Below are 576,716 nucleotides of genomic sequence, written 5' to 3' on the forward strand. Positions count from 1 at the left end.
GAGTAAGATAAGATCATATTGCTTCCCTTTATCATTTTAATAATAATAGGCCACAGCCAAAGGAACCTCCAAAGGTAAGTCATATGTTTGTTTATATATTTAGTGTGTTTTAGTCCACTGCAGTTATTATTTTTATGTCTACATTGTCTCATATTTAGCTAGTAGGAGTCCCTTCCAAGTTGGCTTTTGTGTCCTTTTGGCCCTTCCTTGTTTCCAGCATAAGGTGTTCATTCTCATCCTGTACATTCCTTTTCAAGACCCAGAATCAAGAGCTACCTTTCTTTGTGGAAAATTAAAGCCTTGATAGCCATTGAAATTATCAGATGATATAAAAACCAGAGGACATTTATAGAGCTCTTCTTAACTGTGAAAACTATATGGATATTGAAACATTCCAACTTGTACTTTTACTGGAAAATTTTTAAGGAGGTGACAGAAGTCTACTTGTTCCTTTGCCATTTTTCATTTAAATATTTTCTCATTCATTTTCTGTGCAAATAGAAGGTAGATCTTAAACATATCTTGATTTTTTTGAAATTTATTCATGCTTGTTGAGAATCTCAGATTAATTATTAAAAGTCAAGATTTTATTTGAGTAGGTAAATCACTTGAAAGTGTTCAAGTTAGAATGCAGCCACATAACTGTGTAAAAATGTATAGATATTCTGTAAGTTGGGTGTGAAAAGAGAGCTTATATAATAAGCTAAAATTCATAAAAAAGTGACCAAATTGCAGTTTCTTCACCCCACCACATTAAAATTTGACTCAAACTCATACTATGGATTTTAATAGAGACTAGACATTTCCATCTCTAGTCACCTCTAAATGAGACTCTATGCAGTGGTGCCAGCCATTGATAAGTCTTCACAGCTGGTTGTGAGGCAGTCCTGGTGAAGAGGAGGACTAAGAATGTTGGATGATGGAATGCAAACTGGTGCAGCAACTGTGGAAAACAGGACGGAGGGTCCTAAAAAATTAAACATAGAACTACCATATGATCCAGTAATTCCACCTCAGATTATTTACCTAAAGAATATGAAAACACTAATTTGAAAAGATATATGTGCCCCTGTGTTTATTGCAGCATTATTTACAATAGCCAAAATATGGAAGCAGCCCAAGTGTCCACTGATGGATGAATGGATGAAGAAAATGTGTGTGTGGAGTGGGGGGTATATGTAATATACAATGGAATATTTCTCAGCCATAAGAAAGAATGAAATCTTGCCATTTGCGGTGAATGGGTGGAGATAGAGAGTATAAGTGAAATAAGTCAGAGAAAGACATAATTTCACTCGTGGAATTTAAGAAACAAATGAACAAAGGGAAAAAAAAAAAAGACAAACCAAGAAACAGACTCTTAACTATGGAGAACAAACTGATAGTTACCAGAAAAAGGATGGGTGATATAGGTGAGGGAGTTACAAGAGTACTTTTATCTTGATGAGCACTGAGTAACAAAATTGTTGAATCACTATATTGTACACCTAAAACTAATACCACACTGTATGTTAACTACACTAGATTTTTTTTTTTTTTTTTGGTGCAAAATGGTGGTTTATTAAAGCATGGGTTCTGTCCCCATGTTGGGGCAAGTAAGGAAAAGGGAGATTTCAAAAGAACTTTTCATATGCTAAAGAGGACTGATTTACAAGATACCAGAGACTTTGCCATTGTCAAGGTTGTTTCTCCCCCAGCAAGGTATTAACCTTAAAACAGCTGGGAGATTCCTGGAAGAATGTCACTCATGTCCCACCCAGAGTGGGGGTGGGGGTGGAAGAGGTTGCAGGGTGTATGCTTCTGCTTTGTCTTCAGCTAGCCCCTTCTGCTCCCTCCTCATTTCCTCCCTGAGCAATTTTGACCCTTAAATCTAAGGTTGTTGAAGGCGGAAGGTCTCATTTTCTGTAAAACGTCCTCCTGCTGAAAAGGGGCAGAGATGTCCCTACCCAGGGGAGTTACGAAAGGGGAGGCAGCTGAATCTAAGGCTGACAGGAAGTCAGTAAGGAAGTATCTCTGTGGGTGGTAAGAATCATCTGTTGATGTGAAATCATAGTAGGGACGGAGTCTCAGCACTAAGTGGAGAGATACTATAGATGTGGGCGGATTCCTCTCCTCGAGGTCCCCAATATATCCTGAGGTTCCCGCACCTGGTGGGGAAATCTGAAGTGGGTGGTGTTAAGTCCAAGGGTTGCTCTTCTTGATGGGGTTTTGGACTATAGGTGAAATTCGGTGGGTTGAGTTCAGGAGCCGACGACTAAGAAAGAATTCTTGAGATGTCTTTGGTGCAAAATGGTGGTTTATTAAAGAAGGGGGACGGGACCGGTTGGCTGAAAGAACAGCCTACACTAGATTTTTTTTAGAAGGCATCAAGTTGAGTGTTAGGGTACATGTTGCTTAATATAAACTACTTTACCTTTTTTTTTTTTTTTTTACTTTTTTAAATGAAAAAAAAAGTTGGATGATGGCTAAGGCAGGTTGTGAAGTTACCATGTGACTGATTGGGCCATCAAGAGTCCTTAAACTGTGCTCTGAATAAAACCCAGTTGCTGGCAGCCATCCTAGGGGAGCACCTAATAATTAATATTGGCAAAATCCTTTACTCCTGCCAATACCTTCATCCAGAAGGAAGGATCCACTCTTTTATTCCTGAATATGGAAACCAGCTGTAGCCTAAATTCTTGCATCTTGTATTGGTTCACAAATACTTACTATACACTACTTTGTGCTAAGCTTTGTTCTAGGTACAAGGGACAGCAGTGAAAAAATCCTAATCTACATCATTTTATTCTTTATTTTCCAGTAAAAAAGTGGACATAGGGTTGAGGAGTGGTTGCTTCTTAGAATGTTCTTTGGACCTTTCCAAAAGATGAGAATTGAAATTCATTTATCTTTTGACAGCAATGGTAGCCTTGATACATGTCATGGGCTATATAGTTTGTGTTCTCAAAATCATGCTTATAAATCTAATGTTTGGAAAGGATTTATTCCCCTGATCTTGAGAAATTGAGAGTGATTGTTGATTTAGAGCATGAATTCATATTGTCATTAATTTGTTATATGAATTTTAGTTTTGCCCCAAAATCATGTCTTCAGTGGCTGATGCTAGTAAGTCCTCAGTGGGAGTCAAGGCCCCAATTTTCTAGTACCTTCTGATCTTCGGAAGTATTTGTAATTATTCAGTTTCTATGTTTAATTTTATAATGGATCTCAAATATCTGTGTTCCTATAGCTCATAAATTCCCAAAGTCACCCACAGCTAAATAAAACTATTTCTTCCTGAATTTTTCTTTTCTTCTGAGCTCTGCAGTTGAGGTGGAACTAAGTACAGTGTACTTTACAGGCTTTTGTTGTCTAGTTACTTGAGAAACACTTCCCTGTGATGAAATCATCAATTGCCTTTTTTTTTTTGTAACTGAGTGGTTAGGACATTTTATCCTTTTGCTGTGGTTCTTGCCTAAAAAATTTATTTCATTTCATATGTGGGAGAATTAGATCCAGTTTTGAGGATTTACCCTTGGTTCACTTATAGACTAGCATTAGTCTTTTTATACTTAGATTTTTAAAAACTCTTAAAAATAGAAATTTGGTATGAGCTGTTTCTCTTTCCCAGGCTACTTGAGGAGGTTCTCTTATTTGGTCTCAAATGGGTTTATAATATCTTCCTAACATTTAAAAAGCTGATGATCTCTGTGCAGATGAGGAGGTAAGACTGAGAAGAGCATGTCATTTACCCTGATGTTACATGGTGGTATAAGTGGAATCATATCTTGCTAGGACCTGAAAACTGAGGTGTCTGACTACTGACAAGATTAGTCTGTAACATGGGTCTGTTTAGAGGGAAGGTTAGAGATTACAAAACACTATAAGATACAGAAAGTTATAAAACTTACTTTTTGATGGAGAAGAGAAATTAACTCTTTATCTCTTTAGAACATGATTTCAATTTAGTGTCACAGATAGTCGGAGGCAGTGTTTTAAGTGTGATAGTTCCTCTCTTTCTACACCTGAGTCCCCTGGCATCCACAGGAATATTCAAAGGAGTAAGACTGTCTCTGTTCCCAAAAAGCTTACATATGGTTAAAGAATAGAATCTACACAAGTAAAAGAGGAGTGAGAGATTGAATTCCTAAAGGACTGGGATAGACTTCTTTAGGACCTAGCATTTGAAGCAAACTTTGAAGGAGTTGGGGAGGGAGGGTTGGTATCAACCATAGCCAGGAATATTTAGGAAATGTATTCATCATCTAATGAATCATGGTATTACAGCTGAGGGCCGCATCTAATGCTCTTTGTATACACACTACCTATTGAAGTGACAGCTTCCAACCCACTTGAGCATGAGTTTCCAAGTTAGACCTACTTGAATTCAGATCCTGGCTGTACCACTGTTAGCTGTGTGACCTTGAGCAAGTTGCTTTATAATTTCACCATCTGCAACAAGACAAAGTAGTACTAACTTGTCAATTGTGAAGAATGAATGAGATAAATCATGTAAGATATGTGATACAATGCCTGTTCATAGCTATGATGGGAAAAGAATTAAAATGAAGTAACTCTTATTGTGTGATTTGTGCCAGGGAAGTTGAGAACATTATAATGGTTCTCTTTCCTGAAATTAAAAAAAAAAAAATCAGGAAGCTCTGGATAAGTAATAAAACTACCATCTGGTTTTATATATCTGTTTTTCTAGGGAGGTTATCTGTCCTTAGAAGCAAGTCAAAACTCTGTCCTAAAAAAGAATGCAGTATGTATTGATTCAAGTGTAATATAATCTCTATATCCCCTGCTAAATGTAGCTATTGAAGGAACATTGAGCAAAGCCTTGGGTAAAGGAAAATATCTTTTAGAAATAAAGAGCTTCTTGAGTTAGTTTACTTGAGAAGCTCTGAGTATTTCCCAGGTAGGTCTCCCTTCTTTCAAATCCCCAGCCTCATCCTGGGCCTGCTTTCCTACTAAGAAATGCCTCTGCCTGGACTCTTGAACAAATATGTTCCAGGGCAGTGTCATTAGCCAAGCTGATATGGGAATTAAACAAACAGGGTGAATCAGCATGAATTCATGAAGGTTGGCAACAAGTCAATTTCTTTCTCTACTTCTCCACTTGTTTTTTCAGTGTACCTGATTACTAGTGACCAGTATGTCCTGATAACAGAGAATAGCAAGCATATCAAAGCAAGAGGTTGTTTGTCTAGTGACCTGCTCCTTGATAACAAGAAGGAGTTTTTGTTGATTTGGATATGCATACTGTAAGGCAGCAAAACAGAGGATGGGAATTATAGGTGTAGGTACTGGGGATGATTTTTTTTGTGGCACAATGCCACAGGGGTATTTAAAAAAGGATTAGAACAAAACATTTTTCCCTCTGAATTGCACAAATTTGAAAGGAATGTTTGTCTTCTGACCTAAAAAAAGAGTTAACTGGCATGTGGACATTTTATTGTCCAATTATATATATTAATTTGAAATTGTACACATAGTCTCATTCCTTTTGTTGTATTCTCTCCTCAAATACTGGATTTTATACTTGCCCATTCTTAGATCTTACATATCTGATTAATATCACTCTAGTAGGATATTACCTTGCTCAGCTTAAACAGCTGATTTCCTTGTCATTATATGAAATTTGTAAAGTATAAGAAAGTTTCATCTATTTTATTTACTTAAGATTTATTTATTTTTAGAGAGAGAGAGCGTATTTGCACATGAAGAGGGGCAGAGGGAGAGGGAGAGGGAGAATCTCCAGCAGACTCCCTGCTGAGCACAGAGCCCGACATGGGGCTTGAGCTCACAACCCTGAGATCATGACCTGAGCTGAACTCAAGAGTAGGGTGCTCAACCAACTGAGCCACCCAGGTGCCCCAATCTCTATTTTAATTAAGTTCAGAAATAGGAACTTTTTTTTCCCTATGAGTGAGATTAGTAAGAAAAATTAAGGCAGGCAATAGAGTTTAGTTTTTCAACTAAAAATATTTGGGACTTCAATTTAAATTGGTAGGGGTACCAAAGGTAATGGATTGAAGAAGATAGTTGGATTTTCTTAATGTCTTAAAAATAGCCAACTAAGCCGCTACACAGGAAAAGAGATTGAAAGGGTATTTTAAAAAATATATTCCCAATTGAAAAAATTTAGTATACAAAGTAAAAAGCTATTCCTAAAATAGTGAATTGCTGCTGTATCTAGAAATAAAACTCTAGGACATCCCTTTCCTCCTCTAGATGTGCACCCTTTCTGATGGCTACTCCGGGCTACATTGGTAGGGGAAAGCTTTTCCAGGACTGTCAGCTAATGGTACAGAAATAATTGACATTTAGTGTCTGCCTACATTTTCCTTTTGAAAGCCCATAGGAGGTTTTCAAATACTTGTTGAGTAAGTAAATGTAAGAAAGAATGAATGAGTGAATGAGAACCTTGATTGATTGCTATGTTAGCCTAACTCTGAGTCTTATTTATTACAAGTTTTATGACTGTTAGGAAGTTACTTTACCCATGTCTTTCTTTGTCTATAAAGTGGAGTTAATAACACGTACCACATAGAGTACTTATTAAATGTTTATTGAATATCTGAATTAATCACTAGATTCAGTTCAGCTGTACTGACTGAGTCCAGTTTTCTGGAGCCTGGGGATTTGCCCTTTTAACAAATCTGTTGATAATTCTTATGCATCCAAAGTTTGAAAACAACTCATTTAAACTGTACTGTTTATTGGGCAGGGCACTATGATAGATGCCCAAGGCAGTACTAAAAGCAATCAGACTGCCTCTGTTTTCAATAAATTTACATATAGTTAAAGGATAGACATAATATAAACAAGCACAGAGGAAGGAGAGATTAATTCTCTGAAAGGATTGGTGAAACTTTACGATCTAGCATTTGTAAGAATTAAGTAAGATGTAAAGAATGCCTGGATCAATATGTGTCATATGGTAAATGCAGAACGATTGGTATTGTTATTTCCACATATGCTTTGTCTCTATCCTCCAGTTCTTCCTAATCTGTAAGGACTGGGTCTGTATTACCCATAGATCTTCTCCAGCCAATTTGTAAATGACCTTGGATGACTATACTAACTTTTCTGGAAGATTTTGATGATTTTTTACTGTTTTATTCTGGTAACAGAGTTGTGACAGGTGTTTTCTTTCTCTTTTAGCTTACTCATTTCCATGTTATGACTATGTAAAAGTTTTCATGAAATTTAATTGCACTCACATTGTACCTTGCTGTATATCCTGAGACTCAACATATGATTTCAGGAAATTCACTTTCTAAACTGTAGAAAAGAAATCCATTTAGTCAATTCTCATTTAGTCAGGTTTTTCTGGCTTGTGGATTATTCACATTCTTTGCCTCTGCACTTACAGGTTTCCTTTTATCTGTGTCTTTGCTCGTTAGGCATGAATAGAGAAAGAGAAGGCAGCAGATCTGGTAAAAAGATTTAGTATGTGAACTGAAAGAACTGATGGCTAAAATAAGGCTCAGAGAATTCTGTTGATATTAGAGAGGGTGTCACAGTTCTCACTTGATAGCAGAGGTGTTACCTAATGATCCTGGCATGCTTAGGATATCGATCAGAGATTTTGACCTTTGATCCTGCTACTAACTTACTGTGTAACTTGAGCAAACCAGTCAGTCTATTCTTGTAATAGGGAAAATACCTCCATGATTCTGGATTCATGGTCCAAATGAATGTCAGTAAAAGGAATTTAAAGAATTCATTGAATGTGAACACAATATTCTAGATATTAAACAAGAAACCTCAAAAAAATGTACCTTGTCTCTTAAGATATTACATGAGATGAAACTGGAAATGGGTTTTTTTTTCTGGACCTTTTCAGAATTCATATACCAGTAGCACTAGAAACTATGTAAAATATTTTACAATTAATGATTTTGTACTGCTTGTAAAACTTAAAGGACAATTTTCATACCGATTTAATTGAGAGACTTGCCCAAAGTTAATCAGCTAAATAATGCTGAAATGGGAACTAAAATAGTTTTTCTGATTTCCTGTCCACCAAAATGACATGCGCTAACCAAGAAGTGAACATTTTTGTTCTATTTATGAAAGTCTGATCTATTTATACTCTGTTGTTATCATGTGTTTAATTTTTGTTTTTAAACCAAATGGGGCAGATGATATGTTGTTAAAGCAAAACCAAAGATTAAGGACTAAGCAGGAATCTTCTGAATCATAGGGAGGAATTCTCGATCCAAAATATTGTGGAAGTTTGTAACATGAGCTATAACAGTATTAGTGACTTATCACTAGTTTAAAACCATATAAAGCTGTTATGTTATTAGCTCTTATATTGTTATCAAATGAAATTGGCTCTATCTTTTAGAGGTCAATCTTGACTTCAAAGAAGGTTAAAAAAAAAGTCTAAAATCCTTTGGATTAAAGAATCCAAAAGTTATGGGTTGCCAGAATCAAAAGGGAGGTTTTTAATTCAGCTTCTAAAATACCAAAAGATAAAGCAGATAAAAAATAAAGCTTATGCCCACAGATTTCACAACATACAGTTGTTCAGTGCAAAATTGGGCACCAGAAAAGCAGATGTTCTCTTCAAGTCTCTTATACTATTGTAAGGTCCGTGAGTATGGAAGGGCCGATTGTATGATAGGTACTCAATAAATATTTGCTGAATGAATGAATGAATGATATGTAAATGCAAATGCATCTGCTTCTCTGTTAGCTGTTTTTTCTGTCAGAAGACTTGATCTTTTATCATTTGAATTCCACAAAAAACATCTTAACCAAGTCATGTCTTTGGGCCAATCTGTTTCCAGGCTTGTTTGTGTTTTTCACATTCTTTTTTTGGCCTGCAATAATATTCTGTGACCTTGTTCATGAATTCCAGTAGGTCATTCAGTTGGGACCCAAGGAAGTCAGTAAATTAAGCTTGATTTGGAATGGAATACATAGAGTGTGTGGTTTGGATTGGAATCAAATTCGCTCTGGCTAATCTTATTTTGGTTTAATCTATGTGGGAAAGAATAGAAATAGAGGAAAAACAAATAAACAAAAAAAAAGGGGAAGCTATTCTTGTATGATGGTAAGCAGTTTCTGTAAGGAATAGTTCTGAGGGCAAAAACCTAAATTATTTTTATTGGAAGTTTGGGGACAAGACTGAGCAAAGGAAAAATCAGCGTCTCCAGTCATCGTAGTTGGTGTTTACTTTTTCAGCTTTCCCAAACCACAGTCTCTAGGCTTTTAACATGTGGATGCTCCATAGACAAGGCTCTTGCTTCTTCATCTTCTCCAGGACTCTGGAAATAGATAAGCCCAATCTTTGGGGAACCTCAGCAATCAGGGAGGCAGAAAAAGTTTCTGAAACTGAGTTTACAGTCAGATTATCTAGACTCTTGAGCTTCTTTTTTTTTTTTTTTTAAAGATTTTATTTATTTATTTGAGAGAGAATGAGAGACAGAGAGCATGAGAGGGCAGAGGGGGAAGCAGACCCCCCGCTGAGCAGGGAGCCGGATGCGGGACTGCGGGACTCGATCCTGGGACTCCAGGATCATGACCTGAGCCGAAGGCAGTCGCTTAACCGACTGAGCCACCCAGGCGCCGACTCTTGAGCTTCTTATATAGGCCTAAGGAGAAGAAATGTGGAGAAAGTGCAGTAAGTTCCTGCACTAATAATGAATTTCTTTAAGCTGATTTTTTACCCCTTCCACTATTTCCAACTTGCAATGTATTGAACCCTGAAGACTTAACATTGGTGCTCAGAGGAGAAGAAATCCCCTCTGTGAACTGACTGAGAGCATTTGAATAAAAGAGAAACTTTTTCAAAGCTGCCTGGGAAGGAGGAGGCTGGGAAGGAGCTAGTGAAGCCATCAGAGTGAGAGCCCTTTAGTTTGGAGTTCTGACTGGGGTGGGGGGAGTCATGAGTGGAGTTGTTCTTTGAAGAGAATTTCATGTGGTACCTACTAAGTTCTGACAAAGGAGAGAGTCAGGACTTAGCATTCAGGAGTTTCTTGAATGTAATATTTGTTCCTGACAATTGAATTTTCCCTCCTACAGAAGTCAGTATTTTGCTCATTTAACAAATTAAGTTTTCATTTAAAAAAGGGGAGGAGTCATCACATTATTTCTAATTTCTCAGTTTGACCTGTGTGTTAAAGGTATGAATTAAGGACCTGAAACATACGAAATTTTTCCAGGTGCTACAGAGTTCTAAGTACCACGCCTCCTACTTAGTTGCCTGATAACTGGTGCAGGCTTCACTTGCCTGAATAGAGGGAAATAATAATGGGTGACTCGACCAAAGGTACTTGTATACAGTTCTTTTCAGCATTCAGATTCATGATTCCAAAGCAGTAATAAATTTTGGCTTTGGTTAATTTTCCAGGAGCAAATCTAATTAGTGGCAGTCTTTTAAAAGTATAAATGACCTTTGGCTGCTTTGGGAAGAACTGAAATATTTAAAAAAATTTATTAGGCAGTATTTCCTACATATAAAATTATACATAAATATACAATTATACACGCATATAATTCATATTATACACTATAGATAGAGGTTTGAAAAATAAGATCCAATTACACACAGGTCAGCTCAAGAGATCATATGTTCTGTACTTGCTTACTGGAGTTACAAAGGTCTTTGAGTAGATGCTGTTTGGACAGAGAAGGATACCATCATTTCATTCTCTGTTTTAGAAAAAAATGGTTACCATTATATTTGTTCAGTTCTGATTCTCTCTGATAATTGGGTTTTTTCTTTTTGGAAATGGCATCTTAAAAATGTAAATTTACTGGGTGAGACATTATTGAGTATGTTTCACTTAAAATAGTTGTTGGTAATAGGAAAATGGCTAGATTAAATAAGCCACAGTCTAATAAATGAACTTTTTAAAGGGTTTACAAAAATATGGACATATGAAGATGCCTTAAATCTTTTTTGAAACGAGATATATGAATAAATAAGGTTCGAAAGTGCTTACCTTATTAAAGTTTAAAAAGGAGGATATAAAGTTGCATATTCTAGTATAATCACAACTACTGAGATAGTTGGAAGAAGAATTAAACATTTGTATCTCTGGGTGATAGAATTCTTTCTTCTTTTTACAGTTATATTTCCCAAACTTTATTGAGCATATTTGTTCTTACAACGGAGAAGTCTCTTTTATTTTTCTAAAAAATAACTTGATTGTTGCTGCAGTTTCCAGGATGCCCAAGCTGATTCCAGTTGCATTTCTAGTGCGCTTCTGCCACCTTGTGCTTTCGGAAACCCATTACAGTGATCCGCGAAGAAAGAAAATTACTTGGGAAGATTGTTGTTTCTTTGGAGGTAAATTTTCTTAGGATAGGAAGAGGGTCAGAGGGAAACATTTCAAATACATGGAAGATAATTGGGTGTGGGTGTGAGAGAGAGAGAGAGAAAGGGAGAGAGAGAAATCTTTCCGGAAGTTTAGGGGCTTGTTTAGGTTACATCAGTGTTAAAATTACATTTTATCACTAGAAATTGCAACCTGGGAAAGGAGAAGAGTAAAGACCTTGGTTTTAGTGCTGATAACAATAAGCTCCTTAAGTAAGGCTTTAAGACATTTTGTGATACTTTCTATTCTTGCCTGTTCTTTAAATGTGTTCCTTTCTGCATAAAAACCTAATCAGACACTTGTGCCTAGAAAGCTCTAGGTGGCTTGTTAAATGTGTTTCTTTATATTAAATTGCCTGCTGTGTTTACATGACCTGTTTTTCTCTCTCCACATTATCATTCCAGACAGCATTCCATTTGTTCAGTGCCTCAAACTATTTATATGGTCTGCTGCCTGGGAGTTATGCTGAACTGCTAGAAAGGAGAGCCTTTACCTGGAACTTTGGCCTTTCCGTTTGGGTGTAAACAAGCCCTGTTTCATGACTTGTCTGAGGAGCTCTCAGACTTTCTTTTTAAGAATTAATTTAAATATATTTGATTTTGAAGTCGTACTTAAGGAGCCATGGATGCATGACTTATGTTTGTCATCTGGGCAAATACCTATTTCTAGGTTGTTAGTGGAATAGTCTTTCCTAGCTTGCTAAAATATTGACAGCACCGTGCCTAAGACTGACTTACTACTCTTCAACTTCATGCTCGCATTGAAGAATTATGATGGAAACTTTAACCACAGAGTTACCATCTCAGAGGGCTTGAATGGTACAGAACCACATTTATTGGGCACCCACTACAGGACAGACCTGGTAGAAAGCTTCTTTTTACATTTGTAGTCACAACCCTCAGTAAAAACTATGAGATAGGTAGTATCTTCCAAATTTCACATTTGAAGAAAACAGATCAGAAATGGAATGGCTTACTCAAGGTCACATAGTTTGAAAATGGCAGAGTAGGAATTTGAAATCCAAGTGTTTCTGACTCTCAATTTCATACTCTATGAAGAGTAGACTAGTTTTCCATTGGAAATGGTGAGGATCTTTATGGTCATGGTGGTCTGAAAAGAGAAGCCAAGTCTAGAGGGGGTTGAATATAAAGTTTAGACTAAAAGCGGGGATAGGGCCGGCTGTCAGCCTCAGCACTACCTCCTTACGAAACTATTATCTTCTTGCTCTGGGGGAGTCCAGTGCTGTTAGGGTTGGCAGGGCATTACAGAGAGTTTGGATAAACTTCCCCAGTACCTTCCAGTTTTCCCTATTTGGTCAGTTCTGACTTGTATTAGTGCTGTAACCTAATTAATCCCCCAGCCACTAGCCTTGCTTCACTTCCAGTCTGTTTTTCACACTGCACTTGGAAGCACCCTTCCGAAGAGCAGAGCAGATCTGTTGCTCCTGAGCTTTAACTCTTGCAAGGGTTTTCCCTTATAATCAGGACAAAGTCCAAAGTCTTTAGCATAGCCTGTCAGCCCCTTCTAGCCCTAGGCTCCGTTCTCTCCTCGGCCCACTGCCAGCACTGCTTCGGCTTAGCAGAACTTTCTGCACCCTCCCCCCCTCCCCCCCAGTACCATGTGCTCTCTTCCCTCAGCACGGGGCATGCTTTGCTCTCTCTTCAGCATTGATCATTCCTCCTCCTTTGTCTCTCTTACTCCTACTTGTCTTTCGTGGTCTCTGAGAACCGCCTCTTTCAGAAAGCCTTTGTGGACTCCTCCAGCTCCACTCCAAATATGTCAAACAGCACTCTGTTCTAATGAGGTACTTGTCACATGGCATTATAATTACATCATTTTACTGAGATACAATTTACATACCATAAAATTCACCCTTTTAAAGCATACAATTCAGTGGTTTTTATATTTATAGGGTTATGCACCCATCACCACTGTATAATTTCAGAACATTTTTATCATCCCCCAAAGAAATCACACACCTATTCATAGTCACTCCCCAATCCCCCCTTCTCCCATCCACTGACAACTGCTAATCTAATTTCTACCTCTATGTATTTGCCTGTTCTAGGCATTTCATATAATTGGAATCATACAATATTTGTCTTTTTGTGTCTGGCTTCTTTAAGCATAATGTAAGGTTCATTTTGTAGTACGTGTCAGTACTCCATTCCTTTTTATGGCTGAATCATATTCCATGGTATGAATATACTACCTTTTGCTCATCCAGCCATTAATTTATTAGTTTATGGATGTTTGGGTCATTTTCTCTTTTTGGCTATTATGAATAATGCTTCTTAGGAACATTTGTGTACAAGTTTTTGTGTGATCATATGTTTCTAATTCTCTTGGATATGTACCTAAAGATGGAATTGATGGGTCATGTGGTAACTGTTTTCTACACCATTTCTATACCATTTTATATTCCCACAACAGTCTGTGAGGGTTCTAATTTTTCCACCTCCTTGCCAACACTTGTTATGTACTGTTTTTTGTGTCATTTTAAAATGATAGTTACCCTAGTGGATGTGAAGTTATAATTGCCTTTAACTGGCTTGTTTCCCTCATGACTCTAGACTCTGAAGGCAAAGACTGCTAGATCTTGTTCATTATTGTACTCCAGTGGCTAATACATTGGACAGGTGCTCAGTTAATATCTTCAAAATGGGTGAGAAGGCCCAAATATTTCCTATTTGCTTTGCTTCTATAGATCCAGGAAATATAGAGGCCTGAACGGGAAGAGAAGTTCTGGCTGCCAATTTACACACTATTTACCTGAGTGCCATAGGATTTTAATAAGCACACTAGATTTTAATAACCACACTAAGTAGATGGCTCCATGGCTTTAATAGTCTTACCTGAGAAGTTCCCTGCATGGAAAACGGCATGAGTTCTCATTTAACCAGCTCAGAATAGGGAAGAACATACTCAATTCTGCTGGCATTTTAATCTGTGATTCCAGGGAGTCTCTATTCCAAACACATTTTCTGAGGGCATGTGAATCAGGAAGCCATTCATTCTGAGTGAAAGTGTAGAAGGAAAAAAGCAAAGCAAAAGTTTTTTCCTGGAAAAAGACGGGCCACATTGATTATACATTCAGAATAATACAGACTAAAGCCAAGTTATTTTCTAAAGCAACTCTATTTAGCCAGTTACGGCTGGAATCTCCTCTGTTTATCCTTTCCTACCTGTTTTTGTTTGTCCCAGTGTGCCAAAATCTTGGAGTTGTAAAGAAGGTGGAAGCAAAGAGGTGCTTGTTCCCTGATTTCCTGGGGCACAGTCCTGTAAAGCGGGTGCCTGTAAAAGAAAAGGCCGTGATGCCTTCTTGGTAATGTTCCCGGGGTTGTGCGTAGGTGGATGAAGGCCACGGGTGCCATCCCCAAAACTCCTGAGTCCATCTCCAGCCTTTGTCAACATTCCACCTAGTCAGGTTTTACTCAGGAGTTATCTTCCATAGCATTTTCTTGTATTTTGTTTTTCTGTACTTTTTCCTCTCCTCACCTGCTGTGAAACACAGTGTTGGCCCAACTCTGGAAGCCTTCTATTGAAACATAATCTTTAAACCTTGGGACTAATTTTCAGCTCCATCTTCCCCTCAGTAAATGTGGATTTGCTGAGTTACAATCCCCACCTGACTAATTTCTATACACTTTTCCTCTCTTTTATTATTCCCCTCAAAAAAGTATAGCACGTACTCATGATCCTTTGAGAAGAGATGGTAGGAAAGAAGGGAAACCTGTGGGAAAGTCTTAGGTAAATAGTACTGACCTGTGTAAAGAGTGTTAATGTTATTATATAGCAGGGAAAATACAAAAGATAGAAAAAATAACATGGCAATCTTTGTCTAAATATGGCCCACTTGAATTCTGGATGGTATTTCAGCACTGTAGGAAAATTCCAGAAATCTCTCTGGCTGCAGATGTTTCCCTTACCTTATCTGCCTCTGCTGATAAACTGGGGATGAGCTTGATGCCCGCAGACGCCAGTTGTTTGAAGGAGTGCGCACCAGTGTTGGGGCAGCAATATCCATGCCACGTTTTGTCCTTTACCTGATGATTTATAATTGCACCCAGATTTTCGGTCAGTAGGTTAGTTTGCATGGCTTCTTAAAATACTAATTTCAGAAAAATCAGGTGCTAGTCTGCCCCCATGCAAGGGTGCAAAGTCTGCCTAGGAACACTAGTTGAACTCACAAGAAGGGGAATAATGCCAAAAAAAGCCCAAAACTTCTAGCAACTTTGCTTTCTTTGGCATACTTAACTAGGACCAAATTTACTGGGCCCACTTTACACTCTCAGTGCCTCTGGTGGAGAGAAACATGTAGCTCTTGGTCCCTGTGTTTGCACACATGACTAATCTCCTAATAGCTTTTGACCAGTTGGGCAACCCTGCTTTTGAGCAAGCCAAACACTTGCAACTTGAATATGGAAACAAAACAGAATCTTGTACAAACAGGTTGTGCTGGATTATTTAACTCTTCATTTCTTTGAAAAGTTCCTTTTGCTCTTGAGGATAGCATATGGGAGAAATTCCAAAACTCAGGAAGAAATTTAGAAGGACAAAAATTCAAGTTGAAGCCCTGGATTCTGAACTGTGCTATGAATTTGGGCAAGATTGTTATAGGTATACCAGAAACTTTGGCCTGGGCAGTTCATACTAGCTGGGATGTGCATCTGGGTGTATCCACCCTGAGGTTTTTTATTTACAATGGGAATTGAAGGAAAAGTTCTGAAACATCCTGTCACAGGATGTGCAGATGGGCCTGCCTCAAATACTGAAGCCAGAGGAACGCAGGAGAGTTTCCATGATTAATGATGACACTGCCCTCTAGTGGCCTGTCTGTGGCTTAAATGAATAAACTGCAGATGTACCCCAGTTCTTCAGAAAAATTTACCCAAATAAATTCCCAGATTGTGTGTGGGAAAGAAAAAGGGAGGGAAGGAGGGCGAGAAAAAGAAAGAACGGGGAGAGGATCCTTGCCGGTGTAGCTCATCTCAGTGTATAAAGACTGGGCTTTCTGAACAGGGCTTCTGAGATCCAGTTAGGACCTCAGTGAGAACGTTTTTTTTTCCGGGGTTCCAGCAAGTGATAACTAGTTAAACTCTTTATTAAGGATTTGCACTAGGGCCCTGGGTTGCTTTTCAGCCTGCAAAGCTTTGTACCAGCTTTCCCTGGCCCACATTCCATTTCAAGTTAGCTCACTAACCATGTTGAGTGGTGGAACCATCTGCTGCAGCCGCTCACGTAGACCAAGCTCCTTATCTCGCACACTCCACTCTTTTTTGTGTTTCCTTTAGGCCTAGATGTCATTTTCCCAAATATTGCCCAAATACTCTGCACTATGCGCTTAACTTCCTGCTGTCTTCCCACACAAGACTCGGGGGCCCATTCCTCAGGTGCCTGTGGGCAAGAATGTTTAGAGAGCTGCCTGAGCCCTTAGGGAATGACAGGAATGCTGAGAATTTCAGGCACTACTTTGCAGACCCACAGGAAAGAAAGTTTTGGCCCAGAGGGAAGGGAAAGGGCCTTCAAAAATACCTCAAATCACAATTACCTCCAGCTATGGAACTGGCTCTGAAGCCCGAGTCTCATCTTGGAGTCCCTGTCTGTCTGCTGACCTGGGAACAGAGGGCTCTGAGATAGGTGGTTATGGTGTAGCAAACTGCAGATACGCAAAATTAATCTGGCTCTAAGTCTTGAGAAAGGAGTTATTTGTTGTAGTATTTTAGTTGTATTCAACACAATTGGTAAGCAAAAGGAGGCAACTTTGTAGCGATGAGTTTTTTCAAGGCTGAGCCGTAAGGTACTGATCCTGGGGTTGCTACTCCCTGGAACTTAGACGAGTCTTATTTCATTACAGGAAAGAAGGGGAAAAAATGGGGGAGAGTTTGACTCAAAACTATCATCAGAGTCTCTGGCTCTCTATCCACATTAATTTTTTATTTGGTTATTTTTTTAATGTTTTTCACTTAACTCACACAATTAGGATGATCATCAAACCCACGCACACACCCAACAACTTTGTGATAATTAGAAGTATCTCACATGGGGAACATGATTTGGTTGGTAGGTAACATGAGGCTCCTCTTTTGAATTATTTATTTACCTATTATCTTGAGGCATGTCTGGCTCTTGACGAGGAGTTAATATTACCCTCAAACACTGCAGCCACCTCATACCAGCACCCTTCTCCACCTTCGTCTCCATAAAAACCTCCTTGGAAACATAAATGTGTAACTTGGGATAGGCAACACTTTATCTCACATTTAAGGTGGGCAAACATTGCCATATGTTGCCAGTTTTGTGAGAATCTTGTATAACCATGAAAGGGATTTATTTTTCCCATAATTGCTACTAATTGTGTTCTGTCAAAATTATTTGCCTGCAGGGTAGTAAGTTCCCTTAATGGTGTCCCAGCCCGATTCCATAACTTGTGTCACTGCCAGTTTATTAAAATAGTGTCCCTGAAATCTCAAGACCCAGTAGTGTTCGTTTGAGTTTAAAAATGATTTTCTATTCAAAGGTCTACTCCTTCCTTCTCTTGCCCACCCCCAGAAATATTGGTAATTTTAAATGCTGGAGGGTAGGATGGGGGTCTTGGTCTGTTCTTTCTCATCTCGGCCCCCTTTTTGTGCTTACACTCTGCTGTAGAAATTAAAGCCGACATCGAGTCCTCTTACCTGCGGGCTTCTAGTCAGGGTATCTTGTACTGCCTCTTCTCTCTGTAGGCTGTGGCTACTTATTTGGCCAACGCTACTTGTCCTTTGCTTGATTCTGTGTGAAGGAGTCTGAATGCTGTTGCTCTCTTGGAGCACAGAGCCGGTTGTTCAGTGGGCTCTACAGTCTACCCCTGGCCAGGCTCCAGGTGGGGATCTCTCTCAGGTACAATATTCTCCTTTATTCCGTGGGGCATATAGCTCTGTATAAAAGCAGCCACCTGCCTTAGAGTCTGTTAGAGCCACGTGAAAGCCTTGCATTCTTGCTACTCCAAAAAGTGGCAATGTAGCTTGCCTTCCAGTGCTTCCTGTCAGCTTTAGCATCTCTTTCCTGCTCCTCGTTCCACTCTCCCGAGGATCAAGTGCTGTGCCTGACCAGTGACTTGCTGACACTCAGACCAGAGCCGATCTCCAGTCCACAACTTAGCTGCAGTGGTGGGAAGCAACATTTCAGTGTCCATCTTGTTGTGTGGAGGGATCAGGTAGATTTCTAACCTGAACACAAAGGGCATGGGGAGGGATAGTTGCCACTCTGTAGGATGCATTCCCCCCTGCCAGAGGTAACCCCTCTCTTTCTACCATCCTTCTTCCGTCAAAGAAGTGGGTCTGCTGATATGTTGACTGTCTCCAATTCCTGGGTGAAGGTGTCTGTCCCCTACATCTGTAAGTTCTCCAAATTTGGAATGTGGGATAGAGTTTTGTTCTTACCTCCAAGTGTTCCTCAATAATTTTTTTAAAGATTTTATTTAGGTGCCCCAATAATTCTTGATATTTCTCCCTCTCCCTCTGCTGTTCCCCCTACTTGTGCTCCTTGCTGTCTCTGTCAAATAAATAAATAAAAAATCTTAAAAAAAAAAAAAAAAAAGGAAGTAGGCTTCTGTATGAGTGGTTTAAAGGAGGAAGAATTTGGGGAAGGGATCCAAATTTCTTTCTAGTGGTTTTTCTCACCATAAAATACCCAAGCTCACTCCTTGCAAAACATTTGTTGGAGTTTTTGCTCTTGAACTTTTTCTTTCTGCTGATTGGGCTGCTCAAGGCACTGTGCCTGAGGCCTTGTTTTAGACATGGTCCTTGCCCTATAACATAGTAGAGAATAGGGATAAGATGAGATTTCTGTAAATAGTTATCATACAAATCAGCTGGTTTCTTAAGAGGCTTACCTCCTGGCTATGAGAAGAGTAATTGCTACTTCTTCTTACAGCACTTAAAGTCTCTCCTCGGATACCCTGCTTTTTCATCTTTCTTGGTCTTCTTTTTTCACCTGCTGATACACTGCCTAGTGCCTTATAGTAAGCCCACTGGGCAGGTGGTTGACCCCAAAGTCCAGAGGAAGAGAGGAAGCATCTCTTTTTGTGTGTGTCTCTTATTTAGGAGTGAGAAAATTTTCCACTTATTTTCATGTCTTGGTGACCAAGATTAGGTCCTAGGCCCATTTTTAAACCAATGACCAGGGACGGGAATGGGATTCTCATGAGTGGATTAGACAATTCATATGGAGTAGAATCGATATTCAAGAGTCAACCACCAAGAGCACTACCCTCCACTCATCTCTCTCTCCTAGCACTTTCACACCATTCTGTAGTTAGTCTCTTCACTTGCCTGTTTTCCTAGTAGGTCAAGGATCTTGTCTTTATCTTTTTCTCTCCATGTCCTCTGGGAGTTTATAATCTGGTTAGAGATAAAATATCACCCACAAATGAAACATACATACACATACACATTTTAAGTAGATGCATATCATATATACAATATACATTTTAAGTAGATGCAGTTGTAGTTTTGAATTTTGGTACTCCAACTGAATTGGCATTATAAAAGACCCTTTCAGCAAAGTCCGCTGGAAATGCATTTCCTCTGAGTAGATTGGCAATAGCTTTTTTCAGTCTCTTCACATCCCCTGAGGTTCTGCGTCCAACTGTATCTTTCTCTAGCTACTTATGCGATTGTTGGTCAGTCTGCCCTGGATGCAGTAATGTTTATGAGGTTTTTCATAAAGTTAAAGGGCTTCTGTGAGTCTCTTACTGCCTAAGGAACTTTAGTTTCTGTTTCCTTGCAGGGACCTAGAGCTACAATAAAACAGTCATTTGAAATTTCCTGTGATACTCTTTCTTGTTCCTTTTGGCAGGTACAGCACTATCATTTGAACAGCTTTTGTCAGGCATTATTGATCAGAACTGTTTGCCAGAACATAAAACAAATGGAGAGAGGCCACACTGGAATAAACAAGACACTTAACTCAGGGTAGCACTGTAGAGTTCTCAGGGGCTGGGAGAGTGTAGTATAGTCCACTGCACTCAGGGCGTAGGGGAAAATATATCCGTTATAGGGAAAATACATATAAACTGATTTATAAAATATTCTTGGAAAATAATTCAGACAAATGGGCTTAAAGGGAATAGACATTACATGGAATAACATTAAATAATCTATATAATGTATTAGATGGTAGTGTAGTCAACTACACTATACTATATGTAATATATATAATATTACTATACTATACTGTACTGTAGTCAACTATAGTACAGTTTGGATGCCTGCTCCATTCAAATCTTTTTTTTTTTTTTTTTCCCAGATGTCAACCCATAGCCCCTGCTAAAAGGATGGGTTTAGTTGGCCAGGTTTGTACCATGGAACCCACACTCCTGTGTTCCCCTTAGTTTGTGCCAAGGATTTGGAAACTTGACTTAAGTTGAAGCAGTTAGATTTTTCTTTCCTAATGACCCCAAACTATGATCAGATTATGTTGAGTTAGGCTCAGTGCCTCAGTTGGATCTCAGGCTTTGAGGGGTGGAAAGCAAGAACTGGAAAGGTGGAAATGCCTGAACAAGATAGAAACTCATTTTTCTCTCACATAAACATAGGCAGCCCAGGGCTTGTATGGCAAGCCATTTCACTGCCATCAGGGACTCAGGCTTCTCCCGTTTTACTGCTTTGTCATCTTCAGTGTGTACTTCTATCCAGTGCTGTGCTGGTTAGCTGGCTCTGGGGGAGGGGGGTGGCTTGATTTGTAGCGTTGCCTGATTCCTATGGTGGAAATACTCCCACCATGGCCAATTTCAAGCTATCGATGTTTTAATAACCAGGTTGCAAAATTCCAGAATGTTCAACAATCTGCTGTCCTGAACCTATATGAACTAGGTCAAGCATACACTGCTTCTCCCTCATACTCCAAAATAGCTGCTCTGGTTCCAGACATTAGAACTGCATATCAGGGGTGCCTGGGTGGCTCAGTCAGTTAAGCATCTGCCTTTGGCTCAGGTCGTGATCCCAGAGTCCTGGGATCAAGCCCCACATTGGGCTTCCCTGCTGGTGGGGAGCCTGCTTCTCCTTCTCCCTCTGCCTGCCGCTCCCCCTGCTTGTGCTCTCTCCCTTTCTCTGTCAAATAAATAAATAAAATCTTAAAAAACAAAACAAAACTGCATTTCAACTAGTAGAAAGGAAGAAATCAAAAGAGAAGAGCAAATTCCCTCCTTCTTAAAAAATATCTTCCACAAGTTGTATACAGCTCTTTTACTTAAATCCCACTGGACAGAACTTAATCATACAACTGTATCTACTTGGGAAATGTATTCTTTATTCTGGGCTTCCATGTGCCCAGCTAAAATTTGGGTGTTCTGTTACTAAACAAGAAGAGAGGATTACATTTGGGGGGGGAACTTAGCAGTCTCTGTCACTAATGGTAACACTCAGTTCCACACAAATGCCGAAGTTAACGAGGAGCCAGAAGCCCAAGTTAAAAAGAAGTTAATTTTCAGAATGAAAAGAATTGGAGTGGATTTATAGCAGGGATGATAAATATGCAGCTCCAGATAGAGAAAGAGAGAATAGCTGCCTATTGTTTAAATTTTAGGGTGACCAGTAATAATACCCTTTTCTTTTTCTCCAGAGTTGAAACTAATTAAGGGACAAATAAGTCAGATGGAGATAAGTGACACTTTTATTACTGATTAAACTGTTTGGAGAACAACTTTTACCCTGTAGTCACAAAGGACTCACTATCTTCACCTTTAAAATAAACTTACCCACCTAGTCAGAGGCAGCGTTAAAAAACCACAGTGCTGCCCGCTGCCCTGCCTGCATTTCTCCCTGCCCTTGAATGCCCCCCACAGAAGTCCCCCGAAAAGAAAAGAGGAAGGGACTACACTGAGCATGTGTAGTTTCTTCTCACAAATTCACCAATCAGATAATTAATCAAAATTGATTGAGGGGTAGGGAGAGAGGCCATACATATTAAAACTTGAGGAATAAATATTCTTATCTAATATTTGTGACCTTTCAAAACTATGGAGGTTTAGCTAATTACTCTGTGATTGGATTACATGAAATCCCTCTGAACTATATTTATTTAAATGGGCACGAATGTTTCCTCTTAACAAAATGGTCCCTGCCTTAAACATGTAATTAAGGGTCGTATTATATGTGTCAGACACTGAAAAATTGTAGGAGTTCACAAAAAGTCTTAAGACAGGTTTGGAGCCGACAAAGGATTTTTCATGGAAGTGGTAGAACTTGAGCTTGCTCTTGAAGTCGGGGCAGGATTTTTGATTGGCTGAGGGAAGGCAGTGTTTCATTCAAGGGGAACTTCATGGATAAAATGACAATGGGAGAATGGATATGCTACGGTGAAGGCAGGGGGAAGAGACTGCAGACTATGGCCGAGATGGCTGTTGGAGAGCAGCAGGAAGTCAAGTTTGATGGGTAGCTTGGCGCTGGGGCATGGACAATCCTAACGGGGCAGTATGTAGCTGATGGAGAAGGAAATTTGCAGCCATTGAAGAAAAGCAAAACGTGGTGTTTTTCACAGATTATTCTGAACTCTTTAGTTGGCATGGACTAACAGATTCCCTTTTCTGTTTAATCCAATTAAAATAAATAGCCCTGACTAATACATTCCACTTATAAGATATAGGGAGATGATTTTCAGACTTTTGTGTGCACTAGAATAACCTGGCAGACTTGTTCCTTTTTTTTTTTTTTAAGATTTTATTTATTTATTTATTTGAGAGAAAGAGAGAGAGAGAAACAGCACGAGAGGGGAGAGGGTCAGAGGGAGAAGCAGGCTCCCCGCTGAGCCGGGAGCCCGATGTGGGACTCGATCCCAGGACTCCGGGATCATGACCCGAGCCGAAGGCAGTTGCTTAACCAACTGAGCCACCCAGGTGCCCCCCTGGCAGACTTATTAAGAGACCAGCTGCTGGGCCCTACCCCACCATGTCTGATGCATGATCTGGAATGGGGCTCAAGAATTTTCATTTTTAAAAGGTCCCAGGTGGTGATGCTGTTGCTGGTCCTGAAATCACACTTTGAGAATCACTGGGATGAATGCCGGCCTGGGATGAATCTTGCTTGGTTTAAATGAATGAATGAATGAATGAGAATGAATTCCCTAAATCATAAAATGAGAGATTAGAGGAGAATGGTCTCTGAAGTCTTTTTGAATCTTTTTTTTTTTTTTTTTTTAGTTTTTATTTAAATTCTAGTTAGGTAACATACAGTATTGATATTGGTTTCAGGAATAGAATTTAGTGACTCATCACTTATATATAATACCCAGAGGTCTTTTTGAATCTGTGCATCTGTGATTTGAAACTATAGGATACCCCACTCATATTTTCATGTAATAGGAAACTCAGTGTTTACTGAGATTGCTTTTATCACCTGTTTGTACATTCATTGCACGTGAGAGCTCATGTTATTACATTGGTGGGAATCTGAAGGCATGTGATTGGATTCTCAAGAGAGAAGGCCATCTTAACATGGTCCTTCCACACTTCCGCACTCAAGAAAGCAAACAAGAAAAAAAAAAAGCTCTTTCAACTATTGTCCATAATGCTATAAAAGTTAAAAAGAGAAAGGATGAGCCTTTTTTCTTTAAAGGAAAAGTACATTTGACCCAGTACCTGAAGCTTTGAAGAGCATTCTCTCAAACTGTTAAAAATGTTCAGCCTTAAAAAAATATTGACACAATTCATATCGTCCAAAACAATCAGCTGGTTGTTTGACCAGAGAGGTCAGAGGCTTCCTAGAAAGCTCAAACTCAACACAGAGGACCATGATCTAGCCACAGTGGAGGGCTATTTGTCAACATTTCCAGTGGCAGCAAAGCTCTCCCTGCCCTAATTGGCCTTCATACTGTTGGCTGAGTGAAGGCTGGCCTCAGCTGAGAACTCTACCCAGACTGAGAGATTTCCTGAATTTCATTTTGAGTGATCTGTAGCTCCACATCAAGGAGATGAGGCTGAGAGGTGATGTGTCCAAGGGAACCAGATGACCGGGGCATGCAGCCCTCTGAAACAGAGGCAAGATTTTGAGGGATCAGCAGGATATCGAGGTTTAATCTCTTTTTCAAGGAAGATGGGTTTTGTGGTCAGAGCAAACAAGGAAGTGGTCACCCTTTCGCTGCGAATGCTCCCAACATGATTTAAGCTATGGGTGAATTCTCCTGTGATTAGGAATTCTTCTGTGAGAAGTTAGTAAATGTGGAAAATGTAAAACCCTTGAGTATTTGTCCCACTCTGGAATAAGCTGATCTTTGTGAGTTGAATTTATTCAACAAATTGGAAACTTTAGTGGGGGGACAAAAGGCAAACCACTTCTACCCACACCAGTCTCCTCTAACTCAGGTAAGACTTCAGAACATTGACCTTATCACTCGGTAGGATTTTAAAATCATCTATGCACCATTACTTCCAATTTGGAAGCTAGTGGCTGACTAACTTTATGGCGAGCTGGCTTTTTATCCAGTTCATGCAGCATTCTCTCTCCCTCCTAGTCAGTCTTCATTCTCTTATATGATATGCATACATTTCTATCTAAACCCATTATATTGTGAATTGCTTTGGGGTTGGGCTGTGTCTGACTCATCATTGTATTCCACATAGTGAATATCCATCAATAATATTCTCAGTACATAATCTATGTTCTAAAACTGAGCACCAATTGTTTTAAGCAGATTTCATAATCCTGATGGTCAAGATCTTCTGGGGCAGGGGGAGAGAGGTAAATTAGAAGCCATGTTACTAATACAATGCTTTCACTCCACCTTAGCTTGCTCACTTTGATCTCATTGCTTAAAATGTCTTTTAACCTTGACTGCTGAACAAATTCTTATTCATCCTTAAGAACCAAGTTCAGTCACTGGCTCCTCTATGAAATTTTCCCTTTTTGTACTAATCTGTCCTTTATGCTTGTTCTCTTACTCTTGAAAACATAGTGTAATTCAAAGCTTTGATTCCTATTTGTTCCCTTAGCTCCTTGAGAAAAGTCATCCTTGAAGCTTCTAGCAGAGATTTATTTTAGTCCTGAGGAATTCAGATCTCTTCATTAGAGGCTGTTTTGATAAGGAAAGAACTTGAGAGGTAAAAAGGGGCAGGAAAATGGGGGAGGGTGGAGATGAAGGGTTATCTTGGGTCACCAAAGATAAATGTTGCCTAGTTTCTAATTTCACTAAGGGTTGAAGCTTTCTAATGAGTTAGTCAGTGAAAATCCCAGTATAAAGTGGAGCTCAAATTCAACTCACTGAAGCTAGAGAAGGGACGATGAATACTGTGTCCATCGATCATATGTTGAAACTGGGTCCAAATGGTTTTAAATTCTTAGATAGTAAAGTGGTGGAAGCAGTGTAGCTCTTGTATCGGGTGTCGCTGTGTTACTAGAAACCAGGCTGTGCTTTGATACCTTGGAGACCCCAAACTGCAATGTATTAAATCCTAAGAAATGTTAAAAATATTTCTGAGCTTTTCTGGGAGAGATCATTTGAAACTCATATCTGCACCCGCTCTCTTAGAAACTGAACCAGTTGGACATTGATTAGGTCTTCAGTGTTGCTCATCACGATTGGCAGCTTCATGAAGGATCTTATTTCTAGGCGAGGGTCAAGGGATATCAGTGAAAAATGTTCTTTTCCTTTTAAGAGAAGGCAGTGCTGCCTCTGCTAGTTTCCATGGCTGTATCTCAGTGCATCTAGATATAGGAAATCATTTGCTTTTAATTGTCTAATTCCTGGGTGTGACCAAAATGAACTTTGTGATTTTTATACATGTCACCGTGTCGACTGACAGATGTATTACTAAAAGGAGAAACTTACTGAACAGTTTCAAGCCTGTATGGAAATAGAGATGGGAGGTGGGACTATGGGAAAGAGAGCAAGTAAATCATCAAACATTTATAGGTCTGTGATTCATATTTAATTTCTAAAGATTAACCATATCCAATCCAAATAAGAATAAAAGACACATCATCATTTTGATATTTTGTGCATCTTTTTACAGACTGTAATCTCTACATAGTTTCCCCATGTCATGGTCACATAGGTAACATACCTGCACTGCATTGCCTCTTTTCCCTGTTTTTCCACAGAGTGGAGCTGTAACTGCATTAAGATAAAGCAAACAATCCCAAAGACTGAAGATTGAGTAAATGAGAGTAAGAATTGACCGGCAGCTTCTGTTTATCAGTTGACAGGAAAGGGGAAATAACTCATCAGGTTTAGTTTGAAGATCTCAGGATGCTGAAATCAGACTTTTAGATCTTAATTCAAGGAGAATGAAAAATGAACTACTCTTGTATCTGCTTACGACAAGTCATTTCTTTACTCTGGGATACAAGTCTGATTCATAGTTGTCTGAAATACTCCTTTCAAAGAGATAAGTTGTTTTTTTTTTCAAACTATGGTGCCTTCTAGGTGTGCTAATTCTGGCAGAACACTAGCATCTGGTATGTGGGAAAGTAGATCCTTTTTTTGTGGTACTTAGTTGGCAAATATTTATTCATTTGTAGTTTGTGCCAAGAACTCTTGTAGTCCATGAGGATAGAGCGGAGAACATACCAGATGGGTTCCTGCCCTTAAGGAGCTCCCACTTCAGTGAGAGGAGGCAGATAATAAAAGTTGAGCTGTGGAAGAAGTAAAATAGGGTAATGTGCTAGAGAGTGACCTCTATTGGTCAGGAAAGATTTCTCTGAAGAGTGACATCTGAGTAGAGGTCTGAATGTTGGGAAGAAAGCAGTCCATTTGACTATTTTGAGGGTGTAGGGGCTGAGCACAGCCTGTTTAACAGAAACAAGGCCAGTGGATTGGACTCTGGTGAGCAAGGGGGAAGGGAGGATGAGGTGGGAGAGGGAGGCGGAGGCTGGGTCACTGAAGGCTGTATAGGCCATGGTGAGGAGTCTGGAGTTTATTTGTGTTGCAGTGAAAGTCACTGAGTGTTTTATGTAGGAAAGGGATGCAGGCTGATGTAATTAGAACAGTTAATTTGGCTGCTGTGGAGAGGATGGACAAATGGAACCGATCGGTGGCCTTGGATTAGGTGGTAAGAGTGAGGGTGGGAAATGGTCAGTTTAGATACTTATTGTAGTCAAAGCTGTCAGGCCTTTAGATAGACTGGGGGTAGAAAATGAGTGAGAAGAATCAGGGATGGCTACTGCGTTTTTGACCTGAGTAATGAGTAAATGATGATGCTATTGGTCAAGGCTTCTGGTGGTGTTGGAAGGGGTTTTGATAGAGAAATGATTCTTTACAGAGTTCTGTTCGGACTTGTGGAAGACATCAGTCATTCTGTGCCAAACTACCCTGTTGATGTAATTAGAAGTCTGCACTAAAACTTTTAGCTAGTGATGTCAATGGGGATGCTTTTAGGTGACAGTTTGTTTCCCAGGACTCAGTGGCCTGCAATTTGTGGCCTGGGTGAACCATTGGTACTGGTAACGTGTGATTTCTTCAGTTAGTTTTTCCCCCTAAACTAAAGAAGTGAATTGGGATTCGAATTAATTCTCTAGGCAATAGAGAACCAGGTTATAATTTTATTTTCAATCACATAGTTTACTTATTGGCTGCAGAGGCTTCTGGACTATGGAGTGATACAAATTAGTCTTGAGAGTGAGAAAGCAAACACAAGTAAATCCCTCAGTGTCTTCAGTTTAACAAGTCCTACTGAAGAAAGCAACCAAGTCTAAAATGCCTGATTTTGTTGGGCTCTCAGATAGAACTAGATAGATCGATCGATCATGTCTTTTTTCCCCTGTGAATATATATTCTCAGATGGAGATTCCAGATTGAGAATGTTGTGCCAGGTCCTGAATGGGGGTAGACATCATACTGAGGAAGTTATCTTGGCGGCAAGGGGGAGTCATTGAAGAGTTTCACGTGTAGAGGTGACTTACTCTAGCCTTCCATACTAGAAAAACCACTACAGCAACAGTATGGAGATAAAACGTAAATGAAGAGGAACACCCCTCACCTGTCCCCCAACTGTGACATCCCTCCCATATACATAGGCTTGTGACTTAGCCATTGGTGTATTCAGTACCTTTAGGAAAGACAGAGTCATGATATGTGCCTTCTTGAAATTCCATAGGCACATGCTTCCAGATCTAAGTAAGAAGATTGCCAAACCAGTTAATACCAGTAGCTTTAAAAAGAAAAAGAAAATATTATTATAAAGTAATTGCTTATTATGTGCTATCACCTGAGTCATTTTCCAATTCAAGGACACTTAAAGGTGAGATTTCCTCTGATGGTTTGAAGAGTCCTTTCCAGTTAGCCATAGCTGTACTTTGGCGATGCCTTTTTTTTTTTTTTAATTTTGTTTTGTCTCCTTTCCTTTTATTGATTCTGAAGATTTGTTTTCTGGAAATATCTTAGAAGCAGCCTGCTGAATTTTCTCTCTGGTGGGTATGTATCTTTTTATTTGTAGGATATATAGACACTATGACTCAGGTAACAGTGAGCCCAAGCAGAGAAATTAAAGGTAGGTAAAAAAAAAAGGGGGGGGGGAGCAGGCATAAATTTCCAGTTTCTAATCCACAACACTTACCATGTCATCAGGAAAAATAATGAGAATAAACTTGTTGTGGCAAGCTTGTCATTCATTTCCTCAGCAAATACTGAATGCCTCAGTATGCCAGGCAATACCAGATGCTCTCATCCTCATGGTTATTTTGACACAGGCTTGGGAAAGGTTTCGTATACTCATTAAGAAAAAGAATTAATTCCTTAAAACTTTAAAGTCCTTAGTCTCTTACTCTGCTAGCTTGTTTAAACACTCATTTATTAATTCATTCAGCAAATGTATCTATTTTGATTAATTATTATGGAAAATACTGTGCTAGGTTTTGAGATTCATGAAAGAAAATCAAATAAAATGTAGCTTTCCAAGAGTTATGGAGACTGCCACTGCATTTCAGTGGTTCCTGTGGTGTCAGTAAATGCATCAGTAGAGTTAAATCCAGTATAATAACCAGCAGTGGTTTGAAACACTCATTTGAAATGTCCTGGGGCTGGAATAAATAATGAATCATTATTATGAAGTGCTAGGTCCCTGGGGAATATGATCTTTGCACCAGCCAGAGATGGGATGAAAGGCATTTCTGGTCACTGAAGCTGTGTGAGAATACAGCATCAGTAATAAATCCAGTCAAGTCTCAGGGTACATGATAGGAGATGGAGCTACCGCCTCTCCAATGTCTATTGTATTTTCCCCATTCTTATTTACTATGCTTTGCATTATATAAACCCTACTGAGTTTTCCTCTTTGGCTCTAATGAACATGTCCCTCTCAAAATTGTTGACCAATATCCCTCCCGTAGAGTTACTAACAGATATTACAAATTCAGGGCCAGGAATGACAAACTGTTTACAAGAAGAGCTAAAAGGTGTTAGTCAAATGACCAAGAATCCGCACTATTTTTGTTTTTGTTAACATACAAAACCGGACACAGTGCCTGCGGGCTATTGGGGACCCACGAATAAGATCTTAGCTTTTAGAAGCTGTGAAGTAATCTTCAACATTGAAAATATCTCTTCAGATTTCACATCTAGAGTAACCTAGAGAATTTGGAGAGACCTCCCTGGGAGAGTTTTTGAAATTGGATAAAGGTAGAAGATAGGGCTAGAGGAGCATGGCATGGAGTAGTAGAGGACATGGCGGCTTGGGGATGAGTTTTCTTTAGGAGACTAGCATGATGAGTGGAAGGGGAGGGAACTGAGACAGACCGCCTTTGATTCTTTTCTAACAACTCTGTGAGGTAGGTTTTAGACTCCCTCAGTATGTGCTATTTCCATTTACAAAAGTAATTGAATTTGTAATGAAGTGAGTGATTTAACCTAGATGCATGTGTTTAATAGATACGGTGTAGTCCTGCGAAGAACACAAGCCTTCCAATTAGATCTGCTTTGGTATCCTGACTAGGCTGCTTGTTTGATTTATGTGATCCTGTTTGAATAATTTCATCCTCTCACCTGTAGAATGGACCTAATAAAGCCTGTGCTGTTACTGAAAGATTAAGGTAAGTAACTGTATGAGAAGCACCTAAACCATATCAGGTACATGTTAGCCTTTCAATAAATGGAAACTATTATTAGGACAAAGTTACAAAAGAAGGTTGTAAAATATTTTCTGAAGATTTTAAGAAATTGGACAGATTCTCATTAAATTGTGATATTAAGTATGATCCTGGGAAAGGAGATTTGATCACCTTTCCCACATTTCCAACAAATTTTATTTTGTGTTGCATAACTGACATAACAATTCAAAATATTCACTAGTATATAAAGTAAAACTCTACTCCCTTCTAATTCCATGCCCTGAGGTGATCACCATGAACAGTTTGATGTATACCTTTTCATAATCTTTCTCCAGTTACATGAAAACACACACATACTTTTTGTAAAAATGGAATTACATTGTACATGTATTTCTGCAACTTGCTTTTTTCATGTAACATGGACATTTTTCTATGAAAATTCACGAAGTGCTATCTAGTTTTTATTTTTTAATAACTCTATAATCTGCAGTATGGATGTCATTATTTGTTCAATCTCCTGCTGTTTGACTCTTAGGGGCTTTTTAAATCTTATTTTATTTTATTTTGCCATAACAAATGATGCTGCAGTATACAATCTCGTATGTTTTTTCTTTCTTTCTTTCTTTCTTTCTTTCTTTCTTTCTTTCTTTCTTTCTTTCTTTCTTTCTTTCTTTCTTTCTTTTTTTCTTTCTTCTTTCTTTCTTTCTTTCTTTCTTTCTTTCTTTCTTTCTTTCTTTCTTTCTTTCTTTCTTTCTTTCTTTCTTTCTCTCTTCTTTCTTTCCTTTCTTTCTTTCTTTCCTTTCTTTTCTATTTCTCCACACCCAGCATGGGGCTTGAACTCACAACCCTGATATCAAGAGGGATCAAGATTGAGCCAGCCAGGCACCTCCGTGTATGTTTTATTTCTATAGGATATGTTCCTAGAAATATGCATGTCTAGGTCAATGCATATTGATATTGTAATAGGTTCATTTTTAGAAAACTTTACTAGATTCAAGTCAGGATTTATTTTAGCTGACTTTAAACCTATATGTATGGCTTGCATTACTGAAAAACAGCTTAAAAGAAACAGCCTAATTGACCAGGAGTTCAATGGGACATGAAGTGAATAAGGTTGGAGAAGTAAACAGTGTTTTCTGGACTCTGGAAGTTATAGGATTATCTTCTTCCTAGAACTTGTATCAGTAACTCTGATCCCCTGGGAACAAAATTGCAGCTTTAGAAGCTTTGGGATTTGTTGAAGAGGAATGTCTTTAGCTGATTTAAAACTATGCTGGTGGCTCAAGTTAGGTCATTAGTACCTTTTAGTCAACAGTGTCAAAAGGGTGTAGGAGATGAAGTGTGATCTTTGTTCACATCCCTGAGGAGACTGTCAAGATAACCAAGGCAATTTTCTCTTGTACTTTTGAGAGTGAAATCAGCTTGAAGAAAATTGGTGCCTTCCTTCAGTGGGAGAAATTCAGCATGCTTAGTTATCCAACTCCTATAACTGCTACCTATTTTAACACACTGGAATCTGAGAGTCTGTGTCATTTACATCATTTGGAGGGAGAGGAAAACTGGTCGCACTACAGCTGGGGGATTTTTCTCTTTCTTGGCCCTCCAAGCTCCCTTATCTCCTCCTATTTCAAACACTTTCCCTGCCAAAAGCCTAATCCACATCTGCACAAAGGGAACACTCCGGCACAGATCCAGGAGGAAAAGCATTGGGGCCCAGGAATTCTTCCTGGGTGAAAAGTGCTTCTGTTAACTTGCTGATTTGTCTCTGAAAAAGAATTTTATTTTTCTCTCTAGTGGCTCCAGAAGAGGAAATTAATTTCTAGTTTTGAATTCATTTTCTTCTTTATGTAAATTTTAAAGCTTTTATCAAAAATAACACATGCACATAGTTTCAAAATAAAATAGTGCAAAAGCACTTAGAATGAAAAGGAACATTTCCTTATCCCTCCCCTCCTCAGCTCCAGTCCCATTTTTAACTTGTTTCTTCTGATGACTCCCTTCATCTCTCTAAATAGAAAGCTTACACTGCTTACTTTTCTTTTCTTTAAAAAAATTTATATATAATCCTACATAAAATATGTTGACCTTGATTCTGCTATTATACATGGGAATTTACTTCACTTATATTTCCTCCTTCCTTCTTTTCCCCCTTCTACCCAGTTCAGTTAAACCATCATTTTATTTATTTATTTATTTATTTAAAGATTTTATTTATTTATTTGAGAGAGAGAGAATGAGAGACAGAGAGCATGAGAGGGAGGAGGGTCAGAGGGAGAAGCAGACTCCCTGCTGAGCAGGGAGCCCGATGCGGGACTCGATCCAGGGACTCCAGGATCATGACCCGAGCCGAAGGCAGTCGCTTAACCAACTGAGCCACCCAGGCGCCCTAAACCATCATTTTAAATTCCTCAATGAGTTATTGTATGTTAGGCTGATTTCACTTCTAGTAAGAAAAAAAATCAATTCCAAATATTTAAGCAGTAAGAAAAATGTATTTTCCCACAATAAGATGTTCCAAGATAGCAGAACAGCTCTAAGGTTAATTAATTCAGATGATGTCTCAAAGAACACAAGAGGCTATTTCTTCCTTTCTATCTCTCCCAGAAGGCCAGTGCAGATTTCTCCTCATGTCTCTGGCTAGAGCCAGCCACATTCCCACTAATAAGGAGTGACAAGGAGTGCAGAGTTACCACCATTTAGATGAATCGTGAGTTACCCCAGTCGTTCCTCAGCACATGATTCCAAAGGATAGTGTGGACAGATGAATACAATCTGGGCTCTGCAAACAAGCAAAAGGCAGAGGGAAGCAGGAGATGAGTGGGGAGGTGACAATCACCTCGGTAGACTTAATGTTTATACTTTTATTTATTCTTCCGTAGACCTTAGAAAGTATCTCTTGATTCCCCAACCCTGCCCCTCAGCAGTATTCCCTCCTTTCCACTTCCCAGCATTTGTCATTTGTGTTGTTACTTCGTCACTTTTGCCACCATCACATCCTGCTCTGTACCTTGTTTAAGGATTACAAATTTTATGCATAGATTCACTCTAAATGTTGGAAATCAACAACCAAGGTTTGTATCACTGTGCTGTAGAATTCTCTTTCAAAATCAAAATTCTGTCTTCCTCTAGGGATTTCAATATGCCCACCACTGTGCCTGGTGCATACCATGCACTTGTGTCTGCTGAACGAGTGACCCTGAGGTATTTATAAATGGATTCTGCATATAAAGGCAAGTCCAGGGGGGTGGAGGAAGGATAAGAAGATGGAAGCAGAAACACAGCTAAATTTATTCAGGTAGTTAAAGCTCCTATAGAAGCCAAAGCCATTAGCAGGGTGGAAATCTCAGATTGCATATGTAAATGGCAGAACTGTATGATTATTCTTTTTTTTTTTTTTTTAAGATTTTATTTATTTATTTGAGAGAGAGAATGAGCTAGAGACAGAGAGAGCATGAGATGGGGGAGCTTGAGAGGGAGAAGCAGACTCCCTGCTGAGCAGGGAGCCCGATGTGGGACTCGATCCCGGGACTCCAGGATCATGACCTGAGCTGAAGGCAGTCGCTTAACCAGCTGAGACACTCAGGCGCCCCTGTATGATTATTCTTCTCCAAGAATTAGAAGAGTCTTTCTCCAGAGACAGTGATAGGGCATGTGCTGTAGCCGGCTGGTGGGACTTTATCTGGCTCTGTGCCAGCGCACCTGTATGCAGGGTGCAAAATAAGTCCCTTTGCTCAGCGCTGACATCCAGGTTGCCCATTGGGCTTTCAGTTAGGATTTACCTCAACAGGCCACCTCCCTGTGATAAATGACCCATGGGGAAGGACAAATGAAGCCCGGCACGGGGCAAGCTGCTCTCTGAGAATAACTCTTTTCTGCAGGTATTGTAACTGAGAATTCCTGGTGAGGTCAAATGGATTTTGTCCCAGGAAGAAAAACCACACACACAGGAGTGATTATCGCTGTGAGGACTGCGGGTGAGGTTGGCTCCAAGGAGGAGTCAGTAACGGATGCAGAGTTAGAAATGCGGAACTTTGTATAGGAAATCTTTGTCGCTCTAATTAGAAATAGAATGTGGATTCAGCTCAGAAGGCAGATCTGAAAGGCTCGCCACTCTTATTTCACTCTTCATGCAGTTCATGTGATTTAGCATATCAGTGGGCAGAAACCCTGGTTACAGTGTTGCTAATTAGAGTATCTGTACTCACACCTAGTGGACCGTTTCCCTGGCTTTGCATCTCAAGTAGTGAATGGAAGAGGGAATGTTAACGATGCCCTATTAAAGCAGCTAAACAGTGCAACAAATAGTTCGCAGTTCCTCAGCTGGCATTGTTAAGAAAATGATTTGTTCTGGTAGAATTCTAGTTCCTAAACAATTGGAAGTTATTGTTGGCTCTCAAAGGACTGCTGAGTCAGATACATTTTTGGATGGATATAGGGGAAAAGGTGGGAAATATTTCTTTGGTTTGCATGGAGGAAAGGAATTATTCATCTCATTGAAATAATTTTTTGGGCACCTGGGTGGCTCAGTTGGTTAAGCGACTGCCTTCAGCTCGGGTCATGATCCTGGAGTCCCGGGATCGAGTCCCGCATCGGGCTCCCTGCTCGGCGGGGAGCCTGCTTCTCCCTCTGACCCTCCCCCCTCTCATGCTCTCTCTCTCTCTCATTCTCTCTGTCTCAAATAAATAAATAAAATCTTAAAAAAAAAAAAAAGAAATAATTTTTTTTCTTATGGTAATTATTTTGGAATAATTTTCTCCCACCATGGGCCAATTTAAGGAAATTGAGTTATAGAGAAATGGTGAGCCAAAATTCCTGCATCATTAAATTTAATGTCGGATAATAACATGGGTTCTGTTAGTGAGTCGCCATTTAAGCAGCCTGTTGCCATTTCAAACCAAAAATGTTGGCCCAGGTGTGGACTGACCCTTGAGATTCAGGGCCTGTTGAATCTGGGTCTTGGAACTTCTGGGAAATGGACACAGCTCCCTTCCACCCCTTAACCTTTACCTCAGGCTGAGCCCATATGAACCCGTAGATTGCTAACTCCAGCCTGGGCCAGGCATCTTATCTTTCCTGAACTAGAGACCTGAGCCTGCGTGTAGGCTGTTAGCTGGAATCTGATGGGACTGAGTGGTGGAGCAGGCCTGTGGCTGAATGATACGATTCACCCTGATATCAGATTCTTTTCAGGATCAGATTTTTCACTCTGAGTAGCTGTCTCCTTGCAATCTGTATGTTTCTTCACTCCTTTTTTCCTCCTTTTTGTTGGTAGCCTATGCCCTTCTGTGTCAGGCCTTGCCTCAGAAGCTCCACACAGGCCATAGTGGTGATGGGTGCTGTCTTTCTGAAATAGGTGGGGCCCAGGCTGGCATTTTCCCCATCTGACATGGGTTTGAAAGCAGTTTCTTTTGCTGCTCTCTTACTGGTGCCTGAATCATCTCTCTTCTTAGGACCCATGCCTGCTATCTGGGATTTTAATCTACTGTCTCTTCTCTTCTACTTTTCAATCTTTCTCCCTCCACCAGCTTTTTCCTTTAGACATTACAAGTGTGTTTAGATTTCCCTTATAGCCAAACCATGTTTAGTTCTGTGTATATCTGTGTATTTATCTTTTTCTTCATTTTCTCAACCTGATCCTCCACGGAACTATGGCCAAAATTCTTGAGTCAGGTTGTACTCATTGTCTTCATGTCTCATCACCCATGTACTCTCTGACCCTTTGCCATCTGTCTTCTCCCCACAACATTTATCTGAAATGGCTTCCTTCGAGGTCACTGGTGACTTTTTTTTATTTGAAATTTTTATCATAGAAAATGCCAAATATATATAAAAGTAGAGATAAGATTATTCTCATTGAATTCTGGTGATTTATTTCTTACACTTTCTTTTATAATCATCATCCCCATTCCCATCCCATTCCCATTGCGGGCCATTTGTGTAAGTTAACTTTGGAGAATGAACTCTACATCTCTAACAGAAAGACATTAAAAAAGTATAACCACCATATCACTTCTAATAAAATGAACAATACTTTGGTATTGTGTAATTCCTGGTACATACTCAAGTTTTTCTGAAACTACTTATCTTTTAATTGTTAAAACCAGGGACCCTTTGTCTTTATTCCTTTGATATGGTAGTCACTGTAGATCATTTAATTTAATTTTTTTCTTTTTTAAAGATTTATTCATTTATGGGAGAGACAGAGCGAGCACATGTGAGCCGGGTATGGGGGGGCAGTGGGAGAGAATTTCCAGCGACTCCCTGCTGAGCACAGAGCCTGACACGGGGCTCAATCCCATGACTCATGAGATCATGACCTGAGCTGGAATTATGAGTCAGACACTCAACTGACTGAGCCACGCAGGTGCCCCACTGTAGACCATTTTAGTATGTAATATTAAATTCTGGAACAGTAATATCCTTACCTCAGCTCCAGTATCGTTTTTCCTTTCTCTGATGAGGGTTGAGGGCATAGCTTGGACATAGACTCCTTTCCAATTCAACTGTACATCTCAGAGTGTGTAACATTTCCCCAGGGAAGCTTTCCCCAACTGCCTTCCCCTGGCCAGGCCCAATCCAAGTGCTGCTCCCCTGTTCCCCTAGCATCACATGTATACCTATACCTCCATCATTTCCATAGGTTCCTGAATTTGTTTAATTGTCTGTTTCTGCTGGACAGTGAACTCATATGCATTCTTCTTTGCCTAATGCCTAGTTAAGTAGTACTGAACTCAACTATCTAATTAATCCTTAATATTAACATTACTATTACTGATGTGTAATAGTTATCAAGTACTTCAATGTGCTAGGTTGTATGTAAGTGCTTTACATACTTGATTTAATCCTGACAACTCTTGTAATAAAGCCCCATCAGCATCATTATTACTTTAAAGATGAGGATGCTGAGGCTTTGTGAGGTTGTTACCTGATCAAGGCGAGAGAAATGAGTAGCATAGAGAGGTTGTATGGCAATGGAGGTTTGAGTCCCAGATCCACTGTTCCTTGATGGTGAGATTACGGGCAAGTTTGTTAAACTATGTAAGTTCTGCTTCTCCCTTTGTAATATGAGGACTGTGAAAATCTTTGCCTTGCAGAATGGTGAGGATTAAATGGGATAATGCATTTGAAATCATTTGAAAGCTGCTGGGTTTTTGAGAAAATCACACATGATCTTTCAACCATAATTTACTGCTCTCATTGGGTATAACTGCCTTCCATTCTTTCCCCCCTTGTCATATAATGCACACAATTATAATCATAGCATGCATTCAATTTTATGGCCTACTTTTCCAGTTATGAACATTATTATGTTGCAGCATGTTTTCTTTTTATTGTGAAGTGTATCACACACATAGAAGAGTGTATAAAATGCATATGTGTATTTTAAAGAATAATTATAAAATGAAAAGTTGTAAATACACTAACTAGATCAAAGCATTACCAACATTTTAGAAACAGCTCTAGGTGCCTCCTTTTCACCCTTCTAGAGGAACTGTTTTGCTCGTTTTATATTCATTATGGCATTTCTCTTTATAGCTTTATCACCCATGCATGTATCCTTCAAACAATACCTGGAAAAACTGAGTAGCAAGCACAAGCCTACCTGTGTAAGGAAAAGGCAATATGTCCACTCTTAAATGAAACAGAAAACATAACTTGCAGCGTCACTGGGTCATAGCCTGGCTTCAGCTTTCCTGAAAAATCTTAAGAGCCCCTTTTGGGGAAGTCAGGATGCACAGTTAGGAGGTGACTCTTGGGAAGCAGGACTTAGCACAGTTGGGGCATCTGGTGAAAGTATAGACGGGCCTGGTAATGGATGTCCAGTAGGAATAGGATGAAAGGAAGAGACTGCATTGTATTTTCCATTTTAAGCTTACTATGGCCTACCTCAAACTTTCAGGAATAGATCAAAGCAAAACATTTCTCTAGAAAGAAATGAATATTCTCAACTGATTCAAGAGCCAGAATGTGGAGTGGAGAAGAAAGGCATTAGCACATGGTTCACATAAGCCAAGTGCATATGAGAAACTGGGCCAGGCTTTATTTGGGCATTCAGTCCTCAGATTATAAGGTTGGCAAAAAGGCAAGAGGATCTTGCTAATGGTAGTCCTTAGTGTGTCAATCTTCTGATTGCTCTAAATATTTGTTATGTAACTGCCATCTTGGGCTCTTCCTTCACTTTCCCCCTAGAGATTCCATTTGATTTCCTTTTGTATTGTATCTCCTGTCTTCCTAAGTCCCATGTTTTTCTCTTTCTTGACTGACTTCCTCATTTTGATGGAACACATTAATCAGTTTTGCTTACTAATGGGTTAGTGGGAGATTGATTTTTAATTTTTTTGAGATCATGAATGTCTGAAAATGCCTATATTCCACTTTCACACTTGTTTGATAGCTTGGTTGAGGATTGAACTCTAGGTTTGATATCATTTGAAGTCATTTCTCCATTGTCTTCTAGCCCTTAGTATAGCTCCTGAGATATCCAGTTACATGGACTTCTTCCTCTCTTCCTCCTCTTCTTCCCCTGCTCCTCTTCCTCCACCTCCCCTCTCAAAACTTACAGAATCTTTTCTTTGGTTCAGTGTTTTGAAATTTCACAATAATCATCTAGGTTTATTTTCATCCAGTTGTACTGAACACTCAGTGGATCCTTTCAATCCAGCATCTCAGTTTGGGGGAATGTCTCTCTCTCATTTTGTTGATAATTTCCTCCTCTTTGTTTCTGTTTCTGGAGCCTGTATTACTCAAGCACTGGGTTTCCTGGATCCGGTTTCGTATTTTTTTAAATCCTTTTTCTCTTATTTCCCAGATCTTTGTCTTTTTTATGTGTGAGTGTATCACATATGGGAAATTTCCTCAACCCTTCTGTGTTTTTGTTAACTTTTGTGATCACATCTTTAACTTAAGAGAGCATTTTTTTGTTCTCTGAAAATCTCTTAAAAACCAGCATCCTGTTTTTGTTTCATGAATGCAATATCTTCTCCAATTAATAACATATTATTTGATGTTTTCTCCTTTTGCATGGTCTCTATTTTTACTAAATTTCCCCCCCCCCCTAATTTTGTGCTTTGGGTTTCTATATTTACCCAGGATTAAGCATATTTTCATATGTTTAAAGGCATCTGTGTTTCCTGTTCTGATTATTGTCTATCCATATCCAGTGTTTTAAGATTGGCAATCATTAGTATTGGCACCAATGCAGGAAAATAGGCACTCTCCAGAACTCTTGATGGAACATAAATTTTTAACATCTTTTTTGAGAGAGCAAGTAGTATGTCTCATAATTTTGAAATGTACATGTCCTTTGATCAAGAACTTAGCATCAGAGAAATGTAAATTAAAGTTACATTGAGAGGTTTCTGTACCAGAAGGAATGAAGGAGATACCACTTTAAAAAATCTGGACAAGATACATGGAACAGCAGTTTTCAGACATTGGAGAAAAGTAGCAAGAGCTACACTCCCGAGAGAAGGCAAACAAACAAGGTGGGCTCTCTGACTGCACCAGCTCACTGCCTAGAGCCAATTTCCAGGCCACAGCATGAGGAGGGGAAACCCAAACAGAACCAGGTTGTCTCAGTTAGTTGTGGAGACAGAGACTGAGTTTGCGGAGGCCGAGATATCAACAACTTGTAGGTCAGAGTTCCCCAGAGAATGTAGCTGTGGGGAGAAGGGGGAAGGAGTGACAGAGGCAGAAGGGGAGAGGAAGCAAGTAAGCTGCAGAGGGATCCTCCTGGGATTTTGGCTGAGTACTTATCTGTGCTTCTGTGAGAAGAAAACTCTGAGACCAGAAGAGCAACCATCAGAAAGAAGGTAGAAAAATTATTGGAACTTGAATAAGGCTGGGAATAGTTTATGTTTTTACCAGCCATAGTGGAAAGACCTTATTTTATACAACAATGTGTAGAAACCTCCAAGGAATATTGTCTTAGTACTGGAACTAAATTAGCCCTTACCAATGACTGCTCTGGACCTACCCTAACAAAGCATAAAAGTAAGTCTTTGAGGTGCCTGGGTGGCTCAGTCAGTGAAGTTTCCAACTCTTGATCTTAGCTCCAGTCTTGATCTCAGGGTTGTCAGCTCAAACCCCGCATCGGGCTCCATGCTGGGCATGGAGCCTACTGAAAAAATAAATATAAAATTTAAAATAATTCTTTTTTTAAAAAAAAAGATGTATTTATTTATTAGAGAGAGAGAGTGAGTGCATGAGCAGGGGGAGGGGCAGAGGAAAGGGATACAATCAGATAGATCCCCGCTGAATGGGGAGCCCGACAGAGGGCTCGATCCCAGGACCCTGAGATCAGGACCTGAGCTGAAATCAAGAGTGGAACGCTTAACCAACTGAGCCACCCAGCACCCCTAAAAAATAGCAGGTCTTGAAAACATTCAACTGACACCATAACTTCTTTGTATGCCAAAAAAAAAAATTCAACCTTATTTAAAGGAATACAATAAACTTGAGATGATGGAACTAGAAGAAAATAATATTGAAGCACCTATTATAAATATATTCCATATGTTTAAGAAGGTAGAAGAAAATATGAGCATGTTGAAAAGAGAAATGGAAGATATAGATACCAAAAGGAACTTCTAAAGATGATGAAAAAATACCATATCTGAAATGAAGAAGAGACCAGGTGGGATTGAGAGCAGATTAAGCACCAGAGAAGACAAGATCAGTGTACTTCAAGACAGTAATAGAAACCATCCAAAAGTAAGCATAAAGAGCAAGAAGCCTGAAAAAACGCATTATGATCTATGGGACAATATCGAGCAATCAAGCCAAATGTAATTGGGCTCCCAGAGAAAGAGGAGAAAAGGAGAGAAAAGTATTCACGTAGCCCCTGCCATTCCCCAGGCAATGGAGGGAACTTGGAAAAGGGACTTTTGGTGAGCATGACCCACATTGTATAAGGTCCAGACTTGAAGTACCCCTCGTGGATGACTGTCTCCAAGCAGTTCCAGGCACCAAACTGAGAAAATTTCAAGGAAGATGCTCCAAAGCACAGGGATCCTTGAGGGGCATGATTCAGGACAGGCACCCCACTTAACTCCTGTCTAGGGGGGTGACTACATCCATCTTCTTTCTTATCCTGGGGAAGTGCTGAAGCTGTAGTTTGAAGATAGTAGGACTTCCATCAGTCTGAAAGACAGAATGTAGCAGCCCCCTTCCCAGAAACTCCCATGCCCATCCCTGCTGCCCATGGCATGTGATGTGAGTAAAGGAAGTCAACTTCTATTGTGTCAAACCAGCGAGGTTTCAGGATGTATCTGTTACAGCAGCTCCCCAATAATCCCCCCATTGATTATCCCAACTCCTTCATGTTTTAATTACCTGTGAACTTGGATAACCTCCAGAATGGCTAGCATCACGGCAGTGGTCTTCTTTTGTTTTTTTTTTTTCCAGACTCTTTTGGGTTTCCTCCATTAATCCAGTGTGTGTGATTTTTATAGTTCTAGAATTTCACATTTTTCATCTGCTGATGGCACTTTGTTCTGTTTTCTTTGTATCATTCCTGTCATTTTGGGGGTTGGGGTTAAGAGAGTAATTAGATTTGTGTGCTTAATCTACCATCTTGTGTCAATTTCCCTTTCATTGTGTTTTAGTTTGCATTTTTTGATTCCTAATAGGACTATGCTCCTGTGTGTGTTTACTAATTATTTTGTAATTTGTGAATTTGCTGCTCTTGTCCTTTGCTTCTTTATTTAATTTTAAAAGTTAAGAACTATTGCTTAGCTACATTCAAATTCATCGAGTCCACAGCATGCCCTGTGCATGCCTGTTTCCCTGTATTTACTCATGTTGGTCCCTGCTTTGAGTTATTCTCTCTCCTCTGTCCTCTGTTTAAATTGGATCCTTCATAACATTTTTGGAAAGACTTCACCTCAACTATGGACCCAGTCTTCAGTTATCATTCCTCCAATAATTAATTATGATGGGTGATATTTATTGGGTACTTACTCTTGCCAGACTCCATACCAAGGGTTTTACATACATTATATTTAATTCTTAAAACAACTTTGTACATTAGTTAAAATTATTAAACCCATTTTACAGATGAGGAAACTGAGGCATAGGCAGTTTACTTAACATGCCTAGAGTCACATAGGTGGAGGGTGATAGAAAGGGATACAAGCACATTCTGCCTGTTTACAAAGCACTTAACCATGGCACTCTATTTATTTCCCTGAATTCCTGTAGTCCATTTGGCTGTGTCACTTGGGTGTAGCATATTTAATCTATGTATATTATTTATTTTGCTTTTACATATGTCTTATATTTACTATTCAGTTGTAAACTTTTAAAGGTTACAAAGTTTTGCCATGTAAATGCTTTTTGTATCCTTGGTGTGAATCTCAGTGCTAACGATGTTAGGCCCTCAGTGAAGTTTGTTAAATGTAACAGTTGTTCAGGATCTCTTTTGGATTAATTAATTCCTTATCTAACGGAGATTCTTTACGTACGCAAAGCTGAGAGGCATCTTCTTTGTAGTTTATTTCAAGTAACTCTTACCACATACTAAATATCATTCCTTTTTGATATCTTTATTGTTATGGCAAGTAATTTAGAAGGTCCTTAAGTGACAGCTTCAGCACTTGATAGAATTCCATTTGTAGTTATGAAGAACTAATATGCATGGAAATTTCCAGAATTGAGCTTGATTTCCTTGACTCTTTTTTGATCAGGTGAAACTTCTTAAATAAGGCTGGCTTCTGTCCCATCACTCTCCCACAGATAAAAACTTCAGGTCTTTATAGGTACCTTTAAAAATTGCAAGGCAATTTGCAATAACAGCATAGCAGCTCATCTTCAATAGAACTTCAAGAGTGGTTTGGGTTCTTGCCCTTCCATTCTTGCCTAGACTTACAGAGTTCAATTTTATCTTTCTTCCCAGTCACTAAATCTGTGTCTAAAGAGGAGAAAAAGACATCGCCATCAAGATGATGATAATACTCAGCAATTTATATCCCCTTCATTTTCTCACATATTTTAGCACTACCCATTTCCCAGCATCCCCAAGTCCAGAGTTGCTGGGAACTGGGGTGGAATCAGATTTTCTCCATGTGAAGACAACAAAGTAGAAGTTAAAGATACGTATCTGGATCCTGGCACCCCAACACAGGACATTAATATGTAAGGACATTTATAGTTTTCACAAAGGATAAAATAAAATTCTCACCACAGAATTTATTTTCATTTACTTAAATTATTAATATAACTATATTTACAAAAAGAATTGGTAAGAGGTGATTGCTACAAAATTGAACTAATGGTTTTAGATTCTTTGATCAATATTCAGGTTTAGAAAAATCTTTTTTTTTTTTTTTTTTAAGATTTTATTTATTTCTTTGAGAGAGAGAGCACAAGCAGGGGGAGTGGGAAGGAGAAGAAGGCTTCCCGCAGAGCAGGGAGCCCGACGTGGGGCTCGATCCCAGGATCCTGGGATTATGGCCTAAGCCGAAGGCAGACGCTTAAACGACTGAGCCACCCAGGCACCTCCAGGTTTAGAAAAATCTTAACAAACTACTTGTATATATATATTTTTTCTTTCTTCTTCTCCCAAGTAGGCTCTATGCCCAATATAGGGCTTGAACTCAGGACTCCAACATCAGAAATCACATGCTCTACCTACTGAGCCAGCCAGGTGGCCCAGAAACTACTAGGCTATTCATGTCTCAGTGCTGACCTACAGAGGTTTGCATTGTTGTAGAGCTTGCAATAGTTATAAATACATACACTTTTATTGGTTCCTATATACTATACCTAATGTTAAGAAGGGTTTGCGGTGAATTATGATGAAAGTACAAACATTCTAAGTCTGAGACACAATCAACTTTTTGCGAGATAAAAATAATGTGAAATGTGATCATAAGTGTGATTCTCAGTGGAGAATGTTAAAACAAAGGAAATTAAAAGAAAACGTGACAGACAATGGCTTAAACAAGAAAGAAGTTAATTTTTCTGAAACAAACATAGTCCTGGAGCCCAGGGCAGCCGAGTAGTGCCATCAGTGAGTCACCCAGGCCCCTCGACTCTCTGCTTTTCTGAGAGTGCAGCTTTCAGTTCCCTGGCTAGAGATGCTGGCTGCACCTCAGGGGTCAGGCTTGTGTCCCAGCCAGGATAAAGGGACAGAGGCCGAAGGTTTCACGGGCACACCAGCAGCATCCCTCTTCACTGGCTTCCCCAGAAACCGAACCTAATTAGTTTCGCCTCGATCTCATTTGCTAGATCTTGGTCACAAGGCCACAGAGGGATGTAGATTAGGTGAGTGTTTTTCAGTCGAGCACATTGCCACATTAAAAAAAAAAATTATTTATTTATTTATCTGAGAGAGAGAGAGAGAGATCATGAGCAGGGTGGAAGGGTAGAGGGCGAAGCAGACTCCCTGCTTAGCAGGGAGCCTGACGTGGGACTTGATCCCAGGACCCTGGGATTATGACCCGAGCCGAAGGCAGATGCTTAACAACTGAGCCACCCAGGCACCCCCACGTTGCCACATTTAAAAGAAAAGATTTGTTTTTTAAAGGCAGAAGGGAAAAGTGGATATGAGAAATACAACTTGCCATGTTTGCTATAGTAACTGATTTTAAAAATAGGTATATTTTTCTAAAATCTATATGTCTATGTGTTTTTATTTATTTTTTTATTTTAAAAAAGATTTTATTTTTAGATAATCTCTACATCCAATGCAGGGCTCGAACTCACAGCCCCGAGATCGAGAGTGCATGCTCTACCAACTGAGCCAGCCACACGCCCCTGTCCAAGTGTTTTTAGAAAAAAAATTTTAAATTACACAAGAAGATAAGTGTTACTTTAAAAAAAAGATTTTCTTGTTATATGTCAATTATATCTCAATAATAGATTGTCCAATGTGCATTCTAGGAGATATTAATAGGCATTTTTTTTTACGATTTTATTTATTTATTTGAGAGAGAGAGACTGAGAGAGAGCATGAAAGGGGGGAGGGTTGGAGGGAGAAGCAGACTCCCTGCCGAGCAGGGATCCCGATGCGGGACTCGATCCAGGGACTCCAGGATCATGACCTGAGCCGAAGGCAGTCGCTTAACCAACTGAGCCACCCAGGCGCCCAGCATTTTTTGTTTTTTTTAAAGACTTTTAAGGGGTGCCTGGGTGGTGCGGTCAGTTAAGCAGCAGACTCTTGGTTTTGGCTCAGGTCATGATCTCAGGGTCCTGGGATCAAGCCCCGCATGGGGCTTTGCGCTCACCTGGGAATCTGCTTGGGATTCTCTCTCCTTCTCCCTCTGCCCCTCCCACTTGTGCTCTCATTCTCTCTCTCTCAAATAAATAAATAAATTTTAAAAAGATTTTATTTATTCATTTGAGAAAGACAGAGACAGAGAGACAGAGAGAGCACAAACAGGGGGAGAGGCAGAGGGAGAAGAAGCACAGATTCCCTGCTGAGCTGGGAGCCAGACGTGGGGCTTGATCCCAGGACCTGGAGATCATGACCAGAGCTGAAGGCAGACACTTAACCATCTGAGCCATCCAGGTTCCCCAATAAATAAAAGTTTAAAAGAAATAAAAATAAAATAAAAAGACTTCTGAGTCAAGTTAGTTCGGGAATCCATAGTTACTCAGCAAGAGCTGATAATATAATAGAAATACACTTTGTAAATCTCCAAGGGGGAGAATAGGTTGAAATAACTTCTAAACTTTTTTGGCCACAGAATTCTTCTGTTGGTTTATTTTTAAGACTAGTATAAAAGGGATCCCAATTTGAGAAATGTTGAGTAGAATTTTATCTTGTGATTGACCAAAAGAAATTCTTCCTATCTCAGCTATATCCAAAAACCTTTGTTAAACCTCTCCTTAGGATATTTTTATGAATACTGTTACCAAAAGGAATTCCGAAAATATTTTGAGCAATAGCAAAATCATTGGAATTCTCCCCACCTTCACATACCCACACACACACACACCCCACACCCACACCCACACACAGGTCTGTTTTTTTTTTTTCTTAAAGAACCAGCCATTTCTATCTTGTTCTGTATTATTTTTTAATAGGATATACCCCTTCATTAGCTCTCATCAAAGATCTCTATGTATTAAGCTCCTACAGGGGTCATAAACAGCGCGATAACAACTCTTACTGAAGCAAAGACAGATCTATGATCCGTCTACTCTGCCCCCTCCCACCATCCACACTTCTTGTTTGCAAAGGTTTTAGTGTGGTTTTTGTTGTCCTGTCTTGCAAAGCAGGGTATCTGCACACGTATAGGTAATATTAAAACAGTGAATGGACAAAAGGTTGAATAAATAATGCCTTGGGGGTTTGGGGAGGCGGAAATAAAGGCCTTGGTGCCCAAGGCAAGTTAACCATTAGTTAAACCAACATTTATCCAGTGTGCCCCCATTCCTGGCATTTGTGAGACCCCTGGATATGAAGGAAAAAAGCACAATCTCTTCACCTAAAATTCTTTTGGAACAAATTGTATCTCTTTTGCTCAGATTAAAAACTCAGGGCAAAACCTAGTGCCTGGCACTTTGAAACACTTAATCACTGCTTTTGTTGAATAAAAGAATGGATAAAAGGAAAAAGTCCCTGCTTTCAACAGTTTCAGTTTAGAGAATGTGTTCTTTTTTCTGAACATGTATTTAGAATGTAGTCCAGTGGAGATGAGTATTATATCAAGAATAACTTCAGTACAAGATAGAAATATAAAAAGATCATTTAAGTAGTAGTGTGTCAGGATTGCTTCTGAGTGGTTTTCACTTTTGCTTCCCAATAGATACATGGGTGTTTTTTTTACCCCAATTACTTTTAAATTTCAAGATGTAGTAATATAAAAAAAAAAGTAAAGAAAAATAATATACCCATTATTCCCCTATCTCAAGAGCTAAGAGTAGAAATCTGTGTTTTTAAAAATACATAATTAGTAAAAACAATGGAATGTCCTACAGAGAGTGAAGACAAAGAAATAATGGATGAGGAATTTAGAAACCAAGTGAGAGAAATGAAACTCTAGCAGCTTTGGATGTAGACTGGAAGTATGGTTTGGTTTGGTTTGGTTTTTTTATGGGATGAGGCTCCATAGGGAAGACGATAATAGAGAAGTGGACATTCCTCCCACCTCTCACTTCTTGGTGAATGTTAAGCAGAAAACTCAAATCCCTTGGGTCTTGCTTCCATCTGCTTTTGCCTCCTTGAACCCCTTGCTAAATGGTCCTCCTACCTGAGTATTTCTGGGAGGATTCATGAGTGTCTTTCATGTGACACAAATCAATCTAGGAGCCCAGCTACTGACCTCAGCCTTTCTGAAGCAGACCTTTCTATCCAGCATGTTCTTCACCTTCATGGTTCTGCACAGAGCTGGCGGGCTTTTTCAGTGGCTCCCTCCTCACAGTGTGATGTTCAGTTAAGGCCCAAGGAACCCTTAACTGTGACAGGGTTTAGTGAGATGGGTCATTTAGTTTTCACATGCATTTGGTCTCATTAGCTTGTATATGCACTGGCGGTGTGGCTAGTCTGAGTGCTCAAATGTTTTGTCCTATCCATGGCTTGCTATAAACTACCCTGTGGCAAACGTCATCATATACATTTCGTGGGCACTTAACTAGTTATTTTCTTAGGCTATATTCCTAGAAGTAGAATTGCAGGGTTGGACATTAGAAACGGTTTTTCAACTGTTACCAAATGCTGCCAAATTACCCTTCAGAATGGATCCATACCTCCCTCCTTGTTTGTGGTATATGAAAGTTTCCCTTTGCCCTTGTAAACAGCATATTATACTTTTTAATGTGTGCTAATGTATTACATGAAATAAGTTTTTGGTACTTAACATGCATTTATCTTATTATTAATGAAGCTAAATACTTATGTTTATTGACTATCAGTATTTTTAAAATTTAATAAAATTTTTTTCATCATGATGAGTGTACTCTTTAACCCCCAACCATCAGTTCTTTTTATAAGCATTAGGTTTTTAAAAATTTGCATCATTTTTTTTCTTATTAATCTTGGAAAGGCTTTATATATTAATAATTTTAGCCCTTTTTCAAGGAAACTACATTCCCTCCAGTTTGCTGCTTGTTTTTTTTAACTTCAGTTCACAAAATGTTCTGTTGTTGATTCACAGTTGTTTTAAATTTGTAGAAAGTCAAATTTAGCAATCGTTTTATGGGTACTTTTTAACTTTCAGTATAAAGCATGGAGATTTCCTGCATTTTCTTCTAGCACATTCATATTTTCCATTTTGCCTTCAAATATTTTAATCACATACGTTTTGTTTTTACTGATTGATTTTTTTTTTTTAAGATTTCATTTATTTATGAGAGAAAGCAAGGAGCTGGGTGGGGGTGAGGGGAGAGGGAGAGGGAGAAGCAGACTCCCCGCTGAGCAGGGAGCCCAACTCTCAGGGCCCCCGGATCATGGCCTGAGCTGAAGGCAGATTTTTAACCAGCTGAGCCACCCAGGTGCCCCACTGACTGAATTTCTCTTGGTTATGGGTCATGTTTTTTTCTTCATTTATTTTTTAATAATATTTGCTTATATACAAATGCAGTGAATGCTACATAATTGAACATCTGGATTTCTTTTCTTCTTTAATAGTGAGTTTTGCTCAGTAGGCAATTAATGTACTTGTGACTCAGTGTGAGTCTTTCCAGGTTTGTGTTTCAGCTTTGTCAGGGCAGGTCTGGAGTAGTCTTTATCCTAGGGCTACATTAGCCACACCTTGAGCATAGCCTTTCTGGGAGTCTCCACCAAATTCCTAGGGTGTACAATAAGGTCTTTTTACTCCAACAGCTTGAAACTCAAATTTCTCCCAGGCTCATGCAGGCTTTGGTTGTTCAGCTCACAGCGTCCTGGTGGTTGTTCTTATCCCGATAGTTCTTTTTGGCTTAGGCTCATGGAATCTCATTTTGCACACACACAGTTTAATATTTGGTCAAAGATTCTAGGGGACTCCTGTGCAGAGTTTTGGAGCTCCTTGTGTGCACATCTCCCTTTTTTCTGGAATCTCCCACATATTCCAGCTACCTTAATATCTACGAGCTTCAACCTCTATTTCCTCAACTCAGTAAGACCACCATACTTTGTGTGGGCTCCCCATCTGTCTGCTGCTGCAGTCTGAAAGTTTCTCCAGAAAGCTGAGATGATCATATGGTTAATTTTGTTTGTTTCTCTTTCTCAGTGGGCTCAGTCCTGTTTATTCTGTTGTCCAACCTCTGAAAACAGTCATTTTACATAGTTTTTCTACTTTGATACTTGTGTATCAGGGCGGGGGCGGGGGGGAAGCTAGGCCACTGGCATTTACTCTCATGATGGCCAGAAGCATGTATTTGATATGCATTATGGAGAGTCTGATTGGTTACCCAGTAGCCATTTCCAGCCCCCTTTTCCCTTGCCCACCTCCTGACTGCAGACTGAAAAAGTCAGACACTGGCTTAACATCAGGGAAATGCAAATCAAAACCACACTGAGGTATCTGCAGCAAGGAATGATTCCAGACCTAGTCTAACCGATGAGACATAGGAAAAATTCTGGGAGGCTTCTAGAAAGACAATTTAACTCCCTGATAAAAGGAGAGAGACACTAAAGGAGGGCCTGGCCTACTTTTACTTTGGTATGTGAGCACTTAATATCTTGAGTGACGACAGCCATCTTGGATAATGAGGCAACAAACCCAAGGACAAAAAGCCAGCCCACTGAGGATGTTGAAGAGAAAAGATAAAAAGAATCTGAAGACTTAAAAACATCTTTAAGTAATGAACCAATCCTGAGATTGCCTCCCTTTGGACTTCACACTATATGAAATCAGTGCCCTTATATGTGAAGTCTCTATTAGTTTTTGTTATTTTATTATTTGCAGCCAGAGCATTCCTATCTGATGTAGGATTAAAATATTTTGTTTTCCACCAAAGAAGACATCCAGATGGCCAACAGACACATGAAAAGATGCTCAACATCACTCATGATCAGGGAAATGCAAATCAAAACCACAGTGAGGTATCACCTCACACCTGTCGGAATGGCTGAAACAAAAACACAAGAAACAAGTGATGGCGAGGATGTGGAGAAAAAGGAGCTGTTGTGCCGTTGATAGGAGTGTGAATTGGTATAGCTAGTGGAAAACAGTGGGGAGATTCCTCAAAAAATTAAAAATAAAACTACCTGACAATCCAGGAATCACACTACTGGGTATTTACCCAAAGAATACAAAAACACTAATTCAAAGGGATATATGCACCCCTATGTTTAGAGCAGCATTATTTACAAAAGCCAAAATATGGAAGCAGCCCAAGTGTCCATCAATGGATGAATGGATAAAGAAAATGTGGTATGTATATACAATGGAATATTATTCAGCCATTAAAAAAGAATGAAATCTTGCCATTTGTAACAACATGGATGGATCTAGAGAGCATAATGCTAAATGAAATAGGACAGTCAGAGAAAGACAAATACCGTATGATTTCACTCATATGTGGAATTTAAGAAATAAAACAAGTGAACAAAGAAAAAAAAGACCAAAAAACCCCCCAAACCAAACCCTTAACTATAGAGAACAAACTGATGGTTATGAGAGGAGGGGGGGGTGGGGGATGGGTGAAGTAGATGAAGGAGATTAAGATATACTTACCATGATGAGCGCTGAGTAATGTATAGAATTGTTGAATCACGATACTGTATACCTAAAACTAATATAACACTGTATGTTAGCTATACTGGAATTAAAATAAAAAATAAAAAAATTTAAAAAGTATTTAATGATAAAAAATATTTTGTTTTCCAAATGATTGGGCAATCATAAAACATTCTATTAAAAATGTATTGAAATGGCTACTTTCTCATATAGTAAATTCTTATATATGTTTTGGTCTCTATATGGACTTTTTTATTCTATTCCATTGGCTTATCTGTATAGTGTGGTGACTAAATTTTTTTTTTTTAAGATTTTTATTTATTTATTGAGAGAGATAGTGATAGAGAGAGAGCATGAGAGGGGGAGAGTCAGAGGGAGAGGCAGACTCCCCGCTGAGCAGGGAGCCCGATGCGGGACTCGATCCCGGGACTCCAGGATCATGACCTGAGCCGAAGGCAGTCGCTTAAACAACTGAGCCACCCAGGCGCCCCAAGTGTGGTGACTAAATTTTTAATATCTGGTAGGGTAGAAGTTACTACTGCCCTTAACTTACGAATTATGATATTTCTTTTCAACTTTATGATACTCTTAGTCCAATTTTTTGGTAATTTAAAAAGTGATTTAGCAGAACAACATACTTTTTATGTCTTTAAGGGTTATAAGACTGGTAAAGATTTGGGAAAACATGTAGACATTACCTAAGGTTTTCTGGAAAGAAGACAAAGACTGTTGGTAGTTTGCAAGTTTCTTTACAACATGACAATGTTGCATAGAGATAATAACATCAAGGGCAATGTGATTTTAGAAAAACAAACCAAAGGAAACATTTATGTCAAAGTCAAGCAGCTGCTTTCTGTATGGGTTGAAAAAAAATGCAATTTGAAAGTTGAAATCAACAGCTCCAAAAACATTAGCAAATGGGGAAATAGAGTCGTACAGCAATAAGAAAAAATAATGCCCCGTTCCCATTCTGCATGAATGATAAGCAATTAGTTTGCTTTCTGAGACTGATGGTGTGACAGGAACCTGAGAGAAGCAGGCCCTTTGGTTTGCTAATGGAAGCTGTCAGTCAGGAAGGATGTTTTGCTTGGCAGTTGATTGGGGAGGGGTTAAATGAACTGAAAATATCGGTAATTTTTGCTGCTTTTCCATTTATTGTAACAGCAATTGTCTGCATTTTTTTCTTCTGCCAGTTCTCAAGGCTAGATTTAAATAATTATCCATGTAAGAGAAAATGATTTTGAGTGGCAAAAGGGCAACTAGGGTCTGAAACCACTAGCTCTTTGAAGGATAAGATTCTCATCTGAAAATTAACGAACATGGCTGATCAGTCTCGAAAGATGCCTCTAAAAATCTGCTAGAACTAAACGCTGCAGTTCTGAAAAAATAATATTGAATACATGGTTATCTAGCTCTTTCTTAATTATTCAGCCTAACATAGTACTAATTCTTTGAGTCAAATATATATTTCTTGTCCAGTATTTTATTTTTATTGAGTATGTGCCAGGCACTGTTTTAGATGCTAGAGATACAGAAATTAATAAAGCCAATGAAAGGCTTATCCTTATGGCTACATTTCTTTGAGAAGAAACACCCAGTAGACATAAACCAGAAAGTATTTAGTGCCAGATGGTATTTTTTATGGAGAAAAATAAAGCAGTATAAGGGGGATAGAGGGTGATGGCATCGAGAGAGTGAAAGTTGATATTTAGGTAAGGACCTAAGGAAAATGAAAGAATAAGAGATATATATAAATATATATATATTAAATAAATATATATAAGACTCTCACCTGGTCTCCAGAAGAAACACAGCCCTGCCAAAACATCACTGTAGCCTAATGAGACCTGTGTCAGACTTTTGAACTACAGAAAAGTAAGATAATAAATTTGTGTTGTTTTAAGCCAATAAGTTGGAAATAATTTGTATGGCTGTCATAGGAAAGGAATGTACTCAATATACCTCCTAAATGATCATCTCCATATGAAATCAATATAAAAATTATTAATGAGATACTTACATTCTTTTTGTTATACTTAGTCTTTGAAACTTGGTGTGTATTTTACACGTACAGCACATATCAACTTGGACTAGACCCATTTCAAATTGCTCAGTAGCCCCACGTGGCTAGTAACTACTATTTTGGACATTGCACTTCTAACCGGTATGGTGAGGACAGGGCAGAGCAGTTAATACAAGGAAGACATCTGTGATGGTTAATTTTATGTGTCAGTTTTCTGGGTCAGAGAGCTCAGATATTTGGTTAAACAGTACTCTGGATGTTTCTTTGGAGGTGTTTTTTTTGGATGAGATTAACCGTTAAATGGACTTTGAGTAAAGCCGATTACCCTCCATAATATGGATGGGCCTCATCCAATCAGTTGAAGGCCTTAATAGAACAAAGACTGACCTCTCCTGAGCAAGAAGGAATTCTGCCCGAAGACCGTCTTTGGACTTGAACTGCAACTCTTTACTGAGTCTCCACAATCATGTGAGCCATTTCCTTAAAACAGATCTTTCTCTATATATACACACATATCCTATTGGTTCTGTTTCTCTGGAGAACCCTGACTGATAGAGCATGTATTAGAGACAAAGTGTAGACACACACCCTGTGTAGACCTCCTCGTCAAAACTCCAAAACTCTATAAAACTCCATGATCCAGAGTTTTATAGAATAGTGATCAATCTGAGACTGGGTAAATGGGGTGCTATACTGCCCTGGCTGGTGAGGTGGGGGGACTGGAAGGGAAGGGTCTGTGTTGGGACAGGCTTTGGAAAGAGAGAGCATATTCTGTTTCAAGTAAGAGAAAGGGCTGGATGGTCTGATCTATGGCGCTGGGAAGGCTGGTTTCACTTGGGTTGAAACATTTTGAGTTCTGCCAAGGGGATGGGCCCTATATTAGTCAGCCAGGGCTCCCATAACACCACAGTACCACAGATCGGGTGGCTTAAACAACAGAAATTTATTTTCTCACAGTTCTGGGGACTAGAAGTCCATGATCAAGGTGCGAGCAGAGTTGGTCTCCTCTGAGGGCACTCTCTCCTTGGCTTTCAGATGGCCACCCGCTTGCAGTCTGCCCACTGTCTTCCCTCTGTGTGCACACACACCTGATGTGCCCTTGTGCAGCCTAATCTTTATTAAACAAGAACACCAGTCAGATTGGATTGTGGCCCACCCACAGGGGCTCATTTTAACTTAACCATCTCTTTCAAGGCCCTATCTCCAAATATAATCACATTCTCAAGTGCTGGGAGCTATGGCTCTAACATAGGAATTTGGGGGGAGCACATTTGCAGTTCATAATGTGATCCCAGTTCAGTTTCCCCTCACAGACTCCCAACCAAAGAATTAGCATTTAGTTCAGAGTAAGTATTGAATAAATATGTAGAAATGGTATACATGTGCCAAAGGAACTCTTGGTGAAGTAGGAGGATGTTTTCAGGATAAAAAAGCAGGTCTGGGTGCGTCTGAGGTCACGGTGTGTTCCAGGGGTGGGGACGCAAAAGAGACGGACGGCTTCACCCTGGCTGTGGGGACACAGCAGGGAGCCCCCTGGCTGGAGGCACTGCAGAAGTCAGTGAGTCCCTCAGCCCATAAATTACCCTCCCAGGCCTGCCTCATTTGAGTCCCTGGGTCTGGGTCCTGGCTGTGAGAAGCCCAGCAGCGCATGTCTAAGGGCAATGCGAGAAAGTGAGGCAATCATGATACCGACAAGAATTTAGGCACCTATCTTGCAACTCCTTCTGATAATTTATAAATCATCTGACTATCTTGCCTTTGCTGGAGGAGGCATTGCTTTAATCTGAAATGTGTTCATTTTCCCCTGAATTAAAAAAAATAAATTCAGGGCGCCTGGGTGGCTCAGTCGTTAAGCGTCTGCCTTCGGCTCAGGTCATGATCCCAGGGTCCTGGGATCGAGCCCTGCATCGGGCTCCCTGCTCGGCGGGGAGCCTGCTTCTCCCTCTGCCCCTCCCCCTGCTTGTGTTCCCTCTCTCGCTGTGTCTCTCTCTGTCAAATAAATAAATAAAATCTTAAAAAAAAAAATTCTGTGTGTTCAAGGAAAATGGTGAATCTTTCAGAAATTGTTACTTTAAAGAGCATTGTTGTTTGCCTCAGGATCAGAGAGGCATTTGGGGATAGAAGGAACTGTGTGTGGGCTAGAAGGATCCAGCAATAGCGAACTGAGCCTGACAATAGGTTGTGCTTCACAGAGAGAGTGACTGTGCAGTGCATTTGGAAATAAATTTCGCATTTCTCCTTCCCCAAATTGCCTGAATCTCTCCACACCCTTCCTTCCCCTCTCTCCCCAGCTGTAGAACTTTGTCAGGGAATTTCAGGTGGAGGGGACAGCCTAAGTGAAGGCACGGAGATGGGAGAACCCGTGGATGGGGTTAGAGGATTGTGTAGCTAGCATATGGGGCAGGGCTTGGAGGACAGTGGGGGAGGTGGTTCATATCAAGGGGCGGCATTGAATGGGGACACTGAAGAATTTAAACATTGATCTGTAAGGAAGAGGAACACGAGAGGCTTTTAAGAAGAGTGACATAACTTGAATCTAGTCAGCAAATTATATATAGCTGCCTGTTTTTGTATGGCCCATGAGCTACAAAGAGTTTTTACATTTTTGAAGGGTTGGAAAGAAAGGAAGGAAGGATGGATAGACAAAGAGAAGAGATTACCCACAAAATCCCGACTATTTACAATCTCTTTATAGGTAAAGTTTGCCAAATCCAGACTAGATTAAAAAAAATAATAACTACCATTTATTAAATGCTTATTCAATGCCAGATTTTAATATCTGTTATTTTGAATTTGCAAAATTAGGGACTTGTCCTGGGTTATTCAGCTAAGTGGATGAACCAGGACTGGAGCCCAGGCTGCTAACTGTCAAGCTGACAGTAAGAACCAGAGGAGGTGAGGGTGGGCACAGGGAGGGTTCTTGTGAGGCTCCTTGACCCTGAAGGTGAGATACGATGCAAGTCTGCATGAGGCACGTGATGGTGGAAATAGAAAGCAGGGAGCAAGCGAAGAAGCTCCACGATGCAGACTACAGGATTTGACATGCAGGTGAAGGCGAGGAAGGAGTCACCTCTGAACACTTGTCTTCCTGGGCCATTCTCTTCTGTGGGGTTCTCCCCTGACACCCTCTCTCCTCAGGCTCTCCACCAATGGTTTTCTCATGCCACGGATTTTTTAACCAAGCTGCCTGGACTCTCCCAAATGGAGAGACTCCTATTCCCACTCCAGACCTGTCATTACCTAGGCACATGACCCTCCACAGCTGCCAGACATTAAAAGTACAATGCCCACGATTGGAGACACTGTGGGAAAACCGGAACACATAACACCAATGGCAGTGTATTTTGGAAGAAGCTTCCAAGAAACCAAGTTGGAAAATTCTGGAGACTTATCCTAAGAAAATAAACAGATAAAATCTATTTAATAATAGATATTGATTAACAGAAAAATAAATAAAATCTCACTAAAGTATCCACTGCAATGTTATTTATGTAAGAAATTCCTTAGTAACAACTTAAATATCTGATATTAGGGAAATGGTTGATTAAGTTTTTGTTTATCTGCCTGAAGAAAAGTCAGATGGCCATTAAAAATAGAAGTTGTAGGGGCACATGGGTGGCTCAGTCAGTTGAGCATCTGACTCTTGGTTTTGGCTGGGGTGATGATCTTGGGGTCGTGGGATCGAGCCCAGCGTGGGCTCAGTGCTCAGTGGGGTGTTTGCTTGGGACTCTCTCTCCCTCTCCTTCTGCCCTTTTCCTCCCCTCAAATAAATAAATAAATCTTAAAAAAAAAAAAAAAAAGGGCGCCTGGGTGGCTCAGTTGGTTAAGCGACTGCCTTCGGCTCAGGTCATGATCCTGGAGTCCCTGGATCGAGTCCCACATCGGGCTCCCTGCTCAGCAGGGAGTCTGCTTCTCCCTCTGACCCTTCCCCCTCTCATGCTCTCTCTATCTCATTCTCTCTCTCAAATAAATAAAATCTTTAAAAAAAAAAAGGAATTGTAAAGACTGTGACAACATGAAAAAAGGCTTGTTTTTCACATTAAGTGAAAGAAATTGATACTAAATTGTTACACTATGAGTAAAACTATTTAAAAGGTGGATGTATGGGGCACCTGGGTGGCTCAGATGGTTAAGCGTCTGCCTTCAGCTCAGGGCATGATCTCAGGGTCCTGGGATCGAGCCCTATATCAGGCTCCTGGCTCAGCGAGGAGTTTGCTTCTCCCTCTCCCTCTGCCTCTCTCCCCTGCTCATATTCCCTCTCTCTCTATCTCTCTCTCTGTCACATGAATAAAAAAAATAATAATAAAAGGTGGATGTATATGGACCAATCTGTAAAAACAAGAATGTGTAGGGTGATTTTTTCCTCTTTCTTTTTTTTTTTTTTAAAGATTTTATTTATTTGAGAGAGAAAGAGTGCAAGAGCAGGGCGGCATGGCAGAGGGAGAGGGAGAAGCAGACTTCCTGCTGAGCAGGGAGCCTGATGTGGGACTCGATCCCAGGACCCTGGGATCATGACCTGAGCCCACGTCAGATGCTTAACGACTGAGCCACCCAGGTGTCCCAGATTTTTTCTTATTTCCCATTCTTACTGTCCAGTTTCTATAACATTTTTAAATGAACTCAAGAATCTAAAATCATGTTAATGTCTCAATGCTTTCAAAAAAAGACTGCTTAAAAAAATATAGCAGAGGGGCGCCTGGGTGGCTCAGTCATTAAGCGTCTGCCTTCAGCTCAGGTCATGATCCCAGGGTCCTGGGATCGAGTCCCGCATCGGACTCCATGCTCCGCAGGAAGCCTGCTTCTCCCTCTCTCACTCCCCCTGCTTGTGTTCCATCTCTCGCTGTCTCTCTCTCTGTCAAATAAATAAATAAAATCTTAAAAAAATATATATAGCAGATGATTGGTTTTCCTGACAATAAATAGCAAGGTGAATAGATGTTTTCAGATAATTGAAAAATGCTGCATACTTTTAAATTTTTCTTTCCAATAATGATGTGTTGTTGTTGTTGTTGTTTTGTAAGTAGTCTCCACGCCCAGCATGGAGCCCATCTCGGGGTCCAAACTCCTGATGCTGCCAGACGCTTAACTGACTGAGCCACCCAGGCGCCCCTGCGATAGTGTTTTTGGTCCCAGGGAAGAATGACCAGGCTATCGCTGTGGCCTGAGTTTATGCCTTCAGGGTCTCTCCTCTTAGGGTGGAGGTATACTGGGTGCCAAAGAGTAGACGCCTGTTGTTTTTGTCTGCCCAGTGTTCACTTTTCTTTCTTGGTAGTAGCACTTCGATTTTCCTTTGCGGAACTGTCCTTATGCCATGGTGGCTCTAGGGCTGGGGACATACCCTAGGTTTGGCCAAAGTGAGCACGACGTGATCATTTTAAGGAAGGCACGTGACCCAAGCATGTACGTCAGGTCTGGGAACTGTGGTGATATAATTGTGCAAGTAGCCCTCTTGGCAAGCACGCTAGGCTGGAAGAATATAAGCTTGGAGCTGCTCGGGGCCATCTGTGCTGCCATATGGTGACACTGGACTTGATAATGAAGTCAGTGCTGAGGATGGCAGCGTTGGGGGTGGGAGGAGGAGAGCGGGAGAGAGAAAGAGGGAGAGGGAGAATGAATGGGGATGATAACATTGTCTGAGGCCCTTGATCAAGCTGTTCTCGAATGCAATCATTCTTTCCTGGTCTCTGTCTCTGTCTTTCTCTCTTCCTCTCCCCATTTCTTCTTTCCCTCTCTCTTTTCTTTAATCCAATTTAAATTGGGTTCCTTCCACAGACAACTCAAACAATCCTGCCCATAAAGGATGTCAACACTTTGCTGCACTCCAAGTCCGGAGGCAGTAAGAAGGTGACAGAGGTGAAGTGGCAGCCGAAAAGGAAGTGACTTGTTCGCTACGAGGTGCTTTTTAACCTCTGTGTACCGGGGCAGCCGCGAGTACGTTTTGCACAGGGCAAAAAGCCTTGCTGGCAGGATGGCCACTGTCAAAGAAAAGGGATGAGTGTGGGAACTTCAGCGATGTGGATTGGTGGGGGAGGGTAAAAAAATCAGTAAGTCTGAAATGCACATTTTAAAAGCGCAAGGAACTTGGAGTCAGCCTTGGAACTTCGATCACACAAATCATCAGCAGGTTTGCATGGTGTTTTTATTACTGCTCCCTCTTGATGGTTCCTCCTACATAATTATTACTCTGTATGCTTTGGAAAATTTCTTTGTACGTTTAGTATCAGGCTATTTCTCATCTTTATTTTCCTGCTCTTTTACCTTCTTATTCCAAAGTCACTGACTGTTTTACTGTAAAAATTTTTGTGCAGCTTAAATCACTTGCTAAACATCAAAGAGTCCTGTGCATTGGTAATAAAGATGTTTTGCAGGCTGGGGATAACGGCAGTCATGGTTGGAATTTTCAAATCTATAATAGTAAACTCTCCACATAAATAGAATAAGAATGTGATTCCTGTACGTCTGTTTCATCAGGGGTGGGATGACTTGTGTGGCTCAGATAGGAACCCCTGAATCCTCCAAGGAAGAAACGAGAGCATTTAGAAAGTCTATGCAGCTGCTGAAAGGTTAGCTAATGTAATGGACTGAGTGTTTGTGTCTCCCCCTCACCGCACCCCCTGGAACTCTTATGTGGAAATCCTAACCATCATTGCCATTGTAGTAGGAAGTGGGGTCTTTAAGAGGTGATTAGGTCATGAGGGTGGAGGCCTCATGAATGAGATTAGTGCCCTGATAAAAGAGACCCCAGAGAGCAACCTCATGGTGACACACGGCAAGAAGATGGCCTCCCACCAGACACTGGATCTGCTGGTGCTCTGGTCTTGGACTTCCCATCCTCCAGAACAGTGAGAAATAAATATATGTTGCTTAAACCACTGTCTATGGTACTGTTGTTACAGCAGCGTGAAGGGACTAAGACATTTAGCGTACTGGTCTTTTGCCTGCTTGTTCTCCGCCCTCATTCCCACCTTTTGGTCCTCTGCTATGTACTTGGGGGGTGGGCTCTAAGACCCAGGAGACTATTCCCTAAACTTCCTTACCAGCTGACTCTGATTCAGTTTTCCTAATGGGAAGCCCTGGTTGAACGGAAAGGTAGGGGGAGAGGAGAAAAAAATCTTCTTCCTGCTTCTAGCTTCTGTTGGCTTTCCTCTAGCCATAGTGGGGCTGCTACTGGATCAGGATCTTGTGGCATTCGCAGAATGGCCGGTGTGAAGCCTCTTTGTTGGTCCCAGCACCAGCACCTGATACCCTTTGGTGGTTCAGAAAAAAGGGGCCCCATGGTACCTCCCCCAGGTTCTAGCCCCTCCTTCAGAGTTCTGGGGTATGGTAACACTATCTTCTCCATTTTGTTTTGTTTTGTTTTAAGATTTTATTTATTTATTTGAGAGAGAGAGAGCACAAACAAGGGGACAGGCAGGGGCAGAGGGGGCCAAGCAGACTCGATGCTGAGCAGGGAGCCTGACTTGGGGCTTGATCCCAGGACCCTGAGATCATGCCTTGAGCTGAAGTCAGGCACTTAACCGACTGAGCCACCAGGCACCCCTCCATTTTGTTTACCCAGCCTTACCCTGGTGTTTATGGACTGAATTGTGCCCTGCCCCCCCCAAATTCATATGTTGAAGTCCTAACCCCCAGTACCTCAGAATGTGACTTTATTTGGAGATAGGGTTCTTTTTTTTTTTTTTTTTAAGATTTTATTTATTTATTTGACAGAGACAGAGATAGCGAGAGCAGGAACACAAGCAGCGGGAGTGGGAGAGGGAGAAGCAGTCTTCCCCTCAAGGAGGGAGCCTGATGCGGGGCTCAATCCCAGGACCCTGGGATCTTGACCTGAGCCGAAGGCAGACGCTTAACGACTGAGCCACCCAGGCGCCCCAGAGATAGGGTTCTTAAAGAGGTAGTTAAATTAAACTGAGGTCATTAGGGTGGACCCCAATTCAATATGACTCATGTTCTTATAAGAAGGGGAGGTTGGGACCCAGACACAAAAAGAAGGAAGACCACGTGAAGACAATGGGACCAGATGACCATCTACAAGCCCAAGAGAGAGGCTTCAGAAGAAACCAACCCTGCTGACACCTCAGTCTAGGACTTCTGACTTCCAGAACTGTAAGAAAAGAAATTGTTGTTGTTTGGACCACCAGGTCGGTGGTATTTTATTAGGGCAACCCTAGCATACAACTTCCGGTGGCATCTATTAACTTCTAGGTTAACCCACAGTCTGTATGTGGCTTTCTGAGCCCTCTCTATGTGGCCAATTTCTTAAATTCCCTCTTTGAAATACCTGGAATAGTTTTGTTGTTCTAAAACACCTAATACATATCCTAAGTGTATGTATCTCAAACCTAAAAGCCTTTTGCGAAAACAGACATTGACAAAAGGTTGAGGTGGGTTTTTTTTGTTTTTGTTTTTGTTTTTGTAATTAAGAAATATTCTTTAAATAGTTCTGTACCAAATTTTGAGAGCTATTTAAGAAAAACAAAATGCTCACTCTTGGAAACCACATATATTTAATGCCTATTTCTTTTCTTGTTTTGTTTTGTTTTTGCACCTAAACTTAGTGGGCCTTAAATTTCTTTTTCTCAACTTACATTTAGAACTCTGTCAACTGCTTCCTCAGAGTGCACGTAATTAAATGGCCTTTCCCCTGCCTGCCTAAGCAGTTTTGGCTCAGTCCCTATCCTTATTTGACAGTGCCTAATAAAAGCTGGCTGAAGGGAATATGGTGTGGCCAGCCTTGATAATGAGATAAATTTTGCCACAGTCTTGCCCGCTCTCTGACTTGGATAACTCCTACCAGTTCATTTAGACTTAACCTCTAAACTTTTCTTGCTATCTGCTCCCCCAATGTGTTACAGGCTGGGATCCTCAGGATACCGATTCTGAGATGAAGGGGGTTTACGGAGAAATGCTCTTGGGAAAAACCTCTGGAAAGGAGCGAGGAGAACGGACTGGGGAGAGGGAGAAGGTGAACGGCATTGCAGTTTCAGTAGCCTTCTCAACTAACCCTTGGGGCTGGAAACTGAGATAGCGCTTCAGAGAGCTCCTGCGTGGGCCATGGAATGTGGCCGGGGAGGATGCCTGACCTTAGTTAGGCAGCTTCCTCTGTAGAGGGCAGAGGGACACAGCTGTGAGCTGCCATCAGGCAAGGCTTCTAGCAGCTGCAGGCTGAGTGCCTCAGTGTTGAAGGGGGATCAGGTTGGCACACTGTGGCGTCCACTGTGATTGGTCTAGAGAAGGTTCTCAGAGACTCAGGGTGCCATCATTATGTATTGTGATGGTGTGTTCACGTGTCTGTGTGAGCCTGTGGGCTCCTTGGGCCAGGGGTGGCTTATTACATCATCTGTTGTCTCTCCAGCCTCCAGTAAAAACATGGTACTCAATGTCGAATCTAGTGGAGGAAAGATGTTTACTTGTTTTACCTGCTCATTGAGGGAGGCAGGGAATTTAATGCGGCAGAACGGAATTTAAAAAGTCTTATTTTCAGTCCCATTTTGGAGACACTATGTGACTCGGGCCGTAGAATAAAAACCCTGGAGGACACCTTTTGGGCAGAGCAGAAGGCCTGCATGTGTACTGATGAACTGCTGATAGACAGGAAGCAAGAAACTCATGGAGACCAGGGAGCGCTGGGCAGGGTGGCCCGTGCTCTCTGGGCGTTGTTCCCGCATCAGTCAGCCGTTCTGTATTCACAGGCACGACTCAGGGCCCGGCAGGCAGTGCAGGCTTTTGTTCAGTGGCCACTGCTTCCCGCAGCCCCCGAAGCGCACAGGCCTCTGACCCCGCAGTCAAGGAAGAGAAAGAGTTGAAAGGCGGCAGCATCAACAGGAAATAAAACATTTTTATTGAATATCCATGTAATATGTTAAGTCATTTGTAACAACAATCAGAAAACTACTGTGGGGTCACTACACAAAATAAAACAAAATTTAAACCACCTCATCAAAAACGAAGGTAAATACAGCTAAAGTAGTTGGCTCGTGGGCCACGAGCCATATGGCAGAAGAGAACACCCCAACATTTCTACAAGATACAGAGAAAACCCACACATAGAAACACTCAAGCAGGCAGTAAATATACACAAAGGCAACTAGGATCTTTCTAGAGCATCAGCTTCTAATACTGGACACAGCTTTGTCAGAAAGGTACATGTGGCCTATCTAAGGATGCATCTTGGTCTTTAAAGCAGGTTCGGTCACTGACTGGTGAAACATGGCACAGTCCCAACTAATTCTATGGTGACAGTCCCATGTCTGGCAGTGTTGCAAGAGAATGCATTAGTAGTACTTTAATGCGAGAAATAATGTGTATTCGGCAGCTCGAACCTGCTTGCCTGAAAGTGTTGTTTCAGTGTGAACAACTTAAAGCTGAATACGGTGAAATTAAATGTCAGTTTCTGATGCTGAAGGAATTTTTAAAAGTCAGTCGACTCCCTCTCTTTGGTAGGGTTTGGTCTTTTAAATTGGAAAGACTCTCATTTGACTCTGTTCAAACTGATATTCAATCTCACATCATGACTTGTGCATCTTCTGTTATCTATGTTTTTAAAAAGTACGGGCCATCCACAGAAGAGAGTTTATACTCCCTTGTCCTTTGTGTCTGTCCCAGTCCTGATGAGTTTGCCCTGACTGGGCTGAAAGGCCAAGAGCTTGCCTCTTCTTTGATGAGAAAAGAAGAATGACAGGAATTCTAGTTTTATCAGGAAACCGCCAACCTCGTGTGTGAAGCCTCCCATCAGCCCTTTTTAAATTAAAAAACGTGGCATGATATCCTAGAATCTGAACATGAGACTAACGCTTGGTTTTCCTCCATCTTGTTTTGGTATTCGCGAAGATAAACTTTCCCATTTTGGAGACACCATGTGACTCAGGGCATCACTGCTGTCTGTGGCCTAGGAGTTGAAATGGGTCACAGAAGCGCGTGGATGCAGCGCGAGCTAATAGGCTGCCCTTCCACAAAGTGGTCGTCTACCAGAGAGGGGAAAAAATATGGAATATTGCACAGTGCTTGGCAAAATGCTGCGTGTTCCACCCCATTCTATGTATCTTTCTTGTCCTATGCATAGCTTTTCAGTTCTGAATTGGTCCTTAGTAATGAGAACTGTTTGTGCTACACAGACCTCGGGCAGTGCAGTAGAAGGGAATGGCAGTAGTCACAACATCACTACGGAATAAACTGAGTGCTGCCCACCGAGGAAACCACGTGTCTAAGCACACACGGCAGTCACAGTGCACACAGCGCAGTCCTTGAAGACTCTCAGGGAAGGACTAGTAGCTTCGTAATAGTGCCATCTACTACACGATGACATTGAGAACATTTAAAAACTCCTCCTAAATCGAGCATCCAGTATACATAAGAGGTTGCTTCAGTTTGCTAGAACTGGTTCTTTGTATTGTTTCACCTTTTGTTTTTTAAAGGACAAATTAAAACTTGTTTAAGTAAAAAGAGCATATAAAAAGATCACTAGCTGTCTGTTTTGGCTTAATTGAAGTGCATTCAGAACTATGGCTAATTGTTTATTTCTTCATCTTTTGATGGGATTACAATACTGTCTGTTTACCACAAAGTAATTTTGTGTAATAAGCACAGATTGCTGTGTTAAAAATATTCTGCATTCCTTCTAATATGGTTTTGTATAATAAAATATTTTGTTACAAAGTCTAATGTGCAAACCTTCTGGAATTATTATAGGTATGAAATCTGGAGCAGAATTCACAGGATGCACATTTATATAAAGGTGATAACGGAGAGCTACTCTTTTTTTCTTTTTAAATAGTCAGGCAATATTTCAGAAATGCTGACTTCTGCCCTCAGCTTCTTCCCACCCACCCCATCCCCAAACAAATGCACCCATACACACACCCAAACCCACCCACCCACCCACCCACCCACACATGGAACACCATCATGTTGTTACTCTATATGCAGTTATATGAAATCACTGACTCCTGTTCAGTTGCTTCCTCAAATGTAAGAGTGAAGCCCTGGTTTTAGCTTTGTAGATATATACAGACAGACGCTGTTCTGGTTTGTGGCTATGCTTCCTGGAGGTCAGTCTGGATGCTGCTCAGATCATGCTAATTTGCCTGTGAAGAAATTCTACAAAATTGGATTCACGCACCAAATATGTGGTGTCAGTGTATCTTGGTTCTCACATGGTCGATAGAAAGCTCAGGTTTAAGTTGTCCTTTAAGATGTCAGCTTGACTGTGCTAGTGCCTTACGACTTGGTATTTTTGCTGGAATGCAGATAATACTATATTTACCGTATAATATATTATCAGCTCTCCTCTATCTCAGTCAATTTACATGATTTAAAATAGAACATCTTATTAAAAACATCTAGATATACACAGATTAGGAAACGCTTACGACATACAAATACACAAACTAGAAATAAATCTTTAGCATACTGGTATATACAACAGTGTGATACAATAAATAATTGCAGTCATGCTCTATCTACACATCATATTGCTTAAAAGAAGAGTAGATTTGGAGGGCAGTGGCATGATGGAGGACTTAGGGGCTCTCTACATTTAAACCTGTGCAAATTAAAACAGGATTTGGAGTACCACTGAATTGTGTTAGGAATGCATGGCTGGATAGATGAAAGGACCCATATTACTGAGGTATTTACAGATTCTGGCTAAAGAGCACTATGTGGGCAAACGCAGAAAGGCTTCTTTCCTCTACTTCTTGACTGCCAGCATAGCATCAACTTCCTCCTCTACCTGGAGGGTGTGCCACTGGGCGATGGGTCGCCTGGGGTTGGCCAGCATGTCTGACCAGTGTCGCAGCTCCGCCCCAGTGCTGTTGTAGCCCACAAAGACCTTGCCGATGGCATCGTTCTTGCCAATCTTGTCATAGTCCAAAACAGTTACCACCACTTGCACTTTCTGAAAGAGAACACAAAAGAAACACTGATCACCCCACCCTCTTACAAAGCTGCCTTGAGATCTAAGCAACTGGGAATAAGAACCAGTCTCAAGTCTCGGGCCAAGCCTGAAAATGACGTGAATGTGAAATAAGAACCAGTCTCGGGCCAAGACTGCAAATGACTTGAATGTGAAAACCTGAGTCCAATCCCCCTTTCGCCATTACGACATCACCGTCATCACCGTCTTCAGCTTCTTCAAAATACTGAATACACGTTAAATTTTCTTTTACATGAACTACTCAGTTACTTCTCACAATAGATCCTACTAAAAATACTGCCATTTCACAAAGAAGATGCCGTGAAGTCCCCGGCCCGGGGTCATGTAAGGAATGAGTGGGTTGGTTTTCACAGTCCGTGCTATACTCCACCAGCCCTTCTGTCTTTGTCAACTGTGTCCACCTCTAGGTCCATTTGTTTCAACTGTCTCATCAGCAAGATTTCTGGCATTGGTATTCGGTACAATAATCACATGATTACTGTGAGTATTAAATGTGACAATAGGGTGAAAATCTTTAAAGAGTAATAACTAAAGATAATTTCCCCATTTATATATTTTCCCAATAAACATTTGCTGAGTAACTGTTGCATATCCAGCGCTGATCTCAAATGGAAATAACCTTTTAGGCCACACAAGATTTACTTCAGTTATTCCATTACATTGTGAGAGTTTATTTAATAACTTACTTTTTAGAACGGCCTGAATCAACGAAAGCAAACCCATGCTATTATGATATGAAAGACACACTTTTTGAAAGCACATTTTAGTTCCGCTTCCTAAGTAATGGATTTGCTTCATCAAAATACGTGATGGCTCTAATCTAGAAACTGAGTGCAGAGATGAAGGAAGAGTTTTAGAATAAAATATAATGCATAACATTTGGTGGCCAGAGTTAAAAGGAACAGAAAATGTAATGATGGACGCCAGGGCCAAATGAAGCTCCTGCTGAGTTCTGGCTCTTTTATGGACTTTGTACTCTGAGGACTGCATTATTGTACCAGCATGCTAAGAGATGGCACCCATGGACAGCTTCACAGCAGAGAAAATGACCACTCTTGAAAGTGGAATTTAGAATGTAAAATGCAACACACTGGCAATAAAGGAAACAAACCATCTTCCCTTGTGCAGCCTTGGATTGATTCCATTATCAAGGGCATCATCTATCCACTGGATGGTATTTGGAACAGAGAACAGAATCACTTTGGTTCTCAGAAAAATTCTCAGAACTTTTCCTGAGCAAATTCATCAGGATGAAATCATATTGCAGGGAATGGGGGGTAGGAGTTAATTAGGGACATTATGCACAAAGGTAAAATGGGGTTTTGGAGGTTGGAGTGAATGGCTGGAGTGGGTTTTGATTATTTCATCTAGGAAGGGACTGATTCATAGTACTCAAGACAATATCCTTCTAAAGGCCTTGGATTAATTTTTGCAGCTGCATATGTAGTTTATTTATACATTTGGAGGTTATAACATTTACACGTACTTTTGGAAATCAGCATATTTTGCTCGTAATATATTTCACAGGGATAGAGACAGATAGAAAGCAGATAATCTTATAACCTCAGAATAAAGGAAACCCAGACCCCTATTTTAGTATGTAAAATGCTCAATTGTTTCTCTAGGAAAACTAGGAAAGCAGTCTCCTGGGGAAAACTAAAAAAGAAAAGAGAGGAAGAAGAAAGAAAAGGACAAACTGACAAGCAGCTGAGAAAGAGGAGGGATGCAGTCAAAGATGGGCTCATTATTGCCATACCTAACGTAATCTATGATGGGCTCAGGTTCTCTCTGTCCTGACAGAATACTCTAAAACGCTTCCCCAGAAACCCAGCATAGGTCTTGTTTTTAATGTGCTTCATCTATTTTTAAGATTTTATTTATTTGAGAGAGAGAGGGCGTGCATGGCCCACGAGTGGCAGGTGGGGTAGGCAGGGGAGGTAGGCGGAGGCAGAGGGAGAAGCAAGCCGACTCCCTGCTGAGCAGGGAGCCTGATGCGGGACTTGATCCCGGGAGCCCAGAGATCATGACCTGAGCCCAATTCAGAGGCTTAAGCAACTGAGCCACCCAGCCACCCCTCTTCATTTTTAATATATTTACATTTGCTGCAATTTATAGTTGTAAAAGAACATTTCCTTTTTTTTTATAGGTGTAGAATTGTAACTCAAAGAAAATTTACAATAGGATTTTTCACCACAATACCCCGCCTTGTATTGTTTTTGCAGTATTAAAAAACAAAACTCCAGGAGGTGTTAAGTTTCCATAGGAGTAAGTTCTTAGAACTCAAAAAGGAGTTCACTGAACAAATATTGCAAAATAAATTGGAGAAAACTGGATATCTTCGGGGGTTGCCAGTGGGTCCAAAGCAGTGACCCCACTGGTTCAGGCTAGTAAACAGATGACTGGGGACAGGGGATCAGTGTCCTCTGCAATGTCATTTACTTATATAACAACTGTTGAAAGTAAATATGTGCAATTTACTACCATGTGAAAATGTGCACGAGAAAGGTTATATAAATCCCATGAAGTGATGTGAAGATGGTGGATTGCTGGTGATTTTTAAAGAACTGCCCTATACAATACAGTAAGTAGCTCCTGGCCACATGTAGCTATATAAATTGAAGTAAATTAAAATTAATAAAGTTCCTTGATCACACTAGTGACTGAGGTGCTCATTACCTACTTGCGGCTGGTGACTACTGAATTGGACCACACAGATGATAAAACATTTCCATCCTCACAGAGAGTTCTAGTAGACAGCACTGTTTCATATATTGTTTTAATTTTATTGTTAGATCTATTTTCTAATAAAATGTTAATTTGAAAAAGAGACAAAATTAACAGTGTGAGTAATAATGGTGATGGGAACCATTTACTGAGTGTTCACCGTTCCAAGGGCTTTTATATGCATAATCTCTTTGATGTGGATTCTATTATTCCTATTTTATATGTGAGGAGATTCTAAGCCTCGGTTTCCTTATATATAAAATTGGGATAATAAACTCTCTCATAAGGTTATTGTAAAGACTCAGTGAGATTATGTATGTAAAGTGCTTAAATTGGGCCTAAGCTCATAATAAATATACAATAAATGTAGCTATTATATTAGCTTTCTTCATGGGATAAAGGTATGATTTGTTCTTAAGATACTGTACTCTAAATTAGATTCTAGATTAAAGTAAAAATAAAGAATATTTCCTGATGTTTTATATTCTGGACCTTTAGAAATTTCCATGGTGTAGTTTTGATGCCTACCCTTCACTTCTCCTTCATGTTGTGGGTAAACTTTTATAGGACTGAGAAGATAGACCCATATCAATTATTTAATAAAATGTAAAAGTAGTGTTGCTTTAAGGCATCTGACTGTCTAATATCCGATATCCATTAAAGATTAGTAAGAAATAGCCGATAGTTATTGGATGTGAACTTTGAGTTCCAATAGTCTCATTATGGATAGAAGGTAAGAGAACCTAAAATTATTTAAAAATTGCTAAATCCCGGGGCGCCTGGGTGGCTCAGTTGGTTAAGCGACTGCCTTTGGCTCAGGTCATGATCCTGGAGTCCCAGGATCGAGTCCCGCATCAGGCTCCCTGCTCGGCAGGGAGTCTGCTTCTCCCTCTGACCCTCCCCCCTCTCATGTGCTTGCTCTCTCTCATTCTCTCTCTGTCAAATAATAAATAAAATCTTTAAAAAAAAAATTGCTAAATCCTAAGATCATATACCATTATTGTGGCTACATGTAGCATCCTGTTTTGACAATGTTATCCACAGATTCGTGTCATAGAATACTCCCTATCATAACAATTATTATCTAGCAAATTAAGTTTTCATCTTTGCAAAAATATCCATCCATTCCAACTCAGAAACAGGAAGCTAAATTTAAACAATTAAAATACGACTTACTCTGATTTTTCTATTGTTAATCACCTTTTAATAATGAAAGATTAAAGATGCTGCATATTTAGCATCAACCCAAATATTTCTTTTATCTCTCTCTTTTTTTTTTTTTGGCATAAGGCTGGGATAAGGAGAACTCCATATTGTGGGCTGGGAACGAATAGTGAAAATTCATTTTCTCTTGGCCTTTTAATCTTTATGGTACTTTTTGAGTTAGCAGAGTCGTTCTGTTGATTTTCTTCTTCCTACTTTATTTCTGCTCTACAGAATGTCCCCTGTTTTTGACTGATGAGTCAGCACATCTTGTGCTGTAAATTTTATCATCTCCTTCTTGATGTAGCTTGAATATCAAGTGTGCATGGGAGTAAGAATGGCAACTCTAATGAAGGCATGTGCACTGATAATTTACAAGGTCTATGTCTTTCATTTATCTGGTCTGAAGAAATAAAATTGAATGGGAAGACAAACTTATATTTGGTATTACCTGGATTTGCTCAAAGGGTACTTCAAAGCTGAAGGACTCATTATAGTAGGGGTTAAGTGTGTTCTTTTTAATTGTTGTCTTTTTCTTCTTCAGCCTCTTGCCATTCTGCATCAGATGGATCTTCACATAAGGATCTGAAAAACAGAAACAAAAACTTCAGGAGATCAAAGATACATATTTTAGATTATAATTTAGCTTATTAAAAAACTTGAGTATTCCCAACAGAGAAATCATTTTATAGCATATATTTAATATTTTTTAAAAAATATAAGCCTTCTTTACTGAAAGATTTTAAGTAACCTATGGGCCAGGTTTTTTGCCATGATATCTCAATATTTATAGCTGGATTTAGGGGATGAGAGCTATTGTGTGCTAATGAGCCAGCAATTTGGGGGAAAAAAAAGTCTTGACATGTAACATTTGCCAATGTCCATGGTAGAAATACTCTCAGCATGGCTAATTTCAAGCTACTAAGTAGTTTAACAACTAGCTTACCAAATCCCTGAAATACTAACAATTGGCTCTTCTGAGCTGGCAAAGTACTGGTTGCAGCTTACCACTGCATGGGAATAAAACTCCTGACAGAGAAAGGACAAAGAAGCCATTTCATGCATTCATTTATTCATTTACTCAATCAATATTAGTTAGGCCCTAGTGATACAGCAGTGAATAAAACCGATCATTGCTGTTTTCATGAGGGAACTTCGGACTTGTTGCAGGGAGGAGACAGTAGGCTTGTGAAGAAATGAAATACATAGGAAATTACAAGTTGACAAGAGTGCTCTAGAAGAACAGAGCAAGAATAGAGATAGGATTGAGAATAGCAGGGATGGTATGGTGAGCCTAAGGTAGCAATGGAATTCTTATACTTAGATTGCTCGGTAAGGCCTCTCTGTGGAGGTAATATTTAAACTGAGATTTGAAGGTTAAAGGGAGAGAAGAGGCCATGTGCACGCGCATGTGTGTGTGTATGTGGGTGTGTTGCGCATGCAATGATGGGGTGGGTTGTGGTTGGAGAGGGCGAGAGAGAGAGAGAGAGAGAGAGAGAGAGAGATCGAGAGAGGGAGATTTAGAAAGGGAGCTCTGCAGGACGTGCCTGATCATCCCTAGGTAGAGAGTAAGTCAGTACACATAGAGGTAATGAGAAAAGGAGCAGGATTCCCTTAGCAGTTTCCCCAAAGCCTCATTAAGTAAAGGTAAAGTGATAAGCAAATCAATGGAGGGGTAAGACAATTCCCATTTACAGTTCTCACTACTAATGGATGAATGACATACCTTCAGGTTACTAAGAACCAACACCCAGGTTTGACAATAGAATCTCTCTACTGGTTTCTTAAATATTTGTCCAGTTCACATGTAATGCATATTCTTTATAGAAAAAGGTCAGAAAACAATGATAAACATAAAGAAAAAAATTAAAAATCATCCATGATTTTACTCCCCTAAAATAATCAGTGCTAAGCCTTCTAAAATTTCTTTCCTCCCTTTTAGCATGTGTAAAGCTTGGAGAAACTTTACAGATAATCTAGTTTAAAACCCACATATTTTTAGATAACAACCTTTTCTGGTCTGTAGTTTTTTCAGCACAATAAAATTCCGGTTTATTATTGGACATCATTGTTTACACATACATCAAACATGCCAAAACTGGCAGCAACTTCATAGACAGACAAACAAACAAACAAGCAAACAAAAAAATGAAAGGAAAAAAAGAGGAAACCTTTTATCTTTGGCCTCTGTAACCATCTCATACAGACCAGCTGTTTATAGTACAGCTAAGTGCATACACAAAAAATGTTACTGGAATCCTCGGAGGAAGATTGTTCTTGTTTGTGTGTGTGTGTGTTTTGTTTTGTACAATTTTTTCTCCTTTGAGATTGTAATGAACGTGGTCACACTACAAGTAGAGTCAGAAGTAGGACAGAGAATGCCCCGAAGGCTGGCTTGTTTATCCGAAATTAAAAATGGCTGACCCCAACCATATGCACAGAACCTACAGTGTAAATAAAGATTACACACACATTCTCCGTTCTAAGTGTTTTTAAGAGAAAAGCAGGGCCTTGGATATGTTGCTTCTCTTTTCCCTCCCTGCTGCAAATCCACCTTGTGGTTTGGGTTGTGTGGGAGGGAGAACGTGTCACTGGGGGGGCGCTGCCGGCGGGTGGGCCTCTCTCCTTGGTGACCCCGTGTAGATTCGGAGACTGGGCGTAGAGGGTAAACCGGTCATGGCCGCCTTTTTTTTTAGGTTTGGCTTTTCCTTCTTCGTTGTTAGTCATCCTCACTGTCTTCTGCTTCCTGGCGTCACCATCACCCTCTCCTCATCTTCAGCTGCCTGTTTGCCTGCAGCCGCCTCAGCCTCATCCTCCTGTCTCTACTCCCTTCTTCACCATCGTCTTCGTCTTCCCCTTCCCCATGTACCTCATTGCTGGCTCCCATTTCCCTCCTTCTCAGCTTTCCCAGGAACAGCCGCGTCTCTTTCATCCCCCGCCTCCTTTCCGTAGAGGTGGTGACCCCGCGGCACTGAGCGGCGGGCGATCCCGCGCAGCGCCTGGCAAACAACGCGAGAGTTGGACGCGCGGGTGAGCCTGCGGCCGGAGCCCGTGGCTGCCGCGGGGCCGCGCGAGGCAGCAGCCAGACGCGGGAACAGCGCCGAGATGCCTCTTCTAGAGCAGCCAGTGGGGCCGGAACAGGTTGTTTGTACCTTCCTCTTCCTATCCGCCGGTAGAACGTACCTCCTGTAGGACAGAAACGTTGCCTGCAGTGTTCGCTAATTGAATTTACTAAACAATGCCTGGCGCTGTTCAGTTTTTGTTGAGTAAGTGGACTTTACTTAGGGTCTCGTAATGTGCATCTCCTTACTCTTAGTGCAGTCGTCTTCCATTGTCCCAAAGCCCACGTTACTTGGATATGTGTAGCTTGGGGTTTTCGTTTTTGTTTTTAATGCTCCATCCGCTCAAGGGGTTTGTAATGAAGATTTTCAACATAAGATTTTCAGCCAGACCTAGAGATGAGGAACCAGCTCCCTTAACCAAATAGTTGGTCAATTAAATCACTGTAAATAATTGCAAATGAAGGGGGAAAATGGCTTTTTTCACCCATAAACCATCTTGCTCTTCACAACTAATACTGATTTTTGGGTCAGAGATCTTGTTTGCTTAAGAAGTTCCCTGGCTCCTCTGTCCAAACCCCGTGTATCTTTACAAAGATGGGCAAGTTTCCAGTTGCTTTTTGGCACTGACTGAATCCCCAAATACTAAATACCCATAAACCAATGTTTATGCCTCCTATGTTCATGTGGTGAAACTTTATCAGCCTAACTAAGGTATAGCTTTTCTCAAGAGATGCACGATGACTACATGTTTATTCATTTAACACAGTAAATGACAAGAAAATTCCTGTGCACCTGCCATTTGAGTAAGCAAATTAAAAACCCAACAAGATAATTTCAGATTCAGATATAAGTTCTGATGTGATGTGATTAATGCCTTGGGGAGAACAGGGTAATTTAGAAAGGGAGCTCCGCAAAGTCCTCATTGAGGAGGCCAGGTTTGAGCGAAGAACCAAATGACAGGAAGGAGCCAGTCATTTGAAGATGTGGACGCTTATATCAACCAGAAGGAACAGGACACACAAAGGCCCTAAGGTGCACATCCTTTGGCATGTTTGTGGAACAAGAAGAAAGCAAGGGGGAGAGAGGTAGCTGGTGAAGTCAGAGAGGTCACTGCTGACCTGTCACTTTCGTAAGCAGAATCTGCCAATTCTGACAGTGATTCCGAGATATTCTATAATGTCTCAACTTTACTGAGATACAATTGACACATAACGCTGTTTAAGTTTAGGTGTGCAGTGTGATGATTTCATATACATACGGATTGTGTAGTGATCACAAGAAGTTTAGTTAACACATCTGTCATCTCACATTATTACAGTATTTTTGTGTGTGTGTTGAGATCATTTATGCTCTACTCTTTAGCAACTTTCAGTTAAACAATACAGCATTGCCAATTGTAGTTACCATACTATGTACTAGATCTCCAGAACTTACTCATAAGTTTGTATCCTTTGATCAACATGTCCTCTTTTCCCTCACCCCCTAGCTTGGCCACCATCCTATTCTCTGTTTTCTATGAGTTTGGAATTTATTTTTTATTTTTTAAATATTTATTTTATTTACTTGGGAGAGAGTGAGAGAGAGCACAGAAGGAGAGGGAGAGGCAGACTCCCTTCTGAGCAGAGAGCCCGATGAGGGGTCCATCCCAGGACCCCTGGATCATGACCTCAACCAAAGGCAGATGCTTAACCAACTGAGCAACCTAGGTGGCGCTCCTATGAGTTTGGAATAAAAAAAAAAATAGAGTCCACATATAAGTGAGGTAATGCAGAATTTGTCTGTCTCTGTCTGACTTACTTCACTTAGCATAATGCCCTTAAGCTCCATCCATGTGGGTGCAAATGGCAGGATTTCCTTCTTTTTTTATGGCTGAATAATATTTTAAATTTATATATATTACATTTTTATTTTAGAATACTATGAATAATAATAATATTTAGATTATTTTATTTCTATATAAATTTATTGTATATATTATATATATTCATATCACATCTTCTTTATCCATTCATCCATCAGTAGACACCTAGGTTGTGTACACATCTTGGCTATTGTGAATAATGTTGCAATGAATATAGGGATGCAGATCTCTCTTTGAGATAGTGATTTCGTTTCCCTTAGGTGTATGCCCAGAAATGGGATTGCTGGATCATAGGGTAATTCTACTTTTGATTTTTTAAGGAACCTCCATGCTGTTTTCCATAGTGGCTGCACCAGTTTGCATTCCCACCAATGGTGCATGAGGGTTCTCTTTTCTCCACATCCTAGCAAGCGCTTGTTATCATTTGTCTTTTTGATAATAGCCATTCTAAGAGGTGTGAGGTGATATCTCATTATGGCTTTGACTTGCATCTCCCTGATGATTAGTAAAGTTGAGCATCTTTTCAGGTACCTGTTGGCCATTTGTATGTCTTCTCTTGAAAAATGTTTATTTAGATCCTCTGTCCATTTTTAATCAGATAATTATTTTGCTATTAAGATGTATGAGTTCCTTAAATATTTTGGATATTAGCCCTTATCTAATATAGTTTGCAAATATTTTCTCACATTCCAGAGGTTGTTAGAGATCTTATTCTTTATCACCTTTTGTGCCTGGATAAGTTTTGACTGTCTAAGCCTGATAGGTTATGTATTCAAGGTAGACACATTTGAGGGTCTTCTTGGCTCAGCCATCTGAAGTCTTGGATTGCTCTCCAGCTTCTCCATTGTCACTCAACCTTGATTGGCTTAACTGTGTCCTCTGGTTCTTTCATTGTGCAAAGTCTTTTCCTGAATTCTGGTCCCTCTGGAGATGGCCCTAATCTCTTCATTAGCTCATTAGTAACTTCTTCTGGAATCCAGACCTTGCTCCTCTCTCTCTAACTATGGCTGAGTCAGTCTTTTAAATGGAAGACTATGAGTCACCTAACTATGAGTCACACCCATGCTTTAAGGATGCACGTAATTTTTACAATAAGGATCACCTCTCCTGCAATGTAGGACTCTTTATAATTAAATTTGTTCTGTTTTAGGGGCTGTTCCACGAAGAAAATCCTTGTCTTTTCAGAGTTTCTTAGTGGCTTAGAAGTTCTGGTCATTACACAATAGGACATAATTTTATGGAAATGATAAAATAGGCTGTAATGAGATTCACTAATACTGCTATTGCTTTTCCTGAGTACAACTGCTGGACATCACGTGTGGCATCCAAATATCCATTAGGTTTTTGTCAACATGTAAATGGCATGGAAACATATGCCAGCTACAAAACTGGCTGCTGTCCTCAGGGACTTCATATCTCTATGGCTGCATCACTTCATTCTGTCCCCCAAAACAAGCACTCATGGAACTCCTCATCATCTAAATACTGAAAACCTTCTTTCAACACCATTTAGATCATCCCTGTTGCCATTGAAACGTGGGCAGGACTTGGGACACTTTGCTTCTTTAATTTATCTTCAAAAAAGAGTAGGGCCTTTTTTCTTTCCTAACTTTGGTAGAAAGGAAAGTCTCTTTTCTGATGTCTGTTTAGTCTCTAATAGTATGTGACTGTAAGCTTGCAGTTCTAGAAAAGGATGGAGTGGGATCAGAAGGAAGGTTCTTCATTCCCAATAATAAACTGCAGGTACAATGAGTGCAATTTATCACCTCGTTTTGGATGATTTTGAGGTCTCTTCATTTGGTTTTGTTATCCATGTGGCATTGCTACCCTTCATTCACTGCTTGTCAGGTTTTCTTTTCATCTGAAATCAGCTTAACTGAACTTTATCTCTTTTCTATCATGTTAGCTGTTATGACTTAGAGGTTTTTCAGGACACTGTAATGAAATCACTTTCAAACTTTTATATGTTGACAAGCCTTTTTAATATACAAAACTGGGGGCTTTTTTATTCCTAAAGTTCACCATTATGATAGGCTGAATAATAGTTCCTTCAAAAGATGCCCACATCCCGATCCTTGGAACCAGGGAACATTTACCTTATATGGCATAACAGACTTTACAAATGTGATTAAGGTTAAGGATCTTGAGATGAGAAGATTATCCAAGAGGGCCCAATCTAATCAAATGAGTCCTTAGAAACAGAGAACCTTTCCTGGCTGTGGTCAAAAAGAGACAATAGAAGAAGGGTCAGAGGTGCAGTACATTGCTGGCTTTGCAGATAGAGGAGGGGGACACAAGGCATGGGATGCAGGTGGCCTCTAGAAGATGGAAAAGGCAAGGAAATGGATTCTTACCTGGAGCCTCCAAAAAGGAATGCAACCCTACTGACACCTTGCTGTTAGCCCAGTGAGACCTGTGTCAGACCTATAATTTACAGAATTATAAAATAATACCGTATGTTGTTTTTTTAAATGAAGTTTGTTGTAGTTTATTATGGCAGCGATAGAAAACTAATATAACAAGTTGAAGAGAGGATTCTGTTGTTTATCTAGGAAGGTTTGAGGATGAGACTCAAATTTAAATAGGTCTGGGAAGTGATCTTTTGGGAAAAATTCATGTTTTTTTTTCAAACTTCTAAAAGTGATTACTTTGTTCTTCAAAGCAAAAACCTTCAAAAAGTTTAAGTCTTTTTAATTAAAAAAAGGTTAACTTAGAGCATACAATCAGAAGATAATAGTTAGGTACAGATGTTTTAGGATCAGTGATAAAATTAGTGAAAATGAATGAAATGTTAGCTTTGAATTATTTTTTAAAGTAAGATCCATTGCAAGTTTAATATAATAATGTTCCCTCATATTTTTAAAGCACTTTAAGATTATATATATATTTGAAATCATATCATCTTCTTTACCTCTTACAACCAACCCAATGAAGAGACTAGGGCTCCCAAAGGCTGTTTTTTTTTCCCCCAAGAACTCAAACCAGGGTCTTCCAACTCAGAACCTGTTGCTCTTTGTGATGAGTTAGAGAAACAATTTAGGGTAGTGTTACAGGTACAACCTCTGAAGCCAGACAAACTGGAATCTTGGCTCTGCTACTAGCTGTGTGGTCTTGGACAAGTTATTGAACCTCTTTGTGTCCTACTTCCTTCCACATAAAGTGGTGAGAATGATGATACCTAGTTCGTAGAGTTCTGAAGATTAAATTGAGTTGCTATGTGGAAAATGCTTCAAATATGTGCCCAGCACTTACTATTATTAATTCTTAATTATTATTATAGTTTTGTGAAAGGGCTGACATCTAAGTCAGCATCTAGGTATCAGACTCTTGCCCAGTTTTGCTTACTTGGTGCCCACCATTGCACTACTTGCTGCAGAAGGAAGCCGGGCTACCCTGAGTGCCAGATTTATTTCTGGAAAGAAGCATATTTACTCTAAGCAACTGGTTCATTCATGAAGAATTTAATCATGTATGAGATGAAAGAGACAGGGGGAGTTTCTTTCATTACCACCATATGAGGTAGTCTTAAGGTGTGAGATGGGAAACTAATGGAAACTAATTTCAGCATCCCGTCCAGTTTACCCCTACTCCTGAAGTCAGTAGATGAAATTACACAGAGCTGAAAAGTTAAACTCGAGAACTCTAAGTGGAAACTTTTTACTAGGATAGCGTGAGTCAAAACTATGATTTATTGAGCTTTCTTTCCAGATACTGAGGCCAGCTAATGTTGATACACTTGGGCATCTACTTTCCATATGCTGCTTAAAATGAGGAAATAGGCAAAAGGAAGCCCTCAGCCTTGAGATTTGTTGCTGTCGTTGGGGATGGGGTAATACCTATAGGCTGTTAGAGAGAGGTGAAAGCTATACCTCCTTCCTTCATTTTTCTGTTCAACTCCTTTCTACCATGAGAAAATTTTATAAGTGCTGCCTATATGCTGTACTATAAGGTCATAACCATCTAGAGCTTCTATTATCCTGCAGATAGATACCTACTGAGCTCATTACCTCCTCTTTAAGCCTGTTCTTATGCTGGGATTCCAGCCTCCTGGACCAAAAAGTTAGAAAATTTGGGGCTGTCTCTGATTCCTTCTTCTCTACTCCCTATGAATAGTTAACCACCATATCCTGCCAGTTTATCCTCACATTGTCTCTCTGGCTGTTTTCCTCTTTCTAACTTGTTGTCACATCTCAAGATCAGAAGTCCAATCTCTCTTGTGATCTCGCCCTCAATTCCACACTATTCCTATAATTGTTTTTTTTTTTTTTAAAGATTTTATTTATTTATTTGAGAGAGAGAATGAGACAGAGAGAGAGAGCATGAGATGGGGGAGGATCAGAGGGAGAAGCAGACTCCCTGCCGAGCAGGGAGCCCGATGCGGGACTCGATCCCGGGACTCCAGGATCATGACCTGAGCCTAAGGCAGTCGCTTAACCAACTGAGCCACCCAGGCGCCCTATTCCTATAATTGTTAAAACTATATTTGATCACACCATTCCCATGTTAAAAGTCTTTAGTGGCTTGCCAACTAAAAAAATCCAAACTCTATCATGACCTTCACAGTCCCATCCTAACTTAGCATTTTCCACAACTCTGTGCTCTACTCATGGTCAATACTCGCTATTCCTCACAGAGAATTTAAAATACCATGTCTTTGGGGGCGCCTGGGTGGCTCAGTCGTTAAGCGTCTGCCTTTGGCTCAGGTCATGATCACAGGGTCCTGGGATCGAGCCCCGCATCGGGCTCCCTGCTTCGCGGGAAGCCTGCTTCTCCCTCTCCCACTCCCTCTGCTTGTGTTCCCTCTCTCGCTGTGTCTCTCTCTGTCAAATAAATAAATAAAATCTTTAAAAAAAAAAAATACCATGTCTTTGGACTGACTGTCCTTTAGCCTGAAATGCCCTTTCTTTCTTTTCCCATCTTAAGTTTGGTTTAAAAGTCACCTCTTCCCTGAAGATTTTACTGATGATTTTCTCAGTCAGAACCTTCAGACAGACCTTTCTCTGCCCTGCAGCATTTTCTTTTGTAGTTTTGCAAAGTACATATCTCTTTCTTTTCTGGTACTGGAGAACTTTTGTGGTAAGCGAATGACATAAAAACCATATTCCTATGGGAAAATATGTCTTGAATTCAGAGCTGTTGGCTTCAAGATGAACTTTGGGGAGACTTGTGACACGGGAGCTTCTTCCATTACTATTCCATACTCCAGTTTAACACCCTGGCACATTTTCACCCCCTGCTTCCCTTAGGCACTCCTAATGTCAAATTATGCCAACTTCATGGAAATATAATTGCAAAACAGCTGGGCTGTGAGCAATGATCCTTTTGTGTGAGATATCAAAGAGCCACTGAAGGCTTTTTGTATTTACAATGAGAACAAGAGAGCAGCAGTTCAAAGCCGGATAATGCAACATGCCTGCAGTTTTCATTTTGGACAATTTGGTGTAATTATACTGTCTTCTTCCCTAACTACCAGAGTGGCCGTGGGCCCTTGTGACCATGGCCTTTCCATTTCCTCTAGAGACTTCTCTTGATAAGAAATAGCCTCATTTCAGCTGTTTTGTTCAATCCCTCTGAGCCAGTACCCAGCTTCTGAGTAACTACGGGCTTTATTCCTTTTATCCTTTTTTCTTTGGATAATGCTCACCAAATTTCAACTTCTAGTGTTGGACGAGGAAAGTAATACTTGTATCAGTTAGGGTTCTGAATTTCAAGTGACTTAAGACCCATTTCAAAACGGTGTAGATTGTAAAGGTAACTTACTGACTTATGTGATGGAAAAGTCCAGAAGTAGGGCTGGGTGGCAATGATTGTTAATTGTCCTCTGAAATCCATTTCCCCCTACTTTTTAGCAATAGAACTCCTGAAGTTTTACCTGGGCGCCAGTTCGCCCAGCTGGAAATATTTCTCCCAGTCTGTCTTGCAACTTAGTATGGCCAGATGACTAACCTCTGGCCATTGGAAGTGAATGGAAGTGGGGAGTGGGAACTCCCCACCATAACCTGAAACAGTGGTCCTCAACTGGGGCCTGTTTTATCTCTCAGACATCTGGCAATGTCTGGAGACATTTTTGATTGTCATAATTTGGAGGGGAGGTGATAATGGGCATTGAGTGGGCAGAGGCCAGGGGTTTTGTTAAACATCTTACAGTGCATAGGACAGCCCTCACCAGGAAAGAATTATCAGGCCCAAAATATCAGCAGAGCTAAAACTGATAAACAGTGCCTTAATATACACTTCATGCCCTCCATTCTTTCTTTTTCTTGCAATTGAGACATGGATATGAGAGGAGGGCAGTGAATCAGCTTTTACCTTGTAATGTGAAAACAATCCTCTAGGGGGCCAGCACAAGATAGGAGGATCCTGGGTTCCTAAATGAACCACCGTGCCAAACCACCTACCAATGTTGTCCACTAACCCACATGTGCCCGTGTGGGAGATAAAGAATTTCAAACAAAAATTCTGTCTTTTTGAGCCACTGTATTTTTGGAGTCTTTTTGTTACAGCACTTCAGCCTGTTCCCTGTGTAGCACAGATTCATCAATACCAGCTAGGTCCCAGGTTTGTCTGTATCACTACTCTGTTTTCTGTGGAGTTATCCTCAGATTCCACATGGTGGGCTCCCCAAGACATCCTGGACTCTTTTTGTAAGGATGTAAATGACTCTACTAGCTACAAGTCTCCTATCATCACACTCTACCCCCCAAGGGAAAAGAGAGTCTACATCAGAATTCTCAGGAAAAGTCCCACCTCACTCTTACTCAACTAACAGTGGTGAAATGTTTACTCTGTTAATCCTTGTGGTGAAGAGAGTGTGATGGGCTATGTTGGCTTAGTCCTGGGTCATGTATACATCCCTAAACCAATCAGGAGGGCCAGGAGTCCTATCGTGGGAGTTGGGGGTAGGCTCAACTCTATTTTAAGCACAATGCGAAGAATAGAAGAATTTGGTGGTTCCTCAAACAGGAATTTGAAGGCTCTTACCAAAAGAGTGGGAAGTAGAAGTTGGGAGGCAACGAACCAATGTTTGTAGAATTTTCAACCTACTGTCTCTTCTCTAGGATCCTATCTCTGTCTAAACTTGGAAGTGTGCATGCACTTCTTTGCAGAAAGACACTTCCTTCCCACTTGAGATCAAATTCCTAGGAATGAGCCATCAGGCCCTTACACACATGATCCAGCAATGGCAGAGACAGCAGAGTTAAACCATACAGAATTAGGAATCAGAGTTTCTTTGCCAACTGCAGCTTTTTCTTGTGCGCTTATTGAGTAAGCCTATTTTATCAGTAAGCCAATCATTTAATAGTATACAAATAATTAAATAGTAATAGGGCCCACAGAGCAATTTCCATCAGTGGCAGTTACTTGAGGGGGTTTTCATAAATAATTTGCCAGTACTTAGAGAAGACTACACTGAGAAGCTTATGTGTCTTAGAGTTTAAAAGGCTCCCTGTAATGTCATATAAGGATGTAGCATTAAAAATATATTCCGGGAAAATTTTCTATATGAGCACACAATTTAAAAATGAATTTACATTCGTTAACTGCAGTGTTTGCTAGAAGAAAACAACATTAGATAAGTGACTGCCACAGAGGAAATCAACTTCATTTTAATGAGACAGACCATAAAATAGCAAGGGCTGATTTAGTTCATTAATGGTGGCAAAGTGCTTTGAGGAGACAAAAACATAAATGCAAACTGCTATTATTGTGAATTAAATGGAAAACATTTTTGGTCGTGGTGGAGGAAGCCACTGAATTCCAACAATCATTTCTAACATTGCCAAATGGATCGTACATGACTGCCAGCCTCTTGGTTAAAAACGTAGGCATGTATGTCCCAGAACTGGGGAATGAGGACACATCAAGGAATACTCTCACTGAGGCGGTGTGTTTCCGGGCACGTGCAAGAGCAGAGTGACGGTCTGAGCGCCGCACTTGGTAGAAGAAGGAGCCGGTCATCTTGCAAAACTCGTCTTTTTCTTTGGTTTTTAAGGTGAAATTCTTCATCTATAATTCACCCTTCTTTTCCCTGTACTTTGGAAAATCTTTCAGGAAGGGCAAACATATGAGAGCAGGAGCAGTAGTAATTATGGTTGATTCTTTCTGGATGACTACAAGGAGTTTGGTGGAGTGACCAAGTATAAACTGTTTGTATGAACTGAATAACAAAAACAGTCAAAGGATTCAGTAAAGCAAACAAAATTGCAAACGGTAAATTTGACTTGACTTTTTTGTCTTTTCTGGAGATTTGGGCTTAGCCTCTTACTTATGCCAGATGAAAGGTCACCAGTGAGACAGTTCTTCCTCTTCGTCGTCTTTTTTTTTTTTTTTTTTTTACAGTAGTATTAGACATTTGTACTCGATGAGACAGCATTGGTGGCATTGTGAGGTAACAGTGTGAGGACTTTGAAGCACATGGAATATGACAAATGGATGCTACTCCTTCTCCACAGAGAGGTAGTTTCCCGGCAATTCAACATGTGGTGAAAATGCGAACAATGTGAGAATAGGGGTGCTCTTACACATAATATGACTAAATAGAGTTAGTGCTCTGCAGTGGGGTGACCTCAGGCTCACTTAGCTCTCAGGTTGGTTTGGCCAGAATCAATTTTACTCTCATTAACTCCCTATCTCTTGCACATACTTGCTTTAAAATGTCTGTGTGTCTTCTAAACATTATGCTGTCTAAGCATTAGAAAGTTTATGGACTGAGACTGCCTTACAATAATTGAGGGAGTGATTTGGAAATGTTTCCAGATGGAGTGAAGGAATCTCTCTCCCAGTCTTCATTTTGACTGTTTCTAGAACTTGTCAAGTGTCTGGGTGTCTTTCCTAGGGAGTGAGGGAATGGCCCCTAAGCACCTTAGCTGGAAATGTCTCAGTGCTTCTTTCTCTGCTTGAAAAAGAAAATACATTAATATTTTCAGAGGAGGGTTTCTTTCCTCTTGCTCTCCTCCTTCCTGTGTTTAAGTGAAATTGTTGAGCCTGTGGCCCTAGAGAGGACTAATGAAGCGGCTTTCATTTTCCCTTTAGAAAAAGAGATAATGATTTTAAGAATCATAATATTGTTGGTAACTCATACTTCCCACCTTTGGTTTGAGATTTTATAGTATGAATAATGCATGTCCTTTCAAAAAAAAAAAAAAAACTGAGCACCCCGGTTGGCTTGTTATTAAATTTCTTTATTTGAAGGTTGATTTTGCTTATCCTTCAAGAGCGAGATTTCATTTTGGTTTGTTGATGGCCAAATATGGGTCTCTTTCATAAAGCTGTGACACTGTTTGAGATCAGCTGGTGCTCTGCGCGTCAAGAAGATAAGGAGCTTTGCAGGAGAGATCCACTTCTACCTTGGTAATCTGGTTTTCTTACAATATTGTAAAGAGAATAAAAATAAGCTATGACTTCAATATTACACTGTGTGTAGGAAAATGACATGAAGTAATATAATTCTGTGGTGATTTTACTGCTTTTTATGAAGCAAATTTGTGATTAAAGTCAGTCACCACATATCAGTATTTCAAGTCTCAGTAAAAACTCACAATAATGTTGTTCTGTACACCGATGTCTTTGACATTTACATCACCTAAAATACTTCCTCCCTAAATCTGGGAAGAGTGAGAGTTGGGGTGTTAGAGTCGGCCAAATTCTCTACACAGAGGATTTGGTTGCTGTGAAATGGCTTAAGTCTTTGCAGGATTTCAGAGGCCCACACCACATTGCTACAGAGATGGCCCAGATATACAAAGAGGAGGGCTGGTCTTGTTTTCCCCAATTTTCCATTTTCTTGAATCACAGATACTCTGTAGGCTGACACCTTCCACCTTGAAGACTTTTGGCCTAAGGTAACTTAAGTGGTTATTCCATTTTTCTTGGTATTATTCCTTAGCTCTGGGGTACAGAATCCACTCATTCATTCATTCATTCATTCACTCATTCAGTTACTCACTTACAGAGGGCCTATTATGTGCCAGGTATTTATCTTCCAACCAGCGTCCTGTTCCATCCTGTCCCCATGCTTGACACAGAGCCCGACACATGATAGGGATCCAGTAAATATTTGCTAAATGCCTGAATGAATCAGCAAAGTATACATATCTATTGAGCAATTCTTAGGGAAGAGAGTGAGGGGATACAGAAAACTATAGAAGCCAGTTTGTTCTTTAAAGAGCATACAGTTGGGTTGGGAAGAGAAGACAGACATTTCTGAGTTAGGTTTGAACCAACCCACGTATCTGTGGTAGGAAAGATAACATAAGACAGTGCATGTTTTCTTGCTAAATGATTTGCACAGCAGTGACTGTAAGAGGACTTCACAGAGGACAAATACCCTTCACTCAGTTGGAAATGCTTCGTTTGAATTCAAGGCTATACCGTTAAGGAGTCCAAACACATGTCACAAAGAGAGAACTGACCTTTTGTTAATACTAAAAAATCATCAGCTCCCATGCCTTGTTATCCTTTCACCTCCATATATAGATGTGCAATTTCATAAAATGTAAATACAATGGTATTTGCATAGTGTTAATGCTTATGTAGAGTGAGAAAGAGGTCACTGAGATGGACAATCCAAAAACGGATTGTCTTTCTTTGAACTTGTTTTTTCCTCGGGCCTTTTCCAGTCTTTCTGTGCATAATGGAATTTCATGGTTAACCTAATGTTATTTTCATAAATAGGCAATGCATACATTTTAAGATGGTTTAAATGAAATGGAATTTTGTGTGATATGCATGAATATAAATTATAGGATTAGGCCTGCCTGTCACATTTTGCAGTGCCCAGGTTAAGACTACAAATGAAAGTCCATATACAGTATGTCTAAATTGTTAAGAGTTATATATGCACATATATATGAGTTTTCTATTCTCATATTTTAACAGATACACATTCATAGTGACGAGGAAACCCAGCTTTAAATTGAGAACTCTCAGACTCCTTGGGAGTTCGGCCTTGGAAGCTGCAGTGTGGGAGAGTTGTGTTCCCAGGCTCCCCCGTCCCCCTCTTCTTCAGCTCTGATGTGCATTTCACATATGCATATGGGGATGCCCAGCCCATATGGCCAAGTTCTATCCACCAGTCCCCCAAACCTGCTTCTTAACCACCCTTCAGCTATGGGGTATGACCAGCCTTCAGGTGCTCAGACTTGGGGAAAAAGTCTTACATGAATCACTTTGGGGTCATTTTGACAGGGAACTTTGGGTCTCAGGTACTCAGAGCCTGGTCTAGAATGGAGAGTTAGGTGCAGCCTCTAGATGAGTAAGTTCTGTTGCTCTTGTGGACTCCTCATCCCTTGGAAGTGTAGCTAGGGGAGGACCAGAGTGGGGCCCTCTAAACTCTGGGCTCTAGCGCAGGGTCCCTTATCACATCGCAGGGCTGCACTGCACATTCTTTTTTTAAATTGAAGTATAGTTGGTACACATATTATATTAGTTTCAGGTGTACAATATAAAGATTTGACAATTCTATATATTATGTAATGTTCACAGTTAAGTGTAGTTACCATTTGTCACCATACAACATTATTACAATATTATTGACTATATTCCCTGTGCTATACTTTTTATCCCTATGACTTATTTTATAACTGGAAGCTTGTACTTTTTTTTTTTTTTTTAAATAATCTCTATACCCAATGTCGGACTTGAACTCATGATCCTGAGATCAAGAGTCACATGTTCCACTAACTGAGACAGCCAGGTGCCCCAAATCTTGTACCTCTTAATCCCCTTCAGCTATTTCACCCATCCCCCAACCCCCTCTGCTCTGGCAACCATCAGTTTGTTCTCTGTATTTATGATCCTGCTTCTGTTTTTTGTTGTTGTTTGTTTGTTCTGTACTGCATATTCTTTCCATTTTTTAAATAGCTCTTAGCAGGCACTGAACTGTTTACTGTCTTTAGTTTATCTCATTTATTCTTCATGATCACCCTGAGAGGTAGGCATATTACCTCCACTTTACAGCTGAAGAACCTGAGTCTAATTGGTTCATGATCACACAATTAATATTAGTTGTCATAGAAGTCCTATGGCTTGGAACATTCATCCTAATTCAACATTCATAAACTTTATCAGTGTTAGACTATATACATTTTTCAAGGAGGGATGATTAAAACATGATATAACTCATTAGATTGTTTCTTTTTTTTTTTTTTAAAGATTTTATTTATTTATCTGAGACAGAGAGAATGAGAGAGACAGAGAGCACGTGAGAGGGGGGAGGGTCAGAGGGAGAAGCAGGCTCCTCGCCGAGCAGGGAGCCCGATGCGGGACTCGATCCCAGGACTCCAGGATCATGACCTGAGCCGAAGGCAGTCGCTTAACCAACTGAGCCACCCAGGCGCCCTCCTTAGATTGTTTCTAATCCAGTAATTATACTGTGATTTAAATATTTCTGTTTCTTAACTAGAGTACTAGACCCTGAATGATGTGTTTCATACCTACCTCTCCAGTTTCATGTCTCAGGATACTCCCCCATGCTGCTTCTGCTCCAGCCACCCTGCCCTTTCAGCTCATTGGATATGCAGTGTGCTCTCCCCTTTTGCGGCTTCATGCCTGGAAGGCCTCTTCCTCTTCATGCCCTTACTTCACACCTCTTTAATGAAGCTCAGCTCTAATACCACTTTTTCTGGAAACACTTTGACTCTCCACTTTAAAGCAGCTTCTCCTTTTATAATCCTCAAAAATGATCTCTGTAGTCCGCTAAAAGGATGGTAAATGGGACTCGGTGAAAACGGCTAATTTACCCCAAACCCTTTCCCCTGAGTTTCTCATCAGAAACACTCTACCAGGTACTGCTCTAGACTGAATAGACCTTGACAAAAATTACCAGCTGGAATAATTATAGTTAGTTAATAAAATGATTTGCATTGGATTGCTAGCAGTTAAAGACATGAGTTTTCTTAGAGCAGAGGGAGTAAAGCCATGGAAACTTTTTGGAGAAAAACTATTCCACATCAGTCTTCAGAAGATTGTGCCCTATTTGTAAAGCAAATTTATCTAGCAAAAGACTGTGAAATATGTTTTTTTCCTTGAATAACTGCCTGTGGTATGGATGAGGTTAGAACATTCTGTTCTCATTCTTCCCAGTTTAGCTTCAGGGTGGGAAGAGTTGCTAGTACTAAATTCTAAGCACTGTCTTCTCTAGGGGTGAAGATTAGACATAGAGGAATATTCTAAAGAAAGCTCATGATTTGCCGTGAAAAATCCATCCAACAAATGCAGAGTGAATTAATTGAGTGGAACTGTTGTACAGAGTCAGAGGTCTGACTTTGAATCTTGTTGGAAATATTCTGAATGATTAAGATTCTCAGTCTAGTTTCAAGAGAGTTAATTCTTACCAAGCAGTGCTAGATGTGAATATACTTCAAACAACTCACAACTTGTGATTTAATCTGAAGGCCATTTTAAAGGGACAGTTAAATATCTTCTTGAATAAATGAATAAGCGGGCAGATGTTATGTTCTAAGAGAAGCTACCATTTATGGGCTCTGAATTAAATGGGTTAAAAAGCCCTCTGTTTTCAGTGCCTCTTTCAGGAAATGGTATATACGAGTCCAAGGCCATATGCCAGTAAGCAATATTAATGCCTTTTCTGCACACTTCTGTTAGATGGAGAGAAGTCAACATTTTGCAAGATCAATTTGGATATGTTGTGCTAGATTCTTTGAAGTTGAGATTGGGCTAGAAATTAATTAAAAGATCAGTGTGTTTTCCTCTCAGAAATGTTGAAAGAGAAATACATATCCAGCATAAATATAACATATGTAGTCAAATGAAAGCAAATTTTCTTACAATGGCATTTTCAATATGGCAGTCAGACCAGTGTAAAGAATTTAGTGAGGTAACTCATATGAGTTTGATATTTGCCCTCAGTTCAGAGCAATGTGATTTCAGGCATAAGGAGAGGTCTGTGGTACTGAAATTGAAAATAGAGCCCAAATGAGTTAACTGACCGTGACTCAAGATGCTGTGTGAAAAACAGACTCACTGTATATGGTTTTAAAGAAAGAGATTCCGACATAATTTTGCTAGAAGGCCATTGTGAACATGAACAGATGAACACTGAGTTGGAAAGCATGGCTGAAGAGGTTTTGGAAGTTCTTGGAGGGTGAATTACATGAAGAGTCAAGTTTGTTGAATTTTCATTATATGCTAGCACTTCGCTGAATGATATGAGAACATGGTAGAAAATATGGACACCTTGCTATTACCTTGAAGGAAATTACAATGAATGAGAGATGAGAGTAGATAAAGGAGTTCACTTGAAAACCTAAGGACAAGCATGAAAATGACAGAAGACAATTTTGGTGGGTTAGAAGGAGGAAATTAGGTCTGTTTGTCTTGTTTTGGGTAATGCTTGGCTTTTGTTGTTTTTTGCTGAATCTTTGATCATAATAAGAGTTTAATATTTATCATTGGAATTTTTACAGGTGTAAAGTAGTACCAAAAATTTCTCTAAAAAACAAAACCAAAAAAGACAACCACTGAAGCATCAATGGACAGCACAATGATTAATGAGAAACGTTTAAACTTAAACACTTTAAAACCCAGATCAGCGTACAATCACAAACACAAGTTTCACAGGAAAATGGGAGATGGGAGACCAAATAGAGGTCACAGTGTAGACTTTGTGGCATAAAGGAAATGTGAGGAAATCAAAATAGCTATCAAATAGTCGCAGTTTATTTAGGAACTATTAATGGCCAATCAGTTGGTTTGTAAAAATCCATCTGCACCAACTGCCTGTCAGCCAAACTCCAGCACCCCTAGACAATCCTCAAAAAAACAGAGGCTGACCAAGAAAAAGAAACTGTGCAAATGGAAACTCTGTTAACACTGCTGAGAAAATAATACAACCATGGCCATGCATTTCAAATTGTAGGAAGAAGAATCGTACTACCATTTTTACTCTTGGAGTGCTTAAGGACAACCATCCTTTCACAAAAACCTTTGCAGATGCTAATTATGAACAAATCTACACCATACGCACATACACATGCATGCGTGCACACACAAGTCCACACACTGCGTCTATGGCGATTGTCTGTAAAGATACTTTCAGGGAAAGAGCATCATTCATTTCTCAGGCTTTCTCAATGGTTATTTGTTTTCTGGCACTGCAGAAATTCCTCTAAATAGGTCATCATAATACTGATAATCATCACCACGGTAACCAGCTTTCAAGGCAACTGGCTAAGGATTACAATTCTGGATGGGGGAAATTACATTAGAAGCATGGTAGTAACACAAGAAGATGCAATCTAGTGCCATTAAAATTCCTTTATAAGTACAGTATTTATCAAATATCCTTGTCATAATCTAAATTAAGTATCATCTATTTGGGAGGCATTTGTAGGTAATGCTTGGTCTTTTACTGTACATAAGAAAAGACACAAGTGTTTGGTTACTCTTTAGTTAGATAGACCTAGGAGCGTGGCATTTCTAATGCTGACCCAGAAGCCCATATCTTGGAAGAAGTCTGGGGACCTGCATTGATTCTCACATCTTGTCTGCACCTGCCACTGCCTGAATAGGTGTTTGACATATTGAGAGAGAGTGGATTCTTGTGGGATTGTGCAGAAACAGTCCTGAGCATAAGGTATCATGAAATTGAGGAACTCTTCAGAAGAATTTCTTTCCTAGATATGAGGGAACCTGTTTTTCAGTGTCCAGGGATAAGACAAACTGACTTCTTAGAAGTAGACTGGAGTTTAAGTCCTTGAAATGTTTTTTAGCCAAGAGAAGCTGGCACACAACCCAAGCAAACCACTTCAGCTTTATGCTTCTTTGTTTGCATGTTAAACTATTTGATTAATTCCTAAGGAGCAATTCATGGCAAGCTTATATTTGCAGACCATAGGTAGGACATTCAATTAGAGTTAAAAGAACTAGTTGAGGCCTTTAGCTGAAGGCAATAGAGTGAAAACAGATTCATATAATCTTCTCTGTTACAACTAAAAAAGTGAATGCCAACAACAAGAAACACTAGCTTCCTCCTCCCCAGTAAGAAATCAGCCACCAAATAAGGCAAGAAGTGCAACTTAATATTATGGACACTCAAACAAAACATGAGCACGTACACATACACATGCAAAATGCTGGCCAAGGAAAGAAGATTCTGGAGTGACAGAGTGCAGCTCCTAAACCTGACTTCCTCCCTGGCCCTCTGAAGCTTTACTGCTGAATTGATGAATCTTAAGACTTCACTATTGCCCTCAAATAGAGACCAAATTGAAGTGAATGACTCTCTTTATTTTTCTCCCCTCTTTTGACTGAGGAGCGGTTGGAATGGCTATTAGGCAGAAGTGGGCTGCTTCTTTCTGATACTACATTGTACCAGTAAAGACACCACAATGAATATAAACTCATGAGAAAGGGTATTTTTTTTTTTGTCTCATTTATTCACACAGCTGTATTTCCAGCGTCTTGATTAGAATAGTACCTAACAGGGAATAGGTACTCAGTAAAAATTGGTTAAATGATTAGAACCCCCGCCAAAAAGCGGGGGGTTCATGGGAGGTATGAGCCCTGATTAGAAGGAGGGGTTAACACCTACAAATCCCAGAGGAGAGAGCAGTGCCCAGGAGTTCTACATCAGACAGATGTCACATAGCTTCCACAGAGCTTTCCCCTTCCCTTCTTTACCCCCTCCATCAATCTACAGTAAAATAGGCGGTATTTGTATATGTACTCAACCATAGCTCAGGGGGAAAACAAGTTTGAGTCCATGAGAATGGAGCCAAGGAGAAGTCATCTACCCCAGATAAGAACAAAGATCTGGTTAGAGCTATTCAGGTATGAACAAGATGGGGTGGGGGGAGGCAGGGGCAAATATCCAAATATGCTAAGGCAACACTCCCAAATAAAAGCAAACAAAACCAATCAACCCTTAAAAGAGAGGAACATAGCCTGCGAAAGAATGATAAAACCCCCACTCTTAAAGAAAACATAATCCAGAAAACAAAACAGAATTCCTCAGAAGTGCTTTGTACTATGAATCAAGTTAATGAGAACATGAACTCAGAAAAATATGAGCTCAAAGATGAGATGATAGAACAACAAGAAGGTTTCAGAATTAAGGAAGTTGAGAACAAAAACAATATTATAGAGCAAATAAATAAGGTGACATAGCAACATGGCTGCAAATAAAATAAAATTATTGAGCTAGAAGAAAGGCTTATAGACACGAGGGGAGTGAAAGAATTAGAAGATAAGAGATTTGAGTTCCAAAGCACTTGACATCAGTAAAACTGATGTCCCTGAAGAAGAGGATCCAATACACAAAACAGGAAACATATTCACAAATATCATACAAAGGAACTTCACTAGAGACAAAGAGTAATCATATCTATAGATTGAAATGGTATACAATGTTCTGGGAAATATTAATAACAGAATGCTCAACACTACAAACATATTCCCAACTGAATAATTGAAATTCAAGAAGACAGGCATTCTTGAGGCATTGAAGCAGAAAAAAACTCGCAGACAAGGGAGCAAATATTAGGCTGGCTTAAATATGTCCACAGTCACAGTCAGAACAGGAGCAATGTATATACCAACCAACACGTCGAGACAGATATTCTATCATGAAAGAACTATAGTCAAGGATGCCAAATAAATGGGTCTTGTGGATTTGGGGGCTTAATGATTAGGGTGTAGCCAACCTTAGAATACCTATTTTAGCAGTTTCCAAAGTGTGTTTTGAACTCTAATCCTGTCAGGTGTTTCATGAGAAAGGGAACTATGCTCAAATCACTTAGAAACACAGAATCTTTAAAATCTTGCCTTAGAGATTTATAATACACATCAGCATATAAATGACTCCAAGACATTTTGTATTAGAGAAACCTGATTTTCTTTATTTTTTTTTTTTTTAGAGAGAGAGTGTGTGTGCACGCATGTGTGCATGCATGAGCAGGGGGTGAGCAGGTGGGGAGGGAGAAAGAATCTTAAGCAGGCTCCACGCCTTAAGCTCGAGGCAGGGCTCAATCTTGACCCTGAGATCCTGACCTGAGCTGAAATCCAGAGTCTGATGCTTAACTGACTGAGCCACCCACGTGCCCCAGAAACCTGATTTTGTTTTAAAAAACAGGCTTTACCCCTGCATTTCCACTGAAATGTATTTTCATTTGCTTGGCTGGCTTAGTAGAGCAGGAGACTCTTGATCTTGGGGTCGTGAGTTCAGGCCCCACATTGGATGTAGAGCTTACTTAAAAAAGTAAATAAAAATAAAAAAGTCTTGCTGAAAGAGTATTTGACAGATTCCATTTGGAGAAAGTTTTTGATCTATGATATTGGAAGGGGAAAAGATTTAATAACTCAAGAAAGTAACCGATCCAAAAGCAAATCATATTTATTTGTCTACTTTCTGCTTCAAGGACAGCCAATAAACTTTTATCATTCATTCATTCATTCATTTTAAAGTATTGAAATCTTAAACCCTAGTTTCAGGAAGGAAAAAGTACTCCTAGCAGAGTGGTGGTTGTAGGGCCACTTTGAAAGAACTATCAGTAGTAAATTCCTAAAGCAGCCATTTTAAATCCGTCAGCAAAGCTCAATTTCACATCTGCTTTGTTGAAAGGAATGCACCTTTGAAGGCTGCATTCCCACCGTGGAACTCTGGTTCCGGCAGGACTTCAACTCAGTACAAAAAGAGAAATTCAAGGGGCGCCTGGGTGGCTCAGTTTTTAAGTGTCTGCCTTTGGCTCAGGTCATAGTCCTGGGGTCCTGGGATCGAGTCCCACATCGGGCTCCCTCCTCAGTGGGGGGCCTGCTTCTCCCTCTCCCACTCCCCCTGCTTGTGTTCCCTCTCTCGCTGTCTTTCTCTGTCAAATAAATAAATAAAATCTTTAAAAAAATAAAAAAAGAAATTCGAGGAGGTGTTGAGAAACTGAACACTTGTTTTTCTTCCTTAGGGAGCCAGGAACAGTGTAACTAAGAAGGCAAAGGGGTAAATATCTTCTATTCCAGAAGAAAAACAAAGTATCCTCTGCTTTACAATAACTTCCCCTACTTCTCCGTATTTCTCCAATTTACATAAACACTTTTAGACTGTGTGCAATGCCTCCTAATTAGGTTACATACCAGGGCTTCAGAATGGTGGAAGACTTTGTTCAGTCTACTCACGTCCTCTCTTATGCTACTTTGAACTGGAAAAAGTATTTTTTTAAACATTCATTTATTTATTTGGGGGGGAAGGGAGGGAGAGAATGTGCGCAAGCAGGGGGAGGGGCAGAGGGAGAGGGAGAGAAATAGATTCCCTGCTGAGCCCCTACGGGGTTCCATATATGACCCTGAGATCATGACCTGAGCCCAAATCAAGGGTCGTATGTTCAACCAACTGAGCCACCCAGGGACGCCTGGAAAAAGTATTTTAAATCAAGACTGACTTGTCTCTCTTTCCCTCCCATCTTGTCAGGAGACAGAAATGTGCCGGCAATATGGAGACAAAAGCGGGAGGGAGCTTTCAGCTTTCAAACAGTGTTACATTTGTCTGTCCTTGTGAAATACTGCCGGGGGGTTGACTGAGGTAAGAGTGGGTTGAGGAGTAGGGCAAGGGATTTCAAGGAGTAAAGAAAGAAGGGACCCATAAACTGGAATGCGTCCTGAGAAGTAATACCGGGATATGCTGCCCTCTGCAGGATTTTTAGGGAAAAATACACCTGTTAAAAAGGGCTAAATATTTAAATTAACATCAATGTTGACAAGGACGTGAGCAATAGGAACACTCATATTCTCCTGGGGTATTTATTAGGGAATGTCCAGAAAAGCTGAAGATGTGCATTCCCTATATCCCAGCAATCTCATGCTCATGTAAGTATCCTGGAAATACTCTTCCACATTTGCATAAAGAGATATGTATAGGAATGCTCCTTGTTGCATTGTTTATGACAGCAAGAAATTGGAAACAACCCAAATATCCATCAAGAGAAAGCTGTAAACATCAACTGGGGTATATTCCTACCATGGAATGCTGTACAGCAATTAAAAAGTAACAAGGTTACGTTAATCAACATGGATACATCTCAAGAATATAATATGGAGAGACTAGTTGCATAAAGATACATAATATATTATTTATATAAAGTTTGTAAACACATAAAGAGTGTAATACCATTTATATAACTGAAAATGAAACCCAAAACGTATGTACTAAAAGCAAACATAGGAATGATGAACATAAAACATGAAAATAGGCTTGGGAATCACATAACATGATAGGGAAGGGCACACAAGATTTTGATTATATATATTGTTTTGATTCTTTTGTGTATTCATTATATTATGCTTACTCATGAATATTCATTATATTATACTTATAAGGTCTGAAATATTTCATTAAAAAAAACTGAGCCGCTCTGATTCAGATTCAACTAAAATTTATGAAGTTCCTTCCATGTATCTAGTAGAGCACCCTTCCACATCTGGCAGGATGATCACTAATACTAGAGTCTGTGCTCTTCAATGCACTAGAATCCCATTATCTTGAAACTTCTGCATTGTAGCTTCAGATCCAGTGAGTGTGACCCTCCCTGACCTCCTCTGACCAATGGACTTGCAGGAGAGGGTGTAGGGGGAAGGAGAAGGAAGTCAAGGTAGATTATTAAGACTTATTAAGAAAGGGTATCAAGTGCATTTGGAATTGTCTTTTCCAAATGAATTCAACTTCCTTCTTTCTATGGGTCACATTCTCTCTCCAAGTACCGATTTCTTAATAGAAACCGTGTGATGAGACATGTAGGCAAAAATAAAGAAATTCTCTGTTATAGACTCATTAGTACATGCTGCATGAGGAAAAAGGCAAAACATCCTGGGTTGGTTTTATGTGACCCTATAATGGATAAGACTTGGAGGCCAGTTGTTGGGTCCTGAAAGTGAGACTAGACGTTCACTTTTGAGGCCCCTGTAGGGGATTTCAAGCATCCAATGAGGTGATAGCCATATTAGTAGTTGTCAACTCTGGCTTCACATTATAATCACTGGAGAGTTTTTAAAAAACTATTGCCCTGCCCCCAGAGATTCTGAATGAGTTGATATAGGGTCCCCCCTCCCCCCGGTGTTCACACTTTATCACTATCTCTTCCCAGGTGATTCTAATGTGCATTCAGCATTGAGAACCCACTGTGCGGCAATTGTTATCTTCGTGGCCATTGGTTTACTACTGTTGGAATGGTTACTGCTGGCCCATCCTGTTCTGTTGGTGTTGTGATATGATGGGAGAAACACTGGGCCGTTGTTGGTTTCTACTAATTCTCTCTACTCAGACCTGCAAACGTCTTTGATGTGCCACTTCTTGCCCGGATGCTCTGCTGGAGATTATTCATCATGCCTTGGCTTTCCTTCATTCTTTTTGTGCAAGGCCAAGTGTTTGGAAACAGGGCTATGTTATGCAGCAGACGTAAAGGAGTCGGGAAGTGAGGAGGGGGGTGGAGACATCAGCGACAAGGCCACAAAGATCAATTTTTTGTGCCGTCTAACAGGTCTGGAATCTTCAAAGTCTCAGTCTAAACTTACATGCTGGCTAGAAGAACAGGAATCAAGTAGTCCTAGGCCTCCCCTTCTCCATCCTACCCCGGATCCCACTGGAGACAATGGTAGGAACGTAAAAAAAAAAAAAAAATGCATGAGTTTGAGAGCTAAGAATGTAGTTTAACCTTCCAATCCAGCAAAGACATCTTTAGGAATACCTTGTCAGGGGGCCATGCAGACGTTGTTTTAGAACTCTTTGCTAGTTTCCCGTTCCAAGTACTTCTATAAAATGCCCATACATTGGGCTCCGATGTTAACGTTGGGAATACAAGGAGTAGTAGTCACCATTCCAGCCCTGAGATGACCCACAGGAGGTTAGAAGGGCAGACATGTGACCAAGGAATTACAGTAGAGTGTGAGACGTAGAAGGTGCTCTGCGCATCCCATACACAAGCTATACAATTAGGAAAGAGGAAGTTTTGTGCCGATCGGCTTTGTAGGGGAGGGGTTTTGCATAGAGGGAGGGCTGACACGGTAATGTTTCTAAGGCTTGTCACCGTGCGTTTTGAGCAGCCTCAGCATTACCTGGGAGCTTGTTAGAGGTGCAGAACAGAACCTCAGGCCCCATCCTAGACCTGCGGATGGATGGAAGCAGAATCTCCACTTTAACCAGATCCCCAAGGGCATCATACGGACACGAAGGCCGGAGAAGCATTTCAGAGGAAGAATGAGGGCGTCTCCAGGTTGGGTGCCGAGGGATGATACTCACAAAAGCTTCTGTGTGTGAAGTGGTCTGGTGCCACCGCAGCCCAAGCACAGGATAAATAAGGAACAAGCAGCGGCATTGGGAGAGGCAGGCCCAGGCCTTGTCATGAAGGGGCTTGCAGAGCGTCCTAAGGAATTTGGATTTCATCATGAAGGCAGTGAGAAGCTAATTAAAACCAATTAAAGGTTTAAACAGGAGATTTTTGCACTAGGAGGATGCCATTGGCAGTAGTAGGTAGGATGGAAGGAAGAAGGCCAAGGCAAGAGCCCAGGGGACCCAGCTTTAGGAGACTGTTGCCATCACTGGAGAAGTGGTGAAGACGAGAACCCGGGCTGGCCCCGGGAAAGGGGGCAGAGGTGGAGACAGGGAACTCTTCAGGAGAGCTGAGCAACAGGACTTACTACTACATGACAGTTCTCATTTCTTGGAAAATCCTTTTAGAAATACATTGTAGGTCATCGGGAGAAGAAAGACCAACACTCCAACAAACAAAAAACCTAATTGCTCAAATATCTAATCCCAGATAAAAGTACAATGTAAAAACAACATGGTTCGGAGGAAAACAGGTATCCATGACAAATTGTAGAAGCAGGAAAGACTAAATGAAAATGTTTGTCATTCTGTTGTTTCAGTGCCGTCTCAGATTGTACTCAACAGAGGTTTTTGGATGACCGACAACTGATACAGGCTATACAATTTAGATTAAGTTAAAACATATTACTGTTGTATAATCTCGTAGGAAATGTGAAGAACAGAAAGAATACACACCCACATATATGCACATATTAGGTAGGATTTTTGTTATATTTGTGCCGTTCATGACTACAGCGGGTTTCTTACTGATTAACAGAGGAGCTATTCTTTTTGTATCTCATTGAAGGTGTAATTATTTCCTAGAGTATACTGAACCTTTTATTCCCCATTTCTTCATCAATAGGACATGTATAAAAGAATTTATTAGTCCCAAACTTTTCTTTAAGAGCAGAGATAAATTTCCAGTACTTTGCTGTTTGAAATATTAACATGGCTGATTATATTTGACTCATTCTCTTAGCAAAAAAAAAAATTGGGCTTTTTCGTTCCACTTTTAGATTTTAATCAATAACATAAATTGTGTATGAGAAGGCTTAGTGTATTAACTGCATTTTTAAAAGGTATTTGACAAAACCTGAAATCAAATTACCAATGCTGTCATTTTTATGTTGTATTTTTTATATTTTTGAAAATATAATGATCATGTTATTTTACCAGAGATGAATATTAGCATGAATATTAACCCAAACTCTATTTAGAAGAGGATACACACACACGCACACGCACATATAAACATCAAAATGGTAATGGAGATGAAGTCCTATGTCTCAGAGAAGCATTTGAACATGAGAAAACAGCAGAAGAGCTAAACTTTTTGTTGTAGCCATTCAGCCTTGCTGCCATCCCCCACTGGGGGTTGCGGGGGGGGGGGGAGGTTCAAGCAATTATCTAAGGTGCTTTTTCTTTCAGGAGATCAGAATGGTCACGTGACTGCCACACAGCTCCTTATTCAATTTCCTGAATGCGTCTCTCTGCCTTGTTTCTTTCAATCTGTTTTCCCGACAGCAGAGTTTCACATTTGGCTTTCACGGCTCCCTCTCTCTGATTAGTTTGCATTCTCAATAGAATTTTCCCTAGGTTTGCGATGGAGACCCTCTCATAGCTATTTACGCTCCAGAAAGCTAAAACAAAAATGCTTCTTAACATAGATGGGATATGCTACTCCACAGCTTAGCTGAGCTACTGAAGCAAACTGCTTTGGGGACGTCAAAGGCTCAGAGAGGGCTGAACTTGCAGGCATGACTGGGATCCTAGCTCCAAATAGGTAATTTGATCTTGAGTCTTAAACTTGCAGAACGAGTTCTGTGGCAGCACAACTGGGCAGTTTCTACTAGGAAATCCTAGATTATACACGTTGTCTCTCCCATTGACTGTGCACTGGAACAATGTCTTGGGAGAACAGTCTGGCAACACTTTATCACTCTTTTCCACTCAGGGATTCTACTTGGAGGCATTCTTGCATAGGTTCCCTTGCCTAAGTATCCAAAGAGGTTCAAAGTAATGTTGTTTATGAAGACCAAAACCCTACATATGTTCTATGTATCTACTACTGGGGAATGATTAAAAAATGATGGTCCATTCCCAAGAGGGAATGGTAGGCACCTATTTGTGTGCACTTATACAAAGATTCCTAAGGCCAAGGGATTGTTTGGTGGGGCTTTCGTGTTCCCTATTTTTCAGCACCCTCCTTTCTTTGATATAGATGGTTGATATTCTGTTTTATATTAAGTGTGTTACAGTAGAGCTTCAAGACCCTTTTCTAAAGATTGCCCCCATCAAGTCCCTCCTATATCAACATTCTAGAGCTATCATTATAGCATAGCTACATAGGAAAGTAAAATGGTATAGTATTTATACATAATATAGGATCTATGCATATATGGGCGTGAAACATTTCTGGAAGGATATACTTGAAACAGTGCATATCTCTGGATGGAAGGGTTGGATGGGAGCGGAAAAAGAGATGGTACACTTCTGGTCTTTGTCCTCGACACATATTTTATAATTTCAAAAATAAACTTTAAACAAGTCTATGTAAATAAGTGAATAAAATGGAGATAAAGGCCATTGAAAAGGGACAGTCATTGGAGTGTTTTTGGTGCAGGCACCCTAACAAGTCCTGCAAAGAGAACAGAGGCCCTTGTGTTTTCTGTGGTGGTCCATGAGACGAGATACTTGTCTGTTTTGCCTGCCATTCTATCCCCAGGGAAGACATGGTTCTCTGGAGTCCTATTGCCACTTGATCTTTCAGGACCCTGAAGGTTATGGCTCAAGTCTGGCTGGGATAGCAAACATCACATCCTCCGAGAAGCCTTCTGTGACTCTTGTGGCCTTCCTGGGTCTCTGCCTTCTTTCCACGCCTATTACAAGAAATTCATTGCTTTGGTGTTGGTGCCTATCTGCCCTTTGTTCATATTGATTGTATTCCTCTTTTCTCCAGGCAGTGGATGGCACAAGAGGTCTTCTGCTGCTCTCGTCATAATGTTCCCTTTGTTACCCTGCAGATCTGCTGATTAAGAATCAAGGTTTTACTTTTCTACCAAGACTGCAGGTATAGGGCTTCTTTGTGTGGGAAAGGGGAGAAGGTCACACAGAGTGTGTCAAATTGCATATAATGGGACATTCCTGAATAGTAGATGAGTAGCTGCAATTCCTCCGGGAGATTCCTACTTTAGGACAAAGTCCCAACTTCTGAGCGCGAAGAGTGAGTTTTTATATGTGACCTCACCCTGCTAACACACACACACACACACACACACACACACACTCAGAATCCTGATCTGGGGCCACTTCCTGGTACACACCCATACTCCAGGTTTACCAAGTTATTTGTCCTCCTGGAATACACAATGCATTTTCATACCACAATAATACTTTATACCAGCTGTGGCTCAATGGCATGCAAAGTGGTACTAACCCATATTCATTTCTCCTTCCTTTGTGTTTTGATTTAATGATGCTTGACTCTAACTAAATAGCTTCTCCTATAGAGGAGAAAAAAAGAGACTCTGGGAAGACGGTGGAGGAAGGGCAAACCCCAATGGTGTTTTACAATCCTATGGGCTTGTAGTGTTCCATGTTATTGCCCATTGAAGTTTCATTGGAATGTGCTCCATTAGTGCACATGGACAGCCTAAATGGTAAACAAAAATACATATTTGCCTTCCTTACCTATATGGAAAATAATTGTTAGGCTTATAGAGAAAAAGAGAGAGTTGTGGTTCAGTGTTTAATTTTTGGTTTTGCTGGTATAGGATGAAATTTATTTTTATTCCTCCTATTTTGATTTGTACCTTGGTATTTAGGCATGCACTAATCTGAAGTTTGTCTTTATGGGCTAAGTGGGATTTATCCTACAGTGTTCAAACTTCTCTTATATTAACTCTTACTTTACTAATTGGCTTTTGGGTCCAAGGAAAGGATCAAAAAGCTACAGAGGTAAACTACTCCAGAGTAATTTATACAACCCACTCACAGAGAGCATGTGCCTAAGACATTGGAAGTTCTCTACTCAGCAACATCAGGAAATGACACAAACAGCTGTTTGCCTGGCATGTTATGATCTGGCTACTTATTTTACATCACCCTGGCCTCAGATGTAGTAAAATGTGACACATCATCAGATATTTAAAGGCACAAAGTTGTTTTCAGCTCAGTTACAAAGTTAGACTGGAGATATCTATCTGGTTTGAAAGCAGCTGAGCAGACAGTTTGTGGTTCACTGACTACCTGAATTCAGATTGAACCCCTCTGAATATTTCTACTTGCCACTCTGCGGCAACACCAGCTTGACAGTCAACTCAAAGGAATAACTGGGTTGGGAGAAAACTGATAAATGACATAGGAAGCACTGTCCTTCAAACTTAACACAAGTTGAACCAAGATCATGGTGGTTTCTTTCTTAAACAGTGGAGGAACAAATTGGGGTATCTGACTTGAAGTGGTCAGGTGGCATCTTCATTGAGTGCCCAGTGCAATGGAAGGATAACTGTTCTTCTATGTTGCTATTCATGAGTTAGCATACATGACTTATCTAACAACTTGTTCCTTTCAGTCTGAAGTTAGTGGTTACAAATTTGAACCAATTGAGCCTCTTTCTCTCCTGCCTTATATTTTCATGATAATAAAGAAGGCTAAATCTAAGGCCGGGGTAAATATTCAACTTTAATAGTAATCAAAGAAATATAAATCAAAACAGGACTCCATGTTTTGGTCTATCAAATTGGGCAAAGACTTAAAATTCTATAAAGCACATTGTTGGTCAAAGGATTGTCATATACTTAGATGGGAGAGTAACAATGGTAAAATGTTAACAATTTTTCTGGAGAGGAGTTTGGCATGTCAAAGCTTCAAGATGTGTATATTCCTTGATCAGAAAGTCTATCTTCTAAGTAAGGTAGAGCAAAGATTTAGCAACAAAGATGTTAATTGCAGTATGTTTTATAATACAGTGAAACTTGAAATGACTGAAGTGTTCATCAGTTGGACATTGGTTTAATCAATTATGGTATGATCATATAATGCAGTGATCTTTAGCCTTTTAAAGTAATGCTGAAAAGTTTGATGCAGAAAGATGTTCACTATTGTGTTATCACAAAAGCAGGTTAAAATTAGTGTGTTTTGTATATTCCAACTTTATTATAGAAAATGAGTAGATACACATATGTGCATAAAGATAGACATTATGATTTAATGCAACTATATACCAAAAAATTAATCCAAGTTATATCTGGGTAGTGAATTTTAAGATTGTTTAAATTTTTTTCTACTTGCATTTTAAAATTTTCTATAATTTATACACAATTAAATCAGTGAAACAAAACACTACTTCTAATTTAAATAAGTAAATATGAATATGGATGGAGAAGCTAAGTCATTGTATGATCCTGACAATGAGAGCAAGTTAAGGAACCTGTGAACCTGACTATGATGGAGAATTTGTGTTGCCTACTCTAATGTCCACTTCTTTGGTTTTAGCACCACAATTTGTCACTGGACACTTTGCTACCCAGATTAAAAGACTACATTTCCCAGCTTCCCTTGCAAGTAAAGTGGTCAAGACTAGATTCTGACCATTGAGATGCAAGTGGAAATTCTGTGTGGGACTTAAAGAACTTTGACTCAAGAGCAGGGGTTTACCCTTATTTTCCCTTTTTTCCTTCTCTCTAAACACATTGTGTTTATGCTTGTTGCTAACTGATCAGAACCTTCTACTGAAGGGATTCTTAGGATTAGTTGTCCAGAAAAAGAAAATATTCGGAAGATTATAAAAAACATATTTTCAAATGTATCTATACTGGCTTGTTGAATTTCTTGGATTTCAAGATGAGTCTCTCTTTAGTGATTTTTTTATAGATGTAGCAGATAAGCCTTTATAGACAGAACCTCAAATGTTGATATAGCCAATCGCTTCCAAATGTAATTCTTAATTATATGAAAGTTAAACATTGAATAGATGTTAATGATGATGGAAATAATGGCGTTTTAACACCAGTGCAAATGTGGCTTATTAAAGTACAGAGCCCTTTAATCAATAAGTACATTTAGGGAAAATGAGCCTGTTATTGAAGGAGAATTCATCATCTGGGATGTATTGTTTAAAAAATTTTTACCAAATGAATATTTCTGTGAACTAACTTATGACTTTGAAAGAAAAACTATATTAAATTCTGAGACCAATACACGGACTCTTTAGAATTAGTTCATATTGCTACAAAAATTAAGAGGAATAATATAATTTGTACCCTGAATAGACATTATCTCTTACTCTCTTTTGGGGACATGACACTACTTTCTCGGATTTCATCATTATCTGGCTAATTTACAGGATAGTGTGCTTCACGGATTTAAACTTTGATGATGATGAAAAGCTAATTTTGTTAGTGTTGTTTCTGTAAAAACCTTCAGACATTTTTAAATGACTCGAAATGGTCATAAAAAATACAAGGAATTAAAAAGCACATTAATTCCTCTAATTCCCTAACTGTAAGACATTATTAGAAAGTGGCCAGAGTTTTTTTTTTTTTTTTTAAAAAAGGAGAACAAATTTCTTCAGAGAAACATCCCTTTATCCTTTCTTTATTTTATTTTTTCTTTGTCAATGCAAATGTTCATGTTTTCATCTCTGTAGGCTTCTTTCCTCACTGCATTCCACAAGCCCAGAGAAACTCGCTGGAACTCATACAAAACCCTCTGCTGCTACCATATTAGGAATCAAAATGTGTAGCAGAAACCCACTGCCAAGTAGAGATAATCAACAGGGAATGTCTGTGCCTTCAAGCCAAATGAGTGCAGAAAAATGATCAAGGCAGCAAAATAAATAATAAAACTGAGGACTGGCTTTAGAGTATGGTCTTGTTATATCCCACTTGCTAATAAAGTGTGCTGAAATTTGTATACCTCTTGGCCATTCAGGTACCAGGGCCCAGTTGGGTCTAGTTTTACTGTGGATATAATTCACTCTGGGTCACAAGTGGAGCAAAATGAAATAATATCTCTCTGTCTTATTAACTACATGAAAAATTTCGTGTGGTTCCATGCTTCATAAATCTTCTACCATAATACTTAAACTGTTTCTGTAATACTTTAAATTTTAATTTTTTTCCCAACTTTTGCAAAGTCTGTAAGTGTATGGAAGTTACCAGAAAACTTTCTGTCATATTACTTTCACTCCAAGTAAAATTGGTTAACATTAGTTATATTTTTCTTACTTCTATGCAGCATTCGATTCCTCCTATACTTGACTAGAAATAAATTTTTAATTAATACATGTGACAAACTAATCGATGTTTCAAACCACAGCACAGTGGTTCTGGAATCCTGGCAAGGGATAGGATGGGGATTATATAGTAAAGGCTGAGCAATTATCTAGTGGATTAAGCAGACTATTGTGGAACTAACTGCCTGCTTTATTAAGACCGTAATGAGGCTACCTGAGGATGTGATGCTGTAATGATGAGAAATTTGACCTTGCAGCCACATTTTGTAAGTTTTAAAGGAGGCAGAGGTAAGAAATGAGATCAGAGAACAGAAGCTTTCATAAATCAAGACAGCAGATGACAGGAGCCTGGGTGAGAGCATAATTGTGGACTCAGGATGAAGCAAAGGATTTAGAGCTGTTACAAAGTAATTTGTGTGCCATAACTCTCTGGGGATTCATAAATAACAGAGAAATAGTAGATCCCATGGTCAACCTGCTTCTGCACATATTACCTGGACCAAAAAACAAACAAACAAACAAACACCACACACACACAACCAAAAAACCAAACCAAACCAAAGCAAAAAACCCACAGGGACAAACCAACAAAAATGCCTTCCTTGTATGTTTATTGCATGTCATAGTTTACAAAGTTTTCCTGGCTATTATTTGGTCCTTTATGAAATTTGTGAGGAAAACTTCCTTACCCTTTTAATCTGCATGTGGGCACGAGCTAAGTCACCTCTGTTAAATAACTTGCTCAAAGTCTCAGTAAGAATGTGCACTGGATCTCAAATCCTTGCTTTTTCCAAGTATCTCACTAATGCCTACCTAAGTAGGAGTGTCTGTGCTTTCTGGAGGGCTCCTCCTTTCCTTTGAAGTGAGACTTAACAATAACTTCCCACCTTGTGCATTTGGTTGTAAGGTCTTCAATTTGAGCAATTTTTAGTTCTCTGATAGTTGTGGGACTCCACAAGGTCTGGGACTTTGGGCTCAGTATTTAGCCTCCCTGGCTTTGGAGAGACAAAACTGTTCCCAGAAATGACAGTTAGCAGACAGGAAATGCCCTTCCTTCGAAGGACTGGGACCAGAGTGCCCAAATACCTTAGCTTCTACTGCCATCTCCTGTTCAGAGTGGCTCCCCCGGAACTGCCCTTACATACATTTGCTTAAAATTCAAGTGTAAAACCCAGGCCAAACTACCTCCGGGTGAGTCAGGAATATTGCCCATGCACAGGAGTTTCCCCATTCAACCTGTTCTGGAAGCCATGTCTTTTGGTAGTGGCCAGTGTTGGAAGGTCATATGAACAGGATTAAAGGAGTGAAGATTACTGTTTGTAGGAGGAGGTAGCTGGGAAAAAGAAGTCTCCATGAGGTGGAGATGTGGCCAAAGGTGGAGGAAAAGAAGCAGCAATGTATGCCTACTCTGAGTATACTGGGTGAAGGACAAACACGTCTACTCTGTAACTGACATGTCTGTGTGGGCCACGTACAAGACAAGTGAAGGAACAGAGAAAATCTGATCCTCTTCTGATTCCAGGAGGAGGCATCAAAGGAGTTTTGATGTACCTCAGAAGCACAGACTGTGTATCGATACAGCCCATCTACAAGCCGAGGCCAAGAACTGAGATGGCAGTGGTCCACAAAAAGGACTCTGGATCTTCTCAGAACTTAGTATTTGCACTTCTGAGAATGTGAGAATCAGAGCCATCCCAATGGAACAGCAAATGGGCATAACCGTTGCAGGATTCAATCTTTTCTCTCTCTCATGGCTTCCCAACTAATGGGAGGCAGCTAGGTCACTGGGCTGTGAGAGGGGAAGTGGGACAGAAGTGGTTATACTACCACCTGGTGCTAAATAGTCATGACTGGTGACATTCTACTACCTCTCACATCATCAAGGTCCTTAACCATATTTGTGGGATGGCCTCTTCTCAAACCAGAAAAGGCTACTTTTATGAACCTATTTTCCTTTCAAGATAGTTCTTGATGCTAAATTTAAGTTAATTTCACTTATTACTAATGGGAGAGGCCCACACAATATGATTAGTCACAGGTAATGAACCACCCCAGGGAGAGTTCTAGTGATAAACCCAGAGAAGAGTGAGTCATAGAGGAGTAAAAAAAGAATACAGATTACAGTACCTATTTGTCTAGAACACTAGCTTCCAGCAATAAAACTGCCCTTATTCAGACAAACATCAACTTCTCGATCAATGACCTGCTGATAGAATTGCTCAGTGTGAAAATGTTCTCTATTCTATGTGGACACAGTTAAATACTGCAACTCGCTGGTAGTCCTTAAGCTTGCTCACATAGGTCCTGCCCAAATATATTCAGCTCATAGCTATGACAGAATGTCACAAAGAAGGTATATGTAGATCTTAGTCCAATCAAAAGGGCCACTTGACAATCCTTTCCTTGATAGCCAGTATAAAAATTTAGGTTCCACAAATAATATTTTTTTCTGAAGACCTGGGAAATTCTTGCCACATAAAGACTAATGAGTATCGGGGATCCTGGCTGGCTCGGTCAGTAGAGCATAAGACTCTTAATCTCGGGCTCATGAGTTCAAGCCCCATGTTGAGTGTGGAGCCTACTTAAAAAAAAAAAAAAAAAAAAGAATTACGAGTGTTGAATCTAGTTGTACTGCGCAATGGGATCCAGCACCTTATATTCTGAGAACTATGCTAGAGAGGCAGGAAAGCTTACTGGACATAAGCTCTACCTTGAGTGGCATGTACCTGACCACCACATAGCACGTATGTCTCAGATGAGGCCGACTTCTCAGATAAATGGCATGTGTATCCTTGCTTGTAGATCTGCCTATCCACTGAGGCTTGAAAATAACTCACAGGGGAATTCAGTCTTTTGTTCCTAATGCTACAGATTCAATCTTTTTGTTCCTAATGCTATAGATTCTCTCTACTACTAATGCTATAGACAGGCACGGCCAGAGGTTTATTGGCCAGTGCATTGGCAAAGGCTAATGTTGTGAGGGTCTAGAACGTGTTTCAGGGCCAGGTGTAGCATAGTGTAAATTTGATACTTGCTCAAACATGACCTCTTAACAATTCTATTTCTGTTTTTTTTTTTTTTTTTTTTTAATTTTTAAAGAGAGTAGAATGAATTTTACTAAGTCCAACCACTATAATTTAATCTGCCATTCATGGGACTTGCATGAGGTAATTGAGGTGTCCAACCAGACAGACAGCAATTAGACTGCTCTGGTATTTGATAAATAAGCTTTATTGGTTACCCACAGTTTTGCTTTTACCCTGTGAAATCTGTATTCAGAGGCCAAGTTCCTCTGCAGTGTTGTTATTGTGCCTATCCTTGGAGCTCAGGCTCTAGTTCCAATTTATAAGAGTAAAATGGATTCTGAGGCCCTTTTATAAAGTATGACTCAGCCTAATATATTTAAAGAAACTACACAGATCAAATAATATATACTTCCACGTTTGTTGGAAAATTTCTTTCTTTCTTTTTTTTTTTTTTTTTAAGATTTTTATTTATTTGTCAGAGAGAGAGAGAGAGCACAAGCAGGGGGAGCGGCAGGCAGAGGGAGAAGCAGTCTCCCTGCTGAGCAAGGAGCCCCGATGTGGGACTCAATCCCAGGACCCTGTGATCATGACCTGAGCTGAAGGCAGACGCTTAACGACTGAGCCACCCAGGCGTCCCTGTTGGAAAATTTCTTAGGTGAGATTGTTCTTGTAATCAAGCAACTTCTAAGTTGTTCTCAAACTGTGGCCTTTGTTGGAATTGCTGAAGGGCTTATTAAAAACAAATTGCTGTGCAAAAGTTTTTCTTTTGGTGTAGTTCCAATAGTTTACATTTGCTTTTGTTTCCCTTGTCTCAGGAGACCTATTGGGACTACACCAAAATAAATAGCTTTTGCACAGAAAAGGAAACCATAACAAATGGAAAAGCAACCTACTGAATGGGAGAATACATTTGCAAATGATATATCCAATCAGGCGTTAATATCCAAAATATATAAAGAACTTACAAGACTCAGCATCGAGAAAGCAAATAATCTGATTAAAAAATGAGCAGAGGACCTGACTAGACATTTTTCCAAAGAAGACATACAAATGGCCAACAGATACTGAGAAGATGCTCAACATCACTAATCATCAGGGAAATGCAAATGAAAACCACAGTGAGACGGTCCGAATGGCTAGTATCAAAAAGACAAGAAATAACAAGTGTGGTTGAGGATGTGGAGAAAAGGAACCCTCACACACTGTTGGTGGGAATGTAAATTGGTGCAGCCACTGTGGAAGACCGTATAGAGGTTCCTCAGAAAACGAAAAATAGAAATACCATATGATCCAATAATTCTACTACTAGGTATTTATTTACCCAAAGAAAATGAAAACACTAATTTGAAAAGATATATGCGCCCCTATGTTTATTATAGCATTATTTACCATAGCTTAGATATGGAAGCCGCCCAAGTGTCCATCCATAGATGAACAGAATGTGGTATGTATATACACAGTGGAATATTCAGCTATAAGAAGGAATGAGATCTTGCCATTTGTGACAACATGGATGAACCTCTAGGTATTATTAGGGCATTATGCTAAGTGAAATAAATCTGACAGAGAAAGACAAATAGTATGTGATTTCACTTATATGTGGAATCTAGAAAATAAAACAAACAAGACATGAAACAGACTCATCAATACAGAGAACGAACTGGTGGGTGGTTGTCAGAGAAGGGGGGAGAATGGGTGAAATAGGTGATGGGGATTAAGAGGTAGAAAGTTCCAATTATAAAATAAATAGGTCATGGGGATGAAAAGTAAAGCATAGGGAACATAAATAATATTGTAATCATGTTTTATGGTGACAGGTGGTAACTACACTTAGTGAACACTGAGTAATGTGTAGAATTATCAAATCACTATGTTGTAGACTGAGACTAATATCACATTGTATATGAATTGTACTTTGGTATTAAAAATTTAAAAAGAAATTGCTGCGCCCTCCTCACAGGTGCAGCAGATCTTGCCTGGGGGGGTGGTGTCTGAGGATTTGCTTTGCTAACGATTTCCCAGGGGTTGTTGATGTTGCTGGGCCTGGAACCACACTTTGAGAATCACTGCTCCAAGAGGCACAGGTTTTTACCAACCTCTCCTTATCTGTCACTTTTTCGTTGCGACACCCATTCACGTCTGTGGTAGGCTGGATCGCGTCTCCCCAGTTCGTGTGTTGAAATCCTAGGGGCCAGGACCCCAGAATATGACTGTATTTGGAGACAGAGTCTTCAATAGGTAATTAAGTTAAAATGAGGAGGGCTGAGTCCAACTGAAGGCCTTATTAGAAAAAACTAGAAATGTCGTTCCCACACTACCTCGGGCCTGTGCGGCTACATCAGTGTCTCCGGGGCCTCCGGCCTCTCCGCCTACCCTGCCAGCCTCCTACAATTTCGTGAGTCATTGGCTTAAAGTCTTTCTATTTTATTTTATTTTTAATTTTTTTTAACACACATACACATCCTATTGGTTCTGTTTCTCTGGAGGACCCTAATGCAAGGTTTCACTCCATTCAGTTTCTGGTCGAAGCCTGAGGAGAAACCTTTTCTTAGGAATGGTTTCCTATGAGTGGAAAGTACTGGGGAGAAAGAATCTTATTGGCCTTTCTCGTATGCAGCCCTCATTTAATGTCTTTTATCATGATTTATTCTGATGAGTTGGATATTCATGGTATATGGCGACTGCTTTTTGCTCATGAAGAGGACCTACCTGGCTTTCCATTGTGGGGACCCTCTTGCTTGGAGTTGCTTTTTTAACTAGTTTTGTTTGTGGTCAGCGTTAAAGGTAACTGCCTCCCAGGTATGTAACTGTTCGTCTGGACTGGGGTCTAACTAGAGCTAACTTAGGCCCTTCATATGCTGGGGGGTCACGTGAAATTTCTTCGGCGTAACCCGAATGCTTTACAGCTATGTCAGGATGGGTGGATATGGTGTCTTATTATCTTCATTTTGACTTTTCCCTAAGTCCTGCCTCACACACTGAGGACTTAATGAGCTTCCACAGAGATTTCTACATCAAAACAGCTCTTGGGGAGCCATGAGCTTTCCTGAGCTCGCTCTCCTTTCATCCTTTGTTGCGGTTTTTCTTCTGCCTCTGGCATTGATGTGATTGAACGTAGGGGGCTATTTAGGTTTGCAGCACGCAACACCTGTGAAAATCTGCTTCTCCGGCTGCCCGTCTAAGAGGGGTATTTCTCGGGCTGCCCTGCTTTAAATTAGCTTGAAGAACAGAAATGAGAGCCTTCAGAATGGATCAATCTTAGATAACCTGTGTACAAAAGACTTTATCAAACTCGAAACCCAGATTTTATCCGCCGGCGCTTGAAACCTTGCACCTGTGCGCGCACTGCAAAATCACGCGTGTTTAGACGGCAGCACCTACCGGCCGAGTGTGGAACGGCAGGTCTAGAGAGGCCTCCGCTTCCAGCACGAGAGGGGCTAGCCCCCCCCAACCCCGGTCTGTGTGCCAGGCGTTATGGTGACTTTTCTCGGGAGAAATTCTCGTCGGAGCTTTTGAGGGCTGGAATGTAGATTGACTCAAGCTGGAGGGTCAGCTCTAGTGTCAGAAGGTTCTGTGGAGGGCTCTACACTTCGAAAATGCTGAGGCTCTTACTGGGCAAACAGTGTCCTGAGTATACACACACCATTGCTGGGAGTATAAACCCCGGGGACCCTCTCACTTCTTAATCCTTTTTCCTGAAAGGTTTGAGACTTAATTGTTGGTATTTTTTCCAAGTGGTTATCTCCTATGGATAAGTGAAACAAATTGAAAAATAAATTCTTGACACAGAAATCTGCTAGCCAGGAAAAGCACTCAGAAAAGACATTTATTCCAAAGTGGAAGAAGTGGCAATGGATTTTTTTCAAAGGCTGTGTCATGAGGGGGGTTTATATTACTAGCTTCATGCGTGCTAAGTGAAAGCATTATGGGAATATTCTGGCACATTCTTGATAATATGGTATATAGGTGAAAGCTGACAATTGACTTGATTCTAGTTAATGTAGTTACTTCAACTTAACCACCAGTATTAAATTTGCCCTTGTTGGACATTTGTACTTTTTGAAGCATTTTGATAGATTCTATATGCTAATGAGAAGTGGATTAGCCAGCTGGCATCATGTCTGACAGATGAGGTTAGAGACACAAGACCCTGAAGAGGTTTATTCAAGGTCACATTGTTTATTAGAACTGGCACCCAGATGCCGTGTCCCTAACTGCTACGATAGCGCTTCTCAGACTTGCTGGGCTGATTACTTGAATCCATCCATTATTGTTCTAGTGTCTAAAAGGGTGAATGAAAGTATAAGACCGATATTTGTGCCACTTTTGGATTAGAGGTTTGGTTCTGCGTGGACTTCATGGAAACCAAAGGACTAGCTAGCATGTCCTATGGATATGGCAACACAGAAACAGCAATGAGTTAGAAAAGGTGAACAAAGCTAACGCCTGCCTTTCAGCACTGCACCCTTGATCCAAAGCTTACTACCAAGCGTTGTGTGGTTGCATCTGTTGAATTCTGTCAGATGGCCTGGTTACCTGTAACTAAACCTGCTGAGCCAGAGGTGATTAAAAAGGCCAGAAAATTCTATAGCTCTGATTGCTGGTACTTTGCTTTCTTGCAAGCAACCATCTATCTGTCCTCTGTTTTTTTTTCTTTTTTTCTTCAACTCTGCCTGGCATCTTCTTTCTTCTACTTTCTACCTGGTGCACTTTAGGATATTCAGGGGATGGGGGGAGTGTCACAAAGCGCAGTTGGCAGGGAGATTAATAAAATGACATGGGGAGGCTGGAAGTTCTAGGAGGATGGAAAGGAAATTGGCTCTATGGTCAGGAGAACAGGCCTCCCATGTGCTGGGCATTATGCTTGATTCCATATACCCATCCTCTCATTTATCAACAATAGCCAAGAGAAGTAGGTATTATCTTCGTTTTGATGGGAAAATTGTGGCTCTAATCGGCCTTCTGTCCCTGTGCCCACTTGTTTCTATGTAGTCACACTATGTAAAAATACTGGCTAAGTTCGGCATAGAGGTGTGAGAGTGGGGAGCTTGGACTCCATGCAGAGGGTACAAATCAGGTATCTGGAGGAAGAGTAGAGATCCAAGAATAGGAGAAAAAGTGGAACTAGGTATGTTCTAGTCCTCTTGGCTCTAGAGAGAAGGATGCTCAGATAAACTCTTTGCTTTTATTTAAGTCTATTTGGTTTGTCCAGCAGAGCTGTATATGAAAGATCTATAATATTTGTGGTTAAAATCTATGGAAGTTTAGCTAAAAGATGTTGTTCTTGTGGATATAATGGATTGTCTTATATTCTATTCCTCAGGAAAAGTAGGAGATGGGAAAGCATCCTTAATTCCAGTGGTTCTTAATACCATTAACACCAGCAGCCCCCCGGGGACTGGTGAGAAATACAAATTCTTGAGTACCACCCCAGACCTCCTTGAGTGGGGCCAGTAATCTGCCTTTGACCCAGACCTCCAGATGATTCTGAAGCATGCCCAAGTTTGAGAGCCGCTTCTTTACTCTGTAATATCTACTGCATGAGGATTTTAATCTCTTTCCTCATTTATATAGGGGGGGAAAAAAAGCATTAAAAAAAAAACCCATCAGCAATCCTCATGATAAGACTTAATTTACTTTCTCCCCTGATATGTTCTGGAAGATGAGATAAATGTAATAATGTCGACTTGTCAACGTTCCTAATGTAAAGAAAGCCAGTGCAGGTTTTTTTCCTTCTTGGCCATGTATTTGAATAGTTTAATTGACTTCTAGAGAAAATTAAATATAATTTCTAAATAACAGGAACATCACATCTGATTTTTGACTTTATCTTTGATCACAACATCGTTTTCTTTGACATTATCTGCTGATGACAATGATGGAAATTTCAAGAGGGGAAAAAATTATTCAAATGACCACAGATGGCTTGTTACAAGGTCCTATAACCATCTGCACTTAAAAATAACAATATCAATAATCCTTTAAAAACTTGGAAAGACCAAGGAAAAGTTCAGTATTCCTCCCCCTTCCTCCTCTATCCTGACCCCCTCAGAAAAGAAATAGCTTTGAAATAATAGGATTCTAAGATTGCACAACTTCAAAGGTGACCAGGTACAACTGTGTTTTAATGTTGCCAACACTGACTAGGTGGAGATTCAAATTACATGATTTATTTTCATGGTTTGGGTTATTTGTATCCTCTTGAGCTGGAGAGTGATGGCAAGTAGAAGTTGGGGGAGGGAACAGCTAGAAAAGCTGTGAAAAAAATATTGTTAAATCACTGTTGAACAGAAGAAAATTGTTTCTGGCTCCTAATACCAAGTTCTCCCTTCTAAAAGTCCTTCATTTCTAAAACATGCCATTCCATACACCACATCTTTTCTTTTTTAAAATAGTAATGAGTTCTCGCAGGAAACTTTCCTCCTTAATAAGTCCTGTCTGCAAATGTTTGATATGTATCTGCAGTGTATCTACTGTTGACAACATTTTATATATGTTGATTTATATAAGTTAACATTAATCATATTTTAAAATCTATTTTTTTTTTTTTTTGCTTCTGGAGTACAGGGATCATATTCTATAAATGTTTGTTTTGATCAGCAGACATTTACGGATTTGCTATTGCATATTTTCCACCATAATGGGCACATTAAGACACATGTGCCAAAAGTAAATGCAGGAAAATACAGTTGGCTGATCATGCAAAGCCAGGATAAGTTAAGAATTCAACATAATAATTCAAAAGATTTTTTTTAAAGACGATACTTGTTTAAAAGCCAAATAAATTTCAGGGGGATGGGGTAGCTGGGTGATGGGTATTAAGTGCATGTGTTGTGATGAGCACTGGGTATTATACGCAACTAATGAATCGTTGAACACAACATCAAAAACTAATGATGTACTGTATGTTGGCTAATTGAACATAATAAAAAGAAATGTGGGTAAAAGCCAAATAAATTATTAAATACAAGTTAGCAATTGATATGAACTTAGCATAGGCCTTCATATTCTATTGACCTAAAGTGTGAAATTCCCTCAATGGTGTTTGAACAGATTTCCCTGGTAGTTCAGAGGAGCTCAGCTATGTTGTAGCAAGGGGCCCTCGTACCCCACTGTTCTCCTGTTCTGTGGATCAGACTCACCTAGCTTACTGATCACTCTGTCTGAAGTGTAATAAAGGACAAATGGAATATTACTGGTAGTAACAAGATATTTTGTCTTTAGAAATTAATTCAATTAGAAGGCCAACTTCTAGCTCAAAACAACAATTCAGAATCTAATGTTGGTAACGTGAACATAATATAACCTCATTCAGTTACAAAACTAAATTCAAAATGTTCTAAGAAATAGGAAACCAGAGATTTCAATTTTACATAGTAAAACAGAATTTAAAGTTGATTGTAGAAAACGTGATGTAAACTTTTCCTAGATTAGAAACTGTTGGGATTAGAACATCCCCTAGCCTTAGGAAAAATCTATCTGGATTGTTCTTTCTATGAATCCCATATCCACTGCCCCCCCCCCCCCCTTTTTAAGACTTGTAGTATGGAGTCTTTAACCTAAAATGATGATAATGACGAGAACTTGCTCTTTCTGACACTTAGAGGAGCAGTTAGAATCCTCCCTGTACCAAGCCCCCACCATCTTGTTGCAGTGGGATCCTGCCTCCATTTTGAACCCCCCACCGACCATCTTCTACACAGCAACCATAACAACATCCCAAAGTGCTGGCAGATCTCCTTGTTGTCATCTTATTTAAAAACCTTTTATGGCTAGGGGCGCCTGGGTGGCTCAGATGGTTGGGCGTCTGCCTTCGGCTCGGGTCATGATCCCAGGGTCCTGGGATCGAGTTCCACATCGGGCTCCCTGCTCCTTGGGAGCCTGCTTCTCTCTCTCTCTCTCTCTCCCTCTCTGTCTCTCATGAATAAATAAATAAAATCTTTAAAAAAAAAATAAAAACCTTTTATGGCTAGCTTTCCAGTACAACTGGAATACATCAAAGTCCTTTTCATGCCTTGATGCCCCTACAAGAGCTGGCTCCTGCCTGCCTCTCAGACCTAATGCCCTGTCCTTGCCGGGTAGTGCACCGAGATCTGGCCACACCAGCCTTCTAGGTATTTCTCAAACTACAAAGTTTCGCCCATCTCAGGACCTGGCACTCACTTTTCTTGTTCTTGGAACCCTTCCTTCCAGGTTTTCAAGCGTCTTTGTTCTCCAGAGCTGAGTCCATCCTCTCATTCATCCTCTATATTATTCTGTGTGTCGGTCGTCTTCAGAACCTTTTCTCCATGTAGTCTGCGATTGTGCCCCTTAGCCTGGGTATTTAATAAAACTTTCGTTCTTTGAACTCTACTTCTTTTTTTCTTAATCAGAAAAATTACTTCATTTAACCTAGTTTTGTGCTAAATTAGTATGTCCTGGGAAACATAAAAAAAAAAAATTGTTTCCTGTGATCTTCAACCATCTCTCTTGAGATAGAGCCTGGGCATCTGTATTTTAAAAATCTCCTAGGGTGACTTTGATGTACTAAGAGGACTGAGAAAGACTGGACTAATATCCCATTTAATATTTCAATATTTTAATATTTAAACATGCTACAAAATTATCATATATTCTCCTAGCATGGATTCAGGTAAAATACAAGGTATCAGTTTGGCTGAGGTGGTTCCGCCTAATCGTCCTGTGGTGGGGATGATCTCAGATGATAATTAGCCTTCCCTTACTGTTGCCTAGAAATCTGTTCACATACTCTTTGAAGCCTATAAAATGGTCAACATAGTAAATACCTCAGCTTCTAAAGTATTAAAACATTTGGTTTAGAGATGGTTATAGATAACTTCATATCTGAGCATTAAGCAATTAAAAATTATGTGTCTAGGTAGAGTAACTAATGTGCAAAGTATTACTGAGTATTTTGCAGCCATAATAAAACAAAGTCATGATTGTCTCATGGACTATAAGTCTACTTTATTACAAGGATTAATTTTGGAAAATCTGGATACCTTTTTTTTTTCCCTTCCCTGTGGTCTGAAGACATTGTTTACTAGAAATTCACTTTTGATATGATACATATCAACTTGTTTTTCTTCCCCTTGATATTCCTGTACATTTTCTCCTTTCATTATACTCTTTGAGTAAAGTATATACTTTACACAGACTGGGAGAAGAAATATCTTCATTAATTAAAGATTAATAGTAAGGTCTATAAATGTTGAGCTCTCCATTTCACTAATTAATCTACAATGAAATCATTCAGAAGATTTTTTTGTAGTGCAGACATGATTGATTGATGTCTCTTCTATAACCAGTCTTCTTCCTCTCTACCTTTTGTCAAATGAGAGTAAAGGAAAGAAAATGTGCTTAATGCCTACTATGTATCAGGTCCTTTAAAAATCACTTGGCATTAAAAAATGATACAAAATTGTGTGTATGGTGTATAAAAAATTTTCAAACATTGGGATTCTCATGAGATTCATCTATTTAACCTTAATTTTATTGATAATTGTGGAAGTAATTTTATGTAAGCAGGCTAATCTACTGAATGATTAAATACTAATGACTAGCAAACAACTAGAGTGTAGATATGCCATTGGTAAGATTAAATTTATGGTCCAGATGTTTTAGCATTAGAATGGCAAGAGGGAAAACCTATCATCTGTTTTTTGAAATGATGCTGTGGAAATCTTTTTTGATGAATTCTAGCTAGGTATTTCAGGTTATTGATGTGGGCTGAAACAAATTTTCTTTAACATGAAATAAGCCAAATAGATCCGTTCCTATCTCAATAGTCAGGCATCCTTAAAAGTATGAATTTTGAAATGTGTCATCTTCTAAGATGAGACATGAGAAAAAATGAGTAGGTCATGTGTCGTCAACTTCTGATTGGTATTGATCTTTATGAGTTTAAATGGGTTCACATTTGGATACGGAATCATCCTGCAGACTGTCTCATATACTGTATAGCAATCTATCGTTACCATTGTTTATCAATTGCCTGCACAGGTTAAACCTGACACACTGTTTGAGCTTCTTCCTGTAATTTTTTTCTAGCTGCATTTTCACTATTTTCAATTTTTCCTTTCCAGTAAAAGCAATATTATTTCCATTTTGACAACTGCTTCAGTGATATCCTAAATTAAATTCCTATCTGCTGGTCTATTGCAATTCAAATTAATTCCTAGCTATATACCTCTAGCATTTACCAGGTACTTATCACCCAACTATGTGGGCTACGTGAACAGTTTATGTATTTGTCTGATTTTAAATAATACATGTGACCAGATGCTAAAGCATCAGAGCAGATTGAAGCCAAGTAATGTATTATCTCTTCTATCCAGTCCTTGCTATAGCTTTCAAGTTAGTCAGAAACAAGGTATATACATTGAAATGCAGTTGTTTCTGGTCCTCACTTTCCCAGAATGGAACAGCATAGAGATGTTAGGGTTCGGGGGAGGGGTAAATATTGGGAGTCTTTGCTCTTTTTCCAAGAGCAGGGGAAATCCGAGCAGGATGAGGTGGGGGAAGATGCAGGGAGGCTGACAGAAGTCAAAAATACTTTCAGGATTGTCTATGCAGACATGGTTAGACTAGATCTCAGATTTCTTTAACTGTAACAAATCATTCTGGATTAAACTGAATCCTCTCTATGTGCATAATATATATGTAATTTGTCTTAAATCTTGCATTGACTTAAATTGGTTTACCTCTTGATACTCTTTCTGTACTTTGTCCTTTGTACTCTAATTAAATTGTATATTACAAATGGGGAGTAAAGAAGTATCCATCTTCCTGTTATCATTTGCTGTGTCAAATCATTTCCTGTTATCACTTATGTATCAGTAATCTCTATTTGCTGTGTTCTTATATACTCTTTGAACAGCTGAGGTTACAATTTATAGTAAAGCTGTCTACTCATTACTTGTTTCTCATATTACATGTAGTTTTTCACAGTGGCAAAAAGTTGATGTGGTTTTGTAGGTACACTAGAAAATATTTCTTAGAAAACGGTTGGTGATTATTAGTATGTTTTAAAGTTGTCTAAAATATATTTCCATGGAAACTTGCCTAGATACTTCAAACATACATTTTAAAGATTGAAAATGTGATGGCCATGGAGACAGTCTCTCAAAACAATATCTAAACTGTTCCTCCTTAGGAGAAACAATGATTAATAGGTTGTCCTGTCTACTGTATCTGATACCAACTCATCCTTCAGAGAACGTCATTTCTGTGGTGATACATGCTGTTCATTTGGTGTGGATATAGCATATTTGGAATATAAGTTTAAAATATATAGAGATTGGAGAGCTATCAACAATGGATTGATGTTTTCCATGTAGCTTACAAAATTACTGTATATTGATGACCTCATTGTCAGTCATGACCCTAAGTATTCTACCCATGTCTCTCAAACCTCATATGCAGGTTTGAACTTCTTGGTATTTTAAAATTCCTTGGTTTCTGATCACAACAAATCTGCCATCCTGAATAAAAATCTTATTTTTCTTTCAGTTTCCTGAGGGGTGTAATCACGTGTAATTCTGCCTACCATAACTGTTGGGGGATCAACTAAAGATTGTATTACAGTGATTACAAAGGATAGCGTCATCTTGTCTTTGCTCTTGGCAGCATCTTTGCCACATTCAGAAAACAATGAGAATAGGCCACTTTAACTCTTGGCCATCTTCTTAATACATGCTTTGGAGTTAATGACCTATGGACTGTGCCATTCTTTATTAAATTAGGTTTATTCATTCCTGGGGCGGGGGCATTTCAAAAATCTTAAGCAATAGGATTCTGGCCTCCCCAGATGCGTACATTTCAGACCTGGAAAGGAATTTTGAAAGCTGCTTTTACGGTTTGTTTAAATACATCCCTTTTACCTTTTGTGTTTTGTTGCGTATCTTTGAGCTCGTGTTTCTCAAAGGGTGATTCTTCAGAACTTTGCGTCAGAATAAAAGGGAGTTAGTAACCTGCAGATACCTGGGTCCCTGTCCAAGAGATACTCAATCAGAATCACTGTGGTGGGTTCTGAGCACCTACATTTCAGCCAAGTAATCCAGGAGGTTTTGATGCACTCTGCTGATAGAAAACAATTGTATAACCATTGGGCCCAGTGTCCATGACTGATCTTGAAAGTAACGACTATTGCTGTGCTCCTAGCAACATAATTTGCCCTGGGTGGCTGGAATGAAGCACATTAAAGACTTTGAATTCAACTAAAGAACTTGGACATGGAGCTAAGTATTCTAGGATACTTTCAGCTACGATGGGGTGGAGCATTCCTAGCAGAGGAAGCCTGAATATCAATAGGCTGCTAGGGCGCAGTATAGATCAGTGATTCAGGAGCCAGACAAACCTGAGTTCCAGCTCCGCCTCTGAAATCATGGACGGTTACATAAGCTCTTAAAGTTTCAGTTTCCTCCTCTGCAAGATGAAAATTACAGTACCTACCTCCAGGCTTACTGCGAGGATTAGATGGGCTGTTCTCCGTGGGACACATAGCACAGTGCCTGACTCATATCAAGCACTTAGCAAATGCAGGATCTTAAGTTACTCCAGTTAACTAAAAATGTTTTTAGCTCTCACTGGCTGCCTTCTAATTTAGGGCTTACGAGGCCTATCAAAGATAGGATACAGGGGAAAGTATAGATAGCTCATACTGGAAGTTTTACAATGTGCTGTAGATTCACCGTTGTTATATAAAAACTATGGTTGACATTTGTGTTGCTAAAAGACATGATTAGTAAGATAGTCCCTAGGCTATTGAGAGTGTGCCTGAGTCAGCGAACTGATATTTCCACGCTTTTATTTTTTGTCAGGGTTAGTTAATGTGAATGGGAATAATGTGATTACATTTCTGTTGCAAGTAGATAGAGGCCTAGAGAGTAATGGCAAATGGGATAAATCTCCTTACTGAGCATGTTTTTCTGAACATTATGGGATAGGCAGGTTTCTGGCATTGTGAATATATATCCTTAATGGCATTCAAGGATGAGTTCCGTTGGAGTTTGTTAAATGGCAAGATTTAGGTGTGTCACAGGCTTCGTAAAAGAGGGCTGAAATCATGTATGTGTATATCATGTCCTTGAATGATATTTTTCACAACACATTTAGTCCTGGAAATTGGGATTTAAAGTACTGGTTTCTTCCATAAATTTTCCTGTGAATAGAACATGGGAACTCTTCTTAGAAATTTCCACCACTATAAAATTTATACTGTTTTAAGCCCATAATTCTTTCCCTGTAACCAGTAGTGTTGTGTTTGTGTTTTTGTTTTTGAAAGAAGTAAGACAAACTCCGTGTGCATGCACGTGTGTGTGTGTGTGTGTGTGTGTGTGTGTGTAGAAGAGAAAAAGAATACAGGTAAAGGCAGTAGTGGTAAAAGATGGGGTCCGAGGAACTGGAAAATTATGACAAGCGCTCTGTAGATATTTTCTGACCCGGTTTGATCTATAGCCCCTTAGAGCTATATGTGGACATTTTCAAGTACTTGTACAATAGATAGAAGAAAATGCGCACAAGACGTAGAGGCTCTTTTATTTTAATGTAGCCACGTGACTTTGTTTATGCGAACTTAATGACCTTCATGAGCTGTCAAAGATTTTGGATTGACTAGGTCACCTAATTGATACATTGATAATATGATTATATGATCTTATAATAAAAAACTACTTTGTAAGAAAAGAGTTAAAATGTGTCCACTTAATCTCATGTATTGGTCAAACCATTCTAATTCCCAACAGTTATTTGTATGCCAAGCATGAATAGTCTGGATCTATACAAAATTAGATATTGTAGAAATTTCCAAGACCATTTAATAGACATTGTAGCGTCTCTCCTAGCAACTATTACTTGGGCTTTTCTTAAGAATGTATTGACATTATAGGGGCGCCTGGGTGGCTCAGTCATTAAGCGTCTGCCTTCGGCTCAGGTCATGATCCCAGGGTCCTGGGATCGAGCCCCACATTGGGCTCCCTGCTTGGCGGGAAGCCTGCTTCTCCCTCTTGCACTCCCCCTGCTTGTGTTCTCGCTGTCACTATCTCTCTCTGTCAAATAAATAAATAAAATCTTTAAAAAAATGTATTGACATTATAAATAACTTTTAAAATAAGCTAAATCTTAATTGGCATCCCCAATAGAATGCATATGAAAAGAGAATTTTGGGCATCATCCTTAATCAAATGCACATAGAAAGAATAATAGAATAAGAAGTTGTGACTATAACTGGCTAGAGCTATTACAAAAATGTGCAGTTGACATTTAAATAGCCTCATATGTGAGCTTATATATATACGAAGCTATTTGACTATAATTTTTATTCTTTACAGTGACTTCGACAGGCCAGCTTTCTAAACCGTAGTAAATGAAAGAGTAATAGAATCATTGATTTAAAAATGAAAAGGCCTCAAATGTCAAATAGTTTAATTTTTTCATTCAAGAGCCTGACGTCTGGACAAGTTATGTGACTTGCCCATGGTTATGGTTCTCATTATGGTGGGATTGCAGCGATCTCTTCAAGCAAAAGTGTACAGTATGTCAAATATTTCTCTGAAGGATATCAGTGACATAAAATATTCAAAGATGATAAGGTGGGTAAGAGGAAGTGCTGAAAATGAAGACAAATTGAGATGAGCTGGAGACAGGTTAAGATATTAATGGTGATGGTGATTTGGAGTAATACGCGTGTCTCTGATCTCACGCTCATTTCCTTGATCCCCTGCAGGCAGGTGACTGGGCAGGTTTCTCTGTGTCAAATGTGTTCAGGATGACTTCAAAAATGCTGCGATAGTTATTGTTCCAGTAGAACGTCTTTGACGTGTGTGAAGTCAAAGTCGTGAGAGCAAGTGGGAAGGGTGAGATGTGCGCAGAGCTGTGGAAACACAGGATGAGTACAGGACGGCAGTGGAAAGGAGGGAAGCCGAGGCCACTGTGGGGAGGCGGCAAGGGCGCCCGCAGACCCAGGCAGGCGGGGATGCCTGGAAATGACGAACTTCGGGAAACGGCCCTGAGAATTTTTGTAAATCATTATGAGATTAGAGATGATGGTTGTGAAAGATATTTAAAGACCTAAACACTAGAGAATTCCAGGCATGCAAAGTAGTTATTAACATTTTAAGTAAAAGCACAATGGAAGATAGTCTATGCAGTAGAAAACAATTGGAGAAAATGGGAAGAAAAAAAATCCAAAGACTTGTTTGGTGAAAAGTGTGGCTATTTCCAAAGGAATCTTATATTTGTGAACTTTTTTGGTTGGAGGTGTATCCTTTCTAAATACTCTATATAAAATAATACATGTTAAGAATCAAATGTTAAGAATCAAATAATTTCTGCAGAGGGATGTTGTACCTTTCTTTGGGAGTGGTTTAAAGCAATTTTATCTAAGAGTAGGGCGAGGGACTGGACAACTCTCACAGGTTAATTCAGGGCCCAGGATATGCAGTGTTGATTTAAAGTAGTTCTGACAGCACAAGAACGAGATCAGAGACCATAGCAATGACCTTCATCTGCACCATCTTCATCTTTAGCTAGCCTGAGTTTCTATAACAAAGTTTGTTTTCCTTTTGACTGCAGAATTTTTCTAGCTTGCTCACTTAATGATAGACCACTTTATCCAGCTAAGTGACAAAAGCTGGAAAAGAAGCAATCTTTGGAGAGCTATGAATCACCATGTATTTTCTCACCTGAGACACCAGAAGCACATTCTATTCATGTCTTTATTTCTTTCAGGTACTATGCTTATATACAATATATTTTCCTGAATTAAGAAACAGGTAACCAAATTTGTACCTACGGTTGATTGTGCCTCTCAAATTGATAACTTTGGCCCAATACACCAATGTATCCTAAAGCACATAATATCCTGCATATGTAGTGTGGCTTATAATTTTGCCCTGACACCATTTTGAATTGTAAATCCTGGCACCCTGACATCGATAATTTGGGTATCACGACTTTAATTGTGTGGGTGATGTCTTGGGGGGATGAGCATAAAGATTCAAGTTATGTTTTTTAAAGTTAATCGAACTTGAAAAATCAATGAATATACATAAACCTTGATTGAGCACCCATGAATAGAAAAAGAAAATACACAATCCTGAGAATTCATTTCCAATAACTGATTATATAGTCCTTGTCTCTCTAGAGTTTGGGGGAAAAATTCTTGATATCTGCTTGTTCCACAGTGAAACCCAGTACTCCTCCCGTCCCTATCAGCTGTTTGTTATAAATTGCTTGGTGGGACTAACCATTACCAGAAAAGAGTAAACAATCAATAACTCAAAGATCTGGGTATTAAACACCTATGTATAAACTGATTAGGAACACAATGTCTGTAATTCAGAAGAAAGACAGTTAAACCTATCCTATAATAAGGGATGGTTTTCTCACATCTGCCAACAATACTGAATCAACTTTCATTTTTGTTTGCTGATATGCTTCTATTCAAAACCTGAAATGTTCAACTGTTAAATGTCGTCCTTGCTCGGAGTATGCGGTGGTGCTCCCGATCTCCCAGGAGAGACTGCCAGAAATGTTTGTCAAAATAGTCCTTCCTCTCTGTGCCATAGCATTTTGGTCTCTAACCCATGTGGTCAGGCAATGTAAAGCCACTTAAACATTTTGTCAGTGAGCGCCAATTTTACATGCGGATGCTTAACTGGATATTTAACTTTTTTTTTTTTTTTTTAACCTATTCCAGATATGACCACTCTGGTTACAGATCCCTGTTAGATGATACATTTCTGTTTAATACAAAACTGTTCAGCTGGTCTTGTCTTTAATACCCATGAGTTAAAGAGGTAGACCTGGAAAAGGCTGTCTAGGGATTTCTGGTGTACAAATCTAATCATAGGAAATTTGGTTTATACTTTATGAAATATGTGCTATAAAGACTTTTACACAAACTTTGCATATTAGCAATTGCAACGAGCCTATGTTTAAGAGGTGATTAGGATAAATACTTCAAATCTGCTGGGTATTTTCAAAGCTGGGAACTTTTCTTCACTTACTGTGTTGCTGGTATAATTCAGCCCTCTGTGAAATATGAAAACATGATGCATATGGAGAATTTGTTTCTACTAAAACTCAATTTCTGAAAAATCTCCTAGGTTAAAATGATCCCCTCTCAGCATACCCTCAATATTCTTCAGAGGAGGGTAAATACTGTGGTTGAATAACTAGGACACAAATATATTCGATACGATTCTAGTTTCACCAGAGAACTTCCAAATGATAGGTATGATCCAGGAGAGGTTATATTCTGGGGGCCATTTATCACAATTTCACTTTTAGAGTGTTCTACAGGTGAATTCATCTTGATAACTCATCAAAATAATGAAGATAAAGAGGGATTGGTGTCTTTTAGAAAGGCGTTGTTGCTTTACATGACTAAGAACTGAGAAGTACAGTGTAAAAATTCCTCTGTGTGTTTTGTCTAAGTCTGTCAATTCTGCAATGGACAACAGCAAAATGTTCATAAAGCATAGTTAGAAAAGCAGAAGGATTTTTTTTTTGTTTTGCTTTTTTAGGAAAAACACTTAAAAAATAAAGGTAGCTTGAATAGCCATCTGTACCATATGAATTTATTTTGCTATTGTACTCTATTGCTCAGGATAAAAATAGAGTTAGAAAATGGAAATAGGTCTGTCTGTTCTACAAAGCATATTAAGGCCTCTATCAGGCTAGGAATAAATGTTTCAACAGTTGTGTTAAGCGTGGATAAATTTCCCTTAGAGAATTCATAGAAGAGGGCAAGTGACCCTATATTATATGTAGTACCAAATACCACAGAATACCTGAGAGCAAAGTCTTAAATTTTAAGAGTAGTCTAGAAAGGCTTGCATTTCTGCAATATCTGAATTAGGTTAGTAATTAAAAAAGGGGACAGCACTGTGATATGGGCATTTCATCAAACCCCAGGAATCTCTATTTGGTGTTTGGAGTACAAATCATTGTCATAGACTCAAATCTACTTTTCTCCTCTGAATCTCTAACCTCACATTAGGGCTAAGGGGAAAAGTGCTGAAACCGTATCACTTTATTAAGCTGGATCATTTCCAGGGGAGTAGCAATGCGTACATCCTCCATTTTGGAGGAAAACTTTATTTAGGATTCTTCTACCTTCTTCTCTGATTTCTCTAATTTTCTGGGTTTTTTATCCTTTTATAGATTCTTAGTTGTTTGAGTAAATAACAAGGGGAGAGAATCACCCGCCCCCCCCTTTTTTTCCTGGCTAAGTTCATTAGGGTGTCAGAGAAGGAGTTTCTCCAGAGAATGTGAAAAGGAGCAAAGCACGTGTTCTTGTACTTCTGAAGAGTTCCTGAGGTGAGAGGGCCTTCTGAACATTGTCCAGAATTGTATAGAAATGTGAGCCTGAATTAGCAGGGGGAGAAGAACGTTTCAGGGACCGTAAGTGTCATAAAGAGTTCAGCGTTCTTTCTTGTACGAGGAGTAAACTTCAGAGCGCTGTGGTCAAAGGTATCTTATTTTCACGAAATGCCTTCCACTTCAACCTGAGAACCATCTGTTACCACTCAGTCACCTCCCTGAAGTAACCAGTTCCTGTGACTGAGGGCCACTGGGTCATTTCCCTATAAAACATTTCTTTAGCCAAGGGGGTGGGTACTTTGACAACTCAACACATTGATGAAAAATGGTCTTCTAAGCCTGCCTTGTGACCCTTACCCTCTGTGGTCTCATCAGCAAGCAATAAAATAGGCTCCTTGTCCTTGATTCTCATGTAAAAACCTATCTGTCAGAGGTAATTACCTAGTCAGATATATGCACCTCTGAGGTGAAGCCAGAAATCATTATAATACTCTGTAATTAATGTTGTTATTTTATCTGTTCATGTCAGAAGTATGAAAAAAAAAAACAAAACACCTCTCAGCTGGACAATCCTATCCTAACAAGACATGGAAAATACTAGTGTAAGAGCTTTTCATTGTCTGCGTTTTCTTTGCCATGGCAACTTAACATCAGCTTGCTTCCAAGTAATTTGTAGCTCAACCATGCTCCCTAACCTGCACACAGCCAACGTGGCATTTCATCCAGGAGTAGCTAAAGCTTTAGCCTGACAACAGGGGTAGGTATTATCTTGATAAAGACCTGCATGATAAGCTCCTCATTTTTCTCTAGGGGGACAAGTAGTACATTCAGGACTTGTTCTTGGCAGATGTTATTCTGACAGAAATTCAGAATTCAAATTCTTCAAGCCCCTCGCCACACTTTGTGCTAAGACGGGAAGTAAGTACATAGAGATGCTCCTGCATTTCCATGCAGAGCTGCTGCCTGGACCTTGGCTTTTGTTGCTTTGTACTTTGTAACCATGCTGGTCCACTTATGTTCTTCAAGGAGATCTTTTGGAATTATCTGATTCGACGGGAACTTGAGACAGTCTCGACTACAGGGTTTTACAAAGTTTAGGTAGACAGTTTTACCTTTGAACAAAGGGATAAGTTCCTTTGGGAAGAACAAAAGAAATGCATCTCTAATGCTGTAAAAAAAAAAAAATCGACACTGTGTCTTTTAAAGTAGAAATCAGAATTCAGAATCACAGTATTGTAGCTTAATATAGGCCATTAATCTTCAATTTTTCAAGAACTAAAAAGTATGGAGCAGTAGCTAAGGTCATGGACTTTAGATTCCTTAGTTCTTTAAGCCATAGTTGTCTTGGCTGCACAATGTTGATAATGATAGTATCTATTCCTAGAATTATCCCAGAAATAAAATGAGGCAAAGATTGTCAGATATTTAGCACCGTGCCAGTGCATGGTAAGGTCTGAATAAGATAGTTGTGCTCTTTTAGACGACGTGGTATGATTACACGCTGGTGAAATCTTTTGTGGGTCTGGCACTCTGGGGGACACAGTACATTTCTCTACATAACTTGGGGATTCTACATATGGGAATGCTTAAGCAGGACCAGGAAATGTGGGGTTTCAAGAAGGAAGAAGTTGCAAGTTAGGTATTTCCAGGAGATGGTGGGGTTGAGGGGAGAACCTCTTTTGCGAAGTTCCATTGGGGGGGATTGCAAGGAAAGTTTTTTCCAGTTCTGCGAAACAAGCTGTCTTCACTTTGAGGAAAGCACTTGATTGATCCCCTGCACAGAGAGGAGTGATAGGTATTTGCTGATTGGCTGACTGAATAAGGTATAAATGTGAATAAATATGCTCTAGGAACACATTTCACATTGTATCTTTGACAAAGTGTCTCTCTGAACTCCTAGCCCTGTCTTCGGGTATGCTAATTAGTTCCTGCTGTTAATATTTTCTCAAAAGATCTAAATGAGAGGTGCTGTTATACCTTCTTTTTTTTTTAGGGGGAGTTGAAGGAGTGTTGAAAGACAGGCCAAGATGAGAGTTAAAATTTTCATCTTAATAGTAAAGGGAATCTTCTTAGGTAAAATCGGTCAATTCTAAAAGTTTTCCAAAGATGTCAAATTGTTTTGGAAAGGGGGTTTAGACTCACAAATCAGAAAACGTGTTCTGAGTTAGAAGGCCTGGTTTAGATGATTGGTTCACTCATTTACAACTCTGGTGAGAACTTGGCAAGACCTTTAACTTCCTCAGTCTTGTTTCCCTAGCTTTCCGATGGGGTAAATACTAGCTGTCTCAGCTTTGTTGTGACTGGAAGATGCCATACTGCATGTAAACTAGTAAGCACAGTGAATGGCAGAGGAGTAAACCCTCAGTACGGTTATTGTTATTTTTATTGTTTTGGATAATCTTCGTATTAGTAAACCTGCTTGTCAAGGTTCTGGTTCTATCAGTTGATGTTTCAGTACACAAACATCTATGATTACTGTATTGAGAGACGAAAGACACAGCAGAGAGGCTTGTTTGAAATCCCAGATGTCCAGGGGTTTGCTACCACGCTTGGAAATAAAGATTTCAACCAATCCAAACACTTGGGCTAACTGAGACTTTCCATAAAACACCAGGAAGCTCTGTGTGGATTAGCGTATTATTGTGTAGTTTAGACTGCTCTTTGAAATTTTAAGATGATTAGCAAGACCCTTATGTATTTTCAGGGTCCTCAAAAGACTCCTTGGAACCGTATCTACAGCTGACACCTTTTGGTAGCCTTCAAAAGGCCAATTTCCTTTATTCCTTGAAAATGTACCTGTCATTACCGAGACATCTTTTCAACCGAGGTTTTAAAAAAACAACAGGGTTTCATTTCCTGGTGGTCTTCCCAACCTAAATAAGTGACTTGTTATTTCAAGCATATCCCATTCTCTTGCCTGCATTTTGGTTAACTTGCTAAAAAAATTCTCTGTTGACATGTTTATTGGGTCTGAGGTCCATTTACTAAACCACAATCTCAGAACTGAAAATGAGGAAAGTTGTCAGAACCATTCCAGGAACATTAGAATTAAATGCATTTCTTTTCTCTGGAGGAAATTAGCCTGTAGGAAGGTGGAAGGTAACGGATCCCTGATCTCCCATTTCGAAAAGAAACACACTTTGACGCAAGCCCCGTTTTCAAACATACTCATTTTTTAAATCTTATGCCTTAATTAATCTTTTGCATTAATTTTGGGATTTGAGTTTGAAGAAGTTACATGTAAAAATTGGAGAGAAATTAGTATTCCAAGTCCAACAATGTAAATTCAGAAATAGAAAGGCAAGCTTTATAATATCTTCTATACACATTTTGGTTTATGCTTCCTGGCAGGGTCACAAAATGGTGCACTCTTGAGTCTCTAATTATTATTTTTTAATCTCCAGTCTACTTTTTTCATTTTATTTTTTTCATCATGGTAAGTGTACTCTTTAATCCACATTCCCTATTTTCCCCAACTCCCCACTCACCTCCCCTCTGGTAACCATCCATTTGTTCTCTATAGTTAAGAGTCTATTTCTTTGTTTCTCTCTCTTTTGCCCTTTGCTAGTTTGTTGTGATTCTTAAATTCCACATATGAGTGAGATTATATGGCATTTGTCTTTCTCTGACTAACTTATTTCACTTAGCACTATACTCTCTAGCTGTATCCATGTTGTTGCAAAGGGCAAGATTTCATTCCTTTTTTAATATTTCATTGTATGCACTTCTCTATCCAGTCATCTATCGATAGACACTTGGGCTGTTTCCATAGTTTGGCTATTGTAAATAATGCTGCAATAAACACAGCAGTGCATGTGTCTCTTTGGATTAGTGTTTTTGTATTTTTTTTTGGTAAATACCCAGTAGTGTGATTCTTGGGTCATAGGGTAGTTCTATTTTTAATTTTTTGAGGAAACTTCATACAGTTTTCCACAGTGGCTGCACCAGTTTGCATTCCCACCAGCAGTGCACTAGGATTCCTTTTTGTCCATATCTTCGCCAATACCTGTTGTTTCTTGGGTTGTTGATTTTTTTTTTTTTTTTTTTAGTCATTCTGCCAGATGTGAGGTGATATCTTATTATGGTTTCGATTTGCATTTTCCTGATGATAAGTGATGTTGAGTATCTTTTCATGTGTCTGCTGGCCATCTGTACGTCTTCTCTGGAGAAATCTTCGTTCATGTCTTCTGTCCATTTTTTAATTGGATTATTTGTTTTGGGGTATTGAGTTGTATCAGTTCTTTATATGTTTTGGATATTAACCCTTTATCAGGTAGGTTACTTGCAAATATCTTTTCCCATTCTGTGGGTTGCCTTTTAGTTTTGTGGATTGTCTCCTTCACTGTGCAGAGGCTTTTTATTTTGATGAAGTCCCAATAGTTTGTTTTTGCTTTTATTTCCTTTGCCTTAGGAGATGTATCTAGAAAAATATTGCTATGGCCGATGTCCAAGAGATTATTGCCTGTGCTCTCTTCAAGGATTTTTATGGTTTCAGGTCTTATATTTAGGTGTTTAATCCATTTGGAGTTTATTTTTGTGTATGATGAAAGAAAGTGGTCCAGTTTCATCCTTTTGCCTGTTGCTGTTCAGTTGTCCCAGCACCATTTGTTGAAGAGACTGTCTTTTTCCCATTGTATATTCTTTCCTCCTTTGTCAGTGATTAATTCAACATATTATTGTGGATTTATTCCTGGGTTTTCTATTCCGTTGATCTATGCATCCATTTTTATGCCAGTACCATACTGTCTTAATTAGTACAACTTTGTAATATAACTTAATCTGGAATTGTGATACCTCCAGTTTAGTTTTGCAAGATTGCTTTGGTTATTCAAGGTCTTTTGTGGTTCCATACAAATTTTAGGATTGTTTGTTCTAGTTCTGTAAAAAATGCTGTTGGTATTTTATTAGGGATTGCATTAAATCTGTAGATTGCTTTGCATAGTACAGATCTTTTAAGAGTATTTTTTCTTTCAATCTGTGAGCATGGAACGTCTTTTCATTTCTTCATGTTGAATTTCTTTCATCAGTGTTTTATAGTTTTCAGAATACAGGTCTTTCACCTCCTTGGTTCGGTTTCTTCCTAGATATTTTACTGTTTTTGGTGCAGTTGTAAATGGGATTGTTTTCTTAATTTCACTCTCTGCTGCCTTCTTATTGGTGTAGAGGAATACAGCAGATTTCTGTACTTTAATTTTTGTATCCTGTGACTTTACTGTATTTATCAGATCTTAGTAGTGTTTTGGTGGCTTCTTTAGGATTTTATATGTATAGTATCATGTCGTCTGCATAGAGTGAGAGTTTACTTCTTCCTTACCAATTTGGGTGCCTTTTATTATTTCTTTGTTGTCTAACTGTTGTGACTAGGACCTCTAATACCATGTTGACTAAAAGTGGTAAGAATGGACATCTTTGTCTTGTTCTTGACCTCAGGAAAAGCTCTCAGTTTCTCACCATTGCGTATGACAAACATACTCATTTTTGTATTGAGTTAAGAAGTCACTGTCCTGATTTTCACAAATCTCCTAGGGTCTGTATGCAAGTAATTGATGATGTAAGAGCTTTCCCATTTGGGGCAGTAAATTCATCTACTAACCATTTTTAGTTATATTTAGTAATTCCCCAAATGAGGAATTTAGTTTGGATCAGTGTGTGGGCATTCCAGCATGTTCTTCAGGTTAATCACTGCTGATCTGGATTCCAATATTTATACTTTTGTTCTTAGCATGAGTTCATGATTTAATGTTAGCATCTCATTAAAGGCATTTGCCCAACTGTGAGTCCTGTTTTGTTTGTTTTTATAGCCACTGGGGTTAGTAAATTGTGCTTTTGACCTTCACAAGTGGTTCTTAGATTAGAATGGTGTGAAAATCACTGACAAATTAGGACTGAGACTTACCTTCCCCCAAACCCCCAGTTTTCTTGAGAAGTAAAAGATCTAACACTGTATAAGTTTAAAGCATGCAGCAGGATGGTTTGATTTACATATATTGCGAAATGATTACTACAATAGATTCAGCTAACATAGATCTCTTCCTAGAGACAAAAGAAAAAAGGAAGAAAATGTTCTTGTCATGAGAACTATTAGAATTTACTCTCAACTTTCTTATATATCATATAGCAGTGTTTGCTACAGTCATCATATTGTGTATAACATCACTAATACTTTATAACTGGAAGTCTGTACCATTTAACCACCCTCCTCTCGTTCCCCAACCCCTGGTAACAAGCCTGATCTTTTTTTCCCTATGATTTTGTTATTGTTGTGGTGGTTGTTTTAAAATTCTATGTAGAAGTGAGATAATATCGGTTTCTCTGTCTGACTTATTTCACTTAGCATAATGCCTTCAGGGCCCATCTATGTTGTTGCAAATGGTAAGATTTCCTCACTTTTTGTTCAACATCACTTGGCATCAGGGAAATACAAATCAAAACCTCAATGAGATACCACCTCACACCAGTCAGAATGGCTAAAATTAACAAGTCAGGAAATGACAGATGTTGGCGGGGATGCGGAGAAAGGGGAACCCTCCTACACTGTTGGTGGGAATGCAAGCTGGTGCAGCCCCTCTGGAAAACAGTATGGAGGTTCCTCTAAAAGTTGAAAATAGAGCTACCCTATGACCCAGTAATTGCACTACTGGGTATTTACCCCAAAGATACAAATGTAGTGATCCAAAGGGGTACGTGCACCCCAATGTTTATAGCAGCAATGTCCACAATAGCTATGGAAAGAGCCAAGATGTCCATCAACAGATGAATGGATAAAGAAGATGTAATACATGGAATATTAGGCAGCCATCAAAAAAACCCCTGAAATCTTGCCATTTGCAATGATGTGGATGGAACTAGAGGGTATTATGCTAAGCGAAATAAGTCAGAGAAAGAGAAGTATCATATGATCTCACTGATATGAGGAATTTGAGAAACAAGACAGAGGATCATAGGGGAAGGGAGGAAAAAATGAAAAAAGATGAAACCAGAGAGGAAGACAATCCATTAGAGACTCTTAATCTCAGGAAACAAACTGAGGGTTGCTGGAGTGGTGGGGGGTGGGAGGGATGGGGTGGCTGGGGGATGGACATTGGGGAGGGTATGTACTATGGTGAGTGTTGTGAACTGTGTAAGACTGATGAATCACAGACCTGTACCTCTGAAACAAATAATACGTTATATGTTAAAAAAAAAAAAATAGTAGGAAGGGAAAAATGAAGGTGGGAAATCGGAGGGGAGGACGAACCATGGAAGACTATGGACTCTGAGAAACTGAGGGTTTTAGAGGGGAGCGGAGTGGGGCAATGGGTTAGCTCAGTGATGGGTATTAAGGAGGGCACGTGTTGCATGGAGCACTGGGCATTATACGCAAATAATGAATTATGGAACACTACATCAAAAACTTATGATGTAATGTATGGTGACTAACATAATAAAATAAAATTAAAAAGATTTCCTCACTTTTTATGGCTGTATAATATTCTAGTGTGTGTATGCATGTGTGTGTATCTATTTTACAACTTTAACAATTCATCCATACATGGACAATTAGGTTGTTTCCATGTCTTGGTTATCATAAATAATGCAGCTATGAACATAGGGGTGCAAATATCTTTTTGAGTTAGTGTTTTCATTTCCTTTGGATGTATTTCCAGAAGTAGAATCGTTAGATCATATAGTAGTTCTATTTTTAAGGTTTTGAGGATCCTCCATACTGTTTTCCACAGTATGGAATAGTGATAATTTACAATCCCACCAATAGTGCACAAGGGTTCCCTTTTTTCCACATCTGTATCAGCACATGTTATCTCTTTTTGATGATGGCCATTCTAAAAATCATGAGGTGATACCTCATTGTGGTTTTCGTTCCCATTTCCCTAATGACTAATGTTGTTGAGCATCTTTTCATGTACCTGTTGGCCTTGTGTATGTTGTCTTTGCAGAAATATCTATTCAGATTCTTTGCCTACTTTTTAAAAATTTGGGTTGTTTTTTTGATAGTTGTATGAGTTCTTCATGTGTTTTGGTTATTAACACTTTATTAGATACATGGTTTGCAAATATTTTTTTTCATTCTGTAGATTCTTTTTACTTCATTGATGGTTTCTTTTGCTGTATAGAAACTTTTTAGTTTGATGTAGATCACTTGTTTTTGATTTTGTTGGTTGTGCTTTAGGTGTCCTATCCAAAAAATCATTATCAAGACCCATGTCAGGGAGATTTATCTCTATGTTTCATTCTAGGAGTTTCATGATTTTAGGTCTTATGCTTAAGACTTTAATTTTGAGTTACTTTTGCAAGTGGTATAAGACATGGGTCCAGTTTCATTCTTTTACATGCGAATATCCAATTATCCCAGCACCATTTGTTGGAAACTATCTTTTCTCCATAAGGTATTTTTGGTTCCCTTGTCAAATATAAGTTGACCTTATATACTTCAGTTTATTTCCAGGCTCTTGATTCTGTTCCATTGGTCTATTTGTCTGTTTTTGTGCCAGTACCCTACTGTTTGATGACTATAGCTTTATAGTATTGCTTGAAATCAGGTAGAGTGATGCCTTCTCCTTTTTTTTCCCCTCTAAATTTCTTTAGCTATTAGGAGTCTTTTGTGGTTCCATATAAATTTTGAATGTTTTATTCTACTTCTTTTAAAAAATGCCATTGGAGTTTTGATTGAGATTTCATCAAATCTGTGGATGGCTTTTTGTAGTATTGAAATTTTAACAATATTCTCCCAATCCATGAGCATGGGATGACTTTCCATTTATTTGTCCTCTTTGGTTTCCTTCATCAATGTCTTGTAGTTTTCAGAGTAGAGATCTTTCACCTCCTTAGTTAGGTTTATCCTCCCTGCCTGCCTGCCTTCCTCCCTTCCTTGAATTAATGAATTCAATCAGGTTGCAGAATACAAAATTAACATACGAAAATCGGTAGCATTTCTATATACTAACCATAAATTTTCTGGGAAAAAAAATCAGTTCCTCTTATAATACCATCAAAAACAAAGTACTTAAGAATAAACCTACTAACTGGGACACCTGGGTGGCTCAGTTGGTTAAACACCTGCCTTCAGCTCAGGTATGATCCCGGGGTCCTGGGATCAAGCCCTGCATTGGGTTTCCCCGCTCAGCTGGGAGCCTGCTTTTCCCTCTGCCTGACATTCCCCCTGCTTGTTCAGTCTCAATCTCGCACTCGCTCTCTCTCTCTCTGACAAATAAAATCTTGAAAGAAAGAAAAGAAGGAAGGAAGGCAGTATTGAATTCATTAATTAGATCTAACAGTTTTTTGGTTGAATCTTTAGGATTTTCTATATATGAAATCATGTCCTCTACAAATACAGTTTTACTTTCTTTCCAATTCTGATAACTTTTGTTTTTGTCTAGCTAGAACTTCCAATACTATGTTGAATAAGAGTGGTAAGAGTGGGCACACTTGTCTTGTTTCTGATCTTAGAGGAAAGGCTTTTATCCTTTTGCTATTGAATATGATGTTAGCTGTGGCCTTGAATTATGGATTTTATTATGTTGAGACCTGTTCCTTCTATGTCTAATGTGTGTTTGTCATGAACGAATGTTGAATTTTGTCAAATGCTTTTTCTGTGTCTGTTGAGATGATCATATGATTTTCTTTATATTAATATGATGTAGCAAACTGCATGTTGAACCACCCTTGAATCCCAGGGATAAATCCCACTTGATCATGGTGATTGATCCTTTTAATGTGCTGGTGAATTCGTTTGCTAGTATTTTATTAAGAACTTTTACATCTTTATTCATCAGGGATATTGGCCTTTTTTCTTTTCTACCAGTGTCATTTTCTAGTTTTGGTTGTAGGGTGATGCTGACTTGTTGAATGAGTTTGGGAGTTTTCCCTCCTTTTTGTTTGTTTTGGTTTAGTTTTGTTTTGGGGAAGCTTTCAGAAGGATTGCTATTAATCAGACTAGCTTTTAGTGTAGAAGTCTATGAGACCACTAAACCTCATCAACTGTTTTTTTTTTTTTTTCAAAGATTTATTTATGTATTTGAGAGAGAGAACAAGCAAGCAGAGGGAGGGGCGATGGGAGAGGGAGAGAGAATCCCAAGCAGAATCCCTGCTAATCTTGGAGCCCAATGGGGGCCCAATCCCACAACCCTGAGATCATGACCTGAGCTGAAATCAAGAATTGGATGCATAACCAACTGAGCCACCCAGGCTCCCCTCATCAACAGATTAAAAAAATTTTTTTCTTTACAAATTCATTTCTGTAAGTTGTACTCTGTAAATAAGTTATGTAATCTGCTTGAGTAGGAAGAACCAAAGCAATGGTTTCCAATAGACCATTTTCTTGGGAGTGTTAAGAGTTTGTATTTATGTGTCAGATTCTATAACAGAAGGTTCTCCAAACTATGTCATACTTGTGGTATTTCAGAAGGTTTCTAGACCTGTCCTGGAGAAAGGCAGGTATCAGTAAACTGGGGTTGGGTTGAAAGGATTTTGTAGAGGAATTAAGCCTTAAGCACTCCTAGTTAGGGAAAGATTTGTAAGGGAGGAAATTTGAGTTTGATAATCTGAGGAGACAAGTATTTTTGGTATGGTGTGTAGCATAAAGAAGGAATACAAATCTAGGGTGAGGATTAAAAGTGAGGATGAGGGTAAATTCCATGGTTTATGTCCTGTGTTTTATATAGTTAAGAATTAAATAACATGAAGTATAAGTGAGGGGAGAAAAAATATAAGTGAGAAAGATACCCTAGCCAATAGCCTTCAAATGTACTTGATAAACACCTAGGAATAATTCATCATGGTTTAGATGAAGAAAAAAAGTGATTTCTGTGTTAGGTTAAAAAGTTAAATAAACTTTGGGGCAGCTGGGTAGTTCAGTCGGTTGAGCATCCAACTTCTGGTTTTGGCTCAAGTAATGATCTCAGGGGCGTGACATCAAGCCCCAGATTGGCTCAGTGTGGAGTCTGCTTGAGATTCTCTCTGCCTCCCCCCAACTCCTCCTATCCCTCTCTCTCAAATCTTAAAAAAAGTTTTAATCTTAGTTAACTACATAGTAGGTATTTCCATTTGTTTTTCTAATTGGTGTCATAAATTAAACATGTTCCAAAGGTAGCCCATATTGTCCATTCTCCCCAAACCTGGCATATTGCAGATTTCCCCAAACCAGTGTTTAGCAACTCTGTTCTTGCCATTGCTCAGGCCAAAACTGGTGCACCCACATTTTGGCTCCCCTGCTCTCTTTCATTGTCAGAAGCAAATCCTATTGGTTCTTCAAAATATATCCAGAATCTGACCACTCTTCATAAATGTTCTCTGCTTCATTTTTCTCCTAAACACTTATTATCTAACACACTCTGTATTTTACTCACTTATCTTGTTTAGTGTTTTTCTCCCTCTCCAGAATATCAGCCTCATGAAGGAGGACTACTTATTTTATTCACTGCTCTATCCTTAGCCTCCAGAACTGCCTAGTACATAGCAGATGTGCTATACCTCTTGAGTTGATGAGCAAATATATATATCAAGGAAGAAAAGGGAAAGGGCAACAAACATTAAATTAAAATTATCCTTAATTGATTCAACAGCTATTTTTGTGTACTTTGTGCCTTCTTGAATGTTAAGTCTCTGAATTTTATATATAAAGTGATATATTTCCTGTCCTTAGGATCTTGTATAAAATAATTCCAGAATACATATCTAGAATACATACATAATAAACATATTTGAATACTTACACAATACAAAGATATTCATATACTATATATTTGTGGTAATGAATGTATATATCCCCTCTTATTTGGGTGAACAAATTAGTAATTGCAAATTAAAATTTAAAAAAATCCCAGGGGATCTCATCCCATTTGGACAGAGTTTACTTGGAAAGAACTTTTTCAGAAATATAATTAAACCATTTTCTCATGTACACTATCTCCTATTTAATTTTGAGACTGGAGTGATGACAAAATATGTGTTGGAATGTAATTATAAGCACTCCTTAGAAAATGACAGGGCTTTTCTAAATAACAGATTTGGTATGTTGAGTAAATTGTATATCATTTTGGCATCCTGGATATTCTCAATTTATAATCAGTCTTAAAGGATTGTAGGACTCAAGGGGAGAACAGGGACTAAGTTGTTTATACAACAATGGCAATATGGCTAACATCTGAATTTTCAAAAGCAATTCTATAATATGTAAATGAGGTTAGATTTCAGGATGCAGGTATGATTTCTTGGAAACTATAAGGATGACCGATATTGAAGCTAGTACTTAAAATTCTTATTATTTAAATAGTCCTACAATTTTTGCTTCTTAAAATTCATATGATTTAAATAGTCCTATGAATTTTTCTATTTTATCCTATCCTTAGAATTGATAGTCTTTCTCTATGTAGGACATTATTACCCCTACACACAATATGGAAAATGGGTAAGAATTAAACTACTTAGAAGGTAAAAAACATGTTACATGAATCTCTCTAAAAGGAAAGATTTAAGAGTGCATCACACATAGGTGCTCTCTAGGCATTTATTGAAATGATTTAATCAACAGTAAGAAGCAATTTGAGCTAAAAATCAACATGGATTCTGTTGCCTTCTGGTTTGTCCTGGAAGAAGAATCCTAGAAATCTTGTGATTAGATAATTCATATATATACAGTTTATAATGCAATATGATACTGGATAGTAATATATGAAGGTCTTTTGGCAATTTACACAGGAAAGAATAGTCATTTGTGGATCGTTCATGAAACGGGCCACTTGTCATCCTATGTCTGAGTTTGTTCTAAAGTTAGCCTGATGAATTTTGCATTGGAAAGATTTTGTTTTACTTCAAGTTTAGTGCTGTATAACCAGAAATTGCCTATTTAGAGAAAGAAAATTTCTTGAGGGAAATGCATCACTGGAAGAAGGGGAGGGGGGAAGCCATGTACCAAAATGTAATGTAATTATAACTCTCTCAGGAAAATAAACTTATTATGGATAAGATAGTTTTATAGAGATCATTTTTCTCTCCATGCTCTTGATCCAAGTTTTAAATAAATGTTGCAACGTATTTATCTTTGCAAAATGAGAAGTATGGACACTGATAGAATAATAAAGCAGGGGAATGTTCGGTTTATCTTTTTCGTTTCTTCCTTAACTACCTTTGAGTGCCTGCTCTGTCAGGCAGCTTGTGAGGCACTTGATGTCCGTTGGGGATGCTTGGTTCCCGCCAGTGTGGTTACATTACTGGTGTGACACTGTGTGTGATACGGGAAGCAAAGTGCAGTAATAGAAAATAACAAATGCTAAGGTAGGGATTGCCTTTGGCTTTCATATGAGGGGACTGCAATCTAGAGAAGATAAGAAACTGGTTTGAGGTCGTATGCCTGATGAATGGCAGAACTGGGATCCTTACCCAAGTCGGACTGACTGCACAGGCGGGGCTAGAATTGCAGTTCTGGAGCATGCGCGTCGCCCCCCCCCCCCCGCCCCCAACGATTCCAATGAGCGTTCGCTGCTTAAAGCTCTCAGCGGTTGCTTAGCACGTGCAGAGCTTAAAGTTCAGTTCCTTGATCTGGCCCTGCCCGTCTCTGTGACCTCCTTGCTTGCCAGATTTTGCTGTAACAGCCTTGCTTGTGGTTCCTCTGCATTCCCCAGTCTGTTTCACACAGCTGTGCCTTTGCTTATAGGGTCTGGGCCTGTGGGTCCGTCCTCTTGCATAACCCTTCACCCAGGTCTTTCTCCACGAAGCCTCCATGATACCGGCAGTTGGGGCTATCTACCCTTCCTCTGAGCTCCAGTAAATTCCTGTTAATCTTTATCAGGGCTCAGCAGATTACTGCTTGCAGACAAAATCTGGCTGCTGCATGTTTATGTGGGCATGCGATAAGGTTTTCAGGTTTTTAAAGGTCGGGGGGAAAAAAATCAAAAGAATAATCCATGAGATGTGAAATGCTGGTGGGCATTTAATACATATTTGGTGAACACATGCCTTCATACTTTTGTCCCTAGGACAGCTCTTCAGCTCTTCAGGTACTTATGAATAGCTCTTCTGCTACCCACACAGTCTTCCCTTTTACAGGCTAAACATCCAGCCATTCCTATTCTTTGTGTAACACTGTGAGACATGACTAATCTGGCTTTAGTATCTCTTTACATGTGTGTTTTTAAATTGTGGTGTTATCTCTGAAATTTATGAAAGATGTGTCGTTTATTGGAACATACCATTTTTACATAAAAATTGTACATCACATTGATAAACTACAATGTGCCGTTCTTCTGGGTTAATGAATATATATATATATATATATTTTTTTTTTTAAAGATTTTATTTATTTATTTGAGAGAGAGAGAATGAGAGACAGCATGAGAGGGAGGAGGGTCAGAGGGAGAAGCAGACTCCCCGCCGAGCAGGGAGCCCAATGCGGGACTCGATCCCAGGACTCCAGGATCCTGACCTGAGCCGAAGGCAGTCGCTCAACCAACTGAGACACTCAGGCGCCCCTGAATATATATATATTTAAAAGAACAAAAATTGAAACAGCATGGGGGCACCTGGGTGGCTTAGTCGGTTAAGCATCTGCCTTGGGCTCAGGTCATGATCCCAGGGTCCTGGGATCAAGCCCAGCATTGGGCTCCCTGCTCAGCGGAAGTCTGCTTCTCCCTCTCCCACTGTCAAATAAATAAAATCTTTAAAAAAAAAAAAAAAGAAAAAACATAATTTTCTGTCTGAGGTATGACAAAGAAAGGCAAATGTAGGATGACTGGCAGATTTTTGATTTTTAAACTAGAAAACTTTAGCCTTTTGTGGTCTCCAGTATGGAGTTAGATGCTCCTCATGGGGAAGAAAATATTAGAATTTCTACTTCTTTTTAGAGGAAAAAGAATAAAGACTTAGAGATTTACTAAGATTTGAGGTACAGAACCCCAGTGCTGCCCTTGTTTGAGCATGACTCACCCTCAGGACTCAAGGGTTCCTGAAGGAGGCATGGGAGCATCACAGTGGAGGCTGAGGTAGCTGAGGGACTCTCACTGGTTTATTTGCCTTGTTTTGCTATGTACTGCAGTTTATGAACCAAATTACACTGATTTATGCTTTGTATTATTTAATTGTAACCAAACTAATTCCTCATGAAATGAGCATGTTGCTTAAAGTGATTCCTGGAAAACAACAACTGTGGCTCGAAAACTTGATAATGTAAATTTATTTCACACAAGTGAAAAATAAGACTATGACAGAGCTGGCATCTGCCCGACTTCTAGAGTGAGCTCTGTGTCAGTCATGACTTGAGGTAAAAATGATCTATTTTAGGGTAGATCTATTTTAAGCTTCATTATATTTTCATTTTATTTTTTTATTTTTTAAAGATTTTACTTTTAAGTAATCTCTACACCCAACATAGGGCTCTAACTCACAACCCCAAGATCAAGAGTTGCACACTCCACTGACTGAGCCAGCCAGGTACCCCCTACGCTTCATTTTAAAGAACTAACCACACTATTATGCCCAAAGATTACTGCCCTTTCTGTGGTAACATAATAGGTAATACTAGCATGAGCAGTCATTAGAATCACACAACACCATAGCTCTGTTGTGCTAATCCATTTGCCTATAAATATAATCTGGATAACTTTACTGTAACATACTAATGTCTTAATGTATTCAGTTCAATTTGATTTGTTCTAATTCAACTCAGTTCACTTCAATTCAGTTCATATGATAAGCCCAACATGGGGAATAACATGAAAAGTTTGCATTTTCGTTTAATTTCAACCCTTATGGGGGCCTGCTGTGTGTTAGGCAATGCTAGATGATGGTCCTCCAAAAACGAACGATCAGATCTCTAGCAAAAGGAATTCGTAGAGAAAGAGCCACAGGATACCTATGGTGTGATAAATCACGACAAGGGATAACATTAGCGTGCCACAGGAACACAGAAAAAGGAATAAATAGGGTGCCTGGCAACCATGATCATGAAGGAACCCAGCCTCATGAATGAGAAAAGGCATGTCTAGCATATAATAAAGACAAGTCAGTGATCAAGTAAAATATGTGGATAGTGCAAAGATAGCCTAGCCTCATCTTTGTTATTCTCATTCTGGGGAAGTTTCCTGGAGAAGCAAATACTTAAATTGGTTCTACACAGGTTTGTTTGTTTGTTTGCTACTTTTTGCCGAACAGGAAAAGGAAAGGCAAAGAAAAAAAAAAGCAACATGCTGTGAAGCTTTTTAGCGCATACCTTTGAGGCACAACTTCTGAAATGATTAAAAGTAAATTAAAACTGCCCAGGAACTCACTGGCTGCATATGATTGTCTTCCCACTGGGAATCCATAGCTCACTGTTTCCTGGCTGGTCTTTTTTGTATTATGTAAATGGGTAAACGCGAACCTTTTTTTTTTTTTTAAGTTGAAAAGAACAATGACTCCTTCTAGGCGTTATTTATCAGCAGAAATAAGAAACACCAGAAAAAAATGAACACAGAACAGTTGGGTGGGTTTGTTTGTTTGTTTGTTTTCTCATTAGGGCATTTGCTGTTGATCTGTGAAGTCACAAAGATTTTTTGTGTTGGCATTTGCAGGCACAGTTGGATATTGTTACTTTGTCAAAATAATCTCTAGAGGGTATTAATTGTGAGTCAACTGATGATCATTTTGCAGCTTAAAAGCATGTATTATCTTCTAAGGTTGAGGTTTCTCTGGTTTGGGGATTATGGTCAATTGAAATTACAGCGTGCACAGTCTAGACAGTGGAATATAGTGGGTAAGCAGACAGGCTTAGGTAACAGACACAGCTGGGGTGAGGAGCGGAGACCTGTCATTTATTCCCTCTGTGACCTTGAGCAAGTCACCTAACTTGTCCAAGGCTTAGTTTTCTCATTTGCATATGGGGATAATATTGGCCTCATGGGATTGTGATTAGGCTTAAACAAGACAAAAGTGTTGACTAGATTATCGCTATTTATCATCGTCATCAGTAGTAGTCTTTCATCCTTATTTTTTTAAAGGAATAAAAATAAAATAATGGCTCTTGGGGGATGAATTTGTCTTTGTATTCTCCCCTGTAGTCATACTAGCTTCAAGCTGGGCGTGATCTTTTGGAGCTTCAGTTCTCACCTAGAATGAGACTGTCTTGGGAGACTGCAGGGATTTATCAGGTTAGCCGTATAACCTATGGGGCCAAGTAGGGCACCATCCCAACCCAGTATTTCTGCTAGGGTCGCCTCTAGCCTTTGCTTAGGTACTGAAATTGAAAGAACTCAGTATGGACCTCCACTGCTTATTCCCATTGATCCCAGTTCAGATCTTTGTAGTTAACAAGAGTAAATTCAATTCTTCTCTGACATGTTTGCAGGCAGTTATCGTGTCCTCTAAGTTTTCTCTTTTGCAGCCTAACAGCTCCAGTTCCTTGAACAGTTCCTCAGCTGAGACTATATCTGCCCTCTGCACAACCCAGATTTCTCTCCGGATTTGCCCCAGAAGGCCAATGTCTATCCTCCTAAGTGTGTCTCCAGAAATGAATGCAATATTCCAGACTTCTCAGGGTCGGGTATTGAAGCTCTGTTGCTGGAGTCTCCTCTTTGAAATTAATAATCTGAGTTGGTAATAAGATTTCACTGGTGTTTCACATTTCAGATGAAATCACTTTAAAATTTAAATAGCAAGTTAGGCAATGGTGAGAACCACCAGTACCATAGCAGTGTAACCGAAGTAAAAAGACATGTCTTTTGGCTGATCATTGACCCACTCGAGATAAAAAAAAAAAAAAAGCCTATTCCTCTAGCTTGCTTACAAGCAAATACCACATCCTAGTAGCTTTAATGACTAGTTCCTCTTACAACATGAAAGATGGCTAAAGTAATTTAGAGTAAAAAAAAAAAAAATCAAGTGGCAGTTATAAGGATCAAGCTCTATACTATAATTGTGTGTGGGCAAAATGAATTTAAAAGATATATATTTGCTATATAGATAGAATTTGGCTTAAGATAGTATTTTTCTCCTTAGCTTTGAGCTACATTTACATAATACTTGAATTCTGTTTTGTTGAATCCTATTGCAGGATAACTAAAGATACCTTTATTTAAAAAAAAAAAAGGTAGCCTTGATTACAATATGTTTGTGAAGTTTTTTCAATTCGAGGATCAGGCTGGAAGGTATCTCGTAGTTTTGTATTTATATCTGCCTTAGCATCCTGTGAAGCTCTGAAAACTTTATCCCTGGAATCTGGAATATAGATAGTCTTCAGGTTCATAGCTTCACAGAAAATGTTTCCTAAGCAATTGGTTTAACTAACCTTGGGTCAGGCTGGCTGGTTGTTTGAGAGAGGCACAGTTTGACATGACTGATGTGGGCAAACATAACAATTATTTATATAACAAGCCAGAGCGGTATAGAGGAATCCTCTCTGCTGTGGGACTATAAAACACAATAGGTTTTTTTTTTTTTTCATTTCTCACCTGGTTCTTTGTAAGTATTTTAAATGAGCTGCTTTTTGTATTAGCAGTTGGAGCAATTCCTTTGATTTAAGGTGAAGAATGTGGAGTAGATGCATAATCCCACCAGCGTTTTTTCCATTTTTTAAAAAATGCTGGGTTGGGCACACTCTCGGGGTTTATTTTATACAGAAAAGGAAATTTCAGCTGGAGGAAAACAAGCTGAAGAGAGTCAACAGAGTGCAAGGATATGGGAGTTCACATGGTTACTTGTTTTTGGTGTTGGTATGATTTGTGAAGATTTGAGAATTTGTAGGGTAAGAGAAAGTTGGAATCTTGACCATTCAATTAAGCAACAGTGGGCAATGAACATGGACTTCTATTGTATCCAAGTAGGTATTCATTAGCTGGGGTATCATTATTTGGAAAGACCAGCGGGGGTTGCTTTGCGACCAGGTCCTGCCACTTCTAGTCCAAGTAACATAGCAACAGTGGGTTATGTCTTATGGTGTTTCATTTTAGAAAGAGGAAGAGTTTGTCCAGCAACCAGGCATTAACTTGATAATTAGGATGACTAAGACTCTATTCTTTGTCTTCATTCCTATTTGTTGACCCAATTAGCTGTGTTTGTCTCCGGCCTGTTATAAAGAACCATTTGGAAGACAACTCTGGTATCTTAGAAAATTCGAAGAAACAACTTAAGGAGTTGAAGTTGGTAGAGATACACTACTTGAGAAATATACTATTGGTCTTATTTCTTATAAAATAAGCTGGGTCTTATGGCCAAATAACAGAAACGAGAAGTAGAGTTTGCTGGTTAGCCTTAGGATGTGCTCCTAGGATAAGTTAGTCTAAGTAGATGCCTGCCATCCAAATGATGGAGACGCATCCTTAGAAACATGGAGCATTTCTATTAGCCATACAGGAACATATTTTCTAGGAGCCAGGATATGGTGAGAAAAATAGATAACCCAGAACTGTCTTTTGCTTAGAAGTAATCAACGTTGATAGAGCGCTGTCAGCTTCGTTTGCCCCTGACATTACTTCATTTGCTTAGGCAACAGCATTGCTCCTTGATACCCCAATTGTATATAGATGGACAGGATCAGAAAGGTTAAGGGCTTCAGATCCAGGTTTTCCAGTGTTAGTTGCTGTTCCCTTTCTGCTGTGTCCTGTCTCACAGGGGAGGGTCAGTTGATGGCTGACTTGCAACTCCACCGGAGGCCGGCTTTTTCGGATAGGTATTTATTACTAGGCTTTGCCCTGTAATACCAGTTAAATCATACCTTAGGCATGTCTTTTGGCAAGGTCAGGGCACATATAAAGCATTCTTATAAACTTAAATTCCTGTTGGGAGGCTTTTAAGGTTTTTATATTTTAATGAAGTTATTAAAATGAAAGTTCAGACTTGCATAATTCATAAGCATTCACTGCCTCTTTTGAAATCTCTGCCACTAAACTCTTTTTAAAAAACATTTTAGTGAAATTCTTACATAAAACACGAACGCAACTTTCAGTTAAGATTAAAATAGATTTCTAATTATAGTAAATGAAAGCTTCACTGTAATAAAATAAGCTCTTTAGGCTAGTTTCATTTATAATGTTTTCAACGGCATGCAAAGAAGGTACTATAAAATTCAAGAGTATTAAAGAGTATTTTCTAAATACGTGCTTTAAATTGCAACTTTTAATATATGCAGCTTTCAAATGTTTAGTTTTATAAAGTGTAGAAATTGAGAAATTCTCTTAAATGTTGGTTTTGACTTTTGTAAAGGTATACGCTTTTACTTTCACTTCTGGTGACTCAGATACTTTCAAGTTGGTATCAAAATAATGCTGCTGGGTTGAGTGTTTTAATGGATTCAAACTCCTGCGAAGATAGCTGATGAAAATCTGAAAATCTATGAGCTAATGACCTGACTTATTTTTTGTACTCTTTGCAATCAGTCGAGGTTGTCTTTTTAGGTTTTGAACTGAGGGTAATTACATCTTACTTTAAAATCCTTTCTTATTTAGAGGCATGATGAGACTGTATAAAAACGGAGTATTTTAGCTTTTGGCAAAAGAGCCGGTAGTAGTAGAAGTAGCAGCAAGAAAATTTCAGGAACATTTAAAAAGGAAATTTCTCCCATTTTTCTCCCCTGTTGTTGATATGTAGGACCTTTTCTGTATTACAGGGATATTGATGCCTTCTCTGCTTTTTTGCAAAAAGAAAGTTGTTACTTGTCCTACCTTCATTTATGGCATTTGATCTTAACTTGGGAGGAATTGATATCATTGCTATATTATATTCCTTACCCAGGAGCACATTATTCTTCCCTTTATTTTAAAGTTCTTCAAGTCCTTTGAAGTTAAGTAATTTTCCTCATATTATAAGGGGATTACCAAGTATATCATGATCTACCCAAACAAAGGGATACAAAGTACATTTCTACATACTGATCCCGAAGGATCTCTGTTGTATATTGTTAGGTGAAAAAATATTACAGAATGTTTGATATCCCATTTTTGTAAAATGCACATATATTTATGTGAGTGTAATTTATATAAAGCAGAAAAGGAAATCTGGATAAGAAATTTCAAGTTGTTTCCTTGAAGCAATTAACTATCTTTGAATGGGAAGGGATTAGAAGGACTAGTTTGGTCCTTTACCTCACATATTGAAGTGGTAGGATTATGGGTTATTTTAGCTTCCTAAGATTTTCTTATTTATTTATTTATGTATTTATGTATGTATGTATGTATTTATTTATTTAAGCTAGAGAGAGAGCGTGAGCAGGGGGAGGGGCAGAAAGAGAGAGAGGGAGAAGCAGGCTCTCTGCTGAACAAGGAGCCCGACCTGGGACTCGATCCCCAGACCCTGGGATCAGGACCTGAGCCGAGGGCAGATGCTGAACCAACTGAGCCACCAAGGCATGCCTCTTAAGCTTTTCTATAATTTTAAAACTAAAAATCTAGGGAAATACTGTTATGGTACTACCTGTGAAAGCGTTTGTTTCCTTAATTAGGATATGAAAGTTATGAACAAGTGGCCGCTATAATATTGGTAGATAACTATGAAATCTCAGTTCCCTGTGTATATGTATTCTGCAAGTATATTGTCACTAAATACACATTCAGATCTTTTTGGTTCACGGGGGACAATTAGGCTGTCATGTTCTTGGCTGAAGTCAGTTTTAAATCTATGTATTTATGTCAGTCAACTGGGTTGCTTTAGTTTTGGGTAAAAGCAGTTACTGAGGCTATTAAATAATTCATATTTTCAAGTTAGAAACTTAATTTCCTAAATAAACACTTAAAATCATTTATTTATAGAAGAAAAAATTATAAGAAGCCTCCTAGTTTTCCAGGGATCACTAAGAATGATGTATAACCAAAGTTAAGTCACTAGCAATTCAAAAAGGCAACGAGCGGTTATGGTCTCTTGACTCCTTTTGTAAGGAGTTAGTCTACAAAGCAGTGAATAAGTAAGATGATGAATCATTGTCTTATCTGTTCATGTTGGGCTAAAGATGTGACTAGTGGACCATTTTTGTCTTCTTCACTGGAAAATGTCTTTATGACTGTCATTGAGAAATAACTATAGTGATGTGTACATTTTTGGGTCACTCTTCCTTTATCCCCAGGAGATAGTCTGTTTCATTGTTTTTAACTACTGAAGAGGGTGAGGGAATGAAGGAAGAAAAATGTGAAAATGATAGCTGAGGTAATTTCAACAATTAGATTTTGGTTTACTCTGATTTTATTTTTTAACTATTCCTATTACATGACTACTATGTACTGCCAAGAGAATTTCATTAAGTAAAAACAATTAAGTTAGATAAGTTAGAAGATGAAGACAAAATAACCAGTTAGATGGGTAGAATTGGCAAGTTCCTAACTGGTTGTTTAGGCAGAGAATATTGAGGTATGTTCCCCTAACATGAGTGCTAGGGCCTCTGAGAAGGCAAACGTTAGGTAGAAGCCGTCTCTGCTCTCCAAGTAGCTCATGATACAGCAGGTGGGAAGAGTGGAGGAAAATAGAGTGATTCAATTGATAATGGAGAGCAGGAACACGGGATTAAGGAATGATGTACAAATAGTATATTATAGTCACTTCCACTTCCAAAAGAATCAAATACAATTTTTTAAACGATTGTTTTTGAGGTTTATTTCTTTGAGCATTGTTGCCATTGTTTAAGACTCGATAGTATTTTTCATTTTTGTCACCTGTTGTAGGCCTAAATGGAATCTTGTCGACTCATTAAAGAGAAAAATGGCATAGATATTTGCTATATATTTTTAATAGCCTTATTCACAAAGGTCTATCAGATATGGATAATCAAATCTCTTGAGGCTCACAAATGTAGTTTAAAAAACAGGAATATTTTGGGGCTTTAATCTTGGCAACACAATTACCTATTGAAAATCTAACCTTCCCTATTCCTTTCTTGTATAGTGAATGGAGAGCAGAGATAGAATGGTCAATTCAAGGATGCAAATGTAGTCGTTTTGTGTTGGATTACTGAGATATGCAGCTGTGGGGATCTTTTTTCTGATGGTTACCATGGAGAGGCATGGGGTCCTATAAGACAACACAAAATAAAGATTTAGAGATGACCCCTTTTAAGCCTGTAACTCAAAACAGGTTTATACATTTATCTCAACCTGGTCCATCTCCTAGAGTAATAAGTTTTTACTACCCAACTGCAAAGAAAATTTGACAAAGAATTTTTGAGTAGAAAATGAGGTCATTCTGAACGGCCCTCCTTTTATGTATTCTCTTTCAAACATCAAGGTCACTTGCTAATTCTAGTATTGCGGGATATGATAACAGGTAGGTATTATTACCTTAGCTCTATCTGTCATGACTTTCAGACTTTAATCATATGTCTGCTCAGCTTTCCTTTCCCACACTACAAAGTCTCAATCCTCTAAGCCTGTCCTCACACACAGCCCATTCATCTGTGTTTTAGCCACTTTCTCTGGCAGTTGATCACCTAACACCATCCATATTTTTCCTGAGGTGGGCGGCCATAACTACGCCTATTCCACACATGGATGAACTTTAGTCTGGGACAAAGGACATTTTTTCCCCTCTTGTATTTGTAATAATTCCATGACAATACCCAGCCTGTTTGGTTGTAGCCGTGTACCTGGTGAATGTCTTCAGTAGATGGTTCTATGTGACTTTTTTCTTGTTTTATTATTGATCCTATTATTTTCTAATTTTATTTTTATTTTTTTTTTCTTTTACTGTATTTTTAAACTTGCCCATACTGAAGCTCATTTACCATATTTTGGCTTACTCTGCTTAGCAAGATCTTTTCATTTACCCTCAGAGCTTGGATTTCAGTGACTGGAAACATTTCTGTTACCTTCAAAATGGAGTTTCTTTCTTTCTTTTTTAATTTTTTTTAAAAGATTTTATTTACTTGCCATAGGGAGACATAGCGAGAGAGGGAACACAAGCAGGGGGAGTGGGAGAGGGAGAAGCAGGCTTCCCACGGAGCAGGGAGCCCGATGTGGGGCTCCATCCCAGGACCCTGGGATCATGACCTGAGCCCAAGGCAGGTGCTTAACGACTGAGCCACCCAGGCACTGCTAAAATCGAGAGTTTCAATGTGACTGGTAAAAATGTCTTGCTACAAACCTCTTTGGAACTTACTATTTCCACTTCTCGATCGGTGGATTCTTCTTAACATTTTTTAGCTGAGCTCTATTTTCCTGGTAAGTTGTCAATTGCAGTTCTAATTTCTTCAGTTATTTAAAAGTGATTTTTAACTTCCAGAGCTCCACAGCACTTGACAAGGGGTAGTAAGCTTTTATATTATAAGATCATATTGCCCCGTTCTCCCAGTAATATTACACACTGTCTTTCAGAATCAACCCTTGATGAAACTGAGTAGTGGGCAAAATTTTTTAGTCTTTCTCTACCACCTAATAGGCACTCAAATCCCTTAGACTTTCTTCCATAATGTCTTAGTAACATACCTACACCTCTACCAGTGACATAGTTGAAACTACACTGTTTTGTATTTCATCTTCTTTAGTGTGCAAAGACTCAATCACTAAAATAACATACCAACCCCTACACAAGAAAGAAATGGAGATTGTCTTTTCAGCCCAGAAATCTATTAATATTTGTTGTCCAATCTTAGGGACTCATTGATCCTGTCTTTGCTGTCCAGGTAACCAAAAACTAATTAAATAGTCAACCAACTAATTTATATTAGTGGTTTCCATGATGGAATTTTAGTTTGGGTTTCAAGGAGTTATGGGGTTGGGTAGGATTTTTGGCCATCCCTCAAAGTGTAGCATGTAGTCATCCATCTGTTGTCCAGGTTGAGCCTGGTGAGACAGGATAAGAACTTAGAAGTCATGTTTTATTAATGGAGTCTGAAGACTGCTTGGGTTGACATCCTAACTCTGCCAAAAATTAATTCTGTGACCTTGGGAAAGTTACCTCTCCAGTTCCATCAATAAAGTAACATTAAAAATAGTATCCACCTCCTAGTGTTGTAATTGGGATTCAATCAGTTAAGATATATAAAGTGTTTAGAACAGTGTCCAGCCCACATTATGTTTTGCAAGTGTCTCCTGTTATTTTACTTGTGTATCCAAGGATGGGCATATTGCTTGGCACAGAGTGGGTATTGAAATGGTATTTGTTGAATGATTGGAGATGTTCCTGGGGCTAAAGGACTTATTTAGACATTTTTGTGTTAACTGTTCTGAACTAATAAATTTCAGCCTATCACTCATTTCTTGATTTCAGATCTAGCCCACACTCCACATCTGCTATCCTCATTTCATCAAAAACACTGTTAATCCTTCAGACATAGCATCTCTGTCCATTCTGTGGTAACTATGCCTGGGTCTCAACTTGCATTAAGCTTTGGTATAACCCTTTTTAATAACTCAATTTCTAAGATGATCCAATTTAAAGATGTTATTCTTTTTTCTTTTTAGGTCAATTTGTTCACATATTAGGGATTTAGATTATTTTATCAATATTATAACTAAGCATTTTGAAGCGTCACGGAATTTTATAGTGTAACAGTCAAGCCTAAAATTATGATGAAGACTTCTGACATCACAGCCAACTTATTATGCATATTCCTGTCCTGTTAGCTCAAGATGCTAGTTTATTTGCATATTATTGCTTGACCCTGATATCATGGCCAATTAATTTGTATATCCTTATCTAATTGGCTCAAATAAGTTTTTGCCACTTTATTTGTTGGCTCAGCTCCCAACCTAGTAGCTTTTAGCTCCAATCACTTGAGTTCGGAGTGGTTTTCTTTGTCATGCTTTCAGCACCAATGGAAGGACAGATAAGAGTGGTGGTCATGAATGTATAAAGGAACAATCTACTGCTTTTGTCTTTCAGTAGGAGAGACTGCAGAAGACATAATTTAGACATGTGGACAAGTTATTTCTCAAGAAAGAAGATACTGGGTTGACAAAATAAATAGAACTTCTTATTTAAGGAAATGCCATTATATAAGGCAAAGGATGTATTCTACATCACTGATCAGAAAAAAATTCTAACTTAGAATTAGGCTGACCTGGACCTCAGCTAAAATTATGATGTAACATTTAAGCTTCTAAGTAGAGTTCTTTTTACATTTTTTTTTCTTGTGATATAGTTGACTTATAACATTGTTTAAGGTATGCAACATGCTGATTTAATACATTTTTATATTGCAATATGATTTCCTCCCGGGCTTCAGCTAACACTCTATATACTTTCTATAAAGTATTGTTTTCAAATTTAAGATGCATAAGAATAACATGGGGGACTTTTAAAATACAATTTCTAGGTTCCCACCCCCTTTATATTCAGTTATAGCTTGGTCTAAGGTAGTCCCTGAAATCTTAAATTTTAACATGTACAATGGCATGATTCTCATGTAGGTAGGCTGCCCTATTTTTATGTGACGTGTTATTCTACCTACTACCTGTACCTGAAAGAATGCTCTGCCCCTGCTCATTCGTGGTTTCTATGTGGAGTCTAGTGTTTCACTGAGGTTTGGGTGAGTTGCTTTTTCCTAGGTGACTTCAAATATTTAAATTGGCTCTATTTTCCAAATTCTATTTCTAGAACAGGAGAAATGAGAAGACATACCTATGAACAATTTAAAAATTGTATCTTAACAGTGTGTGTGAGTGTGTGTGTGTATATGTATGTATGTATGTATGGAGGGTTGGGTGGGGTAGGCAAGGTAAATCTTAATGGGCTTAGGTCTCAGTTGGCTCAACCACATCCTGGCAGTCTGCTGCATAGGGATGGTGACTCCTCTACCACCACGAGTCCCCTTTCTTCCTCATCTCCCTTAAATATTGCTGCAATTTGTGAATTTCAGTGCCCTTTTTCTTGAGGGACATAGATTGCTTGAGGGAGGGGGAGGGAGCGGTCCCACAGCCCTACCCTTTGCTTTGCACAGTGTACATTCCATAGTGATTAGACAGGACTGGGGGTCACCAGGAAGAAGACTAGGGGTGGGGCCTGGGGTAGAAAGTGAAAAGGAGAAAGATGATGAGGTAGAACACTTTCAACTACATTTCCTCCAGCCATCCCTCAGGACGTCTGACCTGATCCCATCTCATGGCCACCTCTCTAGCTCCTTGACTTTCAGGAGACTACTGGAATAGGTGTTTATGATGTCAGTCCTGCATCTGTATTTTCCCAACACCTTCTTGTTGGCATGCTTGATGTGCTTTTGTTGTTTTCTTCACAATTGAGGTGACTACAACCCATATCAAAGAGGCAGGATGGACAAACTTCTTACTCTTGTCTATTTGCCATGGTTCCTGGCTGTACAAACCACTTGGAAAAATTTCAAAAGGACTATGTGCCAGCCGTAGGGAAAGAGGGAAATGGAATGGTCTTTGAGACATTCTGCATTGGGAATTCGAGTCTGGGCTTTAGTCCCAGCTCTACCATCTACAAGCTATTGACTTTGAATGTCAGTAATGTCAAAAGCAATTGCCAGTATTGAACAACTTCTTTGTGTCAGCATGGAGCAAGATGACTTATGTACATTATCTGATGCCTCTAAGTTTCAATTTTCTGAGAGTATTATGTTCAGAAATTACCTCACAGGTCTATCACGAGAACCACATGAAAAAACCAAGTTAGAAAAGGATTTCTAAACTAGAAAGTCTTCTATAAATATGTTATAATGACTTAAGAGTTAAAATTTTTCCTTTCAGATTTAAGTTGAAAAGTTTCAACCTAACTGAAATTTAAAAGCTTCTACTTTCTTCCACTGTAGACATGTGAATGGTCCAGTCAAGTCTGTCCTTATAAGAAAGGTTGGAATTGGTATGATTTGCTATATGGGTAGATGATAGAGGCAAAATCTTGATGCAATTTACACAGTAGAAAAGAAACCCTGCAGTAGAGTAGTAAGAAAAATTATTTAAAGTTTTTTCCACTTTTTTCAATATTTCTTGTTTAATTCAATACCTTGTCTTAATTCACTCTTTGGTCTGTGTAAAACATAGGTCTACTGATCTCATTTTTGCCTTAACTGACCAGCCAATCCTATAAAACAAACCTTTCTTTTTTCCCATTCAATCAAGAATTGGTTAAACTGTTCATTTGTTGCTTTCACATTTTCCATATTTAGCCCAAGATTTCATGAAGTAACAAATAATTATAAGAATATTTAGCGAGCACTTAGGTGTGCCAGATCCTATGCTTTATTTTTCACAGCACCTTTATTAAAAAAAATCCTCTTATTACTCCCACTTCATAAATAATGCAACTATGGCTCAGAAAGCTAAATAACTTGTCCAGTGTTAAATTGCCAGTAGTGGTAGAGTAGGATTCAAACCCTAGTGAAACAACCCACTTTGGTTCCAATGAACCCAATTAACTAGCCATTTCCAGCAAATGTAGTTAAACATTTGAATTACCTGGGATGATCTCATTATATAATTTTGTCCTCGGACATAGGTCAAATTACTTTGAGATACACCATCCAAGTGTTTAAAGTTATTTTAATGGTAAGTAGGTTAAACAAATTTGAAATGCAAGACTTGTTTTTCCAGGCCATAGTTCCTTTGTAAATAATTCATTATTCATTCAGCAGCTATGTTCAGTGCTACCAGTCAGGGCATTGTGGGAGATAGAAATACAGAGCACAGTCTAGTGAGAGAGAAGCGTCATGTTTGAAGGGTGTAAACAGACTGCTGTTGGCATTTAAAAAAGGGAAAAATGTATCCTATCGGGGATGGATCAGAAAAGACTTCATGAAGTCCCTCCACCCAAAATGTTCTTTCCCCCAGACACTCGATGGCTCATTTCCTCATCTCTTCCAGGTTATGGCTAAATGTTACCTACTTATCAGGCTTTCTCTGACAACCCCACTTAAAACACTTACAGCACTTACCACCTATTGGCATATTACGTGCTTATTTATTGGTTCCCTGTCTCCCTAAATTAAAATGCAAGCTGTACAAGGGCAGGGCCTTTTGGCTCTTTTTTTTTTTTTTTTTTCCTTTTGGCTCTTTTGACCATTGATGTAAATCTTATCTAAGAACAATGCCTAATACAAAGTAGGGAAACACTATATATTTGTTCAACAGATGGAGAAAATAAGACTTAAGCTTGGCCTGAATAATGGATAGCATTTAGCTGGGCATTGTTGGAAGGAAGAATTCCAGGTGAAGGAAATGATTTAAGCAAAGAATGGAGGCAGCAAATTACATAGTCTGTTTGTAGAGCTGGGTGCAGGTCAATTTGGTTAAAATACAGAAATGCAAAAAAAAAAAAAAATACAGAAATGCAGTGGGACATAGTCTGGAGGGATCTGTGTTATGTAGACCTGAGGGATTGACATAATTTCACAGGCAGATGGAGCCCTTGAGATTAGGAGTCTTGAAATCTCCTTATTTAATATTTAGTAATTAAACAATCATTCCAGGTAATTCAAATGTAGGTAGGGGTAGACCCAAGGTGTGTGGATCCTGAAGCTAATATAATTTTAGACCCTGGTGAAACAGCCCACTTTGATTCAATTAACTAGCCATTTTAGCAAATGTAGTTTGACATTTGAAAAAAAGAACATAAAGAAGAAAAAAAATACATAGAAGAAGATGAATGCTAAAGTAGAAATGATCTCTGGCTTTGCCCCTTTTATGTAACAATGCTGAGTTAGAGCAGTGGGTGGTAGGAGTCTTCCCAGCAGCCCTTCCTTCTCCCGGTAGCCACCAATAACCTAATTACACATGGAAGTGATTACAAGCTACATAAATATATTCTGCCAGACCCAACGTCCCTTAACTAAATCTCAGAAGTGCCTGTAGCCACTCGGATGCTGCTGAACGAGAAGAGATGGATGATGGCGGTGAAGATGGAGACCCAGACTGTGACTGACAAATTGTGGCTGAAATATCAGTGATCATGGGAACTCATTTCTAGGACCTTGGAAGAAGACAGAACAAATGAGGGACCCTGAAGTTTTATTGGCTTCATGGTTAAGCTGCCTCTGGAACTCTGTTAAAGGGAATACAATGAATTGGAGGGAAGATTAGGGGAGTTCTGGATATAGGTGATAAGGTGACGGTTGGCATGAGAGTTGGGAGAGGCGCATGTGAGGCAGGATACAAAGACACCATGGCCATTGAACCAAAGGAAAGAAAGGTCAAAGGTGTCTGAAGTCTTACCTCAGGATACAAGGTAGTATCTGGGAGTGAACTGTTCTTAAAGCTGAGAATTTCTCCGTACATTAAATGCTCTTTTGTTTTAGGTTTGAATACCCTACGTTTATTAGTTTACCAATGCTCAAATGATCACATCTTTGGCCAGTGAGAGTGTCTTTGGGGTGGCTTCCAGGTCTTCTGACACGACCTTTGTATTTTTTGGTAGCTTCCCTTCTTTCTGGTTAGATGGGATGTTCTAGGCTTATGTACTTGCTGTGCCCTACCTGGAACCTACCAATTCTCCAATAAGTACCAGGTTCTTTTAGTGAGAAACTGTGTTTTCAAGCCATATCTGGTGCTCGGGATGCTCAGGCCACTGGCTCAATCTTTGTTTCTAGGCCTTGTCGATGGACAGAATCAAAAAAGGTATATGTGTATGTATATATGTGCAGGTCAGTTTGGTTAAAATACAGAAATGCAGTGTATATATACACACACATATTTTGCATCTTAGGCTCATTAGATTTCATTAGAAGAAACTGCTCACTGTTTTAAATTTGCTCTATCATCCTTTAAGCAATGAAAGCAGTAAGCTTTTACATGGGGTATTTGTGACATGAATTAGTGCAGCTTCCCCAGGCAACTTATTTATAAAGAGAAATAAACGTAAATACCAGGAGAATTTGGTTGACAAATTAGTAGTTCAGTAAGTGGAAACTCAGCTTTAGCATTTTTGAGCTGTTAGGCTTTAGAATATAAAATGACCATGCTGCATTAGAATGACCTTTTTGAAGTTTGCAATATTTTTATTAGAGAAAGCACTGAATAGCCAGTAATGTTCTAATTCCACAGCCACAAACAATGACAACTATAGTTTATTTATGATGACATTGTGGCATATAAAGAAAATTTCTCATGCTTTAATAATTTACTATAAAATTGAAAATATAATTATACAGAACAGAAAATTAAAAAAAATCCTATTCAGTTGTGAAAATCCTTCAGTTGACTTTGCTTTTGAGCAAGAGTATACTTTAAAAACAAACAAACAACTAAGTTTGGGTTATATAGAACTTACAATCTAAAAGTCTCCTTCATCCCCAACATAAACTGTAGATATAAATGCATTACTTTGGTGATTCACCCTCAAATAGATTTTGTTTACTTATATTTGAAATGCCTCACCTTTAATTTAACAGTATTACTAAAAACTGTTAAATATCTAATAAAGAAGTTTAGTGAAAACACTTTTCATGTCATGGGTAAATTTTGGTAAAAAAAAAAAAAACCCACAAAAAACTCAAAATGGTCATAGGCATTGCCTTTTACAAGAGAAGCAAAAGAAAAAAAAAATTCAGCTTTCAGTGCTGTAGAACTAATGATTTCTACTCTGGGTATGAAACAGGAAAATAGATTTCCTCTTTTATGCCAATTCCAATAAATTGAGAGCGGCTTCTGGAGCACTGTGTTGGGATGGATTCTGAGACCGCTTCCGGTCTCTGTGGGAAGGAAGCTGTGATCAATAAGGAATGCGGAGTCACAGCATGTGTGCGATGCATTTGGTATCCATGATAAAACAGCATTTTAAAAAACCCAGTAAACATCACAGTCTTACCAGATAAGCCACCCACGTCCATCTTCTTCAGGTTCTTTGCCTCCAGAATGACAACAGTCAGCTTGCCGGCAGTCGGTACGTAGCGAAGGGAGAAGCAAATATCACCCAATTTCTCTTGCTGTGAAGACCAATAAGAGACCATAAGTAACTTTCTGAATAAAGGTGAATATAGTTTGTACACATACATTGCAAATTCCTCAGGAAGAGGATTAGGACAATTAGAATGTGAAAGCTCTTAGGTTCATTGGCGTTTACCCAGTGGTCTTTCATTGACTGAGGTATGAAGAGTGATTGTAACCCATTTCGGTTTTAATAGCTCATCTATACTTTGTCATTAATCAAAATATATCCATAATTCAACAGTTCAGGAAATGAGATCGAGATGACTTTTTTAGAAACTCTACTCTGAATAGCACTGCAACGTTCTTGGCAAAATTTCATAACTTTATCAAATAGCTTTGAAAAGAGCCTAACACTCCTTTAGTAGAATCAACCTGCCTAAATTTTTGTCTTTTTACATTTCAAATAAGATTATGTATAATACTTCATATGTAGATTTTTGGGAGAAGGACTTGTATTTACATTAGACTGAATTTTTTTAAAGAGTTTTTAAAGACTCAGCTCTTTTATTTTTATTTACATTTAAGTAAGCTCTACACCCAACGTGGGGCTTGAACTCACAACCCTGAGATCAAGAGTCGCATGCTCTACCAGCTGAGCGGGCTGGGTGCCCCGGAATGAATTGTTAATGAGAAATTGTGAATTTCTAGTAGCCGAAAGGCAACAAGAAGTTTTTGCCATTTCAGTTTTACTCAAGTGAGATCCAACTTTTCCCCCTTATTCTAATATTTGTACAAATCTAAGCAGTAGGTTGGAAAATGGAAATATACAGTAATACAGCACATGTCCTAGCCCCTCCCGCTGTTTCATGGGTTTCCTATTTCAGGCCCAAGGAACATTCACCAATCCTGTATCTCTGGCATTTCTGAACATTTCATTCAGAGTTTAAAATGATGGTATAGAGAGCTTTGACTTTTTTTCAGAAAGAACTATGGGTTCTCATACCTTAAGCGTCTTAATTTTTAGGATAACTAATTAAGAACCATGGTATTGTTTAACATGAGAATTTGAATTCACATAAGCATGAGAGTGGGCGGGAGCCTGGCGGTATCTAGATGGCTTTCTGATACAGGGAATTAGGGATATGGCAAATTAGGGTTTATTTCTTAGGACATGCTCTCCCCTCACCCCCCAAAGTGAATTCTGATTCCAAAGATGATGGTTGTGTCAGACTTCTGCAGATAGGCTCAAGGTAAGAATAAGGTACAGAAGGCCTTCTCATGTTATGTTCTTATTAGAACTGTATTTGGCCTTATCTATAACTTCATGTATGTGTTAAATCAGCCTGAGTCTCCAGTGTGGAGATAATCGCCTAGATGTAATTGAACAATTTAAGAAAATACAATTCTTTTTACTGGGTACTGGTTCTAGCCATCTATAAAGGAAACGGTATGGGGCACCTGGATGGTGCTGTTGGTTAAGTATCTGACTCTTGGTTTCGGCTCAGGTTGTGATCTCAGGGTCATGAGGTCCAGCCCCCTGCAGGGCTCCAAGCTCAGTGGGGAGTCTGCTTGGCACTCTCTCCCCCCACTTCTGCCCCTCCGCCGCCCCACACATGCGCGTGCCCGTTCTCTCTCAAATAAATCTTTTTTTTTAAAAAAATGGGTGTCTACTTGTTTTGATTTATCTATAGGTGAGAAGTAATCATTCTGTGTGTGTGTGTTGGTGGGGGGAGAGGGAGAGGTACAGATTTTCTGCTTAAGTAATGCTTTATTGAAAACATCACCCTACATGTTTATAACCCCCAGTTCTTTGATTCCTTGAGTCTTCCTAGCATCTTACCCATATATCTCTTAGGTCACTAAAGACTCTATTTTGTTTTATTGTGCACATGTCTCCATTTTCCAACATGACTCCTTGAAGACTGGTCCTTGGCTGATTTATCACTTTCTATGCATTCTCAAAAAGTAAATAAATGAAAAATTTGGATAATATCCCTATCTTGAACTATCTAGGTCCTATCTCCCTTCCTTTAGTGTAGATAACAGTTACTTCTAATGTGCTCAATTCACCCAAAGTGCCTACTTACTCCCCCGAATTTGCACATGAGGAGAATCTAGTAGAATGCATTCCTTTTCATAGTCTTTGAAAATTACAGAATGGGAATCAAGATCATAGAAATTAATAAAAGTATGGACAAATTCATCTGAACCTTATAAATGTAAGTGAACAAAATTGCAGTTCAAGAATATTCACTGGGAGGAGGGTTCTTTTTGCAGGATTCTGTCTTTTTGCCACAATACCCTCCCTGGGGAACTCAGTTTGTTGCAGAACCAGGTTACTCTAACTGTTCTAGTTAGGCATTTTAGATATGACTGTTCTCTTTTAAATGGCCCCTCTCAATAGCCCACTATCTAAATCTACAATTTAGGGCATCTCAGTTGTTTTAAAGAAACATCACAACTTTCTTCTAATACTTTTTTATTATTCAATCCTGTGATCTACAGGGAATTTTTGAGATTTTGCATAATCTCTAGCTTCAGAAGGGTACAGTTATAGAGTTTGAACCTATAATGCCTCAGGTAGGAGAAATATGTGAAGTTACCTGTAATTATAAAGCTATGGGATGGAGGAAGAATGAGTTGGGGGAGGGGGAGGGTGAATCAAAATGGATGTTTTAGGAGAAAGAAAAATATGGAAAAGTGCTTATTAACACCATTTTCAGATTTACATTTATATTTAACTCCTTAATTTAGAAACTTGAATGTATAAAATTTCATATGCTTATTAAATTATAACTGATAGCCAAATTAAGCATGTCTTTTTATACTAATCAACTGAAGTTACTTTACAGTGTTTGAAAATCTTATTACTTCTGTATCTGTAAGCCACTTGAAAGCTAGTCACTATTCTGGAATTTGTGTTCTTTATGGCATCCAGCAGATAGAAACTCATTCTCTAGAAAAAGGCAAATATCCAATTCATATGAACCTTTATCTTAGTTATATTTTTTGAGTTGTCACTATCTGAGGTATAAGTATATGCTTTTTCTAATTCTTTAAAAAATAGCTTTAGTAATTTTCTAAAACAAAATTTCAGAATTGGGACAACTTCTGTTACATGCTGGTTTGACTCTTGATTAGATGTAGGACATTTCCAAATAGGATTGCAATGTGTTTTTCATATGTGGTGGATGAGGTGGGAACCTGAAGTTCATGTGAAGCAAAGAAGAGCTAGGATATGCATCATGGGGAGGCTGTGAAGCCATCCTCAGAAGGACATGCCTGGTGCTTCTGCTGACCCCTCCTGAAGATGGGTTCTATTTGGCCATAGCTGAAACAAGGCTTAGGTCTGAGGCTTACTTCGTAAGTGTGTGTTCTTACTTCAGGATCTTAGATTGAGGGGCTCATACTAGTATGAGTTGTGGGACAACAAGTAGTTTCTTTTCCTCTATGAAATCTTTACTGAACTTCTATGATTGGACGGAGGTGTGCTCTTGTTCCTGGAGTCTTGTTCTCGCGTACAAAGGTTTTACTCTATCTCTTGTCACTTACACAGAAGAATTGGAATTGTATGAGAGTTTTATGGACAGTTTCACATCAATCTCTTATTTCATAATTTTCACATGCCAAGCATTTTTATATATCACTTTAAAGTTGGAGAAACCAAGATTTTCTACATTAAGAAAAAATAAGCTTTCTTTAGTGGGGTTATGGTGCTGGGAAATAGAAGTGGTTCTTGGAAAACTTACATAGAAAGATGATCCACCAATCTATATCTCAGCTCCTTACTTCTTGACAGTTCCATCTTGTTTTCCCTACAACAGCCCTGTGAAGTAGGTACTGTTTTGCTCCTTTTACACATGAAGAGTTTGAGACTCAGAGGTTACCTAGAGTTACATAGCCTCTCAGTGTAGACCTCTGCAAGGTCCTTTGACTCAAAATAATGAGTTTTCTTTACTCTCAGACTACCATCTAGAATGACAAACTAATACTCCAACTGACCACGCACTTAGATATTCCACTCTCACTTTACATTCATACTGTCTAACTAAATGGATGTTTATCACCAAATCTTCCCCTTGCCTGTTCTTTCTGACCTCACTTTCAGTCAGGGTCACTAAGTAATCCGCTTCCAGTGACCAGTGTTTCTTCTGTTTTCCTTTAGTCCTTCAGCCCACAAATCTTGACATTTCTTTCTTTGTCAATGTCTCTCGATTTTTTTTTTAATTTTTAAATTTTACTTAATTTTCCCGTCCTTGTCAACATGACCTCTACCCTCCTCCCTCCTCCCTCCAATATGACCTCCAACTCTACTGTGATATTTCACTGTCACCATCACTATCACCACTGCCATCCCTTCTGCCTTCATTCTGTTTGAGATCAAGCTCCAAACACTTCCGTCATCTTTTTCCTGCAGCAGTCTGATGGAGGATCTCATGAATCATAGTCTCTCCAAAGTCCAGTGTAGACTGTATACTAAAGCCAGGCTAATCTTTGAAAGTCTAAACCCATTTTCCTGACTTTGAAGAAGCTCTGTACTTTGTCTCTGCCCTATCTAAATAGGCTTCTTCTACTTTACTATCTGTTCAACCTTCAGAATATATTTTGAATCTGACCTCACCTCCCTACTTAAAGGCCTTTACTCTAGTACAGGTAGGGAGACCAACCCTGCTGATCTGCAAAAGACCATTGTTTTTTAGCCCTAAATGTCCTGTATGCCCTGAGAAACCTCACTCCCGGGCAAACTGTAATGATTCATAACCTTAAGCCCAAGTTCTCATTGTTGACCTAGACCTCTGCAGTGACCTCCTAATAGCCTCTCTGCTTCCACTCTTGCTCCTTTTTAGACTCTTTCTCACTACTTAAAGTCCTACTTAAAGCCCTTCCACGTCTTCCCATTTGACTTAGAATGATCTGTATTCTTTAAACAAAAAAACCTATGTGGTCTGACCCCTTACCTACTACTGTGCTCCTGATCTTTCTCTTTTCAAGACATGCCAGGCACATTTCTACCCCAGGGCCTTTGCCTTGGCTGTTCCTTTTGTCTGCAATATTCTTCCCCCAGATACTATAGATTGTCCCATTAGTAATTTTTTTTTAATTTTTGAGAACGTTTTATTGAGTGAGAAATTACATACAACAAAATTCACCCTAAGCATATGGCTCAATGGGTTTCAGCAAATGCATGCAGTCATTAATTACTAACAAAACCAGGATATAGAACATTTTTTAAATTATGTTTTTAGCTTTCTTCTCATATGTCACTTCTTCAGAGTTTTTATATGGTCATCCTATCTAAAGTCCTGTCTGCTCCTAAACATACACTACCTGTCCCTTTGCCCTGTTTCTTTTTCATTCTAGCACATATTACTTAAAATTCTGTTAAGTTTGTTTAGGTTTTCCCCACTAGAATATCAGGTCTGTAAGAGAAGAGAAATGTTTTTCCCATTGCTGTGTTCTAAGCCCTAGAATAGTGGCTGGCACAGTGTCAGGGTCCATATATGCCTCTTGAATGAATAAATGTAGATTGCCTTCTATCAAATACAGTCAGATTGGTCCCCATGTTATCCTCTATTGTTACAGGTCAAGGTCTCCAGGAAGCCGACTCAGAGATTTGCAAGCAGGAGGTTTATTGTGGTGTGTCCTTTGGATCAGCACCTATGGGAGAGTGCAGGGAGCAGAACTGCACAGGCAGAAAAGTTGGGCTGTGATGTAGTCCTATCACAGGCCTCAGCCAATCCTATGGAGAGCTTTGGAGCCCAGACAGCTCTTCAGATAGGTTCTGAATTCTTAAAAGGGGTGAAATTTTTATGCTCCTGAATTTACCAGTCATTGGATGTGGGCTGTCCCCACGTCTTGGACCAGGGTTCTCTTCTGCTGAGGGTGATGCTGAGAAGGAGGATCCCAGTTATGGGCCATCAGCCATCAACACTCTAGGCAGCCAGTGGAATAAATACCTTGTTCATAAAGATGGTACGAGATTAGTGTGTATGGGAGGCAGTTCATCAAAGCAATTACTATATTTCTATGAGTTCTCTTCCTTTTCACCACCAAATTTTTGCATAGTCAGGAAATCCATCTGCAAATGTCTTTAGTCCTTTCTACCTAATAAAATTACCCCGACCTGTAAGCCTTAGTCCAAGTTTATATCTTTAACGAAGTACCCCCTTACTATTCTAGCTCATGTATATTTCTGCTAGTGATTGCTTTATAGCCATCAGCACAGTGCCTAGCGATTTTTTTTCGCCTTTATTTATTTCATATGTGAGTTTCCGTCATCCTAAACTCCAGAGGAGGAGGGATTGTACTTTATAAGCCCTTATTATGTGCCTTCTTAAGTAGTATAAATAACTGTTGATTGTTTTGAAATGAGTGCCTCACCAACTGTTTGCTTTGTAAACAGCATGGACACCAGTCCTTTATGAACGGTATATCCAGTTTAATCAATGAGTCAACTAAAGAATATATTTGGAGCTCCTCCTTTGTGCCTCATGCCATAGACGTGGCCATGTCAGGCCTTTCAGAAAACTAGAAATGAAAACATTTCTGGAAATGTAGTTTTTATAAGATAATTTCAAAAACCTATAGAGTTGCAGCTGACAGATGAGTGCTTTTGCTGGTGTGATTATCTCATGAAGGGGCCTTATTACTATTAGGAATTTCGGCTTTATGTGTAATTTATTTTAGTCAATTGCCTTGATCACTAGGTGGAAACTGCCAGTTAGCGTAAGAAAGTTCCAACTGTGAGATTCAGAGAAATTAACCTGCTCTTTTAGAATATGGAGCTGACAATCAGAAAGAACCTTTGTTCTGAGCAGCTTGATAATTCTGTTATTTTTCTGAAGCAGCCACTGAATAGAGTAGACACAAATTAATGATTTAATAGACAACTACAGCAATGCCTTTCCTTTTTGAAAAGCATTACATATAGATATTAGAACAGAGGTCACCTCCAATGGATAAATAAAAAGCTTGATTTAAAATGAATATTTATTTGATGGCTTCTACCATCCATCATTTTATGTGTGAAGAGAGGGGTTCATTTTTGTGACCTTTGCAAATGGAGCTCAGTTCACAAGCTTGTTGGAAATGCTGTACTTTTGAATGAGTTTTAAAAAGGTACCTGAATTGACTTAATGCTGTGACATTTTACAAGGACATATTCTATTTATGTTAATCCTAAGATTTTTTCCATGTGTCAAATTGGTGATAGTTTCTCCAAGGAGAGGGCTTTTCTCCGAGGCTGGGAGTCTATTTAAAGGTTGACAAATAAAAAATGGCAGTCCAAAAATCTCAAAATGAAAATCCAGATGATTTGCCTATTCTTCATTTAGAAAAATACTAGGACATTTTCCAGTTATAAAAGGGATAATGTCAAGTTTCTCATCTTAGTAAGAGTAGCTTTAAATCTATCCTTTGGGTGGTAGTAGCTTTCATTTTATTCCCACAACTATACTCCTACCACTGAACTATCTGCCAAGTCCGTATTTACATCTAATTGTCCAGATGGTCACAGTGTGAAGTGATGCCGTGAATGTATTGAGACTAAAAAGACTGAATCTGGCCTAATGTACAAATACACAGTAAATTGCTCAGGTGAATGAGACAGTATTTTATGTCTTTGAATACTTCATGAGGATACTATATGACCTGTTACCTCTGGACTCATTTAATTGTTCATTTCTTATTTAAAAAAAAAAATAGGTTCTAACATAAGACTCTCCTCGTCCAGGCTCCACGGATACTTAAGATGAGGAAGAGGACTTTACAACGTTCTGAAAGTAGTGGAGTGACAGATTCAGATGGAGAAGAATAACGTAGTGCGGCTGTACAGCGGTCCCATAGAGAGGGCACCAATGCTACGGGGAGCAAAGAGGAGAAGGGTGGAACTGTCCAGGGTCTAGTGACAGAACTGAGGAGGGGAAGACTTTAATTGGAGATTTTTACCCCTGATCATCATCATCAGTTTCTCTGGCCACCCCAAATGCACATTCTTTATAAAATTAATGTGCTTGCCATGCAAATCTAGCTTTAAAACAAGTTGTCTAGCTCTGCCCTTTCAATCAGAGCTAGTATGTATGGGGGTGGTAGTAAGTAAATGTCTTGGGGTAGCCAGTGCCTGAGCTGAGATATGAAGGTCAACAGGAAGAGTCAGTGTGAACCATGTGAAGAAGAGGGCTTAAAAATGTTCTAGACACAAAGATGCACCTGCAAAGTCCTGCAACCACTTAAACCAAGTTACTCTTTTTTTTTTTTTTAAAGATTTTATTTGACAGGGAGGGAGAGGGAGGGAGAGGGAGAGAGCGAGAGAACACAAGCAGGGGGAGTGGGAGAGGGAGAAGCAGGCTTCCTGCTGAGCAGGGAGCCCGAGGCGGGGCTTGATCCTAGAACCCTGGGAACATGACCTGAGCCAAAGGCAGTGGCTTAACGACTGAGCCACCCAGGCGCCCCTCAAGTTACTCTTCTACAAATGTAAAATTCATACAATTAAAGATGGATATCTGCTTTATGATTTAGATCTTCAAAACTTCCTCTTAATATATTTATTGTCAATAGGAGATACACCTTACACTGTAGTCCTATTAGATATGACAGAGACATAGGTATTTGGACATGATCAAAATAAGGATGATGAAAGTAGAAAGTCAAAATGCCTATTAAAAATATGTAACAGCAAAGTACACTACAGAAGAGTGAAAAGAGCAGTAGACGAAGATGTGGGCATTTACCATTTGTTCATTCAACAGATATTTATTGGACAGACACTGGGACACAATAAAGCATACAAAAGCCAATGGGCAAAACAAATATAGTAAAGTTATGAGTGCCTGGTGCATATAATAGCAAACACTACTATATTTTAATGAAACTCCTATTTCAACCACCCTCTTCTCTAGATAGTGTCACATCCCTCTGTTCCTTTTCTGAGCCAAACGTCTTGAGCGAATCAGTGACAGTCACTGTCTCTATTTATTCATGCTCCACTGGTTTTGCTCTCCATTTTATTGAAATGGCTGCTGCTAAGGTTTCAGATGACCTTCATCTTAGTAAGCCACACATATTTTTTTAACCTGAAGTCTCAGCAGAATCTGTTGACATCCCTCTCTTCCTTGGATTCTGTGATACAGTGCTTTCTTGATTTGTTTATCTGCCTCTCTGGCCACTCAATCTTGGTCTTGGTCTTTCTCAAGCTGTAATCCTAACCGTTTGTTTTCTTCATAAGCTAATGGAGGTGTACCTGAAGGTCTTGTGCATCTAGTTGCAGACTGCTGCAATAAAGCAAGTATCACAGTCAAGTGAGCCAAATGAATTTTTTGGTTTCCAGTGCATATAGAAGTTTATACTATACTGCAGTCTAGTAAGTGTGCAATAACATTATGTCTAAAAAATGTATGTACCTTAATTCTTCCTAAAAAATGTTATCCATCACCTGAGAGTTCAGCAAATTGTAATCACTGATCATAGAGCGCCATCACAAATAAAATGAAAAAGTTTAAAATATTGCAAGAATTAACCAGACTGTGACAGAGACACGAAGTGAGCAAATGCTGTTGGAAAGATGGCAGCGATAGACTTGTTTCACAAACATTCAATTTGTGAAAAGCTCAGTAAAGTGAAGTGTAATGAAAGAAATATGCATGTACTATGCCTGTCAATAGCTTTAATAACAATGTAGAAGTGATTGCCACGTGCCAAGTTTGTATCTTTACTTTGTCTGAGCTCCAGACTCCTATATCCAATGCCTACTTGTCATTTCTACATTAGAATATTTCACACACATCTTTGACTCAAATTCCAAAAACTGAATTCATGACCTAGTTTCACAAACCTGGTTCACTCTATTTCAGTAATTGCTATCAGCCTCCAACTAGTTGCTCAAGCGAAAACTGGGCATTACCATTGACCACTAACTACTTTAGAGTTCAGATTTTATCTTTTAGAAATTTCTCAAGTGGGTTCACTTGTTTTCATCCTTACCCAATAAATCTCATATTCCAATATTAGAATATTTGCCACTCTAATCCAATAATTGGTCATCTAGATTATTCTAGAAGTCTTAGTTGGTCTCCTTAAATTTACTCCTGAAATACAGTAGGCAGAATTACCTTTTAAGTAACAAATCTCAAAATCCTCAGGTAGGTATCCTGTTTCTCTAGGGATAAAGACCCACATTTTTACCATAAGTTATAATATGGGGTCTGGCTCCTGCTTACTCCTCAGCCTCTTCTCCTGGCCCTTGCCCCCTCTGTGCTCCAGTCACATCAGTCGTCTTCATAGGATCAAATATGTCATGTTAACTGTATACTCAGAACCATCACATAAACTGTTCCTTTTGCTTGACACATTCTGTCCTCTTGTTCTCCCTTTTGTTTAGTTAACTTTTACTCATCTGTCAGACATCACTTCAGTATTTATTTAGAGAAGCCTTCCCTGACTCGCCAGACTAAATAGGGCTCTTATATATTCCTTAGTAGTCCTCCAATACTCTTCTTTGAAATATTGATTATAATAGTCCTGTATTATAATCACATACAGTTAACTGTAATCATGGACAGCAATCATGTATTTGTATGATTATGGCATTGTACCTCACTCCCATGAATTTGAGCATCTTTGCATAGTGTCCTTTTATCTATATGCATAATGGTTGGCCCATGGAAGATGGTTAGTACATATTTATTGAGCCAAAGAATGAATATATGTTTACCGAATGCTTCACTCTGTCAGAGACTACTAGCTGTTTGTCAGAATCCATTTAGAAGTAGGATTAGTAATCCATTCCACTTTCTGTGGTTTGCTGAAAATGAGCAACACTTAGTCTTGTACTTAATTCATTTTTCTGAACACTTACCTTATATTTTCAGTATGTCAGTCATGGTGCAAGGTAATGGAAAAAAAGGCTGACTAAAACTTGTTCTTGCCTTTAAGAAACTTATTCTTGGCCAGGAAGAATAGACATAAAACAGAAGTTCAATGTAAAATGGTAGGTGCCATTATAGAAATGTGTTTTAGGAAGAACCACTATAGAGAAGGTAGAAGTATTTGTTGTGGTTAATTTTATGTGTGGAGGGTAGGGGAATATGAATAGAATATAGAATGGAAAGTGAGTCCCAGAATGTTCTTGTTAAAAGATTTTTCATGCTGTAATATGCTGTGATGCCTGAAATACCACCATTCATACCCTTTTGCTAAAGCTTTAGATCTCTAGGAGTCCTTTAAAATGATAAGAAATACCATTTTGCCCCCTAGTGGATAATATGACAGTCCATCATGGTATTAAACTTTAGTGGATAGTTTCTTGGGGTATGGAAAGATTTATCTGTGTGGAAATGGGCAAAAATGGGGATGATCTTGATTATGTCTATAATTTGGGATGCTGCTTTACTTAGAAGAGGCATAAGTGGGAATCCAGGTAAATGACCAATTGTATGAGGACATGTGAAGAAAGGAGATAATGGAAAACAGTTGGGAAGGTATCCAAAGACAAACCTTTACCAAGTTGCCTTGTCCCATTAATGTTCTCCCTATGTTAATTACATGTCCTTGATTTTTCTGGGCCAGCCCCAATTTTTAATATTCTATTTTCTTGTCCAAATGTGACTTTGAGGTTCTGGGGTAAAGTGGACTCTTAACACTGGTTTCCATAGTTCAAATAAATATTTTAATCATCTACAGTGAAATGTAGATAGCAAGTAATTTTGAAATATGGGCAACATATTTCTGAATAAAAATGCAAAATGACCTCCTTACTTAAAAGGAAACATTGTAAGGAAATATTATGTAGAAGGCGGGCCATTGATCCTGGAACATTCATAAAAAAAAAAAACAAACACCAAAAAACAATGCCAAGTAATCTTTGGAAGGCATGGTTAGACACTTTTCACCCTGAGAAGAGTGTTTTCTCTTGTGGCAGAGATAGGCATTTGGGTGATTTCTACCTAGGCTTATACTGATAAAGCAGCATTAAATTTTTACTAATCCTACTCAACAACTGCAAAGACTTTGTATCCTGACCTTTTGTCACTTGTAGTTATGTTTACTTTTGCATCCTAACTAACTTGAAAGGATGCTATGGGGTAATAGGTACTTGAGAGAGAAAGCTCAGTAGCCAGGGTGCTGTTTTTATCCAAAGAATACTTCTCCCTTTTTAGTTCCAGGATGATGGTGACCAAGAGGAAGTCTGGGGGGAAGGGTAGTGCCACACAGTTGGGAAACATCATTGGTCCAGGAAGTTTTCCTTTTCCTCCTCATAAAGGGCTGGGTAAAAAGACGAGATGGTGAATGCTGAGCAGACCCAAGCTGTGCCACTAGACAGCTCTAGGGGGCACTTTAAGCAAATTCTTCCCTTGCTGTTGAACTAGGTAAGGAGCACTTGCTCTGTCTTTGAGATTACATAAAATCTACATGTGAGCCCCTGGGGGAATACAAAATCAAGGAAAGAACCATAAGGAAGGTGATAAAAAGAGCGTGGTATAGACAGGCGAGTCACACAGAAGCTGGTGACCAGAGAAAAGCTACTTAAAAGCAAGGTTAGGGAGGTAAGAGGCGCCAGCCCAGCTTCACCCCTCTGACTTCCCCTGGTCGTGGGTCTCTCCATAGCAAATGAGAGCCTTGAAGAAAAGAGAAGACAGGGAAGAAAAGCTGGTGAATTGGGGTTGGGGTGGCAAGGCAGTGGGAAAAAATAGAGAAAGGAATAAAAAGCAGAAAAAAATTGAGGAAGAGAATAAAAAGAAGTTTATTATTTCATCTTCTATTAGAAGGCAGAAGGAAGAGAGACGATAAGGAAAATCAACTAGGGAATGGTGAGAAAAGCAGTGGGAGGATTTTTAAAAGTTTTTTGTGTGGACTCACTTCATAAGGGATGAGACCTGCCACCTGGCAAGGGACTATGGAGGTGGGACCTTAATTATTAGTTCAACTGGGAAGAACCCAGGAGACATATTTGCAGTAATTCAAATCCACAGAAATAAAGAATTTGATTTGAACCTCAGATGACAGAGAAGATGGATATGTTTTGCAGACTGTGTCAGAAGGAAAAGCACAAAGCACTGTGGTGATTTCCCTGAGCAAGCTAAAGCTAAGGCTGTTGGTTCTCTTCAGGATTGAAACAGGAGATATTGGTTAAAGCAATCTCACTGGGGAAAACAAAATTCTATGGTATGTTGAAGTTCCATTAAAGACAGCAGGGAGATGGCATTAGGATAGGGAAAATAGGAAGTATGAAATAGAAAGCCATTGAGAAGAACATGGGTACCTAGCTTCTAAGTTGCTTTTAATCCAGAACAGAGATGCATTCTGGTGGTGGTTGGAACAGCTAGAGATGTCCTTTACGTGTGTGTCAACAAATCATATGAGAAAAAAATAACCTGAGGATAAAAAGTCGTAGATAAGAATAAGGTAGCATGAAAAAAAGGTAGCATGGGGAGTTTAGCAAGAAGGGAAGGTGTGTGTTTTTGGGTAGGTGGCCCCTAAAAGTTGCTATTGGGTACTTCTTGAGATGTAGGAAACTATTATTGACTGAAACTATTATTGGCTATCAATTTTATAATAAAACAAAAGGGAATGGGCGCCTGGGTGGCTCAGTTGGTTAAGCGACTGCCTTCGGCTCAGGTCATGATCCTGGAGTCCCTGGATCGAGTCCCGCATCGGGCTCCCTGCTCGGCGGGGAGTCTGCTTTGCCCTCTGACCCTATCCCCTCTCATGTGTTCTCTCTCATTCTCTCTCTCTCAAAATAAATAAATAAAATTAAAAAAAAAAGGGAAGATAACACTCCAGAAAGGATTGGTTTTTTGGGGGGATTGATACTCATTAATGGGGGGAAGAATACCACCTAGAGTGGAGGAATGGATTCTTGTAAAGGGAAAACATGGGTTAGACATGGGTGTGAATGTGTAGTGGGAAAGACAAAAGCTGGAAAAGACCAGCTTTGTGGGTGTGCCTGGCTCTCGGAGTCTTTAAGAGGAAAGAGAATTAAGATGGCAGAAATGCAAGAATCCAGGTGAAACACAACCACCCTTTAGACCAGACTCTTGGAAACGGTGGTCTCACTTGAAAAGATGTTTGAAAATACAAAGGACATCTATGCAGATCATGCCAGAGGAGAAGATAAAGGCCATGGCCATAAAAAGGAAAATTATAAAAGTATTGTCCAAAGTAGTATCAAAGGAGATACACACTATACAGAAGAGACATTACTACCTGAAAACGATTTCATTTGGGTTTGCAAGAAATAGAACAAGAACTATACTTGAATGTTCCTGATCGCCCCATGTTCTGTGCTATGTATAGCCCCTGGCTGATAAATTTTCTTTAACATTAAGATATCATTTGGATTTCTTATTAAAAGCAAAAAATAGAAGTAGGACTTCGGGGTTGATCAAGCTTTCTGATAGAGTAGGTATGCCAAAGACAATGGATAAAGATCATTGGGAAAATAACTTGACAGGGTAAGAATGTAGAAAAGACAAAGAGAAAACAATCGCAATTTGGGAAGACTGAGTAGGCTTTAAAAATGGTACATGAGTAACTTCGGGAATTTCTCTAGTTTGATGTTTGAAGAGAAATTATAACTAGATTTATATATAATAACTCAACTACCTTTGAATGGTAAGGATAAAATGAGATCAAAGATATAAAAGAGCTTTGAAGTAGTAATCTGTAAATGAAAGTTATTAACATTATTTTTCTTGCTAGTTTAATAACAGTAGAATAACATTTAAAAAGTTTCCCCTACTTCTTTGCTTCATTATTATCTTTTTTTAGACATCAAGGAGCTGGATCTTGTAAAGATGCAAAAGAGCCCTCCATTTCTGGAAGACATAAATAGCTGAGGTGGAATATTTGAATTTCTGAATAGGTATAAAAGTCAATTATGACTATGGCCATTTTAGTCCTTTCCAGGGGAGTAATAACCCTCTATAGATGGAATGCCATGGGAATTGCAAGAAACCCTTTACTTGAGATGAAGTTTTTGTGCTACAAGCATGTAGCGCCTACTTGGTAGTTTCATAGGGTCACTGTGAAAACCGTCTAATCAGATTGTGGGTAATAGAAACAATCTTTCTCATACATAGTCCCTTCAGTTTTTGGATATAGATGAGATTCTGTGGAGCAGTGTATATAGACATATAGACTAGGAATTTGAACTTTTTCATCTTGACTATATCTAACTGACTTGAAGCAATGTGAAGTTTACTTAATTTTAGTGACTTCTTTCAGAAAACAGGTTAAAGTGAACAATTCAAAGGCGATAAATGAACATCCTTGACCGACACCTCCATTAACCTCATGGTTTCTTAGTGAAGCTGTCTCATCTGCATATTACTTTTTCCCCAGAGTTTTTGACTTCTATCTCTTCAGTGGTGATCTTCTGTTCTTAATCATTTCTGCTTAAAGGTTGCACAGCTCATTAGTGTCTTTCTCATGTAGGCCTTAAATGCATTGCATGTTGTGGCAGTTACAGAGGAAGTCAAGATCATCTCTAAGTATATTTGGAATTCAATTTGCCAAGATTTCACAAATTGTTCATTTGGCAGAAACAATGTAGTTTCCATCTGGTTTGCCTAGGGGAAAGTTCTTTGGTGTTCATTGTTAAGAATCAGAACATCATTAGAGAATTCAGTGGCCCCTTGGATGCCACTAAATCACACAGTGCAAAAATAGACTTTATCTGCAAGGGAGTCTGTTATGAATTTGAATGGCAGCCACTCTCTTCAGACAGAGCAGGTAGGTACATCTTATTTGCTTCATTTTGCATGTATTTCAGACTGAGCGTTGGAGTGACCCTGCTGAGATGTGAGAGATTTCTTTAGTTATGTAAAATACATCGCAGGTTTTTGTGAGCAATGATTACTAAAAGAATTTTTTTAAGACCTATGTTATGCAATTGTTAACTCAAGGCATTTTAAACTATGATGATTTTCCTCCTTATCTGCAATGGCATTCTGGCTTTCATCTTTTTTTAATTTTTTTTTAAAAGATTTTATTTATTTTTATTTGAGAGAGAGAGAGAATGAGAGAGAGGGAGTACATGAGGGGGGAGGGTCAGAGGGAGAAGCAGACTCCCTGCCGAGCAGGGAGCCCGATGCGGGACTCGATCCAGGGACTCCAGGATCATGACCTGAGCTGAAGGCAGTCGCCTAACCAACTGAGCCACCCAGGTGCCCCTGGCTTTCATCTTTTTGAGCATGATACTTTTATGAAAGAAAGTTTCTTAAATTTGTAGGAAACATAAACAAGAAAACTGACCCATACATTTCTGGTCAATTTCACCAGATGACTTTTATCATTTTATTAGGATTTTGTTTTTATTTGTGGTTTTTATCTATTATGTGATATCCTATTAATGGAAATCAATGTTAATTTTTTTTAAAAGCACTTTTTCAAATGTGAAATCATGTAAAAGCATGTTTACCAACACTGTATCTTAAAATATTTTGTAGATTTCCATGAAATCTACCTCAGGAAAGTAATAACCATTGTTCAATACATTCTGCAAAGGGACAAATTATCAGCCCGAGGTAATCCTTATTTCCATTGGTTTGAAATGAAAATTAATTCTTGGCAAAAAAAAAATCACACAAGTTTTGAAGAAACAAAAAAGTAGAATTATCATATGATCTAGTAATTCCACTACTGGGTATTTAGTCAAAGAAAATGAAAACACTAATTCGAAAAGATATATGTACCCCCATCCTATTTCAGCATTATTAAAAATAGACAAGACACAGAAGCAGGCAAATGCCCATCCACAGATGAATGGATAAAGATGTGTGTGTGTGTGTGTGTGTGAGTGTGTGTGTGTGATGGACTACTACTCAGCCATAAAAAAGAATGGCATCTTGCCCTTTGCAACATGGATGGACCTAGAGGGCGTAATTTTAAGTGAAATAAGTCAATCAGAGAAAGACAAATACCATATGATTTCACTCATATGTGGAATTTGAGAAATGAATAAAGAAAAAGACAAAAATACTGAAACGCAGTGAACAAATTACTGGTTGCCAGAAGGAAAGTGGGTAGGGGGATAGGTAAAATAGATCAAGGGGATTAAGAGTGTACTTATTGTGACGAGTACTGAGAAATGTATAGAATTGTTGAATCATTACATTGTACACCTGAAGTTAATATAACAATTATACTTAAGTTAAAAAATGTGTTATTTGTAAAAAGCCTTTAGGTAGTCTGAGTCCTTGAATATTTGAAAGCATTTGGCTGGAGAAGGTGAACCATAGATACATATGGCTACTTTTGTGAGAAGTTACAATAGAAGAATCTTGTAGTTTTAAGCCTATGGGGAAAATCACACAAGTAGAGAATGTATAATATTATAAAACAGTTAATTCAAAATTTATCCAGAATAATTAAAGGTAGAGAAATGAACCCCTGATGTTGCTTATAGGTGAGAATGGTACAGTTAGGTGGGAAAACTTTCTGAAGGAAGGTGTTTCTATTATAAATTAAGAATACTCTAAGTGTCCATCAATTGATCAATGGATAAAGGTGTGTGATATATATATATATATACAATGAAATATTAGTCATAAAAAAATAAAATCTTGCTATTTGCAACAACATGGATTGGAGCTAGAGAATATAATGTTAAGCAAAATAAGTCAGAAAAAGACAAATACCATATGATTTCACTCATATGTGGAATTTAAGAAAACAAATGAGCAAAGGGAGGAAAAAGGAGAGAGGGAGACAAACCAGGAAACAGACTATAGAGAATAAACTGATTGTCACCAGAGGGGAGGTGTGTGGGGAGATGGGTGAAATAGGTGATGGGGATTAAGGAGGGCACTTGTCATGATGAGCACTGGGTGATGTATGGAAGTGTTGAATCCCTATTTTGTGTACCTGAACCTAGGGTAACCTTGTATGTTAAAAAATTGGAATTAAAATAGAAACTTAAAAAACAAAACTGTATGTGAGGGTAAAATTTAAAATGGAACAGTTTACAGAAATAAATTGGGGCAGTTTTTCCTGGGGGTCTTTGAGAAAGTTTCCTATTCTTAAAATTAAGGTATATCGGGAAAGGAAAATGGACTGGAGCCTAAGTCTGTATTCCTAAAAGATGTTAAGCTCACAAAACTTTTGGAGACATTTACGGCTGTAGTTAAGACTTCAATTAGACTGCTGAGTTCAAATCTTGGCTTCTCACTTACTAGCTGTATGATCTGGGAATATTCTTAACTTTTGTGGGACTTTGTATCCTCACCAATAAAATGGGAATGAGGATTAAAAAAAAATACTAAATCAAAGGACTGTTGTGAGGATTAAGGATTTACTATATATGCAGTTCCTACAACAGAACCTGACACATAGTAGGTGCTCAATAAATGTTTTTAATTACAAACCCTTATTTATGGATTTCAGATCTTCCCATGCCACCATGAAATACAGATTATCATTCTCTCTGGTGAGTGAACAAATTGAAGTTCAGCCATGTGAAGTAACTGTCTTAAGGGAACATGGTTTTTAGAACCCAGAACACAGGTCTATTAAGCACCAAAGTCCATGTTCGTTCTTCTGTGTGATGAAACTTCTGAAATTTTAATTTTCCTTTTATAGAGGATCATTATTCAATAGTATTAAACTCTATGCCAGGGAGATACTGTTAGCATAAGGTGTTGAACTGGAAAAAAAAAATCACACGGCAGGGTTTCCCTGGTGTAAGTTTTCACAGCCTGATTCCTCCTCTCTAATATTATGCATCGTCTGTTAAGCAATTTGTAATTGCTTTCATGTCTTCCAGAATGCGCAGGAATCTGCAGACTACAATTCCTGAATGACCATCTCAAGGTCTTGCACCGCTATCTGCAGACTGTTGAGATGGAAGTGTTCCTCGGAGGAGCAGAAGCATGTCCAAACACAAGCTCCCCAATTTCCCTTTACGTTACTAAGGTTGCCTGAGCTAAATACACTGACTAAAAGGAGATGTATTACACTGCCTTGATTCGGAAGGGATAATAAAATGCTTTCCCCTCTCCTCATCGGGATTTAGTGAGGTCAAAGAAGAAAAAAAATGAAAGGATTAGGCTTTCTGAAAAAAGGGGATAGATGCAAGAAAGGGATTATTTTAAGCAGTGAATTAGAAAAATATAAAAGCAAGCCCCCTTCTCTAAACAAGTGATAAGGGCTATCTTCTCGGTTCTCCTGTGGCCAAAGGTCAATGGATTGTGTGACTGAAGCCCCTGGTGGACTGCAAGTAGTAGAGGTTAGAGCGGAAATCTTGAGTCAGACCTAGGTTTAAACCCTGGTTTGCCACTGATGAGCTAGTGACCTTCAGCAGATGGTTTCATTTCCTAGAGCTTCTGTTTCCGACTGTATACATGGGGATAATGATGGTACTGATCTCAGCTAGTTGTTGAGAGGACTCAGTGAGATGAGATAGGTAAAGTGCTTAGAGCGGTGCCTAGAGCATGGTAAATGCATAATGCCTGCTAGTTATCTTATTCTTCTCAGTACCATTTCTATCCATAAACAATTAAGGATTTTTAAAAATGATATTTGATCCATCTTTGTGGGCTGCCTACTTGCCTAGTGCCCTATGTAGTGCCTGGCACATAACAGATACTCATATTTTTGTTGTAGTAATGGATGGACGGATAATGCCATGTGAATGTTTATATAGACACAGCCCTCTAGTCAACTCTCTTACTAGATTGTTCTTGGATACATAGAAGAGCACATGGACAATCAGGAAGGGGGCCTGGAAAGAGGCCTATGCAAAGATGTGTATCTCCCCACACTTGGATCCTTCCCTAGGTTCTCCTTCTGCAGGGAGGCACAGGATCTTCTCACATAGTGCATCTATCAAAGTTGAAGTCCATTGATTCCTACCCTTGGGTAGAACATGGGTTGGATTGTGCTTCCCACTGGACTCTTCAGTGGTCCTGAGCTTGGATCAGCACAGTAAGGAGCAGGAGGTTGTAGTGGTTTATTATACCTGGCTGCTTAGCTGGGAAGAGTAGAAATGGCAATCGGGAAACTCATGAGGAAGCCTGTAAATATACCAGCCTAGACGGCAAGAATGAAGGCCGTTTCCTGTTCTTAAGGACATTTTTTTCCTATGGAATTTTTCTTTTCTTTCTAGAGTAAGTATATGGCTTTTGACTACAGTAAGCTTAATTTTTCTGAATTCCTCACAAATAGACTGGTAAGGACACAGTAGAAAATAAAATTAAGCAATGTTAGTTGATTATGGGTATAGCACTATTTTGGAAACCTTAAATACTATATATAAAGCATTTAAATTAAGCAAGTTATTGGTGGGGGAAAATAGTGTAAATATCTTAAATAGAAATGAACTGTTTTAATCAATGTGTCCAAAATAGAACTTACTGTTTTTCCTTAAAATTAATGCATCTCTTTTTGTAATTTCGTTTATTGCCCTGTTTCTTCACTTCTCAGTCAACCAAGCTACAATTAGAATCATTTTTAATGGTTCTCTGCCTCCACCTGTCTAGTTGATAACAAAGTTCTGTAAGTATATTTTTAGAACTTTTATTTATCTATTTGAGAGAGAGAGAATGAGCAGGGGTAGGAGCAGAGGGAAAGCTACAAGCAGACTCCATGCTGAGTATGGGGCCGGATGCACGGGGCTTGATCCCACCACCCTGAGATCATGACCTGAGCCAAGATCAAAAGTCGATCACTTAACCGATTGAGCCACCCAGGTGTCCCTGTAAATACATTTCTTAAAAATGTTTTCAAATTTGAGTTTTCTTCACTGCCATATAGTTTTATACACTCTGCAACAATCTCCTAAATGGAGGCCAGAGACCCCAGTTAATCTTTTTATTGCCGAAGAATTAGTTTTCTAAACCACACAAGTGATCCAGCCACTGGCAGCTTTAATATCCTTCTGATTCCCAACTGTGAGAATAAAATGTTAACTCCCACATTCAAGGCCCTAAAATATTACCCTTACTTATTTTTCTGGCTCACCACCCCATTTCCCCATTATTTTCCTCTCACATGTACTAGATCCTAGCCAGATCAAGGCATCTTGTTCTCGGAATAGTCCAAATGCTCACCCAGCATCCTCTGCTTGAAAGTCCTTATTCTCAACTTGTTGAAATCCCAGTCATCCTTTATAACCCACTTCAAATTCACTTTCACAGTGAATTTGAACTTTCCACTTCCAGACAGCAACGTCCCTTCCTCATCACCTATGAACTCCTTGAGGGGAGAAACAAGGTCTAATTCATCTCTATAACACCGGGGTTCAGCATGGAATGATTGATAGATGTGTGTTTGCTGAATTACACCATCAGGTTAATGAAAAAAAGTCTTCCACAAAGGAGCCATTTCCTTTACTGATGTGATTTCATTTGAGATAAAGGTAGAAGGTATAAAACATGTAGTCACTTATTTAGGCAATTAGTACATATAATGGATTGATGGCTGGGAAGAAACAAGGCAAGGGTCTTTGTGGAATGTGTCACCTGGAGCATACGCTTTGGAGTTAGGCTGACCTGAGCTAACACACAGACTCTGTAACTTAATAGTCATATGACTTTGGGGAGTCCCTTCACGTTTCCTTTGTAAAATGATGGTAGTGATATTTTCCTATTATGTGGGATGGCTGCAGTTATCAAACAATATGTACAGCCCAGAATAGAGTGCTCTTAATTTTATTAAAATAGAGAAACTTTTAGAGGCGCCTGGGTGGCTCAGTCAGTTAAGTGTCTGATCTTGATTTTGGCTCAGGTCATGATCTCAGTGTCTAGAGATCAAGCCCTACATGAGGCTCTGCCCTGGGAGTGGAGCCTGCTTAAGATTCTCTCTTTCCCTCTCCCTCTCCCCTTCACCCACACTCTTTTTTTTTTTCTTTTTTTTTTTTTCGAGACAGAGGAACTTGTATATAAAAGTTTAAAAATTGGTTGGCTTATCAATAGTACTGAACAGACAGAAAAAAAGTGCTAACAGATACATGAAAGAAATGTAGAGGCTTATTATAATAGGATAATAGCCTAAATTGTCAAGCTTGGGGTCTGAGGAGGTACACAGCCTCAAACTATTCCATAGTTGTATCCATAGAACATTCTATGTAACATGTAATATAGTTCTATGTAGTGTACAAATGATAAGATTCTTTTTTATTAATATTATGTTAGTCACCATACATTACATCATTAGTTTTTGATGTAGTGTTCCATGATTCATTGTTTGCGTGTAACACCCAGTGTTCCATGCAGAACATGCCCTCTTTAATACCCATCACCAGGCTAACCCATCCCCCCACCCCCTCCCCTCTAGAACCCTCAGTTTGTTTTTCAGAGTCCATTGTGTCTCATGGTTCATCTCCCCCTCCGATTTCCCCCCCTTCATTCTTCCCCTCCTGCTATCTTCTTCTTCTTTTTTTTTTACATGTATTATTTTGTACAAATGATTATAAAGCTCCTACTTATAATAACCACTTTAATCAGGAAATCTTCATTTTCCTCATAATTTGATTTGTGGTTGCAACATTTGAAATACTACAGCTCAAATGGAAAAAGACAAGATATTACACCAGCCACTTCAGTCATCTGATCCCCGAGTCATTGTAACATATTTTCTTTCTAGGTTCAGCAGTATCTCTTAACTGTGTACAGACGGCATATTTATCGTTGCCATTGGCAGGGTATGTGGTGGTGGTGGTGGTGGGGAATATGAAGAAGTCTCTGAAATAAACACAACCATTAGGACTTTAAAAAGCCACTTGACGCTCATCCATTTAAAAGCTATTACCAATCAGCTGCCTCTTGCAGGCAAAGAAAAAAAATCTGTGCGTTGAAGACACTTGAAATCAAAGATTAGCCAAGAGATGCTCTTTCATTTCCGAATAGAGAGCCAGGATGTCAAACATCTCTCTAGTTTCTCTAAAGACAAAATCTCTCTCCAGGATTTTTTTTTTTTTTTTTTTTAAGGGACAAAATGAACTAAAGCAACCCCCCGCTCCATGTTTGCTTTAATAATATCATGCGCCTCTCTTCCTGTGTCCCCAAATGCATGCAGCTGGCTGTCCCACACCAGTGAGCGTGTCTCATTCTGCCTTGCCACTTGGCTCTTCCTCAGTTCCTGCCTGATCATATTTCGAAATGTCACTCATGTTTATGCAGGCCAGTGCACAAAACAAAATTAATTTAACTCACAACGGCGCGTTAATATTATTACTTTTGACACCATGGAAAACTTATTAACTATAGCTTGTCACAGGCCTCTCAGACTGAAGAGCCCAACGTAGAGCATGCAGAGGAAACATAATGTGATCGGCCTTGTAAAAAGTCCAAGTAGTTGAGTTTTTCAATAATTACATGAAAATTAACTCTCTGTGAATGGCAAGAAGAGCTCTGTCCCATTTTGTTGGACTACACTGTCAGGAAATGTTTAATGGCACGTAATTTAAGCTTTATGTATTTTTTTCCCTTTATCAATAAATAGCATCTTTGTAGTTTAAAGAGGTAGTAGGCAATTTAACACAAATAGTTATTGTGTAAATTATAATTGCCCAAGACTGTAAATGAAGGAAAAGGAGAAAAGGGAGCTAGTCTTCATTTCATGCTTACTAGTTCTGGGTGTTCTCATGTTACTGCATCTTATTATAATGGCCTGTGATGAGGTTTTTTTGTTTTTTTTTTTTAATTGAGGTATAATTGACATTGTGATGAGGTTTTGTATTCTCCATCTGATGCATAAGGAAATTAAGAGCATGAGAGGCTAGCTGACTTCTGTTGGCACAGTTCATGGATGGCAGGGGCACTTTGGACCCACGTCTACCTGAGTATGAAGACCCTTCTTACTGTATGAGTCTTCTGCAGCCACACTAAATCAGAAGGAAAAGAGGACATCATAAGCCTTACATGAAATGGGCCATATTTTCTCTGCTTTTCATAAACTGTAGGTTTCATGGAAATGATTTTATAGATGTTTTTCAATTACTCAAAGCTGGCATTTACAAAGAGACCTGAACTTGGCATTGAAAAGGTAATAGCAAGCTCAAAAATAAGTTCTATTCTTTTTTTTTTTTTTTTGGTATGAAATTAGGTGCGTAACAGTATTTTTCCTGTTCAGTATCTGATGGTCTGTTTACCACATCCACCAAGAATGAGATGATAAGCTGTTTTTCTTTTCATCCACCACACAGCTTTCCCCCCCAAGGGGGTGTTCTATGTTACACTTTGAAACTGTGATTTAGAAAGTGACACAGTAAATCCTGGGACGTCTCCCTTCCTGAGCTTTTGGTAGGACAGCCGGGAAGCCCAATCTCCTAAGCTATCAGAAGGTTAAAGTCTTCGAGAAATGAGTGAATAGTTTGGCTTCCCTCAGGTCCCTCACTCCCCCTGACACTTAAGCGGGATTCAGATGTTACAGCAGAACGTCCAAAGGAGGTTACTAGGTTGCCATTGGCAGGGTATATGGTGGTGGTGGTGGGGGAACCTGCCAACCACCAAAGAGCTTCCTGTGGTGGCCAGGAGAAGGCAGGACAGATTTGATGGCTACTTATCATAGAACTTAGCTGGCATTTTTTTTTTTAAGATTTTTAAAAAGATTTTATTTATTTATTTGACAGAGAGAGACAGTGATAAAGGGAACACAAGCGGGGGGGTGGGGGAGGGAGAAGCAGGCTTCCTGTGGGGCAGGGTGCCCCATGTGGGGCTCGATCCCAGGACCCTGGGATCATGACCTGAGCTGAAGGCAGATGCTTAACGACCAAGCCACCCAGGCGCCCCAGAACTTAGCTGGGATTTAAAACGCAAGTGTTTTAAAATCCACGCTTAAGGGAAGTCTTTTAGGTCAATATGATTCTGTGATGATATCTCAAAGGCGTTGAAAGCCTTTTAACAATATATTTGCTGCTGCTTTGACCCAAGGGGTAAGCCTTCATTTTGTTATTTTGCCCCATTCCTCTGTGGGACGGGGCAAGATTCACCACCAAAACTTCTCTTTTCTTAGCCCTTTCCAGATTTCTTACTTTGTGTGATATAGGACATAAGTGACGCTTCTGTGGAGCTTGAGCTCTGCAGTCCTGCAGGGGTCCTCTAGGTCATATTTTAAATGTTGATCTGTTTTGACCTTCCCGTTTCCTAATTTCATAAGGGCAAATACTGAATGCTTTTTTGGAATAATTTGTGGGAAAATTTCTGGGGCAAACTAATTTGGGACAAGGGAAAGAAACTCATCAGCTGAACATAAGCTAAAATGGAAACCCATTCATGTGTCTATATTGCAGCTGGTATCAAGGTATTTGGAGCAGAGAAGGGAATGTAGGAGGGATTAGGTGAGTTGGTCCCCATTTTCTTACAACTCATGGTAGAGCACTTAAATGCCTGCTCTGAAATCAGAATATACTAGATTGAATTTTGAAAGCGTGGTCACTTGTTAAGTGTATTGCGTGTGTGCATTTATATTTATATATGTAAAAAATGGGAACAAAAATATCTTTGGCATCCTAAGACAATACTCTCACTTTCAGAGATCCCCAAATTATCTCTGTCCATATGTGAATATTAAAAAGACCCACAACTAAGGCATATATATAAATTTTATATTTTGCTTTTTCTGCCTAACATACGAAAGCATTTTTTAATGTAATTATGTCTAATGGCTGTCTACTATTCCACTAAGTGGTAGTGTACGTAACCATTTTCTTACTGTTGAATGCTGACTGCATTTTGCTATGTTTAAATAAGTTAGAGTAGGTTGGCATCCACGAATATGACTATCTTCCTAGTTCAGATATGATGGCCGGAGGCTCAGCTTGTTAGTGCTTCTGTTTGCAAGAACTCTTTACAATGTGAAATTTCTCATCTCTGGACAGAATTTTCTTTTTGTTGCAAGAACCCTCATTAAACATAAAAAATAAAAAAAATACTTTTACCTGGTACCTTTCTTTACAAGGTACCTGGTAGGAAAGTCAACATGACATGACTCCTGTTTTTATTGCATTTGTCTAACTTTCCACTGAGACTGTGCTGCCCATGAGCACTGGCCCAAGAAAGACAGCCAGGGGCTGATGTATGGAAACCCACTTTGCTAAATCAACTCCTCAAATCTATCACTGTGGTCCAGAGCTTTGGGAATCAGTTTCGGCTATTTTTCACTGTCAAAAATTCTTTACTTTGAAAGAGACTGAAAACCTAAGTACCAAAACCATTGTTTGTCAAAGTAATCATAGAGGGTACGTCCTACTGGGATAGGGCTTATGGAAATGCAGGGAGGAATTAGAAGTTTAAAAAAAAAAAAAAAGTCCTTGTAAGCCTTGATTTAGATTGATGCCATAGTTCTGTTTCTCTCATGACTTTGCTTTTTAAACACCCTCTTTGGTGAATCACCAGACTTCTAGATGCCATGAGAGAGATCGCCCTGTCTATTCCCTTACCTTGGAGCAGGACTACAGACCCATGTCCCAATTCTTATTTTTAAAAACCTTCCAGAGAGCTAGGCTCTTTTAGATAATCTGTTTCAACACTGAGCACTGTCGGGAGGGTCCTTTTTGGTTTCCATGTGCCACTTGAATGCCTTTCTTTGTATTTGGACTTCAGTGTCTTCAGAAGGTCATTCTGAGGTGCCTCAAATGGATATTTGAAATGGACACGAATTACTCAGTTCCCTCACTCTCTGAGAAAGAGATTCTGGTTCTTTTATGAGAGCCCAAATCTGATTGGTGACTACCACAGAGGCCACAGCCCTGAGACGTGAGGGAGGGTAGAATTGGGTTCAGAAGCACAGGGCTGAGTCCAGTGGCCTCCAGCACGTATGGAGGTGTCCTGCAAATGTGAGGCAATATTCATAATAGTCACTGCGACACTCAGAAGAACTGAGATCATATAAATCTTAAACCCCTCACTTGCTTGATGATCTACATTTTGGGGGACAAATGTGAATTAATGCATGTTGAAATATATGGGCCATGAAAGATCATCCAAACGGACACAACCTTTTAAGTAAGAAAGTAATCTCAGAGCTTTTTAATTGGAAGGTTGAGGCATAGAAGATGTCAGTAGCAGTTTCTATTTGGGGATAGATTAGTCCTTGACTGTCACAGTCTCAGAATGCGTTTGAATAACTTAGGTCTTAAACTCTTTGAGAGAGTGGAGCTTAATGTTTACACAATCTTGGTTGAGGTTTGTCAGAGCTAGCATTGAGGATACGAACTATTTCCATGCTCCATTCTGAATCAGGTGCATACAATTTTATCCAGAGAGGTGGCAGCCTGAAGCCTTTTCTTAGAGAATGTTGGCAGGGCTGGATGGGGTGGTGCAGAAGAGATGGCCGGTCAGCACCTAGGCTGGAGATAGACAGTGCTCCGCACTCTTCCCCCACCTGCTCCCAACCTCTGCTTCCCACTTGGTGCCCTGGCACTCTAACTAATGGCTGGGCAAGTGGCTCTGTGCTCCACTCAGAGATCACTCCATGTCCCAAGCATTGTCTTCCTGTAGAAATTACAATGATGAGCTGCTTTTTGCTCCCCATTACTTATGTTCTAGCCCAAGGCATTGAATTCATTAGGTGTAGAACGTGAGGATCTGAAAGGAGGTTTGATCCTTGAGATTGTGTACTGGGTTTTGCCATGAAATCATCCCCTGATCACTTACTTGTACGACACATCCTGGTGTAATTACTTCTCTCAGACTCAAGCCAAATGCCCCAAACAGCAGCTCTGAACTAAATCAGCCTTGTTAAATATTTAGCTACATCTCAGCTCTTTTCTATCTTCAGGATTAGTCCTGTTGTATTTGGAGTAACAGTGACTGAGATAAACAATTTCCTTTCATTTACCGCACCGGGAGTGGAAGAACAGGAACTCAAACTCGCATGTAATTTAAAGAGGCACCATTCTGATACTGATTGCTTCTTCAGGAAAAACCTCAATCCATTTTTTTTAAGGATTTATTTTAGAGCGTGCATGAGTTGGGAGCAAGAGCGAACAGGTGGAGGGGCAAAGGGAGAGGGAGAATCTCCAGCAGACTCCACGCTGAGCATGGACCTCCATGTGGGACTCAGTTGCACAACCTTGAGATCAGGACCTGAGCCAAAATCAAAAGTTGGATGCTTAGCTGACTGAGCCACCCAGTCAGCCCCTCAATCCATTTTTAAAAGGGAAAAGACCACGAGAGTCATGTGCTGCATGTCTGTGAGTTCATTACCAGTGTCCCTTATATATTCCTCTAATCATTCCTAACTCCCAGTGCTAGGAATTTGATGTGAAGTCCTTGTTCTAAAAGAATTTAAAAGTAGAAGAGATAATAATTAATGTGGACTTTGGAGCAAGTCAAACCATTGATTTTAATGTGGTCACTCCTTCCTCATTATGTGATTTTTGGACCAGTGTCTTAGCCTCGGTGAGCCTCAGTTTCTTCATTTGCAAACTTAGCTAACTATCACACAGTTTGTGAGATTTCACGGAGCTAATGTACTTACTTATTTCACATTTAAATTGAATTTGTAAGTTATTTTTCCTCCCAAGGAAACTGGTGAGCAATTGGAATGCCAAAATTAGGGAATTTCTGAAGAGGGAGTGCAAGCTAGCAGGTGGAAGAGGCTGGGTTTGGGGGTGTGGGGGTGGCGAGAATCAAGGTCTCCAGAAATCACCTGATACGATGGTGCTAGATCTGGTATCCTGCATTGGCAGCAACTGATACAGGGCTTTGAAAGTTGTGATTGAAAATGATACCAGCAACTGCTCATTTCATATAGGCTGGTTATCCCACTAAAATTCAGACCTGACATAAATAGTATTTAAAAATTTGGCTAAGTTGTATGTGAAACTGGTTAAAGTAACTCCTATAAAGATGGCATGAAAACCTCTAGGTGGGAATGCTACAATGTCTTCTTCAAAATAGGAAACATTTGGATTTGAAGAAAGAATAAATTGGGAACGGGATGGCATGCATTTAGTAATCATCTGGTTTTGTAAGATGTAGCTCATGCTTTTTCTGTCCTTTCTCTTTTTCTCATAAGAGTTAGTTTTGAAATGGAAATCTAGAAGGATAGTCAGTGCCATATTTCAAATTGTATTATTTTATAGGGGAATCATTCATGTTTGGCAGATGGCTCTTTAAAAATGATTTTAGCAGTGACCAAAAATTGTATAATTCTGCAGAGCTCGATATGTGATTTTCCTCATAGGGTGTTAATAAGGAGCTTCTTCTAAAGATTGCTTTGTGAATCACAGGGGCCTAGAGAACTCTAAGCATACAAAGGTATCTTGTTTAGTGCAAACAAAACAAAACAAAACAAAACAAAAAAAACCTTACATTCAAGTGTATCTAAACATTGTTTGGAGAACATTAAAATGTTTCCTTAATCTTTAGTGTTTTATGCATGATTGCAAGGTAGGCCATCCTGCTCCCTGTTCATCCTCATTCCTGCCGTAAGGAAAGGCAGCAAAAGAAAGGCATGGAAGCAATGATTTCCTGTTTCCAGGAACTTGCAGCATGACAGAATGGAACACATCAGACGATGGGATGGAGAGACTTGGGAGCAGAAACCTGGGGCTCTTCTGTGGGGTCTTCCCCAGATTTATCTCTGCCACAGAGACTGACCCAGAAAGTTTGGGAGCAGTTCAGTTCAGTCGAACCCAGGCAGGCGGCTGTAGCTTCCCACACACAGCGGGGTAGTGGCCTGGGAGCTGGGAGAACAGAGTCAGGGAGACAAACTGTAGGGCGTGTGCAGTGTGTTCATGGTTTGCAGATTAAAATATCCCTAGCACAGGGCTCTAGAACCTCATTCTCAGAGGCTGTCTAGCATAAAGGATAAGTTTTGGGAGTCAGACAAATATTTGAGTTTCAGCCATCCCATTAGCTGTAGGACCAGGTGTGATTTCTAACTTCTCTGAGTTTTGCCTTCTTTGTCTATGAATTTGGGATAATAATCATACCTACCCATAGTGTTGCTGTGAGGAGTAAATGAGCTTCCATACTTAGCACAGTGCCTGGCTCATATAAACACTCGAGATGTGAATTTAAATATGGTAAGTTTTGCTCTGCCTGATTTTTCCAGGTAACAGAGCTTTGCAAATACAGTGTACCAAATAGAAACATGAGTGACTCCCCCCCCCCCCCCCCAAAATTAGGCAAGGCTACTGTGACATGCAGGTTCTAAAACCCTCATGTAATTTTCAAACATGGCCTCAATATAAACAAAATATCAGTATGATAATACTTGGAAAGTCAGTGACCTCAAACAGCATGCGCGTCTCTCCTCAGAATCTAAGTTAAACATTGATGTTGATTTTATATTAGGCAAGTATTTCAAAGGCTGTCTGCATTCCCTCTTTGACTTAAGCTGTTGAAAAATGTGTTCTAAAATCAAAACCTAAAACTCCAGACTCTTGACCTATTTTAAATTCTAATCTCACTTTTTTATTTTTTGACACTGAGATACAATTAAGAACAGACTATTCCTGACGTGCTGGTTCCAGAAATTTCCCCCCCTTCTCTCCTTAAACACTAGCAGAAAGCAAAACTTCAGGGGAGTACTTTGTCAGAATATTGATTTATTTATTTAGAATAACATCTTAAACTGAAGGGCAGTTGGTTAACTTTTGGTAAACACAACCTCTTGCAACATTCCAAAGTGTTTGAAACTTAGAGAATGAGAAGACTTGGCTAGAAGTATTTTCCAAAAAAAAAAAAAAGTCTTCCTTTTTAATAGCATTGTCCGTGGGGCCTTGTGTTTCACTCCCAAATGCTCATCCCTACACTCTGGTGTTCCCTGAAGTCCAGAAAATTGTCCTTGAATATAAACTGTGTTCCACATGAAAAGAGATACTGATTTAGAAGTTATCGTCAGAAAGGATGTTGAAAGCAGGGGCTCATTCTAGGATGAAAGTCACCACTTCTAAGAACACTGCCCTCTAAGCATTTTAAAGGTATATGTAGATGGTTTGCTCATGGCTAGATTTGTTGGGCTCTGGGTTCTCCTGGTGGCCCAGGCTCTCCTGTTTTCCAAGCCAAAAGTTTGCCCTATCCTGGAGCCCAGCAGAAAGACATGCCAGTGAGCACTCTGACATTCATCCTGGGCCATCTCAGGAGAAAATTGCACATTATTAGCGACTCGAGGGACATTAAAAGTGGAACAAAAAAGTAAGCTAAATGGTTTGTTTGTCCCCTGAGTTCCTCCTGTGAAGAGACAAAAAACAGGGAAGAGAGGAGATAAAGCTGTCAGACAGCAAGTGCCAGGATTGTTCTGTTTGAAGTAGACCGACAGAATTCTTCCATCAGCTTTTCCAAAAGCTTAGGTGCCATTCCACTTTGCCCGAAGGCACCTGAAATCTGGAAAGGGGGGACAGGAGTGGCCCAGAGATCCTGAGACTGTCTGTCACTGGCCCCATAGTAAGACGAAAACTACTCCTGAAACTATTAAACAGTACTGCAAACAATGGATTTTTGCCCCCACAAAACAGTGATTCATTACTCAATATATCTATTTATTTTAGGAATTTATTTGGCATTAGATTTTTTTTTTTTTGAGAGCGAGTGTGCGAGTGAACACAAAGTGAGGGTTGGGGGGAGGGGGTTGGGGGCAGGGAGGGGCAGAAGGAGAGGGAAATAGAGGATCTTAAGTAGACTCCTTGTCCAGCATGGAGCCTCACGGGGGGGGGGGGGGGGAGGCGGGCTTGATCTCACAACCCTGAGATCATGACCTGAGCCGAAATCAAAAGTCAGATGCTTAACCGACTGAACTACCCAGGCTTCCTGACATTAGACTTTTTAAGGCCACATATTACAGGACTATACAGATATGCAAAGTCTAGAATCTCTAGGCAAATCCATAGAGACAGGAAGTAGATTAACAGTGGCCTTGGGCCAAGGGATAGGAATGGGTGTGATTGCAAATGGGCATGAAGTTTCTTTTTGGGGTGATGGAAATATCCTAAAATTAGGTTGTTTTAATGGTTGCTAACTCTATATATTTACTACACACCATTGGGGGCAAAAAATTTTCAAATGTCAATGTACATAATCTATTTTACATTTTTCGTATAAAAAAATGAGGCTCAGAAAGTTTATGGGATTTGGACACTGAGTTACATCCTCACTTAACCCATGCCATGCTTTCTCCAGAGAGCTAACTCCTATGATGTGCAGATTATGAAATACTTTCCTTCTAAGGAGCTCATACTCCACCTGCATAGTCAACAAAACAGGTAAACAAGGTATCTTTCCATGTACGAGCATTATGTGGCTAAGCAGTTACACTTGGAGAACAGGGCTATTGCCAACTGTGTAGTATAGCATAGAAAATACACTGCCAGGATCAAAGATGAAAGTGAGCTGAGCATCATCAGTGAGGCCCCTTAAAATGAGAAGAAAATACTACTGAATCCCAGATAGTAAATATCACAGTGCATTCCTATATAGACTATTACCTGGGGTTCTGGTCACTTTAGCTTAAAAAAGCAGGATACATACACCTCCACAGAAAGCTGGACAAGTACATTTACAACAACTTTGTTCATCATAATTCAAAATCGGAAACAACCCCAAAATCCATCAACACAAAAGTGGATAAATGTGGTCTATTCATACAATAGAACACTAAGTTATAAGGAGAGACTGTATGAAGGATCTCAGAAGCATCTGGAGCAAAAGAAGCTAGACCCCAAATAGCATGATTCCATTTATATGTAGTTCAAGAACAGGCAAACTAATCCATGGTGAGAAAAAGCAGAACAGATTACTTCTAGGGGCTGGGGATTGATGACAAAGAGGCATGTGGGACTTTTTGGGGGGTAAGAAACATTCTGCAGCTTGCCTGGAGTGGTGGTTTTTACCGTCGGACAAAACTGTGAAGACACATTGAAATGTACATTTCATAGGAGTGCATTTTATTATGTATCAGTTTCTACCTCAAAAAAGGCATAATGTTGCTAGAAAAGGTCCAGAAAAGAGCAACTACATGACGTGGGGAATCTGAGAAGCTATGGTGTAAAGACAGACTGTAAAAGGATTAGTCTTCGTATTTCAAACAATGTTTATACGTCAGGAGAATTAAGGCTAAAACTTCCTACCTCAAGGGGTACAGACTAGTAGAAAATGGCTTTGGAATCAGAAACACTGGTGTTGGAATCCTGAGTTCTCACTGGCTAGCCACATGGCCTGGGCCTAGGCCTGCGTTCTTTCCAACCCATGGAGTTTTAGTGTTGACCTTATCTCAAGAGCCATGTGGTGAGGAGCATGATCTTGGAGACAAATGCTATGGTTCAAAGGGAAACTAGAGTATTTTGAGGAAACCTCTCTGAACTTTTCAGAAAATATCAGAAAGAACTCCTAGCATCCCTGAGTGCGGTTTCACATGGGGGCTCTGGATCAACATCAAACATCATGCTTCCAGGGGCGCCTGGGTGGCTCATTCGGTTAAGCGTCCGCCTTCGGCTCAGGTCATGATCCCAGGGTCCTGGGATCGAGCCCCACGTCGGGCTCCCTGCTCAGCGGGGAGTCTGCTTCTCCCTTTCCCTCTGCCTGCCTCTCTGCCTACTTGTACTACCTCTCTGTCAAATAAATAAATAAAATCCTAAAAAAAAAAAAAAAAAGCTTCCATATTGAGGGTTTCAGTGCTTGGAACACTTTTGAAAAAACTGCTTTCCTGAGATAAGATTCACCTAACATAAAATTCATCCTCTTAAAGTGTCTAATTTGGTGGATTTTGGTATCTGCAGAATTGTGTAACCATCACCACTCCCTAATTCTAGAATATTTTTCATTACCCCACAAAGAAACCCATACCCATTAGTGGTCTTCATTCCTCCCCTCCCACCTCCAACTCCCAGCCTTTGGCAGCCATTGGTCTGCTTTGTGTATGTGGATTTGCCTATTCTGGTTCATCCATATGGCAGCATGTGTCAGTGATGCATTCCTTTTTGTGTGTGTGGCTGAATAAGTCTCTGTTGTTGAATTATTTACCAGCCGATGGAAACTTGAGTTCCTTCTGCATTTTGGCAGTTAAAAAAAATACTGCTCTGAACATTCTCCTACAGTTGTTTTTTTTTTTTTTTTTTTGGTGTGGACATGTGCCTCCCTTTTTCTTGGGTATATGCTTAGGAGTTGAATTGCCTTACCCTGCATTGTCATTTAGGACCTCTTTTCATGCCCCACAGTCTCTCGGGGGGCGGGAGTCTAAGCTCAGACACCTCCTTTTGATCAAAACTGTGCATGACAATGCCCTCTGAACCCTGAGTCTGTCCAAATCTCTTCACAAATGAAAGCTACAGGTCTAGTGGTCAGAGGGATGGTTTTTCCCCCGGCAAGGAAAGAAGGGCACTCATCTGTGTTCCCAGCAATAAGAATCACATTTACTCAGTTTATTAGGTGCCAAGAATTGTTCTAAGTGCTTCATGTGAATGATCTCAGAGTGTATCTTTGCTTATGTAGGTGGGTAATAAGCCATTTTACAGAAGGGTTAAGGAACAAGCCCAGTAGCAAGTGGAATCATGGTTGGGTCCATATAGGTTGAGTCCAGGGTCAGAGCTTTAATCTCCCCTACAGGGCTGTGTCACCATAAAAGTATAACTGACTAAACTTAATGGGTCTGTCTTCGTCACTGTTGTATTTCTGAAAACTAGAATGGTCTCTGGCTCAGAAAGGGGACTTAATACATACATGTTGAATAAATAAAAGAATAAATGAATAAATGTAACTCACAGTAATTTAAAGACTCTTGTTCATAAAATTCATTAAAAAAACCTTACAGCCTTGTTTAAAACAAGTAAGTGTGGGTGTGGGTGCTCCTTCTCTTTGATCTTTTAATTATTTAAGCTGGTGTTTTTCAGTGAGTTCTCATTCTCCTTTTTCCTGTAGTACACATAGTACAACTCAATTGCTGACATTTCATCTCCTCGCAGAGGAACACATTGTAATGGATTACAGATTTCACAATACAAACATTTGGCCTGCTCAGAGTGAGGTAGGAGTAAGACAGAAGGTAAAAACATTTAATTTGAAGAATTCACAAACAAGATAATAAAAAAAAATGTTCCAAAACATATGATGAACTCCGCAGAAAGGATTACATTGTAAAAGATCCAAATATGGGGAAGATGGAGGGGACAACAGGGTTAGACATTCTCCTGCATCGATCACGTTGCTTCCCACTCAAAAACCTCTTCACTATTTCAATAATAAACCTGATGTAGGCAAGACTGCTCTTACCTATGTCATCTTTCTTGTTCTTTTGTTTTCTGTTTGTAACCATTTCAACTCCCACTCTTCATTTGCTGCTCTACAAATCTGTATTCAAAAATCCATGCTTCTAAACCACTCTGCTCTGCTTTATTCAAAATTCAATTGAAAACTCTTATAAAGAAAAACTAATCCCTACATCAGTTTCTATAACAACAGATTCCTTAGAATTATATGTATCAGAACTTGTATCTCCTAATAATTTTTCCCATAGTGACCCATGTGAGAGACCACATGAACTGCTCAAAACATTTTGGTTGGAGTCAGAAGACAAATCTTACAAGAACATCCATCCTCTTATTCTACTGCAGTAACTAAAACTATTTTTCTCCATTTGATCATCAACTCGCACTTGACCCTAAATAGTTTGTGGCCATTTCCATAAAATGTACCTTGGGAAGACAAAAAGAAGCCAATACTGAGGAGAAAAGAATGTACTGTACCCTGAGAAAGGCTTCTGGAGAGAGGAAATAGAATTTAAAAGATTTTGGGGTACAGTATCTTGGGATAACTGGGCATCTTTCAAAGATCACTTCCCTGAAGGTGGTATAACTCAGGATGTATGTTTGATAAAATTCTCATTTCATTCTAATTTGTTCAATTCACTTGGAAATATTTAAGCACTGTAGGTGTTCCAGGCACAGTGATAGGCTCTGGAGATAAGGTGAATGAGACAGCATCCTTGTACTCACTGAGCTTCAGTCAACCGAGTGGCTAAATGGCAGAGGAGAGAGAAAAATGGGCTTGTGATTCAGGCAGACCTGGGTCTAAATTTGTGCTCTGTTGCTTGTTTTCTGGGTGGCACTGGGCAAATTATGTTTTCTAATATGTGGAATAGAGATAAGAAGAGTTACCCCACAGGACTGCCCCGAGAAGTACATGAAATAATGTGACAGAAGCAGTTAGTAGAGTGTTTAGCGTAGATGTGGGTCTGGCCTTTCTCGTCCAGCTCTTGTCCTTGGGAAGAACAAGGTTCACTTGGTGACCTGAGTCTAGATTCATCCATCTGATATTTAAGGGACAAACTGTCACTACACCACTTCATTCAGTCTCCTTTATCCCAATCACAGGGTATCTGTTCAAGCTTTCACTCCACTTTGGGCTGGGCCTGTTATTGGTGGTCTCTGCTCTGTAAACTTGCTTGTGCTGATTTTTTTTTCGCTTCTGGGAGGCATTCTCCATTTCTTTCTGCCTATTCAAATTCTCTGTTTTAAAGACTGGTTCACCTTTTTCAAGTCTTCAGTGGAGCCTCCCTGTCCATACCTTTTCTTCTTCTTCTTCTTTTTTTTTTTTTTAAAGATTTTATTTATTCATTTGACAGAGAGACACAGAGAGAGAGGGAACACAAGCAGGGGGAGTGGGAGGGGGAGAAGCAGGCTTCCCGCTGAGCAGAGAGCCCGATGTGGGACTCGATCCCAGGACCCTGGGACCATGACCTGAGCCGAAGGCAGACGCTTAATGACTGAGCCACCCAGGCACCCCCATACCTTTTCTTCTTAAAACATACAGTACATTTGAATTTACACTTCTTACTCTGCTCTTCCGGAAGCTTTGGTTGTTTTGGATTATAAAGTTTTGTTACCATTATTGCCACTTGCCATATGTGAGTCTTAATTTTCTGTTTTGTATACTTCATATACTTTACGATATACTTTTATATACTAAATTCACAGATATTTAATATATTTTAAATGAATGGATGGGAATTTATATTCTACTTATTTTTTTTTTAAACGAAAGAGAAATTCCTCTGCCTTCATTAAGTTCATCAGCACTCATGAGTGAATAATAACACGTTTGTGCCTTTGCATTTGAAGGCTTTGTATCTTGGGCAGGAATTCATGCTGAGTATTTATGAAGTATTAAGAAACAAAATGCCAGAGTTGTTGTTTTTTTCTTTTTGCTATGTTACATGCATTTGCAATATATTATAATATTTGAGAGGGAAAATATATATGTAGACTTTCACCAGTTGTAAGTTGTCAAAGCAAACTGACCAAATGTGAAGATGCTGAAAAAATAAGTCAAAGCTGAGAAAAACTAGTTCCCATCAGTTGGTTTTTTGTTGGTGCCTTTAAATTGAGTTTACAGCTATATTTTGGGGGCTGAAAAGACTGAAAAAGATCGTCTAATGAAGACGGTGTGGTTAAGTAGAAACCAGTGTGGGCTTTAGACCTGTGTTTGAATTTTGGCTCTGGCATGGGTTGTCTGAACTTGGACAAATGATTCGGAATTTCCTGGGCTTCAGGTCTTATCCCTTCATTTTGTAAAACAGATATAATTCAATTTAGAAGAGTGTTGTGAAAATTATTTTTGTTGGCCCACAGTAGACTCTCAGTGAAGGGTAGCTGTTATTAATTGTGTTTATAGCTTAGGTGGAGAATTTAAAGTAAGTTTTAATGAAGGTGAATTTTGGAAACGAGAGCAGGGCTGGGAACACAGGCCTCTGGGTGGTGAGAACTGTGAAGGGGGGAGGGTAATGCAGCAGGTTAAAGGATGACAATGGAAAGTCATCAAAGGGTATTTTGAAAATACCCAGAGTCTGTCTCCCCCAATTTAATTCTTTAAAGTCTAAATTTAGATCACTTTTCTAGAGAATTCACAATGAAAAAAAAATGATATTAAATTTTCATTTAGAAACTTAGTGACGTGAGGATTTGGTTTCATCCATTTGTGCATGAAAAGTCTTCTTAACTAGAAAGGCAATCAAGTTATACTACACACTAGAGGGATATTTCAAGTTATTTGCTTTTTCCTTTGATGTTCTTAGAAACCACATCATGGAGCAGACAATACTTATTATGTACAATGATGCATTTATAATTGGTGATTGAAATTCTGACCAAAGACTCAAAATCAAGTAAACCATAGTGATGGCCAAAAAACATACCAAAAAATCAAAGGCAACTCTACTTCTGTAATAGTTGAAAGGGAATTATGTTCCAAGTCCTATCAAATGAACACATATGTACTAAATGCACTAAAATATAAGACAACTCAATACCATTGTATCATATCTGTGTTATAAATCTGACTAGCAATAAATACTCTATGATAAATTTAGATATTTGTTCACATTCTTTGAATTCTCCTTGGAGCTGATTCTTTTCCACTTCCTTCTGGGTAAATTTCCATGTTGCAAGTGGAGACTTACATCAAAGCTTTAACTTTAACTTTAAATAAAGTTAAACTAAGCTAAACCACAAGCTCTCAGTGCATTATGGAAACAGGGTGATGAGAACGTTACAGAGAAGAACAACATACTGAATAAACCTTAACAACTTATTATCATTTTTATGACCATCAACAAAAGCAGTAACAGTGATTTTGCTAATCATCCCTCTCTTTTAATTAAAAGAAACAGACCGGGTGCCTGGGTGGCTCAGTCAGTTAAACATCTGACTCTTGGTTTTGGCTCAGTTCATCATCTCCTGGGTCATGAGATAGAGCCCCACATTGGACCCCCAGTCTGCTTGAGATTCTCTGTCCCTTCCCCTCCCCCTGTTCATGTGCATGCTCTCTCTCTTTCTCTCAAATAAATAAATAAAATCTTGGGGGGGGGAAAAAAACCAGACCAAAATACCCAAAAAGGTATTAAACCATTTTCATTGTTTAATGCTAGGATATTTTGTTGATGGGCTTTCAGAATACTCTAAAATTCATTTCTAAAACAAGAAAAGAATTACTATTATTGATATGACTTCATTTGTTTTTTTTTAAAGGTTTTTAAAGGTTATTTATTTGACAGAGAGAGAGCGCTAGCGAGCGCACAAGCCGGGGGAGTGGCAGGCAGATGCAGAGGTAGAAGCAGACTCCCTGCACAGCAGGGGGAGCCCGATGTGGGACTCGATCCCAGGACCCCGGGATCGTGACCTGAGCCGAAGACAGTCGCTTAAACCAACTGAGCCACCCAGGCGCTCTGATATGGACTTTAAAAAGGGAATTTTGAAATATCTCACAGTATAATAAACATCTTCCCCCATTCCTTCAAGCAAAAATATTTTTGCACACCTACTGTGTGCTTGCCTCTGTGATCAAACTTGGCTTCATAGTGGGGAACAATACGTATGGCCACTGCTGGGATGGAGCTTATAGTCTTGGGGGGGAAGATAGGCAATGAACAAGGAAACAAATACAAATAAATATAACTTTCTGTAATGTTATGGATCAAAATAAGTGTCTTTGTTGGATTTCTCTAATGTGATAGCTTGTGAATGACAAGGAAGGTTATTTTTGGCATCCATGTTTAAAATTCCACCAGTTAACCTTTTGTGAGGATTTCCATTCAGGGCATTGATTTGTTGTGCAGAGATTCTCAGAGGGTATGAGTTATCCTCTGACTGCTAAGTATACTTAGAAATAACATCAGTTCTTCTATGATCTTTGGAAATGAAAGATGTCACAAGGAATAATGACTTTAACCCATTCCAAAGAAATATCAAGTAATTGACCATTGGAGGCTGAATAACTTTTGCCATTTGACTGAATATGTATTGTCCAAATGCTTTTCTGTGAAGTAAATGTTTTTCTAATTAGGCTTAAAAATGTGAAATTTTGTTGCAAAATTGATTTTCTATTAAGACACTAAAGTAGTTTCTCTTCCCTTCTGCTTGGATACTAATTAAATTATGTCCCAACTAGCTTTAATTCAGCAATCAATTTTTTTTCCATTTGCACTGGATTACAGAATCTCATTTAAAAATTACTCTTTAACGAATTCTACACAAACCAGAGGTGATAGACTTATTCTCCAATGGAGGGAAAAAAAACCCCAGCACTGGTAAAGTCATAAGACAGATATGCTCAAAAATAAAAAAAAGCTCAGTTGTTTTCTGGTAGTATCTATTTCTTATGCTGTCTTTAGAGATAAGTAGTAGTAGAGGTTAAAAATACATAAATAAGGGACAAAATCCTAAAAATACATTTAAAAAATTAGGGATAAAATGCTAAAAAAATAAGGATCTAAGTGCTTTAAAAATATATCTGATGCTGGGGTGCAGAACTGTGACAATTTCTAAAATCATAAATAAAATTTAAAAAGAAAAATGGAATTATAGCCATTGATTGTAACATTTGAAGTAATTAAGTAGATGTATCACTTTAATGGACTATTGTAAAAGTAGGAAGGCTGGGTTCAGGGTTGACCTGTGGGCGGCATCAATATTTTTTGAATGATTAAAAAGAAAATCTCAAAAACATAGCCTGAGGTTATACACAGTAGAAATCTTTTGCAAATGGGTGATTAAAAACCTTTTGTAAAAGGATGATTTTTGAGGCCCTATACTAAAAAATGGAAAATAAGGAAAAGCTTTATGTTACTGTCTCTCCACTCAGAGGATGTACATTTCTGTTTTAAAGAAGCACAAAAGGAAGAAAAAGGTCTAGTGGTCCGTAAAGTCAAATTCCATCTTCATCTGTTGGGAGGTGGAAGGAGATAGAACTTGAGTGAACCCAAACCAGTAAGGTGGCTTTGACTGTGTCATAGAAATTTATCAAGTCAGAATAGAAACCTGGTCAGAGATGCTTTTCCTAGGGGCTGGAATCTAACAGTGGGAGCCGTGTGCTTGTTAGGGCTCTTCCTGGCATAGCTTATCTCTTTCAAACACCTTTACATTTTCAACATGTGCTTGGTAACTTCCAGATAAGGCTACTTCCATTTTTTCCCCCTAAATTGCTTGCACATTTAGTTGATCACTAAAATAACAATTTTTTAACTTACATAGTTGCTTCATCATCTTACGACTTTTATAATTTTTTACTTTCTGGCAACAAAGCCAAAATCACAGGGTTGGATCTCAGTGGGTTGGATTTAACCTGCTTAAATCCAAGTGTCAACCTGAACCAGACTACTGTGATGAATGGTTCAGTTTCTAGATTCCAAAGCTGTTTCTTGAATTCCTTCCCCATTTCACTCATTATCTTTCTTTTTTAAAAGATTTTATTTATTTATTTGAAAGAGAATGAGAGAGAGAGAGAGAGAGAGAGAGAGAGAGATAGCACATGAGAGGGGGAGGGTCAGAGGGAGAAGCAGACTCCCCACTGGGCAGGGAGCCCGATGTGGGACTCGATCCCGGGACTCCAGGATCATGACCTGAGCCGAAGGCAGTCACTTAAACAATTGAGCCACTCAGGCGCCCCTCACTCATTATATTTAAAACAACACTTAATACTGTTAGATAAAAGAAAATGAACATCATGAACAGAATGTTGATGTAAAATGGAAAAAACAATATCTTTAAAATTGTGAGAACCAAAGTCAATCTGAGACTACAATTTATTCACACAGCTATAATTTTCTGTGGTTAATGGACAGTAGCATGAAAAAAAATAGAGCACATATCAGTGAGAATAAGTACTTATTCAGGTACAAGAACGTGATTGGAATCTTCATTTATTATGAAGAACTTTATATCTGGTTCTAGTCATGTAGAGATAGTTCATAAACTAGACATCTGTTTTATGAGGCTTCCTATATCATGATAAAAGGAAATAGTCACTCAACTTCAAACCAAAAATTACTATTCCTAAGTTGATATCAAAGAGGAAAGGCTCAAGAGTTTAAAAATGTAGTTGTAGAATTATTTACCATTAAAAACTTGCAGAGACATTCAGTAAATACAATGGTGGTGAGAAAAAGAGCGAAGTAGATTTGGATAAAGGGAAAAGGCCAGAATGAATAGGGAGGTAAAAACAAAGTGAAAGAACACAAGAAAGATTGGCCAAGAAGAAAGAATGGGAGATCTCTTGCTTATTGGACACTTACACATACCAGGCTCTACACTGGGCACTTTATACTCTATCCTACTTAATCTGCAAGACAAGGGGTAGATAATGGTAAACCACTTTCTAGATCAACAGACTGAATTTTAGAGAGCTTAAGTGACATGTCCAAGTTCTCTGAGCTGGTAAATGGATTCGTCAGAATTGAAACCGAGGAGTGTTTGATCTTCCAGACAGGACTATTTCCAGAAACCAGGGTCACTGACAATAAGCAAAGCAAAGGTTGGCGTGAGGAAGGAAAAGGAGACCACACCATATACCATGAAAGCAGGAGCAGTGTCTACCTGTTTCACTTTGTTTAGTACCTACACAGTTCCGGAAATGTAGCAATATACAGTAAATAGCCACATATTTTTTCTTAGATAGGGAGAGAAGACATGGAAGAAGAAAGAAAGAAATAGAAGAGAGAGAAGGAGGGCAAGTAAGAGAGTGAGAAGAAAAATGTGATTCTTTTTGGGCAGTCTATCTACTCTTTTAGATTCTAGAGTCAAGCCTGTCAGCTTACTGTCAAGTCTCAAACTCTGCCTGTATTCAAAGAATTTTTGAAAGAGGAAAACTGCTTGATGGCTTTTACATTTTCTTTCTTTCTTTCTTTCGTTTTTTCTTTCTTTTCTTTCTTTTTTTTTCTGAAACATTTTCTTAATTCAGGCAAAAATATTTGCCAACTTTTCAGAAACCCAGTAAGTGTGATCTTGGAATACCATACCACTTGATAGTTATCAGGTGAAGGTGGGGAGTATGAACTCTGGACAGGTAGCCATTGTGAAGCATGAGTGGGTCATATTTTGATTCTCAACCAACAAGCTAACCATTAACCAGTCAACTAATAAGAACCTTGCCATTAATGAATATTTGTTACAGTCCCACTTTGCACCCCAACTGCAAGGAACATACAAAGTAAAATATTTCAGTCAAATAAAATAATTCAATGAAATAGCTCATTACTTTCTTCAATAGAAACGTTATGATCAAGTGATTCTTTTCAAACAGATCTTGGATTTAATATTGATACTAGTTCACTCAAAGAGAAGAATTACTTATAAAAATAACAAAATTTACCAACTCAATATTATCCTTGGGTGGGTTTTGAATGATATCCACAGTGGGGCTAAATTGATTTCAGTATCCACGAATCTAATTTCGACTAACATATTTGGTTAAGTTATATATCTTTCTTTCCCAAAGGAAAGCAGAGCTCAACTCAGAAACCTTTTATTCCTTTTTTACAACTACATAATAATTTTGGAGGACTAATAAGATTCGATTTCATACAGCAATCAACAAACCTGTTCTAAAACCTCATTTAGTTACATTGGTCACAGAACATCTTAGGTTGAGAGGACTCCCAGGTGATGGGCTTGGTTGAATTTCTCTGAGGGCTTGGGCTTCTCTTTGATCTCCCTGGTGGCCCTGACGTGATCACACTTGACACTGTTCTTTGGATCCTCACTGAAGGAGGCTGTTGACAATCTCTTGGGCTTATAATCACCCAAGAGATTGTCAGGACCCCAAAAATGGCTGGAAAAAAAGAGCTGCTTTAGGAATTCAGGGAAGCTAGAGTTGTTTGCCTTTCTGATATTGGCCTATTGAGACATTTGCACAAAAAAACGCTAGGCAGGCCTAGCATAATCAAATCGAATTGATTATTACCTAGTTTAAATGCACTAAAGATATTGAACTTCCCTTTTTAAATCACAGAAAAATCCTGGGCTGAACTATGAAAACTGGGGAAAAAACAACGTGAAGAGTACTATAAAAATGTGAGTCATTTAAAAAATGGATTTAATATCAGCCTTTGTGAATTATATTTGATGTTCCACCCATCATGCTCTGATATCTGTAGGGGAAATAATGAACGGTCTGTGATATGCAGACATAATCAAGGGAAAAGTGCTATTTTATTTCTGTTTAATAGCTACATAACCTATGTAGAAAACACGAAATGATTGTGGAAAGATACAAAGAATAAGATGATTTTTCACTTTAAAGAAGTAGATGTGTGCGTGTCTGGCATTTTGTAAGCTTTTTAGAAGCAGATAGTGGGCGTGTGTGTGTGTGTGTGTGTGTGTGTGTGTCCCGGAAATTATAGACAACGGTGGGCACAGATCTTTCTCTTTTCTTTCAAATAAGCCCAGAAGACCTGTATCCTTTTTAATGGGGTGATGCAATCAATCCCTTAACCCTATCTTCCCAGCTGTCAGCAGCTGGAGGCCCACATCATCCTGTGTAGAGAGCGTCTCTCAATAGGTTCTTATGTGAGGAGGAAGTGGTGAGTACAGCTTGTCATATTAGAGATGCTAATGTTTTCCTTACCTCTTCCTTCTCAGCACTTTGCAGATCACGCCACTCCTCAGTTACATGGCCGAAATCCACTGTGTTCATGGGGACTTTAAATTCCCCGATGATGTCATGCTTGGAGAAACGATCAAAATCATACACGGCCATCACCAGGGTCTTGCCACCCAATTCTGAGTACGGCACCTAAATAAAGAGATGAGGATAAAAATCTGGTCACAAAAATGCTTAAAATGGATGACTTGGTTATAGTGTTTAATTTCAATATTTAGCTGCAGAAACAAAATGAGGATAATCGTGCTTTTAAAAAAAATGGAATCATTTGAATAACTGCTTGGGGCTCACATTGGGAGAAAATAGAGACTTAACCATAGTCATCTTATCACTTTATCCTAAAGTTTTAGAAGCAATTAGTATTACTGATAATGAGGCTTACTATTAGTCATGCTATAAACACTTTAAGATTTAACAGTGTTGGCACACAGGCACTTAAATATTTATCATTTGAATGATTAGAATGATCAGGTGGGAATTTGTTTGTTAGAAGAATAAACCAAGCGAATTGCACTTGATTGTGTAAGTTTTACTTGTAGAATATTTTGCTATTGTTAATCAGTTATATTTTCAGCTTATTTGGGGTAGAAAACTTGTTTCAAAAGTTCTATTAACTCTTTCAAGCCATTTGGATGGCACAGTTGAATGGAGCAGTGATTTATAAAAAGATATGCTAGGAGTCAGAAAGGATTGAAATGAAATTCACAAGTTGCCTCACCTACTCCCTAAAATAATTTACTGATTGACAGGAACTGACTATAAAATTGATGTTTTAAATATCAGAGATGCATTATAATATAGATCTTGAAGTTCATTCTTAGGTATGACACTTTTTAGGATGAGTTGTGGCAAAAGGCCCAGAACTGATGAATTCTCCAGCTGTTCAGATAGATCTGGGACAGATGCTATGGGTTGGGATTTTTATTAGTGACATTTTTAATATTCAGGGAAAGTAGTGCGATCTAAGTAAGCTATGCTTCAGTAATTGGGTAGAAATGCCTAATTAAGAAATTGTTTAGACCTGTATTGAAGTTTTGATCAATTTTTATTTATCGGTGCAAATGGTTGTCTTTGCTTCCTCAAACATTTCTCAGTGAACTCTATATATTGAGGGGGAAGGAAGCATATTTGACTATAACTGTATAAGAAATTCTAGTTTTTCAAAAGTTTTTTTGTCACTTGTCATCTATTGGGAATCTGATTAAAATACTTTGATTAAAAAGGAGGAACAATACCTTTTCCATTTTAGAAGAAAAAAATAAACCCTTCTCAAAACTGAGTTTCAAAGGAAGAGATGAATTTTAGAGTAGGGATAAACTCTGAGAAATTTCATCTTATTTCTGAAATTACTCTGGATTTTTTTTTTTTTTTTTTTTTTTGGTGATTCTATTGAAATAACATTAGTCAGAAAACCTGGGCTTGGGGTTTGGCAGGCCCGGGCCTGGGTTTTCCCACTTCCCGGCTGAAGGGCTTGGGGCAAGTGAACCAACTACACACTTTTCATCTATCAAATAGTGTTAATAGTAGGGCCCACTTCCCAGGGCTGTTTGAGGCATTTAGCAGAGTGCTGACACAGTAGGCACTTCTTTGGTATTTGAATGATTAGTAGCTCCTTCAGGTGGGAATTTGTTTTGAGGAAAAGCAACACTTAGGTTGGGGATGTCAAGTTCATGTCAAGTGGATTTGAACTCGGTTTTAAAGCTTGTCCTCTTTAAACTGTTGTGCTTCTGTTCTATCATCTTGCCTATTGGCATTTCAAGACGCGTAATCTACACTGTCTACTGGCGAAATTAACTAATTCTCTGGAAACAGCAGCATGGTTCTTAAGTGTATCAAAATATATTATACTTTGGGTTGATTTATGGTTTGATCAACATTCTTGAAATAAAATGGAACCTGATAAAATTTTATAGGCAATTTAAAAATTTCAATAATTAAACTTCATGAGGCCACAGAAATTCTTCATCAGATTTTAGGAATACATTTTTTAAAATTAACATATGAATAACTCAAAACAGAAAGCCCCCTTTAGTAAATCAACAAATTTAAGAATCTGCTTACTAAATCATGGTTAGAAAACGCTGACCTAAATTGAGGTTAAAACACAGTCAAATAGTATGACTGTGATTACCATTTGCAATATTTTATTAGTTTTATTTTCATTTTGTTTTGTGGTGTTTTGGCTGTAGTGATTAGTTCTTTGTAAGCGGAGTAGTTTCAGAATGTTTTTATTGCTACTCTAAATGAACTCTCTGGGTATAGAAAAGTGTAGTTTTTTAGAAAAGATTACTGACAAGACATTGGGGATTTTTTTTTGTCTTAAAACCTCAAATTTCAGAGTGAAGAGAAAGACACTGCTCTTTTACGAAATTGGAAACAGGGCTTGAGAAAATGACTCATGCCCTTGGTTTCATCCATTTATTTCATACCTAGTATTTGCCTACATGAGGCACATGCTTTCGCGAAGGCTGGCTGATAGAGGAGGGATTCTGAATCTGCCTACTGGCGTATTTACAGACCTTTCATTTTTCAGAAATGTATTATTTTAAGTAATGAATTAAAATTTTCTTTTCATATATTAAAGATAGCTACCAAAGCACTGTTTTTATGCATGACTTCAAGACAAGAGCTACAGAACTTGTGTATGCAGAGATGCCTGAGGCCCGCAGAGCACGTTTTCCTGTCCAGTTATTATCTTATGGCCAGAATCTCTCTTGGTGATTGTCAACTGAGGTGTCTCAACAAGATGAAGAACACTAGGGAAAAGATGACAGTTGAGGGAAAATGCTAGAAATGTGCAAAAACAAGGGGTTCCTATCCTTTTTTATTGATAGGTTAAGAATGGTTTCTGTGTGCTCGGATTGCCCCTGTATACACAGAATTTTGCAATGAGAATAAAAACAATTTGTACCATTTAAACAGTGGAACACAGCTTACTCAGTTCTGAGATTGTGGTTTATTTTCAGGAACTTCGAGACTTAGAAAAAGAATAATTTCATTCTTCCTTGGGCTTTATTTTAGAGAGGGGGACACGTTCAAGTCTAACCTTCCTTTTTAGATGTGAAATGACAGTTCCGTCATCTTCCAGGCTATATTCTATTCTGAAATGGCTGAGCCGAATCCCACTTTGACCACATCTAAATGCAGTACTGAATCCTCACTGGACTGAAGTTAAGAATTTTGAATATTCTGAACAAACTCATCTGTGAGCCTCTGAACAAGGGGCCATGTGCACGTCTATGTATGTGTCAGGATGAGATCGGTCTTGAAAACTACAGAGGGAAAGTTATTAGTAAGTACCAAAAAAAAAAAAAAAATACCTTGAAAGTAAATTGCTCATTGAAGACAGGATTAAGGGTCTTTCGGTGGACTTTTGTCTCAAATTTCTTCTTTTTGTCAGGTAGCAGAAACACTTTCACATAGGGATCCGATGTGCCCCCCATGTCTAAGGCGGGCAGCTCAGCAGCCTGGATAATCCCTACCAGCAGCTGAAATGAGAGACAGAATACAGCAAACATAAGCATTGGTGGACATTTTGGAAAAGATTGACTTGTTCGCGATGTTGCATATTGTGATCTCTCTCTCTCCCTCTTTGCTTTTAATAAACTATTTCTCTTATCAATCCAAACACAGAAGGCAAATGAAGCAAGCCATATAGACTTCAGAAACCTAATTATGACAGATGCAGGCTCTAGGAAGCCTGGTTTTCAGCACAAAAGAGGCTTTTTAAAAGGTTGCTGATTACAGTTAAATATGGAAGTCATATTTGCAAAAGGGTTGCAATCAAATAACTTTCCAGTTGCTAAAAGCCCTTGTGCATTATTTTTCTTTCCAGGGCGTGATTTGTAAGTGGAAATAAATTGTTAAACAATAACAAGTCTGTGATTATAAAGTAGGAAATTTTTATTCTGAACTCAAAGCTTCAAACCAGCAAAATAGAAATTTCTTAGAAATTGGGTAATATTTTGTGATAATAATAAGATGAGCAAGTTTCTATCATATTTGACCTTTATTTGTATGCTGCCTACTTTTTATTTTAACTTACAGTAAAGTTATTATTTATTCTGAAATTAAATCTAGGACATGGAGTCAAAGAAGTATAATTTCGGTTTCACATAAATGAATGTAAAATTACAGATAGGGTTTTTAATGCTAAGTGACTAAGTTTCTGATTTTTCTTTTTCAAATGCAGAGATTTCTCCATGTCTGTTTTCTCAGTGATACATTCCTGTCTTACTTATGAATGTGAGTGTAGGCTGGCATTGTTGTTTTTGGTAAGAAAATAAAAGGTGTGAGTGGACTCTTCCAGATGCTCTATCATCAGATATTTTGTATCAACAGACTGGCTTATATTCCCATGGGAAACAAAAGTAGACTCTTACTCAAGGTTATTCAAGACATACTTGTCAGTAAATGTGGTTACATTATAGCTTTTCACATCAGGCCTAAAAATTTGAGCCTGTGCCTTTTTAGCCAAATAGAGTGGAAATGCAATTCACTTTCTTTAAAAAAAAAAAAAAAAAAAAAAAAATCACATTCATTTTTTGTAAAACTGACCTACCATGTTTGTAAGAGCGCTTTGGCTAGTTGGCTCAATTTTTAACCAGGACCAATACTCTGAATGACTGTTGTTTCCATTTTAATGCTCAATATGTTAGTGACATCATCATAACAACAGTAGGAATAAGAGTGCTGGATTGTAGGTATATAAAATACGGATGGTCAAAGAATAGCTAAAATAGACATCAGATTATAAAGACATGAGTAGTAAAGCAAACAGTTTGTTTCTTGCTTTGCCACTGGTATTTGGAATTTGCCTGTGGATAGCAATGTGAATAAGCAAGTTTCTATTTTCTCCTTCTCACTTTTTTTTTTAAGATTTTATTTATTTATTTGAAGAGAGAGACACAGCGAGAGAGGGAACACAAGCAGGGGGAGTGGGAGAGGGAGAAGCAGGCTTCCCGCTGGGAGCGGGGAGCCCGATGCAGGGCTCGATCCCAGGACCCTGGGATCCTGACCTGAGCCGAAGGCAGACGCTTAACGACTGAGCCACCCAGGCGCCCCTCCTTCTCACTTTTTGAAATGAGTGTTCTTTTGGGCAGGGAATGCACTAGTGCTATAACCTAAACTCCTTAAACCTAGATAACTTATAGTTTAAAGATTTTTGGATATTTTGTTAATAAGGGGTGGAATTACTTCTAACCCCCCCCTCCTCCCCTTCTGCTAGAGAGACAAGTATCACATTTCCCTCTGCCATGAAAGCTTCTCATTTAGAGCATTTTAGGGTTGACTTTTAGTTTTGGTAAGCAAACATGTATATTTGATTACAGCTTAATAAATAAAATTCCTCAGACTTTATCTTTTCATGACTCATAGGAACCATTTTGTAAATCAGATTAGCTGAAAACACTTGGAAAAAATTGATGCATACTAATTAAAAAATATTTCATCAGGTAGAATCTTCTAGATCCTCAGAATAAAATACCTTTGTAAAAATTTGATGTTTGCTAGAAGGGGAACAATAAAAGCACTCATTATATTTGAGTAAAAAAAAAATCCTGTGCAATTTTCTTAAAGATGCTTTATAAATAATACTTAAAATACTCCAGTTAACTTAGAAGTTTCAAAATTATGACTAACGAGGATGAGATACCACTAGACTTCTACTGGATAATATGAAAGTAGAATAAAGTAGTAAAAAAAATACTGGATACATATATAAAGTCACGTTAAGTTTCTGGAAAAAATGTTACATGTTAGTGTTGACCTTCATTTTCATCAGAATATGTAAATATTAGGAAGTTTTGCTCTTGATCAACTCCTGATTGTCAAATTTTGGTAGCTGGGATAGAAATGATCTCAAATGTCCTATTTAATTAACTATAAGTGGTATATTTATAAATGTGTATAAATCCATACCTATAAACTTGTATCTGTAACCAAAATGCAGCTTTCTAGAATGTGTTATGAAATAACTAGCCAGGGCTGTAATGAAGCTGATCAAATAAATTTTTTTAGTATGATAGAGCATATCAATACATTTTTCATGAGGAACCGTCTAGAAATTCAGAAAGTTAAGACATTATTTAAATTGTTGATTTCTAAATACCACCCAGAATTCTTGCAACTACATAGAACTCTCCCAGTCTTACTGACTTTGGACTTTGGTTGTCAGAGCTGAGGATTGGTGGTTTTTTTTTTTTTTTTTTTTAATGTATTGTTCATTTCTCATCAACATCGTTATTTCAACATCAATGAAATAACACAAGCTGCATTAGTAGTAAATGTATTAACAAGTATCACTTCTTCCTCATCCAAAAAGATAAGTGAAGCAAAACAGAGTTAAAATTCCCTTTGTCAGACAAGGACATTGTCCTAAAGATTCTTAAGAGCTCGATCTCTTATTCAGCTGATTCTACTAATTCTTTTTTTTTAAAATTTATTTAAAGTTTTTATCTATTTGAGAGAGAGCGAGAAAGAGAGAGACAGCGTGCACATGAGCGTGGGTGGGGGGGAGGGGCAGAGAGGCAGGAGAGAGAGAATCCTCAAGCAGACTCCCGCCGTGGAGCACTGAGCCCCATGCTGGCAGATCCCAGGACTCTGAGAACGTGACCTGAGCCAAAATCAAGAGTCAGACACTCAACTGAATGAGCCACCCAGGCACCCCTCCACTAATTCTTACCTAGCGTTTTCATTTAACAAGTCAGAAGGTAAAGGGACATGGTCAATTTCGTGGGTCCTAAAAGGGTTTTTTTTTTTTTTTTAATGTAGAGATTTTTTAACATTTTTCTTTGAGCTACCTTTAATGCGGTTAATAAAAGGTAGCTAATATTATCATCCATCTAGGTGGCACTTCACAGCTTTTTGAGAAGTTGAAGCAGGAGTGATTGTTTTGTCACTGCCTTCAGTTCCTTAACACCTGTTGGGCAGTAGTCACAGGCACTAGAAATCAAGTTGCTGGTCTTTCTCCTTTCCTAGAACGGTTAACTCACTGGTGCTAGGAATTTTACCTAGTATCATGATATTACAGAAGGCATTTCTGCCTTTGAAATTCATGGAAGGCAGTCAGTTTTTCGTCTTTGATTCCTTATCAAACAGTTAGATTTTGTTTTAAAGCTTTGGTTGAATGGTGGTTTACCTCAGCAGTTCCTTGCCCTGTTGGGATCGAATTCCATGAATTCCAAGGGATATTGTTGTAGCTCAGGCTGATGGGCGGGTAGGAGTGAGACTGTGGCTGGGAGCTGTCAGAATCAGAACGACTATCTGCAAGTTCATTTGTATTCTGCCTGCCTGCAGTAAGTGCCATAAGTAGATGTAATCGCTTGAATACTGTGAATTCTAATTACCAGAAGTTAAATTAGCAAGTAGGGGACTGCCTGTACTTAGAAATGATTTCATCAATAGCTTTGATAATTGCATTTTCCCTTCTCAGCAAACGAAATGTTTTAAGAAGTATTTTGCTTCAATTTCTACTTGGTAATTTCAGAAAACGTAATGGAATTAGAAGTCATTTCCCACCCCTCTCAGACCTGGTTATTCTGGAAATCATAATCCAGTGAATATTGAAGTTTCCCCAGTTTCTCCTCTTCTTTGGGTTCTTCTTTTTCTTCCCCATCAGTCAATCCTGTTTCAGCGTCATCGTCCTTTAGAGCCTAGGAGTAGGGAAATGAAGTATATGAGAATTCAGGTGAATTCGTTGAAACCCATATCAACCTGGACCTGTGGTTATACTTCCAAGCTGTTAGAAGCAAGCACTAAGATGCTGGAAATTCATTTGTCTGACACACATTCACATTTGCTGCTTATATATTTTTAAAATTCCACTTGTGCACGGAATTTTCTTCCCCAATCAGCAAGCAACATGAAAGCGATGGAAAAGCCCCTCAGAATATTGCAAGCGAAAAATGTAAAGTTGTTGCAGACAAAATGTCGACTTGGATTCACGTTTGGCTTTGGTAAAACTGCTTCTTTCAGAAGTATGACAAACATGCTATTAACCAGGCCAGGTTTCACATTCATGTAGTTTAAAGAGATCTAAGCTCAGCATCATGTAAAACATCATTGTTACATGCAGTGGAGAACTTATATGAAATGAGTGGCCTTTTCTTGCCTTGTTTCCTATAAGAAAGATAGCTGAATAAGTGATTCTCAAAGAATTTTAATTTCCTATGTTTCACATATACATTTATAATGGTTATGGAAAAAGTGGAAAAAACATGCCACCAGCAAATGCATGTTTAGAGGAAAATCTACCCCACTTCCAGTTGAAATTTAACATTTTATTTTTGTAACAGCTCCACAGAAAGCTAGGCTGAATTAAATTGATTTATGGATCTATTTGAGATTAAAAAAAAATAAAAGCAGTTACGTTTGCAGTTTTGTCAAACTGAAATCAGCATTAACGTTTATTTTGCATCAGTGAACAAAAATCGTGGTTCTGAACTCTGTTTGGACCAACTGAATAGTCTTTATAATCTAAAACTTAAGTGTAATGTAAAATGAAATACTAGAAAGCTCATCATCCCACAAAATACATTCAAATGCTCCTCTCTTTCGAAAATAAAAATAGATAATGTATTTTCCCATGAAGTGCAACAACTTTGCTGAAAGAAAATCAAAGGTTATAAAGATTATAAATATTAGGTAAGCTTTGTTTCTAGGCATATGCATTGTTATTGCTTTAGAGAATTAGGAAAAATAATTTTAAAAGCTATATGTAGTTATTCAAAATTAAAAATGATAAAATTACATTTCCCTGATTGCTAGTGAGATGGGAAAATTTGAAAATCTTTATGGTAACCAACTGTATTTATTTGTCTGGGAACTGCTGGTGTATATCCTTTGCTAAGTGTTCTATTGTTTTGTTTGGCTCTTACTGATTTCTAGAGACTCTTTGTGTTTTAGTGGTCTCAACTTTTCTGTTATGTATATTGCAAATCTTCTTCCCTAGTTTTTGGTTATGGCATTTTCATTGCCTTTGTGTGTGTGTGTGTGTGTGTGTGTGTGTGTGTGTGACTGGACTGTAGAATCTCACAGAAGTCAAGATAAGGCAGAGTGGGAGACTGCTTTGTATCTGTGACAAAGTAAAGGAATTTTAACTCTTGTCAGCAGGTTAAATCTGAGAATTCTTGTAGTCAAATGCAGAAGTATAACCAGATTTCAGAAACGCAAGAGGCACCAGACTACAGCTCCATCACCCAGCCTCTTCCCACCTTCCAGAGTGTGTGGTCTGTCTTCTCTGCTGAGAGAAAGCTTTACTGTTCACTCGTGCATTTACACAGAGACTCTCTGTGGTGTTTCAAAATGGCACTGAAATGGACAAGCTTTTCCCATTTGGCTCTACTCTGCTAACTCCAGTTTGATCCTAAAAAAACCCCGAGACTTGGTGGCATTGTATCAATAGAACTCATTTGGGTGGGAAGAGCATATGAACAGAGTTGAGCTGTAGTTGGAGGTGCCTCCCTTTCTGTGCTTCTTGAAATATTTCAGGAGCCTACAATGAATTTGGAAAATTAAAAATTACCATTATTACATCTGTGTAGGAAAGTTGGGATACGAAATGTTTTCCTGAGTAGTAAAATGTTGGTTTCCTGATAGCCAAAGGCAGGAAACAATTTAATTACTTAAAAATTTAATCTTTTAACTTGGGCGGGGGATAGGTCATTATAGGGAACATGCTAGTAAAGTGACCGGAAAAGACAACTGAGTTTAATTAGAGGAGCTGAGGCAGTGAAATCACATTGCCCTTTCAAAACCTTAGCTGTCTGTTAGTCTTTACCACTCCCATAGATGTTCTTAGAAAATTGCAGCTTAGTTAAATTGTCTCCCTATAAGATTTTAAGTTTTTAAAAATAATAGCAAGCTACTTAGTACGTATTTCTGTCGAAAAATCTACACGTTACTCTATCATAATTATAAAAAAAATTCATGGATTAAAATACTTTTTTAAAAGTCTCTTTCAGAACTGATAATTTACATATCATGTTTCAGCCCAGTGCAATTTGAAATAGCTGAGATATAAATCTCCTTCTTCCTAAGTGGGTTTTGCCCTAATAAAAGGTGCAGGACCACCTCTGCAATTACTCTGTGTGAAATAGGGCTACATTTTCGATAATTTCTCAGTGCCACTGTTCATCACCGAAGTGATTAAGTCTGTTCTTGTCCTGAAGCCTGAGCTTAAGCAGGATGTCTTCTGTACCATCACATTAAATTCAGACCTATGAAATCAGTAGCTATTATAATATCTCAAGAGCAGCACCCCTCTACCCACCCCCACTGCCCCTCAACAAAATGCGGAGGAAAATGCTTGTAAACCCAGCAGTTTTGATGATTTGCTAAATTGCAGTCGCGAAAGCTATGTGCTGGGAACATCAGATCTTGTTTTAAATTTCAAAGATTTAGTGTACATGCTTCTGGCTTGCTTCGACATTCAAAAGGCGCGTCATTTTACAACCATCCGAAGGAGAAGCTCTTCTAAGAGAAATTGTTCAGGTTTGGATTTGATAAGGCACACTTACAAAAGGTAGCACAAGGGACTGAATTTTCTTTCTGTGCCCATCAATTTAAAAACTTGAGCTTTCTAATACTGTTCTATTTAATCAGTTAGTAATGTTTAAAATGAGAACCCTTTATCTTAAAAAAAATCAATTTATTTTATTTTTTATTACAGATTTCTTTTATTTATTTATTTAAAAAATCAATTTAGTTCAGCCTCTTGATGTGTGTCAGAATGGTACACCCTGAGCTGTGGAACCCCAGCTGCCAGGCCACTAAATGTATTGGAGCGTTGACGAGGGGTTTCTAAAGAGCAGAGGAGACCTACCGCAAGGGGGGGTTCCAGAACAGTCATGAGACATAACACAGATAAGGAGGACATAGAAGGAAGAAATAAAAATTAAAAGATCCACACACATGAGCAAAACCCATGGAGAAATGACCTTTCCAGACCCATCACTTTGCAACTTGATACCGTCCCTCTGCATTTTCAGTGTTCTCAAGCTTCCAGGAATTAAAAACAGACACAAAACCTTTATATATAAATCTTATGTTATATAAATACACTGTTACTAGTGAGTTTGTTGTCATTATGGAGTTTTAGAAGTCTGTTGATTATAAAATTTTAACATAGAGACAGTTAGCCATGAACATTGGAATTTGAATTTCTGTCCATTCTTACATACATTGAAATGGTGAAAACTTCCTGGTTGCCTAGAGCCTATGTATCTTAAGAAATCATGTCTAAAATGCCTCTCACATCTGTTGTGTTTTTCAATGAGAGCCATTGACTACATTTGTTTTCCTCACGTTCCCATCAATACGCTGTTTAAAATATTCTGAAAATGTAATTAGTTAAGAATTTTACTGAATTTCAAAACTTAGGCTGTTCTGAAGTTGGATGATTGAATGGTCACCATGTGATGTACTTCTTAAAACTGCACATTCTATTTTGCTTCTTCATCCTTCCTCTTCATAAAACAATAGAACCCATTATTAGCTACTATTGCGTGCCTTAAAAAGTAGCATAAGCTACTGTTATATAACTGTTTACCGATAAGGCCTATTTTTGCTTGTCCAAATCATTTCATTTTGTACATTTAATAGTTCATAAATTAAAGTAAGATCTATAAAATCCTACATAGACAAGTAATTTACTTAAAATGATGAGATCTTTTTGAGTGGTTGAAATCCTAAATACTTTGTTGTAATAGTAGATCACTGTAAACTGTCACTGATTTCCTACCAATATTTCCTTATTTGACTTATTTTCTCTTCCTCTCTCATCCAAAGGAATAGATGATCATTGAAAAATTAACCACCATCAATTCTCTGTATGTAGTATTTTGAGATCTTGGTCATTTATCCAGGTCATTACAGGGGTAATAAACACCACTATTATACTATAAATTACAATCTTACATCATACAGAACAAATTCCACAAAGAAGAAAACAAATTTCTTATGCTAGAAAAAAAATGCTGTAGTTATAATCTAACATTATGTAGTGCTTTTAATTGTTAATTCTTGTATATGGGAAAATTACATTTGCATTATATTATAGTTACGAAAATGATAGGGCTGTGTTCTCAAATGGTTGCTTAGATAGAGCTGAAATTCACATACAAATTATTCAGTCCCCGTCCATCTAGCACATTGTTCTTACACCTAATCTCCCAATAAACTGTTTAAAGAAATCTCTGTCAAGGTCTACTTGTTATTGAAAATGTTGCAATAAACAAGACCTGTTTTCAAATTGTAGTTTTTATGTAACAAATTAACAGAAGAGAAAAAGCCTTATTAGAACCCTATGAACATAAGAATTAAAAAAAAAAAAAAAAAGAACCCTATGGTCGAAATTCTGTGGCTGTGATTAGAAACTCAGAAGAATGTAAACCTTGTTGTTCTGAGCTCAGGACAAATCTGAGTGTGAGGCAGGCACTGCATACATTCTGTAGCTTTGAAACCAAACAAAAGTTGAGTGAGTGCAGAAGAGCCTTTGTGAAATTGTTGTCAACAGACATTACAGGATCTTTGAGAAAAGGTGTTTAAATCTCAAGCTGGGGAATGGAGTTGGTGCCCTGAGTGGATGGTTAACTAGGAAACTATGCAAATGTGCTAAAAATGCCCTCCTTGACTAAATTGTTCTTAAGAAGATTCACCTAGTCAAGAGTTCAATTAATAGTAATTAATTCATTTAGAAAAATAAAAAAAAAACTGTCAATGTATGTTGCTATTTGGGAATAAATAAAACTTTTGAATTATTTGAAAGGAAACAAAGATAATTGAAAGTGTTCGTTCTATGGAAAAGCTCTACCTTTATGTTAATATGAATTAAATATTCTTTAAAGATATCCAGTATGAAAATGATTAAAAAATATTGAAGAGGCATTTAATTATAACTATTAATAGTAAACTTTGTTCTGAACCAAATCATCCAGTTAATTTAATAAAAATAGACCACGATGTAAAGAACATCCAAATAGCTTACTGAGACTCCGGAAGATAACCCAGCCAGATGGGTTCCATAACCTGTGTTGTGGTTTCATTATCCCTAAAATTCTTCCAAACAAGAATTTTGCCCTAAAATTATGCCCTGTTCTTTAGGACTAGCTCGTAATTCTCTCCCTTTTAACTCACTGTTTAACTCACTCTTCCTGAGCGCCTATTATTGAGGTGGATGGATCTATAGGAATGGTAATTTTCATCTAGTGTGATAAACGGCCATAAGTCTGAGTGATTTAACAGTGATTATGAACAGTGGTAATGTGAGAAAGGCACCCTGCCCAAGAGGGAAAGCATTCAGATACTCTCGATTCTGTTTCTCTAACTCTAAATGCAATTAAAACTGGCTGAACAGATGTAATCCAAATACTCAGGCATCATTCCAGTCTGCTGGGCCTGTCAAGATGACCCTGCCAGTCGTCGATGCCCTTTTCTGGGTCAGATGCTTAGGAGCCTGGAAAACCCTACCAAATGTTTTCATTGCACTTTGGGACGTTGAGCAATGAATGAAAGGATTGCAAAGCATTTTTGACAACAGTAACATCTGTCCAGAAGTTGTTTACTTCTATACTTATCTGGTATAAAATAATAAGCCATTTATTAACTTTTAATAAAATCATCAAAGAAGTAATACAGAATGAAGACATTACCTGATCTTTCATGGTCTTCCCTAAGTCTTTCACATCTTTCATGTTAATGGCATTCTTCCCTCCCTTCTCTTTTCCCTTCTTCTTGTTTTTCTTTTTGAACAAACATTTCTTACAGATACAAAAGCAGCAGGTCAGGACTAAAAGGACAGCAACTATGGCTATGGCGATTAAGGCCCATGGTGGCACTGAAAGAAAAAAAGATGTAGAAGGCATTAGTAATAAACATTTCATGTACAAGCCTTTTAACCAATTGGCTACAAAAGTATTCACTGGTTAACTTGTATTTATTGAGCGCTCCAGACACACTGTTCTGTATCATGTTACCCGTGTTTCCCCTGCCCGGATGGTGGTTTCTGTTTCTACTTCACCCTTCTGTACATGTCAAATATGCCTTCCTCCAAGCTAGATTTCCATTCATCCATTCCTTCCTTCATCCAGAGCACAGCTCTGGAGTTTGGCCTTGGAGTTGAAATCCTGGCTCTATCATTTATTAGCTCTGTGATCTTGGGCAAGTCATCTAATTTTCCTCCGCCTCCGTATCCTCATCTCTAAAGTGGAGGTAAATTGGTAGGTATCATAGACTTCCTGAAGATTAAAATAAGATGCATTTCCTGGCACATGGTAAATGCTTAATAAATATTAGCTGCTATTACTCATCTGTTAAATACTAGAGGTTCTATCGATATGTTCTGGGTATAATGGGAGGGGCGGACATCAATTGAATAACCAGAGAAAACAAATATAATGTAATAAAGGTGAGGAAGAAGTACTTGGTGCTCTGAAAGTCACCCACTCTAAAAGTAGGACATTTACCTGCTCAGGGTCTGCAGACGCAGGGCAATGGTTATGTTCAGTGGATCTGAAACCAGGCTTTGATTCAGGATGGCCACTTTCAGGCTGTGTGACTCTGGCTAGATTGCTTAACTGTTCTGAGTTAGTTTCCTTCTCTAAAAAGTGAAGATAATAGTGGTACCTATTTCGTCTCCTTTGAAAATTAAGGGAGTTAATACACAAGAACTTTTAGAATGGCATCCAGCACATAGCAGGAGCTCGATGTTAGCTATCTATTTTCAAGGCATACAGCTAAGTATTATGGGTAATGTGGAACACTCCAAGTATATGTGGGGACATAAACATGTACACTAATAAATACATATTAAAAAAAAACACGGAAGTTCAGGGGATATGCTAGGGGAAATTGAGAGGAAGAGATGATTTTTTAGTAAAAAGGCTTCAGATTTATCAGCTCTTTAAAATAATAGAGCATATATAAATAAACATAAAAACATTTTTCTATTACAGTTGTCCATCTACTAAAAGTGATTCTCGTTTCTTATTTGGTGTATCCTATACCATGTGCTTATATTATAAAAAAAGCTCTTGTGGAAATATTTAAGATTGCACTTTGCCCGGAAAGGATTTATTTAACTATTGAGATTGATCAGAAGAAGTAATTAGATTTGCCTGCTGTAATTAAGAAGAGACACTGGACACTGAAATGGTAAGAAAAAGTACTATTTTCTTCTAGCTACATAAACATCATTAGGATCAATGATTGCTGAACAGAAGTCAGGACTACTTCGGTAAAGCAGAGGCACTTAAAAATTAACCTCTCTTCAAAACTCAGAAAACCCCACTCTTTGCTGTCCTTCTGCATTTAGCTTTTGTTGTCGAACACTTACTATGCGTGTTATTCCAGCTTACGGTTGGCTAATAAAGGTTAGCCTTAGGACATATAAAAGCACAACTTCTGAAATTGTGTTTTCAGCCAAAGAAATATTGGAAAGTAATATATAAGCCCACACCAAACACCATGTTTTCTTATGTTCTCTAATCTCCTTAAACAATCATATTTTTAAAAATGTTAATTAAACGTATGTAACCAATGATATCATTCATAACACCTCATTTAAAACCTTATACCTCTTTTGATCTAGTTAAAACCCTGCCACGCATGAACGAGAGAGTCTACATATTCATTGCAGTTCAGACAGTATTAATAATGACCCTTCATTTTGAACCTCGTAAATTATTCTTCTAGTCGGACTTGTGTGATAGTCTCTCAGAGAGTTACATAAAAGTCTCTTAAATTACACAGGACAAGACAGAGATCATTTGACAACTTCACAGAAAGAAAATAGCGAAAGCACAGCAACATTATTTAATCACAAGGAGTTAAAGACATAGGGACATAGGATTACAGGGGGAAATCTTAACTAGTGCAACTTGAAGGTAAATTATAACCATTGAGAAAATTTTATTTTGTGATTTTTATTTTTTAAAGTGCTGCCATATTCTAGGTTTGATCTCCCAAATAGCTTAATTTCTAACTTTGAATATTCTATATTGAATATATGAAACTCACAAAATTTTCCTCACAATTTACTGGCACCTTTAGATAGAATTAAAAAAACCTTAAGGTTATCATTTTGTGTACCCCTACCTATGAAAGCCTGACTGAACTGATATTTGGAATATAAACCACCATTTTTAATTTGAGTTATTTGAATTGAATTCTCATCTTAAATTCTGTGGAGATCAACCAAATACTTGAATTGGTAAGTTTGGTGAGAAACACCATCTATAGTATTATTCATTAGTAGTAGTTATAGAAATGTTTCAGTATGGGTAAAAAAATATTATATATTTTCTATTAAGCTAAAAATTGATGGAAGACCTACTTAATATGGGCAAGCAGCTGCTACCGTTTTTACATTCATTAGCTCACTTAATATTTAGAGCAGTTGTGTTCATTATCCCTTCAATTTTATACAAGAAAAACTTTATACAGAGGAAAAACTATAGATGAAATAGTTTGAGAAATTCAAATATATCTTTATTAGCTAAAAAAAATATATTTTAAATGTATACAAAGGGAAACATCTTTAGCTTTGAAACCTTTTTTAATAAAACATTCTGTATTAAAAAACCAGTAAAAATAAATAAGAGCAGAAGATGTTGCCAAGAGTGATTTCCATAATATAAAGTATGGCATCAATAAAAAATGGGCTCATCAAAATATTGCTATTGGCAGAAAGCTATTAGCTTATTGTTACTGTCACCCAACTATGATTAAATGGAAATTTTATAACAATTTTAACATTTAACTTAAAGACCTTTCAGCAGAAAATAATAGATTAGTGTAAAAGCTTTCCTTTAAAAATGTTATTTTCATTTTCAAGTTAATAAATTAATCTCATATTGTTTAACCCAAAGGTAAACTGATGCATAAGATTTAATCAAAGTCAATTCTAAACTGCTTTTGATGTTTTAACTTAGACTTTGTGGTAGGCAGAATTCGAATTCCTCCAAAATGTCCACATGCTATCCCCTGGGACCCATGAATAGGTTACTGTACACAGGAAAAAGGACTTCTCAAATGTGATTTAGGATCTTGAGATGGGGAGGTTATCCTGGGTTACATCCAGATAGAACTGATGCAATTACTAGAGTCCTTACAAGTGAAAAAGACAGGCAGGATTTTCAGAATCAGAGATTTGAAGATTCTATGCTGCTGATTTTGAAGAGGGAGGAAGGAACCATGAGCCAAGGAATGTAGTTGCCTCTAGAAGCTGGAAAAGGCAAGGAAATGGATTCTCCCCTACAGTTTTAAGAAGGTGTCAGTTCATATAGCCATTATGGAAAGAGTATCGATGTTCCGCAAAAAATTAAAAAGAGAACTACCATATAATCTAGCAGTCTCATTCTGGGTATACACCCAAGGGAAAAAAAATTTGCTGTTTTACAGTAGTATATTCACCCCTATGTTCACTGCAGTATTCATAATAGCCAAGATAAAGAAACAACTTAAGTGTCCATGAATGGATGAAGGGATGAAGAAAATGTATAAATGTATAAAATTGGAATATTATTCAGGCATAAAAAATAAGGAAATCCTGCCATTTGTGACAACATGGATGACTCTTGAGGGCACTATGTTAAGTGAAAAAAGTCTGTGATGGAAGTCATACAGACCAGTCCTGTATGAGCACATTTAAATGTGAAACCTATAAAAGTGGAGAACTCATGGAAACAAAGAGTAGAATGGTGGTTACCAGGGGTTGGGGAGTGGGATCAATGGGAAGATGTTGGCCAAAGTACAAACTTTTAATTATAAGATGAATAAGTTCTGGGGATCTAATATATAGCATGGTGACTACAGCTAACAAGACTGTGTTGTATATATAGATGAAATTTGCTAAGAAAGTAGATCTTGAATGTTCTTACAACACACACATGCAATCATGTGAGGTGAAGGCTGTGTTAACTAGCCCAATTGTGGTAATTATTTCATAATATATACATATATCAAATCATTACACTGTACATCTTAAATTTAGACAATGTTATTTGTTAATTTCAAAAATGGGGATTAAAAAAGGAATCCGCTCTTCTGACAGTTTGGGTTTAGCTTAATGAAACCTATTTTGAACTTCTGACCTCCAGAATGAAGAAATAGTAAATTTGTGTAGTTTTACATTTGTGGTAATTCATCATAGCAGCGATCAAAATCTCAAGAGATAGAAATCAGACCTCAAGAGATTTGTGATGTTCTGCATATAGATGATTCTACAGTTGGAATATTAGTGTGGGCTATTTCTATATTTTCTATGATCTTCTCATTCACAGCTTTGACCTATCCCTTCTGCAACCATTCTCATGACACTAACATTGTAACCAAGGCACCCTCAAGGATAACCAATGGTTTTCCTGTGGCCGAACACAAACAACATTGTCCATGGTATGAGAAAATCTTGATCATATATTCCTTTTTGAAATTTCCTTCTGCTGTTGTTTCTGCTGCCCTTACCAGCATCATCTTGTATGGATCTGACATTTTCCCTCTTTCCTTTCCCATTCCCGAGTCTTTAAATGGAGTTCTTATTCCAAGTTCTTAGCCCCTTGTTCATTTTCACATTCACTCACTGTTGAGTGCCTTCTTTCCCACGCCTTAAATTTTTACATCAGTTATCCATTCTGTTCCCTCTTAAATACATTGGGACTGTATCTCCCACTGCCTATAGAATGTTTCCTATGAATCTGTCATCTCAATCCAGTTCACCAAACCAGCTTTATGACTCCTCTTAGTTCTTCAATGATTGCCTGCTTGTTGTATCTTGGAACCATGTGGAAAATTTTCTCCCAAGCCTGATTGAGGGGCAAGTCGTGCCATTTCTTCTTCCATATGTTTTATGCTTCCTTTACATCTATTTCTACTTGTAAGGTGTGGGCTGGAGGTTACCTTCCATGTGACAGAGTCACTCGTTGCTCTTTGCTCAGTTCTATCCCCATGTCTTCCTTCTTTCTTGAAATGCTATTCCTCTTCTTCAGTCCATTTAAATATTATTTCTCAAGGCTCAGCAAAAGTGTCCACGTTGAGGGATTTTAAAATAAAAGTACTACGTATGTTTGCTAAAATTTCCCCTCCCACCCAGTGAGAAATATTGACTATGTAGTGGAATACATTGAGTCATTTAGGCTAGTATAAAAAGATGTTTTATTGAAAAATAAATCCAAATCTGTATAAATATATCAAAGGCATTTTAATATAACCCTACACATGAAATTCACTTCTTAAAAACTCAAAACTCAGCTCTTTGTAGACTGTTCATGAATTGAATACTGGTATTTGATGAAAACACAAAAAAATAATTTGGAACCATTTAGAAGTAAATTTGCATTAGCAGGTCTTCTGTTGGGGGAGAAAAACCAAACAACTATTTCCCTTTATCAAGAGAGGCCATTCTTGCATGAGGAGTTGGCATAAGTTAAGCAGTTTAAAAAATTAAGTATTTAAACAGCTATTATTGAACATCTATTTGCCTGGCATTTTTTACAGGGCTGTAATACAGTGCCAAGCATGGTTTGTATAATCATGAAGCTTACTATTTACTTCTTACATGTTAAAAAGTAGGTCTTAATTATTTTTTTAAAAGTAAATTTCTTAAATTTGCCAAACTCTGTACTTAGAGGATAATATGGTGTTTTCAGATAGAATCTCCGTGGCTTAATGTGCACTCGTGTACAAATTTAGTGCTCTAAGGGGGACGTTTATTGATGAAAGTGAGCAGTAAATATTCTTTTTTACAATAAAAATGTTATTCTCAGATTAAAAAATATTTTTTTTCTCCAAGGGGGGGCTTTGGCACTAAGCAAATTTGTAAAAATTATTTACTTAAGGAGCCCTTATAAACTTTTTTTTTTAAGTAGACACTCTGAATTTCCTTCTCTTTAATAGAGCCAAGTGTCACTGAGAACACCTTGTATTGCAGAGGATACATTTATGAAGGGAAAATCTTACTATTCCTGAAGAGTAGCCCGGGGTGTCCCGTTTATGCCCCCCAAATCCAAAGTCTGCTCATCAGATAGAGTAGTCCTACAGAATGAGCAGTTGGGGAGAGAAGCTTTATAAAACTTACACAAAGTGCCCAATGGCCAAGAGGAGCCCGGTTCTAGATTTCCTGATTCTAAGCTCTCACTTCTAAATAGAATAGACTTTTTTTTTTTTTTTTTAATTTTTTCCGTTCTCTAAAATGCCTCAGTCCTGCCAGCTTAGTGCTCAGTAAACGTTAGGTGGCTTGAAAGAAACCCACACAGCCATGTTCTTGGGCTCAAGTACAAGTAAGGTGGTATGGTCTCTGAGGTACAGCTTTGTCTCCAATATGTTTTCCTTCGGTCTGCTACTCAGTCGCATTTCCTCAGCTCTGACTCTCCTGCCACATCCCTGGGTAGTCAGCTTTTGTAGTCTCCTAGGCTGGCAACCTTCTGGTGCATTTACTCATTGGGTTTTGGATAAAATCGAGGGCAAAACTCACTGTTTTTTTATTTCTGTCTCGATTTCACTTTCAAGGACAGCTCTGCATTATCTGGCAGGTTCCATTACCATTCGTGATATTAAGAAACAACCTAAAATCCATTTCTCTGTCACAAGATGGGCTGCATTTTCCTCTCTGAGAAATAGAAGCTTGTGCATTTACATCAGTCCTAGATATTTCAGCCAAGAGCCTCAAGATGATCTAGGTAATAGCGTTGCTATGGCCACTACAGAAATTCAGCAATAACTTCAAGCCTTTTCTACCTTTGCCACATCTCTGTTTTGTCCTGAGTGCCCCATCGCTGCACTAATGTCTATATCATTCATCTTATGAAGAACTTACATATTTCTTCAATCTTACGTTTGCTGCAGCTTTTCGCCAACTTCCAGGTTTACCCCAAACAATCTGTCTCTCTAGATCATCAGGCATTGATGCAAGACGCAGAATAGAATGTGAAAAATAATTCTACTGTTAAACGGTGAGAAAAAGAAGCTACTGCAAAGCTTTACTTTTAGACTGTTTATGAATAATTTTCAACACACAAGGATAATTTTTCAAGAATTGGCAACAAGCCAAATAAACCTTGCATTTGAAGGCTTTTTCTAAATGGCAGAATGCAAATAGAAATAAAGCATTGGAAATATGTGGATTAATATTCTCATTAACCACCTCTGGAGACAACACATTAAATGTGAGATTTAAAACACTGTATGAAGTCACACAGAATATGGCTTAAGAATAAACCAACCAGTCAAAGGTCAGAATGAAAAGTTTCTCTTACAGACTGAAACAGCTTCAAAACTATGCATTCTTCGCTTCTGGGTATTAAACAAACTTTTTACTCAGTCTTGAGGCTAGAGTTCAAAGCCTCTGTTGAATTATATGGCTCTTTTAATTTATTTATTTATTTATTTTTTTAAAGATTTATTTATTTATTTGAGAGAGAGAGAATGAGAGAGAGCGAGCACATGAGAGGGGGGAAGGTCAGAGGGAGAAGCAGACTCCCTGCCGAGCAGGGAGCCCGATGCGGGACTCGATCCTGGGACTCCAGGATCATGACCTGAGCCGAAGGCAGTCGCTTAACCAACTGAGCCACCCAGGTGCCCCTATGGCTCTTTTAAAATACGACAAAATCTATAGTGTCTTGATGGGAAAATATAAGTGCATGTGTGCACAGGGCGTGTGTTGTGTGTTTAAATTTCTGTACAGCTGGGAGTGTGTGGTACTCTTGTAGAGATTACAGGTCCCAGTCTAAAAGACCGTTGGATTCCAAATTACAAAGTCGTTTCCCAGAAGCATCAGGGTAAAATTCACCAAGATGAGGGAATTTAAAACAAACAAACAGAAAACTTAATCCTTCATTTGGTCATTTGACCTTTTATTTATTTTCTTGGTAATCTGTGATGTGCTTATACTGTGCTGGGGATGCTGGGGGAAGAGAGAAGGCAGGTCTTTCTCTCTAGGAGCTTGCAAAGAATACCTTCCAGGAAAAAACTAGAAGGAAATAGACAGTTCAGTGTTAAGCATAAAATTCAGAGTAGGTGGGCTCTGTAGGCAGCAGGTTAGGGAAGGGTAAGGTAATGGGTCCTAGAGTTCAGTGAAGGCTCCAAGCAAGAGGTGAGTCTTGAGGCAAGCTCCAAAACTAGATGCTACACAGTGAAAATAGCATTTTGGGGACTTGAGTTCTTTTCTTCCCTTCCTTCCTTCCTTCCTTCCTTCCTTCCTTCCTTCCTTCCTTCCTTCTTGACTCCCTCTCCTCTTGTCTGTTGTCTGTCTCCCCTCCCTCCCTCCTTTTCTTCCTTAATTCTTCCTTCTCTTCTTTCCTTTGGTTTTTAGACTACCTTGTTAAACAAAGCTCTCAGCAAGACACTTACGAATCTATATGGGCTTTCGTTGTCACAGTAAATGAAAAGACAATTCCTTATAGTAAACACATGTAGCCTTCCCTAAATAGCCTTCAGAATTACCCTCTTAACACATTTCACATTCTCCTCTTCTATAGTTCTGTTTAGCTTTTTCAATATTGCTCCTGACAGAAAGCAAACTGGAAGATATATCTGTGTAAATAGGTTGTAAAAATGATCCAAGCCATTGAGTAGAGTTAGCTACTCATTAAGGCAGATGGATTGTGTAAACAGTAATGTAAGAGAGAGGCTCATTTATTCATTCATTCATTCACTCATCCATCTGAGTGTCTATTTAACACATTAATGCTCAGGACATTGAAGGAATAATGAACAAGTTTGAAATAATCTACTTAAACCGCTTATAGTCCAGCTGGGCAGAGGTGACATGATTCTTCATGATAATATACATGAAGACAATTGTGAACAACACCGGACAGCATATTAAATGTCAAATTAAATGGGGTCTTTGGCTTGACTCTGATTCCATTATGTAGTCAAAGCAATCTTACTCATCAAATGAACACTTATTTAGAATTACTTTTTAAAAACCTTAAAACTTAATAAAATGGGAAATCTGCCTCTCTAAAAAAACTGTTAATACATTAAAAAACTGTTAATATATTTAAAAACTTCAGTAAAATATAGTGCTTTAAAAAGCACAAAATCATTTAAAAAAACTGTTAGTACATTAAAAAACTGTCAGTAAAATATGTTGCTTTGAAAAAGCATGAAATCACAACCTGTACATTGGGAAATTTTTACCAGAACCTCTATCTGTTGATGTGATTTTGGTGGGTACTGTGCTACGGAACACACTCGCAGCCCCTGTTGAATAACTTAGTAAGGTTATTGATGTTTCTTGTTGAATGCAATGATTTGTCTTGATAACAAAAGTTTGTTGACTGAAGGCCATTTTATCTGCACAGGTATTAATCAAATAATTAATTTTACAAAATGTCTCTAATAATAGTCTGCTTGCAACGATAAGGCAAAGTCATCCATATCTTCACAATATTGGAATGTCTGAAATTTGACACGGAAAATGATGTTGGGTCTTCAGGCAGAGATAAGCCCCAGCAGGACTTCCAGAGGATTTAGATAAGGCTCCAGTCAGCCAGAGAGCTTGCTGTCTGCAGGCTCTGGGGACAAGTGCATTGGTAAACAGGGATGCCAGGTAAGTTGGCAGAGGCGAAGGCGATTCACGGGCTAATCAGTTCGGAAGCCTTTGGAAGTTTGTAACAGTTTTCAGTCATGCTGTGGACAACACAATTTTGTGGTTAAAGGGAAATCCATTTATCCTATCAAATTTGTAGCATGTCTCTCCTGAGTTCTGATTTCCAAGTTCAAAACTGAAAAGGAGTATGTCTCAGGTTTTTCTTCCCCTAGTGGAAGCTAACTTTCTTCTTGTGTGTTAAAAGTCTTCACAATAAACATCTTTTGGATTTGGATTCAGTTGGTATTTGGTTTTCTTTTGACGCTTTGAATCTGGTTATAATCATAACATTAATGGGCAATATCAGATATAAGAAAGATCAGGAATCTTGACTCCAAGTTCTGCCACTAAAATTGCCAAATAAATTTGATCCAAGTTAAAGTTTTCTGAACCTCAGATTCAACATCTATAATATGGGAGGTGGGTGGAGAGAAGAGACTCTGATATAAACTCTGTAAGTGATTTGTGACATGTAAATTTGTAATATGCAAAGTACTCAGTATGGTGGGTAACATGAGGGATGGTTTTAAATGCCAGTTATTTTTATTTGCCAGCAAGTCCTGTTAAATTTCATAAGTTGAAAATGCTTAAAACTTGACTGAAAAAGAAAACTCTCAAAGATAGAGTAAATAAAAGATGAAATACAAGCAATTTTGTATGGATACTACAACTACCAGCATATTTGACATGCTCTGCCCTAATGATACAGCAGAATGTCAGGGTAGCATTCTAAAATAAAGATTGCTGTCAAAAAACTGAAAGGCAAAGCATTTTGTAGTGTTCAAGCTATTCATGGATAAATAATAGAATAAATAAATCAAAATTTGGGGGAGAATAAATAATAGTTCTTTAAAATCACAGTGGCCAAACAATTGGTTTTTATTCAAATAATGTGAGCAGCATTAGAATAATATTAAAATTTGTACTAATGGAAATAAACATAATATGCACTGCCTTGTATTTTCAATAATTAGCCAGCTAACGCTACCTGAGGTGAATGTTTTAACGCAGCAGTAAAGATACCAGTGGCAAGAATTTTATTCTTTCTGCTGGCAAAATGGTAGGTTTTGCTTGATTATACTCAATTCTGTGGTGCTTAAGCATGAACAACAATATGCTCTTGGATACTGCTTTTTTTTTTTTTCCTTCAAATTGGCCAACTATTTTAAGTGACTTAAAAAGCTACCTTGAATTCAGTGTTTTTTATTCAATAATTATTTACATTTTAAAATTATAATCATTTTTATTAAAAACCAACTTTGAATGTATGTAATATGCTTCCACTGAGTAATTTACAACATAGAGTTCATTATTTCATTTAAGTACTATGATCTTCATTCATAAATGGAAAATTTAAGGTACCAGAAATACTGTGACTATCCAAAGATCCTGGGAAAAAATCATGGCCCAACCTCAAACTCAGTCCTTTGAACCATCAAGCTCTTTCTATTAATCCAAGCTCTGATTCTTCCTGTTTCAAATCAGTCAGTGATGATTAAGATTTAAATTTACCCAGGATCACAATTTTGGTCCTTTACTATTTAAATCCTTCCAATGCCATATTAAGCTCTAGTATGTCTTACTCATTAATTTGTGCTGTTTCTTTTCTTTTTTTTTTTAAAGATTTTATTTATTTATTTGACAGAGAGAGACACAGTGAGAGAGGGAACACAAGCAGGGGGAGTGGGAGAGGGAGAAGCAGGCTTCCCGCGGAGCAGGGAGCCTGATGCGGGGCTCGATCCCAGGACCCTGGGATCATGACCTGAGCTGAAGGCAGACGCTTAACGACTGAGCCACCCAGGCCCCTAATTTGTGCTGTTTCTGCCCATAATCTTCAAGAAAACGGGCTAGGAGCCTATAGCTGTACTTTATATCTTAGTATGATTTAGTAAAATAGTGAGATAGAGAATTTCCTTTAAAGATTAAAAACTATGAAACTTACTGGAAGCAATACCTATGTTTTTGTTTTGTTTTGTTTTGTTTTTCTTCGGTACTTACATGTAACCATCAAAGTCAAGAACCAGGTCACTGTGCAAATATTAGAGGATCACTAGATCCAGATACTGCCTGGAAGAAATATAATAATCTTACTATGCTAGTGGCCTCTTAAGATTCTTGGAAAAATAGTGGATACATTACTTAACATATTCAGGCAAATGCCTTTCAAACAATGTAAAATTTTATGTTTGAAGTTCATCTTAATGCTTTGAAGTGAAAGAATTAAAAAAGAGAATTTAGTGGGCTGATGTGAGTAATCTGAGGGTCACACTATTCTCTTTGAAAAGAATGTTTACTTTAAATTATTGATGGACAGAAAGGGAAAAAATTGCAGAGCACTTAAGGAGTATGTCTCAGGATCAAGAGATCATCAGAAGAAGGATCTTGAGGGAAAAAATACGACCAAGAAATGGAGAATGTTATCTCCTATTGAAAAGCTTACAGCAGACCTCAGAAGTATAGCACATTGACTCATAAGTGGCAACTGACTGCTCTAAATCATTTTTTAAATCAGTGTTCTTTGAAGTCTACCACATATTTGAGACAAATAGCTTGAAACTTCAGAAAGTGGGCCTTGCAAAAGGGGCAATAAGTAACTGTGGGCCTTGCAAAAGGGGCAGAAACTGTGTGTTCGTGCTAACCTGGCTCAGCTCGCTCCTTGAATGCTGTGTTCCAAACTTTACACCTGGTCCTTCTCAAAGCACAAGGTATTGCCTCATGCCTTGGTTTTCTCTTTTCCATTTACTCTACCTCCTCTGTAGGCTGCTCTGTGCATATTTGACATGTGGGGGAGTAAAGAGAGGGAGAGTAGAGAGAACAGAGTCTGGGGAAACTATTTGGAGCTATTTTGTTCTTCTGCATTTTTTCTGATTGTCCCTGAGCAGCCATCTAAATTGTGAAATGGGGAGCAGAGGCGGTTAATAGTATGAGGAGTGCAGTACATTTCCAGAAGAGCTTGATCTCTGCTGCAATTCTCAAAATGTGGCAGAGAAGGAAAGCAGTTGATGTCTCCATGTTCCTACATAATGGGAATGGTGTCAGTTGCTTTATTTAAGGGTTGTATGGATGAGAATTTCGGGGACAATCTCAAAAATACAAATGTGAACATGATGAAGATGAACTTAAAGATGTACATTCTTTGATAAAGTACCAGTAACCCGTGGAGTCGGACATGTGCTATGATTATATAATAGTTAATGTAAAAAGTGATCTTGGCTCTAGTCCTCACCCCAGTCCCTACCAATCAAAAGCAGATTCTACAACAGCAGATGCTAACACCTACGGCTGGAAAAATATCAGAGAAGAGTCATGAGGTTGGAGTTAGATAGGAGAAGTTTCTTTTTCTTCAGAAAGATGAGATAAATACTATTTGTTTTGAGTGATTTTATAATTTTCTAGGCAAAAGTCCAACTATGCTATAAAACAAAATAGGCTCCTTGGGGGGGAAAAAGCAAGGTATAAAGAGACAAAGTTGGGGCGCCTGGGTGGCTCAGTTGGTTAAGCGACTGCCTTCGGCTCAGGTCATGATCCTGGAGTCCCGGGATCGAGTCCCGCATCGGGCTCCTTGCTCAGCGAGGAGTCTGCTTCTCCCTCTGACCCTCCCCACCTCATGCTTTCTCTCTCTCTCAAATAAATAAATAAAATCTTAAAAAAAAAAAAAAAGAGACAAAGTCTTTTTAACACAACTGGTGAGAATCATAATCAATATACAGTAATGGAAAAGAAGTTTCTCAGATGGCTGAAACATGATTACTCTGTTACAAAGCAACACACAAAGGTTTCGCTTTTGTAGATCAGAACAGATTTGGATTAATTGACCTCATAGAGTCTTTAACTTAAAAATGTTTATGTGTGAATTTTAATAAATGTGAAATTAAATAACAAACAGTAAAATCCTAGAAAATCAGTTAAAATGTTATGTATTCAACTCATCATAGTATACTAGAAGGTACTAGAGGTTTGGAGTCAACTGAGTTTATTTTTTTTAAAGATTTTATTTATTTGAGAGAGAGTGAGCAAGAGAGAGAGCACAAGCCATGGGGCAGAGGGATGGGGAAAGGCAGACTCCCTGCTGAGCAGGAGCTCCATCTCAGGACCCTGGGATCATAACCTGAGCCAAAGGCACATGCTTAACTGACTGTGCCATCCAAGTGCCCCTCAACTCTGAGTTTAAAATTCAGTAAGTCTTTGTCTTCTTTGAGCCTTTATTCTTCTACATGAAAAGTGGGGATAATACTACAATACTAATCGTGAGGATTACATGAGATGATACATTTGAATACATTTGAATACCATAGATGGGGTTAAAAAATGCTAATTCTTTCCCCCATTTTAAACAATAAGTAATACATATAAAGTTCTATTCTAAAATTTAATATTTTTTATTCTAAAAGTATTTTTATTGAAATATAATTGACATACAATATCCTATTAGTTCCAGGTATAGAGATTCAGTATTCTTATCTATTACCAGAATTACCCCATGATAAGTCTAGTTACCATCTGTCATCATAGAAAGATGTTACAGTATTATTTATCATATTCCCTATGCTGTACATTATGTCCCCATGACTTACCTGGAAGTTTGTACTTCTTTTTTTTTAGATTTTTATTTATTTTTTGAGAGAGAGAGACAGAGATAGAGAGCACAAGTGGGTAGGAGAGGGAGAAGCAGGCTCCTCACAGAGCAGGGAGCCTGATGTGGGACTCGATCCCAGGATCCTGGGATCATGACCTGAGCCAAAGGCAGACGCTTAACCGACTGAGCCACCCAGGCGCCCAGGAAGTTTGTACTTCTTAATCCCCTTCCCCACACAACCTATCTGACTTCTGGTAACCAACAATTGGCTTCCTGTACCTATGAGTCTGTTTGTTTTGTTTTTTTCCATTTGTTTTTCAGGTTCCACATAGAAGTGAAATCATACGGTATTTGTCTCTCGGTCTCACTTTGCCTCCCATAATCCCTCCAGGTCCGTCCATGTTGTCCCAAATGGCAAGATAAAAGTATTTCTTGGAAACATATTTAAAATGATTAGAACTGTAAAACCCACTGGGTTTCCTCTAAAGACTTTGTTCTATTTGCCTCTCTAAAAATTAAAGTAAAAGAAAATTGACCCAATGTAACTTCTACAACTTGAAAGGAATAGAGACAATTTGGAGTCAATCCAGTATAAAATAAGGAAAATACTTAAATCTTAGGCTTACATGAGAATTAAGAACATGTTCTCTATTTTCTGAGAAGGAAGAGTGAGAGGAAATAACAGAGTGTAGCAGAAGAGATTGAAAATATTGGAGGCAGAGAGGTAGAAATCTCTTAACTTTAAGAACTAATGTATATTGAAAGAATTTTAAAAAGAGCAGCAAATTTTTAAAAGAGCATAGATGGTTAAGTCTTCGAGCAATGAAGGTTAGCCTGCAGTTTTGTTTTTCATGCCTGGCTTTCACTTACAGTGTCTTTACTGGATTTTAAGTCTGTGGCTTTAAAGTATACTCATACTGTTTGGGGAACCTGCATAGCAGTATGAGAATCCTGAGCACCCCAGAGAACAATGACAGGTGGGGTCGGGTTGGACTGGAGGGACTGCCAGAGATGGCTCAAGTCCCAACAGTGAGGTGACTTCTGAGCCATGCTTAGCAGTTTGCAATGAGTTCCAGATAAGTCTTTATTCTTTCGTCTCATAGTAAGGTCAGATATATTAATATAATAAAATTATCCCTCTTTGTCTTTAACAGAATGGCTTGAGACACAAGTCTGTGGGAAAACAATGACACCTTTCTGTACAAATAAATTGTTAAATTTTTCCTTGGGACAATATTCTAACGTGCAGATAGAAATGGAAGGGTTCAGAATTTCAGCTTTCGAAGAGATTTAATCATTGAATGAGGAGTGTGGGGTGCAGAAAAACAAAATGAAATTTAGGAGCTGCAAGAGCTTAGCCATATGAGAAAGTTCTGATGTGGAAAAGGTAAGATCCTCACTGCTTTGCATCATCCTAGGCACAAGACAGAGTTTTAGCAGAAAGATGGGATTACCAGAACAGAACAGAATGTTATTTTACAGTTCATTTTAACTGGCCCAGAGTTAATGAAGCATGGGAAGTTGCTGTCACTTTGTGGGTATTAGGATAGATTTGAAAATTCTGGGTATTATGGTAACTTTGATTTCATAAATCTGAATTTCTTAGTAGAGTATAATTACGGAAAAATGGGACTTTTATGGTATTTGTGGTTCTCTGAGGAAGCATCTTCTGTTTCTGAAGGCGTTTTGGGATGTGTATGTGAAGTATGCCAGTGATGAAAGTGTCTTCTCAGAATATTTCTATAACTTGATGACTGCCTGCATTATTAGGGGCCAGAGAACAACAGCAAAGTCTTTAAAGTCTACTTTGAATTTCAATGAAATAGCCTTTTTCTCTAAATGCTTATTTACTTCAACCAATCATGGAACGATACTCAGAGTACTTTGCAATTTCAGAGCAAACAAGAAAGCTTGACTGAAATGGATCAAAATGAAGTAAATGCACCAGAACAATAGTAGATAAATTAGAGGTTCTACTCTGAGTTTTATCAAAACAGTCCTGTATTTGAATTTATCCAAGGCCATGAGAAATAAGGAACGGTGACATTAAAACAAAGGAAAATCTTGCAAATGAGATTTGCAAGTTTTTGTTCTTTCTGGCTGTGAAGGCCTGTAGGAAAAATAGGCATTTGTGAATCTTTCTGAGGTGTATTTGCCTTTGCCTTGTATGTCTCCACCTAATCAAGTACCTTTAGAAACAGCTGAGATTTGTAATGGCATAGTTACTGTAGAAGTGAGAAATGTCTTCAATCATTGTCTTATTTTACATTCCTAATTTAAGCTCTAAGCCTACAGGTGTTAGGCCGCATCAAATTCCGAATATGCACTAAGTAGGAAATTCAATACAATGCCCGTTATTGTTTGTAATATTTAAAAACTGCGAATGGGCTTTCACCTTAAATTTAGAGCTCTGAATTGTATTTTCTTATAGTACAATGAATACTAAGTCTAGATGTGCATACCAAATGAAGCGTTTTTCTTTAATTGGAAAAATGGGAAATGATTTGGTGAGTACAGAGAAGAGGAAGAGAAAGCCCAGGTTCAAACTGGTTAGAGAGCTGACCCATGAACAACACTGGTTTGAACTGTGTGGGTCTATTTACATGTGGATTTTTTTATACTACTGCAAATGTGTTTTCCTTAGGATTTTCTTAACATTTTCTTTTCCCTGGCTTACCTGATTGTAAGAATATATGTAGTACATAATACATATACAAAGTACGTTAATTGACTGTTGATGTTATCGGTAAGGCTTCCAGGCAACAGAAGGCTATTAGTGGTTAGGTTTCTGGTGAGTCAAAAGCTATAGATTTCCGACTGTGTGGGAGTAGGGGGTTGCCCCAAACCCCCATGTTGTTCAAAGGTCAGCTGGATACTGAATGTTTAAATTGATTTATACTGAACATTTCCTTCTTTTTACGTGACAGAAGCTTCAGTTCTCCTCAGGTTATATTTTCCCTTTCTCCATCACCAAGCCTTCAGATCACCTCTGATTAATTTCTGCCCCAATGTCCCGTAGTTTTACCACTTTAACAATTAATCACTTTTTCACGTTTTCCCTTCTTGTCCTCATCTGTTAAACATATGTTTAGAGTTGCCTTCGCAGCACATGCAGTTTCATATTCAGCTTTTTTATTATCAATTTTCACATTTTGCTACATGGACTTGATGAATTTTTTCAAAGTTTATCATTAAAACTAAGCAAAAAGGAAAAAAACAGCATGCTGTCCATTTACCGTGCACTAGCTGAAGAACTAAAAGATGGTAGGCACTGCTGAGGCACCTCTCACCACCGCTGACTGCATTCCGTTCTCTCTTCCCAAGAGGTAACTTCTGTATGAAATCAAACTTTTTTTTTCCTGTGCATCTCTTTATGATTTTACATAAGTTTCTTCTTAGGAACATTTTAGATTTAACTTTTCTTTTTTTTTTTTGAGTGTTTATTCCTAAGAGAACTGCAGCGCACATCATAGCAAAAATCTCCACAGTTCTTTGAATTTCATGGATTCGACTCAAAATAGCCTAACTTCAAAACCACAGCAATGTAGTAAGTACACCGGACATGATTTGTCTTCCAGGTTACCCAGAGACCTCCCACGTGGCATCTTCTAGGGAGTACGGCGGTCACACTCTGTATCCTTGGAAGGACCATTACGGTTTACGACAGGGACACTTTCAGGCAGCCTCTCGTCTCTGTGCCTTGTGTGGTTGGCATTCTCATTTCATTGGGACTGTTTGAAATGAGGGGTGCTAAGTCAGAAAAACAAACACAAAACTCTGCCTTCTCACACTGTCACAATCATTTTGAAACCAAATAAATCAGAATCCTTATTCTTTAGTGTTCTTAAATGTGCAATCCGTAGGGATTCGTAAAATAAAGGTGTACTTGAAGTTGGTCGTCGGCTGAGAATGAGCTATCTTGTTTATTTTTGTAGCAAAACAAAATAACCTCTTTTTTCATTAGCTGCTTAATTTGATTCATCTAAGAAGTTGATCTTTTTCTCCTTTTAGGAGTTTTGCCCTTAGGGAAATAAAATGCTAAGCATCAGAAGAAAAGAGGCAGATATCACTGTGATGCATCTTAAAACATTTGAGTTAGTTTGTTTCCTACTTTTTTGATCCACTATGTACAGCAAGGGGTTTTCATTTCCCCAGGCCATAACCCAATGTATGAGAGTGATATGGATACAAATATCCATTTCTAAAAGTATTTGAGGTTAATAGTGAGATGCTTTTCTTTCCTTCCTTCTTGGTTCACTTAACAGCATACATAGTTCTCGTGGGATGATGATGATAGATTCCTAGTGTCTGTCTGTTCTACACCAAAAGTGTGACCTCATTGCAATAACCACTGGCAAGATGATAGATTTAGTTAGTATTAGCCATGAGACAAACATGTCATTTAACCTCAATACCTGACTGCTAATCATCAAAACCAAACTTCCAGCTATCAAACATGCTGATGGACACTTTTAGAAGAATAGGGATTGGCTATTTTTCCACATCTCAATATCTTTGTCTACAAGGTTGAAAGTGAGTTATTTTCATCTTCAGTACATTTCCTTTAGCTTCAGGTAAAATTCAATCTTGATACATGTTGCTAAATATCTGTTGAGGCAAAATTTAACAAAATTGTCTCTACTGCTCTAAATCTTCAAGGTCATTTATCTTCGCCATGGCCACACAGAGATTCTCCTAGCCAGTTGCTAGAAGCTGTTTTTGTGAGTAAAATGGTCTCCACTGAAGAGGGTACTAGTTTACAGTAGCAAGCTTTGAGATTCCTTAAAGTTAATTTAAAGGTGATTCATGGATATATACAGGGAAAATATAGTATCTTCATATTGTGTACAAAGTTTTTGTAGTATTGCTGCTCAGAATATAATTCAAGTGCAGGATAAATGAGAAACATGGATTAATACATTTGGATGGGCAACATTTTACTTCTGCATTCGGCAGAGAAATTAGCATTAACTTTTTGGAAGGATTCCTACTGTTAGTAAACTTTTGAAAAGTCACATACTCTTAACAGTAGTGTAGATCTCCTGGTCAAAAAAAATGGTTTGGGTTTATTGACCCAACCTCTTTTAAAGATTTATTTTTCATGAGCGAGATAAAAAGGGCCGGCGAATTTGCAATGACGTGGATGGAACTGGAGGGTATTATGTTGAGTGAAATAAGTCAAACAGAGAAAGACATGTATCATATGATCTCACTGATATGAGGAATTCTTAATTGCAGGAAACAAACTGAGGGTTGCTGGAGTGGGGGGTGGGGTGGGAGGGATGGGGTGACTGGGTGATAGACACTGGGGAGGGTATGTGTTCTGGTAAGTGCTGTGAATTGTGCAAGACTGTTGAATCTCAGATCTGTACCTCTGAAACAAATAATGCAATATATGTTAAGAAAAAAAAAAAGAAGATAGCAGGAGGGAAGAATGAAGGGGGGAAATCGGAGGGGTAGACGAACCATGAGAGACGATGGACTCTGAAGAACTGAGGGTTCTAGAGGGGAGGGGGGGTGGGAGGATGGGTTAGCCTGGTGGTGGGTATTGAGGAGGGCACATTCTGCATGGAGCACTGGGTGTTATGCACAAACAATGAATCATGGAACACTTCATCTAAAACTAATGATGTAATGTATGGGGATTAACATAAGAATAAAAAAAAAAAGAAAAAGGGCCGGCGATGGGGCCGGTGGGGGGGGGGGGTGCTTGGAGGGGGCAGGGGCTGAGGGAGAGAGAGTCTTATGCAAACTCTGCACTGAGTGTGGAGCCGGACATGGGGCTTGATCCCTGGCTCCTGAGATCACGACCTGAGCTGAAACCAAGAGTCACTTAACTGATTGCACCATCCAGGTGCCCCAGCCCAACTCCTTTTAAAGATCTTGGAACTATAGCATGAGGAAAATACACATTTTTATCACTATACTTGATCAAAATATTCAGTGAAATTCTTGTAATTTTAGCACAAATAAAGAAATCATTGTGCTTGAGAGGGTAATGGTTTGATAATTTAAATGCCATCCTAAAGCAAGCAAGCACAATAGCAAAGATTCCCCCCCCCCCCAAATCCTGGATATATTAAAATCAGTCTGTAGCTATGGATTCTGCAAACCAACAAAGCCTGAGATTCCTTTTTGGGCTCCTATTCTGAACACTGAATGGGTTTGCATTCTAGTATGCAGAGGCAATTAGATACACCTGTGCTAATAAAAATTGGAATTGCAAATATTAGTAAGGGAAATGTGTGCCGGAAGATGGAATTTGTTTTGCTGATTTTCTTGTCGTCTGCATGTTAGGGAAAGGCATGGCAGTCATTTGCTTTTAGCTTTTAATTGGAAGCCATGCTTTCAAACTGCAAATTGTGTCCTTTTTCAAAGCCATAAAGGGGTTGCTGAGTAAATCATCATCATTCTCTGGTAAACTCTTCTCTTCCTCTATCTCTCACCTTAGAACAGTTAGATACTATTCATTTTTTTTTTTTATTCTAGGCATATGTTTTAATTCAAGAACTGCTTAACGTTGGGATCATCATAATCTAGGTAATTAATTCATGTAACACATTCTCTCTATTAACATAGTTTCGTATACCCTAAATTTTTAGGTGCCTAATAATGTGGCTGAGCAAATTTGTTTAGAAATCCGCATTATCCACTGTAACATGCAAGCAGAGAGATTTAGCAGTACACCCCAGTGTCTTCTCAGTAGACTTAAAATCCTCTCCTGGAACAGCTATAAGTACAGGGGGAATCTCATTTTAAAGAAGAAAAGAAGTCCTGTAGAAGGCCATCACTCTTGTGAAAGGCCATTAACTTCTTGGTTGCTTAGAAAGACCATCATTCTTCTTGACTCTTTACTAAGAGAACTCTACTTTTGTTCGGGTATCACACAGCAATTAGTATACTCAAGAATAGTAGGCCCTTTTTCCAGAACTGGGATGAATGATGATTGGATTAAGTCAGTTGTGTTAATTCTTCTTTTTTTGTCAATGATTGGTCTGAGGTTGGGCCTAAAAGCCAGGACTGCTGATACTCTATCAGGGGAAACCATAGAAGATGACAGGGAAATACTGTTTTTCTTCCCGATAAAGAGAGAGTACTGAAAGGAAAAAAGACTCCTTTTACCTTTTCTCCCCACCATCCCACAACCTGACTGGACTGTTCCGTATATGATGTTCGGAGCTGTCAGAGCTCTCTTTCAATTATGCAGAGACGGCCAAGGGAAGCTCAGTTACTGGCTTCAGAGTAACTCAAAGTTACTGGTTCGAACTGTAAACTAGCTCTGGAACTGCCTATACCGAGATTTAATTTTACCTGAGGCCATTAAATGCTTTATTGGGTAAGTTGCCTGTATCAGCCAGGGTAAGTTGGATTATGCAGCAGCAACAAACAATCCAAAGTGTCAGGAACGTAAAACAACAGAGGCTTATTTCTTATTCATGCTGGCGATCGTGGTGGGTCAGCAGGGTTTCTGGTTGTTGTCATTACTCAAAGATCTGGATTGATGGGGTAGATGTGTCTCCAAAATTGCTGGATTCAGTTCCAGAAGGAAGAGTGAGTTCTGGATAGTCTCTTGTCTGCCATTAAATGCTCTAGCCCAGAATGGACACATACCGCTTCTAGTCACAACTAACCTCTCAGAACTGGTCGCACAGCAACACCTATAGGAGGGATACATTTATGCCGTATGCCCCTAGAGGAGAATGATGAGAAATACCTGCTGAATGGAACTGATGATAACTGTATCAGCTTAAGTCGAGACTCCTGTTATGTGCAGCAAAAGGCATCCTTAGTGTAAGGATGGTGATTGAAATTATTGAATATTAGCTACATATCAGCCATTGTTCTGTGTCTTGACATAGGTTATTGTATTTAATATGTACAAAAATCTCATAACGTGAGTACTATTATTCTCATTTTCTGATGAAAAATTATCTCAGGGGTGCCTGGGTGGCTCAGTCGGTTAAACGTCTGCCTTCGGCTCAGGTCATGATCCCAGGGTCCTGGGATCGAGGCCCACTTCGGTCTCCCTGCTCAGCAGGGAGTCTGCTTCTCCCTCCCCCTCTGCTCCTGCACTCTCTCTCTCTCTCTCAAATAAATAAAATCTTAAAAAAAAAAATTATCTCAGAAGTCTCTTGCTCAGAATCATTAGTACATTAATGTTGGAGTCATGATACTAACTTAGGCATTTTAGCTGCAGATCCATTCTTAACCTCCGTGTCGTTGGGTCTCTAATACACACACACACCCACACCCCCGCCCCAACACACACCCATATCTATTGTCTATCATCTGGTTTTCTACTATGTTAAGGAAAAATAAACATGTGCAACTACCACAACACTGTCGCAAAAGATAAGATAAAACTTCATTAGAAAATGTCTGTCAGTTACTACACTGTGAGCTGTCATCAGCATATTAGACAGACAAATTTGGAAACAATCTTCCCAGAACAGAGGGGGCAGTTTTTCTTCCATGATGCAGAGGAGCAAAGTAAATTTTTTTTTTATTATTAAATGTTTTATTTATTCATGAAAGTCAGAGAGAGAGAGGCAGAGGCAGAGGGAGAAGCAGGCTCCCCGCCTAGCAGGGAGCCCGATGCGGGACTCGATCCCAGAACCCTGGGATCATGACCTGAGCCGAAGGCAGATGCTTAATCATCTGGGCCACCCAGGCGCCCCGAGCAAAGTAAATTTTATAAAATTTTCAAGCCTGAGGCCTCAGTCACTAATACCATGAACCCTACTCACCTGGGGTGAAACAAGATTGAACACACCTTTCATCATCCATGGAAAGAAGGAAGGTACCCATAGCCCAGAGCTACTCACTTGGTGGTGGTTCAAATTCTGCACATAAATAAACCTTATATCCAGATAATGACTGCAGATAGTTATTATTCATAGAAGTGCGACTACATCTAGCTTACTCTTTATTGGAAGACTATTTTCCTACTGGCGCTCATTGACTAAATGAGGGTGCATCTAGACTTGGGGATTCTGGAAGTTTATTTGACTCTGATTTTAATTTTCTCTTGTCTGAAAAAGTTCTGTTCATCATTTATAGGGGAGAGTTCCTGAATTTGGATTTTGGCATTTGGAGTTTTAATTTAAAAATTCTTCCCCCAGGTTCACACTTGTTGTTTGGTAAAATTCCTCTTTGGGGAAACTACTGCTTCCTCATTCTTAATAAAGGTGATTTGAGTGTTACTAATCTTGTCTTCTCTTCTCAAAGCATGGGTGAGAGTCTCAGTCTGGTGAATGAGAGCATTCCATTCCCCCAGGGCATAATGATTGGTCCATAGGTGGGCACATTATTCAAGCCTGTGTAATAGTACTCAGATGTGGACTGTTGTGACAAATGCTAGATCTAGAAAAGGCAACAGAAGAGCAGAAGTTTTCCCATCTTCATGATCTATCTCTGCATATACTTACATATATATACTTATACTTACATACTGGGATTTTATTAATAAAGGGTTTGTGAGAGTAGAAGCTAAGAACTCTGTCGTACTAGGAGTTACTTATCCTGGAAGGCAGACATACTCAGCAGTGGCCTTTTCCTTCCTGGAAGGGGTTCTAGAAGGAGTGTTGTTACAAGTTCAGCTCTTGGCCTGAATCTTCCTTTAATCCTTACAGTGGTATCTTTTTTTCACACACTTAAGAATTTCGTAGTTTTCAGGCTACATACTAGTTTGTGTAAGTTTGAGTGAGTTAGTCTTTATGATGGAAATAAAGAAAATACCTATCTTATAGGTTTATCTGAGGATTAAGTAAGATTCAGGTACTTAATAATTACTGGTATTATTAATTAATGTAATTATTATTACTCTCAGAAGATTCAGAGGTAACCGGTTTCTTGTCTGGTAGCTTTAAGAAGTTCTAGCTTTCTATCAGCCTTGTTTAAATTTGGAGATCCACTTCTAGTATATGGGCTTCAAAGTAATTTTTAACATTCTAGTCCAATTTCTATAATGTGGTTCTATTCTTTTAAACTGCTGTTGGGATGAAAAGTCTCAAACTCCAGTTTTTCTAGGATTGAAGACTTAATCTTTTTGTTGTTATTGATCTATCCAAAGTAGTGAGATCATCCCTATGGTTAGGCTGCTGCTATTAACTGCTACATAACCTGCCTAGATACCTTCAAATTATCAGATACTAGTTTCTACCTCCTCCCTGGAGGTGCTCACTACTTTGAATTTTTTTTTTCTTTTGTGTAACTGTGAGGCTTTTGAGTATCTATGTCTATGTGCTATAAGCATCTATTGTATTGTTATTATCCCCCCTCCCAAGTGTCATTGCTGTATATTCTGGAAGGTCATTTAGCACTCAACAGGCACTCATTAAATATTGAGCGATCAGTTGCCAATGTGTAGGTGGTAGCAAAACAATCTACCATGTGTGAAGGGAGTATATGTTTTTAGTTTGTCCAATTGCTAGTGAGATGTTAAGAACCCTAGTGTCTTTAATAGTGCCTCATAAATTGTTTCTCTCACAGCAAAGAGCTGTGAATCATTGATTTTGCTTGCGCTACTTTTCATTTTACCCTATATCTCCCAGCAGTATTATGTTAGTTCAATGCAAAAATGTTTAAAAACAATATCATGAAGTCTAACTATGTGAAAATCACTCCTACCTCATAAATTACACTTCATAAGTCGCTAGTTTGCAGCTTCCAATATCTTTTCAACAGCAGTGAACCAAAAGTGCTAGTAAACAGAAGACATGAACTACACAAAGATGCCTGATAGCCCTTGACTTTGGAGCACCGTCCCTGGTGTCTTAATGTCTTCCCTATAAAAGCCATACACTGGAAGGTCACAGATGATAAGATAATCACTACATTTAATTATCTTCACTTTTCCTTACCTCTTATGACACTTGGAGTCAGAGACAGATTTAACATTTTTAAGTTAAAAAAATCCCTCCTCCTTGAAACTCTTGATTTTATTCTTTGACTTCACACACATTTCAAGTTCTGTCACTTTATCCATGTAGCACTCTGAGCAAATGAATACTCCGTCACCTTTATACTGAAATCTTGTTCTAGCCAGTAGACTGTTTAACGGTGACGGAAAGGCATTATCTCAATCTTCTCGGAACTAAAAGTAGCCGAGATAAGAGGAGAACGTAAGTGGTTATGATACAAGATAGAATAATGATAATTGCCTCAGAGGCAAAGGTAGAAAAACATGGAGAAATCAGAGCAAGAATAGAAGAATCGGAATGGCCTTATGAAGGCCGTGCAGAATACACACATGTAGAGCTGATGAGGGAGTGACACACAGTGTGAACAAAAGGATGGAGGTGAAAAGAAGTACCCGATTGGAAAAGGGAAAAATATCTTTTACTTAGATTTTCGTCTTTGAATATCTGTTTCTACTACTCAAGTTAGGCGCTTAGGCCCCAGTCCATTCTGAAATACACACCCAGAGTAATTGTTTTAAGCTCTGCTCAGGTTATTTCCCTGCTCAACATACTTCCGTGTTCTCCAGTGAGGCCTGGTGTTGAAGCCCATCAATAATTGGGCTCTGCTCACTTTTACGGTTTTATCTCAGTTTCTCTTTGTGAAATACATGCTCTGAACTTTCTAGTTATCATTGCTCCCCTGTTCTCTCAGCTTTCTCTAGATTTAAAGTTTTAATCTTCTCATTTTCATTTCACCAGTAATTTTCATGTTCAAAACAATCACCATGTCCTAAAATATCTATTGTACCTAATAGCCTTGAAAGGACCTTCATCTTTTGGAATTGACCACTAATATGTCTCCTGATCTCTACAATCTATTCTCTAGAATCTGTTTTACATAATTGCTGTAAAAGATCATTTTTGGTGCAATTAGATACGAGTTGGAGGTTTTCTCCAGAGTTGTTCCTCATAAAAGCTTGTCTTAATATTGGAAAGGATTAACAAACTTGAAAAATTATTTTCAATTTTTTCCTTCTTTTTTTGCCACAGTTCTTTGCAGTTAGATTTTCTTCCTACAAACATCACCTCTCATAAAATTCTGTACAAAAATATAATGTTCTGCTTAAAAAGTCAAAGCAAGGTTAAAAGTTTATATTTGAGTTTTCAAGTAAAGAGCAAGGTGATATTTTAAAAGCATGGTTTCTTTTCAAAGATGATAAAACAATTTCAGAGTCATTGGTAAAAAAAAACAAAACAAAAACCTCATTGCTCATACTGGATTTTGCAGTCATAATAGCTGTCACTCTGTAGAAACAATTTCTAAGAATTGCATTTACTTGCTAAGACTGCTGCCTACTTCATCAGACTGAGTTTTAGAATAACTTTAAAAATGTTCTTGCCATTTTTACCATATAAGAAACTAAAAAGCAAGATCGCAGTTTACAAAAAAAGCTGTTCAAAAGTAAAATTGGATGCCCAGTTTTACTAGCTCAACAAGTATTAAATTGAAATGTGTTAAAACTTAGGGGGGAAAGGTTGATAAGATAATATAGTAGAGATCTCTTTAGTTTTATGGCCAAATATTGATATTTTCTGCAGAACTGTATAGCAAAGGAACATTTCTATGAAGAGAGAAGAAAAACTCAAAACCCCTGAAGGAAATCATGTAGAAGGTTCTTGAGGAGCAAGGTTACCAAACAGGAAAAAAGCTTTAGCAAATTGTAAAGATAATGAGGGTGTAGCAATGTACAAAGCCAATGATAGTGATGAAGGTGTTCACAAAGGCATGTTAATTTTAGGCCCGGAAAAGAGTAAAGAACACTGATAGTGATCAGCATGAAATCCTTCCCTGCAGTACTTTAAAGTGCCCAGAATGTAACTGAAATGAATTGATCAGTTGTTCCAACACATTTAAAAATGTGGTATGCGTCCATTTTGAAACTGGGTTAAATGGATAACTGATTATTTTACTTTATGTTGGAGTATACAGTATTATGCTTTTATGTAATAAAATTTATATTAGGCTCCTAAGCTTTATTAGGTGTTAATCCCCCTACCACATTCTTTTCTCCTTCCCTCCCTTCTTCCTTCTCCATGCTAACTGAATTTGTAATGTTGGCATCCCCCTACCCTCCTGATGGCCCCATTAACTTTGCTTTCCTTTTCGGAGTTAAAGATACTTAGCACATTTAGAGAGTAGACTTCGGGCAATTAACATTCCGTTTAAAGTCAACCATTAAGAGCAACAACTTAGGTCACCCCAGAATGATTAGCTTGAGACCTCCTGCTTGCCAGTGTCAAGGCGTCGTGATCCTGGAGTTTGCAAACTGAGAAAAGGGATGAAATTTTCTGCAATACATCTCTAATTTTAGCATCCTTGCTCCTGGGTGAGCTTCTCAAATTCATTCTTGCTGCACTGATTTCGTTTTAGAATATTTTTAATAGAAACACAAGAAGGATCTAACAAGTATTCTTCATTTACCAGCGAAGTTGCGTCAATGTGAAAAAAATGCCCTCTGCCTGATGTTTTGCTTGATACTGAAATGTGAGAATGCATGTGGTTATACTTGAGTAATTTAAGAAATTCTCTTTAACACACTGTAGAGAAAAACGAGTCATGGAAAAATGAAGAAATGGGAAAATTGTTCTCTTCAAATTTTGGAGAGACAATTCTAGGAGAAGAGCGGCAAATGCCCTGCCTAGTCCATTTAGGTTGTTGTTATAACAAAAATAACACAGGCTGGAGGACTTACAAACAACAGAAATTTGTTTTCGTATTTCTGGAGGCAACAGGAAGACCCTGGCAGATTTGGTGTCCGGTGGGAGCCTAACTTCTGATTCATAGATGACTGTCTTTTTGCCAGTCCTCACATGGCAGGAAAGGGTGCAGGGGCCCTCTGGGGCCTCTTCTGTCAGGGCACTAATCTCATTCATGAGGGCTCCACCCTCACGACTTAATCACCTTCCAAAGGCCGCACCTCCAAATACCATCCCACTGGAATTAGGTTTCAGCATATGACTTGTGAGCGAACACTAACATTCATTCTATAGCACCCTTATATACAAGTTAAATATTAAGTATAACACATGGTCTTCCTATGAATGTTCTGGGAGGAGAGGGCATCTTGCAAGAGAGTTGAGAGCCTAGGTGGATTTGGGACCTTCAGGCTTTGGCTAGAATCCTCTGCTGCTACTTAGTAGTTGAATGGCCTTGGTGTCTAACTCCCCTTAACCTTCAATTCATCGTCTGTGAACTGGGAGTGATATTAGCATCTACCTTCTAGGATTGTTGTAAGGAGTAAGTTAGGTAATGTACAGTGTCTGTGGGTTCCTGGGTGCGTACCCAGTAAGTGGTAGCTATTAGGACAGCGCATAAAGCTACCCTGCGTACAGTACATCCTACGGCACTCTCTGCAGGGACAGTGCATAAAGCAGTTTCCAGTAAGCTCAGCACCTCGGGGAGGTCCCTCTGGGCAAAAGTGCATCTGTCCAAAGTATTACTTCTTCACTTGATTGAAAGTACACCTAAATGGCTTGAGGGAAGATGGAGTGGATGAAATCGCTGGCTTCCTTAGCCTCTCGGCACCTTTCTCCTTGTCAAGTGACACTCTTTCCTGAAAGAGAGGTGATTGGAAATGATGTGGGCAGACATGGGAAATGATTTATCATTCACAAAACCCCAGGTGATTCTTGATGTGGGAAACAAAGGCAGAAGAGAAATTGTTAAATTTCCTTACTACCTACAGCCCACTGACAAGTCCTTGAAACAGGCAGAGTGACATTCCCCTAGGGACTCAACTGCCTCGATGTTAATACTTTGCTAAGGGCAGAAGGCAATCTAACCAGACCCCCAGGACCCTGTAAGTCTACTTTAACATATAAAAATTCCTTTGGAAACTTCCTTTGTCTTTACCCCCCACTATCCATGTTGGCAGTCATCCCCCAAGCATATGGCCCACTGATATACATCTGAAGGGTCTCGTGACTCAGGTTTTATGAGATGGTAAGAAATGACCTTTTCCCAACAATAACTAGCCCCCTCAAGGTCCTGGAAACCTTGTTTCCAAAATTCCTTAGAGACTTACGCTATCCCTAACCCTTTCCCAACTTGAAAGTGTATAATGGGCACTCTTCATGACCCGGTGCAACTCTTCCTGCCCATGGGTCCTGTCCCCATGCTTTAATAAAACTACCTTTTTGCACCAAAGAATTCTGAAGAATTCTTTCTTGGCCATAGGCTTCGAACCCTAACGTCTTTACTACATCAATTCTCATGTAACTTGGCCACTGTATTAATGTCCTAGAGCTGCTGAAAGCAATTACCATAGACTGGGTGGCTTAAAACAACAGACACTTATTTTTCTGTGGCCAGAGATTCCAAAATCAAGGTGTTGGCAGGACCAGGCTCTCCCTGAAGGCTGTGGGAAAGAATCTGTTTTATGTCTTTCTTTTAGCTTCTGGTGTTGAGGGCAGTCTTGGTTGTTTCTTGCCTTGTAGACCCATCATTCCAATCTCTGCTTTTGTTGCCACTTGGCTTTCTCCCTGTGTGTCTGTTTCCACGTCTCTTCTTTTAAGGCCAGGAGTCATAGATGGTTAAGAGCTACTCTACTCCAGTGTATCATCTTAACTTGATTAGATCTGTAAAGATCTTATTTCCAAAATTGGTCACATTCATGGGAATCTGGAGTTAGGACTTGAACATATCTTTTTGTGGCGTACAGTTCAACCCCAGTAATATTACTATATACTTCTGCAATGAAAAATATATTTCTAATTTCTTAATGTGGATATATTATTTTTTTTCTACCAACACCCCTTATTTTCTATTTAGTTATTTTCCTCTGTTTTTTAAAAACATAATTTTCATGTTTTGAAAAACATACTCAAAAGTTGCTGGTGTGAAAAAGTCCTCATTAAACAAATAATTTTTTCTGGAGTCTTTTCTCATAAGATTTTCTTACCATTCTTTCACAATCAATGCTAGGAAGAAACCAAACTCCTTGTAGAAATGTGATGCATATAATAGAGAATGGCCGCTGGGTATCAGTGTATAAACCTCAACTATTTGGCTGACACTGTTGTGGTTTAGGATTAAACTGGTTTTCAAAATCAGTAAACAGTGAGTTTCTCCTCTTAGTAGTTCATGGCTAAAACAGAGTTCTCATTACTGGGATTTTAAAAATAATGAACCTTTTTGTAATAAGATTCTGAGTATTTTTCAAAACTCATTTTACCCAGAGAGATGTCGGTTTCAGGAAAACTGGGAGCCTCACCTACAGTGTGTTTGAAACAGTTTTTGGAATGTGAGGTATGCTAAGAATCTAAACCTTAAGTCTTTTGGAGGGCTTTACTGATACAGAAAAATTCTTCCTTTTTTTTTTTTTTAAAGGATATTCTTCACATTTTTGTTCATATGCGTATTCTAAAGGAGAGTGTCAGAAGCTTGTAACACATAATTATTTTAAAACATGAATATGCCAAACTTACACTTTCTAATAATCGTATCAAGTATAGTTCATAGTAGCTCACAGTAGCTCGTAATTTCAACTCCTACATCTGAATTCATACTAAAAACAGAAACTGTACTTCTTAGTCAATTTCTTAAAGCAACAGTTTAGAATTGGAACAGCATCTCCAACTCAGAATCCAATGGTGTTTTCATAGATACTCTGAAACCTGTTGAAATGAGCCAAGTACCATTACCAAACAGAACCTTTAAAGGATTTGCTAGACAGAGGTATGAATAGCAAACTGCTTTAGCTTTCATGCCCTGTCACACTGCTCAGATACCAAAGAATCTTGCACTGTAACAGTTCACCATTGTAACCGCGCGGCTGTGAACGCGGCAGAAACAGGCTATATTAGTGGTTAGAATGAAATGCCACCAAAACGAAGAACAAAATGAGAATAAGAGTGATGCTTTCCAGGTCAAATCCACTTAATTTTGTAAAAAGAAAAAAAAATTAAATGTACATAGTACAAAATGACATTAGGGCAAAGAAAATCTCTACTGACTTCTCATGAAGTAAACATTCTTTTGCTCTTCGCCTTTCCAAATCTGTGGTAAATAGAATACTAAGATGGTTCCCAAAGCCTCTCCCTCTCCTCTCCTCCCCTCCCCGCGCCTGGCACACACCACCCTTTATAATCTCTCCTTGAGTGTGGGTGAGACCTGTGACATATTAGGTTACTTTATATGACAAGGGTGTAGGGGTATAGTTAAGGTTCCAAATCAGTTAATTTTGAATCAAAAGGGAGATCATTCTGGGTGGATCAGGCTTAATCAGGTGAAAGCCCTTCAAGAGGGACCTGAATCCTTCCTGAGATGAGAGAGAGATGTTCTGCTGGCCTGAAGCAACAAACAGCCATGCTATAAACTTGCCTGTGAAAAACGCACCTCCAGGAAGAGAGGGTCTCAATCCTACGATGGCAAGGAACTGAATTTCTCCTCAAAATCTGAAGGACTTTGGAAGAGGGTGCTGAGTCCTCCAACTGACATGTTGACTGCAGTCTTATGAGACCCTGAGCAAATGTTCCAGTGAAATTATGCCTGATCCACATGGACTGGGAAATAAATGTGTATGGTTTTAAGTTATTATGTTGTATTATGTTGTGGTAACCTTTTATGCAGCACTAGAAAACTAATATCTCAACAAACCATTTTTTGGTATATATTTATAATAGAGCATAGTCTCAAATCAATTTAATAAGTAATTATTTACTGTCTACTTTATAGGAACTATATATATATATATGAGAATGTCCATCTCTGCCCCCAAAGAATTTAGACTAATCTGGAAGAATAAGGCAAACAGCTCTAACAAAAGCATAAAATTGGCAGGTGCTATAAGCATGAGACCTATGGGAAGGGAAGTCCAAGGGAGCCTCTGATCAAGGAAGCAGGAAAAATAGTCCAAATATGTTGGCATATGGTCTCAGCAGCACTTTATAGTCAAAGATTTTTTTTTTTTACAGTCAAAGTCGTTTTTTAAAAAGATTTATGTATTTATTTGAGAGAGAGAGAGCATGAGTGGCACAGAGGGAGAAGGAGAGACTCGCCAGCAGCCTCTATGCTGAGCGGGGAGCCCTATGGGGTGGGGGTGGGAGGGGCTCTATCCCCGGACTCTGAGATCATGACCTGAGCCAAAGCTAAGAGCCAGATACTTAACTGACTACACCACCCAGGCGCCCCAAAGTACATTAGTCATTTGAGTGTATTATAGTTTCTAACATTCTGGCTGTCACTGGACTATCACCTACAGGCTCCCAAGTAAATTCTGTTACAAAAAACTGTGAGGGATTAGTGATAATACCAGGGTTGTGGATACATGGTGGTGTTTAGAGGTAGCCAGGAAAGAGTTAGCTCTGCCTATGGTAATGACAGTCTATTTCCTTTTCTCTTCATTCTATTCACTGCCTTAACACTTGCCCAGTTTCTCTTCATTCTGTCAAGTGCATGGGCTATCATTCTGTTTGTCCTTGCAGGAGAGAAGAGATCATACTCATTGCTTTCACTTTCTCACTTTGCTTTCTCACTTCCTAGCTTGTCACCTCACACCCTGCGAGCTGATTTCTGATTCTAGCTCCCTAATGAAACAAGGTTTTCCAAGGTCAACAAAGAGGTCTAAATCCACTGGCCTTAACTCAGGCATGATCTATCTGTAGCATTTGCCATGCCTGGATGCTTAAATCTCTAATTATTCTTTCTCATGGTCAAAAAAGAAAAAAAAAAGTCAGATCATACTCTATTCCTGAAATCTCATACAGGCTTATGGTTTACAGAGTAAATTATGATGTATCTCATAAAGCCTTATGGTTTACAGAGAAAAGCATCAAGTGTTCTAAAAAATGAGGTCACAAGCTTTATCTTTCAATCACATCATTCATTGTATCCTATAATCCAATTACACCAACCAAACTGCTAACCATAAAACTGTGATGGTACTCACAACTCATATTGAACAACAACTGTTGTTCAATATGGAAAGCCTTTCTGTCACTTCCTTGGTTATGCAAATCACCTCCTCTGGTTCAAGGCGTAATTGAAAGGCCACTGCTTTTTCTTTTTCTTTTTCTCTTTAAACTCCTTCTGTTATTCCCATAACCTTTCTCCCTCCTTTGTGCCTGGCTTACCTGTACCTACTTCATTATGCCCTGGACTAAAATATGTTTTGCTTAACATCTTTGAGATTCTTTACACACTCATAAAATTGGGATCGTAGATATACACCCAACAGGGTTGTTCCGAGGAATAACTGGTCAAACCATAATATACTGATGAGGGGCCTGTACTCAGAAATTACTGGTGGCCACAATGATGATGATATCTGCTCCTTGTCCCCCACCGGACTGAAAATAACACTAGGGCAGATTGCGTGCTTTAGTCATTTTTGTTTCTCCCAAACTTCAAGGAGTAGGTTTAATAAGTTTTTAATCAAATTGGCTACTGTTTCTCAGAAACTCTTTTTCCTTCATTTCTCTGACACTCTGAACTTCTGCTTTACCCACTCATCTATTTCTTCATTGGTTTCCTTGCTCAGCCATGAATTTTATATTTTAATAATTCACTTTCTCTTTTCTATCCTATGATACTTTCTTAATAACGGCAATTACCCACTTTCACAACCTAAATTTATATGTGGTCAACTCCCAGACCTCCATTTCCAATGCTGATCTCTCTTTCACGTTCCCCTTCCCTAGAGGCCATGATCCTGCCACGGTCCCCAGCTTCCCTGGAACTATTACTTGCTTCTGCCTGGACACCCTCACATCCACTTGCAGTGCCTGGCATATCTGTGCCTTTCTTTCCACAGCAGTTGAGGCTTTCATTATCTGCAGTGTTCCTTCAATTACCTCCTTTCTGCCTTGTCCCTCTTTCCAGCCCTCCCCTTGCAATCTAGCCTACCCACACACTGCCGTCAGATTGATGTTGAAACAAAACTATAATTGTGTTACTTCCGTGTTTAAATATCTTGAATGGTTCCTGGCTCCTCTTTAACTATTAAATAAAGTCTAAACTCCTTAGCCTGATATTGATGGCCCTCTCCAAACGAATTCCAAATGTCTTTTCCAGTCTTGTTTTTGATGACTCTGTACTCCCTGAGGTTTCAGCATGCGTCACATCTTACATTGTTACCGTTTCCATGCATGTCTTATCTCTCTTATTAGATTATAAGAATGGTAACTTAGGCTGTGTGGCATGCCACCACCAGCCATTCATCCATGCCCTCCACATTTGTTGATGGCCTGCTCTCTGTAAGGCATATAGCATGTAGCCTAGAGAAGGAAAGAATGGGTCAGACTAGGAGGCTGTCTTCTAAGAACTTAAAGTCCAGGAAGGAATATAAGGTAGGAGCATACTACTACTACTACTTGGTAGAAGATAAACATATTAAAAGAATAATAGGGGTGTTTAGTAAGAGCATTACAGGAATGCTGGTATTTTAATTGAGCCTTCATCCTTTAGGATATGAAGGCTTGGAGACGCAGACATGGGAGTAATGGCATAAAGGCAGGAAATGTAGGCATGTATCTGTGGAACAGTGAATAGTTCAATTAAGAGAAGTTGAAAGAAGGTTGGAAAGGTGGATTGGGGCTATACCACAGAGGGTCTTGGACTTGGGTGACAAATGAGGGAGTTCAAAATTCAGCAAAGGGGAATTACTAAAGGTACCTGAGCAAGAGACTTGCGTGTTAAGAGCAGGGCTTCAGGAAGAACCACCTGGAAAGTTTATATATGATCAGATTGGCAAAATAGTGGAAAATTGTTGTGGGAAGAGCTCTTAGGAGGCTCTAAGGACTGTAATATGGGTGAGGGTCCAAATAGAGCAGTGGCAGTGGGAATGGAAAAGAGAGAGGGACAGAGAATGAGGTAATAGGACTTAATAACAAGTTGGACAATGGGGAAAATGTGGCAAGAGTCAAAGGTGATGCTCAAGGTCTGAGTTTCAAGATAGAGGAATATATATGTGTATGTATCTGTTTTGCAGAGGGAAAAGGTGAGTTTAGATTGATATGTAATTTTAATCGCAAATGGCATATACAGCTGTACAGATCTAGCACTTCAAAAATGGAATTTATTGTTTTAATTTCCGTTTCCCTAATGATTAAAAATGTTGAATATCTTTACATGAATTTATCAGTCACATATATCTTCTTCCATTGAGCGTCTGTTCATATCCTTTGCTCATTTCTGTATTGGTTTGTAAGAGGTTTTTTCTTTTCCAAATATATTTTGGAAGCATCTTCTTTATTAAGTAGATGTATTAGGGATATTGTCTCCCAGTTTGTGACTTACCTTTTTATTAATGGTACATTTCAACAAGCGAAAATCTTTATTTTTGAAGAAGTTGATTTTTATCAACTTTTTCTTTTATAGTTAATACTTTTGGTGTCCTTTTTTTTTTTTTAAAGATTTTATTTATTTATTTGAGAGAGAGAGAATGAGAGACAGAGAGCATGAGAGGGAGGAGGGTCAGAGGGAGAAGCAGACCCCCCGCTGAGCAGGGAGCCCGAAGTGGGACTTGATCCCGGGACTCCAGGATCATGACCTGAGCCGAAGGTAGTCGCTTAACCAACTGAGCCACCCAGGCGCCCCTTTTGGTGTCCTTTTAAGAAAACCTTTGCCAGATAGAGGAAGTGGGGAGATACTGGCCAAAGGGTAGAAACTTAAAGGATGTGGAGCAATTGGAGCTGCCCTACATCACTGGTGAGATGTTAACAAAACAACCGCTGTAGAAAAAATAGTTTGACACTGTTAGAGCTGAAGCCTACTTCATGTACAATAGCAAAAACTCGTCTCTCCTGATTAGGCCCTGGAAGGCAGCCAGGTAAATTGCATCAGAGCCCCGGTAGCAAATACGGAGAAGAAAGGTGGGTGGATGCAGCAGCTGCAGAGAGGGGAGGCGACAGGGCACAGTTCCAATTAGTGTGGGCAGAAGACACCTGCAAGGCCATTTTGAGGCACCACTTCAAATGACCGCCACAGTTATGACGTTACTGGCACCAAGAGGAGCTGAAAAACTAAACCGCAGTGTTTTGTGTAGGTTTCACCTAATAAGGTGAAACCGAGGAATTCACCCAAGCAAACCTTACAAAAGTACCCATTGCTGGGAAAGGTGCTGAAACACAACACTTGCAGTTGTCTTTGAACTCACCACGAAAGCCCAAGAAACTGGGCTTGTTGTGTAGCAACAGGCATAAGAAAGGATTCGTCTTGTTTCTCGGGCATTCCAATACAACATATTATTTTTTAAGACTAAAAGATGAAAATCCCAGATCTCCACTTAAATAAAAATGCTTCTGGGGGCGCCTGGGTGGCTCCATCGTTAAGCGTCTGCCTTCGGCTCAGGTCATGATTCCAGGGTCCTGGGATCGAGCCCCGCATCGGGCTCCCTGCTCCGCGGGAAGCCTGCTTCTCCCTCTCCCACTCCTCCTGCTTGTGTTCTCTCTCTCGCTATGTCTCTCTCTCTGTCAAATAAATGAAATCTTAAAAAAAAAAAAAATGCTTCTGGGAAGAACCATTTACCCCGAGGACCAACATGGCACCTGCTTGTAGCTTAGCGCTGAATGGGACTGGGCTGCCCCCAGGCCAATGGGGAATATATATATATATATTTTTTTAAGATTTATTTATTTATTTGACACAGAGAGAGATAGCTAGAGAGGGAACACAAGCAGGGAGAGAGGGAGAAGCAGGCTTCCCACAGAGCAGGGAGCACGACGCAGGGCTCGATCCCAGGACCCCAGGATCATGACCTGAGCCAAAGGCAGGCGCTTAACGACTGAGCCACCCAGGTGTCCCAAGATCTACTTTCTTAGCAACTTTCAAATATACAATACAGTATTGACTATAGTCACTGCTGTATGTTATAGCCCCAGGACTTACTTATCTTATAACTGGAAGTTTGTACCTTTTGACCTCCTGCCTCCAATTTCACCCATCCCTCCCAACTCCCTGCTGCCGGCAGCCACCCATCTGCCTTCTGTATCTATGAGTGGAAGCCCTTTACTTGAGAATATGGTTATCTAGGATCTTTTGAGCTAGAGGAGAATCATTCTACCTACTGTGAACCAAGTGCTGGGGGTTGGAGACAGAAAGACAAAAAGACAGTATTCTGGTCTAGGGTAGATCGATGGGTATTAGGAGAAAACACAGATAAGTAAAACATAAAGTGACAATTACAAACATGTAAAGACTTATTACAGAAGGTGTATTGCTGGTTGACAGACGAGAAGGTGACAGGAAGACCTTTAAAACGGAGTGGAGTTCTGAAGGATAGCTGTTAATAGCCCAGTCGGACAAGCAGCGGCAAGCAAGACATTTCTGGCAGAGGAGAGAATTTGTACCAAGACCGGGAAGCATGGGACACTATGGATAATACATTCAGTAACTCTAAGCATGTCTATCCTGATGAAGCAAACTGTGTGAGGGTGAAGAGTTGGATATGAGGTTTGATAGGTCCAACATATGTGTGAACCATATCAAATCATCTCATAAAACGCTGTTGATGTCTTGCTAAGATGTTTGAATTTAGAGCTCCTCTGGCAGAAGAATTCTGAGTCTATAATGCCACTGTGACCTAGAAACAAGTTAAAATTATGTGCTTTGATTGAGTTCCTTAGCATGTCATATATAGCTTAGTACATAGCAGGTGCTACATAAATAGTATTGGAAGTTTGAACCTGGAATATTATATATAGATAGATAGATAGATAGTATTTATTTGTCAGAGAGAAAGAGAGAGAGCAGAAGCAGGGGGAGTGACAGGCAGAGGGAGAAGCAGGATCCTTGCTGAGCAGGGAGCCCAGTGTGGGACTTGATCCCAGGACCCTGGGACCATGACCTGAGCCAAAGTCAGATGCTTAACCGACTGAGCCACCCAGGCATCCCAATATTAATACCACACTACTCACACCTTCCCAGAGGTTATGTACTATTATTATCCTTATTTTTATGGAGAGGTTAAATGATTTGCCTAAGATTATATACTAGTCATGACAGAACCACAATTTTGAACCCAGACAGACCAACTCCAAAATCACATTCTGGCCTTGAATCATAGCAAAAAAATGCTGTCCCACTTGGTTAGTTACTAATATTGGGTCAGAGTCCCTGAGTGATTTACATAGCATCCTGGACAAAGTAGTAACACTTGAGGGCTATTGAAGTGTACTAAAGAATTTAGGGAGTAATATTTACATGATTATACCAATATTTCTAATCATTGTAATGGTTTACTGATTTTATAGAATTGGATCCAAATCCTTCTGAAAAGGAAATTATTACCATAAAATTTACTTTCAAGGCAATGAGCAATATAACTCCAACAGTTAAGGTTTACTACACAGAGATCCTGGATTTTTCTAAGTTTCTATGGACAGGTAATGGAATGGAATATTTACTAAGGCAAATATGTTTCTATTTATAGTCTACTACTGATGCCCTTCCCCGCCCCCCCATGACTGCCTGCTTTTCTTTTTAACTTATATGTGTACAAAGAGCTCAAAAAAGAAAAAAAAAAAAAAGAGGGTTTAAGTGGATTTGAAATTTTGTCAGGACAACAGTTTCATTCAAAGTGTTTGATGAGGAAAGCTTTAAATGGGCCAGTAGCTTCTTAATTTTTGTTTTAAACTTCCTAAGTTCACTTAAAAGGCAGGCTGGGGAGGCATGTAGTATCAGAAGATACCAAGTTTAAATCCTTTATTATAGTATTCTCCTACCTGAAAATCAGAACAAAAAAATAAGGTCAGGGGCTAAAAATATACTAGTACATCATATATTTTCCTGCTGGTTTCTGCTTTTAAATTCTTTGTCTGATTTAATAGAAACTGGCACAAACCTGTCTGTCATGCCATAAAAGATCTACAGGGTTGTTGAGAGTAAAGAGAAAGCCATGGTCTCTCAGCTTCTCTCTTTCTGCTGTTTTCTTAATACAGTTGCATTTGCAATCAGGCTTTCTCTTGTGAAAATGTAACCTGTATTTTGACATGCAACTGGTATGTGGTGAGGACTAGACATTTAAACCTATTTTAAAATATATTTGTATATTTGTAAAGAATTTCAGCAAGGTAATTCCTGAGTTATTTTTAATATGTGTCAAAAATACCCACTACCTTTATTTGTCCTCAGGTGTGTTTACTTGATGTCTTTGAAATGCTAATGGAATATAGCTAAATAAGGTTGAGAAACTTAGCTGAGATCTTAATTCACTTGGTGGCTTTATGTGCTCACCGTTACCATGCTTTGGAAATTTATAAAATCCCTCAACACTAGTTCATTTGAAAGGCATGAATTTCTCGGGGGGAATTTTCTGCATAATAGGCTTCCAAGAGGGAAACACAATTCAAGGACACATTTAAACAACTTTCCTGAAATATCAGTAGCATATTCTTTTAATGTTTCCACATCGAATATAGGCTGTTGATGGAATCATTTTGCAGACTTGTTCTTTAAAAATCCATATTACACACAATGTCCCAATTTATAACAAATTTATAACAAATACTCTTCTTACTCTCCAAGTATAAATAATAATACAACGTATGTATGTATATAATTTTTACAAATCAAAATGTGGTAAGCATATATTTTCAGTATAAAAATCTTCAGGTATAACGACACTAGAAGACGATGAAATAATCAAATGCTTGCAACTGCAAAAAGGGATTTTGGATTTAGAGAAGACAATCAAGATTTTAAAAAATCAGGAGAAAATAAAAGGCCAGAGGTTGGGTAAACGTTAACAATAAAAGCTAGAATGTTCAGTTTATATTAGAACCATGCAAAAATACAGTGTAGCCATGTTTATATGTTAAATAGTTCTAGGCTTAGATAATTATAAACAGGGTTTTCTTTTAAATGCATGTCTTATGGAGATTTTGAAAATCGTGCAGAATGTGGGAATATTTTTCATTGTGTGAAACTGTCTCACATGTTGCAAGAGCTGTAAGCTCCTAGGCCCATGATCTTTAAATGCTAGTTGCCATTCCTCTTAACCATTTTATAGCACACTAAAAATGGCCCGATGAATGTTTAGAATATCTGGCCGGGGGCAGTGCCAGCTCTACCAAGAACCAAACTGACTTCACACTAAAGGAGTGAGTTTTTACTAATGGTAGCTCTTAAATAGTTCTCTGTGTGTATTCACATACACACACAGGTATTTCCTACGTTTTGAACCAGAATTAAACTTAAAAAGATGATGAAACAAGCTAAGATTTAATGAAAACTGTTTGAATGTAAGCACAAATTACTACATTGTGCTGTGATGAATCGCAACCCTTATCTCTAAGTGTCCTTGTCCCAAATTGATTCCTTCAACATTGCATCACCGAAGGCACTCAGTATTACAAAGGACTTGCTTTGCTCTGAAAATAACACTCATCAGTATTGTAACTTTTTCTTAGAGATATTTCAATTTACTAGAAGCTAACAATGAATAATAACACTTCACATTTTAACCAATGCTTTTCTGAAGTGTGAGGAAGAACTGAGTCAACAGATGATCGCTGAAGCTGAGTCATAGAGTTCATCGATACAATGAAATAAAACCTAATGATTAGTACTTACATAGTAATGCATTATTAACACGGCCATCTGAGTGAGTCCAAGAAACAAAATGCAAAAGCATAAAGTGAATGAGTACCCACTTTAAATCGAGATAATACATTGAGAAACAGAATCAGTATGAAACTTGTGTTCCATGTATTCGGTCTTTTAAAACCTATCAAAAGACAAATATCAAGCAATAGCTCTGAACAGGCACACGAGACCCTAATAGTTTCAAGTCTTGGTGATGATAAGGAATGGTGGAGTTGATTTGCAGCCTTGGTGATATTCTGTTAAAGCAAATTTATAAATTGCAAGATTTTTCCTGATGCTCCCTTACCTACAGCTTGCACCATGTGTAGCTTCTTTGGACAAATCACTTACCTGACTAAGCCTGAGCTTTCTTATGTATAAAATGAGGATAATTGTTCTCACCTATGAGAGTTTTTAGAGGGCAGAATAGAGGTTGAGTTTACAGAATGCACAGCACATACTTCCCTATTAAGTCCCCGATAAAGATAGGTGATCACTACAATAATTACTGTTATTCACATGCCATGGATTCCTGTCTGTTCCTAAGGATTCTCTTCATTTGATCTTGAAGTGGTCTTCTGGCATTAACATCACGTTCATGACATTAACATAAAGCAATGACAGGATCCACGACAATGACATTCTGTCCGTTCTGCAGTCAGATGAGGGAAAACAAAGTTACTGGACTGCATTTTTCACCACTGATTGGCTTGTGCCATAGTTAACCACTTATAAATCACTACTGTGTGTTGAGTTTCACTGGCCACTGCTTTCAAAAGGTGTTCCTCTCAGCCAGGGGTCTTTGTTGCTGTTGATGGGAGAGTATCTTGGGAGGGTGAGTAAGGAAGACACTTTGAACTCACCACAGCAGCTTGATTTGCTTTATCCACATTATAAATTGAGGCTTCTATAATATTTCATTTGGAAGAAATGGTTCCTGTCTCTGAGGAATTTACATTTTAGTGAGGAAGATAGGCCCCAAACAAAACCAGATAATCAAGATAAAGATTTTCATGAAGGGCTTTGGAAGGTTGGAGGAAGACTCAAATAATTCTGCCTTGGGAAATGAGGAAACTTCTCATTCAAGTGATAACATCTGAACTGGTTCTTGGATGATGAAAGAATGTGTCCGTGTTAATGGCAGAAGGGAGTCCGGGAAGAGAGAAAAGCGTGAGAGAAAACATTGGAACGTGAGTGCTGGCTGGGTTGGAGAAGTTTTTCATGAGCAGAATTAACAGGACTGAAATGAATTGCAGGTATAGGATTGAAGGTGAAATAGATGATAGTGAGATCTCTCATTTGAAAGACTAGGTGAATGAGATCACCCAAGGATGTTGGAAAAAAAAAAAAAAAGCCCCAAATGGAACAGGGTTAAAAATGTAATCCTGGATCCTCTACCACTTGAGGGGAGGAAAGACAATGAAAGAGGAGGACCAGTCAATGAGAGTGTAGGGGTGAGTAGAGAAGGAAGAGGAGAAAAAGCAGAGTCCTGGAAATCAAGAGTTTCAGATGATGGTGGCTGGTAGTGATAATGATACCAAAATATCTGACTGAGTGAAGGTGGATCATAACCTTCATAACTGTGCATCAGGAAGTGCCTGGGGACTTAATGTGAACACAACTTTAATGGCGCATGCAGGATGGAAATCAGGGAGGAAGGAGTCAAGTCGTTAATGGGAATTGAAGAAATAGATATCAGGAGCAAGGTTATGTTTTTCAGTAAATTTTGGGGTAGATATGAAGGAAGAAGATACAGTGGTAGTTTGACAGAGAGGTAAGGTAAGGAGAAGAAAATTTTAGTGTAGGAAGGAAGAAAATGGAACATTTCCTGAGCACTTACTGTGTGCTGAATTTTTACTAGGCACTTTCAGATAGGAGAACCTTGAGCATATGTGTGGACCAAAAGGAATGAAGGAGTGAGAAAGTGAAATTATAGAAGTTATTAAAGAACGGAAAAGGGAAATTGGAGGTGCTAATGGGGAAAGGAAACCCCATGAGGGGATTCACCTTTGTTAGATCAGGCATCATTGGAATGGGTTTAGAGAGTGGGATGTGCTTATACTGGGCTGCAAAGTTTCTGGTATTTTTATAATTTGGGTTTCTGTCTGACCTGAATAGAGGGCTTTTCTAAAATGGAAATCGATTTGTTAAAATGACAGCTTGAGTGTAATACTAGCTAACATTTATAGAATGCTTACTCTGTGCCAGATACTCTGTGCAGCCCTTTATATGCATTGCTCCCTTTACCCAACAACCCTGTGGTGGAGATATTATCTTTGTCCCTATTTTATACAGGAAGAAACTGATACACAGAAAGATTAACAGAGCTGGTATATGGTAGAGCTTAGATTTGAACCCACGTAGTCAGTGTTCAGAGCTTGTGTTTTTAATCCCTCTGTGAAATGGTCTATCCAATAGTATTTCTGCACGAATTACACAATTACCCTTAGTCCACTCTTATTCTGGACTAAGGGACAGGTTCTGGCTATTTGGTTTTCTGCCATGCTCAAGGAAAGGTGCACTCTACTTCAAGAATCTCATGAATATCAAAACCTTAATCACAGCTATTCGGATGACACGAGTTCACGCTTTACAAACCAACCAGGGCCCTAATCATATTAAAATCAAAGTTGCAAAATAAAGAAACGTTCCGAAAAACCTTGTCTGCTTCATTTAGATAACAGTGTGCAGAATGAGTTGAAAGATAAAAATGCTCAGCATTTACCATTTCCTTTTCTTTCCTTTTTTAAGCCCCATGGTGTTAGGGATGATATCATCAGGCAATTTGGTTTGAATATGTTCTGTGCTGGACTGTGCAGATTACCCAACTAATGACATGCATGCTCCTTGCCATTATGACACCTCTCTTCTCACAAGTGGGAATTTCAAGTGACAGACTAAAGCTGTTTGCTATCAATTTTGCAAAAAACCCCCCACATCTGCCAGATAGCCAAGATTTAGTTCAGAGACTGAAATCAATTAATATTCTAATTTGTTACCCATCATTAGCGTCATGTTATATTATGGCAAGTCAAGAGTGATAACCTTTATATAACATAGGCTCCTAAAGGAATTTGATTTGGGGGATATGCTTTATTTGTGTTTAGTGTTGCTCCTGGCACATACATCCCATTGGAAATTTCAGTTACACAGACAGTAAAAATGATGATGGATTAAAACGAAATATGTCTCCTCTAGATTATGGATCTTCCTGCTGAGAATGGTAATTACTGGCAACTACGCTGAGAGTCTCTCAGATGAACTTGAATTTGTTGAAAGTAGGCAGGTCAACAAATTGTTAGTCACTAAGGGACAAGAAATTGATTCCGTGTATTTTTTTTTTTTCCCTGCTTGGTTTCTCAATGTCCTTATAGAATAGTTTTCTTATAAATTGATAAATCTCTCATCTGGATTACTACAACGTCCTGCTCTATCTTCTGCCCTTGCCTTTCTAGAGCCCATTTTCAACACAGTTGCTAGAGTGATCTTTAAAAAAACCTGAGTCAGATCATGGGACACCTCTGCTCAAAACTCTCCAAAGCCATTTTATTTCACTCATAGTAAAATCCAAGTTCCTTAGAGTAATGCCCAAGGCCTCACATGATAGGGCATGTGCTACAGTGTGAAGTTACCTTCTGCCACCCTCTACCTCATTCATTCTACATAAGGCTCGTGGGGCTCCTTGCTGTTCCAAGCAGATTTTTGCCTAAGGGGCTTTGTCTGAAATTCCCAGGTTTTAAAACTTCCTCCTCCACCTACTCCAGGGTTCCTTGCAAAAGAAACCAGCCCTGGTCATCCTAAAAAAATAATGTTTTACCCGCTATGCCCTTCCATATTCCATTCACTCTTCTTTAGTTTCTCTTTTTTTAAAAAAAATTTGTATTTAAATTCAATTAATTAACATATAATGTATTACTAGTTTCAGAGGTAGAGGTCTGTGATTCATCAGACTTATATAACACCCAGTGTTCATTATATCACGTGCCCTCCTTAATGTCCATCATGCAGTGACCCCATCCCCTGCCCCCCGCCCCTCCAGCAACCCTCAGTTTGTTTCCTATGATTAAGAATCTCTTATGGTTTATCTCCCTCTCTGATTTCGTCTTTAGTTTCTCTTATATCATTTCTTACCACGTGACTTACTGTATATATTTGCATCTTTATTGATTTATTTCTTCTTTTCTCACTAGAATATAAACCTTGTGAGGCCCCAAACGTATTTTTCTTGCATCTGAAAAGCTCTCTAGTTCATCAGACGTGTTCAAATCTGAATAAACAGACCAACCTATGGTTTCAGATTTAAAGGCCACTGATAGAACCCAGTGCTGCGTTCATACACATACACTTCGGTACAGTGGTGGTTGTCCTGATGAGGACAAAGAAAAATTTAAAAATTGTGCAGAAGATTTTGAAATAATAAACGAAGGGAAATCAAACTTGCAATATCTGGAAAGTACACTTTAGCTATTGCTTAGGAATCATCCTTACAATGGAATAATTTCATGAATACAAATTTAATATATATACGGCACAACCCATAAACATGAATATTCTAGAGAAAAGCAGACATTGAAAAAAAATACCTACCTGCATTAAACACAAGATACAATTTGTTTTTTATAAACTGGGCTTTGATGTATAAAGCATATTTAAAGATTTAAATTCCATTTCTAATTTTCCATTTTATTATTGAAATGCTACCATGCCAAGAATAAAAAATCGTATGTTTATAGTATGTTAAGAGAACTGCTTTTTTCCCCCGTGGGTAAGGTCATTTTCAAGCATTTGTTTTTACCCTACCAACCAACCATATGTAGTAGTACTCACATGGAATTTTATGCAGCTCATTCATAAACTTCTCCTTCAGCTTAGAAAAGGCATCTTCCTTTCCTTCCCCGGGACCGGCCGGCTCTGTGGCGTTATGTGGGAGAACTGTTGCAACAGTCGTGACTGGCGGGGCGGCCAGCGCCTCGTGATGACTCTCGCTCACCATTTTAAGTTCAGGTGAATCTGAGAGGGGAGGGAAGCAAAACAAATAAATGAAGAAGAGAACAATTCAAAACGGCTTAACTGATCCCACAGCAAAGGTACACCAGAGATGAAACACATCAGAAGGTGCACCTGCTCACTGGGTAAATAGTCTATCATTAGCATATTACTTTACGTCGGTTCATAAAGTATTTATGGAACCACCATGGAGAGTCTTTCCCAGAAGGTAAGATCAGGCGTACTTACTGAAAACATTCTCCTAACAATAATAGGTGAGCTGTCAAATCTATTAGTTGTTTATACTGCCAATTATTTACTGTGCAGATTTAACTTCTAATCCATATATTACAGAACTGTGGATGAAACATTTGCTGACAACATACATGCTCTATGCTCTCAGCATTTGTATTTTATAAGAGGAAAGAAAGATAAACTATTTATATTGAAAATGTTGATGAATGATAGCATGCATTCAAAATATTAGTGCCTTTTAAGATGGTTGTAAGCGATGCCATTACAACATTCATCCTGTAAAAGGTGTCATGAGTGTCAAAGAGAAGTTAGTTCTTGAATCTCATTTACTGGTGGTCCATTTTTCTCCCAATCGTTTTTTTGTTTTTTTGACCTTTACTGTGGACAATACTGTGATCAATAATTCACTTGTCTTGCTGGGTCAATGTTTGAAGCCATGGTAGATGTGGCGTGAGTGACCATATGTATCAAGGAACTGATGAGGAAACATGTCCGTCAAATTATTTCAGTGTATTCAACTTGATTATATTATTGAATTCTATTAAATTATTCAACGACTTTAAGTGTTCGTTTACCTCCAAAGCGTTAAAAAAACAATCTATAAGGTAACCAATGAAAAAACCTTAGCCTTGAATTCAGAAGACCTCAGTTCTAGTCCTCTTCATAGCTAAATGAATTCTGACAAGGCATTTGACCTCTTCATTTATCTGCCTTCAGAAATACGAAGAATGAAATCTGCCCTGCTTAGATTTTTCTTAGTACATGTGTAGTGCTCTATAAATGTAAAGAAGGCCTTCTAAAGAGATAGGCTTGAAGTCCTATTCTCCAATCTAAACATATTCTGGACTTTCATAATTAATTTTACTGTGTGACTTAAGATTTCAGGCAGTGCTGGCAAGAAAGGGGACAGGATTTGGGGCAGAAATAGATAAATACAAACATGTCTGGGCAAAAGTAACTTCATAGTCTCAGCAGGAAAGTTGATGGACCTATAGAGCCCTTTTGATTTGCAAAGAAATGGAGGTAACCAGCGAACAGACACGGGATTTTTATAAAATTAAAATCTTTTGTGAATTAATTATGCATACTTAAAATATTTAGTGGAAGTATGATTGAAAGCAGAATAATCTCAGATGTATGGAATTATTATTAGAATCTGAATCAAAATCCAGAGATTTTTGGATCCCCTGAAAGGAGAGGATGCCTGGAGCTAATACATACACACAGATAATCAATTTTCATTTTATAATATGTTCTCTTTTTAAAGCTTTTAATTTTCCACTAGTAGCTACTAATAAAACCTGAAAGGGGAGAATCAGACAGATGTAGACTCAGATCTTCTCTGTTCTTCATTCATAAAGTGAAGAATAATCATACCAAAGATGTAAGATTTTTGAGTATGCAATGAGATAATCTATGCAATGAATTTAGCACTCTAGCAATTGATCAGTCAGTCGATCCTTCAGTCCTCCTGCCTCCCCTCCTTAGGAATACTTGGCAACCCAGAATTTTCCAGATTGTGGAAAATTGTATTTTTCCAACTCAAGGTCACTTTCTAAAAGGTTTTCTTGATTTTTTTATTCTGTTTAGCTTAGGATCTGTCTTCCTGCAAAAAACTGGAGTCCTGTTTGCATAACTTAGGTGAAACTTCGATACGGATAATACCGTAACTTTTACATTTCGTATGCGTCGGCGGGACTAAAATTATATACAGATACATACACAAACACATACATATGTATGGAATATTAGTATGTATGTATTCAAAAACTGAATTGGGTCCTCTGCTGTGAGAATCACCAGATATGATAGGCATTATTACTTATCTCCACAGGGTGGTTGAGGATATTTGAGGGATCGTGGTTTACTGTAGGATTTAAAAGAAATTATTGCATTAAATACAAATACCTGTATACAACAGTGCCATCATTAAATTAAAAGCATGTTGTCTATGTTTTAACTCAATTTTTGTCATATTATGGAAGTGAGACACTTGCTAGTTACCTGCACTGATCAGCTGCAGCCTCAGAATGGCCACACGGTTGTTTCTAGCCTTTATGCACACGGATGGTTCAGTCCTTTGACCCTCAGGTTGTTAAATATTTTCACGTTACCCCAGCTTATAATGGAATATAAAACATTTCTACATACAAGTTGAATGATTTGAAAGGCTATTTAAAAAAGACTTCTCTTCAGTAGCGTCAACATCTAGAAGATGGACTTGAATATATTTTTTTAAAGAGGCAACAAATGTTTCTATAATTTCCAAAAACAATCCTCTTCCGATATAAGCTGTGCTTTACAAGTGTTTTATCAAAACAGGTAAAAGCTACACACTTTTAGCTGTTACTAGTCAATGATATTATCTGTATCATTTCTGATATTTTTAAATCAAGGAAAGATTATAAATACAGAGACAGTGCTCCTTTTACTTAATGTATACCACTGTGAAATTAAAGTCTTTCATAAACAACAAAAATATAATGGGCAATTAAGGATCTAATATACTGACAAAGAAAGACTAATTGTTTGCTTAATATTTTCTTCTTTGTCTTTCATATTTTGAGAGATGATGCTGTTTGTAAATAGCAAAACTAAGAACAGTGACATGGCCCTTGAACTTATGTTTGTGGAAATAAGATGCTGATTTCTAATTTTCCATCACTTCGTAGATGGAAAAACTAATTATTCGGTTCTGCCTAATGTGATAACCTTACATTCTTTTATGTAGCATTGTTTGCTTATTCAGAAAAAGTTTATATTCTACTCAAGTCTTGATAAAATAACAGCCAAAAGTTATTGATACCCGCTAAGTGGTATAGATATATGAAAACCTACAGTTCCCACGTCACTCCTGTGAGAGGTGTAATCATCACCCATTTAACGGTGAGGAGACTAAGGTATACAGAGGTTATGCAGTTGGTCCAAAGTACTACAGTAGTAATTAGTAGAGTTGGGATTTGAACCTAGATGTCTCAGCCACTATAGTGTTAGGGACTGTGAGACAAGTGTCCAATAAAATTGTGGTTTTTTTTTTTTTTTTTTTTTAAAAGATTTTATTTATTTATTTGAGAGAGAGAGACTGAGAGAGAGAGAGCATGAGAGGGGGGAGGGTCGGGAGGGTCAGAGGGAGAAGCAGACTCCCCGCCGAGCAGGGAGCCTGATGCGGGACTCGATCCAGGGACTCCAGGATCATGACCTGAGCCGAAGGCAGTCGCTTAACCAACTGAGCCACCCAGGCGTCCCTAAAATTGTGGTTTTTGAAGAAGTTTTTGACTGTAACCCATAGTAAGAAGTACATTTTACATCATGCGCCAGCATACAGGCTCTCGCCTCCTAGATGTTCTATATGGAACAAAAGCTCGGCAGAAAAACACTTGTCTTCACTATGTGTGAAATATTCCTATATATTTAATTCTGTCCTTTTTCACTAAAAAATTCTAGTTGTACCTCCAGATTGGATACATTGGTTTCACAATCCTCCAATGGTTTGAGACCCACAGTTTGGAAAACCACTATAGAAAGGGACAAGGGAAGATACAATAAAACTAATGGAGCTAATGAAAACTAAAGATGCCACTTATTAAGCCACTGTATGCCAAAATACTGTCCTTGTCTAATCGCAACCTTGAAAGGCAACTCGGTCCCAGTTTACAGGATAAACTGGGTTGCGGAGAGGTTAAGTGATTTGTCCAACAAAGATTTAGCCTAATTCAAGGTTCTTTCTACTAGTCTCCTCTCATAATAACACTTATGTATTATTAAACAATTAAATCAGTATTGGAAAGATAGTTATGCTTTTATTTTGAATTTGTTTACGAGTAAATGGAAAACACAAGTCCTCTTGCCAATGGGAAACAGATTGCTTAATTTTAGAGGTGTAGTCATTTAATTGGTAAAGTGAATTTGGCATCCTGAGGTAGGTCAAGAGAAATAATATTGAATAGAAAAGTAAATTCCCTTCTAAGAGAAAGTTCAGTATGAACGACATGAGCAAACAATTCTCAAAGAAAGAAATACACATCCCTCCTGACAGATAAAAGGTGTTTAATTTCACAAATAGCCCAAAACCTGAAAGTTAAAATAACAACGAGCTAATATATATTCATTTGTAAATGCGACTAAATGTAGATATGAAGGGGAGTGTTCAGAAGTGAGCAATTGGGAAAAACCATAGAGTAGAAAAATACTTTATGGTGGCCAAAGTAACAGAACATATAAAAGACTATAGAAATGCTCATTCTTTTTTCTAGGAATTCACAATAAAGAATCTGAGGTGTACAAACAATTTAAGGATGTTTATTGTAACTCTTTTGTCATATTAGAAGAGCAGAAACTAACAGAGACTTTTTAAATTGTGGTAAACCATAAAATAAAGTTACTAAAATTATCTTAGTAGATATTTACAAACTTAGAAATACATTTGTGTTAGATGAAAAAAACAAAGTATGAAGCATTAAATAAAGTATGTCCAATTTTTCTAAATAAAAAACTCTTGTATAAAAGAGGCTGGAAAGATACATTTAAAATGTTTACCTTGTGGTAGAATATTCACTTTTTTGTGTATGTTTACATATTTTGAATTACACAAAGAAAAAACCTTTAACACTGTTTGCTCTTAAGAAAAACTGGATCTTGCAGAAAGAGTTTAATTTCCTAGTGCCAGATTTTCAAAAACATACTTTAAAATGTGATGTAAAAAGCCAAATTGCAGGAAGTAATGATTTAGTTATGTATTTAGCAAACACAATGTACAAACTGGCCCCTGGTTAAAATACAGTGTAGAAAAAATACTAAGGTATCATAGAGGTTAATACTTTTGTGGTATAAAATGAGGAAAATCAGGATTTTGGTTGCCATGACAACTTCCCTTTGTCCTTTATATTCTTCTAGTAGGATTTTAATTATGTCTATCTCTAGGTCTATAGATTGATGGAGATTTCTCAGATTATATAGTGAGATCGTCTACCATACTGCTTAAACATAATAGTTTCTGGAGAAAGCAGTGTTTCCATTTCTATTTAAGTATTGTATTTTATAAGAATAGCATGCAAAATTAAAAAGTAAACAGGAGAGGGACGCCTGGGTGCCTCGGTCAGTTAAGCGTCCGACTCTTGATTTCCGCTCAGATCATGATCTCAGGGTTGTGGGATCGAGCCCCGCATTGGGCTCCATGCTGGGCATAGGGCCTGCTTGAGATTCTCTTTCTCCCTCTTCCCCCCTCACGTGGCCCCACCTCTCTTAAAAAAAAAAAAAGTAAACAGGAGAGAAAGGTCAAATAGACACTGAAAATATTACTTAAAAAAAGTATTCTAACGCAGATATGCTCCAAACTGAAAGTAACTATTGAAGTAATTACCATAAAGAGTCCAGCAGATATCATGGAATATGTTAGAATGTATTTCTGAGATGGAGGGCAGAAAGTTAGTGATTTTATTCCATTAGAATTTGCCTTGACCTTCTGTAGGTGTAGGTGGAAACCATAAGAGGATGCCATGTGCATCCCTCCTTCTTTTCAAAAAGGGGGCCCAGGGTTTCAGAGAGTGCTGCCTAAGGACAGCTCAGAGCTGAGTCGTCTCTCCTAAATAACGGCCCTTGGCTGGAGGGAACTGCCATGCCCAAGGTTAAACCCACGTCCCCAGGGACAGCTCACATCCAGTGACTGGTGGATGCTGGTGTAAAGGCCCGGCCCCCTTCCTCAGTGTGATCTCTGAAGAGCCCTGTAGGATCAGGTAAAGCCTCTGGTGACTGCACCTCATTTCAGCAACTCCCTTTGTCCAAACCTGCTTTCTCTACTCCCTCACCTGGAAAGCACCCACTCAGTAAGCTACCTCTGACTCAGAGCAGCTTCCCAGGGAATCCAACCTATGGCGCCCACTCTGGAAGATGTTTGGAAAAAAACAAAACCAAAAAAACCGGAGCCGCTGTCAAAGTTTCATTTAAATTCTTCCAAACCCAAGGATCCTTAGGCACTAAATGAAGTCTAGCAGCATTATCAAAATCTTGCACAAGTTTGCAGATGTTTGAATGTCAGGCTTAGGTATATCTTGTTTGGTTTGAATAGATCCTGTCTCTTGAAGGAAGGAAGAGGAAAGCCGGAGAGTCTATGGTCCCTCTCATGGCAATGACAGCTGACTCTGGCGATAGTCCTGGGAAGAGGGTGAGAGATGAAAGGTGGTTTTCAGACCTTGGAGCAACTGGAAGCACAGCAGCCCACCTACCTTCAGAAACCATAAACAGTACAGGCTTCTGGGTCTTTTTCTTCTTTTTTTTCCAAAATAGATCTAGTTAGCTCCAGATTTTACCCATTTAGTCACAAAAGCCTCCTAAGAGGTACAGAAAGAATTGTGCTGAAGAGTGTGGTTCTCAGGCAGTATCTGTCATAAATACTTTTGCACCTTGACTGCAAGTGGGTCTGCAGCTGTACTTGGAGAATAGGATCTGCATCCCTATCCAACCCTAAAATACCACACTACAAACACTGTGAAAAGGTGTATAGGTATTTATACCGAATATGTCTCTGGGAAGAGCATGAGCAGGAAGGAAATATTGAACATTCACCACCTGCATTTTCTAGGAATCTACTTGTTTACTTGCCACTTTATTGAGGTTGAGGCATGACTGACTTGCAGAGAGCTGTACTTATTTAATGGGTACAGCTTAGTGGATTTGGAGGTAAGTATACACCCAAAAAAGCATCACCACAGTCTCTAGTTCCTGGCTAAAGTGCTATAGATCTTCTCTCTCCCTTCTTGTAAACTGTTTCTCTCAGTCACCTACAGCCATATTGATCCTCCTTCTTTCTCTTCTATTTCTTTCTCTCTCCTTCTCTCTGATCAAAATCCTCCTGCTTTCCTCATCTTTGCTTTTCTTACCTTTTTCCCTTCAAAGGTTTCATTTATCATGTACTAGGCATTTGATGTATGTTGAGTGTCTCCTGAGCCCTATGCTTTATGTGGAGGCAGAGAAAAGAAGAATAAGACACCAATTCTCACCCTCAAGACAGCCCATGAGTTTTTCCCGCTCTCTTTCCTGCCATTAAGGAAACTCAATATGCCCCGTGATCATATCTCTTGATACCAATAGTGGTAAATTGCAACTCACAGTTATCTTCTTGATGTAGTGAAACAATTGGAAACATGGCTCTGATTGCCAGGAGGCAGATGGAAAAGCATGATTAAGAAGTAACAAGTAGGACCAGGAATTAAGGAATTTGGATCCGAAGGAAATAAGAGAGAGGTGTAGATGTGAGGTGCTCCCAAACAGAATAGCTCAAAAGGCAAACATTTGTATTAAACACCAGAGATCAAACTTTTTAAATGGCTAGCTACTCTTACTAGAGGTTGGAAAACTTTGACTTATTAACTTCCGCTTTTCATATTTTTCATGTAAATTATTTCTTTTAAAATATAATTTAGTTTTTTTAGATTTTCCAGTGTTCATCTCCTTCCATTCTTGTCTCCCCAAGACAAGCAGAGGCAGTTCCTCAAGATCCATCTTCCTTAAAGGCAGAGGGATCCTGAGTATAATAAGAATTCAGTTATGTGGAATCTTACTATCACTGCTGGCCAGGCCCGAGCATTCTCAATCTGCTCGTTCCTGCCATTGACGTTCCAGTCAACAAATCACTGAAAGGCCATTTGAGGAAGGAATCTGAATCCTGGTTGTGGTCTGAAAGCTTTCTATTGTAAGCTTAACAATTAAACCAGCAGAATGAGAGCAGAATGGAAGATTTTGGAAGCATTAGTGGAGCAATATTTATTTATTTTTTTCAGATTTTTAAAAATTTATTTATTTGACAGAGAGAGACACAGCGAGAGAGGGAACACAAGCAGAGGGAGTGGGAGAGGGAGAAGCAGGCTTCCCGCTGAGCCAGGAGCCCAATGCGGGGCTCGATCCCAGGACCCTGGGATCATGCATGACCTGAGCAGAAGGCAGACACTTAACGACTGAGCCACCCAGCCGCCCCTATGTGGAGCAATATTTAAAGAAATGCTTTATCCAACACTCGTGATAGCACAAAGGTAAATGGTGTGTAAAAAGAGATGGGCATCATTAACTCTGGATTGAGAACAGGTTTAGAAATTTTAAGAACTTATTAAGCAATTTATTTTGCTTTTAATTTCCTAATTTGTATGTATAAAAGTGACACAAAATAAAATTCATCTAAGTCTGAATGATTTTTCAGTAAGTACAAAATAAAAATTCAAGTGATAAGAAACCATTTTTGACATAGTTTGTAGCATTTTTTATGTATAAAATAATGGTGCATTTTGTAATTAATGGTTTCTTAGAGTACATAAAATATAGGTTTCCTACAGAACAAAGAGAAAGCATTAGCATTGTTTACAAATAATGTATTATAAACCAATAAACTTGATAAAATTTTTTAACAAACTGAGTTTCTCATTCCCAGAAGATCAGTCACCACAATTATATTTAGCAATTGAAAGCAATATAAATTTCAGAAGAACTAGCTAAAATAAAAATAAATCCATGAGCCAAATGGAAACTATATTTAGTGCTACAATATTTCCCCCTTCAGACCTATAATATAGAGAATAAAAGAATGGAAACAAGTAAATCATACCCAATTCAAAGCCCAAGTACTGAATTACTATAAAATGATACAGAAAATCAAGGAGTCTTAAACAAAATCGAAAACTTCCCACCTCCAATAGGGAAATAAATCTAGAGAACTGGGATATGAGAGCAGTTTTAAAAAGCATTTAATGAATTCACAAATTTAATATTGTTTTTCTAATTGATTAACTGTGTACCCATTTCTCTATTAATAAAATATTGTTAGAGTTTTAAAAGCTGCACTTTTAAAACTTAATGGAGAACTTTGATGGCTTGAAGGGGCCTCCTAAGATTTTATTAAGAATGACAGAGTTGGGGTGCCTGGGTAGCTCAGTTGGTTGAGCATCTGCCTTTGGCTCAGGTCATGATCCCAGGGTCCTGGGATTGAGTCCTGCATCAGTCTCCCTGCTCAGCGGGGACCCTGCTTCTCCCTCTCCCTCTGCCTGCAGTTCCCTTTCCTTGTGCTCTTTCTGTCAAATGAATAAATAAAAAAATCTTAAAAAAAAAAAGAAAGAATGGCAGAGTCATAATCAAGAAGAGCTAACAAAATAGCCTTTCAAGCGCATTGTAAAGATTTCAAATGGATTTCACAGTGTTTTAAAAATTGTATGGTAAGGGTCAAAATCTCTTTTAAAATTTTTTTGCTAGAAAAGGTAGACAAAGGCTCCTGAGCCACCTAGAGATGAAATTGACCTCCTAGAGATGAAATTGATCTTGCATGGATCATTTTAACAGTTTTCAGTGACAATGCTCATTATGTACACTATTAATTGAAGTTATCTCTCTTTAACTTTTGCATAGTAAGATGAAACTAGATGCTTTTGTCAGTGATTGAAGAGATGCAGCTTAGCTGGATCAAGCCGATTGGCTCTCAAAATGCTTTCTATAGAAGCTACAGACAGATAATTTGGAATTCCCATTCTCCATTGCTTTGCTGAAACTCAGCTCTGAACTCTTGCTGTTTCAGAGCTGCAGGCACTTGAGAGAAAATCTAAACTTGCAGCTCAAAGCCCTCTTCTATCAAACTGTGCTCAAACTGCCATTGTTTTGTCATACAGTGAAGCAAAGCTTTAAAATCGATCCAGACACAGTTCAGATTGTGGCAAAAATGATGAAAAATTCTGCAATCTACAGTTAGAAATAGTGTATTAATAAATAAAAATAGTAACACTTTATAAGGCCATACTATTAGCCAGACATGTTTATAAGAGCTTTAAACATATAAGGTCATTTAATGCTCATAAAATAAACCCTGTGAGTCAGGCCATATTATTATCTCTCCGTTATAGATGAGAAAACATGCCAAAGGTTGCACAGCTCTTAAGCGTTGGAGCAAGGATTTAGAGTGAAACAGCCTAGCTCCATGGAATTCTGCCTCCCTAATAAGTGACTGGATAGATGTTGAATGAGTGAATAAATTGGGTGCCTGCAATGTGTCTGACATGATACTAGGTGCTTTGGATAAATTTCAAGTAGTTCATTCACCATCTGTATGCTTGAGGATGCATACAGATGGTTAGAATCCAATGTGTTATATGTTGTAGTAGAAATAATTATAGGAGGCTGCTGAGAGGAGATACCAGATAGCAAACCATTGAGATTTAACATATCTGAGTGTAGTGGGGTCTGAAGACCAAGTTTATATGCTAGATATATATCTGTATATGTGTGTGTGTATGGGATATGGAGTATAGAAAGTGGTGATTTGGCTTATTCTTCTTCCTAAATTCTATCTTCTGTTGTGTGCCAACTAATCAATTTGGGAACATGAAACATGAATGAACAATACCCACCATTTATAAAATATAAAATCATATGTCAACTGTTTATCTAATAGCTATTCACTCTTTCTGATTTCAGATAAGCTCTATTTTTTTCAGGCAACTATTTCCTTATGGATATACTCATGGATAAACTTCATTCGTCTCTCTCTCTCTATATATATATCATTCATGGTAATCTCATTGTTTTTGTCTATGGTTGGCTTTGGCAAGGAAGGGAGTGTGATCCAGGTCGGGCTTGTTGTGATAGGAGAGGAAATCCGTTTGGGTGACACTGAGGAAGTTTTTCTAACTCTTAAAAATGGATACACAGAAAGCAGTATCTCTTTTGCTGGTGGCGGTTGGGTTTGTGTGTGGGACTTGGAAGAGCTTGCAGTCACGTTGTGATCATGAGAGAATCTAGCAAAGAAGGCTGATGCTTTACAGATGAATGTTGACGGTAGCCATGACCCTCATGATGCTGTTGAGCAGCTGTATTAACTACAGCTATAAGCACCGTACCTTGGAACTTTTTGCAATGGGAGATAATACATTTTCCTTATGGTTTAATCCATTTCGTGTTGTGTTTGCTGTTGCTTGCAGCCAAAAGTTAGTATATACAAATACTTTATAATCTGATTTCCCACAATAGCACAAATAAAATGTACTTTTTCTATAGGCTGATTTTTTTTTTACCGTGCTATGCCAAATTGGCTTCTTGTTAATACCCTTTACCTGTGTATTACCTGGGCCTTTGACACCTGGTTTTTGGTTATCAATAAGTCTAAGAGGCACTCATTACATTTTCTCTTATTCAGAACAAGGCGCTATCTTCCCCACATCCTGTGAATGAAGATGAAGATCATTGCCCTACATCCTATGGTGCTAGATAGATAAAACTGAATTAAATTGATTTGAGATATAAGAAAATTGGTTTTGTGATCAGTTTCATCTAATTTAGAAGATTTGAAAGGTTTAGGTAAGATATTAATTTTGTATATTCCAATTAAATGTTCTACCTTCTCTAATGTGCCCATCATTAATCAAAGTTTAAGTGAGGAGACAGTGAACAACTACACCTTGATCCAGTTGGGAGCACCTAAGAAGTAAATCAGGGGAGTCCAAGGTTTGGAAAGAATATTTGAAAGGCAGATAACCTATTATGTTCATTATGTAGCATAGTCTCCAAGTGTTTCTTGGTGGGTTCTTTTTCTTTTGCTGCTGCTTCCTCCTCCTTTGCTTTTGGCTCTTATTAAGCAATGGCTTATTTTCTGTCTCATCATCAAGTTAAGGTTTGCTAGAGATGCATCTATGAACGATTTCATGTCTTTTCTTTCCTCTTGACAAACCCAGATCATACCACTTTAAGAAAGTGAGCTTAAGATCAGATTTCCTATCAGATACTATCAAGTCACCATCTCACATTTAAGCATCATTGTGCAAAATATGACTTTGATAAAAATCATTATCTGTGGATTTTTGTAAACTTTCATTTTGGCCAATAGTTGGATTTAATGCCATTTCCATCCGAGTGGCTCAGTAATAAGACTGATGAATATACCACAGTTTGTATCTCAGATCTTCAGAGAAAGAGTTCAGTGTAATAGTTTGCATTGAGAAGCAAGATCTGTAAATACTTTCTCATTTACATCATAAGCAAGCATGCTGGCTTCCTGACAGCAATATAGGGAGCTAAATTGCCTTTTCATTTTATATTCAGTAATTATAGACACTATAATTTCTTCAAAATAAAGCCATTATATAGATAATCCTCTCATGTTTTTAGGCCCTTTTCCCAAATTATTGATCAAAATTTAATATAATGACATACTAAAAGAAAACTAAAAAATGATCTAAAGTACTTGTCCTGAATGTGCCCAAGTTCCTCACAGGAAGGTGGTAGATAACTTTTAATCTGAAAATGCCATATTATCATGACTTCTTAGTATTAAGTAGAAATCCTCTATCTTACCGTAGAACAAAAGATAAGGGCAGATTTGCAACATTCCCTATTGTGCAGGTCAAGATCACTGGTGATCAGAATCTCAAGTTTGTTTCATCAGTCTGGTTATAAACTACAATGATTCTGTTGGGAGGAAATAACATTTGTATTTAGCCAAGTGTTTTTTCTCTTCCATGCTGTTAATATACCACTGCTTTTCCTTAAAATGGTTAATGCCAACATGTAGAATCTCAAATAATATCCACCTGGCTAAGCAGACATTTCAGAGTGAGGGCACACTGTTACTGTTATAAATTCATAACTGGATATTATATTACGGATAAACTAACACTTTTACTAAGATAAAAGTGTACTGATGGCATGAATAAAATATGAGCATGGATTTTAATCATCCTCGAGTCACCCTGTATTACAGAAGGTGAAATAAAGAATAAAAATAGGAGATATGACTTAATAAAATTCTGCTTGTTTACTGGATATTTCGTTCATAGAAATCACTCAGGGACTTTTGCAATCAAAGACGAAATCAATTGGAAAAAAAAAAATCCCTGAAAAAAAAAAGATGTGTGAAAGCTTTGTGCCTTAACAACAACAACAACAACAACAACAACAACAACAACACCCAGTAAGAATGCTAGCAAAGCACCACTAAAATAAATGGAGCAAAATTATAAAATCAAACTGAAATATGAGATTTTTAGAATGGCAGCTTAATAACAGAGAATTTTTCAGGCTAGAAGTAGAAAGAACAGGCAAAATGTAGCTTTACTAGAAAGTTTAAAGCTTCAGTCAGAGAAAAACAAATACCATATGATTTCGCTCATACATGGAATTTAAGGAAAAAACAGATGAACATAGGGGAAGGGAAGGGAAAATAAGATAAAAACAGAGAGGGAGGCAAACCACAAGAGACTCTTAACTATAGGGAACAAACTGAGTGTTGCTGGAGGGGAGGTGGGGGGGGATGGGGTCACTGGGTGATGGGCATTAAGGAGGGCACCGGATGTAATGAGCACTGGGTGTTATATAAAACTGATGAAATCACTGACCTCTACTCCTGAAACTAATAATACACTATATGTTAACTAACTTGAGTTTAAATAATAAAGAAAGTTTAAAGTTGCAAAGATGAAAATAATAACAGCATACCTAATGGAATGCAATTCCAAGTTTTGCATGTTAGAACACATTAAGTGCAATTTGAAGGAGAATCAGTAATTGGGGAGTTGATAGAGCATTTCAATGGTGAAATATGGAGGCCCGCTTCAAATCCAGAGTGAATATAAAACCTACACAATATTGGGCAGGCATTGTTCCTGAATCTTTTCTATCACAAAATGCTGACAAGTGAAGAGCGAGCAGGCAGCTGGTAGGGAGAAAACGGATATAGAGCATTCAGTGTTGAAAAAGGGGGGCATGCAAAATCCTGCTGTTATTCATGCTAACAAGTAAGGAAGCAAGCCAGCATTTTGCAGAGGGTGTTGGAGAGAAGAAATTCTCTGTAGAAATCAGCTGATGAAGATGGCACTTTATAGAAGTCCATCATCAAAAACTGAACAGTTCTGAGGGAGAACGTGGGATCCCAGAAAAGGGAGGAAGGTAGAGGGTAGAAGAGGAGGGGTAGAAGGACTGAGGCAAGTGAGCAACAGTGGGAGTCTCTGCTGCTCTTGAGACTTCTCTCTTGGCCAGGCTGGTTAGAGACTAGAAACACTTCCTCAGTGAGAGATGCCTGGGACTTGATATCAGAATGTCAGCCGATTTCAGAATGTCCACGTACAAGGTTTGCAGGTCCCCAAATTCATGCAGCCTTCCCCTTTCTTACAATGGCCGGTCTCCATGATGTCTGTACTTTGTGCTGCATATGTAATTTAGACCCGAGTCTTCTGCTATTAACAACCAGCTTGGGAAAAAAAAAAATGACTTAAATCTTTAAGTATTGTCTTTATGAATAGACCTAAAAAAGCGAAAAGCTCTAACAAGTTCTCCCCACGTGGCCATTCTGTCATCTTTCACACTTATATCTTCTTTCTCGAAGCTTTTATCTACCTCTCTACTCCCTTGACACTTCTCACCATAGACATCTGTGCTATTGCATAAGACAGAAAACTCCTATAAAATTAATGGTCAACTTGATTTAGGCATGAAATTCTAATACTGTCCAAAGAGGGATCATGCTGTTTCAAAATAATTTTTAGTGTAATTCTACAAATAAAGAAACCATTTATATCAATAAAACACTTGTTTTCTGTGTTTTGCATAAAATCAATTTATATTCAAATATTTGGCTACTGCCAGATCAATGTCTTTTAGAGAGCTTAGAAACAAAAGTACCGTAGCGATTAACTGTGAAACGTTTTGCTCTTTGAAGAACTAAAACAGAAAATAAAATATTAACGGGATAGCAAAGTAATGCTGACGAGAACACTTTGGTAGCTGTGGGTCACTTCTGAATTAACAATTTTCTACCACTGTTCTTGAAATTGATGGATTTTTCCCCATGGTCTTGATTTACTTATTCATTAACTAAAGGGATTAGTAAAATTAATTAGAGCACGCAAGTTGATATAAGTACTAAACACTACAGACAAGGAGCTGAGAATATCAGTTTGCTTTTCCTCATGGTTAAGTCCTAGAATTAAATTGCAAAATGGAATTTTATAACAAATTTCTACAAGATTTTTACTTAAAGTTTAGGAAAACTTGTGTGGGATGAGATGAATTCTTTCTTATTTTGGTCTAGAAGTTTAGAATTTTCTGTTATTTTTACATTCTTTTGGGGGGGTGGTAGTGATATTTGTTTGCCTTCCTTATTTCTTGGCTGTTTTATTTGTATCTATCAGAGTTTTTTAGGCAGGAAATTATTTTTTACCTTTTAAAAAATATAAATTTTCTCTAAGGGATTACATTTGAGTAATTCTAGAGCATTACTCTCAGAATGTGTTCGGATTTTAAATATTATGCATACACACATGTTAACTAACATCAGCATTTTATTTGTTCCTTTGCTGACGTCTGGGCAAACTAGCAGATGTGTGAAACTGATCAGGGATTTACATTCTGAGTTGAGGTTGCTTTGATCATTATTAAGTCAGGATAGGCTAATCTCCAAGCTTAAAACTTGGTAAAATTATGGCTTTAACTTTCTTCTTATCGCTTGCTTTAAAAGAAATAGAATTTAGGGGTGCCTGGGTGGTTCCACCGGTTGAACGTCAGGCTCTTAATTTCGGCTCAGGTCATGATCTCAGGGTCCTGGGATGGAGCCCTGCTACAGGCTCTGCACACAGTGGGGATGGGGTACTTGAGGATTCTCTCTCTCTCCCTCCCTTTTTGCCTCTCCCTCGGCACAAACGTGTGTGTGCACGCTCTCTCTCTCAAAATAAATACATCTTAAAAAAATAGAATTTATATTAATGTTCTTGACCATCTTGCCTTTTTCACTGCTTAAATGAAATGTTCTTGACCATTTTCATTCCTTTCTTTCTGCTTTCTTATTCCCTGGAGCAGACGCAACCTTAGTCTCTTGACAGGTTTAAACTTCCCAAATATTCTGCATGAGCTAGGACTTGGAGTTCACTTAGAGCTAGGCTATTAGTCCCCCATGATTCCTATCTTTACCCTGATTTTTACATTATGATATTGCAACAAAAACAATCTAGAATTTGATGTGGCCTGAGGATCCCATCAAATTCTCTCTCTTCAAGTTGACTCATGTAATCTTGGTGGTAGGTTTATCAGTCTCCTAAATCTTAGAATATTCCTACATATTACATCTTTCTAAATACAAATTATCAACTAAACGACCCCAAAGAAGACCCCAGGTTGCAACTGAGTGTTTGTTTCCAAAAATTTCCAACCTTAGACCCGCAGAAGGGGAGTTACAGAATTGCATCCTCTAATTAACAATTTTGAGCTTTTCAAGAACACTTCAGCCACATCATGTCAAAGCTAAAATCAGCAGCCTTCCAAAACCATGAACACAACTTGACTGGTTTTGACAGTCTGTTTATTAATTGCTGCCAAACTATAATTATTACTGCATTAACATCACGTATCTGCAGAAGAGCAGTGTCAACTAAGCATCTGCCTCAAAAGCTTGAATGTAAATTTATTTCTTTAGGTTTTATCACTGATCTTTACTGTTCTTAATATTTTCAGGCAATTTCATCTACAACTTCAAATAAATCGTAGAAACTGGAACTAATTGTTCCCCTAATTGATTGACTCTCTTACCTCCTGTTGTGTGTACAATGCATGTCATCCCGGCTGTACAGAGCAACGGGAGGGAAAATATTAATCACAGAACAATTAGTTCTGATCTAAATCTCCCCTGCCTCCACCTCTGAAAGGGAAAAGAGCCTTCCCAAAAGTTAAAGGGACACCTTTCCTCTCTGTAGTTATTGCTAAAGGAAAATAAATATAGGTTAGACTGATTGTCCCCCCTCCCACATATAATTTAAGTTCTAAATTAGGGTTCTTCAAGTTTGGCAGGAGCTCCCAGACATTATAATTAGGACTAGTACCCCTTGATCCCTTCAGTTCCATGTACCTCTGTTTCCATGGTCAACACAGGTTAGGGCAATGAGTTGTTTCTTGGTATACTTTAATCACCAGGCTGAGCAAGGCATGTATGTTCCCAACGGTGTTTCCTTTACCTAACATTTGGCACATAGAAGTTGCTTAATAAGTACCTGTTGAATGAATGAATGAATAGAATTTTTAGTCTTCATATATAAACAATGCCTGCAGTTTTAAGGTATTCCTGCCGCTGGAGGCACTTCTCTCTAAGAAATCTGTAGATAGAGCAATTAAACAGAGAGAGTGGTTTCAACCTTGTCTTCTCTAACTTTACATAACCTTCTAAAAGGAAAAAGTACAAAACTTGATGTTTGTTTGTGTATTTTCTACCCTAGCTCCTCCCAAATTGAACTGCATAAGAAGGTTGATCGTGTGACGAAAATGTGAACTGGGCACATTTTGATCTGCTACACCCAAATCCTTGCTGTCAGTCTTTCCTTATCCAACTTTGGGCATCCTCTTCCCTCCCCATAATCAATCCCAAAGCCTGATGATGGCCATGGGGTCACCTTATTGGGTGTCACATAGTTTCTATGTCTTTCTGAATTTCTGCATGCTGACTCCTCAGCCCCAGCTTACTTGTACTGCATTCTCTCTTCCGGGGTTCTCTCTCTTTATTTGAGTTATATGATATACAGGGGATAACTTTGAATTAAACATCTGGGAGCCTGACTGTCTGACTTAACACAAGAAAATATGGCATTGCTTTTTAAAATAAATATTTAAATAACCATAGATGTAGTTTTCTTTTGGTGGAGTGAAAAGCTAAACATTTTGAAAGCAGATTATAGACAAGAATAGGCAACAATTAGACAGTTAAGAAAGGAAGGAGACCGCAAACACTTTTTCAAAGATTTTCGTATTTTCTACAAATGTAGGAAAGTTGCTACTGAAGGTATCTCAGGCATTCACATCTAACATAACAAGAGGAAAAGGCAAAATCAAAGACCCAGCAAATAGAGAACAGGTTTCATTGTACAGTCTGACATGCCCTTACAAATTAAAAGGGATAGCAATAAATATGCAAAATGGGTTTAGTTAACAATAGGGATTTCCTCACTTATTTATGTTCTAATCAGGGCTCCAAGGTTAACAGAATTGGTGTTATTAAAGTTTAGCAAAGTAGCTTTATCGAAATGCCAATTTTATATCTATCCTCCTGGCATTAAATCCAAGCAGGCAGGATTCTATTGGCAAATTTGGCCTCAGCATTAAGGCCTTCCCTGCAGCTGGGAATTGGTTTTGCCAGCTTTGCACATCAAAACGGAAATTTTGCAAGGAGGTGATTGTATATACTACCAAATAACTAAGAAAGGACTGATTAAAAAATGTAGTTTGGTTGAATGATGTGCACACACACACAGTTATCTTTTAAAAATCTTCATAACTAAGAATGTTAAAATGTAGTTACTGTGTGTGTGTGTGTGTGTGTGTGTGTGTGGATGTATACACACAAACAGTCATTTTCAAAGTGAGGTCCCTGGAACAGTAGCAGGAAATGCAATGAAGATTCTCAAGCTCCCCCTCAGGATCTACCGCGGGTAAAATTCTGCAATCTAGTGTAACAAGCCCTCCAGGTGATTCTGATGCATGTTTATCTTTGAGAACCACTGAAGTAGTTTTATAATTAAACATAAGCAACATCAACCATACCCACCCAGAAAAAAAAAATCAAATTTTTTCATACTACATGGCTTCTAACTCAGGGTTACTATTTCATCTAGATCTCATACTAAGAATAGTGATCTCTTTCAGTGTTGTGCTAGATTTACTGAGAAGGGAAAAATTAGCCTACTGAATTTTATGGTAGGCTTATTTTCAAGGGTTATTTAGACAGTAGATAATTTATGTTTCAGATGCTCACCCCGCATAAAACACTGCTGTTCCAAATGAATTTAAACAAGTTTCAATGCTTAGCAGGGACTTGAAATTCAGGATTCAACAGAAGTTAGATTATTACCATAATAAGAGTCTATGAATTTTATAGCCAATTACATTTTTATTTTTTATTTTTTTGACAGAGAGAGACACAGAGAGAGAGGAAACACAAGCAGGGGGAGTGAGAGAAGGAGAAGCAGGCTTCCCGCCGAGCAGGGAGCCCGATGCGGGACTCGATCCCAGGACCCTGGGATCATGACCTGAGCCGAAGGCAGATGCTTAACGACTGAGCCACCCAGGTGCCCCGCCAATTACATTTTTAAATTCCGGTTTTTAGACTAATCTGAGGCTCTGTAATTCTAATAGGTTCCATGGTAATTATTTATCAGAGCATACTGGGATTTAAAAATACTTAGGAAGTAGTGAAAAATAAAAACAAAATGAATACAAAAAGCAAAAATGTTCTGAAATTTGAAGAAATGAATAAGAAAGATATTTAAAGTTAGCTTCATCCATTATCTCTGTATTACACAAAACAAGATATATTTTGGTCATGATGTCTTGATGGATCTTAATAGTAAATGAAAACAGGAAAATAAGTAATTTAAAGTAAATTCTTTAAGGTATAATACTTTAAAGAGAATTTGAAGTAAATTCTTGGTATGAAACACCACTGAATTTCTACTCTCTTAAGAAATTCACCTTACTGATAGCCCAGTTTCCCCTAGTTCTGACACACTTTCTTCTCCAGAATCTGCCTCCACAAAATTCTTGACTACCCTTAATCTTTTTAATGCTTCGAGTTCCAAGTCAACCGTTTCCTTCTCCTCTGAGCCGGCCTCGTCAGGATTAATTTATTAATTTATTTTCCTAGTACTGTGTATCTCTTATGTCCACCGCCTAGGATGGTATTTATTCACTTATACATACTTTTTTTAGATTGTGTATTTCTTGAGAGTCTGGTAGTGGCATTGTTGCATCCTCTTAGGTGCAGAACAATCCTTGGTATAAAAAGGATGCTTAAAAAAATTGTTTCTTGGACGTATTTTGTTATGGTATGGGTTTTTTCCTGAAGTTTGTTGGAAAGTTACATGGACTCTTTCAGGCTATTAAGAAATTGTTAGAGATCCTTAGGGCAGCCCACTACGATGTTGTGTGGAGCAGAATGTAGGGTCACCTGAGTAGAACTGATCTGAGTTTAGGTATGATTTGCCAGTTTGAACAGCCACAGTTTTGAAAGGTTTCACCTGATTCTAGAGAAACATTTGTGAAAAGCATAGACAATGATACCAGATTATTGGAAAGGAAGGAAGGAAAAAAAAATGCTAACTTTGTATCAGAGATCAATGTGTCTTAATATTTGAATAGATGATAAATGCATTCACATGAATCAGTTCTTACACCCTGGGGTGACGTTTGGGGCAGTCACTTTGTCCTTTCAGGAATGGTGAAGAAACCGTCAACAGGCTGGTCCCTTGAGCAAGCCAAAATGATTTCACAAAATACTTCATCTACAAGCAAGATCACTCAGCCTGGCCTGTGGGGAAAAAGATCATATTTGCCACCATCAAAACAGGTGTTATTTTCTTCCTCTGCATCCTTTTCTTTACATCTAGGTGTTCACATTAGTAAACTTCTGGACCATGGACAAATGAAGTATTTATTTCACCCTCATAGGCATTTCTTGAATGAGCACGGGAGCGTTGAATGTTTTATACATGGGATCTGTAGACAGATTCTCCTCTGATGCTAGTTACATCAGCTCAGGCACCAAATAAACTAGACTGCCTTGATGGTGTTAGCTGGTGGGTGCAGCAAGGAAGCGTTAAAGCAGGGACTTTCCTACTTCCCCACTCTTATTTTTAACTCATTGGGAACAAGACCTTGGTTCTTCTCATCTTTAAGACCTTGGTCCTTCTCATCTTTCAGAGTCTCTTTCTCATGAACATGCACACTCTTCTTCCTTCTCACTCAGAGTCTTTACTACGTACTTTAGATATTTTCTGGACTTCCTTCCCTTCCTTTCTTGCTTGCACGCCCACCTTCATTTCTTATTTTGTCAGAGTATCAACCACCCTTCCCTTCTCTCATTTATTTAACACAAGAATAATGCTAGTGATACACATCTAAAGAGAAGAACAAGTCATAGGATTTGGAGTGAAAATGCCTGTTTACCCTCAGATCTGACCCTAATGTTACCTTTTAAAGGAGTTTTTTTTTTTTTTTTAACTTCTTCAGGTAGAATGAAACCTTTTCTTCTGTATAGCTATTGTTATCTATAGAGCTATTGTTACATATATGTGTAAATATATACACATATATATGTACTTTGTACTTATGGTAGTACATACTCTACTTTGCTTATGGCAGTCATCCTTTTATGTCTGAGGTTGTGGTCATTCAAGTATATGTGCCATCTTCCCTATTAGATCAGCAAGTACCTCACTAATTGAGGAGATCTTATATATGTGTGAAGTTCCTGGGTCATAATAATGCCCAGTTCAAGTTTGTTGACAGCAAAAAAGAAATCACTTACTGCTCATTTTTGGAGTCTGGAAAATGTTCTAAAATTCTCCTTAATATCTCAACAGATATTTCTACCTAACCATCCTGGTACAATGAAGCCTACACATCCCCATGTATATGTGTATCGGGAGGTAGAAGAAGGGAAAAAGTGTTAATTGCATAGCAACTACAATATCAGATGTCCTATTGTAATTACAAATATTCAATTAGTAGGAATCATTATTGCAAGGAATTATCTTTTCTTTATTCCACAGGCTCCTCATGTACTAGAATTTACCACTTTGGAAGACTATTTCATGTGTGAGCCATTGAACAGCAAAATAGTTAGATTTTTTGCACATATTCTTGATAAGTAAAATTTACCAAGGGGAAAAATTTCTTAAGAATGTGTACTTAGAGATCAGTAATATCTCTGTTCCTATCTATCATCAAGTCATTCCTTATTTTTATCATTGGCTTTGGTAAGGCAGTAGTGACTTATGCGGAGACACCCTGTGATTAATTTGAATTTAGCAATAATAACAGCTGCAAGTGTAAACAATAATAGGATACTTGAGAAATGGAGCAAAGAATTTGCATATATTCAGTGCAAATTAGGTGCCAATAATATATGTGTTATACAAGCAACTAAGCTCCTGATCCTCTCTGCTCCAAGACTCACATTCTAAATCTCACTGGTAAGTGAAAGGTAGAACTTTCTGTGCATAATTAGCACAAGGAACATGAGCCTTTTTGTTTTTGTAAGTACCTGCTCTCATTATTAGGGGCATAGATGCATCTCTGTAGATAGAAACATGTAATAGACTACTGCATCAGAAGAATGTTTGTGGGACACAAAGTCCTGGAAAAAAGGAGCAACTGGGAGTAAATGATCAATTGCTGTAAAAATTAGCCTTGCAAACAGAACTAATGAAAAGCTAGGCTTTTAGAATCAATCCATGATGTTCCTGAATGATGGCTGTTAGTGAATGAATATAAATCGCTTTCCAAATGAAGAGCATATCACCTAAAATAGCTGAAAGTCATTTCTCTGAAAGAGGAGAATTAATCTGGAGAATGAAACACAGAATTTTCCCAGTGTGGTGGAGTGTTGCACCCTGAGAACCTGGGGATTGAAATGTATCAGTTTCAACTGTCATGACTTACACCATCTGTAGAAAACAGTGGGGTGGTAACTCTGGCTTCTTCCACTTGAAATGAAGAGATGTGTGTGTTTTAATGTAGTCTCCTCTATTGGGGTCTTATAGGCCTTTCAACATTAATTTTATCTTCTTTTAGGTGAATTTAAACAAGTCCCTGATCTTCCCGAGAAACATTATCCTTCATATGTGATGTTCAAAGGAGAGGAGGGAGGGTGGGTAACACATTGTAGTTCGAAAACACTCTTTAACTTGATGGGTGCACATGCTCAAAAAATACATAAATACCATGCTCCAAAGTTCACTGGCAGGTTTGGTAAAGAATTGATATAAAGCACAGAGGGATCATAAAAATGATTCAGGAGATGGAAAGGTAGATTTTTATTAGAATCTTGTGTTGCATTTATTTGGGTATTAATCATCTAGACTGAAGGCAGAAAACTTTAGACTGGAAAGCAATGTGGCACAGCGATTAAAAGAGTGGCCTCTGGGGAAAAACTGCTTACCACCCCTCTAGCACTTTTTCACTTGTCCGTGTGCTTATCTAAGCTTCAGTTTTCTCATGGGTAAACCAAGGATAATTATATCTTCTACATTATGTTATTGAGGGGCTTAAATGAGATTTACAAACGAAGGACTTAATGCTTGGCACATAATAAGCACTTGATAAACATAAGCTATTATAGAAATACCTAAAATTATATTGTTCACATTTTTCAGTTATGCCAACTGTTTAATATATCTGTAATAACTTGAACAAAGCCCTTAGAATTAAATAATAGCTAAAAATTATTAGAAGTTAACTAAGCACTTCCCCCACTTGATATAATCCTTCCATGGTAGGTAGTGCAATGATCTCCATTTTGTAGATGAAAAAAATAAAGTATAGGTAGATGTGTAAGACCACACAGCTCGTAGAGTTCAAATTGAAATGAAGATTGTTGCAGAGCTATTTAAAAAATATGCTTGAGCTTTCTAATTTTAAAGGTGGAAAACAACATTCAGAAAGGACCAGTTACTTCCAAAAGTCAGAAAACTAGCTATGGCAAATCAGACCAGACCTTGGTTTTTGATTTCCAATGTACTCATCTTTTTATTCAAGTAGCTTTTTTTTTGTTTGTGTTTGTTTACCCCATTAGCTGTATTAAAATTAATGGAAATTGATGAAACTTACAAAAGCGAGAAATCCAAGTAAGGAAAAACTTTCAGAGTTTGAGGATCAAGGTGTTTTTGTTTTTGGTTTTTTAGATCATCTACTATTTTATTATTCTTACAAATAGGGTTGTATTAATGTTGAATTTTGAATTTTGTTCATAGTTCCTTTGACATTTATTATTTATAAGGGGTAGAGAAAGTGAAATTCCTGAGGCAGATGTTGACAGAATTTTTTTTCCTCCCAAAGTAGCTCTGCCACCTTACACTCCCATGAATAATATACATGGCACTAATTTCACACTCTTTTCAACACTGGATAATATCAGCCATTATTGTTATTTAATTTTAATTTTACAAATGTGATGGGTAAAAATGATACCTTGTTATCTTAATTTGCATTTTCCTTATCAGCAGTTTCCTTATCCACACTGCTGATGAGGATCAAGATTTTAAAAATAGGGTTAGTGATTTTTGTTTTTTCAGAAGAATAATGAAACAGAATTCTCCCTGCTCCTCCATGCATTTTCATAGACTTGAAAAATTTCCAGTTTTCTCTCCTTGACATCTATCTCACACTCACTGGATTTTTACATGAAGGTCTACCATTACTGATTCATTCATTTATGTTGATTATTTCCTCTCTTTATTCTTTGTGGGGGGGGGTGGGGAGGAAGCAAATTCTTTGAGTGGTGCTATAAGATAATAAGACCCCTTCATGATGGAAAAGAAAAATGTTAGCTAGAAAACCACACTGGGTCTATAACAGGAAATGTGGAGTGAGAAAAGTGAAACAGGACAAAGGAATGTGAAGCCTTATTTATAGCTTTGCCTAAGGTCAGCCCTTGTAAAAGAATCCTTATAACACATACTTTCCTCCTCCATAAGGATGCAGTAGGGATAAAGGAAGTCAACATAAGTAAAAACAATACAAGTCCTTAGACAAGGGTTCAAAATCCAAATTACACCTTTTCTTTCTCCTTAAAAATCAATTCGGCATGGCCAGCATGAGAAAAGAAGAAATTGCTTTTGAATCATAGATCTGAATTCTAAAATCCAATAAAAAACCTTGCACTCAGATGTTCCAGATATATTTTTTAGAAGTTTCAAATCCATTTTTCATAAGGCCAAAAATGGAAAAAAAAATCTGTCATTTGTAGAATGTCTCCATTCTAAAAATATTTTCTGATACTTAGGGCTTTTCACTATATTACATGCTATACATTCTTATAAAAATCTCTGGATGAGTAAGGGAAATGGAATAGAAAATTCTTTTAAAAAATAGCCCAGTAAGTACAAAGGTTACAAGACCTTGGAGTGAATGAATTATTTGCAATTCACAAGGAGTAAACTGTTGTTGTATATGTGGGAACATTTTTTTAAAAAGATACATTTCTTTCCCATTGGTGTCCTGACATCTCACTGAAAGAAATGTGGAAATAATGAAACATGACATATTCTTAAATAATACAAATGACAAGAATTAGGGGGAAAGAGATAAAATGTGAAGATTAGCTGGTGCCTCCAGGAGAGGAACAGAGGCACTGCAGCAAGCTTCTTGGGGGGAATCGGAATAAGATATTCTCACATATCATGAAGATTCTTCGTGGACTTGGGAAGTTTCTTTTTTGTTCAGTGCCAATTATGTCTTCTTTGAAAGCAATTCTTGTCTGCCCTCTTAAGAAAAGGAAAAACAAAACAAAACAAAACAATCTACTAGAACAGTGAGAAAGCTATTTGTAGGGCTCTTAGTAATCTTTCATGAAGCCCTGTCTGCTCTTTCCATTAGAACTAAAAATAATGCAGGGTGATGCATGAATATGCAATGAAATATTAAAGCTGCTCGCCCAACTTGTGGGGGGGAAGGTTCTCACTGTTACAATAGGGAAATTACCAAAATTAATGTGAATTTATGAAATCCAGCAGGAATTGAATCTCAGGTGCTTGTCAGCTGTTGAGATGCGAGTGATAGGCAGGCATAAAACTAAAGGAGAAGGTAGGGGTGCTAAGAGAATTGCTTTCTTGACTATACCTGCTGCATGAGGATGGGGGAATTAGCTGCACCATTGTTCCCCGAGCAGCTGCTGCTATGACCTCCCTATTATTCCCACTGTTATGCTCAGTGACTTTTAAAAAGTTATTTTGGGTGCAGCTCTTGGGCTCCATCCTATATATATATTTAATTCTTCACTGGTATATTGCCACTTGAATGGGCTTAGAGAGTTATGTAAAACAACCAGATGGCAGCCTCTTGGAGTTTGAGATACCTTGTGCTGTTAGGGGGTGTAGAAGAAAAAAGAAATAGTAAAAAAAAAAAGCTAAAACCAAGTGTAAATAAAATAACGTTTAGAAGAGATGACTATATATTTTTTTGTGTATCTAATTAGCAAAACACTCCTGAAGTTATATATAGAGAAGACAAATGTTAAATAAACTTTTAAATGAGACCAGATTAGATGATCTTTGAAGGAGGAAAACAATAATAATATTTATGTTCATCATCTCCAAGAATTGGTGTGTCATCACAGCTAAAGGGCCTGTTGAGTATTTTAACATGACTATTTTTTGTCTTCCGCATGGATTGAGAAAATATGAAATTGACATTCACTAATTATTCATTTGCAGTGAAAATGAATCTCAGGCCTTAATTGTCTACTACTTAGAAGATGACAAATTACATTTTCAGGAGAAATCTGGCAGGAGGAAGTGTCTCTCACAGCTAGTGTGTGCTGTGGGAAATGAGGGGGCTGGGAGTCCATTTCCGGCTTTACCACTTATTGGACATTTAATTGTTGGGGAATCAGCCCCTCAGAGATATTTTTGCTAACTAAAATGGACATCAGGAATACAATTATTTCCTTTCTCTCAAAGAATTCTGAAAGTTTCATTTCTTTTCTAGACCTGAGGAGAGTAGGAAATTAAAGGGCACATGAATAAAAACCGTATCCTAGTAAATGAGTTAAGGAATAGGAACACAATTTGAATGTTCCCATTTTACATTTGAGGAAAGAAAGTGCCAAGCTGTATAGAACTTAGAACCAAAGTCTCCTACACTCTCTCCACTATTCCGCAAGGATATTTTTTGCAAAGTGATGACTTATGTGCAACAAACATAAGTAAAATGCAAATGAACCATAGGTATTGTATATGTAACGACAAAGGTAGAATGTGCAGAACTGATAAAGTGGGTAACTGAATTTTATGCCATGTCAGTTACAAGTATTTTATACTTGAGTAAAATCCAAGGGATTCTAGAAAATTTTAGGTAAAGAGTAAAGTTCTAGAAAATGTGAATATGAGGGGATTCCTGAGCCTCAAAAAATCCTATAGTTTCAGGGAAAAGGAGATGGAGGAGCTTGTTGAATAAAGAAAGATAATATTTAAAAAAAAAAGCTGTAAGAGCAACATGAACTCTTTTGAGGACTGAAATGTCAGAAGATTAAGCACTTCCATTCCTGACATGCTGGAGGATTGCATTTAAATTTCTGTCGACCAAACATTTTGAAGATTTTTAAAAATCTTCAAATCACAGGTTACACCCTTGAGAACAGCCCAGAAAACAAATAGAAGATTTTGAAGATGAAGAACATCTCTCACATTTTCTAATGGAAATTAATGGAAATATATGCTATACCTTATTTAAAAAAAAGCATGGATAGTTAACTTTTGCTATAAAATACCTAATCATCAGATGATAAGTTACTTGGTTAGGTAAAACTGGTACATATTCATGGATATTTTCTAATCAGTTTTTTAAAATACTATTGTTAGACATCTTTAGTCCATTCTGCTGGTATATAGCTCCTTGTAGTATTTACTTTTTGAATGGGTGACTCTCTCTTTAAATGTATTTGTCATTTATCTCTAATAAAGGTGTCAGCTTCTTAAAGAATTGGACCATTCCTTCTGCAGTGCAAACCTGTATAAGAAGATGGAGTGTTGTGGCCATTTATTATCTGGGTATTCTGAAGAAATCTAGCACAGAAGGGATATTGGAAAAGTGGGATTTTTTTGTAAACTAGCATGCTAGAATCTCTCCAGCATGCATCCAAACCTCAAGCATGCCTGATAGACTTTACCATACTAAGCAGGATTGCCTAGAAAAATGGTCTGGATAAATAAAAATGCAAGTGGTTAGGTGAAGAGTAAATAAAGTGGCATTTGATTTTTATTATGATGGTCCCTCAGCATCTAGTTGTCATTCAGATAGGTGACTCTTCATCAGCATTGGTGATTAAGTTCTTGAGAGCAGAGTTAATTAGAAATTTCAAAAAATAGGAACTGATGTCTGGGGTGTACTCCTGAGTGCTGCCAGTGCTCTTAAGGATCAGTAGCTACTGACCAAAATGGCAGCTCATAGTAGAGAGGACCTGGCTCTCAATATATTCTTGATGTTAGGCGATATTTCTGTTTGCTAGTGAAGATGTTCTTTCTCTGTAAGAACAGAGCCCATGTGGTTTTATGTCAGGAAAGAAGAGAAATTCTGAGATAGACTGTTCAGAAAAAATTTTCAGCCTTTACTTGTCTAAAGAGAAGTATTCGGTTTCTACTTTATGAATTCTTTCCTAGTGAATCTAAAACAGTGTTCATGTTCGGAAAGATAATGTTTGGAGTCAGCGGGGAGCAAATTATATTTCCACTCCTTTACTTATGTGCCTAGATACAGAGTTAAGTTATTTTACTAGGGAAAAAAGCTAAAACAGAAGTCAAAAACTTATTTAATTTTAGTCAATTTAGACATCCTGAATATTGGATGGCCTCTCTTACATACAGTTTAGTTTGATATTGAGTTGTATCTGTAGAGCTAGAAGACACATTCAGGATAACCATTTGGTGGTGACAGTTGCCAAGGCAAAAATTTTTAATACTGAATCTCATCTCATTATGCTCTCTAAATTGGGGGGAGGGGAGAGGGGGCTTGCAATGGTCACATGGACAGGAACTGGTGATGCTGACTTAAAACCCAGGATTCTCATGCCAGATACTAGCTCAGCCTGTTTACTTAATACATTACTAAATCCCAACTCTTGAAAGGTTGAGTTGTCTAATATTACATAGTTGTAAGGTATAAATTCCATCTGGAGCTCAAATGATATTAAGTGACAGGTTATAGCCAGTGGTGCAGTTATAGAAGTAGAATTATGACCTAAAAAGTTCACATGGCATTTAAACAAAAGGGAAAATATAAGTGAATTTTGGACTACCAAGAGTCCTGTAAGCTTCCTACCATACGATATATAATATGGATAATGAATAACAGTCTAACTTCCTCCTTATATTCATGATTTAAATAAAAATACTTATTCGCTATTTTATAGCAACATAATCACCGTAGGGGAAAAATACTGATCCCTGTAGGTGCAGCTGCAGAATGTTGCCTCACCCTGGGAGGTTTGTTGCTTCTGATGTTTTAAGAAGGTGGCTAGAAAAATGGTGGCTGGCGGAGGCTGCTATTTGGCCCTGCTGTGAGCTGCTGAGGGCACAAACACACTGGAAAGGAGTTGTAATTTGTGGATTGTGCTTGTGCTTCTTGTTAAGAGATTTAAAAAAATGAAGTTGTTTCCTATAATTATGCCCAGCAGGCACAGAACTTATCACCTTAGTGCTTGCTCGAAAACTTGCGTAAGCATTGATTGACCCTTGAGAACAGCCCAGAAAACAAATAGAAGGGACAGATCTCCACTGAACATGGTGTGTTTACCCAAGAAACAAAGAAGACTAGAGGAATGAACTTGAAGGGAGATCTATATGGTCAGAGGTAGGAGAGGCTGTGGGAGAATGCGGCTTGTGTTCCTCTTCTAAGAGAGAACCTAAGCCACATGGGCCCTTTAGCCTATGGCAGGGTTTCTCTGCCTTGGCATTGCTGACGTTTTGGACTGGATAATTTTTTGCTCAGGAGGCTGTTCTGTGCATTGGAAGAGGTTTAGCAGCATTTCGAGATGTGAGTAATGCACCAGTTGTGGCAACCAAAAGTGTTGCCCCGTATTGCCCCAAATTCCCGAAGGCAAGGTCACCTTAGTTTTGAAGCACTGGCCAAGATGAACAGGGTCTCTTTATAGAAGACAATATCTTCTTATCTGTCCATCGTAATGCCTTAATTAAAAGCTGGTACAACTTACACAGCACCACTCACTGCAGGAAGAGACAGGTGTAAGCTACATATGCCATAGCATCAAAGCCAGGATATGCTCCAGGGGCAAAGATTTTGTCTGGCTTGAGTCCTTAACACCCAGAATAGTGACTTGCATATAATTGTTGCACAATAAATATGTGCTATAACTCAGGCAATGGATGTGTGATAAATATTGCCTGAATTTCTGACTAAGGACCATAACATGTTTGATTTTTACGCTGAATGATTACTATGAAGACCAGGTTACATCCGAAATTGACCTTCTGTGTTAATAGAAGCTGTAACTATTATTATTGTAGAAAATATTTATTTATTTTTATTTATTTATTTTTTAAAGATTTTATTTATTTTTTAGAGAGCGAGCAAGAGAGAAACAGCATGAGAGGGGAGAGGGTCAGAGGGAGAAGCAGGCTCCCCGCTGAGCCGGGAGCCCGATGTGGGACTTGATCCCAGGACCCTGGGATCATGACCTGAGCCGAAGGCAGACGCTTAACCATCTGAGCCACCCAGGCGCCCTGTAGAAAATATTTAAATATTCACAATTGTTAGGCCTTTAAAAAGAAATAGAGTTGATTTCTAACCCATGCAATAGACCATTATTAATGCCATAAGCAAGAGCAGTTTAAATGTAGTAATATAATGCCATTTTTCTTTGGGTATTAAAAGAAAATCTTTTTAGCAGAAATGCTAAAGGAAGAGTTAACATTTATGTTTTTAATTATAGTTCGGACCTCTGCTTTTAGTCAGTTAAAAACTGTTGTTTGATATGTATTGGTAGAAAACATAGTGGCCAATAAATATTCTGATACATAATAACCCAAAAATAAAGTCCTAGAACTACATGGCATATAATCTGAACCTATCCATATCTGTTATCTATCTATTATTTGTTAAGAAATAATCAGAACCTATCTATCTACTTATTTACCCTCAGACTTTATGCAGTGGGCTCCCCAGTACGCATTATGCCATTTTCACAGTCTAGGAGACATAGCCCCATGTATGGTCCTCCAACTTCTTCATCTGGTGAACTGCTCAACTAGGGTTTATGAAAGAACTTTCGGGAAACACCTGATTTTAGGAGTTGGGACATACTGGAGAGCAAGAGAGAGAAGGAATGTTCAGGAGGAAAACTGGGATAGCAAAGTGTCCTGAAAATCACAGAAAGGGAGGCAATAAGTAGGAGTAAACCTCACAGTGAGCTTAAGGAGGATGGAGACCAGTAAGAGAATACTGGAATTAGGTTTAGAGGGGATTAGAAAGTTTTAAGAGAACAAGTTTAATGACCTGGAAGCCAGATTACAAGGGCTCAACAAGAGAGAAAACAGATTTTAAAGCAGTCGCTTTCAGAACTCTGTAGTTGAAAGGACAAGGCAAAGCAATAATTCAAGGTAATAAGGTGAAGGAAGCTGTCTTTAGAATGTGAGAGACCTAAGCATGTGTAGACAGAAAGAGGTAGAAAAAAGATTTTAAAACTTGTAAACTCAAAAGGAGATGATTTATGGAGCACAACTCCACAGGAAGAATATGTGTGTGTGTGTGTGTTGTGTGTGTTGTGTGTGTTGTGTGTGTTGTGTGTGTGCAGGAGTGGTGTCTGGGGATTTGGGGGGTGGACAGTTAGCCTGGGGGAAGAGAAACAGAGAGAAAATAAAGATGTTGTAGGAAAGGGAGGATAGAATTGGTTGGAACTGTAATCGAAATATTTTTGGTCTTCACATAAAGTAAAAACTAAGATCATCAGCTGAGAGAAGGTATTGAGGGGGGATTTTCAGACTCTGGGTCCTGGTGAAGGAGGTACCGCTGGGTGGCAGCGAAAGGCCATTGTCACGTGAGGGGAGTCTTAAGTGGTTCCAGTCACATAAGTTGGTCTTCCATACTCAGTGGATTACGAATGGGAACTGAGAAACAAGACTATGGGATCTTAGGACCTGTTTAAATAGAAATAGTAGAAATTTAGAAAGGTATAGGGTTGATATGGAGACTAAAGAGAGCCCTAGGAAAAAAATAGGACATTGTATTTTGAGTAGAGAGCAGCATATTCTAAGAAACAGCACCATATTGCAAGACATAATGTGATACACATTCAATCTTTTATACATTGTCAGTACTTCACTGATAAATCTGAGATTTCTTTCCACTCTAAATTTCCAATGTATGAATTACTTTGTTTTATTTTGTATTTTTCATTAGTCCACAAGAAAAGCAATCATAAATACGGTAGTTTCAAAATACCTCTTATCCAGGTTTAAGATTCTAGTCTGGCTTTGTTTCTGCAGTAGCATCTACCATCTATATAATTTAAATTTGAGTTTGGAATCAGGAAGTGGGTGTATAAGAAATTCTTAACTTTACATTTCTTCTAAAAATTTTTTATTGTTTAATATTTAAATAGTTAATATTTTAATATCTTCAGAGGCAAATAATGATTTGGTTATTGTGAGAAGTACAATGGTGGAAGTCCAAAATGGCATAATGTCTGTGGAGGGGAATTTGGCAATATTTGAAAATACACATTTTTGGTAAACCCTGTCTCTGCTCTTCCATTTCTAGGAATTTGTCCTAAAGATGCACATTTAAAAATACAAAATGGTATATACAAATATAATCATTGTAGCATAATATTGGGAAAAAAAAAAACCCTAAATGCCAAATTACAGATTGGTTGAGTAAATTCTGACTATAAACCCATTAAAAAAAGAATAAAGTGTATCTCTCTAAACTGATATGGGGTGAGTTTCAGGATACATGTTAAGTGAAACACCATAGAGGTACATAGTCTAAGGCCATAAAAGAATAGCTAAAAATACTGAACTTGACATGGTTGGTTTGTTGTTGCTGTTAATGGTGCAGTAATTCTTTTTTTTTTTTTTTTAAAGATTTTATTTATTTATTTGAGAGAGAGAGAGAATGAGAGACAGAGAGCATGAGAGGGAGGAGGGTCAGAGGGAGAAGCAGACTCCCCGCTGAGCAGGGAGCCCGATGCGGGACTCCATCCAGGGACTCCAGGATCATGACCTGAGCCGAAGGCAGTCGCTTAACCAACTGAGCCACCCAGGCGCCCTGGTGCAGTAATTCTGAAACTCTGTTTTGTGTGTTGTGTGATAGAGCAAATGGTAAATAAGCTGATGTTGTTAAATAGCAATGTCGTCAAAGTGGAAGATGTGAAATATGCATGTGAGGTGGATGGAGAAAGGTGAGGAAGAAGCCTGAAGTGTTGGATTTGACTTAGAAGTAAAGTTTGAATGTGCTATTAAAAAAAAAAAAAATCTAGCCCTAAAAAGAGCCTGGAAGAACTATATTCTAGTAAAAATAAGTATGTTTTGGTTTCCAAGTACCATTACCTATGGGAATAAAAAAACAGGACTTCTTGTTTCCTTTTTTTTTTTTTTTTTTTAAGAAGGGAGAAAGGGCTGAGGGAGAGAGAGAGACTGAGAATCTTAAGCAGTCTCCATGTCCAGGTGTGGATTCCAATGCAGGGCTCAATCTCACAACCCTGAGATCAGGACCTGAGCGGAAATCAAAAGTTGGACGGTCAACTGACTGAGCCACCCAGGTGCCCCAGGACTTCTTGTTTCCAAGTCTGGGATAGGAAAGGGACAAGGCAGACCTACCGTATTATGTAAGGAAGTAAAGACATGCTCCAAATCTGTTGGGACTTGTCAAAAAGACACAAGACTTGGGCTTTCAGGGGCTCTCGCTGGCAAAATTTAGGACAATGTGAGCATGAAAAAGAAAAATTATGGTAATGGGTTATAAAAAGTTAAATAAAAAAAAAAAAGAAAGAAACCATGAACCCAGGGTGATACTATTAAATAAAAGGACTAAAATCTTCTTCACAGCAGAGGGCTGTCTCAAAATGTAGAAGTAATAATAAAAGTAGAAAATCTTTTTTTGCAATAGCCAATAGAATAGTGACTCAGGCAAGAATCCATAGATGCAAAAACTATTGTGTAATAGGGGAACAGGATATTAGTCATAAAGGTAGAAGTGTACCTTTACAATGGAACTGTCCAGAGCATTTTTTGGACAAGTGGGGGCATTTACATTTAGACATTACATTTGATAGTATTATTACACCAATGTTCAATTTTGGGGTACCTGAAAATGATGCTGTGGTATGTAGAAGAGTAGTCTTGTTTTTATTCCTAAGATACTTACTGAAGTACTTAGGGGTGAAGTGCCTAAGACTTACTTCCATATGGTTCAGTGAAAAAAAAAAAGTGTATAGTTATATAGATAAAGCAAATGCGGCAAAACATTATGATTCGGTATAAGCAAAGGGTACATGTATGTTCATCACACTATTCCTTCAACTTTTCTTGTAAGTTTACAGTTTTTCCAAATGTAAAGTTCAAAAACTACAAAACTCAACAGCAAGACCAAAACAACCCCCAAATGTATTACATGATTGCATATTGTAGAGTGGTAGAGTTTAGAGTTTAGGTAAAAAAAACCATGCTGTATTCATTTAATATTGATAAATAGTATGAGGTATTGAACTGCATGAGTTAAGATCAAATGTAATAACTCATGAACAATAAAGCATTTCCGTTTGGATCATCATCATCAGTTTTGTCCCACACTCTGGGTAGCATTAGATCTCCGGCTCCTGCACCCTTGAAAATCCGCAGTCAGTGCCATCATTTACATCAGCAGCACCTTCCCCAAATCCATTCTGTGTTTTTGAACTGAATTTAAGAAGTCTGAAGACAAATAGTGTGAAAATAATCAAATGATAAGTGGCTCCAATCACTTTCAAATTGAAGTGATTTTAAATACTGTATCAGTTTGACATAGTCAAACTGTGATGAGGTTCTCCCTCTAGGCGTTTAGAAACAAAACTAGATATTAATGTACATTTTTCTAGGGTGGCTAGACATGTTTGTGCCTGCCAGTAAAGGGGTAAACCGAAAGGCTTTCACATGTTCTCCATGGTCAAACTGTTTAGTACTTCCACATATAAACAGTGATAAAGATGATTAAATTGTCTCTACTCTTGCCTTTGATTCATAGGAAAATAATTAAAGTAGCCACTTCATAAAGCTAATTTGCCATGGAGATTCAAATAATGAATTTCGGTAGCAGTGAAGGATTTCATTGCCAAGGTTTGAATGTTTCAAATGTGATGTCACTAAAATTTACTGTTAAATATATTTTTAAAGATGGGTGCAATAAATTTAAAAGCTGTGCTTTTATAAAAATTTTGAGAAGGGTTCCTTCTAGTGACATCTTGATTTATCCTACTTTGTCAGCCGCCAAATTAAAGTCTCCCAGCTAAATTTACCCATGTGACCTTACAGACAGACTGAAACTAAAGGCAAGTCAAGTCAAAGTATGTATTACATTATTACTATACTGATGAGCATATGATGAAGGATAAAACCCAGAGCACCAATAAGATCACGGCAGAAAATATCCATTACTTTCCTATGATCAACCAGGCCTATGTCGCAGATGTTATTTTCCATTGTGTTTCCATTAAAACTAAAATTGAATACAGTGTAAGGCCCATTATTTCATGGTTCCTTATTGGATTAATTTCGATAGAAGACAGGCTAAATCATGTTTCCCAGAGCATAACACATATAGAGGACAAGCTGGATATAACTCCATTAGTTTAGAAGTGGATAGCAAATCACATCCCTCCTATGTGATTTTTGAAAATACCATAATATGTTTTTCATGGAAACATGATGAAGCTTAGATGAATATTCACTATAAAATAAAATATATTCTTAAAGACTGATGGGCAGTACCTGTAAAAGTAATCTAACTAACCACTGGATGGCACCGTGACTACATTAGATCGTGTTGGCCAGACCACGTATTTGTCTCTAAAAACTCAGATCGTTAGCAACAAGCCCCAATAGGATGACGCCAATTTCTGTTCCTAATTATAAAGATGTTGAAGGAATATAATTTTTCAACCTCCCAAAGTGAGTTGACAGTACCATTCCAAAGGGCTGAAAATGATTAAATTAGGCCACCTCCTGTTTCCTTGGAGCTGATCTCTCGAACTTTTGTTTTTTAATCTCTGCTACTGAAGCTTTGCACATCCTTTTTCTTACTTAGGCTGCCCTTCTTCCCCAGATCACTAACATTCTGGTCCTTTCCCTTCTCAGTGTATTGTGCCTAGCATGTTATTGACTGCCTCCATTTTATTGCACCTTGTAATAAATCCTCAAATCTTTCTTCTAAATTCTCCCTTTTATTAACTGAAACCTGATTTTCCCCTGATGTCTCTGAGCCTCTTCTTTTCGTGTAAGTCCAGGAGAATAGCTAGGCACATTACTGGCTCCTCAGTACTATTTCCAGACGATTAACCACGAGCACTTACCACTTAGATTTTCTGTACTTATGTTATTTAATTCTTCATCAGTGTCACAAACAACTAGGATGGGTGTCCATCTTCCTCCACCAGATTCTACTGAATTCGGCTAACATCCATAAGTGATTTCAGTCCACTGATGAGCCTCTGCATTTTGGCCCTCAAAATTCTTTTTTTTTTTAAATTTTCATTTCTAATTTTAGTTTGGTTTTCATCTCTAGGCATTGCTCCATTTTCTGTATTAAACTTTCCAAAATTCTTTCTTTCACTGTGGCCTTTTGTTTTCTTCTTTTCCCTGTAAATTTGTTCATTTTCTCATTCCTTACCCCTCTAGTCTGTGACACAGATACTGATTTCATTTGTCCAGCAACTGAGCCTGAAGCCTACCACATCTATTTTATTTATTTATTTATTTATTTTTTATTTTTAAAGATTTTATTTATTTTTTTTATTTGAGAGAGAGAGAATGAGAGAGAGGGAGTACATGAGAGGGGGGAGGGTCAGAGGGAGAAGCAGACTCCCCGCCGAGCAGGGAGCCCGATGCGGGACTCAATCCTGGGACTCCAGGATCATGACCTGAGCCAAAGGCAGTCGCTTAACCAACTGAGCCACCCAGGCGCCCCCTACCACATCTATTTTAATAATGTACTATTTCCACAGAATGTCACATCCACTGAAACATATACCACATGTGCTTGCTAATCTTAAACACTTTATGATGACTGGCTATTCTTGCCTCCTAAATATTGATAAAGAGATCTTAAATCATTGAAAATTCACTTGAGTGTCACCTGGGTCCTCTTTGATGCTTGGGAATTCTTCTAGCTCTTTCTTTTGGACTTCCTACCAGGCTCTTCATTGGTAACCCTGTTCTTTCATCGAGCCTAATTTATATTCTTCTTTTAAGTCTATCTCAGGTACTACCTCCTCTCTGAATTATTTCCTGATCCTCCCACCATCTGGACTCTTCATCCTTTGAGCTCCATGCATGTTGTCTCCATTGGAACAACACTTACTTTAACTTTGCGTATTCTCATCCCCTGAAGGGGGAATTTCCACTGCACTTCCCAAAGGAAAATTAAGGGAGAGACACTTGCGTCTTGTTGGCACCCTTTCTCCATCCTCCCCATGGGAGGAATGCCTGGCCTGATTGATGAATTTGGGAGAAGAAATTGAGCATGCTTGGCCCAGGGCACCTGAAGTTCTTACTGTGCATCTGCTTGCCTACAGAGAGGATGCATGCTGTTGGATATGCAGTGAACTTACTTACAGTGAACTTACAGAGGGGGTCCACACTGCACTTTCAGGGAGCATTGCAGATTTGAATTGTAAGATCAATTCAAAGAATCACATTGAGGTAGCACATTTAGGCATCATAATGCACTTAATATGTTCCCCAAAGCAATTTTAATCTGTAGTAGCTTAATTCCTCCGTCTACCTCTCCTATGGTTTTGGACTTGGGAGGAAAATGGGAGGGGTGCTATTAATCAGTCCCTTAAATCCCAAGTGTTTGCATGCCTTTTAGGCTACATCATTTTATTCATTGAGAATCTCTCTTATTAGATGCAAAACTCCTTTTTTGAGGGCAAGAACTCTGACTAATCTGCATTTTGTAGTAGAATCTTGACAAAATTCATTGAACTATGATTCCAATGTGAAAACGGCATCTAGAATCTGAGACTATATTGTTGACAAATGATCACAGTATTTCCAAGGGAAGATACTTCTGCCTTAGGCTTAAGAGAAAATGTCTTACTCTGTAAAAATAATAACTGAAGGAAGTGCAGAATAGACCATAGAAGTTCCAGAATCAAAACTGATTGAAAATGAAGAACTAAGGGGTGCCTGGGTGGCTCAGTCATTAAGCGTCTGCCTTCGGCTCAGGTCATGATCCCAGGGTCCTGGGATGGAGCCCCACATTAGGCTCCCTGCTCAGTGAGAAGCCTGCTTCTCCCCCTGCCACTTGCCCTGCTGTGTTCCTGTTCTCGCCATCTCTCTCTGTCAAATAAATAAATAAAATCTTAAAAAAAAAAATGAAGAACTATAATTCATTAGAAAATTGATACATTCTAAATAGTATGAATGATATTTTGTAGATCAAATTTAGTTCAGAGCATTATCAGTATTATTGTATCAGAGTGTCCATGTGTAACTAATCGTAGTCTCTAGAAAAAAGTCGAAGAAAGCAAAACAACAAAAACAACAATAGCAAAAAACCCCACAAAAACGATCTAGCCTTTTCCAAATACCAAGGCCTGCTTTTAAATAGACATCAAAGCTAACATCATCACCCAGCTATTGTCTTCATAGTTTTTCACAATGATTTTATTGTTATTCTCAACAAATACTTTATTACTTTAAAAGCACTTAAAAATGAAGTCCTAATATACCCTAAGTTAGATTATACAATGTTTGTTTGAAAATGCTTAAATTTCACAGATTTTATTTAGTTTAAACCATTTAGGACCATTTTACAAGCAATCATTGTAAAACTCCAATGAATTAAAATGTTGTAAAAAATATTTTTAAATGGGGCGCCTGGGTGGCTCAGTTGGTTAAGCGACTGCCTTCGGCTCAGGTCATGATCCCAGGGTCCTGGGATGGAGTCCCGCATCGGGCTCCCTGCTCGGCAGGGAGTCTGCTTCTCCCTCTCCCACTCCCCGTTTGTGTTCCCTCTCTCGCTGTGTCTTTCTCTGTCAAATAAATAAATAAAATCTTTAAAAAAAAAATTTTTTTTAAATGTCTACATCTCTAGTTAGAAATTACTGAGGCACATTTTTAAATTCGTTTTGAATTTTTCAGTTTTGGCAGTTTTTTTCCCTCTGTTGTAGAAATAAAGAAGAGAGGTACAGGTTTGCATGATGATTCAGTAAAGATGCCTTAAAAATAACTAATTTCTTTACAGTTAGAAATTTTAATTAGCACGTATTGCGTCTTTATAATACTTAATATTATTGAAGTACTGTTTCAACACTCCGTCACTTCATCCTCTCATTAAAACAAGGAGGGAGATATTAAATTATCCCCATCTTACAGATGAGGAGACTGAAGTTAAGAGTGACTAAGTAGTTTATCCAAGTCACTTGCAAGGGGTGTGGGCAAGATCTACACCCAGAAGGTGTAGCTCCAGAGCCTGTGTTTGTAATCACTCTGCTAACATACTCCTTTTCTGGAAAAGCATGTGATGGTTTTGTCGGATTAACCCTTAATTGAATGAATAATTGAATTCTGGAGGGAATATATGAAAATAGTGAGAATTAGCTTGAAAAACCTAATTTATATGTGTCAACGTGGCTAATACAGGAGGTCCAATGCTCCTTCCTCTTCTATGGTAATTTGGTAACAGCCAGAATCCTCTTCCTTAATGATCTCATGCCACACTCCTTCTCAGAAGCATCTATGGCGAATCTCAAAAGTCTCCTTTCAAAGGCAGCTGCTTCATCTCACTACCACCATTAGGTCAAATCTACTTGCAGCTTTTGCAAGTAAATCTCTGCCATTTTTGACCCTTCACTGATTCTGTCTTTCAGAAAGGGCTTTAAACTCTTTGCCTCACTGTATCTGGGAAATCTCTAGGTCATTCTGCTCACAGATTCATGTGATAATAATAAACAGGAAGCTAAATAAGATTGTATGTAATTTTTCCCTGCATAAATTTCTTATATTTTCTTTAGATCTTAAGACTTTTTTTTTTTCATACCGTGTATACTTTAGACTTCAAGAAATGAGGAGTGTAAATATTTTGTAGTTCTCCAGTGACTGGTAGAATATTTACCGTTCTTTATACAACTTAATAAGTATTGCTGTATACTCAGCTTTCTGTGAGTGAGTTTTTAGAGCCATTTAAAAAAGAATAAGAACTACCTAAAAGAGAGTGACAGACTGGCATTAATGAGTTAATGGCTGTAGAGTTTGAACGATGGCATTTTTTAGAAAGACATTTGTGAATGCAGAAAAATCGCGGACTTCCTGTTGTCCCTTGATTCATCTATAATTTCACTGGGACTCTCATTTAAAAGTATCTCCATTGTTGAAAATCCATTTAATTTCCCATTCACAAAAGCATTCAACTGGCGATTGCTTCAAACAGGGAAAATTGCGGCTCAAGTATTCAAGATGCCTTGAAAAGAATGCTGAAAACTTTAAAGATGAGGGAATCTCATGGTCCAAACGGATATGAAAAAGGTGTTGAGAAATGTGACTATTACTGGCCTAGCAACACTAGAAAATGGTATCTGCTCACTAAGGTAAGCCTGCAGATAATTAGCCTCTCATCTTAGACACGTTCAATAAACAATAGCTATGACCTCAAAAATCACATCCTGGTTAACCTCAAATAACACAATATACCCAAGCTCAAGTATTTCTGAGGACAAAGCTCTATTGGAAACATTGCTTTCAAAGTTCAATGAAGAAATCACTTCAAATGCTTAACTTTCTAAATAGATATTTTAATTAAACAATTGCTTTTATTTAGGGAAATAAATAAAATAATAAATTATTAATAAATTAATAAGAAATTAAAAATACATACTTTACTTAAAAGAAATGCTATTCTTTTAAGCTTGTTATATTTAATGAATACTATAATAACAATGTATTGTGCTTCATTGTGCACAAAGCACTTTCATTATAAATCTTACTGTGTTTGAGGTAGTTTACAAAACAGTAGTAGAAACTATACTTGTTTTGGATATAGAAAAGTGAAACTTGGGGGCACCTGGGTGGCTCAGTTGGTTAAGTGTCTGCTCAGGTCATGATCTCGGGGTTCTGGGATGGAGCCCCACATCAGGCTTCCTGCTCAGCAGGGAGTCTGCTTCTCCTTCTCCCTCTGCTCCTCCCAGAGCTTGTTCTCACTCTCTCTCTCAAATAAATAAATAAATAATCTTAAAAAAAAAAGAAGTGAAACTCATGGGAATTCAATTTAAGTGATTTGCTTAAGAGAACCCAGAGAACAAATCTAAGATTTTCCAATACTGAGTCCAAGTGGCCTTCTACAGTGCCAGAATGGTCTCTAAAAAGCCTTCCCGTAGACTCCAACTAACATTTGTATAACATCTGTAGTGCTTTCATGTACTTTATCTCATTTGATCCCCACAAGACCAAGGAAGGTAGGCATTTTTAGACTATTTTGATGTGCATTGCGTTTCCAAAACTGGAAGGAGAACATGTTATCACCCAGGATTTAGGGCTCTTTGGAAAGTTACTGACACATTACTAGAGCATCACAAAAAATAAAATTAAGTGAAATTTTGGTGTAAATAGATGACCTAGATGGCTATCCAATACCCTATTTTTTTTCTCCCTAAAATATGCTTTAATTATGTGTCAACGTGGCTAATACAGGAGGTCCAATGATCCTTCCTCTTCTATGGTAATTTGGTAACAGTAAGAATCCTCTTCCTTAATGGGTAGGCTTTGTCTTCTGGGTAGTCTCTGTAGTGCATATATCAATATAGAGCTTGTTCTTCCCTGCATAGAATAGGAAGTGATCACTATTCAAATCAGTTATTGAATTCTATTCTACTCATTGCACTGAACTTTTATGTTCATTATTGATGTATTCTGTTATAATTATAGTAGAATTGGATTTTTAAAAAGTAGCAGATTTTTTTTTTTTTTGCAGACTCTGACAACTGGTATATATTTGAAAATTCTAAGTTGCTTTCTGAAATATTGCATCAAAATGGTGTTCTGCAAAGGCAGGTCTTATGGCTCTTAAGTTCAGATGACATAAAAAAGGTAAATTTTTTCTATAGGAACTGGTTCATGTTTTGTATAATCAAATCTTGGAACCCCCAGTGGATGAATCTGGCATAATAACCAGCTTTGATTTTTGTCTTTGGTTTGCCATTTCCATCTGAAAAGAAAGGATAATGATTTTTTGTAAACAATATTATGTTTTTATTTAAGAAGTCAGGCAGTCAAAGTGAGAAAAGGCAAGGGAGACTTGAGTAATTCAGTGGGTGAATTTTTAGTAATTAGACTTTAGCCTGAAGTGGCTAGAGAATGTTTCTTGTAATAAAAATGCTCAAAGGAAAATGTGCTTTAGTACTTATCCTATTGTGTAGGTTTAATATATATCTTTATAAACAATGGAGAAGGTTGATAATTCAGTTTCCATTTAATATGTACTCATTGACCATAGAATAGGCTAGCAAAAGATTGTTGTGTTACAAGGATTAAAAACAAACAGATTAATATTCACTTATTTAAGAATGGGAGTCAGGTCTTCAAATAGCAAGTGCTTGATGATAAAAGCTCTTGAGTTATTATAAGGATAAATAATTGTTCCAAATTGCCATGTTCCACTGCAATCAAGATAAATTTCTTAGGCGTCTGCTGAAAGAAGAAATTCTCGGTGAGATACATTTTAATAGAAGAGTCTTCACAGCACAACTATCATATAAAATCAATCATATTTTCCTTAAAGGATATAGAACACTAGAAATTTCAGAGTAAGTTCAGTGAACAAAATGTTTCCAACATTGTTCTAAATCTGAGTTGGGATGGTACCCAGCCCACCAAAAAAAAAAAAAAAGTTTTTATTTGTGAAGAATCCTCTCGGGGTACAAATATGTAATAAATGTGCTATTTAAATATGATGTAAGCTATATAATTAACAGTTTTTTCTAATTGTTCAATTATAATTTTCAACCATAAATGACACAACAAAGATAAAAATTTTTTCTAAAGATAAATACATCAAAAATGTCCCCTAGAAAAAATTCCTTTAAATTAGCTTAGATACATGTCTAAGGAAGATTTATTTTTAAACCCAAATGGGACATCCTGAAGCAACATTTTGAGGATGATTAAAAAAAAACAACCACTGTTACTGCTTTTCTCTCACTTCCATAAGGATCCAGATACAAGATTCCTCCTCACTCCTTGCCTCTTATCAAAATGTGTGTCCAACTCTTTGACAAAAAACAAGTGATAGCCAGTATCTGTAGATACTTCTCTTTTACTGTGAAGTTCTTAATAAGTAAAAGGGTAAATTTCCATCGACATAAATGTAGGTATCTACCAGTGTTCTGTCTAATCACCGTTTCCCTTTGTGCATCTGCCATTTCTCATTTACTACATTGCAAAAACTGTTTCTTGATCCACTTAAAATCTAAATTTAATCGAATCCATGTTCTTTGCAAAGCAAACAGTGCCTGTTACTGCATGCCCCATCTCATGAGAAACTAGTATTTGGACATATTAAAAAATGGCTAAACATTGAATTCCCAAAGACAAAACAAGGGGCTCAACAGGGACTGAAGCCACTGATGAATGCCATTACTAAGGTTTTCTCTTTATATTGTGTTTCACTGGGCATGCTCCAAAGCAGGTAAAACAAACATGGTTCCTTCCTGTTATTCTCGTCTAGCCTATGACAGCTCACCTTGAGGTAAGTGACCAATTTGTGAATATGTATTCATACATGTATTTTACACAACATTTTTTACACAACCTACTGTGATGTTTTTGTAAAACAAGTGGAAAAATGAGGACTGAAAGGACAGTTTCGTTTAAATGAATTCATAGTTGGTGGTACAACAAAAGGACACAATAGAACAAAACAAAAACAGTGACAAAAAAAGAAAAGGACACATTAACTTCTTCCTCAATGCTTCCAAATCAAATGGTTCTTCACAGTGCTCTCTTGTTATACCAGTAATTCATCACTGATCCTAAAGTACCAACATTTCTTATTTATTTACTTTTTAAAAATGTATCTGATTTGATGGTGTCCCTGTGATAACATCAGGTCTATTCCCTTTTCTACACACACACACACACACACACACACACACACACCCTTTTTTTTTTTTTTGGTGGAAAATAAGTTGTGGAATTGAGTGTAGTGGGGATTATGAATGTGGTACTGGTGGGTATACCGTCATCATCTTTGTCATCGTGGAAAAAAGGCAGAAAATCACACCCCAGGGGTACAGCCCAGCTTTCTCTCTCATTCAATATTTTACCAACAACCTGGTTGTAGAAATGAAGGTGTGTGCTGGACACTACATCATACAACTAACAGATGGTTAAGGACTTAAAAAATGTTTGGAAAAAGTTCTCCCTTGGACTTAAAATGGTTAAAAAGTAGAGTGAATCCTAGTAGTAGACTGCCAGGGTATTCCCACTGGAGGGCTTGATACACCCCTGCCAAATAAGCCTTGGTCTTTCACAGAACTAGGGCTTCTTAGTGATTGTGGGTGTCACCTTCCAGTTGGTAATTTATTTGACTAAATTAAAGGAGAAAAGTCCAGGTGACCTGCCAAGGAATGAGACAGTGACTAAGAGCAGGGTTTTCAGTGCAGCAGACAGAACTAACTGGCAAGTTGACCCAGGCAATTAGCGACCCTGTAAGGCTATGCAAATTCTTTATGTCTTAGTGACTTGGCTGTTAAGGATGTATAATAAGCCCTTTAAGCATTGGTGTTGAGGAATGGGGGGGATGACTTACATAAAATGCACGGCCCAGGGCTTGGCATATATAATGAACCCTTAGGAAGCATGAGTTATCATTGATACTCTAGCGTGCACAGTTTACTGAAAGGAAACCATGTGGAGTGTAAGGCCCCAGTGAGTCAGATCAATTGCTATTCATCGATGTGTCATCTTTCAAGCAGAGGAACAAGAAGACCATGTTCTTTAATTTATGATCAAATGTATATTTGCAGTTACCAGCAAGGATTTTTTTTTAATCAAGACAAATATAGGAGATAATTTATAAGCTAGATTTTTGGATAATGGCAGAAGAAGCCAAATAGCTGAGTTCACTAGAATCTTAACACGATATGTAAGCGGGTGTGCCAATGACTGTGGTATGTCTCGGTGCATTGGGGTAATTTGGGCAAATGTAAGTAAAGTTGTGGTGATTTGTAGGAAATTGTGTGTGTGTGTGTGTGTGTGTGTACTTAAGGAACAATGTAATATTCCAATAATGGATTAATTCTGCTTTGGATCATTTGAAACAGTGTACATCTTGATGGACAAGATTTCTCATGAGTATTCACTGTGTCTGAGAACAGCCCCCTTGGTGAATTGCAGGTTTGTATACTTGGAGCAGTGGAAGGAGACAGATGATTGGAAACTCCACCCAAAATTTAGAAAAATGGGCCCAAATAAATAAAGTTTAATAAGGAAAATATAAGGTCTTGTATTTTAAAACAAAATATTCACAACTCTACAAGTATTAGATGTATAAAGTTTATCTTGGAAATTAATATTGAAAAAGGAAGGGTTTTTATGGCCTAAAGCTCCTTTAGGCACCAATGAAATGATGTAAATGTCCCCCAAAAGCTCATGTAATACTAGATTGCATGAGCATATACACTGTTCAGCGCAAAGACATTAACAGTCCCAGAGAGAAGCTGCATGATTGTTTAGCTCTTGTTGTCATATTTTAAGAGGAACACTGACAGAATGGATTCTGTTCAAAGGAGAGTAAAGTTTTATACCTCTAGCAATACGAAAACTGGAAGGACCTAGGAATATTAAACTTGGAGAATATATGGCAGGTTGATGTCCTCAATGCTAAAAGGTTGTCATGTGGAAGCATAGCGTAGTCATAAATTGGTACCATTTTGTATTCACTTTACTCAGAGGCAGGTTTCCTTTAGCCCGCATAGTTTAAAATAATGAATTCCATTACAATGTTAGATGAAATCTTGCATTTTTAAATTTCTACCTTCCCCTATAAAATCTGAAGATTTGGCAATGCTGGACTTTGAGGGGTTGTCACCTGTTTTTTTTTCTTTGAAAGATTTTGTTTATTTTGGAGAGAGAGAGAGAGAGAGCTCACATGCGCACACAAGAGCAAGTTGGGGGGGCAGAGGAGAAGTATACTCCCCACTGAGCAGGGGCCTGACATGGGGCTGGATCCCTGGACTCTGGGATCATGACCTGAGCCCAAGGCAGACACTTAACCAACACCCGGGGTTGTCATCCTTTTTTTTTTTTTTAATGTTTTATTTATTTATTCATGAGAGAGAGGCAGAGGCAGAGGGAGAAGCAGGCTCCCTTCCTAGCAGGGAGCCCGATGCGGGACTCAATCCCAGGACCCTGGGATCATGACCTGAGCCGAAGGCAGACGCTTAACCATCTGAGCCACCCAGGCGCCCTGGGTTGTCATCTTTTTGAATGGGGCTTTACTCCCCATTTTGCCAGAGCCTTCAGCATTTCTCTTATCCTCAGCACTGAATTCAAGCGTCTTTTGCTCTCATCATTATATTACACAGTTGTTTTCTTATGGTAAAGAAACTTTTCTTTGTTTCCTTGTTTCAGTCAAAACTGGGAAAAATGAAAATAGACAACCACGTGTTTTTTCTTTCTTAAGATTTACTTATTTATTTGAGAGAGAGGGGGTAGGGGGAAGGAGCAGAGGGAGAGAATATCCAAGCGGACTCCCATTGAGCACCATGACCTAAGCTGAAACCCAGAGTTGGATGCTGCATGCCTAACTGATTGAGCCACCCAGGTGCCCCAGAGGATCACATGTTTAAAAAAAAAAACAACTTTATTTTATAAAAGTGAAGAATACGTCTTCATAGTCAAAAGAAGTGTGTCAGTGTCAAAAGTATACAATTCCAGATACCATTAGGGACAGCTCAAGGTCTTAAACACATTACTTGCATGTATCCTCTGCAAGCACTTAGATTTGTTTCATGGGCTCTATCAAGAAGAGCAATGTATGAAATTATGGGATGATGGCTTTGTAAAGGCTGGGAACGTGTTATGAAGCACAAGGGCTTTTAAGCAAGAGCCTTTCTTTGAAAGACTTTGAATCCCCACTCAGCCACTTACTCGTTGTGTGACCCTGGGACAGTTACTACAGTTCAGATCTTCCTCCTTTGTCAAATGAATATTTGATTATGTCTCATGCAGTTGTTTAAAAGCATTACAAAGGTCAGATGTAAAATGTCTCACACATTAAGATTCAATGAATCACAGTTGTTTAATCTCTTATTAAATAGTATTATTTAGGATAAGGTAGAACTACTTCTTCCACCTAAGTATAACTTAGTTTAAGGGACTAAGGTTGAATTATTTCTACTCTCCTTTTACATTTTTCTATTGGCAATCTTTATACCACAGCAGCAACTTTTACTATGAATAGATGACTCTCAAATTTTTATTTCTAGATTTGAGCCATCTCCAGAAATATAGACTATATACAGTTTTTTTTTTTTTTTTTTTTTTTTTAAGACCACATATGGCTTAAACTACTCTTGGGTCATTTTCACTTGTGTATCCTGGCAGAACTTTTCAACACAGCACACTTAGAACTGAAATTTTTTCTCCTCCCCAACCAATAATGAATTCCATTACAATGTTAGATGAAATCTAACATTAGTTCCTAAATCACTTAATGGAACTAATTTTCTCCCAACCTTAAGGACCATCGATATCAAGACTGAGAAATTTTATCTTTACAGTGTGTCTCGAAACCATCTCCTTTCATTTATTCCTAATGCTCTATCCTGCTCAAGTGAACATCACCTCTTGGCCAGGCTTGTTGTTGTAGGTGGCTCCATCCACTTTCATGGTTTCACTGACCACATCACCTGGATGCTCCCTAACTTAATATTTTTAGCCCTTTCCTCTTTTCTGAGCAGGGCCTGGGCACTTAGTCCAACCACCCATGAACATCCTTACTTGTAAGTCCTACTTTATTTCAACCTCAGCATGTCCCAGGCTACACCATGATGTCACTACCCAACATGCTCTTCTTTTTTATGTTTTTAGTCTTAAAGGTATTACCTTGTCAGCCATCTTTGACATTTAATGGCTATCCTTAAAGCCCTCTCCCTCACCATCTGCATTTAGTAACATGACAAAGCCCAACAATTCTATTATTTAAATATCTTATATTGGTTATCATTTCTTTCCCTTAGTCATTACTGCTATTTATTCTCAATATCTTCATTATATACCTACATACCAACATTCAGTAAGTATTTGTTCAATTAATTTATGTTCTAATTTACTCAGTGACTGGGACCAGTAATGAAATCTACTTTTGCTCAGGGAGTTATATTTTTAAAATTTGAAGTATAGTTGACATACAATATTATATTAATTTTGGGTGTACAACATAGTGATTTGACAATTCTATACATTACAAAATGCTTGCCATGATAAATGGTTACCAACTGTCACTGTACAAAGTTAAGACAATATTATTGACTATATTCCCTGTGCTGTAATTTTCACCCCCAGGACTTATTTATTTTATAACTGGAAGTTTGTACTTCTTAATCCCCTTTACTTATTTTGCCTATCCTACCGTCCTCCTCCCCTCTGGCAACCACCAGTTTGTTCTCTGTGTTTGAGTCTATTTCTGCTTTTTTTGTTTGTTTGTTTAAGTTCCACATACAAGTGAAATCACATGGTATTTGTCTTTCTCTGTCTAATTTCCCTTAGCATAATACCCTCTAGGTCCACCTATGTTGTTGCAAATTACAAGATTTCATTCTTTTTAGAGCTGAGTAACACTCCTTTGTGTATATATTACCACATCTCCTTTATCTGTTCATCTATCGATGGACACTTAGGTTGTTTCCATATCTTTGCCACTGTAAATAATGCTGCAATAAACATAGGGGTGACTAGGACCAGTAATTTAATCTGTTGCTTGAGTTTTTATACTACATCTCATAGATTCTAGGATGCACTGTGAAACATTTGTGAAATTGGAATGCATCTTAGGATAGATGGTGTTTAATTGGGAGCATTTTTGTTTCTTAAATTCTTGTATTTTAAAATGAATGGTGCCTTAGATTTGATGAAACATGCTAATGGTTTTCTGACTACTTCCCCAGCCTCTGTGACTTCTCTGTTTTCTCTGTCTCATGGATCCCTAGTGACTTTTTTTGTGAGCAGTCAGAACATGTCTTAGAAAATAAAATACTGAATATGAAATGTTTGCATAATCCCTAAGCCTATCTAATTTTCTCACTTTATTTTTTCCATTATTTGGTCAGAATCCACCGGCCTGTATCTACTCCAACTTAATGTTTACCTCTCCTTACCTGTCTGGGAAATTTGATGTCTGTTGTCCATAGGATAAAAATCTAAACTTCCTCAGCGTAACATAAAAGGGCCTTCCCCATCTGATCCTAATGTAATTTCCCTGCCTTTCTTCATTTTTCTTACACACTTTAAGTGCCATTTTCACAGACTTTATCAATGTTTCTTGAACAAACTGTCATGCCTCAGTATGTGCTATATGTTTTACCTTGAAAGACTTTTCTATGACTCAATTCAACCTATCTTTTAGAGTTTAGTTTTAACATCCATCTCTCAGAAGTCTTTCCCGGATCCTCTGAGTCACTCCCTTTTTTTGAGTGTTTCATAGTAAGGTGGCTGTAAGTGTGGAATCTGGAGTCAGACTGCCTGAGTTTGAGTCCAGCTACAGCATTTACCAGCTCAATAAATTAGTAGTCACTTAACCTCTCTGTGCCTCATTTTCTCCTTCAGTAAAATGGGGATAACAATAGCAACTACCTACAAAGTTGCTGAGAGAATTATGTGAGTTAATCGATTCAAATCACTTAGGGGAGTTCTAGGTGCATAATAAAGGTACAGTTTTTAGTATAATGCCTGATAATTGTTTGCCTCTTCAATTAAAGAGCAAGCCTTTCCCCAATGGGGGCAATATCCTGCTTTTCTTTGCATCTTCAACCCCCTGTCAAGCTCCTGATATGTATCCACATCCCATAAGAACTTAATAAAGAGTACCATCTGTTAAACATCGAAAAGAAGCACAAATTTGTCATATTTGGTCAAATGGATAAGTTATTTTTGTCAAATTCTGTGTACAGAGAGAGTTAAAAATGTTGAGGGTTTCATTTAAAGTGGGGGATTTCTTGTCATCTCCTACTTGGAACGGGCAGTATTAAAATAGTGGTGGGATCGAGCTTGTGTCGGAGGTCGCTATTTCGGTTTTCTCACCTCATGTCAGTTTGTCTTTTCAGTTTTTAATTGCCCAGGGAGCATGACCTGGGTCATAACTCCAACCAGCTGCATCGATGCAAAGGGTGAATGATAGTTATGCCTATAGAATATTGTGCTTTTAAAGGTCACAGCTAAAATGTTCCCTTGCAATAAACTGTAAGCACTTCACTTTGTCTTGTAGAGTAAGCTTGTCTGACAGTGGAAAGGACAGGGTCCTCAGTGCGGTGGGGGACAGAGATGGCAGAGAAGGAATGACGACTGAGCCCCATGATTGGGCTAATGATCCCATGTGAGCTCTTCATCTTCCTTTTCTCCCCACCTTTCTCTGACACTACTCTCTTTTCTTCTCTCCATCAATCTGTCTTTCTCTCCTGCCCGAGCTGGTCCCGGAGGTCTGGATACTTGGCGCCTGTGTTGGTCAGGGGTAAGGTGACCTGGAAGTGTTTGCTTGTGTCAAATGGCAGTAATGCTTGCCAAGGAGGACCCTTGATCCCACTGACTATATCTAACCGGGACTTACAATTGTACTAAATTTTCACTCTTTTTGTATTAAGTAAATGAACAAATGAACTAAAGAAACTGAATGGTCTGTATTTTTCATGCAGCTTGGGGAAGGCATAGCCTCTGAAGGCAATCTACCTCAAAGCATTAAATACATATAACATTTACCTTGTACGAGGTATGAAATGGTGTATGAAATGAGTAGTCAGTGATCTTCCCTGGTAAAAATGAGGCCAATATGGCCCAGTGCATTGATCATGGGTTTTATGGTCAAATAGACCTATCTGAATTAGCCTCAAATTCTGCTATATCATTTTGTAAGACCCTACTGAGTCTTGGCTTTATTATTTGTAAATGGAGTAGTGATAGTATTCGTTGTGCCCAAGGTTGGTATGAGGTCATATGTGTAACATACGTGGCACATAGTACATGATGTAGGTGCATAATGATCAACTATTAGAGTCAAATGAATTTTAATATGTGGTTCCTTTAGAAATATTGGTTAGAGACTCAATTTATGATTTAGTAATCTCTATACATATAACAATAGATGATTAGGCAAAAAAATCATACACCCAAATTATATAATTGTTATCAAATTCCCACTGAAAGGTAGTTAAAAATACACACGTTCTACTCGGCAAGGTGGAGGGCTCAAAAGGTTTTTTTATTCTTTCTGAAATGGAGTCACCAATAAAAGTTTGCCAGAGAAAAGTTTATTCCATTTTAATGCCCATTTTAAAAGCTAAACTAATTATTTCTAGTTTTTCAAAACAGTGCATTAATGGAATCATAACTCTGATAGGCTCTTTCCTGATGTATAAAGTGAATGTAAAACACAATTTGTATTATTTAGAGACATCACCCTGTGAATCTAGGACACTACTAAATTATTCATAGATTTCAACAAAATATGTACAGTTGATTTGATGCCTAGATGAAAAAAGAATTTTAAAAAATATAACGTCAACAAGGAAATTCAGCCATATTTGGTTTGTTACTGCCTCAGAGACAATAATTATAACTGAATATGGGTTTTTATATTAAACAGTGGACTTCCTACATTTAGATGTCTGAATTTTTAATTAAGAAGAATGGCATCACTTCTGATATTCAGAAATAGAGACTATATAATCCCTCTTGGCAGTTCATTCTATTCTATTTTTTATTTTATTTTTGGTAAAATAATACTTTGTATGAAAATGAGCAATCTGGGCTCCTGGATGGCTCAGTTAGTTAAGCATCTGCCTTTGGCTCAGGTCATGATTCCGGGGTCCTGGGATTGAGTCCTGCATGGGGCTCCCTGCTCAGCAGGGAGCTTGTTTCTCCCTCTGCCCCTCCCCCTGCTTGTGTTTCTGCTCTCGCTGTGTCTCTGCCAAATAAATAAATAAAATCTTTAAAAGAAAAAAAAAAAAGCAGCCCAGATCCTCACAAAGAGGCCCTGTCTTTATAAGAAAATGAGCAATTTGGCTTTATTCCCATTTCTCTTGCATTTGTTTGGTCCTCCATGGCAATGGATACAGTTCATTAGTATGTCCTTTCATAAGAGACCACATATTTTAAGTGGAACAATCTAACTTTTTCATTAACTTGATATTAGTATACTTTAAATTTTTAATCTGAATTTAATCAATTATTTATTTATTTATTTATCTATCTATTTATTTATTTAATTGCTGGTCAGATCCTGAGCATAGGGCTCAGAGGAGTGGAATGGTGGTGCCACAGCCATATGCTGTTTCATGTGGGAGTAGAGAAAATTTCCTGGCTCTTGCAGAAGTTCCTTTGTAGAAGTATCTCTCAGCGTACAGTGTAACTTCAGTAGCACAGAAGCAGCAATTTTCTCCCTTAGCCCTGGTTGTCATGTTGATTCTAAGGGCCCAAATCCATATGCTTTTCCTTCTGAACTTGTCTTCACAAATTTCCAGGTGAAGCTATGAAGGCATTTGCCTTCAGTGTCCCTTGTTCAAGACATTTCAAAGTCTCTCCCCATTGTCACTATGTGGTCACCATTTTGGTATCACATGCTCCAACAGTAATATTTTCTCAGTGCTTTACTCTCTAGAATTTCTCCTGTTTTCTACCAAAGTGTACTAGGTAAGTACTCATTAGATAAAATGTTAGGATCTCTCCCCCTCTTACCCTTAATTCAGAGTGGTGTAGAGCAAGGACTCTGGAGTCAGACTTTGCTTTATAGCATAGCTCCAAAACATACTAGCTGTGTGACCTGATATTTCACTTCTCTCAGATTCCTCATTTGTAAAAGAGGGAGAAAAATTGTACCTATGCCATAGACTTGCTTTGAGGATTAAGTAAAATTTTACTTGTAAAGCTCTAAGCACAGTGTAGCAAGCACTAAAGAAGTGTTAACTATTATTTCAAGGTAACATTGAAGTAATCTAAAATAATAGGAGTTTTTGTTTGTTGGTTTATTTGTTTTTTGGTAATTTCTCAAACCTTAGCTCTTTCATGGCTTCTTAATATCCCTCAGAATATTTTAACGCTGACTTAACACCATAGCAATTTAACCATGAGTCAGGTTAGAATTAACACAAGCTCATAGATCTCAGTCAAGCGTCACACTAATAATTGGTAGAAGGTAGTTAAACACCATTATAATATAGTGAGGGCATCACCAGACTTGAAATTTATAAAGTCAGGGGCTCAAGTCTCAGATTCGCCAATTAAAATCTGCTTGGCTTTATAAATTCTTTAATCTTTTTGAACACCATTTTTCCTTACTGTAAAGTAGAGACAATATTATTAGCACAGTAATTTATAGGTGGTACATCATTTATGTTCAATTGATAAACATTCAACTTGACTTCATTTTTGAACCTCAGATGTCTAATTGAATAACTGGGTAGACCACAGAGAGAGAAATAGCATCACCATGATGACTCATTTTAAGTAAAGACCTCTGAACTTTCAAATTCCCTAAGAAACTGTGATGACAGCTGAATGATTTTTCATGCCAGAGAACTTATCTGTGAAGTCCACCCAGTGAAGTAAAAGCTTTTGAAAATAACAACATTTCAGTAAAGGAAGGATTACCAATCCTACACAGTTTGAATCAACCTTCTCTAAAGCAGGATAATTTGTATGTAAAATACATTTTCCTTGCTTATGTTTATCTTTCTAGTCAAAATTAATGTGTCCCTATTGTTCATCAATTGAGCTTTTTTTAATTTATTTTTTATTTTTTTGGATGTAGTGTTCCATGATTCATTGTTTGCATATAACACCCAGTGCTCCATTCAATACGTGCCCTCTTTAATAACACATCCCCCCACCCCTCTCCCCTCTAGAACTCTCATAGCCATTCTAGAACATACATGCACTAGGGTAGTCTATAAACCATTAAAAGTTGTAGCTCCAATTTTCTTTTAGATATTGAAACAGAACAGAATTTTCCTGCATGTTGCCTGGATCTTTCCCCTGCCCATAATTTCTGATGAAACGTAGTCAGATGCGGAGGTTTACTGTTAAGATTGAATCCAGGAGAATTTGGGCTGCTTAGCATCCTGTTAATTGTTGGGATTATAAGGACAGACTAATTTAAAGTTTCCATTTTCCAGATGACAAAAATTGAGAAACTTGGTCAATGAAGTAAGTTGGCTAATCCTCAGACGCTGGGCTAGAACCTGGCCCCACCCCCTCCAGTCAGGCTTCCTGTGAGTTCGCTGCCCTGTAATTCATACTTTTTGTTGAGCCATGGATTCAGACTTGGGAAGTAGGTGTTTGTGGTTCATTGTCCAAAAGTAGTTTGCCTTTCAAGTCTTGAACTCTCTTATACATAAATGAGGAGAGTCGTAAGCCTGGGTGAAGCTAAGTGCTACTTCAATCATTAAGAACAAAATAAACTAGATTTTTCTTTTATAATTAAAAATCCCATGATATTGAACTACCAAAATACTTCTTTCTCCCTTATATGGAAATGTTTTGTAGGCTCCCCTGTTTTGATCTATTGGAACTTTCCTTAGTATTTCTAAAATCCTGAGTTTTTCCTTTGGATTTAAATGAAGTGCAAACTGGAAAGCAGATACCCTTTGGAACTTTCTATTTATAAAATGTGATATTTTACCTTTTAAAAAATATTTTAATATTCTTTTTTTCCCCTTTAAAAGATAGGGTGTACTAAGTACTTATCGGGAAGGGTAGAGGTGGAGAAAGGCATTTTATAATCAGTGGAAAAAATGAAAAGTAAAACCAAAAACACAACCTGCAACACAATTTGGGACATCCATTTCATGCCAAAAATGAAATGAGGTTGTTCAACAGCCACTTTCAGGCAAAATCATTCCTGGGAAAATACGGCCTAAGATCTTGTATTCAAAAGGCGGGTGATGTCCGATCATCCAGAAGCTTAAATAAGCTGTTCATGAAATTATTCCTGTATTTGTTAAAAACAAAACAATGATTGGAGTAAAACATCCCCAAGAATGTGGGTATTGAGGTATGTCTCCTTTTAAGGACTCAGTCACGAGAGTTCACCAGTGAAATTAAATGTCTAAATACTTAATAACTAGGGTGCTTGAAGCTGCAAACATTTTCAGTTCCTGAAAACTAAATAGGCAGTAGAGATTCAGAGAAAATGATGGATTTAAAAGCTTGTGCATGTGGCTGCCAGGCTCTGTGTGCCCTGCCGGTCTTGCAGAAAAGGACCCCTGGTAGATCTTTCTTAGGTGTAGATGCAGGCCCTTTGTCAACAGGCAGCTGCAGGGGTGAGACTTCCGGTGTGGCAGGGAGAGGCTGCAATATGGTGCCACCGCTGAGCTCTGGGAAACTTCTTTGACCTGTCGGGTCTCATGTTACCTTGTGTATAAATGAAGGAAAGCAGTATGGCTGGATGAAGGCTTTGGTTTCTCCTAGGTCTGAATTTATCTTTCTTCTTTTTACATTTTTTTTTTTTTCCTGCTTTTTATAATCCACCATCAGTAAATTAACTTCCATAGTTTAGGCCCCAAAAGAAAGCTTTTTGCTCTTGGCAGAAATTACTATGTAATCATTCCACTTATCCCCAATCAGCTCCCCCTCCCACTCAGATCTTCAAATGTTGACTATTCTCACTACTAAACTGTCTTCCAAACTGTGTCCTCACTCTCTGCAGACAATTCCTCTCTCATGTAGAGATTCCTTTATATTATTCCTCACAGAGGAGATATATTTAGATACTATGAGATTACATGAAAATAGATCATTCCTCACATAATATTCCTCACATAATGGACTAGTATTCTCTCATCTGTTTTCTCTCAGATAAATAGAGGCAAGCACACAGTAATTTCCTTGACATTTTGTACTTTTTAGCCACTTCCTGCTCCACAAAGACATGAAATGATTCTGATTTCATAAAAATTCTCACTTCCTTCCCTTCCATGTCTGTCTGCATTTTGCCCTTTCTTTTTGCTGCCGGAGGACACCGTTCCTTTATCTTTTCTTTTTTTCTCTTCAAACTCTTTTCCTCTGCTTTCCCTCCCCATCCTTCACTCTATAAACTGTTCAAATCTCCCCCATGAAGCAGCATCAAGCCAAGATCACTCAGCTTCCTTGATCCTAAAGCCCATTTAGAGTCCTCAGGGTCTCTCTCTCCTCCTGGTCAAATTTCATAATGTATCTCTAAGATGTCATATATGATATTTTCAAAAATCAATTTTCTTTACCAACTATTTTTTTTTGATGCAAATCTTCCAAAGTTCATTACACTTAGTTTTTCATAGCCTCTGACACAGTGGACATTTCTCTCCTTCCTGGAATTTTTTCCTCTCGTTTCTTCCATGGTATTATTCTCTGCTATTCTTCTAACTTTCTTCTCAATCTCAGTCACTTCTCTCCCTGAGCACACAGAGTTCCATTCTTAGCCCTCTTAATCTCCACATATTTCCTGGGCTATGTCTCATACGTATGCTTCAATCTTCACCTCCACCAATGAGCCCCAGTTCCTCTGTCCTGAACTCTATATCATTTTCTCCCTTCTCTTGGCAGCTCACCCTCCATATTCTTTTTGTACAAATGGTAACATTATACCTCCCCCTATGTCTCTGCTCTCTTTCCCCCACTTCTGCTCCCAGGCCTACCAGAAACCTGGGAGATATCTTTCTTTCACCATGCACATCCAGTCAGGATGATTCTTTATCCTAAATGTCTCTCAAATCATTAGTTCTTTTCTATTCTTAGAATCTTAGGTGCAGCTCATTATCTGTTGATTGCATTATTGCCCATACCTGGTTGACTTCCCATTAGTCTTGTTGCTATCCAATCCAAACTTCTATTGCCATTATAGTGACATTTATAAAATTTCTAAACAAACCTCTAATTCCCTTGATTGAAAACCATGAATGGCTGACTCTCTTCAGAGTCAAGTTCAACTTACTAGCTTACTACAACAAAGTGGCTCTAACCCAGCTCTCTTGGATAGGGAGCACTTATGAATCCAAAGTTACAAAAGCAAATGACAAAAAAACCACTGCATTTCTTAAGTTTCTTAAGTTACTTTAAAGCTGACTCCAAGCTTCCATCCTTCCTGGCGGGTAGGAATGTCAATCTTAGTAAACATAGACGTTATCAGCTAAAGTTTGTTCCAAAGTTCCAGAGACTTGCAGGACGCCCAAATCCTGGCATATGATGAGATTAACTCATCTGGTCATAATTCATCTGCTCATCCTAGCCGCCCTTGAGATGCCCAGTGTCTCAGTCAGCATGGTCTCTCAATGAGTTTCTCACTCCAGTGGTTTTCTTTTCTCTGTTCCATGCTTGGGGCATAAGAATCTTTGTTCTAAAAAAGCATGCCTTCTTTATGCTCCTTTTCCTGGATACTAAGCATACCTCTTCAGTGTGTTTATATTCTTATCAAAAATAATGAGTGAGGAGGTGGGTGGGTGGATGGGTGAAACAGATAAAGGAAATTAAGAGGTTGAAACTTCCAATTATGAAATAAATCACAGAGATGAAGAGTACAGCATAGGGAATACAGTTAATAAGATTGTAATAACGTTGTTTGGTGACAGATGGTGACTGCACTTATCGTGGTGAGCACTGAGTAATGTATAGAACTGTTGAATTATTATGTTGTACATCTGAAACTAATATAACACCATATGTTAACTATGCTCCAATAAAATATACTTCAAAAAACAAACAATAAGTGCTATTGACTTCTGGCGATTTCTCTTTTCTTCTCTGGAAAGGAAATCCCTCTAGGGCAAGAAATGGTTTACTTGCTTGACAGGGAAGAAAGTGTTAAGATGAAAATAAAAAATAATATCTCAACAAATACTCTGCATTTTTACTTCACAACTTCGATGCATGTTCTAGCCATTCCAGATTACTTGGCATTGATCTCACCTGCTCTATGCTCTTTCTCACTTCTGCTTCTGCATGTGTTACATCTCATTTTTCATGCCCTCCCTCCTCAAGTTCATCTGGACTTCAAATGGTCTGGTCTTGGTTTAAATAACAGAACATCTTATTCATAGCATTCATTCATTCATTCATTCACTCTCATTGATTCATTAATTCAATAAGAATGTATTAAAGTAGCTATTACGTGTCAGAAATGGTAGTAGGCACTGAAGATCCTGTGGTGAACAAGACAGAACATATGGGTCCTTATACAATTTATGGTCTAATAGGAAGACAGATTTGAAGGACAATTGCCATAGGATTTTCATCTCTTTGGGATTAACAAAATGTGTGTTGCAGTGATTCAAGAGAAAGTCTATTTTAGAAAATTATTTTATGCTGCTTCAGAGATAATTTAGAAAAAGATTATCATGAAAGCCTTAAAAGAGCCATAAAAATGGGTCATTTTGCTTATAGAAATTATATGTGGCTAACAAGTCTTAGTAAGAAACTGTTTCACCCATAGTTGAATTAAAAACTTTGACAGAAAAAAAACATATTTCAGTCATTTTGTTTAAAATTTCTTACCACTATAAGTAATACTTTAACAATAAAATCAATAGTCATTTTCAAAGATATAAAATAAACAGATACATTCTTCTTTCACAATAACTTTTTTTTATTTTAAGATCAGGAGGGGTCTATAACTTCAAAGGTCAAATAGAAAATGTTAATGAAATAGAATGTAGTCAAGTCAAATAAAATAAGAAAATAAACCAAGGTTTTGCTTCAGGCATTGAAAATCTGATTTAAATAGCCTTCTCAGAAGATTAAAGCTGTTATTTACTGAAATGTAAAGTAATGGTCTTACACTTATTTACAAATAATTCTCCTTTTTAACGTCAGTATGTAATATTTTCCCAATGATAATAGCCTAAATGATTTTATATGTAAGAACTAATTTAAATGATTGTTGGAAAGCTAATTTAAAAAACCTGGACTTAGCAAAATAGGTCAAAAGCCTTATGAAATTACTAATTACCAGTATTTAATAAAGAAAGCTAATTGGTAATTTCAATTCTTAGTGTCCTAGAATCAAATTATAGACATTTTAATAGCGATTGAACAAGTCTATGATCATTACTGTTTCAAAGCTGTAGGAACTAATTTAAGTTTTTTGCAAATACATATCTAGCACTGCAGGTCTTTGGAAACTATAATGCATCATTTATAATAGCCAAAGATCTATTTTCAAAGAGTGAGGCCCACTTATGTTCCAAGGTGTGCATTGTTGTTCACATAATGATTCTGGCAGCCATGATATAGCACCAGGAACATTAAAATACTCTTTGTTTATGTGAAATGGTGTCCTCTCTTTATTAATTACCATGAAGTATGTGTTTATTAACTGATATTTAGTTGGACAGGTCAAGGATGATTCAGGAAGGACTTTCTCCTTAAATTAAAAAATGTCTATTGCAAAATCAGATAGCAATTTAACAGTGGAATTAATTTTTCACAGTTTTATGGAAAAAATTATCATTGAAAAATATTTCCATTGTCTGTGCTGAATTGATTATTTCTATCTCAGGGTCTCCAGGCTTTCATAAATGTTTTAACAAGAGATTGGAAAGAGTTTGCTGCCCACTCATGATGATGCGTCAAAAAAAAAAAAAGAAGTTCTTCAGAATGGATCAAAGGCTGTAATTTCCATGCCATTTCTGCCCAATTTTCTTTTCTCCTAATGTTTTCATTTTTTGAAATGGCTATGATTGCAATCCAATTTTGCCCACACAGCACTGCATGCCTAAATGAACCATTTATCACAAACTTTTTGTCTTTTTGATGCTTGAGATTTTATTTGCTTAGAAATCTTTTTTTTTTCTCCCCATTAATGTTTACCACTCAAGCTGCATTACAATTACCTTCAGTAATTACTACCTGTAGTGGCTTGTATTATTCTACTCTCCAGATGTGGCATCAGAAGTTCCTTTTTCAAACCAATTATATGTTAGTATTGGAATTCATTGCTACTTTACCAAATAAAGATTCCCTTATGCATCCTTGAATATTTTAAGTGTGACTCTTATCCTGACTTAAAAGTACTAAAACTTTAACATGAAGTATCAATCCTAAGAGTTTTAATCTGAGAGTTTCAGAACTCCTGAGATATACCTGTTCCTTTACATCAGTTGACATTAGTCATTGTGATGGGACTCTTCAAGTTAAATATTATAGCTACTAGTGCATGGCATTGAAACACATATTTTAAGAAACATAGCTATTAGTTGACCATCTTTTGAATTTAAGGTCTTTTAACATGGTTAATTTCACAAAGCCTACTTAAAATTGTCCAAGCCCATGTTATGGTCATTGCAGTGAGCCTTATAATAAACCGTTCTCCACTTTCAGTGCTCAAAGATTTAAGAAAAGGGAGCTTAAATTTAGGATAAAACAGGTGTAGACATAAAGAATACACACTTTAGCTCCTTTCTTTGTCTTTAATTTTCATTAAATTTTCAATCTGGAAATCCAGAAATAGGGGAATACTCAAAGCATATTTGACAAGTGCCTGTGTTTTCACGTGCTTGGAGAATAAAAATTGTTAAGAATAAGTAGGTGGCTTAAATAGTAATTTTTAGTAATGATTGTAAAGATTAATTTTATACATTATAATTACATTCTAGAGATTTATGCATTTTTAAGTAGATATATGCTAGATAGTTTTTCTATCACCTTTACCTTGTAGACATTGATCACAATTTCTTCAAAAACCCAGGTCAGGTCTAAAAACTTCCAGAAAATATTCTGTGATGAATTTCAACAGGCTCTGATTATTCTTTTAGCACATCGTTCCACAAAGCCAGATCTTAAAGCTAATTATTTTGCAAAATTGCTCAAGTGGAGACAGGTTGGTTGTTCGTTTTGTTTTGTTTGAGTGTTTCCTACCGGGTTCTGTGACAAGTCATTTGAGTGCATTAGCATTTCACACCACTCAAAGCATCATGTTTTCTGCCTTGTGGTGTGGTGGTGTCAAGGGCTTGGACTCAACTTGGTTTAAATTCCAGTTCTTTCATAATCGTCTTTGTGTTCCTCAGCAAATTACTGAACTTCCTTAAGCCTCAATTGTATTTTTATGAAGTGATGAAGATTACATGAGAGAATATAGGGAAAAGGCCTGGTATATGGCTTAAAATCTCTAAATACTGGTTCTGTTCTTTGTAATAAATTGTTTCCTACACAAGGTTAATTTACTTTCTCCTGTAACTTGTTTTGTACTTTAAAGTGTGTATATGGATGTATGTATAGTTTTGATTCTGAGTGTGCAAAGGTGCAGCCTATCTGTGGGAATATGTTTGGGGCTAGGAGTGTGCTTAGTGTATTGGGTTGTAAATTCTTTCATTATTAAAAGCTCTTCGAGGGGCGCCTGGGTGGCTCAGTTGGTTGAGCGACTGTCTTCGGCTCAGGTCATGATCCTGGAGTCCCTGGATCAAGTCCCGCATCGGGTTCCCTGGTCGGCGGGGAGTCTGCTTCTCCCTCTGACCCTCTTCTCTCTTGTGCTGTCTCTCATTCTCTCGCTCAAATAAATAAATAAAATCTTTAAAAAAAAAGAGTATGTAGGAGAAATTAAAAAAAATAAAATAAAAGCTCTTCGAGGTCTGAAGTAGTTTTTGTTTTGTTGTGGTTATTTCCTTTTCGGTTTTTTTTTTTTTTTTTTTTTTTTGCATTTTCCTCTTCCCTCTTTTTCTTTTTTTTTTCTTTTTTTTAAAGATTTTTATTTATTTATTTGAGAGAGAGAATGAGATAGAGAGAGCATGAGAGGGGGGAGGGTCAGAGGGAGAAGCAGACTCCCCGCCGAGCAGAGAGCCTGATGTGGGACTCGATCCCAGGACTCCAGGATCATGACCTGAGCCGAAGGCAGTCGCTTAACCAACTGAGCCACCCAGGTGCCCTTCCCTCTTTTTCATTGGACCTAAACTAAGATATATAAAAAGATAGGCAGTTTAGATAGCATAATTGTTTAAAGCTTGGACTTTGAAGCCCAACTGTTTGAGGTTAATTCATCAGCTCTGTGATGTTGGGGAAGTTATTTAAACCTTTGTGCCTCTCTACACTCATCTGCAAACTAGGTCTGTTGATAATGATGCCAATCTCCATTGGGTTTTTGCTATGAGAGGAGTAAATTTAACACATAAAAACTACTAGGTATGGTGATGGCATCTTGCATACTGGGAACACATACACCTGCTAGCTATTACCAATGCTCAAATAACTTAGGTGCAGTATGGCTAAATGGTTCTTGCAATGAACAATATTATTTTGTTTAAAAGCACTGAATGAATTAGCTAAAAATAAACATGTATTTTTGATGAGTTATGTGAGATTATGAACTTTTAAATGTATATATAACAGAATAAGATATACTTTTTTAAAAAGTTAACATTCTAAATAAAGTTAGAAAAACAGATTTTTAATGAAAATGAGTCAAAGTTGCATAGATTTAGAAAATTGGGTAACGTATTATTAGGCATGTAGTACATATTGTATAATACTAAATGAATTTGTTACCATCTAAAGCCTTTGAGGTAAGAATGGAAATGAGCAGATAAGGGTCTTGGTACTTTTTAGGTTGAAATTGTTCTGTAAAGTCTGGAATCAGTAATTAGTAAATTGATGAAATAATTATTGAGGAAAGAACAGACTTCATTAAATACAGTGTAGATCTTTATCATTAAAACAAATGAAGACATATCAAATTACATAGTAAACATTATGTTCACTAGATAGTGACTATAACTGGAATTTTCCTGTTTAATACAGAAATCTCCTATGAAACTTAAAATGTTAGGAATTATATCAGCGTTTCATCCTTTGGACATCAACAGTTATAATGATATTTAACCCAAATGACTGACCCTAGAGTTAATTGATTTGTTGTTTAATTATTATGGGAAAAAGTTTGTCGATTTTTTCTCAATGCCAAGTCATGTTCCCTTTGTGAAGTACAATTTAACCCACTCCAGCTTCTATTTCCTTGCCATGTGTACTTCTCCATTAGAAGAATGAAGTTCCCATGGTGGGAATGACTCAGCAAGAAATTCAGTAGATTTTCTCCAACTAGTTTCTTTGTTAAGGGCAATACTCCTGGGAAATATCACTAGCTCTTCTTTATACATAGACAAACCGTAGGTAACTTAATATTTATATTCCTGGGTAATTCATAACTAGACAAGGAATACTAAAAAATAAAGATGTACATAGATAGTTCATCAGTTGCTTAAGGGAGTAGAAATTTATCAAAATAAAATTGTATCCATCCATTCATTTCTTCACTTGTTCAGTAAGTATTTGCTATCTAACTGTTAAATGTGAGGCCCTATGCTAGACATATAGTAGTGAGTTAAGATAGAGATATAGTAGTGAATGAAACTCCTTTCATGGAGCCTACAATTTAGCAGAAGACTCAGACATTAGACCTACAAGCAGATAATTGCATAATTACCTTTGTAATGGATTATATGAGGAAAAAGTATAAGGTCTTATCAGAGTATTAAAAGGGATGAAATCCATGCAAAGTAATTTAAAAGGAGTAATTAGTAACCAGGCATATTTAAAAGTCTAAAATACTCATCTGGAAGTTGGCATGGGAGGTTTGCTAAAGAAATATGAAGTCGACCCTGAAGTACATTGTGCCAGGACGCATGTAAGGGAAATTATGAAAAATGATTACAAGAAGGTAGGAAACAGAGTGATTAAAATGAAGGGGGGGAAATCGGAGGGGGAGACAAACCATGAGAGACTATGAACTCTGAGAAACAAACTGAGGGTTCTAGAGGGGAGGGGGGTGGGGGGATGGGTTAGCCTGGTGATGGGTATTAAAAAGGGCACGTATTGAATGGAGCACTGGGTGTTATGCACAAACAATGAATCATGGAACACTACATCAAAAACTAATGATGTAATGTATGGTGATTAACATAATAAAATAAATTAAAAAAAAACCCCACATAATTGAAATGGAGAAATAAACACCAATAAAAGAATAAACTCTGTGGCCTGGCTTGTAGAAATATTTTTTTCAGATGTAATTAAAATAACTTCTGGGGATTCCATGGAGATACTGGTGGTTTTATTGTTTATGTATTTGTGGCTAGCTTTCATGCAGCAGCCTAAAAGTTGAGTTTAATCGAACCTCATTTGTTCATCATCTCACTGATAATTTTTGAATTTAAGAAGTTTTTCTAAAATAGTCTTTATATTTTCTTTCTAAATTAGTAAAATTTACTATTCTACCTCCAGCCTTAGGAAAGTTATTGCTTTTATTTCAATTTGCTATGTGAGAAGAGAATTCAATATAATATTTATGAAATAACTACTATGTACAAAATTCTCACCTATGTGAGTTTAGGCACCAAATAGACTTATATCTCATGGTTTCTACTCAAAAGGAGCTTTGACACAGTGTGTACTGAATGTGTACACTTGTGCTCAGGAGTCCTTCTTTTGTACACATCTATGAGGATCTAAAGGGATATAATTAAGATTGGGAACTATAAAAAAATAGGTAAAACAATGAGGTACCAACACTTGGGAATACTCTGGATCATACCTAAAAATCACAGAATGGAATGAGTAGAAATACAAAATTTGGTCTATTAGGAGAGGTCTTTGACAGTAATATATGTTGATTATTGGAGAGTTTTTCAAGGGGAATAAATAGAAGCAGTTTCATCATTTGGGACATTAGAGACAAAGACCGGACAATACCCTCCAGGGTTGAGAGTAGGCAAACAGAATTGATGACTTGTTAGGCTTTAACATTTTCAGGTTTCTATGACTATGCTTTTTCTACATTGCACTTCTTGAATTACTATGAACAAATATTCTCACTGCCTAGTATGGCAGTCATTTTTTTAACCAATATATTTGCTATCCCATGGGCATTTCCCATGGGCAAGTTTGAAAAATGATCTGGAATTCGAATTAATTTTAGATTTCAAAGTTAAAGATATGTGGTGATAGTCACAAAGAGGAGTGAGCTGTAAAATAAATCCAAATAAATAAATAAATAATAAATAAATCCTTCTTAATCCATCTCAGAATGGATATGGATATCCACATATCCATTATGTGGATAATGTAATGGTAGACTATCCTCTATTCAAGAGTATATTCCAGTTACTATGCTATGTACCTTCATATGTATTATTTAGTTAATCCATATGAATACTCCCATACCATGGAGTAAGTTTATGCTCTTCAGTTTCTATATATGGAAACTAAGGCGTAGAGAGTTGCTAATACCAATATTCTTGCTCTTTCTATGATGACTATAGGGAGAGTAAATTGTTCAGGGTAAGGTCAGACTCTGACACTCTTGATTGTTAAGAGGACCATGTGCTGAATATGATGCAGAACACTGACATGATTCAAATACAGAAAATGCCTTCAGGCTACTGCTAAGTGGGATGGAAAGTTTTTGATTTTGGTGCTACAGGTAGATCCGGGCTATTTCCATCTTGGAAAGGTAAAGCAGAATTATTGCTAGTTTAAAATGAAAGCTTATTGGAAGCTTACCCTACAGCTAATTCCTTGGGAGACAAGATTTTCAAAGCAAATTGAGCCAGGGTGTGAAGAGGTATCCTGATGTTCCCAGTGAGTGGGCACACAACCCAGTGGGTGAGCAGTTGTCATGACTGACCCAGGTACAAGGGTCTGGTTGAAAGGATCACTTTCTGGTGCTATCTAACTCAGTCATTTGTAAGTGGGGATTATGCCACCTGGGCCATGGATGCCTATGATCTGGGTGCTCTTGGAAATATCCTTCCACAGACAGTCAGAAGCTCCCTTCCCTCATCCCAGGGTGGGCTGAGGAGATCATTAAACCATGCCCTTTTGGCCAGTGGGAATAAGAAGCGTCTTGCTAAGGAATGTCAGGGAAGAGATTTGTGTCCTAGGGCCTGTGTCTCTATTCTCTAAATTGTAAAGGCAATATTTTATGTAAATTGCTGGATACATAATCCTTATTAACTGGCGTTATTGATTTTGCTTTCCTGGCTGCTTTTGGAATTCAGGGGTTATAACTTTGATGTTTTGACAGTATATTGCATGGTTGCAGTAATAGCGCACTTTATTGATAGAAATTTAAAAGTAATTTGATCTATAGTAAAATGAGCTCATTTTGGAGGAAGTGGTGGGTCAAAAAAGTGATGATGGATGTCACATTAGCAGAAGCCTATTGTGGTCAAGTGTAGTGTGCATTATCTTGCCTAACACCTCTCTAAAACTTCCTACTTAATAGTATTTCAGGAAATCCATAAATATTGCACAAATTCACAACCATGATGTGAGGATGCTTCTCTCAATTTGTTTTCTGGCAGTATGTTAACATTTTAAGTCCTGAACTCAGACTTCAAGCTTTTGGTTTTAGAGAGATCTGTGACCTGAGCTAGCATATTCTTTGAACATTAAGCCGTGGGCCTGTACTCAGTACCTGTGTAACGCCATCTTATTAAATATTATTTTAAAGGTGGAAGTCAAGGAGTATAGCTTGAGCTGAGCTCTCTTCCGCTTGAACAGATTTTGTGATTTTTAATGAAATGTGAGAAAAAAAGCATGTCTTAAGGAATTTGAGGATGGCTTCTTGTTCTGATTTTGGGTTTTCAAAATAATACTCAAGATAAAATGCCTGGGTTAAATCTGCAGCAGTGTCACCAAAGTTTCTTATTTGATGATGGCAGCCCATCGGGACTGAGTACCCAGCACTGCTGCAACTCAGTGTCCCCAATAAAAATGACAGTTGAGCTGAGAATAATGAAGCTTCCCCCCCCCTTATATGCTGAAGAAAGACAAACCTTCAGTGTAACAAAGTGAGGATTTAAGCCAATAAAATCTGTCAGTGGACACATTTCCACACGCTTGCCTCAAACAGGGCTTACATTATACTATTCACACACAAATGCTGCAAAAGACCACAGTATAAAATTCTGAAGATATTTTAATTAGTTTTTGGGTAACGTGTTGTGTGGTAAGTGATGCTTACTAGTACCATTGTTCCTATGGTAACAATTCTCCTAGCAACATGAAAAGATCTTGACAGGATCTGCTCTTGAGAATCCATTTTTGGAGTATCACCGGAGAAAACTGTGTATTACTTCCTACACTAGTCATCCGTCTTTTTTTTTTTTTTTATTTTTAATGTAAGATCTCAAAATCACGGACCCATGGGGTTACATGAAAACAATCTAGGGTTTGAAGTTTTGTTATTTCTGCGGCTTAATTGCCCAAGGACAACTTGAGTTTGACCTCCTGTCTTAAAATGCACTTGAAGCCTAAGAATATATTCTACATGCCTATTTCTGTTTTCTGTAAGCAAAAGTGATATTCCTCAAGCATCTTGTGGTTAATACAAATCAAGTAAACTATTCTGTTTCAGAACCCTGAATCTTGGACTCATACACAGGTATATTCCACAATAAGTAAGAGAACTCTGAAAAGAATTGGTTCTCAAGTGATTAAAAGCAGTGACAGTTATTTTATCCTCCTGCTCAAAAGACAAATGAAGGTTCATATGAAATTGTGATATCCGTAGAGTGTCTTATTTCTCATTTTACTAATGGTCACATTTGATTGATTAAAATTTTCTCCATCTCCAAGCATTTTGCCAAATGGAAACATTCTATTCTGTCTTAGTAAGTGACTGTTTGCTGGCATGTGAGATTAATAAAAAGTCTTATTGCTAAGTCTCTCATTGTTGGTCTACATGAAGGTTGATTTGTTTTCCTTTTCTCTGGCCACAGCTTTAGTTTACTTATCCCAGCCAGCTGTGTATTTATTTCCATGTCTAGTACCTTCCAGAAAATGCACATTTTTAAGCCCTTGCATAAAAAGACAAATGATGTAAATTTTCAAGTAGCAAAGAAGAGCCTTAACTTCTCAATTATCTTTCAGTAGTCACTTCTGACTATTAGAAGTGAGGGTGAGATGCTTACCCGGCACCATAGGGGCCGCTCTGGAATTTGGCATAGGTGTGCTGTAGCCTGAGGGAGCTGCAGAGTCCCCAGGTGCAGCACTGATCTGCGCTGTGTGTCAGTCAGTCACCGATGATCCTGATGTTTCCTGAGGAGCTTTTCTGAGATACCACACTAGACAGAGCCACACAGGATGCTTACATGGTGCCTGGAATCTGTTTCCTCTCTGACTCTCAGCAATTCTGCTCAGGCCTCGCACAAGAGAGCTACCCAGGTGCACTCAAGGGCATTCTCAGAGAAACAATATGCTAATTCTGGATCTCACCCTGCTGCTAGCTAAGCTGGATCCTGATGTACTTCAGGAGCACCTTCCTCCTGAAGAAGGAAACCCAAGTCAATGACATATGCTATTTAACCTAATGAATTATGCATCCTAATGCAGTGTGTTCTTATGTCCCCATGATACTCCTTAGAAGCCATGGGATCAATAAACTACAAAAAAAAAAAAATGAAAGCAGTAGAAGCAGTGAATATCACATCCTGGGCCCAACTTAATTAGGTCAAGTAAAATATTTCTGAAATATATATTTACACACACACACACACACACACATATTTAAGACAATTGTTTTAGAGCACTTTTAGGTTTGCATAGAGTGTTTTAAATAATATCTGGCCTTTCATATCCAAATAATCATTACTAATATAAATGTTTTCAGTCTTTGCCCCAATTGACTCAATCATCTCTTTTTCACTGACAATGCTAGAACATTGGTTTTACTTGTTTTGTGCTGACATGCAAAATAATGTCACTAGCATATATTCCTCATGTTTTTCACCTATATAACAATAGTATTAATGGAAGCAAACAAAATAGCTTATTTTAGTTAAATCATCCATTCTAGCTTGTCTCATATATGTAATAATTCATGTTTAAATAATTAAACAAGAAATAGTAAAGATACAAATATATATTATTCGTGCATTTTGGAAGAAATAAGGAATCTACGGTGTCACAAGATATTAAAATACAAAATTCCTTTGGCCTAAATTAGGGGAAAAAATAAGCATAACAATAGGTTCAGGAATCCATGTATAGATTGAATCCGATCAGATAAAGCAGGTATAGAAGGGGAGATGAGGATGAAAAAACATGAGGGGTGAAATATCTGTTGCTGAGTGAAAAGCATGATAGAACTTTGATATGCAAAAGGAAACAGGTGACATACATGCATGTTTCCAAGGATATAAATAGTCTGTGTTTTAACGGAACTCAGGATAGAAGGCAAGGGGAACAGGCTGGCCTACTTTTTTAAAGACGAATACTTAGGGAGTCTCCTCCCTTGACTCTGTGGCCTTGACAGCCAGATTGTTCTGATGTCGGCAGGCTGAGCTCGGGTTGGCGTAGTGAGTAGAGCATAGCGAAGCCAAGTAGCCATGGAGTTTTTTTGAGAAGTTGACACCGTGGTGCTGGCAGCCTGTTTACCTATGGGCTTCTCCCTCTAAGACAACACAGAATTTCAAATGCTAAGGGAGTAGAGGCAACCAGGATATAAATTGGTGATGGCCAAGCTTTTAACAGGCACGAGTCAACTGGAGTTTGTAAAAATAACAATTCCTGGGCCCTATCCTCAGAGATTATGATTTAGTAGTAAATCTGGGGATGCCTCCAGAAATCCTGCATTTGATAAGCATTCCGGATGACTCTGATGCATGGTAATGAAGCACACAGTCTTTTATAAGTTGGTAGGCCTGGGTTCAAACTCATTCATTGGCTCTAAGAATTCAGTAGGAACTTAACTTTGCATAGAGTAAGAACTAAATGTACTTCAGAGAAGTGAAATTATTGTTATCTTCAGACCAAGCGTATATTGAAACCAGCTAGTAAAAGTGAACTAAATCTAAAGGGGTGTTCTGTTAGAAAATGGGTTTTGGAGATACCCGAATTCTAGAGGACACTATACTACAAGGGGAAACCTGACTCTGCTTTCTATACCAGAAGAAGCTATGGGCTTCCTGGAGAGTTTGTAGAAGAACCTGGAGAATTTATAGTTGATAGGCTTTCCCTTAATAGAAGCACATAGGTTATTAGCCCAAGATCCCCTGGACGGGGCCGTATGCCCCATGTTCTGAAAGACCGTGGTGTAGCAAGAACTTGGCTACATTTCTAATGCTAGTGGGACCTCCCCCAGATGAAGTGAGTCTCTGGCAGCTGTGTGCCCCTCAGGGAAGCCAGGGGCAAGAGGAAAGCCATATGCTGCCGATCTCCTCCTGCTGTGCGGAGCCACTGTTTCTATTAATTTCAGCACACTTGTTAAATAAATTCAGGACTTTCTGTAGGTTCAGATGGTCTTTTCTTGCCAACCTCTAGTCCCCCTGAAACACTGCATACATGGCAACAAAAACTGCAGATAGGTTTTTTGAATAATTTGGTAACTGAGGGATAGAACCACTGTCACCTACCTGTTCTGCACCACAGCCTTGTTATTGGGTTGCCTACGGGTAATACAATTCCTTCCCCTGGGGTAAACTAAAGAGAGAAATGTCTTGTCTCAGTGAGAGAATCAGTCAAAACCAAGTAACATCAAACACTGTAACTTAGCTTACAATTTGGTTTTGGTAGAGGCCTATTTACATATTTGGCAATAAGTGCACCATGAAATCATAGGACAACATGATAGAAAGAGAATGTAACACTGTGACTTCTCAAAGGCACTATTAAAATCAACTCTACATCTGTATATATTGAGTTCTTAGAGGACTATTAATCATCAGGGCATTTTTTCCCCCCAAAGTCCAATAGAAAGAAAAATAACTATGGAGTACTCTGGTATGGTCATAGGCCTAAGAGGAAACAGAAATTTATATTGTGCCTCCTCCCAAAAGTTATAGGGTGTATTTATTGGGCATGTATTTATTGCCATGGTCAGAAATCATTCTTAGATGAGGAAATTGAAGTAGAATGGGCAATGAGACTGTTGTCTGTGGCCTTTTTAGCCTGGCAAGGTCTAGATCTGAAACTTTCTCATCACTAGATCTCTGTGACTCTGAATGTTCCCATTCTCGCTTTCTCAAGTCCTCAGCATTCCAGCCTTTATTTCTATCTCCAGGTTCAAGCCTTCAACCTTTCGGCCTCAAACTGGGCTAAGAGAGCTACCCCCTGCATGAGGCCTGGGACTGAGAATACAGATAGGAGGAGTCTTGTTTCTGTGGAGGGGCTGGGAGCTATGAGACTGGTGTAGGTGATTCTGAGGAAAGCAGTGTGCGGCTAAGCCGTATCAGAGCCCGTGCGGAAGGAAAAACCAGTGATACTCAGTCTGCCTTTATTTAACTTTTGAGTATTTGGCTCATCGTGGAATTTTGGATGAATTCGGATTTTAAAAAACACTGCATTAAAATATTAGGTGCCTGATGACTGATTGTTTTGACACCATCTTAAATTTTATGCATGAGGCAGGTGACTCACTTGCCTTGTCCTGGTTGCACCCCGACCAGAAGCCTTGCAAAGTACAATGTAGTTAACAGATAAGTCCACCATATGTGATACAGAAGTAAACATGAAAATGACAGAAAAGGAAGAAATTCACATTTACTGAGAGCCTACTACATATATGTAAGATATTGTATTTATATATATAAATATAATGTATCACATCATATATATTTACTGATAAATAGCCTATAATACATATGTGTTGATATATATATTATGAAAATATGCTATATAGCACACACACACACACATTCTCATTTAATCCATGGATTTTACATGTGAAAGATGAGAATAGAATAGCTTGGAAAGGTTAAATAACTGGCCCAAAGTTGCAGGGCTGGGGTCAAAAGGAGAAGGTGAATGGAAGTCAGAGTAATATGCTTGTAAATTGAGGAATAAGTCATAAACACTAATGGACTAATAATTATTGGCGTTATTGCATGTGGGAAATGCAACAAAATATTCAAGTTTTTATTAAAGAGCAATGTTTATGCCTCTTTCACTGAAATTAAAAATATAAATTTGATGCTGAGAATAGGAGTTTCTAATGCTATCCTTCCAAATTTTACAGGAAAGTTTTTGGTTACGAATGATTTCTCAAGTTCTTAGCTTGAATTACTGCTTTTTTAGCAGTTCTTTTTGTGTAGCCCAGTACTGTTTAGTGAGCTATGAGATGGAAGTAAAAATATTTAAATGTCAGAGAGCTTCAGAGGTAAAGTATTTGTCTATTAATCAGTCCTGGTGAAAGCTATATGAGTTAGAGGCAAGATCGAGGAAATCAATATTAATTATTTATGTTGCTCTTCTTGTCATGGTGAAATAAATATCTATGAATGACGTGATGGTTAAATCAGTATGTGTTAGGGCTTGAGAAAGGACATGAATATCTATGATCATATTTTTATGCATTACTGCTTGCCGAGTGGAATAAATATCTGCTAACAATATGACAGCAAAGAGATTTGTGCAGGGATAAAGAAAGAAATATCCATAGTCAATACAAAAGCAGGATCGGATACATAAATACCAGAGCTGGGAAAGGTCAGCAATGCTCACAAAAGGTTAATAAGATACTGAATATTTAAAGAAATAAATGATGGAGGGCGCCTGGGTGGCTCAGTTGGTTGAGCGACTGCCTTCAGCTCAGGTCATGATCCTGGAGTCCTGGGATCGAGTCCCACATCGGGCTCCCTGCTCAGCTGGGGGTCTGCTTCTCCCTTTGACCCTCTTCCCTCTCATGCTCTCTCTCATTCTCTCTCTCAAATAAATAAATAAAATCTTAAAAAAAAAAGAAATAAATTATGGAATTGCAGCTAAATGTAATTTTTTTCATTTAAGACCAAAGAATATACATTAAGATGTTAATGAAATACAAGTTAAAAAATAAACAGGATCAAGATTTTATTTGTATACTGATGTTTTAATTTTCAATATTTTCAAAGGTACCTGAGAGGGAACACAGAGATAGGATAAAATTTTACAGTTAGGAGTCAGGCAATCTTGGTTTTGGGGAACAGCTTTTTTCACTTATAATTTATGACTTAGGAGAGGTATTTAACTTCTCTGAGCCAAATTGTTCTTGTATAATTGTGGGTAATGATAGCTACTTTATGGGATAGTCATGAATATTAATGATATAAAGTGCAAAGCACTAAAAAAGTTCCAGTACAATACCTGAAATGTATCAGTTATTCAATAAATGGTAGACCTAACTGTTGTTGCTGTTTTTGGATGCAAAGGATGCTATTTCAGAACAAATATTTGACATGACCTACGGAAATGACTATGCACACCTTGCATACATGGAATAATGAAAATAATCGATATTTTTCTTATTCCCCAGACAAGTCACACCTGCAGAATTAAAGATGGAGAGGAAAATCAATTTTAATATGCAGAGGGAGCCCATATTTAAAATTGACTAGTTGCCCTTATAATTAATGATTTTTTTTCTCTAAGTACAAGGGATGTATCATTTACATGAAATAACCTCATTTAGTAGATTTTTCTTTTGGTTTAACAAAAGTAATAAGTTACTGACCAAGAAGAAATACTTGAGCAAAAAATGCATTGGGTAACATTAAGAAATGAAAATTAGAGAGACAGACTAGCTACCTTCAATAATAATTAAAATGTCATTATTAGGGTATTATATGTTGTTAAAAGCTATGGAAAATAGTGTAGTAATAATGTGTAAATATAGAAAAAAAAAAACAATGTTGGGGGAATAGAGGTCTGTTTGCAATCAGGAAATAACTCACCCAAACGCACTCATGTGTTAATACCTGAGGTTTTTGCTGGTCAGGGCTGGCAATACAAGGTGGTGGTTGACAAAATGACTCTAGGATGCTCATGTATGGGTTCTAATCCCAGCCTCACCTCTTGTGAGCTTCTGGGTCTCGGACAAGTTACTTAACTTCTCCATGTCTCTTGGATGTGTGTAAAAATGAGGTAAAATGCTAACCTTCATAATATTGTGTGAGGTTTAACCAACGTAATGCAGTTAGCAGATGTCTGGCTGTTAATAAGAGCTTGAGAGATAGCAGCTGAGAGGATGTCTACTAACTGGAATGGTGCATTTATTTTTTATAATAATGGGAAATTAAGTGATTTCCTGTCTAAATGTTAAATTTAAAAATAAAAATATTTATTTGAAACATAGACATATTTTCCAGGCTAAGTTGAACTCAAGCCAACCCCTTTCAGGCATCCAGGAAACTTCCAGGCAGTGTTGTCTCAGGCTACCATCCTGGGCTTCAGAGCGATGGCATGGCTTGGAGTGAAAGCTTGCCACTTTGATTTGCTTCCTCCAGATCAGAGAGCAGAAGCTTTTAGTTAACAGCTTATTTTAATTACTCTTGCCAGAATCTTATTTGTTCAGAAATTCAACCATTCCAAAAAAATACCTGAATCCCTCAGTCTTTCTACTTCTGCCAGGAGAAGAAGCATTCCATTCACCACCACCAACCCCTGTCTCCTGGAAACACCAAAAATAAAGGCATGGTGTAGATCAAGCTGATTTCCTTTTTCAGTCAAAAGCGGGATGCTCATGTCAACTAAGCAGCTGTTTCCCACCCAACTTTCTTATTCTTCCTTATCACAGAATGGAATGCTGAATAATTACTTCATGAACGTCCAATCTTGCCTCCCCAATAGATTGTAATTTCTTTAGTCTTGAACTTCAGTAGTGTCCAGCCTTGTGGTAGGCACATGGTAGATACTCAATGAAACCTTGTTACTTGTTTATTAATATCTGAGAAAACCTTAGACTAATTTTCTACTTACACAGAAATAGAAAAACTACCTATAGATTCAAGGAATGAAATGTGATAAGCAAGACATACACATTCACCAAATAACATACAATTTAAATATGTATATATTTTTAAAAACCTTGAATGCAAAATAAAGGAGCATTCTACTATTCTAATATGGGCAATGTCTTTGAAAGTTCAGTTTCCTACTTTCATGAAGCCACAATCAAATCTTGCTAGGTACCAATCATCAGAGTGTGCTAAAGTGCAAAATCTTCATCGTTACCCTGACATTTCATTTAGCTTCTGCTGAATACTCAGTCACTTCTTCCAAATTCAGAAAAATCTTCCTCAGCATTTACCTTGTCATTTTGATGATGCTATACATCCCACAATCACAAGGCAAGTGTCAGGTCTCCCTTTCTTGTATAGTAATTCAACTATGCCTTTGTAAACCTGAATTACTTGCACTGATTGATGAAAATGATTTATTACTTTTTCCACACTTCCATATTGCTCAGGTAGAGGAAGATGTAATTACTCAGTTTACATATACACAGCACTGTTTTTAAAACTTTTACACTTAAAGTGGAGATAGATTTGGGTGTGAGACCCTGCAACAAGGAAAATACAGTCTATGAGATTTGAGGCAATTTACTGAGTCACAGTGAAATCAGAATGGACTTTTTATCAGAAAGAGTGGCAGAAAATTGCCAACATGAATGGCACTTCCAGATGCAAGAATAACAGATAATTTCTAGTATCTGAAGCCTGTAATCTATAGACCCAGATGACTACCAAATCCACAATTCTACTAGGCATCTCTCCTCAATTCTGGTCTGTTCATTGGAGGTTTATCCCAAATGGCCTGCTGTCTCTTCAACCTCCAACTCTCTAAAATTGCACTCCTCATCTTTCCTTTCAACACTGGTTACTTTGTTCACCTTTCCTATTCCTGTCAAAGTCACCATTATTTCCCCAAGCACTGAGATGCAGGAGTGACATTTATATTTTCCTGTACATGAAGCCGCCATTGGATTCTGTGATTCTTCTTTGGGACTGACTTTCATACCTAACTCTTTTCCATTCTGGCCGGTTCCTCCCAAGTTCAGGTCTGTCATCCAGTCCTTGCGGGGAGCAATGCCAAGCAGGAACAACGACAAAACAAGTCCTTTTGTTCAAGGAAACTTTTAACGATTGTCCAATAGGAACAAAACCCACTGTAGTAAAACCACATTCCAAATTACTGCAGGATTCAACTGCATGACTTCAAAGGAAACAAAATGGGATCTTCAACTCAGAAGGACAAAAAAAAAAACTTCAACTAAATTATAGTAGCTCCATACATACACGGTTAGCTTTCTGCCTCTACTTTCTTTTCTTCTTTACCCCAATTCATGATAGTCCCTTTTGTTAGACTAATATTCCTGCAACACATCGATATTTCTTATCTCTGATAAAAATCAGCCTTTCAAAGTGACTGGTTGTTTTTAACTCCCCCTATAGATAACAGCCCAAAAAAATATTTTACTTTTTAAGTTTATTTTAGAAATTGGATTGTATGGTATTTGCATTTTGTAAGGTCAACAAGGATATGTGAGTTCATTGTTGGTCTTCTATGTGTTCATATTTGGCTCATAACACAGTTGAGTGTGCTGTTTGGTTACAGCTGAAAAACTAGTTAAAATTTATATGAAAATTGAAACAAGCATTTTAGAATCCCCAAATCTTTTTTTTTTTTTTTAAAGAATCCTGGGATTTATCAGGGCACAGTTACAGAAATATCTAGGATAGATCATCTCTAAGGAGCTTCCGCACTCCAGTATTCTGTGCCTTGTAAAGTTCCCACCTGCAGCCACACAAAAATAAATCATGTGATAACAATGAGGGACAGGGTTATGGGACAGACTGAGTCAAATGCAAAAAGCTTAGACTCAGAAGGACCTTAAACGGCCGCCTTCTCCCCTGACTACTTTCTAGATGGGACAATTGGGGATCAAAGAGAAGTGCAATAATTTGTTCAGAGTTGCTTAAAAGGACTGTCATAGTACTTTTGCATGGCAGGCAGCATGGGCTTCATCTTTGTGCCAGTCCTTGCTGACGTGCCAAGTCCCCTGAAAGTCAGGTGGCATGGCCCCGGGGGGGGGGGGCGGGGGAGATGATGTGCGCTTTGTGGGTTTGCATCACAGCTGAGGAATCCGCGGTTGAGAAAACCCAACTCTTACAATGGGATCCAGTGAGATCCTTTACAAGCCTGTTTTGCCTTTTGCTCTGGATGTTTAGCTTCCAGAGCTGTTGGCCATACAAACATTCTTGAAAAGACTTGGAACCAAGGCAGCTGGCTTCTGGGCTCTCAAGATGTGCAGAACATGACGCCTCTGAACTGTCTCTGAGCAATATGATGATGCGTCTCTGTTAGTTTGGAGATGGTGGACTATCTGCATGAGACGGCAAATGATAGGTAATGGCTGTTATTACTAATGGGACTATATGTTCCAGTTTGCCCATTGCAAAGCCAGGTTTAGAGCAAGGAATACCTTGTTTTAGCACCTCCTTTCACTCTCAAAAGTGTCCCACTTTAAAAGATTTTATTTATTTATTTGAGACAGAGAGAGATACAGAGAGCATGAGAGGGAAGAGGGTCAGAGGGAGAAGCAGACTCCCTGCCGAGCAGGGAGCCCGATGTGGGACTCGATCCAGGGACTCCAGGATCATGACCTGAGCTGAAGGCAGTCGCTCAACCAACTGAGCCACCCAGGCGCCCAAAATTGTCCCACTTTAGTACATGAATTATAGAGTCACCTAGTAATAGCTCACTGTGAAAAAACATTCAATATTTGAAAAAGAATCATTCCCAGATGATCATAAAAATTCTTCTTAGCTGGCTATGACTATATACCCAAGAATTCCTGGTGAATTTTAGCAAATTTCCCGTTTTTATGTATAAAGAAGAAAAAAGTTGACTTGTTTATATAAGGGTTTCTGAGAAAGAACTGCAAACTTTTAATCTAAAAATGTAATTTGGGTTTGTTGTGTGTGTGTAATTCTCTCCATCTGTCCATTTGTAGATGTCTATGCCCATTTGCAAGATAATACATCTTTGAAAATGTTTAGAATATACCCACTTGAGTCATCTTTGATATAACTTTATATTCCATCCAAAGCCTTGTGACTTAAATGGATTTTTACACATTTATACTTAGACTCACTTATTAAAAGTCCCTTTTGGTATGCTGCTAACAGGTGTCAGTAAGTCTCCTGATCTAAACTGCAAAATTTAACCCAGAGATTCCCGACCACTTTTGCTTTCTTTAACACACTTTCAAATACGAAATCTTTGTTGACACCCATATCAGATATGGTGAATGAGGTAGTATATTTTACAATATAATTTCTCCTAGAGTACAACCATATTCCTAAGTTCCTAAGTAGCCTTAGAAAAGCACCCATGGTCAGTGTACTGTTCAGTTCCTTCAGCAGGGACTCTTCCTTTCAGTAGAACTTTCGTCCACCTGACTGTGATTTTATACACCCAAGAGAGAGTTTTTGGCTTGACATGTATCTGTGTCTTTTATCTCTTACTCATAGCAAATTGTGTCCTGTTCTCCACTGCATCTTATAGCTTGTTCTGCTCAATATTTCATCTGACCAGCATTATTATAACAGCCTTCATATTTATTTTAAGGAAAAATTAATGTATACATTACTAAAATCAAAGCAAAACAAAACTTGTAAAAAGTTTGTGCTTCATACCACACCAATTGTTGTGACCCCTTGTTTGACAGTGTATTTCTAAAATTTTTAACCAAAGTACTCATAAAGGCGAAGGAGAAAGAATGCACAGCATCAAGAGAGTCTGGGGGACTGTAACCCAAGGCCACTCTTTTCTAACATAAAACCACATTCAAGGTTTGAGTTTTTTCTGAAAAATACATAGGAGTTTTCCAACTTATTTCATAGTATTTGTAAACTTTGAAACACAAACATAAAGAACAACTTCCAAATATTTGAAGATTTATAGAATTTCTAGGAAAATGTACCAGGTTTGTCTCGCAACCTGAGTACACCATGCTGCATGCAGTCTGAAAAGCATACGTTTAAAACATAAGTGTGCTTGGCTATAATTCAAATGGGAGACAGGGTTCCAAGAATTTCTTTCCTTACCCTACATTTCAGATTGTGATTTTTCTCATACTTTATTCACCCCATATCTATCTATCTATCTATCTATCTATCTATCATCTATCTATCTATCTATCTATCTATCATCTATCTATCTATCTATCTATCTATCATCTATCTATCTATCATCTATCTATCTATCTATCTATCTATCTATCTATCTATCTATCTATCTATCTATCTATCATCTACCTACCTACCTACCTACCTACCTACCTACCTACCTGCCTATTTGGGTAGCTAGTTCATTTCTAAATAGCTACATTTAAACAATATTAAATAATATTAATTACTTCCACCAACATGACCCAACATTTATTCCTAAGGAAGGGCCCCTTCCATTGTTCTTAATAAGTAAACACAGGATAATCATCGTTTTTTAAGTTTCCTATCAGCTTTTAGTCTTGTATGTGGCACATTAAAGACAGCTGGAAGTGGCAGATTAAAGGCAGCTGGGAATGGTCACACCAAGGCAGGATTCTGGTAGCATGTGAAAGCCTCAGGGAATGGCTCTGCTCCAAGCTAAGGGGAAGAGAAGGAAATAGGTTGACCTGCTCTGTGGTAGTCACCTTCATGTCCACTGTTCTACTCCATCCTCATGACAACTTCGTTCAAGACTTACTTAGTATCCTCACATCATTCCTCTGAGCTAGGTGCTATCATTATTCCCATTGTATAGTTGAGGAATCTAAGTTTCACAGATATTAAGTAGCTTACTCATATTCATGGAACTGTGCTTGGCAAACTCAGATGCAATACAAACCAAACTTTCCTTAAAGCTCTTGCTCTTAAACATTACTAAACTTTGGCCTTCAATTTATTTCACAGTGGAAATTGAACTTTTTTTTTTCCGTATCTTTCTTGCAACCAGTAAATTAGGGCAAAGTAAGATTGAAGGCGGGCCAGAAAGCCAAGGTGTGATTGGCACTAAAATTTATCTTTGAATTGTAAGAATATGGAGAAACTTGTATTTACCAGAGTTTGTTTCTGCCTCTGGGAAGAATATTCTGCTGAGCAGCCTAGGTGATGGGGTGAGACTCTAAGGCATTAAGGGATTATGCTTCAGTAAAAAATGTCACTTGTCTGCTTTTAACAGAAGGTAGGTCTAGATCATTCCTGAGCTTTTATACCATTGAAAAAGATATGAAATTTTGGGGCCACATCTTAATTGTGTGGGATAATAGATTGAATGCCGAGAGATGCCACCAGCAGAGCTCCAACAGCCTCATCCTGATGAAGCATGGTCCTAGGCAGGAGTCTCACATGAATCTGAATGACACGCAGTTGAAATCATGTAGCAGCAGCGCTAATTCTCAAGTTGAAAGCCAGAGCCTTACTGAATTCATTACTAACACCCCAAGGTTGACAACCCCAGAATTCCCATAATTGGTAGGCTCTACCCTAACTACAGTCTTGGTAACAGAGTCACCGTTCCAGTACTTTTCACTCCACTGCCCCTTTTTACCAGCTCATTCAGTAATTGAGGACATCTGAGACCCTATCTTATTCTGGGTCTAAAAATACGCCTCACCAACACCATTTTGAGGTGTCCAGATAGACACTCTAAATGAGATCATTTGACACCGCATATGTAAATCCTCCAAAGTGGCTGTTACTCTGGCGTCACTTCAGTGACAATTCCAGCATATTATAAAACATTTTAAATAGTGCCTTTCTCTTTGTCTCTCTCTGTCACACACATGCAGACACACACACACAGGATTACATAATAAAGATAGAAGCTATATTTTAAATGTGCTGATAATAGCTTTTGCCGGTCTCTGGAAACCCAATAAATAAGGGCTTTACTCTTCTAAAAGATAGAGTGTTGTTGTTGTTGTTTGTTCGTTGTTTTACTGTTTACTCATTCAACAAGTAATCACTGAATTCTTCCTTCATGTCATACTGTAGTGAACAAAAGAAAGTCTCTGGTCTCATGGGAGTTTGCATTCCAATGGTTTGAGAATGACACTAAACAGATAGATGTCCCATGGTCATAATAAATGCCCTGAAGAAAATAAAGGTAGGATGGGCAGTGATGGGCAGTGATGGGGTGGGGGACTCGCTGCCTACAAGGAGGTTAGGAAAGGCATCTTTGGTAAGGTGGATTTTGAATAGGGACCAGAGGTAACCCAAGGGCTGCCTTTTTCAGGAAGAGCGCATATTCCTGTTTCAGGAACATCACAAACCTATTGATAAAATTATATTGACATTAGAGCAGTTGAGAAAATGACAGGTTTTTTTTCATATTTTAAATCTTGTGTAAATAAGCCAAGAACTATGAACATTTTTGTTACTTTAAAATGTCTGTCAAGGAAGAACAGAATCCTGAATTAGGAAGAAGGAAAAAAAAAAATAACTGGCATGTTATTTTCCACTTACACAGTTTTTAATGGTTTCTATTCAGTTTTCTTGAGGGTTTTGTGATTTAACTTTCTGAGATAAAGTGATCTGCTAAACCCTAAGACACAGACAAAGATGGAATGGATTCGTCTCCATCAGGAAGAACAAGAATCAAGGATGCATATGTTGATGTTATATAGTTCTTGTTAAAAATAAAAATCACACAAGGGTAGAGAATGAGAAGAAATACCTTATGTGTTTTTTCCTCTCTCAATTGTTTCTACTTCTCTCTCTTGTCTTTCCTAGAATAAAATGTCTAAACTTTTTTTTCCCCTTTAGCCTCATTTGGAGTGAAATAAGACCTTTAATAATACTAACACTACTCCATACTTTCTGAATTTTAATGGTCTGGACATTTGATAATCTCAAAAAAGATTACGGATATAATCATCTAGTCACCAAATAAAAAAATCCCCCCCGCTATATGTATGTGCATGCATACACACACATACACACATTCATATGTATACAATGTATACAACTGCTACCTGGCGGAGTCTCATTTTCTGTCAGAATCAGAGAATATACCATGTAATAAAGATAATGGTGGTGGTGATGAAAAAAAATACTCTTATTGGGCTCTCTTATTTCCAGGTTATCTATAGTTTGTCTAAGTCTTTCCTCATGTCCCTGGGTTTGGTATCATAATTTTCTGTTCAGGTAAGGGAATGGAAGTTCTGAGAGGTTGGGTATTGCCTCCAAGATGATACAACAAAAATGTTGCAAAGAGTATATTCTAACACTGGGTGTCTATCCTATTCCTGTTACATCCCGTTGCTAGAGAATTCTTCTGTAAGGTAGGCTACATAATTTTGAAAGGTGATACACTTCCGGCTTTGTTTAGGGTAGAGTCAAAAATGTGGGTTTTAGAGAGTGAATCCTGGTCTCCTATCTGCAAGTGTTTCATTTCTGTGAAAACCTCATGGGGTTGTGGCAAGCATTCAGAACATAAATGCAGGTTCTTGTCCTGTGCCCGGAACATCATATGTGTTTGACAAATGTTAGCTAAAAACATGACAAGAGCAACAACAAAATAGAAGCAGGGTGGAGAAAGATATTTCTCCCACCAGTGTCTAAAAGATTCCTTAATTAGCTTCCTCTTCACTTCACTGAAAAGTGAAGCTATTCAATATTTGTTGTTAATTTACTGGTCATAGAAATAGAAACTTTGATTTAGTAACTTTTATAAAGTGTTCTGTTTGTTTCAGGTTTATAAGGAATCACTAATTTGAGTCCTTTGAGTTTTAACGCCAAAAATGGAAAACCAAAGCTGTCAGTTGTGAAATCCTTCCATTTTATTTTAACCAGAGGGAAAAATATATAGATTACATGCACAAAGGAACTGAACCTATGCAGTACATATGTTTCTAAAGTTATAAGTGAACAGACTGTTGGCAATTTAATAATGCAGTGCTGGGGTGAGTAGCACAGACTTGAACAAGTCACTCCATCCCTATGAGCCTTGGTTCTCTTATCTGTAGAATGGGGATGATGTTAGTATCTAGAAGAGCAAATAAAACAAACATTAGGTGTTATTCTTTTTTTTTTTTGAATAGAAAGGCTTTATTTACATAAGAGGCTTATGAAATCCATGCTATGCTTTCAGTAAAAGCAAAGCTTCCATCAATGTATATTTATGGTTATTTAAATTTTCTTTATATACATTTCCTAGAAAGAAGTAGGTGTTATTCTTTTTAACATAATTGTCTACTTTGTTTCTTCTTTGATTCTCTTCCTTTCTGATTTCTGAAGTGGCAGCAAGGAATCTGATAATCAGTTCTACTAAGTTGGTAATGGGACATTTATCCTTTTCTGTGTTCTTTTTGCAACTACTTCACACACACACACACACACACACACACATACACACACACACACACACCACACGGGGCTTTGAGATGGATAACTGGAAGTGATGGGCTGGCTCAAAGAATTGGGCTCAGTGATGGGAGTTGCAATGCTGAGGCAGCCAACATAAGACCCATTTCTAGACAGATGGGAATGTCAGGTAGGTTTTCCCAAGGAATCCACCAGCTTCTGTCTTGCTTAGTGTTAGAACCCCTTAGAAACATGTGGATTAGATGGCAAATGAATTTGAAGCTTTTGAAAGATAGTTCATTCTTTTCATCATAACCAAATTAAACATGCCTATTTCTGTGGGCGGTTGTAGAACTTGTCTCCCGCAGGAAGGGAAAAATACTCCCCTTGTAAAGCCAGGCTCACCTCTCATCGCAATTCGTCACTTTCCATCAAACTACTTTTAAAAATGATGGATGTTAATGATCACCTTAGTTAGGCGGTGTCATCATTTATTTAAAAAAATTGAGCAAGTTGGATTAATAGTTAGAATTATAACTTGGAAGCTTGGGCATTATGGGGAAGATCAAAACCCTTTTTCTGAAAATAATGAAGAATTTATTATTTACTAGGGACTTGATAGAAACAGAGCATCACCTTAAATATCATTTTGTTTACATATTTCTCACACAAACTTACCAGACTTAATTTATTGGCAATAAAATAAATGGAATTTCTATGTGACCAGAAAAAAAATCGGCTTTATTTATCACATTTGGAATCTGAAACAGATATATTCAAGTTTAATAACAGCTTAATTGATGCGAAATTTTTAATAACTAGTTAAAATTCACACTTATTTGGAGTGTGAATCTGTTGACTTTTTGTGGAAGGAATTTCCTATCATTTCTCTAGTCTTTTATATCTAATTATATGAGTGATGGTAAGTTTGAAGAAAGAGGGTATGCTTAAGACATGTGCTATAGTTCTGTAATTTGAAGGATCTTGTAACTCTTGCCAGGAAACATGATACACAGAAGATACCTACTTCAAAAAGGGCTGAAAAGCAACGACAAGAGGGGAACAGTTTCATTAAAACGTGTGGCTAAATGCAGCTTTTCTTAGTTCCCCCGGGGAAGCAGGATTTTTCATTTTTGGCTAAGTCTGGCTGACTTGAAAGGCATCTACTATGCTGTATATTATTCAGTACCTTGACAGGTTATTGATAAAAAATATAAGGTTTGATTTCTCCTCCATACAAAGTCTGTCCTTGGGGCATTAAAGACCCTATAGGGCTTCAGATTTCTTTTCTTTTTTAACAGCTAGTAAGAAAATTCCCCTTTTAGTAGCATGTAGGTGGCTTAATACACAGGTTTAGCAGATTTGCTAAGCTGACCTTACACCTTCTCCAAGACATACATAGCTAGGAACAGGCCCCGGAGTAGCTTGTGGGTGATCACGGAGGTGGAGGATGACTGTCTGAGGCCCCGAATGGGGAGAGGGTGAAAGGGTTAAATTGAATACACTATTATAGGGGCCCTGCTGCCGAAATCAGCGAAAGACTAGCAATGTCGAATAGCGGTCTACTTTTCTTTCTAGATTTCTTTGATGTTACTTAAAAGTGTACTCTACATTTTATTTCAGATTGTTCTTGGATATTAGAGAAACCCAACGGAGAGAAAAAGCTTTCACCTTCAATTAGCATATGAAGTTGTCTGCTTTTACAGACCAATACCATTCACACCTGCCTGGAAAAGAGGTGGTTTGAAGTATGTCTCTTGGCAGCTAAACTCAAACCCCACATGCTAGGAGTCAGGTAGAGCAATGAGCAGCATGGATGTGAACAATGGGATTCTCATGATTGGGAAATGGGTTTGCCAGAGGAAAAGGAAAGAAAAGACACACTAGGAGTAATTTCAGGGAAGAGAAACAGACCCCAACCCTGGAGCACATATGAAGAACAGTGTGACATTATGGACTAAGGCCCCACTATTCTCTGAAAGATAATTTGAGACTACACATAGATGATTTCTGCAGATGGGAAACATTATACTTCGCTACTCTGAACACTGGCTCACACTCATAAGTAATTGCTTTTTGAAAAAAGGAAAAATTTGCAAGGTGCAGTGGAACTTCCTCCCGGGTCAGGGGACTTGGGAGTCAAGGCTGATATTGGAGGCGTAATGATGAGTGAGTCACCCCCTGCTACATGCATTTGATTCTCAGCTGCAAAGCAATAGATCTGGATCAGGTGATGCCCACACTACCTCTGAGCTATCAACATAAAACATTTAAGGAAATTCTCTTAAAATTTAATTACATATTTAATCACTTGAAACATCATATAATGTTTTGATAAACATACGTTTTTCATATGGAGTCCTTTTTTTTATTTTTCTGTGCTTTTCTTTCACTCAGCTAAGTTATGGGGGAATAAAAATGTCTTAGAAGGTACTGCATAAGCATGTGTCATGCAAGTCCGGCTCTCCTGATAACTTAGGTTATTTTGGGCAAGTTATATACTGTGACTGTAAAACTCTGGCTGTTAAATTGAAATTCAAGAAACTTGGGCACCCTAAAGCTGTACTAAGAAGATTTCCAACTCAGATTTTGCAATTTGTATTTTTTTTTGCATACTTATTTTAATCTTGTAAAAATATGTATTCATAGAGACAAAGACTAGAAGAGGAAAATGTTTGTTCTAAGTTCTATGATGGGTGTTTCTTCCTCTGTTCCTTTATCATAATTGTAAAATATTTTAATAATAATAAGAGCAAGTGCTATTTCAGAAACTTAAAATTAATTGAGTTATCTTGCAAGTGTGAGAAGCTAACTGGACCTGAATTTTATCTTTTTTGTATCTTAAAAATTAGATATAAATTAATTGCTCTATTCTCCTGAATTGATGGGGTTCACATCACCACATAAGGCATCAGAATGTTCTGACTTGGGTAAATGTTTTTCTCCCTTAAACACAGGCCCGTTTCTTTGTGTGGTAATATTTCCCATAAGCAGTAGAATGGGTAGGGATTTGGGGAGCTGAATTCATTGCTTCTGCGGAGGCCTCCGGATGCAAACGTTAAGCTTGGTTGGCTGGCCCAGTCTCTTGGATCCTATTGCCCCAGAGCAGGGCTTTAGGAGGCAGCTGGGATCTTCACTACATCTGGTTATACTGGGGATTAAGATAAGAGGAAGGGAGATGATACTTTTCCCATCTGTGCATTGGAGGATGCCTGATTAGTTTCCATCCTTACTCAAGGGGAGAATAAAACTATTTAAGTAATTTGGCTTAGGAAAAAAAAACTTACGAGTTAATTCAGGAAAGAAAGGAATTTTCCAAAATGATTTGAAGTGTTCCTCTCTATTTGTTTCAGCAAGTCTTAGGCTTTTCAAGCTCATTTGCAAGCATATATTTCTGCCCACTAAGCTCAAACACCACTGTTGTCAACTCAATTTTCTAGACACTTAGGAACTTCCAAATATAAACCCACCATTCTGGTTTTTGTAGGACTGTGTCAGAGTGGGATTGCTGGTGATAGTGACATTTACTGAATCTTAAAGACTAAGGATGAATCCGATAGAAAAAGTGAGGGTGTAGATAAGAAGGACCTTCCGAGTTGAAGGGATATTGTGACCAAAGAAAAATCATGTGAGAAAAAATAAAGGAGTTGGTGTTTCCAGAGAATAAAGTGGGGGTAGGGGATGAAGAGAGATGAAGTTTACGAAGAAAGCATGAACCAGGTCACAGAGGGCCTTTTTAGGGAGTTCAGCCTGTTTTCTACAGGAAATGGAGAGCCACTTAAGTTTTTTAAAAGGGCAATGGCGTACTGCATTATTTATATAGATTTCTCCAGCAGTGTTGTGGGAGACAGGGTGGAAGCGGTTAAACTGAAGGCAGGAGAAACTGTGAGGTGTTCAGGCAAGACATGATGATAGACATACTAAGGAGAGGTTAGTGAGGGTGGAGAGAACGGGCGCAGATTCTTTAGTTGCACTTGGATGACACTGAGGAGGTAAAATTTATAGAAGGGTATTAAGGGTAATTGAGAAAAATAAATTGACCAGCCGTCTCCTACCCTGGCTGGATGGTGGTACCAGCAACCACTGAAGAATATAGGGGAGAGTAGAGAGAACGGGGAAATCAGCGGTGGATGTTTGGAGGAGGAAGTGTCTGGGGACAAGGAAGGGAGCTATCTGGTAGGCAGCTAGGTAACTGGGTCTGAGGTTTAAGAGAAAGGTGATAGTGGGAAATCATGGAGTGGGGACTCATCAGAGTCTATAAGTAGCAACTGAAACCATGTAAAGAGGCCAGAGCACCCAGGGAAATTATGTACCATGGAAAAACAGAGTGCTCAGGAGAGAATCCTGTGGAGCTACAGCATTTAAAGAGCCAGCAGGGCGCATTGTGTAAATTACTTAATACCCCCTGCCCAAACTCAGATAATAGCTACTTCATTTTTGTGTTGTAGAACGAGAGGAGGTAACACATGGACGGTGTTTGACTTAACTCTGATATTCGCTAAATGCTCCTTTTTCTTCCTTCTTCATTTCTGTACTAGTGCTGTTGCTTTATTACAAAGCAGAGATGGTAAATGTGATTATTGCTTTAAACAAGAGCAGAACGTGTGCCGTTTGTTTTTGTGCTAGTTGTAGTGTGTGAAAATCTTACGTAGCCTTGAAGGAAATGGCTTGTCTATTCAAATTGCATGAAAAAAATTGCTTAATCTTACACTTGAAAAATGTTTGACCCTGTCATCATATATAATCCAAATTCGTAAATGGATTACTATGCCTGCATTTCTAGAAATGTGCACTTCTATGTTAAAATCATAGTTTCAGCTGGAGTGTGGCAATACATAATCGGTAATTCGTTAAGTACACATATTCAATAGTGACCGGGCTCATTCTAATGTTCTACTCAAGTGCAAGGTAATGGGGTAAGTGATCATGTTCAAGGATAGAGAATCTTGTCAAAAACAGGCTAGGTCATTTCCATAAAGACAAGTTATTTGATGGAATCGGCGTAGAGAGAAAATATGAGACAGGAGTGGGGAGGTCATATAGACAAAGGAGCATATTGACTGGCTCTGTGCTACACATTTTCTGCCCCATGTGTCTAGCTCAGTACAAATTTATTTAGTAAACACAATTATTTTAAGTCGATGGTAGACATTTGTGGAAAACTTCTGAACATTTGGCTCTAAACCCCTATCACGAAAATTATGTTTTAAGCTGTTACCCTTAGAATTCTATCATTATTTCCCCCCAAAGTAAACATAAGCATTTATGATATCTGGTCACCACCAACTGTGTGTAAACACGAACCAGCTCTTGCATGGGGTAACGGCTAGTTTGAACGTCTTCTCTGTGCCAACTATTTACTTTCCCTTACGTCTTCTATAGTGGTTTTCTTAACGTAAGAATCCAGTCCTGTGCTAGGGGCCGCTGAGCTGTCTAGCTCTGCCCCTCGGGAGCAGAAATGGGTCTATGAAGCCCAGAGCTGCTGTGGCTGCTGCTGCCACTGGGAAACGAGCACGTTCGTGCTTACACGTGGAAGCTTTTTGCTTGATACGCGCTGACTGCCGAAGAGTGACGGTGTGGAACTGCAGTCCGCAGTCATCCACTGTGGAGTTGGTTGCTCCTTCTGAAATTGAAATAAATTGGCTGAGGGAATGTGCAGAACAGCAGTTGGTGAATTCAACACAGGGCACTGTGGGCCCACACGGATAATGACTGTATTATATTAAAGCGGAGAAAAGCAAAGGGAAACCTACTTAAGAATATTGTATCTCTCAATACATATCAAGCCATCAGAAATGTAAACAGATCTTTTATTATTTTAATTGCAGCAAAACTGAGTGAAGAGGGAATTTAATTAGCCAATGAATGCTTTCCCTGGAACTTGCTCTCTTGTTAATCTGTCCTTGATTATTGCCGGGAGATTAATCTCTCCAGTAACAGGACTTTCCAGAAACAATTCCTAAGCTCAAGAACTTATTCTTAGACCAGATCTGAAAGGCTTTAAATTTTGTACCCCAGCTTCTTTATTCATTTGTTACCCACCAACCTCTACATGGATGCTTCTCCATTTGTAGAGGTGTTTGTGGGATTTCAGAGGAGCCCAGAAAGAACCCTGGCTGCCCTCCTCTCTGAAGTGGGGTAGAAATGACTGGTCTACCCAATCTTTTACAGGTGGAAATCAGAGTCAGGTGTAGGCCTTGAGATACAGAGATGAATAAGAAATTCTCTTTGCCCTCTTGGGGCTCATAATTTAGGAGAAAGAGATAAAATATAGCAAATATTTATGCTGTAATAAAGTGAGTATAACATACAAGGGAATTCAGAATAGGCAATGACTAAGAGGTTGACTGGTTGGAGAAGGATATAGGAAGGACTGCTATCCTAAAAGAGGGGAAAGACTCTGGTATAAGTGGGTATGACACTGACTTTGAACTCAGAAATCCAGGGTTTGAAGCCTAGTTTAACCATGTTGGACATGCCCCATTAATACTGTAGGCCTTGTGTTCTCCATCTATAAAGTGGGATATAAATAAGAGGATATTTTGCTTTATCATAGATTTTCTGTGCATTCTAAGTCAATACCTTATCACCCCACAAAAGAAATACCTTGTCTTCTTAATAGTCACTTAACTTTTACTCCATTCCACATTGTACAGCCAGCATGAAATCCCAACCATGTCTCCTAGGGAACACTAATACCAATCCTAACCTTTGCTGGGCTTTTTGGGTCTCTGCTCTGGCATTCCCAGTAGACGTAGTCATACCACTAACAACAAGAACATCAGCAATAATAATAAAAACAGTGATTGCAAACAGGGACTGAGGGTCAATTTGTTTGGCCTTCTATTATTTGCTTCCCATAAATTATCTCACTTAACACTTATTCTATCCTACGAGGTAGGCATCCTTACTTCCATTTAAATGACAGGAGCCTGAAACTCAGGGAAGATAAGGGACCCTTCCAAGGTCATCGAGTGAGTCAGTGACAGACCCAACTATCAGACAGATCTTTCTAACTTCAAAGGTCACCTGCTACCCTGTTCTGGCCATTAGAGTCTATCCCTTTGCCCTTTAAAGTTTTCAGAATGTGGGGAAGAGGGAGATTTTATAAGAACTTAATGTGTCTTTGGTTGGCAGACTAATGTATGGTCTCAGAACTGGCCCAGAAATGCTTAGAGTAGCCCTAAATTGTGGAAGGGCAGACTCTGGAAGGGAGCCTAGAGAACGTGCTGAGTGATAAAAGGAGAACAGTGGATGGTACAAAACTTCACAGAGGATCTCAGAGGATCATGTTCCCAGCAAGAATTCATAATTATAATGTTTAAAAATGACTAATATTCTATAATGTCAGCAGAAGAAGCTGTGTTCACTTTATGGGTTCTGTGGGAATAACAACATATTTTTTTGTGCAGAGCCTAGATTACTCTTCTTAAGATACTTTTTTGATATTTCACCTAGAAGTGGTTAAAAATTTGTGTAGGCAGTGCTGTCTTTTAGATGAAAACAGAAATATCAAGGCAAAAAAATGAAAGTGTTTCTTCAAAAGTTCATGAGGTGAAGTCATCGATAGATTGATGTTATTATCATTGTTTAAAGACCGTTCACTGGAGGTGGTAGAGGTGAATTTTTGAGAATGCAGCTGAATAGGAACATAAGGAAACATTCAGAAATGTGCCATATGGAAAAAATATTTGTCTTTATGTAAGTACAATTGAACCCTGTAGCCAACAAGAATAATTGTTAGATCTTCTCTTTAGGTAGTTATTTTTCTGGAATTATTTGCAACCCAGTCCTGCCCAGAGGCAAGGAAAATGAGCTAGATGTGTTTTTGAAACTCTTCTCAGAGTTATAATTTTATGATATTGTAATAAATTCCAAGATGACCACGGGGAGTGTGTTGTTCTACACAAGCATTTTATTGTTACTATGCATTTGCAGTAATTGGAGATAATTTACTATTTTATGAAGCATAACAGAATAATTGCGCACTATTTTCAACTTTAAAGAGAAAAGACTAGGAGAGGTCTGGTCAGAATGATGAATGATTCACATCCCCCTGTGAATGTTCCCTTTTAAAAATGTAAAATCGTCACATGCAACCATATTCCAGGTTTTCATTTTTAAAATGTTTTAATCTTCATTTTATTGAGCTTGTGTGAATGATGCTAACGTTTTCAATTTGAGAAACTCTTTACTTTTGCCTCTATGTGACACACACATCGATTTTATAATCCAGTGGACCTCCTTCCTCCTTAAAGTCACATTAGTATTTTATCCAGATGTAATCTGATCCATATAGGCCTGGCCAGCAGTATACAAACATGTCCTTTGTTTTGTGAACGTACTTCAGATAGCTATATTCTGCCTCGTTTAAGAAGTGTTTCTGGCAGCGACTTAAAATCACAATCATGACCTTGAGGCGAAGCCTGTGTGAAGGAATTTTTCCAGGCTTGGAAAGCCCCAGAGGGAAGAGCACTGCAGACAGAGTTGTTGATTAGCTGTGTTGCCCCTTTGCAGCTCTGGGCTTAAATCATCAAGGAGGAGGGAGATTCCAGCATCCACTCCTTATCTCCAAGTAAGAGCAACTACCTAACCAAAGAGCAGAGGGGTCAAGCTTCTAAAGGGCACTCTGCTACCTCCCCTCACCTTTGGATTATCCTACAGGTACCAGGGTTTGGGTAGTGTTTCTAAACTTTCCTGAGAAGGGAAATCCAATGATAAAGAACAGGTTTTTCCTTTGGGATCCATACTGCCTGGAGTGGATGAATTACAGCATTTATGTTTTTCTTACAAGTCATGCTCTTGCACATCAGGGCCTTGATGAAACTTCCTTCTCTCTTACCTACTCATTCTTCAGAGTTCAGCTTATTCATATGACTACCTTAAACCATCAAGGCAGTATGAACGCTAGTAATCTGTGTTCCCACAGTGCAAGGGTTCTTCCTTAACAAAAACATGTCAGGCTCTTTCCTGGTCTCTTCCTTTTGCTACACTGCTTGTTTTGTGAAGGTGAAGACCATGGGGGTTTGCTCACCATTTTATCATCAGAATGTATTCTGCTCCCTGTTACAGAGTTAGAACACAGAAACACTGAACAGAAGCAGCAGAGATGGAGAGACAAAATAATCCAAGATAATTTTCCATTTTTGAGACAGCACTAAATAGGACTATGGAATCCTAATGTCAAATTTGGAGCATGCCATGGCTTGACCCAGACCAGAACTCTAGTGCAACTTTTTTGGGAAGTGGGCTTAGTGGTGAACAGATCTTTTATTAAAACTTCACATTTCCCTGGCGGGTAATGCTATCTTCCTTGTTCTCTGGCAATATTTCCTAAAGTCAGCATGGAATATAAATAGATGTTAAAGGAAAATAGATTTTATGATCACCCAAGTTTGGAAAGCACTGGTTGAATAAAGTTAAGTAAGTTTTATTTTTAGCGAATTAGAGTCTGATATATGCTGCCTAATACACAGTATGTAGCTCCAAAGGAAAGAGACATGTAAATTTCCAAAATGTAATTGACAATAGAATTTTTCTTTACTAGATCATCTCATAGAATTTATAACACAAAGAATTTCTTGGCCACCTAACACCATCTAGTTTGAAAGCCATATCTCTTTATCATAAAATATCTATCATTAAAGAACTATTTATTCAATGCCCATAGGTGCTAGATTCAAAGGTACAGCACTTTTCTCCCCCCATAGGTACAGCCCTTATAACAAGTATCTTCTTATATTTCATTTGATAAAAACATCTAGTTAATTCTTTGAAGCTGATCCCCTAAGGCATGTAGGGATGTAAATTGTTAAAGTTATATTTAGCAGTATATACTTACTGTCAACACAATTAAATTTGACTCCTAATACATAAAATATTTTGGTTAAGTTATAGGTGAAATACAAATATTCTAAAAATAACTACTTTTGAAAACAGCAATCAAAATTGACTTGACATTTTGGAATTGAAAGATATTTGGTCTTATTCAGCAGCAGCTACCTTTAGACAAGTTCATTATCTCTTTATATACTTCTGTTGGTGTTTGTAGATGAGTCTAAAGAAATCCTTTTATTTATCTAATTTATATGCCTTTCCTTTGTCTGCACTCTGCCAGTTTAGATGTCACCTGTAATAACTATGAAAAATTGCTGTGTTCTTCATGTTCTTCTTTTTTAATCTGCGGTAGAAGTTCTCTACAACTACCAAAGGGAGTTTAGTTCCAAAAAATATCAAATCTAATTTAACTGTACTGAGTTGAAATCTCTTGCTTTAATGGGCATTTTGTTTAGTATGAAAACTCATCAGTGGGGATTCTCTTAAAGTTGTTTCATCTATTTTAGGGAAATAAACTAAAAGAATGTGTTTATTTTAGAACACCTAAATATTTTCTGTAATATAATGGTGTAATTAAGTGATGTTACTTGATCATTCTCAGCTTTGAAAACTTGAGTTTCTTTCCGTATTCTACATTCACCTGGTAGATAAATCTTCACAAATCCCAGCTTCAATAATGTCATTCTCCTGCTCAAAACTCAATGGCTCTCCATTGCTTATCAAAACATGAGCTCCTTAGGCTGGCATTTAAGGTCCTAACTTTACATTCTTACTCCTATTGTCCCCTCATCACTCTAATTAATCTGGTTGTCTTCAAAACATGCCTTCCACGTTTCTTGTACCTTTTGTTTAATGTCTCAATGTCTTACAGAATGATGACCCTCATCCTCATCCTTTGAAACCAGCTCTTTAAGCTTCTTCTTAGATTATCTCACTTCATGGGTCTGTTTTTAATCCAGCCCTCTGGATGACATCTCTTGCATTTGGGAGTGTATAACTCCCTGTTTTAAAATCCTCCTACACCTAGCACGTTGCACCAGGCTTGACATATGGAATTAATCACTCAATAAAGATTTGTCCAATGAATTATTGACCCTCTTGTAGCATCTCTTTATTGCCTTGAATTACAGTTATTTGTGTCTTTCTGTGATTCTACTAAACTTTAAGTTCTCTCAAGGGCAAATATTGTATTTATTATTTCCTACCAAGGTACTCTGCATTAAACAGTTACTGAATTAAAGAACACTCTTTTTTTGCCCATTTAACTTGAGATGAAAAATTAAAAAATTCCTGTGGCATGCTACCACTTCAATGTAGTAACATGTTTTGAGTGTGAAATTTGGTATACCAGGAGCACCACTTGTATTTTCCTGGGAGACCAATTTCTCATCTGAGTTGTAAAAGAAACAACACCAGACAGAGTCCAAAGACAGGTGTTTGAATCTCATTTTTTTTTTGTTGGAGCATTTGTAACCTTGGCCAAAGTTACTAACTTTTCTGTCTTGGGTTTCTCATTATTTAAAAATATGAGCATTACACTCACCACAGAGGCTTACTTTAAAAATTAACTGATGTAAAACACGAGAAAATACATTGCAAACCATGAGATATTTTGAAAAATATTTATTCATTCAAAAAATACTTTCTGAGTGTTGAGTCTCTGGTAGGCATTATGGAAGTCCCTGGAGGTAGAAAATAATAGTCTTTTATTTTTACAATTTGATATTACATTAAGATGAATGAAAAACTCATTGTCTCTGTTTGGAAGGATCTGATAGTCTAGAAGAGACCAACGTATAAATAATTAGAACACTGTGTATTTGGGGCGGGGGTGGGGAGACCTATGACTGAAAGGAAGGAGGGACACCAATACTATTGGCAGGAAGAGGAAAGGCACCTAGAAAAGAATGGTGGCAGGAGGGCTTCCTGAGTGGTGACCTGTAGGATAAACTTAGCCCTGAAGTGGGGGTAGAGGCAGAAAGAATATTCCAGAATGGGGAAGAGTATTTGAAAGATACATAAAGTATGAGAAGGAAAGGAGAAATTCTGGATTTTGGAGGTGGGGTGAGTGTAGTATAAAAATATCTTTTTTTTTAAAGATTTTATTTATTTATTTATTTGAGACAGAGAGAATGAGAGAGACAGAGAGCACATGAGAGGGGGGAGGGTCAGAGGGAGAAGCAGGCTCCCTGCCGAGCAGGGAGCCCGATGCGGGACTCGATCCAGGGACTCCAGGATCATGACCTGAGCCGAAGGCAGTCACTTAACCAACTGAGCCACCCAGGCGCCCTAAAAATATCTTTTTTTGATATATTCCTCTGATGTATTTCTCTTGCTCCACAGCCTTCTGTCTTAAACTTTGTTAGGAATACTATTCTAGATCATGGAGACATATAAGGATTTTCTTCTCAGTGAAATGAGAATTTTTACATTTTAAATGAGGTTGATTTAGAACATTCTTCATACTTCACTGTCATATATAGTGAATATTTTGAAAAATAAAATTAAATTTACCCACAGTGTGGATGAGTGGTGAGGAGCACTGTTGAGTTAGACCAATGGGCGCATAGTCCAACTTCATCATTTTATTGTTGCATGTCCTTGGGCAAATTACTTAATCATTTGACTATAAAATAACAGTACTTAATTATAAAATTATTGTGAACATTAAAGGAAGTAATACAGGTAATGAGTAAGTACATTATCTGATACTTGGTAATAATTCAACAATTGTTAACATTTGTTATTCAATAACCAATAATCATCTTTTTCTATGCACTTCCATTTATGCTTTATTTGCAAGTCTATACATGTTTAATTAAAGCCCTGCCTAGATTAGCTGATAACTTTTTTTTTTTAAGATTTTATTTATTTATTTGACAGAGAGAGAGAGTGACAGCAGGAATACAAGCAGGGGGAGTGGTAGAGGGAGAAGCAGGCTTCCCGCTGAGCAGGGAGCCCGACATGGGGCTCGATCCCAGGACCCTGGGATCATGACCTGAGCTGAAGACAGACGCTTAACGACTGAGCCACCCAAGTGCCCCGATAACTTTTTTTTTTTAAAAAAAGCATTGGTTAAACCAGACTGCTAGATCAAGTATTAAAGTTTATAAAATTAAAAATCTGTTGTATTAATCAATGATATAGCTAAGAAGCAAACTTCTGATCACAATAGTTAGATTTAGGATGAAAGTGTAAATATACTATACATGAATTCACAACTAAGTGTTTTCTAGATTTACATGGATTTCCCACTATTTAAAGAGATTGGAGGGGCACCTGGGTGGTTCAGTCATTAAGCTGAGACTTTGGCTCAGGTCATGATCCCAGGGTTCTGGGATCGAGCCCCACATCAGGCTCCCGGCTCAGCGGGGAGCCTGCTTCTCCCTCTCCTACTCCCCCTGCTTGTGTTCCCTCTTTCGCTGTATCTCTTTCTGTCAAATAAATAAATAAAACATCCTTAAAAAAATTAAGAGATTGAATTTTCCAATTACTAACAGGACAATGAAATCTAATCCCCACAAAATTTTTATTTTAGAAAAAAATGGATTCCTTAAGTGTTTATTCATAGATTGCTGTGGGACTGAAGAAAGCTGCCTCTTTTTCTCAAGTTAGTTTTTATTCCTTATTGTATCTTATCACAGAGAAAACAAGAGGAAGTACTGGAGGTCAGCCCACTTTTTTTTTTTCCCATTGGAAGAAACTGACCTACATCTTTACTATTTCTTGTATAGGATTCTTTTAATCTTGATTAGTTATAGCTCTCTAGATATTTATTTGGCATTTTCAAGTTTATTAACATACACTTGGTCTTAGTATTTCAATATTTTATATCAGTTGTGCTCTTTTTTAAGCTCATTCATAATTATATTCATATAAATAAGTCCGCTTGTTTGAAAAAAAAATTTTTTTCCCTATTAACTGGAATTCTAGCCTGTATAACACAAAGTGAGATACGGAGGTGAATAACTAGTAAAATAAAAGCAATGTATATCATTTTTATTCATACTGCCTGATTTTGTTTCTACTTTGTTTCTGTTATGATTAAAGGTAGAGAAAAAAGTGTAGCAGTTAAAAAGCTTTTGTGATAATACCTCCATTATTATGCACCCCTAAATGTTACCATTGGACTTGAATCATCTAAAGAGGAAATAATTTTATCGCCTTTAGCTACTATGTCAAAGGAAGTGTTTTTTTATGCTGTTAATAAGACTATTTTGTAGGCAGCTATTCATGGTCTGAATATTTCACAACTTTCACAGGAAGTTACTCTATACTTTAGAAATAGAACATTTAAAACAAATACCTTACATAGGCTTGTAAAGAAATTAGATATATACCAGAAAAAAGACACAAGTCCAAGAATTTTTATATCCTTTAATGATGCGTGAAAAACACTATCAATTTTTCAGTCAGTTGTTTGGCATCCATTAAATGAAAGTGTTTCAATTCATTATTGGTAGGTAGCATTTATATACAGCATATGGAATCTGTTCCTCATGTTCTTCTGTCCTTTGAGCAATATGGACCACTCCCTTCCCTATCATTCCAGACTCCTCCTAGTTTTAGCAGTGAATGTACTTGGATGTTGGGACTACACTCTTCTTAGCATTCTTTTCTTTTATCTTCATTTTTCTCTTATAACATCCCACCGTCAATCAGGGTTTCAGCTCTAATCTGAGTGTTGATGGTACTCCACCCTTCATTTCCAACCAGGACTTTCCCCCTTATTTTAGTTCTACATTTTCCACTGCTGGCTGGATATCTGCTGGAATCTCAAACCAGCATGTTTATAACTAAGTCATTTTCTTCTGATTCAAACTGGGTTCTTCCATCACCATCTCTATTTTAGTTATTCTCTCCCAGCTTTGATGCCTGTTCTCATTTACTTAGTCACAAAGTCTTGTCAATTTGCCCTCTGCAATGTTGGCAATCCATCCCCTCCTTTTGGTCTCTACTGTAGAACAAATAAAATTGCTTCTTAACTGATTTTTCTACTTCTGTATCTCCAGGATCCAAAATATTCTGCAAATAACTGCTATCTCAATCTTTCTGAAGTCTAGCACTGATATGTCACTTCCTTGCTAAAAATTTTTTTAGTGATTCTCTCCTACTTATGAAATAGTCTGGTGTTTTATGTTCCACTCATTCTGGTTCCAGTTGTATCTGTAGACTCATCTTTCATTTCTCTTCTCCATATGTAACAGTCAAACTGGATTAAAATGCATTCCCTCAAATGTTCTAAAATAGTCACTTTCGTTTGTGCCAAACACTTGGCTAAACCCTTTACATGCATTACATGAATTTGTACAAAAAAACCACAAGGTAGGCATCATTGTTATTTTTGCATAAAGATGTGGAAACTGAGGTCTGTCAAAATAGGTAACTTGGCAAATGGTTAACAGTTAGGAAACAGAAGAGCTAGAACTTGAAGCAAAGTCCTTTGCTTCCAAACTCAATGTATGTTCAACCATTATGTTACTGCATTCTGGATTCTTTCTGCGCTTTTGCTGTTCTTGTTGGAATATGTCTCCTTTTAGATCCTTCATGATCTGGCCTCTGCTTGGCTCTCTCATTTGACCTCATGCTGAACCACCCCCATTTACTCTGTTCCAGCCACACTGGCCTTTTTGTTTCTTGAACTTAAGACGATCATTGTTTCAAAAGGAACACATCGAAACCTATTTCCTTTTCCTGGAATGCTCTATTACCTGGATATTTATTTGAGAGACTGGCATTTTATTTTACTTTTAATTTATTTGTGCTTATTATATTTTACTTCTATCTAATATGCATTCACTTTAAATATTAATTCAATATTTATTAAAATTTATTTTATTTATTTATTTTAATATTTATTCATATTTATCATTTAGGATTTATTCAAATACATTTCCAGTAAGTCCTCCCTTACAAAAGGCCCTTTTCTCACCTCTTTTAGCCAACTCACTCACTGTGATACTGTCCAATCTTATTGCTGTGTCTATATTGTTATATAAGATTCTTTCTTTCTTCTCTTCCTCCTCCTCATTCTGCTACAAAAAGCAGTATGTTGGGAGCATTTTTCCCCCTTTTATTATGACTTTTGAAGCAGTCCAGTTTTCAATAACAGGCATTTAAAACATAGTATAATCTAGTAGTTAAGATGAAGCTTTGTAAGCCAGAGTACATGAGGCTAAAGTTAGTTCTGCAGCTCCTAGCTGTGTGACCTTGGGCAAATTATCCAAACTCCCTGTGCCTGTTCTCCTCATTCTAAAACGGCAACAAATATAATACTTCATACCATTGCTGGGAGTACTCAATAAATTAATGAATTACTACCTAAAACAGTACTTACACCAAATAAACACTTCACGTATTGGTTATTGTTTGATGAAACTTGGGAAATTTCTATGGCACCGTATGAATTACTATGATTCTAAAACTTCAGCATGCATAAGAATCACTGAGATGTTAAATGGAAATTCACCCCTTGAGATTCTGACTTGGAAGACCTGTAATAAGACCACAGACACTTCATGGTACCTTAAACTAGGTACAGTTCCAACTGAATCCAGTCAACAAGGCACTATCCTAAGCAAAGGCCAGTGTCTATGCCATTTAAATAAAAATCACACAGGACAAAACTGACATATTAAAGTGTATGAGAGTTTGTTGTTAATACTGACACAGATTTACAAAAAAAAAAATACCAGTCTTTAAAAGATATTTATCAAATAGATTGATCAATACTTCCTTCGCATTATTAGAAATGACAATCTACATAAATTTTGAAATTCTTGGGGTGCCTATTGATTTTGGATCAGGTCATGATCTCAGGGTCATGAGATCAAGCCCCACGTCAGGCTCCACACTGGGCATGGAACCTGCTTGAGATTCTCTCTCTCCTTCTGCCCCTCCTCTACTTCTCGTTCTCTCTCTGAAAAAAAAATTAAAAAAAATTTTTTTTGAGACTCCTACTTTGTGTTTACAGAGGACTACATTAACCATCCAGGAAGTTGTGATTCCTTCAGTATTTCTGATTTTTGAATAATTCTTCACTCTTGTATCTCAAGAGTACACTTCTATCAAATCAGATGCATAACAATTATGTGGTTTTAAATTATTAATTTTTATTCCTCTCTAAAGGATAACATTAACCAAGCATATGTTTATTCCAAATTGTATTGTTTTAACACTCCCAGTAACAATGAATAAATAATATTTAGACCAAAAAAAAAACTTCATTATTTTGCTAGAGTTTCTCTTTTGTGGCAAAAATCAGATTTTCTTTTGAATTTATTTATTGGTGAGAGGGATTAAGTGACATCATAGAGGAATTAAATTATTTTGCAGGATCAGTGACATAATGGACTGTGAGACCAAAAAAAAAAAAAAATCACTTCCTGGCTGCATTGCCTTCATTTGGTAAAGTTTATATAGTTTTGTCATTGCCAAGATTGGATAGAGCTACTATGGACAGCAGTTAAGTAGAACATTCATCTTTTATTTCCCCCTTTCCTGTGCTCACAACGTCGAAAATTACTGTCGACTGCATTCTTTGAAATTATTTCCTCATTTGTCCTTGAGTGGCTACAGTAAAGTTCTGAAGGACAAAAAAAAAAAAAAATCAATACTCATACATCCAACCAGTTGAAATTGCTCTTCAACCAATTTATTGAGTGTGCTGTTCACATGTTCTAAAATAACATGTGGAAAGGCAACAATTTGGGGATCATGTTCTGCTTAAATCAGATCTGTCTTGGGAGCCGCCTGTTAGTTCACAAAGAGATTCAGCACCCACCAGGTCCTGACAGGTGCCTCTGCTGGTATGTGGTTCTTTCCTCCTGTGTCATTGCAAAGTACCACATGGCTAAGATGGCGGTGGGCCAAGAGCTCAAAGAGAGGCACATTACTCTGAGCCCCTGCTAGCCAGAATCTCAAACGTTTTCACTTGTGATAAATTGGACTCTTCGTAAAATAATTTCTTATTGACTATAATTTAAAAATACTTAATTGAAAACACATCTTCACAACCTGAAGTTCAAGCATTTCCTCTGAGATGGGATAACATCAATAATATTATTTGGTCTAGAAAAGTTCAGATCCAGGGAACATGAATTGAGTGCCTGTTGCTGGGTGTTTCATTTTTATTGTGCTCTTGTTGACAATACTTTGGAATTTTCCATTCTTTTTTTTATTACTGGAATGCAAAGATGTTGCTATTAAGTGCTGAATTCTGAAATTAACAGACTTAAGATAACTTACAATAAGTAGAGACTAACATCTACCCAGCTCATTTGGAGATGACAGTGTTTGGAAGAAGTAGGGGCTTTAGGGTCAGAAAGACTTAGTTTCAGACCCTGGCTGTGCATCTTTGTAGATGTTAGACCATGAACAAGTTGTTTAGCCTTAATAAATTCAGATTTATGTATAGAACTGGTTTGAACGTTTCATTCATTGGAAGAGGAAATGAAATAAAGAGCATGAAGCTCCTATGGTTTGGCATAGCATAGAAACTCATTAAATGGTAGCTATGAGGAAATATGAGCCCCAAAGAATTAGGTAAAAACATATCTGAAGAAACTTTTTGGGAAAACAGAACAAATTTTAAAGATCATGGAATGTCTATTGGATTTCAGGTAAATGTGTGTGTGTGCATATGTGCACATTCACACACCCTAAGGTGATTAGGCTCCTGTTCTACCTAAAGGAAGTGTGGGCAACAAGGGTCTTGTCTAGGTAGTAACTAGTAATGTAACTTTGTAAGTCCTGCTTTACCATTTCTAAGCATGATTCTTGAGAGTTAAACACTTTTATCATTATTAAATATACATTTATAGTTGTAATAGTTTTGCCAGAATTCCTTAGAGGAGAAGGCAAATAGGTCATTTTTCAGAGGTCAGAAATTGCTCTCTTTTTTTTTTTTTTTTAAAGATTTTATTTATTTATTTGAGACAGAGAGAATGAGAGAGAGAGCACATGAGAGGGGGGAGGGTCAGAGGGAGAAGCAGGCTCCCTGCCGAGCAGGGAGCCCAATGCGGGACTCGATCCAGGGACTCCAGGATCATGACCTGAGCCGAAAGCAGTCGCTTAACCAACTGAGCCACCCAGGCGCCCCAGAAATTGCTCTCTTTCTTGAATAGTGTTGGATAAAGCTTTACTTGACAAGATCTTAGCTTTATTTTATGAGTGTTTTGATTTTCTGGAGGGACTTTCAAAGATTACATAGTACATTAGAGTGACACCAACTCCTATGGGTATTCATAAGGAAGAAGAGAGATTTGTTTCTATAGCCCCTCTGAAAACTGCTTTCTTAGCTCTCAGAGGATGAAGACAGGATATCAATGGCCAATGGATGATTCTGGCACTGTCATGTGTCATTAGAGGATGAAAATAGTTTAATTTTGCCAACCAGGAAATATATATGTGAGATTTCCCAGAAGTATGGCTAATATCCCTTACATTAGTTTAGGGGGATAGGCTTATTAGGGTCTTTTGGATTTGGGTTATAACAGTAGGGGATTAAACCTATATTCTTGGAACAGTCTCAAATGTTGCTTTTGCTTCATGCCATGTCCCTTTTTATTCTACATATTCTACCTTGAGTAATTGCATCCACACCTATGACTTCAAATTTTCTGCCTACATAAAGACGTGTATAACTCTACTCATATTACAGGATCCTTATGCTCAACACTTCCAAAATCAGGTATATCATCTTCCTCATGTTAATTCAACTCCAGTCAATATCTCTTTCATTCTCTTTTTTTTTTGTGAATGACACCTGGGTATTATCCTTTACCTCCCCTTCCTCCCTCACCTTGCCCTCCTGTGCTTTGTCATTAACTGATGTGGCTTTTGATTCCTAAAAATCTCTCAGTTCTGTCTTAGCCTCTTAATCCCCTTGACTCCATCTCACATCACTGGAAATATGGCAATAGACTTTTACCTGAATTTGGTATCCAAATTATTTTATCTTCTATGCTGCTTCTAATGTGATGGTGGCAGGCCTCTGATCAAAATCCTTTAATATCTGGCCACTCACATTTCAATACCCTTCTTTCCAGGCACTAACTTCTTTTCTCCAAATGGGTCTAATCCTTGAATTCCTCTGTTCCCTTAATGTGCTGCTTTTTTCACCTAAAATGTCTTCCTTCATTGGCAAATTCCTACTCATCCTGTAGAATTCAGCTAAATATCGCATTTCCAGTGAAATATTCCTTGGTTTTCTCAGAAGGAGTGAAAGGCTTCTCCTCTGGACAACATTTCTTGAAGCATGAATCACACTTAGCAAAGTTTGTCCATGTGTCCTGTTTCTCCAATCATTGGAAGATCATGGTGAGGAGGTATACTGTCCCACATGGCCAGCTTCTTGTCACCTGGCAAATATGATTTTCGTTAGGTCCCAATACTGCTTAGGGGTCTCTGGTGGCCTCAAATATCCAATTAAGAAGGAACATTGGGTTGATGGATAAGACAAGAAAGTGAAGGAGGTGTTATGGGAGATAGAATAATAGGGGGGGCGAGAAGAAAGAGTAAGAAACAAAATGGAGGTCGAGATTCTGGAATGATGTGTTGACTATGAGCGGGGCCAGTGGAAAACAAAAAGTGTATCCTACACTGTCAGTCTGATTTATTGTTATCAAAATCTGAACAGTTTACACAAAATTTAAATGACATCTACTCTCACATCTTTAAAAACTTTCTTAATGGGATAGTTTTACTACAATAAAAAGAAATTGTGTTTTCAAGTGGAAAAGACAGAATTTGTTCCATCTTCAAGAAATACATCACTCACTAAAAGCAAGCAGGAGGTATGGTAAATAAACACTTACTGAAAAGACAGGTCTCAGGGAAAAGTAGAGATGCATCTTAGGTTATTTGTCCATCTCACTGTGGGGTGTTCGCCCACACCAGACAAGCTACAGAGATTATTTTCACCCTAACGTTGTTACACAGTTGTTGTTGGAATAATCCCATGGGGAGCAATCAATGCCATACAAATGTTTCAATACAGATGCGCTTTTCTCTGGGTTTTGAGTGAATTAGAGTACAAGTAAGTGAACGTGCGCAGGGAAGGAAAAATGACATCTCTTGTGTATTCTTCAAGTAGACCAGGGTTCAGGTTGACTTGGAGTTTAGCAAAAATAAATAAAAAAGCTAGAGAAACACTGAAATGTTGCTCTTGACTCTGGTAGGAAGCAACATGAGTTAGCAGCAGGATACTAAGAGGTGTCTTCAGATTGTGGGAAGTGAGTGTTGCCATTCTTTGCTGTGCTAAGACAGATACCTGAAGCTTTCTCAATGCTGAATGCTCAGCAAGCATGAGTGGTTTGAATTTAGAGGAGACACAGGGAACCTATAATTTCAATTAGAGTTCCTGTTAGGCACAAGCCATTTCTTTTCAATCTCTTTCCACAAAAAATCACTGAGTACAGACCATGTGCCAGACTTTGTGTTAGGCAATGGTTGTACAATGGTAAATAAAATATAGGGCGCGTTCATAGTTTAGCAGGAAAACAAAGCAGAGACACAGTTAACCCAATATAATGTGTTAAATGTTAAGATCCTTAGCTCAAAACCACCTGTTCTGAAAACTTTAACTATTGCCAATCAACTAGCAAATGTAGCTCGAACTGTTCATCTTAGCATTTCAAGCCCTGGTTATTATTTCCAGTTTTAATTCTCATTACTATTCCATGGGATCCTTCCCATTCAGATCCCATTATAAGCCTTACTGTCTTCCACCTCTCACTTTGGATCTTCAAACCATGATAATATCTTTCTTCCTTTCATTTCTATCCATTTTTCCTAACTCAAGTCAATTCCTTGTAATACCATGTCATATTCATCAATCTATTTAGTATTAACATGTCTAAAATGGGAGTTTTGATTTCTACCACCAATTTTCTTCCTTATAAATCTTCTCCCATCTCAAGAAATGGCAGCCTCAACTTGTCTGCTTAGGCTGAAATTCTGGAACCTCTCTTTCTTGAACAACACCTAACTAATCCATCAGGGAATTCTGCCTGGTAAATCTCTAAACTGTACAGAAATTTTGACCATTTCTCTCTGTACCCATCAACCCCTGCCCCTGACACACACACACGCACGCGCGCGCGCACACACACACACACACACACACATTCTGGCTCAAAGCCACTATTATCTGAATAATCTTCTAACTGGTCGGTTCTTTCTATTCTTGCCCTCCTTCAGTCTATTCAGTGTGGAAGTAATTCTTTCAAAGCAAAAGTTAGATCAGGTTCCCCATTCCTTGTGTGTGTGTGTGTGTGTGTGTGCGCTTAAAATTCTGAATTCGTTCCATGGCTTATGAACTCCTATGCAATTTGTGCTTTTCTCTCTGCTAACAAAATTTTCAAGTTTATTTCCTTTTACTGTCACCCCCTTTATACTCCACTTCAGTTATACTATAAACTTTATGAAAGCCAGCTTTCATTTTGCTCAAAACCAGTGCTTAAAACAGTACCTGGTATACTACCATTAGCAGTAATAATAACTGGCTTATATAATACTGACTTTTAGCCTAACGCTATTCTCTCATTTTTTCCTCATAGTAGTCTTAATAAAGAGGTATGGTTATTTTTGCTAATTTTACAGATAAAGAACTGAGGCACACAGAAGTAATATATGCGTCATTTTTTTACTCAATGAATGTTCATTGAGTTTTTTCATTCCGATAACAGTCACTGAGTGTGAACTCTGAGAACCAGTCTCGGACTTGAAAAATTTGAGATACTGCTTTGTATATCTCAAGGGACTTGTATAAAGGGAGTAAGGAATGAGTAGGTGAGTACATGAAAGTGCCTTTTAAATATAGAGCTTCATATAAATAGTTCATTTGCCCTATTTCAATTCCAGATTACTTAGATCCTTTTGGTTAACAAATGACCCAACTCTGACTTCCTATCACTGATTGTCATTATTTTATCCCTTTTATCCAGCTCACACATCACCTTCTCCATCACCTTCTCTCCTTGAACCTGTCTTTTTCTGTTGCCCCTCTGCCCACTACCCATGACTACCACCGCATTCCACACACCTTGTACATTCCTTGTTTGCGTATCCTCCTCTTCCCCCAGACTAGGAATCCCCTGAGGATGGGAACTTGGTCCCATTTGCCTCTGAATGCCAAAAGCCAGGCACAGAGGAGGTGCCACATACATGCTTAGGAAATGGGTGGATAACCCAACAAACACACATTGTGGCTAACAAAGAAATATTTGAACCTAACTGGGCATTGAGCTATACATGCAGGAAGAAAAAAAAAGTATAGTTTGCTTTTTGCTTAGATGGATCAAAATAAGTGTGCCACTCAGATTAATTATCACAAGCTAATGCCTTCCATAGAGAAACACATGATGCCTCTCCTGTTGTTTTGGTGACTCTGCCATAAAGCAGACACTGACTGAACTTGCATTTGCAGAGAAAGTCAGAGAATGACCAGGAGTGTTACAAATTTTGGAGATGGTTGAACTGGTTTGTAAACATAATACCACAGCCTAATTAAAAACAAAGACATAATTTAGAGGCAAAAGAAAATAGAAAAAACCTGAATGGCATCCTAACACAGCTGTAAAGGTAACTCTGCAGTCTTGGTTTTTGGTTTTTTGTTTATTTCTGACCATTCTAACTTTTTTTTAAAAAATTAATTATTTTTTTGATTATGTTCAGTTAGCCAGCATATTGTAACTTGGGTTTTTTTATACCTCAGTTCAGTCCTATCAGGCTATTTCAAGCCTGTCAAAATATAAAGTCATAAGAGGATTAGAATGGTGATGGGAGAAAATATAAGATTAATTTGAAGTAGAAAGAAGGTATTTTTTAAATGAATGTGGAATGCCTGGAGGCCTACCAAGAATACCCAGCCATGCACTAGTCTTTCAACTTGGATTCCGCTGCACAGAGTATGCCCTGGCCTTGGGAGAAAAGCCCACATCAGATGTCGCTGGAAGCTGCTCAGTGAGGCACGCAGAAAGGCACATTGCTGCTCAGTGAGGCACGCAGAAAGGCACATTGCATCGATGATATCTGACAACTCAGGCAGTGATTTTTCTGCTTCAGTGGCCAACTTGGCCAAAGTCAGGGCAAGCCTACGCACACAAGAGTTCATCAAGAGCTAAAGCTGTCAGACTCATCTTTATAAGGCAGTGACAAGGACTTTTAATGAACAATTCACATTTCTGTGTGGCCAGGAATGTTTCAACCGCGAAAACATCCAGAAGAGCAGATACTAAACCACTGAGGGGATGAAGGAAAGTTTCTAACAAAAATACCATCAGCCCCAAATTTATTCTCACCTGCAGAAAATAATCCTTTTCTCAGCACCATGTTTCGAGATTGCTACTTCATTCCTCATTACCTTTTGATCGAATCTAATAGCATTGTTTATTCTTAGTGCCTGATATACTTTATGTCTAGGCATAAAAGTAGGAAAAATGTTGCAGGTTGAATATATGCACATGCATTCACGCACAGATCTTATGACAGGCGAATGCTAGGTTTTTTCACATATTTGATTAATTTCGTAATAACCATGGTGGCAGTGGTAAGTTGATGGTAGATGACTTTATTGATCTCTTTTCTAAGTGCTTGACATGCATTAGTTAATATTCACAGTAACCCTACAAGGTAGGTTATAGGGGACTTGTTTTCTATCAGTTAAGTAATTTGGTTAACGTCAGACAACTAGTAAGTGGAGGACCTGGGACTCAAACCCATGTGGTCATATTTGGGGGCCTACAATTTTCTCCTTACTTTATTTAATCTTAGAGTTTATCTTGTCCACTAATTTTTCCTAAGTTATCTCTGGGCTGTCCCAGAGTGCTCCTTGAAACATCTCCAAGGATTTCGGTAGAGTGCTTAAAGTCGCCTTTCTAGGCTCAAATTTACATATTTGGCTTTTAATTGAAATTTCAAGTGAATAAAGGAGTCTCAGCACTAAAAATATATTTGAAAGCCACTTCCCTGTGCACATTAAAACAATGCCGTAACATCCAGTCAGCTTATTTACCTATACCTATGCAATACACAACTGTAAAACAGTTAAAAATAGCATGCTTCTGGCTAAGTGATTTTGTTCTTCTTAATCTTTCCTTGCATTACATTTTATATTATAATTGAAGTATTGTCCTGGTATCAAAGTACATATTGTCTGTCCTTTCAACCTTAGAAAACATCTAGTATTCAGAAGTGCAACATGGTGTAGAACAGTTCTCAAGCTTTTAAAAGCTGCCGTCGCCTGTGGGAGCCCAGTTTGAATGTCACTGTAAATAAAAGAACTCGGGAGTCAGATGTGGGATTTATTCTGGACCCCACAACCCTAACGAGCTTAGAGATTTAGGCAAAACCCTGAACCTCTTAGGGCCTGGGTCTCCTCACACAGGATGATAGAGTTGCCACTGCATGGTTATTTGGAGGATTATAGGTAAATTATGTGAAGTGTTGGAGCCTAGTTGATGTTCAATTAATGCTTGTTATTAGATTACCATATCCTTCCATTTGCCCTCATAATGTCTTCATGACATTATGTTGTGAGCCTGGAAATTTTAATAGTATCTTGATGAATGAATGGACCGTGTGTCCAACATTTATGGAATATTTATTCTGGGCACAGTGCCAATTAATTGTTTTATATATGCTATCCTAGTACGTTTTGCTTCATAACAATACCGTGAAGCAGATTCCACTATCATCTCCACTTTATGGAGGAAAAAGTTGAATCTTCAAGAAGTTAAATAACTGTCTTGATGATGCAGGTCTGGTAAGTGGTGGCCTCTGGATCCCTCCACACCTGAGCCCAAAGCACACCACCAAGCCCCTCTTAACGTGCAGCCTTTCAATTCTACCTCACTCCTTTTTGTTCTTGTTATGAGGTATGTCAGTTTGTGAAATCTCCCATTGTAATTGTGATTTCGTTAATATAAAAATATTACAAAGAGCGTCCAATTCCACGAAGAAGCAGATGCTGACGTGTTGACATCTCTGCATCCAGGAACTCTCTTTCAAAATCAAATGGTACGCATGCAGCTAAAGCCTCTCCTGTCCCTTTGCCCTCTCCTTCTTGGCTGTAATCACTTTCATGAAGTTGGTATGTGTATGTAGAACATTGTATCTTATTAAATATGGATATCTGTATAAACAATGGATATAATGTTATTTTTTAGGTTTAAAGTTTTAATAAAATCTTTTAAATAAGTACATTTTATACATTTAATAAATTTTTACAGCTTTAAATCATTTAATACTTTTTTCAACTTGCTTTTGAAAAATCACCCTGGATATTGTAATTTATTCAGGTCGATATATGTAAATACAATTTATTTTAATTTTGGTTCATTATCCTACTGTGTGAACAGAGTTTATCCATTTCCCTGCTGAAGAATAATTAGGATGTTGCTGTGTTTCACTTTTTAAAAATTTTTTTTAATTTTTTATTTTTTTTAAAGATTTTATTTATTTGACAGAGACACAGCGAGAGAGGGAACACAAGCAGGGGGAGTGGGAGAGGGAGAAGCAGGCTTCCCGCCGAGCAGGGAGCCCGATGCGGGGCTCGATCCCAGGACCCTGGGATCGTGACCTGAGCCGAAGGCAGACGCTTAACAACTGAGCCACCCAGGCGCCCCGCTGTGTTTCACTCTTAATGAGGGAGCAGACCTGAGCATCCTTGTACATACTCCTTACGGAAATTTTTTGCCAGTTTCATTAGAGAATTCATCTAGTAGTAAAACTTCAGAGTCCCAGCTCATGAGCATATTCAGATTTCACAGGTGTTTTAAAGGTGTTCTCCTTTGTGGTGGTACTCATTTATACTTCAACTGGTAAAGGATATTCCACATCTTCATTACTACCTTGGTACCATAAGTTGATTTTGGTGAATCTCTTAATTAATATTTCAGATGTTATTAGTGAGCTTTAACACCTTTGGATATATTATTGCATTCTAACTTTTTTTTTTTTTCTCTCAAATGCCTACCTTTCTGCCCCTTTTTCCTCTAGGCTGTTGGATTTTTTTTTTTTCAAATATATATATTTTAACCTTGGTTTGCCCTTCTGCTTTTTTTTTTTTTTTTTGTAGATCTTCATTCAAATCCTAGTGGAGTCATTTTAAACAATCCTTTCTTTTACGGTTTTTGCTTTTTTGTTTCTTGATGAAAAAATCCTTCCTTCATCTGGAAGCTGCTCAAGGACAGGGGAGACAGGTAGACCCAGCAAAGACCACTCTTTGGGAGGGCTTTGCTCATCCTCCTGTCCGGTCAGACTTTCCCCAGAATCCACCACATTCAATGGAGACTCCTTTCAGGTCTCTCCCCTACTAGGGTCTGCTTCTTCCCTGACTCATGGAGCAAAAGTTCCTGCACGTGCTCTTTCTTTCAAGACTCCAGCAGCACATGAGTGTAGGCAGCTGCTTGAATCAGATGGAGTAGCAGCAAGGATAGCCAGGGGTGTTTTCAAGCTGTCCTAATTCCCTATCAGTTATTCCCTATCATTGCTCCACTTGTTTCTTTCACAGCACTTATTATGAGGTATGTGTTTATATGTGTATTATTTTTCCTTGCTTTCCCAGAATTCCCTAGTAGTGATTCTTTATTACTACAGAAGTGGTTTGCTTGTGAGGTGTGTTTGTCATGTTTTTAGTCATTTATTGTCTGACTTCTGCTTTATTCTGCCATTTCCTTGAAGATAAGGACCATGTCTGTTAATAGTCACATTCCTGTGCTTAAGGTACTGCCTGGGATATAAGAGGTGCACAAAAATGAATATTAAATGAATGATTGCATTTTTTTGCAGTGCCTGGAGGCTTGCTGTTCTGTGATGCTAATTGAGACTATTTCTTGCAGACTGTTGAGCTGGAGTTTGGGGTCTTCAGCCTTTGTGAAAACCGATAAACCAGATGTGTGGGTAGAACACATGTGGGGATAAAAGGCCATATGACTTCCTCTCTTAGGACCTACAGAGGAGTCAATATTTTCCCCCCAAATCTATGTTGAATCTGCACCAACATTCCAATATATGAGCGTTTGAGGTCCAACTTATTATACTATTAATCTTGGCCACAAGTGTCAGAAGGAATTTTTTTTAATGTCAATATATATACTGCTATCTTGTAGGAAACAATTGAGATACAAAGAAATTAAGGTTTTAAAGTCATATATTCGGTCAGCTGTCATGTCAGAAAATGAGAGCTTATAATGACAAACACTCCTTTAGAGTAGGGTGAATTCAAAGGTAAAACAGTCTTCTGTGGTCTTAGAAGCTCCCACAGACAGCTGGCGGAAGTACTTGAATTGATGGAGAATATGCTACGTCAGAGAAATAAATTATAGAAGGCAACTGATAATTTGATAAGGAAAGATAACTATGGAATAAAGAGAGAAATTGGGGTCAATTACCAGATGCTTGGTGTCTCATGTGTAACTTGGACAGAAGTGAATGTGTGAGACATATGGACATACAATGTCCATATTGTACAGGTAAACATGTAGTAATAAGCTTTTTTTTCTTTGTAGATTTTATATACAAGCTCTAAAATGTTTGCAGGTATATGGGCTTCTTTGGAAGGGGAGAAGAAATGGGGCGGGGGTGTTGAGAATGTGACTGGTTATGTGTGCAGGTTGCACAAACACACATATGCACATACATGATTGCTTTTGGCATAATATCTAATTCTTCCAATCTCTTTTTAGTTTTTAAATCTTTTCAGTCCCAAACTTTGTCAGTTTCGCCATAATCCATTCCCACCATACCCAGCCGCCTCACTGCCCACATATAAAGCTCTTTACCATCTGGAGCCACAGCATGATTCTGCACCCCCATCTAGTCACCACAGCGTCCCCTTCAATCCGTTCTTACCAGTAAGCTACATCTTGGCTGTTGACACTTTCTAGTTTTATGTCTGTCATCAAGACTCCTAAATTGCCTGACCCATCTGTCATCTTAAACTATTCTGACAAGGTATTGACGATGGAAATGACCAATGTGACTAGTCAAAAGTATCTCTGCGGCTGCTAGGTTGCCCCTCTGGAGTTGTGGCAACCAAGCAAAAGGCTTGAGTGGCTTTGTTAAGATTCCAGTGCCTTCAAGATGAAGGAGCTTAGAGATCGGCATCTTAGAGTTTACATATTGCCTGGTGTTGTGGCAGTTCATGCGTATGCAAGTCTTTCTCATCAAATTTTCACTCGTGATAGTGTGATATGGATATTCACTTGTGATTTAAAACCTAAATATTCTATTCCATCATCTTTTTGTGATTTGTTTTGTCTTAAAGATAGAAGAAAATGTTTTTATGTGTATCAGTTGTGATTGCTTTTAGATTCAGACTTAGGCAACATAGTTTTAGTGTAGTGAATAGCTTCTCTGTATGTTTCACAATAGAAAATCTTGAACTCTCCTTGGAAGGAGGTTAATTAATAATCATTAAATCTGTTTCTCCTTGGTGCCAAATCATTTAGATAAAAAATGAAATGCTCAGTTAATCATATTGAGGTTGGTGGTTGTCAAACACACAGATGGCGGAGGATATCCAGATGTTTGTTACAATGTAAGAAGATAGAAGTAATTGGCATAATCTTACTTTTTTTTTGTCTGAATATAATTATGTTATATAAATGGATAAATGTCTACATACTAAATCCTCAGGCTGTTTTCCTATAAGACCCAATAATATAATATTAAATTTAAAATGAGTATCTCTGAAATGCTTCATTTAATTGAAAGAGCAGGAGATATATTTTTGAAGTGAAGGTTTTACTTTTGTAACAATGACTCAAATATGAGTGATACAAAATACCATACTGTGAATTTAAGGTTCTCTTCATCCATTATAATCAGTAGCCATCTGAAAGTATTGATCTTATTTTTAAGATGTTCTCACTGAGTCAGCAAAAAAGGACAAATGGCCCATTTTTCATGTCTATGGATCTGTTCAATGTTAATAGCACCCACTACAACCTTAAGTCTCTTTTATCAGTTCAGTATATTTCACTGCTGTGTATGTCAACTGCAAATAGTTATTTGAAATTATTGTGCCACTTCAAAATAATGTCATTTATTTATGTTTATATTATAACATACATATTCTAGTTTTGTGGCTGATAGAGAATATTTCTGTAATTAAGAAAGAAAACAGAGCAATTCAAGTATCTGAAAATGACATTTCTATCATCCTACTCTGTTACATTAATTTCATTTGATATGCCTATATAAAACATCTAGGTAGCTCACTCAAACAGCAACATATAGACAATAATTTAAATGAGATGGTAATGGGTATTAATGGGAATTTAAAATAAGCTAGATTAAACTTCTTATTCTACATCTCCCCAAAATAATGCCACAAATGCATGGTAACTGTCTTATAAAATTCTAAGATTTTTAGTGCCTGTTCTCAGGGACCTTTGCTATATCTAAAGTCCCATACATCACAGGTGCCATTTAAGTCACTCTGTGTCTTTAATATGGATTATACATCAAAGCAAAAATTACTACTCTATTAATCTCTGTTATAGGGAGAGGGTGAAATCAGTGTAATATCCTTCTCATGTTCTTTACAGCTTGTGGCAGTGGTTTCTATATTAGTCTTATTTTACGGTCATTGCCTGTTGAATGTTTTTTAATTTCTTTATTTTGAAACTTTTGTAGGGAATCTTAACATCAGAAGAGCTAAATGGGCTGGAGATTCTGGGTTGTAGCCTAAATTAGTCCCCTGTTGGAAAGGAATTTATTAGATGGATCCTGTGCATTCTTCTTACTTGAACTGATGTGACTTTTTAATTCTTCCCCCTAATATAGCTGAGTTTATTTGTCACTTGCCTTTGAGTACAGTCAGCTTTCCATAAAGTCACACCATGTGGCTTAAGTATTCATGAGCATCCAGGGGCAAGCCAATGTGTACAAGACCTTTTTGAAAATCTAAACCAGGATGGATATGGAGGAATATACATTTTCTGAATATATATTTATGCAAAAAATGATTCTGGCTTAAGGTAGAATCTTACAGAATATTTTTTCACTTCAGAAAGCAGCCATGGATTCTAGCTTTAAATGGCAGCTTATTAGTATTCGAAAAAATAGTGGAAAATATAAAAGGTTTTTAATAAAAGAATGGGAATTAGATTCAAGCATTGCATTATCAACATCTGCCTCATTTCTCCCAGAGGTACATAATTTATGTGTTATTTTAAATAATTTTATTATGCTCTGACTATAGGTTAGGCACTGAACTAAGTAATTTACATATATTGTCTACTTTAGTCCTCACATTGACCCTTGAATAAAGAAGATATATTCTTACCATTTAGAAATGAGAGAATTTTAGGGCTGGAGAGGGCAAGATCTGAGAACAGAGTAGGAGGTGAGTGAAGAAATGAGAAGTAGCTCCTTGCTCTCTTGACTTTGAAGTCAACATGCTCTTTCTCATCATTGCTCTGCCCTTCAAATGATAGTCAGGACGTTAAGTTCGAACTGGACAGTGACCAGTAAGTACCAGAAAGTGGACTGCCTTAATCTGATGGTTCTATTGATAGCTTACGGAAATCTTAGGAAAAAATCTTTCATGGGAAACAACAGTTTTAAAAGCCAAGAATACATGCTCAAATTTTAATTTTTAAAGATGTTCCTCTGTCTCTATTAACATTTAAACTTGTACAAAAAATATTTCAGAAAATGACCCAGAAAAACATGTGAATAGTACTTTTTAATGTTCTGAAATTTAAATGTGAAAAATTACCAAATCAGGGAAAAATAGCACACAATTTTTAAAATGAGCTCATTATTTCTAAAAGGACCAGAAAGAGTAATGTGATAATATTGAATGTCCCAATGCTTATTTTTATGTTACATTATTTTCAATTTTCATTCAACTTTTTATAATCCCCTTCAGTTAACAACATAGGAAAAACAAGAAGTACATACTGCTCTTGTCAAAGTTTATGTCTTTATTTAAATAATTCATATTTATCTTTGCAAGCACTGCATGGTTGATCACCTTAGTACCTTGCTTAATATCATTTAATTTTACAAGAGGAATATTCATTAACAATCTCAATTATTTCCCCATTGAATGCCCAAGTCTATCATGAATGACCCAAACAACTATGTAATTGTCCTTCCTATTTGGAAATGTTAGAATGGGTCAGAGTGCCATTTCAGCAACAAGAGGTGATGGAGAGAGATATGGACAAAAACCTGGAAATTGGAAAGCAGACCTAGCTAGCCATGGGGTTATCCTGTGTAAAATGACAAATATCTGTGTGGTTACTATGGGTGTTGAATGTAATGGTCTGAGTTGGCCATACTTGTGAAAGGACAAGCAGTAGTTCAAGTCAAAATTAGTTGGGTGGCAGTGCTCTGTCTCTGGGCAGAGGAGGTCATTCCTGGAGGACACATGGCCATACTGTGGGAATAAATAGTCTGTTTTTCTCTAGAATTGGGACTGATAATAACCAAATGGAGCTGGTGCTTTATCTAAGGAAGTTCAGGTCCAGCAGGAGCCTGAAACAAAAGCTCCATGGTTGGTCAATACTGTGGCTGAAATTGAGGAATGAAGACAGGACTAAAACTTGCTGGGCATGTAATAGCAAGACATTCCAAACCCATTGCGCTGCTGGGCTGAGGCTTGCCTAAAGCATCTGCACTTCATCAGGATTTACTCAAGAATTAACAGGATGGATCTAGTAAATGAGGGTATAAAGATAAACCCACTGGTAAATTGTGTACATTTATACAGAAAATTAAGAAATCATCCCAATTCATTTTGAAACCAGTAATTCTAATTATTTGGGATTGCCCAGATAATGTGACTAGATGAGTTTTCATTTTCAAATTAGTTCTTTAAACATAATTAATTAACTAGTTAATTACTTAATTAAAATTTTTTATTTAAATTCTGGTTAACATATCGTGTAATATTGATTTCAGGAGTAGAATTTAGTGTTTCATCACTTATATATAACACCCATAAACATTATTAATTTAGAGCCAATCCTGGAGTGTGAGGTTTATAATACAAATATTCCTCAAACTTAACGTTCTTATGAAAAGACTCACAGTGAATGATTACATGTCAACCTCCAAAAACAGATGAACAGGAATCACAATTACATTTCTTCTCATCTGCTTAATTTTGAAAAACTTAAAACTATATATGTATTCTCTTCCAAATAAAGCAGTAAAGAATTAACTGACACATAAAAATAACAATATATAAAAGTCACTAGATTTCTTTTTAGAAAATTTTAGTAATATTCTCTCTATTCTTAAAGCTGATATAATTAATGGTTTATAATTATGTAATATGTATTTATTTTTAATTTGCATAGTTTTTTCCTCTTAAGGTGTCCTAAAAAATGAGTATATGACAATTACGATAGAAATCCTGATAGAACAAAATCATGCCTGCCATCATTTTCACGCCCTCTGTCTGATCCAGTAGACTTGAGTTTTGTAAAGAGGAGAGGATCTGCCAAATGTGATGAATGTTGCATCACAGACTGCAGGAGTGTAGGTGACCTTGGAGATCAAATAGTCAATATCCTCCTTTTGCAAATGAGGAAACTGAGACTTGGGGTTAGGTTGACACAACTAATAGTAGAAATTTTAGATCCAGAACACAAATATTAAAGCATCAGAAGCACTTCCCCACAGCAAGAAGGACAATTACGTGCCTCATCTGGAGACCTAGTCAAGGATGGCTGTTTACTTACATGGACAGAGGGTCCTTTGGCTTAACTGTGCATCAGACTTCAGAGACAGACACTTGCTAGGAAGAAAGAGCTTAATGTTTGCCAGAGCCAGACAGAGAAGCCTGGTTGGACCAGCACAAAAAGAAGTTCTAATGGATAGAACGGGAAAAACTCAAAAGAGGTATAACAAAGGTGGAGAGTGGGTCCACAGACCAAAGAGAGAAATTTACTCTCAAATCGGAAGCCTCGATGATTTTTGTCTAGGAAGCCAGGGGTTGGAGGAATTGAGAGGGAGGAACTCATGTTATCTCTTCTGCAAAAGTACCTAAAGGTGGGGAGATTAGAAATGTTTTAGTTAAGTTTTTAGTTTTTGCAAATATAGGGCTTTTCTAATGGCTGGTTCTGGAAATATGCAACAATACATGCACAGTGCCTCTAATTAGAGATCTTTGAGATGTAGGATACTTATGTTTTTGACTTGAGAATTCAAAGTAAAGTACATAATGATTTTCATTTTATTCTCACTCTTTGGAAAGTAAGAAGTAAAGAGAAATATCTAACCAGTCCCATTAGTGGGGAAAAAGGGAGGAGCCTAGCTTATGCCCAAGTGTCCTGGCCCTGCAAAATCCAATGAGGGTAGATGGGAGGATAGGATCTGGAATCACATTCACAAATTGAGCTTTGTGTACACTAAGAGCCGATTCAGATGCCTCTGCTCAGAGATAGTTCAGTCTATCAGGCAAACCATGGCTTATGTCAAGAAGCATGGACACAAGTCTAAACGTAAGCTCAGTGATAGGAACCTAAGAAGTTGATTTGGGATGTCCCAACTCATGCATGAGCAAAACACGGAGATGAAGAATGGTTATTAATCCACAAACATTTTATTCAGAAAGTTTTATCAGTAGGTAAAATGATCTCAACAACCAGGCCAGAGATCAGAGAAGAAGTCGATTTTAAAAAGAGTCAGTAACAAGAGAGAGAGAGGTAGAGCTCCAGGTTTCTAGGGGTTGTGGTTTTGGGAAGCTACTGAGCCAGAGCTTTAGACACAAAGATGGAAGCAGAACTTGAACACGAATGCTGTGCAAGTGTCCCCTGGATCTAGAGCTATTTAAATCCCTGTTGTTTAAAATTGGGAACAGGGCTGCCTCCCCATGTTGGGGCCACATAGACCCCAGCTGTGTAGAGAGAAGGGCGGCAGAGGCAAGGGCTGGGCAGTAGACAGTGTGGCAGAATGTCAAATGGAGGCTGATTTTCAAAACAAAGAATGAAATTAACAAATTTGGGCATTACGGTCCTGAGTTGTGGTGTAATTTTGAAGGTTAACCAATTGCTAGAAATCCACAGGGTTTGATTAGAGGTTTCATTAAATAAAAATACTCCCCGTGTCTTAGTCTCTGCTGCGAAAGACAAAATGTGTGGAACTCAAACATACTTATGGAATGTGAGTACGTTATTATATATAGATGGAAGCTAATGACTGTAATGAAAGCAGAACATTTTAGTTAAATAAGCAAATGATCAAAATTGACAACACAGTGTAAATAAGGCCCAGATTAATTAAGTTGCTCATTATTTTTTCTCACAGCAGAGATTACTTTGTGTTTAGTCTATAAGTAAGATACATACACAAACACACACACACACGTGTGCATACATTTGCAAAGCAGCAGAGATAAAGACAGAGAGACTAATAGACACACAGAGATGGACAAGCATACAACTAAAGGTTATATTTTGAGTGATGCCAAAGAATTCTGGCTCATAACAAATTCTGAAAGGGTAATAAAATTTTGCCTATCCTCTGCTCCCTCTACGAAGCACACTGGACTCTCTTGGTTCCCTGGGAGCCCTGCAATATTCCTGCCTCAGGGATATTTACTATCTGTCTCCTTAGCCAGGAAAGCTCTTCCCCCAGTCGGTGGCATGGATCACACCCTCATTTCCTTCAGGCCTCTGCTCAAATGCCGCCTGCTTGGAGAGGGCTCCCCTGTGCTATTTCTTGGTGAACCCCCCCCCCGACTCTTGCATACCAATTCTGCCAGCCCTACTTAATTTTCCTACATAGCACTTATCACCAATGGCATACTTCTTTTTTTTTTTTTAAGATTTTATTTATTTATTTGACAGAGAGAGACACAGCGAGAGAGGGAACACAAGCAGGGGGAGCGGGAGAGAGAGAAGCAGGCTTCCCACTGAGCAGGGAGCCTGACGCGGGGCTCGATCCCAGGACCCTGGGATCGAAGGCAGACGCTTAACCGACTGAGCCACCCAGGCGCCCCGGCATACTTCTTTATTGTGCGTTTGTTTTCTGTTGAACCCCATCCTTATATCATCATATTAAACAGGGTACACAGTTAATTTTGAATTTTGGATGAACAACAAAAAACTTTGTAGTTGAAGTGTGGCCTAAATATTACATCAGATGTACTTAACACTAAAATATTACGACTTGTCATTACTTATACTGAAAGCTTATTCATTGTATAATTATTAAAGTGTGTCCCAAATACTGTGTTGAATGTTCTTGTACTAAAAACATATTTGTTGTTTACCTAGAATTCAAATTTTACAGGACATCCTGTATTTTATCTGGTGGTACCTCCCTCGCCCACCTGAATTTAAGCTACTTGAAGGCAGGAGCTTGGAACACTCTTCACTGCTGTGTTCCCAGTGCCTTGATCACTGCCTGGCATACAGCAGGCTTTCCACATATATTTGTTGAATTAAGGAATTTATTATTCCATTTTCTTGAAATATCCATTCTGTCTCACAATTCTGACCTTGCTAAAATTTCTTAAGCCCTGTATTTACACAGATATAGCACTGAGAGTAATAATATACTTCTCAATGTCATGGAAAATGTCTCTGTAGGATCTAGGGTATAGTTTGGAATTTGTTGAATACAATAAGTTTGTAACATTCAACTAAAGGAAGCAAAAAGTTGAAAATATTTTTAGGTACCATTTATGCATTCTTAGAGACTATAGGAAACTCAACTATTATAAAATAGTATATTTTTAGGTTGTACATGCATTTTTAAATGTAATGCATTATACATGTATTACAGATAAAATTGGTCAATTTTATGTAAACATTCCTGCTCATGTGTGTCCTATTATTTTAAAAAATTTCAAATTTTATTACATTCAAATTATTGCCATTGAAGTTATTCCAGAAGATTATTTAATATGATTTGATATGAATTAATTCCAGGAGATCCTTCCTCAGCTGTGGGCAAGACTTCATCATCCCATTTCATTAGTTTACCTCTTTAAACAAATTACCAGAGAAAGTGATGCTACAGTATCCCTGATTAGTGTGTTTTAAGGCCATTGCTCTTTTTTTTATCCCCATCTTTAATTTTAAAAAATATTTTATTTATTTACTTGAGAGAGAATGAGAGAACACAGAGGGAGAGGGAGAAGCAGACTCCCCACTGAGCTGGGAGCCCAATGTGAGGCTCCATTCCAGGACCCTGGGATTGTGACCTGAGCCAAAGGTAGACGCTTAACCACTGAGCCACCCAGGCACCCCTATCCCCGTCTTTAATTGCTGGTTAAATCTAGTTTATCTTTTTTCCTTGTTCAGGGAAGATAATCCTTTTATTATTTAAAGACAGAAGAATAAATGCTATAGATAATAATGAAATACTGAGAACTGAATATATAAAAGCCCATATAGAGAGAACTGTGAACTGTAAAAACTTATGATGAATTATTTTATTGTCTGATTTTTAAATTAAACCATTATTACTTTTTAAACCAAGAAGGACAGGAATCTGGTGTTTTAATGAGCACCTAGCTGATAGTATTGTGCGTTGAATTCTCTGCTCTGAAAAGCTATGTTGAAGTCCTAACCCCTGATACCTGTAAATGTGACCTTATTTGGGAATAGGGTCTTTGCAGATGTGATTAAGTTAAGGTGAGGCCATACTGGAGTAGAATGGACCCTAAATGTAATAGGACTGGTATCCTTAATGGAAGAGGAAAGGAGACACAGACACAGAGGGAGAGCAGCCATGTGCAGGTAGAGGCTGAGATTGGAGTTCTGCTGTCACAAAGCAAGGAATGCCTGGGGCTTCCAGAAGCTAGACGAGGCCAGGTAAGATCCTTCCCTAAGGGCGTTCACAGGGAGCACGGCTCAACTCAACAAGTTGATTTTGGATTTCCGCCCTCCCAAACTATAAGAGAACCAAGTTGTTGTTTTAAGCCATCCAAATTTGTGATAATCTGTTACGGCATCCTGGGAAAGAAACATCCTAGGTATTTAATAAATATTCATTCTTCAGGATCGAGTTTTCCAATCTAAAATGTTTAATGTCTATAAAAGTCATTACTTCTTTGTACTCTCGTAGCCCAAACTGATTAACTTTATTTCTTTTTCCTTTCTCTTCTTCATTCCTCTTAGACTGACTGAGCTTCTTAATGTCTAGGTCCATATCATTTATTACTGTAACTTCAGTGCTCCTAATGGTGTCTGGCCTAGAAGATAGTAAATACAATGTTGTAAATTCATCAATAAATTATTTTTAAAATAAACTGGTATTGATTCACAAAGGTTTCTCCCATGCTTTAGCAGTAACGTATTAAAGAAGAGCCTATTGTTTTCAAACACCAACATAAAGTGGAACACAGACTGAATTCCCTCGATTTTGATACTGTTTTACTAGTTCAGTTGTAGTTTCTTCAAAAGGGAGGGTCAGAATTTCAAGCCACTTGTTCTCTTGTCTCTACACATCCTCACTTTTTAAAGTTAAAACTCTCTTCCCACATTCAGAGTGTGCTTTGGGGGAAACCTAGGTCTGAGTTATCTATTCTATGGACCCAGAGCTTGAAGAATTTTCTACCACTTGCCAGTTGTTATTTATGTCAAGTTTTGCCTAATTTAAACATGACCAAGCGGTTTTTAGTACAACTTTCTAGTTTAACTTTTTGGAATAAACTCAAGTTTGATAAAAAAAAAAAAGGAGAAAAACTTTCAAAAAGCTGTTAGTGACAGAAATAGGAATTTTAAAATAGAAGTGTAATCTCAAGTACAAGTATAGCTATGAGTATAGAGTTGCAAAAACAAGTGATGCCGCATTCCTAAAAGAAAAAGTGCATTTCCAATAATCAATTGAACTGACAACTTGAGGCAGAAAATCCTCATCTGACTTTCTTTAGCCTTGGGCACATTAGTTAGCCATCAGTTTCTTTGCCATAAACTGTTGATAAGAGCAAATTGTCTCTCAGGGGTGTCATTAGAATTTCTTGAGGCCTATAAAGCATTTTGAAGACAGAAATCCAAAAACTAGGCAAATTGCTATTCTTGCACAGGTGCGCACTTAGTTCCCTAAGTCTGTCTTGGTCAGTGTGTATGTCACTCTGTATACCGGTAGGTCCATTACATAAAACAGCAGGAATTGCTTTCAGAAGATAGGCTACCATTATAATGGAAGCATTATTATTTATCTATGATATCTTAAGAGATTTTGAAAAATTTAAGAGGATGAAAATGGAAGGCATTTGGAAAATTCTTACAACCTTACAAAGCATTATGTTCAAAGTTATATTTGAGCATCGCTTTGTATTTATTTTCTCATTTTTTATTCAGTCTGTTGGACAATGAGATACTTAATTCTATTAAATTTTTTTTCCATTTTGCATCTCAAAATAGGAGCACATACATTTTTGGAAAGAGATGAAAGTAAAAATTATCCTTTTACCTGAGCACTTTTCTCCAATTAAAACAAAGAGTTATACGATACTCACGTTTGCCAAGAGGATTGAGTTCCAGAAAGGAATTTTAACATCTGACTCTATCCGGAGTTTGTACTTATCATGTATTCATTGCTAGACATACTCATATATTTTTCTGTTAGTCAAGTTGCATTACAAGTGGTATTCAGTGGCCATCATCCTTTATAACAGGAGATTTTAGATTCCTTTTTATATTTTCATGTTAATTTTTAATTACTACTAAAATTAATGTTATAATTCTATATATAAAATATTAAAAAAGAAAAAACCTCAGACTCAACACTCAAACACAATTGTGGAAAAATAGTGTGTTTAAAGATAGAAAGAATATGAGAAGTTTCTTAATTTTTCAAGAATACATTTTAAATGAGAACGTAAGTCAGCATTATGGCTTTAGTTATGCATGTAATATATTTTGTGAAGCCTAATAAAATAGAAACAGTACTTGAACAATATTCTTGATTACTTTATCTACTTATGGATGTAAGAATTTTTTTCGCTGCTGTGGTTTAAATTGTTGTGAAGCCATTAGTGGGTGTATTTACCTGTGTTCTTGGTTTCATGTTACTCATTGCCATTTATAGATGAGCATCTGCCACCCCTGTTCTTTTTCTTTTGAGAAACACATTAACCTACTACAACAATTTACCCATAAAACTATAATTATTAGTTGTCTTTGATTTGTTGGACTGTATAGTTTTGGTTTTACAACCAAAACAAACTTCTCTGATTTGCTACACCCTAAAAGAAACATTAAAAAGAAATGAGTAGGAGCTTAAAGATATGGTAACATTTCCCCCCTTGACATTCTCCTTCATAGCTCATGAAAAAGAAGATTGGGGAAAATTAGTCCTTCATGTAACTTAAGAGCCTTTATATTAAAAATAGTAACATTTAGGAACAGAATACACACCTAAAAAGCAGACACTACAAATGAGAAATTTTAGGATAATTTGCAGAGAGGATTTCTATTGTTGAATCTTAATAAAGTTGAGTATTAGTCTCTCAAGGATGATGTAATGTTGTCTTCAGAAGAATATATATCTTTTTCTATTCGTAACCGGTTATATTATATTATCTTATGTAAATACTAAGAAGTGAGGTAATTATATTTTCCCATCTTTCATGTATTATCTCCTTCATATAGCTTTTCTGATGGAAATCTCTTTAGAACCCTACCTCACTGACAAAACAAATTGTATTTAGCATTTCTGCTTGATTTCTTGTGAATGTGGCATTAAAATGTCAGTTGAAAAAAGCTATTTGTCAAATAAAAGCATACTGTACTAGCACATGAAAGGGACAAAGATATTATCGCAGCAGGCTTCAGGGAACTCATTAAAATGTATGTAAACTAGGAGCAAATAATAATATATAAAAGAGAACTCAGCGGTCTGGATAAAATTAAGTAATAATAATATTAAATGCATAAAACAGCAAGAATTATCTTCTCTAAGAATCATTTAACCAAATAACTGCTCTTGTTTCAGCTGCTTACATTGGTTCCTAATGGTTGGTTGGCCAAATAAAATTTCCCAGAATGAATAGTGATACGACTCAAACTCAAGAGTTCATGCCTAGGTGTTTCTTTACACCTGTTGATGTTGTAACATGTGGGTCTTAAACATCATTAGTGCTTGTGAAAATAAATAATGCAACCTGGAATTTGAAAAATTAATGAAAAATATTCAAGAGTCCATAAGGAATATTCTATGGCCGTGCAGGATACAGTTTTATAAGCACGAGTCATATGCAGTCACCTTCCTCCCAGCCCCCTCAAAAAAGACCTAAAAAACAAAAAGACAAAAAAAATGTTTGAGGATTCCTCAAGGAGAGTTGAGGGAGGGAGGGTAGTTTGAGAAATCATGACTTAACAACTAAAGTTGTATTCTCTTAAAATGTTTTTCATTTTTGAGTGCTCACTGCCAAGTAGCTGTTTTATATTCATTAATGGTAAAATATATACATTTTCATATTATTGTTGAAATGAAGAAAATTTTTAAAAATGGTGTCTTGATACTCATGAACCCTCACAAAAACATGCTATCAGGGTCCCCAATGTGACAAACACTGAAATAATAAACATAGGGTGAGGTATGGAATGAAATAGGCCTGAATCCAATTCCCAGTTCCTGCCCTGATTAGCTCTGTGAAAATCATTCAGTCTCCCTGAACCTCTGCTCCTCAACTTCTAAAAATTATACATTCCTCACAGGACTATATAATTACTGTATTATATTATTAGACTCAATGAGATAAAGTGGGAAAACTCCTTAGTAGAATGGCTGACAACACATGTGTTCTCTTCCATAAAAGGTACCAATGTGCTGATTACTGAAAATGTTTGGGACAGAGTAGGAGGGAGATCAGTTGTCCAGACATGATAAATACTTTCAGACAGAGGGCCCTTTTTTCCTATGAGGCATTTATTTGTTGGGAAATGTCTGTAAGGTTTTAACAAAGGAAGCAACGAATAATCCTAGAGCACACCTAGCTCTTGAGCTCTGGAAGAATTTATCTACTTCACATATGCGAACAGTTTATCCCTAGAGTATTTTTTTTCCAACCTCTATCACCAAAGGATTAGGCCCAATTATAATTAATTCTTTAATAATGAAATTGATACCCTTTTCAAGCATTTAGACCAGATACTAGATTAGAGTACACTATAAAATGCTTCTGAGTAATTATGACCTAATTAATTATTTTAGACAGCCTTTGAAAGTTTGATTTACTAATTGGACTCTCTGAAATTGAAAGCAGGAAATAGAGCTGTCCAGCCCACCAGAGGCTTCATTCCATTTGGCACGAAACCAGAGTGAAAGTTGACTTAATTTGTGCCGTTTTGCATGGTTGGGTTTGACAAGTGTGTTTGGGTTTCACAAAATAATCAAAGGTCATTTCTGGCCTGGCTTTTTGCAACTACAACTCAAATTAATAAGAACAAAATCCAAAGCATGGCAGGAGCTCTAGGCACGATCTGTACTCCTGCCTTCCTCTTTCAGGCTTGCTGCATGGGTGTGCACTTAACAGTATAGAGGTGACAATGCCAAATGATTATACTCAGCACTGAAATGTGGAAGGACATTACATATTCTATATCGGTTCCAGCTTAGGGTGTGTGCATATTCTCTGAGTCTCTGCAGCTCAGGGAAGTTTTGTCCTGGGGTAGATACACACCAACAGAAAGAATTGGGGGAAATTTAAGTGAATATTTCTAGTCCAGGACCTGGTGCCCATATCCTGACTTCCTCCCTCTGCCTTTTTACACCACTGAACATGAAAGTACGTTGGTATTGACGTTTTGTCTGGAAACCTCAACAAATCTACAGGGTCTTCTTCCAAGCTAACTGCTAGAGAGAACCATCTGTGTGGCCTTGCTTGTGTTCATATATTGTTATTTATTTGCTTCAAAGTTCATATAAAACTGTTTGGAAAGCTATGGTTTTTATATGATCTTAGCTTTATAGGAGATTTTTCTCTATGAGACTCCAAGTAAACCAGCTTAAAGGTTAGTTAACATTGATCAAAAAATGACCTAGCACTGACTCTCAAAAATGGCTATTTATCAATACAATTTCTTAACACTTTTAATATTTAAATGGCATTGAAGGACAGATCTCCGAGTTCCAATTCCACAGTTCCACGTGGAACTATTTTTCTGCTTAATAGAAGAAGGAGTGTTTAAAGTCAACTTTAAGAACTCAGTGCACACAAGGACTGTATATTTGTATGGGGTCATCTGAAAGAAAGGATAGGCGTGAGTTCTGATTTTGATAACATAAAATTACTTTCATCGAACATCTATAACATGCTCTTGACATCTCAAAGAATGTTTTAAAATCTCTTCTTTAATAAAAATGTTTATTTTTATAAGCTGGGGAATGAATCTTATAACTTAACTGGCTTGTCATACAGAAAGTTTCCTCCATTGTATGGATATATGATCTAAAATCATATTCTATTGACTACATCGAGGAAATATATAAATAATATAGAAGAAATGTATTTCTATATACAAGAAATTCTGATCTATGTTTGAAGTTTTGAGGTTTTATTCAGATTTCAGAGACATAATAATGTGGACTCAGTAGCCCTTATTAATATTAGGATACTAAAAAATGACCAAATTGGAAAATGCACTTGCTTTTCTAAGCTAGTGGATTTGTAAGGGAAACCAACCAAACCAAGATGAACTAGAAATCGTCAATTATAACAAAGAAGTAAAAATATGCCTCACTCTTCTCCATTACTTTTTTTGAGCATCTTTTATGTACCAGACTTTGTTTTATTAGTTAAGGGTTATTGTTTCCATTGTATAAAGTCAGCACTAGACTAAGGATAACCCACAATATTTAATGCAAGGAAATGCAATGTTGCTCATGGCTCCTGGACACTGACTGTTTGCTCTCTCTAGATGATGACATGGCTTACATGTTGCTGAGTTTGGTTTGCAGACCAAAAGACGTGACACTTGCTCTTAATCCGAAGCACACAGATTATAAATTTAAGACTTTCTGGAATGATTCTGTACACTGGTATATAAAAGTGCAGTGTTGCAAAAAGAAATGAGCTTTACAGGTCTGGTTGCATGCCTTTACAGGCAGTCATGAGCCCCCTCTGAGGTGCTGGGGAGCAAGGGAAGCTACCATGAGATCTCCATTATCCTAGGATGTTACCTTTGCTTCTGATAAAATTCTGCATGCTTAGCAATTAAATTGGGAGCATAACTTTATTGTGTCCGCGTGTGTTTGTGAGCATATGTACAAGTACTTCTGTGTGTGGGATATGTGTATGGTGGAGTGTGCACATGTGCATATCTTTGTGTGTACATGAGTGTGGTCATTATGTTGTGTGTGGGTGACATGTGCATGCACATGGGTGTGCATATGTATGGTCTTTCCCTTCCAATTCATAATTAACTCATTTTTTAAAATATCTACTTTTCTATCTTGTGAATAATTACTTTATTCTTTTATAATTCTTGCAACCCCTTATCTAGAGCATTAACTTGTCCTCTCCTTTTTTCCCCCATTTTTTTCAATTTTCTGCTCATTACCAATTAAACCATAAGGTAATGAAAAGAAGGAAAATTCAAACCAATTCACATAATATCTTCTATGCATGTAAATACACAGACTAATAAATTTGCATTTTCATTGTATAACTGACTGTCCAATAGATTTAACCGACAGTGGGGTATGTGTTTGTCAGATTTGATTCAGAAATTGGGAAGTGATTTGATGAATTTGATGAATTACTATAATAAATATTCAAAAATCATCCTTGATTTTTTTCCTCAAGATTTATTTTTCTGTTTATCTTCTTGCCTTCAGTGACTGCTAATTATTGTTACTGGATTATTTGTTTTAAAGTAGCAGCAAGATAGGAAGAAAAATCAAATATCTGCCTTATTTTTAATACATTGTCTCCCCACTGGTATGGCAAGAGTTGGCATCAAGTGTTAGTCATTAAGCAAAGCAAGAAAGCCTCCTCTGATCCCAGTCGACCCCTGAATTTCTAATTGGAATGTATGAAAAGCAGTAAAATGGCAGCATGCAACCCCTCAAAGTTCTAGAAGCAATAGAAAAATAAGGAGTTTCCTTAGGATTTATGAGGGCAAGGCTGAGGAGATAAAAAGGAAGAAACTAGAACTTCAGAGTACATTAGAAGGAGATTGGAAAGTAAGTGGTGTTTATGCAGGGAACAGTTAGTTCCTATCAGGAGCACTGGTGTAAACGAGCATTATCAGTCTCACAGAGATGAAAAAGAAAACATACATACAGATGCACAGACACTCACACATGCATATGGTAGATTTTGCATTATTTAGGAATATTATAATGCAGTAATTCGCAGATTAGGAGATAAATTCTTTCGCCTTCTGACTTCATTTGTTACATTATAAAGACATATTAAAAAGTCTGTATCTAAAATTTGTTAGGTAAGGAATGAGCAAAGATCTTGTTTTCTCATATATGAAATGGAAGTATTTTGGTAATAAGAAAAATACACTTCTAAATTAGTGAGCAAAAAACCATCTAAGATTTGACTTCTAGTCTTATATAAAACTCATTTCCCTCATTTTCACTGTGAGTTCTGAAGCACTCTGAAATATTTATTTTTTCAAATAAATTTCTTTGCTGAAAGAAAATAAGTTTATGTGAAATACTATGTGAGAGATTAAATCATTACATTTTTACTTATATCTTTGGCCTGCTTTCCTTTCTTCCTTTCTTCCCGTCCTTAAGTCCTTTTTTTTCCCTCTCATTTCTCTATCCCCTACCTTCTGCATTCCTTTCTTCTTTTCTCTTTTCTGCAAACATTATTTGAGGACAGCCCTCAGTCCTGGCACAGGCTCTGGTACTGCTGAGTGACTGCATAGAATCATATAGTGTGTGCCAGGCATTGTGCGAAAAGTGCTGGATTGATTTCTGGAATGGTGGGCTCTGAGGAGGTGGCTAGGTTCCGATCCTGCTGGCTGTTTTTGCTCATATCCAGCAGATCAGATGGGTCCTGCAGTAGAGGCATGTCCTAGATGCTCTGGGAATATGAGAGAGAGGGAGAAAATAAGTCTGCTTAGGAAGAGGTTAGGTTAGGCAAAGTAGGGTCAAACTCTTGAGCTAAAGCTCTGGTATTTGAAAGAATGTCATACTTTCTGGAATGGTGAGTAGGGTGGTTTTGTGTTTCCATGGAGCTGGAGGGTAACATACCTGTTGCTTTATCTGTTTTAGTTTTTCTTCTATTAATCTCCCAAACTTTGTTGTTGTTGTTGTTGTTCCCACTGTCCAGTTGTTACTTCCCATCCCAAATGACCTCAGAGATTCTGATGTTATTGGGTTTTGGAACTACTAGTGATTAGAGAGAAATACACTTACTACCCATTTTCATGTTATCTAATCTTTGTGTAATACTATAAGGTATTCTCTGTGTGTGTGTCTTTCTGTTCTCCCCTCACCCCTTGGTTTATTCATGTATATTGAATGACTAGGATCCTTTGGTTTTTATGGAAATGTGGGAACAGACTGCACAGACTGGAATGTCTTTAAAGGCCAAAGATACCATGAGCCGGGATCCTAGCAGGAATAGGAAATAGCTATGTATATATTTCCTACAAAGGTTTCTGGGGCATCGAAGGTTGGTTTCAAAAACATTATGCTTCTGATTCAGGCAAGTATTGCCTGGGTAAGCATAATCTCAAAAATTCTTCAAGGGCATCAACGGGCAAATTCTCCAGCTGCCTTCTTCCCTGATAAAGTACAAACATACACTAGTAATGGTAGAAATGAAGCCGTCTTGGGCGCCTGGGTGGCTCAGTCGGTTAAGCGACTGCCTTCGGCTCAGGTCATGATCCTGGAGTCCCGGGATCGAGTCCCGCATCGGGCTCCCTGCTTCTCCCTCTGATCCTCCCCCCTCTCATGTGCTCTCTGTCTCTCTCATTCTCTCTGTCTCAAATAAATAAATAAAATCTTAAAAAAAAAAGAAAGAAAAGAAATGAAGCCATCTTTTGAAATGATGCTTAACAAAGGAACATATTTTAGCACAAGAAAATCCATTATCCATTTCTGAATCTAGAGCCTCTAGATGGTCTCCCCAAAAGTAAGATGGAATGTAAGGCATAGATACCAGTTTTGTGAGGTTAAAGAGGTACCATATGTGAAACTGCTAAACAGACTGTGAAGTGCTCTGCAAATCCAAACAATATTACTGTCATTTTAGATTAACTAATAGTCGAACATGGTTAGAAAGAAAGAAGTAATTACTATTGCCTTGGCAAGTGACTTAACCTCTCAGAGTCTTACTTTCCTCATGTGTAAAATGAAGTAATGACACCTACCTTGTAGAATTGGCAAAATTATAGATAACATGTACAGTCTGCTATACACAGAACTTGATAAAGGGCAGGAATTTCATAGATTATAGTATTTTTATTATTATAGCAGACATTTTTAACCATCCACAATTTTGGAAAAAATTGAAAGAAGATAATCTTTTTAAATTTTACAAATAAACCAAATACTTGCAATTCAAGCTATTTGGGATTCCACATCTTCAAAAAAATGAGAAAACACCTATAATTTTATATTTCAAGTTTCAGTGAGCATGGAGGATTTCTGAGTGGAGTTTAAGCCTTTAAAGAATAAGGGGTGCATTGAATGTCTGGAAAAATAAAACAAGGAGGAGAAGAGAAAAGAATAACAGAGAAAACAAAGCTCTTTTATGGCAGCAGCCCCGGACAAGTGGGTGATTTTCAGAATGATAATAAGCACTCACCACCCCATGCTCGGGGCTGCTCCAGCTTCATGCGCAGTGGGGAACCTTCTTTGTCCTTCAATATCAAATTGTACATGCAAGTTATTTGTAACAGAACATTGAAAAGTCAATGGAGTCAAACCTGGTAGGCAGCTACTGTCAGAAAACATCTGAATCAATAGGACACTATCAGAATAGTCTTTCCCCAGCAAAACACAAAACTGTATTAACCAAAAGCATGACAGCACTGTGAAATTTCCTCACTATGGTAACTTAAAGCAACATAGACCTTGGGAAGCAGGTCTTGGTGCCTCACCAACAGGCCAGGAAATAACAACAAAATGTTATGGATCATACTATTTAGCATAACCTAAGAGATATGGAAAACCAGCACGGCAGTAAGTCGTATAAGATCACTACGGAATGCCCTTTCCTTTGTAAACTTTCAGGCAGTGTTAAGCTACGTCCACCTGCTGGCTTCCAAGTATTTCTTAACATCATACTATTATATTTAATTTTAGAATGTCCATTCATCCCACTGAAATGTGAATTACTCTCCAGTAGAGACAGTGTGAGGTGGCAGAAAGCAACAGTCCTGCCTCTAGAAGTCCTAATCTCAAAATCCAAATTTCACACTTACTGTGAAAATCACTTACTCTTTCTGATCCTCAGATTCCTTATCTGTAGAATGGGGATAAAGCTTGTCTGTTAGAAGACATATACAGATATATATACATATGTATGTGTGTGTATCTTAACATTCAACAGATGCTAGCTATAGAATTATTAGTAAGCATACAAGGAATGTTTGTTGAAAATATGAAGGTACTGATTGAAGATTCATCCAGTACATGTTGGGGGATAATATTTCATAATGCAGATGAGAAATTAAATGGCAGTATTAGAAAAGTTGAAGGCTATAAATTTGTGTTTCCATTTTGAACCAACAATTCCCTCCTTATTATTCTATTTTTTTTTTTTAGAGAAAAGGCAATTTAAAAATACCTCTAACTTTGCAAATCTTCTAAAGGTCAGTCAGTATATAAAAACATCAGATAATTAAGTGAAGACAGGCTAATTCTAGTCTGAGCAGTTAAAATGTGGCATATTTATGACTCAGAAACCCTAAATTACCTTAAACTCCTCTATGTCTTTTACTGATTGCCTATACTGAATTAGTTTTCTGTTGTTGATTTTAGAGTTTATGATATAAAAAGAGAAATGTCCTAGAAGCCACAAACTTACTGCATTTTTATATTTGCATCTTTAATTAGGCAAAAAATCCACTTAAAACAACTAGATTATTCAATAAATTATAGATAAATGGATAAACAAAGTGTAGTATATACATACAAAGGAATTATTGAGCCTTAAATGAAAGGAGATTCTGACACATGCTACAACATTGAAGGTATTATGCTAAGTGAAATAAGTCAGACACAGAATACTCTATGATTCCACTTATATGAGGTATCTAGCATAGTCAAATTCATGGAGTCAGAAAGTGGTATAGTGATTTCCAGGCAGTGGAGAGAGGGAATGGGGAGTTATTATTTAATAGATATGGAATTTTAGTTTGGAAAGATGAAGAATTTCTGGGGGTAGATGTTGGTAATAATTGTACAACAGTGTGAATGTACTTTTTTTTGTGAATGTACTTAATACCACTGAACTATACACTTAGAAATGGCTAAAACAGTAAATCTTATGTATATTTTATCACAATTTTAAAAAGGTCAAAAATAAATTATAGACTTGTCTAAGGCTAAAGCTGTAGCTCCTGAAAGTAAAAGCTTACTGTAATGGAGTGTTTGGGGAGGTAGATAAAGCTAGCTTTAAGTGAGGATAAGTAAGAGAAGAGAGAACTTTGGATAAAGCCGGCACTATGAAAGATCTGGGTTAAAAAGTCAACACTTTGGTTCAACTGGCCTTGAGCAACTACTCTGTGCCAGGGTCTGGGATAAAAAGATGATTTGCCTACCATCCTGAGGGATTTCACCCCTCGTGCAAAGAGAAACTCTTCAAACATCATTTTGGTGTAAGTCTGAGAAATTAGTGTGTCTAAGAGGAGAAGTTTTAGCATTACATAGACCTAAGTCTAAATCAGGCTCAAAAATTATAAGCTATGTTACCTTGAGGAATTTAGTTTGCTTCTCAGAATCCCTCATTTATGAAATATGGATATAAACTTCTCAGAGAAATTACATGTAAGGCATTCAGGAGGAAGTAAGTGTTCAGTTCCTAATGGTCACTGCCGTGTAGTAGTCCTAGGACAGAGGTACGGGCTGGTTGGGGCTGCCTGACAAAGCTGGCAAGATCAGGTGCTATAGGCTGGTCTGGCCTCACTGTGCCACCTCCATACTTGTTGATGCCAGCCCAGAAAGAGCACAGCATTTGTCTGAGCAACACTAGTAGGTGATTATTGAAAGCATATATTTAAGGACACCCGGATGGCTCCGTCAGTTAAGTGTCTGCCTTTGGCTCAGGTCATGATCTCTGGGTCCTGGATCCAGCCCTGTGTTGGGCTCCCTGCTCAGTAGGGAGTCTGCTTCTCCCTCTCCCTCTGCCCCTCCCCACCGCTCATTCTCTCTCTCTCAAATAAATAAATAGAATCTTTAAAAAATAAAAAAAGAAAGCATATATTTACAACCATAGTTATAATAAATACTAAAGTTAAAATTTGAAGGTGATTACCTTGATCTTAGTTGTCAAATAGGATGAATGGTACAGATGGTTGCAATGGGCTGAATGTTTGCTCCCTCCCTCCCCCCGCCAAAACTCACACACTGAAATACTAACACCCTTGTGATAGTGTCAGGAGGTGATTAAGTCATGAAAGTGGGGGGAGTCCTCATGAATGGGATTAGTGCCCTTATAAAAGGGACCTCAGAAACCTCTCTCACCCTCTTTGCACCACATGAGAATATAATGAGAAATCTGCAACGCGGAAGAGGGCTCCTACCAGAGCATAACCACATTTGGACTCTAGTCTCAGATTGCCAGCCTCCAGAGTTGTGAGAATAAATTTCTATTGTTTATAAGCCACCCAGCCTGTAATAGTTCATTATAGACTGAACTAATGAAGGTAATGGTACAAACAAAGGTATTTCCTTCATATGGAAGGGCTACTTAAATATTTACTTCATGAATTGATGCTTTTGTATTTGGGGTAAATTTATTTTAAATTAAAAAAATTTAAATGTAGACTATTTAATAGTGTACTTTAAATACATTACAAGAGAAAAAAAAAAAGCACAATTTCTAGCCTACTATACCTCATTGACAGAGCTTCTATCACAAGCCTCACAAAAACCCCTGGGAAAACTTGTAGGTATTAAAATAAAGGAATTCTGGGCTCCTATGTAGAGGATTGGAAGGAAATGTAAAGAGCAATGCAGGGATGCTGCATCTAGAACCTGTGTTTCCTATCCCCAGGTATCTCCACCCATATGACCTAAGTTCACTTCAGGATCTCGCACTGCCGAAAATCTCTTGTCATTTGCTTATGAGGGGTTAGGCAGGGCAGGAAGAATGCAGGGCTGGTGTAAATGCTTTGACTCTGTTTCTTTTTTCTCAGACATTTTCTCATACCAGTCACCCTGAGGCATTTTGATTAAGAGAAAAGTGAGGCTGGGAAATTTGAAGCCAAAGCAACTTTAAAGAAATGGCAGCTAGAGACTCTCTGGTGGGAAGCAGAATCATATCAGGAAACAGGCAAAGGTTAGAAAGAGATAAGTCAGTGTGGAAAACCAGTTGAACTTATTGTCCACATTTTGGACAGGTCAATTGAGTATCAGCAAAAATGAAGAAACATTTTGCCCCTGTCTTCCTCTCACTCATCCAGTCCGATCCCCAAGCCTGCAAATACCATGATTCAGTGCAGACTGTGGGTTTTCATGGGTTTGTGCAAACACTCTGGCAAATATCCATCCTATGAAATGGAAAGAAAAACATCTTAAAATGTATCTTGTTCCATAACTCCTTCATAGGTTGAGGACTGCCTGTATTTTCTCTATTATTTTCATTGTCTAAATGACAAATTTGGCTTTGCCTTTGTAAAACATATTGATAATTGTGCAAATCTTACCATAATTGGAAGTAATGGGTACATTAATAATTATACAATTACGTAAACCCATTTTTCTAGAACTATGTTAATAGACTTAATTCAGATAAATATTAGCACATATACAATGCTTTAAGACATAATTTGAGGGCATTAAGAAAATCTCTAAAATTAGAAAAAAGTATTTTAAAGTCCAAAATGAAGGAAAATCCAAGGCTAAGTCTTTCATAGTTCAATCATTACATTCTTAATAAAAAATAAATAACTTCCCAGGAGAGGTTATAGCAAATTGTGTCTATGCTAGATGCAAACATGAAATCGATAAGCAAAAACCCTGAGCAACTTGCAAAACTGGTGCTAAGAATTATTTCTTCCAAGACATTTCAGACTATTGAAAATTCAAATAATACTGCTTTGGGGGTCATTGAGGTAGCAAAACAAATGCATTTTGAGCATTCTTTTGGAGACGTTATTTCCTTATTCTGAAACATTTTGTACCAATTCATAAACACAGGCTTTGCCAGGATTCTTTTGGAAGTGGAAAATAATAGCAGGGTTAAGAAATTTATATTAAGCATAATAACGGGACATAAGTTGCTCAAATGTACAATGGAACATATGCTGAACCAGATTTTTTTGTAATTTAGAGTAGAAAACTGCCTGCGATTTATGTAAGGATTAAATTTTAAAGAGGAGAAAAATGACAAGATATTTACCGCAAATTACATTTGCGGACATAGAAATGATTATTACTAAGATTGGGATATACTTATCTTTAGAGGCAGAACAAGATTTGACATTAAAAGAGGGAGTGGTATTACTACTGATATTCCATGTCAGTAGTATAAAGAGAATTTTTATGGTATTTGCAAAAGAATGACTTAAACAACAAAGACAATTAATAGATATAAAATTAACAGAAAAATACTTGAAGTACTAAACTGAAGAGAAAATTCATAAAATATTCTTTATCATAGGGAAAACAGCAAAAAGAGCAATTTTGTTTTCTAAAATTTCCTTGGTGAAAAAATAAATTTTGTGATTTCAACTTCAGATATCATATACAAATTTTTATTTAATTTTATGAAAGGAGAATGTATCATTTTGCCATGCAATGGCATAAAACTATCCTTAATTTTAAAATGGTTTATGTAACAACATATGTTGAACATATTTTATTTCTGGAAGCCTGCTGAGCCTACAGTTTGGTTAGGTTTATTTTCTCTGGAGAAAATGACCCCATTTGTGATTCCAAAGTAAATAATTTCATGATAGGGTAGAAAGCCCTTTTGGTAACCTACACATCATAATGCGGACTGATTCAACTTACCTATAGGGCCATGAAGACTGTCAAAATGTCTCAAGTCTTCCTTTTGACCTCTGTGAAGAGGAGTCATGCTACAGACCTTGTCTAATTTTAGTATTTGCTTTAAGGGGGAAGAGGTCTTCAAGGAGAGGGCTCATGGTGGACCCTTCCCAGAGCATGTCTACATCCTGCTGTATCAAAACCAAATTTCATCTTGCATTCAAGATTTCTAACCATCCTCCACATCTCTTCTTTCTTCCTTCACACTTGCTTTCCTCAATTCTTTGCAGACTTGTGTATGTTTTATAATTTTAAAAGGATGCCCCCTTAATATTTCAAAGGATATATCCTTAATAACAAATATAACAAACAAATTACTATTTGCTTATACTCTTGTGCTAACTTCTGTAATAAACACATAATCAACATCCATGGAATTCTCATATAAACCTATAAAATATGATTTATTATCTTTATTTTTTTTATTTTTATTTTTTACTTTTTTTTATTCTTATGTTAATCCCCATACATTACATCATTAGTTTTAGATGAAGCGTTCCATGATTCATTGTTTGTGCATAACACCCAGTGCTCCATGCAGAATGTGCCCTCCTCAATACCCACCACCAGGCTAACCCATCCTCCCACCCCCCTCCCATCTAGAACCCTCAGTTTGTTTTTCAGAGTCCATCGTCTCTCATGGTTCGTCTACCCCTCCGATTTCCCCCCACTTCATTCTTCCCCTCCCGCTACCTTCTTCTTCTTCTTCTTTTTTTTTTTCTTAACATATATTGCATTATTTGTTTCAGAGGTATAGATCTGAGATTCAACAGTCTTGCACAATTCACAGCGCTTACCAGAGCACATACCCTCCCCAGTGTCTATCACCCAGTCAGTAGATAAGGATATTGAGGAAAAGAGGTCAAATTGTCTTCCTAAGGTCATATAGTGACTATGTGGCAGAAATAGAACCTGAATGTAGCTCTTTCATCCATTGCCAACATTCTAAATTACAAAAATAAATAATGCAACCTAAAATAATGACCTGGTACAGACAAATAAGTGAATAAATCAGAATATTAGAGCAAATCAAAATTAGCATAAATTATTCAGATAGTTAAATCATTCATTTTGACCTTTTATTGACTTTAGACTTTACATGATATGCTTTAAAACCAACTATACGGTTTTAAATATTTCTACTTTATCTCTTTCATAACTGTACAAGTTGTATTTCAGAATCATGAGAGACGATAAAGTTTTCAGAACAAAATAAAGACAAATATCAATGGAAGCATCCAAATCAGATTGTTTCTAGAAATAATGGACAGAATTCTATCAATAATATAAAGTAGCTAACTTTATTTAGTACCTACTATCAACAAAATAACACTATTTCAATCACTCATTGAAGAAATTAAAACATCCAGAGGTCTACTAAGTAGCCTTACAACTGTAGCTAATAAGTAGTGAAGCTGGAATTTGAACACAGAGTGAGTTACCATTCTTTAGTATCCTTGGAAATAACTAAGTCATGAAATCTGTTTTAGCTTTATCGTAAATAATAATCATTGTGGAAAACCCATTTTACCCAGTGCCCCAACGAAAGTGATAAGACTGCCAATCGTTTGTTAAGTAAAAACATAGTGATTCTGATCAAGATTAATCAGGTGAATATCTTAAAGAGATAGTCTATTATTGTAAGTCAAAGTACTATTATTTAATCTATATAAAGTGAACATTCCAGTATTTGTAGTTGTACTAAATATAAGCTACTTGATGACAGAGGCTGTGCTTTGTTTACTCCTCGATCTCCAACATTTGGGAAAATGTATATAGTAGGTACTCAATAGCAACTATTAAATAAAGAATAAAGAATAAATAAACAAAAGAATTTCCAAAATAGTACCAAAGACTTAAAGGAAATAAGTCCAGACAATGTAGTAAGCATAAAATATCTAGGAAGCACAAATTGTGAGCATCCATTTTGTGGTAATAACTTTTATAAACAAAATAAATATAATTCTGTTCCTGTAGGTGACCTTTTATACTTATGCCTATTATCCATTTCAACTTTGTTTCACTTTTTTATCTAAAGATAGTTGTCTTAAATAATTAAATTCTCCTACTGTGGTTTAATTTTAGCATCTGAAGAAAAAATCTGCATGATTCAATTTAATGTTTATTGATAAGTGATAAAGAAAAGTGATATCATATGTACATCAAATATTTTACATAGACCAATGACACTTTAAAAAGATCTATTCTTTACTTTTATCTCTTCTCACCAGACCATCATTCATATAGGAAAATGCACTGTGCCTGGCCTTTACCAGTTGTGATGTGTTTAGTTAAAAGTGATAACCTGGAAAGGGATAATCAGACCTGAGGTCAAATGGTAATTCTGCTGCTTACTAATTAGTCTGACTTTATAAAGCTTTCATTTCTCATTTTCACTTATCTGCCGAACTGTGATAACTTTGGAAGTGTTCTTTTGATAATTAAATGAAATATGATTAGTAGAGCATCTGACATAGACAAAGAACTCCAAAAATGTACCCCTTCGTTTCCTAACTCTCCTTCTTTTATATAAGAACTCATCTTAGGCCTATGGGTGAAAAAGCTAATCAGGATGAAGGGTAAATTATAAATTCAAGGAAAGGGAACATTTTTTTTTCTGGAGGACCATTATTGTCTAGAACAGACAGCAATCAACAATTTTGGTTTCATCATCAACACACTGTTGTAAAATAATATATTGGATTCCCAAAACAGCAAAGGCAAATTTTCATAGAAAAGGAAGTTCTTTTTACAGTAATAAAAGGTTTTCCATAATCATATAATAGCCAAAATTTGTAATTAAACATCATTATACTCATTATCTAATTTGATCTCAGAAAGTCTTGGGAAGTAGACTTGACATTTTTTTTTCCATTAGCCAGATAAGAAAACAGAGAATCAAAGAGGTAATTGCTTAACTATTGTTGATGGCAGATTGTATGTATGTATTAATGTTATATATTATCATCATTATTATTATTATCATTATATGGTAGTTTTTTAGCTGTGTGATCTCCCCGTATGCTCCAGGACTCCTCACTATGAGAAGGGGAGTTGGGTGAGGCCAAGACTCAAACTTAGATTCTCTCTGTGTATATAATTCTTTCCGCCATAAACATCATTCTAATGAGTTGTATCAAAATATAGTTTTAGGCAGATAAGAGACAGTACAAAACTGGATTAGTGTTTTGACTGAAAAAAAATTAAGTTTTGAGAACAAGCTTCTTGAACCAATCTGAGGCACTCAGTTTTTACAGAAGTACTTTCAGTTAATATGGCAGAAAAAAAAGATAGTGGGTTGTTAATTAAGCCCGAATTTTTCTTGATTCTGTCACTAGATAGGAGAGCTTCGAAAAATGAGTTGACTTATCTGGCCCTTTATAAATGAGGATATTAGAGGAGGTAATGTCTGTAAAATGAACATATTACACTAGATAGATACATTTTTTTCTTAACTCCATGCTACCATTACACACACACACACACACACACACCCTTATACTTTTTGATTATAAGAACTTGTTACTTTGAAGAGAGAATGGTTTGACTAATTGAAAGTTGTGAGGGGCATTTGCAAATCGTATCTATTTACTAATGAATCACAAAACACTTTCCTACTTAAAATCTGCTTTCTCTTAGGACACTTCTGAAAACTTCTTCTTCTATTTGGTATGCCAGGAAAGAGAGATTGTTAATAATAATCATGCTTTGAGTAAAAACATCAACTCCCAGTAGTATTTAAAGAGGTTTAGCAGATCTAAGATAATGTGAATAGTTTCTGAGAAGCATGCCTGAGCATCTGAATTTTTTTAATGCATCCTCTTTTTTTTTTTTTTAAATTTATTTGAGAGAGAGAGAATGAGAGAGAGAGCACATGAGAGGGGGGAGGGTCAGAGGGAGAAGCAGACTCCCTGCCGAGCAGGGAACCCGATGCGGGACTCGATCCAGGGACTCCGGGATCATGACCTGAGCCGAAGGCAGTCGCTTAACCAACTGAGCCACCCAGGCGCCCCAATGCATCCTCTTTATTATTATTATTATTCAGTGTATTCATTCTATAGAGAACTGACCCTTAGAGTACCCTAAAGTACCACTGAGTGTTCAGTCATCCAGGAGAAAATTACTATTTTAAAATACAATTTTCAATGGTCCTTTCCTTATTTTCCTTATCTTTCTCAAGCACAAAAACTTTTGTGAAATATAAGTGCAATGTGCTTTAAAGATCATTAGTAATATTCTAATCAATTACCAAATCGTCCTTAAGCTATGGGCTTTGAGGCAAAATTATAGGTTTGCATGGCATCCCTATGCTAAAAAAATTTTAATTAATAAGGCTTGATTTAAATGCAAATCGTACAAACTTATTATTCATGAGCTTGCAACGCAGACACATATTCTATAAAGACAAGGAAAAATAGTCACTGCATTATCCAGTGTCTTCACTTTATATCATACTTCATGTTATATACTGACACACCTAATTCATGAACTCTTTGGAAGATAGGACCTATATTAAGACACTTGTAATGTTTTGACAATATCATTTTAATTCAGAGTATTTCTCTTTGTAAATATTTTATGAAATCATTAAGGCATAAACTACACTTTTTAAATTTGGGCTTGAGTTAGTCATTTTTCCTTACAGTTATTTATGAGTCATTTAGCATGTCCTTGTTAAATAAAAGACAAAGGCTAAAAGGAAAAACTACTACAAAGCACAAAACACACCAAGAAAATGCATGATTTCTTCCTTGGAAATATGTATGTTATTTTCTCTAAGATTATTCCAATTGAGCAGAAGACCTCATTACTTGAATCAATTCTCTCCAAAGGATGCCATGCTAAATCCTGTTTTAATATAATTGTGAAAAGTACAGTTCAAATCAAGCAACTTACGTAAGTCACACCTGAATAATAGACAAAATCACTTAAGGATAGATCAGAAAAACAGCCACTGATGGCTGTTCACAGTGAAATTATAAGATGAATAAGAAATTGTGAAGGGCTATGGTAAATATTATCTGGTTCTTGTATAAAGAATGTAAAACAAATATGTATGATTCTGTCATTCAAAAATTCAACGTGGAAGTGAATTTGCAGACTCATTTCAAGACAATCATGGCATTACAGTGATATAACATGGTTCATCAACATGGACTTTTCCATCTTTATTATTTTTGATATTCACGTATCTAAAATTTATAATTGTTTGCACCTAGGAAATCATTTTAGCGTTACCAATTCTACCATAAGGAATGGCATCAAAAATTTTAACTTTGTTTCACAAAAACATATTTAGGAAAACAATTATTACTATCAATTAATTGCTATGTAAAGATACACATGTCGTAGTTAAGTTGTGAGAAGATTAGAAAGAAATGTACTAATGAGATTAAACTATAGATTTAAATCCTACAGATGTTGGCCATTTTTCTTGATAATTCTAATTTAATGACTATAAACAAAATAAGCATCTTGATTCTGTTTCAAATTTTGTTCAAAATGAATAAATTTTCTAGCACACACAGAGAACACAAGACACTTTGATTAAATTTTACTTATTTTTTTCTTCTTTAGAATTTAAAATGATATGATGCTAGTCAAAAGATATGGTGGAATCAACATAAACATTTCTGCCACATAGATGTATCACAAGGATTACCTTGGCCTCTTATTTAAGAGGATTATAGGATAAATGATTTTCAGTTTACTCCAGTAAATTGGGATTAAGTTTTAGAAGGCTCCATTTGCTTACTGTATTAATCTCTTATCTTAGAAAATAGAAAGGCGAATGTTTCTGTAAAAGAAATTTGTAAGACCTTCTCATTTTATAGGAGCCCTAGTAATATTACTGTATCATGAAAGTACTTACTGTTCTGTTAGGAATTCTGGGGTATTTGTTCTTTCGGATTCTTTTTCTCTAAAGGAAAACAACATAGGTACTGTTAGTTGACTGCATAGTTCAATATCATTTCAGAATGTCATAATTATAACTGATTAATTTTATTATGTAATATTTCTACTTAGAAATACAATAAAATGTCATGTAGGTTTAGCATATATAGTATATGATAGATAAACAGGGATTTTAAAGTTGGTTGGAAGGGCTAGAGATGAAGATTCTGTGAGTAGTTTATGCACTGATTTTTGTGAAAAGTTAATTATGCTTCCTTCTTGAAAAATGAAATAATACTAATCTAGGTAGACATTGTTAGAGAATATTACATTATTAAAAAAGAATCATATAATTATTAATTGCCTGGTGCTATATTTAGTATTGATATGATTATAGTTCACCCTTGAACAATGTGGGGGTGAAGGGCACCGACCCCCCTTTCAATCAGAAATCCTTGTGTAACTTCTGACTCCCACCAAACTTGACTACTAACAGCCTACTGTTGACAAGAAGCCTTCCTGATAACATAAACAGTCGATTAACATATATTTTGTATATTATATCCTGCATTCTTAGAATAAAGTAAGCTAGAGAAAAGAAAATGTTAAGAAAATACATCGACAGTACAGTAGTGTGTGTGTGTGTGTGTGTGTATCCACAGATTTAAGTGGACTTTGCAGTTCAAACCCATGTTGTTCAAGGGTCAAGTATATATATATATATATTCTTGTATACATATATACATGTGTATATATATATGTATATATATATATATATATCCCCCATCAGGGGTAAAGAGAAAAATAATCTCATATCACTGCATTAAAAAAAAAAAGTACAACTTCTAGTTTAGGGAGTAAGAAAATGAAATCCTTCCCGAGTCAATATCAGGAATTGCTTTAGTGTAATAAAGATGTCAAGAATTTCTGATTTGATTTGACAAGTTAGCAACTCACAAATGAAAATTTCACAGTACTAGAGACAAGTACCTTTTTATATAAGTTCTCATCAGTTTTAGTCTTCAAAAAATTTAGGTAGAATGAAAACCAAGAAAGAATGAAATATTTAGAAACAGGTTCATAATAGGCATGTTACTCTGTTTTTAAGAGTTCTTACAGTGTCTAGGTTCAGCAGAACTACACAAATATTATAACGCCAGCAGCTCTGGCAGTTGGCTCATATAGGTACTCAGCGTGAAAGATCTGAAGTGACAGCTATATTTCCAAAACTGCATTTACTGCATCTGTTCAATGGTTAAGCCTCCGAGGTCTGCTTTCATTTTATTTCTGCTTGAAACTCAACTGTTTTCTAGTAAAAGCCATTAGAAAGAGCATTGCAAAAATGCATTTAGATTTGCCTGGCTGACTCTTAAAATACGACTTTGAGCTACAATTAATTTTAGATAAGATTTCTATATATAGTTTCCATGTACTGACACTTTTTTTATTAAAAACTACAACCAAATTCTACGAGTGCACATACTAAGGAATCAGAGTGACATAGAGCTCTTTACAAGAAACAATGGGGGTGAGGGCACCTGCTGGAATAAATGAAGGTTTTCTACTAAAAAACTCAGAGAATATTTGACATTGTATGTATTGTACATTAAGACTTACAAGGCTGGCTTCCCAAAGGGATACAGTGAAAGGATTAAACAATTTTTGTGACTTACGAGTCATCTGCAGGGATTTGATTTCATTTTGGTTTTGCACGCACATCTATCACAAGGATGAATGGCAAGCCTGTTCTACTGTAAGGGACAAACAGCTATTTTACTTTCAATCTATGCACTGAATATGGATGTGCATCATATTTTTCTGGTAGCTAATTTCTCTCTCTTGCATGTATAAACATCTCTATTTTAGAAGAAAAAAAGTGAAAATAGCACAGGATGATTTTGCACTTTGCGCCAACTATCTGGCTTTTCAATAACGTAATTGGTATCAGTAGGTCTGATTCAGACAGTTTCCTGGTATTGAGACTTGGTACTTTCATGTGTTTATATGATACTTCAAAAAATGTGAATCTTTTTAGGTAGATTTATGTATTTTTCACAAAACAGTATGAGCATTCATACTCAATAAATCTGATGACACTTTCACATTTTTTAATGCAGTTTTAGAAGCAGGCCTGACATGGAGAATAAAGAAAATAACTGAGACTTAGGGATTACTTTTGCTTGACAACAGCTAGAAATTAAACTGCTGTACCTTGCGGCCCTAATCATAATTCTATTTACAGAATTAAGCAAAACACTGTATGCTTTCGGCATAAATATTGCAAATCGTTGACTTGTTTTGTGGGAGGAGGGCACTTTTGTATTCATTTTAATGATGAATATTTTAAAATGCACAGCTGTATTTTTTGCAAAAGGACCGTTTCAAGGATGACAAATAGCTAATGTTAATATCCAAACTTGGTTTAAAATATCTCAAATATTTCATTTTTATGAAAATATTGGTTTTAATGGAACTTTTACTAACATATCACTAACCTAAATATTTATTTAGGGTTGGATTTAAAGTATGCACTGTGAACCCTTGCAACATGGCTGTTTGTAAACATTATTCCTTTGCCCCAGGTCGACTGGGATGGCATCAAAATCCTTATCCCATGTTTTAAATCTCAAAACTGCAAATTATGGATAAACTCAGAGTTCTTTTTCTTGGGCTTCTTCCTACTGAAATGCCAAAACCTGTGGCTAGAACATAGTTAAAAAGTTGATGTGTCATTTCCTCAACACAGATATCATTAATCCTAAGGGATTTTGTTAGACATCTTTTGGCTTAAATTATTATTCTTGGAAGAGCAGTCAGCAAGCAGAGATTACTTTAAAAATAAACACTATCCAGGGCATTAGTGACTGAGTGTAAGATTTTAAACACTAAAATAAAGCATTGCATGACAAATGTATCACATGATTTTAAATTTTCTTTTTTTTTTTTTAAGATTTTATTTATTTATTTGAGAGAGAGAATGAGACAGAGAGAGAGAGCATGAGAGGGGGGAGGATCAGAGGGAGAAGCAGACTCCCTGCTGAGCAGGGAGTCCAATGCGGGACTCTATCCTGGGACTCCAGGATCATGACCTGAGCCGAAGGCAGTCGCTTAACCAACTGAGCCACCCAGGCGCCCTATCACATGATTCTAGATTAGATCCTGGACAAATCGACAAAAACGATTAACTATAAAGAACAATATTGTGACAGTAGATGAACTTTGACAATGGGCTATGAATTAGACAATGGTTTTACATCAGTGGTATATTGTCTGTGCTTGATAACTGTTCTGTATAAAAAAAAATGTCCTGTTCTTAGGAATTATACTGAAATATACACTAAAATACTTGAGATAAGGCACACCAGGTCTCCAACTAATCCTAAATGGTTAGGAAAAATATATGAACTGTGTATATATACACACATATATAATAGTATATATATAATATATATAATATATATAATAATATAGACAGAGAAAATGACACAGAACAAAATCTTAACAGTTGGTTTACCTAGGTAAAGGACATATGAGAACTTCTATCCTTGCAACTTTTTTTGAGAACTTTCATGAAAGAGTTCATTATCAATAAAGAGCTTATAAAACTACTCTTAAAAAATAAAAATAAAGTGCCATTTTTCAGTATCTTTACAAAATATTTCACTGAACTGTGGCTATTTTATTTTGTTCATTAAGCACAAGATCATTTCATTCTACATGTAACTGTAAAAGATAGTGATATTTATCTGGAAAATGGAGAGCATTAGGCAATAAAAGAAAGGTAATGCATCAATTAGTAGAGTAAACAAATGTTCTATAAATAAATGCAGTCACTATTGGTACCTATGGTGCTGCTGGTAGGAATGGTAGGAAGTCAATAACACAGAATATGGACTTTTCTTGAAAGGCAGAAGGACAAAATATTTTGCCCTATATTGAGGACAAAGGGATGTTTCTATTTTTTCTTTTTTGTGTCTAACCATTGACATCCATTTAGGAGGTTTAATTTTACAAGCCTGTCCTCATTATGATAGAAGCAAATGTTTACCAACACAGATTGGAAAAGGTGGACAGGGATAAAGGGTCTACTCATTTTTCTGTTGTGATACTTTATTACACAAGTCGAAACATGTGAAAACATTTGTTGGCAGTCAGTTACAATAATGACATATTGGGTTCAACCATGTTTAACATTTTCATTATATTCAAAATAATTATTTGAGAATGGGGGGGCCGATAATGAGGCAGAAGGGCTCTAAGTCAGGAGAGCCAGTTCATATCTTGAAAAGGAGGATGGGAATTAATTAAATGAGAAGCTTGGGGAAGTTAATTGGGAATGAGTAAAGATAAGGACACCATCAAAGCATGAAGAAATAAAACTATTAAAAGGAATAGCAGAAACTCACAGCACACCTAAGGGAGAATGAATCCTGTAGAATCGGGAGTGTAGGGGAGCAGAATTATGCCTTTGGGGGCCCCTATTGGCTTCTAACCCCTAGAATACTGCCTGCCACATGAATAAATGTTTGCTGAATGAATAATTATATATTGACAAAAGCTAAAATTTAGTGTATTGTATTCCTAGTCTGCTTCTGCCTCTAATGTGTGACTTTAGACAAATCACTTAATCTAATTCTATCAGCTGTGAAATGAGACAGTGGGAAAAGGTGATTCTCCAAGGTGCCTTCCAGACCTAAATATTTCTGTATATGGTTCTGTTTATTAAAATGGGCAACTGTGAACATTTTCGTAGAAGAGAATAGCCTTATATGAGTTTTAAATGAAGAGAAATGGGGAGAAATAGAGAAGAGGAATGAAAGAGCAATGCATTGATTCAAGTAATGGAAAATAAATCCCATTGAAAGCAACTTTAATATAGAAGAGAGAATGCAGGTGATTTATGGTTTTGATGTTAGAAGTGACATTTATGTGTACTATTTTTTTTAAAGATTTTATTTATTTACGTGAGAGAGAGAGAGAATGAGAGACAGAGAGCACAAGAGGGAAGAGGGCAGAGGGAGAAGCAGACCCCCTGCTGAGCAGGGAGCCCGATGCGGGACTCGATCCCGGGACTCCAGGATCATGACCTGAGCCGAAGGCAGTCGCTTAACCAACTGAGCCACCCAGGCGCCCTATGTGCACTATAGATACAGGCATGCAGATGTAGAGATCTTTACCTGTTCTTTTTATTATCCAAGTGACTGTACACACTCCTTGCTTCCACCTTGAGAGTCCTCAAGTAAACAGAAGTGGAGAGCGTTCAAAAGAAGCCATAAATGGCAGAAGTTTATATATGTGATATTTATCACAAGGTCATAGAATTAGGACTGCCCATTTAGAGAAAAGAAAGCTGAAGTAACTCTTAGGATCTATATTTAATTCCATGAAGAGCTATTTAATTCAAGATCCACCAGGCACAATTGCTTATGCCTCCATGAAGCCTTCGATAATTAACACCAGTTTCTTCATGCATTTTCCTTTCTACCAGCTTGTTGAGCATTACGCTCTATAAGACATAATTTAGCTTTCACTTCTATGTGAGCTCATTATTTTCCTCAGTTCCATCTATGCTGATTTTCAGTTGACATCTGGAGGTGGCCATGGGCTTTGCATTTGGGTTTCCCTAAAATAAGGTGCTCCCTAAAATGAGTTAGGTGCTCAGGAAACACTTGTCAGTGGATGGAGATGGGCATGATACACTTTGAGGTAAGAATATGAACTGGAATGCTGATTGGCAGCTACCAAAAATGACTTCTTGTTCATCAAGCATGGTTGGTGATCCTGGGACTTCCGTGAAGCCCCAACCTTGTTTGCTTCTCATCAGCCTATTTCCCTAGGCATTTTTGGGAGGAAGTGTTAAAGACCTATCATGGGGATGAAAGGCACACTGTTCTTTAAATAGAAAGGTCTAGTTGAATAGCCTTAAGGGCATGGGAAGCTATGACCTGAAACAAGCTTGTCATTTGAGTCTGATCCACAGAAGAGGTGAGCAAGTACCACTTTCTCAGCTTTGTCAGACCAGAGCAGAATATTTCTTATAATTCTGTTTCAAATTAAGACCACTGATTGCAATACCCCTATAAGAAAGCTGGCGTGTCAGTGATGGCAAAACTAGTGTCTCTGTGGGAAGGATGGGGTAGAAAAGAGGGAGGTGGAAGGTCCAAGAGAGAGAACATAAAAGAACCAGACAATTTTCAGAGAGTTTTGATTTCTATACAAATTCTAGGACTCCAACAATTGGAGACAGTGACTATTTAGATAAAGTAGATACATAATTGCTGGTTTTACAAAAAGCAGAAGCCAACTAAATATCTTTACAAAGGGCTCCATGGTAGCTATAAAAACTGCATATTTCTTACTGGGACAGAGGGCGTTGGTGAAGTGACAAGAAATTAAAATAAGTTGACTCACATTTCCCAGTCTTTGAGGTTGGGTGGGGAGAGTGTAGCAGCAATTCTATATACATATTTAAGGCTAAAGGAGAAAATTTGATTTATTTAAACCTTGGTTTGATGCAAATTCAAACCCAGCAAAGTGCGATGGAACAAATAAGTGGGATGTTGGGATAGGGTGTGAAATTATTATAGTTCTATGCTGAGTGCCTTCAGTTCTGTGCTGAGAACTCAGCTGCTGTGCAGTGTTCTGAGTTTAGCTCAGCACCATGGGAAGGTACCAAGCTAGAAGTTCAAGGCCAGCCATGACAAAACCACAACTAAGGAGTGGTACCCGGTCTTCTCTATTTAATATCCCTGTAGGGAACAATCATGGAGATAAAAAAGAAAATAAGCAATTTCTTATGTTAAACTTGTCTCAAGACATCATCTTTACCTCTTTCTAGTTGGTAAATGTAGAGTGTACAAATAAAAACAATACACATTGCTTCATAGATATCCTGGACCTTGACATTCCCATGAAAACTGCCCTCTTCAGAGAGTCTTTGTGGGAGGTTATATGCCTATTTCTGGAGAAGCAGCATGATTTAAAAAAATAATTATAACTGCTATTTAATAAGCTGCATTTAGCAGATTACATATATTTATCACATTTAGATTTACAAGGATGTGGTGGTAAAGTTGTTAAAACTTTTTTGGAGTTAGTAAGTGGTGGAGCCAAGGTCTAGCTAGATTTAGCCCTGTCTATACCTAAATCCTGTTTTCTCCTACCAACAAAGTCTCTGTAGTGTTGGAATGGATTTTGACAAGGTAGAAAATCTATTTTCGAGCTATTTCACTAACACTTATTAAATGTGTATCCCCTGAAGCAATTCAAATAAGTAATCTTAATTGCTTCATCTGTAAAATGGGATAACACAATACCTACCATAAGGAAGTGATTAGATTAGCCAATTTACTGAGGTGTCTTTGGTTTCAAAAAGTAATTGAGGGGTACCTAGGTGGCTCAGTCAGTTAAACATCTGCCTTGGGCTCAGGTCATGATTCCAGGGTCCTGGGAATGAGCCTCACTTCCGGCTCCCTGCTCTGCAGGAAGTCTGCTTCTCCCTCTCCCTCTGCCCCTCCCCTGCCCTCATGCTTGCTGGGTGAGGCTTCCTGCTCATCAGGGAGTCTGCTTCTCCCTCTACCCCCCCACCCCACTCATGCTTTCTCTCGCTCTCTCTCTCTCGAATAAACAAAATCTTAAAAAAAAAATCTTTACAAAAAAAGTAATTGAATATATCTAATCTTGGAGGAACAAGAAGCCTTAAAAATAGAAGATTTTTCAAATAATGTTCAACATGTAACCTTTTTAAAATTAATCAGTACTTCTGGAAATTTGCCTGAATATCATTATTCCTACATTAAACAAAAGAATCCCAAATCAACCTAACAGTTTCATCTACATATGAGGATTTAATATTTTAAGATTACCTCCAGGATATGTTTATAAGAGGCAGAAAACATTTGTCTTATAATTTTTAACTCTAAATATCTACACAATTCACATAAAATTATACTAGGCAGGAAATAAAAATGTGAGGTCATGGAAGCCTAGAGATACATCTTCTCTTAGTTAGAGCCTACAAAATTTGAGTGAATGTCTAAGTTAAGAGCTAAAAACCATGGGGATGGATAAAAGATGATATGTGATGACTTGAAAACCCAAAAGTCAATGATAACGCAAATAGCTGTACTCTCAACTCTTTACTTGAACAGCACTTGTGGGGCACCTGGGTGGCTCAGTTAGTTAAGTGTCTGCCTTTGGCTCAGGTCATGATTCCAGGGTCCTGGGATCGAGTCCCACATCGGGCTCCGTGCTCATAGGGGAGCCTGCTTCTCCCTCTGCCCTGCTTGTGTGATCTCTCTTTCTAATAAATAAATAAAATCTTTTAAAAAAATGAACAGCACTTGAATTTCAAAAGCTCTAGAAATTAAAACTACAACAACAATAAACTTTGGGTAAAACATTTTAGAAGTTAGTTCTTAGATGGGTAGGAGCTGTACATGGTAAGGAGTTCAAAGAATAGAATGGTATTTCAATTCTGAAAGAGAATATGAAGTGATTGTTTCAGAATATTAGACTCTAGATTTCCCCACCAGTGAATAAAACCAAATTGATAAATAGACAAGACCAAAGGGGATGGATCCTAAGAAAGATGTTTCCATAAGTAAGAACCAACCATTTAATTCTGATAAAAGTATTATTTCCTAAAATGACCAAAAATACAATCATAAAAATAATAAATTAATGATTTATTCAGAGAATTCAAAAGATGTTTAAAAAATAAATATATGTGAGAAAAAAGTGGAGACTAGCCATCAAATTACAGGGGGAATGTATAGTTAAATCCTACTACATTTTCATTAGAGAAAGCAATTAGCATTAGATATTTAGGTGTCAGTTCAATAAAATTTCATTTAAAAATTGATACTATTTTACCTGGGTTTGAAAAGATTCTTATGTCATCCATGAAATGTTACAATGAATAGAATAACAGCAGAACAAGTGAGGCAAAACATGGGTGAGTTGTTTTCTTAGCTTTTACTCTTTGATCCTTCATTTGTGTAATGTGAACAGCAACTAGTTTTCTGACAAAAAGAATATGATCAAGATTAATTTCTTAGAACTAATTCCTTAGGCAAATTTCCTTGGAGGACTCCAGGCATGGATTAAAATTGTCAGTTTTGGACCCTCTGATAGGAAACTCAACTGAAGAAACCCACCTTCAATTTGAAATTCCAAATTCATTTGGAATTACATATAATAGCAAGTAAATTTTACTGTATTTTTCAGTGCTGTCATTGTGGTATTTGCCATGGAAGCCCCTAGCATTGTAATTTCCTCTTTAGTTATAGTTTAAGATCCTGTCATTTTTGAAAAGAAACTGATTTTATTATAATCATTTTCATATCCTTGATATAGGGAGAATCAGGAAATAATCATATAATAATTCACCTTAACAGACTTTAATATAGTCTATTGTGATATCATCTACCACATGTGGATTTCTAATTTTACTAACAATCATGAACTAAAATATCAATATAGTGAAATCATTTGAATCCTAATTATTATATTAAGAACAGAAAACTTGTTTGGTAGAGGTCAGTGGGAAGCACATACCTTTTACTAGTTGAATGCCAAAAACAGTCTTATTGTCAATACACTGGAGGTGGACCCAAGTAAAGCCACAGTTTCATCTCTATAATCAGGCAAATCTCAACAAATGTTGAATTTCTATAGTACTATTCTAGGAGTTGTGTGGAATAGAAAGAAGTAGAAGAAAGGTCCCTGTCTGTAAAATCCCAATTCATAACTCAAACTCTATCATGTTGAAGTTTGTTTTGTTGTAAACTCCACATCAATGGAAATTCTCCAGTCTTCAGTTCAGAGTACTTAGTACATTTCCTGGCATATATGGGATTCTAAATAAATGTTTGTTGAACTGAACTCTTGGAGAACCCAAATCAGTCTCCTTTCTCTGCACAGCATCCTCTCACTACTACTTTGCCAATTTGGTGGTGTAGTTGAATCGTGGAGCTATAGTTACTTGTAGGTAGATTTAATGCCAGCTCTGCTCTTGGTTTTTCTATGCAGGTGAAAAAGTTACTTGATATCTACAGAGTGTTTAGCTATTATATAGCTATTTTGTGATATAAAAACATGAACATGTTTTTAATTATCTCCTATGACATTTATTTATTTAGATCTATTTTCATAAGGCCTTACCTGAAGCTTACATAATTAAATTTTGTGATCCTCAGTAGAAAGGAAAAGGAGTAAGGAGACACTTTGCCATGTAGGGGCATATACTCTAGACCTTTCCCCTGTCAGAAATGCCTGACTGCAGAATATTATGTCTTATTCTATGCCATTACTTTTTCTCTCTCCCAGGTAGATAACTGCTATCCCTCAAACCTTAGCCTCTTTCCCATTAGGCACCCATTTGCTTTTCTTTTAGGGTCTATGAAAAAAGGGCAGAGTTAATTGTGTGATGTGTTTAGTATGGAAGTTACATGAAAGGGGTCTAACAAAGATTGTCACCTTAACAGGGAGTAAGAGCTGATTGACTTGGTGAATTAGGGATATTCAAGCCAAAAATAAAAAAATTCTCCTGAATTTTCTGTTAAGTTATAACAAATTACTCATGATCCTAAGAGCTTGTTTCTGTATCATAGATTTCATGCTCCTTTATTAAAAAGAGGCAAATGCCATGAAAATAAATTAACATGGAAGACCCAATCAACACATCAGGCATAATCTACTAAAATCTTACATTTTACATTATTTAAAATTGATCAGAAGTATTTGCAAGAGGTACATAATAAAAAATTACATACTATTTTAACTAAGAAAACTGTTCTTATTGACTTCTTAAAATACACTTTTAATGTGGGAGGAATGAAATAATTGTGGCATTAGTTAATTTCATCACAAATGATGCTATTTTGATGATTATTTCAATTAATCCCAATTTTATTGAGGAAACTGATTCCAGTAGATTTTAGGTAAATAAATCCTTAAATTTTAGGTGTTTATTCTGTACTTAACTGTGCATGTTTTATTCTTTCTGATGTTTGTATATATATGTACATATACATACAGAATATATACACATACATGCACATATCACCTAGACTTTCAGATTGAATACATATATTGCATATATTTGATAGGTAGATGGATAAATAGATGGATAGATGGTAGTCATGGAGGTAAGTGTGCATTAGAGATAAGAACTGAGGTAACCCTCCTGGAGACAATATATACCCGAGGAAATTCAACCTGTGTCCTCTAAATCTAGTCATTATTTAAAGAAAATATAGGTACTTGTACTTCTAAGACAAAGCAGAGCTGGCAGTATCACATCACTTCACTTAATTTAAACATAAAACTGTTTAAACAACTATTCGTTTTGTTTTTTTTTTTTAATTCTGTGAAGGCCCCACCAAAGCAATTGATGCAATTCCTTCCTAATATATATTCAGTATATTTTACTGATGGAATACTTTGGGAAAACTACTTGTCAAACATAGTTCCACATTAAAAAAAAAAGAAATCTCAAGGAATATTTGCTCTTGATAATTTTTAATCCAGAAGATATGATGGAGAAGAGACAATTGAATCCACTCTTAACTCATAAACAAGGAAGACTATGATGAGTTCTCCATGTATACAAACTAAAGCCCACGGAGTAGCAAAAGCCCTAATAGCATATGTATTTGTAGGATGATCATTCTTTGCATGAGTTTTGATATGAAGAAGTGTCTCAGTTGGAGGTACCAGTTATGGAGGAACAAATTTATGGAGGGGGAGAAGCACTGGGCATGTTTGGGTTCTTGGCAGTAAGTTAGTATGGCAGGAGAATAAGCCAACCATGGAAGGAGAGAGAAATGAGGCGAGAAAAGTAGATTGGGCCATACTGCAGACAATCTTAGAATGAGATTGCAGAAGGTGACAAGGAGCAAATGCAGTTTTCTCAAGAGATCAATTGAGTTTCTCAGAAGATCAATATAGCAAAGCAATTTGGTCATATTCTTTTGATTAGTCATAGTTTATTTAAATTTGTACTACAAAAATATTTGAATAATATATAGCAAAATATAGTAAGGTAAACTTTAGAAAGTTTGTTATGAAGTATATAAAGCATAACAACTTTGTTTCTTTCATGAAAGTGTTCTTAACACTGAAATTCATGACACAAGGAGGATAAAGACATTGCCTGATTTGAAGTCATAAAATTTCCTATAGTTTGTTCTATATGGCATTGACAATCCATACCCAAGAAGGAAAAAGAAAATGAAGCATAGACAGTGAAGCGAGTCTGATGGAAAAATTAAACACCATGGCACTTAAATGTATTAGAATTTATACTGTGCTGTGGTTAGAAATAGCGTAACATTTAGTTAAGGTAACTGCTGTATACATGGTTGAGTAAGAAAGAAGAGCCCTATCTTGATAACCTAGTTGGCTAGTTGGCTATAAAATTTTACTTGTGAAATGTTATCATACAACTTCTTAAAGGAACATTTGTTACAGCCTATAATCAATTAACCAACTTGCAATTACCATGTAACGTCCTGTGTTCACACTTAAGACATCTATATAAAGAAAATTTCCTTCAAGGTTTGTTAGCTAGAGAATAGCATTACAAGCATAGAAAATATTTTAATTTCACTAATTTCAAAAGAGATGCTAAATTAATCACCAACTCAGAAGTTGCAAATGTTTCTGAATCTGGAGAGTTGGAAGAGGGGAGAGTTTGTGTTTGGTTTCATCTTCTATTTTATTTACCTTTTCTGTTGCTCAGTTTTGAGAAGCATTCAAAAATATATTTGGTCTAGCCCTACGACCTTCCAAAACCAATGTTAGTCACCTATTATTTCTTTTTCCTTTTCTGGCTTGTACAGTGTAGTGTACTAGCAAAGTATGTAGATTAAAAAAAAATTGCACTGTTGATGCTGATGTATGGAGTAATTTCCTCAGACTCTTTCAATGCAATCTGCAAATGCATTAACAAAGGCTTTAAAACAAAAACAATCTACACTACCCATAACACACAGGGCGAAATATTGGAAAGTTGGAAAGCATAATTGATATCTGCATTAGTAGAAACTAAATGTGCCAAAACAGGCACATTTTAGGGGCGCCTGGGTGGCTTAGTCGTTAGGTGTCTGCCTTCAGCTCAGGTCATGATCCTAGGGTCCTGAGATCGAGCCCCGCATCGGGGCCCCTGCTCCGCGAGAAGCCTGCTTCTCCCTCTCCCACTCCTCCTGCTTATGTTCTCCCCGCCTTCTCTCTCTGACAAATGAAATCTTTAAAAAAAAAGATTAAAAAAAAACCAGGCACATTTTAGACCAAAAATAAGACTGTATTACTAATCATTTACCAGTTCTAACTAAATGGCGAACAGTGGTTTATACTTCTTTTTGGGGGGCAGGTCATTGATACAGACTCATTTTTTTTTTTAAATCTGAATGGTTACCATGTGACAGACGTGGTTCTAACATGCTGTGGATACAAAAGGTCACAGTATACACATGGATTTTACTCTCATGGTGTTTACAATCTCTGAAATGAACAAGTATGCTCTAATTTTCTCTCTGGGGAAAATAACGAATAGCAATTAGCTCTATCCATGCTAGTTTATCTTCATGTTTTTGCATTAGGAAACTCTAAAGCATTACGCTGGCCAGGAACATGCATCGCATTACTACATTTACACTTAAAATTTCAGTAGAAGAATATGAGAAGATAATGTTTAAAAGTGTATTTTTCTATTGAAGTAAAGAGATAGCTGATAAGTTCTGAAAAGTAGAACACAACTCCACAGGAAGGAAATTTGAAGTGGCTTGTCAAACTGCATTATTTTCCTGAAGTTTTCTAACACATGTTTTTATGGAGATAACTTGAGATGATAAAAGTAACCGTATATTTCTACAATATTCCTTGAACAAGCAAATGATATTCTCATCTTATAGATTGGGTGATATTCAGTATGCTTCTTTTGCTCCTTTATCCTAATGAAATCTTTATCAGTTCATACTATGCCTACAGAAAGAAATGGACAGCGTCAAATGCCTGGGATTTTATTAGGAGATCTATCTATCCACAGACAGGCAACTGACCATTAACACTTGGCCAATGGTTGATGCAAATTCCTGATTAAATGTGTCTCTATTTATTTAAATCAAATTCAGAATAATTGGTGTGATGGTATACCTTTAACTGTTGCAATAGAATTTATCTTAATAAAGCTTATTTCAATGTTTTAAAATAACTCATTTCTATTGTTCCAAATTAAAAACATCTACAGCATAGTGTGTTTACTACTTCTGAGCAAAAGGGAATCCATTTTTTCAGACATTTTGGGTGTGATATTATTTAATCATAAATTGGCTTCAAGTGTATGTGGTTGTTACTTGCCCAGATCTTTTGGTTTTCAACTTTCCTTCTATACTCATTCCACAGAGGTTTGATACACATACACACCTTTTTTATTTTTTTGAGCACCTCTGATAAAATAGGCACAACATGTTCAGAGAGGTGAGTATTATAGCACACAAATTCCCTGTTCTCATGTAATCGGTGAGAAAGTGAATCAATTTAACTCCAGGTCATAACAATGGCTATAAGGAAAAATATAGGCAGGTAAGGCTTAAAAGAATTAGCAGGAAGCTCGACAGAAGATGCTATTTTAGGTAGGGTGGTCTGGAAAGTCAGCTCTGGAAAGAGATTTGATCAGAGACCTGAGTAAAGTGAGAAAAACAGCTGTGTAAGGATCCAGGTAAGAACCTTGCAGGAGGAGAGCACAATGCCCTCAGGTAGGGGCAAGCGGCTTATGTTCAAGATATAGCAGAATAGTAAGGACATAAGTTGCTTTAATGCAGCAAAGCAGTTTCCAAACATTAAGATTAGATTGCCATGTAAGTAATTTTAAAGTTTTTTTTTTTTAATTTATTTATTTGACAGAGAGATAGCACAAGTAGGCAGAGCAGCAGGCAGAGGGAAAGGGAGAAGCAGGCTCTCTGCTGAGCAGGGAGCCCGATGCGGGGCTCAATCCCAGGACCCTGGGATCATGACCTGAGCCGAAGGCAGCCGCTTAACCGACTGAGCCACCCAGGCACCCCACCATGTAAGTAATTTTAAAGGGTTTATTAAAAGGTATAAAAGGAATACATCACTATCTAATACTGTGTGGATTTTCAGAGTTTTCAATACATTCTAACAGCTAAAAACAAACAGGAAAATCAAGTGATTCCAAGTGTTTTATTTTATATGGCTTGGTTTTTTTTTTTGTTTTGTTTTAAATTGAAGAGTGGCATTTTTCTTATCAGATAAAAGCCCACTACCTGGATGAGAATGGGCAATTTTTTTCCCCAGTGATCAATAGATAAATACATTAAGCATTGACAAAATGCAGTTACTTCTTTGAGTCTTCAGTTCCTCATTTTTATAACCAGGACACTAGTTCCGTTGATCAGGAAACACTAATAACTCTGGGTACTTAGAATATGTTTATGGAACAGATCTAATTCCTATTCTCAGTGGGTTAATAACTTCCTTCTTTCTTGAAAGTGTTCAAACAGAAGCATAAGCTGCTGTAGTCAATCTGTTAGAAGAGAAAATGATTCTAAACACGTTAAAAGTAATATTTCCTTAAAAATGATGAGAAACTAAAATAAATGATGCATAAAATAAACAAATCAAGCTTTAAGATAGAATTCTTTACTATATTATGCCAAATGCATTTAAATTTCAAGGGCCTTTTCAAATATCTACTTAGGTATTTCATAATCATACTGAGGAGGAAGATTCACTTTGAAGCAGCTGCGCCCTCATCTATAGGCAGAAGTGACTTCTCTTTAGCAAAATCAAAATAAAATTTTCACCAATGTATGTGTGCATCTGATTACCAACCTTCTCAAAAAGTTACTTATACAGGTAATATGTAGTATTTAAAAAAAAAAAGCTCTATGTTCAGACAGTTTTTTTCTCACTTTTTTAAAAAAGATTTTATTTATTCATTTGAGAGAGAGAGCACAAGCAGAGGGAGAGGCAGGGAGAGAGGGAGAAGCAGACTCCTCGTGGAGCTTGGAGCCCGACATGGGGCTCAATCCCAGGACCCTGGGATCATGACCCGAGCCAAAGGCAGATGCCCGACCATCTGAGCCACCCAGGTGCCCCTTTTTATCACTTTTTACCATGTAAAAGCTATCTCACACACACACACACACACACACACAAACACACCCATATGTATACACTGAAGAATAAAACCCAGCATACGCATGTATGTAATACATATATGCATATCTATATAATTAATGCACTTATACATGATACATGTGTGTGTTGTATGTGAATGTGTGTGCATATGTGTGTATATATATTTATGACTAAGAAATCAAATTACAATTTTATTCTATAAAATAATAACCAGAAGTCTGACACAAAGTATAACTCTGATTTTTCTCTCTAGATTTGTGAATTCCAAATGACGTTCCCAAAGGAAGCTATTAAACTTAGTTTCTAATGATTTTGAAAATGGCTTTTAGAAACTCTAAGGTTCAATACAATTTAAGCATCATTTCCAGGTTTCTCGGTGCTTTTATAAAGTTTAACAAATATCATTATATTTTGACTTTGAGTTTAAGAATTTTTAAAGTCAACTTAGAGAAAATGGAATCATGCTGATGAGACTCATGATTCCCATTGAAGTAAAAGTAATAATGGCTCAGATCTTTTTTTTTTTTTTTTTGGCCTCCAAAGGAACATTCTTCTGAATTCAGACCTGAGTGTTTAATACATGTATCATGTAAAAATACTTCCAGACAAATCGGAACTGCCTAAATGGTAAAAACATACATAGAACTTTGGATAGAAAATCAACACTCATACTTGGTGTTCACAAAAATTAATTAGTATACACACATGTGGGCTTTAGCTTTTGAATATGAATTCTGTATGCCTAAGGAAATATTTTATAAGCATATTTTAAATAAGTGTGCTCTGCCTTGCAATTGACTGTCAAAAGGTCAGAATAAATGCAGGATTAAGTACCTACTATCTTGGAGCTATTACTAAATAAAATATGTAGCTAACAAGCAGGACTTCAAGAAGATAATACATCATCACAGGGGAACAAAGCTGGACTAAATTCTCTGTTTGCTTCATTCTCTGATCCAAATCCTTTCCTAAATCACCATAGCATAAAAACTATAGCATGCAACATAACAAAACATCACTGCAGCATCCCCTTGCAGAGATAATAGTTCAAGTCTAACAAGAAAAACAGACTGCAGCCTAGAAAGTAACTTGCAGGAGAACAGGGATCTTGCCCATTTTAGTTGAATAATGTTTTCTTAGCACCGAGAAAGTATGGCATATTATACTTCTCAGTAAATATTTGTTAAGTAAGTACATGAATAAATGAGTGAATGAATATTAAAGATAATGTTCAGACATTTGTTCCTTGTCCAGGACTTTACAATGTAGACATGCAGTTACTATTTGATTATTTAAGGAATAAATGCCTCTGCAGCTCTAGAACGGTAGAGACTGTACAGGTAGAGCAAAATTCTGGCTTTGGATGATGATACAGCATCTTATCCTGGCTGCTGAGTATGAATGATCTCTACTTGCTGAAATGGCACAGCCCTGGGTTCTGCAGTTGATGCTGATGTTTAGGCAGAAGGCACAAGCAGGAGCCTGGGATCTGGGGTTAGCGCTCTCCCATCCATCCTTGAATTTGCCTTGCTATTTGTTGGCTAGGTGCCTCTTTGAAATCTCTTTCCCAGAAAATAAGCCCTTCAATTGTTCTTCAGTGAATGAGTCCTTTCTATCGGCAACCCTAATTTCCTAGAATCCTTGCTAGTCACTCAAGCCTGGGTTAGAGACCTATGAATATTCATCTGTTTGTCCTTCATGCTTCCTCCCTCCATCTTTGGGAAATTATCAGTTCTTCCCTTATGTGGGGTCAGGATGCCCTTCTAGGCAGTGTTCTTGGGAGCATTTGAGACAATTGTAGCTATAGATTAGGTAATACTATGGTATCAATGAGAAATTTGCTGATATTGATAACAGTACTGTGGACATATAAGAAAATATGCTTATTCTTAGGAAATACACGTAAGTATTTAAGGGTAAAGAGGCCTGATGTCTTCAACCTACATGCAAATGGTTTAAAAAAAAAACAACTCTGTGTATGCATGTGTATGGAGAGAGAGATTGATAGAGAAAGAGAAAGGGAATGATAAAGCAAATGGCACAACTTAATATAAACTATTGCAGAATCTTGGCAGAGTGTATGGGAGTTTTTCACACTATTGTAACTTTTCTGTAGGACTGAAATAATATAATTAGGTGATAATAAACTATTATGAATAATAAAATATATAATCATAAAAGTTTTAGAAGTTACTAACAATAACTACTCAAGGCAGTTTCATTAATATTTGGTCCCGGAGGAAGCGCTCACCATACTTGGCTCTGTCGACCTCTGTGGGTCCAGACTGCTCCCATGAAAGGCTCTTGTTCAAGCTCCTCCATTTGAGGGCTGAGCCAGTCATAAAATCCTGCTTTTTGGCTTTTCCTGCTCAGGTCAGTTATCAGCTGTGGGGCCCACAGACTCCATGTATTGTAGATGAGGATCCCTAATGTGCCATTCTCCAGTTTTCGTGGGAGAGGGATGCTTTCTTCATCTTTCCTCTATAAAGACTCCAAGCATACTGAGAAGTTTGTTTAAAGAAATTCTTCAGTTTCCAACAACCTGGCTTCTCTTACTTCTACCCTTTTATGTCATCTAGGTAGAAGAGAGGTTGCCAAACCAACTTTAAAAATTGCCTTTCAAAGTTCTATGTAGATTCTAGCCTCTGGCTTTGGAATGTGCGGGTTTTATCACCCATCATTTCCCTCTTGGCCTTTGAGGCCCTTGCTGAAACTAAGTCAAAAGTTGGATTTAAATTCCTGGTTAGAGTGATAATTCATAACTCGTGACCTCCAAGAAAAGAACTAATTAGGGATTTCTCTCTAGGATGAGTTACATTTAAAAATGACATGGCAGGGGCGCCTGGGTGGCTCAGTCGTTAAGCGTCTGCCTTCGGCTCAGGTCATGATCCCAGGGTCCTGGGATCGAGCCCCGCATCAGGCTCCCTGCTCTGCAGGGAGCCTGCTTCTCCCTCTCCCACTCCCCCTGCTTGTATTCCCTCTCTCGCTGTGTATCTCTCTGTCAAATAAAAAAATTAAAAAAAAAATGACATGGCAGCAAGGTTTATCTAAAAGTCATTTCTAGTACTAAGGTTGATGTACACATAGATTTTCTTATTTTAGAAAGATAGGTCCTGGGCTGTTTTGCTGTATATTGTAGCTTCCAATTTTACTCCATGAAGAACCATCATTTAGCATGGTGGTTCTAAAATGTTGTGGTTTAGAACTCCTTTATGCTCTTAAAAATTATCAAGAATTCTAAGATAACTTTTGCGATGTAAGTTCCATATACAGATATATAACCCATTAGAAATTAAAAATAAGAAATGTGAAATGTTACTAATTTATTAAAACAATGAACAATAAATCTATAACATGTTAATGTAATTAACATTTTTAAAAACTATATTCCAAAACAAAATTGTAGGAAGAGGGTCACTGTCTTACACATTTGCAGATCTTTTGAAACATCTGATTTCATACAAGATAGCTGGACTCTCATGTCTGCTTCTTTAGTCAATTTGTTGTGTTATAATATATCTTGTAACCTCTGGAAAACTCCCTTGTGAAACTGTTAGATAATGAGATTTAAGAAGATATTAGGAAAATAGTTTTGCTCTCATAGACTTCCTGAAATGGTCTTTGGGCCCGCAGAGTCCTCAGACTACACTTTGAGAACCACTAATCTATAGGACCAAGCATTTGTTTAGGACTGACAATCCTGAGTTTGAATCCCAGGTTTGCCTCTAGATGGTTTTAAGGCCTCAGCTGAATTTACCCTGTAGGAGACTCAGTATATCATTTAAAAAATTCGAGATAATGCTCTTCCACCAATAATTCAATGAAATAACACATAAAGCTTCTCCCAATAATTGAGCACAAATCACTCATACTTGGTAAATTTCCTCTCTCTTTTCCTTCTGCAAAATCACTGGCATTCATAATTAATTGGTTTTTTTAAAAGATGTACTTATTATTTGAGAGACAGAGGGAGAGGGAGAGAATCTCCAGCAGACTCCCTGCTGAGTGTAGAGCTCACCGAGGGGCTTGAGGTGGGGCTTCCCATGGGGCTCGATATGGGGTTTGACTCAGGCTCCATTTCACGACCCAAGATCATGATCTGAGCTGAAATCAAGACACAGAAGCTTAATGACTGAGCCACCCAGGCACCCCCGTAATTACATTGTTAATGTCTGTGTGGATTGGTTTGTGAACTTGGTAAGATTGTATTGTACCTCCCTTGTTTTCCGTGTCCTCAGTGGGGGAGAAAAAAAACAAAACAAAACAGAAATAAGAATAGATACCTTATTGGACAGCAACAGTGACAGAAGAAAATGATTTGAAGATGTTTTGAAAAAGTAAGAGAGACATTAAAATGTAAGAAAGTAAAAGGAACATTAAAATGTAAGATATTAAAATGTTAGAACTTATTTTGGCAGCAGAATAAAAATGAATAACTGTGCTACTTAGACAAAATTCAACTCTTTGAAAGATAAAATAAAAACATGAGTTATTTTAAATTATTTCTTTAAGACGCCTAGGTGTGGGCACTATAAATTTTCTCAGTCCCTGATTCTTGTAGTCAAGTCACACAGCACACTGAAAGGTCAAATGCTTTTCTAGGGGGCAGATGATGGCACTTTGTACTTCCAACACTAGCTGACTTTCTGATTTGGAGAAAATCAAACTCTTGGAACAGCAGTTTTCATCTTTAAAATGATTTTTTAGAGGGCTAGGTACTCATTCTTTCAGTTCGCAAATCTCTAAAATAATCATTGGAAGTTTTCCAGAAAGGAGGTGTTTGCAAGATGTTAGGCTCTTCTCATCACTGCATATATAGGCACAATGTTAATTGAGGGCCACCGCAGGGAGGACAAGTGGGAAGGATCTGGATCATGACCCTTCTTCATACAAAGGAAAATCAACCAGTGTTAGAGAAACTTACACAGGAAGAAGAAGTTCTTATTTTACACCTCATGATAGAATCTCCACACTTTAGCTCTGTTTTTCTCCTCAGTAGTCCAAAACCAATTTTATAATTCAGTTGTCTCCCAGCTAAATGTGCAGCCTGCAGCAGAGATGAGTTCGTGAAGCTTAACCATACAAAACAGTCTATCTAAAGAATGCATATATTTGCAGGGATGTTCTTATAGTTGAAAGAAGCTTTGCTTTGGTTTGTTTTCCTCTCTGATGTAGGCTTATGAAAACTATTAACAAAAAAGACATATATCAAGATTAGAACACAGAGAAATTAAATTGGACCAGAAAAGCTATGGTTTACATGTGCAGTCCAGCATGCGCCGATGTTGACTAAGACAATGTCAGAGTTTCTAATCTTAGTTAAGTATTATTGAAAAGCTGAAGCAATTCTTCATGAAGCTATTTAGAGTTGTCTTTGCAGTGCATTTTTCCTTCGCCACCCATTGGGTAGCCTTGCTTAGCACTAGCCTGAGAATTAAACACCGCAAGTTTTTTCAAAGGATTCAGATAGCAAACAATATTTAAACATAGAATGATGCATTTTCTTCAAAGTATTTCCTTTTCAAAGCACAGAAAACCCAGATCTATTGCTATGGACAGGTAACAGCAGGCTTGCCTGCTATTTATATTATAATATATATTGCTATATCAGCAATATAAATTCATGGATGTGCCCATCTATTTTTCTAGAGGAATGACAAAATTAGGAAAGGAATGCCTGGCACATACACTATAATGTGGAGAAAAAAGCAATCACACTTCTCTAAGTTCCGGCATACAGAATTGTTTTCCATTATTTATATTCGCTTCCTGCTAAGACTTTGTGTTCTGAAAAAAAAAAAAAAAAAAGGAGGTAGACTTCCTATTCACAGTACATAATATCTTTTTCTTTTTCAAGAGAGGAGGCAAATCAGCCCACACTTTTATTATCCTGACAGGGAAATGTCCTGAGTTTCCTGTTAATTGAAATGGACAACTTCTAGGCTGAAAAATTTGTCAGGTGGTCTCGTTGCAGCAACATAATGCTAATCACAGGTCTAGATGAAATGAGTCACATTCGCAACATGCTGCTGGTTAAATTGGTTTAAGGAGATCGAAATTACACTTTGGGAAATAAGCTGATGATCACAGAAACATACAGTAAAAACCTGCTAATTCATACTGATAAAAAACATCCTTACTATTTTACTTCATTTGCATATGAGGTCACAAATGCTGTTAATAACAAGATCAGGGAAAAAAGATAGTAGGCCTTCCAAATAATTTATTTTAGATTCAAAGTGTCAGATCCTATATCAACTTGGAATGTAGTATTCATTCTCTTGCCATATAAATTGACACTGCTTTTGTTTCTCAAAATGAGGTTTTGCATCAGCTCTCTGGGTGAGTATACTATGTGCAGTGTATTACACAAAAGCAATTTGTAGAGGTGTTGAAAGAAAAAAAATTAATGTATCTTTGCATCACAGGAAACACCTACTTGCTAAATGGGTTATGAAAATGAAAGCATTTTAATACATATAAGAATTGATTAGTATTTTGTTTGACTTTGAAATTTTGCTTCTGGTTTCTCTAGCCAACAGTTTTCTCTTTCTCTGGCATGAATGGATTTTAGTAGGAAAAAATGCTGTGGGTTGTTTCCTCACTTCTAAAAAACAAAAACTAAAAACAAAACAAAAAACCCAAATGGCATTTTACCTAACAAAGTTAAAAGTTAAAAACAACTAACAGAGTACCAACAGGACAGGTGAATCATTAAAAAAAGTCTCTCATGTTGGCTACTCTTGATCATTACATCTATACAGGTACCAACTGTGTTAGGTAGAGTCCTGAGTTAGAATGTTTGCATTTAGTATAATTATGATACTAATCATCATCATATACATTGATTTATGTAGCCATATCCTCTCTGAGTGTTGCAGTATAATTCTGGGACTGCTGGTGGTAATTCAAACTGGTTATCTTTTGGTTAACTTAATTGGGCTTCAAATTTGTGCAGTAGTTTCAAACAATCACTCCCAAATTAAATTATTTTAAATATTTTATTTATTTATTTGAGAGAGAGAGAGCACGAACAGGGGGGACGAGTAGAGGGAGAAGTAGACTGCCTGCTGAGCAGGGATAAATTATTTTAAGAAGGATATTAACAGAATGCATGTTAATGACATATCATGTCCGTGGATTTATAAGCTATGGGGTCATACTGTGCTGTCTTTATTTTGACTGCATTTCTCTCCCTATTAGACTGTTAGACCATAGTTAGCGATCTGTACCTCCAGATGTAGTTTGATATAGGACAGGGGCTCAAAAACCGCTTGCTGAATGAATAAAGGAGTGAACAAGATAGAAAGGAATATAAATTTGAGGTATAGCAACTCAGCTTAACTGCTACATGATCTACTTTCAATAAAAATTTGCAAATAGCTACCATTTACAAAGTGCTTATTATACGCTGAGAAGTACATAAAGTACCTTACCTTTGTTGTTTCATTTAATCCCCAAAATAATTCTATGAGGAAGTATTATTCTCCCATCTTAAGGATAGTAGGGGCACCTGGGTAGCTCAGTCAGTTAAGCACCTGACTCTTGATTTCTGCTCAGGTCATGACCTTAGGGTCATGAGATCGAGCCCCACATTGGGCTCCACGCTGAATGTGGAGCTTGCTTAAGATTCTCTCTCTCCCTCTCCCCCTCACTCCTGTGCATGGTCGTGTGAATGCATGTGCACTCTCTCAAAATAAATAAATAAATAAATGGATAAATAAATAAATAAATGGACAATAAAACTGAGTCTCAGAGACTAAGGGATTCTCACAGGGTCATACTCCTGCTAATTCATGGAACTGGGATTAACATGTATCATTCTCAAATTATTCTCAAAAAATATTTTAACTATTAAAGGACTTAGTCTGGGTCTTGTTTATTGAAGCTAAATAATGATAGCTATAAGGAACAACTTCTTCCAGGAAAGTCCTTCTGCTTCAGCTTTAGACTCTCCCACACCTTCAAATTGCAGATGTTTTCTTCTAGGTCTTTATATGACTTACTTGGCCCTATCCAACCAAATGACACCTGTTTCTAGCACTTTTTTCCTCTCTAGCACTCAGTTTTCACCCTAAATCTGTATCACTTAAAAAAAAAAAAAAGAATTGAATGGCTATAAAGAAACTTTGAAAACCATATCTTTTGCTTTAAACCTAGAGATCCTCCTACTAATAGAATAAACCTGGTCTCCTCCTCTTCCTTCATTATCCATAGCCACCCATGCCTTCTAATAAACACTAGCAATTTTCTTTCAAATAGATTCCTTTTTAAAAAAAGATTATTTATTTATTTATTTGAGAGAGAGAGAATGAGAGACAGAGAGCACGAGAGGGAGGAGGGTCAGAGGGAGAAGCAGACTCCCTGCCGAGCAGGGAGCCCGATGCGGGACTCGATTCCGGGACTCCAGGATCATGACCTGAGCCAAAGGCAGTTGCTTAACCAACTGAGCCACCCAGGCGCCAAATAGATTCCTTTTTAACCATCCCCACTGACCTCTTCCCCTTCTACCTGAACCATTGCCATGGCTTCCTTACTAGACTTCCCACCACGAGTTTCCAATTTTAAATGCTTCTCCTTCTAGCCATTTATTACCTTGTTGACAGAGTTATTTTATCAAAGTACAGTCTAGTCATGTCAATTTTCTGGTTAAAATCTTCAACAGCTGCTTCCTAAAATTCCTTGGCAGAGCATGCAGGGCCTTTATCAACCTAATCTCTCTTTACATTTTTGACCTCTTCTTCCAACATTGCTCCCAACTCAACATTTTCTGACCATGCTGAAGTCTCCTACCCCACAGTGTGTCATGATCTTTTATATTTCCCAATGTTGTGTCACACACATTGCTCACAACCCCTCCCTATTTATCAACTCTGTGGTTAAAAAAAACAACTTTGCTGGGGCGCCTGGGTGACTCAGTCGTTAAGCGTCTGCCTTCGGCTCAGGTCATAATCCCAGGGTCCTGGGATCGAGCCCCGCATCGGGCTCCCTGCACCACAGGGAAGCCTGCTTCTCCCTCTCCCCCTCCCCCTGCTTGTGTTCCCTCTCTCGCTATGTCTCTCTCTGTCAAATAAATAAATAAAATCTTAAAAAAAAAAAAAAAACTTTGCAAAACCATTAAACTGTTATCTTTCCAGTGAAACTTTTACTATTTTTTCAAACTACCCTACTTGATGTTTTCTGGTTTATGTACATGCCTCAATTAGAGAGAGACTACCATTCCATTGTGGTTATTTGCTTATGTGCCTGATTATTTTATTAAATTGTGGGATCTTTGAAGATAGGGCTATGCTTGCTTATTTCTGTATTCTTAACATTTAGCACAGTGCCTGGAACAAAACAAGTGTGGAATGTGCTTACTATTATTTCTAATATTTCTAATATTCTTTTCTCCTGATCTGAAATCATCCTTTCCTTAAATGTGAGTATGTGCACCTGAAAAGCAGAACAGTTTCTTGGTTTCAGTTAGCTGTCTTCAGGTTGTCTTCTTTAACACCACTTTTGGAAGTGTTATGAAATATTATAGAGTCTTTATACTTTCTCCCTATTTTCATCGGGAGATTTTAAATAAGTCAACAAATCCTCATAGCTGGTATCTTTAAAAGTGGGTGATGGAAGTAAGAGAAGTGATAGGAACACAATAAGCCCTTTGTCCATATCTGGAGGTAGATGATTGAAGAGACTGGTGTTTTGTCTCTTGTAAGGTCCAAAGTGATTCTAGCTAGTGTGTGGTGAAATCTGGGTCTATGGTGGCCTCTATCCATCATACTGCCCTATCCTTCTAATCAAAGTGAATAATTTTCTCAAAGAATGCCTTGTTGGGAGTCATTTATTACATTGTTACAAAGTGAATAGGAGACCAAATGCAGATATTTAAATCCTAAGCATAGATGGGAACTTAGCAGTCACTGCCTCCTCCATGACATCATTAGAAACAACTCTTACTCAGTTTAAAATCCATTTCAAATTAAGTTGCAGAAAGCACTGCTACCCATTTAATGCTCATGGATTTTGTAATTGAGTTTTTCCCCTTTAAATTTATAAATATACCAAGGGATAATATTTCTGACACCGGTGCATTTGGTAAATAATTTAATTGATCTCAGTTCTGAAAAACTGACCTCCATGTAGTTTAAGTCACTCTCTTTTGCCAAGTTATAAATAAAAATGCAACAATGGTTTTCAGTTGAAATATAATTGCAACCAGTATGACAGCAGTAGAACTGAGGACAGCTGTTTAAACAGGAACAATTTGACTCCAAAGGAAAACATAATGCTTATAGAAACACACTCCAGGCAGCTTTAATTCTAGAAACAACAAGTACAAGATTAGAGCATTGAAGAGCCTTGAACCTATTCTTTTTAGCTTTTATCTGGACATAACGTGTGAGAGATTCCCTATAATGCCCTAACTCACACAGATGTGATAGGGAAAGGATATAATATTTTTGATGTAATTAGAGGGAAACAGCTTCTGTCTTTAACTTTGTTTTTTTTTTTTTTTATTTATTTCATACTCTATTTAGAATGGTAACACACAAATAACAGATCTCAGCTATATGAGTTGAATGTGCTTTGGTGAAGGAAGAGCTATCATCTGACCCAATTAATCTTGATTTGGGATAACTGCTTGATAAATGATTTCCTGGGAAGGGAGGCACCATGGCTCATTGCACTTTGTTTTCATCTTAGATCTTCTGTGTACTCACTGTGTGACCTTGGCAAAGTCATTTAACTTCTCCTTACCTCTTTTTATTTGTAAAATATAGCTAATCCTGGTCTACCTCACTTTGGCAAAAACAAACACTAGCATTATATATTCAATAAGTATGAACATGAAAGATTATCAATATGAAGGATAACCGTGGTGGATTAAGAATATTACTGTGTCACTAACCTAAGCCTCTGAACAATCTGTCTTCATGTAGAACTGAGTGTTTCTGACAACTATGTACTTTGAATTTATTTAAATAGATGCTATGGTACTTATTTTGGTCCATTAGATACAGATCTGCTGGCTGCATAGAACTAGAATAATATAAATGTAATCTTTATTGTCTAAGACTCCATAATACATAGTTTTATTATTTTGACTATTTAGACTGTGACTCTTCTATTCCAAACCTTTAGCAAGGTAATAAGTGATACAGGTAGAAACAATATTAATCAGATAAATTCCCAAAGAGAAAAAGGTGATGTTAATTGATGTACATAGTTAAACCAAAACGAGGAAAAGCAAATATATTAAAAGTTGGTGACTTATTGTTATTCAAAATGAAGGGACAATGTTACAAACATTTAAAATGGAGTCAGGTCTATGAAGAATAAGAGTACAACTTTAGCTTTAAACTTTTTAACTTAAATTTAATATGAAGATTTTGGAATATGTTTTCAAAGAGAAAAAATATTTGCACCAAATATTTTTGATATAGAATGGTTAAAGGGAAGAAGAATTCTAAACACTATTACAAATGGTATCAAGTATTTGAATATAGATTGTAGGTTAGACTTAAGGAAAAATAAATTGTGTTTCTTATGAACGTTGTTTTTAATGAAAGTATTTGAATTGCTTTTCACTAGAAATTATCAAAAATACCCTAGATTTTTTTTAAAGATTTTATTTATTTGTGAGAGAGAGAATGAGAGAGAGCACATGAGAGGGGGGAGGGTCAGAGGGAGAAGCAGACTCCCCACTGAGCAGGGAGCCCGATGCGGGACTCGATCCAGGGACTCCAGGATCATGACCCGAGCCGAAGGCAGTCGCTTAACCAACTGAGCCACCCAGGTGCCCAATACCCTAGATTTTTTAAACAAAATTGATATGATAGAATCTTATATTCATATAAAGAAAAAAAAAGAGATGGACTACTTAATCTCCTAAATGTTTTGCCAGTCCTTATATTTTATAACTACCTAGACAAAAGTGCTTTTTGACATATTAAATCAAAAATTAATCTGAGGTTTTAGTTTGTTTTCTAGAATTGGATTTGATTGGATGCCTTATTCAGACTCCCTGGAAATGAGCTAGGTGTGGTACGGGAAAAACAAAACAAAACAAAACAAAACAAAAAACAGAAGGAATATAATGGAATATGCCCAAGTTGATTGCAGATAAGTAGGGGAGATGCATTAGTGAGATACAAACAGGTGATAGAACAACATCTAATTGCAAGAAAGTTGGCTAAAACTGAGGGTGCATATTGTGGTTTTAGCTCACAAACAGTTAATTCATTTCTGCATTCCTGGTGCTTATTAATGGGTTCAGCATATAACAAATATTAAATAAATATACGATGAACCAGTGGAATGAACTGAAATCACAAACCTGACTCTCTTGGAGTATTTTAAACTCTTCATTCTGTTCTTCAACAAATATTTATTAAGCATCTACTATGTGTGGTCAATACAGTGAATATAAAGACACACACACATAGTTTCTATCAGTCTAATTATGGAGACATTAAGCAAATAAACTTACGAAAGAGTTTATCATAACATTCTGGAAAACACTCTATGAAACAGAAATAGTGTTAAATAAAAACTGCCCTTGGCTGGGAATTAAGGCTGGATTCTCTAAGTAGGTGACTCCTGAGCTGCCATGTGAAAGATGAGTATTTAGTTGTGTTGACTTGGGAGGAAGCAGAGACTACTATCTCCAGGTAGAGGAGATTGCATGGAAGAAGGGGCCCTATGACATAGAGGTGTGTGGCATATTTAATAAAGCAAAGAAAGAGGAGATATGCAGTTGAAGGAGGGTTGGGCACATCCTATGGAGCATGGTGGGCCTCATTAAAAAAATGACTTCATCATAAAGAATGATGAGAAACCACAGGAGGAAAATTACACTCTGGCTACAAGGCAGGGATAGTCTGGGAAGAGGTATGGGAAGCAGCTACAAAGTGCACTATGCTTTTCTCAGAAGGATTGAACACTTGCTTACAGAAAACTGTCAGGTTTTGCCTACATTATAAAGAATCAGGAGGTAGTATAATAATTTTTTTCTCAGTTCTTTCTGAAAGCAAGAGCTATATAATGGTGACTTAACCCCATAGATCTCAGAAGTGTTACAAAAACAAATAAGAGAATTGGGAAAGCCCGTGTGTTTTCCTTACATATTGAAAGTTCTGCATACACTTATATTTTTATGAGCAAAGAAATGTGGTTTGCCATTTGTACATCAGAGTAGTAACTGGTCAGTTAGGCTTGAGTGGGAGCGACTTGAGCTACATGTGGCCAGAAAGTAAGACACCATCCAATTGATTATACCTAGTCTTCTTCTAAAACTTAAATCACTCTCTAGTCCATAGTCATCTTCTTAACATATAATGTTGCTGTAAAGCTTTACAGCACAGTTTATCCATGTGTGGTCTGCCTACTCTTGAACCAGAATCAAATGGACTGATTTTTAAAAATGAAGAATCTGGACCTCTTAGTTCTAGACTCTTAATGTTCTCAGGTGTGCTCAAGAATCTGCAGATGTAAAACGTGCATAGAGGATTCTCAGGAAAACCTATGTTTAAGTCTTAGGCAATGATTCCCCAGCATTATTATATAGAAGAGTCACTAGAGAGCTTATAAAATGGAAATTTCCAGGATCCACACCCAGAAAGTTTAATTCAAGAGATTTGGGGTGACTAGGCATAGATTTTTTTTTTTAAATGAAGCTTAGGTGAATTTTGAGTGCAAAGTTAAGAGCTGTTGGTCTAAAAAATTTTCTGTTTATTTGAACTATTTCTAGTACGACCTCTCAGGAAGCATATATACCCCTGTATGATATGTTCTTCAAGGTCAGGGGCACTGTCCTTTGCAGCTTTCTCTCCTCAGCACTAGGATAGGGTTAATTCTTACCATTCTTTGGATCTCAGATAAGATGTCATTGCCTCTTGACTAAATGGAATCCTCCTCTATGGATTCTCAAGCCTCTGTGTAATTTCCCAGAGCACTCATCACACTTCTTTGTAATAAAACTGATTATTTTTCTTCTAAGCTTTCTCTGAACTCTGGAAGACATTGTCTATTTTATGCTCAGTAGAACTGCTGATATCTAGCAGAGTACCTGGCACTTAAAAGGCACTTAATAAACACTTATTGAATGAAAAAACTGTGCAGGAAATATTAAATGTTTTGATTACTTGAAGACTGTGATAGCTTTTAACCTCTAGTGAAAATATATTATTTAAGGTTTTATATTAGATCCTAAAACAACTTTTGGGGCTACTATTGAGAAATAGACATCAAATTCTGGTAGAACTGCTCAACAGTGATTGGCATAATGACCCAAATCTGGCCACCTCTCACCATCTTTGCAGCCCCAATCCTAGTCCAAAAATGAAGGCATCCTCATAGGAGCAAGATGGCTCAGGAATTAGATGGGTATTAAATAAAAAGTAGATTTAGAAGATCTAGCTTTAGAAGAAAATTGTCTTCAAAGACTGAAATAAATAATTTCATGTATAAATAAAAAGATAAAATGCTTAGAATGTGGTCTGTAGGGAAAAAAATCATCCACAGGATTGGCATAAAAACTGATAGCAGAATAGGAGTCTATGAGCCTAAAGTATAGGAATTCAGAAAGTATAAGCAAGACCAAAAAATCAGGATCTGGGTGTCTTAGAGACATTATAAGATACACTGAAGTTGTTAATCAAAAATCCAGATAGAATAAAGAATATAATTCAGTGGGCTTTGATAAGTGGGGGATTTAAATATGGTTTCATATTAAGAGGTTAGCAAAAAGTACGAGCTTCATGAAAGAAAGCAATGGGAAAAGTTATTATAGACAACTTGGTCCCTGGTATGAGCACATAACAAGACATAATCTTGGGAGGAGAGTTTGTTCAGAATGAAATGGAGGATTCCATGGCAGGCAACTGAAGTGAAGACACGATGTGCCTTGGATACATGTGAGATATTCCTCACCTTTTATTTTCTGAGAGAAGCAAGAGACATCTAGTCTAATCTTGAATTTAAACTGAAAAAAAAAATTCAATTTGTTTCTGTCCAATTTTCATCTTGTCATGGTCTCTTTTCAATTCTAATTCTATTGATTTTCCAATCTCTTTCTCTATTGTACTAGGAAAATATTGAAAGAACAGGATAAAAAAACATTAAACTGCAGTAATAAGAATGACATAGTATTCATCTAGCAATAAAAGGAAACCCATAACACCTCTGGTACAGACCTCAGACTCCACATAGCTCGCAGTATTCCGTTCATAGACACTGGAAAGCAAGTTAAGAAATCTCAGAATATTATCAGAGTTCAGTATTGTGAATCCAAGAGAGCAATGAGGGAAAATGTCGTGAAATACAGAGGGAACGCCTTCTCTGAGCTGAGCTTTAAGTACCTTTGGAGTAAAGTACCAAATCTGGTTCAGGGAGAAAAGATGAAAATGAAAGAGAGATAAAGTAAGAGGTTAATGAAATAAATAGAATTGATATTGATAAGAAAACAAAGAGATGTAGGTTAAAGCATGTGGAATTACAAAATTTTGGAAAATATATTTACAATTGACCAAATTATAAAATAATTAAAATACCAACCAGATTGACTTTCTTATGTCAATAAGCAATATACCTTACAGTTAAGAGTTTGAATTGTACATTTGTATTTATTTTAGTTTTGATTGACAGCTGGGTGATCTTAGACACAGCCTTTAATCTTTCTAAGTCTCAGTGTTTATCAGTAAAATGGGTATAATTTTGCTACTTACTTCATAACATTTATATTGAATAAGTGAAATAAAACATACAAGTGTTTATTATGGTGCTGGGAAACAAGTAGGAACTTAATGCATGTAATTTAGTATTAATAGCTATGATTTGCTTTGTTGCTGCTTGCTAATACTCATCAATAATGAAATGTGCAGACAACCAAAAATTATTCTGGGTTTCAGGAGAAAACTGAAAGTAGGGTTGGTTGCCTACTGCTTTAGACAATTCACAGAGTGAATGGCCTTGCATAAGTAATTAAAAGTCCAAAACAAACAGAATATCAGAGGAATCTTTATCTAAATGGTAAAGATAAAGCCACTAGGATTTAAAGTATTGATTTAGGAGTACAAAACACACAAGTGTTAAAAGAGTTTTTTCTTATGGAAAGTACTAAAAATTCATAAAGCTTTTAAGATACCATCTTATATTTAACAAGAGTTACCACAGAAATTGTTACTGTAACAAAAAGATGTATCATCATGAAAGTTAAACATTTAATGAAAGTGAACAACTCAGATTTATAATTTGATGCAAAGCTTCTAAATGGAGTAATAATGTTCTGAGTAATCTTGGTAGTATAAATATAGAGAGAGCAAAGCTAAAGTTTCTAAAAATTTTAGAATGTTTTTCCTATGGAAAATTGTTCTTGAATAATGTTTTCTTGTTCAAATAGCAGAGAAAATAAATTACTGGAGTGTTTATTGAACCCTGTTGGGACAGACACAATGGGCACAGAAGACTTTAGGGCACTTGTTCACGAGTGCATTTGTTGGGGAAATAAGATGAACAAAAAACAGGAGTGAACAGTAGAAGATGACACAGGAATCATTTGGAATACCTTATGCATCCAACCTACTGGTGAGCCCAGGATCCTGGGAATCATCTGTCATTCTTTTTTCTCTCCCTTAATCTCTATATTATCAAAACCTACCCATTCCGACTCAACAAAATGGTCCAAATTTGACCACCTTGTACCATTCCCACAGCCACCATCATAGTCCAAAAGACCTTCATCTTTTCCTTAGATAAATACTTTACTGTCTTTACTCTTTTCTATCTACAGGCAATATTCTACCCACAGCCTGCATTTTCTTGTCAAATAAAAATTTGGTTGTAATATTTCTCTGCTTAGAACATTTCAGTGATTCCCCATCACAGTTGGAATTAAATCTAACCACTTCTCCTGGCTTATAGGATCCCACATGTTTTGCCCCTGCCTATTTCACATTCCCCTTCTCTGTGCACTAAACTCCTCATACTTTCTGCTCCTAGAACAAATCAAGGTCATTCCTGTCTTAGCACTCTTGCATATGTTGAACCCTCTGCTTGGAACCCTCTCCCTACAGTTATTCAGGATGGTTGTTATCTTTTTTTTAATTTTTATTTTTTTGGATGTTACTCTTTAAGTTTTGCCTTAGAGACCTCCTTTGACCATCCTATATGAATGGCCCTTCTAGTCTCAACTCACTACTCAATGTTCTATACATGTCTTTGTGGTTTTTTTTTCCCTCACCACAGTAATAACTATATGTATATGGGCTTATTTACTTAATTTTTGTACTCCACTAGAGTATAAATTCCTTGAGGGCAGAGATCGTGGTTAATAAATTTATTGTAGTATCCTCAAGTACCCCCTAAAACCAGTGCCTGATGCCTAGTAAGCATTCATTAGCTGAATGTTGAATGAATGAAGGTAGCCATTACCCATACCTTTCATCCAGATATATTCCCTATCTCTGAAGCCATCTACTCCCAGAATTATTTTCTGTCTTTGCTGAGCTTTTGCATAGAAAAACCTTTCCTTACTTTTCTAATGAGAATTGAGACCTTAAATCTATTCACCTTCTGCTCCCAAAGCCTTTTCTTGATGTCTCCTAGGAGAAGAAAGATGACATATGGTAACAAAAAGAAGTATAAATATTCTCTGGTTTCTTCCCATTACTACCAACTTGACCTTGTACTACCTTCTGAATTCAGATGATCTGTTAACTTAAGAGGAAGATAACTCTAGATGTTGGTACAGAGAGGTTCTTAGGACATCCAGTTCCTGCGGTACTGTTACTACTAGAAGATGGTCAGTGGCTCTGGGGCTGATCCAAGTATTAATTTCCTATTAACATTAATGAATAGCTGATTTTAAAAATATATAACGATTACATAAAACATGCCTCCTGCAAATAGTTTCATCTGTCAACTTATACATAAACTTATAAAATACATCTTAATTTTAATTTTATAACTACCTGAGGTAATTGTGAGCTGTAGAAACACAGAGGGCAGGGAGGTCATTGTGGCCAGGAGTCATTAAAAAAGCATTTGGAGGAAGAGGAGGGATTTGAGATGGGCCTTGAATTACTGTTGGATTTAAATAGCTGCTATACTTAGTCACATAATTTCCCCTCACCTAATTTTGAGGGGAAATTTGCATCTCTTCTCTGCCCAGTTTCTCCTGGCTGGCTGCCATGCCTGTCCACAGAAGCAGCTCTTTTGTTGAAAAATGGCCAACAAGGTAACCATGAATAATTTCAGGCTGAAAACATTTAAAACTTCCACAAACTGAAATGTTAATGGGAAGAACACCTTAGGAGTAGATTAGTATGGATGTAAATCTTTTTTTTTAAATTTCTCCCAGAAGCTTTAAAAATCTAAAAAGCAACAAAATAGCAGGAGCTACATATTAACTGAAGTCAATAAGCAATGCAAAATATCTTAATCATTTGAAACTAAATTGTGGTTCAAAAGAATTAATCATGATAGTAATGTGTTTTGCCATATGCTTTGACATGGCTCACCATGGAGAAAGTGGGAACTGCGTTGAAGGATCCTTCTCTTAGCCTGTACTAGACATATACTTACTAAGTAAATCTTTGAAGCTTTCTGAGAATGTCTTTCTGTGAATATCTGATGATCCCACAGAGTATATTTTAGATAACCAAAAACAAAACAAAAGGAAAAAATACAAACAAAACAGGTTGGACAGATGTCATTTCAGGGACACTCAGAAGATGGCACCAAATATCATCCCCACTGACTGCCAAAAGACCAGAAAAGCCAAACATCCTAGCCTGCAATGTCATCATTCTTAGTAACATGACTAGTTTTCCAAAAAGAGCATCTGTTGCCTGGAACTCGTTCATGGTCATTGCCACTTCTGCCTTTCCTCTTTCCCTCATAATACACTCCAATTACAATTATGGAAACCACTCCTTGCAGAATAGCCACCCTTTGGCCTTGGTAACTTTGGCCAGCTGTTGGCAAATTACTGCATTGGCCAGTCCTAACCAAGTATTCTCTCAATGACACAGAATCTAATACTTTAATTCCCATGCCTTATATAAGTGATCTTCATTCATGGTCACAAGTAGACCTGCCTGAGATAGAAAACCCTAAAGTAATGAATACCATCACTTCTTCTCCAAGCTGAAATGGAAATTGGTGTTTCCAATCAATTTCAAAATTTTAGTCTTCTCTAGAGGACCTTGCGTTCAGTCACATCTTTTTGCTAGGAACTAAGATGTATGGATTTTTAGCATCCCAAAAAGCACACCATCACCCATCAAAGCAAACCCATTAGAGGGGAAAGAGGCAGGCAAACTGAGCACCCTCTAAACGGCAGTATTCCCCTGGGTACCATGAATGCTCAGGTATTTCCATGGTGGTAAGGACAATTTTTTTTTAAAGATTTTTTATTTATTTGACAGAGAGAGACACAGTGAGAGAGGGAACACAAGCAGGGGGAGTGGGAGAGGGAGAAGCAGGCTTCCCGCTAAGCAGGGAGCCCGATGCAGGGCTCGATCCCAGGACCCTGGGATCATGACTTGAGCCGGAGGCAGACGCTTAATGACTGAGCCACCCAGATGCCCCGGTAAGGACGTGTGAAGATGTGAGATTGGATTGGGAACCTCATGAAATATTTACCTTCAGTGGGACTAGTTCTCAGTTTGGAATGTTGGTTGTTTTTTTTTTTTTTTTTAAGTGAAAGCTTTTGGAACTCTTGAAAATGTTAACCTCTTCCAGCGTAGTAATTATGAACTGCAAGATCAATGCTTGTTTAACTGCCTCTTTTTAGTCCATAACTTCCATGTCTATGTAGGGGGCCTATCTGCTCTAACGGATCTTCCATGCTATCTGGTATATATTAATAATAATGCTAGTATATGAACAAAATAATCATCATTTCTGAAGTGCTTCCTGTGGGTCCAATACCCTGTATTTTATGTATATTATCTCATTTAATACATATTGTACAACAGCCCAATGAGACACTATTATGAGCCTTACTTTTCCTATAAAGAAACTGCAGATCATTGGGTTGAAATGATTTGCCTTATATCCAGAGCTAGTAAAAGGAAAACTAGGATGATAATCTAGGTTTGTGCAATCTTAAGGTCCATGTTTTTTATTTCTGTGGGGTATTTTTTCCTATTAATAAACACTTGTTTAATTAATTTCACCTGAATATTGTCATATGAAAAGATTATTAAATGGGTTCAGATATTTTATGAGTTAATTCATGCTCCCTTTCTAAAGTCTATAGTTGACCTCTAACACATGGTATTCTGCTGACCTCATCTTGCATTGTTGGGGTGAGCAAAATTAGCATAGTTATATAGGGGGCTTGTTATCTACTAAGACACAGAGGGCTATCAAAAATTTTTGTTGTGCCCTCACTGTAGGGATACCATACTCTGTGAGATGCCATCTATCAGGGTTTTCAAGTTATGTTTTAGGGAACCCTTCTTTTCATGGAAGTACTATACATGTAGAGTTGAGCTTCAAGTATTTGTTTAAGTTCTCCTTTGAAAGTTTGACATTATTCACCAAACCAGTATTATTTTTGAATGGAAAGGGTTTAGAGTCAGGTACATTGATCTATCACTTTATAACTGTGAGACCTAGAGTAAGTTACTGAATGCTTTTCTGCTCCACTTTAAAAATCTAAATATGGAAATAATGTTTTCCTCATAATGTTGTTGTAAAATGAAGTGAGATGAGGTACTTACAGGAGACAGGGACATATTAGATAAAATTCCCATCTCTGTATCCAAATCACATTCTCATTTCCACCCTATAGGTAGTAACAATTGCTACTATACTATTGAAATACTCCAAACCAAGAGCAACATCAGTGTTTTTTAATCTTTAGCCCCATATCAACAAAACAAAATAGCTTATACATAAGATACTACTGAAAATTTTCAGAAATACAACTAGTTATGCTAACTGAAGGAAACAATCCTACGATAATAATGACAAAATTTGTATAGAGCTCAGTATTTCTCAACACTGTTCTAAGTGCTGTCTATCCAAATCATGGAATTGATTAGACATATAAGAAAAGTCAGTAAGAATTAGCCGAATTAGTTACATTCTATAATTAAGAGAAATTGCAGTTGTCACCACCTTTATATTTATGATCTGTTTTCAATAAAAACTTACTTTTAAATGTTCAAATATATTACTTTAAGAAATTTAGACAACTAGGAAATTTCACCGTTAACAACTGTAAATCAAACAAAAATTCAGTGGATGTAGTATATTTTCTTCATTATCATTTGGCATATATATATATATATATATAAACTACATGTGATTGTCTTCTCTTGATTAGAGTATTAGTTAAAAGACATAATTATGATATATAGGAAAGCACAGAAAATTAAATTCTTGGTGGCATTATTGTTACTCTAAACATGAAGACTGGCTATTTTATTATGGTTTCTGCTCATGGCAGTTTTTCCACATAATTTATAATTTTCCAGATGCTGGCAATTGTTACTTTAAAATTGGAACAGAAGAAATTAATCCTTTTAGGGGAGTGATGATTCAAACCTGGCAGATGAAAAAATATAGCTCTAACCTGACTTCAAAGCCTACATTCTTCTTTGTAGAAGAGTTTTTACGGAATTACAAAAAAAGAAAAGAGACTGTCTAACACACAATTTGAGAAGATAGGCTACATCACCAAAACATAAACTATGAGAAGGTCATAGAAATTATGAACATTTCTATTGTTTCTTCACAAGGGAAAATGAAATACACGTATATATTTTTAAAATAAATACACCTGTAGAACGAACACTATCATTCAGGACTTTGGAAAGATCTACAGTATGATGTAAATTAAAGTAGACTTTTCTTATAATCAGAAACAAGGAAACAATCCCTCAGTGACACACATTAGATCTATTTTACCGACATGTTACTCACTTCCCTGAATCTCTCAAAATCTTTCAAATTTTGCAGTGATGTATTAAGCATGTGTCTTTTCATATTTACAAAAAAATAAGAAAAAGTTTGCAATGCATATGCATTGTAGTATTTTTAACATGGACTGGTGGCTTTTGGCAAGGTCACATAAAGGTGGGAACCCAGGTGTGACAGAAGAATGAAAATTGAAAAGTCATCGATTGGAATTTTTCTTTCTGGGTCAGTTCTGGACCAGTAATTATTAAGGGACTAGATCTCAGGAGATGTCATGGGATAGAAACACTAAAATCATTTAGTCAAAGGCACTAGAATATTTAAGGGAAAAACTGGAATGGAGTGGAGTGTTTGGATTGAATGTCCTGGCCAAATTCCAAGCTCAGAGATTGTAGTCTGTTTTTCTTAAACCCCCCTGTAGTTTCTTTTGGAGGCTGTACTCTCATTCAATTCCTTTCTTAAATGATTTTGCAGTATTGTGTTCTGTTAAACAACTGCTGTGTTCCACTTCAGTGGTGGGTAAAGTGATTTCTGTGCTCTGTATATAGTTTGTAACACACTCCTTGGGAGGTGAAAGGTGCTGCATAAATGTAATATCCTGCTACTCATTTTAAAAGAAAGTTACATACTGATCTTAATGTAACAGATATATATTTTTTAAAGCCCAATACTATAGGTTTCATGAAATCATTTTCCAAACAAAGTGAATAAGAGATCAAGTTGTTTTTGTTTTTGTTTTTTTGGCTATTTTTTCCCTCATTTTGCCATACCTTCCCCTTCTTGCCTGCTTTAACCATAGAAGGATCCCAAAAGAGTGACTCAATGAATTTGAGATTCAAAGAATACACAGTCATTAAGCAAATGTAATGTGTTTAGTCATGCTAAACTAAATTCACAGTTTGAGTAGACATGGAATATAAATGAAATAAGCTCGGAGCAAGAGTTCAGGACATCTCAGCAAACACAGCTCCAGAACATTTTCTGCAGAGCTCACTTGCTACCTGGATACCAAACCTGAGGTTCAAAAGCCAAATTTCATTCCCTTGAAAAAAAAATTCAAAACTGTGAATTGATGAGACAACATTATTCCAAGCAAAATTCCCTTCATCATAAAAACATGACAATGACAGTAAAAGCCAAACGAGGAATGTTTCATCTTGCCGACACAAGTGCATTACTGTTCCTTCTGCTGAAGAAATTTTAGCTAAAAGCAAATAAGTTGTTCATAAAGAAAAATTATAAAAATGAGCAGAAAGCACATGCCTTGATGACTTTTAATTTATAGCCTTTCTGAGGTGCTTCATCTTCCCTTAAATTTACTTTATCAATGCCATTCTGCCATTCTTTTTAACCAGCAAAAGATTATAGTAAAAATCATAGTAAAAATGTTTTAATCTTTTTGAATAGTATAAGGAGAAACAAAAGGCATATTTCCATCTCTTTAAAAAAAAAGTCTGCAAACATTTCTATGTACCCCGCAACAGCAGTTTTTCCTTAAATATTTTAGTTATTTTACCATGAAGATGATTAAAACAGGGAACATTCTTAAAATGATAAAACTTTGAAATTAACCTAAGCAAAACCTCTCAGTTAATCACACTCCTGAAATTAATCTGTGCACTCTGTTCATCTTCTTTTACATTTGAAGCAAGTGCCAAAAAAAAAAAAAAAGGTTGATTTGGATGAAGGAAGTTGAAATGAAAGCGAACACTCATGATGAACCTCACATCATGAAAAGCAGATGATCACTTGGCACCTTTCAGTAAGAGAGTATTTTAAAATCCGAATCACTTTGTCAAAAATATTATCATCTGAAAAACAGACTTTACAATGTGCTGCTCTCTCAGGCATCATCGGCACTAAGAATAGACCATAAATTGGTAGTATGGAGTGCCTTTCATTTCCAGTTTTTCTAAAAGCACTTCACAAAGCAATTAGTCAGATAATGGTGGTGTGCTCACTTCTTCCAGCCTCTCTGTACTCACTAATAGCACAGACTCTTTCCAACCAAGTGAACGAATTGTAGGGAAAGCAGAGTAGCATCTTGAGTCTTCTCAATCCTAGTCACATTCTCTCCTTAAATAGCATATTTTACCGTCTTCTTATTGATAAAATGGCTTGGAGTGAAAATTTGCACTTAAAAAAAAAAAACCCTAATCATTGATTTTTTAAATCCAATTAATTAGGATCCACAGTAGATGTCTTCTAAATCATCTGTGAATGATGAGTCTCCAGAATGTTCTCCTGTCACTCTGGCAGTGGCTTTGTTAGTGAGATTGGGACTTTTCATTTTATTTCTTCTAACGGAAATGAATGTGTAAGGGATCTGTAAAATGTCACCATTTTAGTCTATCAAATAGAACATGTAAAATAGAGGAAGAGTGTCATACTGGCAGCTTTTAGCGATTGCAAAGGTTAAAGGGGAATTGTCCTGTCCTAGAGCCTCTTAAACTTACTTACCATGACAGTATATGAATTAAGATGAAGACCATAGTGGTACTCTGCCTATAGAAAAAGGTATTTTTGTTTCCCTGGAGGAAGTTTACAATTTTTAATATTTCTACTGCTTACCTGAAAAAGAAAAATAACACTCTACTTCCCATTTGCTTGCATCTAAATCACAGTTTAGTAATGGTGAATTAGTTTTGAATTGCTTTTGAAATATACCCTGTCCTATATTTTACCATACCCCAATCCAATTCCATATAATCTGATCTAATATCAGTAATGCTTGCATTTATTACACATTCCAGTCATTTTGTATGTTTCTACTAACCTCAAGGAGAACTTTTAAAATACGTCAGCATTTCTCAGTATGAAATTCCCAGTTGTATAATCAAAACCCTGGCACCTATTAAGTGCAAGTGCTTATTTAAAATGTGTGGTGATTAGGACCTTTGCTCTCAAATCACATCTTGTTGAAGTTAATGAATTCTTTGTAGGAATATTAACCAGATTCTACATTTCACTGATGATCCCATCCCCCTTCTCACTAACATACTGAATACATTAACTACTGACAGTGAATGATTCCTGAAAAATCAAAGTATTGCACTGGACCCTGCACTACACATACGTTTCATCTCTAACACACAATTTCAAATTTGGAGTATGGGATTCTCTTACCTCTAGTTGTTATTAAGCATGTATGTCCAACAAACATAAATTTAATCCAAGATAAGCTATTTTGGGGGTTCCTGGCTGGCTCTGTTGGAAGAGTATGTGACTCTTGATCTCGGGTCTTGAGTTTGAGCCCCACATTGGGTATAGAGATTACTTACATAAATAAAACTTTAAAAAAATAAAAGATTTTTGTCAGGCTGGTGTGATTAGAAAAGGAATAGCGATATAAATTAGAACTGAACTTGTCACTGGAAGGGCTGTTAGAAGCAGTGTATACCATGGTCATTCTGCTTTTGATCACCACCTCCCATTTTTAGCCAAAGAACATTAAAAACATGTTAAAGATGTAGACTCTTTAAAAATAATGCCCAAGAAGTGAAACTATACATACACAAAAGACTCTCCCCTTAGCAATCACACCATCAAGTTGCCTCCAAATTACTTGCTGCCCTTCAGGGAGGCGTTAACAAATGAAGGTTCCAAAACACTTGCAATCACAGCCAAACACACGAATGCTTTTGAATCATGCTGATGTTGGAAGAAAAACAGCAGGTATGAATTTCCCAAAATTCCTGGTGGATCAGAGCTTCCTATTTGAATATTTTATAGCTTATTTATTGATTAGTTGATAGAACGCAGAACTATAATACCCCATATTCTGCCACATGTCAGAGAGCGTTGCTGACGGACCATCAATGTTAATAACCCAAAATGGGACCTTTTTATCACCTCTCTTTACTCTATCCATTCCTTGATAAGTAATGAGTATAATAGAGTAAAAATTTCTACCAATACTAAAACTCAAAGTATTTACAAAATTTGATTGGATTTTGCATATAACTCTGTACGACAACTTGTTATACTTAATGTGTCTGCACACTAGTGTGGTGGGAGATGTGCTATATGCTTTCTGTCCAACAGCTGATTTATTTTTAAGAACTATCTAATGAGAAAAATTCATGTTACTACCCCGGTTTTGCAGAGAAGGGCATGGAGTTCAAGGAGATTAAACAAATCAGCACAGATCACAGAGCTAGAAAATGGCAGTGTCATGATTTGAATTGGTTAGGTCTCACACAAGGGCCCCCACTCTTAAATACTACGCTGCTTCCCCACATTTCTCAAAGTCTGCCTTGTTGTTTAGGCTCTGCCTTGTGACCTACTTTCCTTTCAGCACATTACTCAGCGCCTCCATGGGCAGGCCCTATGCTAGGCTCTGGGTGTTCATTTCTTCTACATAAGACAAGGCAGCTGCCTTCCTATTGCTTGCACTCCAGTGGCCAGGACAAAGCAAGAAGCACTTTTCATTGGCAAAGAAGCTCGTCTTTAGATAAAGGATAAGGGTCCCACTGAGTTCACACATTTAGGGCTACCTCCCAAGGAGGGTGAGTGAAACCTCTTTGTGAAATCCTGACCACTATGCTCTTGCCTTCTTAACTCGCCTTTCCGCTAACTTAGAGGCCCATGTCTCTCAAAATATCTCCAGGCTTGGACTTAATTTCAATATTTTTATTTCTCCCAGACAAATGAAATAAAATGACTTCTACTTAAGGACAGAACAAGGCAAGTTATGAGGAGAGCAAGGGTTATTCTGGGAGTTCTCAGAGTATGTGCTTTCCCCCCCCTCTCCTTCTGGGTTATTGTAATTCTTCTGTTCATCTTCGAGTCTATCAAAACTTATTTTTGAGCAAAGCTTTCATATAAGTCAATTTGTAAGTTGTTTTAAACTTAGATCAACTAGATCTTTTCTTACTAAATGTAGACTGAAGACTCTGAGCTGCTGTAAAGTCACCTTGGGCAGTAGGGGCACTGGGAAAGAGACAGACGTGATGGTAAGAGCCAGCCTCGATTGTCTAAAATTGGTCCTTGAGTGCTCGCTTCAGCAGCACATATACTAAAATTGCTCCTTGAGGTACTTGCTCCCCCTAACTTTCCATTAGGTTACTGAGTGAGGAAACACATTTTTTTTTGAACATAGTGTTCTCGGGAAGACTCTCTTTGCCCCTATGTGTTTCTTCTTCTTCGTTCTTTCTTCTGTCCTCATTGCCTTTCTCTTTGCTTTTCCTCCCACCCATTCACTCACCCTAACTCCACCCTCTCCTTCTCCATCTCTCTTTCCAAAACAGGGAAAGAGAAAGAGGGAAAGAAAGTGGAAAGAGACAGATTAGGGTACAAGTCAGCCTCTGTGAAGGAAGAGGGTAACCCCAGGGCCACACTCCTCTTTCAGTCCCTCAGAAACTCAAGAGAAATGGAACAGATGTCCATTCTCAATATTGTTCATGGTCCTATTTTTTTTTTTTAAATATTACCACCTTCTCTCAATGTATGATTACATAATATTTAGCAATCAAGAACGTGAGGTAATTTAGGCAAAATAGAAAGGCCTGAGACTTTGGGAATAGCACAATACATAAATGTGCCTGTATTTTGATTATCTCTCCTTTTTATTTTCAGGCTGTATGAAAATAGTCGTAACAGAATCCTATTGAGTTATCTGTCTGGGCCTTCCTCGTTGAGAACTGCCCACACTGTCCATAGGAATGACTCCCAAGAGCCATGCTTTTGTTCCAAGAACAGCTTTCCTTGCTGTGCTAATTAATATGGGAATGGCCCTTCACCTCCAGTAGGAAAATCAAATTATTTTCCTGCTAATTTGGAATTTGAACTGAAAGATACAAGGAGTTGAGCTATTTGGCCTGTAGGAGACTTCTAGAAGCCCAAAGAACACATTCCTGCCACTGATATCTCTGAAGTTGCAATGGATCCCATTCTCCCTGAGGTGTGAAAGCTTAATGCTTCCTTGGATTGTGTAGATACCGTGTCTTTCTGATAAAATCACTGAGATTTATGCAAGCTGAATGGTTTCTAGGACTTGCCATTCTTACTTAATACTGTGACCGGGCCTACCTGTATTTTGTGAGTAATCCAATCCTTGTTTCTCTGCGTTTCTTTTAAGCATTGTGATTCCAAGGCCACTTGCGTGAGTTTCTCTGTTCTTTATGTTTCTGATTTATTTGACCCATTTTCTGTATTTTGCCTGACTGAACTTGGGTGGGTGGAGTAAAGCAGGTCCATGGGTTTGCTGGGTATGAAGTAGGACTCTATAGCATCCTCAAATCATACTGTGCTTTGGGGTCATTCTTACATATGATGTTTGATGCAGTATTTAGAAACCTATCTCTTGACCAGATAACAGTGTCAATGTGGTCTTTCTGAATTTGGGGGATCTTTGAGAACACCCTTTACTATTAGCAACAGAAATAACCATCAAGGGAAGTTTAAAGCTCTTCCCCCAGGGTTTTAACAAAGTTCCAGTAAGACCCCAAGCCTTCAGAAACCTAGCAGAGTTCCCATTTCATGTTTTCCTCTTAAATTGGTATCAATAAAGTATAGTTTGTAGTCAAAGGGAAAAGTTATTTTTTTTATTTATTTTTTTTTTGCGAGAGAGAGAATGAGAGACAGCACGAGAGGGGGAGGGTCAGAGGGAGAAGCAGGCTCCCTGCCGAGCAGGGAGCCCGATGCGGGACTCGATCCAGGGACTCCAGGATCATGACCTGAGCCGAAGGCAGTCGCTTAACCAACTGAGCCACCCAGGCGCCCAGGGAAAAGTTATTTTTGTGAGATTCTCTTGTAAAATCTTGGAACCAACCCTTCCCCTGTGCAAAAATTAGTGTTCAGTAACATTTCCCTAAGCCAGAACCATAGCTGCAGAGATGACCAAAGGATTCTCTTGAGAGCAGCTGGACTTTAATATGGAACAGAAATGTTATATTCATTAAAAATTACTATTGATGCCTACTTTTTATAGTTTACTGAATGCACTGAGGCTTTGAAACATAAAAGTCACAGCAAAACCTGAGAAAGATCTTTCGGTTCTCTTAAAATGATATGCACGTGGAAAGAAAGAGGTAAAATTATACTCATAATTGTATAGGTAGACCTTTTTATAACAGTCATGGATGGGGAAAGACCTGGATTATTATGAAGCTGACATGTGGACAATAGTAAACAGTTCAGAAACTTCAGGCAAGCTTTTGACTCTAAACATGTATAATGTTACACTGTAAATCTTCCTTTCTAAAGGAAAAGATGTCCTTGTCAATGTAAATTAAAGCTGAATCAAAATAACAATGCAGTTCATTCAAACAGCAATTAATTTGGGGATTAGTTACATGTTTGGGGCTACTTCTTACTCCTTTTTCCCCCCCTTCTGGTGAGCCTCAGCAGCAAGGGCAGGAATTGTGCACAGAGTCAGAGGAGATTGAGTAAAATCCTCCATTATTCCTTCCCAGCCTAATCTACTTTAGAGAACCAAAAGATGTAGATATTTAATAGAAATTAATCTCTTTCTGTTATTCAGTCTTACAATGCTTCATTCTAGTACTGATTACACTGATGTTCTAAGATATGCTGGTGAAATGCTGTTGTAATACAATTTCTTTGCCTCTAGAAACGAAAGCTCTTGAGATGGCTCTGGCTTACATAGCTGCTCCAGGTGATTACATCTTTACACAGATGTTAATTACTCTCAGGAGAAAGCTGCCCAAATTGTCATGTGAGTAGAATAATCTTGCAGTGGATACCAAAGAGTGACTTGAGGGCTATAATGGGTATTGTTTTTCACCTTTGCTGAGATCTGAACTCCACTTTTGATGAATTTAGGGCAGGGGGCAAAAACTATAAATGGTAGCCAGCTCATCACCAAAATGGGTTACTAAAAGTGGATATAGGCTTTAGCTTTTTAGCTTACTCTAAAGTTTGGGCTCAGCTTCAATGAGACCAAAGAGGCAGCTATGCTAGGGATTTCTTTTTAAAACTTCAGCCAGTGTCTCTCAGACTTTACTGTGCATTAGACTTGCTCGGGGGGGGGGGGGGGAGGGGTTGAGGGGGATTAAAAGATCTTGATGCCCTGGCCTCAATTTGGACCAATTTAATTAGAATCTCAGGAGCAGAACCCGGGGGTCAGTATTTTTTAAACTCCACAGGTGATACCAGCATGCAGCTGAGGTTGAGAATCCCTGGCTTAGCTGCTCTGTCTGTGGGACTCAGGCTACCGTCTGGGGGTCCTCAGTGCGGCCTTCACAGAGGGGACTGTCAATGGAAAGACAAAACGAGGGTCCTAAGAAGAAAACAAAAGCCCTCCTGCATTCTCTATTGATGGGTGGAAGCAATAGTTTCAAAATAGTAACACAGAACAAAGGACTCCCTCCAATCAAAACAAAACACACAAAAAGATGCAACTTTTAAAGTAAATGTGAAAGAACTAGAAATAGTGACAGATGGACCATTCAGTGAATTATCTTATAAAGGGGCAAACTACATGGACATCTCATTCGCCTCTCCTCAAAAAACAAAGTACAGTAACATATGAACAACTATAATATTTTATTGATCATAGCTGGTGCAATTAAACATTAAAGACTTGCCTTGGTGTTTTGTTAATGCTTCAAGACACAGGGATACTTTAGGTGGTTGAATTCTTAGAGTAGATCATTAATATTAAAGACTGGGGAACAATATCTGGGAAAGAGTAAGTTACACCGGCAGGTGGATTGTAGAGTGAATCTACTCAGGAGGAAATATGTAAGGGGCCAATATAAGAAGCAATTTGATGATAGTAATCCCAAACTGAAGCAATATTTAAGAAAATCCACACATTTTGATGGATTATCAAGTTCTGTGTCACTTTATGAGTAAAAAGAAGCATTTAACTTTCTTTGTTTTGCCACCAGCTTACTATCAGAAAAAAAAAACAAAACAAACCAACCCAAAACATTGTATGATTCTTAAGAGTCTGTTGGCTTTACCTTTGTCTTTACCACATGCCTGGCACTCTGAATATAGTAGGAATTTAGGAAAATCTTTGCTAAATACAAGAATAAAGAAAACCGTCAGACTATATCTAAGCCTGGCCAAACTCAGAAAGTCTGGATATTTAAAAGGAATTGTATATTGGACACAGGATTTTATCTTCTTCAAAACTAGTATCAGAAAACAAAAGTAGTCCCAGATTGAACTATTTGAAATTGCCATTTTTACATGTCAAAATGAGTCAAGTAGCAATTTTATATGGTTCAAAAAATGTGTTTTTCTTTTGTTTGCTTCTTTAAAACTGAGTTTAACATAAATGAGCACAGTCTGTTTAGTTTGAAAGTTTTTCTTTCCAGAAGCTGAATATTATGGATGTGCAACTGCTTTTAGAAAGACAAAAGTGGGGTCCCAGTGGAATAGCTGATTTTCTGACTGGGCATTCACATCAGTAAGCAATATGCAAATTAGCATTACAGGGCCTAATGTCAAAGGCTTAAAATATTCAAGGATGGCTGATTTGATGCATCAACCTGATTTCACCAAGAATGTGGAAAATGATTACTCTGGAGGGAAAATACCCAACTCACAAAAAATAAAAATACAAGACTGTGAATATTACTGTCCTTCCTTGCAAGATATACTCTGCCCAAATGATTATGCAGCTCAGTCAATATTTGAGCACAGCTGCTTGTTCTGATAAGGAATATATTTTTTCCTATGATTATATGTCCTTTCACAGATTGGGGTCCAGGATAATTTAGGCCCAACAGTTTCATATTGTTATTAGAAATAGAGAAATGTAATGCAGGCTCTGAGTTTTTAGATATATAGCTATCGGAGTGGACGAGTTGTGGAGTGATGTGTGAGGATTTTATTAGCATAGAGTAGCCATCTTGTTACTCACAAAAAAATGCCAAAGAACAAATATCAAAGTACATAGAGTAAACGAATAGAGAATTCTCTCTGCAGTAATCTTAGCATGCTGAATTTCTAGGAAAGGCACCTAAACAGTTCTTAAACAAGGATGTACTGATCTATTTGCTTTCTTCCCACAAGTGTCTGACTAGATGAACATTGTGAGTTGCTAGATATCCCTTGCACATAGACATCTGCAGCTCATCTACTTGACTTAATGCAACAACACGACTACCAAGAAGACCCAAGGCAGTCACAGACATTGGAGATACCACTGTACTCCTTCCTTCCAGTATTCCTGAAGAGTTGGTCTGTGCTCGGGATTGCGAGTGAGAAGTTTTTTTTTTTTGGTTTTCTTTTTACATTGTACTGCATGACCCAGCTCCTTAGACCAGTAGCTTTTAAAGATTTTTCAAGTTTTTTTTTTTTTTTTTTTAAGATTTTATTTGTGAGAGAGACAATGAGAGACAGAGAGCATGAGAGGGAGGAGGGTCAGAGGGAGAAGCAGACTCCCTGCCGAGCAGGGAGCCCGATGCGGGACTCGATCCCGGGACTCCAGGATCATGACCTGAGCCGAAGGCAGTCGCTTAACCAACTGAGCCACCCAGGTGCCCAGATTTTTCAAGTTTTGACGCATGGTAACAAATACATTTCTTACTGGTTACAAACCACTAAGATGATTCTAGGACCCATTCATATGTCACCACCTACTATTTAACGAGCATTATTTTAAGTTATATCTTAATAGAACCTCATGCCACTGACAAACTAGAAGTCAAAAGAGTTTGGAAACCTTATCTACCTTCACTTCTTGTCTGAGATGATGTTGGGAGGACTCTTTTAAATTGTTGCATAAATAAAAAGAATTTAAAATAAATCAATTATTACATATAAAAGACAATATGCTGGAGGGGGTGAGTCACCTTGCCAAGTCACACACAGGTAGCTGATAGGGTTAAGAGTCAAGTCCAGGTATAACCACTTCTAAAACTCTTAAATATTTCAACCCTCACACTGACTTCCAGGTGCTATCTGTTGTTTGTGGTGCTCGGGGCATAGCTAAAAAAGGAGCTATCCCTTTCTTTTTTCTTCCTCCCAAGGAAGGAGTTGGGGAAAAGGCAACAGTATGAGAAGGACAATGACCCTGGTGAGCAGCCTGGCCCTCAACTTGCCCATGGTCCCTCAAAATAAATATTCCAGGAAATAATGACTCTTCCTGTAATAACCCTCACTACAGAATACTCAGCTATTTTATTTTTCCTCAATCAGTAATCCACACAGAACCAAATCAGCTTGGCACACACATACTGATCCATTAAACAATTCAGCATGATTTTATAAAATCTATAAATAAATTCAGTGCTTACATGCAATTATTAGTTTTATAAACAGCACCAAAAATGACGAGACTGAGAAAACTTGTTAACCTGGGAAAGGGTTCATAGAAAGGGCAAGGCTGAATGTCTGAGTTTTTCTAATCACATTTGAAAATCAAATTTATTTCTCTAGAATTTTCTTGGATAAAAATGGCTGATTTATGATTTTAGATCAATGATGAAAAATCTTCCTTTACATAAAATGATTCCAAATGAATAATTCTTTCCTTCTTTTAATTATAAATCTAAGTTTACTTTCATCTGTGAAATCCAAAGGAAACAGAATTAATTATGTAGGGGTCCACAGTTGTTAAATGTCTACATTTTCATGTTTTTGGCATTGGCCATAGGCCAAAGAGACATGACACTTGACTACAAATTTTCTAAGAAAGGAGAAAATACAAGGCTAATACAGAATATTAAGGATTTGGGTTAGATATAAGGAAGAGTTTCTACAAGATATTGTGAGACTCCTTTTTCAGAAGGCCTTTACAAAGGACAAATCTGCACAGGCAGGCCAGAATTACATAACTTCTTAGGATATCTTCTCATATTATGTTTTCCCTCAAATGTTACTTTAATTTTGATAATTATCTAAGATCTACACCAATGGACCAAATACAGTTAAAATTAAAAAAAGAGTGAAGAGTAAAGTCTCCTAATTCTCACCACATTTCTACTCCTAAATTGTTAGGCAAAAATAGAAGGGTTGTTGTTCTGAAGTAAAAAAGAATAAGATAAGTACCAAAGAGCCCATTCATGAAATGATGATACCCTAAAAGTAGAAAGAAGATTCACATAATACCATTCTAGCTTGCTTTGTTTCAATGATTTATTCCTTCAAAGGAATTACTTGTCAAAGAAGTGCTGTCCCTTGCCACTGCTGTTTGTCTTTGATAGCAGTGAGATGGCTTTGCATTGTGCATCCAGTGAATTCCCCAACGTTGGATGGATGCTTAAATAACTAGTACATCTGGCTGTTGTTTTATATTTCCCTTCTTTATTACATTTTCGGAATCAAAAGTAGATAAGCTCTTACACCAGCCTCTGTTATCAATATCAAGGAGACGCACACCAAAGACATGTGAACAAAATGAAATTTGACATGTCAATAGGAGACAGACTGCTGTAGGAAAGTACCAGATAATTAAACTTAAGAAAGAACCTGAATTTCAGACTTCTCACAATACAGTGTGATATGGCAGACACAGATAAGAATTTGTACTTAAAAACACATGCAGTTATCACTCACATTGTTTTTTTTTTTTCCTATAATAGAACAAACAGAACAAAGTAACTGTATGGAAGGATGGTATAAACCAGATAGTCGTGATTTAAATGCCAATCAGCGAACTGGATTAGATTTTAAAATTAGAAAAAAAAATTACCAGAATAGGAGCTGTGGCAAATATATTTTATCACATTGCTTTTTATCTGTGTATCAGAGATTATGACCGTTTTGAGGACAGAGGCCCTCATCTCTTATTTGCTTCTGCCACAGTGCTTGGCATACGGGAGCATCTCAGGAAAGGAATGAACAGTTAATATCTATTAACCCCACTCACAGAAGTGGCAGGTGAATGGCCACATTCACAGGTCACCTAACACATTCACATACATAAGCTTATGTTCACATACTATCCAGTGACCCCTCTTCTAAATGTGCACAAACCCAAAAACTGATTTTCCGGAATTCAGGTTATTCGCCTGTGAATTTTCTAAGCTCTCCTTCTACTATTTCTGATCGTCCCATTTTTGATTCTTCAACAGGTCTATTCCCCATTTTTAGCTGATTTAATCTCCTTTTTAAAAAATTGATTTCATTAGCTTTCCAGCACAGTCGCTGGATCAACTATGTTTACATCTGAGCTCTATTTTTTTTCCTTTCTCAGAGAACTTTCTCTCTCTGGGTCTCATTTATCGTAGATGTTTCTTGTTCCCCTTTCTGTTTATCTTACTTAACATACTAGGGGCAGTCTCCAAGTAGGCTGTGAAACACTCAAATGCATCGATCGCATTTTATTCGTGAAAAATTCTAATGTCTAATTTAGTTCCTGTCACTTAGCAAATGCATTCCAGATAACTTAATCAAGCACCTTCCCTAGATGGGTCACTCAATAGGCCAAATGATGTATATATCCTATGGTTGTGGGTTTTTAAAAAAGGGCATTTGAGTTAATAAACAAGAAAATTGTGTTTTGTAGATAGGCAAACTAAGGAGCCAGTGGAGATAATCCTTCTGATATTAGCTCCTTTTCCTGTCTGTATTCCAATTTATAACTTGTAGCCCCATAAGCCCACAAACATAGGTGCACTTTTCACAAGAAAGGTTTTTATTTGTATCTTGGCTCATAGGCAAATGACTAATTTTAACATTGTAAAAACACAGTACAAAATTGCAGGCCATTGTTCTCATTCCATTTTTAAATTAAGAGACAGAGGGAAAAAAACCTAGGTTAATAGCCGACAAGTATAAAAATGTATGTGCATATGAAGTCATTATAATCATATGAAGGAGTTTCATAATTAACTTGCTTGCATTTAGTGCCCATCCTTAGACCAATTACTGTGGCCAGGAAAGCACAGTCATGTACTTTAATTCATTTGGTATTTTGAAGTAGGAAATGTGAATTAAAAAGAGAAAAATTTCCTGAGTGAACAGCAAGGGCAAAAGCTGTGAGGCATTTCAAAGAGGAGAAAATGATGGCTCATAAAGATAAAATGGCCATTAGACAGATCTGCTGAATTTAAGTCCACAATAAATATACTTAAGATCATAATATTCTAGGCTTTGTTTCCCCTAAGCTAACATAAAAACAGGAAGTAACCAGAAATCATGTGATGTGTGTGTGTACGTCTCTCTGTGTGTGGATGTTTTAATTCTCATCTATGGTAACAGATAATCCTTGTAATTACCAGCTTCAGTTCTGGGTTTTGATTTTCTTTCACTTGTAAAAGCAACTAATTATTATTATTATTATTATTATTATTTTATTATTTATTTTATTATTAATTATTATTATTTTATTTATTATTTATTGATGAGTGATACTCTAGGTGAATGTATGATTTTGTTCTAGCAGTGGCCGTATAAGAGGGATATTCCAGAGAGAAGGTAAAAAATATTTGGAATGTACAGTGGATATATTTTTGGTGTCATCATCCTGTCCTGATTTTAAGTACCATCTATAAGCCAGTGCCTCGTGTAGCGGACATGGATGATTACCTTCCCAATATAGCCTCGCTTTTTCATTAATGAAAGAACCTCAGGCAGAAGAAGTGACTCATGCTTGTCTTATCAAGTTTAGATAATACCCTTCTCCCTTTGCAAGGAATGGTTTAGGGATGGGCGTTCGATATTGCTCTGGACAGGAAGACACTGGGGAAGTCTGCTGGTAAATTTCTAGAAAAGATTTTGCTCTCCAATTAGGAGAGAGAGCTATATTTTTTAAAAAAGTCCTTTTCTGCCACACTCTCTCCTTTCAGCTATCCTGCTTTCTCTGTTGCCATGCGACAACCTGATACTTGGATTGCGGCACCTCTGCTGCCAACATGGGGCATATGCCAAGAGACTCCCATAGAGGCTGACCCAGGTTTTGATAGCAATTATCTGCAGGATCAAACTGGGTACTCCTTAAAGTTAGATTTCATAATTAGACATAATAAGGTGACATAATAATAAATGTCACTAATAGTTAATGAACTTTTAGTAAGGTGTTCCTTAATTTGCTACTGAGGAATTTACTTCATACAAATCTCATTTTGTTATCTTCATTCCATTCTTCTCCCCTGGGGCCAGCCTCCCATATCTAACTGCCTATTCGACATCTCTTGGAAGTCCAAGGAGAATGTCAAAACTACCATGTAAAGAATAAAACGTGTTTTCTCCTCCCTCGCCTGTTCCTGTTGGAGTCTCTCCCTTCACAGTAAATGGTTTCACCAGGTTGTTCAAGGCAAAAACTAAATAACTAAATAATCAACATGTCTTATAGGTGCTACTTTCAAAATATGTCTCAAGTCTCTTTACTTCTCATGATTATCCTTTCATGAAGTATAATCTTCATGATTATCTCGCCTCTGGTAGTTTGCCTATAATACTGCAATAACTTCCTGTTGGCTCTTTGCCTGAACTTTTGATACCTGAATATCCTCCTGCACAGAAACTGGAATGAACTTTTAAAATAATCATTTTATGGTATCCCGCCACAAAAGACCCTCTAGTGGCTTCCCATTAGATGAGGTGGAAGAGCCAAGCTCTGTCCACTTCCCACAAGGCCCTGCATGAGTCAGTGTCAACCCAGCTCCTCAACTTCATCTCCAAGTCCATCCCTTCTCACATCCTTCTCTAGTTACTGTGTCTTCCCCATCTACCTTCTCTTTTCCAGGAGACATTGTCAAGATTGTAACATTTACATTGGTTGTTCAGAAATGGCCTCTTTGAGAGGGTGACTTTACGAAGTCCCTAAAGGATGTGAAGGAGGCAATCTTAAATTCTCATCTCCTCCTTTGCACATATCAATAACGTGTTTCAATTTTACCATGGATATCTTTACTATATATACATCTGCATTTTATATGTAGATCTTGTTTCTTGTCTGTTTCCCCAAGAGAAGGTAAGTTCCATGAAGGCAGTAATTTGGTCTATTTTGCTCCCTGTGATATTCCCCAACCCCAGGTAGTATAATGCCTGATACATTGTACATGTTCGAGAAGTATTTGTTGGGTGACTGAATTAATAAGTGACTGAATGAGGGATGGTAATAAGTCTGATCTCATGACCACATAGAATAGTGCTCTGAACAGTAAATGTTGGTTGAATAAATGAACAGTTTCTTATAGGAGGCAAAAGATTCCTCCAACCTCCATTATTGTTTTCATGTGGCAGGATCGTTTACAGGCTGGCTGTTGTTGAGGTTTGTTGCATCTCTTTTTATGAGGACTACTGGTCTGTGGTTCTTTTGTAATGAATGTGTCTAGTTTTGGTGTTTGGATAATGCTGGTCTCATAGAATGAGTTAGAAATACTCCTTCTGCATCTATCCTCTGTAAGGGACTGTAGAAGACTGATACGATTTCTTCCTTAAACGTTTGGTAAAGGTCATTAGTGAACCCGTCTGGACCTGGTATAGGCTGGCTTTTTAGGGTCCATTTTATTCATCCCTATGCAAACTGAATATCAAGTGGTAACTAGGTATGCAGATTACTACAGGCTCCAGTAAAGTTCTGTATCCCCACTCAAAGAGGTAGCAGGGCGGGTTATGTATAGTCTTCAGGTTCTAGTAAGGACCTTATATACTTGTCTGGAATGAGTATATAACTAAATGATATAACAGGTGTGAATAAAACAATGAACTCATACTCATGGATCCAGCCTGAAACTTTGTATTTCCTGTGTGTTTGTTTTTTGGTTTTAATATTTAGAAAAAGCTTAATGTTTTCTTTACCCAATATGTGACCTCACGGGCCCATCAGCCTCAGAACCCTTTTTCTATATATCTTTTTGTCTGTGAAAAAAAAAGGGACTATTTAAAATAAAAATATACTTGATGAGGTCAAAAACTCATTGAAAGAAATGTCCCAGAAAGGCTGCCTCCACTTTTGCACTGATGGTAATTAACACAGTGCCTTCCCAGCGTTTGTCGCGAAATGCTTCCTTGCGCATAACTGGCTCTAAAAACAGTTCCAAAATATTTTCAACAGTGACAGCATTTTTAAAATCTAAGATGACCGCAGTGAAGGACAACACTCATTTGTATATAAATTCCAGTACATGAGCTTTTTTTAAAACAGGAGTTTTGTTATTTCATGGTCATGCTTCATAAAATTTCAGTGTTGCTCTATTCTGCATTGTGGCTATATTTTAATAAGAAATATTAGCAATATTGAGTCAGTTTTCCACCTATATTCAGAGCCTCACAATACTGATGGCATTGTAGGAAAGAAGAAAGGTATCTAACCCTTCATGTGTATATGGAAAGCCACTCACCATAGTCCAGTATCTTATACAGAAACAAGCAAACAGGTAAATATTCTGTTCCATGAACTAAATGTGAGCATCCATATCAATAAGTATATGACTTACATTCCACAAGGGTGAAAAAAGTAGTTTCAGGACATGAATGGAAAGGCTTAATGCAGAAGAATTACTTTTCCCCTGTTAGGAACTTTGTTGTATATAAACAAGAAGTTTCAGTGTAAGAAACTAAGTAACTTGCTCTGTCTTATAGAATAAATATATTTAACATTTACTTTCTGAGCAGTAAATAATAGGAAAGGCAATTTTCAGTCATTACAATGTGTTAGCTAAAACTTTACAAACATTTTTGTAACCTTTAAATTACGTTTCTGGTCCCTGGGTGGCTCAGTCAGTTAAGCGTCTGCCTTCTGCTCAGGTCATGATCTTAAGGTCCTGGGATCGAGTCCCTCATCAGGCTCTCAGTTCAGCAGGGAGTCTGCTTTTCTCTTACCCTCTGCCCTCCCCCCCCCGCCCTTGCTGGTGCTGTCTTTCTCTCTCTCTCTCTCAAATAAATTTAAAAAAATCTTAAAAATAGTTTCATTAAAGAAAGAAGAAAAACTACCAACTAAAAAAAAATTAGGGGGAAAACACAATGGATTTTTCTAAACTGTCCAGTGTTCTAAGGTATCGGAGATCTATAACCTAAATGGTATGTTAGAGATATACAAAAGAAACTGGAGTACATGTTTGATAGCAATATCAATTCAACTTATAATGAACACAAAGATTATTTTTTATAAGGTCAGGTACATGCACGTAAATCATCTTCCCTACTCACCAGAGACATTTCTTTCAGTAGAGAAACACAAACTGTTAGATTTTTGGTTTGAATGCTTTTATCTATGCAGAAGAAACTGGTGGGAAAACACTGCCACTCCTGTCTTTACCATAATGGAATCAGAGAAGACCAGCTAAGAATTGAATACTAAGCTACATGAAAATCAGGCAAAATTTCATATAGTTTTTAAAGTTGTATATAAATTTCCTTCCTTTTTGTTTTCTTTTAATTTCTCTTCCGTCTCCAAAGTGCTTTTAAAAAGAAAAAATACAAGGATGTTGGTAAATAAAAATAGATTAATGTCAATTTTCCTGACTACAGACAATTTTTATTGGAGGAATACTTTTTGAAACGATTTCCTTTGTTGATTTTGGTAGATTGTGTGAGGAGAAATTTTGCATCCAAAATAAACTTGAAGCCTGTTGATCATAAGTCAGTCTAAAAAATTTACTCAAGTAACTAAATTATAAAATCAAATTTTAAAACTAAATATCTTTACAGTAGATTAAAACCCTCCAATATTTTTGAAATTAAAAGTTCTAAAACAACATAAAATATTCATTATCATGTCTTCTACCTGGAATGTGCCCATTAATATGTAGGGGGTGTGAGGAATGTGAACAGGATCGCTCTATGCCTGGAGGAGTGCTTTCTTTGATGTTAAGACAGAGTGATCATTTCTCCTCTGGAACATCAAGACAACCATTAAACCTAAAGGATTAATCTAGTCAGTCTCTGTACTCAGCTGCCATCTTGACAGGGAGCCATTTTGGAAAGATAATATTTTCCTAAAAGATTTTTTTTTTCAGGTTTGCCTTTGCCCATTTGGAGAGTAATAACAAAATCATAAAATAACTTATCACCTAGAAAACTGTCATGTTATGCTCATATTTCAGAAAACCTTCAGATTTATTACAATAAGCTTTCCAAGTGCAGTTTCAATATTTATCTATAAATATGTGAGAGTTAGGAAATATTAAAAAATGCATTTTTCCATTGTCAGCCAGAATTGTATTAAAAGTTTTCAAAAAAGATAAATACCTGTCTTTTTAAACAAATTTGGAGCAGATTTCAACATTCTGTCCTGCGGAATATTACATCATCTCATCGACCACTCTTCTACAATTTAGACAAGTTTCTCTCCTTTTGGTCCTCACTATACAATGTTTCTTGTAATGGCATATATTTACTTTATGTCCTCATTTGGTGCTTCATTTTTTCTCATTTTAACATCTTGAAATTTCTTTATTCTTTTTTTTTATAAGATTATTGCACAACCTTTAACTGATTTGGTTACTCCTTCTACATTTTTATTCCTGATATTCTTCAGTTATGGACTTAAATTTGAACTCAGTTCTCCAGTACAGTGATCATGCCCAGGATTGTTCCTGTTATCTTTCTACGTGGATAGCTTAGAATAATGCTCATTTATAACAGCATTTTAATATTGCCCATCAGTAAGCTATTGTGAGCCAAAAACTCCATCTAATTTTCTATATAGTTGATAGCAAATTTTAATTCACTTTTATATAGTGTTTCTTTCATGAATGTTTATTTTTTCTATTAAATTCATTCCTTTGTTTCCTAATTTATGATCATCTTAAATAAATACATTAACTTCAAGAATGAAATAGAATGGGAATAATATACTAGTTATATACTACTATCTTGCTAAGAGGCTTTGAATTGTTAATTATCTTGACACATTCTGTCCAGGACATAAGAAACATCACAGGCATATAAAGGACTATAATTGATTTGTAAATGTTCTAATCAATTTAAGAGGTAGAGAAGTTATTTACACACATTTGTCTTAATAATTGGTCTTTTTCTAGGAGCTCTTAAGTTTTTGTCCTGGGTAAAGGCTCAGTCTTGTTAAGCTACTCAGTCATTAGTCTATGCTCTTCTATCTTCTTCATGGAATTACTTGTTTCAATACGGAGAGGTTGTGAATGATCATAAGCTGTCTGGTAAGAACTTACTCCAATGATCCCAACAATCTTTTCTACAACCCCTAGCTTAGCTATCCTCTATTTCTTAGGTGTGCTGGGCAAGGGATTGGTGTAAAGTTTTAGCCACTAAATTATTTATAAAATTTTCACACTATTCCAGAATATTTGAGCAAAATAGACATTAATATATGTGTATGTACATCTAAATGTCTGGATGTGCATTTTGAAATGCACAAGGCTACTCTAATGACAGTTCAAGAATTAGAAGGATGAACTTAGGAGAGCATACAGATTTCACATTTGAAGTTGCTGTTAAGAATAATGGCAATGCTAGAAACTTACAACCTGAAAAAGGTAAATGGTCAGGACAGTGCGTAGTTTCCACATTTCAGGCCACTTAACTAGCTGTCAAAAGGGCACCTCTTTCATGCCATTAAAATTCTCAAACATTTGGGATGCCTGGGTGGCTCAGTCAGTTAAGTGTCTGCCTTCAGCTCAGGTCATGATCCCAGGGTCCTGGGATCAAGTCCCACATCAGACTCCTTGCTCAGCGGGGAGCCTGCTTCTCCCTCTACCTGCCGTACTCCCCGCTTGGGCCTCTCTCTCTCTGACAAATAAAATCTTTAAAAAATTTTTCAAACATTTGATATATAAAGATATGCTAGCAATGAATTTGGTCTTTAATAATATTCCATTGATGATAATGTATTTTGGTTTAGTGAATCCCCGAATAACCAAGTTTTCAAGCTTAAAACATTTACAACCAGGGTTTCACTAAAATGCAGAGAATACATATTTTGTTACTCAAAATTTTTTATGAGTAGTGAACTTCTTTAGCCATTTCCTGAGAATGTATTTATTTTTCTCTCACTCTTGAAAAAATAGTTTACATAAGCATGGAATTTGAGTTTGCTGTTTTCCTTCAACACTTGAAATGATTATTTTTTCATTACCTTTTTATATACTGTCTGTTCTAATTGATTTTTAAGGTCTTTGCATTATCTTTGGTGTTCTGTGGCTTTGTTACAGTATCTATGTGTGAATTTGTTATTATTTATCTGGCTTGTGCCTGGGAATGATTCTTTATATGGTATTCACATCTTTCTTCAAACATGGAGAATTCTCAGCTATTATCCTACAATTATCCATCTGCAATTCCTAGTAGATATATGATGTTCTTCTTCATTTTATTCCTTCCTGTCTCTTAACTTTTCCATACTTTGACACTCTTGTGCTCATTCTAGATAATTTCTTCAGATATAACTCATAGCCATTAATATTCTCTTAGGCCATTTCTCTTTTCCTCCTTAAAGTTTTCATTAAGTTTTTACATTTGAAAACTATATTTTTCTTCTCTTTGAGTATTATTTCTTTTTCAAATTTGCTAATTTATTTTTATAAAGTTGGTTTCTACTTCTTCACTTTTTTCTTTACAATTATTTTTCAAATTTTTAGGATTCTAGCTTGTAGTGCCTGCTTATTCTTCGTTATGTTGGACAATTCTCATGTGGGGCCTTTATCATTGTTTAATTGAAAAATCATTTTCAGGATTTTTTTTTTAGTATATGTGCTGCCGAAGCGAGCACTTCAGGATTTTTTTTTTTAATTAAGGGGTCCTGTGTGCTCTGGTTCAGATAGGTTTCTAAACAAAATTGTAGGTTTCCACTAGTTCATGTACAATTTTGAAGGAATCATGCACTGTGAATAATATAAATTTAAACCTCATACTGGTATATACCACGGCCTGGTGTTCTGATTTGTCACAGTAGAGCTACTTTTTTCCCCCATTTCATCTAGATTTCTAGGCAGACAGGCTCTAGTCACTTCCCTGGATCAATGGGTACAATTTTCTTGCTGCTTCATCAAAGAGAAGGCAGCTCTTCTTGGGTCTTGAATATATGTGAGATTTTCAGTTCCAGATCTCTGATCATTAGAGACTTGATAAGGGACCCACCCCTCCCTGTTCAGTCATGACATCAGATCTTAGCCTTTCTACTTATTTTGTACTCTGCTTTTGAGTTCTCCTTTTTTTTTTTTTGACCCTTGAGGATTTTTACATTTTTATTTGGCTGATCTATATATTTAGAAATATTTACAATAATATTGCTGTTAGGATATGCATATATGAATAGGAGTGGTGAGTACTTCATCTCAGTTCATCAGGACTGTTGATACAAATTGTGATCAATGATTAATCTAGATGCATGTAGTAAAATTAGAAAATGCTTCAGATAGTTAAGTGTGAATTTTACAATGTTAGGAAATGGACAGCTTTCCAGAGTTCATAGCACCTGAAATAATTTTCTAAGCTTCAACATATCCCTCTGTTGCTTCACATTCTTACTGGGTTTTTAAAAAAATATTCTCCTATCTATCTTATACATTTCTTACTGTGGTTCTGTTTCTCTATAGGATTACATCAAGTTCTCTCCCATGTTCATGTGAACTAGAGTATTCTCTTGGGTATGTATATGTTCAAGAAATGCTTAGCCACACATTACTTAAGTGTTTAAATGTATGGCAAAATGAAGATTCTTTAAATGCCTAACAGTTGGGAAAAATATATTCAAATAAAAAAATAAATCCACGCTAAATAAACTAATGAAAGCAACAAAACTTTTGCTTTTATTAAATTACCATAAAAAGTATTTAACTCTCCATAAAATATTTTATTAGGCTGAAATAAGTATCAGCAGAAGCAAATGTAAAAATTTCTATTATTAAAGTGGTTCTCTAATTATATGTTACATTTAAATGCTATTTATTTTTAAGTGCTAATTAGGGAAATTATTAACTTCTGTCCAAGTTCTGCAACTTTTTCAGGATATTGGTTTATCTCTTATATTAAAAATACATACATAGGTTGCCATGTATTTTCTTATCCTCTACTGTCTGCTTTATATCTGGTATCTTCAATTAAATCATTTTCTTTTCTGTTACCACAGTGAATCCTCTAGAGTCTATTGCTGTTTTTATATTGATTAGATGCATACAATCCTTATTGAATTAAAAAGTGGCTAGTCTAACTTAATCCATACCAAAGTCACTTGACCAGATAGAACAATGGAGCAAAACATTTATTCTGATGTGTCACAGAATAGAACACTTAATCACTGGAAAATATAATTAAGGAAAATCTCAGGATCAGAAAAGATGGTTTTTGTGAGTTGGTTTGTAGGGTATTTGATTCCATAATGGCCACACTCTAGCTATCTGGTGTTATTTGGGCCCAGCTATCTGGATTAGATTTCTCAGGCAATACAGTTTTGTCTAATATATAAATTTAGGCATTTCCTTGTCCTTTCCATTTAAGGAGATGTAAAGCCTTAAAAGAGTAAGTGAATCAGATAGATTTTAGTGCATGGTTGACAACAGTAAGAATCAGTAAGTTTAAAGAGTAGGATCCAATAAAGATTGGAAAAAACTTGGAGGAAAAAAATGTAGAAAATAAATGATTTGAGTTAGTGGATAACTCATATTTTAGTGGGTCTGAATATTTATGTATTTGTTCTTTCAGAAGGGTCTGTCTCTCCACTAACATAAAATTGCTATGAGAACAGAAGCCTGGACATAGGACTTAGAAAAGTGACTGGCATATGAAGTACTTAACAAATATCATTTTTTTTTTAAGATTTTATTTGACAGAGAGATACAGCGAGAGAGGGAACACAAGCTGTGGGAGTGGGAGAGGGAGAAGCAGGCTTCCCGCTGAGCAGGGAGCCCGATGCGGGGTTCAATCACAGGACCCTGGTATCATGACCTGAGCCAAAGGCGGATGCTTAACCGACTGAGCCACCCAGGTTCCCCACAAAAATCATTGTTGAATAAATAAATTGAATAAATGAATGAGTGAACTCAGGCTCCATGATGGTCAAGTTTTGTTGGGCCAAGGGAGAGTAGAAGACAAAGACATATTAATTGGAAACCTAAGTACAGGGAACATGGAACAAGTTTATATATGAAGATAACGGGTGATACAGCACCATTCAAGCAGTTTTGAAGTATCGCTTCAAAGGTATGGGGAGAAAAGCATTTGGGAAATACACACAAAGTTGGGTAGTGATATCATTGTTGTCTTATTAAGCTCAGGTTTCTTTTTTTAAGGTTTATTTATTTATTTGAGAGAGAGTGAGCAGACAGAGGGGCAGAGAGAGAGACAAGCAGACTCCCTGCTGAGTGGGGAGCCCAACATGGGGCTCCATCCCAGGACCCTGAGATTATGACCTGAACCAAAACCAAGAGTCAGACACTTAACCAGGTGAGCCACTCAGGCATCCCTAAGCTCAGGTTTTCACAGTTTTTGAAAGATGCAAAATAGAGATTGAGATAACTCACACAGGCATTGACTGTCCTAAGACTCTCCTTCAGATATTATCAACCCTCCATCTTATCCTTTGTTCTTATTTCTTGAGAATGGAATGAAAAAGGGGGCGGGGGGTTACCTATAATTAAAGAATCCTTTAACAACTTTCTTCAATGGAAAATAAACTATTTTTTCCCCTAGTGGAATATCCAGAGTGAAGAGGGATCTTAGGAACCCAGATGATGAATTCTCTTATGCCTCAACCTAAATAGTATTAATAGAGATTCTAGAAACTTTCTGTTTAGACAATCATTTTTTCTGAAAATTTAATTGATAGAGAATTATGGGCCCCTTTTCAGGATAGTTTTCTGATTTTTTGTTCTTATACTGCAAATTAGCCTAGTAGTGAGGCTTAGATCAAAGCAAGAGGTACTATACGTCACAGCCTTTTATTTTGAAATTAAATTTTTTTTGAATGGAGAATTTTAGTCATGAGGAAATATTCTGTTTTTCACCTCTAACACTTGTTCTTTTGGTTAAATGGAAGTAAAGGGGGCTCTACCTGGGACTGCTAAGACCTTAACATCCAAAGAATAGAGGAAAAATAAGATAAATACACCACTATTTGGGCCTTATTCCCTGGATTATTCATACTCCCGGTCCTCTATCCCCGGGTACAGTGACTGCCTGTTCCCTCAAACCATCAAATTTAATTAACAAAAAAATAAAGAGAAATAGTAAAATAGAAGTATTTCAGCATGTGGGTGGCACGGTTGGTTGAGCATCCGACCCTTGGTTTCAGCTCAGGTGGTGATCTCAGGGTTATGGGATAGAGCCCTGCACTGGGCTCCACATGCTCAGCATGGAGTCTGCTGGAGATTCTCTCTCCCTCTCCCAATGCCCCCGCCCCCTGCTCCTACCTCCTGCTCTCTCTCTCTCTAAAATAAGTAAGTCTAAAAAAAAGAACAGAAAAAGTGGAGTTCAGTAAAGCCTTGAGTGGAGGTCAAGTAATTCAGAGAAAAAGCCATCGGTAGAAGTCCATGAGACTCACAAGTTCTCTCTTCCCACTATTCCTTGGTGCTCACTGAATAAACATTCATGCTCTTTGTCTCTGCTTAAACATTTCCTCTGTTCATCTGCTTTCTAAATTAATGTATAACTACTATATGTATGCATTCATTTAAAATCATTGAATACACCTGAGTTACCAACATAGCCATGAATCACTATCCTTTCTATTCAGTAGCTAGTCCAATATGCTAGTCCAATAGCGACCCACACTTGAGACCACTTTGCCCCTCCTGCTCTAGCTCTACTCAACACCTCTTCCCTTCCGTCCATCACCTTTTCCTCTACTCAGGAGAATACAGCTCCTGTCATCACTAATTTCTCTGTGTTTTAGAAAAACCTTACCTTCTCTTTTGATTTCTCATTCACTTATAGTCAAATTTGCTTCCCTTTAGAGCTGTTACTCAAAGTAAACACGATTTTCAAAAGTATGTTATTGAATTGGCTTAATGTTTTGGAATCGTATAGTACCATTTTCTACTATTTTTCACTTCAAAGCTCTATTTCTACAGATCATATGATTTGACTATGATTTTGTGGATTTCAGAAATTGACTCTGAACATCTAACGTCATTTATAGCATTGTTTTTATGTGAAAGTGATGTTAGAGTCCTGAATATTTAATTTACAAATTAAGGTTTTGAAGTGCAGTCCCACTGAAGCTAGTGCCTGCTTAAATTGCAAATGTGATCATTAAAACTACCTGAAAACCAAGAACATTTTTATTTATAAAAGGATTCTTATGGAGTTGGAAAACAAATTATTCCAATCATTTTAGGACATGTTTATAAAATAAGTTCACCTAAAGATTTCTTTTAGATCCTTGTCTCAGTGGATTCTACCACGTAGGAAGGCAGAATTAATTTTATTGTTCAAACATTATCTGTAGTTTTCCTATTGGATCTAATGTTGCTTTCTGCTCTCATCCCATGCGAGTTCTGTCTTTTCATGGCTCAGAAGACAATTCTTTGTCCCTAATTCCCGCTTACTTGTATGCTTACTTCTGAAGTAGGCATATTAAGTTGGCAAACGAGGTATAATTTGTTTGCACTAAAAATAAAAGGATGAGAAAATCCTCTTACTAAAATTAGACAACATAGAAATGTTCTCCTATGAATAAATGGGGAACCCTTAACACAAAAGATTTTACTTATTTGCACCAGTAAATTATCTTTTGAAAGTTCACCACCCATGGGACTTGTCTCAGTGGAAACCATAACAAAAGTACATGTTGAAATTCCTAACCAAGTGGTGCTTATTAGACATACCTAATGTTGAAAGAATAACTTGTTATTTAGAAAGCTTTGTAAGACTAAAGATTCAAATGAGAAAATAATAATTGTATAAATTATGGATTTAATACCTTTTGCCATTGTACAGATCATTTATTATTTAGCAACTTTGGGAAGCTTTTAAATTAATAGATCTTCTTATCCTTGCCATCCTTAATATTGAATTTTTAATTTCAATATATTTAAGGCTCATATTAAAGGGGAAATAAACAGTTTAAAATCCCTTGTACAATCTCAGTAAATATAAATATGTAGGAAAAAATCAAAATCAAAATTTAATTTCAGTATTTTCATTTTTGATATCAATTCTATGTCTATAGTTTTATCATGCTCTCTTTTCAGCTGTTTCCTTGCTCTCAAATTGTAGAGTAGTGGTTCTTAACCTTTGGAGTTCATTGGAGTCATCTGATATACATATTTAAAATGTTGGTTCTAGAGCCTGATCCCAAAGATTTTAATTTAAGTAAGTCTGGCATGAAACCCAGAAATAAATGTTTCTGTAGGTTGGCTTCAGGCTATATTTTCAGGTGTTTCTCAAAATATTTGCAGAATAGAAGACAAAATTGTTTATAGATGGCATTAAAGAAAATAAAATAGAAATATTTTAAGAATTCTATGGTGAGAACCATACTGCCACAGCATCAGCACATGTCCTTCATTATAAAGTTACTGAAATAACATGATACATTAGCACTGTGACAATTAATTCCTAGGAAACTAAAGTACTTTTGATTCTGGATATTTATGCATTTTCAGAACCACTTTAATAGTTCATGTAAAGAAATTATGAGAATTAGTAAAGAAGCATGTTTCAACAATAAAACTATGATCCTGCCTTGAAGTACCATACTGCATGAGAGAGAGGAGAAACTTGTGGTATTAAAACAGTTCATTCTGAAAAGGGGAAGGACTTGTGATATTAAATAAATCTGTCCAATAGGCTTGTGTTATAAGTCATTGCATTTATAAGAGTTGGTTTACTTCTATGTAATTTTAGTATTGGTAACTTACTGTGACCAACTTCCTCAGGAAAAATGAGTAAAGATGCAAATAGTGCAATAAAGTCCTGAAGACACAGTCTTATACTCTAACATCCTTTCTCTTGTACATGATGAGAGTAATGTGAAAGCAATTCTTTAGGAATCCAAAACTTCAGTAACACGGGACTCCAATAATGCTTAGTATGATAATTTAATCACTCCAATTTACTTCATAGAATTGTGTTTATGCCTATGAAAGTGTGTGAGAAATGACTTAGACCAAAGAAACAATTTGATTGGTTAATGAAGAGTCTAAGAATGATCATTGAATTTGATGGAATTCATTAGTTAAGACATTCAAGCATATACTTTACAACCCCAATTACGTCCTCTAACATATGTAATAGTCACAATGTGATATATGTACTTCATTGCTGAATAAAGCACAGGTGGAAGAGGAAGGACATAGTATGGCACAAAGAAACATCAGCCTGGGACAAATCTTGCATCCATTCTCAGCCCCTTACCCAATCCTCTTGCTTAAATATCATCTGTACAGCAGGGCACAAAACCACAGAGGCAGATGCCACGGCATATTCTTTTAGAATGCAGGGCTGCTCAAGATCATCTACAGATAATGAACCATGACAACTTCAGATTTGATGAAGTAAAAAATGAAAGTTAGAGAAAGCACGAATGTTATATAAGTGGCCAGTGCCCCACCAGGTAAACTAGCACTTCAAGGGCACTAATACTAATTTCAAAAGATGCGAGAAATACTATTTCCTTTGATATCATAAAACACTTTTTAAGGTAAGAGATACAGTCCTTCAGTCTTCTACCCAAATGCTTCCCCACCCCCCACCCCGCCACATATCATGCGATAGGTATAGAGGGATGCATCAACTATGAAAGTTTCTGTTTTTTCCATATACCTGAATTAGGCAGTTGTAACGCAATTTCGAGGACTGAAGCAATAGGCAAATGAACAGTCTTCCAATCTCAATCCGGGCGTTTGTCCCTCAAGCTCTTGCTGGTTCTCGTTTTACTGTTTTCCCTTGAGAGAGAAAATAATAGAAATCATCCATGAAAATGCTGGCCTGCCACTCTGCACTTGCCTTCACTACTGATTGGGTATACAGACTTCTGCTTATGTAGCTCATTCATTATTCACACTGTGCTCTAGCTTCCTCGATTCCTGGTTGTGCTAGGTGCTCCAGGCTAAGAAGCAGTAAGTATGAATCATGCTGACCTAAAGATAAATCTAGAAGAATAAATGTTTCAAGAGAGCTAGTTTTTTTTTTTTGCATTTCTTTTGACATTTTGTTCAGTGGCATTGGTCTATTGAGGAGAAATAGCTCGTGCTGCCACCGAGGAGCCCAGCGGAATTACCAACCGCAGGGAATTATCTCTGAGCAATTCACACTTTGTTTTGCTAACAAGACTCCTTGTTAGGATACTGGAGTGCTATCCTTCTCTGGCAATGTTCCTCCACCTTTTGGAATTACTGAAAAGCTAACTGAATCTATTTTGATTTGTGAATCTCTTTGTAAGCAACAGCAGCTGCAACAGGGCTAATAAAAAGGAAAAGCCTTGCTATTTACCTAGGAAGGACATTGAAATACTGCACATACAAAAACATCCGGGATGTGGAGGAGCTCAATGAAATATTTTAATAGTTCCTTCCTTGCTTGCTTTGTTCTTTCCTCCCACCCTTTCTCCCTCTTTTCCCCCATTCCTTTCTTTTTGCTTTTCTTCTTTTTACTCTGTTTTAATACACTTCTATTTCATGTATCTATTCTTTGATAAAGAGCAACTTATTACCTTATATTTCAGGTTATTAAATAATGATTTTAGAATATGAGAACTCAAAATACTAGGTGAAGTAGCATAATCCTTTCACATATGTAGAGACACACAGGCAGGGAGACTTTGTTACCAGCTGAATCTTCTGGTCCCAATTAAGAACGGAGGCTTTACAGATTCTGGTGGCTCTGATAACCAGTCAGACCATTCTGCTCTCTTTACAGTTTGGGTTTCAATTCTCCAGAGGAAGCTCACATGGCAACACCCTGTTGTTTGAGGATTCAAGTTGTCCTACTACAAGATAAATGAATACACAATCCCCTGCAGCTTTCATTATATTGAGAATAGAATTTTATAGTTCCTCTGAAGTTATTAAGGGGTCCTATTTACCAACTAATGGACCGGATTGTTCTGGCATAAATCCACGTAAGAAAATCTTTTGAGGGCTTATTGGGTTTGAGAAAACCTTAGTCCTTGGTTTCAAGGACTAGATGCTGCATAAGAGAGCATAATTTCCTGAGTGGCTTCTGAGCTCCATCTTTGCCTGGCTGAAATAGACAAGGGAGTGTCTATTCCAGTCCAGGCTCATTCCAATGTGAGGACTTATTTATTATCTGTGATTTACTCAATGAATATTAATTGAGTATTTATCATGGACCTTATTTTCTTGACCAGGTCTTAGGGATAAGAAGAGAAAAGATAGTTTCTTGTTGAAAGAGTTAGAGAGACAGATGTGGAAATAAAATATTACTATATAAATTGTTAAGTGCCACAATGGAGATTTAGAATATACTAGGTGCTGAGGAAGGATTCTTCCCATTTTCAAGGAGAATTCTAATTTTTCATGTCAAAAAAGTAGGAAATATTACCAACACTGTATGTTCCTGCTAATATGTATGTGTGCCCTTCAGAGTATTAGGCATGAGGTGATCAAACAAAAAGTCCTGGAATTACTTTGCGATTTACACAACTGTGGCTTTTCACAGTTGGATATTTTTTTCAACAATAATTCTAAGCAAAAAGTGGCTTTTCCCACCAGAAAGCATTTAAAACCTTTCTCCCATAGCTACAGAGCCCAGAAAGTATCTGATTCCTTACAGAGCATGGCCACCAGAGTCATTTTCTACATGTTGCAGAAAATACATGAGTTAGCAGTATACACCTACTCTGGAAGCCAAATTGCAAAGATTAAAAACCATCTGTCATTGAGAGTATGAGCCTGCAAGCAAGCAGTAGACTTCCAGCAGTGTCTAGGGCAGGAACAGTGTGTAACACAGATTAAAAAACACAAGATTCAACTAGAATCATTTGCTTAGTCACATGGTTAAAATGATATTACCAGCTCTCACCAGAACCCACTTTGCCATGTGTTGCATAAAACCATGTGTCGTAAACCTGAAATATTTTTCATGCAAAATCATTCTTTCTCTCACGATTTTTTAAATGCTTATTTTGTGTCAGGCAGGGTGTAAGACACTGAAAGTACATTGGCTATACTGTAAACCAAATGTATATACTTCAAATCTTATAATATTAAAGATTATATTCTTATGGCACAGATATCAATTTATAAAAGTTCGTAGACAAGTAAGTTATGAATTTTAATAGACTGTTTCCACAGAGTGAGAGGTTCCTTTATTTAGCAACTATTTTCTTCTATTGAACATATGTGCTATAAATTTTACTGGGTTAGATATAAATTGCTTTAATATGCCAAACATCTTAAATAATCTAGAGGAACATGCTTAAGATATAATTTTCCAAGAAAAACTACCAAAGGTTATTTGCTTATGATGCCCTTAATTTTGACTTATGCATGTTCGTTTTTTTACAGTGTAATTTTTAAAAGGCTAATTTGAGTGTTGTATTAGTATGGAAAATTAACCTTATTGTAGTCAATGTAGGTTAAAAGATCCAGTGAACCTTGGTAAAACATAAAAGATTAGTTTATGATGCATCACTTGGGTTTTTGACCTTATGTATAAGCAGATCACAGATGATATACCAGTAAATTATCCAGCTCCAAGAATCTGAATACTCCCTGAAATACTACGTAAATTTGTATATATTTATATATTTGTGCATTTTTACCAGATTCTCAAAAGAGCTCAGTAACTCCTCCCTAAAAAAATACAGAAATGGAAATTCACTTGCCCAGGCTCTCACAGCTTATTAGCAGTAGAGTCAAAGCTGCCATCCATGTCTTGATTTTCAATCCAGTGAATGAAAACTGCCTTTTTCACTATAGACTTCATATTTCTTTGCTATAACACATTGTCCGAGTCAAACCAACATAGCACTTTATTTTCTTGAGGAATACAGTGTTAAAACAGCTTAAAATTCTTAGATAAACAAGTGTTTGCTTTATTATTAGAATTAGGATTTTTTTGGCAAAAACATCAAGGAGAAACTCTTTTCCCATATTAGTCAATGTGAGATGAAAACCACAAGAAATTTTATCTAATTTTTCTCTTGAATCAATCAGAAAAAGTGAGTTTCAAAAGCCTGGTGCTCTTGTTCAATTTAACACATAAAACAATGCATCTACTTTCATCTTTTATTTTTTTCTGAAGTCTCAACATAGAATCTTTTTTTCTGAAGTCTCAACCTGAATTTTGACAATCTGTTTTTGTTCAACTGATTGCCTTTAGTTTCTCAATTCCTTTGTTAGTGGGGACAAGTGAAAATAAATTTACAAAAGAAAAATATATTCAAGTTTGATTTCAAATTATTCAAGGTTTGGACTGCTTTATAAGATAAATTTAGTTAAGAAAGAAATCGAGTCTAAAGATCTACTAAAACTAGCCAATGTGCACAACTACCAGATATCTAATAAAAGCAACACTAGCAACAGTTGACCCCTGCTGGAATATAAATGAACTCTGATCTGAAGTGCAGGTAAAAATCAAGAGAACTGATTTAGGAAAAGCATACAGACCTGGAAGGTACATCTGTATATATATACCTGCATTATTAAATGCAGTATATATAGGTGTGTTTATGTGTATATATAAAAAGGCATTATTAAATGCAGTATTAAATGCAGTATATGTGTGTTCATGTATATATATATAAATGCATTATTAAATGCAGTATATATAGGTGTGTGTGTGTGTGTATATATATAGAGAGAGAGAGAGAGAGAGATATGTATTAGGGGTGTGTGTGTATACAAAATGCATTTTAGGAGACTAAAGCCAAAGTAATTAATTTTACAGCACTGAGACAGTCATAGCATCAATTTAGCAATAATTCTTAGATTGAATAAACCAAGAGATTAAAAATGTACTCTGCAGGGGTGCCTGGGTGGCTCAGATGGCTAAGCGTCTGCCTTCGGCTTAGGTCATGATCTCAGGGTCCTGGGATCGAGCCCCGCATCGGGCTCCCTGCTTGGCGGGGAGCCTGCTTCTCCCTCTCCCTCTACTGTTACCCCTGCTTGTGCTCTCTCGCTCTCTCTGTCAAATAAATAAATAAAATCTTTAAAAAAATGTACTCTGCATAGCAATCAGTTGCTCAAGTTCCAGCAGACTCTCTGATATCTATGAGTGGAGCTGGGGAAGAAGAACAAGCAATAATTTGTAGCCACAGTTAGAAATCTAGAGATACAAAATGTAGAACCAGAAGAACATGGATACACTGACATGTTCTTAGATTTTCTTTAGTTGCTTGTTTCAAAAAGTACTCTTAATAAATTTTTCGATCAAGCATAATTTATTAACACTTACTCTGTTTAATAAATTAAACTTTTAATAATTTGAAAAAACATTTACATGGTTATATATAACTATATAACTATTACTATTTTACTATAAATTAAATTTAAGAAAAAATGAATGCACTCTTGTATAAAAAATTTTGAGTAATATTTACCGTAAAGAACTGAATTGATCTTTCAAAGACTTATTTTTGGTTGTCATCGTGTCTGTCATCAGACAGATTGAGTTCAAATCCAGGCTCTAGTATTTCCTACCTATATTCCTCAATATATAGGAATAGAATAAGGAAGCTTCTATTAAAATAGCTTGTTCACGTAATAGTATACACAAACTTTTGATTCTAAACTTCATAAATTACCAATTTTTAAATGATATATCTCCTATTTACTAATTGTATACTTGGATATTATTTAAAGTTTTTTTTAAAAAGCCCAATTAATGGCTGAATCATTTGTTTATAATATAAATACAAATACATTTCTAAAATGAAATTTTAGAATGACTAAAGCTAAAAAAAGACTTTATTTTCATGATCTTTAAAATATGTACATATAAATCAGTAAAATATGTTTACTTTGAAAACTCTTGGAACCTTAGCAAATGCAAAGTAAAAAATGTCAATAACTACCTAAATTTGCTATATTAGAATGTATCTATTTCAGTCTGAAGCTTTGGACTCAATACAGTGTCTTGTACAAAGAGGTAATATCTCTTGGTTGAGAATCTTGGATAATTAATTTATCTAGAAATGTCTTTGATCTACAAACCTCAGGTTTCTAGCATACGGTTGAAGGCTAGTGGATAGTTTATGAAGTCCTTACTATTCTATGAGGAAGATAATACTGTTATTCCCATTTTACAGGTTAGGAAACTCAGGAATAGAATGATATATAACTTGATCAAGAGTCACACTAGTGAGAGGTTGACCTGAGATTTGATCCCCAGCTATCATGCTTTTAGGCTAATGCTCAATGACATGACACTGTGCTATATTTCTCAATGAATGGCCAAAATATAGGAATACCTAGCCAAATTGGCTCATTTTTTATGATTCTGCTGAAATAGTATAGGGTGGGCACTGTATGTCTGATGACTTGTTTTAATTTAGGCAGATTTTTGTACTTTGTTTTCTAACTCAAAATGCCCCAAACTAAAACCAACTCCCTCAGCCTTATTTCCTCTCTTTCTCATTTGGTCATGTGTTCTTTCATTTATTCACTTAGATTGAGTTTGTTTTTGATTTACAATGGGCTAAACATACAAATACAAATGAAGGTTATTTTTGTTATCAACACTATATGGAGTCATCTTTGCTTCCTTCCCTTTTTCTGTAACCAGCCACAAGTCTATCAATTCTTTCTTCTTAATGTCTCCAGTAGCATCTTGCCTTTTTCTCTCCATTTCCACCATTAATAGATCAAGACCACCAACTAAGGTCTTTATCACTTTATCACTGGATTACTACAACCACCTCTGGAATAATCTTCTACCTCCAATCTATCTTACACACCAATATCCAATTAATTTCCCCCAAATACTTGAACATATAACAAGTCCCATTATTAGCAGAGAAAGTACTAGTTTAAAGAACAAGACATTGAGTCTGGGGAAACTTTGAAGTTTTCTACCAGAAAGGCAATCTTGAACACCTACCAAAGCATTCTTCATAAAGTATTCAGTGAAAATATAAAATTGAAAATGCAAAACTGATGAACTATTTTACTCCCGCATTTAAAATCCTCAAGACTCACTTTTGCTCTGAGGATATGTCTTGATTCCTTATCCTTAAAAGTTTCTTTCCCCATGTGCCAACCTCGTTTCCCCATGCTTCCCTCAGTTTTTATGTCATATTCAAATTGAACTTCTGGAATAAGTCAAACTACTCCCTCTAATTTTCACTGGACTACTTCCTATTCCAATTCCTTACTATGTCCTAGATGGCGTTTCCTCACCGCATCCACTGTTCTCTGTCTTCCTCAGTCTGCTCTAGACATATTGGCCATTTCTCTAGCCCAACAAACCCTGTTCCTACCCAAGACTTTTGCACCTGCTATTCCCTGTGTGCCTCATAATCTTTCCCTGGATATTTGTATGGCTCATTCTCTCATTTTAGTCTAGTCTCTTGTCAGATATTGCCTTTGTAGGAAAGTCTTCTGTTGTCACTGTATCTTTCCCCCATATATTCTTTATAACACTTATTACTACCTGACATTGTATAATTTATTTGTCCATTTGTTTATTTGGTTTTCCCCATGCTACAATGCAGGAAGGCAGAAAGTTTTATTTATGCCATGATAGCAGCACCTTAGACAGTATCCGGCCCATTTGGGCACTCTACAAACATTTGTTGAATGAATGGATGGATTTTTCATGTCTCAGCTTCGACATTATGTCTGCTAAAAATATTACTGAATCCTACACTGTCATAGTCCCCATAAAGTTAAAGTGTCCTGGGTTAGGTGTCCTGCTTAATTGTTTGAGTTTACCCTGTACTAAACTTGCCACAGAATGGACAAGTGAGGCTCAGTAACCATTTATTGAAATAATGCATACAGTGAAGATCCTTTTAGATCTATTTCCTTTCAGAATTCAGAGTAAATTAAGAGATATGAGTAACTCTTTCCAAACTTGTTATAAATATACATGGAACACTGTAAGAGTCACAGATTAGCTTCTCAACGAAATGAGAGAATATATATCTTCTCAAATTAATTTCCTCCTGTTTTCTTGGGTATTGCCCATAAAATGTTCCCTCTGCGTAGTTCAGAGATTCCAAGTTTCTTTTTGGGGGGTTGTGGGGAGTATGGATCCTTATGAGAATTTTCTGACTCTTCTAAAAAAATTTTACATGCACCTAATATATTGCTTATACTTTTAAGAGATCTAAACCAAATTGAGCCCCAAAGAGACTCCTATTCTATGGACCTTGGGTTAAGAATCCTACTCATATTCTTTTCTTTTTCTCTTTTCTACCAGTTTACAAACACGTTCAATGTTCTTCATGCTAAGCCAAAATATTAATTCCACATCAACTACCCTTTTTAATCATATGCTCAGCTTTCTCTTCTTTACTATAAAGCTTTAATAGTGAACTTTTCTGCATTTACTTCCATATAGCTATTAAATCTTTGGCATTCTGGCTTCCCCATTCATTCTACTAAAGTCATTATGAACCTCAAGACTTTCAAATCCAACATCTAGTTGTCTGTTTTCAATTTCTCCACATCATTGAGATTGTTGAGGACCATTTCTACTACTGTAAAGCTTTGATTCTGTGTCAAACCAAAAAAAACGTTTTGGTTTTTTTTGGTAGTTTAGTATTTTATTTAAGTCTGTTTCTGCTTACTCTTCCTTTGTCATATCCATGTCTAATTCCAAGGTTTTATCTTCAGCTCTCCACTGTTTCTGTATTTTTGCATGTACTCCAGTAGTTTCAAATATTACTGCTTTGAAGACTATTCCTAACATTATATATTTAGCATTGACCTCTCTACTGTACTCTAGACCCAAATTTCCTCCTGATGGCTATCTACTTATAAATGTCCTGCTGGCATATGAAACCCACAAACCTCAAATGAAATGTTGAGTACTTCCCTCACAGCTTTTTCTTATTTTGTGTTTCCTACCTCAGTATTTGATAAGAAAACTTACATTTATATTTGATTCTACCTTATTTCTACTCTTACAACTGATTGTCACATATTAATCATTGTTCCCCTGAAATGTCCCTGGTATGCTTTTCCTTCTATCAGTCCGCTGCTACAGGTCCTTATCATGTTATTGCTTATATGTGCTTTAGCTTCATAACTGATGTCTTCCCTTTAATATCCTGCCACTTCAATGCAAGCTCCACATCGCTCTGCCCTCTAGCCTTGCTCCCTCGACACTATCCGAGCACTCTGTATTGCTATTAAAAGACTCACTTTATTCTTCCAAATACTGCAGTTGATTGCATGCACATCTGCTTTTGCCAGCAGATTATTAATTCCTCAAGGGCAGAAGTGGTATCTTAGCCCCTTTTATATCCTCCATAGGGTCACCTTGCCCACAGTACGCACTTAATAAATGTTTGTTATATTGAGATAGGTGAGAAAAAACAATTCAGAAAATATGTCATCATTGTACAAGGCTTGCTGAAATGCTATTCTCTACTGTGACATAAGAAAATAACACTACACTATTGTCCCTAATTGTTGATGTTCAATATTGGCCAATATTTATTATCCTTGGTATTTAGTTTTAGAATAAATAATTGTTCAGTAGTACACTGGAAAAATTAAAGAGAATAGAAGTGTATATTGATTTACTATTCATGTAATTCAGAAATCAATGATTATTTCACTGAAATTTATCTCAGTACCTATGAGTAAGACAATGCTTTTAAGAATATTAACCTTTTTGAGTGTTTTCTATGTGTAAAAAGAACACTGAAGGAATTATCCTTTTTCCACTCTCATATCCAAAAGATATAAAAGGGGATTAATTCACATGCTTGAATTTTGATCATAACTCTGGTTTCTGGCTAAGGCTCTGTAGATAGGTGACTTACCTTGTCAATATTTTTATTTTGACTTGTCTGAAACAAGTAATATGACAGAAATTTTTGACATATATGTTATAAAAAGCTAAAAATGTGGTATAAGAACAAACTATTCTCTACAGATTTCCAAGCAAAATAAATCAAGACGATGTAATAGAAAGACTCTGGGTCCTTAGAATTAGGCAGACTTGGAACTGAATTGTGACTTTAACATGCACTAGCTCAGAAATCTTGAGAAAAATTTTAAACTCTTGAGTTTTCTCATCTTTAAAATGGTGATAATGGTACCAATCTTAAGAGTTATGAGAATAGAATAAGATAAAGTATGGCAAATAATTAAAATATGTAAATGTTTAGTGCTCAGCAAATTCTGGTTCCTTTTCACTATCTTATCTTTCAACAGAACAGAAAATAGACATAATCAAAAAATATGACCTTTGAATTAATAAAGGGTTCATCATATTCATTTTTTTCAAGAATATTTATTGATGATCTACTAGGTTCCAGGCAACATAGTGTCTTAAACAGTAGAGCATGATGTGGTTAAGGGGCCAAGAGAGAAACGTTGGCTCTAGAGTCAGCTCTAGGACTTAGTAGCTATATGATAACTGGCTAGTGGCTGATGCTGTTTCCCACCTGTGATAATCATTTTTAAAGATGTTGAACAGTATTAGGACTAGATAGATATTTGAGGGGGAAATATGTATTTGATTTCAATTTAAATATTCTTTATTTGAAATGCCAGCAGGTTGACCAAGCATAAATACCTAGTAGGAGGCAGGAATAGAGGATTATATATGCTCCAGAAAAGCAGTGGTCGTATCTTGTTTATCAGTATTACATTTCCCTGTGTTCAAAGTATCTGATCAATCAGTAGTAACAACAATGAAAAGAAATCTAATAGAGCACTTACCATGTGCCAGGTTCTGTTCCAAGCATTTTACATATATAGTTCATTTAGCCCTTACAACCATACTGTGGAGTAGGTGCCATATTTTCTGATGCGAAAATGAGGCACATATTAAATAACTTGTTCAAGGTCACAAAACCAATAAATAAAGCTGACATTAGCACCCAAGCCTTTTGGCTTCAAAGCCCATACTCTTAACTACCCTCCCTAATTTGCAAAACTAAGGAACAAAGAACAGATTTGGAGCTCAGGGTAGAGATTTGAGATTGTTCATGTATAATTAAAAACTGAGTCAGAGGGAATAGCTAAAATCTCCCAGGGACATACAAAGAGTAAGAAGAGAAAAATGGCTGAGTATCCTCAAGAACACCAACATTTAATATGATGGTTAAGATTCAGTCAAAGGAACAGAGAATTGTGTTAGAGGACAAAGCAGAAGAAACTTCTAAAAGTAGAGAGTGTGTCAATAAGCTAAGTTAGAGATTCAAAGAATATCTCTCGGAAGAATTATTTCAGAGGCAGAATGAGGGAGAACACAGAATGGGCAATGGAATAAAATGTATTGCTACATAACAGAGAATAGGCAGAGCAATACTTTTATGTGTGCGCTGCTAATTGTTACTCAGAGGACAAGAGTAGTGTGGGACATTTGGGATATATATTGACTAGCATTCTCAAGAATTAAAAAAAAAAAAAGACATCTCTTATAGGCTTAAAAAAATCCCACAATATTGAATTCCTATTTTCTAAGAAGTAAGTCAGACAGTATTCTTTTTTCAAGATGGTGTGAACCTAACAAAGAGAGGGAGATAAAAGTGAATAGTAAATTCTTAATGGCTTTGAAATTACGAACAATGTTTTAAAGTTTAGATACAACATGAGGAATCATTTCTCACTCCAGATTGAGTCTCGTTTCCTTTTTATCTAGTGCATGTGAAATAATTTTCCCCCATAGAATATCAGAATTTCTTGGCATTACTAGTAATTAATAATAAAATCTTATTGTTTCTATCATTATGTGGGAATTGTATAGAATTCTAAATTCTTCACTTGGTAACAACAGCCCTGTTACATATAGAGGACAGCTCAGAGGCTACATCTTTCTTTCTTCCACCCTGAGAACAGAAGAAAACTCATCAGCTTTGGGACCCCAACATATTTTTCCGAAGGAATTATTTTTTCTCACAGCTCTTGATGGTAAACAGCTTAAGTTGTGATGAGAGGGGACCTGGCCAATTGCAGATTAATGTTGTAAAGCTTACACATATATATGACCATAGTTTCACAACATCTTTACAGCACAAGTTATGGAAGTGATTTTATGTCATGTATAGCATACATACTGTTGTAGGCATTCAATATAGATTTGGTATGTGCAGTCATTCCATTTTTGGAGAGTTAAGTTTTGGGCCTTATCTCAAAATCTCCCAAAATTTGAGAGAGGATATATGAACTTCTTTCCCCTTTATTATAAATTAAATCTGAAAAAGAATGTAGTAGCAGATAAAGGACCTTTTTTTCCCCTCTATTAAACTGGTAAGAATCTTTTAAAAATTCAGATACATGAATTTGAATAAAAAGGGAATCTTGAAATTGAGTTTCAACTTTATTTTAAAATAATTCATTTAGAGGGAAAACTACAAATGAAAACTTTCAAATTATCCTTTAATATAGAGCCTCTGACAAAATACACATTCAAATAATGATTCATTTTTTTTTTCATTCATGCGACATACATTTATGGGCACTTACTATGTGTTGAAATCAAAATTATAATTAAAAATTAGTTGGGCAAGGTTTAGAGGGAAAAGTATTCCAGGGAAATTGTTCAGCATGTGCAAAGTTCTGAAGTGATTGAGCTATAACAAAGGCAGCTTTACCACGGAGAGCAAAGGGGGCATGGGGAGCCATAAGGGTGGAAAGGTGAGGGGACTACGGATCCCAGAGGCTCTTATATGTCATAGCAGTGATTTTGGACTTTTTTCCTTGTACTTTATAAAATCATCAAAAAGCTTTAAGTAGGGTAGTAACTTGATCAGAGTTGAATTTTCAACTTTGGCTGTGGCATGGTGAATAGATTTCAGAAAAAAAATAATGGATAAGTTATACATTATTTATTTCTAATCCCAATTAACCAAATTCATTGTTCTTATGAGCCAATTATTTTTTTTAAGTTTTAAGGACTGCTTGTCTTTAGAATATCTTATATAGATTTAGGACTAAGAACATACATAGGCCAGCTTCTCCCACCCCCCCCCCAAATGTACACACACAAACACACATATATCCACTCACCACATTTTTCTAATCTCTTTGCAAAGCTGACATATTTACTTGATGTTGTAGTTAGGTCAAAAACTTTGAGCTAGTTCTCTAGTGACGCTCAATTTTTATTGATCATTGATAGGTAGCCTGGGTAGGTTTGCATGGAGAAAAATAAAGGTAATTTGCCTCTGGGTGATACTAATATAATACCCAAAAAAGAATGCTATTGAGTGATTACTGTGTGCCAGGTACTGTTGTAAACACTTTACCCTGTATTAAGTTACTTAATCTTTGTAACAATTCTCTAATTTCTATGTATGCGTGATCTATTATGTAACTAACCTCACTGAGATAATTCCCTAAATTATGTGACTCAAATTTTTGCACAGACAATCCATATCAACACAATCCAAAAGTATGAAGTAAGCAAAATCAAACTAATGAAACCTAAAAATTCCCTCACCGCAAAAAAAAAAAAAGCCTATAAAACAAAAAACACAATCTGATACTTTCATCTCAATATACTTTTTTTAAAACGTCACATGATTTCCTCTAACAAAACCATAGGAACATAACAGTATCACACTTAATCTCTAATTGGTTCTGAGTAATAGGAGTCAAAAGGTTTTACTCTGAAGTTGCTGAAATATAACATCAGGTAACATAGTAAATGACCATGTCCACTTAACCAAATATGGCATGCCAAGCAGAAAAGGAAGTGATGCATTCATTGCCCCACGATTATTCCAGTTCAGTTGTACAGCTTACATCTTCTGGAAGGATGATCATTTTATCTGGTGCTAAGTGTCCTGCCAATTAAATAGTTTTCAAGTTATCATTAGTAATACCAAAGAAGTACTCATTATTTAAGCAATGTAGCCTAAAACTACCTTCTCATTTTTCTCATATGACCTACTGCTTGTGATCTAGACAAAGAGCAGACTACTCTGGGAGACATGGTTGCAAAGATAATACCTCCATTTAGAAAAACAAAGGGGATAAGCAGTCCACTGGGTCAACATGAACTTGTTTGCAACAGTCTTGAATCACTAGAATATAAGAGAGTGACAACTGTTTAAAGCTTGAAATAGCAAATTTGAGACAACAACAAATACTGAAATTCCATACAATGGGCATTTCGAGTATAGATATGCAGTACTTCAGAGAGCTAGAATGAAAATATAAGTATCTCTGAAGAAAACTTTAGATAATTAATAAATGGCAAATTTATATGGGGCTACAAAAAGTAGAATTCCAATAGTTTTATATTGCTTTTTGCCTCCATTACTTGTGCCTTAGCTAGTATGTATGTGGACACAGACACGGACTGCTAGGCTAAAAGCAATTTTTGTAGATCAAGTATGAACTAATATATTTAATTCTACAGGGACAACTGTGGCAGGTTCTTCTTTAAAAATTTTATCTAGACTACTTTTCCTCATTTGAAATTCTTCAGAAGTGTACCTCATTCCAATTCACATCTCACAGAAACCATGCCTAATCCTATTGATCTAAGTGAGAGTCACTCCTGTGTACTCCAGAGCATCCCAGGACCCCCTCGCAGTGTGATGCCCATGCTACTGCTCTGGTACTAGCATCTTCACTTGCTGGTCTTTTCCAATAGAGGGTGATGTCCCAGAGGCAGGGAGCATGTGAATACACTGTTCATTACACCTACCTCACCGAATGGTTTCATTAGTTGTTAAATGATCTTCTTTTTTAAAATAAAGAACTAGGTGACAAAAAATGATTCGGAAACTTGTCTTTATTTCCCAAATTATTAAACATATTTATTTGTCCAATCAAAAAGGAGTGTTGACTTTGTCCATCACCGTATTGCCAGATTGTTGTATATACTAAGTTACAGCAGAAAATATTTTTTAAATTCCCTAAAATTTGTGCCATTACTTAAAGTACTTATTAAGAGAAACTCTGGAAAGGCTAAAGATTAGAAATAAATCTGGAAGAATGGATTAGAACAGGGTTAAAACACAAAATGGTTAAGATTTCCTATTCTGTCTTCTTTTATTTTCTTTGATGATCAGCAAAACTGCCAACAAAGCATACAAGCAGTAAATGTGCCATATTTATTAAGTCTCTTTACTAACATATTGACTATTAGACTGTAAAATAAATGTAAGACTTTAGAAAGGACGACAGTTCTTCCCAACTTTGGCTTTCTGTGGTTTTTCAGATCACCAGTAGTGTTTCTTTGTTTTTTGAATCCTGTAGCTCATACTTTTTGGAACTACATTCCTCAGAAACAGAATCAATCACTTCATGTGGCCTCCCTGATCATGATAGAACATTCAAACGCACTTACAGTTCCAAAGGACATGGAAGCATTTCCAACTGTTATTTCACCTCTCCACTGAGTTCCTCCCAAGCTTGTACTGCTGCATTGCAACTGCATTTTTATCAGTTCGAAACAGGGTAGAACTCAGTGGCATTCTGTGATGGGTACACGTTTTCTAAAGAAGCCCTGACATATATCTGTTGTTCTGAGCCTAGATGTTTGATTATTTCTTTTTAGGAGCCTCTTGTAAGGAATTATTCATCAGAACTATTGCATCTATTAAGCTCTCTGTGTTCATGTAGAAAAATCTCTTTAGTGGAATATACCCTCATTGATGTTTTAAGGTAGCAGGATCAGTTCATAAGCAACATGTTTGTAGGAACAGATGGGTGCAGAAGGATTAAAGGACATTTGAAACACAATAAAATCAATGTTTTTATGTAAGGATGTTGTTAAATTATAATTACTCAAGATTATTTCAGTAACTGTAAGTAAACATTTAAAAATATCTTATTTGCAGTTATGTAGAATTTTATTGTAAATAAATTCAATATATATATATTTAATAAGAAAATCTTTCTTCCAGCTGACTCTAATTTTAGAACACTGCTGAAATTCCACAAAATAGAGTTGATACTAGATAACACATGCAGCTTTTTATCCATTTGTAAAAAAAAAAAAGTAGCTGAAAAATTTGCTGAAAAAATTGACTATAAAGTTTAAAATTAGCATATTTTAGAATAAATATTTACATATAAAAAATTCATATATATTATGTACAATAGACTCTTGGGCCCTATACATATTTTTCTCAAATGATATTAAATGGATCTTGAATGTTTTCACATTTGCACAAATGATACAATATGAGATTACAGCATAGTGTACTTTCTCTTATTTAAATTATAGCTGCAAGTAATAAAACTCAGTCACTAGAAAGAATAATACATGCCATTCTGAATGATCTTTGCTATGTGTCTGAACTTGCCTGGTAGGGACTAGGTAAGAATTATAACCTTGGAATATATAAACAGAAGAACAAATGGCAAGGAAGTGATTGACAAAATTCTGCTGTGTTTAGATTTGTGAAATAAATTAAAAAGAGAACTTTGAAGTATCTATCGATTCCTTGGTTTCTAAGTGACAGCTCTGTGAGCAGTGATTGTGTTGTGGTTTGGAACTACCTGGGCCCAGAAGCATAATCCATTTATCGAAGGGTACTTGGAGAAGGGAGATAAACCTTTATCTGTAACTGTAACTTTCTTCACAGGGAAAGATGAAAGGTACACTCAAAAGTGACTTTTCTTTTCCTTGAAAATTACAATTTGAACAGAATTAGAAGAGGCTGTGATCTCAAATGAAGCTATGTAAGGATTTAGGGGATAAGAGAGGAAATTGAGGGAAAAGAAATTTCTAAGTTGTTTCTAATGATGTTTGAAAGTTATCTGAATGCTAGAATATAAAAACACAGGTTGAGAGGGGTGCCTGGGTGGCTCAGTTGTTAAGCGTCTGCCTTAACAGTGGGGTGGGCACTGCCTTAACAGTAGGGTGGGTCCTGGGATCGAGCCCCGCATCGGGCTCCCTGCTCTGCGGGAAGCCTGCTTCTCCCTCTCCCACTCCCCCTGCTTGTGTTCCCTCTCTCGCTGTGTCTCTCTCTGTCAAATAAATAAAATCTTTAAAAACAAAACAAAACAAAACACAGGTTGAGTAAATTAATTTTAAAGTCTTAAATGATTTCTTAACCTAAGATGGTATAATGTCACTACTTTTTCAGGATTTCTATATTTAGGGAGTAGTTTTTTTAAATAACATATAAGATTAAGATCTTTGGTGTTTGTTTTTAATGTACACACAATCTTGCCAATTCATCTGAGTCAAAGAAAAAGTGTAGTGTATTTGTTCCAGTTCAGTGTATTTTGAATCCCAAGAAAAGCAAAGAACATAGGCTTTTCATTTAGAAAGACAGGATCGAATTCTGGCTCTACCCACCTACTGACTGTGTGACCATGAACAAAGTACTTAATCATTTTGGGTCCATGTATTTGCAAAATATAATTAATAAAATCAGCCTCATAGAGTTTTTGTCAGTTATAGTATTAAGCTCAATGCTTGAAATATAATAAGTGCTTTAGCAAATGGTAGAATAAGAAGTAAGGAAAATGTTCATTTAAATAGAAAAGAAAACTCTACAAATACTTGTTATTCTTCCCAATAATAAAGGTACACTGCCATATTCTCCATTAAATTGACAAGTGATAGATAAACTATGTAGATTGTCCATTGGTTTCCTTCAATCACTGAACACCTGGCAGAATGGAGTATATACAACCTTCAACAGCAAATCTTTTTGTGGCATTATCTCCTTGGTTCTCTGATACAGTGACCTGAGGGTAGAGTCCATATTCACTCTGTGGGACATTTTCATCAAAATCACTGATCTGAGTTTCCTACTTGATTTTTTTCTCTTTAGTCAGGTAAGGCTTTGGGGTCCAGATGGGTTTTCATAAGAGTTTTAAAATATCATCTAAGTGGTCCAAAGAAAGGAGGTCTGTTAACACATTTAAGCAGAAAATCATAAAAAAAAATAGAAGCAGGCCATATAGATAGAAGAAGGAACACAATTATGAAGTATAAGATTTGATATGCAGAATGAATTTCAAAATAATTTCATAAGTCCAGGATTCTTACATCTGAATACCAACAAGTCATCAACAGCAGACTCTTGCTTATCAATGAAATATGAAATATGGTAGCATTTTAACAGACAACTATCTCCTATGGAGCCTGCTACAGAATGTAAGTTTTTTTCCACTTGTTTGACTTATACCTTTGGTTTGCTAATTTATTTATTAATGAAGTTGTCAATCAGCAGTGGTTTCAGTAAGGTAAAGAACTGATCAGTGAACGTTTGATACCGTATTTAACACATGTCAGCAAATGTCGATAATGCATGCATCTCTACAACAGCTGCCAATTTCCATAGATCTGAGCTCTGTCCAGGTGCTGATTGTCTTCTCTGACCATGTAACTCTTCAACCTCACCTCAACTCCTTGGTTTCCCACAATGGTATCTTCACTGCAAGAGTCTTAATATCACTTTTATTACTCCTTAAAATTAAATAGTCATGATAAAAAAATAAAATGGGATGACACATTTCATTTGTTACCATTCATCCACCGTTTATCAAGAGCCAGGCACTGTGCTTGCTATGCCGGTGCGGCTATGGAGAGATGTGCTATTGGTCTATAGGCAGTGTCATTCTATAGAGCAAAGACAGAGTTTAAGGAAATGTAAGAGATTACAAAGTACAAAACAAATTTACGATTAGCACTAGAGAAATGACTTCTGATGTTGGTTATAGAGCTTATTTAACCAGTGTTCGGTATTTAGCAAAAAAAAAAAAAAAATTCAAGAAATTGATGAGCTTTTTATTCTAATGGCCTTCATGATCCTGGACAACAACAAAATCCTTTAAAGTATCTGTCATTAAAACACAAAACCAAAAATCCTCCAAATTTCTTAGTCAGTAAACTCGGATGCTAAGATAATGTTCCACCTCCATTTTCTACAATTATTATTTTTCTCCATGAAAATCCAAAGGGAACTCCCCATAATAGGTAAACTGTGACTAAAGGGACAGAGTTCCATAATTATTCTTTACTAATCAATCTACTGACTGTATAAGGAGATCAGATCTCAATAAACATCATCTTACAACTGCTCTTAAAAAATAGAACATATGTACAAATGTCCTCATTAGTCATTAATTTTAATAATATATTTTTCTTTTGATGAGTATTTTAAATTTAAAATGGTTGCCATCATTGTTTCAGATATTTAATATACACCCCTTAAAAACATGAAAGCCCCCTGGAGATTCCCTTCTAGCGAAGGGAGGGAGAGGGATATTAACTCATCTAATCCTCAAGGCAATTTGGTGGGGTAGATGCTATTATTATCATCCCAATTTTACAGATAAGAAAAAACTGAGGCTCAGAGAAATTAAATAAATTGCCCATCATGGAAAATACAGGTGGAGGAGCCAGGATTCAAATTCAATCAGTGTGCCTCCAGTTTCTTTGACTCTATATGAATACATTCTGTTGAATTGTTCCAAATATTTCTCAGAATGTTATTTCACTTGTGTGAAATATTATACATACACACTACTAGTCACTTAATCAATATTAGTACTCCATTGTTACTAAGGTACTCCCTCCAAAATCACTTCACAGTATGTTTTCATTCAGAAAAATAAGACCTAAACTCAATATAGAGTAAAGAAACTTCATTTCTTCATAATTTTCCATATTATAGAAGTTTCCATCCTTACTCCACACATCCTGGCCTCCTACACTACCCCAATCTACACTTACCAACACATTTTCAGCTGAAGAGGAATATTAACTTTAAAATATGAATTTGACCTTAAAATTTTGAAAGACAAGTAGATGCAATTGATCTGCTAGATGACCATAGAGCAAAGAGACACTATATTTTAGTGTTTCTCTCTTTCTCTCTTACACACACACACACACACACGCACACATATACTCCTTATACACACACACACACATACATGTAATACCTTGGCAGAAAATAAAATGCATAGTTCCATAAGACTGTTAGATAAAGGGCAAGGAAAGATTTTCTTCCTGTTTTCCTGGTCATTATTAAGGTGCAGTTCAATGATACCAACTAAACCCGTCCATGACAAATAAGCATTTATTGGTCCTTGAGGTGCAACCATTATCATCCTACTCAAGATATACTGACAAAACCTGAATGGTGTGTTTGAAAATTAATCAAGTAACATTTTTTTCTCATCTTCTGGATTCTGATCCTACTGATCATCCAGACACTACCTCAATATAACATACTATATAGCAGCTGGCCGAGACAAAATGGGACTTCTGAATTATTCTTAAACTCTTGAAAAATTGTTTTTCTCTCTTAAGGTATTCAAAACTCTATTTAACTGTCACTTTAAATTGAAACCACATTTGATGATATCAAGAAATACTGCTTTTATAGGAGAAAGGATAAAAAAGTAGAAATGGGGAATTATAAAATTGAAAAGAAAATCTCAAAGGCATATGAACACAGCAAATGCATTCACACAGTTTTCCCATCTTCAAGGTTCAGATAAAGATTTTAATTAGCTCCCTTGAAAACTGTTGTTAACACTAAAATAAAAATTCCATCATCACTTCCTTTTCACATAGTACTCAAGATACCATGCCCCAAAATAGAATTTAAATTCCTGATTAACACTGCAATAAAAGAGTAGAGAAATTCAACACAGGCAATGCTGCATTAGTTTAAGTACACTTTAGTAAACGGGTCTTTAACATTTAATGTTCATTATTATACACATATAGATGAGTTACATCTTTTATTCTTCCTGCACACTCTAGTATTTAACAAAATCCCAAATGAAAGATACATATTTAAAGTTATTTATAATAACAAACATGCCATAATTTAAAAAAAAATGTTCTAGGGTAATTATCACAAGTATAACAAACTGATGAAACTGAATTGGGTTCAATATTAAGAGGATATTTACATATATCCCCCTCTCTTTCTCTCTACAGATATATTTATATATCTTTCTATGTATGTTCCTGCCATAATGAAAGGTATGCAGGGTGTATATAAGAGCATTTTTGAGTCTCATTCGTTATCTTTTAATTATTTTGATAATTTAATTACAACTTCAAACATAAAATTTATGTTAAATTAATAAGTCAAAAGAAAAAAACTTCTTTATCGAATGCATGCTCATTTAAATTGGAGTACACAAATAATGGAAGATAATGTCTGATTTAATTCTGAAGCTGTAATTTGCAGCAGCCTTATTTTCATGGTCAAGGTGACTTCTGGATATACTGAGTGAATCCTTACACAGAACCGTACCAAAGAGAAAACAACATGTGTCAACCCTGTGGGTGGAGGTGACATGAAATTTAAAATGTCTAATTACACGTTTCACCTTAGCTAAACATCCTGAAAGATGACATGATCTAATTGCAGATTAATGCATTTATTTCTCTAAGGCCACAAATGAAGTAGCTAAAGGAAACATTTCTCTGATTCTCTAAGCAGCCCAAGAATTCTATTAAATGTCTTTGCCATGTAAATCTGAATAATTGTCCTGCATATCACAGACCCTAAAATACGACTAAAATATTAGTGGACTTTGAAACATCATTAAGGATTGTTTTAAAATTTGAATAGGTGTAAAAATCATCCCTGGCTAGGGGCCCAAAGAGAACTAGGCTAGATCTAAAGAAAAATCAGATGCACTGTCTTCCGGTCCCTCCCATGTATTCCCTCCTCCCTACTCTCCCTCTCCATGCCCTACCTTCTTTTCTTCTTGATTTCTTTCTTACGGAAAATTTCAAAAGCTTTTCCCTCTGGCAAAGCATATTTGTGTTTTCTTCACCTGCTACTGTGGATTGAATTTTCAAATTTCATTGAAATTTGTGTTTGCTGGATGCCTAAATTCTTTCATGCATTGCTTCTGGTAGATTATGCAGTTTGCGTAATTTCTCAACACAACACCTCAACTCATTAAGTCAGGCGAGACTTTAGAATTTGATGATGATGATACTGTGTACATACTGTTTCAGTCCATCCATAAATTCTCTGAGTATTTATTAATGTGCCATAATCTGTATTGGAAATGAAAAGATAAACAAACTCCATCTAAGTACCTCTGGAGTTATAACAAATAAATCTACTGGGTATAATAGCAGCACATGAGCAATATATGCTCTGAGAAGGGGATGTTCATTTTGAGGTTGCTCTTATAGATTGAATGTTTCCCCAAAATTCACATTTTGAATTCCTAATCATCAATGTGATATTAGGTCATGAGGGTGGAACCCTCATGAATGGACTAAGTGCCTTTATAAAAGAGATCCCAGAGAGCTCTCTGGCCCCATCCACCATGTGAGGACACAGCAAAAGGAGGGTGTCCATCATGGCAACCCAAATGAACTAAGATGGTGGTGGAATCTGAGATCGATAATATATCTATATTATCAGGTTCAGCTCTCCTCTATAGTTTTCAACCCTATTCTCATACTTTTCTATATTTTTCTAACTTTCTCAAGCCTTCCAATGATCTACCCCCAAACCCATCTTTTGGAATCATTCATTCATTCATCAATTCCTGCCACCAATCTTTATTGTGCCCCTCTATGTGGTTAAAGGCTGAGGGTACGGTGATGAAGACAAGACTGTTCTTTCAGGGAGTCTGTGGGGTGAAGTAAATTAAATAACAATTTAATTGCAGTTAGTAAGTGCTAAGCATGTCAAGTAAAACATGGTTTTGTCATTTAAGATTAAACTTTCCTGTCTTTCATTCCATTCTACTTTGCTTTGTTTTTAATAGATTATGAAAAAATAACTCAGGGTATAGAATGTGATCCAAGAAATCTATGTAGTCTCTACTAAGGGAATACCACAAATGTTGATCTTTTCTCAGGGAGAAAGGGTTGTGTCAGCCTAAGCAATCTCATACAGCAATGGCCATTACAGGAGACCAGAATCTACACAGTGTTCATTAAGCCATTTATTAAATTTTGCCCTGCTTTAAAAAAAAAGGACCCAAGGAAATGTAGGAGTAGAATGATTTTATGGGGTCAAAACGTGACAAAACTGTAGTCTAGAAATATTTCAGAACTACCAATAAATTAATTGTGACAACAGTGCTTTTTGGTATAACTACTATACAGTATTCATTTGAACAAGTTATGAGTCATGGTATCTTGACAGTCCACGCTGAATTTGAAACAAATTGGAGCTATAATTTATAGTACAATAGAACCTAAGACAGAGGCACATGTAGTCCAGGCTCTTTAAATATTCTATAAATAATAGCTCAGAGAGGCACAATTGACAATGAGCAGAGGCTGGATGATGAATCATCAAGTAGTTTAAGTAAAACCCTGCCTGATTAAATGCTTTGTTTTTAAACCACCTGCATCAGTGTCCGCTGTTGCAGGACAGATCAAATTGTTCTCGGTTTTATTTTTCAAAAAGCAGACAGGCTTACAAATGATAAGTTTCATTACATTATGAAACTGATGCCAAATTGAAGTGCTGAGCGTTGTGTAACTCCAATTATCTACATTTTGGCCCAGGATTTACTGCCAAGCAATGTTAAAGACACGGCTAATGTAAATGATCAAGCTGCTCATGGCTTTGGGTTGTATGTTTGTAATTTCATTTTGGTCTTCGTGGCCTGGAGAATTCATTTCTCCATTCTTCACTTCAGGAGTCTTTTTTGTTTATCCCACCAACCAGTTACCAGATGCTACATCAACTAAGCTAATTAGTAGAGTCTCCTTCAAAAGCTGGTGCTTGCTGAGCATGGTCATTAGAACAGGAGGAAGTGCAGAGGCTAGAGACATCCTGAGTGACACATAAACTCCAGCAAGTGTTCTTGTAGCCAAATCACTAGGAGCTGCAAGGCAGTGGTGACTGGACTGTGGCAAAGATCCACTCAGGTGAACACAAAATCTGGTGGAATAGTAGGTTGACTAACTTGTTCACTGTATTAATATAGCACAGACTGAGAGTGTCTTATTTTAATGTTAACCAGACATTTTGTTTATATAGTTATAAACTGACATCACATAGTAAATGATATCTCTTAAAATAGGACCCCCCCCCGCCTTGGAGTATCCTAATTATTTATAATTTGTATATTTTGAAATCTCATATGGTGATGTCTAAAACTTCAATGTCTTCTGTATTAGGACCCCAAATGATCACTGACTGTCTTTTTACCTTGTATTTGTACCAATTCCTTTCTCATATGCCTTTTCTTTGACATTGGTAGTTCCTTGAGGACATGGACTTTATTTCTAATTCATTTTTATATCTCTAGGCTTCAGCATAAATCCAGTAAATTATTGTTTAATAAGTTTTTGCTTAATAAGCGAATGAAGCTCCTAGTCCCTCAATAGACAATGAGCAGATGCTGAGAACGTCTATCCAAAAGAAAAATCTTTGTTTTGTAAAAAGTTAAATGTGAGGCTTTATTATGATAAAAGGGGGGATGATTGTACTGAACTAGGGCAAAGATTAATCCATATACTGAGAGTCTGGACTTAACTATTATTCTAAAAGGATATATTCCATGTTTACATAGAGGATTTCCTCATTTCCCATTCAAAGTAACCATCCCCAAGATAAGATAAAAATGTATTGGATGTAGAACTTTATCTTTTGATTTCCATGGGTGATATTGCTTATCTTTTTTTTGTTTCAAGTTTTTATTTAAATTCTAGTTAGTTAAAATATAGGGTAATATTGGTTTCAAGAGAAGAATTTAATGATTCATCACTTACATATAACACCCAGTGCTCATCACAAGTGACCTCCTTAACACCCATTATCCCACCCACCTCCCCTCCAGCAACCCTCAGTTTGTTCTCTATAGTTAAGAGTCTCTTGGGGTGCCTACATGGCTCAGTTAGTTAAGAGTCCAACTCTTGATTTTGGCTCAGGTCATGATCTCAGGGTCATGGGATCGAGCCCCAGGTTGGGCTCCCTGCTCAGCAGGGAGTCTGCTTGAGATTTTCTCCCTCTGCTTCTGGCCCACATTCTCTCTAAAATAAATACATCTTTTTAAAAAAGCCTCTTATGGCTAACTTTTCTTCTTTTCCCTTTCCCCTGTGTTTACCAGTTTTGTATTTTAAATTCCACATGAGTGAAATCATATGGTATTTGTCTTTCCCTGACTTATTTTACTCAGTGTAATACCCTCTAGCTCCATCCATGTCATCGCAAATGGCAAGATTTCATTCTTTTTGATGGATGAGTAATATTCCATTGTATATATACCACATCTTTATCCATCCATTAGTTGATGGGTATTTGGTCTCTTTCCATAATTTGGCTATTACTGCTAATGCTGCTATAAACATTGGGGTGCATGTGCCCCTTTGAATCAGTATTTTTGTATCTTTTGGGTAAATATTTAGTAGTGCAATTGCTAAGTTGTAGGGTGTTTCTATTTTTAAAATTTGAGGAACATCCATACTATTCTCCAGAGTAGCTGCACCAGTTTGCATTCCCACCAAGAGTGTAAGAGAGTTCCCCTTTCTCTGCATCCTCCCTAACATCTGTTGTTTACTCTCTTGGTAATTTTAGCCATTCTGACAGGTGTAAGTGGATATTTCATCATGGTTTTGATTTGCATTTCCCTGGTAATGAGTGATGTTGAACTTTTTTTTTTCATGTGTCTGGTAGCCATCTGGATGTCTTCCTTGGAAAAATGTCTGCTCCTGTCTTCTGCGCATTTCTTAACTGGATTTTTTTGGGGGGTGTTGAGTTTGATAAGTTCTTTATAGATTTCAGATACTGATCTTTTATATTTAAAAAAATTTTAAATTTGAAACACATCATTCCTCATGAAACTATTTGTAAATTGGTACTTTGATGATAGTGTGAAAGCTACTCTATTTTGATTTGAGGGGAAAATAGAATGGCACAATTTTTGTTCAGTAATTTTCTTAAAAATAAAATCAGGGGTTTGTAGTTAAACAATTTGAGAGTCAAATCATTTGACTAAAAAGGCATAATTAAATAACGTATGCACTTGCCCTGACTTTCTTACACTTTATAGGCATGGCAAGAATAAGGACTATTTCAAACATAACTGGTTTCAAATATTAGCTTTTGTCACTTACTATGTATCTTTCAATAAACTTTTTAACCTCTCTGAAACATATTGTTCTACCCTGTAAAATGATGCTCATGACTTGTACATCCAAAGGTTTTTGTGATTACATGAACTACTATATGAAAAAGCGCCTGGCACTTTGTATATACTCCACTGAAACTGGTCCCAACAGATCACTGGGGCTTATTAAAAACTGTGTCAAAATGTTAATTTCACTAGAAATATGTATATTTCATGATTTTTATATTATCATAATAAGAATTTACCTAGAAAGAGATTGCTTTATGAATCCTGGTACATCCATTTAATGAAACATGATAGTGACAAAAAATTATAAAGTAGGTTCATATCATACATTATATCTTATATGATTGAGTGAAAAGATAGTCTGCAGTAAAAGTACAGTTATTATATATAATATATAACTACATATATCATAAAAAATCTGAAAGGATCCATACCAAACTCACAATTACTTTTTAGGGATTTTTGAAAATTATGATGTAACTGAAAAATGCTAAAACTTTTGTAACTTTTGAAAAAAAAAATCTTATTCTGCTGCTCCGTACAAACAGTGCTTATAGTATTCATTTACATCTACTCTGTTCCTATTAGAGGGATATTCATATCCCAAAGGTTTTTATAGTTCAGATAATTCAATGCAATTTAGGAGGCCCTTTGTCCCTTGTTTCTCCTTTCCAGCTAATGAGAGGGAACCACCTTACTATTTCTAGCTCCTCTGTATTTTTCTCTATGCTTCCTTTACAATGTGAGGCATGTGCCAAAAAGAGATTTGATAGCGTGCTGTATTTTCTCACTCAGAAATAAATTTCTCTACTTGGTTCCTTTTACAGGAACTTATTTCTGCTATTTTCCATCTTAGACATTTTCTCTAGCAAGGACTCAGAAACACCTGCCATTGTCAGTCGATCTCTAGAATACAGGCACTTAAAAGTGAATTATAAATGAAATGGTGTTGTGATTGAAGTCCCTCAAACTGGGTATTATTTAAGGTTTTTAAAACTAAAAAAAAATACTAGCCATAGTATTTTGTGACAATTCATACTTTTAAACTCATTTGGAACTATCTTGAAACCAGTGAACACATTTTACTCATTGTCATAGCTCTGCAGATATGAGCTGGTGTTGTTTTATGAAAATAAACATTATTTCACATGTATTATTAATGTAGATATCCTGACAATTCATAAAATATGGTTTTCAATATTTCTGCAAGTATTCTGTGGCAAGTCCATATTTCCAAAGTATCTTCTAAAGTAAAATGATTAAGACATTCTAATTTTTTTTGTCTATGGTTCTAAAAATGACCATTCTCATATTAGCCTAGGGGTGTAGCATGTCTTTCCTATTACTGTAGTTCTTGGTTTGGAGAAAGAAAGAGGTGGTCCTATTCAAGAACCTGGAATTTTACAATTGATGTACTATAATGTGAGGGATGCTGCTTTTTACTACAGGAAAAGGGATTTTAACTTAAGGTATTTAAGGAATTTACATTTAAAGAACCAGAAATGAAGATAGCATGCATTTAATATCAGTGCAGGCTATGGAAGCATCTCTCTGTGCACACTATGCAAGTATTTATCTCTATTTTGGCATAGTGAGCATGAAGGAAATGGATATTATTTAAAATGCTAAAATGTTCAGTCTAATTTAAGATGCTCATGTATCTGTGATAAAATGAGAGGAAAATGAATTCTTGTCCAGATTAGAATCTTGAGGAAACTTGTCAGTCAAATACCACTTGCCATGCCTTGGGTTGATTAAATTCATATAATCCTATATACACATGAACATAATGAATGCAAATTTTACCCCATGAAGCCTAAATTAATAAACAGAATAAATATGGCTTCATTTTATAGCATTGTACAGAAGAAACATAAAATGACCAGCAATTGGTGTATATTATATATGTAGAATGTGTATCATTAATAACAGTATATTTTCATTAAAATGTGGGTTGTGAACTATGCTAAATACTGCGAACATCCTTAATTTTCTGTCACAGTATATTATAAAATTTTGAAAGGCACTAATTAACCTGACATAAGTGTTTCTTACAAGCCAGCTGTTAATTTCTAGATGAAATAATACATTTTCTAAATTATATTTTGATTAGGAGTAAAGATAGCAAGATGACTAAATAAGAAAATTAAATATGTCATTAATTGTAGAAAATTTTATTCCATGACCAATTCCCTCATTTTGAGAGCATTTAATATACTGACTTATAGTAATAGTGACTTTAAAAAAATTATTTGAGAAATGGTGCTGTCTTTCCTCCTAATTAAATGGTCAAAGTAATCTACAGGACACTTCATGTTTTATATATGTGTCCTTTTCTATCCCTACTGTTAATGAGTTTTTATATACAGTATTTCTGTGCTTCCTTAAAAGCTATGAAAAAAATGAACTTGGCAATTTATAGCTGATATTTCAAAAACACTACTTGATTCTAGGGATATTTTATTAGAGTAAAATAAAATATTAAAATTTTAAGAGATGGGTAGATCTTTCATATAAACCAAAACTTATTTTTCTTTCAACCAGATAGAGTCACAATTTCTTTAAATTCAATCATATTTTAGAGTACCACTTGCAACAGGCCCAAGCTTTTCTAAACCAATGAAAATAACCCAAGGAGTTCTATAAAGAAAAACAATAATTTGAATAAAACATAAGTAACGTACAAAATCTCTGTCATCCTCCAATGCTGCACTAGCTCTTCCAGCCTTTGGGTGGTCACTGGCGCTAAGAATATCATCAGCCTGAACAACAGTAATTTCAGTACATACTTATTAGTAATTTTCTTTTAAGTGAGTCTGTTTTTCTTTTCTGGTTTCCGTCAAACTTTTGTCAGGCACTGTTTCATTTGGCTGAATGTGATAGCCTGTATGAAGAGTCCAAACTCACCACCCACTGGGTTTCTAATTTCAGGTCATGATGTATAATCTAGCCTAAATATGAGTGGCATTTCTTTTAAGAAAAGGGCTTGCCATGCAAGATGAGCCTCCTCTTTCTTCTCTATCTTTTTGCCAAGTTGTGCCCAGAAGAGAGGCTACAGAACTGGGCAGTACACAAGGACATCACCATCTAAAGCATCTTCCTGAGGGTTAATTCTTAAATCCATAACATTCCTGCTACTTGCCAAGGAGAACTAGGAAGAACCAAGCTGGTGGGGGAAAGTAACTGCAAATCTTTCAGGAATAATTAAAACAAAACAACAAGAAGCAACAACAACAAAAAAACCCCAGAAAAACTTAGGTGCTGCTCTATCACAATATATTAAGAAACCATTGCTAATTAATGTCATTAAAGTTGTTTTTTAAAATAGGTATAAAATAATTCTCATATCCTTTATACTAACAATATTTAGTAACTATATGCTGTATTCTGATAAAATCCAGTGCTTTTGTTTGGTCACTGTAAAGCTGAGATATTTTAGCTAAAAATATATTTTTCACTGGCCTTCCGACCTGGTGAGTTAATATATAATGAAACAGGCATTATTACATATTTAGTGTAAGATGTTATGAGCACTATAAAGTTACTGAGTGAAGTGGTTTTAAGAGTAGTTCTGGTTTTATAAATACATGCTTTTATCCATTAAGTGTTACTGGAAAGTAACTTCCTTGGGGGTAGGAAATTTGCTTTTCTTGTTTCCTGCTCTATCTCTAGTTAAGAGATGGCTGGCATATATCAGATGCCCCTGAATTCTTATGAAATTTGTTCCCTTCTTGTAAGAGAGATGATCTTTTGGGAAAATATTTTTTCAGAATTTTAAATACTTTTAAAAGAACATTTTACTGAAATAAAAGTAAAAGGGCTCTATGTTAGGATTCTCATATATAAAGTGCCTTCATATATAAAGTCTTCTGTAACATTAAAAAAAGGTTCAGAGCTTTTCTTTCAACAATCTTAAGTACAGTGGTGACAATAAAGAGGAAACCACATATTTTCAATCAGACTTTTTTTAATTCCTCCTCAAATTTTCTCCTCTCAGGATAAGAAATATTAGAAAAGTAATAAAGCCAAGAAGGTCCGTCTTCAGTTTTAGGTGGGACATGGGAGGCATGATGGTTCGGGGGGTGGGGGGGAATGGACAGGAAACCGAATAAGGGCAAAATTAGCACAATTATCTATCCTTTACTCTCTTGATACAAACAGAAGCGATTTCCCATTAATATCGTTAGATTTGTGTCTGTGACTTACACGAATAAAAGCCACATTATTAGTGAATCACAACACTAATGCGACTAAATTAACCCCAAAGACTGATGATTCCATGAGGGTTTCACATAGGCACTGCTGATCTCATTTCCTGAACAGAGAAGAGGGGTTTGACTTAGTAACATTTGCCTAAGCACATCCTTGAATAACCAGAAATTGTGCGATCCTGCAGAGAACAAATATATACACAAAATATACATATTTTAGGAAGTAGTCTCTTATTTATTCTAAAACAAATCAACAGCTGAATTGCTGTAGTACTTCTAAATTTCTTCCTGTTCCACACATATCTGTGGCTATGCACTGTTTTTAAATTGCTTTACTGAGACATTGTCAAGAAATGAGAACTAATGTGGTGGTCAGGTGACTTGTTTCCCATGCACGTGTTTCCAACCTTTGGTGTATAAAAACAGAAAGTGCTCTGGAAGTTTTATTGTGAATTTGAGTACAAAGTTTTGGATGCTGAATCATGTCTCAAATCTCAAGGAATAAAACACTTTTGCATATTGATATTAATCATCAGAAAATATTATGGAGGGCTACACTGGCAGTGTGTATGTGTTTATTAAGATAAAATTCTAGCCAAAAAAGCACAAGTTTTACAAAATTACATTTTTTAAAATTATTTGAGAGAGAAAGAGAGGGTGCACATGTGCACAAGGAAGCAAGGGGGTGGAGGAGAGTGGGATGAAGAGGGACAAGCAGACTCCAGGCTGAGCACAGAGCCTGATGCAGGGCTCGGTCCCATGACCCTGGGACCATGACCTGAGCCCAAACCAAGAGTTGGACACTTAACCGAATGAGCCACCCAGGTACCCCCAAATATTACATTTAAAGGAATTATCAAATACTGAGGTAAATAAGGTAAGCTAATTATAAGTAAGTACAGTTCTATTTTAAATTTATTAATTTCATTTCCTTTCTGTATTTAATACAAATTAACCTCATGTCACTCACATTTTGTTCACAATAATCTATTTATTGCAGTAAAGAAAATAACCTATCTTTTGAACAGTTCTTTAAAGGGGTTTTGATCAGCTAAAATTTTTTCAGGAATTTTCTTGTTATACTGGCATTCTGAACTCCCAAGATAAGCCTAAAATCAAGTCCACTAACAAATATTAGATGGCACACAAATCAAAGTCCTGAGGCTGAATTAGTAGTTTATTTCCATTTTTTAAATCAAAACTGCTATTTGTAGTAACTAATTTGTTAAAAATATTCCTACCTTTGCTTACTCTTTATCTCTAGGGCAAAGCCAAATGAAATTAATCTCTTTAATAGCTAACAAAATCATTCCTGTAATACACATAGAAGGTGGGTGTGAGGGGAAGGATGGAATTTGTTGAGATTACTGTTAAAAAGAAAAACTGTCCTCTGAGCATAGGCTATATTTGGGCTACACTGAAAATTAAGCATCTTTTCAGAGATTAAAATTCCAAAGTCCTTGTAAAAATAATTTCTTCAATGTTGCTTATCAATGCATAAGTCCAAAAGGATATGAGCTTCTGAAAGATCTATCTTGCCATGTTTACAAGATATCATCATTTGAAAAAAATCTATAATTATGCAAAATTTACAACTCTAGGCAACCAATACACCAGGAAAAAGTTATAACTTTATGATTCATTATAAAGTTCAAACAAAATAAACCGTGCGATGGGGCTTTGTTAATGGTGAACAACAAAGTCATAGTTTTATTAGAGAGCTATCCAGAAAGGCATAAGAACAATAACAATGAGGTATAATTGAGAGGTTTTACAAAGTTTTTTCCAAAAAATAGTGGCATGGCAGCATTGTACAACTTGTCACTAAAACTTAAAAGTTTTTTTCCAAACCTGGCATGCCATGCTTCTATACTAGTTTTAATAGTTGACTGAGAACTATATCCTTAAGTGGATTTAACAATTATTGTACTCTGTCCAAAGTAATTTAGTAAGTACCTCCTTCTTATTCAATGAAAATTTATTGTTTATCAACTATTTCCAGACTACTATACAGAGAATGATGTAGAGAGAAAAAACAACAACAACAACAACACACACACACACAGAAAGCCCTGGTCAATTTTTTTGATGATTTCATAGAATGCATGCAAAATTAAAGCACTATTTTAACTGATATCCGTATATTACACATTATACAACCATAGTTCAGAGGAACAAAGTGATGTCAGAAAGAGCTAATTAGAGTCAGACACTGAATACCCTATTTTACTAACACAGTAAGCTGGTTCTACCTTTTAAGTAGTTAAAGAGATTTATATAAATACATAGTTAACCACAAAATGAAGAAATAAATGCTTTCAAATAGTGGGGTGCAATTCTGTAGAACTTCTGAGATGGCTACAAAGACACTTTCATATAGCAAGGACATAGAATAGTTGGTAATTTGGATGCTAAAGAGAAGTGTTTTTTGGGGGGGAGGGATAGGATATGAGAATATGTTGGAGTTTAGAAGTGAGGCATATCTGGAGAACTACTGTATTAATTATAATCTTCTACCAGTAATAAAAATGTGTAGAGACAAAGGTCAAGGACCAATTTTGATGGTCTTTGAAAATCAACAGGTAGCCACCACATGGATTAATGTGGTGTTTTGGGAAGATTAAATTGGTAATGAAGGACATGGAGGCCAAATAGATTCTAATAAGGCCTCAAATGAAAATTTTTTTCTTTGGGCATGGGCTTTGAGGATATGTGTTGATGGAGTGTTAGTTGAAGGTTTTAGAATAAATTGATGGGGCCTCTATTAAGACAAGGAGGTTGTACAAAAAGGTGGTTGATTTGTGGTCAAAGGAAGATAGTGAGCTGGATTCCAGTAATCTCAGTGATCAGTGAACTGGGCTGGGAAGTGTATGCAGAGGAAGGGTTTTGCATGAGAGGATAGTGATGATCTTTGAATGGCAACTTAGAATGTCATCCCCACTTGCAGCCGTCCCCTCCCCCAACTCTACTTATAGGTGTAAGGGAATGAACAGCTTCCACTTGGTTTGCTTCTATTTTTTTGTGAGTGAAGTAGCTGAGTGTTTATTATCTCAAGGGAAAAAAAAGGAACATTCCATAAAGAAATGTAGGATATAGGTCATAAAATAAAGAGATCATGAGGCAGTTAGTTATAGACATAACAATCAATTGAAAATATTTAATAAAAATATTGTGCTTTGATCAGTAGTCAAAGATGGCAGGAATAAAGGAGATATTATGCGTCTAAATAGGATGCAGTTCCATATGGTGGCCTGAGTTCAATATGAGTTAAAAGTTCTCTATTTTTTTCTCAATACATGTAGTTAATGTAATATATTAAGTTTCCTTAAAATTTTCAGGTATCCTTGGACTAATCCACTAATCTAACTTGACACAGTACTTTAGGTATTTTGAATTCTACTGATTTACAAAACTTGAAGAAGCACTGCCCTTTTCTTTAGGAAGAGTGTATCTAAAAAATAAAACTGAACTCCAAAAGACTATCCAAAATCTTTTGTTGTACACTAATTTTGTCACATTTAATTTTACTTGAACAAAGTGGAACATTAATGGAACTTGAGAATGTTTGTTTTACTTTGATCTTATGATATTTGACCTCTATAAAACAAAGAAGGAGCCTTAAAAATGGAATAAAGAGAAACAGAATGTTGGAATAAAGAATTGAAATCAGCCAAGACACTCAACACTTCACACAATTGACCTTATCTCCCCTGAGGAGAGATGATAAAGAGAATTAGTTTCAACCCAATTTAGGAAAAAAATACTATGAACCAGCATTTGCTGGGTAATGACTAAGTAGAGATCATTGTGGTAGGCTCTAAGGACTAGCATTCAAGGATTTCTCATTAAGTTGGAGAGACAGCAAATGCTACTTTATATGGTTATTTTTATCTATCTTTTATATCTATAGACTAAATACTTATTAAAGAAACAAAAATAAGATAACCAGTGGGCATTGAGATTAGTAAAGTTGCATGGAGGAATTTGCACTTGATTTGTACTTTTATGATACGAGGTAACAGACACTAAAAATGGCAAAACCACTTAGCAGAGGGGACATGGTCAGAAATCCTAAAATCTCTGTCAAAGTAATTATAAGAAAGTGAGTGTCATTTTGGCTATCATGGCCTTCATTGCTAATCTTGGGACTGTAGAAGACTGTTGTATGATACTTACATCATACTTATAAAAACAATTTGTTACCAAGCCACATTTGCAATGTTCTAAGTAAGTGCAGAAAGTGAACCTAGGATTCCCATTTCTCTCATAACAACCTGAATGCCTGTGTGGAGGTTAGTTTAGACTACAGCTAGTTTCTCCTAGAGGCAAGGGATTGGATTAAGTATCTGGAGATCCTTCTAGCTGTGTAATTATTTTGTATCGATTTTAATTATCCACAAAGCACGAAACTGCTGAGAGCTCTGATTCCAAAGCCATGACCTAAATGTTCCAGAGTCCTACCCTTTCCCCTATCAATTCAGTTCCCCTGTCTTTACAGGGATATTAATGCTACAGATAAAGCTTTAGGTAACATTTGTCTTTTAACAATGAAAATAAAGAACTTAAATCCTAACAGTAAGATTTAAGTTGAGAAGCTTACTTTGCAAGTTCAAAAGGTGACTTTGATCCCAGGTGTCTAGAAAAACAAGACTATGAAAGCCACATTCTCTTTAATAACTCATAGTCCACACTTACATTTAAATGAAATATCATTTGAAATTCTTTCTTTTAAACTATTCGACAGATCATTTTATGAACTAGGTTTATTTAAAAATACTGATTAAAAGTTTTAATCTGTGATCAGAAATTCAGCAGTGCCATAGACCTTAAGGTCTTTCCAGATTCATAAAGTGTCCCTCCTTGTCATTTGGTCACTTCATGAGGGATGCTCTCCTGAAGCAGCAGACGTTTACACACAAAACACTCTTACTCTACAAATTCTTAGATGAACAATGAATAGCAGTAGCAGAATACTTTTCATTTTTAGTGAGTCTTAAGCAAGGTCTCCTTGATTTCTGGCAATTTCTAGTCTGCTAATTGGTTTTGTCATCATTAGGGTCTACAAAAGCAGCCTATGTATGAGCTACACAAAGACAGCAGCTGTTCCCTGTGGAGTTACACTTCCTGGATAGCTTAGATTTATGCCTCTGGTCCAATCTGTCAACTTATGAAACAAATTAAAAAGTAATTTTGAGATGAGTAAATCATGAATGATGAGTCACAGGACTTTATAACGTTTACCTTATTGATGAGTTATTATTTTCTATAATCTAGTATGCTTGGCATGCTTATGTGTGTTTGTGTCTGTGTGTATATTTTAGCCACCCTCCCATTTTCTGCACCTGTGTAAATAGTTGGAGGGTCATTATCTTAGGTGATATGTCCATAGAAGTCAAAGGATAAGATAGGTACTATAATAGGAATGAAATAACTTCAGAAGTAAATCTCGCAAACTGCTGCTAATTCATACTGTATGGTGAGGTTTCCTTATCAGTTGGACCACATTTCTCAATTTCTATTCCACTACTAGCTTTATCCTATTCAACCCAGAGGAAAGGCTCCATCTTCAGACCTGACTTACTGAGTACTGGCATAATTAGGGCTTACTCCCTGATAGCTGTTTGAAGTTATATATTCTTTCAGTGTTCTATTTTCCTAGCAAAGATCAGTCAGTGTCAAAGGGGAAAGGAAGAAAGAGGAGGGAGATCCTAAGAATTCAGCTGTATAGGGATAGCAGAAGGAAACAAAGAAAGAAGAAAAGAAGGAAAGCAAGAATAAGCTGATTTTTAGCTTCTACTATAATTCTTTAAAATACAAAGACTCACAGTTCCAAACCCTTACTTCTCCTGTTAACTACCTCACACCTTCACATTACCTTGTATGGTCCGCATCACATTAAACAGCATAAAATTATGATCTCAGGAATATCAGTCATATTTGCTCTTCCCCAAGTAACTGGAAAACCATACCTAATTATCTATTTTTTTGAATGCTGTTTAAGATATTAGAGCATTCTAGCTTTCAGAGAATTATCTACATAGCACTTCTTGCAAAATTTTTATGAGTTATTTTGTCCCGAACAATGCTTCAGCATTAGAGCACTACAAAAATCTTCCAAAGTAAGGCTTTTTGTTTAAAAGATTCTAAAGGAATAAGAGAATTTATAATTATTGCTGTCTCCTTAACAAGATGGTATATAAACACTCTTTAATTCCAGTTTGAAAATAAGAAGCTGCTGGTATAAGAACATGGCTATTCTATTAAAGTAATTGTTTAGCATGACGTACCTTAATTTGTTTGTCTTTATATTATAACCACATCTCTTTTTTTAATGCATGATGGTTATGTTCCATGAAAGTACTAAAAATACTACTACTAATTGTATTTTGATAATTTTTTTCTGTGCAATTTTAATAATTTAAGATATGATTTCAGTTTTGTTCATTACTCAGATAAAATCTAATTTATTCTCAAATTATAACATTTAAAGGTCACAAAGGCAACCTCTCAAGAAATAGTGGGTAACAGAGAGTAAAGAAGAGTACCAAAAGCATCATCACTATTTTTTCTCCCTTTTTCCATATCCAAATAAGTTATACCCAGGTCTACTGTCAAATAACCTGGAAAAAAGTCCAAATTGTAACATAATATTTTGCTTAAGATGGCTTCCTTTAGCTTCACTAAGCTTTAGACAGTCTTCTTCCTAACCCTAGGGCCTTGATCTCTCTTTTCTTAGAGCATTTTAGAAAACTTGTAATTGTAAAATCTTCTGCTGCTCCTTTGAGATGTAAATCTTTCTAAAGGCTTCTTACCAGTTTTACAGCCCATAATTGTCTTCCTCAAGAATTTGGAAGCCATCCCTTTGAAATGTAATCATCAAGGAAGATAGTGCAGTGCCCCTATCTTTAGATGTCCTGGTCCAAGTTGTAAAACTATCTCCTGTCTTGAGGATATGGGAAAGTTTCCTTTTCCTGTAGGTAAAGCCAATTAGCAAACAGAACCCTCCACTGGACCACTTAAAACTCTCTTGCACATTGTTTCAGTGGGATAGACCTCAGATTGAGTTCTGGCTTCTCGAATGCAATAGCCTTGAATCAAGGCTTTCTTGCTTGTTTATGCCAGGTTGCAGCACTGGGTTACATTCAGAGAAAATTATTGTTCATGCCTCCTAATAAATAAAGAATTTAAATTTTTTGTTATTTAGTGAACATGAAAGTTTGGCATCTTTACAGGGGAAAATAGTAATTAAACATGTCTCCTAATGCTACCTATGAATATTCTATTTAAAGAGAGAGAAAAAAAAAATAGGCATCTCTGCAAAGCCAATTCATAAGAATTATTTTTAAAGCTGTTTTAAAGATATAACATATATGTAATGATTTAAGAAACCTTAAAAAGGCAAGGTCTAATTTTCCAATTATATAATAATGAGCATACAAGTCATCATTTGAACTTGACTCCTTAAGGTTTAAGTTCAAAATCATAGTGTTCAAGTTACTAGCAAACTTAAAGATAATGCTGGTTCAACTACCATCACAGATAAAAAAGCATGAACAGGATGTTCTCTAAGTAAACATTTCCAAATTGAACTTGTTTCGACACTGAAATTTTTGCCTAACTACCATTAGAAAAAAGGGACTTAAAAATAAGTGACTTAAATACAGTGACGTTCAGTAATTGATTTTCCTTACAATTTTTTCCTATCTTATATCCAAAGCCTTGCTCACTGACTATACCTTTACTTTATTCAAAGAAAATCTGAGTCTTTATACTTTGAAATATTTTTTGAGGCTACCAAAATACAGGTTTTTAGATGGATGATCAAGATGGGCTTTTATATATAACTAGCTAGCTAAGATGATTACAGCACACCCTTTCAAATGACTGCACAGCAAATTTCTTATGTATGTTCTTATCTCTAACAGTTTGGTATACTAAGGATTGTCTCTTTTTGTTTTGACTTACAGATTTCTCTTAACTGCTATCTAAGAGCTCTCTTTGCTGGAGGGGCGGTGGGTGGGGGATGGAGTAATTGGGTGATGGGCATTAAGGAGGGCACGTGTTGTGATGAGTACTGGGTGTCATATGCAACTGGGGAATCACTAAATTCTACCCCTGAAACTAATAATACACTCTATGTTAACTGAATTGAATTTAAATTAAAAAAATTAAAAAAAATAAAAACCTAAAAGCTCAGGGTGCCTGGATGACTCAGTTGGTTAAGTATATGCCTTCAGCTCAGATCATGATCCCAGGGCCCTGGGATCAAGAAAGAAATAAATAAAATCTTAAAAAAACCAAACCAACCCAAAAGCTCTCATTGGCAAATGACTAATTGAAACCAATACATAAAAGCATGTTAGTCTTAGGAGTAATGGGAGATTTCTTCCTCCCCAACCACCTTAATTCCCAACATAAGTAAAGAACAGTTAAACTCACATTTTTTTTTTACGGAACCTGAACCCACACTTCAACTTCTATTCTTGTGTATTTGCCTCCTCTTAGGGGGAGTTCTACTTCTGTTCTTTTATATTTTAATGAATAATATTATTTTTACTAAAGCAATAAAATTTAAGTTTGCACAGAACTTGAGCCATATCTATGTTGTAGCTGCATACTGCCTAATGGCAGGAGCTCAAAATTGATTAATTGAATAAATGATTCCATAAATCAAGGAGACCCAAAACTCGCCCCTCCTAATCTTATCAGCAGAGAATCTGCCTCAGACTCTAGACTAACCTTCTTGGGAAATGCACTTAGTGCCACTCAGGGGATAAGATGTCTTTGATGTCATCACAAGAAGCCTAATTGCTCCCCATGGTTGTCCTTCTGTTCAAAGACAGATTCCAAATGATCTAGGCCCAGAAGGTACTATCCTTAGAACTTAAATTTTTAAATTGTCTGAGGTTAAGTTTTAACCATTTTAAAGCTCCTTCCCTTCTTTCACTGGAAATGGACATAACCAAATCTAAACTTAACTAGGCAAGGCATGATTACTGTGGAGTACTAGCCGAGGATGGTCCTTTGGCTTTTCAAACTTCATTTACCAACATGTAATATTTTCATGTGACCTGTAAGGATCTATAAATTCCAGATACTGTTTATGTCCAGGGAATCTGAGGGTTGTGCCATTGTACCCTGTGCTTCTACTAGACTCTAAAGACAGGGTTGTATACAATCTTCATCAGGAAGAGTGTTGGCTCTTTTCCGTAGTAAATGTATCTTTTCCCAAGACAGCTCATATTTATTTTTATTTATATATTTAGCTCTTTAGATTTTTCACTTCGACATCTACTTTGATGGCACATAGGCATTAATCTCTTTTGACTAGTTGACAAGCCTTCTCAATTCTAGATGTGAGAGAGAACCAATGGTTTTAATGTCTCCATTTGTGCTTCTTTAGTTGACTCTTAGGTCTTTCCCAAGTGGAATAGATTGATACTGACTCTGGGTCAGGAAGGCAAGATAGCAATACCACTAAAAAGAAACATAATAATATTGTTTTTACTCACCCCAAAGGATTGTTGTTGAGGATCAACAAAATATTTTGTAAATGGTAAATTTTAATACATCCTTATTGAGTAAAGAGATTTGAAAATGTTCTTTCATTAGGGAGACCATGACCAATAAGACATATAAACTACATTTCTTAAATATAGATTATCCACAAATTCTTCTAATGAATTTTCCATTTCTAGAAAGAACTAAATATATAAAACAGGCATTTTTTAAAATACTTAAATCATGTGGGATTCCACTTTCTTTCTTTTCTCTCTTGAAAAGCCAAAGGATGTATAAAGAAAATTTACCCTCTAGATTTCTTGTTAATACCTGTATAAAAGCTCATGATAAGTATTCAGAAAGTATTAAGCTATTCTTAAAATGGATGGTCTCCAAAGGGTTCCAACACATGAAGTTGAGGACATTTAGCTACTCCCATTTTTCTACTCTTTCAAATGGGATGGATTTAATTGATTGTATTAGAAAATACTAATACTCTATCCCATGGTCTGAACTTGACAAGTAGTTTAGGTTGGAAAGAAATGTTACCTCAAGAAACAAGACATTTAATTTTTTGTATTATTAAACTGAAGGACTTAGAAGCCCCAAGAATGGTTTGTTTTTTTTTTTTTAGCTACTTTTGATAATACATAACATGATGAAATTTTTATTTAGCAAGTTATAGGCTTTTTTTTTTTTCCAACCGCTTTAGACTTCCTTCTTCAAGTTAGGATATCTTAGAGGCCCTATACTTCAGTCAACATTTTTTTTGAGAATAGCTAGGCTCATAGAAGTTGATACACTAGCAGGGTCAAGATTGCTCTAATATTAGTCACACAGATTCATCTAAACATGTACATGCCAATACATAAACTATACAAAATGGTATAAGAGAGATGAGTGTATTAGCTATGACCTAGATATTTCTTCCACAGGCACAACCTTTCAAAGAAGAGAAAAGTTAAAAATATTACTTGATTGCTTAGAGGCTTTCCTTAAAATTAAACAAGTTCCAAGGATACAAACAATGATGCCTAATAACCTTTTTAATTTTGGACATCTTGATGTGACAAAAATTTGATTTATGTAGATAGAACTTTAAACTGTTTTTTTGGTTTTTTTGTTTGTTTGTTTGTTTTTACCTGAGTAAGATTTTCTGAGTTTTTGTGTTTCAGAAGGCTGTAACAATTGGGACACCTGGGTGGCTCAATCGATTAAGCACCTGACTCTTGATTTTAGCTTAGGTCATGATCTCAGGGTCATGGAATCGAGCCCTGCATCAGGCTCCATGCTCAGTGTGGAGTCTGTTTGTCCCTCTCCCTCTGCTCCTCCCCCTGCCCACTCTCTCTCTCAAATAAATAGAATCTTTATTTTTTTTATTTTATTTTTTTTAAATTTAAGATTTTATTTATTTATTTGAGAGAGAGAGAGAATGAGAGAGAGCACCTGAGAGGGGGGAGGGTCAGAGGGAGAAGCAGACTCCCTGCTGAGCAGGGAGCCCGATGCGGGACTCGATTCCGGGTCTCCAGGATCATGACCTGAGCCGAAGGCAGTCGCTTAACCAACTGAGCCACCCAGGCGCCCTAAAAAGAATCTTTAAAAAAAAATCTAAAAAGGAAGGCTTATAACAATTTATTAACCTAAATGGATACTTGTTTTAATAACCAGTTCAGCTGAATTGAATGAACTGCCTCTTATCCAAGTGAATAAAATATTTGTATACTTTTATATAATTTTTGATTTTTATTTGTAAGAATTGATATGAGAATTCTTCTAGAGCTATGTTCCCTAAAAGGCAGCCAAAAAGAAAGTTATAAGGATAGTTAAAACAAATAAATGATGGCTATAAAACTGAACAAAATGAGTTATCTATGATGTTTTTGTAATGTTACTATTTACACAAATTTTTAAAGTTTCACATAGCAAACTTGGAGTAGATTTTGCTTTTTAAATAAAATTGAAAGCAGAATATTTTAAACTGACAGCTTAACTATAAATCTCATTACCACAGGGATCCTTTTAAAATCAGTTTTTGCAAGATTAGATAATTCTGGAGGCACAAATACTTCGTCGATATTTTAAAACAAACATAATTTAATGACTCCTGTGAGACAAGTGAAAAATACTGACTTATCTCCTAATATGTATGAGGAAACTGGGGTGTAAAAACACATAAGGGCAGCAAGCACATATTCTCACAGGTGCCTCTATCAGGCTAGTGTACAAGCCACACTTAACTTTCTCATTAGAGAAGCCATTATGGTAATAAATTAAAAATATATATATAAGATGAAAACAAACTCAAATCTGCATTTGGATATTCAGATTCCGAGGATGTCATCGATTTAGAGGAGGAAACAAATTTAGCTTCATAATTTCACAGACAAGAGTAGATTTCATAAACTGAACTACCATTAAGAATAAAAAGAAAGTGGACCTTGCAGTGAGGGAAAGGGGCTGTCCAAACACACTGAAAGACTCAACCACGTACATACTCAGACATGATAATATCTATGAGAGTCATCTTCAAGTGGTTCTTGTACTAAGATGGGCATGGTGGGTACAGAACAAACTCCGTTTTTACCAACACTACTTCTCCTGGCTGCTCAGTTCTCTAAGTCATTAGATTAGGAAAATCTTCTGCATGACAGCCACACTTTGTGCCCAAAGGAGCTCTCTCTCCCACAGAAGCAACATCAGATAAATTGGCCCATATTTATTGACACAAAGTAGTTGCCAGCAAGAGGCACAAAACAAATGAACTGGTAGGAAAGCTACAGAAAATCTATAAAAATTCTCAAAAGAAACTTGTTAGAATAACTCCTAAGAGAAAAATAAATAAATCTACACCATGCCCGCCTACTTGTTCACTCATTTCTAAGTCATTAATCTTAATTCTAAAGATGTGGATTGAAGTTCTCAGTTTTTAAGGGGCAGAAGCAAGCTCTCTGCATACTTTATTTCTTGACCATTTAATGAGCATCTATTCAGTCTCAAGTATTTAAACACATTTATTTTTTCTACAGACGACCTCATGAGATAGTTATTATTTTTACTGTCATTTAACAGATGAGTGAAATGAGGCTCAAAGAAGATAATATGCACAAGATTATGAAAGTGATAGAAATGGGATCTGAGCTTCAATCTGTCTCACCCTAAAATTTATGCCCTGGCTTTATCTGTTGCTCACTTTACCTAGAGCCTTTGAAGAGATGAATTGTGTTCAATAGATCAAATTTTGGTGATATCATTTAACTATGTTTAAGCTTTGACCACTTTCCAACCTCTAGCTATATAGAATAACTAGTAATACTTATATTAAATGAAATAGACTTTAAAACAGACTGTAGCAAGAGCCAAAAGGGCATTACATAATAAGGGAAATAATCCAACAAAAGGATATCTATATAAATATTATAAATGTTTAAAATTATAAATATGTAAAAATCTTATGTATCTATGCACCCAACATAGGAACACCTGAATTGACAAAACAATTATTAACACACATAAAGGGAGAAATTGACAGTAATACAGGAATAGTAAGGGATTTTAACACCCCATTTACATCAATGGATAGATCATCCACACAAAAGAAATCAGTAAGGAAACAGTGGCTTTGAACAACACAGTAGAGCTGATGAACCTAGCACTGCATTTCATCCCAAAACAGAATACACATTCTTTTCAAGTGCACATGGAACATTCTTCAGATTAGATCACATGTTAGGCCACAAAACAAGTCTCCATAAATTTAAGAAGATTAAAAATCTATCAGGCATCCTTTCTGACCACAATGGTATAAAACTAGAAATCAATTACAAGAAAAAGTCTGAAAAGAACACATATACATGGAGGCTAAACAACCTACTGCTACACAATGAATGAGTCAACTAAAAAATCAGAGAGGAAATTTAAAAATACATGAAGACAAATGAAAATGAAAACACAATGGTCCAAAATTTTGGGAATGTTGAAAAACTGTCCTAAGAGGGAAGTTTATAGCAATACAGGCATACCTCAAGAAACAAGAAAAATCTCAAACAACATAACCTTACACCTGAAATAACTAGAAAAATAGAAACAAAGGCCAAAGCTGATAGAATGAAGGAAATAATACAGACCAAAAAAAAGGGGACATATTAAGGAAACCAGGAGCTGGTTCTTTGAAAAGATAAAACAAAAACAAAAACAAAAAACCCCTGATAAACCTTTAGCAACACTTACTAAGAAAAAAAAAAAGAGAGAAAACTCAATCAGAAACAAAGGAAGAGAAATAACACCTGACACTATAGAAATATAAAGGATTATAAGAATATCATGGAAAACTATATGTCACCAAATTGGACAACCTAGAAGAAATGGGTAAATTTGAAACATATAACCTAAAACTGAATCAGGAAAAACTAGAAAATTTGAACAGACCGATTAATAGTGATGAAATTGAACCAGTAATCAAAAACTCCCAACAAACAAAGGACCGAGAGCTTTACAAATGAATTCTACCAAACATTTAAAGAAGAGTTAATACATATTCTTTTCAAAAGATTACAAAAAAAATAGAAAACTTCTTAAGTTATTCTATGAGGCCAGCATTACCCTAACAGTAAAACTAGACAGACACTACAAAGAAAAAAAATAAAATAATAGAAAACTGCATGCCAATATCTCTGATGAACATAGATGCAAAAATCCACAACAAATATTAGCAAACTGAATCTAACAATACATTAAAAGAATCATTCACTATGATCAAGTAGGATTTATTTCAGGGATATGAGGGTGGTTCAATATTTGCAATCAATCAGTGTGATATATCACATTAACAAGAGAAAGGATAAAAAAAACATATGATCAGCTCAATAGATGTAGAAAAGGCACTTGACAAAATACAACATCCATTCATGACAAAAACTCTCAACAAAGTAGGTCTAGAGGGAATATACTTCAACATAATAAAGGCCATATATAAAAAACTCACAGCTAACGTCATACTCAATGGGAAAAAACTGAGAGCATTTCCCCTAAGATCACTAATAAGACAAGGATGTCCACTCTCACCACTTTTATTCAACATAGTACTGCAAGTCCTAGCCACAGCAATAGGAATAAAAGGCAGCCAAACTGGTAAAGAAGAAGTAAACCTGTTACTATTTGCAGACAACATGATACTGTATATAGAAAATCCTAAAGATTCCACCAAAAAACTACCAGAACTCATAAATGAATTCAGTAAATTTGCAGGATACAAAATTAATATACAGAAGTCTGTTTCATTTTTATATACTAGTAATGAAATGGCAGAAAGAGAAATTAAGAAAACAATCCATGCTCTTATTACATGCTCATGGATTGGAAGAATTAACATTACAAAAATGTCCATATTACCCAAAGCAATCTACAAATTCAATGTAATCTCTATCAAAATGCCAGCAGCATTTTTTATAGACTTAGAACAAATAATCCTAAAATTTGTATGGAACTACAAAAGACCTCGAAGCTGAAGCAATCTTGAGAAAGAAGAACAAAGCTGGAGATATGACAATCCCAGATTTCAAGATATCATACAAAGCTGGAATAATAAAAATGCTATGGTCCTAGAACAAAAATAGACACATAGATCAACAGGACAGAATAGAGGGCCCAGAAATAAACCCATGCTTATATGATCAATTAATTTATAACAAAGTAGGCAACAATATACAATGAGGAAAAGACAATTTCTTCAATAAATGGTGCTGGAAAAACTGGACAGTTATGTGCAAAAGAATGAAACTACACAGCTTTCTTACACCATACACAAAAATAAACAAAATGGATTAAAGAGCTAAATATGAGACATGAAACCATAGAACTCCTAGAAGAAAACATAGGCAGTAATTTGTCATTAGCCTTAGCAGCATTTTTCTACATAGGTCTCCTCAGACAAGGGAAATAGAAGCAAAAATAAAAAGCTTTTGCACAGTGAAGGAAGTAATCAACAAAATGAAAAGGCAACCTACTGAATGGGAGAAGTTATTTGCAAATGACATATCTGATAAGGAGCTAATATCTAAAATATATGGAGAACTTAACACAATTCAACACCAAAAAAGCAAATAATCTGATTAGAATGGGCAGAGGACCTGAATAGACATTTTTCTAAATAAGACCTACTCAAGGCCAACAGACCATGAAAAGATACTCATCACTAATCTCAAGAAAATGCAACTCAAAACCACAATGAAATATCACCTTATACCTGTCAGAATGACTAGAACCAAAAAGATGACAAGTGTCGGTGAGGATGTAGAGAAAAAACCACCCTTGTACACTGTTGGTGGGAATGTAAACTGATACAACAGTATGCAGAACAATATGAAGGTGCCTGAAAAAAAAATTAAAAATAGAATAACATTTAATCAGTAATTCCACTACCAGGTATTTACCAAAGAAAACAAAAACACTAATTCAAAAAGATCTAAGCTCCAGTATATTTACTGCAGCATTATTTTCAATAGCCAAAATATGGAAGCAACCCCACTGTCCATTGATAGATAAATGGATAAAGATGTTATACACACACACACACACACACAAATGGAATATTACTCAGCCATAAAAAGCATGCGATCTTACCATTTGTGACCACGTGGATGAACCTAGAGTGCATTACGCTAAGTAAAATAAGTCAGAGAAAGACAAATACCATATGATTTTATGTATATGTGGAATCCAAAAAAGAAAATGAAGAACCAAACAAAAAAAAAGAAACCTCAATTACAGGGAACAAAGGGGATTAAAATACACTTATCTTTATGAGCACTGAGTAATATACAGAATAGTTGAATCAGTATGTTGTACACCTGAAATGCATATAACGTATGTTAATTATGTTTCAATATAAAAACTGTACATATATAACTACCAAATGTATCTTGCTATTTGCAGCTTATAAAGCACTTTCTCATACATTGCAAACTTTTAGCTTAGTAATTTTGTTATTGATCATATTTTACAGACAAGAACACCGAGGCTCAGAAGAAATACATGACATGTATGATATCATGTGGCTAGAGTTGTCATGTTTTGACTACAAATTCTGTGACTTTATTATATCAGCTGACTTTTCTGTAAAGTTTATCTTTTGAAAAGTTATCTTTTCTTAGATATGTGATAACTGCTAATTGATAATCAAACACTACAGAATTATTAAAGTACAATTACTGAATAAAAATTCTACCTTTGCCCAAATAACTGCTATTAGTAACTTTTTGTGTATTTATTCCGTTTTCCTTTATCATTATTTCAGACATAGGACAAATTATATATAATTTTCTGCAATGCTATTTTTTTGTTTTGTTTTTAGTTAGCAGTCTTAAGTTCCACCTTAAAACTACCCTGTGACTAGCAGATGCTTACTTAAATCATGTTTAGGATAGAAATGAATTAGATATAGGTCAGGATACAGTACCAACTAGTCACTGTGTTGTTGGCCCCTTTTGTGGGCATAGAAGGCAGTGTCACATTCCAGCTACGATGTTCACATCATGGAATGATCACTTCTAACTATAAGGTAAAATAACACCAAATTTTTTTGGTAGACTCCAACTGATAACATTTTGTTTTATTATCCTTCCTGAAATATGGGACTTAATATTACTTTATGCTCTAGGTTTCTAACATCTTTATGCTTTGGTTTTATATTGGGTTCCTTGTTATTGCTAGTAGTATGTGATCTTCATCTTCAACAGCATTATTTCTAATTCATTCTCTTCTTATACAGGAAATTCTGGATTAAAACTATTCACCAGATTTCCAGATAATTACGAGAAAAATTAAACACAAGCTTTTATATTCTTTGTTCTCAAAATGGACATACGAGCTAGATTAGGATAATCCCTGTTAGATAACCCCAATGTGATTATATTCATGATTCAGAATGTGTTAAAATTTACTATATTTTTTAGCATAACTATCAATAACAACCATGACCAGGTTTAGGATATTCTCAGATTTCCTGAGATGCCTTATTTGTTGTATCATTTCTGTTTCCCAAGTTCTGAATTTTTTTATGTTTCTTTTTTCCTCTTTTTTTTTAAAATGAAGTCACAAACTTTTCTAAGGTCATTATTTTTCTTTGACCCTTATTTTTTTTAAGCGGCATTGAGTGGTGGATTATCATTTAATTGATCCAAGGGCAAAATAAGCATAGAAATAAAAATAAAAACATCTATGTTCTTTAATTGTACCATCTTTTAGAAATGATTAAATGCAGGGGTAATGCATTATGCCCAAAGGTAAGCTATCATATGATACATCTTATATAAATTATTCCTATTTGAGCATGAGTCAAATATTTACACTTTAAAATGGAGTGTCAAATGACTCTTACAGTAGTTACTAATGAGATCAGCCAAGAGAAAATGTCCAAAACTCTTTATTGCTGTTTATAAATTACATCTTTCAAAGCGATACTTTCACCCATCTTATAATAGTAGATTTTTTAAAAATTGTGTCACTTAGTATTACTTACTTTGTGTTCAAATGTACACTTTCAAGTCCCAGTAGGCAAAAGTGGAGAGAAATAATGAAAAATATGGTATCAAGGAATCTATATATTTTTTAGAAGCAGCATACAGAGGAGTACTGGGAGAAATTAATAAAAATGCAGACAGAAGCATCCTGGATACCTGGCTGGAGGCTATGAGTACTTTATTCCTAATGATAATTACAAAATCAGGCGAGAGAAAAGCAAGCTTTTGTACTAATAGGGGCCTGATGAGTTGCCTGATATCTATTGAAAACCTCATTGCATTGGAAGTGGAAAAGCTCATAAATGTTTTTCTTTGCCATGATAACAATTTCATCTGGAGAAGGAAAAGAAATTTATTAAGATAATTTCTCTTCAATACTTAAGTCAGACCAAAAAGGAAGGGGAAAAACATTAGCTAGTTAGAAAGCTACTCTAGATATTTGGCAAGGTATTTCAAAAGGACCAAGAAAATTTAGGCATGATTCCTTGGTCACATTTAAAAAATGGGACATGTCACAATGATGGGAAATAAAAAATTTAAAAATTATGATCCATGGTAGTCTTAAAATTTATAGCTAAATTGCTTAGAACATTGAACCCCAATTTCTCATAGAAATAACTTACATAAAGATTGGGTTTCCAAAAGCATTGCAAGGAAATTCTGCGGTGCAGTATGCAGCTAGACACCAAAGAAATCTGGTGATGATAGTTGGAAGTTCCTTCCTGGGGCAAGGAGAGAGGTGGACATATAAAGGATACATGAGAGGTCAGAAAAGAAAGAAATCTTCAGGAGTGCCGGTGATGCAGGGAAATGAGGGGCCTTGGAAACCACAGCCATTGCACGGAGAAGAGTTGGGTTCTAAGGGACTGTGGTATGTTCCTCATTTGGAAGATGAGATCCACAAATGTGGAAACTGGGTACTAAATAAGCAGGACACAGCTGTGTATTGCTTTGAAAAATTTGTAGTGAAACTGGAGATATGTTAGAAAATGCTTATTCATATATAAAAAGACTTTAATATATCTGTGCTACAAGATAGTATGTTAAATTTTCCCTTCCAATTTGAGATATGACATTTACTAAAAATGTATTAGAACTAACATTTTAAGTATGTGCAACTGGTAATTTAACAACCCTAAGTTTCCACTGCTATTAAGATATGGACAAGAAAATATGTTTTGATATACTATCAATAATGTAGAAAGTATATTTAAAAATAACAATCATAGGGAGATTGTCATGTTGCTGATACCTACATGGTTATTACATTTTTGGTCTTAATATATTATCTGTATTTACTTCCCATAAAGGTTTAAGATTCATAGTAATTTTTGTCATTCATGAGTTCTCTATAAATACACTTTTCCTTGTTTCTTCTACTGCTTAGTTATAAAATCACAGTAAAATTAAATGTGTTTTAAATTTTTTTATGAACGGTAGTAACTTTTATGTGATCATAAAAAGAAATATATATATTTCTCCCAATGGAAGAAATGCCTCAGATTTGATCCAGAATTTTTACTGCAAAGGTTTTTTGGTTTTTTTTTTTTTAAAGATTTTTATTTATTTTTTGACAGGGAGAGAGGGAACACAAGCAGGGGGAGTGGGAGAGGGAGAAGCAGGCTTCCCGCGGAGCAGAGAGCCCGATATGGGGCTCAATTCCAGGACCATGGGACCATGACCTGAGCCGAAGGCAGATCACTTAACGACTGAGCCACCTAGGCGCCCCTTTACTGCAAATGTTTAACCATGAGAAGGAATCGGTTCTCTGAAATATTTGTCAAATAGTATTAGCAAAGTATACATAATAGAATGACTAGTTTAAAGTATGCACAGAATTCAGGAGGAAAACGCAGCAATGCTTCCAGAAACAAAGCTTTTTCATAAGAGAAATGCATTAAAATAAAAGTGATTCTAATGGCGCAATGCTTCTTCCTCCCTTCCTTTTGTGGAGCATGACCTAATCTAGAAGCCTTATCGCTCATAATTAGTTAAGCATGTAATCTGCTCATTTCTTCAGACATGCCTCAGGACTCTTTATTTGTTTCACTCCAACTAACAATTATAACCTTCATACAGAATTACAGCTATTTAAGGTACCACTGAAATGAGGTGTGACTCTGATATGTTTTGTACGTTACTCCTGCAACAACATTATGCTTATCCCATATGCAATAACCACATTCTACTTTTTAAGGAATAAAACAGTCCACTGATTCTTAATTAGGAAACTAAACACAATAGTGTTTTGTGATCAATTGTGACAAGGATGCAAATAATCTATTACTAGTAAGGTTTCAAATATCCAATCTTGAGAAGCATTTTATGCACATATTTGCATTCCAATTTGGTTTCGTAGAGAGAGGAAAATGTATGAAGCTTGAACATAGGTAAAGCAATATTAAATGAGTAGCTAGATCAGACTTTTGGGGATCTAAATAGGTGCTAGGTAGTTTGCAAAATATAAACATTTATAATCTTATTTATAAACCTCCTCTAAACTTCTATGAAGAAAGGGTGGGAAGAATAACATTTTTGAGTGTAATTTCTTTTTTTTTTAAAGATTTTATTTTATTTTTTCTATTTGAGAGAGAGAGAGACAGACACAATGAGAGAGATAGACACAACGAGAGAGAACACAAGCTGGGAGAAGAGGGAGAAACAGGCTTCCCGCTGAGCAGGGAGCCCGATGTGGGTCTCAATCCCAGGACCCCGGGATCACGACCAGAGCTGAAGGCAGACCCTCAACCAACAGAGCCACCCAGACGACCCTGACTGTAATTTCTGTTAGAGTTTTGATTTTGAGAAATTTGTAATGTTTCACTTACTTAAAAAAAATAGGCAAGGGGTAAAAAAAAAAAAAAAGTAGAAATTTAAAAAACGCAAGAGTTACATTTCCAATGAGTAACAGCCACAACTGGCTATGGGGCAGAAGGGAAATTTCAGGTAACTTTTAAACTATTTGGACCAAATATCCTCAGGCTGAAGACACAAAGAATTCTAAACAAATATTGAACTCTACATAGTAGGTATCTTTTCTCATATTCGTGGGTTAATAATTTTGAAACTATTTTCTTTATATTCTAGGAATGAACAAATAAATACATTGTGGGTAACAGGAGCTAGGTTTTAAACTGTCAGAGAAGAGTTACAAATATGAGAAAAGGGAAAGAGCATGAAACTCCATGGTGTTGGTTGGAATTAGAGATGTCGGTTTCAACTTACAGCTTTTAAGATACAGAAATATGTAGAGGCGCCTGGGTGGCTCAGTCGTTAAGCGTCTGCCTTCGGCTCAGGTCATGATCCCAGGGTCTGGGGATCGAGCCCCGCATCGGGCTCCCTGCTCAGCGGGAAGCCTGCTTCTCCCTCTCCCACTCCCCCTGCTTGTGTTCCTGCTCTCGCTCTCTCTCTCTCTGTCAAATTAATAAATAAAATCTTTTAAAAAAAAGATACAGAAATATGTAGGTATATAATTATATAATATAAAATACACAGAGATTTGGGTGTATGTACCATATATACACTATGTGTATGTGTACTTCCTAGTTCTATCTGCTGAGAAGGCCTAAAAACAATCACATCCAGTAGCAACAAGAAACAAAACTGGCCCCAAGATCTTGATTTCCAAATACCTTTTTTTTTTTCAAAAAGAAATCTTAAAGGGCAAAAAAAATTCTAGGCATTTTGGGAAAATTACTGATTCCAAGGCTAGTTGGGGAAAGTAAAAAAAAAAAAAAAAAAAAAAAGAGTCTAAAACTCTTCTTGTGCCAGAAATAAGGGTTGTACTCAAATAATCTTGGAGTCATGTCAAAAAGATATAGGGGCCAGCTTGAGAAGGCTTTCTCTGTCCACATGTGGACAATTGAGCATCAAAATAAATAAAGGATTATAATCTTAACTAGCAAACACCTTCCTGGTAGACAGAATCTTGACAAAGTGATCAGAGTTAACATCACCCTGATGGGACAAATGGATATCATGTGCCTCTTGATATGATGCACCACAAAGGATACATTACCACCCCGTTGTTCCTACCATCATTTTATTGTTTCTGCACTTTCCTAATGAAAGTGCACAAATAAATCTAATCATAAGGAAACATTGGACAAACCTAAATTGAGAGAAAGCCTGCAAACTGGCCTATGTCATTTAAAAAATATCTATGTCATGAAATGCAAATCAATATGGAGGAACTGTTTCAGAATAAAGGAGACTAAAGAGAATTAAATGCAAAGCCTAAGGATGGTATTTACTTGGATATAAGACATTATTGGGACAAGTGTTGGAATCTGAATAAAGTCTGTAGATTAGATAATAGCATTATGACTAATAAATGTTAATTTCCTGATTTATGTAAGATAATGTCTTTATTTATAGGAAATACACATTTAAGTATTTTGTAAAGGAAGGTGAATGATGCCTGCAGTGTAGTCTCAAATGGTTCAGGGAAATAATCATACACATACGCACATACACACACAGAGGGAATTAATCTTGGAGGTTACAAGTGAAGGAATACAGGAATTATTTGTACTGTTCTAAATTCTTTTTTTTTTTTTAAGATTTTATTTATTTATTTGAGAGAGAGAATGAGAGACAGAGAGCATGAGAGGAAGGAAGGTCAGAGGGAGAAGCAGACTCCCTGCCGAGCAGGGAGCCCAATGCGGGACTCGATCCCGGGGCTCCAGGATCATGACCTGAGCCGAAGGCAGTCGCTTAACCAACTGAGCCACCCAGGCGCCCCGAGTACTGTTCTAAATTCTTGCCACTACTTTGTCTTCCCTGGCTCCAACTAGGGAAAGCGTTGCACATATAAATGCAGTTTTGATATATGCCAAAGGAGAAAAAATATGAGAGAATTGACCGAAGACTAAAACTACATTGTTCAATAAGTGCTCACTATGTAGCTGTTAGCCACATGTAGCTATTTAATTTAAATTATTAAAATTAAAAAGTTGGTTCTTCAATCAGACTAGCACATAACAAGTGCTCAAAAGTCAAAAGTGGCTACTAGCTACTATATTGGACAGTACAGATATAGAACATTTCCTTTATCTCAGAAAGTAATATGGGACTGTGCTGGTCTAGGCTCTAGACTATTATGACATTTAAAAGGATGCCTCTTACATCCATCCACAATTATAGGCAGGGAGCAGAGGAGATTCCTACATTGCACTTTACCTGGGGACAGTATGCTGTGCTGGTTATGGTCATTTAAAATTCTGGAGACTGTCTGCACCCTGGCTATCTGGGATCAAGTCCAAGCTCTACAACTTACTAGCTGTGGAAACTTGGCGAGTGACATCACAATTATTTTCTAGATTTCCTCATCTATGAAACAGAGATTTGAATAGCACCTATCTAATGGAGTTGTGTGAGGATTAAAGAGTGGAGTAAAGAATAGAAAATAACACTCCTTTGTAACTCAAAGGAAATGTTCTAAGACATATTGGGGACAGAGTTAATGATCTCTTCTGTGTAAAATAAAATAAGCATTTTATATCCATCACATCTTTACTTAGAAAGATAATCAAGCACCAGAGGTATGGCTGAACTTAATGACTTTCAAGGTCTCTTTCAATACAGAGACACTGTGAGTCCATGATATTAAGACCATTGTCATTCTGTGTTAGAAATGGCTTTATAATGGTTATTATTTATAATTTTTGAAGGTTGTTTACGTATCTCTCTCAATATGGCCCAAGAAAATTATTTTTTAAATTTTATAAATAAATATGCCTGCATTCTAAGATGTTAAATTACTTGCCCAAAACTAAGTAATCAGCAAGTGGCAAAGCCTAGAGTTGAAGATAGGTCTTGCAATTCCAAGTTCCTTATGCTATATAATTCCATTATTTATGCATTTACTATAAATTTGTTGAGTACATACAATGTATGGAAATGCTGGTACACACTGGGACAATGGTGTTAAATATGGAGAACTATCTCCTATGTTCAGCATAAGGGACAGTTCAGTTCAAGATCTCCAAATTGATTACAGAAGCTCATAGTTCAGATAATCTTATTTGATTTGGAATTGCATGGAGAAAAGTCAAGTAATTTTGCACCTCTCTGGGTTTGTTGTGTAGCCCTAAGGAAGTATTTATAAAGAAATAAATATTTAGGTATAACTTTTTGATACAAGATAAAATATACTGAAATTTCTGTAGTGATGGTAAAGGATATTTGACTTGAAAATATTATCTATTATCTCATCTTGGACCTAAATTTGCTGTTTCATCCAGTACAAAGACATACAAAAATTATATACACACACACTCACACACAAACACATATACACACAATGGAATATTACTCAGCCATAAAAAAAGAATGAGATCTTGCCATTTGCAACAGCATGGATGGACCTAGACAGTATAATGCTAAGTAAAATAAGTCAGACTAAGAAAGTCAAATACCATATGATTTTACTCATCTGTGGAATTTAAGAAATAAAACAATGAACAAACAAAAATGAGAAAAAAAACACACAGAAAAACAGACTCTTAAATACAGAGAACAAACAGATGGTTGCCAGGGGAGAGGTGGATGAGATATGGCTGAAATAGATAAAGGGGATTAAGAGTACACTTATCTTGATAAGAACTGAGTAATGTATAGAATTGTTGAATCATTATATTGTATACTTGAAACAGAACACTGTATGCTAATTATGCTTCAATTAAAAAAAATGATACTCTACAATATATTGACACTGATATATGGTGTCTAAGACTGGCAATGGAGGCATGAATCAGTTTATGTATTGGTCTTCAGGAGAATGCATTTCTGTTATGCCTGAACCACATAAATACACATTATTGAAATGTTCCAGAGTCATAGGAATTGTGGCAAACACTATTAGAATTTCTTGTACAGATAAAATTCTATTTTAAGGATCTTATTTAAGGATTTTAAGAATCTCTAGAGGAGTATTAAACAGTATTTTACTATCCTATTTGAAAACATGATGTACAGAACATTTGTCACTACTTAGCCTTCAATACCCTTTTTTGAAGGGAGGTAATAATTTTTTTTTTACATTTTTAAAATTTTATTATGTTAATCACCATACATTACATCATTAGTTTTTGATGTAATGTTCCACAATTCATTGTTTGCGTATAACACCCAGTGCTCCATGCAGTACGTGCCCTCTTTAATGCCCATCACCAGGCTAACCCATCCCCCCACCCGCCTCCCCTACTTTCAAAATGGAAGAGGTGTCTCCACCTGAAGCCAAGAGAAGCAGAGAATTAGTCATGCAGGGCCCTGGAAGTTTGGATACAGACATATGCTTTGTGTTGTGAACCAATAACATACACCATCCTACCTTGGACATTTGTGTCTTAATAAAGTGAGGTAAAAGATGTAAGGAGAGTTAGTAATTATTCCAGGGATGGGAGCAGAGGTGTCAAGTGACTGTCCATTGGTAAACAATATCAGTGGAAGAGTTTTAAGCAGACTATTCCCTTATTTTGCCTGATTTGGCTCTGTTTAGCTATCCTGGCTTCCCTTTGTATCTGCTTCCCTTGACATCTTTCTCAATCATGGATCCAGCCACCCTGCTGATTGATCACATCCCTTTTTGCTCAAGTTTGCTAGAGCTGATTTCTGTTGTTTATAACTTAGAAAATTTACTTTTATACCTGTCATGATTGTTTAACTTTTTAATAATATACTTTTATTATAAAAGTTGTAACTTTATTGCCTATATAATGTTTGCATAACACAGGCAAGCATAAATACGGAAATTAAAATAACAAGTCACCAGTGACAAATCCTTTAAAATTATGGTTTATAATCTTTTATTTCTCCTTCTGTCTCTGCATCTCATTCTCAATTATTATCTCTCTCCAAATACATCACTTATGTGTTTTAACAATGAAATACTATATTCATACTACCTTGAAATTTTTGTTTTAATATCTCATCAATATTTTATGGAAATATTGAGGGTTTTTCTTTAGTATCACCATCCATGGATGTATAGCATTTCCTTGTATGGAGGTACTATAATTAATACTGTAATTGTTGACCACTTAGGTGGTATCTTTTTTCTTCCAATTATAAATAATTCTATGAAGACTATCCTTTATATAAAATTGGGTCCCAACTGGTCTCTCTCCATATTGCTCTGTTTGTATGTATCTAGGTGGTACTCTGATGAACAATGCTACATGAAGAATGCATCTACCAGGAGGATCATTTGCAGTGTTCAGGAGAACATTGTCATTCTAGCCAGGACTGCCTTTTCTATACTTACCAAGAGCTGTATCTTCCTAGATTGAAAAAAGACCGAAATATAAGCAGCTTCTATGTCCTCAGAGCAGCCCTCTCATCTGAGTCTGAAGCTCTCAGTGAACCTGCCCTGATGTAGTTCCCCAGAAAAGCAAATTACACATGCATGCTGCATGGACTGATGCTGGCAGTTGTACAGATAGGGATGAGGCCTTGGCAGGCAACCTTCCTGAAATGGAGAGACCAACAAGGAAATGTCTCTTCTCACATCAATGTTTTCCTGGTCTCTTCCCTTGAGGAATCAAGCCCACTCAGAGCATGAATGGTACAGTCTTATTTAAGAAAAAAAAATCTATGTTACTTACCTGAACATTTGAACTAAATTATTTTATATAGGATTTGATATAACAGTACTTAATTTAATGAAAGACTTAAAAGTCTCTTGACAATGTGTGGCTTTAAAAATTTCTAAAAGATTTGTTCAATAAATACATGAGTTTTTAAGGTTTAACTAAATATTTTTTGTGTCCTTTTTTTTATCCAATAACTGATTTTTGAGTTCTACCTCATGCCCAAAATTCTATTTGACTTTACATTAAATATGAGACAACACTATGAAACAATTTAAAAGCTAATCTGATCAGGCGAGTATGCTTATGTGTGGCTAGGTGGTGAGGGCTCTTAATGGAAATATATTCTCAAGAACAAGGTTAGTGTGGGTCCTACTTTATTTTGTTATGTTCAGACTAATGCCAGTGTCCTGCAGTAAGCTCTGGCTACATCGACCAGTTGGGATACATTTGAAGGCAGGATGGTAAAGAAACCAAAGCCATGACTCATGAAAAACTGCCTAGGGCAATAATGTAGGAGTATGAGTATAACCATTCTCAAATACTTGCAAGGCTGTTGTATGGAATAGATTTGTTCTGCATAGCCACAGGGATTGAGCTACAGGTGGAAATAGAAAAAAAACAAAACATTTCAACTCAGTATAGGAAAGAACTTTCTGATAAAGCACAGGGTCAGTTGTAACTGCTTGAGAATTTATACTGAGACTGAACAGAAAAGTTTTCAAGGGTATATTTCTTGAAAAGAAATGAGCTAGCAAAACAGCATTAAATACTATGCTTTCATAAATCTTAGGCCCAGAGACTGGACAGGTAATAAATTTCAAGATGTAATTAAAAAGGGGTCTTCATAGTCTCAGTAGGTGCAACTAAACAAGGTATTTATAAATAAAAAATACTCATTTTCTATGTACATCAATAGGGAAAGAAAACTGTATAATTCAAGAGAACAGATCAACAAGTAAGCAATAAACTAAATATATTTAGTATCCAGTAAACAAAAAGAAGGGAAATAAATGGATTTAGCTATAACTGAACTTTGGAATTAAAAGGAGAAATGTCATCAAGTGAATGTTAGTTTCAATAAAAAAATCTGAGCCTTACTAAAAAATAAGTTCTGAATGACCTTGTCTGTAATCACCTGTATTATCATTTACTTCTAATAAGAATGTTGGTTTTGCCACAATTCTAATATTCAACAGACAACCATATATTTAGCTACGTAATATATTCAGACATTTCAATGAAATTAAATAAAAGAAAATCCTGGCTTAACAGATGGGTACCGTACATAATTTCTAAACTTGTCTGGCTGGCTCAGCTAGAAAGCTGAGCTGCTTTACATTTACAAAATCAACAACTGAAAACTGAATCTTGCATTAGGGTTCTTTTCTTTTAGCTTTTTCTATTTTATTTTAGCATAGTCTACCATTTAATTAAAATAAGACTATATTTCATTTATACCTAGAAACATCTGATTAAAATTAGAATAAAACATCCCTATAAACATAGCATAATTAAATACCAATATGTTAAATGTACATTTAAAAATAAATCACAGCTTCTATTCTTATGCATTTGGGAATCTTAATGGAGAGAGAGAATTGAGGATGTAAAGTAGGTAACAAAGCCCTAAAAACTGTTTGAAGTATATTTTTTTCTTAATCAGCTGATATTTTCCTTCCTAAAAATACATATAACAAGTAATTTTAAAATTCAATGTAATTAAAATGCTTTAAAAATTTTAAGTAACTTCAAAATTACAGTCAGCATAAGTAGAAGGAAGAAACACTTTTGAAACATTTTGACAAAATTTGTGATGTCAAGAGAAAAAAAAGTCAGAAATAGACATTAAATGCCCTATAAATGTAATAAAACAAGAAAAAACTTTTTGCGAGTACATTTTATAAAATACAAATAATAGTAGAAAATTGTCATTTTGAATGTTGGCAATTAATAGTAGTAAAGTAACTTCTATGTTATTCTTACATTTCTTTCTTTTTTGCTCTCATTATCTTATCCTAATTCCAGTCTCTACCAGTAGGATTGGAAGCTTTATCATTGTAAGCCATGGTTCCTAAACTTGCCTATGCATCCAAATCACTTGGCAAGTTTTTAGCATTGGTTCTGCAGCCCTACCTAACACCCATTGAATCAAAGCCTCATGAGAGACCTGGAAATTTTCTGTTTAAAAAATGTATCTGGTAAGGTATTAATATCCAAAATATGTAAAGATCTCATACAACTGAACAGAAAAAATATCTGATTAAAAAATGGGCAGAAAAACTGAACATTTTTCCAAAGAAGACATATAAATGGTAAACAGGTACACGAAAAGATGCTCAATGTCACTAATCACCAGGAAAATGCAATTCAAAACCACAACGAGGTATCAGCTCACCCTGTTAGAATGGCTATCATAAAAAAGACAAGAAATGACAAATGTTGGCAAGGATATGGAGAAAAGGAAACCTTCATGCACTGTTGGTGGGAATGTAAATTGATGCAGCCATTGTGGAAAACAGTATGGAATTTCCTCAAAAAATTAAAAATATCACATGATCCAGTACTTCTACTTCTGGGCATACATCCTAAAGAAAGAAAATCACTATCTCTAAGAGATATCTGCCCTCAAATATCCATTGAAGGATTATTTACAATAGCCAAGACATGGAGATGACCTAAAGGTCCATTGATGGATAAACAATATATATAATGGACTATTATTCAGCCAAAAAAAAAAAAAAAAAGGAAACTTGCCATTTTTGATAACATGGGTGGACCTTGAGGGCATTATGTTAAATAAAATAAGACCGAGAAAGACAAATACTGTGTGATCTCACTTATATGCAGAATCTAAAAAACCCAAATTCATAGACAACAGAGACCAAATTGGTGGGTGCCGGAAGTGGAGGTTGGGAAGGATTGGTTAAATGTGGTCAAAAGGTACAAACTTCTAGTTATAAGTTCTAAGGTTGCAATGTATTTCACTATGACTGTGGTTAACGATGGTGTATTATGTATTTGAAAGTTGCTAAGAGATCTTAAAAGTTCTCATCACAAGAAAAAAACGGTAACTGTGAGGTGATGGATATTAACTAAATTTATTGTGGTAATATTTCACAATAGATACCTATATCAAATCATTATGTTGTATACCTTAAACTAATATGTTATATGTCAATTCCATCTCAGTAAAACAGGAAAAACAATCTTTGCAGGTGCTTCTATGGCAGGGGGTCAGTACTGGGGAATTACTGACCTATTTTTTATTTTTTTTTAAATTTTTATTTATTTGAGAGAGAGAGAAAGGGAGAGAGAGACAGCATGAGCGTGAGGGGCAGAGGGAATGAGAGAATCTTAAGCAGACTCCACACTGAGTGCAGAGCCTGACATAGGGCTTGATCCTAGGACCCTGAGATCATGACCAGAACAGAAACCAAGAGTGGACACTCAACCAACTGCACCACCCAGGTGCCCCCTACTGACTTACTAAAATGTTGCCCTAATTGCATTTGTACTTATAGAATCATCCCCTCCTTTCTAATCCATCTGGCTCAAGCCACCACTTCCATCTTCCAAAAGCATCTCTCCAATATTACCTTTCTATTCTAAAACTTTCAATAGCTCATAAATGATCTTCAGTCTGTCTTTTTCAGGAGATTACCAGTCATCTTTCAAGGTACAGATCTAAAGGCGCCTTCTCCAAGATGCCCACTTTCACTACCTATGATAAAAATCATCACTTCCTATCTGGAACCCCCATAACATTCTGGATTATCCATGTGGTGCTTATAACTTTGACGTTTGTATTATAAATATCTGTCCATGTTTTATTTTTTGCATTAGATTGCATATAATCGAGGATTAGGGACAATGGATTACCAAGCTGTATACTGCATACATATTTCACAAAAGTAGATAATGATTTGTATTAATTAATGCATGAAGAGATAGAAAACAAAATGGCATTCTTGGCTTAAGAGTTAAATTCAGAGGTTTTATAAGGAGAAAAATAAGAAATGTTTCTAATAGAGCATTTGAGCTGTATGTGTTGTTAAGCCAGCATCAGGTGTAGGGACCAATAAACTGTTGTACATCAGCCTCAGAGCTATAATTCATATGCCTATTTAAACTTATGCAAATGAGGACGTTACAGTGGAAACATATATATAACATGTATATCAATAAAAGAAAACAAATTATTCTATAATTTGTTGCTGTTAAAGTAGGCCTAACTCATTAAACTGCTCGGTGGCTAAAGCATATGAAAACATCTGGTGTGGAAGGTCATAGGCTATTAATAGAATATATTCCAGAAACAAAACCAGGAAATAAAAATTCCTTTTCACTGTATTTCTGGTCCCCAGTTATGCGCCTGACTATTCAATATCAGCTCAAACTCCCTCTTCTTCCCACCCACAGATATAGTTTCCTGGGTACTATTACTACAGTTTCGATTTCTCCAAGGTCGTAGTCCCACAGTCATTTTCCCAAAGCCTCTTTGAAAGCTTCCTTATGTCCTTAGAATTTTGTTAAGGGATGCATTTGATAGGTGATCAAAAGAATAACTGAAGATTAATATCATTGCTCTAGTTTGAAAAAGTCACAGATGTTATTTTAAGAGAACAATCTGTGTGACAAAAATTATCTGTACTTTGTAAATGAAAAAACTAAAATAAGACTGATCAAAAACTAATGATGTAATGTATGGTGATTAACATAAAAAAAAAAGACTAACTGATTTTCCCAAGGTATATCCAATTCAGTTCCCTTCCCAACATACCTAATCTTCCCAAAGATATTTAAGTTTTAAGGAGACTCCTAGGGACACAATCAATATTTTGGATAGGAAGATATCACTACACCCTTTCAATCTCCTCAAGTATGTGAACAGTGATACATATGGCTCATTTGTGCATTATCTAGATCACTGGTTAATAATTAGACTTCAATTACTGTGAGTTTAATCATTATCTGTATACATCATTGAGTAAAGTAAATCACATATTTTACTAGGTCAAGGAAATATTGCCAAATATTTGATTATTAATCAAGCAAAGCAAAATAAAAGACAAAAGCCAAAAATAATAAACCTAACAACTCACATATTGGAAAAAATTACTTAAAGACTTGTTCAGAGCAAGGAATGAAGAGAGAATTCTGCATTTCATAAAAATCATAACTGCCATCATCTGAGGAAATTTTTCAAATAAACAACCTGGAAAAAGAGAATAAAGCATTTTTTAGGCATATATGAATTTTAAATCATTAAGAGATTTAGAGAAAAAATATGTAAAATTCCTTAAATATCAACAAAGTATCTAATATTACATTAAATAGAAATCTAACTCTTTTGGACAAATATTATTCAAACTTGAAGTTTCTACTCAAATGTTTATTCAACTAATATGAAAAAAATAACACTGAGTATATTTGGCTTAGTTTAAAATTACCTTACAATTCTTGGTCATTGTTAGGTCTTATAGCACATGTAGATTAATTCTACATAAATATGCTTAAAATTATTTTTCAAAAAAAAACCCCAAGGCAATATAGTAAAGCAAACATGTTTGAAGGATAAAGACATAAAATTTAGAATTTAGTTCCTTAAAATTAAACCTTCTCTAGAAGAACTTTATATGAGAAATCAAGAGTACTGTGTACATTTGCTTATGACAAAGTTGAAACGTTTTAGGTTGTCTAAGAACAGACTCACAACACATACTATAAACTAATAAAAGTAAAGTGATTTTACTTACAACTAAAAGTAAAATTTAACTTTCCAATCTGATGTAAGTAAATATAACTAAATAAATTTGTGACATATTTTCAGTCAATGGACTTTCTAACTTGTCTCTATCAATCTAGGGGATATGTTAGAAAATGCTGGTTACTGAGTGGGCCTTCCCAGAGAGTATTTGAGGAAATGTTTAGATAGCTGCACAATAGCTCTCAGTGGGTTTGTATTTTTTTCTGTTTGGATGTCCTACTAACACATGATGGCTAAGAAGCCAATAATTATATTTTAACTTATTAAAAATCTCTCCCTTTTAAAATATCTTTCATGTAAAGCTCCTTTTGACTCCAAACTGACTGCCTTTCCCTTTGACATGTTCCCAGTATTTACTAAGTCTTGAGAATACTTCAATTACATGCCTCTTATTTATATTTGCTCTCCAAAACTGTTATCTGGATTATTACAATAACCAGTATTTCTTTATTTTTAGACCAGTGCAGAGTTTCTAAGATAATCTCTGTTAAATTTTGATTTTTTAAAAGGTTTATTCATTTATTTGAGAGACAGCATGAGCAGGGAGAGGGGCAAAGGGAGAGGGAGAAGCAGACTCCCCATTGAGCATGGAGCCCAATGCCAGGCTCCATCTCAAACCCTGAGATCATGACCTGAGCCGCCAAAACCAAGAGTCCAACACTTAACTGATGGAGCCACCCAGGCGCCCTACATTTTGTTTTCTTACTAGTTCTCTATTTATTACTGCATCTCAGTCTTGCATTCAAAAGAATCTTACACTCATTCTCTTAATCCCATTCTCTTCAATCTTATATTTGTTTATTCTGACATAGCCTTTCTTCTGCATTTGTAGTGTATTTATAATTATCTCCATTTACCTTTCCTATTTATCAACAGTGCCTTATATAGTATAGAATAATCATTAGGTATGCATTTTTTAAAGGGAAGAAGGAAATGGAGTAAAGGTAATAATAAGTCCATCTTCACTGCCTGAGACACCACAATTGCCTCATACCAAATATATCATCCTGATATTACCTTTCTTATGTACCTTAATTCTAAATTCTATTTCTTAAATGTTACAGAGAAAACTTAAAGACATATCATTGAAACTCACCCAGGAAGTCATGGAAATGGGAATTTGGACACAGATGTCATCAATTATGTTGTACTTTGAGCCTTGTAGAAGACTTTATAAATCTATTAATAAAATTAACAAGTCAGGAAACAACAAATGTTGGTGAGGACGTGGAGAAAGTGGAACCCTCTTACACTGCTGGTGGGAATGCAAGCTGGTGCAGCCACTCTGGAAAACAGTATGGAGGTTCCTCAAGAAGTTAAAAATAGAGCTACCCTATGACCCAGCAATGGCACTGCTAGGGATATACCACAAAAATGCAAATGTAGTGATCTGAAGGGGTACCTGCACCCCAATATTTATAGCAGCAATGTCCACAATAGCCAAACTATGGAAAGAGCCCAGATGTCCCTCGACAAATTGATAAAGATGTGATACACACCCGTACACAATGGAATATTACTCAGCCATCAGAAAGGATAAGATCTTACCATTTACATTGATATGGATGGAACTGGAGGGTATTATGCTGAGCAAAATAAGTCGGAGAAAGACAATTATCATATGGTTTCACTCATACGTGGAATATAAGAATCAGTGCACTGGATCATGAGGGAAGGGAGGGAAAACTGAATAGGAAGAAATCAGAGAGGGAGACAAACTATGAGAGACCCTTAACTATAGAAACAAACTGAGGGTTACTGGAGGGGAAGTGAGCAAGGGGTTGAGGTAACTGAGTGATGGGCATTAAGGAAGGCACGTGATGTGATTAACACTAGGTGTTACATGCAACTGATGAATTATTGAACTCTACATCTGAAACTAAGGATGTACTATACATTGGCTAGTTGAATTTAAATAAAAAAATCTATTGATACAATTAGGCAGTATAGGAAGCAAGTATTGATCATGTTTAGAAATTAACAAACTGGCCAGTCCCAATGGGGAGGGACTGTAGGACTCTTTCACCAGCTTGTTTAAAATAAAGCAAGAACAAGAAATAAGGCAATGGCAAAAGAATTTCCAAGGTATTAAGTCACCTTACTTCCCCAGGCAGTCACAAACATCGTAATCACAAAGACTTAGAGAGGCTAGAGTTGTCTATACTATCTCCATTTTGACATCCACTCAACTCCTCACCCATCATTCTGGTCTCTAGTCTCATGAGTCCTTTGAAACAGCTCTTGCTGAGATTCCCAAAGATTTCCATTTTACTAAATCTCATGAACATGTTTCAGATTTAGTTGATATTATGATAGTTTTTGACACTGGTCTTCCGTCACACATTTACCATATTTCACTCCTTCTGGGTCAGCTCTTTCTTCATTGCTTGCAGGCTCCTTAGGTACATAGGCATTAAGTGGTGGAGTACCTCAAAGTTTAGTTTTAGGCTTTCCCTATTTTTATTCTATACTCTCTTCCATGTCCACAGCTTGAATTACTACCCAAATACAAGTAATTTCTTCTGAGCTTTAAGTCAATACATTCAATTTCCTATAAGACATCTCTCCTAGGACTTATTTCCAAACACATATTCATGTCCAAAATCAAAATTCATGATCTTCCCACACACTGAGTTTTCTTTTTTTTTTTTTTTAAGATTTATTTATTTATTTGAGAGAGCGAGAATGAGAGAGAGTACATCAGAGGGGGGAGGGTCAGAGGGAGAAGCCGATCAGGGAGCCCAATGGGGGACTCGATCCCAGGACTCCAGGATCATGACCTGAGCCGAAGGCAGTCGCTTAACCAACTGAGCCACCCAGGCGCCCCGACACACTGAGTTTTCTATTTCAATGAATAACACCCACATCCATCTAGTTGTACAAGTCAGAAAACTCTCTTGATGACTAATTGATCTATCCACCTCCATCTTAATGCCCCTTTAGTTCTCTCACAACATTGAAAGTTGGGTGATCATTTAAAAATGAAAATCTGATCACTTCTCTCCCTTGTGGCCTCCCATCCCTCTTAGACAAATCTTGACGTGACCTAAAGACCCTACATGATCTGATTATCTCTACTTCTTTAATTTTTTCCCTTGGCATACTTTTCTGCATTCCCTGTGCTTTAAAATGGTGGCCTTTTCCATTCCTTTTCTGGTTTCTCTCTCAAGAATTTACCTGACTTTTCTCCCCCATACTTATCAACTGGTTAATTTCTGGTTTATCCTTTCAATAGAAGCTCATGTGTACCTTATTCAGGAAAGCCTAGCTTAACTAATAAAGTAAAATGTCTTTATTATGAGCTCTCAAAATAGTGTATATCGGGGTGCCTGGGTGGCTTAGTCATTAAGCGTCTGCCTTTGGCTCAGGTCATGATTCCTGGGTCCTGGGATCGAGCCCCACATCAGGCTCCCTGCTCAGCGGGAAGCCTGCTTCTCTTTCTCCCACTCCCCCTTGCTTGCGTTCCCTCTCTCACTGTGTCTCCCTGTCAAATAAATAAAGTCTTTTAAAAAAAAGAATAAGAAAATAGTGCATTTTTCAAAGTTGAAACTTTATTTTTTACAATTATCTAATTACTCGGGCACCTGGGTGGCTCAGTTGGTTAAACGTCTGCCTTTGGCTCAGGTCATGATCCCACGGTCCTGGGATTGAGTCCCACATACGCTTCTCCCTTTCCTCCCCACTTGTGCTCTCTCTTGCTATCTCTGTCTCTGTCTCTCAAATAAATAAATAAAATCTAAAAAAAATTATCTAATTACTCTTCTTTTCCTTTTCTAGACTATAATTTTCAAGAAGACAAAGGCTATACTTGTTTTTGCTCCTTTTTGTGTTAAAAATACCCAGCACATAGTAGGAAATCAATAAACACTAATTAAATGGATGAACAAATTAATGTTTATAGTCTGAATTGGATAGATGTATTTATCCAGAGCTTTAAGCTGGGTTAATGAATAAGAAGGGCAGAAAAAAAAATCCCTAAGAAGTTTTACTATTTGACATCTAGACCCTAAGAGAGTTTATCCAGGCTTAATATAAGACTTTAGGTTTGGGGCGCCTGGGTGGCTCAGTCATTAAGCGTCTGCCTTCGGCTCAGGTCATGATCCCTGGGTCCTGGGATCGAGCCCTGCATCAGGCTCCCTGCTCGGCAGGAGCCCAGCTTCTCCCTCTCCCACTCCCCCAGCTTGTGTTCCCTCTCTCACTGCATCTCTCTCTGTCAAATAAATAAATAAAGTCTTAAAAAGAAAAAAAGACTTTAGGTTTTAAATGTTTGAGAATTGGGATGCTGAATATGTGGTAAAGAAACTAGCAAGCATTAGAAAGGGAGGTCAAAGTTTAGGGTCAATCCTTGGTTTATTTGGTTATTCATCCATCTACTTAAAAATATTATTAAATGCCTACTATGCGTGGTAGACTATGCTAAGCATTATGGCTACAAAGAAAAGATGATGCTCGCCCTTACACAGCTTTCAATATAGTAGCTAAATGGCTCTGAGGCCTACTCGATGGTAAAGGAGCTTCTGATCTATCTCAAGGTCTAAAATGCAATGATTCTGGGATGCACATGACAAAAGCAGATGGCAGGGTTGAAGGATGATAATGTCTAGATGGATATGTGAACAGAAGAGGAAGGAGTTCAATCAGACACCATTGGAGATGATCCTAGAATTTCAGTAGTACTTAACAACATTATAAATGGCTACTATTTGAAGAGAGAACATATTTATTAAAAATTAAAATAACCTGTTGCATGTGGTATTTGACATTTTGAAGACTAGAGTGACACACTATCAGAAGAATCAAAAGTATAATGGATTATATTGAGGTAGGTATTAGTTATTGAAATGCCAGTTTGGTGCTGACTATATTCAAGAAAACAAATAGATATATTGATTTATAGTCATCTGTATTTTTCCCTCATGGAAGATAATGAAAAACAAACCTATATCTATACTGGCTTAAATTACAAAAACAAAAACAATGAGTAAAACCCCCCAAAAACCAAGGTTTAACTATAAGGAAAAATGGCAGCAAATAAATCTAGTTGGGATAGTTTTTGTAACAATTATCTGGAAATACAAAGATGAAGTATATATGTCCCTGGATTATTTTTCCTTATGTGTAAAGCCTAAGCTTGTATTTGTGACTTTTGTTGGAATCTTAATAAGTAGAAAGCGATTATGTATCCTGAAAAAATTTAAAGAGAAGATCAGAAAAAAATATATCTTTTCTACTTGAAAAATGAGGAGACAAATTGATGAAGCAAAACAATTTAGAACTCACACAGAGATGTTTTGTGAATAAGTGGCTGATAAGAAATAATGACATACTCTAATCCCAGAAAGTCACTAAACCAATGGCACATTTATATAAAATAAGCACTCACTTTGGGAATATTTAACAATGAGTTAATGAAAATGTGAACGGGAACATGGGATTTATATGGAGGTTAGGGAAAAAAAGAGAAATAAAATGTAGTTACTGAGGGCTATACCCATAAGATAAATATCTCTGGACAGATAATCATTCCATATTCTTATGGAGGAGGAACAGGGAGTATGTCATAAAAAGCAGGTCCCACGTCCTCTTTGTCTTGCAGAAATTATGAAATCTTTTAGTTGATCAAAATGTCCTTCATTATACATTAATGGTGTTCTGATATTTAAATCAGTTCTTTGAGAAAATATAGAAAATAAACCAGTGTCCCAAAACCTGATCAATCCTAAGTGAAGTAATAACATTGATTTCCTAGAAACGCCACGTAGGAGATTCAACCTCGACACCTAGAGATTCTTCCAAAGGCCAAGATAGTGGGCTCTGCCCTCAACCTATCCATGAGTCTTTCTTTACCCATTTTCTTGAAAATGCTTATTTACAGATAGAAGGAGTGTTACAACACAGGGCAAACTAGAAACATTATCAAAGAACCACCAGAACATGAAACAACTATTTTAGTGATTAGGGAGGAAAATTATGACTTTAAATTCTCATCAATAGAGCAGAATGATTGACATAGATTCTGGACTAACAGTGAACTGCTGCGCCCTGAATGTTCAGTTTTATATTGTTGAGACATGTAATTATCAAAACTGGAAAAAGACTGTGGCCCAAGCTTCTGGTATCTCTGTAGTAGCACCCATTGGCTTTAATATAATGCTATATCTAGAAATAATATATAACTAGTACTCAAAGTCTTCATCCATCTTCAGATTCTGTAAGTATAAATCCAGTACTTCAACTAAAATAATGCAATAACAAAGATCCCCTGAATTTGGAAATTATAAATTCTGTGAGTATGAGTTGATATGTAAATAGAATTTTTACAGAATTTGGAGATTATGGATGTAAGGAAACTGAGGCTAAGGAGGGTGAAGTGATTTGCTTCAGGCTGCCAGCTACTGAAGGTTAGATGGTAAGTCCAGAGACTTTGACAGACTCTTTTCCTCGAGTTTCTTAAAACTCTGGTTTTCTACTATTGGCCAGGGGCACAATGACTTCATATATATATAAAATATGTATATGAGACAATGATTTATACAAAAGTATGTGTGTCTATGTGTAAACAAGGAGATACGAAAAACAAAAAAAAATAGGACTGTGGTGTAGTCTCAAAATTTCTATTTCTAATAAGCCCAATTATTTTTACCTTTTGGGCATAAAATGAAATTTGCATGATTTTTCATGCAACAATGTGGCTGCTGGCTGAACAATTCCAAATATTGCAGACCTTAAGGAAATGGCTGGAGAAAAGTCTTTCTCTCCTCTATACACAAGAGGTAATTAAAATTATGTGTTCCCCTCAAAGCATAAGGCAGAGAACTGAACCAATGTTTTGTATAAGCAGCCATTTTGATCATTTTACTTCTGTTAAATCCCAAGAACTTGTGGTTTTGATGGTGTTTTTCTGGTTGTAAAGCATAAACAAACTCACATTTTTATTTCATCTGACAAAATAAAAAGTAGCTTCGTGACAGTAATAACTGGGAGGCAGATCAGAGTGTTTGACCTAACTGCACATGGCATTTTATATTTTGGCTACAGACAGCTTGTCTTTTGAGACTTCCATCAGTACATAAAAGGAGAATATAGTAGTGAATGCTCTAATAAGTATGCAACTTCTGGAAAGGAGAACTCCTTTGAGGATGTAAATCTCTAAGCATCATCACTTAAACTTGATCATTTTGCTTAGAGGAGTTCAATCTCTTAGTCCTCCATTAGGGAAGTGTGTATGTATATATATGTGTGTATGTGTGTGACTGTGTATTTGTGTATATATACTGTATAATTATATTGAATTATCTTTTAACACATTTTCACATATTTTTTTTCTATATTGTACATGCAATCATGATGGTATCATCAAGCTACAAAATGAATCTCTTTCATGGAGTGGTGGTTTCTGTACATGTATTTTGACCCAAAGAATAAATGAAGACTTTGGATTCAATGTCTGCTTTGCCACTTGCTTACTCTATGAACTTAGATACCCTTCCCCCTGCCTTGTCTTAAAGTGAGAATCATAACGGATTATTTTAGTGATTTATGCAGTAATGTACATGAAACGTTCTCCCCAGAACCTGAACAAGAGAATGTCCTTAATGAATGTTAAATTCCCTTTCTGACAACAATTTACCATAAATGTATGCTTTAATGAATCAGAACATGAAAATATAATCTTTAAATAATTTACATCAAAGAGTTATACTGGTAAATATTATTAAGGTACCAGAATTTAAGCTTTTTATACAGTTATGAAGTGTTAGTCATCTTAGTACTTACAATATATAGCACAATGTCTGGCATAGTAGGAACTAAAATTGATATTTGAATGAGATGAAATGAAATGGCAGAATGACCAGTATGACCTACAGATAATGTATGCTTGGGTAGAGTGAAGATGGAGCCCCAGACCCTGCTTTCTCTCATCCATTCCTCTGACAGTTTGATTAAGAGAGCCAGAATTCTGCTTTAATTTCACTTCTAACTCATTCTTCTAATCACATAAGTCCCTCAATGCTAATCCCATGAGCAGGTGGCCCGAGGACAACCCACACTCCTGCCGTATGGCACATGTGCCCATTCCCATTTTTCTTTCTCCATAGCACTTTTTTTTCATGTGACATGATAATATTCTACCTTTTGGTATGTCTGCCTCCCCAGATGAGGGCAGACATTCCTATCTGTTTTGTCACTGTATCCTCAACACTTAGAGTCTCGCACTTGGTGAGTACTCATAACTATTTGTTGACTGTTTCAAACAACTTCTGCTTATCATGAGGAAATGCAATTTTACATCCCAACTCTTTCCTATTCTTTTGGTTATATACACAAATGCCCAGAATAAAGTTAGTCATCAGCAGTAAGTAGGACTAATAACTTTTCTAGATTTTTAAAGATTTTCTTAATATTGAAAATAATTGAATCCTCCTCTTCTTTATTAAAAGAAACATCTTTGGGGACTAAAGGTACAGCATAGGGAATATAATCAATGGTATTTTAATAGCGTTGGATGGTGACAGATGGTAGCTACATTTATGAACACAGAATAATGTATAAAGTTGTTGAATCACTATGCTGTACACCCACAACTCATGTAGCTTTGTGTGTCAACTATACTTCAATTAAAAAAAAGGGAAAAAAAGGAAAAAAAACCCTCTATAATTATACTTTAAATACACAAATTCACTTAATTCATAGCTTTATTCATCAGCTTGATGGAGAGTATGCTAAAAATAGTACTATGATTTCTTTAGATTCCTTGAAATACATGACAAAGAGGAGTACTCCTAAATTACAAATATTTTTATCTTACTTCAGGGAAGGGAAAACTCATCAGTGTTTATGAAATAGGAGAAACTACTCTGAAAACAACAACAACAACAACAAAACCTTCCTGATACTGTATCACATCTAATCAGAACTATTTTTCTTCATGTCAGAGAATAAAGCAGGTTTTACTTTTTACATTTTTAATAGGACTGTAATGTGCTGTAATTTTTTAAATTATTTAAATAGGCCAAGTAATCTGTCTTTCCTTTTCCAAGGTCATTTCTCTTAAAAAGAATAGTATTCCTCACTTCATACCTGTTAGAATGGTTATTATCAAAAAGAGAAGAAATAACAAGTGTTGGTGAAAATGTGGAGAAAATGGAACCCTTGGGCACTGTTGGTAGGAATGTAAATTGGTGCAGAAAACAGAATTTAGAGTTTCCTCAAAAAATTAAAAATAGAGTTACCTTATGATCCAGTATTCCACTACTAGGTATTTAACCAAAGAAAAAGAAAACACTAACTCGAAAAGATATACGTACCCTTATGTTCACTGTAGTGTTATTTACAATAGCCAAGATATAAAAGCAACCTAAGTGTCCATGATGAAGGAACATATTTAAAAATGTAGTATATATACGTTGGGATATTCAGATATAAAAAAGAATGAAATATTTTGCCATTTGCAAAAACATGGATGGACCTTGAAGTCATTGTGCTAAGTGATACAAATGAGAGAAAGATAAATACTATACGATCTCACTTATATGTGGAATCTTTAAAAAAAAAAAAAAAGAAAGAAAAGAAAAGAAGCTCATAGATAGAACAAAGTGATGGTTGCCAGAGGCAGTGGAGAATGGGTGCAATAGGTCAAGGAGGTCAAAAGGAATATACTTTCTATTATAAATAAGTCACGGGGATGTAATATGTAGCATAGTGTCTAGAGTTAATAATACTATATAACATATTTGAAATTTACAAAATTATAGATCTTAAAGGCCCTCAGCACAAGAAAAACAGATTTCTGTAACTATGGTGATGAATGTTAACTAGACTTGTGATCATTTTGCAATATATTCAAATAGTGAATCATTATGTTGTACACCTGAAACTAATATGTTATATGTCAAGTATATCTCAATTTAAAAAATAGTATACCTATGTTTTGGTATATATGTTTATGTTACAAAAACTGCAATTAAAATTAAAATAAAGCAAACTCTGAGTAAAATCAAACTCTAATAAAAGGTCAGAGGCATAAAAATGAATGATTTACCCTTTTCTAAATTGTTCCTTTGAGAATTTTTAATGCATAAATCATTCTAAAAAGAGGTTTCAATAATTGATTAATAATACCATTTACAGTTTGTTTAGAAAATAGGGTTTGAAGCATTTTATGCTTAAGTATATCATATGAAGCCTAGAAAATTTTATAATCAATTCTCAAAAATTTCTGCTTAACAAACTTAAAGCTCTCTATAAAATACCTGAGTGCTTTCAACTTATATGAATGTACTTAGCAAATTAAAACCTGGGTTCAAAAATATTTAGTGCCAAGCATGTTAGGACTTATGCTTGGAAAGCACAACTGCAAACTTATTCACAAATTTTTCTTATACCTTTTTTTTTTCTTTTCTTTTCAAGACTTGACTGTAACAATTGTGCTTCTGCTCTTCTATTGGACAGTATCTAAATTGTGCCAAGGGATTGAGCAAAAGCTACCCAGTAGCCATGAAATAAACATCTTGTCTGCTTCACAGGACTTGTACTCAAAACATTTGCCCTCCTTATGAAAAGGAAATGTTTAAAACAAAACAGTACAAAATAGTACAAAAATAGCCAGGTTTTCTTTTCTTTTTTTTTTTTTTTAAGATTTTATTTGTATGATGGAGAGAGCGCGCGTGTGTGCACAAGTAGGGGGAGTGGCAGAGGGAGAGAGAGAGAAACAGGCTCCCCCACTGAGCAGGGAGCCCGATGTGGGTCTCCATCCCAGGACCCTGGGATCATGACCTGAGCTGAAGGCAGGTGCTTAACTGACTGAGCCACTCAGGCGCCCCAGTATCCAGGTTTTCTTACAGTTTTTTTTAAATGGAGATAAAAAAAACTTTGCTGAAAAGATTCTTTGGATTCGATATAATGTTTGTGAACCTCCTCCAGCAGTATTGATCGAAGTTAGCTCTCAGCAAGCCATAGCTATAGGCTCCTAAGTGGAAGGCCACTGATGATCTGTCATTCTTCCTAGAGTAGAAGCCCCTTGAAGTCTCTCAGTCTATCTGTTTGCTAAGGTGTCCCCAGAAACTATTCTACTGCCAAACTCATCATGGGTTTTGACTGATTCCAGGAAGTAAACATGAGAGGTGTTAACAAATTAAATATTTTGACTTCCATTTATTTTAAAGAAATTGTAACAATGAAAGAACAGTGATAGGGGAGGGTTCAAGTAGAAAAAAGCAAAAAAAGAAAACTTACAGGAAATATTACACAGTGGCTGTCTTTTGATGGATTTGGTCCATATTCTATATTTGGCAATGTATTATATAGAAGAGCATCATAATCTCTTATGATGAATCTTATGAAGAGATATGGATAAGAATATCCTTAGTTTTCTCTAAGAGTCCATTTTATTTATTTTTTGACTTACTAAACTATTTTCCAATTTTACTGATATATAACACATATTAAGGTGTACAACATAATGATTTATGCCTATGTTGCAAAATGATTATAATAATATATTTTGTTAGCATCCATCACCTCCCATAGTTACAAACTGTTTTTATGATTAAAAAGAAACCAAACTTTAAAACTCTACTCTCTCTTAGCCACTTTCAAATGTAGAACACAGTATTGTTAACTACAGTCACTATATTGCACATTCCTAGAGGAAAAAATGGGGGGTAAGCTCAACATTGGTCCTAACAATGATCTTTTGGATTTGAAACCAAAAGCAAAGGCAATAAAAACAAAAATAGACAAGTGAAACTACATCAAACAAAAAAGCTTCTGCACAGCAAAATGAATGGGCAACCTACAGAATGGGAAAAAATATTTGGTAATCACATTTGCTAATCTGATAAGGGATTAATAGCCAAAATATATAAAGAATTCATCCATTCAACAGCAAGAAAATAACAATAATTCAAAAATGGGCAGAGGAACTCACTAGACATTTACCCAAAGAAGACATACAAATGACAAATACGTCCATGAAAAAATGCTCAACATCACTAATCCTCAGGGAAATACAAATCAAAACCACAAAGAAATATCACCCCATACCTGTTAGAACAGCAGTCATCAAAAAGACAAACAGTAACAAATGTTGTTGAGGATGTGGAGAAAAAGAAACTCATGTGCCTCGTTGGTGAGAGTATAAATTGGTTTAGCCACCATGGAAAATAGTATGGAGGTTCCTCAAAAAATTAAAAAAATATAACTGCATCAAATAAAGGGCTAGTATCCAAAATCTATAAAGAACTTATCAAACTCAACACCCAAAGAACAAATGATCCAATCAAGAAATGGGCAGACATTTTTCCAAAGAAGACATCCAAATGGCCAACAGACACATGAAAAAGTGCTCAACATTGCTCGGCATCAGGGAAATCCAAATCAAAACCTCAATGAGATACCACCTCACACCAGTCAGAATGGCTAAAATTAACAGGTCAGGAAATGACAGATGTTGGCAGGGATGCGGAGAAAGGGGAACCCTCCTACACTTTGGTGGGAATGCAAGCTGGTGCAGCCACTCTGGAAAACAGTATGGAGGTTCCTCAAAAGTTGAAAATAGAGCTACCATACAATCCAGCAATTGCACCACTGGGTATTTACCCCAAAGATACAAATGTAGGGATCCGAAGGGGTAGGTACACCCCGATGTTTATAGCAGCAATGTCCACAATAGCCAAACTATGGAAAGAGCCAAGATGTCCATCGACAGATGAATGGATGAAGAAGATGTGGTATTTATATACAATGGAATATTATGCAGCCATCAAAAGGAATGAAATCTTGCCATTTGCAACAACATGGATGGAACTGGAGGGTGCTATGCTGAGCGAAATAAGTCAAACAGAGAAAGACATGTATCATATGACCTCACTGATATGAGGAATTCTTAATCTCAGGAAACAAACTGAGGGTTGCTGGAGTGGGGGGTGGGGTGGGAGGGATGGGGTGACTGGGTGATAGACACTGGGGAGGGTATGTGCTCTGGTAAGCACTGTGAATTGTGTAAGACTGTTGAATCTCAGATCTGTACCTCTGAAACAAATAATAGATTTTATGTAAAAAGAAAAAAAAGAAGAAGATAGTAGGAAGGGGAAAATGAATGGGGGGAAAATTGGAGGGGAAGACAAAGCATGAGAGACTATGGACTCTGAGAAACAAACTGAGGGTTCTAGAGGGGAGGGGGGTGGGGGGACAGGTTAGCCTGGTGATGGGTATTCAATTGGGGCACGTATTGAATGGAGCACTGGGTGTTATACGCAAACAATGAATCATGGAACACTACATCAAAAACTAATAATGTAATGTATGGTGATTAACATAACATAATAAAATTTAAAAAATAAAAAAAATGAAAAAAATATAACTACATATGATCTGGCAACCCCACTTCTAGGTATTTATCCAAAGGAAACAAAAACACTAACTTGAAAAGATACCTTCACCTCCATGTTCATTGCAGCATTATTTACCATGGCAAAGACATGGAAATAGCCTAAGTTGGTTAATGAATAGATAAAGAAAATGTGGTATGATTTCATTAAAAGATGATTTCATTAAAAAAGAATGAAATCTTGTCATTTGCAGCAACATAGATAAAACTTGAGGGCATTATATTAAGTGAAGTAAGTCAGACAGACAAATAGTATGATCTTGCTTATATGTGGAATTTAAAAAAAACTTGAACTCTTAGAAACATAACAGATTGGTGGTTGCCACAGGAGGGGTGGGGGGAGAAAGAATTGGATGTAGGTCAAAAGGTACAAACTTCCAGGTATATTTTATTTGCTCATTTTAAATACAGTACTGTGGAGTCCAAAGCACACTTTTAGCCTTAACCATTTAATTATATAAAATATAATTTTATTTACTATCTTGATTTCTCCAAATACTATATTCTTTTAGCCACCTCTCAATATTGGAAATGGAAGTGAGTGATATCTCCAGCCAGTTTTCATAGGCTTAATCACTTTCTAAATATTCATTATACATCTTTTCAGCTTTTATGTCTCCAAGATGGATCCCTAATTTTTGGAGCTTCTCAATTGATATTTTACATTGGCCATCATTGTATCTAAACTCTCTGTATCAGAAAAATTGGCTTTGTCTTCTAAAAAATAGTTTAGGTTAACTTAGTAACACAGCTATTTTTCTGTGAGCACATCATTTCACTTACGAACCCTACTATTAATAATTTTCTATACAGAAAAGTTCCCCTTCCTAATCTTATTGATATTTTTTTTTTAAAGATTTTATTTATTCATCTGAGAGAGAGAATGGGAGAGAGAGCACGAGAGGGGGGAGGGTCAGAGGGAAAAGCAGGCTCCCTGCCGAGCAGGGAGCCCGATGCGGGATTCGATCCCGGAACTCCAGGATCATGACCTGAGCCGAAGGCAGTCGCTTAACCAACTGAGCCACCCAGGCGCCCTCTTATTGATATTTTTAAGCCCGTTATTCTATAGTGAAGCATCTACTCCAACACAACGGCAACTCAGAGTTTGCTTTGTGAATTAAACTTCTTTTGTGTGAAACCATATTGTAGACTTTGTAAAAGCTATCAGGTAGGTTACCTTTAGATTTCATTCAGGTCCTGCCAGATAAGTCCTACTTGTGGGAGTAAGCATGCATACACAATGAAAACTACATACAAGATTTATCCTTTAAGTCTCAAAAGCATATTTTTAAGCAAATATCATGGATCTTCATTTTCTTTGTTAATAAAAATTAATCACAGATAGAATTTATTTTCATGATAATTAGAACTTCAAGTAAGCAAACTTTCAAAGAACTTGATGCTTAATGCTCATCTGTTGAGCAACTTCTCAGAGGCCATATGATTGGTAACAGAATTCATTACATCATATGAAAAGGTTGCCTGTGCAATATTTCACATTAAGAAACTAGCAAAGTATCTGGTACTCTTATCTTCATCAGCTAAAATTTAACTTCTGTTTCTTTTTTTTTTCTTTTTAATTAAGAAGAGTCAGAAGCAGGAGACCTTGAGGGATGACTCTAGTCCCCTAGGAGAAGCAAGACAATTATCTGGGGTTACCTAAAGAGTAACAGTCTTTGAGAAAAGTACTGTACATGTTTTACATGCACTAACGCTTAAAGTTGTCATGGAATTTATAAGACGAAAAGAAATTTAATGCCTACCTAATAGATTCAACATCACACTGAACCTAAACCACTGTGAGTGATAGCAAATTTCTTTGAAAACCCTCATTTTATGTGTTACCTTTAAGTATTAAAAGTAGTTTTAATTATTATGTCATTCCTATAGTTAACAGTGTTTATTTAGTTTTCCTTTACATTGAAAACAGGGAGCAATTGCCTCCTCTATTATATTCACTTTTTAGGGAAATACCATTGTTTTTCTATGATTTTTTACTTTATTTCACTATATTACTGTATTACATTATACAATATATCATGAGGACTCAATGGGTTTTTGGAAAGGAAAAATGTTGATCTATTGATTTTCCCATTTTAATAATGTAAATGAAATCTAGATAACCTGTAATCTCTTAATATACTATCTTTTGCAAGGTTTCATTAGTATTTAAGGGAATTTACAGAGAGATGAAAAAATGATTTATTAATTCTTCCAAGTTTAAGAATGTAAATCATTTTCAAATGTCTATTAAGAAATTATGAAACATTTAGCCAATTTTGGAAAATAAAAGATTTTTCTTTAGATTAACAGATACAAATTGAAGTGTAATATATGAACATATGAGCAATTTTGAAAACTGCTTTATGTATCATGTAGATACACACCTATAAGTGTTCTGAGCAATAATGAATTTACATAAAGTGAGCCAGCAATATGTATTAATATTGTTTAGTATTTTAAGTTAAAACAAATTTTTAAAATAGTTAAATACAATTTCATTTAAGCAAGACATCCCCCAATAATTTCTGGAATTCTGTATGCTTTTAATATGAGAATTAAAACTGAAGGGTTTTAGTTGCTTATCAAGTATTGCACACCTCTACTATCTTCTTTTCATCAGTTGAGGATAATCCATACCATTACAAAATGCATCTTTTAGATCCACTGATTATTCTTTACCAGAGATCCAATATATTGATTTGCCCAGAATAGGTGTGCATTAAATACTTAATGAACAATTAAATTTGTATACTTTTTATGGGGTAATGGTGGCTACCTACAACACATCTCAGCTTTGCATTTGCTTTCTAATGGATGAATCACATATGCTAATATACAATTATTTTAAAGGCTCAGTCACATGAAAATATGACTGAGCTGAAACTTTCCAGTATTTATAGACCACCTTCTCTATCAAAAGATAAATTAAAATTTAATACACACTAGTATTTCCAATTTGCTTTCTAAATTCTAACACTGTTATAAAAAAGAGATTGACAAATTTGATTTTTAACTACATTTTAATTAATTAGGATTGCAATACTCCTATGCATTGCTATTTAAATTATTATTGTTACTTAATATATTATTTATTTAGCTCCACTGATCAGATCAAGTTTTGCATCATATGAATTCAGGGGATATATAGGCATACCTCAGAGATATTGTGGGGTTCAGTTCTAGACCACTGCAATAAAGCAAATACTGCAATGAGTCAAATTGATTTTTTTATTATTCAGTGCATATGAAAGTTATGTTTACACTACAATGTAGTCTATTAAACATGAAATAGCATTATGTCTTAAAAAAACAATGTATATATCTTAGTTAAAAAATACCTCATTGCTCAAAACTGTTAACCATCATCTGAGGTTTCAGCAAATCATAATCTTTTGCCTGGTGGAGGGTCTTGCCTCGATGTTAATGGCTGCTGACTGACCAGGGTCGCGGTTGCTGAAGGTTGGGGTGGTTGTGGCAAATTCTTAAAATAGGGCACCAATGCAGTTTCCCACATCAGTTGACTCTCCATGAACAATTTCTGTTTCAAACAACGCTGTGTGATAGCACTTAGCCCACAGTAGGACTTCTTTAAAAAATGAAATCAATTTTCTCAAACCACACTGCCACTTTATCAACTAAGTTTATATAATATTCTAAATCCTTTGTTGTCATTTCAGTGGTCTTCACAGCACTTTCAGCAAGAGTGAATTCCATCTCAAGAAACCACATTCTTTGCTCATCCATAAGAAGCAACTCCTTATCTGCTCAAGTTTTATCATGAGATTGCAGCCGTACAGTCAAGCTTCAAGCTCTATTTCTAGTTCTCTTGCTATTTCCATCACATGAGCAGTTACTTCCCTCATGGAAGACTTGAACCTCTCCAAGTCATCCATGTGAGTGGGAACCAACTTATTCCAAACTCCTATTAATGTGGATATTTGGATGTCTTCTCATGAATCATGAATGTACTTTTTTTTTAAGATTTTATTTGTTTATTTGAGAGTGAGCAAGTGAACGAGAGAGAGAGAGAGAGAGAGAGCATAAGCCAGGGAAGAGGCAGAGGGAGAGAGAGAAGCAGGCTCCCCACTGAGCAGGGAGCCCCATCTTAGGCTCGATCCCAGGACCCTGAGATCATGACTTGAGCCGAAGGCAGACGCTTACCCAACTGAGCCACCCAGGCTCCCCAAATCATGAATGTTCTAAATGGTTTTTAGGATGGTGAATCCTTTTCAGAAGGGTTCAATTTACCTTGCCCAGAGCCATCAGAATAATCACTATCAATGGCAGTGTTTTTTCTGAGCAGTATGTCTCAACAACAGGCTTCAAATATTCAGTGAAATTTGCAAACAGCTGTGCTGTCATCCAGGCCTTGTTGTTCCATTTATAGAACACAGGCAAAATAGAGATTTAGCATAATTCTTAAGGGCCCTAGGATTTTTTGGAATGGTACATGAGCACTGACTTCAACTTAAAAATCGCCAGCTGTAGTAGCCCCTAACAAAAGAGTCAGCCTGGCCTTTGAAGCTTCCAAGATGCCTAGATGGCATCTTCTAATATAAGGTTGTTTTATCTACGAAGATGTGTTGTTTAATGTAGCCACCTTCATTTATTATCTTGGCTACGTCTTCTGGATAACTTGCTGCTTTACCTTACACTTTTATGTTATGGAGATGGCTTCTTTCCTTAAACCTTATGAACCAACCTCTGTGAGCTTCAGACTTTTCTTCTGCAGCTTCCTCCCCCCTCTTAGCCTTCAAAGAACTGAATCTAGCTAGAGCTTTGCTCTAGATTCGGCTTTGGCTTAAGGACATGTTGATCTTCTAGCCAGACCACTCAAATTTTCTCCGTGTCAGCAATAAAACTATTTTTTCTTTCTTATTATTTATATCTTCAGTGGAATAGCACTTTTAATTTCCTTTAAGAACTTTTTCTTTGCATTCACAACTTGGCGAACTGGAACAAGAGGGCCAGCTTTCCTCACTAAGCTTAATCATTTCTAGCTTTCGATAACGTGAGAGACATGCAACTCTTCCTTCCACTTAAAATACCTGGAGGCCATTGTAGGGTTATCAATTGGCTTAATTTCAACATTGTTGTGTCTCAGCCAAGAGGGAAGCCCAAGGAGAGAAAGAGAGATGGGGAGAACAGCTGGTTGGTGGAGCAGTCAGAACACACACGACAAAGTGTGCCTTCTTATATATGCACAGTTTGTGAAGCTCCAAAATAATTATGATAGTGCATCAAAGATTACTGATCACAGATTGTCATAACAGCTATAGTAATAATGAATAAGTGTGAAAGATGGAAAGAATTACCAAAATATGACACAAAGACACAAAGTGAACAAATGTAGGAAAAATGGCACCGACAGACTTACTCATCACAGGGTTGCCACAAATCTTAAATTTATAAAAAAACACAGTATGTATGAAGCACAGTTAAGTGAAGTGCAATAAAATGAGGTATGCTTATAACATATTTGGTGATTCTCTAACTGGAAAAAAAATGCATGCGGAAGCATTATTGCCTCCACCTTAAAGGACACAAAGAATTTTTTTTTAATATGGTTAGGAGACTACAAAAAAAATCTTCTCATATTTACATATAAATTTGTGTGTTACTATTTATGTTAAATATTTTCCAATTAAATTAAAAACTTATGAAATGTGAAGGGCTATTTGCCATTCAACATTATGAGCATTTTGAAAATACAGACAGATATAAATCTATACCTATAATTTAAGTATTCAGAATATCCTAAAAATCATTTTCACTCAGCAGTTTTTCAAATTGTTATATTTGTGTATCACTTTAACCAACAAACAAAAAAGTTTAATGCAGAAAGAACAGAAACCTATTGCCTTCTATACATAATTCTAATGCAAAACAGTTAAAATTTTGATACTTTTTCCTACTTTTTTGATATAAAAAGCAAAAGATGTATTTTCATGTTTACCTTGAAAGACTGACTTGAGATTTAGCAATTTTATATTTTACTCCCATACTACTTTAAAACTGTAAAATATAAATTGCTGTTTTCAGTTCTCTGAGTTTAGAATTAGTTCTGTACAACTGTGGCCAAATCCAGTTGATGAGATATTTTAGCCCCAATTCAGCTCCCAGAAATTATATTACTAGGGTTTAAATAGTAAAATCTGAGTTTCAAGGTCCCTGTTTTATGATGCAATCCCACAAATTACTTTTTTTTTCTCATTAAACTTTTGTTTTAATGGTTCTCAAAATTCTGTGACAGATTTTTGGTCAAGTTGTTTCCATTAAAAAGTACTGAATTTAAAAACCAATAACTTAAAACTGCCACACACACACAAAACAAATGGTCCACAAATTACTTTTAAGAAAACCGGATACACCAAATATTGTGTACCAGATATATCCAGTGCTTATTTGAGACTTCAAATTATTAATAATGTCTTTTTTTTAAAAGATTTTATTTATTTGACAGAGAGAGACACAGCGAGAGAGGCACACGAGCAGGGGGAGTGGGAGAGGGAGAAGCAGGCTTCCCGCTGAATAGGGAGCCCGATGTGGGGCTCCATCCCAGGACCCTGGGACCATGACCTTATGTCTTAAATAAGACTTTGGGAGCAGGCTACAAATCCCATGCATTCAGAAAATAAAGTGTTATTCCCCTGAAGGGTCAAAAATCATGCAAAACAAATAATTACCAGAGAAATAACCAATTATTACCTTACTTATCATTTTTGGATTAATGTAGATGTGCCTACATAGGTGGAAAATAAATTTAAATTTCTTATTTATCTTTATTTGATAACTAGTCAGTGATGTTTATTTTGCTGTTAACCAGCTTTTGTTATTCCAGTTTCTAGAAAAACATTACTCCTGGGGGGATAAAAATCAATAATATCAATATTTGTTAATAATTTTACTACATTTCAGTGACAGGTATTACAGTTGTTAAAGAATTGTTTTCACTGTTCGGTCACTTTAGTTTGTCTGCCAGTTTATATTACCTATGCCATTTTGATTCATAGTTTATAAATCATTAACACTTTGGGAAGTGGATGTATATGAAGCGTTGCAAACTATTTGCCTCATGAAGAGGGTTCAGAGATGTTCCTAAAGTACCCTTCATGTTTTGACTACTGATATATGTTGAGCTTGCCTTCACTTGGGTCCTGAAAATAGATGTTCTTACACAGAATTTTTCTACGAATCAATGGGCATAGTTACACACATAATGTTAAGGTTAAATATCTATGCAATCAGAATTAATAAGGATTGGTTAAAGCACATAGCCAGAATAAGTTTGAAGATGTAGAGAGAAAGAAGCAGCATGCATATTTCTTTCATTAAGAGTATTCTCCAGTCGAGTGATAATCTCCTAGTCCAATCAGCTTCAGCCAGGGAGCCCGTGACTGCCACAGATATTACCAGTGGGTATCTACTATAGGACCCTCTTACTAGACAGAAGGGGTGTATGGAAACCTGGGATATGCTGATAACCTAAAAATACCGGACCACTTAAAGAACATGGAAAAATTAATAATGATGCTGGAGTAATATTTATATGGCAAAGGTTCTTATTGACCTTTTTCCTGCTGAATGCTTTTTTTCCCCCAAAAATCTTTATTAAGGTAAAATGGACAAATAAAAATTGTATGTATTTAAGGTGTACAAAAAAAAAGTATTCTCCATTTTAAGATATAGTTTCAAGCATGTATGATGGAATGTGATCACATGAATACTGTGAAGGCCATTCACCAACAACCAGTTGGTGCTTATGAAGGAGAATTAGTTTGGCCTGATGATCACCATTTTGTCAACAACTACACAAACAAATATTTGGACATGTTTTCCTAACAGCACATTATCTCTTCCAATTATCCTCCAATTTACACTTGTGTTACTTTTAACAGCTAGACTGTCCTTTCTTACAAATAATAATGGCCTCACCACTAAAATGAAAATAAAAAGCAGGCAAAAGCTTAGTTTCATTAATGCGGAGACATAAATGTTAATTACAGAGGATACTGAAATATAAAAGAACTCCCTTTGCTGTCTCCAATCCCTTTTGAATTTCTCAGGGGTTTAAATATAGTGTTTGCTTGGCAGATATTCATGTCTGGAAAATTAAGAGAAGGAAAATACTAGACCAAAATAATATCTCAAAAACTTGGTAACCAATTTTAATTTTCATTAATCAAGTAAGAAAACTATAGGAAATATAGTTTTTTTTGGAAAAAGTTAGTTGAAGAGATGCAAATTCAATTCGAAATTTCTGTTTTTGGAAAATACAAGATTTTGTCTTCATGAAAAATGTTGATAGTTAAATAGTTGAACTGGAAACATTGTTCATGACTATTCTTTCTAGTTAGAGAAGCAATGGATTACTTATCAAGTCAGCCAGAAAGACATACATATATGTACGCCTTTAAAAATAATGTCTAAAGTTTTTATGTAGGAAGGATATAGTTAAATAAGTGGATTGGAGACATGGACAAACTGGACAGCTACATGCAAAAGAACAAAACCAGACCATTTTCTTACACTAAGCATAAAAATAAACTCAAGGTGGATTAACGACCTACATGTGAGACCTAAAACCATATAATCCTACAAGAGAACATAGTAATTTCTCTGACAGTGGCCATAGCAACATCTTTCTAGGTGTGTCTCCTAAAGCAAGGAAAACAAAAGTAAAAGTAAACTACTGGGACTACATCAAAAGAAAGAGCTTTAGCAAGTGAAGGAAATCATTAACAAAACAAAAAGGCAACCTACTGAATGGGAGAACGTATTTGCAAATGGTATATTCAGCAGGGCTTAATATGCAAAATATATGAAGAATTTATACAACTCAGCACCAAAAACAAAAAACAAAACAAAAAAAACAAATAATCCAGTTAAAAGTGGGCAGAGGAACTGAATAGACATTTTTTCCAAAGAAGATAGATAGATGGCCAATGGTCATATGAAGAGATGTTTGACATCACTCATCATCAGGGAAATACAAATCAAAATCTCATGAGATATCATCTTACACCTGTTAGGATGGCTGAAATTAAAAAGACAAGAAATAACAAGTGTTGAAGAGGATATGGAAAAAAAGGAACCAGTGTACCTGTTGATAGGAATGCAAATTGGTATAGTTAATGTGGAAAATAGTATGGTGGCTCCTCAAAAAATTAAAGTGGAAATACTATATGATCCAATAGTTCTACTTCTGGGTATTTACCTAAAAAAAAAACCAAAAATACTAATTGAAAAGATATATGCACCCTTATATTTATTGTGACATTATTTCCAATACCCAAGATATGAAAGCAACCTAAATGCCCATCGATAGACAAATGCATAAAGATGTGAGGTGTGTGTGTGTGTGTGTGTGTGTGTGTGTCTATGGAATATTACACAGCCATAAAAAGAATGAGATCATGCATTTGTGACAACATGGATGGACCTAGAGGATATTATGCTAAGTGAAATAAGTCAGACTGAAAAGACAAATACCATATGATTTCACTCATATGTAGAATCTAAAAAGTCAAGCAAGAAACAAACAAAAAGCAGAATCAGAACTACAGAGAACAGACTGATGGTTTTAAAGGGGAGGGGAACAGGGGATGGGCAAAATAGGTGAAGGGGAACAGGAGATACAAGCGTCCAGTTATGGAATAAGTAAGTCATGGGAATCAAAGGCACAGCATAGTACGTAAGTAAATAAATAAATAAATTGGATGTTTAAATAAATTATCGTAGTATAAAAGAAATTAAAAGCATTTGTGCAAATGGATGAAAAGGAAAATATGTCAAGTGATTTTGACTGCCTTCCAGTGTTCTGATAAACCACATTAAGTTAAACATTATGTACCTTTTGACAGTGTTGAGTATTTACATTAACATGAATGTTATGTCCAACAAGGATCCAAATGCTTATAACTTTAAGGACTCTGAAGCAAATATTCTTTCACATAAAAAGATTGTCTCCCTAAATTATAAACAACGGCCTGACATTATGCTGTTTACAATTCTTCATTGCACTTCGGGTATAGTCCAACTTTGCCCATGGCTTTCAAAGACTCAGGGGGTGTTACTTATTATCGCTAACCTCCCCCCCGTTCTTTTTTTTTTTTTTTTAAAGATTTTATTTATTTATTTGAGAGAGAGAGAACGAGAGACAGAGAGCAGGAGAGGGAGGAGGGTCAGAGGGAGGAGAAGCAGACTCCCCGCCGAGCAGGGAGCCCGATGCGGGACTCGATCCCGGGACTCCAGGATCATGACCTGAGCCGAAGGCAGACGCTTAACCATCTGAGCCACCCAGGTGCCCCTCCCCCCTGTTCTTTCCCTAGTTGTACATACGCCTAACATGCCTTCTTTCCATCCCTCACTCACACCATCCTCAAGCCTCTCCCTTGGGGTCTGTAGCTCTTTAGCTCTTTCTTCTGCCTGGAGCAGCTGAGACAGATCTCCCAGTGGTTGGCATCTTGTCATTTTGGTCTCAGGTCAAATGAAATTTCCTTGACTATCCAATCAAAACTGGCTGCATCGTTCCACAGTCATTCTCTAGCCTTTGTTATTTTCTTCTCCCACTCAAATCTACTTGATTTCACCATGTTTGTTTACTGATATACTTATTAATGTCTGTCTTCTCTTCTTGAATGTAAGTTCCATGAGAGCAGTGTGTTGGCTAGCTGGCTCACCAATCTAGCCCTAGTAACAGAAGGGTGTCTGGCAAAATGGCCAAAATAAGATTTGTTGAACAAAGGAATAGTAAATAAACATCTTTTCAGTATCTTTTTCCCAATGAAAACATGTATTCTGCCAGAAAACTATGGAAATATAGCTATCCTTACCCACCGCCTCTTGATCATCACCAGGGGAATCTATTAGCAAATTCCAGTGACCATTTATTTAACTTGTTTTGTCACAGTTGTGTTGGTCTTACTGAACTACAATTACAATTAATAAGATAATGATATTTTTAATTTAGATAGGAGTCTATTCACCTGATTTTCTTAATTTGTGTTTCTAAAGGTAACTTAGATAAAAAAAAAAAAACGAGGAGCTAAATTCAATTATACAAAATTAATGACTTCCTTCAAAAGGTCTTTATACTGGGAAAATATTGTTTTACCTATAAAATAATCTAGATTTAAAATTATTTTGGGGGCACCTGGTTGGCTCAGTCGGTTAAGCGACTGCCTTCGGCTCAGGTCATGATCCTGGAGTCCCGGGATTGAGTCCCGCATCGGGCTCCCTGCTCAGCGGGGAGTCTGCTTCTCCCTCTGACCCTCCCCCCTCTCATGTGCTCTCTCTCTCTCTCATTCTCGCTCTCTCAAATGAATAAATAAATAAAATCTTTAAAAAAAATAAAAAAAATAAAATTATTTTGGAGTTTCATTAAAAAGTATTGATAAAATCTAAAGCATATTGAAGTAAGGATATTAGAGAAAAAGTTTTCGTATAGCGTTTCAAGAGCCGGCTTCAAAAAATCCATATTAGGTTTACAGATTAAACAGAGGGCAGAGCATTTTTAAAAGCTACATTAAGTTTCAAAGAGAAAAATCTTCTTGAATTAGAAGAAAGTAAAAAAGAAAAATCTTTTTAGGGGAAAAATGTCAATATTTCCTAAGTACATTTTAAAAATTTTACATGGTGTAGACAGTATCCATCTCTACCCACACTTACAGACACACATCTTTTACCACATAATATATTAATGTATGTTTAATATATAAAATACATTTTTAAATATAAAGAAAAATTATCTGGAGATTACTGCATAGAGTTTGAAATAAAAACTTTTTTTTTTTTTCCCCAGGGCTTATAGCTTTTCATCATTAGCTTACTTCCTCTAACGGACAGTCTGCATTACGTAGATTGCCATATTTATTCATTCAATTATTGCGTTGCACTCAACTCATACAAGACAATGTTCTAGCTCTAAGAATATACCAGAAGTCAAGGCAAAGTCCTACACAAGAGACAATCATGAGAAAACCATCAATAACCTCACATATTAATTGTTAAATGCAAACTCGTAACCTCACATTTTGTTTGAACCTGGAGATATTTAGTGAGCAACATTTTCTAGTATTAGTCTAGTGTAAGTAGCGGTATCACAGCAGAATTTGCCAACTCCAAGCCATCCATAATGAAGTAAATGCAGTCTCATGCTACGTACTGGGCATAGAGTGGGCACTCACTAAAGATGTTGAAGAGATGAGTCAAAGCAGGGATGAATGAAACACTTCACTATCAATAGTCCCAACATTTTGTATCATTACAGGGTCTGCAGTTAAGTGCTAGAAAACATGCTCTTTCATAAATGTCCAGTTTTAGCTGATAATTTACCAGTATCCATTTTGAAAGGATACACATAAATAAATGGCATTTTTTAATGTTAAAGACATAACTTCAATGCATGTGAAATTGCCATTAAAGATTTTCTTCCGCATTGTAAATTGTGCTTGAATTGGCCTGCAGAATCAAAAATATCTGTGCTCCTGTTCTCCAAAACCCAGAGTGCAGTGGCAAGCCAACTGGCAGGGCCCACTGGCAGGCTGCCATTCTCATCTGCGGTTGCAAGGCAGTCCTAGGGGAAAAGACAATCATGAATTCTGTTTAACGGGAGCCATAGAATGGCATTTGTTTCCTGATGGACTGTGGGTCTATTACTAAGACAAACGAGATGAAAGCCATTCAAGTCCCACTTTCTGTGACTATGGGATGATCAGAGGACTGAGGAAGTTGTGAGAATAGAGATTATGCTGTTTGTTATTCTTTGACACAATGATAAAACAATCAAACTGAAAATAAACGTTCCTGCACCAACTGGCTAAAAACACCAACTGGGTATTTTTCCCCTGATTTGTCTTGGTATGGTATACAGTTGTCCTGCATATGAGAAAATAACAATAAAAACAGTAACAGTAATGATAATTAACATTTATTGTTACCTCTTTCCAGGCATCGTTCCAAGAACACTGGCATTTATTAAGTCACTTAAATCATCCAAACAAGTCTGTGAGGTAGTAGTATTCTGACTCTAATTTTACAGGTAAGAAATCTGAGTCAGCAAGGTTAAGTAATTTGCTCAAGGTTGTTAGCATGAGATTCTTATTCCAGACAACACGTTTTCAGCCATATAGACCAAACAAAAGATATAATGTATATCACTATAAACCAAAATCGCTAATATTCAAGCACTTATGAATGTTATAAGAAATTTTTGGTTAGTAAGGTTAGGAGTTTTGGTTAATAGGATGGTTCAGTCTGAGATGTTTCACCCCTTAGGGAGCTAAAGATAAGGAAGGATGCCTATGCATAACACCTGAATGGGCCTTTATATTTGGTTCATTTCCTAACTCGAGAATTTTAGCTCTGCCCAATGTTGTGGGGACTATCTCCACAAAATAAAACCTGGTGAAAACGCCAAAGACTCAGCACTGTATTCAATGACCAACACAAAATTCCAAAACCACTAGGAAGGGGAACCTCCCCTCTACCAAAATTTTAATTTGCGGTATACACACTTATCAATAGGTTAATTGTGATCTTTATGCGATGATAGATGTAAAGCCATAGCATAGAGTTTCCCCTGTGGCACTTAATGAATTATATAGATCCTTATTAGTTGTATGGAGCAAATTAGTTGATGGCATCTAATGTGAGCCAGTTGTCAAAGCATCATCTTTCCAGTGCTTTTAAAAGATCAGGACAACCTGAGGCATATGGCTCTACACAATGGTCTTGGACTATCACTTTTCAAGCTTACAGGGTTCTATGCAATGATGAAGATTCACCTCCAAGTTTTGCACAGTGTCCAAGACCTGGTCTAATAAAAAACAAAACAAAACAAAACAAAACAAAAACCACTTCAACTCCTGGTCACCAAACATTTAATCCTACCCAAAGTGCTCTAAGGAGAGTTTATTAAGTCATATTTCTATGTTGATACCATTGAACTATGAGAAAGGAAAGAAGCTTTTCTCTTAAGCTCAGAAGACATTAATAATAGCCTGATACTTGGCATTTGATAAAAATAAATTAGACTTAATATTTTTTCAAATGATATTTCAAAGAAAGTACAAAAGCTATTCCATAGCACATTTTAGTTTAATCAAATGTGTTACGTATTTAAGTGCACGGTCTACTACTGTCGGTATGTAAAAAAATAGGAAAAGTTTAAAATAAAATTTTAAAAATGCTGTCTTTGACTACCAACACTGTCTATAAATCTACTTAGGTATTACATATAAGTCAAAGGACTTAGGTACATTATTGTGAGATTCTGAGATTTAAGTTAGGTAAATTCTTTAATTACAGGTTTCCATTAATTGAAATTCATCTCATTTTTCTAAAAAAACGTTTTTTTATATGTTGAGATTTAAAATTCCTATTATCCTTTGTAAAAGACATAAAATTACTACTTTCTTTTTGAATTTATCAAGAAGAAATGAAGTTAATTCAAAGATATCTTCTTTCACATGTTTAGTATCTTAATATTTTATATTGTTTTAAACAAAACTAATTAAATGGCTTTGGTATCTACATTATAAACCATTAATAGAAATATCAATGTATCCTAAATACTGTAAAGTCTCCATTTACATGAGGATATGTAGTTTGGGAATATTTCTGCCTTGGGGAGGGTTGTTGCTGTCCATTTTATTTATTTTTTAATTTTTTTAAAGATTATTTGAGAGAGAAAGGGAAAGAGAGAGCAAGCAAGAGGTAGGGCAGAGGGAGACCGAATCCTGAAGCAGACTCCCCACTGAGCGCAGAGATCACAATCTGAGCTGAAATCAGGAGTTGGCCTAACTGACTGAGCCACTGAGGCATGCCACTGTTCATTCTAAATTAAGCTCACCTTGTGTATGTTTCAAAAATGTTCTCTTTATATTCAGAACAAGTTTCAAATAAAATTTTCGGTGGTCTCAGATAAATTTCTCTTTTCCAAGAGAAATTTATTCCATTGACTGCATTTTCCTGTTTGTTCAACAGAAAATGATAGCTAAAATTTTCTCCTTCATAATTTACCTTAGGAATTTTCCTAGTTATTTCTTTATCATATATTTTCTTATCTCTTTTCAAGTACATTTTCCAATGTATTTTTCTTATAATTCGTGTGAAGACACTACTCATTTACTATTTAGCACAACTATAGAAATAGCCAGTTCTTTATTCAGATGGGGCAAGTAGCAACTTTAGGAGAAAAGAATACATGAAGTTCTAACTTTATCCTGAACGATTAAGAACAGGAGAATATTAAAGAGATTTTGTGATATGCAGAGTTGGATATTAGAAACATATTCTTTCATTCATTTAGTCATATAGCAAAGTCACAGACTATATACAGAAACTGATTTAGCTGCTTTAAGAACCACCTATCTTTAAAGTTGGCATAATCATTCCCATTTTACAATTCAGGAAAAGGCTCAAGGATAAAGTAACTGTCCATTGGATGGCAGCTAAATAGCTGAGCTTCTCTCCTGTCCTTAGGTTTCTATTGTTCATTTCTCCTACACCACTGACTGCATTTTTCGTAGGTCCTCAGTATAGTGGGAAGCCTGATTTCTCTAGGTTGGAATCCCAACTAGTCAAACTATAAACTGCGATTTAGTCCATAAGTTCAAATATGGAATAAACTTAGAGCATTTGACACACTGTTACTCTTGCACTTTTTATTGTTCTAGAGAGACTAGAATTAGCTCGTATTATTAAGATACTCTGCACATATCACAATCTTTCATTATTGTGTCCTCTGGCTTAAGATATATGGTCCTATTAAAATATATTGGATTTAACAAAAAACATGTTTTTTTATAGAATAACTTCAGAAACAAGTTTTTATAAAATAACTTTAAAAATATTTTTAAATGTCAATCACAGAGAAATGAAAATGTTTCTATGATAACATGTTTTATTTTTCAAATGAAAATACCATAGTTCAAGCCACCAAATGTGTTTTTTCTAGAGTATGTTAAGGATGTGGGAAACGCAGAAACGCCAACTCTTTAGTAATCGCTAAAACAAATATTATTTTACATTAAGCATTTAACAGGATAAGTATTATAACAAAGAATTTTTGATTGCCTTATTTACTATGTTGATTACTTAATCCTCTAATCCTAAATATCATAAATTAGTTTTATGAGGATAATACTTTGTTTCTTCTCATTTTGTATTTCAAATTGATTCTGTGTCTTGAAATATCAATTCTCTCATGAATAATTTAATACATAATTATTTTTAAGGTATTTTATGGGATGCTATGGAAATCTCAAAGGAGGGAATATCATAACTTCTGGCTTAAATAGTCGTAATGTTAAGAACTAATTCCTGGGTTTTTACTATTGTCCAAGCTTTACAATAAGCACTGTCTCATTTGTTCCTGACCGCAAGTCCATGAAACAAGTACTGTTATTTTGATCCTCACGAAATGAGTAAGAGAGTAAGTGACTTGCATGGTCACACAACTATGACATCATGAGGTTGACGGGGAGTCTTTGTCACTAGATTATGCTGGTGGCAAAAGGCAAGAAATACCATATAGCATAAATTAAGACTGAGTAAGATTGACACTAAACAGAGAGATGATCAAAGTGATATTCACAAATCAGAACCCAGCATCGAAGAGGTATTTGTAAGAGAGAAGTGAGATCTAGGCAGAGGGAAAGCATAGAGGAGCAGTTCCTGGTGTTGAATGTCCTGACACTTGTATAATTCTAAGGGACCATCAGAAGACAGTAAAAGCAATATGGACACAAAGTTAGGTGGAAAGAACACAGTTATACCACTAATTATGATTAAAATGTCTTATTTTTCCAAACTTTACCAAAAAATATATCTACTCCTAGCCTCCCTCCCCCATGACCTCGGAAGGATCTGTGTGCATGAGGGGCCCTGAAAATTGAGGTCTCAAGGAAAAACACAGATGGTACTTTTTTAGGTTTTATATTATTGATTATGACAGGAACATATATCTAAACAGTATGCATTAAACTCATTTCTAATTTATTAACTTAACGTACCGTGGTTTTTGTTTGTTCATTTATTTCAGTTCTCTATATAATGGGACATAACTCCAGTCTGTAACCTACTGTTAGGTTTAGGTTTTAGTTTCAGTTAAAAGAGGTTGGTTTTTACTAACACATCACCTACTGGCCTCATTTTGGCAGAAATAATAGTATATTAAATTTTATTCAGATAGAAAGCTTAGTATCTTTGACTCAACTTTTCTATAAAATCCTCTTACAGCCTATATTTCATGAGTGTCTAAGTTTTCAGGCTTTTTGTTTTTTGAGTATTCAGTGATGTTGGTTTTTACATTTGCCTTCTCTTTAACACAGATGAAAAGAAATATGCCTAGATAAGCTGGTTTTGGAAATTATGCTTAGTATTGAAATAAAATCTCGCACACATTAAAAAAAGTTTAATTTATAAATATGTACATTATTATATTCAGAAATAATTTTGGTGTAGATGCTCAATAACTTTACTGTCAGTGTTTATATATTCTGATAAATCAGCCAATAGAAAGCCCTCTCTCCCAAATAAGACAAGAATTATTAGATTTGAAAAGGTCATTTTCTTTTTTTTTTTTAAGGATTTTATTTATTTATTTGAGAGAGAGAGTGAGAGAGAGAAAGAGCACAAGAGGGGGGAGCGGGAGAGGGAGAAGCAGACTCCCTGCTGAGCAGGTAGCCCGATGCGGGACTCGATCCCGGGACTCCAGGATCATGACCTGAGCCGAAGGCAGTCGCCTAACCAACTGAGCCACCCAGGCGCCCAAAAAGGTCATTTTCATTCACTATTAATTACTCTTGCTTTTGATGTTGCAACTGCCAGTAAATCTGGAATTGTTCTTGCGTGTATGCTCATGCTCAAGGTCTTTATATTGGTTGCAATAATGGCAGTCATCCATTTGTCTGCACAATCCTTCTACATCTTGGTAAACAAGTGCTGGCAAAGGCCATCAGCAGATCAACATAGTTGGGCAATTTAGTTACTAGTAAGCACAAATCATAATGAGATCATAATAATACTTATACATGCTAGTTTTTAATTTTAGAATTTGACTTATGTTTGTCTCTATTTTCTCTATCAAAGCAATCCTTCTTAAACTAGAATTCATATTTAGTTATCTCAAAAATATTGTGGAATTCTCAAAAATAACTCTTCCCCCTCATCATAATTAAAGTGTGTATGCAGGGAAGTAGGGAAAGGGAATGTAAACCAGTTATTTGGGGTTCAATGCTGGTGATTTTTTTTTTTTTTTTGGATTGTTAAACTGTTTTCCCTATTTTTATATTGAACAGTTTAAAAACTTTTTTTTTTTTTACATTTTTAATAGCAGTTACTGCTCCGCTGGTTGTGTGACTAAGCTAATTTCTAAGGACTTTTATTTGTAGAATTCAAAATATAATTTGACAAAGAATAAAATTACTATTTCTAAAGTTAATGATAGGCACTAGGTAGGTTGTTTTTATGTTAAAAACACAAAAAGATGGTGTTTTCCATTTTAGCAACTCTAAGAAGTTAAGGAATCCATCTGGTTTTTATCAAACCATGCAAAGTACTGTTGCATTTAAAAGCATAGTTCAAGCTTGGTGAGGATTCACCAGCCTGAGTTCAGGTAGACCATAGGAGGTATGGAAAGAAACCAGACAAGCCTGGACCCTAGATTTATAAGCACTAAGACATAAATAACATACATTGAGAGGAACAGAATGGATAATTGCTATTATATACAATTATGATATAGCTATTAATTTATTCATCGTTTTCTTAGATTTATCATCTCTTGAATATTTGTCATATATAAGAGAATTTATTTGAATAATTCTCAACACTTAAGTTTAACAGCCCTGGCTTTGTGAATCTAGGAAGACACCCAAGAGATGAGGCGTATTGCATTTTGAGGTCTGTTTATTTTGGTACCCACTACTTAGCTTCGAAAGACAGGAAAGACTGCTTAACGGATATCAGTAAAGCAGTGATTTGTGACCTGCCTCTTGAGCACAATTCAAGTTGTCACAGGTTTCTAGGGACATTTCTGGCCAAGCTTCCTTTTGTCCTACATGTTCTGAGCACCTTTAAGTTTTACACCTTAAAAAGCTGCTAAAATGTCTTCTTCCATATATAAGTAAATACCACCCAACTGTCATTTCATGATAGATACTTTAAAATTCAGTAACATCTAGAATTTCTGCTATCTTGACAAATTTGTTTCAGATATATTTCCCTTTAATCAACAGGTATTAGAAACTATTCAGTCTTTAAATTTCTTTTATAAAATGCAATCTTAGCTGGGTATGGAGCCAAAGTGTTGAGTTTTATGCCCAGCCCAGCCATTTACTAGTTTCCTATTCTTGACCAAGTCTATAAGGAAAAGACAGTGTAAAATAGGGACTATCTACATTTCCAAAATCTATCAGTAGTCATGTTAGTAGCATGATTACTTTCTCCTGGTTTTTATTTAGAAACACTCCAGCTGAGGTTTTTCAGCTAAGCCTTGAAGGTAGGGCAATATTTACATCAATGGAAAGAAAAGAGTTGAACTCTGGCTAGGACATTGGAGGTCCTGGAAATTCAAGTAGAGTAGGGAGTGAAGATGAACAATATGATGTAAGGAAAAGATCAAGAAAGATATCTCGGGAAAGGGGGTCAATTTTGGAAAGAGTAAATTGGAGAACGAAAGATTGATTGCAACTGACAGAAACTGTAAAGCTCTGAAGAAAATATATTTAAGAAAAGTGAAATATAAACATTCAGTCTAGGTCAGTACAATGTGCTAATGAAGAACTGTACTTAGTGTTTTTGTGAAATGGAGCACAATGTGTTTCTTAATGATATATTATGCTGACGGTTGTTATTAAGAGTTATTTTACAAAAAAATTCTTGAAGATTATTTAAGGTTTTTGAACCTAAATGTTTTTAAATCTAAAGATTAGTTAAAAGATAATCTGCCATGCATCATTTTACTATTCAACATTTTAAGCCATAGATATCTCATGTATTCAGTAACTTTTTAAAAAAGATTTATTTATTTGAGAGAGAAGGAGAGCATGCATGCACATGTGGGGAGAGAGGCAGAGGAAGAGGGAGAGGGACAGAAGACTCCCTGCTGAGTGTGGAGCCTGGCGGGGCTCCATCTCATGACCCTGAGATTATGACCTAAGACAAAACCAAGAGTCTGTTGCTTAACCAACTGAGCCACCCAGGTGCCCTTCAATAACTTTTTTTTTTAATAATTCAGTATTATTCAAGACATAGCCTCTTCGTTATCTTCCCAAACACTATAATCAGTAAGGCCTTACTCATGCTCTTTTCCCCACAGGATGGAAGTCCCATGAAACTTTACTACATAACTTATTTCTTTTTTTTTTTTTAAAGATTTTATTTATTTATTTGACAGAGAGAGACACAGCGAGAGAGGGAACACAAGCAGGGGGAGTGGAGGAGGGAGAAGCAGGCTTCCCGCTGAGCAGGGAGCCCGATGCGGGGCTCGATCCCAGGACCTTGGGATCATGACCTGAGCCGAAGGCAGACGCTTAACAACTGAGCCACCCAGGCGCCCCTACATAACTTATTTCTAAACCAGATCATATCTCCGTTCCTCCCTCCAATTTATCACTAAGTGATTTTTCTGTCCTTACCTATCGTATTGTATACCACCTCACCCTTATTTTTATATTGCCATTTACTATGTCAATTTCACTTATATTGCAAGCTCCTCAAACAGAAAAATATGTTTTATCTATTTTTGCCTCTCTAGTGGGTAAATCATAATCTCTTTAGGGTCTTCATCCTTTGACAATCTGATGGAAGCTATGAGCTCAATCTCCTAGAAAACTGCTTATGCAAACATACACACCACTTTTTGTATAGAATTCTGAGTATTCCAAAACCCTTGAGGCAACACGGATGCCAGAATAAGATATCCTGAATTAGTGTTGAGCAAACATCCCTGGATAAAGTAAGAATTCAATACATGCTTGTTAATGGATTAGCTATAGGTACTCAAATCATTTTTGATTAGTTTAAGAAAATTAACTGGACTAGGAACCCTGGGAGAAATGGGGCAAAAAATTAGTAATAGTCCAGGGACAGGAATGAGTAGGGGGAGTAGGGGATTTAGGAGAAATGAAAACCTTTGGCCTTAGGTATTAATCTAGCTATAGCTGCCATTTTCTAGTAAAAATTTATTACCAAGTACACATTTCTTATAAGGAAACAGGTAGTAAATCTGTGTATGTGGGAAAACTTCAAATATAAGAAGCCTTAAAGAACCTTGTGCTCTAAAGTAAAAATAGAAGTGACAGTGAGCAGGAGGAAGGAGGATATGCTGGGATGCAAATCACACCCTTGGTTTCCTGATGGAACATGACTCAGAAGCTACCAAAGATATTAACCAATCACCAGGCAGAGGTAGGCTGAACCATATAGAGTTCAGAAGGTAGCCAGAAGAAGTGATCTCTGAAGCATTTCAGAAAGTGAACAACTCCAACAAGATTAATAAGAATAATAATAGTCATTATAGATAAAATTATCATTCATTGAACATTTGTCTGTGTCAAGCATCATCTAATCACTTTGCATGCATTATTTCTCAGGCTGAATATATTTTATTATCATAGCAGCTTGAATATGTTTCATTAAAGCTTAAAAATAAAAATGGGTCTATCCATCTAACTAGGGCATTATACACAATGATATTAAGAAAATGGAAGTAAAATGGGAAATGAGTTGAAATATGAGCAATTTACTTAAACCTACATTACATAGTTGTGTAGTCTTCCACATACAAGGGCAATACGTAATCTTTCCAAATCACACACAAAAAATTTAAAGTACTTTTTAAAAATGATTTAAAGGATGGCTCAGTCAGTTAAGCTAAGCATATGCCTTCGGCTCTGGTCATGATCTCAGGGTCTTGGGATGGAGCCCCACATTGGGCTCCCTGCTCAGCAGGGAGTTTGCTTCTCCCTCTGCCTCTCTCCCCTCCCCTGGCTTGTGCGTGCGTGCTCTCTCTCTCTCTCTTGCTCACACTCCCTCTCTCAAATAAATAAAATCTTTTTTAAAAAGTATTTTTATGTCTGAGGTTCTACCAATTTATATTTTTTATTATTAGTACTGTTACTAATTTATATCTCACTTTTCTCATGTAATAAGTTTGATTACTAATTATAATCTCAACATAACTTCGTTTAAATGCCCTAATATTGGTCTTGGATTACAATACTTGAGAATTTCTCTTTAGAAATAAAACTTAGGGGGCGCCTGGGTGGCTCAGTCATTGAGCGTCTGCCTTCGGCTCAGGTCATGATCCCAGGGTCTTGGAATCGAGCCCCGCATCAGGCTCCCTGCTTGGCGGGAAGCCTGCTTCTCCCTCTCCCACTCCCCCTGCTTGTGTTCCCTGTCTCGCTGTGTCTCTCTGTTAAATAAATAAATAAATAAATAAATAAATAAATAAATAAATCTAAAAAAATAAAATTAAAAAAAAATAAAACTTAGTTTAGAAAAGGTAAGACTTTTTTCTGTAAGCCAAAATTACCACATTTGAGAAACATAATCGGTCTTCTCAAACAAGCAATAATAATGTATTTCTCCTAATAAAAGGATATGTATTACCATCGTAGGAGGAATGCACATACCTCATTCAATCAGTAAGTATTCAATATCAGCTATGTATAAGATATTGTTTGGGATGTAAAGACAAGACATTTTCCCTATTCTCAAGAAGCTCATGTTGTAATAGAAAAAGTAAACAATGTATACAAACAACCATATTATAAGGTAGAAAGTTTAAGTATCGTAGGAGGTTATTATCTTGATTTTACAAACTGACATTCTATCTTCCTGACTTGTGATGCTCCCAGATCACATGACTAAGTAGCACTTATAGGTTATGAAACCTTATTAAATGACTTAACCTTAAATACCTCATATCTATTTATACAGTATGTTTTTATTTATCCATTCTTTTTTGCTTTACCAACAAATAATACACTGTCTTATACTTTGATGGAAAGTATTTTTTTTTTTTTGGTCTTTCTTAGCTCTTTAACTATATTATCCTCTTCTTGAAAAAACAAAGCTTTTAGAAAAAAAATCTGGAATATGTGGCTGAGTTCTCATCTCATAGTAAGCAACAGAAAAATACTTGCTGCCTGGGTATGTAAAACATCAGGAGTACATATTGACTGAAATATAGATCATCACATTTGTAAGCATTATAAATATCTTCTAACTGCTAATTTGTTGATATGCATTTAACTATAAGCAACATTTAGGTGATGGTTAATTTTAGAGAATAATATCAAATGTCTGACAATTTTCAAAATCAGACTTCAGCAGAGTATCATTTAAATGTTGACACTGATGTATTTTTGTTTAAATGAAATTAAATGTAAAATATCGAAAAGCAAAAGCATTTTGTCTAAAAACAATTTTCTTGAAAATCAATGCCAATCCAGATATTTTATGGAGGATGGCTTTTAGAACCAATTGCACTTACTTTATATTCACGAACCCTTAATGTTTCTCTTCCTCTGATTTAGAGAGTACATTAGTAAGTCTTTCAAGCGTAGGGAATTTTTTTTTTCCTCTGCCACTTTCTCAGATGCCTTAAAGTTAACCCAGCTTTTATCTACTTGCCCCAAGACAATGAACTAGATGGCATGGTAGCTGGGAAATGCATGTATAAAATGCTAAAAAAATAAATAAATAAAATCAGTGTTTTGATATAAGCTCTAGCTTGCATGATGGAAATTAAACTCATTTTTATTTTTATTTTTTTAAAGACAGATTTATTTATTCATTACTTTAGAAGTGGGGAGGGGAAGAGGGAGGGAGAGCTAGAGCACAAATGGTAGGAGGGGTGGAGGGAGAGGGAGAGAGAGAATCTCAAGCAGACTCCCCTCTGAGCACAGAGCCTGATCTGATGCGGGACTGGATCCCCTGACCCTGAGATCATGACCTGAGCCGAAACCCAGAATTAGATGCTCAACCAACTGAGTCATACAGGCACCCTTAAACTCATTTTTAATAAACATTCTACAGTAACATATTTCTGAACTTTCTACTGCTCTCAATGTACATAGAGGTCATAAAATCTAGGAAACACCTAGAGAGAAGGCATAGGGCAATTTTGTTTCAAACATAAACCTACAAAAAGCAACTTTTCTCTGTTTCCACTCTTGCCCCACTCAGTCAATCCAGCAAAATCATTTTATGCAAAAATGATCCTGGGGCGGGGGGGAAACTCAGTTGGAACATTTTACCCTTCTGTTCAAAACATTCCAGTGGCTTCCCATCTCATTCAGAATGAAAACCAAAGTCAACCCAGTGCCCTGCACCATCTGGTCCCATGTTACCTCACTGAAATAAATTTTTGCTTTCTCCATTACTTTAACCAGAGCACAATGGCCTCTGCTTTCCTCAAATCACCATGCATCTCTTACCAAAGTTCAATTTCTCACTTCCTTCCAAGCTTTGTTCAAATGTGGTCTTCACCTACCACCCTATTCTGATAAATGCATTGATGATAAAAGCTCTCAACAAAATAGGTTTAGAGGGAGCATACCTCAACATAGTAAAAGCCATAAATGAAAAGCCCACAGCTTTTTCAATGAAAAACTGAGAGCTTTTCCTCTAAGACCAAGAACAAGATAAGAATGTCTATTCTCACCACTTCTATTCAACATAGTACTGGAAGTCCTAGCCATAGCAATCAGATAAGAAAAAGAAATAAAAGGCATCCAAATTGGTAAGGAATAATTAAAACTTTCACTATTTACAGATGACATAATATTATATATAGAAATCATAAAGACTCCACCAAAAAAACCCACTAGAACTGATAAATGGATTCAGTAAAATTTCAGGATACAAAATTAATTTACAGAAATTTGTTGTATTCTATACACTAATGATGACTTAGCAGAAAGAAAACAATCCAATTTACAATTGTACCCCCCAAAATAAAATACCTAGGAATAAACTTAACCAAGGAGGTGAAAGACCTATACTCTGAAAACACTGATGACAGAAATTGAAGATGATCCAAATAAATGGAAAGAGATTTCATGCTCATGGATTGAAAGAACCAATACTATTAAAATGTCCATATGACCCAAAGCAATCCATAGATTTAATGCAATCCCTATCAAAATACCAGAGCTAGAAGAAATAATACTAACATTTGTATGGAACCACAGAAGACCCCAAACAGCTAAACCAGTCTTGAGAAAGAACAAAGCTGGAGGTATCACAATCCCAGATTTCAAGACATACTACAAACCTGTAGTAATCAAAACCATATGATACTGGCACAAAAACAGAGACATAGATGAATGGAACAGAATAGAGACCCCAGAAATAAACCCACACTAATATGGTCAATCTATGACATAGGCAGCAAGAACATACAATGGGGGAAAGAGAGTGTTGTCAACAGATGGTGTTGGACAAACTGGATAACTATGTGCAAAAGAATAAAACTGGACTTTCTTACACCATACACAAAAATAAACTCAAAATGGATTAAAAACCTAAATGTGAGACATGAAACCATGAAACTCCTAGAAGAAAACATAGGCAGTTTTCTCTCTGATATTGGCCATAGAAACATTTTTCTAGATACATCTCCTCAGGTAAAGGAAGCAAAAGCAAAAATAAACTATTGGGACCACAGCAGAATAAAAAGCCTTTGCACAACAGAGGAAACTGTCAGCAAGTTGACAAAGTAACTTACTGAATGGGAGAAGATATTTGCAAATGATATATCCAATAAAAGATTAATATCTAAAATATATGAAAAAAAACTTATACATCACCAAAAAACCCCAAATAATCTGATTAAAAATGGACAGAAGACCTGAATAGACATTTTTCCAGAGAGGACGTACAAATGGCCAACATATGCATGAAAAGATGTTCAACATCACTCATCATCAGAGAAATGCAATCAAAACCACAATGAGATATCATCTTACATCTGTCAGGATGCTTAGACTCAGAAAGTCAAAAAATAAGTTTTGATAAGGATATGGAGAAAAGAGAACCCTTTGCACTGTTGGTGGGAATGCAAACTGGTGGAACCATAGTGGCAAACAGTATGGAGGTCCCTCAAAAATTAAAAATAGAATTACTGTATCATCCAGTAATTCCACTACTGAGTATTTACCCAAGGAAAATGAAAACACTAATTCAAAGAGATATATGTACCCCTATGTTTATTGCAGCAGTATTTACAAAAACCAAGATATGGAAGCGACCAAGTGTCTATCAATAGATGAATGGATAATGAAGATGTGTGCATACACAAATACACACACACAATGGGATATTACTCAGTCATAAAAAATGAATGATGGACAATATTGTTGGACCTAGAGGGTATAATGCTAAGTAAAATAAGTCAGATAGAGAATACCCTAAGATTTCACTCATATGTGAAATTTAAGAAACAAAACAAATGAAGTAATCACACAAAAAAAAGACAAACAAATGACTCTTAAATACAGAGAAAACCTGGTAGTTGCTAGAGGGGAGGTGGGTGGTGGTGGGGGGCACTGCGTGAAATAAAGGGAATTAAGGCAACACTTCTTGTGATAAGCACTGAGATGTGTATAGAATTGTTGAACCATTATATTGTATACCTAAAACTAATATAACACTGTATACTAATTATAATTCAATTTTTAAAAAGCTAATTGCATCAACAAATGACTTCATACATAATGAATCATTAAAAATGATCCATTCTGAAATAATTATATGCTGCTACAGATTAAATTAGCTTTAACATGTAAGAAAAGAATTGTAATTGAAATAAATTTCACCTTTATATTGCAAAAAGGATACTTCTTTTCAGTACAAAAAGACATAATAATAAAATGCATTCTGCCTTCATCCCCCCAAAACTGGCACTCTCTACTTTCTTTCCTTGTTTTGTTTTTGTTCTTGTTGCTTGTTTTTACTTCTTTGATGGCACTTAGCTACATAAAATATATCACCTTCCCTCTGTCCTACCTCATTCCCTCCCTCCCTCCCTCTCTCTTTTTTCTTTCTTTTTCCCACTTGTTTTCTGCCCCCAATAAAAGGTAAGCTCTTTGAGGGCTGCTAGGTTGCTGATACTGAGTATTTTTAAATTAATGCCCAGTTTTCTGAATTAATGAAAGAATAAATGGTCTAGATCCTATTAACTCTAAAGCCAAAGGCTCCTCATTGAATTCCAGCTGTAACACTTGCCAGTGGGGGTATGACTATAAGTAATAGCATCATTTCTGTGACCTCAATTTTCTCATTTCCAAAATGATCATAACTGGGGCACCTGGATGGCTCAGTTGGCTAGGCGGCTGCCTTTGGCTCAGATCATGATCCCAGGGTCCTGGGATCAAGCCCCAAACCGAGCCCCACACTGGGCTCCTTGCTCAGTGGAGAGCCTGCTTCTCCCTCGCCTGCTCCACCTGCTTGTGCCCACGCACAATAGATAAATAAAAATCTTTAAAAAAATGAGAATACTACAAACCTGCTCCACCTGCTTGTGCCCACGCACAATAAATAAATAAAAATCTTTAAAAAAATGAGAATACTACAAACCTCACAATAGGGTTGAAGTAGGATTAAATGAGTAATGCACAAAAATTCTTAGAATGGCACATGGCATGTAAAGCTCTCTACATGTAAACTATTATTATTAAATTTAATGAATTTTATAAAGACCCTTAAACACTTCATGTTCCTTCAAATATCTTCCATATTGTTTGTTTTTGTTTTAAAATATTTGTCATATAACTAAAATGTGCAAGATAATTCTTAAAAAATTTACATTCTGAAATACTTTAAAATCCTTAAGATTAGCATATTGCAGCCCCCAAGCAAAGATATATTAAATGTGATTATAAAATTTTTATTATAGTAGTGTCTGAACATATAAAGGAACTTAAACATTAAAAATACAATAGAAGGTTATGATCTCTAACAATAATAATTGATGGAAATATTAATTTTAAACAAGATGTTATAATATCTGTCACCCAAGAATACTTTGCAATATGATAAAAGTGGAACTTTAAAAAAAATCTTTAAATATAATCAGATCTATAAAATCATTTAATATATCTTATGTATATTGACACAATCACTACAAATTATACCAGAAAATACTTAAAATTATAAAACTGAATTAGCTTAAAGTAAACCAAATCACTTGCATTTAACATATTTTATAGAATTATTTCATGTTACATTAACCAAAAATAATTTATATAGCTCTAATATTAAAAATATATACATTTCAAAATCTTTATAGTTTGTATGAAATAAAATATTATCCAAAATAAAATCATCTAATAACTTAAAATCTGCATTACACACATTGTATATAATGGAATACTGATTTTAAATATAATATATATTTGCATATTAGTAGATATAAGAAGCTCTTAATAGTGCTTACATCTGAAAAGTAACAAGGGATCTGAAAGAAGAACTATTTTTCAATTTACACATTTTTGGATTATTTGAATATTTTAAATATTTCATAGAATACATTTTCATTTAAAAAGTTAAAATATTTCTTTAAAAGCATTGCTCTTTACTAGCAAAAAACCATACTTTTTAAAAAAGTTTCCAATATAAAGAAACATATATTGAAAATCTATACAGAATGAATAAGTTTGTTTTTCAGTAATAGAACTCTTTGTGTTTTGAATGTGATACAGATTTATGATATAACTGAGAAAATGATTAAAAACAGAGTAGTAGGAAAAGATGAAGAGGAGGGAGGGAAAAGGTAAAGCAAAGAATGATTATCTATTTGAAAGATAGCATTGACCCAAATAATCTGAAATAGTGGTCCCATTAAAGTAGAATTGCAATATATCCTTCAACATGTTTATACTCTTAATTATCACAAAATGAACACTTAAATCAACACACATTCATTTGGAATTTAATAGTGAGCTCTCCGGACAATTTATTTGGGGAAGTAAAGACTGCTAAACATAAAGTCGTCATCTTTTGCCTTGTATAAAAATGAGAGTCAACTACAATTAATTCCACTTCAGGAAGATTCTTACCAAGATCACACATTAAGATACTATACTAGTTTGAAGAAAAATAGGAATGAGTGAGAAACAAATGAAAATAAAATCAAGGATGATTCATCCAGTAATATCCATCAAAGATTTTTAAGTGCTTACTTACTAGTAAGTGCTAAGGACTGCTAGGTAGGTCAACAATGTGGATATAATTGGAAACAACATAAAAATGGTTCCTTCACTCACAGAGCACTCAAGTTCAATCTGAGTTTCTGCACTGTGATAGGAAACATTAATTCTTCATTGCTATAATTTTATAATTTAATGCATTATTGTTGGAAAAAAAGTATAGAAATGAAAACATATCTCAGATTTTTTTTGACACAATTATTCTCAAATGAGTAATCAGTAATCAAATAATTTTAAAGATCATATCAGCCTGTATTTGTTACAGTCTCACTATTTTATCTTTAGATAGAAGATTTATTTTTCACTGCATTTTTTTTCAGATATTTTCTGGAAATGTGTTTTCACACCCAGAGGATGTTATATCACAGAGCGTTCCCATTAAAAAGAAAAGAAACAAACAAGAAAAAAAATCTGTGATGCCATGATTTTGAGAAAACACATTATCAAAATAATTGGGAAAAAAAATTCCAAGATTAAAATTCATTAAAATATAAATTTAAAGCACCTCTTTACATTCCACTTAAGATTTCCTTTACTTAAATTTAGTCTCATGAGTACCCTCAACTAAAAAATATGAATTTATAAATACATTTCTTTTTTTCAAATTTTTATTTTTTTAAATTTATTTGAGAGAGAGTGAGAGAGAGCATGAGCAGGGAGGAGAGGGAGAAGCAGGCCTCCCGCCGAGCAGGGAGCCCAACGCAGGGCTCCATCCCAGGACCCTGGGATCATGACCTGAGCTGAAGATAGACCCTTAACCTGAGCCACCCAGGCGCTCCTAAATACATTTCTTCTTTAAAAGCAGTTAAGTATTCAAAATTTTCAAACTTAAACTCTACTTAGAGTTTCCCCAAATGTAAAAAAAAATTTAAAAAACTTTCAATTACTGTTCAAATCCCTCTCCACCACAGTTGGCCAATTTTTGACAGTTCTGCAGTTTTTAAAAGTGACAAATTTGGGCGCCTGGGTGGCTCAATTGGTTAAGCGACTGCCTTCGGCTCAGGTCATGATCCTGGAGTCCCGCATCGGGCTCCCTGCTCGGCAGGGAGTCTGCTTCTCCCTCTGACCCTCCTCCCTCTCATGCTCTCTGTCTCTCCTTCTCTCTCTCTCAAAAAAAAAAAAAAAAAAAAAAAAAAGTTTAAAAGTGACAAATTCATTCTCTTATAATATGGAAAAGCTGAACATTTGCTCTCAAACATAAATAATAAAAATTTATTCTTAAAGTCAGCCATATTACATTTTTGAATTTAGTGTTACTATCTGCCCATAGCAGATACAGTCCACAGTACTCGAAGCATAGGGAGCAGCATGTGCTAGGATCCTGAAGCAGGAAGAATACTGGAATATTAAAAATCTGAAAGAAGACCAGAGTGACCAGAGCATGAAGATGAGAGAAATAATATGAGAAATTAGGCTGGGGAGTAGCAGCATCCAGATAATGCATTGATTTGAAAGTCAAGTTAACAGTAGAATTAAGAAGGCCAGGTTGATTTGATTATGGTGTAGCAATGGAGGTGGAGAACAATAAATAAATTTAAAAGATATTTGTGAGCCAAAAATGATCAAGAAGGCTAAGGATGAGAGACCTATGAAAGCAAGTTTCTAAATAACACAACTAGTTGTATGGTAGAATCATTCATTAGGATCAAAGATATTGGGGAAGGACTAGGTTTGTTGGTGAAACGAATGAGTTCAGGTTCGGATGTGATGGATGTGAGGAGTCTTTAACATATCCAAACAGATCTATTAAATCGGCAGTTGTTTTCATGTCAGGACTCCTAGTAAGTCAGAAGTGATTTAGTTTACACTCCAAATTTGCCAGGAGTGCTGGCATTTTTCTTTTTTAAGATTTTATTTTTAAGTCATCTCTACACCCAATGTGGACCCGGAGACCAAGAGTCACATGCTCTACTGACTGAGCCAGTCACAAGCCCCAGGATTGCTGGCATTCTTAATCAAAACATACCCATTGTTTGAGATTCAGGTCAAGAAAAGAGAAGCTTCATTAAAGAATGAACTAAGCATCCCTCATAATAATACAAAAGTCTCTCAGAGGGCAGATCATGCATCTCCTCCTCTATGAAGCCATCGCTTTCTCAACTAATTCATCAATCATTTTTACATGGTTTCATAAAGCTTTGACTCTCCAGCTGCAACTTAGAGAAGAAGCTTTAAGAACTTGACAAAATCCTCTCCTTCCAAGCCCTGGGCT

The 576,716-nt window shown here is 37.1% G+C and overlaps 1 protein-coding gene and 1 long non-coding RNA gene across 2 annotated transcripts; one reads left to right on the forward strand and one right to left on the reverse strand.

The window, feature by feature from the left end:
* The first annotated feature begins 549 nt into the window (after nt 1-549).
* On the forward strand, nt 550-33,724 carry LOC135364406 (uncharacterized). The gene is made up of 4 exons (XR_010411427.1): nt 550-11,293; nt 28,653-28,706; nt 30,159-30,319; nt 33,467-33,724. It is a non-coding gene; the product is annotated as an uncharacterized LOC135364406 (long non-coding RNA).
* Nucleotides 33,725-64,869: 31,145 nt separating this feature from the next.
* On the reverse strand, nt 64,870-470,083 carry SYT1 (synaptotagmin 1). The gene is made up of 10 exons (XM_045872916.3): nt 469,970-470,083; nt 403,317-403,364; nt 261,127-261,309; nt 215,305-215,489; nt 209,185-209,307; nt 204,976-205,143; nt 201,620-201,787; nt 157,291-157,408; nt 70,282-70,415; nt 64,870-65,864 (listed from the first exon to the last, which is right to left on the reverse strand). The coding sequence occupies exons 3-10, from the start codon at nt 261,290-261,292 to the stop codon at nt 65,658-65,660; spliced, it is 1,269 nt and encodes a 422-aa protein (XP_045728872.1). The 5' UTR covers nt 261,293-261,309; nt 403,317-403,364; nt 469,970-470,083; the 3' UTR covers nt 64,870-65,657.
* Between the last annotated feature and the right edge of the window lie 106,633 nt (nt 470,084-576,716).

Source organism: Mirounga angustirostris, unplaced genomic scaffold, assembly GCF_029215605.1.
Source record: "Mirounga angustirostris isolate CCGP_5_RB_7025 unplaced genomic scaffold, mMirAng1.0.hap1 SCAF_5, whole genome shotgun sequence".
Taxonomy (NCBI): Eukaryota; Metazoa; Chordata; class Mammalia; order Carnivora; family Phocidae; genus Mirounga; species Mirounga angustirostris.

Bases quoted from the DNA above. Each gene is read 5' to 3' on its own strand.
- SYT1 (XM_045872916.3), bottom strand. From the start codon at position 261,292: ATGGTGAGCGAGAGTCATCACGAGGCGCTGGCCGCCCCGCCAGTCACG. The intron at 215,490-261,126 runs GTGAGTACTACT...TTTTTCTTTCAG, and splicing joins TGAGCTGCATAAAATTCCAT to TGCCACCATGGGCCTTAATC. The intron at 209,308-215,304 runs GTAATGTCTTCA...CCCTACTCCTAG, and splicing joins GGAAGACCATGAAAGATCAG to GCTCTAAAGGACGATGACGC.